Source organism: Danio rerio, chromosome 12 (assembly GCF_049306965.1).
Source record: "Danio rerio strain Tuebingen ecotype United States chromosome 12, GRCz12tu, whole genome shotgun sequence".
In the NCBI taxonomy this organism is placed as follows: Eukaryota; Metazoa; Chordata; class Actinopteri; order Cypriniformes; family Danionidae; genus Danio; species Danio rerio.
The window spans coordinates 20,030,001-20,595,000 of NC_133187.1; the positions used below are offsets into that span (position 1 = coordinate 20,030,001).

Sequence of the window (565,000 nt, forward strand, 5' to 3'; positions counted from 1 at the left end):
TAATTTAGTAAATGCTCAGGACATTTTCCTTCTGGAATGGAACTAAACCCTTCACTTAAAATAACGATTTTAAAATGTAAACAAAATCCAGATCTTTACCTGTATCAAAGCAAGTACTTTGTCCTGAACAATCGCGGGTGGGTTATTTTTGGGAGATATGATTTTCACCAACACGCCATCAATAAAGTCTCGGGTGGTGACAAGCATGTGGAAACGATAGCCACAGTTCTTTACACATGTCTCAAGAACCTGAAAATCAAAATAAACAAGACAATCTATAAATGATCCAAAGTTTGTAAGAACAAGTTTGCATTGTATGTTCCTCACCGTCAATGTAAGCATCACCTCCCTGTAGTTTTTATTCCCATTAAGCCTCTTCTTCACAGCTCTCATTGCATCCTTAGGCCTATTAATCAGATGAACAAGTTACAAAAAGCTTATCCATGCCGCTGAAAAAGCAAGTCATTAGTAAGTTTCAATGCCGGGATTTAAATCTAAAATTAATTTAGATAATGCTTACACCCCACTAATAATGTGAGAGTATATGATTGGCTAAGGACAGCATAGACAACTAACCAATATTCAAAAATACAGATATGTTTTCCATGACTTTTGCAAAATTCTGTGGGTTTTTCTGTTTTTCCAAAACTTTTCCAGGCCTGGAAAATGCCATGTCAAAATGCCATAACTTTTCCAGGTTTTTCATGACCGCATAAACCCTGTAAACATTTTTTTTGAAAAACAAGAAAATATGTTGTGCTACAAAAAGTTCTGGTTTGTCTAACAAAATACACAGAATGGTTGTTTAAACAACAACAACAAAAAATTACAACATATGCATGCACTTTTTAAATGATTATTATTTTATGTAAGCACCAATATGAATGACGTCTTGTCTTTGACCCAACAGCCAGAACTTATTTTATTCAGCCTGTTAAATGATATAAACCAAAATCTTTCATGTCTTACCCATCTTCTGTTTCATTGATTATGTCACATATTTCCATATTCAAAGTCCAGTCTTCACTTTGCAGGGAGCCATCTGTGGCCCTTTCTAGGGAAGAGCAAAAGGTAAACTGATAAGGTTACTGCCCAGCAGAATCTGGAGTGACATCGGCACTGATGACATCGCACTGAACTGCAAACTCCTGTCTAATACGTGATGTTGGTTCTCCTCCATTGCTTGCAGTCATTTTCCCTATACAGACTGGCCATTTATAACAACAGTATGAATCATTTACACAGATTACTTCAGGCTTTAGCTATGAAACTGGGTGTGAGAAATAATCGCAGTGTACACTTGCTAGCAGGCTAATTCCAGCTGCTAATTAAGAGTAGTTCTTCATCTTTCTTAAACTCAGCTTTTTTACCTAGCTAGAATCGCGTTGAATAATTTAGCCATTTGCTTTGTTAAAAAACACATTGAGAGTTATCTGTTAGAGCAGTTAGCATGAATGAGCATTAGCCGTTAGCTAGCTAACTGACTGGCTATCCATGTTGAGCTTTGCTTTGAAGTGCCCTCAACAAAATACATTTCTGCAGGAGCTTACTTGCAACAGCACAATTTTGATGTATGATTTAATATCTGATAAACATACCAATGCAGTGTCCCACCGGAGTACTATATGGGTTTCCCAGCAAGAACTCCATCTTGTCAACATACCCATCGACTAACACTCAATGAGACGGTAAACACAAAAGTCCCGCCCCCGGACGATCCTCATTGGTCGCTTAATTCAGGACAGCGCAGGTATTGGCCGAACACACAGTATGTCATTGGAATGACACGCCAGCTAATTAAAGGAACAGTAGTGATTCCGTTTACGTGACTTTGCTTGATTATCACAGGTACGTTTGATATTTTATGGCACATACGGTGTTTACGTTATGGATTAGATTGTATTTCAGACTATGCACTTAGGTCAACCGATGTTTTAATGTGACTTTGATCTTAAAGGGAGAGCTCGGCCAAAATGAAAATGTCTGGTTTTACTCATTCTCAAACCATTCAAGATGTGTTTTTTTTAGCTGGGTATTAAAGATTTTAAGCAATTTTTTGGTCCTTTGTAGTTCAGTAGTTATAACACCACTTTATAAAACCTCAAAGTTTAATCAGGAGCCACAGGCATCAATTTAGTTTAGACCATATTGGGGGTAATGCACATGTAGCGTGAGTTACGTAATAATATTACTTTTCTTAATAACGAGTAAAGTAAGGCATTACTAAAAAAGTAAGAACATTTGAGATACTTTTTAATTCATTTAAATAGCTCTTTAACCCCCCCCCCCCCCTTTTTCATAAACATTGCGCCTCCTTACTACAAACCATTTGAGTTAAAAAACTAAGCCAAATGAGTACTGTGAACTTAATCCATTTGACTAAAAGACTCAAACCAACTGAGTACTGTAAAACTCAATAAATTAAGTCAACTCAAACCGTTTGAGGAAACCGATTGCAACAAAGCATTTAAGTAAAAAAAAAAAAATAGAAAAAATTATATTAGAAAAAAAAAAATCCGTATGAGTACTGTGAACTTACTCTAAGTTTAAGTATTTAATTAACTTATTACCTTCAACACTGAGTTCAAAACTCTTCAAATGAGTAAAAATAACTAACTGAAATTTTGAGTTAACTACACTTATTTAATTTGATAAAGTGAATAGAGCTCTGTGTGATAAAGCTATTTAAAAATATTTTTATGTGAACATTTTTAGAGGTAAATGTAGCTGTAAGAAAGAAACAAACATGTTCTGAAAGAGATCAAGCCTCAGCCAGGTAATAAAAAGTAACGCAAAAATTGCTTAAATGTAATGTAACGTATTAACATAAAAGGTAACACAACTAGTTACTTTTTATTCATTACTCAATATTGTAATGCATTACTTTCTAAAGTAAATTTCTCCAACACTGGTTTTGCATACATACTGTATATATACATATATAAATATATATATATATATATATATATATATTTTTTTTTTTTTTTTTTTTTTGGACGATCAGTGTTTGTAACTATTAACTTGCTTGTTATAAATCACCGGTTTTAGCTGAAAATTTTTGTACTGAAGAAAACAAAGCTATAAATCTAATGGCCTGAGGTGGAATACAATTTACTTTTTTTTTTTTTTTTTTGTATTACTTGTGGCCAGTTTTACCAGATTTCTCAGAGTGGAATGCTGAATGGGAACTGTATGAATCTTGTCCCTGCTAGCTAATGTGTTTTGAATACATTCTGACTTACTTTCGTAAGTTAAATGTAATGGGTGAGGCATCAGTTTATTTAAAAAATGTTTTACAGATTAATTGAGGTTTATTTGAGATTATTTGTTCATTCAGGTTTTTAAATTGCTTTAACTATAGTAAATCACAGACACCAGAACTAGCCTGACAGCACAGGCCCTGTCTTGACTAACTACACATTCTTCAATACAGAATTGTGAAATAAACTATGACATGTTTGGCTGCAATTGATTTATGTTATTTTTTATGTGACAGACAACTTTACTAGTGCTCAGCAATTGGCCATTTTCGGAAATGTTAAATGAGGCACAATTTTTATCTTTTTTTTTTATTGGAAAACTAGAAATGGAGCAGAAATCTAGTACTATCTCAGGAATAAAAAGAAATGCCTGGTCACTCTATTTTTGGGAGGACTATTTCATTTTGTAACTGTGTAGGAAAAAAGTCGTAGACACAATTAGATGTTTGTACTTTGTAATTTATTAAAATGTTTCTTTCTTTTCCCCAACATACAGCTTAAACATTTACATCTTTGAAATTGAGTTTGAAATACTGGGTTTTAGCATTTACAGTGTTTCCATGTGATAGCTGTTGACACTATAAATACATATCATGACCTTAGAAATCTGTATTATTTCTCAAAACATAACTACTGGTTAGATAACTAGTGTCACTGTAAAAACAAAAACAGATAACAATTCCCAAAGTTTCAGACCCACACAGTCTATTTTTGGCATTATCAGTCTTGTAAGATTTTTTTCTTCACAGATGTTTTTTCAGATGACAGATGCACAAACAATGCACCAGCCGCCGTTCGCGCTCGCAGCTCATACATGTCATAATCATGGACCCACTCCACATTTCCCCAGCTCCGAATCTAAGACAGAACACAATGTATAGTAATTATTACCACAGGAACAATATGGTCTCAATCTTAAAAGTAATTTAATCAAAATACCTGGTATTCTTCCTCAAGTCTGGACAACAGAACCGCTTCTTCCACATTTAGGTGTCTGTCAATCAGCGCAAAGGACAAAACCAGCGACTTCAGCTGATTGATCACAAACTCAAGCCCTGAGGAAAAATCAAGCACATTCACATAAGATTTACACAAAGTCTATTGTAAACAAGCTCATTTACATGAGATACAAAGAACCAACGTACCTGTCAGAGACCAGAAGTTGAAGGAATTAAGGTGCTGATGAAATGTCTCTTTAGTCTCTTCTGGGATTTGAGGGCCCATTATATTGGAGGACGAGCCAATGACTACATTGTACCTAAAAACAACAGTACGTTCTTATATACCAGTAAATTGTAACTTTTTGTAATTATTACACAATCAAAACTCTGACCAAAAATCTGTCAATTTTACCTTTGTTCAATCCAGTTCATCACAGGGTCCCATTCATTTGTCTGAAGTTCCACAAGGCCTGGAGGTTCTTCTACTCTGTAACTGCAAAGCGAGGTACAATTGATGTAATGAAACCTTAAAACCATCAGCTGATGCATAAATGAAATACTATACCTAATCAGTGAGCATACCAGATAGTGTCTGTTTCTAAAAACTTCAGAGCGGCAGAGATCATCTGTTCTTTTGTCCTTTGTGTTGGATTATCAAGAGCAGTGTTACAAAGGGTGGTCTGTAGGGACAGAAATCAGTCTATTAGATTCTGCTATTCATTTAACATTATGAATGTTGGGAATACTGGGAATGAATGTACTATCAGAATATACACACACTGATTTTATATGTACTTGTGACAATGTTTTAGATACATTATCCATTAGTATTTAATAATAAATATCTTTATTTAACCAGGTAAATCAATTAAGAGAACCAATTCTCATCTAAAATGACAACCAGGTGAAGAAAAAAGACACATGCAAATAATAACATATAAAAAATAGATAAATAAATAAAAAAAACTAGGAGCAAATGCAAATATCTTTAACTACATAAAAGGTCAGTTCACCCCAAAATGAAAATTATGTTATTAATAGGGTGGAACCGATTTGGAATTTTTGACCGACAACAATAACCGATAACTATTTAGAATGGGGTATATGCACACAATCTTTTAATTTCAGCCTAACAGGGCCTCCGTCTTTCCATTATAAAGTTGCCATGTTTGAGGTCAGTTTTTTTGTTTGTTTTTTAATCAGTGACCTTCACTGCCTGATAGATATAGATATATGAGTCTCAGACAAAAAGCACTGCGTTAAATTCTATTCCCCCGTCATATCTTTAAAATATAACAATTAATTTCACCCCAGTATAGGAGTTTCTGCGCTCGCCTGCTGATCCTGATGGCGCTAGCGGTTACACAATCTTTCATCTTGTTTTATGGTTGAACAACTAAATGAATGCTTGTATCTATTTAACTGAATGTTTTGTCATCAATGCATCGATAGTGTAAAACATCGATGCTGTAAAAGGAACCTTATGAAAATGAAAAGTCACATTAAGCTTTTTCAAAATGAAATGTGCATCTTGGCGTTTTCATCAACCGGTTTTCTATGCGCATATTGCAAAATTACCATAAAAATAGGTGGATGGAAACATAGATGAATGAATAGGAAAAGACACAATATGCAGACATTTTTTGCAATTTCTGCAGAGATTGATTTTAGGAGTATCATAACTACAGCATTAATATATTAAATAAAAAACAACACATTTTTTAATTTTATTTAATGTTTACAGTGCAAATCCAATTGCATCCACCTATTTGGTAAAGAAAGCAATACATCATATACCTACAAAAAGACAGAAAATATTACATTACTAACTGTATTGTTAATAAATCATATGAACATTTTAATAGTACTATTATTATAACACAATAATATTAGTGAAATTAATAAAAAAAAAAAAACTAAATAAATATAAATTCACACACAATTAAACAAGTGAATACAGTAAATACACCGAATGATGGGCTAAAGATCTGCGGAAATCTGCAGATTTCTGTACACGCATATTCCGTGTGGGCCTACTAATGAGGTGATAAACCGCTGAATGAAGTAAGTATTTTTTCTTTAAGTGTGCACAAAAGTACATTGCTGTCTATATGAAGGGTGAGTGAGCTCTCAGATTCCATCTAAAATATCTTAATCTGTGTTCCAAAGATGAAAGAAAGTCCCAGAGTATTGTTGTTGACCAAATTATAATTTTTGGCTGAACTACCCCTTTAACTGAATAGAATTTTTAAATGATTAAAATAGAATTTAAAAAAAAACTAAGCTTTCAGTTTTATTTATACCTAAAATCTGTACTTTTTAGGGGGTTCTTGAATGGAATCGTCTGCAGCAGAAAATTAAAAAGAAAAAACACCAAAAAAGTACAGATTTTGGGTATAAATAAAGGTACTAGTCTTGTAGACTTGTAATACTGTAAGTTTCAGTTCTGAAGAGTGTATAAAAATATGTGTTCCATGCTACTATGTATGTATTATAGATACATTTGAATGTACTCTGTAGACAGTTGTAGAATAAAACTTTCAAATATACTAGTAGTACTTGGGAAACCAAAATATAGTATAATAATAATAATATAATATAAATTAAAAATAATATCCTACCAAGTGCATAGTGTAAAACTTCAATGTGTCCTTTTGAACGTCCCACTCATTTGCAACAGCAATGGCAAGAGCTTCATTGGGAACTGTGAATAGTTTTCCACTTGGGGTCTTCAGCTTTCTCTTATCAAGGTTTATTTCAAACAAGCCACCTATAAACAAGAAAATCTGTGTTTTCATATGAGCAAACCCTCGATCTTCATCATTGAAAACATGTTTCTTTTAAGGTGCTGTTATGGCCATCAGTACTGAATGATGCTCACCTTCACCTTGAGTTATAGATACAGTCTCGTAGAACTTTTTCCTCTCTGCAAAACACAATGCAAGTACAAAGATATTAATATATTTGTTTATCATTTTAAGTTATTTTTTTCTTTTTATATCTTACCTGCTGTAGCACTGCTATATTTTGCCTTTTGTAGCTGTGTTGATAAACTGGGAACATGCTTCACGTAAGAAAATGAAAACGGCCAAATAATTGCCTGGCCAAACTTTGTGTGATACCGACATATATTTCGTAGCATATTTTAAACGTTATGTGTGTAAATTTGTATTTGTATTGATGCCACAGTTTAGGCGTGATAAGCCATTCAGTCAAGGTTAAAAAGCCGGATATGGTGTTATATTAAATTTGACAATGCATTTTTCATGTTTTAATCGTATAAATTACAAGAAATGAGTATATCTGAGATAAACTCAATTATTCAAGCAAATACACTAGAAGGTATTTAAAGGCATGCAGCAAAGTGAAAACAGCGTGCCGTAAAGTGGACTGACGATGACCTAAACAGGAAAAAGCATAGAGGATAATTCATAATAAAAGTCCATAGCTATATAAATATCTATGAGAAAAGTCCAACATTTCGAACATTCATTTAGCGCCAAACTTTCAGAATGGGTTACCAGGGACAAAAGAGAGTGATATACCTATTAAAATATTTTGATTTTAATAATTAAAAATAGCAATTGAATAATTAAAAAGATTAAAATAATTCTATATAGTTTTTAAATAATAAGCACACATTATAATACAAAATAAAAGAGAAACAGAAACAAATTGATAAAACAGCATAATAATTAAACGATTATTAAATATTTAATAGCATACAATACATTATTATATTTTATTTAAATAAAATAAAACAATAAATTATATATCAAAATAAAATAAAACAAATAAGAATATAATAATAAAAAATTTCAGTTTTCAAAACATTAACTTCAGGTAACTTCCTTAATTTTTTTTAACAAAAATGTTTATGTTTTAATGTGGGGGCAATGATATTAAAATGTTTGTGGCATCTAAAAGTTGGGCGGGAAAGTCCTGCTCTAAATATTAAAAATTAACATAGCTTTAAATAACTTAAAATATTTGTTAAAAATGTTATTCTTAAATACATTTTTTGGAATATTTAAATGAATATATTAGTGAATATTTATATGTTGCTACTATAAACTGGTTTATTCACCTTTCTTTTGCTTCAGTTTTATTATCTCTATCTTATATGTTTTTTTCTTTCTTTCTTTCATTAATTTGTTGGTTTGTTAAAACATGGAAAAAATTACACAATTTATAGAGCAGACATTTACATTACACTTAGTTATTACCTAATTATTTATCTACTATGTACAAGACAAATGCAAAAAGAATTAAATAATATCTTGTTTTAAAATCTTCATGTTTATTATCAGTTTGTTCTGCTTATTTAATTTATTTTATATATTCTAGAGAAAGAGAGAGAAATAAATAAATCAAATAAAAAGAAAAATAATACATAAAATAAAAATCATTAATTTCAAGTATACAAAAACCCTCCAGGGACACACATGAGTTGATGGGGCAGCAGTAGGGTAATGCACCAGAACTGATCTAAGGAACAGCATAGCGCCCTCTTTTGGTTGTGTTTCTGATTTGTTTGATTGTCCTCTGTTCTTCAGCATGATAAAAACATTTCATTATCAACATTAACTAATTCCACAATGAATATATATATATATATATATATATATATATATATATATATATATATATATATATATATATATATATATTGGCCTATATATTAGTGAAATAGACTAAAGAATCTAAAAAGGATTATATTGTTCTTTTGAAATATCACAGATTTCACCAATATATGAATAAATAAGAGATATAAATTGAAACATAAGTCTATAGTTTATCTATAGAGTAGTCTATACATGTAGCCTACAACACATTACAATATACATAGACCTACTGTATGTTTAGTTCATGTGTTGTGAGTTGAAAGTTTTGTGTGGAGTTTGCATGTTCTCCTCCCCTTGTTCGCATGTTTCCTGGATGCTCCGGTTTCCCCCACAAGACCAAATTGGGAAAGGTGAATTGGGTAAGCTAAAATTGTCCCAGGTGTATGTGTGTGAATGAGTTTGTATAGATGTTTCCCATTGATTGGTTGCAGCTGGAAGGGCATCCATTGCGTGAAACATATGCTGGATAAGTTGGCGTTTCATTCAGCTGTGGCGACCCCAGATTAATAAAGGGACTAAGCCAAAAAGAAAATGAATGAATGAGGGTTTTTTGGGGGGAAATTTACTTTCTCTGTTTATTGTGCAAGAGAACACAGTAAACATCTGAAACTTGAACAAAAGTCGAATCAATTATTTTCCCAATAGTATCTGGATACAGTCTTGGATATGCCCGTTTAGACACGTAGTTTCAGACATGCAGTCTCAGACACAATGCACTCAATAGAGCTAGTGACGTCACTGTGAGGGTTATGGGTTGTGTTAGGTGTGCGCATTAAAACAATATGGTACTACACGTTAGAAACATTCATTCATTCATTTTCTTGTCTGCTTAATCCCTTTATTAATCCGGGATTGCCACAACCAACTTATCCAGCACTTTTTTGCACCAGTTGCAACCCATTTCTGGGGAACTTCCACACTCAAAAAAATGATTTGTTGGACTTACATAAAAAAAGAGTGTCAAGTGGTTCCACGTAACTGTGTTGAGTAGTTTCAACAAGTAACAATATAGTTAAATGAACTAAAGAAATCCAGGTAAAGTTTACAAAATATTTCTTAGTACATTCAACCCATTTAGATGTGTCATTATTGCATTTTAGTTTTATGTATATTTTACTTAGTAATGTTATGTTAGAATTATGAACTTTTAGTATGTAAGGTGAACACTTTATTTATATATATATATATATATATATATATATATATATATATATATATTTCACTTCTAATGTATGTGCTCTACAAGTGTAAAACTTAAATAATCAAACATATTTTTAGAAACAAAATGAATTTATTTTCTTTGCAATGTTTTGCAACATACAACTGCTAAAAACCCATAAAACAATTTCAATTTCCTTTGAAACAAACACACTAAAACATCAGATGCTTTCAGTTAACATTTACAGGGTCTTTTAAAGTGCAACTGGCTTTAAGAATCTGAAATAATCTTACTTTGAAAAATATTGTACATGGAATGTTAAAATACTGCTAAAATTCATTTCTGATCTTTACAATCAACAGTGAGAGTAACATTAAAACTGGCCTCTATTTTTGTAAACATTCTCAAACAGTTCAAATAAAAGTACAAAAAGAAAGAAAAAAATGCAAAAGCAACATTTGGTCAATAGTGAACATTCTTACAATGTGCTACTTCAAATATTGGAAGAAAAATGTATAAGAGCAAATTTACAAAAGTAATTTGACATTTTTTTCCAGTGTCACAAAATGCTACAATGCTCAATTGCTGATATTTCAAAAGGTTTAATATATTGTTAAAGTATACAACTGACCTTTATTTATGAAAACCACCACAAAACAACAGCTTGTTTAAAAAAAATAAACATAAAAAAAATTATAAAAGAAGTTTTACTATTGACCAAAATGTTCTTTCAATATGTGCAACTGCAAGTAATAAATTTTACTTTGAACAAGAAAAGGAAAGTTTAAGACAAGCAGCATAAGAATTTAAAAAAAGCAAAGAAAAGAATAAAACTGAAAATCTGAATCTTTGTAAATAATCAAACAATTATAACCATTTAAAGATGTAGAACTCCATTTAAAACTTTGGTGCCATCGTTATAGATAACTTTAAAATTGGCCCTTAATTTTAAAACTAGAAACAATTTAAGTGTCTCAAAAAAGCTTCTTCCTCTATTTCTTTCATTCGTCCAGAATGATGTACTGATTCAGCCAACAAGTTTGTTTTTGAGAACTTGTATTTTGTGTGACAGTTTATGTGCAAGTCCCAGCAACACTTTCTGAAAAACTCAAAAGTGTATTTCAGGTCTGAAGGATAACTGAGATTCACGCTGTATTTGACTCTCAAAGAAAGAGAACAAGCCTTGGTGACATCGCCAAGGTTCTGAAGCACTTTTACTCCCTCAAAAATCAGTCCAGCAAATGATGGTGGGTCACAGACTTCTAAACCTTCAGGCTTAACGATGTAGATTTTAATGACAGTATTTGCCATGTCTCTCTCAAAGTCTGTCACCTACAAAACACAAAAACAGTATCACTGTTCAGTTTAATTACATCAAAAATACAGATTGTAAATTTAAAGAATTTTGTATCAACTGTCCATTCCTTAATCTTTCACATCACGCACCTGCAGTGACTTACAAAACTACTTTACTGTGTTTGTTAGGGTGGTCAAAAGTACAGGCTTCTGTACTGAATTTTAAAAAATGTGCAGAAATCATCATTCCTTCAAAGAAATTCAATTGGCCAGTGTTATTGTGCTCAACAGATGTGACTGTGATTGGCAACACTGATAATTGCCACCTTAATCTGCCTAGACAAATATGCTTGAGAATCTGCTCGACTGTGCTCAAGATTTCCCCAGAAAAATGCTAGCATCATAACAATCTTTTATTTCAGTGCAGACTGGTGCTGAAGTCTGTTCTTTTGACAACCCCAAGGTAAATATACTTTGTGTATTGATATTCCTTGACTATATTATGTGAATTCATGTGATGGCATTTTAAATATTAACTGACTGAGAACTATACTTACTGTATACTCCTTCATGAGGTTTTAATAGTCTTCATTAAGATACACAGAAAGTGCTCTGAGAATGCAAGCTCTCCAAGTTGAGATGGCATCATTCTGTAGAAGAGACATTAGGTTTATACAATGAAAAAAACACCATACTAAAGTGGAAATTATTTACAAGCATCATAAATACAGATAACAAACCTTGTCGATGGTAGCCATGAGTTTTCAAATTTTTCGTTTTGCAATTTCTTCTTTTGTACGGTAAATGCTGTCCAGCTTGCTGGTGTAACCATCCAGTTTTGAAAAATGTTTGAATTAGTGGGACAGTAGTGATTCGACTGAATTCAGCAGCAATCTGTAAATTTAAGACACAGGATTATAGTAAGAATAGCTTTCATACAAAGTACTGTCTCATTGTTTTCAGGTTCTTATAGATATGACTAAAATACTCCCATTCTGAGTCTATATGGCTGCAAGAACACACATGGCAATTGAATGTGATTACACTTGCAGGTAACCCCGTGTTCTCCTTTGCATGGCTACAATTAAGATGGCTGTGTAGTGCACTCCACGTTTTAAATCTACAGCGACATTCAGAATAAGTGCATGAAAAACGAATACCGCGACCACAATGTCTATGCACTAATCTATAGTGTTTCAACAACTGTGATCTAGTTGTGATGGTTATTTTGCAGTCTTTGCACTGCCACATGCTTTCCTTGAGAAACACGAGTCAGTATAACAGGCTAAAAATGCTAAAATTCAAAAGACTCCATAATACACTGATATAATAAATTAACATAATTCTGTGAACACTCACATCACTTTTCCTGGTGATATTTAACACTAAAGATTAATGAAAAACTCATACCTGACAAAGCCACCATCTTCTCCTCCTCATGTGCTTCACATGTTCCTCTCTCTGACTGTTCCGTTGCTCCGCCTCCAGGTAGGCAGCGACGGTATCAGCAAATATCCAATCTTAAGAGGTTTTTGCGTTTTACTCAACAATGTTAAGTTGGCCTGTCAAACCCTTATTAAGTAAAGCCTACAGTATTACATTTTTGTAGAAATAACATGGTAAACTTATGTTAATTTAATTACTATTATGTTTTATGTAATGTGAACAAGGATGGGTTTAGTAAAACTAACAATAGGGAAAGTTCATTTTTTTGAGTGCACACACATATTCACACACACACTCATACACACATAGCTAACCCAATTCACTTGTACTGCATGTTTTTGGACTGTGGGGGAAATCGGACCACCCAGAGAAAACCCACGCAGCCGAGGATCGAACCAGCGACCTTCCTGCTGTGAGGCGACAGCACTACCGACTGCGCCACTGCGTCGCCTACATTAGAAACAGAAAAGCTAAAAAACATACGAAGAATTATGTAAATTTTATTTGATTAAATAATATATATATATATATATATATATTATTTTTTACCTCTGTCATCTGTTTGTACTTTGATTGTATATAATTTCTCTCATTTTTATTTTTTGTTTTATCCGTTCATAATTGTTGTGAGACGTATGTTCTTGTACTAAGTTTGTGCATATTTACAATAAAAATAAAAAAAGGTGCGCATTACAGTGAAAGCATTGCATAAAGCTCAGCTTGAATTTGCTGACTTATTAACATTAGTTTTCATTGTTAATGTTGATAATTGATGACATACTGTAGTCCCACATAGTTATACAGTAGCTCAACATCAAACACTAAATCAATAAAAATGGCACACTATATTCCAAATGTTTCCATTACAATTATTTTATTTTCAAAGAAATAAATACTCTTACTTACTTGATACATCTGATCAAAAGTGACAGAAAATATTTACAGCTACAAATAATGAAAATTTCACATAAATTATACTCTTTAGAATTATTCATGTATTAAAAATCAATTTTGTCAACTGTCCAAATGTCTAAATATGTTAATGCAGAAAACAAAACAATGATCAATATGCAGCATTTGTACATAAATGTATAATATATAAACAGAGCTAATTCCCCATAACCATTGTGCACAAATCTCTACTTCATTACAATATATGAACATAAGAAATGCGGCACGGTGGTGCAGTGGGTAGCACAATCACCTCACATCAAGAAGCTCACTGGTTCGAGCCCCGGCTGGGTCAGTTGGCATTTCTGTGTGAAGTTTGCAAGTTCTTCCCGTGTTGCCGTGGGTTTCCTCCGGGTGCTTTGGTTTCCCTCACAGTCCAAAAACATGCGCTCTAAATAAATTGAATAAGCTAAATTGGCCGTAGTGTATGTGTGTAAATGCAGGAGTGTATGGGTGTTTTCCAGTGATGGGTTGCAGCTGAAAGGGCATTTGCTGCATAAAACATACGCTGGATAAGTTGACGGTTCATTTCGCTGTGGTGGCCCCTGATTAATAAAGGGACTAAGCTGAAAAGAAAATGAATGAATGAGTGAATGAACATAAGGAAAAAGGAAATGCCATCAAACTTTTCCCAAGAGAGTCAGCACCCTTAACATTCTGCATTCATAGTTCATCATTACATCAATGTAATTTCCCTCAGCACAATATCTTCCTCCATATTGTCACACAAAAAACCCCAGTGTGAGCCAGTTACTAACAGCCTAATGCTGGACAGTGCTTAAATGTTTAAATAATGCATTTAAATGAATGATCATTATGAAGAAATGGGAACCCTTTAAGATTCTGATTTTACTTTATTACTTTTTACTGCCACTGTATTAGGCACACCTTACTAGTACCGGGTTGGACACACTTTTGCATTCAGAACTGCATTCAGAATCAATTGTTGTATAGATTCAGCAAGGTGCTGGAAATATTCCTCAGAGATTTTGGTCCATATTGACATGATAGCATCACGCAGTTGCTGCAGATTTGTCAGCTGCACATATATGATGAGAATCTCCCATTCCAGCACATCCCAAAGATGCTTTATTGGATTGAGATATCGGGACTGTGGAGTCCAATTGAGTACAGTGAACTCATTTTCATGTTCAAGAAACCAATCTGAAATGATTCGAGCTTTATGACATGTGATGTAATCCTGCTGGAGGTAGCCATCAGTAGATGGGTACACTGTGGTCATAAAGGGATGGGCATGGTCAGCAACAGTCCTCAGGTAGGCTGTGGTGTTGAAACGATGCTTATTTGGTACTGATGGTCAATGCTCAAAGTGTGCCAAGAAAATGTCCCCCACACCATAACACCACCACCACCTGCCTGAACCGTTGATACAAGGTAGGATGCATTCATGCTTTAATGCTGTTAATGGCAAATTCTGACATCCGAATGTTGCTACAGAAATCAAGACTCATCAGGCCATGCAATGTTTTTCCAAACTTCTATTGTCCAATCTTCTAACTGCACCATTATTTTCCTGTTCTTACCTGACAGGAGTGGCACATGGTGTGGTCTTCTGCTGCTGTAGTCCACCAACTTCAAGGTTCGACTTGTTGTGAGTTCAAAGATGCTCTTCTGCATACCTCGGTTGTAACAAGTGTTTTTTTGAGTTACTTTTGCCTTCATATCAGCTGGAACCACTCTGGCCATTCTCCTTTGACCTCTGGCATCTACAAGGCATTTGCGCTCACAGAACTGCCGCTCACTAGATATTTTCTCATTTTGGACCATTCTCTGTAAACCCTAGAGATGGTTGTGTGTGAAAATCCCAGTAGATCAGCAGTTTCTAAAATACTCTGACCAGCCCATCTGGCACCAACAACCATGCCACATTCAAAGGCATTTAAATCATCTTTCTTCACAATTCTGATGTTCAGTTTGAACTGCAGCAGATCGTCTTGACCATGCCTACATACCTAAATGCATTGAGTTACTGTTATGTGATTGGCTAATTAAAGGTTGCGTTAACAAGCAGTTGGACATGTGTACCTATTAAAGTGGCTGGTGATTGTATGTACTAGTAAGCTGCCAGTGGAAAGGTGTTTATTGTACCATTCTGATAAGATGATTGCATAAGAGCAAGACAACCTTGATGTAGATAGGTTTCCTTTGTGTATGTATGTGTTCTTCCTCGGAGGAGACTAAAAGCAATAGTATCTGGATGCAGCCTTTATGATGCAAGCTGAGACTGCATCACTCAGCGATGCAATGTCAGACAAAAAGCATTCAAATGGAGCTAGTGATGTCACTGTGACGGATAGGATTAGGGGTGGGTTTAGGTGAGCCCATTAAAAAGCATTGGATTGAACCCAGATTGCACTGCACCAGGTCTGCAGCAAGACCCATCTCACTAGAAGAGGAGCTGAAAATTACCTTTGGTCATCCTGATCACAGAAATATCTTCCTGTTATGTCTGACCTTTGTTTACTTATTATGATTCAAGTAATCATTGGAGATATTGTTCGGAATAGTACGCACTCATTTGGAGAGGTTGTAAGTTTATCTACGCTTTAACCAATCTGGTAAAACACATATATGTATGACGCAGCTGTAGTGACGTTATGCTAGAGTACTGTATCATTGTATTGATTTGAGATTGTAAGCAGAGTGGCCTATGAACTCTGTACAATTGTATGAAGCTGATGAAACTGCAAACTATCTTTTGTAAACTTTTTTTGAATTAATATCTGACTCCAGGTCTTCTTCATCTACCACACCGGTCATTTTGGGTTTAAAGCTGTCAGTTTCCCAACAATTAAAACAACAATCATAACTGTTTAGAAATTGCTTTATTATCAGACTGTTTTCTAAGACTTGTAACCCACATGTGTATTTATTATTTCATATTTTTTTGCGCTTCATTTACATTTATCGTTAATACAATTTTTATGATCATATTGTAAATATTGGGGTGAATAGTTGTCCCCTCATTTCTTTTTTCCTCCTTGCATCGCTTGCTTGCTTTAGTTTGGATCAAGATTTTGTTTCACAGCATTAGGCATTGTAAAATAAAAATGTTTTATATATAAAATGCTCATATTTACAACAAAGTAATGCATGCAAAACTGTTGCACACAATTTATGTGTGTTAAATTTAAACAAACAAAGTAAATTTAATAATGTTCAACTTAATTAGTTTGTTTAAATTCAGCTCAAATAAATTGTTTACAACCACTTAACATAAAAAAATGAGTAAATCCAAGAAATCATTTTTGAATATTTTTTTTTCAGTGTGGTAAATAAAATAACAAAAAGTATTAGTATAGTGCAGAGAGGTAATAAAAACAGTGGCCTATATTTAATGGTGCTGAACCTATCTGCTGAGATTAATACTACTTATACTCTGTAGGTAAAAATGCATTTTTTTAAAAGTGGTAAAACAACTTTTTCCCCATATTTTTCCTTCTTTTAAATTTTTTTTTATTGTTCAAAGGACAGTTAAAAAATCTATTAAGTAAAGATCTTAAGAAAAGTCTTGTAATGCAAATGATAATTAGTGTCCCTTCATGTTTTATGTGCTGTAAATGTGATCCCCTTGGCCTCCCCCTGGAGTTCTCCTGGTTTGGGGCATAAAGATGTGCCTATTTGAATGAATCACAGAATGTGACACCAAAAAACTTTTCTGGTTTCGAGCTCTGATTTGGAATGACACAGACCAGAACTGTTTTTATCACTTTTGAGGGCAATAAATCCCATTTGGAACACATTGCTTTTCTCCGCCATTTTGTGCTTCACACTCTAATCCACTAGGTGTTTTTTAATTTGGTGTGGCAATCATCAATAAACATTAGAAGAAGAAATCATAGAGACTATTGAAAATGACATATTTTGCCCTCCAAAGGCCACTTTGCAGTGAAAAAAAGGCTGCCATCTAGAAGTGTTGTTCCAAACCAAGTGACAACCTCCCGCTCTCCCTTGTGAAGCAAATAGTAACTGCAATTCATTGAAATTCTGCTAGCCCTGACTCCATAATAGAGCAGATTTCTATTGAGCCCACTGTTAAAATGGCCAACTTTACAGCAGAAAAAAGGGTGTTTACAGCCTGGTACAAAGAATGATTTTGGTTCATATAGCTAATATTACCCTTCATGACAACTGTGAGGGGGGTAAATTTTTTTATAACTCACTTTTTTCATTTATATTAAGTTTTATTAAGTCTGCATAATTAAGGGCGTGGCCACTTGAGTGACAGCTAGGACTTACTGTTCGCCTTCACTTCACCTTAGCTGATTCCAGCTGATTAACCGCTGAACTTAGCATTATTAGCTATCCCCCACCCACATATTAGCCCCCCTGTTTATTTTTTCCTCCAATTTATGGTTAACAAAGAGAAGATTCTTTCAACACATTTCTAAACATAATACTTTTAATAAGTCATTTCTTATACCTTTTTTTTTTAATCTTTGTCATTATGGCATAGCTTAAAGTGACATTTTAAAGCTTAGCTAGGTTAATTAGGTTAACTAGCCGGTTTAAGTTAATTAGTCAATTTATTGTATAACGATGGTTTGTTCTGTATAGAATATCAAAAATATAGTTTAAAGGGGCTAATAATTTTGTCCTTTAATTTAAAAAAAATTAAAACTGCATTTATTGTAGCTGAAATAAAAAAACAATTAACTTTCTCCAGAAGAAAAAACATTATCAAACATGCTGTGAAAATGTCCTTGCTCTGTTAAACATCATTTGGGAAATATTTAAAAAAGAAAAAAATTCAAAGAATGGCTAATATTTCTAACTTCAACTGTACATCGTATTTTTGTTTTGTCTTATGTGGCTTTACACAGTCAGTTGCTTTTTGGAATTATTTCCTACAATTATCAGATGATATGGCATGCTGTGTGCACTTAATTGGGCTCACAAACCATTCACCTCACCTCCATTTCCCAGATGAGTGAAATTATATATATATATATATATATATATATATATATATATATATATATATATATATATATATATATATATATATATATATATATATATATATATATATATATATATATATACCATATCTAATAATGTATTTGTTTTACTTAAGATCATTTATGATTTATAATTTTCTTTAGACCTGTAATGCACTCCAGAATCTGACTGAGTGATTAGCTGTAGGCTATAAAGTCAACTGAAATGTTGTCATACAGTGTTATGCCTGGATTTCATAAATAGACACAGACTATATCTAAAGTATTTGGAAGTAATTTGTGTTTTACTCCTGTAAAAAATGTCATAAGAACATTGTTTAGTGGCTCAGTGTTTTACAACAGTGTTTTTAAAAGACTTAACACTTTATTGATATGGTGTACCACCAAGCACATGCGGTCAGAATACAAAAGAGTCGCAGGTAATGAAGTATTAAGCATTTCTCCTATAGAAAAGCCTGTTTAGGCAAAATTCTGGCAGGCGTCTGTAACTCCGCTCATGCTAGGCCTCTTTGCCCTTGTTTTGTATCCCACCACTTGCAACGATCACGTACGAACAAAATGGCAATGGTTGGCCATACCTACTTGTAGCTTCTTTTGTGTTCTTCAGAAACCATGGCTGATGTCACGGATTCCACGTCCATATCTTTTACAGTCTATTTTTCAAACCAAAGTGATCAAAATTGGCCGCTTCAAAAGGCCCTTTGTAATTAAGTATTTTGAAGAATACAATTGATGGACACTTTGAACCTTGATCCTTTGTGATTGTGGTTACACACTTCATTCAGTTTGGAAGGACGCCTCACTATGCTCTAAATCCCTTCAGCATGACCCTCCAAAAGTATTATAGAATAAGAATGAACCCTTCTAAAAGTAAAAAAACAACAACAACACGCAACCAAAGATGGCAAAAAGCATACATTTGCAAGTGCATGTGTGAGCGATAAAACAATTCCAGCAGCTTTTTAAATCAGGTACATGACATTTAACACAGAAATCCACCTTTTTCCCCATTGTCAAATATAATAGAATTATAATATAAATAGCATTATTATATATATATATATATATATATATATATATATATATATATATATATATATATATATATATATATATATATAGTTTGAAAGGCATTGCATGTTACTGTAAGCATATAAATTGGCATTTATTTTGGGCTTAAACATTGTAAGCAAAGTGTGCCACACGTACTGAAAAGTGAAGCCAGACAATTTAATATAACAACTTTAAAAAAAGACCCAAAGTAAATCATTTCACTGAAGGAAAAATAATAAAACATTTTAATATATACAAGCATTTATCTGAGGCACAGTAAGCCTATACAACTGAGGCATACAGAGTTCAACAGTCTAATAGTTATGTTAAACAGTCAGTTAACTTAAATCATATCGCATAAGTCAGAAGCCTTAAAATACCTCCTGTCTCATTCACAAAAATGAATGAGTCAAGACAACAAAGTGAATTGCCGGGGTGTATTGTTTACTGCTGAGAATCAACCAGGAAAAAGCATTCCATAATTATGTCTTATCTAAGGTATTACGTGCAAACTTACGTGCTTCTGGGCACGCAATCATACTCAATGCACCCTTATAAAAAGAAAAGAAAATATAAATGATCTAACTCTATTAACAAGAAACTGAAAGAGGGACAAAAATAATTTTCAGGAAAGCCCCTTTCTGTGCCAGTTCCCGGTCATTGGTGGGTGTATCTTTTTAGAGCAACTTGGATGACTTTGGATAATGGCCTTTTGTGCATCTAGGTTGTGCAACATGGTTTTATTTAATATAAATACTTCGCTAAAATAACTTCACCTTTAAAGAAAAAAAAGGAAAAAGTTACAATTAAATCAAAAAGTCTCTTAACAATGTGCTACTGGGTCCAGAACTCATTTGGATTGACAGAACTTAATGCATTTTCTTTAAGTGTGCATGAAATCGGAATTTACAATGCTTTTTTGCAGTTAACGTTGTTATTCTAAAGGTAAATAATTAATCAGTGCAGGCTAATCCACTCGAAAAAAAAACGTTTGTTTTGGTAATCTTCAATCAAAAATGCTTCCGTCTATGGACTGGCGGTCTTTCTCTGAACTTAAGGGCTTAAATGAAAAAAAAAAAAGATAAATTCCATACTTGCTGTTTGACTCTCATTAAGCTTGCCGTGTTAATTCTGCTTAAAGGGCACCGATTTTACCCCTTTTACAAGATGTAAGAGAAGCCTTTGGTGTCTCTAAAATATGTTTGTAAAGCCATATTCATAATCTCAAAATACCCATCAGATACCTTATTATTATCCTCCAAAATCTGCCCATTTTGGCGTCTGAGCGTAGCTGTTTTTGTAGCCTGTGGCTTTAAATGCAAATGTGTTGCTTCTCCCCACCCATGGTGTGGAACCTCCCGCTCTCCCTCGTGAAGCCAATATGGAAGTAGCTGAAACTGCAATTCATCAACTCACCTTTGGGGGCTTGCTCTAGGAAATCCAGATGCTCACTGATTGCAGTGCTAAATTGGCAATTTTACAGCTGATAAAAACATGTTTACATCCTGATGCAAAAGATGGTTTTGGTGTATATGGCTAATATTAACCTTCATGACGGTTTTGAAGTTTTATTAAGTCTGCATAATTAAGGGCGTGGCCACTTAAGTGACAGCTATGTCTAACTGATCATCGAACACAAATGAGTCACAGGTAATAAAGTATTAAGCTTTTCCTCCAAAGAAAAGCCTGTCTAAGCAAAATGCTAGCAGACGTTTGTAGCTCCACTGACGCTCCGGCTTTTTGCCCTTATTTGGTCACCCCCGGTGCGATGACGTGTGAACAAAATGGCAATGGTTGGCCTCTCCATTTGTGCTCTTCAGTAACCTATGAGTGATATCACAGACATTGGGCCCTATCATACACCAGGCGCAGTGTGGCGCAAGGTGTGGCGCACTAGTCTTTTGGTATAGTTTCAGCTTGGCGCAAGAGTTGTTTTGAGGCATTGCGCTACATTGTTTAAATAGCAAATGCATTAGCGCTCATTTGTGCGCCCATAGGAGTTCTGGTCTAAAAAGGAAGGCGTTCTGAGGTGGACCGCTGGTGCGTTGCAATTTTGAGAATCTATAATAGATTTTTCATTAGACCAAAACTAACCCGGTCTAAACTACGGCGCAGAGTTGCGCCTCGCTTACGCACTGCTTAATACGCACAAGAGAGCAATAGGCAAATATCTTTACATATGAAAAAATGTTAATATTAAGGATATATATAGTATGTAATAAGAAAAGATATAGAATATAAATATAAAGGATTAAAATATTACAAAACATATTATTTTCTAGCCTATAAATATGAAAAACCACTGCTTTTACGTCTTCTTCATCTCGGGAGGCTTTTTCAGTTCATTCATAACAATTTGCTTTTGTATAATGTTATTATTATTAGCAGTATTATTTATTATATCCATATTTATATTTGTTTTATTAAATACAAGCTTAGATTTGCCCACCTGTCAGGTTTTAGACCATATGGGGCACAGCATGTGTTTTAGGATATAACTCAGGTTTTTGAGCACAATTTGCTATTATTATTCATTTATTCGTTTGCTGGAAATTAGAACTAAATTTAGAAATAGTTTTGAAACGAATATTTGCGCTTAACAAGCAAAAGTTTTTATTTATAGACTAATTGATGTCTGTACGTAAAGGTTTCCCAATCCAAGAGCGAAAATGAAAGTGATCCATTATCTCTCATTCTCACGCAGTAGATGCTCTGTTTAACAGTTTTCTGTTAAAAAAAAAAAAAACTGTTAACTGTTTGCTAGTGAAATGCTCATTTTTTCCACTTAGACTTACTTTGTGTCCTTTAAATAGCGAATGCGCTCTTGGCGCAACGCAGCTGGCTCTTAAAGGGAATGGGAGATGAGACTCTAATTGGTTTATTCTCAAAACACACCTATAACTCATTAAGAAAATAAACTCAACCCTTTTAGAATATGCGCCACGACGTAAGGCAGATTTCCCGTCCTTAAATTAGCAAAAACGCGTCCTGACACGCCCTGAAAGCGTTTGCGCCCTGCGTTTTGCGCTCTGCACATGGACTGTCAAAATAGAGCCCGTTATGTCCATATCTTTTACAGTCTATGGTCACATCAGATAAACAGCAGTCAGTGACAGAGACAGACTCGGATGAAGAAATACAGCTCATTACTTAAAAATAACAAGTAAGTTTACGTATTTATGCTGGAGTTTATTCAAACCTTTCTGAAATAATGAGTCACACACAAATGCTGTTTGCAGTATATATATTTTCATTTCTGATAATAATTTTTCTTTTGGAAAAAGTCTTATTTGTTTTATTTTGGCTAGAATAAAAGCAGTTTTTAATTAAAAAAAAAACAATTTTGGGACAAAATTATTAGCCCCTTTAAGCTAATTTTTTTGATAGTCTACAGAATAATCCATCGTTATAGAATAACTTGCCTAATTACTCTAATCTGCCTAGTTAACCTAATTAACCTAGTTAAGCCTTTAAATGTTACTTTAAGCTGTATAGAAGTGTCTTGAAAAATATCAAGTAAAATATTATCTTCTGTCATCATGGCAAAGATAAAATAAATCAGTTATTAGAAATAGGTTTTTAAAACTATTATGATTAGAAATGTGCTAAAACAATCTTCCCTCCATTAAACAGAAATTGGGGGGGAAAAGGGCGCAAATAATATATTCACACACACACACACACGTGTATATATATATATATATATATATATATATATATATATATATATATATATATATATATATATATATATATATATATATATATACGCTCGGTGAAGAAAACCGCACTCCTACATTACATTGCTGTGGGCTTTAAAACTCACTGGGATTTGGATCCTATTTATACGTCAAAAAAAAATGTTTAAAAGAGACTTAGGTTTATACCACTCCAATATAACAGTAGACACACTATCCCTACACACAGTTCTGTCCTAACAACCTACAAAATTAGATTTTCATTATAAGTGCCCCCTAAAAAAATTATACGAAATGTTAAGTATAAACCTGACCAGCAAGTTATTGAAAGCTTGACACCTTTTTCAGTTTAAAAGTCATGCAGAAGGTTTTGTATGTTTTGTTTGTATGTTTTAGCATCTTGCTAATATCTTTCAACAGACAGTTAAAAGATATTTGCTTGATCACTGGTGTAGCACATTGCTAAATGTTTTAGCACTCTATGGTTAGCACGTTTAACAGCTTGTTAAAACTGAAATGACGTGTTATGATTTTTCAGAGCTCATAATAAATCTATAAAAGAAACAAAGAAAAGAAATTTCCATACATCTGTTTCCGTCTAAGTCAATTTGTCATCTTGATTGTGCATGCTCCTTGTCTTCAAGAGGATGTTAAGAGTAAATAAATGTTTGTTTTCAGCATGATTGATTATTCAGGATATTTGTTCATTATTCAACTATAAGAAAAAAGAAAGGTGTGTGTGTGTGTGTGTGTGTGTGTGTGTGTGTGTGTGTGTGTGTGTGTGTGTGTGTGTGTGTGTGTGTGTGTGTACGTGCACATGTTTATGTGGATTATGAGGTTTATTTGGTTTACCAAATTGTGCCTCGTGTCCTTGTGAGTCAACATGCTTAAAAATCATACTTAATGGACTTTTGACATTCATAATTAATAATAATATAGTAGTAATAATATAGGCTAGGGGTGATGTAGGGCCATAATTAGCTGTTTTTGCTGTATAAAATACATTATGCTTATGAATTTTATTTTTTATGGTGCATTAACCAAATATACCCAACAGGTGTTTGTATATATTATAGTGCTCAGCATAATGAGTACATTCCCTTTAGAATTTTTAAAAATAATTTTCTTAGTAAATTTAGCTAATAATCTTTGCGCATTTAAACAAAACAGATTTATTAAACATTATATCCATTAAAAATAAAACTTTAGTTACTGGGCTTCTTTGGGAATAGCAACATAATATATTTAAATCCAAATTATTCCAAAACAAATGCTTATTTTTATGTTCCTCTTGATTTTCTCCTGTTTATAAAGATTTTATTTAATATATAATATGCTAACTTTGAACTGAAGTTTTTTTTTTTTTAATATTTCCAGTTTTGGCTTTGGTATTAACTAATCTTTTATGAATGCACAAATATATTATTGTAAAGCATTCTATGGAGAATTTAAATTTAAAAGAGATATCTGTGAGGGGTGTGCTTGTTTATGTTGCACATTGTACTATATTTATAACACTAACGGCCAATTCTTGATTATTCGCCAGCTTAGATGCAAGAAGATTTATTTTTCTAGCTTTAAAGTATCTTGAGTAGACCAATGTGTTAGTCTGTGTGCACGCAATATGTGATATTCTGTATTTACAAACAGATGTGAGTCTGATGTTTACCATTAGGGTTGGTCTGTGAACAACAGGCAATAAACTTTCAGTTGTTTCTTGGACATGACAAAAGCTCTGCTCGTAAGAAGAAATAAAGTTTACCGTTTTTCCTTGTTTGACCACAATAAAGTTTATTTGCTCACATGCTCACTCACCTCTTTCCAGGATTAGCTCTTTTTATCTTACTGCCAAAGTAGTCATAGATTACCCATAATTATGCATTGATGTGCTTTTGCGGATTCAGTTGGTTTGTTTGCTCATACTTTGAGTTTTATACGCAAGACTGGAAATACTGTTGCCGTTGTTCATTTACTCACAACAGATCTTTCATTGTTCTGATATTAATTTATTTAGGTGTGTGAATTTACCAATTCATCTGTAAAGCCAGTTATTAATGTTTTAAATGAGTCATGGACTTTCATTGACAAGTCCAAAGACAAGATCAAAAATAAAAACAATAGCATTGATCCCAACTCACGTTCCTGCAATAAATCACTCTTTTATCTTTGTCTGGCTAGCTTTTACTATCTAGATATTTAATGCAAAATAAATATTTTATAGTTTTAAATAGCTTTGCTGTAACAGATGAATATATTGTAATTAAAATATGTATTTATCATCTTTTTTTCACTTTTATTATTTTAATTAATATCATGATGCACAACCTACAACACTTTTGACTGTGAATTTAAATATTCATAATATAACATGGCTGTTATCCATTCATTTATTCTCCTTTGGCTTAGTCCCTTATTTGTCAGAGGTCACCACAGCGGAATGAACAGCCAACTATTCTTGAATATGTTTTACGTAGCTGATGCCCTTCAAACCAGCCGCAAACCAGTACTGAGAAACACCCTAACACACTCTCACATTCACAAACACTTTTACACTACGACCAATTTTTGTTTTACCCAATTCACCTTTAGTACATCTCTTTGGACTGAAACCAGAGAAGCCGAAGGAAACCCATGACAACATGGGGAGGACATGGAAACTCAACATAGAAACGCCAACTGGCCCAGCCAGGCTCGAGCCAGTGACCTTCTTGCTGAGACGAAAGTGCTAAACACTGAGCCACCATGCCACCCTGGTTGTGATTTATTTTTTCAGAATTATTACTGCATATTGTCACTTGTAAAATACCACCTCATAATTAAATCTAATATGGCAAAACTTGCTAATTACATATATGACATACAAGTTCATATTCAGATAAAATAAGTCACACATGCAACATATATTTATTTTTTTCAACCATTTGAAATACAATTCTCAAATATACTAGCTATAATTATATATATATATATATATATATATATATATATATATATATATATATATATATATATATATATATATATATATATATATATATATATATATATATATATATACACTCAACGGCCACTTTATTAGGTACATTTTACTAGTATCCGGTTGGATCCACTTTGAACTGCCTTAATCCTTCTTAGTATAGAATCAACAAGGTGCTGGAAGTATTTCTCAGAGATTTTGGTCCATATTGACATGACAGCATCACACAGTTGTTGCAGATTTGTCGGCTGCACATCCATGATGAGAATCTCCCATTCCACCACATCCCAAAGGTGCTCTATTGGATTGAGATCTTGGGACTATGGAGGCCATTGGTGTACAGTGAACTCATTGTCATGTTCAAGAAACCAATCAGAGATGATTTGCGCTTTATGACATGTCATGTAATCCTGCTGGAAGTAGCCATCAGAAGATGGGTAAACTGTGGTCATAAAGAGATGGGCATGGTTATTAACAATACTTAGGTAGGCTGTGGCATTGGCACGATGCACAATTGGTACTAATGGGCCCAAAGCGTGCCAAGAAAATATCCTCTGACAGGAAAATATTCTCCTCTGACTGGCATCAACAAGGCATTTGCAACCCCAGAACAACCGCTTACTGGATATTTTCTCTTTTTTGGACCATTGTCTGGTCCATATCCTAGAGATGGTTGTGCGTGAAAATCCCTGTAGATCAGCAGTTTCTGAATTACTCAAACCAGCCCGTCTCGCATCAACAACCATGCCACGTTCAAAGTCACTTAAATCACCTTTCTTCCCCATTATGATGCTCGGTTTGAACTGCAGCAGATCGTCTTGACTATGTCTACATGCCTAAATGCATTGAGTTGCTGCCATGTGATTGGCTGATCAGACATTTGCGTTAATGAGCAGTTAGACAGGTGTACCTAATAAAGTGGCCTGTGAGCTTATGTTCATATAAGATTTTTATATTTATCAGACCGAATATTTTTCAAAGGTTTTGTTCAGAGATTGACTAATAGGTCTGTTCAGCATTAAGGCACTAAAAATAATAGCGAGGATTAGTTTTGTTTAATTCTCAGGCATTGTTAATAACTCAATCACCTTTTTATCCAAAAAACTATTTTAATCCTCCTATGAATAAGTATAGAAAGTACATGTGTAGCTGTCAATCAGGATTATTTCCCTGGTGTGTTCGCTTTCCTGGTAAATAACTGTTACGGGAAACAAAAATATAATCTAGTTTCAGTGAAAATAGTTGTGTAACATAATGAATGAAAAGAACACCTATTGTCCTCTCTAACCTCTCCCAAGGAGAACAATTGGCTTTACGTCTGTTTTTTTATCATCCATTAACTTTTTAATGAATTGTAATATTTCAGTTACACAAAAAGAAAATAGCTATAACCATTGCCTTTTGAAACATGCAGTTGTTCTTTTTATCCATTATTTATTACTGACATCAATGGAGATTGCACTACATCAAAAGCATAGTCACGACATTTTTTTTCTAGTTTGACGCATGCCGTACCTCCTCATACACTAAAAAAAGAATCACAATGAAGTTTATCATTGTAATGTGTACAGGCACTGACAAGGAAGTGCGGATCCAAATGCAGGGTTTATTATTATGCAGAGAATGGTCAGGTAAGCAACGGTCAACACAGGGGCAAACAGATGTATACAGACAATCCAGAGTCATGGTCATAAAAGAGGCAGCAACATAAACAAACAAAACACAGTGAGGGTAAGAACACTGCAAGCATAAGGCAAGGCAAGGAAGACACGTCGTAATGTTCACAAAAAGTCTGTGTTTGTGTTCTGTATAGATAGTCCAATTAATCAGTCTTTGAGAAGCTTCAGCTGTGTGAGTGTAATCAAACGGGATCAGGAATCGGTGTGTGTGTGTGGTGCATGACTGGAACTTGTAGTTCTTAAAATGGTGGATTCGTAATCCATTAGCAGTCAGTGTGTATACCAGCGATCTGCATGGGCTGGATTACTAGTGACCGTGACAATCATTAACTGTTTGTTAGCTTGATTTGTCTTTTTTTTAAATGCATGATCTCAGATTTCTTAATATCAATCTAAATCTGTTAGATTTAATCAGTAATAAGATATGAAAATGGAGTCTGTGTGGATGTTTCCCAGAAATGGGTTGCGGCTGGAAGGGCATCCGCTGCGTAAAAACGTGCTGGATAAGTTGGCGGTTCATTCTGCTGTGGCGACCCTGGATTAATAAAGGGACTAGGCCAAAAAGAAAATGGATGAATAAAGATATGAAGATGGTATAAATATATATAGCTGTAGAAAAAGCCAGATCCAATTCTATAAGATTGGTTTACTTAATATTCGATGGCAAAATTGATCCAGCTCCATACTATACACAATGGATGAATTAATAAGAAGCATTTAAAACGTGCTGGATTTATTACTATAATTACATAAATCTTGTTTAATTTATGTTTAACTAACAAATAATAATTACATAAACTTGCGGTGGCCCAGTGGGTAGCACTGCCCCGACTGGATCAGTTAGTATTTCTGTGTGAAGTTTGCAAATACAGTATGTTGGATAAGTTGGCAGTTCATTCGGCTGTGATGACCCCTGATTAATAAAGGAACTAAGCCAAAAAAATAAATAAATAAATAAATGAATGAATGAATGTTAAAACTATGTAATCCAACTGAATGGAAATTGTATATGCTATCACATAAATCTTATTTGTTAGGCCTAAATATTTTTTGAGTGTACTTAGCTATTGGACACTAAGAGCATTTCAAAACAGTTTTTAATATTCTGCAAGTTTTTCAATAACTTAACTAAAGTAATGTGTAAAAAGACATTTTTAATATTATAATATTAAATAATGTATAATTTAATTACTTACAGAAACTGAAGATTTCCATTTTGGTTCTAAAACTATTTTGGCTAAGTTTAAGGTACTTTCTTTAGGGTATTTTCCAAAGGGTCATCATTTTTGTTCATTACAGCAGCTGGCAGGAGATCAGTTGGAAAGACACATATTTTCTCGTGGTCTGCCACGGTACAGTGGGTGGTGTGCGTAAAGCACGTGTTTGGCGCCTTCCCCCCAAACAGCCAAAACGTGCATTTACGGTCCTTTCCCAGGTGATGATGTTGGCATGCTTGAGGCTTGACAAACCCGTGCTGTTGATGACCTTGAGTTGATTCTGCGGAGTAGTTTTGGCGGTTCTTCACAGGCCGCGTGACACGAGCACCTTCAGATCAACGCTCAAGCTGTCTGTCCTCTCATCACCCTCAGTCTGAACACACACCTGTGAGCCCCACTTGGCCTGTCCACCCCCACAATAGCAGCAGGTCATCATAGGGAAATTACTAAAGGATGACAGCCATGAATGGACTGCTCACGTTGACTATTTTGATGAAAGGTCATAATCCCTTACAGGAAAGGCCCCTGCTTAGACTCCTGGAACTGTCTGGTTATTTGCCCTGACTCAGCAACAACAACAAAAAAAAAGAAACTGATCAATTAGATTAATTGGTTGATTTAGTACTGGGGATTTCACACACTTTACAAATCATTATGTTGTTTTAACCCAAATCTGAGGAAAAAATAGACAATCCCACTAGATTATATTTTAACTGTCTCAGTTGTTCAAACATTTTGAATTAATCAATTGTATGTATTTGTTAACATTGAATTACATATTGTTTACTTATTTTGACAAACTATAAACCATGCATCATTTTCAAGAGTGAGCTCAAAATGGAAGGTGACAGTTAAGAGGGTTAAAACAATTTTGATCTTTTATCTTTATATTAATTTAATTGCTCAAGTATATATGGGAGAAAGATTTGAATTCTAGGATGATGAAAAAGCCTATTTGTAAAATCAAATCAAATCATATAAAGTTTACTTTCTTTACTTATAAAGCACATTACTAAAACCAGTGGCTTCCCAAGGTGCTTAACAACAATAAAAAGAAATGACGTATTAAAAACTGTTTAAAAGAAAGACCATGTTAATAAAACCCTAAATCAACTTGATATCAATTTGATTAAATGGTGAAAAGGGCAAATCTGCATTACTGAATATCAAATGTCATTTTAAATAAATAAGTTTTAAGTTTGGATTTAAACAGTGCCACAATTGTGCACCAGTGGGGAGGGTATGCAACAGTTTTGGGCCTACCACTGCAAAAGAAATTTCCTCCCATTGCTTACTTGGATCAACGTTTGATTTGTGAACCTTTAAAATTTCACCTATGAAGGTGCAAGGCCATTAACAGCATTAAAAACACACAACAGAGAGCCACAGGGAACCAGTGAAGAGAGTATAGGACAGGTGTGATGTGCTCGTGTTTGTGACTGTCAGCATGCGAGCGACAGCATTCTGCACAAGTAGTATAATTTCCTTTAAGTCAAAGCAATACTAAACCATTATAATGAGTCAAAATTCTGATATAAAAATTGCAATAACTTTTTTATTTATCATTCATTGGCTGAAATGGGATTCCATAATTTAATTTCATTCATTTTCTTTTCGGCTTAGTTTCTTTATTAATCAGGGGTCACCACAGCGGAATAAACCACCAACTATTCTGGCATATGTTTTAAGCAAGCAGTTGCCCTTCCAGCTGCAACTCAATACTGGGAAACACCCATTCGCCCTCACATTCTTACAGACACACACACTCATACACTATGGCCAATGTAGTCAATTTAATTCACCTATAGCGCATGTCTTTGTACTGTGGGGGAAATCGGAGCAGCTGGAGGAAACCATGCGAACACGGAGAGAACTCCACATAGAAATGCCAACTGGCCCATCTGGGACTCAAACCAGTGACTGCTGTGAGGCGACAGTGCTAATCACTGAGCCAAATGCAATATATCAAGCAAATGGTTGCTTTAATAGGATTGTCCATATTTGTCCCAAGTTTGAGTTAAAACAACCTAGCATTTTCAGAGTGCACACAGCCTACTTTAGTTTTTACAGTCCAAACATGAGAAGATATCCAAAGAGTTATATGAGTGGATATAGAGGCAACAATAGCTCAATTAACCACTCATGACAGGCTATGCATTTCTGAATGTAGTCTCTGAATGTAAAAGAGCACACAAGCAAGTTTCCTGTCAGTTTACAGGAGCAAATAAGGCTTCAATAAAAGGCTCAACAAAAATGACCAATGCATGATTTAAAGATGTTGACTGATCTGATAAGTCTTAATTTCTACATTTTTCTAAATTTTGTCATAAACAACAAGAAAGCTGGCGTGGTGGTGCAGTGGGTAGCAATGTCGCCTCACAGCAAGAATGTTGCTGGTTCGAGCCTCGGCCGTGTCAGTTTGCATTTCTGTGCGGAGTTTGCATGTTCTCCCCGTGTTCGCATGCGTTTCCTCCAGGTGCTCCAGTTTCTCCACAGTCCAAAGAGTTTGTGGATGTTTTCCAGTGATGGGTTGCATCTGGAAGGGCATTCGTTGCATAAAACATATACTGGATAAGTTGCCAGTTCATTCCGCTGTGGCGAGCCCTGATTAATAAAGGCACTAAGCCGAAAAGAAAATTAATGAATAAATGACAACAAGAAAGCTATACAACTTTTATAAAGCTATAAAGAGTTATAAAGTTAAAATTGTGTGATATAAATCCACAATTCTGAGAAAAAAAATAGATAAAAAGTCACAATTCCAACTTTTCCCAAATCAAAATTTTGATATAAAACACAACTGCAGTAACTTTTTTTTATGTTTCATTCATTGGCATGTATGTGATTCCACAACCTTGGCTTGTTTTGTTTTAATTGTTTTTTTTTTTTTTTTCTAATGGGCACTAAATATATACTGAAGAATGAAGGAAACTTGTAGCCATTGACTTCTAAAGTATTTGTTTTTTCTACATTTTCAGAAAAAAAATGGTACAATGTTTTTACCAATGCAGTTTGTACCTTTAAGGATATTATTTGTTACATGGGAAACCAAAATGGACCTTTGGTTTTTAAAACCTGCAGATACAATATTGTACCTTCATCAAAGGTACAAATCTGACCCATGAAAGTACCACTATAGTGACACTTTGTACCTTAACAGTGTCAATTGTGTTCCTTTAAGAACTATTTAAAGACTATTTAAAGGCATTTTGCTTGATCCAAAATGCGTCAATTTATTTTCAGTAAATAACAAACATCAAATACATTTATTAAACAATGTTTTTTTAAGTTTATTTTTGTGTAAATGCACTATTTCCATTTACAATAAAGAATAAAATATACTTTAACATAAATCAAAAGATCTATTTTTTGCTAAAGATTTTACAACACTTTTTACAAAAGTGTTACAGAAATACATTTTCCCGATTTCAATATAAAGCTGATCTCCAATTATCACACAATACCTTCGTAATCACCTAAAAGTGAACTTATTTATTCATTTTAAAATACAAATAAAACCATGCCAAAGTATTGTAACGAGATGCGCACAATGTTTGATTAGCTTTATAATTCTAAAATGTCTGCATGAACACTTTGCATCTGCCGGGCTTTTGCCAGGTTAAGTGCGTAGTGGAAAGTAAATGCCATACGATGTGGATATTAATAATGATTTTTTTTTAAATCAGATAATACTTTCGAAATGTTTATCAAAAATGTTTTAAATGTTTAGTTTACAATACCTATGGTTTTGTTTTAGAAGTTGTTATGTAATATATGACTTAATAATGTTTATGAGTTTCATAAACATATGCTTTTAAATGATGATTCATGTTTTATATGGAAATTATTCATAAAATCACTTTGCCTTTCTAGTAATTTTTATATTCATAGGTATAGTAATAAAGGATTGTTCAACACTTATCTACCTGTCTACCTTCATTTCAACTGTACCATGGTACAGAACAGTCTTATAAGAGGTCTTTTTTATACCATATAGTACAACTTTTACAAAGGTACAAAACTGTTCCTTAAGGAACATTATTTACCACCATGTACCTTTTAAGTGTAAGCTATGAAATTCACAAGTTTAAAACATTCTCCAAAAAATCTTCCTTTGTGTTGAACAGAACACAAAACACTTCAAATGTGAGCAAATAATAATAAAAAGAGCAAGTCAAGAGTAAGCAACTAATGACAAAATGTTCTTTTATGTGTGCGTGTGTGCAAACAACTCCAACAGAGCGTTTTTTACAGTCTATGGTTCAAACGAAACTGCCACATCTAAACATTGTAGCTGATCATGTCCATCCCTTTATGACCACACGCATGTGCCTAATAAAGTGGCCGTTTCAGTGTATAGCTAGATGGGAAGACTCTTATTAGCATGTTCGTGCATTCTAGAAACAAACTTTAAAACAAACAACACGTCTTATCACTGACAAATAATAATGTGTAATAACTCTTCCCGTCTAGAAGACACAACACTGACTGACCACAAAAAAAAAAAAAAACACTGACTTTTATTCTCTGCCAAATATTGTGTCACACGCACGTGCACGCCGCCTCTTATCTGTTTTCCCCACGGCGCTCCCTCAACTTACTTTAAACGCTCACGTGACAAAAACAACACGCCCATGTCTGGAGGCTTTTATATAAATGATGCGGTTGATGCTGATGCTGAAAGAGAAGAAAGGAAAGATTTCTTACTGTAGTTACATCCGTCAAATACTGCGTGTGCTACAGTATGAGCGACCCGCGCTTTCCTGTCGACGTCCACCTTATTGGAGTGATGAAGAAGGAAAAGGACAAAGTAAGATACTGATGTATTTGTTGAAAGCTAGTAGAAATACTTTATGCCATATTTTATGTTTATAAATAACTGACTGTTTGTTGTGTGCAGAAGTACATGACATCCGTGTTGTGGTCAGACCAGAGTGAACTGATAGTGTACAGATCTCTCAGAGACTTTCGGACGCTGCACGTATGTTTTCATATATATGTTCATACTTATATTTTTGTTATTTAGCTTTAATGTTTCTTTAAAGTCTCTTACTTTACAAATTAATGAATTAGCTTTTCTCGTTATAACAGAGGCAACTGAAAAAGAAGTTTCCCATCGAAAAACCGTATCGTAAAGAAGACAGGGTGCTTCCTAGATTTGGAGGTACAATATGACTGACATTATCTTTGATATCTATTTGTTTTTCCCAAGTCGTGGATATTTTAAGACTGGGCAATAATAATAGCACAAATGAAGTCACATGTTAATGTATTTGCATTCTTAATGTACAAACTGTGTTTCATACAGTCATTGTTGCAGTTAAACATGACAAATAGCTTTGCTTTGTTTGGTGCAGCAATTATACTTTAGTATTACCTATTTAACTAGAATAAACATTTTTAATTGTAAAGCCAGGATTGTTTTAAATAAGGGTTATAAGTACATAAGGCACCTTTATAATAATTATTTAGCTGGCACTTCCTTTTAATGTGTACTGTAACTATTAATTTCACTAATGAGTGATAATAATTAATTAAACATATTGACAAAATCGTGTCGAAAAAACGTATCGCAAAGAAGAATGTGCTTCCTAGATTTGGAGGTAAAATATGACTGACAGATTAACACGTGAAGAAAATTGTAATAGTTATCTGTGATCTCTATTTGTTTTTTCCCAAGTTGTGGATATTATTATATTGTAAGACTGGGCAATAATAGCACACATGAAGTCACATGTTAATGAGTTTGCATTCTTTATGTAGAAACTGTGTTTCATAAAGTCATTAATGCAGTTAAACATGACAAGTAACTTTGCTTTGTTTGGTGCAGAAATTATAATTTAGTATTACCCATTTACTACAATAAACATTTTTAATAGTAAAGCCAGGATTATTTTAAATAAAGATTATAAGTACATAAGGCACCTTTATAATAATGCTTTTGCTTACACTTCCTTTTAAGGTGTACTGTAACTATTCATTTCACTAATGAGTGATAATAATTAATTAATTATACTTACAAAATCATTAGGGTTAGAATGCAGGTTAGGTCATGGGTGGAGAATTAATTGCAAATACTATAGTAAGAACATGAATCATGTCTAACAAGGACACTTTAAAATAAAAAGTTACCTTTATTTATTTGGGAAATACAGAGTTAAACTTTGCCTGCATATCTGCAACACAGCTATAAAACCACTCGGGAGCTTTCACCTGTTTTATCTACATAGTTTTTGTTGTGCTGTTTAATGATGAAGTTTCTGTTGGTTGCAGCCCAGGTCATGAAATCTACTTTTCAGCTGAAGGGTTTGGATAAGTCTGTGTCTCGTCTGAGGAATCTGGAGAAGTACTGTTCCAGCTTATTGCAGTGTGACACAATTGTGTCAAATTCCAGAGAGGTGATCCAGTTCTTTCTGCCAACTGAACAGGAGTTGCTGCCAGAATATACACAAAACAGGTATGTAGATTACCGGCCTGCCGCAAATAAGTAGGTAGCTGCAGCTAATCAAAAACATTAGTGTGACAGCTGATGTACAACCCAGGTTCATTCTTAACATGTGACTCTGAAAGCACCAAACATATTTCATTTTTAATGCAGTTTATAGGTGAAATGAACACAGGGAGGAAGTAAAAAAACAATTGTCCTTGTCTAAGCCAGTGGTTCCCAAACTTTTCAATTCGCGACCCCCAAAATAACAATGCCAGTGACTCGCGACCCCCAATATCCTCTGAGGTGGTTATAAATATATAGGTCTAAGTCTATTCGTCGTTTCATTTTGAGGAATGCCACTCGAATGCCATTCTCCATGTTTAGTTATACCCTAAAATTATTTTTAAAATATGTGAGTGCCATAAAGGTGTCAGAAAGTTTAACTTGATGCCATAAAATCAATCTGCTGCCGTCTTTAAAATAACGTGATCACCCCAGGGGTCGCAACAAAATCAAATGGCTGATGGCTTTTTATTCGATTTTTTGTTACTATAAATTTGTTTCTTCTGTAGTTTAATTCTACTAGTTTAATAAAATGTATTAGATTTTGGGATATTACCAGTCCTGCTCATCCCGCAACCCCCAATTTGGGAATCACTGGTCTAAGCAATTAATCATTAGAGGAGCACATTACTGGCAAACATGCAGGTTTTGTTAACAAACATGATATTTCTGATGTTTTACTCTGATATCTGATATTTTCTGATGATTTACTCAGTAGCTCTAACAAGGATGCAATGCACTCGGTATGTCCTGTGAAACTCAGTTTAACAAAGTAGCTCAAACTATGTGAAGAGTATATAAAAGAGAGTGGATGCTTCAGTAAGTGTGGTTTCATGTTTGGTCTGCTTTTCAGAATTCCCACGAGTCATCGAATACTTGGAATGTCATGTAATTACATTATATAACAAGCTGTACCTGTCTGAATACTACATTGTTTTGTGTATGCGTAGTGCTCAACACAACCGCCGCCTTTTTTTCTGTTCATTATTCAACTTGTTTTGTTTCAGCTCTTTTTCTTCAATTGTGTTGGACTGTAAATTCATTTGCTATTCTGGGTACTACCAGAAGTCCTAAGTTTTGAGATCTTAAAGAGTGGGTTGGATTTCAGCAAGAAGGTTGAAGGTTAGGTAAACAGGAGCTAGACTATTTAGTACAGGGGTGTACTAAACCCCCCTGATTTAGAGCCTTATAGGTGAGAATAAATATTTTGCAATCAATATGGAACTTAACAGGCAGTCAGTGTAAGGAAGATTAAATTGGGGTGATGTGATCATACTTTTCTTGACCTGGTAAGAACTCTGGCAGCTGCATTTTGCACTAACTGAACTTTATTAATAGGGTATGCTGATATAATGTCTGGGATTGGGTTTTGCTTTCATTTTATTTCTCTTTAATTTAAACGACTCAGAAAAGTTTTACTAAATACTCGGAGAGGACGAAATTACATGTAAATTGACTGCAGAATATTTGTACAGCGTTATAAATGGCTAATCAACTCATTTGTCTTATTTAAATAATCTACACATTTTATTTACTGTAATAATTATAATTTTTAGAGATAATGTGTTTTTATTTCTTTTTTCTGTCATTTATTTCTCATTTGCTGTATATTTAATAAATTTGATGATGTTAATAGGTTACATATGTTATACATCTGAAATGCTTTGGCAATACTGTTCAAAATGTCATGCCAATAAAGCAGCCTGAACTTGAATGAGAGAAGAGCAGATTTTACCTTTCATTGGGTGCACATGGTTTCTAAATTGCATAAAAGAGAAATAGTGGATTTTTAAAATGATTTTTTTTTTTACTTTAACCCATTAAAAAGAAAAAGTTTAAAAGAGATAATAATAAAAATTGTGTTAAAAATCAAATTATGTTTTGTTTGTGGCATGTCGTTAACTATTTATGTGCTGTGGGTAAAAGGTGTTTCAATCCAGCTATTTCAAACCTTTGAGAAGCACTACATTGTATCCCTCTAACTGCAGAGTGAGTTATGAGATTTTGGCCCTATAAGTATTACCTATGTCTTGTCTAATTTCAATAGAAGTAAATTGTTGGTCATCCAGTATTTTATATATTTAATACATTCAGTTAGCTTACCAGATTTTGTTGAAATATTTAATTGAGCCTCATCTCCATAGCAGTAAAAACTAATCCAATGCCTTCTAATAATGTCCCCCAGGGGCAGCATGCATATTGTGAATAGCAAATAGCCTATAATGGCACTCCATACTTCACTGGTCTGATCTTCATCTGTTGAACACAAAATAAGATATTTTGAAAGCAGGTTGACTGCAACCATCGACTTCCATAGTAGGAGAAAAATACTATCCAATCAATGGGTGCAATCAAGCAGCATTTTTATAAATATTTTCATTTGTGTTTAACAGAAAAAAAGAAACTCAGAAAGGTTTACAACAAGTGAAAGCCGAGTAAATGGTAGCATAATTTTCATTTCATTTAATTCCATTGAGTTTGGTTTAGTATGCTCAGTAGATGATACATAAACAAAAACAACTCCCTCAAGACAAGTGTGGGGCAAAACATAACAGAATCAGAAATATAGATAGAATCATATGTTGGGTTGGTAGCTGACAAGCATTTCTGAATTAGAGTGAACTTGAAGTAAAAGTGCAGTACATGTAAATGTTTCCTAAAATTGCTCTCTTCTCCATTCAGTGTGATGATTCTGCAATCAGACAACATCCCCACTGCTCACGGAGGACCTGACCTGCAGAAAAAAAGTTTGAGCAATGGAAATGTGACCCAGCCTTTTGTATCCAAGGCATATCAATGCGTAGCTCCATATGAGACCAAAGACACAAAGAACAAGCCCTTTAAAGTCGCAATCGGCGAAAGAATGGATGTGCTCATTAAAGACAGAGCAGGTTTGTAATTATTCTCAGAAGGAAGCAAATCATCAGTTCTTCGTTTGGTTTCTTATACTGTAGTTTCTTGATTTATTTATTTTTTGAACACGATCAGGTTGGTGGCTTGTAGAGAATGAGGATAAACATTTAGCTTGGTTTCCTGCTCCTTTCTTGGAATTATGTGATGGGGAAGAGGAAGAGGACGAGGATGAGTATAACTCAGTGACCTGTGAAAGTAAGCCACGGTAGTTGCATAAACTTTCTGCCATTATGAATCTCTCAATATAAGGTTGCTAAATAAACACTTTCTTCCTTTCCCTAGTGTCTCTGTACTGCGCGACAAGATGTTATACTTCTAAAAAAGAGGACGAGCTCTCACTGAGCATCGGTGCTGTTGTGGAGCTGTTGCAGAGGTCTGATAATGGTTGGTGGCTTGTTAGGTAATTACAGTTGTTTATCTTGCACGCACTGACATACAGACAATGATCGGAATTGCAAACTATTTTTAGGATAGATGTATTTATAGACCACAAGTAGGTTAAGCGCAGGCATTTTAGCAGTTATGTAATATAAGGAAGCAGTTGTTCTTTATTAGAAAGCAGTTTTCGTATATTTTGATGATTAGATAACACAAGTAAAATTCATCAAAGGCGAAACGATAAAGCATGCAGCAAAAATTGTTGGAAATTAAATGATTTTAAGATACAGTTGAAGTCAGAATTTTTAAACCCCCTTTGAATTTTTTTTCTTCTTTAAATATTTTCCAAAAGAAGTTTAACAGGGCAAGGACATTTTCACAGTATGTCTGATAATATTTGGAGAAAGTCTTATTTGTTTTATTTCTGCTAAAATAAAAGCATTTTTTAAATTTTTAAAAAACATTTTAAGGTCAAAATTAATAGCCCCTTTAAGCTATATATTTTCTCGATAGTCTACAGAACAAACTATTATGTTTAGCAATGTGTTGAAAAAAAATTGTCTCTGTTAAACAGAAATTGGGTAAAAAATAAACAGGGAGGCTAATAATTCTAACTTTAACTGTATGCAAAGTTAATTTATTTGGATGTACTGTTATCCTGTCTTGTTTTCTTCTGGAATTATAATATACCTAAACTTAAATCAAGATTTTGTATCTGATCATTTTATCATTTTATTTAAAAAAAAAAAAAACTTGCTAATACCTGTTATATTTAATGCAGTAAGTTAAAGAAGTAAAGAGTAAAAGCAGTAAATTACTCAAACAGAAAATAAATTCCTATGACAGGTTGACTAGGATAGGTTGAAATAATGGATGCTCAAAAATCAGCTTTAAAATGTACATCAAAAGTAATTTTGAAAACTACATGTTAAAATATAATTTAAAAATATGACCGATATTTTATTCATTATCTTTATTTTTTTGATCAAATGAATGCAGCCTTGATGAGCAGAAGAGAGAATAACACAATATAAAAAGCTTGTTTCTGCTGGGGGTTTTAATTTAACAGTTTTTTTTTCTAGTGATCACGTCTATATCTCATAATTTTGACTTTTCTACTCAAAACTGTGAATTTATTTCCTTATATTTTGAGAAATTGTGTGCAATTTACAGTCATGACGTTTTCTTGGAATGGCAAGATTATTTTATAAATGAAAATAATTAAATCAATTCCGTGAAAAAAGTTCTTATGGGCTCTATGCACAGCTAGTATTTTTCTGCTGATGATAAACTTCCGGTGAAAGCTTAATGTGACTATCAGGCAGTGAAAATAACAGATTTTTAAAGAAATCAGACCTTAAACATGGAGATTTTATAATGAAAAGATTGAAAGGCTAAAAAAGTCTGTGTATAGACCTCATTGATAGAAACTCAGAATTGAAGAAACTTACAATTATATAATGAATAAATAATAATATTAACTAGCCATTATGAGTACAATTCTGAATTGGTGTTTAATTGCAAAAAAAAAACTCGAAATTGTGAGATAAGTGTCTGTGAGAAATAATCTTAGAAATGTTAGAAAGCCTATTAACCTGCACTTCGTGAGAGGAAAAATTATGAGCTGGAGAAGGTAAAAATTTAAATTTAAATTTCTTTACATTTGGAGTGTTTATCTAAAAGTCATTGTTTGGTTTCCAACATTAAATGGTTGGAAAAAAAGTCATAATCATGAAAAAGCTGTCAGAGATTACTTGAATGTTGGCGCCAATTAGGCATGGGATGATAAACGGTGTCAAGGTTTATAGGGGTTTGGAAAAGTCAGGGTTTTAATACTGTTAAAATGTTCTGTTATACCATTCCTAAGGTATATGCAAGGGATTTAATGTATTTTCATATGTTTTTGAAACTAATGAAGACAGCAGAAGTGAATGATTTATTTTAGCTATTTAGCCTGACATTTTTACTGTTCCAAAATATTATAAATGTTTTTTAGAACTAAAAGAAATTGAGTTCAATGGGAATTTTTTTTTTTTTTTAGATAAACATTTAGAAAGGTCTTATTTTAGAGCAGTAATCACAAAACCATGACACAGTGAAGCTGTGGTATGTTTATCCAAGGATATCATATCGTCAGAAACTTTTACCGGCCCATGCCTAGCACCAATATCCTAGTGGTTAATGCCTCGACACATAGCACCCAGGCGCACCCGGTGACATGAGGTCAATTCCTGGCTTAAGAACCTTTGCCAATCCTTCCCCTTCCTCTGCTCCCCACACTTTCCTGTCTGTAAATCTCCATTGTTCTGTCAATAATGCTGAAATATATATATCACACCCGCAACAGGTCTTCAGTAGGAATCTGTAAACACAAACACAAAAATGATAACATTTGTATTCCATCATCAGATATAACAATACGGCTGGTTACGTGCCCTCCATGTACCTAAAGCTCTACAGCAGCCCCAGTTTTGGCCTTCAAACACTTCAGAGGAAACTTCACAGCTCCACCATCAACCTGTCTACCAGCAACTCTCCCAAACCAGAGCCCCAGCGAAACAGAATCAATCGTTTCCTTAAGTCTAGCTCCCTAGAAATCCTGTCAGAACCTCAGAGTCACTTCACCGATCAAGTGCAGCGTCAAGAGTCCGGCAGCTTCAGCGATGATGGAACCGACTTCAGCTTCAGCTCTTCAGACACCACCTCCATGAGCCCCAGCATGTCCAGCTCAGAAGAAGATGAGGGCCCTCTGATACGGCAGGATAAAGAGGCAGACAGCAGCGATAGCGCTTTGTCCAGTGGTCAGTCCAGTCCTGTCAACTCTGACACTGGACATCCGATGAAGGGAGTCGGAGCTCCAAAGGTCCCACCCAGACCACAAACTCGAGAGATCCTACAGCGCTGCACCACCTACACCCGTAAAGCTGCTCTAGCAACATCTGTGCGACTGGCTCCTGAAAGACAAGTCATGGTAGATGGAGGAAGAGCTTGAAAGAATGAAATGAAATCCTTTTACTCAATCACTGTTAAAAAGGGTTTCTAGTTTACAGCATGCTTTGCGTCAGATGCCAGGAAAATAAATGCTGGAAGTGTTATTCTGTGTGTTCTGCATGCGATTAACACAGTTAAATGTAAATTAGTCTGTGATTTTGTAGGCTTCTGTTATGAAGAAATTTGTTGGCGAATCTTTAAGACTTTACACTTCATGATCCACAACTGTAGTCATGTAAGTGTTTTACAAATAGTCTTTTTGATAGTTACATTAATATTATTGCATACTAACATCTAATCATAAAGATGGGAGTTTATCTGAAATTTATGCAAACATATTGCAATGACTTGTTTATTCTATTCTATTCTGTGTTCTTGTTTGTTATATATTATGCATAACCTGTTGGATGTAGTTACTGTTTACATATTGTAAAAATTCATAGTTTCATTAATGTTATATTAATGTTATAGTCTTTTTGTCAAGTTTATGGTATTCCACACTGGAAAAGGTTTTGTCTGGATTTTTGCTTAACTTCATACGTTTTAATAAATGTTTCCTACGATTTTGATGTGGGATTTTTTTTTAATATGCACAAATGCACACACACGCACACATATACATATATTCACTGGACAAATAATTTAACAGGGCAAAGAGTTAAATTTATTTTATATTATAGTGCATCTGAAAAATAATTCATTGCACTTCACTTTTTCCAATTTTTTTTTTGTTACAGCATTATTTCAAAATTGAATAATTAATTTTTTTTCTTCAAAGTTATACACAATACCCCATAATGAAAATGTAAAACTTTTATTTTTTTTATTGTTGCAAATTTAGTATGATAAAAAAAAAAAACTGAAAAACCACATGTTCATAAGTGTTCACAGCCTTTGCTCAATACTTTGTTGATGCACCTTTAGCAGCAATTACAGCCTCACGACTTTTTAAATATGATGGCACAAGCTTGGCTAATCTGTCTTTGGGAATTTTTGCTCATTCCCCTTTGTAGTACCTCTCAAGCTCTATCAGGTTGGATGGGTAGCGATGGTGTACAGCCATTTTCAGATCTCTTCAGATATGTTGAATAGGTTTAAGATCTGGGCTCTGGCTGGGCCACTCAAGGACATTCACCGAGTTGTTGTGAAGCCACTCCATTGATATTTTGGCGGTGTGGTTTGTATCAGTGTCCTGCTGGAAGATGAACCGTTGCCCTTGTCTGAGGTCAAGAGCACTCTGAAGCAGGTTTTCATTTAGGATGTCTCTGTACATTGCTGCATTCATCTTTTCCTCTATCCTGACTAGTCTTCCAATTCCTGCTGCAAAAAAAACATTCCCACAGCATGATGCTGCCACCACCATGCTTTACTGTAGGGATGGTATTAGTGTAACGTAACGCCTGGCATTCAATCCAAAGAGTTCAATTTTAGTCTCATCAAACCAGAGAAATTTGTTTCTCATGGTCTGAGAGTCCTTCAGATGCTTTTTGGCATATTCCAATAATAAGAAGTGGTTTCTGTCTAGCTCTAATTGGTGGATTGCTGCACAGATGGTAGTCCTCCTGTAAGGTTTTCCTCTCTCCACAGAAGAATACTGGAGCTCAGACAGAGTGACCATTATTGATTACCTCCCTGACTAAGGCCCTTCTCCCCTGATCACTCAGCTTAGATGGCCAGTCAGCTCTAGGAAGGGTCCTGGTGGTTCCAAACTTCTTCCTCTTATGGATGATGGAGGCCACTGTGCTCATTGGAACTTTCAGCAGAAAGTTTTCTGTAACCTTCCCCAGCCATGTGCCTCAAGACAATTCCTTTGTCTTCATGCTTGGTTTGTGCTTTGATATGCACTGTCAACCCTGGGACCTTATATAGACAGTATGCCTTTTCAAATCATGTCCAATCAACTGAATTTACCTCAGGTGAACTCCAATTAAGCTGCTGAAACATCTCAAGAATGATCAGTGGAAACAGAATGTACCTAAGCTCGATTTAGAGCTTCACGGCAAAGGCTGTGAATACTGATATTGTACTGGGTATTGTGTGTAAAAATTTGAGGAAATAAATGAATTTAATCCATTTTGGAATAAAGCTGTAACATAAAAAAATGTAGAAAAAGTGCAAGAGCAATATAATGTGCAACATTTTCAGATAATGAAATTGATACCTGCTAGGACGATGTCGTGAACAAAAGAAAAAAAACAAGAAAAACAAATTTAATTATTTTACTTTATGTTTTTCTGTTCTTTTTGGCCTGTTTTGAGAATGGATCTCTAATATGATGCCCATCAGTGAGCTGAGTTTGGCTTTGTTAAATTCCCGCTAATCATAACGGCAAGATGAACAAGTCAACTACTGGTAATAAATTGCAATCATTAACCTAAGGAGTGTCTTGAGGTTTCTGTGCAGGAAGCTGCGCTTAAGTAAAACTGACATTCTCAGAAATAGTTTGTCAGCTTTTATTGCCTGTTTGTCTGTTATTGATGCTTAAGATGTGTACGTGTTTGAGAAGACTACTTTTATAATGTGTTTGTGTACGTGTTTGAGAAGACTTCTTTTATAACGTCAAATTATCCTGGCAAATTCCCCTTATTATATCACCAATGTGTAGGACAGGTTCTACCTGCTTGAAAAAATGAAACCAGACACCACAAAACCACTCTTATGTTTCACTATTTATGGTAAAAGCCAAAAATTAAAAGGAAAAATGAAGACTTTTTTAAAATTTCCAGCCATCTATCAAATCTTCTCAGAAAGTTTTATTTATTATTATGCTTTGCTAACAATTTTATTTTGACAGCTTTAAAGGTGATTTTCTCAAATTTCCTAATCGTTTTACTGTCTCATTAACTATTGTCTTACCTCAGTAGAAGGTTGTTTTTTCACTAATGATCATTAGCTTACTCTTTGCCTGATTAAAATGAACCACGGTTTTATAACAATTATTGTAGTAGAGTTTTTTGATGAATTGATTCCTAACAATAGTTTTGCTATAAATACCATGGTTAAAGTATGGTTAGTGTGGCAAAACTATGGTGACTTTGTGGATCAGCTGCATTTCAAAATTATTGTTTTTATGCCAAAAAGTATTAGAATATTAAGTAAAGATCATTTTTCATGAAAATATTTAGTAAATGTCTTACCATAAATATATAAATACTAGTAGAAAAATATTTATAATAAATTATTATAAAAAATTGATCAGCAAATTGCAAGGAAATTCATTTGGACAACTTTAAAAGCAATTTTATTTTATTTTAATTAGTTTGTATCCACTTTTACCTTTTATCCACTATCTTTCTAGATAATGCACATATCTCCAAAAAAAAAAAAAAAAAAAAAAAAAAAAAAAATATATATATATATATATATATATATATATATATATATATATATATATATATATATATATATATATATATATATATATATATATATATATTAATTTACATTTATAAATTTTGTGACTCTCAGTTTATCCAGAATCACGCAGCTCTAAGATGATCAAATGAGTACAATCCACAAATACTGAAGCTACATTGCAAAAAATGTTTTGTTTTTTCCAAATATCTAAAAGTATGTACAAAATGAAGCATTTTCTAGAGAAACATAACATACTGCTTTATTTTAGCTATTTTGTCAAAATTCAATAGGTTTTTCATTAAAACAAGCTAAATGATCTGCTATTCGGGTAAGCTAAATAATCTTATGTCAAAAGGAAAAACAATATTATTTTGTTTACCCCTTTGGCAGATTATTTAGCTTGTTTAAAGAGAAAATGCACTTCATTTTGAAATTATTAGGAATAATTAAGAATAGGTAGATATTTGGACTAGAAACAAGACAAAAAGCATATTTCAGTGTATAGATTTCACCCAAAAGTAACACCTTCATGAAGTTTCCTTTATATTTTACCTTTAGCTAAATTAAATTATTAAACTAATTTAGCAAATAGTTGTTAAACAGCTGACGTTTGCCACACATATATTCACCTAAAGTGCAAGACATCCTTAATGGCAAACATTCAATATATTGATTTATGAAATCTTCCATTGTGTCCAAACGGCTGCCGTGTTTCCACAGGCCATTCAGCCCTGTGTGTTTAGAGAATAGGGCTTGTATCCTCTAGAGCAGCAGCCATTGAAGTTCAGCGGTTTCCATAGCAGTGCCTTTGTCTGATAAGTAAAACCTAGATGTTACCAAAATAGAGTCCCAGTGGCTAGTGTCAAAAAGTTGTCAGGTGCTAACCACATTTGTCACTTGTGCTAGAATGGAAGAGAAGAGAAGATTGGACATCTGCGATGCATTTCTGAATGATCCCGGGTCAAGTGATCTTCTTTGGGATGTTTTGCTGCGTGTTGTGATGACCGATGTCTGTCTTTTTAGCTCTCTGAATTATTCAGCATCTGTATCAGCCGTGTGCGTAAAAGGCAACAGAAAATGGTGAGTTTCTTTATTTTTTATAACCTTTGTGAAAAAAATACTGTTAAAGCTTTTATTATTTAAAGTTTGTGTCTTGTTTTTAGTCCAAATATCTAAATATTTTTAAATTAGGAAGCATTTTCTAGAAAAACATAATGTTTTATCTTTTAATTAAGTGGGGTTTTTCCTTAACATGCAAAATAATCTGCCAATGGTGCAGTAAAATTAACTTTTTTTTAAATAACTAAATAAATAAATATGTTTCTTACCTCGTTCGCATATTGTTTGGCATATTTTGGGGTAGAACCCATTTATTTGCACTTTTTCTGAAAACAGGACACTTTTAGGTCCAGAAAATGCTTCTTGATTTAAGATTATTTTTATATTTTGACTAGAAATTAGACCAAAACAGTTATTTTTTCAGTGTACACTCTGAGTGTTTATAAATCTTAAAGTTTTATTATTAAAAAAAGTTGTTTTATTAATATTAATATTTAATATTATAAGCTTGTATTTACCCAGGAAATAACTTCTTTTAAAGGAGTGTCATGGCATAATACCTAATAATACTGCTTGCACATTCCACTAGATAAATGACATCCTATAATGATTACTGCTTTTCTCGTATTAGACTGGAGGTTATGAAGTGGATCAGTTTGTGGATCCTCCAGATGATGATCTGATTTGTGTCATCTGTAGAGCTGTTTTACGCTGTCCTGTACGGCTTAAATGCAACCATGTCTTCTGCAAGGAATGCATTTTACAGTGGATGAAAAGGTAACAATTTCGAGTGCATGGGGTGTGTTTTTTAATGATTAACAGAATACATTTGGCTACTGTTCGTTCTTAGATGTACTTGTTAAAGTGTAACACATTTACAATAGGCATTGGGTAATATTAATTAACAATATGTACAGTATGAAAGCATTAGCCTTAGGGTTACTGCATGTAATAATGTGTAATTTATGTAGTTTAACACTGTAAAATGGTGTGGTAAATATATTTTAATTATATTATTTAAAGTATTTTAGAACATATATTAGTTACAAAAAATGTCAGAGGTAAGAACAAACTATACAGATACAGTGGCTGGCCAAAGTTTGGGGTCAGTATAAGACTTTCTTAAAGATGTTTTTGAAAGAACTATAATATTCTTATCAGTTTTGGGTGTAATGTAAAAATCTGTAACCTAAAATAACAATCGTTAAATTACAGACATTTGGTGTAAAATAACAGACGGTAAATGATAGAAATTTACTGGAAATTAAAATGTAAGAAAATTTCTGTAATTTAACGTTCGTCATATTACTTTTTCCCAGCAGCTGGGTGCTGAAAAAAAACCCTTATATAACATATATTTGTTTTCAGTGTAGTTACTGTAATTAAATTGCCAATCTGCTGACTAAAAAACAAGAGATTACTTTTTATGTTTAGGTCATGTAATACTTGCCTTAAAGTGATAGTTCACCCAAAATTTGAAACTGAAAATTGAAACTGTGATGAACTTTTTCCACACTTGTTTGCATGTCGTTGTACCATGAGGCACAAAAGAATATATAGTATATTTAAAGAAAGCTGGTAACCTGTAAACATAGACTTCCATAGTGTGTTTTTTTTTTTCTGTTTATTTCAGACAGGTGAAATGCCCATGCTGTAGGCAGTCAATCGACCAGAACCAAATGCTGGTTTTGTTTAAGCTGAGCAAATCCATTGGCCGTTTATCAGTGAAGGTAGGCCACATACTCATATATGGCTGAAAGTGTGGGATGTACTTTATTTTTATAGCCCACTTTAGATAATCTGGTGAATATATGCATATGCTTGTACATATCAACTAACTAACATTCGATTCTCATAGGGTATTGGTTTGATTTTTGTTGTTGTTTTTTTACGGGTATACAGGCCCGTAGCCAGCCTGGTGTAAGGGGTGGTTCTTTTTTTCTTAAAAGGTGGACATTTTGCAGTTATTCGCGTCATGTTCTATTTATTTGTGAGATTTAAATACAGAATTTTAGTGACATTTTAAGCACTATTTGCAGCTGGATTAGCTTGTCGGATGGTCATCATAACCACACTGTTTGATGTACCAACATATTTCCTAAAGAAAATAATAAATACTTATTTAAAATACAAATTTATTACATTATATATCACTAGAAAAAAATTAGGAATCTGTAATTTTATATTAAATTGTAGCCGATTGTCATTTTTTAAGGCAAATAACAAACTGGCCAACACACTCACTCTCCTCAATCAGAATTTGAATATTTGAATAATAAAAAATGAAAACCTAATAATAATAAAAGAGCTTCATGATTTGTCTAGCGCCTCTTGTAAAACTTTACATTTGACTGAAAATTCATGAATAACAACAATAGCCAAATTAGTATTCAAATAAATTTTAATATGGTGCTTTGATGCTTCACACTTTTTTTGCTGGTCATTTTTTTGTTTCAAGAATAAGAATAAAAGTTACTTGTAAAATCTTTCCTCTATTTAAAAACAATACAGCAGAGAAACTGGATGTTGGACGCTTCAAAAATAATATTTTTTCAACGCAATTGTTGTTTGCTAGTTCGAGCTTGATGCAAGAGTTGTTTTGACATTTTGCGCCACGCTGTGTAAATAGCAAATGCATTTGCGCTCATATGTGCATCCATAGGCATTCTGTTCTAAAAAAGAAGGCGTGTTAAGGCGCATTACTGGCGCAATGCTATTTTGAAAAACTATATTAGATTGTTCAATAGACCAGATGAAATCAGCTCTATAGTCCAGCGCAGAGCGCGTCAGTTGTGTGCCTCTATTACACATTGCTTAATACACACAGAATGTACAGCAATATGCAAATTACAAATGAAAAAGAATTGAAGGATTAAAATATTACAAAAAAATATTATTTTCTAGCCTATATAAATATAAAAACCATACTTTCATGCCTTCTTCATCTCGGTGGTGTGGGGCGTTGGGGCTTTTTTTTAGTTTATTCATACCAATTTGCTTTTGTATAATGTTATTATTATTAGTAGTATTATTTATTACATGTGTATTTATATTTGTTTTATTAAAAACAAGCTTAGATTTGCCCACCAGTCAGGTTTTAGACCATATGGGACATAGTATGTGTATTTGGATAGTTTTTTGACCAGACTTAGTTATTACTGTTCATTTATTCGTTTGATGAAAATTAGATATTAATTTAGAAATAGTTTTTAAACAAAACTTTGCGCTTAACAAACTAAATTAATTGTGTATAGGATAATTGACGTCTGTGCATACAACACGTTTCCCTATACACCAGAGTGAAAGTGAAACTAAATAATGAGGAGGCTTGTCTGTCATTCTTGCCTGTAGATGCTCTGTTTAACTGTTTTCTCTCTAGTGAAATGTTCAGTTTTTCCACTTACAAAGTCTGCCATGTAAATTGCAAATGCGTCATAGTGTGACGCAACTGACTTAAAGGGAATGGGAAACTCTAATTGGTTTATTTTTTTAAACACACCTACAGTATAACTCATTAAGAGAATAAGCTCAACCCTGTAAGACCATGCACCATGGCACAAAGGGGATTTTCCGTCCTTATAGTAGCAAAAGTGGATTCTAACATGCCCTTAATGCGCTTGTGCCCTGTGCTGTGCACTTTGCGCATTGGATCGTCAAAATAGAGCCCATTGTCTGCAAACTTTTTGATTGGCCAGGAACGTAAAGTGAATGTTTTTCAGAGTTCAAAGTTTTTTTAATAAAATACTTAAATGTAAATTAGTTTTTTTTCATTAAGTTTTTAGAGAGACTGACTGTAGTATTGGTAACCTAATAACCAACAGTAAATAATCCAAGCACAAAGGTTGTGAATAAACTAAGTAGTAAAATCAATTCAAAGCACTTGTGTGAGTAACAGATACATTTATGGAAGGGTTCCAAAAGTAAACCAGTGCATGTACAGAGAAGTAAATGCATAACTTGGCCTTTATGTGTACACTATGCTACATGTACAGTGCTCATGACGCAGATTTCATCTTTAATTCAGTACACACGCACCTTGACATTTGTAAGATTGTACAATGTATGCGCAAATCACTCATGAACTCATTTTTTGCATAAGTTAGTTTGCCTACCGCAGGGGAAATGCTGTTTAGTCAATCAGTTGGAAAAGAAACTGAAAATGAAACAGTAACAGTAACAGTAACAAAAACAAACCACTGAAAACGGCAGATGTCTGTTGAATGCTTATGTGAGGGTGACTGAAATATATCCGCAACTGTATTGACAGAAGTACAAAGTACAAGTTATTCTTATTTTATTGTTCAGACTATGGATGATGCTAAATCTTTCTAGTGCTTGAGTTGCCACTTTCTAGTGCCACTGCGAGCTACACATAGAACTTAATTCTCTCCAACACCAGTGCGCACACAGGCAAAGGCTACATCTTCAACTGCACACACAAATACACACACACATCAGGGCCATACCATTACATAAACTGCTTAGGGGTAAATCTGAACTAAATCATTTACTGCTTATACTACACTTTGCATATTTAGCAGAGCTAAAAACAAGACAATTTCTTCCATTGTGGCTAGTGTGGCAGATGCTAGAACCTGCCTTTACGCATGTGCGACATCGTAAATTGCATGGCAAGTGTAAACGCATGAATTGGATATGAGTCACAATTGAAATAATGTGTAAACGGGCAGACAAAAAAAATCAGATATAGTCAACAAATCGGAATTGGGCATCAAGACCTGACAGTGTAAACGGGGCCAAACTCAGTTCCTGGAGGGCCACAGCTCTGCACAGTTTAGTTCAACCCTAATTAAAAAGACCTGATTAAACAAATTGACTGCTGTAGGCTTGTTTGATACCTACAGGTAGATGTGTTGAAGCAGGGCTGGAACTAGCGGCCCCCAGGAATTGAGTTTGACACCCTTTTTAGGTAATTGAGGTATTTAGTGTCCTTAATGTATATTCAAAAAACTGTTTAACCCAGTACAGTTCTTTATTGGTTCTTTGGGGCGATTAAGGTGTTGTATAGAACCACTGTTAAAGAACCCACAAGAAGCCAGGATTTAGAGAAATAGAAACATATTAAGAACTATACAGACTCTTCGTATAGTTCTTTATATGTTTTCTATTTCTCTCAATCCGGCCTCACACTGTGCAATTTTTATTATCCCTTTACAATTGTAGCTTGTGATACTGAATAGATGTTACCCATATCAATGGCTAAATACCAGTTTTTGCATTGCCAGACGATATGACAGTGAAGACAATAAAAAAGACACATAAACAAAATCTCATTCAGAGTTTGACATCATCCATCTGTGACACGTTAATCCACATTCTAAAATCATACCTCACAAAAACCTCAACAGTAAACAATGCTAAATTATTTTTTCTCGTAACATGCTTTAATATTAAGAGCAGAAAAAGAGCTTTTTTAACATTTCAGTGGATTGAAGTTATCACGCTTATTGCGTTATTAAGTTCAGCACTCCTGTTAGTTCTTGGTTCGATGCTAGTTGTAAGATCTGACTCTATCAGAACATCATCATAGGGGAAAAATCTGATCACTACAGCCATTAATCAGCTGTTGGTGAACATGTCAAACTAATGATTTAAGCCTAAGATTATATCAATCTTTTAGGATTTTGCTAAATTTGTCTCAGGTGACCAAAATCTGACTGAAATCCCAGTGTGTGCAGGGCTTTGGGCCACCAAATTGTGGATGAAAACACAGTCTGAGCTGGGCTTAGTCTCTTAGTGTAGCGGGGGAAAGGATTTAAAGGCAACATTAAATTATATAGTGCTTCCAAAAGAAAATGTATTCTCAACCTTTTTGCTCCAAGCCCCCTTTTAAGGAAATATTTCAGTGACCCCACAAAACATTTTTTCTTTAGAAAAGCATAAAAGTGATTCATTAATTCCCATCTAACCATGTAAAATGGAGAGACTCTTAAACACTGTTATAGCTCTGAAGAGCACCATTTGACTAAATGAGCTTTTAGACTGTATGATACAGCTAGGGTCAGTTCACTTACATTTGGGGGACTTTTGCCTGGTCCTTTTTTTTAGTAAGACAGTGGGTGAGTTTTCAAGCAAGATCTACCATTACAAAAGCATGATGTATACACCGCCATCCTGATTTGACCAAGTAGGGCATGATACTGGATTAACATCTGTGTTGATCCTTGAACAACATTCCAATCTGCCAATCAGAATTAAGGGATATGTTTACCATTTATGTTGAGTTTAGGCTTACAGTTTGGATTATGTACTTTTACATGATTGTTATCCAACTTTAATTTCCCTTTGATTATGGAAATAATTTACAGCCATGGTTGGATTTAGGGGTAGGGTATAGGTATGGATTACATTTTCGAACCAAAATTATATTCCAGGATCAACATAGATGTTAATCCAGGATTGCATTGTACTTGGCAAAATCATGACGTGATGTTTACACACATCAAACCACTTTATATAGTCAGCAGCAGCCACTGTTGTATTGTTAGTTTGCACAACTGAAAGGTTTTTGTACCACAAAAAGATAAAAACACCGGAAATAGCAGCACCGTGGATGATTAGACTTTCCTCTTGTTGGTTACCAACAAATGGATCCAGTGAGTACTGAATAAGGTGACCTGTAATGAAAAAGTTTAAACTTTAAGTGGTACTAAACTCAAATGAAAATGAACTGTAATGTCAGCCTGATCTCACGAGAAAACGTAAGTATTTTACGTTTTGGCAGTTTAGTGGCTAATTCGAAAGAATTCGTACGAGTTCAGTCGTAAGAAAATGTAAGATTTTAAAAAGGAGGCGTGGCACCTAACCCCACCCCTAAACCCAACCGTCATTGGGGGATACGCAAATCGTACAAAAAATGTACGAATTAGATCGTACGAATTTGTACGAATTAGCCACTAAATGAAAAAGTTACGAATTGCCGTGAGATTGTGTTGGTAATGTCATACAGTGGAAACGTGGCTAGAGGTGCTATCTGAAACCTTAAAGGTTACTTATAATTACTAGATTGTCGGTTGTGGGACAATAAAAATGTGAGCAGATATTTAGCAGACATACTAACCCTCCGATGATTGCTACTTGACATTAGCAGTTACTTGGAGTCAAAAATGTCTAAAGGGACCCTAAAAATAATGTCAGCAAAATATGAGCCTGAAATGTCACTGTGTGTCTGCTTTTAGTGTCGAAATGGACAGCAGGGCTGCAGGGCGACTTTCCCGCTTTCTAACGAGTACCTCCACATCTCCACCTGTCCTTATGAGTGGCAGATTTGTCCTCATGAGGGCTGCGGGCAGCAGGTGTTGAGGAAGGACGTACAGGCGCATGATCAGAGCTGCACTCACTGGAGACAGCTGTGTCCCATGGGCTGCGGGACGCTGCTCGTCCGAGAAAACCAGACCCAACACAACTGCTACAGAGAGCTGCAGCAACGCTACTTAGCTGAGCGTCGGAAGCAGAGAGCCATCGCAGCCAACCTGCGCAGGAAGATGCAGCGCATGCAGAGCCGCATGGCCCAAATAAAGAGGCAGATTAACCTGATGTGTGAGAGCCTGGAGGTCGGAGATCTGGAAACAGAAGCAGGCGAGGGAACCAGTGCATGGACAGATGCTAGTCCAAGCAGCAGCAGACACAGACACACTTACAATTCAAGAATTCGATTTATATAGTTTCAAAAGGGTCCAGAATTCCAACAATCAAAAGTGAGTTGTTTTATGTGTGCACATTTTATGATTAAATGTGTCTTTGCACTATTAGAATGATCTTAAAGGATAGTTCACGCAATAATGTTTACTCATAGTAATGTCAGTCCAAACCTGTATGACTCCCACTCTCTCATTCGCTCACTCAATTTTGTTTTTGCTTATTCTCTGGTTTTTCAGGGGTTGCCACAGCGGAATGAACCGCACATTACTCTGGCATGCTTTACATGTACAGTGTACAATCCTTAGTGCTGGAAAACTCCCATAGACTTTGAATCGATGTAATGTAAGGCTATGTTACTATGATAATGACATAGAGAAAAATGGAAACGTTTTCCCCTATAGTTTTACATCTACATGACAACATTTTCAAAACGTTCTGCATGACATATGCCAGGCCAGTCTATGGTTCACTTTGACCTTGTTAGTAAACAGTACCTGTAGGGAATGTGACCTTTTTCATTTCACGTATGAGTGTGCGCAGCCATTGTTACCTTAGACTTCCAGTTTGATTATTCATTCATTCATTTTTTTTCGGCCTAGTCCCTTCATTAATCCGGGGTTGCCACAGCGGAATGAACCGCCAACTAATCTAGCACATGTTTTACGCAGCAGATGCCCTTCCAGCTGCAACCCATATCTGGGAAACATAGATACATACTTAGTCACACACATACACTATGGACAATTTAGCCCTCATTCACCTGTACCCAATGTCTTTGGACTGTGGGGGGAACCGGAGCTGCCGGAGGAAACCCACACGAACACAGGGAGAACATGCAAACTCCACACAGAAACGGCAACTGACCCAGAGGCTTAAACCAGCGACCTTCTTGCTGTGTGGCACTATCTACTGCACCACTGCGTCGCCCCAATCTCATTAGCTTCTGTTAATTTTTTGTCATAAAAACAGCTTGTTATGCTCAATGTTGCAAGCTAGTTTATTATTATTTTTTTTTAGATCATATTGTTTTTTTATTTTTATATATACTCATAAACTTGTTTGTAGAGCAAGTAGTTTGGACTGCAAATGAACCACTAGTTCTAAAACCAAACTCACAAAAGCGCTTACTTCCGCATTGCTGAATAAGGTCAATAATTTGATGTGTGTGTGAAGTAAATACACACTTTGCAGATGAAGCTTTAGGAACACTAAAGCAACAACACTACTACATACTTCATCATTAATACGTGTTTGTTCGAGCCTGCCTTTAAAACCCCCCTAAAAACATATCATGCATGCACATGATACAAAAATTTTCAAAGACTTTAGTTTTTTGGTGTTTACACAGACACATGGTGCTATTGTTTTTGAAAAACTTCCACTTTGAAACCTGTTTTAAAATTAATTCACTTATTGTGCCAAAAAAGGACATTGACGTGTAACCAAACTGCCAAAGCATATGAAAAATTTCCATATTTGGCTGAAAATGGTTAAACTTACAAACTCAACTTCACCAGCTGCCTTAAAAATGTGAGTCAACTCAACTTCTTTGTTTCAACTAAAGATGTTGAGTTTTAGTTAAATATATTGTGAATCTCAACATTCATTCATTCATTTTCTTTTCGGCTTAATCCCTTTATTAATCAGGGGTTATCACAGCAGACTGCCAACTTATTCTGCATATGTTTTATGCAGCGGATGCCCTTCCAGCTGCAACCCAACACTGGGAAACTTTCTCGCATTCACACACAAACATTACCACCAATTTTGCTTATTCAGTTCACCTGTAGCGCAGGTCTTTGGACTGTGGGAGAAACTGGAGCACCCAGAGGAAACCCACACGAATACGGGGAGAACATGCAAACTCGACAAAGTAATACCAACTAACCCAGCCGGGGCTCAAACCATCGACTTTCTAGTTGTGAGGCGATCATGCTAACCACTACACCACCTTGAAACTTAACATCTTAAGTTGAAGTAAAGAATCTCTCTAAGTTGAGTTGACTCACATTTTCAAGGCAGCTGGTGAACTTGAGTTTGTAGGTTTAACCAAGTGAAACTTTTACAATGTGGCCTCTAACTCAGTGGGGTTGAAAATAACACTAGACCCCACTGATCAAAAGGAACTTATGCTGTGTTCCATTTATATAAAAAAATTTAAATGTCACATAGGAGTTTACTGAATTTCATTACAATAGTCAGAGCACCAAGATGGACATTTGTATAATTCGTGATAACTAGGCCCACACAAAATCTGCGCTCACAGATTTCCGCAGATATTTAGCCCATCACTGATACTGTTTATTTACTTGAGTAAATGTGTGTAAATTTATATTTATTCAGTTTTTAAATTAATTTCAGTAATATTGTTGATTAAAATGAAAATGTTCATCTGTGATTTATGTACAATGCAGTTTGTACAGTAATATTTTCTGTCTTTAAGTAGAGATATTATATGCGAGACTTGCTTTGTTTACCAAATAAAGTGGATCTAATTGGGATTTGCATTTTAAACATTAAATAAAAGTTTAAAAGATATTATGTTTTCACATATTAAGGTTTTAGTTATGATACTCCCAAAATTTGTTCCAAAATTCTCTGCAGAAATAACAAAAAACGTCTGCAGATTCCGTCTGGTCCTAGTGATAACATAGAGATAAAAGCTATAGAAAAAATCGATTTAAAATGGGAAATGTTGCATAGATAGTGCAGAAATATCCACAGATAGAGGTTGGATAGTACTGTGCACTCTCAGAAATAAAGGTAAGCAAGCTGTCGCTGGGGTGGTATATTTTCAAAAGGTACACAATTGTACCTTAAGGGTCTATATTGGTACCTCAAAAGTATATGATAGTACCTAAACATTTTAAGAGGAACACTTTTGTACTTTTTAGGTACTAATATGTACCCTTGAGGAATTAATATGTGAAGTTTATTCATAAACTAATTTCGAGAGGATCACGTGCTTATGATTTATCACGTCCAGTCTCGCATTTGCTAATCACTAATCTTCCAATCATATGAGCCCTAAGGCACCATAAATAGTCTAAGTTTTCAGTTCACTTTATCTTCGTTTGGAAGAAGCAGCTTCACCGTAGCTAGCTCCGTTGAAGAACCAACTCTAAACCAGCATGGACAACTAAAGCAGCAACAAGCTACAATCTTCAGGATCTTCATTTGGAAGAACGCTCTGCTCTGCTCATCAACTACAAAAGCTACAAGTGCTACAAGCTACAAAAGCTTCAAGCTACAATCTACAATATACAATCTAAAAGCTTCAAGCTACAATATACAAGCTACAGCAACAACAACAACAACTACTATTGCTACCATTTCAAACAACTACAACTCCAACAATTTCATCAACAGCTTAAACAACAACACCAAAACCTTCCACTTCAAAGAGCCTCCACAACGCATCTGCTGTGTCTTCAACCTTATTTCCCAGCAAGATATAAGCCAAACTCCAAAGCTATTGCAATTAAACGGAACCCTCACCTTCTCCTAGCAGTACACATGCTATCCATCGTTTAACAGATTGTTTGCTGGAATGTGTTCAGCAGAGCAGCAGCTCCAGCCACAAACAATGTTGAATTTGATCAACAAAATGGCCGCCAGGCTTTTTGCACCTTTTGCATGGCCTGACTGAAACTCCTTAAGCCAATAGCTGTAAAGATAAGCGTCTCCATCCAATGAGCTAAAAGACTGGAGATGGTCCCGCCCTCTCTCTTGACTCTGTTGCAAAGACCTTATGAATGAATAGGCCAGACACGCTTGTAAATTTAGTTAATAAATAAATAAATAAATAAATAAATAAATAAAATAAAAAAAATAAAAATAAAAAAAAAAAATAATAATAATAATAAAATAAAAAATAAAAATAAAATTCCATTTGACATTTAACTTCTGAAAAGATTATTACCCAACCAGTAAATATTAACAAGCTATTGAAAAACATTATGCCATCAAGCACAGAAGTCCAATTGTAATACGCCAGCGACTCATGTGTTGATTTACAAGCGTCATATAAGATTATATAGCAAGTCAGTCGGATGTGAAAACGGCAAAGAAACAAACTTCCCACTTGACTGTTATAAATACAAATTTAAACTTCACTATCACTTCACATGCTCAGTCTTCAAGGGGTACCAGTTTTCCAGGACCACCAGACTAGCCATATCCCATGTCCTCAGCTCTCCATTCATCTGTCATCCCGTTAGGAGACGAACACCCACCCCTACCATCCTTGCACATCGTATCAATGAAGTCATCGGACCATGCATTATCAAAAGCGCTTCCATTTACAGCCGCCCATGCCCTTATTAAGATGCCTCGCATGGATATAAACTAAAACAATTTTCATGTCTGCCATACTTGTATTATTTTGCAAAGATTTAATTTCTGATTCTCTTTGTTTTTTCTATTTTAGAGATCATGACTGCTGGCTCCAGAAGCTGACCCTCATCCAACCTATTACACTCCACATCCTCTTCACAAAGGATACATTCCATTTTTCACTTTATCCAATCTGTCCTAACCGCAGTCTGCAACCTCCGAACCTGAAACCGTCGATTATCTTATTAAAAAGAAATCGACAACAACTTCATGATTGGAACTCCAAGGCTCCTCCTTTTAATATCTCGCGCATTAGCCCCATTGGTGTCGCTACTCAAAAATGTTCTGGCAAAAACGCCTTGTAGTCGACCTTTCGTCCCAACACAATTGCTCCTTTCCTAGCATTAACAGCACTATCCCATTGGACGAATATTTACTTAACTACCACGACATTGATCAAGAGATCTCTCTCATAAAGATAGCCAGTCGTAACACCTGGCTAGCCAAAGAAGACATTTCCCCTACCTTTAAAATCATGCCAATCCACCCAGACTTCTGGCACCTTTTGGCATTTATTGGCGAAATCAATTCTATTTTTCGGATGCAAAAGCAGCCCAAAAAATATTTGACATGATGTCAGAAGCTTTATGCTGGATTCTGTCTAATATTTACGAAATACCATACCTCATTCACCTTCTAGACGATTTTCTTATTTCCCCCCCGTCATCTCCTCTAGCCAAACACCTAGCGATCACCCAGCAGGTTTTCGCTGATCTCGGAAGGACCCAGTACTTCAATCGAATTTCTGGGTATTAATCTAGACTCGCATAAATTCCAAGCATCCCTTCCTAAAGAGAAAATCAATCGAATAATTTCTCTATCCCAAATTTTCCTTGAAAAACAGATGTGCACACAACGAGAACTCCTACCAATTCTCGGCCATCTAAATTTCGCTATGCGCATTATTCCTTTCATTTCCCACCTCCTTCAATTATCCACCACAGTTCATGGTTTAGAAGAAACAATTTTTCTCTCCAAACCCAGTCGCGATGAACTTCGCTTATGGATCTCTTTCCTTAAGCAATGGAACGGCTGTTCCTTTTTCTACAGCGACTTGATTGCATCCCCTATTGACATCAACACATACACAGACGCTGCCCCTCCAATAGGTTACAGTGGCTAATATAAAGGACACTGGTTTGTCTCAACATGGCCAACCCAATTGTAATTCCATTCCAAAGACCAATGTTTTTCAGCCCTCTTCAAATTCTACCCTATCATCGCAGCAGCCATCCTGTGGGGGGACGAATGGTCTACATCTAGCATTCTCTTTCACTGCGATAACGAAGCTACAGTGCATTGCATTAACAAAGGGCGCTCCCACTCCCAATCGCTTATGCCATTTTTAAGACACCTTATCTGGATATCTGCTAAAAAACAATTTATCATGATTGCTGAACATGTACCTGGTTGCAAAAACCAAATCGCTGACTCTCTCTCTCATTTCTCTTTGCAGATATTCTGGCAACTAGCCCCGGAAGCAGACCCTCACCCAACGCCGGTCCCTCCTTATTCAGTAACGATATTTCCATAAACCACCCACTTCATAATCTTCATCAAACTTCTCTATCTCTTATCCTACAAGCAATAGCTCCCAGAACCCTCAATGCATACCTCACAGCATGGAATTCGTTCAAACAATTCCATACCATGCTAGACAACCCATTACACTCAAAATCCTTACCTCATGCATCTACACCCTCTGTAAAGGTTACATTTCCTCCCATACAGCCCGCACCTTAGATGCTATGTTCAATCTAGCATTTTTTTGGGGGGTTTCTTAAATGTTCTGAATTAACAGTTACATCCAAATTTAACCCTCTACTCCACCCCACCATCTCAGATCTAGCTTTGCAAGACAGGGAAACTATCTCTTTCCTTATCAAACAAAGCAAAACAGATTAATTCCAGAGAGGACACTCTATCCTCATTTTCAATATTCCTTCACCTACACGCCCATTTCAAACCCTCTTAGCCTAGAAAATCTCAAGAGGCTAACCCACTGGCCCCGCTTTTTACTGATGACGCTAACCGTCCAGTATCTCGATTCTGGTTTCAAAAACACCTTAAAGAAATCTTTCGCCTATCAGGTTTTTTCCCAGAGCCCTTTTCCAGCCACTCATTCAGGATTGGCGCAGCCACTACAACGGGCTCTCACACCATCAGATCCAGACCCTTGGTCGCTGGTCTTCTGAAGTTTTCAAATCTTATATACGTCTCAGTAAATACCACCTCAAGAAAGCCCAACAGGCTTTAACCAACCCCCAAGCACCTCCTCACACGGCTCCAACTCAAAAAGGTGTCTAACAGAGCCTCGACTCTCGCAAGAGTCATCCAAACCAAACCCCGCAGAAGCCCAATTGTCCACCCATGGCACCCTTACATGTTTGCCAAGGACTCCCTCAAGGGCCATTGCAGTTAGCATCTTCTGCAATCACCAATAGCTATTTACAGATGCAGACGTTTGTATCCACATGTTCTTTGCGCATTTACTGCGTTTGTACATATGTATTATATTTGTGCTTGTTCCCTTCTTCCAACTTTTCCAAATCTTTTATCCTTATAACCCTACTTTTCAGCCTCTCGTTCCTTTCTTCTCTACACTCCACTCCCAACTAATCTATTTTACACTCTACCTCTAATGATCTTGTTTCTCCTGTCTAGACTCTTCAGACACCCGAAGGGGCCCCCTTGAGCTCCAACTCTCGCAGGATTCGGCCATAGCGGCCACAGTCCTTTCTTCTTCACGATGTTACCTATTCTTTTTCCGCCTAGACTCTTTCTCCAAGCTCCAAACCCCGCAGGGGTCTGCTCAAGCTAAAACTTCTTCACTCTACTTCAACTACCTCTCTTCTCCTTATGACTCACCCTCTAGCTCTGACCCCCACAGGGGTCGCTCCGAGCCCCAATCTCTCGCAAGAGTTATCCAAATCCTCTTTCCCACTCACTGATATCTATCTCCTCCTATCCGCAATCTACCCTCAAGCTCTGACCTCCACAAAGGTCGCTCAGAGCTCCAACTCTCACAAGAGTTACTCTCTTCCACTCACTGCTACCTATCTCCCCCTATCTACACTCTACCCCCAAGCTCTGACCTCCACAGAGGTCGCTTCAAGCTCCAACTCTCGCAAGAGTTACTCTCTTCCACTCATTGCTCCTCCCAGCTACACTCTACCCTCAAGCTCAAACCTCCGCAGAGGTCACTCCTATCTACACCCTACCCTCAAGCTCAAACCTCCGCAGAGGTCACTCCTATCTACACCCTACCCTCAAGCTCAAACCTCCGCAGAGGTCACTCCTATCTACACCCTACCTTCAAGCTCAAACCTCCGCAGAGGTCGCTCCTAGCTACACTCTACCCTCAAGCTCAAACCTCCGCAGAGGTCACTCCTATCTACACTCTACCCTCAAGCTCAAACCTCCGCAGAGGTCACTCCTATCTACACCCTACCCTCAAGCTCAAACCTCCGCAGAGGTCACTCCTATCTACACCCTACCTTCAAGCTCAAACCTCCGCAGAGGTCGCTCCTATCTACACCCTACCCTCAAGCTCAAACCTCCGCAGAGGTCACTCCTATCTACACCCTACCTTCAAGCTCAAACCTCCGCAGAGGTCGCTCCTATCTACACCCTACCCTCAAGCTCTAACCTCCGCAGAGGTCACTCCTATCTACACCCTACCCTCAAGCTCAAACCTCCGCAGAGGTCACTCCTATATACACCCTACCTTCAAGCTCAAACCTCCGCAGAGGTCACTCCTATCTACACCCTACCTTCAAGCTCAAACCTCCGCAGAGGTCACTCCTATCTACACCCTACCTTCAAGCTCAAACCTCCGCAGAGGTCGCTCCTATCTACACCCTACCCTCAAGCTCTAACCTCCGCAGAGGTCACTCCTATCTACACCCTACCCTCAAGCTCTAACCTCTGCAGAGGCCGCTCTAAACTCAAACTCTCACAAAGCTCCATCTTTCGTAAGAGCTACTCTCCTCCACTCTCTGCTCCATACCTTCACTCTACTCTGGCCCCCGCAGGGGTCACTTAGAGCTCCAACTCCCACAAGATTCACTCAAAGTTCTCTTTCCACTGCTTCAAACCACCTATTCTCCCCTTCTTCTTAACCCCGAAAACCATGAACCCCGCAGGGGTTCCTTCAAACTCTAACTCCAGCAAGAGTTATCAGAATCCTCTTTTCACCCTTATTAATCCTATCTAATTAATGCCCATGCATTTAACCTCTTTCCTTCTATTATATCCAGCAGCCGGATATAGCTCTAAATTTCCTGCCTTTTGGGGGGTTTTTTCTTCGAATACGCGGCTGCTGTCCCGAGCGATTAATTTCTGCATTTTGGGGAGTTCTGAGATCCACCGAGCTCAGGCTCCCTTCTTGCTCTGCCAACGGGAGGAAGCCCCGGGCTCGAGGAGCCCTTGAGCTCGGGGCTCTCTCCCGGGACAGCATGCCAAATAAGCTTTGTAAATCATCAGCTAAGTGTGAACTCTTGAAGTGAAGTTTATTCATAAACTAATTTCGAGAGGATCACGTGCTTATGATTTATCACGTCCAGTCTCGCATTTGCTAATCACTAATCTTCCAATCATATGAGCCCTAAGGCACCATAAATAGTCTAAGTTTTCAGTTCACTTTATCTTCGTTTGGAAGAAACCCCCCTCCTCCCCTATTCTCCTCCTTTACCTGTAATTGGGCGGCACGGCGGTCCAGTGGTTAGCACTGTGAACCACACAGCAAGAATACTGCCGGTCCTAGTTCGATAGGACCGGTGAGTGTTTCTGTGGGGAGTTTGTATGTCCTTCCCGTGTCCGCGTGGGTTTTCCCCGGGCTCTCCGGTTTCCTCCCACCATCCAAAGACATTCAACATACTTAACAATCAAGCTGGTCTAATTCCTTACGTTCCCTTAGCTACAGCGGCAGGGGAGTTCTGAGATCCACCGAGCTCAGGCTCCCTTCTTGCTCTGCCAACGGGAGGAAGCCCCGGGCTCGAGGAGCCCTTGAGCTCGGGGCTCTCTCCCGGGACAGCATGCCAAATAAGCTTTGTAAATCATCAGCTAAGTGTGAACTCTTGAAGGACCTTTTAGGTACAAAATTGTACCTTTCGAAAAGGTACCACCCCAGTCACAGATCGCGTACCTTTATTTCTGAGAGAGTGTGCACCACTGAGTTTGAGACAGATCAACAGAAATGCTAAGAGGAAGAAAAAACAGTGACAATATATATTATGACTGTTTCACTTGTTCATTTACTATGCAGCCATGTTTGTTTCTGACTTCCAACATTTGGGTTTTACAAATATCTACTGGAAACTCAGAATTTCTGATTTCTGATTGCAAATGGAATGCACCAATACAGTCGTACAGCTATGGAGTATGAAACATTATGATTTTCAAATATTTTGTCGAACTATCCTTTTAAGATCAACACATCACATCGATATTACAAGTTTATTGTCTGATCAGAACTTGACGATAAACCAAAAGATATTCTTTGCTAATGCATACATATAAAGAATATTACTGTAACATTCAAATGCCAGCTTACGTTCAGATATTACAATCTTGAAGTGATACTTGACACGAAAATGTGAAATTGTACAAAAAATGTCTGATATTTTATAATTTATGATGTAAAAAGCAAAAGCCTTTGGAACATGTAAGACTTTTTCAAAAAAAGATTTGTATTTCATTCTAAATATAAATTATTAAATATAAATAAATTATTTATTACTAATGCTTATTTGTTTATTTTAAGATATTGCTGATGTTCTAACACACAATCAGTTGTCATATATATTCAATAAAGTAGCAAAATGGATTATTCACAAATTAAGCCACCGGTATGATGACAACAACTAACTTCAGTGTCTTGGAAATGGGAATATTTGACGGAAATCATACCTTGTATTGGTTGCTTTGGGAGAGAAAATTATACACTTTGCTACTCACACATTTTGTCTAAGGTAAGTTATGCTGCTTTGAGTTTGCTGAAGTTAAATAAGCCAGTTCTGATACTTCTGCACTGTCATGTCTGTCCACAGGGAGGCACTACTGTAATTCTGCACAATGTTCCAGATCACTCCTGTCGGTTGAGGCCATTGAGGAATTCTGAGAGAGCTTTGCAGGGTGTTGAGCAAGTGGTGGGTTGTCCATCCCAGAGTGCATTAGTGGCAGATAAATATCATCCATGTTGGGCAACACAAAAACATTCTATAAAAAAGCAGGATATTTGAGAAGATTTGTTATGGGGCTAATTCCAGCAATTTTCATTTAAATCAATTGAAGTATATATTTCATTGTGTACCCAAATAAAAAATAATAATAATAACAGAAATATACTGGTGTAAAAAATATATACGTGCTACTTTAGATTACCATATTTCAAAACAGTAAATCAATAAGAAATAAAAAAAGAATACATTTATTTATAAAATTGTATTTACAAATAAATTAAAGGGTTAGTTCACCTTAAAAACATAAGTTGTGTTGATTACTCACTCTCATGTCATTTATGTCCTGCAAAAGCTTCATTCATTTTCCAAACACATTTAATCTTTTTAGATGAAATCAGAGAGCTCTCTCATCTTCCATAGACAGCAGTTCATATGCCCGTAATAAACTTGCATCCTGATCTGATACAGAAGCAAATGGGCTGCACGCCTGCTTTTGAGTGAAGGTCTCGGCCCACCTTCTCTGTGTTAATGAATGAGACTTGAGCCCAAAAAAAAAATCTATTATTCCATTTCTGTGTTATTTTACCATGATAAGTTGAGTTGTTCAGCAGTAAACTATACTTTCTATTTATTCGGTAAGGTCAGGGCTTTATTGGGCTTTTAGTTTGCTAATACACGCCTAACCATGACGGGGGAAATACAGGTGATCGTTATCTAGCACTAATTCTCTTTACGGGTCTGAAATAATAATTAGAAAGACAAAACTAAAGTTAGCCGACACCTACATTGATCTCCTGTAAGGTTATTTGAAGTAGATTTAAAGGAAGTCTCTGCCTTTTGAGTTTCGACATGTTTTTGAGTTAATCTTGTAAACTTACTGTTATACAATATTAATGTTCTAGAAACCGAATCTTGAAAAAAAAATAGTAAAATGTTATGCAATGTTATATATTATTTATATACTTCATTTACTGTTGGCTTTTTATTTGAAAACTCCTAATAAACATTTAAATGAATGTAAATTCCTCTTTGCCAGATATAATGAAGGCCGATGCCAGATAAAAACGTAGGCAAAAAATTATAGACAATATACAAGCGATGTTGCAACAGCTTATAGACATCAGTTGATGTATTAATACTTCGAAGTTTATTGTACAAATTGACGAAGATTATTTGATATAGTGCAGGGATGGGATGTGTAAATATCCTGTTGATATTTTATAATCTTGCCGTGTTTATCTTTTAAGCGCACGATTGTTCCAGCATGGTGAATTGTTATTTATGGTGTGTAGGCTAAGTTTTGATTTCTGTTGATTGCTAATTAAAAATAAAAACCTTTCTAAATATGTATGTGTTGATTATGTTATTGTTCATATTTTACAAGTGTTATTTCTTCCCGTTTATTTGTTTATTTCTGCAGTCAAACACGTATTGCTTTTATTAAATTATAACAGCTCACATTACACAGTTTTTAAATCGTGTATGGTAACGCTTTCTTTTACTCTTATGTTATAGTGCAAATACAGGCAGTCAAGTGAGCAGTTCGGGTGTGTAGTTGATTTGACGTACAAGCGTTTGGTTGAAAGCTTGATTCTGCAGCTCCTCCTCTGGCTCCATCAGGTAGTCCTTCTGCACATGCTCAGGCTCCAATTTCAGCAGTCTTTTGCGACGGTTTGTCTTCTTCATGAGGCGTTTTGCCTTCAAAGCATTCAATAGTAAAAGGGGCTGTTGCGTTGTCCATATTTTATACAGCCCTTGCACTGAAGTCACTAATGAAGAAAGTTGTTTTTGCAAGCTCTGTATGGAGCTTCATTTAAATAAAGTTGAACCTCTGAAGTCACATGGAATGTTTTGACAACGTTTTTTGGTTCCTGTTTTTAGGGGAAAACATGCAACAAACAACGTGGATCATAAAAACAAACACATACGACCCGTGCCGTGCGTGAACGCGGTCTTACCCAGTCATTGGGTCTCACGGCTTGGCAGGGAAAGCACATGCTCTGATGAATAATTAAGAAGCAGAGTCTTTTCATAGGATAAGAAAACTCAGCTATGAATAATAATGAGAAACTGACACGTCATCACTGGACAGATCGGCGTTAAGTCAGCGATTTTTATCCCACCCCAAAAATTATTTTAATCCCTGAAGATAAAATTAGCTGACAAAAGCTCAAAATTATCCAGTTTCCCCCCACAATTACAGCGGACAGGTTGTCTTAACTGGTGCTCAACACACAAATCTGTTTCTTTTGAAAAAAAAGTACACCAGGGTGTCTTGAACCTTAGTCTTACTATCTATGGAGGATGAAGAGAGCTCTCTGAGTTCATCTAAAATATCTTGATTTGTGTTCATGAGAGGAACGAAGGCCTCAGGTGATTGGAACAGCATAATGTAGTTAACAAGTTTTTCTTTTAGGTTGAACTAACCCTTTAAAATTAAAACTTCATAAAAAATAAAGTCGAAAAAAAATCAAGCAGACATTAAAATAAGCTATGTCATCATAACGAACCTGAAACTCATCCTGTAGCTTCTTTTCGATCCATTCAGTCACATGACAGAAAGTCACCTCTCGCTCTCCCAGTTTGGGTCTAACTCTTAAATCGAGCTTTGGGGGTCCGCAGAAGCTGTACCTGAGAGACAAGCAACAATAGACATGATTATTGGACTAATAGACATGTCCACAAACCTAATATGTAACTATTTTCTCTAACTAAAAAAATTAATAATGTAGCCAAAAAACACAAAGATTTAATCACGTGGATAAAACTGGGATAGCTGATTTGTGTTTTTATATGAGCATGAATGTGTTTTTATATGAAATAACTTAATGTTACAGGATGTTTAATCTGTGGTACATTTTTAATGTTGTGTTAGCTGATTTGTTTGTCTTAAAATATTGTGTTAGTTCTTTGAAGTCTATTGCAGGACTAGATGATCATACATGTGTGTTGCTTATGAATCTTCATGGATTAGCTTTGACCTTTACAAAATGGCGGATGAATGATATACAGCAGCCCAGAGAAACAACCACTAATAAGGTACAGTATGTGTATATCGCTTTCAGAGCCGGCTACTCTCACACAAACAGGTGTGATTAGAAATGCCACTTAATAGTCATATAATAGGTATGGTACATTTTAGGCATGATACTTAATGCAAGTTATGTATTTTCTCACATATACAGTAGTGTAGTCACATTATTGTGCAAAAGATGTGTGTTTAATTGTGTTAAACTGAATATGCAAATCTGCATATAACAACTATTAGCTTTTCTTCCTGTTTAATCATAATCACCTCAAGAAAATTACATGAAATAACTTTATTTAGATTTGATGGTTACCTAAACATTCTGTTAAAAATAAATATTACAAATCTGTTTTACTCTGTTAAAATTATCAAAATTAATGTGGAGAAAGTCACTTTCATGACCATATTCCTTAGTACATTTCCCCAAAATTACAAAGTAAGTTTTACTTCAAAATGTAATAATTTATTTAATCTTTTTTTTCTGGATCTTTTTGTCAGATAATTGTATCCATACTTAATTTTTATACTGTATTTAAATTGTATACACTTGCAATGTTCTAAATTGCAAATATAGTTAGATCCATAAATATTAGGACAATTCTATTCTATTCATAAATAATTCTATTCATAAATATTTGGCTCTACACCAACACATGGGATTTGAAATAAAACAAACAAGATGTGCTTTAACTGCAGACTGTCAGCTTTAATTTGAGGGTATTTACTTACAAATCAGGTGAACGCGGTAGGAATTACAACAGTTATTGTTATTGCATATGTGCCTCCCACTTGTTAAGGGTTCGAAAGTAATTGGACAATTGGCTTCTAAGCTGTTCTATGGCCAGGTGTTTGATATTCCCTCATTTTACCAATTACAATGAGCAGATAAAAGGTCCAGAGATCATTTCAAGTGTGTTGTTTGCATTTGGAATCTGTTGCTGTCAACTCTCAAGATCCAAAGTGCGTTCACTATCAGTCAAGCAAGCCATCCTTAGACTGAAAAAACAAAACAAACCCATCAGAGAGATATAAAAAAACATTAGACTTGGCTAAAACAACTGTCTGGAACATTCTTAAAAAAGAAAGAACACACCAGTGAGCTCAGCAAAACCAAAAGACCTAAAAGAGCACAGAAACAACTGTGGTGGACGACCAAAGAATTCTTTCCCTGGTGAAGAAAACACCCTTCACAACAGTTGGCCAGATTAAGAACACTCTCCAGGGGGTAAGTGTATGTGTGTCAGAGTCAACAATCAAGAGAAGACTTCACCAGAGTGAATAACAGAGGGTTCATCACAAGATGTAAACCATTGGTGGGCCTCAAAAGGAGGAAAGGCCAGATTATAGTTCTTTAAAAGACTATGTTAACATGGACAGCAATAATTAAATTTAAATGCAATTAAGACAATACTCTGATTAAGAGTTAACCATTTAAACAGCGATTTTCGATTAATTTAATCAGATGAAGGTCATTATCGAACTAAAGAGAAATCGGATAAAGATGTGTGGAGTATGCCGATTTTAGTCGCATTATTAAAGTGCATTACAGACATGTAAACATCTTAATCAAATTACTACCGTCATGTATGACACACACACACACACTGCTTGAAACACACACGGCTGATTGACACTCTCTGCACCTACTCAGTCAGTGCAGACAACAAACAACTGCATCGTAATATGAGAGGTTTTTTTTCTTGTATTCAGCATGTGGTATGTACTTCCATTAAAACAACACTCTTCCAGCAGTTCATAAGGCATGCATGAAATGTTTGTGAATGAAAGTGAAAGTGCAAAACGCAAGTCAACAAATTAAAAATGCAACACCCGAAATTCCATGAAACTCCGGAAGAAAAGCCGATAGGACGGTGATGCAATGACGTTAATCGAATTATTGCTATAACATGTAAAACAGGATCATGAAAGTAACACTCAAAAAGCAACTCATGTAAACACCTTAATCTTATTATTCTCAATTAGAATAAAGCGAATAATTTGATTACTGATGTCCATGTAAACGAAGTCAAAGCCCTCACAGTGCTGGAACAACATCCTATGGACAGATGAGATCAAGATCAGCTTGATGAGAAGAAAAGAGTATGGAGAAGAAAAAGAACTGCTCATGATTGTAAGCAGTGAAGCATGGTGGTAGTAGTGACATGGTGTGGGCACGTATGGCTATCAATGGAACTGGTTCTCTTGTGTTTATTTATTTCTTGTATGTATTTATGTATGTATTTATGTATTGTATGTATTTTAGTGTTCAAGGCAATATTGTCTACTCATATAAGTCAAATGCTTACAAAATCATTGGACGGCGCTTCACAGTGAAGTTGGAGAATGACCCAAAGCATACTGCAAAAGCAACCAAAGAGTTTTTGAAGGGAAAGAAGTGTAATGTTATGCAATGGCCAACTCAATCACCTGACCTGAGTCCAACAAAACTGAAGGGAAAATGACCCGAGAACAAGCAGAAGATGAAGACGGTTGCTGTAGAGGCCTGGCAGATCACCACCAGGAATTAAACCTAGTTTCTAGTGATGTCTCTGTGTTCCAGACTGTAATAGACTGCAAAGGATTTGCAACCAAATATTAAAAAGTGAAAATTAGATTTATGATTATTATTCTGTCCAATTACATTTGGTTCCTTAACAAGTAGGAGGCACATATGCAAGTTGTTGTAATTCCTACAGCAATTACCTGACTTGGACGTAAATACTCTCAAATTAAAGCTGACAGTCTTCAGTTAAAGCACATCCTGTTCGTTTAGTTTCAGATCCATAGTGTTGGTGTGTACAGCCAAAATGTTAGAATTGTGATGTTGTCCAAAAATTTATGGACCTAACTGTGTATTATTATAAATAGTAAATATACATATTTTATCTACCACAAATGCTTGTGTGTACACATCATATTTAAAGGACAACACATGTAATTACAAAATTATGTACTGTGTAAATAACATATGTCTTAGGTCCTGTCCAAGCATGCCAAAAAAGCACATATAAGTTCAATTATATTTACACCTTTTTACATACACATTTACATATTAACCAATTTTCTATTGCAATTAACTATGCTGAAGCATTGCTTTCAGGTTTTAGTTAAGTATATATTTTATTTAAATATATATATATTATTTACTATTACTTATATACAAAATAGTATTTTATTTACATAATAACATCTCTTTTCAAAATAAAAAGATGCTTCAAAATTCTGCTCCTCGTTTCTTTACCTGAAACATGTATAAAAAAAATCTTCTGATCGGCATGATAACATCTCTGAACTCATCAAGCACAGCCTGTTGACAGTGTGACTCTAATCCCTAAAACCCAAATTGAAATTTAATTAAGACGAAGCTAAACCTTCAAGAGCGTCTGACACCAAACTTTTAGAAGCAAGATTGCTCTGAATAATCTTTCCAAACATCGTGTAAGCTTATGCAAAGCTTCGGTCCCTAATGCAACGTTAACAGCGTGTGCTCAGATCTTTGTGAGAACAGCTCGTACCATATTCTGTCAGTAGGGGGAGGAGGAATGTTGACGACGAGGGTTCCTGAGAGCTCCTGCACTTCCACCGCAAGCAGCAGAGGAGTGTTGGACATTTCTTCGATCTTCTTTTTTATGTACTCGTTTTCTGTGGCCTTCTGGAAATACTTCGACTTGGCAATCTTGTCGACGAATTTTAAAATCCGCCTGCTTGTGCTGCCTCCGGCTGCAGCCCTGTGGAAAGCAAAGTCAATATTTTATTAGATGGCCTTGATTTACTTCAGGCAGCAACAATTGTCTCATGGAAGACACAGAGATTGTGTTTTTAGCCATGATTCACCCAAAATTGATGTTGTTTATTACTCCTTTGACTGGGAGATGGGGACTCTTTTCTTTACATTTAGGGGGCTCTTTTCTATACATTTAAACAATAACAATAAATGCTGGGTTTGACTCTCATCCTCCTTCAAACATCATGAACAGTAAAAGATCTTGAAAATCATCGTCGATTCAGATTGACTCAAGATATGAGACAAATAAATAAATATCTGTGCCTCAGATATTAAGAACAGCCTCATAAACAAGAGTGCTGTTTTCCCATCACATTTGCAAAAGTCATATTCATTTAATTCAATACGCAAGAAGTTAAAGAGGTGATTCCTATTTTAAACCCAGAACAGTGTCTACCTTTGCTCTGCTTTGCCTATGAAAATGTTTCCAAACAGAACTCTATAAAGATGCTGTCTCCATGCAACACAGAAAGGTTTTTAAGAGAATGAATAATTTTAATGAAGGACACGATTTGTCTGAATTCCTTTCATACTAATTCTGCTTTTGCAATGTTTGCAATGTTTTCAAAGTGCACTGCGAAGGGAGCGCAATTGTAAATATAAAGATCGCTAAAACTGAACTGTAAAAATACTTTAAAAGCAAATTACACCTAAGAGAGATGATTTTAATGTTTTTTTTTAATATATATATTCAAGTTTAAATGTCAGAATGTTCTAAGTGAATAGGGCAATTGGAATAGAACACAGCCAGAAACTATGTTTCTAACTACAGCTCTAGAGGTGTAGTCGCAAGCATACAAGTTTGCAACGCAGTTCACGAATGTTCATTAAAATAATGGATTTGGGAAAAGCCAAATCGACGAACAATGCAACTTGCGACTTCAGATGGCTAACAATGGTTTTCGGAAATGAACCCCAGATAGACTTCACTTGTTTTATTACTGGATGAATCAGCCTTTTGGAACGAATGTTTGAAATGCACAATTCATTGACAAATACCTCATATTGGTATATCAACTGCCTCTGAAACAACCTGTATTTTTAAATGCTGAAAGTTACTTACAAAATTTATTACTCTATTTGCAGATTGCAACCTTTTAACAATTTAATCATATAGCTCTAATATTCATATGTTCTGTCTCTTTAACAATAATGAAAAGACATTTCCAAATTGCAAATTGCCCTAATTGTTTAATCATTTATTTATTTAAAAACGCTGATTCACCCAGGAAGAAAGCAAGAGTAGATACTACATTTAAATCTTAGATTACTTTGCAACTATTAAAAGTATATTCTGTGCAGTTAGGCATGAATATAATTTATGTTACATCTCCATAGCTTGTGAAAACAAAAAACATAGCATACATTAATCGTTTAAATTTATAGTAGGTTATTTATTAAGAAATCCATCTGTACTGTACATTACATCAGCTTGTTGGTTAGAAAATTTCTGCAGTGGTTTGCATGTGTCAAATTGTAAAAGTAGACTTTTCAAAAAAAAAAACAATATCCTACTAAATAATAATAATAACAACAACAATAATAATAATAATAATATTATTAATAATCATCATTAATATTTAAAGTATTTTTTTCATTTCCTAATAAATATTAAATTTAATTTCTTAAAAAAAATTGCCTTGTTATTTATTTATTTATATGATTTATATTTGATATTAGAATGTGTTAGCTTTTTAAAGTGATTCTATTTTTTAGAATAAAATATAGAATATTCTCAATATTTTTAAAGTAGACGAAGGTCTTATATGTGCTGTTTACATACATTTAAATGCATGTTTTTACCAAAACTAATTTTGGATTTATTTTTTTTAATGTGTGCATGTAAAACAATATCATTTGCACAAAGAAATAATGGGGTTTTTCTCTAAAGAAGGTGTTACCGTCTTGTTTCGAGCATCATTATGGGTACTTTACGTTATAACTAACGTGGTTTAGACGATGGATCGGTGACAGAGAAACTACGTTTGGGGAAACACTCGTCACTACATTGTTCTTTCCCCAAAGAATGCATCGGACTATGATAGTTCAGCTGCAGGTTATGTCGTTGTTTGGGAAATGCACCCCTGATTGAGTCTGTTAAATCCCTCATAAAGAAAGAGCTTTTAAAACAAATATTGTATAGTATGTAACAAACAGACTGCTGCAAATAAAAATATGTGAAAATTGTGACCTCTCTTTTTAAATAAAAGTATGGCTGATTTATACTTTTGCGTCAAGCGTGTGCGTATTCTCCGGTGAAGCCTTCGCACATTTGCCTAACCCTTGCCAACGCTGATACCAACGCTGATGCGCACTTCTCAAAAAATTTAACTACAAATGACGCTTCCTACAAGCTCTGTGATTGGTCGACTTGGTAACTGTGACGAGTGCGGAGAAGCACGAGCCAGATGGAACAAGTGTCGAATCCCATAGAGGAGCTCCAGATGGAAACTTTTGATTTGTGTTTACCTTATGATTAAAGTTGTTGAGAGTCACGTGGCTGTCAGTGTTGTTGTTTTTATGTCAACATCTGGGCGGTCACATGATCATGGTCATCGGTCGCCTAGTACCGCTCAGCTGATTATCAGTGCTCCAGGTGTAGCGCATTAATGTGGCTATAAATGTTCAGCATTCCTGTCTCACCTTGTCAGTTTGTTGTCCTCACTTGTCTTTGTATCTCTGTCAGGCTCTCCCCGTTGAGTTCGCTGGTGTTGTGCGCTGGTTGAAGTTATCTCCGATGAACTTTGATTCGCTCTGTTGACTGCGATTGAGGTTCTCTCCTATGAACATTTGATTCGCTCTGTTGACGGGGAGTGAAGTTCTCTCCGATGAACATTTAATTCGCTCTGTTGACGGGGAGTGAAGTTCTCTCCTATGAACATTTGATTCACTCTGTTGACGGAGAACTATTTGCTCCTTCATCTACTTTTTGTGATCATCTGACTTCCACCCAGCCAGCTTCTCATTGTTCTGTTTTTGTCACTTCTGTGTTGTTAATAAACTGTTGCTTGCATTTGGGTCCCCATGTCTTCTTTGAACAGTGTGACAGAACGAACTGACCATTATGGACCCAGCAAGCACATCGGAGATTCAGGAGATCCTGTCCCGCAGCGCCGCTCGCTTAGATCATCAGGATCAGCAAATGAAAGTTATCAGCCAAGCCATTCAAGCTCTGGTAAACCAAGTCTCCGAACTCACCACCCAAGTCCTTCGTCTCAGCTCGGCTCTTGCTGCCGGATCCGCTCTGCCGCTTCCTCTCGTTGATCCACCAGCCAGTCCAGTCGTCAGTGAAAGCCGCTCCAGCGAACCACGACTACCTCCGCCGCAGAGTTACGCGGGCGAACCCCATCTATGCCGAGCCTTCCTAGCTAAATGCTCACTGTATATCGCTCTCCAGCCTTCATCTTTTCCCAGCGAGCAGAGCAAGGTGGCATTTTTGATTAATCTGCTCACAGGTAAGGCGGCATTATGGAGAACTACGGTATGGGAGAACAAGAATCCTTGTTGTAACACCTTCAAAGCATTTTCGGACGAACTCAAGGTGGTTTTTGATCAAGCGGCTTCAGGCAGAGAGGCGTCCAGAAAGCTGGCAGAGCTCCGTCAGGGAGATCAGAGTGTCGTGGACTATTCCATCGAGTTTCCAGCGAGGCGCAGTGGGACATGTTTTTTCATGGTCTAGCGGAGCACATTAAGGATGAGATCTACGCGTTGTAGTTGCCTAAAACGTTTGAAGGCCTTATCAATCTGGCGGTAAGAGTGAACAATCGTCTTCAACGCAGAGGATTTCACAAGGAGCCCCGCCTTCAGCGTTTGGCTTCGCAGTCCTGTGTTCAAGAGGCAACGCCCCCTGAGCCGGAGCCCGAAACCATGCAGATGGGAAGGTTTTGTCTTTCTTCGGAGGAGAGACGTCGTCGACGTACTGGGGGGTTGTGTATGTACTGTGGAGTTGGGGGTCATTTTGTGGCTTTTTGTCCGGCCAAAAATAATAAGCCATCTATGGGTAAGAGTTTATTGGTGGGTGAAATTATGCCCAAAAAGAACTCACCTAATATGACTTCCTTACTTATCAAACTGTGTTTTAATTCCATTCCTCACACATGCCACGCCCTCATCGATTCCGGAGCCGAGGGGAATTTTATTGATTCTAAATTAGCGAACAGTCTGAACATGCCTGTTTCTCCTCTTTCTTTACCTATAGCGGTGCACGCCCTTAGTGGACTGTCCCTTCCAAATATCACACACATTACTGCTCCCATAAAACTCATTACTTCTGGAAATCAAACACAACTCATTACATTTTTTCTCACTGACACCACTGATACTTCTGTCATTCTGGGACATCCGTGGTTAATGTTACATAAACCTCACATTAATTGGGGGCATAATGCAGTTTTTTCTTGGAGTGAGAGCTGTCATGAATCTTGTTTATTGTCTGCTTGTTCTAATGTTCCTTGTTCTGTGTTTCAGGAGGAGCAGGTGGATCTATCAAACGTGCCCCATGAGTACCATGACCTGAAGAGAGTGTTCAGTAAGTCTCGGGCTGCTTCTCTACCCCCTCACTGCCCCTATGACTATGCTGTAGACTTATTGCCAGGTACGTCTCCGCCTAAGGACAAGTTATATTCGCTGTCTGTTCCAGAGAGGGAGGCTATGGAGAAATATATTTCTGATTCTCTAGCAGCCAAGATCATCCGCCCGTCTTCTTCACCGGCGGGGGCAGGATTTTTTTTTTTGTGAAAAAGGATGGTTCTCTTCATCCGTACATTGACTATCGAGGGCTTAACAGCATCACGGTTAAGAATACGTATCCTTTGCCTCTGATGTCTTCAGCCTTCGAGCGCCTGCAGGGGGCAAACCTTTTCACTAAATTAGATTTCCGCAATGCTTATCATTTGGTTCGCATAAGACCCGGCGATGAGTGGAAAACAGCTTTTAACACCCCTAGAGGGCATTTTGAGTACTGCGTTCTGCCCTTCGGCCTTTCTAACGCTCCGGCTGTTTTTCAGGCACTCGTCAATGACGTGTTGAGAGATATGATAGATCAGTTTATCTATGTCTACCTGGATGACATTCTGATTTTTTCTCACTCTCTCCAGGAACACGTTCAGCACATCAGGCGAGTGTTGCAGAGGCTGTTAGAGAATGGGCTTTATGTCAAGGCGGAGAAATGCGTTTTTCATGCACAGTCAGTTCAGTTTTTGGGGCATATCGTGTCGGTCGAGGGGATGCGCATGGATCCAGAGAAGATTCTGGCTGTGGTAAATTGGCCAACCCCAGATTCCCGTAAGGCCCTGCAGAGGTTTCTGGAAATACCAATTTTTACCGGCGTTTTATTTGCAATTTCAGCCAGCTCGCCGCACCTCTGACTAACTTGACCTCCTCCAAAAAAAAACACTTCTCGGCAGTTTGTGGTGGAGGTCGATGCGTCCGAGGTCAGGGTCGGAGCTATCCTGTCCCAGCGCTCTGCCTTGGACGGCAAGATCCATCCCTGCGTGTATTTTTCACATCGCTTATCTGCTGCAGAAAGAAATTACGACATTGGTAATCGAGAGTTGCTGGCCGTAAAGCTTGTGTTGGAGGAGTGGCGACATTGGTTAGAAGGTTCTGGGGTGCCTTTTATCATTTGGATCGATCATAAAAATCTTGAATACATCAAATCCGCCAAAAGACTAAACTCTAGGCAGGCTCGGTGGGCATTATTTTTTGGACGATTTATTTTTTCAATCTCGTACAGACCAGGTTCTAAGAACATCAAGCCTGATGCGTTATCACGTCTTTTTGATCGCTCGGATCTTACGTCATCTCCAGATCAGGTGCTTCCGCAGAGGGTTTTTGTGGCGAATATTTCTTGGGAAATCGAGTCGCGGGTCCGCACAGCCCTGGATGGGGTAACACCCCCGATCAGATGCCTGCCGAGTCGATTATTTGTGCCAGAGGATCTACGGTCCGACGTTATCCGGTGGGGTCATTCCTCCAAAGTAGCCTGTCATCCGGGGATGAGTCGCACATTATTCGTTATTAAACAAAGATTCTGGTGGCCAGTAATGGCTCGTGATGTGCGCGATTTTGTTTTGGCTTGCTCTGTCTGTGCCGCTTCTAAGTCTTCCAATCATCCAACTGCTGGACTCCTTCAACCGCTGTCAGTGCCTTCAAGACCCTGGTCACACATCTCGCTAGATTTTGTTACGGGTCTTCCATCTTCTAACGGCAACACAGTGGTTTTAACCGTGGTGGACAGGTTCTCGAAGGCTGCTCATTTTGTCCCTCTGCCCAAATTACTGTCAGCCAGAGAGACAGCGGTTGCTGTCATTGATCACGTCTTTCGCATTCATAGCCTCTCGACAGACGTGGTTTCGGACAGGGGGCCTCAGTTCGTCTCTGAATTCTGGAGAGAATTCTGTCGTTTATTGGGGGCTACTGTTAGTCTTTCTTCTGGTTTTTATCCCCAGAGTAACGGTCAGACCAAGAGAGCCAATCAGGATCTTGAGCGCACATTGCGATGTTTGGTCTCGCAGAATCCTTCCTCTTGGAGTCAGCAACTTTCGTGGGTGGAGTACGCACATAATTCGTTACCAGTGTCGGCTACGGGCCTTTCTCCGTTTCAGTGTAGTCTAGGTTACCAGCCACCAGTTTTTCCCAGTCTGGAATCCGAAGTCGCAGTTCCCTCCGTTCACTCCTTTGTCCAGAGGTGCCGCCGCTCTTGGAACAGGGCCAGACAGACCCTCCTCCAGGTGAGGGTGCGCACTAAGGCTAAAGCCAATCGCCACCGGTCTAAGCCTCCCGTTTACATTGTCGGTCAAAAAGTGTGGCTTTTATCTAAGAACATTCCTCTCCGCACCATTTGTAATAAGTTAGCTCCCAAATTTATTGGCCCTTTTACTGTCACTAAAATCATTAGTCCTGTGGCAATCCGCCTCAAATTACCTCCAGCGTACAGGAGAATTCATCCCGTGTTTCATGTATCTAAAGTAAAGCCTGTTTTTCAAACGGCAATTAATCCAGATGCACCAGAATGTTCAGCGTTTCTGTCTCACTTTGTCAGTTTGGTGTCCTTACTTGTCTTTGTATCTCTGTCAGGCTCTCCCCTATGAGTTCGCTGGTGTTGTGCGCTGGTTGAAGTCATCTCCAATGAACTTTGATTCGCTCTGTTGACGGCGATTGAGGTTCTCTCCGATGAACATTTGATTCGCTCTGTTGACGGGGAGTGAAGTTCTCTCCTATGAACTTTGATTCGCTCTGTTGACGGCGATTGAGGTTCTCTCTGATGAACATTTGATTCGCTCTGTTGACGGGGAGTGAAGTTCTCTCCTATAAACATTTGATTCGCTCTGTTGACGGAGAACTATTTGCTCCTTCATCTACTTCTTGTGATCATCTGACTTCCAGCCAGTCAGCTTCTCATTATTCTGTTTATGTCACTTCTGTGTTGTAAATAAACTGTCGCTTGAATTTGGGTCCCCACGTCTTCTTTGAACAGTGTGACAGTTTACATGATGACATTTTCAAAATAATCTACATTTACCAACGATATCTCATGGGAATTTGGATGCTTCTGATTTAGTGGCTAATATGATTTATTGAATTCATACAATCTCATTCATATAATTTAGTATTATTTGCTCATTCTCAAATGATGGCTGGGTTTAGGGATGGGGTTTGTACCATGCCTCCTTTTAAAAATCATACATTTTTGCAAGACAGAATTCCTGTGATAAACTGACAAAGGGTAAGATAGTTCCTAAAAATAGTGAGATCAGGCTGCATTTACACATTCGTGAAAATCTACAAAAATGCTTACTATATGTATACCTGAAGGAAAGTGAGCATGTGCCATCAGTATCTTAGATTTTGGGTGTTTACACCGACACAACGATGACATATTCAAGATCTTTAAAAACCCGTTTTTAAGATTTACCTATTTTTAGTCACAAAAATGACATTGTGTAAACAAACAGGCAAAACGCATAAAAAGTTTTCATTATTTGGCTTAAAAAGTTCTCACGTAAACTGTGCTGTAGTTCATGCAAATTTGTGTGACTCTATTGGATACTGCAATAGGATAAGGAAACCAATGAAGTAAATTAAATGTTAAAACCATGGTGGCATATAGATTAGTGTAAAGATGGATTTATGTGCTTTTGGAAGCTTCAAAAAAGAGCCACTATTAAACACCATTATACAGCATGGAAGAGCCAGGATAACATTTAACTACTCTGACTGTTCTGTTTGAAAGAAGAACGTCATATACACTGAGAATGGCTTTAGGGTGTAAATAATGGGGTCATTGTCATTTGTGCATGGACTATTCCTTTAGAGTCAAATAGATTCTTATATGCTGTCAGTGATTTTTTTATTGTTCATCAGCTCGGAAAAAATGTCAGAGTCTGGAAAATTGTCACTCCAACAGTATCATTGTTCTGTGCCATTATTAATTCAGTTTTAGTGTGGAGACTGCTTTATCCTTGTTTTAGTTATTGAGGTTAATTTGTGGTTAAAGGGATTGTTCACCTAAAAGGGAAAATTCTGTTATGATTTACTCACCCTTCACTTGTTCAAAACCTATTTGAGTTTCTTTCTTCTGCTGAACACAAAAGAAGATATTTTGAAAAATGCTGGTTGCTGTCACCCATTGATTACAGTAGTATTTATTGTCCTACAATAGAAGTCAATGGTTACAGGTTTTATACCTTCTTCATTCTCATCTCAATTTCAACAGTAGAAAGAAACTCATAAAGGTGTAAAACCACATGAGGAAAAATAAATGAGGTAATTTCTGTTTTTGGATAACGTATCACTTTAATAATTGATCCAAAATGTTGATATTTAATTTGTCAGAACAACATTTCTGGCTTATATTGCTAATATATGTTTTGTTGATGAAATGTGTGATTTGTTCAATTGATAATAATTACCCATCAACACCAGTTAGAGTCTTATCAGTTAGAGCTCCTTGAGTGTCTGCAGATGAAACGTCCTCTTCATCTGAGGATCCTGCACTGGAGGACTCCTCATCACTGTCAGCCAGAACTGAGAGCCTGGACCTGCTGCTGCACAACACATCCAGCCAAGACCTCATCAAATTCATATCTCATAATCACATACAACTAAAAACACTATTTTACAGTATAAAATGTTAAAAACTGTGTAAAGTTTGAGGATGGTGTTATTTTGTATTATATATTTTCGTGTCTCTCACGGTGTCACGAGTCTGGTGTGCTGTGTTTATGTCATGTGATCTTTCCCATGTTCCATGTTCCGTGCGCTTTCTGTTTATATCATGTGACTCCTTTGTTCTGTTTCCCACCCTTTCTTGATAATCATTAGTTCCAATTGTCTCTCACCCCCTGCTTGTATTCAGGTCATTAGGTCTTGTGTATTTATACTCCTGTGTTTTGTGTAGTCCTTTGTCTGATATTGTATTGTTAACATTTGCTTGTGATTTCTGTCCGGCTACCCAAAATGGTAATTTATGAACTATAACATAAACTGTAGATTATAGACATTGAATAGGCTATTCTGTGAGTAGATGTATACGAGATAATGACATGATTTGTGGTCTAAATTCAGAAGCTACTTTATTTTCAAGAAACTTACAACACACTGAAGGCCTCCAGTTCTGTTTCTGCCTCAAGGATTCCATCTTTCCCAAGTTTAGAAAGGTTGATTTTGGTCTCTAAAGTCATCTGAAGCGCTCCTGTGTACTCCATCTCCAAATGCAACCAAAGACCTGTCACACAAAAATACATTTTTGCCATCAGTTGTTAGAAGATAGCATACACTAAGTGGGAATAGTGGGAGATAAAGGTTTGTCAGTATAATGGCTCTCTGCTGAAAGTTTTTTTGTGGAACCCAGAATGGTTTTATTATGTCATGCTAAAAAAGTTTTGTTTCTTGGAACCTTCATTTTTAAGAGTGCATCTATAACAGGGAAATAACCATCCAATCAGTTTCAGAAAGGGAGCAATGACTTAAGTGCAGTAAACATTACGTGTTTTTGTTATGAAAATAAAATAAAAGGTAACAAAAACAACCATGAGATAGGGATAGCTGACATGAAACTGACATTTCGACAGTGTCGAGATCCTGAAGCCATGTGTTTCGAAACACTGCATCAAAGCATGACCCGAAACACCCAGGTCACATGACTAAAGTGTTTCGAAACACCTGGTCAGGTGACTAAAGCGATTCAAAGCATTGATTGTTTCAGAAGTGTTTCGAGACCTGACAGAACAGTCAGAAAAAAAATGTCACATAGCCTAGTGTTTATTCGGATGTCAGACCAATGTTGAAACAAAACAATACAAGAACAAAGCATTTCAAACTAATATTAAGCATTTCAAAATATCTGTATCAGCCTGGATTCAAACCCACAATCCCTGCATGATATTTAGGAAAGTGGTATCAAGTACCTCAATGTGCTCAACTGTTCTTTGCTGAAGTTATTCCAGTGCAATACATAAAAGTTATACTAAGTGTCCCTATAGAGTAGGGTTTCAAAACAATTTTAAGCTTTAACACATTTGTTTCGACTCTTTCAGTGTTTCATAAAGCCTCGCTTTGCCCATCACTAACAATGAGAGGGAAAACATTAACAAAACAAATAAACAAACAAACAAACAAACATGACTGGGCAGGTTGGCAGGAATCAGAGCTGGACAGAACATGACAATACACAACTGAATAATGTCATCTGATGAACTGGCACATGAGTAGACTAAAAAGGTGAAATAATTGGCTAACAAACAGATGAAAAAAATAAACTAATACTGGGTTAACAAGAAGGATGGGACTAGACAATAGACAGGACCACATGACACAAAGAAACAACACAAGTCATGTGCTCACGTAAAAAAAAAAAAAACAGGACTAAAACAGGCAGCCAGTGGGAGAACTCACTAGCCGAATGTGCATGAAACACAACTCAACTAATAGACTGAACACAAGACACAGGCACATGCATGCATGTTTCTATTCTCAGCACCAACCAAAACCAACTTGACTGGAGCACTGAGAATGAAAACACCATGCCGCGAATAAAATAACAAACACACCAGAACAAGAGCATGTATCCAGAGCACAGCCAGACCTCGCCAAGATGGCACTAATACAATGACAAGGACAGAAATGGAAAGAAATATGAGTGCTCGACCCGGGAAAACTCGAGCCAAGCACAACATACTAGACCAGACAGGACTAGTGTCTGGACTCTGCCACCAGAATAAGAATTAACAAGACCAAAGTGGCAGACTCCTGACACATCTGATGTATTTATATAGTTTTTTTCAGTGGAATAAAAGTAAGCCGTTACACCAACATTACAATAGTATTTGGTAAAAATTCATTAAATGTTTGTCTAGTTTAATATAGGCATACATAGATATAAAATATATAACAGTCACTGAATAAATTAGCCAGAGACAATCCTTCCAGTGAACCCTCTCCAGTGTGTCCAGGGTCTTCCCTGGTGCATCCTCCGTGTGAGACAAGGCTGGAACACCTCCCTGGTTAGGTGTCCAAGAGGCATTCAAAACAGATCTTGAGATCTTGTCTTTTCAGTCATGACCAGTACATTGACCACATTATTGCTGCCGCTGCATCGATTCATCTGTCAATCTCATGTTCTGTCCTTCGCTCACTTGTGAACAAGACCACAACATACTTGAACTCCACCATGATACCAAGATACTTTTAGGACTCTCCTCCAACCTGAAGATGGCATTTGCCCTTTTTTTCAGTCAAGCACCATAACCTTGGACTTAGGGATGCTCAAAATAATCGATTAACCGTTAACCGAAAGGGTGCGTTTGTAACCGATTAATGCTATCAGTTAAACGATTAAAAATATTATTTTATATATTTTTAGTTTTAGTTTGGCTGCATAAGGGACCGACTGAATGCGCCTTTGCGTTAAGAGGGGCATCTTTTGCACCCGGCTCATCCCAGAGCAGCAGTTTGTGTTGTCAAGACAACTACAGAGAACTTTTAAAGAGCTTGGTTTCCGCTACATTCATTCTTTAATGGCGGGGACCAAAATGCATCCATCCACGGCTACATTACCCTTTCAAAACATTCAGTCATTGTTGTTGTTTTTAACAGCGGATTATAATCGCACCAAAACGTATTAAAAGGTAAGTGAATTATAACAGCGCAAACTTTTCTGTAACCATATATAGTGCTGTGCGCTATCTGTTGGCCTTACGTGCTGGCTGACTGACTGACAGGTGCGCGATGCGTGAGGCCAGCAAACTCGACGAAGCTTTCAGTTAAGATGAACACAGTTTCTATAGTTATACTTTATTTATAGATAAAGGTATATGGCTCTGCATATAATCACTATATCTTGCTGGAGTTTATAGCCGTTTCGCTTTACTTCAGGACGCATTAACACCGCTCTGAAGGTCTAATCGCTGTTTTAAGTTATCCAGAGCTGTATGAATGTACAAATCTTGAAATTCACAATAGTATTAAATATAAAAATTGTAATAACACGGACAGCAACACTTTTGCACAATCGATACCCAGCTGATTCAGTCGTTTCATAAGAGGACCGCGCTTCATCTCTTCTTTTTTCCTTGTCAACATACAGTGAGGTGCGCCTTTTCGGCCCTGATGCCATTTCAGCTGATGTTGACCTGGATCTGCGTCATAAACGCAACAAATAGGCTTTACCTTTTATTTACAGCTTATAAAGCATGTATGCACATTAATGCAATATCATATTTAGACAACAAAACTGTTTACAAAAAGTCTACATATGCGCACATTGTTGTTTTTTCATCTCGCAGCGCGCACACTTAACCGCGAGGGAGAGAGAGGAAACCATAGCAAGACATAATCTTTAAAATAATAATTTCTATTAAAAATGTAAAAGGTTTTGTGATTTATAATAATAACAGCGGGGCATTAAATAAATGCATATTTTCCATGGAGCAAGCAATTTGAGGAAGTCAGCTATTTTTATTTGACGGAAGAAAAAAATATGATTGGAAAAAAAAACAGTCAATGTCGGTTATTAAAAAGAATCAGTCAGTGTTTACGATTTGCAATATAAATTAATTATTTAAGTGGAAAATAATTTAGGGCAGTCCTATTTGTTTTATTCATTTTATTTAGATTATTCTGCTCTTCTGTGCTAAACACTGCAGGTATGTGAAAATGCTTTGTTGTTATGTTCTGTTATTAATATGCTAGCATATAAAATAAATCAGTATTTTATGCAATATTTAATGTGTCGGACACAAAATAGACACGTCAATTTGTTTAATATAAAATTAATAGTAATCTAACCAGTTAACCATTAATAACCGATTAATGGGCGGCGGTTGTCGGTTAGCAAAATTAACCGAAATGAGCATCCCTACTTGGACTTGAGGGGGTTGATTCTCATCCCACTTGTTTTAAATACTGTTTGACAGCAAGCCATGCCAGTGCATGTAGTAGGTCCAGGTTCGATGAAGCAAACATTTTCTGCAAATAGCTAAAAGCCTGCGGTCCTCAAACCAGAACCCTTCTAGCCCCAAGCTGCCCCTAGAGATTCTTTCTATAAAAACATTATACGGAATCACAGATAATAGGCAGCACTGTCAGAGTTCAACATGTACCGACAAGTCTTAACCATTGGCGGCAATGTGAACCAAACTCATACATACAGAGACTGGAGAACCCTCAACAGAGACCCTTATACCCCACACTTCCAGAACAATCCCCCAAAAATTCCATGAGATACATTGTCAAACCCTTCTCCAAGTTTTCTACTATTGGCCAGATTCTTCTCTCCATTACCTGGCCTAGACTGAGAGGCTGAGAAGTCTGATCCCCTGTAGTGAAACACATTCAAGTCCCCCTTCTTAAAAATGGGGACCACTACTGCAGTGGAGCACATGTCACTGTAGAGTTTGTAGACTACCTCAGTGACTTCAACTTAGGTGATGGAAAGTTAACTTCTGCTGTGCTTTCTCAATGAAAAATTGCCTCTGTGACCACCCAGGCTGTAGCACACTTGGTCTGATGGCACCTATTAGCTACCTTGGGAATCACAAAAGTCAACCAGGCTTAATATGACCCCTTCAGCTTGATCGGCATCCTGTTCAGCATCCTTTATTCCGATGTCCACTACCGCGTTTGTGGGTTGCACTTAGTTTCAATGTCTCCAACCCTCCTTGGGATCTGGTCAAAGCCCCTCTGGAGGTGAGAGTTAAAAATCCCTAACATAAGGTTCTGCCAGATATTCCAAGTGGACCATTGCAATTTGCTTGGGCTGATCTTCAAACTTTTGCCTAGTTTATCCTGGTGCCTTACACAATGGACGTGTTGGACATCCTTATGCTCAAACGTAGTGTTTATTATGGACAAACCTTACAGAAATCTAATAACAGATATTCAAATTTCTTCCAGTCACACCCATCCAGCTATCACTGATGATGCCCACATAGACCCCCAGTAGAACAACCAAGTCCCCAGTCAGAGCACCTTACAGCATACGCTCCATAAACCCAAGACCATTGGGTAGCTACTCTGCACTGCTGTTTAACCCATTAACATACTACAGTTAGAGACCTATAGTTTGTGTCTGAGATAACAGAAGGATAATAACATCTCATCCACTGCTCAGTGCAGCAGCATAATAACTCACACACCCTCTCTCAAGAAAACCAACAATGTCCCACTAAATCACATTTTTAAATCACATTAACCAGAACTACCCTAGAGGTATTTTAAACAATTCTTGCACTACTTTGAAAGCACAGTGTTTAGTAAATGATTATCATAAATAAAACAATGTCTCTTATTTTCCATATAAGAGAGTTTGTCATCAAGGCAGCTTCCTTCCAGGTTTTTAATTTGCTATATTAAAGCTGTAGTCTATAGCTTTTTGTCGCCATCTCTGTTTGGAATGTGCCATTGTAGTAAATCTAAGGGCTATTTTGACGGTCCATGCACAGAGCGCAAAACGCAGGGCGCTAACACTTTCAGGGAGTGTCAGAACCCATTTTTGCAAATTTAAGGGCGGGAAAATTTGCTTTACGCCCTGGCGCATGTTCTAAAAGGGTTGAGTTTACTTTCTTAATGAGTTATAGGTGTGTTTTGAGAATAAACCTATTAGAATCTCATCTCCCATTCCGTTTAAGAGCCAGTTGTGTCGCGTCAAGAGCGCATTCGCTATTTACAGGACGCAAAGTAAGTCTAAGTGGAAAAAATGAGCATTTCACTAGCAAACAGTTAACAGTTGACAGTTTTTTTAACAGAAAACTGTTAAACAGAGCATCTACTGCGTGAGAATGAGAGATAATAGATCTACTTTCACTTTCGCTCTTGGATAGGGAACCCTTTACGCATAGACATCAATTATAAATAAATAAATAATTTTGTTTGTTAAGCGCAAATATTCGTTTCAAAACTATTTCTAAATTCAGTTCTAATTTCCAGCAAACGAATAAATGAATAATAATAGCAAATTGTGCTCAAAAACCTGAGTTATATCCTAAAACACATGTTGTGCCCCATATGGTCTAAAACCTGACAGGTATAGGCAAATCTAAGCTTGTTTTTAATAAAACAAATATAAATATCGATATAATAAATAATACTGCTAATAATAATAACATTATACAAAAGCAAATTGTTATGAATAAACTGAAAAAGCCTCCCAAGATGAAGAAGACATAAAAGCAGTGTTTTTTCATATTTATATAGGCTAGAAAATAATATGTTTTGTAATATTTTAATCCTTTATATTCATATCCTATATCTATTCTTAATATATCCTATATATATCCTTAATATTTTAATTTTTTCATATGTAAAGATATTTGCCTATTGCTCTCTTTTGCGTATTAAGCAGTGCGTAAGCGAGGCGCAACTCTGCGCCGGAGTTTAGACTGGGTTTGTTTTGGTCTAATGAAAAATCTATTATAGTTTCTCAAAATAGCAACGTGCCAGCAGTGCGCCTCAGAACGCCTTCCTTTTTAGACCAGAATGCCTATGGGCGCACAAATGAGCGCTAATGCATTTCATATTTAAACAGCGTTGCGCAACGCCTTAAAACGACTCTTGCGCCAAGCTGAAACTAGCAAAAGACTATTGCGCCGCGCCTTGCGCCACATTGCACCGGGTGTATGATAGGGCCCTGTGTCTGTGTGCGTCTCCTCAACACGGATCAATCTAATGTTTTGCTGCGTGAAGAATGCTCTTTTTTGCGGTGTGGATACTTTGAGATTCTACATTTTTTTTTACTAAAGACCAAGACACATTTCTGTCACTTTTGATCTGACCAACTGAGAGGAAAAAATATAACAATGAAAATAGCTGTGATTATGTTAAGTTTATACAACATCAAACCATGCAAATTATTATAGTTCTACTTTGTTATGAAATTGTTGTGTGTACATTTAGTGTATGTACACTACATAACAAAAGTCTTGTCATCGATCCCAGTTATAAGAGCAACAAATAATAACTTGACTTTTAGTTGATCATTTGATAAAGTGGCAGAAGGTACATTTTTTCGATGAATCATCTGTTGAACTGCATCCTGAACTGGAACCCACATGGACCCAAGATTCTCACAGAAATCAGTCAAGTTTGGTGAAGAAAAAAATCATGGTTTGGGGTTACATTCAGTATTGGGGCGTGTGAGAGATCTACAGAGTGGATGGCAACATCAACAGCCACAGGTATCAAGACATTTATGCTGCACTTTACATTACAACCCACAGGAGAGAGCAAATTCTTCAGCAGGATAGCGCTCCTTCTCATACTTCAGCCTCCACATTAAAGTTCCTGAAAGCAAAAAAGGTCAAGGTGCTCCAGGATTGGCCAGACCAGTCACCAGACATGAACAATATTGAGCATGTCTGGGGTAAGATAAAGGAGGAGGTATTGAAGAGGAATTCAAAGAATCTTGATGAACTCTGGGAGTCCTGCAAGATCGCTTTTTTTTTTTTTTGCCATTCCATATGACCTTAATGATTAACAATTTGAGTCATTGCAGAGATGTATGGATGCAGTCATCCAAGCTCATGGGAGTCATACACAATATTAATTCGGTCAAACTTTACAATAAGGTTCATTAGTTAATGTTAATTAATGCATTTACTAACATAAACAAACATTGAACAATACATTTACGGCTGTATTGGTTCATGTTAGTTAACGTTAGTTAATGGAAATACAGTAGTTCATTGTTACTGTAGTTCATGTTAACTCATGGTGCATTAAGTAATGTTAACAAGCATGGACTTGGATGTTAATAATGCATTAGTAAATGTTGTACATGTGTTGTTCATGATTAGTTCATGTTAGTAAATGCATTAACTAAGAAACCTTATTGTAAAGTGTTACCATTAATTCTTTTTCCACTGCACCCTGACTTTATATTCTATGCTGTACATTATTTCTGTAAAGTGACAAGACTTTGGCAAAAGAAAAGTCAAATCTTTCTGACCTAATTAAATAATCAAAAATCAAGGCTTGATCATATTTTATTTAGGTAAAATAAGCATATTCTAGAGGCCTTTGCCCCTTATATTAGCCACTTTTGATACCAAATGATCCACTAGAAGACAAGTTGTTATTTGTTGTTCCTAAAACTTGAATAGTCAAAACTTAATTTTGTCAGGTAGTGTATTAGCATTACATTTTGACATAAAAACTGCACAGTATAATCTCTAATTGGCATAACTTTTGATTTTCATAAAAGGTTTGTTTTTATCATAACACAAAAATTAAAGCTCCTTAGTTCTTTTACTATCCATCATTGAATCCAGCTGCTGTGATAAAAGGTAATGATCCTCCATCTGCAGCTCCTTACTTTTATCCTCCTTGCATAAATGATAAGCCTTTGACAACAGAATGTGTATTCTGTGTACATATTTGTGATGTAATGTCGCAAAGACAAACAGCGGGTCACCCATATTTATAAAACATTGCAAATTATAAAACATTATTAAAGGCTTACAGTTGCTAAGCGGGCTAAGATCAGGACATCATTTTCTGGCATGTACACAATGTGGATATGTACTTGCTTAAAAATGATATGTAAATTTTACCAAAAAAAATTAAGTATTCATAACAAATATAGTTACAAATACAGAGACTCTAAATGCCATCCATCTTTATGTCAAAAGTCAAGCTTAAAATGATATCATATATTCATGGATAAAAGAAATGCAATTATAACACAATACAACACCCACAATTCTACCAGCACAAATTATAAATCCATAAATGAGATGAAAGCTAAGCGAGAGAAACTGACTCTGTCAAAAGCCATTACAGGTTACATAACATCCGCAGATTATGAGCCGGAGAGTAAAAGACGCACGCGGTGCCTCACACAATAATAACTTCACTTCTCATGGGGATAATACATCGCACATATGCTTCACAGTGAGCATTTGACCATACAGCTGAGTGCGTAAACACACACGTGCGCACACACTCGCAGACAAATTCGCAGAGGAGAGCGATGTGACGTTATTTTGCTCCTTTGATCCCTGAGATTACTGAAGGATAATAACATCTCATCCACTGCTCAGTGCAGCAGCATAATAACACACACACGCTCTCTCAAGCAGTCATGACGGATGAATGATCTAATCTGCTTTTTCATAAGAGGCTCTTAGGAGTCCCGCACTCACCTCTGCTGTTGACCTGTGGTAGAGATGTTCCTGTTATCTGGGGCAGGCTGGAGCCCATGGCCAGTTCAGTGAGGGTCAGTTCATCCATGAAGTAAGGCAACTGTGGTAAAGGAGGGTAAACATTAGCATCACAAGGTATTTATATCAGTTAAAAAAAACACAAAGATTGAAAGAAAGAAAAAAGTAATTATGTGGGGAAAAAGGTTGTCATTGGCTAAAATACAGTTGAAACCAGAAGTTTACATACACTGTATAAAAAGGCACATAACCATTTTAAAAAAAAGTCAGATGTTAATGTGACTAAACTTGTTCTCGTTTAGGTAAATTAGGATTAACAAATGTGTTTCTGTTATACTTAATAGCAGAATAATGAGAGATATTTTTGAGAAATTGTTGTAACTTTTCTTGAAAGTCAAGTTTACATACAATAAGATTATTATGCCTCTAAAAAAGCTCAGATGATGGTGTCAAGGATTTGGAAGTTCTGAACAACAATTCAACATTTGACAACATTTCAGTAAATTGGAGACACAACTGTAAAATAGTATTAAAGAAAACCTCAAACACACTGTTTCCTTGTGTGACAACATGGAAAAATCAACAAGTCAGAATCAACAAAAAAGCCAGATTACAATTTGCTAAATTACACTGGGAAAAAGACTAATTGTTGGAGATATGTTCTGTGGTCTAATGGAACTAAGATTGAACTGTTTGGCCATACTGACCAGTGTTAGATTTTGGAGGATAAAGGGGAACAATTACAAGCCTCGGAACACCATCCCAACTGTGAAGTATGGGGGTGGCAGCATCATGTTGTGGGGCTGTTTTGCTGCAGGAAGGACTGTTCCACTTCACAACATAGATGACATCATGAAGAATTAACATTATGTAGAAAAACTGAAGCAACATCTCAAGACATCAGCCAGTAAAGTAAAACTTGGCCACAAATGGGCCATCCAAACAGACCATGACCCCAAGCATACTGCTAAATGTGCTTTAGGGAAAACAGAGTGAATGTTTTGGGGTGGCCATCACAAAGCCCTGATCTCATCCCTATAGAAATTTGTGGGCAGAATTGAAAAAGCTTGTGAGAGCAAGACAGCAAACAAATCTGACTTAGTTACACCAATTCTATCAGGAGGAATGGGCCAAAATTATTTCAAACTACCGTGAAAAGCTTGTGGAAGGATAACTGAAAGATTTGACCAAAGTTATACAGTTTAAGGGCAAAGCTATAAAAATACCAAGGCAATATATATGTAAACTTTTGACTGTCTAGAAATTAATGAAAAATTCTCTCATTATTCTGGCATTTAGCAAATGCAAATCATTTAGGTAATTCTAACAAACCTAAAATAGTAAACATTTAGCATGATTTACCATCAGACTTTTTTTTATGGTTATGTTCCTTTTTTTATATGTAAACTTCTGGTTTCAACTTTATACACACATCAAATATTTCAGTGGCTGGTAACTTGAGAATCTTTACCAGCCATAAAATTTTAATATTAAAATAAAATATTACCAGTTTCAAGGTAAATTATGGATGGGAGACCACATGGGATAGTTAGGTTGCTGCTGGAAGTGGGGTTAGTGAAACCAGCAGGGTGTGCTCAAACCTGCAAACCTGTCTGTGTGAGTCCTAACGCCCCAGCATATTGACGAGGACTCAATACTGCTCAGTGAGCACCGTCTTTCGGATTAGACATTAAATCTAGGTATTGACTGTGTGGTCATTAAAAATCCCAGGATGTCCTTCGAAAAAAAGTAGGTTTAAACCCAGCATCCTGGCCAATTTTGTCCACTGGCCTCTGTTCATCATGGTCTCCAAACCATCCCCATATAATAATTGACTTCATCACTCTGTCTTGTCTCCACCTATCAGCTGGTGTGTGGTGTGGTAGATCTGCCTCAAAATGGCTGCTGTCATGTCATCCAGGAGGATGCTGCACACTTATTGTGGATGAGGAAATACCCCCAAAAAAATGTGTAAAGGGCTTTGAGTGTCCAGAAAAAGCACTATATAAATGTAAGGAATTATTGATTCTTTTTTGACAGCATTATCGTTTCAAATGTTCATTATCAAGCAATTTTGATTACAATGCAATTAGCTAATCATGAAAGGCTGCAACATAAATTTAAATTTATACACTTGATAAAAACGTGTGTATTTATATACGTAAACATTTAAAGTATGTTGTATTCGTTTGATTTAACGTGTGTGCTGCTCACTGTTGAGAATATGGTGTTAAAGTTTGGCTCCACAAATTAAATAGCATGTCAATCAGGAAAACTCGCACATTTTGTCTTTTTTTAGCCAGCATTATGCAATTTTGACAAATATAAACAAGGCAAACATGGATTCTTGTAAAGCAGTTTTCAAAGTGCAGGTTTATCAAACATACCTTGAAATTACCTATAAAAATACACACACAAATAACAATGTGCATGAAATAATATAAGTAAACAAATCAAAATTGTGAGTTTTTTTGTCACAAAATTGCATAAAGCTGCAAGTGTTTTACTGTTGTTTGTTCATTTTCAGATACAAAACTAAAACTGTGGAATAAGTGTGACATAATTTCAGGTAAAACCGTGTTAATATTGACAACATGATGATTTTTGTTAATGTAATCATGATATGAGATTTTCATAAAAAACAAACATTTACTTTGCATAACAAGTACTTTTGTAATAGTTTTAATTTGCATAATAGTAAAGATAACATTTGGGCTACAGCAAATGTTGAAAAGCTTGAAAGCTCTTCGCTGACAACAAATTTTTAAACCATCCTCATTACAAATTTGGGATGACATTTAGTACATGTTGTCTTTCTGATTGCATATCATTCATTCATTCATTTTCTTTTTGGCTTAGTCCCTTTATTAATCAGGAGTCGCCACAGTGGAATGAACCACCAACCTATCCAGCATATGTTTTACACAGTGGATTCCCTCCCAGCTGCAACCCAACACTGGGACACAACCACAAATACATACACTACGGCCAATTTACCTGTACCGCATGTCTTTGGACTATGGGGGAAACTGGAGCACCTGGAGGAAACCCACGCGAACATGAAGAGAACATGTAAACCCCACACAGAAATGCAACTGACACAGCCGTGGCTCGAACCAGCGACTTCCTGCTGTAAGGCGATCATGCTACCCACTCTGTCACCGTGACGCCCATGCATGTGATTTGTCACTAATAATACTTGTGCATGATATATCATGAGTGTGTTTTGTTTTTGCAGTCAAGTTCACAATTTTTATTTAGCAGTTTATATTTTCATTATTTTGTCCTTAAGTTATCAGATATTTGTATCTATCAAAACTTCCATATCGGTCCATTTAATGCAAGCAGACTTGCTGTGACACTAAAAACCGTTATTATGGGCTGTTTACGTGAAAAGAACAAAGTGCTGCACGTCGGGTCACAAATGTATATAATTATCTGAAAATAACACTAAACTACATACTGTAGCGGTCACAGTTCAGATTAGGGAAGAAGACAAAGTAAGCAGCTCTAAGAAGAAGAATTGCACTAATAACAAAAGAGAATATTGAGTCAAGATTAAACACAGCAGTGTTTAACAACTAAACAAAGCCAGTAAGTTTTTCCAAGACGGGTGTATTGTGCTTCCTTGCACTGGTTCTAGTCATAATTCTAGCAGCTGAGTATTGTACTAGTTATAGATTGATTAGTGTAGCTTTTGAAGCTTTAAAGGGCACCTACTGTATGATGAAAAATCAACTTTTGGTAGCAGTTTGGGCAGAACTGTGTGTATGTATAGTGTGTCCACTGTCATATTAGAGTGATATAAACCCAACAAGTCTTTTATTTTAAATTTCCTGATGTTAAAATATAACCCAAATCCCAGTGATTTTTGAGGCCCATAACGTGACGTAGGAGTGCGGTTTTCCGCGCCCACAAAATTGATTGACAGATGCCATGTCTTCATAATAACATGTATATACATGTCCACTGAATTTTTTTTTTTTTTACAAAGAAACTGGGACTAAAACATTTGCTACAAAACTCTGTGATCAGCTGCACCTCAGTAATTAATTATATGAATCTGGAACAACTTTACCAGTGCATGTTTGTAATAGACAGTAATAACGCTATGTAATTCTTAACTGCTATAATCACCACGGCTGCATGGTGCCAGTAAATGTGCATATGTGTTTGTGTCTGTACTGAAAATGACATTTGTGTGAGACTCGTCATTGCAGAAAGGCTTGAATAAATTCCACCATAAATACTTGAAATAAACATACTTAACATTTTTAAATAGGGACTTTATTTCAGCTTCATCTGTGTCTTCTCTATCACTGACTGCTGTTTACTGATGTAACACATGAGAAGCAAACATGCATGTCGGAGTGGTGGGTGGGGAGAAGCAGGTCATTTGGATTTAAAGCCACAGGCTACAAAAACAGCCCAACTTATCCAGCAAATGTTTTACACAGCGGATGCTCTTCCAGCTGCAACCCATCACTGGGAAACAGCTTCTACATTATATAATAAATAATGTGATAAGTAGTTAAGATGAAACGGTGAAGCTTTACAGACACATTCTGGAGACCCTAAAGTATTATTTTACATATTGTAAAAGAAGTCAAATTGGTGCCCTTTAAAAAAAAGCTTTACAATAATCAATATTTTGCATAAATACAAGGGGGTTGATAAACCTTTTAGCCACCAAAAAATATACTGACATGTATAACATATATAAATGTTTTGACTTTGTTACATGAGGATGGAATGTTAGGTAGAAACATCAAATAATTAATCCTTTCCTGTTTCATTTAAAACTGTAAAGCAAAATCATCCACATTTAAGTTTGTAGGCTCTGCTTTTCACAACTGATGCGGTGAACCAATAAGCATCACTTCATTCTGGTCACTTTAAACAAGGAACATTTTCAGACATCCATTTTTTATCTCAGAAAGAAACTGGAAAAGAAAGGACACAGCCACATTGACCTTTGATTTAGAATATATTTAGATCTGAAAATCAACTGCATAAAAGTGAAAGTTAAGAGTGTGAAAAAATGTATATATGCTGAGAAGTAGAGAGCCCAATACTGATCCCTGGGGTGAACCCTGATCTCAGACCTGCAAACACCCATTACAAAAAAACTGCTTACGATTAGAAATTTATGACTTAAACCATAACAACCATAACATATAAACCAACAAATCCTTAAACTCATCCAAACTTAATATGTCACATAACATAATATATGAAAAGGCAGCAACACCAAAGCTCCAATCAGTAAACAATAAATTTACTTAGAAAATCTATCACAACAATAATAATATGACAACAAATGTATACATCCTTGGAATGATGACAGAAAACAATAAATCAATAATGAAAAAACTTATTCTTCCCTACATGCACATAAAAAAGTAGGTAAGAAATACCAGCATACAGAATACTACTTCTAGTGATTCTGGATATAATGCACTCAAATTCCATTCCTGCTAATATTCATACTATATAATACACTCAAAATAATGACATTTGATGTTTTAAAATGAGCTGAAACAACACAATTCTCGATTTTTTAAAGGGGACTACTCAATTGTTTTATGTTCAATCCACTTAAATTTGTACAAACTAAGAAAGTTTACTTAATTCCTTTATTTTGTCCCAGCACAAATCGATTGTGTGGAACCCAGCATTTTATGCAGTGTATAGCACTTGCGTTTGAATGCTTTATAAATAATAAATGAATAAATATCTAATAAATATTAGTTACCAGTCAAGTGGCAAATACTACTGTTTAATATATAGAGGAGTTTCTGATTTGGCACTTGGTAAATGTTCACTTTAGGCCCTGCTTGTCATCGCTCTCTGTTCTCTTACCCGAATTTTGCTCAGCTTTCGCTGTATCTTCTGTTGGACCTTATCGGCCCAGTACTTCTCACGAAGAAAGTCCCAAAAGATGCGACCAATCAGTGCATTCAACCAGACAGGCCTTGTTTCATCCTCATGGCAACAAAATGTCTGCTTTAAGGGTCAAAGAGAAAAAAAAAGTTGTGAAGAATCCTTGCAATTAATTTGTCCCATTTTTTACTTAAATTGTAGTCTAAACAAAGACAATTTAGATTCAAATAAAATGTTACTATCAATCATCAACTGAAAACAGAACACTCTGTGATCCTGTAATGGAGAAAGTGACACTGACTACGGAGGTGAGGATCAAAATGCAGGGTTTTATTAACAGGATGGTCAGACAAGCAATGATCAACACAGGAGCAACACAGGATTTATAAACGCAATGCATAAATAACAGGCAGATGGTCACAAGGCAGGCAGCAGACAGAAATAAAACAGGGAAACAAGGCGAGGATCAAAAACACAGTAAAGCTAGACAAAGGAAAACAAGTTGTAATGTCACTAGAACAGATAACAAGACTCAGCAATTAGTGTCTCAAAGTGAGCCATATATATGTGTGTGTAATCAGTACTTGTGTTTGCAATTTGTCAGGATCAGAAACCGGTTGTGTGTGTGTTGCATGACTGGGTCTTGTAGTCCATAAATGGCGGATTTGTTGCTATTAGATCGCTGGTGATCATGACCGATTCATTGGTACAGGTACATCTTAAGCGTTTATGTTTAAACTGTGCCACGTCAGGATTTTTTTTCTTAAATAATTTTTTTATGACATTATGAAAAGTTTAGAGTGTTATAAATGAAATAGCTTATACTTCTACTACAAACTTATAATTTTAGAACAGTGCCTCTAGCATCTGACACGTTTCTGACAAGCCAGAGGGGAAAAAATTACTTCTTTAATAATTCATGTCTGATCTTTAGCCAAACATTTCACCTAGTTTTACACAGCAGTCATTTACAGACATACAGTGTACAGCCAACATGTTTCAGACCTAGATAGATGTGCTTTAAAATAACTACCATGTAAAAGATTTAGACATTCCAAGATATTTATATTTTAAAAGTGTAAAACTAAATTGCCATCATATATACAAATAATCTAACGTGGGTTTCTTAAAGTTCAGATATAAGTGCATTTATTTAAAGAAATGAAAACAGCAGGGATGCATTCAAGCAATCTTCAAAAATGAAAATAAATACTGTTTTCTCACAAAAGTATCAAATAACACAAATGCAAATGACTCAATATTACTTTTTTAATAGATTTTTTGGTCAAATAAATAGAGCCTTAAGGACAAAATACTTTTGAAAACATTTTAAAAAGCAAAAATTACTGACTCTGAGCACAAGCATTAGTTTATGTTGAATACTTGTAAAATCTTAGCATTTTTACAATGAAAACAAGTAATCTAATCCTAAAGTTAATTTTGTTGTGCATTTTCATATCTATCTAGGAAAATGTATGAGAACTTTGATGTATGAGGCAAAGCTCACCATCCTTTTTAGCCACTGCTTCAAAGCATGACACACTTTTGACACCTCACAGGGGAAAAACACTATTTAATTTTTCATAGACTATTTTGAAGCCAAATATTTTACCTAGATTTAAACATTAGCAGTTCACCAGTATGAAAAGCTGAAAAGGCAGGTATGTCAAAGCACATTTATCCAGATATAGTTAAAGGGGTAGTTCACTTCAAAAATAACAAAATTACTCAATTTCTTACTATATTAGAAACAACCTTTTCATTCCCACTTTTTATTTGGTTGCTTTAACTAATAAGTTCTTAAACTGGACTTAATTTTATTTATTTATTTATCAGGATCCCCATTAGCCACTACCAAGGTAGGGGTTATTCTTCCTGGGGTCCATCGAACATAACACAAAATTACATTAATACATAACAACAAGACCAAAAAAAACATTAAAATACAAAATTCATACATAACATCCAGATCAACAATCCACTTAATATTGTACCATTAAATATTTTTTAAACGATTTTTTAAACCTCATTTTACTTACTACAAAGCATGTAATGTCTGATGGCAATTTATTCCATGTTTTCATTCCTCTAGTCGTGCACCTCTATTCTGGACTAACTGTTATTTGGTAATTTATCTAAGTCTTTACTTAAAGCACTCGACCATACCACTGGACAATAATCTAGATAAGAAAGAACAATTGCCTGGACAATTTGAGAGATAAAGTACTGTGGTAAAAATTCTACACATCCCTTAATAATTGATAAACCTCTTCCCATAACTATTACCATTTTATCAATCTGTTTTGACCACTTTAACCTACTATCAACTCCAAGAAGTCTAATTTTCTCTACCTGTTCAATCGGCACATTTATTACAGACAAACTTAACTGAGGTTTACATTTAAATTGAAAGTTTGATCCAAACACAATACTTTTGTTTTTTGTCAAATTTAAAACCATCTTATTATTCTGTACCCACTGTACCACTAATTGCAACTCCTCATCTAAATCAGCAGATAATTTTTCTATCGATGCTGCTGGTAAATAAAATGTTGTATCATCTGCATAAATAACTGCCCTTGCATGCTTTAAAACCAAAGGAAGATCATTAGTTAAAATAGAAAATAACAATGGTCCTAAACAAGTTCCTGGAGGCACACCACATTGCACTCAATCACTTCCGAATAACTTCCATTATAAAATGCACATTGCCTCCTACTACTCAGATAACTTTTAAACCAATGCAGAGTTTGAGAAGTAAATTCATAACATTTTAATTTTTCAAGCAATAATTTATGATCCAGTACATTAAAAGCAGAGCTAAAATCAAACAATACTGTTCCTACTAAATTACTATCATCAATCTGCACTAAACAATCATCAATTATTTGTGTTAGTTCATTTGTTACAGTGTACTTATTGTCTAAATACATGTCTTTACATTGTACTTATGCTTGATTAAAAAGCATGTACTTACATCTGTATTTAAAATCTGTAATTACATTTATAATTAAACTGTTGACCATTCCTTACACCTTAAACCACCCTTAAACACACCCATACCAACAAACCTGTGCTTAACCCTGCCTGTATCCCACCTCAAGAGCACCAGAAGTGCTCTGGAATACTTATGAACACATTAAGTACATTGTGCTTTTTTTTCATGCAAGTAAATAGTAGTAAAAGTCACTTAATATAAAATGGGAACATCTTTTCAGTTGAAAGCATAACAAAATATTGAGAATTAGTACCACACTGGTACCGATCTACTATGGCAGTCAAAGTCTTGTACAACAATGAAAATGGTCAAATCAGAAGCTCAAAATCTAAGCTTATAATAATTGTATTTTATAAATTGATTATTTATTATTAATAATTGTAATTCCCTTTTGAAGACTCTGAGATGTCTGACACTCTAAATCATAGGTCTCAAACTCGATTTCTGAAGGGCCGCAGTTCTGCACAGTTTTGCTTCAACCCTAATCAAACACAACTGATCCAACCAATCAAGGTGTTCAAGACTGCTAGAGACTATTAAAAAGGTATAAGTTAGAGCTGGTTGGAGCTAAACTATATGCAGAGCTGCAGCCATCCAGGAATTGAATTTGAGACCACTGATATAAAACATTATATAAAATAAATTGTTTAGTTTTTTATACATATAGCAATGTATTACACTGAAAAAAAAACTGTTTATGTACACAATGCAACTACAGAAAAATCAAGCTTTAAATAGGAAAATTATTAAAATATCTTGATAATTTTGAAGCAAGATTTTAACGTGAGATGCTAATGGTCTAATTTGATTTATAGATTTATGCTAAGCAAAGCTAAACGTTTCCTCGTCAGACCTGCTAAATGGATTGAAAAATGGTTTAACAAAACTGTTTTACTCTAGGCGGCTTGTAAAATAAGCCTTTTTTCAAAAATGGTGGAGTGTTCCTTTAAAGGGATGACACAGTTTGCCCAGTGACACATAAAGCTGCATTGTGTGCTGCTCACCTGCTCTTTTTCAGTAGGGCTGCCCTGTGTGCTGCTCTGGCTGGGGCTTTGAGGGGGACTGGCATGTGCTGAGAACATCAGACTGGTCATGTAAGAGCTGTAGTCTGGTACAGTGTTCTCCTTTACCCTTCCAAGCGGATCACTGTGAAACACATCTTCACTACTGTCCTTAACTGAGCCTTCACCACCATGGGACTGACTGATAAGGTTCTCCTCGTGTGACACAAATTTATCTGCAGAGAAAAAGCAATGATTAGAATATTAGTTTATGATTTTATGGAATAAAAGCAACTTCTGTAAAAAAAAAAAAAAAACACAGCTCCTTACTTTGTTAAATCATAATTATTCATTAATGGAAACTTTTGTTTTTGTATGATGTGGCTTGTTTATTAAAAATGTATCAACAATATTGATAGATTAAATAAGTGTTGCCATGACTCTCAAATAAATAAATCTGAAGTTATTCCTAAATGAAACTATACCATTCTTTATGAAGAGGAACACAAATATTTCTATAAAATCATAAATTGTAATTTATCAAAATTGAAAAAAATTAATAAAATACATTTTAAAATGCACATGCAAAAACCACTAAATATTCTACCATTAATTATATTTTAATTGACAAATTGTGCTTTTTTTTAACTCAGGCTCATTTTGAAAATGTACTGCTATATACATTTCTGGAGAACGCTAAATACGTCCCAGGAGCTACAGAAGGTTTTTTTTTTTTTTTTGCAGTTATTGTTTTTCACCAGACTCGAACACTGTCATCGAGGTCAACTCCTCTCTGTCTCAAGTCTGCCAACATACATGGTGAGCTAACCGGACAAAACAGTAACAGCAGTAAAGCTGGTAAGCGCGCAAAGAAACAGCCTCATTTCGCCTCATTGTGTTCATTTTAAAGACAAAATGCAGCCATATGTACTTGTGGCTATACATAATTCACAATGTCCCGAACTGCATATAGGGCTTCATTTTCAGAGTAAGCCAATGTTGGCTATTTTGATGTTTCTAGCTTTCTTTTCAAGGCCAACTAAAATAGGTTTGCATATATTCAATGTCAGAAAACACTTTCATTTTGTCAGTATCACCTCTTTTTGCAAAGTGTTTGAAATGGTTTGTTCATAGATCTGGTTTCGCTAAAACCCTCCTTTACAGAAGTCTGCTCTGTTCTAATTGGTCAGATGTAGTCAGATGGTCAGGTGTTTCTTCTAGGCCTCAGCCACAACTACAGTGTCTGAAGATCAAACGAGCCATTATTCATAGGCTCCCAATGAAGGCCATAGGCTTGTTTATGTAAATCTGTAACAAATCTACATAGATTTGAGCAGAAAGCAGACTGCAGACACTTTCTTATGAAATACATTGTCAGATTTACATTTAAATCATACAGTACATGAAAGGCCTAAATGGAAAAGTATGACAGGTCGAATATAAAGGGGTGGTTGATCATCTATTTTTGAAGTCTTGATTGTGTTTAAAGGGTGCAATGTAACATCATGCTCCATTTTCAAGGAAATCACATTATTTTTCACATATTTTACCTATTTTCTGCACCACTTTGTCTGTTGACTAGTTCTGTGAAACCCCTCCCTCAGAAACATGTAGTGAGCTCTGACTGTTCAGTTGGGCAGTGTGTTCTGATTCACTATTATAGTTTAAGCTGAAGAAAACAGCATGCCTAGAGGCATTGTTTATGTACATTTGAGGCTTTGTGATGTCACAAATCAACAAAATAATTAATTATAATTTCAACCAGCCTTAAATTTTAAATTCTGTAAATGAGCAATATTTCACTCATAGCACTGTGTAAGTGCCTTAGTGTCCCACCAGTGGGATGATATACGGCCATATTGCATTGCTATGAGAGTGATATTATATTTATTAGTGATATTATTATTTATACAACAGTTCAACGGCATAATTGTGTAAATAAAGAAGAAAATCAAACATGTAGAATCTAAAATCCTTTTGTATGAGGAACTACTTTCTTACGCCTTTCATTCACATCCGCAGCTGATGTCAGAACAGCAGAAACCATTACTAATTCACCAACGTCACTTTAGAGCTAGAATTTGAAGGATTTTCTAGCGTAATATCTAAACTCATGACAAAACAGGTGATTTTGCTGACATTAAGATTATAAGGCTGAACGACATGAAATGCCATCAATCTAGAGAGATTTCCCAGTATTTCTTTGTTGCAATTAGGAGATCATAAAAATTAACCCTGAAAAAGCCAAAGCAGCGCAAACACTACCAGATTACTGTTGTGTTTGCGATAAGGAAAAAAGATAAACACATGCGGACATTTCTTCCTTATTTCTTTTTACTGAACTAGTCTGCAGTAAAGAAAATAGGAGACTCATTAGAAACAAACATATGGCCAACCAAAACACAAAACACATAGATTCCTGATATGTGAGTCCCATCTCACACTCAATACACCACAATTACTATTATTATTGTGCGGTTTCTGTCAGCATCTTGTGGATGGACAACGTTAACTGTCCATGAATTGCTCAATGACAGGCTGATGGATGCCGACCCACTGTATCTCAGAAATTATGAATACATAAAATAGGCACTACATTATAAATAAACTGCATAGTTGTAATCTAAACAACTACATTTTCACCTAAAACAGCCTCAAAGTACATTATGTTGTCCAACAGCTGCAATATTTGTCAAACTGTAGTGAGTTCATTGATCTGCTGTCACTCTATGAGGGCGGAGTAATACAGAGGGGTGAGGAGGCTGTACGGGTTCTGATATTGCAGAATATTGCACGGTTATCAGCCAAACAGATTCGAGAACCAGAAAGAGCTGTTGTATAAAAGGAAGTATCTCCCTTTGACTTGAACCTTGAGAGCTGTAACTTTGCAGATTTAGTCAATGCTTAAACAATACTACATACATATGAAAGTGAAAAATAAATTGAAATCATAACCAAGGACCCTTATAAGTCTTTGACTTTGAGTCAAAACTGATTGCAACTTTACCACCAAATGTAGATTCATAGTGGTCCTCTTCATTCTGGATGGACACAGAAAACAGTCGATGGAACCATTCTTCCTTCTCTCGTCCTGTTCGACCAAACAAGTAGAGTGTGACAGGATGGGAAACATTAGTTGCAGGTTTCTCAGCTTTCTGCACCTCTACCATCTCGCCTTCCTCCAAAGCTCTTTCTCCGTCAGCCAAACTTATGCAGATCGGATACTTCCTGTTCCACACTCTCTTGTGTGCCAAAGCCAGTGGCAGAAGAAATACCTGTTACCAAGGCAACAGCTTCATTAGAATTACACGGCATCTACAGAGCATTCTGCCACACAGCTATTTGGGTTTAGAGAAAAAAAAAACTGTTTTGTTCTGCCATTAAAGAGCAATGCACCACTTTTAACTAAGTGGCTGAAATCAATGGTATGCCAACCTTGCTTCCAGTGAGTCGAAATATCCGTGAGTGGATGAAATGCTTTTCGTAGCAGGGCTCATCCAAGGTAGCCCAGCGGGGAATGTTGTTACGTGGGTAGTCAAGTCGCAAACAGGGTCCGTCCAAAGTGGCATGTACAGAATGCATGAGAGACGGCTGGTAGGTCTCTGGATCATATGTGTACATTTCATTCATCCAGCCCTGAAATGCAGAAACAGTCTCCTCTTAAATCACAGTATTTCACCATAAAGTTTTACCACACAGGCATAAAATCGAAAAAGTGGGACATCAGGATAAAAGCTCTAGCTGGATGTGACATGCAGTGGGTGTGTGTTATTCCTGAAGCACAGAATTAATCAAAGAACAGAGTGGCAATGAGGGCTTTGCTCGGTCTTTAGAGAAAAGTAAGATGTTTAATGTTTATTTTGTGAAATTTATTGCAGTGTTTCTTTTTTTAACTGATTCCCAGAGGACATTAGCTTTGACACATTAAAGTCCAAGAAATAGCTTAAAAGCAGTCTGCAAGGCTGTTGTTACCTGTGATGCTGATGCTGTTTTTGGGATTTAACTTTATTTTTAAAATTTCAATGGATGTTTTATTACTAGAAAGTGCTGGTTTTGATAAAGTAGGCATGGTTTCCGCTACATTCATTCTTCCATGGCAGGGCACCACGCCAAAATTCATCCCGCCATCGCTACATTATAGCTTCTCATTCAAAAGATTTAATTTTTTTTATTAGCGGGTAATAATAATTGCACAAAAACTTGTTAAAGGGTGAGTGAATTGTAACAGTGAGAACTTTTCTGTAACCGTAGTGGTGGCTCATTTGTTTAACCCTTAAAGGTGACGTGCTGACTGACTGACAGACAGGTGTGTGATGCGTGAGGCAAGCAAACACAACATATAGCCGGTTCACTTTACTTCAGGATGCATTAATGTCGCTCTGTAGGTCTATTAGAGACATTCATAAATATTCCTAGCAAATCTAATAAATGTTGAAGACATTCTCGTTACATAAACGCACTAAATCGCATTTTAGCAGTGTTTATTTGAGAGTGCACAAGAAGATCTGCACGTTCTTGAAGCGGCTTATATTTGAGGGGCGTGCAAGTAGTTTTGTGCCTGAGCAGAAGAAATCGGCGTGCAAGCAAGGAGATCGGCATGCTCGTAGGCTATAACATAAATGTGATCTCAACTTCTAATACTGCGTTCACGACATTTGTCATTGAAATAATGCCACAGGTAGTTGGTAGATCTGTGTAAAAAAAAAGGCCTGCCGCCACAGCTGGAAAAAATCCTAGAGGAAACATTGAGTAGCAGGCACGTGCACACATAGGGCTAATACTGTGCAGTGCACATGCCCGTTTTAGTCTTGGATAGAAAGTGCCCTTCCAAAATCATCTGAAGTGCCCCCACGACAACACCCCCGCCCCCAACGCCTGCTCTTCAGTTCGCGCGCAACACCCACCCACCTACGCCAACCGCTGGATATTTTCTCTTTTTCTGACCATTCTCTGTAAACCCTAGATGGTTGTACGTGAAAATTCCAGTAGATCAGCAGTTTCTGAAATACTCAGACCAGCTTGTCTTAAACCAACAACCACGCAACATTCAAAGTGACTTAAATCACCTTTCTTCACAATTCTGATGCTCAGCTTGAACTGCAGCAAATCATCTTGTCCATGTCTATGTGCCTAAATGCATTGAGTTGCTGCAATGTGATTGGCTGATTAGAAATTTGTGTTCACAAGCAGTGTGACAGGTGTATCCAATAAAGTGTCTGGTGAGTGTATGTCAAAGGTATAATGGAAAGACATATTATTAATGTATACACATTTTTATTTAAAGTACAGAGCCTAATAAATTTCTAACAAAGCAAACAAAATATTGACAAAAAAACAGGGGCCTATTATACTGTTTTTTTACAAGATATAAAATAAGTCTCTGGTGTTCTGGTTCTCTGGTGTGAACATTCAGCTCAAAATACTGCATAAACATTTTTATAACTCTTCGAAATCACCCTTTTTTAGGCTTTGACCTAAATGGTGTTGGTGACTGAAACTTTTAAATTTAAATGAGACTGTGCTCACAGCCCTCTTTTAATAGAGAGCAGAGCTACAAATGCCTCTGCATTAGCATAGCAGCAGATTCAAAACAGGACTTATGTTATCTCTGAGAGAAACTGAAAACTTAAGAAATGGCTCAGAAGAGGGTTCTTTTTTGAGGACTACAGTGTTCATTTGCGCATCCTAAATCTCCCCATTTATACATTTATAATTCTTCTTGGTTGGTGACATTATCTTCGTTGCTGACATAATCGCAAAAACGCAACCCAGGCTCAGTCTGAAAGCATACTGCTATATATATAGTTCTGGAGAGCGCCAAATATGCCCCAGGAGCTGTTTTTGTTTTTGCGAATCCACCAGAGACCACTGTCTACACTTTTTTCAGTTCTCAAATTTCTCTCGCAAGTACCACTTGTGCCTGCTGTTCTCATGTAAATCCACCGGAGGCCACTGTTGACTGACTGACTGACTGACTGACTGTGAATGACCGATCGACTGACACATCCTCCTCCTTCCCTAAACCCAACCAATAATGTTTTCAAAAGCACCCACTTTCCCAGACAGTTTTAAAAAGCAATCCAGATAAAAAAAAAATTTTAAAACTCTAGCCTGATTTTATCCCACTTTCAGATTTACCACATTCTCACCTGCTTTTGTGTTACCTGCTTTCTGAAACCATTTTTGCTGGGCTTGAACTCTGTTGTTGTGGTCAACTCCTCTCTGCATCTCAAGTTCACCAACGTACATGGCGAGCTACAGGACAAACTACTAACAGCGGGAAAGCAGTCCATACAGAGTTAAGCCGTCAGCTGGTAAGCGCAAAAAGGAATGGCATCATACAGTACCTTCCCATAGAGTTCGTTTTAAAGATGAAATGCAGCCCTATGTACTTCTGGCTACATAATTTGTAATCTCTAGAAATATATATAGAGCTACTTTTTCAAAATGAGCGCAAAAACTCTAATGGTGGTTGGCTGCTAACTCAGGGCTGTCTTTGCTAATGAAGTAGAGATTGTCACTAATGATCGGAAATTTCCCCTCCGATGACACAATCAAAGGGAGAATGTCAATCAAAGTGTTTCTGTAAACTGTTTTAATGAAGTGTGGTTAAAGGTTATATTTACACTTTTGCCACAAACAGTGCTTAACCCCCTTTTAAAAGTGATTTTTGCATAATAGATCCTCTTTAGATGCATCTCACTCACCTTAAGAGGAAATGGATTGCTTTGTAAGGATTCAGAGAGAATGTTGTCACAGGTGGTCCCATGTAGTCTGTGCTGTTTACTGGTGGACAGTGGTCTGATGGATCCCCAATGAATCAACACAAGTCCCAACATCAATCCGAACACTAAACCAAGGAACAGGCCAGACCAATAGGCTGACAAAGGTAAGATAAGGTAGCAATATGACAGAACTGCTACGAAGAAAAGACCCACTCCCGGGACTGCTGAAGAGCACTGCTCCATACCATCCTCTGCCAAACCATCTTGATCACTTCTATCCATATTTGTGCTAAAACCTGCATGAGTTCTGGACTCAAATACATTCCCAGCGTCTACCTGTCTGCTATGGTAGTCATAAGAAAGTGAAGATTTCTGCATACATCGTTTGCGATGCCTAACAGGCCAGTTGCACTCTGGTAGAAACTCATTGTCTGCTTTCCTAACACTTTTAGGAGATTCAGATGCAGTCAAATCAGTGTTTGATTTCCCAATTCCCAAGCCTTTGTAGCTTGGTGAGTCCACTGATCCCGTGCTCCTCTGGTGCTTGGGGCTTCCAACACTGTCCTCACGCATAATCTTACTGAACATGCTCAGAGGCTCCTGCATGGCCTCCGAGAGCTTGCGTCGGGTGTCCTCCAACTCCATTTTAAAGAAGCTGGCTTTGGTTTCGGTCGGGGATAGGTTGACTGGAGTTGGAGGTGCAGTACGTGAGTCTCCATTGCGGCTTTTGGGCTGTGTGAACTGCGCCCATAAATGCAGATTGAGCTTGGAATCAGATCTGGATTGAGACACTTCCGGCTCGCTGCGAGAAAGCTCAGTGGAAATGGACTTTACGAGACTGATGAGTGGCTTGGGCTTCAGAGAAGACTCTTTCAGCTCTATCTCTGTAGACAGTGACTTCACCAAGCTGCTCAAGGGCCGATGAGTGGGAGAGAGGAAGGCAGATCCTATGGGGAAAGAGTTTCCCAAGGAGCCTGGTGAAGATGGAGAAAGTGGAACGTTAAATGCTGATGAGCTGGTACCCCATTCTGTCTGAATGTCGACTGAACATGGTCTTTGGCTCCGGATGGAGCTTAGTGACTTTTTGCCATCACAGTCCAAAGTGAATATGAGGTCGTTGTCGTCAAGATTGTCCCATTCACCTTCAGTGTCCGTCAGCTGAATCACTATGCCTCTCTGGTCTGTGTCCTGCTGCAGTTGTAGACCCGGCCTCTGGGATCCACAGGCCAATTTGTGGGATTCTTCATTCCCTGTTGTCCCTGCCATGATTTATCTCTGCAAAGCAGAAGAACAATATCTTTGAGTCAGCAAAAAAAAAAAAAGAAAATTAAACTATTTTGTCTTTGAGATATGTGTACAAGCAAATGTGCTTCCAATTGTACCATCAGTTTTTAGAGCTCTGCAATGCATTATGACTTAGATGGAGATGTTTCATTGACAGTGTTCGTTTTAGACAGAAAATTGATTGGATCACTTTTGTGCCACAATGAAGACAGTCTTCATAGTAGTGGTTCTCAACGATTCTCATCAATTTATTACATTATTCATGCATCATTCATGTTAATAATTGAAAACAAAGTTGTTTATTCATAGTAAACGTGAACCCACAATGCATTATTTAATGTTGACTTTGGATTTTAATAAGGCATTAGTAAATGCTAAACTATGCTTAATATATGCTGAACAGGATTGCTCATATTTTGTTCATGTTAGTAAATACAATGGACCATTATTTTAAAGATTTACCAATCAATACTGAGGTCCTTCACTGTCAATATAATTAATATCTAGATGGAAGATGCAAGCCACTCTATTTGTATGAAAAAGTCGACCCATATGTCCTGATAACTGTTTGTAATTGTACACAAGTCCCCAGAAAAAAAATTGTACAGCATTGACATAAATTTCTGCTATTTGTTATCGAGAATAGATCTAATATGCAGTGGCTAACCAATCACAGTCAAGTGCTATATCAATAGTCAATAGTGCTAGAATCATCATTTTAAATGGTTTCATTTTAGGAATACATTTATGCATGTATTTTGGTCCCAAATTTGCTGAAACACAACACTTTTCTTTTTTGCTCTCTAAAAAGAGAACAAGCAAGCCTAATGTGCATTTTCAGCATAACAATCTTTGTTCTTGTTGAACAAAAACACAACCAAACAAGAACAGTATCTATTTTATTATGGCCATTAATTGTAATTAGTTTCGACATAGGCTGCAGCATTATAAAAACTACTGAGCACATTAAGGGAAGCACAATGAGGGACTTACAGTAGCTATATATCTTAGTCAGGAGAAAATGTGTATTTTCTAGTTCAATCAACGGGCTGAATTAAAAGCAAAGATCCTCTCTATCTTTCTAGGCCAAGTAAGGCATTTAAAAGTAAGTTAAAGATGATGGTCTGTGGTTATGCAACCCTGTGACACCAATTCTCTCTAGCAACTGGCAAACTCTCTTTAATCCCAGCCTCATTCAAAATGGACTGATGAAATAATGAGCCAACAGACTGTTCAAGAGCACATCTACAGACACAACAGTATGTCAAATCTCTCTCATGTGTTACCTAATCCTCCTCAACAAACAACAATGCGCTATAATCTATAATCTATAGGTGTATAAACATGTTCAAAAATGATAATGTACTACAATCTGCTATAGAATAATTCCATATTAGTGGCTTCCATTCAAGTAGACCATAAACTATTACTGCAGTCATAACAATGGTTGCTGAATTACATCGTGCTATATGGAATAGTAATAGTAAAATATTTGCTTCCAATCAAATTTTAATGATTTATTAAGGCCTGCATACATATGGTTTTTATAAACTATAACAGCAATGTTTGTATAAATAGTACACAGGACAAAAATGGCGTAAAACTATTAATTTGGTAAATTTCACAATTTTTTGCAATGAAACAGCACTAACACACTGAATTAAACATTCATTTGGGTCTTAACTTTATTCATTAATTTTCTTTCGACTTAGTCCTTTTATTCATCAAGGGTTGCAACAGTGGAATGAACTGCCAACTTATTCAGCATATGTTTACACAGTGGATGCTCTTCCAGTAGCAACTCAGTTCTGTTAGAAAGCCCCTATTATGCATTAAAAAGGGTCATATTTTGGTTTTGGTAGTCTCCAGCAACAGGCTGATATGCATGCAAGGTCAACAACCACTTTTATTGTCTTATAATATGCATTTATTTTGACAAATTTATTTTGTTCCCAAACCCCTCCTTAGCGCGATGCTAATCTGTGATGATTGATCCGATGCGATGACTCATTCTGTTGTCATTGGGCGACTGCGTTCAGCGTAAGACATAGAGAGATGCCCAGCACAGCTTATCAACAATATTGAAGTAGTCAGAGTGCAGAGTGTATGTGTGAGGCCTATGCAGAAGTGTATTAAAGCAATGCAGTTTAACAACAGCATATTGCTCTATTCTTAACCATAAGTAGAAACAATGACACACACTCATTATTAATTCACACAGCGGCAAAGGTTTAACTATTTTGAAACTTGACCACCACACGTATGTAGGAACAGCTGATGGTGGCCATAGCAACAACAAACAGCAGTGGATTGTGAGCTCACAAACGCATTTAAATCTGTAAACAAAGCGGCATGCGACACATTTTTAACATGGCTTTACACACAATTGGAAAATATAAAGAGTTAACCAGATACAGCACACTTAGTTACAAGTAACAAAACATAATTAAATACATAATTTGCAAGGTAGAGAAAACAAGGAGGCAACCATTTTAATCGCACTTAGCCTACTTACACTTGTGAAATGGAGGAAGAAACTTATCCATGATTTGTGTACTGTAAAGTTCCTGTCAAGCTCTGACAAAGTCCCATACATCAAAAGTCTTTTCTGATCCTTCCTTTAACAAACGGTTGACAAATCCTCTGTTGTAAATGTGTAGATTGCTGAAGCACTTGTCAGTAAAATGAAAGGAACACAGCACAAGGCTGGGGCAATAATGCTGAGGTATTTTTACAAAAATAAACTTCAACCAGTGACTCTTCACAGCCTCATCTTTGGGTAGAGAAAGTAACTCTAACTTTCCCTCACACTTGAGAGCACAGTCTTCCTCTTTTTCTTTCTGCAGTGTTTGTGGGCGGGGCCGGGGGTTTCATTTTTCAAAAAAACATAATAGGGAGTCTTTAAACATCTAAACTTTAATATCAGGGAGATTTTTTTCACAGTGCATTAAAAAATGAACCTGGTGCTCATGTAGAATATGTTATTGGTAAATGGAAAAATTGCTCATTCATTCATTCATTTTCTGCTTAGTCACTTTATTAATCTGGGGTTGCCACAGCAGAATGAACCACCAACATATCCAGCATATGTTTTATGCAGTGGATGCCCTTCCAGCTGCAACCCATCTCTGGGAAACATCCACACACACTCATACATTTACACACATACACTACGGCCAATTTAGCTTATTCAATTTACCTAGAGCGCATGTTTTTGGACTGTGGGGGAAACCAGAGTACCAAAAGGAAACCCACGCGAACGCAAGGAAAACATGCAAACTCCACACAGAAACGCCAACTCACCCAGTAGAGGCTCGAACCAGCGACCTTCTTGCTGTGAGGTGACAGCACTACCGACTGCACCACTGCATCACGGTAGGAAAATTGCTAATTGGGATAAATCCAAATATGTTTATGAAGTTTGCATTATATTTAAAGTTATTTTCTATTTCTAGCAATTCTAGTTATTTAAGTACCATTCTGGGCTCCCCAAGGCTATTCCAATCAATCCTATCACTAAACAATTTTCAGTGGAACCACTAAAAATCTTATTCAAAAAAAGAAAAACCTTTAATGCACCTAAAAGTTTTATAAGGGTTCTTCAGGAATCAAGACTTCCAATGAGAAACCTTTATTTTTTAAATTAAACATCTATTTTGAGGCAACATGTGTTGGGGCAGTGGATAGCGCTGTCACCTCACAGCAAGAAGGTTGTAGGTTCGAGCACTGGCTGGGGCAGTTGGCATTTCTATTTCTGCATGTTCTTCCCATGTACGTGTGGGTTTCCTCCAGGTGCTCCGGTTTCCCCCACAGTACAAACACATGCGCTATAGGTGTATTGGGTAATCTAAATTGTCGGTAGTGTATATGTGTAAATGAGAGTGTATGGGTGTTTCTCAGTGAAGGGTTGCAGCTGAAAGGGCATTTGCTGCATAAAACATATACTGGTTAAATTGATGGTTCATTCCGCTGTAGTGACCCCTAATTAATAAAGGGACTAAGCTGAAAAGAAACTGAATGAATGAATTAATGAATGAATGAATGAATGAATAAATGAATGAATGAATGAATAAATGAACATTCATTTTGGTTTTAAGAAAGAACCGTTCAAACAGTTCTTGAAAGAATCATTTGAATAATATAAACAATGTAAAACCATGAAGAAGGAAACAACATTCAATAACCTTTTGTACAATGGAAATTTTGCCATGCATATTAAAATTTAATTCGTTAATGCACCAATGCAAATTGTAACCTTAAGAGTATCTGACTTAAAAATGTGACTGACCAGATTACCAGCACGATCTGGATTTAAAGTCAAGCAAATGTTTTAGATGGATTATATTCATTAATAATTCTCAGAGGCACGTGCCAGAGATGGGTACAAATGCTGAGAATTACGATCAACTTTCATTCGTTCCGATAAACAAGCAACACAGCAGGTGATTCAGCACAGCAGATGGTGTGTTGCTTTGTTGAATTCATTGTTTAGCATCTAAATTTATATAATAAAGCAATAGAATAATTTTAAGTAACTTTACATTAAAAAGCACTATAGCAATTTAGTTTTTGAACCATACTATAGTAAAGTGTTTGAAATAATCTGTTGTTGTAATTTAATTTTTACTGTGGTAATACAACAACTATGGTAATATAAACAAATGACCCAATACTGTTTTCAACAACTATGTATATTAAAATACATCACAGTTTACTGTCGTAAACACAGCACAATTACATACAGTAAGCAGTATTCTACTATATTTATTACAGTTTATCACTTCACTATAGTTACAGTTGTATCATTCAGTAAGAAGTTGTATGCTATAACATACATTAAATTATAGTGTACTATAACAGTACTACACACTATAAAGTATACAATATAGTATAATACTTCACTGTGATGTTCGGGGGATTTTTTTTTTATATACATTTCTATTGTATTATCTTATGTGGGACAGAGCAAGATGATTTTAAAAGAATAAACTCACCCAGTTTCTGCACCATCGCCTGATGGAGATCAGCTTTTGCGTCCTGTAAGTAAACACTGAATCTTTGTTCCGTGAATCATTCCAGAGTGGAGACAGATGACACTTTTGCTTAAAATACCTTACATGAATCATTAGTCTGCACACAGTTTGCCATCAGACTTTGTGATGTAAGCCTCAGTTAAAGAGCGATATGTGCGCTTCTGTCGTTCATCATAGCCGCGAGGCTGTGCAGATTTGAACTGTGCTCCAGCGCGCAGATCCTCCGGAGTTTTGAATTATCATCACTATACACTTCTGCAGGCGGCTACATCGCCCTGTGTGAAGCTGTGAATCCCCATAGAAACTAGCTCCTCCCCCTCATAGGCTCCATCCAGATGTGATTTTGCGAACAGCAGCTCCTCAATCTGATTATAGGAAACATGGCAGGAGTCCACTTTAATCCCGATTTAAAAAAAAAAAAAAAAAAAAAAAAACTGTGCCCCATCCACACGCTTATAAACACAAAACAGAAAATGCCAATGACCCCGAATCACACCACATCTGACCTTAATGCCCTGAATGTGTGACACTGACCACGTATGCACTGCAGTCAGTTTCACAATAATGTTTATATTTACTTTATAGCCTAACATGTATAATTCAAATAAAGAAGGGAACTATTCTTTATAAATACTGGACTACTCTTTCATTAGGTAATTTTATTTTGTTATTATAGCTTTTTTTTTTAAATCTTAACTTAAATTCAGGGTGTCATGGTGGTGCATTGGGTAGCACGGTCGCCTCACATCAAGTAGATCGCTGGTTCAAGCCCCGGATGGGTCAGTTGGCATTTCTGTGTGGAGTTTGCATGTTCTCCCCGTGTTCGCGTGGGTTTCCACCAGGTGCTCCGGTTTCCTCCACTAAGACAGGTGGTACAGGTAAATTGGGTAAGCTAAATTGGCCGTAGTGAAGAAGTGTGTCTGGTTGTTTCTCAGATATGGTTTAAAAGAAGGGCATCCACAGTGTGAAAAATATGCTGGATAAGTTAGTGGTTCATTCGTTGTGGCGACCACAGATTAATAAAGGGACTAAGCGGAAACGAAAATGAATGAATGAATGAACTTGAATTCAGAGTGTCATGGTGGTGCAGAGGGTAGCACGATCGCCTCACAGCAAAAGGATTGCTGGTTTGAGCCCCGGCTGGGTCAGTTGGCATTTCTGTGTGGAGTTTGCATGTTCTCCCTGTGTTCACCTCCGGTTTCCACCAAAGACATATGCTACACTGTAAAAAGTTGACTCAACTTAAAATTTGAGGCCAACAAACTGTGGTACAGGTGAATAGAATTAGCTAAATTGGCCATATAGTAGCTGAAGAGATAATGAATGAATTTGAATTCACTCATTTAATTAGTAGACTATTCATTTATTTTAAAACACAAAATAACAAAAATATCATAACATTTCTTTCAAGTAGGCAAATGTAAAATGTTAATTTAAAAACTGAATTTTTATTATGGTAAATCTGATACGTTAAAAAAAATGTTATTAGAAAAAAACCGGCAGGGTCACATTGGCAGGGTCACATTGGTGCCGTGATCCGGATGGGAGAGAGGTTTAGGAAGGTAAGTGTAAGCAGAGGCTAGCTAGTAAAGTGCTGTGCCGGTAAACCTCACTCCTCTGACCTCTAAAAGGTGCTCTAGCTGCAGATGCTAGAGGCCATGGTCTTTAGCCCCCTTGGTAGAGGAACCTACTGTACTTCCATGCGGAAAGTCACCAGTTTGATCCCAGCTCAGAGTGTGTTGAGTGGTGTAGGACCAGCAGGGTTACATATGTACAATGAAATAGTATATTTGAGCATATATTTGCAATTCCAATAGTTGATGTGCCATTTTTGCAATATTTTTGAATATATGTGACGTATATTGTGTACAATCCAAACTTGAACTTGTATGCAGTGTAATTAACTATTTATGTGAAGGACGCAGGCCTTTTTTCCTTGCATAAATGCTTAGTGTTCAAGATAATGCTGAATTAAATATTCTGTATCGTATGTGTAATGCAATTATTTAAATTAACCCATAGCTTGGAGGGATATGCAGCTTTTGCATACTCTGTTTGCACAGACAGGTCACATCATCAGGGCATTCCCAATATAGTGTGACAGGGCATGTATCACAGAAGCAGCTGAAAATCCCAAACTGCTCCACTGAGCACTTAAAAACCCTTTGAAGAGTTGTGGTTAACTCAGAGTTGAATATTCTTGAACTGCAAGTGCATTAAAAAAAAAAAGCTGGGCATACATTTTCTTCTCATGCTGCTGGCTTTCTAAAATGTGGAGCTCTCATTAAAAACAGAAAAAAAAGTGTCTTAATATAAAAGTCTTTGGTGGATACCTTATTTTATTGCTGCTGTAAAATTATCCACCTTGAAATGCTCATTTTGAGAGTTTGGTGCATCTTGAGACTAAATTATACATAGGTTAACGTATGCTTTATTCAGATGTTTTTCTGTCAGTTTTGCTTTTTAATTGAATATTTAATTACGGCTCAGAACAATGTTTTATGTCTATTTTTTACATTTAGTGGCAAGTAGCTGTGTAATAAACTGGATAAAGTTTATCCAGGCAGTTGGTATTGCATAATAAAGCCCAATAGGTTTATTGGCAGCCGGATGCAAAGCAGAGGTTTTATAAGACTGAAAAGCTTCCCTCCCTAAAGACTAAGGAGCAGACCTCTGCATCAAGCTGCCGATAAGCCTCTCTGACTTTATTCTGTGATAACAACCACTTGGATGCTTGGATTCCTTACTCTAACAACATCAAAAAGGAGAGAACCTCTTACCACTCTTTAGTGAATTTGTAGTAACTTTAATAGCCTAAGTTATGTGACATAAGTGCAAATCGGAGCAACACATTGCTCACTCCAGTTTGCATAATGGCCACTGGTGTCACCAATAACAGGTCAGTAACCTTTATAATATCACATACAAAGAATTACCTCGGGTTTAGGTAAATAAACTGCATTGCTCCAAATTAGAATTTTTGCTAAAGCACCCACTATTAATGTTCAGTCTACTTGAATTTAAACGGTTAACTTAAGCATTTTGTGTTGGAACAACATGAAGGAATTGTGTTGGTCCAACTACCTGGTTCGGGAACTTGTACTGTACCCCTCGTGCTTTGCAAGGGATTGAATTAAGAGAGGAAAATGTTGACAATAAAAGTAATCTTAAGTGTTTTAAGTCAATAGAAAGACTTAGAGATAGAGTTTACTCTTCACTTCAATTAGACGATTTAGAAAAGTTTCATGTAATGATTTGAGTTTTGATATTACAATCTTGCAGAAGCACCATGTCTTGGGTGTTGGCAGCTTAATTGGCAAAAATGCAGTTTGTTGCTTGGCTCAGTGAGCAATGACTGTCCTAAAATTAGTTCTGAGATCAGCCTCAATCAGAATGGCTCTTTTAGGTCATTTAGAATAACTTAAAAAAAAAAACAATAAAGAGTCTTCGAAATGTATGACACGTAGTAATATCAGACCTTTGAGTTTAAGTTAAAAAAAAACAAATTTATTAAAACTTGGACTAACTAAATTGCATTTATTTGTGTAAATATTTTAGTAACACTTTATTTTGATGGTCCCCCTTTAGATAGTCTGCTGACCATAAGTTACTTTTCAAGTTCTTATCTGTTTACTCTCATCTGGGTAGTATCTGTAGATTGTCTTTTAAATGTTCTTTAGTTGGTGCTAAACAAATTTATTAGATGAAAATCCTGCCCTCAATTAATTTGCATTTATCCAATGAGTTATTTTTTTAATGTGACAACAGCCTCTTTAAAGAAAAAGTTCAGCTAAATTTAAACTCACCCTCAAGTTTTTTAAATTTTACTGTTGAAGATATCGTTATAAAGAAGATGTTTTGGGAAATTTTGCTAACTGGTACCAGATTGGTGCATCCCAATTAGTTTATTTATACATTACACCCAAAAAGTACTGCATCTACTTTTTCGTGAAGTAAAAGTATACACAGGCCTATACTTAAAAGTGGGCAAGCTTTGGGCCATGATACTTTGTCATTAACGGACTATTCTATTGCTTAGTTACATGCCCTGTCAATCATCTTGACGATTTCTACACATTTATTTTGTAATTAACTTTCTGCATTGGAGTATAAGCAATTTAATCTGCCATTTGTTGTTCTTTCATGCAGATAAATCTCCTCAAGTGTTTGCATAATTGTGCATTCAAACATTAACGACCAAATGCATCTTTAAAAAGGTTCACAATGTTATCCCAGACAAAAAAATAACAAGAATAACATGAAATAATATTTTTCATCAGCTTAGATATTAATAATTAGTCACCCCTTTACCTAAATCTCTCAACTGTATGGTGATTGTCTTTTTTGTCACTTTTTTTACAGGTAATAGCAGTAGTGAAAGTACTGTATATTGTGGTGAAGTACTGGTGAAATTGGAACACTCATTCAAACGCTGAAATTTGAGACACACAAATACTTTTTTGGATTTGTGGTCTGCAAATTGTGATGCAGCAATTGACCACCACAGGGAAAACAACTACAACATTTTTTTTTTTCAAAATAAGAAACACACCTGGTTTGGACTAAACTGAGGTTGAGTAAAAGTATAATTGTTCGATTTAGGGTGAACTATCATTTTAACATGTGTTTGGTTTTGTAGAAATCGGAATATGTGCTATACTAAATTTAGGTTATGGAAATCAGGTTAATGCATTAACATGGCTGTAATCACAAACCAGTGGATATAAGAAAATGCTTGAGAATGTAAACAGGATCAGTAAATCTGACTATGAAACAGCTAAGTAATACAAATGAATTTAATACAAAGTAATACAAATTCATTTAATCCCATAAATTGTTGTATTCCTGCAATGCACATTCTCTCCTCACTAATATTTCACTGTCACAGGGTGTTCTAGGGTGGTGGGGTAAAAGAGGACAGTTATTTGGCCTAGATGGCGTTCTCTTAGCACAGATCTCTCTGTACTCTAAAGATAAATACCTCACTCTGTACTTCCTTACCATTTAGCGTTTTTTAAATGAATGATCTTTCATTAACAACTTAAGTGAATTAAAATGGCCCAGAGCAGTTCAGATCTGAAGGGAAAACTCCTCCCAGTCATTATTCTTCACTCAGCATATCTCGTCAGCTATTTAAAACCAGCCGTGACACATGCAGCAAGGCAAAAATAGCCAGCACTTCAGTACTAGAAACTTCTCCAAGCCACAAGGGTGCATTGGTGGCAAAACAAAACTTTTAAAAAGGATTCCACCAAAATGGAAGACTCCTACCCCTGAAAAAAAATGTAAATATTGTGCTTGAAGAGACTTTGTATTCTTGCTTCAAAACAAAAACATTCTTGTTTTGATTAATTTGAAGACACTTTCAAAAATGACAGCAGTTTTGGATCAGTTTATGGAATTTCACTCAGTTCATGGGACCAACGTTCAACTGGACCCTTCGAGGACTCGAGCCACCAGAGTAGAAAGTTTTGCAAATGGCGTCTGCTTCAGTAAAGACCCTTTAAGCCCAGGGGAGATTTTCCTAGTGGAGATTGAAGAGAAAGAACTAGGCTGGTGTGGTCATTTGAGGATCGGACTGACTGCCCATGACCCTCGAACGCTGGACACTGTGCCAGAATACTCTTTGCCTGACCTGGTAGAAAAGGGAGACAGCTGGGTGTTCGCAATCACAAGAAATCACAATAAAGTCACTGAGGATGAAGGAGCAGAAGTAGAACAGCCAAATGAGGGTAATGACACCAGCAACAAACCTAAAACCTTTTTCACAGACACTCATTTGTATATTGAAAACATGGGAATACCTAGAGATAAACTAGTGGGACGCAGTCGTCCGGGGAGGTTCAGTCACATTCTGGATGATCTGTACAAAACCAACGCTCTACCACCAACTGCCCGCCGTAGTCGGATAGGGGTTGTCTATGTACCAAAGGGAGAAGGTTGTGCCAACATGCACATTGTCATCAACGGTGAAGACATGGGAGCCTCTGCTAAAAGGATTCCCACTAATAAACCATTATATGCAGTTGTGGATGTATTTGCAGCTACTAAATGTGTTCGGATTGTTCAGGTGGAATATGGCTGTAAGTTTGATTTTGCTCGTATGATCATATGGCTCATGTTGTGACCAATTGTAATGTTTTCTCTTCTCTGGGTTTGTGTTTCAGTTGCCTCATTGCAGACACTCTGCCGAAAGACTATCCAGAAACACATCGTTCACAGGATGGCTTTGGATTGGTTGGAACTTCCGGAGTTACTGAAACATTATTGCAAATATGAGTGAGCAAAACATATTGGCCCTTGGCCTTGTGGATAATTATGGACACTTTTTTTTTGCTTACATGTTGGCTGTGTTAATGCAAGTACTGTAGCTTAAAGGTTGGTAAAAGGGGGATTCTTTTATTGAAGTTGAATAGTTTACCCTGATTGGCGTTCAGAAATCTATTTTACAATAAATAAATAAATAAATAGTTATACTTGGGACCTTCTGGAGAAAAATATCCAAACGTTATTAAGAAGGCTTCTATTTAATTCAATAAAAAAATGTGTAGTATTTAAGCAAATTTTTTAAAGTTTGGTTTTGCTTTTTAAAACTCTGCTTTTGAGGATAGCAATCCAAATATATGTAAGTATGCAATTAGAATTATCTGGTTTTGTTGGTACAAATTTCAGAGTTTGTTTTGTAAACTGAAAAATTTGTGTGTGTTGTATGTGTTTTTTTTTTTTTCAATGTGATACTAAAAGCAGCAAAATGTATGTTTCTGATATTGACATACGTTTTCATTATTTAAACAAACTGTTATGACTTTCAGGATAATTTAGGATAAAGATTAATGTCATCAATATTAATGCCTTTATGGAAGTTATCATGGCTCTTTCTGGTCATTTTGGACAGATTTTTTGTTCTTTACAATTTCAGAAATAAAGGTACGCAAACTGTCACTGGGGTGGTACCTTTTCAAAAGGTACACATTTTTTACTTAAAGTGGAGGTGTGGCACCCAACCCCACCCCTAACCCCAACCGTCATTGGGTGATGAGCAAATCATACTAAATTGTACAAATTCATACTAATTAGCCACTAAATCAAAAAGTTATGAATTGCTGTAAAATTGTGTTGGTACCTCAAAAGTATATATTAGTACCAAAGATTTTAAAAGGAACACTTTTGTACTTTTTAGGTAATACAGTATGTACCCTTGAGGTATTAATATGGACCTTAGGTACAAAGTTGTACCTTTTGAAAAGGTACCACCAGTAACAGCTGCCATTCCTTTGTTTCTGAGAGTGTAGACATGTGTAACTTTACATTGATGCTTAAAAGTTAAGCATCCGTTTAGATGGTAGCAAATACTTGTTTAACAGGAGCCACTGAAGTTGCTTTATTTGTTCTTCTTTTGTTCTTATTCAACTAAAAAGTAATCATCACAACAGTATAATAAATATTCTTTAAATTCAGGGAACAGACAGTGTCCATGTGTTTCTTTTTTTTAACACTTCCAGCAGTTTAAAAAAACAGGCTTTTAAATGACTATACTCTATTTTGCATTTATTGAAAAATAATAAAATCACACAAATAAATAAAATTATAAATAATAATTCAACTGGAAAAATTAGCTTAAAAAGTGTCTAATTATTGCATAGTATCATAAAATTATACATTATAATTAAAACAGGTTTCTGAGCAAAATGTTTCACATTAATTTTCTAGCAGGGAAAATTACATTTCAAAGTCAAGTAACCCAGTGTGACCCCTAAACAACACTGACTAAATAATTCATTTGATTCACAAAAAAAAATTAAGGTAAGTGGTTGTAAACAATTTATATTGGCTGAATTTAAACAAACAAATAAAAAGGTAATGTAATGTTCAACTTATTTTATTTGTTTAAATTCAGCTTATAAATTGTATTTGCAATGAACCGTTTTCTTAAGTGAAGGATGAAGTTATTACACTTGTAAAATGTGATTAGTTACTTAAAGCGAGTATTGCCTTAAAAAAAGAAACAAGTTGAGTTTACAAGAAAAAATAAAGTAAAACCACTGTAACTTGGAACTGTTGAGTTTATTTAATTTTTATAATTATGCAAATTGTACTTACCTTTTTTCAAATAAAAGTAAACTAATCACTTTTTTCCACCACACCTTTATTATATTTGTTTTTTCCAGCTTTTCTGTTATTAGCTAAATGACAAACAGTAACTAAAATAGATCTGCTCTTCCAAACTCCAGTGTGTCTTCTAACTTCATTACAGGCTATAATTATAGATTTTGTTAACATAATAAAGCTCCAAATATGTGATATTTTAGTAATTACAGAAATTATTTGAAAACAGACATACTAAAATAGTTTGACTCTGTAAAAAGAGATTAGTTGACTTTAAAAAGTGAGTGCAATTAGCATAATTATAAAAATGAAGTCAACATAACAGTTCCAAGGTACAACATTATCTTTGTAAAGCCAACTTAGCTTTTAAGGCAATTGGTTTACTCACTTTAAGTAACTAATCACTTTTTACAGTGCTATATGCTTCCTTTACTTTAGTGGGGTGACAGCTTTATGTGTATATTTAGCCTACATGTTAGAGAAGGCCTGACATTAAACCAGTGTCTGCAGTGTCAGGCCTGAATATCCTCTTCAACCCCATGAGACAGTAAAATCTGTGTTGACATATCACATCAGTACCTTTTGAAAGGGTAAGGTACTTCTTGTGACCTTTATACCTTTTTGTGTTCAGTGAGCCATTACTGCATTTGTAAAAATGTCAAATTAAATGTCAGCCTGACCCCAAATACTATAAAAGGAGGCTATTAAAAACATTTACTTTTTTTTTAAACTCAGTCTTAAGTTTTTAAAATCAAGCATAATTGAAATAAAACTGACTCATGATTCATTAATTTTCTTTTTGGCTCAGTCCCTTTATTAATCTGACGTCACCACAGCAGAATGAACCACCAACTTATCCAGCATATGTTTTATGCAGCGGATGCCCTTCCAGCTGCAACCCATCTTTAGGAAGCATCCATATAAACTCATTCACGCTCATTCATTACTTACAATTTAGCCTAACCAATTCACCTGTACCACGTCTTTGGACTGTAGGGGAAACCAGAGCACTGGGAGGAAACCCACACGAACGCAGGGAACCAGCGACCTTCTTGTTGTGAGGCTAAAGCACTACCTACTGCGAAACTGTGTTGCCTATTCATGTTAAATAAATATGTTAATAAATATACATATATATAAAGTACAGTAAAGACTAGAAATATGTAATATAGTAACTCAATAGAGAACAAATACTTAGAAAAAAGGACATGTTTTTTTAATTGTGGTCTTTAATTTAGAGCCCACTGTAATTTATTACTTTAAAAATGTTGCTCAAAAACACTTAAAGCAACAATAAAAGTTTAATATGAAATTAATTTGACTTAAAAGTGTTTTGAATATATTTAAAAATGTATTTAATTAATAATTTAAAAGACTTAAGCTATCGTAGATGTGATGAATTGTTTGGCTGAGCTGCACTGACACCTACTGGTCTTTCAAGGACAGTTTGCTGAGTAGTTTTGTAAGGGTCACGTGACCGGAAGATTAAATCGTCCTTTATTTTCCAGTTTGTATTCATACTCGTTCTGCGCACAAATACGTTGTTTCACTGTAAACCTCTATCAAACTATGTCTTTTTGTTCTTTTTTCGGGAAAGAGTTTTATAAAGATCACTTCAAACCTGGTATGTAGTATTTTTGTATTATTTACTCTACCTGCTTCTTTACCCCCAAGAAGGATTATGATGTAACTGTTTATAACAAATACTTTGCCTGCTAATAATGATTTAATAAATTGTATGAATATTTTTAAAAATGTGTTTGTGTTACAAACTGCTCAGAAAAAAACATAACAAACATATGTATGTGTGTAACATTTAAAGCATGATGTTCCTCTGCAGGTATATATGCTTGTTCCCAATGTGGACATCCGCTGTTTTCAAGTAGATCCAAATATGAGCATTCCTCCCCCTGGCCTGCCTTCACAGAGACTATCCGAGAGGACAGTGTAACAAAAATGATGGAGACCTTAACAGCCTACAAGGTCAGGCTCAGACTTAAAATATTAGATCATTTCTGGTAACATCGAGGAAAATAATAACATTTACTTGTAAATTTACGTCATATATGGGATTACATCATATTTGCTTAACTAAATTAGCTAAAATCATTATAATTCTAAAAGAACAGTGATGTTTTAAACTGACTTAGGGGTAATATGATTACAATTAATTATTCATATTAATCAATATGAATATCAATATCTGTTTCTTTTAAGTTTAAAACCAGATTTCTGCTCCTGAGAATAAGTCGTTGAAATCAGACTGTTAATTGTTCATCTAAAGTACACATTTTCCTGCATACATAGTAATGACAAAACAGTTTTAATTGAGAACTAATATAATTACAAAAACAATTTGTACAAATACACAAAAAATAATTATTAATAGTTATTTAGGATTAATAAAATCCTAAATAAAAGTTTGACATAATATATGTATGTGTACTGTGTATATTCATTATGTATATATAAATGCACACATGCATGCATATATTTGAGAAAATGTTTATTTATATTTAGATATAAAACATATTTGTGTAATACAAATTATATACAAATTTAAATATCTGTGTATCAAAACTGTATAGTTTTATTTCTTTGTATGTGTGTATATCACATATACATAATAAATATACAGTTGAAGTCAGAATTATTAGCCCCTCTTTTAATAATTTTTTTTTTTATATTTCTCAAATTATGTTTAACAGAGCCAGTGAAATTTTCACACTATGTCGATAATGTTTTTTCTTCCGGAGAAAGACTTGTTTGTTTTATTTCGGCTAGATTAAAAGTGTTTTTAAATTTTTAAACATCATTTTAAGGATGAAATTATTAGCCCTTTTAAGCTAATTTTTTTTCAATAGTCTAAAGAACCAAACATCGTTATACAATAACTTGCCTAATTACCCTAACCTGCCTAGTTCACCTAATTAAGCCTTTAAATGTCTCTAGCTGTATAGAGGTGTATTGAAAAATATCTAGTCAAATATTATTTACTGTCATCATGGCAAAGATAAAACAAATCAGTTATTAGAAATGAGTTATTAAAACTATTATATTTAGAAGTGTGTTGAAAAAAAAAGTTCTCTCTGTTAAACAGAAATTGAGGGAAAAAATAAACAGGGGGCTAATAATTCTGACTTGAACTGTATATAATACACACACATATATTGTTTCAAAACAAACTTTTATTTTGGTTGCAATTAATTTTTGCCTAGCACTATATAATATAGATAATATATTTTTATCCTTACTTGAACTAAATGATTCAAGGTAAGGCAGTTTTTCTGTGGTATTCGCATATCACATTTCCCATCACATTTGTTAAAGATCTTTGTACAATCAGTGCATTGCTACATGTTTATATGTGCACATACAGGTTCTGTGTGGGAAGTGTGGTAATGGCCTTGGCCACGAGTTCCTGAATGATGGGCCGGAGGAGGGCTTATCACGATTTTGAATATTCAGTCACTCGCTCAAGTTTGTCCCGAAAGGTACGTCAACAACAACAAAATACCATTGTCTAATAGCTTTACATACAGACTTAACCACTTAAATTTTTCATTATCATTTTTCCCCATTAGATAAGGTTGATAAACACTAAGCGAGGAGACTGATGAGGCTGCTGTTGCGCACACTGGCACTGGACGTTCAGCTCATGAAGTGGTCATGGAAAAGCCCTGGAAAGAGGGTCCTGTTCACAGATGTTTTATGACCATCCAGGATGCCACAAAGACAAAGAAATCTATTTTTTTTTTACTAGTCTATAAGCTAATTATGAACATTAACAAATGAATGAATGAAATTACCAGTAATAAAACCTGTCTGAAATATTAGAGTTAATATCTGGAGTTAATCTACATTGTTATTATTATTAATATGAAGAATAACTTTTCAACAATAATACAGCATGTTGTTAATTTGATTTTAAAAATATTTTAATTGTTTGTTCGGTTGAATTGATCATCCATTGTCTGAATTGTTTGTCAATGAATCCTGCATTAATGCTTTTTTGTTGTGTGTGCACCATGAAGTCATTGCAATTTAAGTTAGGCTAATATTGAATTGAAATTACCTTTTTATTTTTATTTCCACTATTAAAGAATAATTTGTAGCAGTTCTCTTTGGTGCCTGTCTTTTAAATGTATATGCAGTGACCTTTTTATTTAGCATTGTGTCAAATAACCCATAAAGTTACAAACAATCTAAAAATAAAAAAAACAGCTTTTTTTTTGAAAGCAAATCAAGTTTAATATTGCACCCTATATGATTTTAACTAGTATAAAGTATCAGGACTTGTTGACATAATTGAATTTGACCCCTAAATGAGCTCATATATCCAGTTTTGACTGCATTGCCAATATAAATTTTGAAAATTATAGATAGAAAAAATGCTTTAGGACAAATTCAATTTTTATTTATTCAAGTGGCCATATTCTGACTGAGGAAAGTTGAATTAATTGGCCAGGTTTTTATTTGACCATAGGCTACAGTTTTTATTTTAAAACAAGTTTTATTAGATTCCTTTTTTATTTTAATGATTGATGATAACACGTTTGCGTGTAAAAAAAAATACTTTTTCATATTATCTCATTTTTAAATGCTAATCTCAACAATATTCATAAAACTATACTCATTTATAGTTTAAATTTGTAAATAAACATTTTGTGGTAAAATAGTATAGTTAGCACTTCGACAAAACTAGAGAATTATTTTTGTTGCATCAAAAAAGTGGTTATAATCACTATCCCACAATCCAGCAAAGATAGTTCTTAAAATGTCACTAAAATGCATAGTTGAATTACAACTTAGCAAAAGGTCTACTTTTTCAGAAAAAAAGAACCAAACATGGCCTTTTTCCTGAAAAGTTCCATAAAAAGTTGTTTATATTTATTTAAGAATGTTATTTAAATGTAAATTGCTTCTAACGTCAATTATGGCAGAAAACTTTGTGGGTTAACAAAAAAATAAATAAACAAATAAAACCTGACTCCTTAAAACCGCCAAAAAGACGGCGCGCGCGAAAAACGGTCACAGCGTAGATTATTTCATATCCAGCTAGAGGCTCAGCCGGTCACCTCAGCAGCAGTTTCTGGTTTTGTGAGAAGCGAATGAGACTTGTTATCTCGTTATCTGAAGGTAAACAAATAAGAATTTCACTGCTTTCTAATGAGATATAGGGTACAGATAAAGTAACATTAACTTTTTTTTTACATAAATGTGTAGTTTTTTTCTTCAGCGCTTGCTTGTTAGTTTTAAGAGAAATGTACGAGCTAGCTTGTGATAACGTTAAGCCATTTCCGTTCAGCACGTCTTAATATTATAGCTCCTTGTCTTGTGGTCATTTATTTCTGTTGTTGTGACACTTGTGTTTCAGAGATAAAAAATGACGTACGCTCCAATGGGAAGCTATGTGCCAATTTCTGACCTAAACATAAACATCACACACTCGGTGAGAACCTGCTCTGGCAAATGGCAGAAGACATAAAGTGAATTAAATGGCTTGTTGTGGTGGTATTCTAATTTTAATGAATAATTAGTCAATTGCTTAAAATGTTTAAGTTGCCTCTAGTTTAAATAATTAGTGTACTTATTAGTATAATATACTGTACTTTTCATACACAGCCACTACATTGTTTTGATTATCATATGACTAGTCAGTATATAAACTTATGACTATAAGTATATAAACGTGTTTACAAGATGCACATGACACGTTTACAAAATATACATATACGGACTTGTTGGAATAAGTAAAACATTCTTAAGTGTTATTTTAGTGCACATATTAGTATAATGTACTGTTATAAATTCACATTTGATTTAATATTGATTAATATTAATTTTTTTAAATTATTGTAAGTCAATAAGTCAACCTCATAATGAAAGGTTACATGTAATGAATATATATATATAGATTCAATTGGTAAAAAAGGCTTTTTTTTTATTTTCTAGAAGGTGGTGGGGGTGATAATTGGAAAAACTGATTCAAGAGGATTTCCTGACCGGAAAAGTTTGTTACCATAACATTATTCATTTTTTTTCTATTTTCCTTTTTTTCTTGTTTGTTTATTTAGATTTTTCACTTTTGTTCAGTTCAGTTTCCCCTTTTAATCTGTTTCAAAATGTGTTTAGATGTTGGGTCTGAAAGATTCACTTTCAGCTTCACCATCAAAGATTCACCAGAACATTTTATCAATGTGTCTGCATGGGGAAATGAGGAATACATTCAAGCACTGAGCTGTCGCTTTCAGATCGGGGATTGTGGTGAGATTGTAAAACAGCTGTTTTAGTTGTCAATTCCAAAAAAAAACACTTTTAATAATACATAAAGTGTATTTAATTGACACGGTAAGCCAAAATAACGTCTTGTGTTTTAGTTGTAATTGAAAATCCCCTCGTTGTGACCAAGGACTATGAGAAAGAAGAACGGTTTTGCCCTTCAACACCTAGGTAAAAAATTAAAAATGAAAATAGCATCAGTTTTAGATACATCATACTCTGTATTTGTGACACATATACCTATTTTATCTCAGTTCCTACAGGTTGTTGCTTACAGAGACTCACTCGAGCATTAGGATATGCTCAGACATAGACACTGAGGCCAGGATTCTGCCGCTATTTCACATACCAATCAAAGACCCAAGAGATTTCTATTCGTTGGGAGACATTACTGCAAATGGACAAAGTCTGGATGGACACGTTATTAACATCCTAGCAGCTGTACAATCGGTTAGATTTCAACTGTTATCACCAGACTTTCTCTATGAGTGTGGGATATTAACAAACAAAAAAAGTTAATTTCCCACTAGACTTTATTCCCCATGTAAATTAGGCCTACTACAATTTTATCAACGATTGAGATTTTGTCATCATAGGTTGGAGAGGAGAAATTCTTTACAAAATCTGGTGGCTGCAAAGGACAGAGAATTGAAATAAAACTCTTCGATGACACTGGGAGATCATTTCCTTTTGTTTGGTGAGTAAAATTTGATTCAATTTCATTAAAATGAACAAAAACAGCAGCAATAACATCATTCCTTTAATATATTTTTTGCTTTTTTTCATATAGTTGGGATAAAGAGAATATTCGTCTGGTGCAAACGCTGACACAAAGAGAAACAGGTGTGATAAAATTTATTTGTCTGTTCTGTTTTTTGCTAACATGATAACACAATAAGGCAGAGATGCTCATAGAAGGAATGATGGAGAGGGTTGGAGCGCATGCCTTTACCAGAGATCGTCATTTTTAATTTTACGTGACGTTGTTTGTTTGTTTTATTGCTGAGCTACAAAAAGCAAACTGAAATAAAAAAAAATTTATTAGATGTTGCAAATGATCTGATTTCATAAAATGTAGATACTATAGCAAAAACTAGTGGAACTCCATTCTGCTATAAATGAGATTTAAAATAATAAAAAGATTATAATATATTATTCCCAGAAATGGGTTGCGGCTGGAAGGGCATCCGCTGCGTAAAAACGTGCTGGATAAGTTGGCGGTTCATTCCACTGTGGCGACCCCAGATTAATAAAGGGGCTAAGCCGAAAAGAAATCGAATGAATGAATGAATACTATATTACTCAATATAAAGCAATGTTTTCTAGTTATTTTTAAATATTATGAAATGAATTACAAAATTACCCATGGCAGCTATATTTACCTTCGGCCCAATCAGGTGTGGTATTTGGCCCTTCATAAGAAAAAGTTTGGGCATCTCTGCAATAAGGATTTACTAAACTACTAATTAACTAACCTGATCAAACAATCATACATACATTTATTACAGTATTCATCCTATGTTACTTAATGAAAATACCATTATTAACTCATAGAAAATTAATTAATGCTACTAAGCACAACTTTGGACCAGTACGCATTTCACTGCACTATTTTCTAATTTCACTATGGGACTATGTATGACTGTGTATATGACAATTAAGTTAGAATTTTGATTTGTGTTAATTACATCAAGGATAATAATAACGAGATTGTTCATTGCTTATATGGCTTTAACATCTGTGCTAGAAACGTGACTGAAAACTATCAATGCACATGCTCTGATCCACTCCTCAATAAAAGAATAACACAATGCAGTGGTCCAGCAGATTATAATAAAAATGAATCAGTTAATTATAGTGCTGCGCGGTATTGGAAAAAATATGACATTTCGATATTTGTTTTTTCTGCTATATATACATTGATATGAATAAAAGTTTATCCGATGGCTTGAATAGCTCTACTTAGAAAGAAATAATTAGGATTGATTGGAATTTTTTTCTAAGGGTGTAAATCATGTATAAAAAAATGATAAACAAGCTCCAAGCAAAAATAATTACACCAGAGCAATGCAAAAGACAAATAAACAGTACTTACACAGTACACAAGCAGTATTCAAGTGTAGAAATTAAACAATGAAATGTAAAATAACACTGTATAGTTGTACACTGTATAATTTAGTCAAATAAGTTCTCAACAAAGTTACAAATCTACTTTTTTGCCTGAATGCTTCAAACATTTTTGAAATGCATTTAAAACACACGTAAATGATAAACTTTCAATCTGTTATGGTTATACTTTGTTATGACTCAACAAATCTCATGTATTCTTAACTGCGGTGTCAACACTGCATATCCTCCACATTGTGATATCAATGCTGTACAGATATATTGTGCAGCCCTTGTTAATTAGTTATTTTTTGACTACACTTTAGTTTTATCTTTTTCTGTCTGCAATAGTGCATGCTGATGTAGTCACTGTTATCTAATGACATCCATGTTTTCCCGTTTTTGTCTTGTCTTAAGCCTGTCGCACGCGGTGCAGTTTTTAATAATCCTATATGATTGTAGCTTGTCAGAGAGCACGCACATGACACTTATGTCACAATGTAAGATCTCAGCACCGAACAGCAATCAAGCTTCGCCAAACACAGACACACGTAAGAAAACTCATCTGGAGTTTGAAGTCATCCATTTGTTACTCCTTCAGTAGCCGGCGTTCTGAAATAATACCGTCCTGCAAACATATACAACCTGTGGCATTCATTTTTCTCACAACATGCCTTAACAAGCAAACCAAGAAAAAAATTGTTTTAAGATTTCCCTGCGGTGGTTTGAAGTTGTCACATGATTGATTAGATTCGTCATTAGATTCAGTGCTCCTTTTGGTTCTTGGCTTGACGGTCATCATAGTTGAAGTCAACCACAGATTTTAGTCTTGCAATACAGAGATCTTACAGGATTTCTCAAATTTGTCTCAGATGACCAAAGTTTTGCTGAAATTGCAGTGTGTTCAGGTTTTTTGTTGCCTTGCTTTTGTAGACAAATTTAACACTGCTTTGGAATTATTAATGCATTAGTAAATGTTAAAATTAACATTACTTATGTCATTCCAATCCTCTAAGACATTCATTTATCTTCTGAACACAAATTTAGATATTTTAGATCACAGGTGTCAAACTCAGTTCCAAAAGGGCCGCAGCTCTGCACAGTTAGTTCCAACCCTAATAAAACACCTGATCAAACTAATTGAGTCCTTCAGGCTTGTTTGAAACCTACAGGTAAATGTGTTGGACCAGGGTTGGAACTAAACTGTGCAGGGCTTCGGCCCTCCAGGAATTGAGTTTGACACCCGTTTTAGATGATATATAAAAGGTTTCTCATCCTCTATATACAGCAATGGTCTAGAGACGTTCAACGTCCAGAAAAGGAACCAAAAACATTCTCAACACATCTCATGTGACTTTAGTGGCTCAACTGTAATCATATTAAGCTCCAAGAACACTTTTGTGTACCAAAAAAAACTATAAAAACATCTTTGGTTGTTGTTTGTTTGACTTGAGTCCTTTCTTCAGATGCATCAGGTCAGACATTTATTATGGCCAATATGACGCTTGCACCCTGACAATGTGATGAAGAATAGGAAATATTGGTAAACAAAGTCATTTTGACATTAATTGTACACAAAAAAAGAGTTTTGGAGTTAAGTATGGTTACAGTCAAACCACTGAAGTCACATGGAATATAATTTCTGTTCTGAAGATAAACGAAGGTCTCATGTGATTGGAAGGAAACAGAACTATTTTAAGGTGAACTAATACTTAAATTATACTGTAGAGGTATTGTTCATTCTTAGTTCATGTTAGTAAATTAATATTAACTAATGGAACCTTATTGTAAGTTATTATCATTTTTTCAATAGCACTCTGTGATACATATTAATACATTGATTGTATTTATTTTCTCCCAGTGCTGTTCATTGCAGATGCTCGTATCACCTTTGACAGTTTTCGCAAAAGTATGGTGGCAACAGCGATCTCCAAAACAATCATTACCGTCAACCCTGGTAAAGATGTGATATGCTAAAGTAAAGATATTTAATACTTTAACATTAAAATCTTTCATTTTTTTGTTGATTACTTATAGATACAGCAGAGGCAAACCAGCTGTACACATTTGTCAGGGAACTGTTACAATCTGGAGGACTGGATGACCAGGACTTCCTCTCTGGTGATGATGTGCTGTGTAAGTTATTATTGTTCACACTTTACATTAAAATTGCAGTCTTAGTTTTCATGTGATGTCTCACATTTTTCATATAAAGCATTTTAGTTATTGAAATGCTGCAGCAGGGGTTGTATATGGATCACAGGTGCTTAAAACTGTGTTTCTATTGTTTTTTTTTTGTTTGTTTTTTTGCTTTTGGTAGATTATGTAAATATTTGTGGCTTAAAAGTGCAGTAGGTGATCTGCCAAAACGATAACCGCTTGCAGGAATTTCATATATTACTAAGCCACACTTACATGCTATTTCAGAGCGAATATTTAGAGTAGCATGGTAAACAGTATAGGGAGGCTGTCATTGATCATAAATGAACCAATGTGAATATAAAAGCAACTTCAGCCCAATAAAGCAGGTTAGACAGAATAGTGCTGTTTGCTGATGTTTTGGTGTTGAACTAAATAAAAATCTACATTTTCGATGCTGTCGAAGGTCCCTTATGAAACTGAAAATAGTCACATCAATCTTTCGCCGGGAGATTTTAGTGGCTGAACAACACGTCTGTGCATATAAGCCATTCATAACGCAACACAATCTAACATACAATCTAATAGAACATTGCCTGTCTAACAGAAATACTTCAGCCATGTTGTCGTACTTCCTCCAGCGTGCAAAAGTAACTCCAATATTGATTCAGTATTTTCAAAAGTTTCAATTCAGCATTTGATTTCAATGCGTCTGTGATTGTCTCATGAACGTGCGGCGCTCATGCAGGTGGGCACGCGCGAATGGCGGATCTGCGTGAACAGATGTGCAGAAGTCTGAATCTACATTCGCTGACATACAGTTTGAGCTACTTATCGAAATTATGGGAGGTGTTGGCCCGACAATATTTAATTGGATGAACATTGTTTAGTTTTATGCCTTACCCAGAATATAAAAATACATATAAATACATTTAGATCATTTACTGTAATCATTACTATTGGACTGTGAAGAGACTTTTAACCAGAACAACAAAAAATGTTTCTGAAGACAATCACCTACTGCACCTTTAAAAAGTTATCTTGACAGATCTGTACTGCAGTTCTGTCAATGTTTCGCCATACAGTTTGTTAACAAACAATGTTAACAATGTTGACTTACAATCAACTATTCATTTGTTAGAGTATTAACTCTTTTACCCTTCAAATTCAAGGGCCGTGGGAAACTTCGGTGTGTTTATAAAATGTTTGTGGCCTGTGAGAGCATATGATATTATTACATTCACAGTCAATGCAAACTAGGTTGCATGAATGATGTAAAAGGCACACATTTAACACTGTTAAGGAGTAATAACGGTTAAACAGTCTTACAGATATAACCGGCCTTTTGAAGGCAGCCATAATGCTGAAGTAGCCCTCAGTGAAAATAAGTTTGACAGCCCTGCTTTAACAAGGACTGTAACATTGACTGTTTTTGCAGGTTTTATCAATAAAACTGAAAAGTTGCTTAAAGTGAAAAAGAAACAGCTGAATTTTATATTTTTTTAATTAAAAAAAATCAAAGTTAATGTTAACTTTAAAGTTATTATATATGTAGCTATTCGTGATAGCAGAGGTCCATTTGAAAATAACTAATATAATTAAATTATAATTACTAATCAACAACTAATCAGTTGTAATTTGAAATTAATATGAATTTAGATAAATAAACAGGCAATTCTATAATCACTGGTATATTTGGTACCTAAATGCTTTTGTTTGTTTCAGTTTTTGTCAAATGGTTATATTTTCAGTTATCTTAATAACGAGATGTTATAGTTTATAACAATATGTAGTGCAAAAAAGTTTGTTACATAGCTGAGAATCACGATTTCTTCTTGTCTAAATTAGTCAATGTATTTTTCCACCATACTGTAATTAAAATATTGAAATATTTAAAATAAGGAAATATACTTTACTTTAGTAATATTCAATTTATTGGTCACACTATAAAATAAGGTTTCATTAGTTTATATGAACTATTAATGAACCATACTTGTGCAGCATACATTAATCATTGTTCAACATTTACTAATGCCTTTTTAAAATCCTAATTTAGCCTCGTTAACATTAGTTAATGCACTGTGAGTTAACAAACTAACGAAGAAAACATGTATTTTCATTAAATAAAATGAACAAATACTGTAATAAATGTATTGTTCATTGTTTGTTCATGTTAGAAAATGCATTAACTAACATTAACAACTACAACCTTATTGTAAAGTGCCACTGATTTACTATTATTTACAAAAGGGTGTCCTACATAGTCAGTTTTTTTTAATTCTACAACATAGCAAAACTAGTTATTCAAAGTAAAATTGATCCTGTAAAAATAGCATACTGGAAGTGATGTTTGCCCTCACTATTTTGATCTGAAAAGGACTGAAAATTATGTTGTAAAATGTCAAAAGTGTCACCACAAGAGCAAAAGGAAAAAAAAAACTCAATACGAGGTTGTTTACTCTGTCTTTTAACAATGATTTAATTAGTATTTCAGTTTTTGGCTAATGGGTTTAAAGTAGTAAATTACATTACCATCAAACAAACTTTTACCATGAAAACTGCATTATAAAAAACAAATGAATGCAAAATGTATCTGCAGCATTTTATCCTTAAATTTCTTTCCCCTCAGTGGATTCCATTAGAGACGTCATGACAGTAAGCCAACTTAAAACCAGAAGTCAAGAAAATGCAGATGCCATTCATTGCATCATATATGGATTCATCACCTGTTTTGATCTGGGTTCCTCTCCCTCCAAAATAATAACCAAGAGATGGTGAGATTGCAACGCTTACAGTTTTGTGAGATACAAATTCTCATGTCACAATATTAGTCATCATATATCCTGATAAATATAGTAGTCGACATTTAAAATGCATATAAAACATTTCAGACAATTCTTTGTAAATTGAATGAACTTTTACAAACTTTATTGATCCACTTCAAATGCTGACTACTGTATATCACAATATACAGTATATGTGTTTTAATATAAATTCAATTAATTATTAGTATGTATGTAGTGACCGTGCCACATTACAAATTAAATGTAATAATATATTTTTATTATCCATACAATATTTATATATTCTTATATTGCACAGCCCTAGCTTATTTTGCTTTTAATGTATAATTTCTCCACTAGTGCCAGATGCAAATTTCGAATCAATGAGGAGAGTTGGACGTGTTCCAGTGACATTTGTCCAAATCAAGGACAAGAGCTCCAGGCTAATGAATGCTTTGATGTGCTGGTGGACATCAGTGACCACACTGGCACTTTGCAGTCATGCAACCTGGTGGGCACAGTGGCTGAGAAAACTCTGGGCTGTAAAGTGAGCAAATCTAATGCTTATATTAATGCTGGTGAAGAAACAAAGCATTCAAATGTCATAATACATTCAAAATCTGTATACTAAACTTGCATTCTGGGTCTAATTGGTGTTAAAGATTATGTTTTAAAAAATATTTTTCAGCCTATTTGCTCCATATCTCATCTCATTAATGAGTGGATGTAGAATTGAGTGTTACTGATTTTATCTTATTACTCTTTAATGCTTTTTTAATTGTTAATCAAAATATAAAATATATCGATCTTTGAAAATTTCTAATTGCACAAAAACTACACCAAATCCTATTTGATTATGTCATTGTAGGAAATTTATAGTAAATAAAAGAAAAAAGTTTTACATAAGAAATATAAGAATATAGATTCTCGCTAGTTCAAGACCCGGCTAAGCCAGTTGGCATTTGTGTGTAGAGCTTGCATGTTCTCCCCATGTTGGTGTGGGTTTTCTCCAGGTGCTCTGGTTTCCCCCACAGTCCGAAGACATGCGCTATAGGTGAATTGAATAAACTAAACTGTCCGTAGTGTATGTGTGTGAATGTGAGAGTATATATTTGTTTTAAGCATCCGCTGCGTAAAACAAATGCTGGATATGTTAGCAGTTCATTCCGCTGTGGCGACCCTGATTAATAAAGAGACTAAGCCAAAAGAAAATGAATAAATTAATGATTTAAAAAAAAAAACTGTCAGATTAAACGTACTTATTGATTTACCACAAAACAACATTACTCTAAAAAGTTTTCAAACAAATAAACAAATTTTATTTGCATGAAGTTTCAGATTAAGATAGATAGTTTTACAAATACTTTTGGCGCATACTCTTTCTCCATTCATACCCAGGTCCAAAATGGTCCAAATATAAAACTTACAATTAAAAAATACATCTTTTAACTGTAAAGTCATTGTTAAATTACATAGGCCTTACAAAAATAAATTGCTTATTTTTGTGGTTTTAAAGTTCTGTAAAGTTTCATTACTAAAAACATTTTTAGAAAATGTTAGGTGATAGGAATATCTTGAAGAACAAACAAAAAAAGAACTGAATGCATTTTGAGGGTTAAACCACCTAACTCTTTCATTTATTCATTCATTTATTCATTCATTAGTCCCTTTACTCACCAGGGAACGCCACAGCAGAATGAACCACCAACTTATCCAGCACATGTGTTACACAGCGGATGCCCTTTTAGCTGCAACCCTATACTGGGAAACATCCATGCACACTCATTTACACACATACACTGTCCAATTTAGTTTATTGAGTTCACCTACTGTATAGCGCATATGTTTGGACACACATGCCAACAAGGGGAGAACATGCAAACTCCACTCAGAAATATCATCTGATTTAGCCAGAACTCGAACCAGTGACCTTCTGGTTGTGTGCTAACCACTGAGCCACCTTGTCACCAATGGCCTAACTGTCTCTAATAATACATAATAGATATTTAAAGACTGTTAGGATTGTGCAGTAAAGTAATATCATCTTGACAGACAGAAGAGTTTTTGTGCCTGTCGGAGTATCAGCGGACAAGCCTGCAGTGGAAGTTTCTTCTGGAGCGATGCAAAATATATCTGAAGGTTTTACATGTTTGTCATAAGTTTTTTTTTTTTTTTTTTTTTGGAATGTTGATCATGTAAGGATGTAATTCACCATTTTTTTAATCGCAGGTTCTTCCATCTCCCAGAAGGAGAAGTGGAATGAAGGCAGACATCTTGTCATGCGGACTCGCTGACCCCGTTGAAGTGAAGCAAAACCTTGCCTCATTTGTGGTTTGATGTTTTGCATCAGCAACCAAACAACACAAAACAGTTCCTCATATGAGAGCAAATCGATTGTAAACGTGCAGAATTGATTGATTCATTCAATTTAAATGCAGATTATTGAGTAATAGTTTTCACATTTGGTTCCATTGTCCTCCTTTACCTTACACTGTTTTTGTTGTATATTTAAATTAATTAACTTAATTTATTTATATTTATTTTGGTACAGTTAAACTGATGTAACCAATTAAATAAATATTAAAAAAGAACATTTTTCTGAACTTCGGAACTCTTGATTTAAGAATTGTTTCTGGGGGACGGTTTTGGAAGAAGCACCGCTTGGTTTGACATACATGTAAATAATGTCGTTTTCGCTTTTAAGATTATAGATTTACATATACCTAACTGAGGTTTAGCGCTTTCGTCTCGCTCAGGTAAGATTTACTGTACGTTATTTTTAAAATCATGTGTCTCCATGTTTATTTTAGACAATTTTTTCACGCTGAAAATTAATGTATAACTATAACAAGTGTTTAACGTCATTTATTTCTGTGCAACCACAGTTTAATCGTGCTGCAAAAATATAAATAAACAAGCTGTAGAAACATCTATGTTAAAAGGTATTGAGGTACATTTATAAAATTTTGAACAAGCAGAGCTTAAAACTAGGCATTCTTTCGCGTAGATAACTTTAGGTCAGGACTGAGCAGAGCTGATTATGAATGTGAATCAAGGCACCGTCGGAAGTGACCCGGTGATTCTCGCCACCGCTGGTTATGACCACACCGTCAGATTCTGGCAGGCCCACAGCGGGATCTGTACGAGAACTGTCCAGCACCAGGACTCTGTATCCTTCACCCAACAGATGCCCAGTCATTACCAAGCTTAAAGTCTTCTTTATTGTTACCTCTTTAAAAAAAAAAAAACTTTTAAGTGCTTTGTTTTTGCGTAGGATTGTATTTTACAGTACTGTAAAAATACTCAAATGTCTGTCAGTATTTTCAAATAGTAATATTTGATTTACCAGTCATACTAGTGACAATTTCACATCTGTCAAGCCGATAATGGAGAGATATCACATCCATAGGGAAGCGTTTTTCCTCATGAATGCAAAAATGTAAAAACAAATAAAATAAAATCAATGATTTTTGTTTCCATTGTGAGTCAACTCTTATCCTTTTGATTTATTTCTTTTGAGTTGTGTGTGGGTTCTCTTTCTCAGAATTTCTTCAAAATGTGTTGTATACTGTAAACTCGCTAACTTTTTTGTTCACATCCATAACACGTTTATTTTTCCCATTTAAAATCTAAATAGTGTTTACAGATTGATATTGTTCTGATCCCATAACTCCCATGGTTAGTTGTTTTGGAAAATATGTTATATGTTTCAATATAATCTTAACTTTTTATGTTTTGAGTTTTTACTGCAAATATCACATCCTTAACGCTGGAATTGCTCATGTGTACTATAATAAGTCTAGATGGCAATGTATGTAAAATAGCTCAGTGGAGATGAAGTACAGTATGCACACTATGCTATTGCTTTAAAGACTTTTATTTGGACTGTACATGCTAAAGTGTCTCCTTGGACACATTTTGTCTGGAAGAAATGTGTAAGTTTATTAAAGTGCAAAAAAAAAAGATGCTTAACTGAAAACACCAGCAAGTCAATTCTCTTGAAGTAACACCTGATAGGAGCATGATTGCTGCTGCTGGTAAGTTCTGCACAATCATTACTTAAAATCAACGATTTTCATATGAATATTTGTATTGTTTATCCTCCAGTTTTATTATAAAACACTTTTTGACTGTTACTTTTAAAAGGTGCTATAGGACTACATCTATTTCGTAATCATTAAACCTTTTATTTTTTATTCCTATACCTTATTTAATTTCAGGTTATCAACACATTCGCATGTATGACTTAAATTCAAACAATCCAAACCCTGTGATCAATTACGATGGAGTCAGCAAGAACATCACGTCTGTGGGCTTTCATGAGGATGGTCGGTGGATGTACACGGGTGGAGAAGACTGCATGGCTCGCATCTGGGACCTGAGGTACTGAGTCCTGTTTGCTTAACGAAAATAGATTAAATAGTTCATGCAGTAGATGTTTTTCTCAAGTACTGTTTCCATTCAGGTCCCGAAACCTTCAGTGCCAAAGAATATTTCAAGTCAATGCACCCATTAATTGCGTGTGTCTTCATCCCAATCAGGTCAGTTAAAACATTTCATTACTTTTTTAAATTCTCATAAGCAAACGAATCACATTTTCTTTAAATGTTCCTGTTTTAGGCCGAACTAATCGTTGGGGACCAAAGTGGTGTTATCCATATCTGGGATTTGAAAACTGACCACAATGAACAACTCATCCCAGAGCCAGACGTCTCCGTCAATTCAGTCCATATCGATCCTGATGCCAGTTATATGGCTGCAGTCAACAGCTCGGTCAGTAAACCGTCAATATGGCACTCTGCTAATGAAGCTGTGTTCATGTGGAGGTATTAAGGGGGAATTCACCTCAAAAGTGAAAATCGTCATTTACTCGCATGGTTTTCAAAACTTACAATACATGTGTTCATTTTAGAAAAACAAATTAATGTGTATTTAAATAAAATCTTAAGGATTTCTCTCCTTCTACCTAAAGTCTGTTAAACTTTAAAATATTAAAGAGATGTAAAACAAATCCATATAAATCAAGTGGTTTAAGACTTTTGAAAACACACAGTTGATTTATATGATGAAAAGATTGAATTTAGGCTTTCTTATACATGCAAACATTGATCAGAAAATATAAACAGAAGCTCAACCTCACCAGATGTCTGTGCTTCTTATGTGAACTGGATTTGATTATGGATGATTTGACATAATCCCAGTGAGTGTTGTTCTTCAAAAGTCATCCAGGAACTTTTTTTTTTATATAATTACAGGTCTGGTAGCTCAAACATGCTTGAGAGCAGGCTTACTTCATGTAAACAGGATTAGATTGAGTCAGGTGAAGGTGATACTGATAGTATGTACCAACTACTGATACTTTCAGCATGCGCCCAAATAATCTGAATTAAAAGAAAAGAATCATTTCACACTCTTATGTAATCTACACTCCATAATTAAAGTACAAAATCTGCTGATATCTTTCTAAAGGTTCAAATAAAACATTTTTGTACTTTGTGATTGGAATATACTTTTTAAGTAGTAATACACTATATATTTTTAAGATACCAACAAGGACCTTTAAGATACAAACGCATACTTTGAAATGGTTCTGTCCCAGTTTTGTACAAATTCTGAGAGTGTATGATAAAAGATATGGCAGATAATATATACATATATAAATAATAATTGTATAGTTTATAGAATCATGTAGATGTTGAGAGCTAATATGTGCCTTATGTAGAAACTTGAATACTTTTAAAGAAAATGACCTCCAAAAGTAAAACCAAATAAATAGCTAAATCTTTGACACTTGAAAGTGTGAAGCCTGCACAAACAGCCTGCAACAAACGTGGGAAGTTCTTGCATATTATATTGAACAAACCGTTAAATTCACTATGAATTTTGTAGTTTTGCTGAAATGGCTCATAAATGACGATTATTCAGATGAAGGCATTAGCCAGTCAATCAGCAAGTATTTTACTGCATTGCTAATCATGATTTCAAGGATCAAGAGATCTGTCCTTACAGCAAACACAAGAACACAGAGAAGAATGGACCCCTGTTTGTCACACAAGAACAAACCTATTTGGTTCTTGCAGATGTTCAGGCATGCCATGTGACACAAAATATTACCCTCATTTTTTTTTTTTTTTGGTGTAAAGCCTCTATCCGTGAGCTTCCATGATCAATTTGAATGTTGTAAACATTCTTCATATTTGGTTAATTTTTCTTTCTGTAGGGCAACTGTTATGTGTGGAATTTGGCTGGAGGAATGGGGGATGAAGTGACGCAACTCATACCCAAGACAAAGATCCCAGCTCACAAACGCTACTCATTACGCTGCAAATTCAGCCCAGACTCCACGTAAGTGTCTTGCAATACTAGAAGGACAATAAGAGAACTGTAAAAAAGGAACAGAAATGCCTTCATTTATTTCATACTGTTCTCCAATTTTACTGTTGTACATCAAAAAACACCATCATTAATTTTCGGTGTTGTTTTGACCTCTCTCATTAGAAGGAAATTGTATTGCATGTTTAGCTAATAGTAAACTATTTGGCAAACACACAATACAAGGAAAAACAATTCTGTCTGTGAGTTCACCGTTACACACTTTTAAATGGCCCTGATGTAGACAAAGTTATGCCAATTGTGTGCTAGTTTAAAGATCCGAGCTTATACTGAGGCTAATACGCACAAACATTGGATGGCCGTTCACATATTGCATATTTTCCACACGCAAGTTCATTTTCCAATGGAGACGTGCGCTTATTAGGAGTGGTGTGCACATGGCTTGTAGAGCGGACCGACGCACTCGCACTCTTATGTTAGACGAATGATTACAAATTGTTCAAATGATTATGTATGTATGACTGCAGATAATAACAACAGTTCATTTAAATTCTTAGCTAATATATAGCTAAAAATTAACATTAGACAAATATTTTTATTTATTTATTCTTATTTTTTTATATTTATTCATAGTTCTGTCATTTATTTTTATTGTAAAATTATGACTCATGTTTAAATCATTTTCATTCATTTTCATTTATTTCAAATTCATTTATTTTTAAGTTCAAAGAGAGAAATGGACAAATGTTAGTTTATTATTAACAATATTTTGTGCTGTATTTGATTACTGAGCAGCAAACAACATTTTAAAATATAGGCAGTTTTCTTGTGATTTTCTAAACTAGTGGTGTTTTGAATGTAATAAATGCACAATAATGGTAATAATTGTGAAACCATGATTATTCTTCAGACTATATCGTACAACCAAAATCATTGCATTTCTAATTGATTTTGTTGTGCTTTGAAATACAACATTTGAATACACATTGTACAATCCCGTGATATTATGTAGTTTTAAAATACAACATTTTAACGTTTTGGTGTAAAAAAAAAAAAAAAAAGCCAACGTGGGTGTCTCAAGGAGCAAATTACAGCATGTGGGCTCTTATATTGCAGTTGTGTCATCACTTATATTGCAAGTCATGTCTCTCCGGCCCCTCATTTTGGATGCATTTCATGAACTGGCCCCCATTACAAACTCATTAAATAGCCCTGGCCTACATCCTTCATGTTAAATAATCAGTACATATGAAACTATATGTAATAACTGACAGTTGAATTACTGTTAAATCCAATATTGTCTAGACCAGGGATTTTCAACCATTTAGAACATGCCCCTCCCAAGTTTGTCCAATTTCACAGCCCTGACATTGGGGTTGAGTCAAACATTGAGTACGTTTACATGGACACTAATACTTAATTATGATGAAGACAATACTCTAATTAAGAGTCTACCATGTAAACAGCAAATTTTTTTTTTTTTTGATTACCTTAATTTGACTAAAATCATAATTGAACTAAACAGAAATGGATTTAAGACATGTGGAGTATGCATATATTAGTGGAATTATTGAAGTAAACACCACAATCAAACTTATTACCGTCATGTAGGACTTTTTGCTGCATTTTGTGACATTATCCACACACACGCCTCAGTAAAGGACTGCAGACACACACCGTGAAATAGGTAGTTTTTTTCTTTCCATCTGGCTTGCGGTATTATATTCCGTTAAAACAACGCTCTTCCAGTCCTTACTCCATACTCTTATCTAATACACCAGTTTGTCATGGCGCATGAATGTACTGTTCATGAGTGAAAGTGAAACTGCCAAACTGCATTTAAAGTTGAAAAATTTAAGATGAAACCTAAAATTACATAAAACTCTGCAAGAAACATGGATAGCCTGGTGATGTAACATTCAAAAAGCACTTTATGTAAAAATCTTAATTATATTATTGTCTTATTTAGATTAAAGCAAATAACTATTACTGATGTCCATGTAAACTTAGTCAGAAGTGTCTTCAAAGGAAGTAAAAAGATCCACTTAGGCACTTTTAATTACCGTCATTCATTTTAAGAAGCACCCGGCCCTTTTTATTGTATAGACTATTTCAAGGTGATGTCATTGGCCCAAAAACATTTCCTGTTTGTTTTCAAACTATTTCATAAGACAATTCAATCATATCTTAATGTTAAAACGCCTTTCATAACATTATTAATCAATTTGTAAACCATTTCGGATTATCTGAAGCTATGAAAATTCAAATATATATATATATATATATATATATATATAGCAGGGAATATGTTAGGACCATTGTTATTGTTTACATCCATCTAAATATTGTATATATATTTTATTCGAACACATTAACTCTACAGGTGCCTGATAGTTAGCGGTGGAACTAACGTTAATCAGATTCACTCTAGTGGATGAATTCAAATTGTCATCATAATGTACTCGAGTGCACGCCTCAAATTCCCGCGCCCCCCTTTATAGGTGCTGGTTCCCCACAGGTCAAAAACCACCGGTCTACACAGCATAATTTAACAATCTCTCTAAAAATCCAGAAAACCAATTCTTGATAAAATGAATTGAACAAAGTTTTTACTGACATGGTGTGGAACTTAGATAGACTCTGCTAATGATGAGATCAGAAGGGAGACAATGCAAAAACTGGATTTTTCCCCAAAAACAAAATTTGTGGTTTTGTTATAGATCTGTGTCTGCATGTCACATTATTACGTTATAAAATGGCTCCAACCTGTCATTTGGGCACATTGGTTGGCTTTAATATAAGTTTTCTTATATTTTCCTAGTACAGCATCCTCTTAAATACTTCACAATGCTTGCAATTTTGTTAAGAAAAACTCTATATAATAAAAAATAAATCAATGCAGAAATGTTTCCACTTTGTACTAGATTGCTGGCCACATGCTCTGCTGACCAGACCTGTAAAATTTGGAGAACCTCAAACTTCTCACTGATGACAGAGTTGAGCATTAAGAGTAACAACCCAGGAGAGACGTCGCGAGGCTGGATGTGGGATTGTGCCTTTTCTGGAGATTCACAGTACATTGTCACAGGTGAGCACAGGGATCTCAGTGGTTCAAATGTGAGTTGATTGACCATGTTTTCTCATCCGGTGCAGGATTTGATCTCACTTTACATTAGTTGTAATTGGGTTATTTTTGTGAGGAATAGGAGTTATTTTAGGATCAGGTTTCATAGTGCTGGTTATGTTAACTATTTATTGGGTGAAGAATCATAAATGGTAACTTCATTGACTACAATATATATTTTATTGAAAATTCTTATAATAGTATTTCAGCCAGGGATTAAGGGTTATTGTTTTATGTAGACAGTAAGTGCAGTGTTTGTTATAATAACACATAAAAAACCCACCCAAAAGAATTTCAACTACAGTTTATTTATATAAGACAAATGCTTCCATCACATATTCCTATACAGAATATTCACCTTATTCTGCAATGCAGATGTAAATTCTTTCCTGCAGTTGTTTTGGGACTTCCAATTTCTTTCTTGTGGGGAAATGAGTTGAAATGACAAATGGTAGTAAATGGTCAAACTGTTTTCTATTGTGTTTATAGCAATGCAAGAAAATAAAAATGATATAAAATAACAAAATCAAGCTGCATATTACGTTAAAAATCAATGGAAGTAAATGGGACCAGAAGTCTTGAGGCAATTATGTTTTAATGGCTGCACACGCTCTTACGTGAAAGAAAAAGGTCAATACTGATGGATCAAAATCAGTGGACCGTAAATTGTTTTCATATAATCAACCAAAATTTATATCACTTCCCATGTACAGCTTAATTTTCTTTACAACAGAAGCAAACATTATCATCTTAGTTTGACTACATATTCAGTGGAACTGCATTTTTTTATTGTACTTTTTTTTTTAAATGTAATCCAGCACTTATGATATGAACTTTTTACAAAGTCCTGTAAATAAGAACTACCGTGTGAAATAGTGTGCCCTTCACAAAAAAAATCATGCGGTTTATTCCTGTTGATGTGTTGACTGTTGTATCTTTTCATCTGGTTTTCAGCCTCCTCTGATAACCTTGCTCGTCTGTGGTGTGTGGAGACCGGAGAGATCAAGCGGGAGTACAGCGGCCATCAGAAGGCCGTTGTGTGTTTGGCCTTCAATGACAGTGTGCTTGGATAGTATGTAAAACAAACTCACATTATAGCTGATGCTATTAAAACACAAACAGCATCCATTAATCGTGGTATTAAGGGGATAATTTACTTGAAATTTAAATTTGCTGTTAATTTACTCACCCTCAGGCCATCCAGGTGATTTGTCTTGTGTCTTCATTAGAGCATTAAAGGTTTTTTTTTTAAAGTGGTGCTTGTTAAATTCATAAATGCAAGTCCACGACCGGCTCTTTTATAATAATAAAAAAAAAAAAAACTGGCAAAACAATCTTCTAACCCAAGGCTAAGTGTTTATAAACGAATTACCATTTTCAATAAGGTTGACATTTTCAGCTACAAATCTTGGCCTAAGGTTGAATAAATTAACAGCAGATTTAAATTTTTAGACGAAACATCCCTATAAAATAGATTACGTTCATATGTAAAAAGAGTTTTTGTTGCAATATCGTCATTTTTTTAAGCCCTTATATTATAATACCTTGTATTAGAATACATCTAGTGTGCTTCATTTATACTCACCTACAAATTGTCAAAAATACATTACATTAATGATTAATATTCAGACGTCAAAAAGATTATTTAATTCTAGAATTAAAAACTGAACGTACAACAGACTGAACACAATGGAGCTTTATTGTAGACCAATCGTTTTTTTCCATTACTCATCTGCATCAGGTTACAAGAGGTACGAGTCTTTGCGCCAAGGCATGTTCAAACATCACTGCAAAAATGGGGCTAAATACAAGAGAGGGTGAAGATAAGGATTTAGCAGATAACATGACATGATGGTTCCGCCCGTGTTGCCAGATTGGCATTATGTATGGCATTTGTGTAGCCTCTCCAGTTGCTCTCATTGAAGTCGGCGCAGTTTGTTTCTCTGGCGTGTGTTGAAACACCGTCGCTTGAATGTCACTCTGGCAAGTAGTAGAAACACACGGAAACGCAAATGTTGCTGGGGAAGCAGATGTCGATGCAGAAGTAAATAAGTCTTTGTTTTCCGGGACCTTCAGGAAGAAAGGAGAGAAATCTTAAGGTTCTTATTTCTCTATGGATGTGCCGATGACATTCGTCCTGTTCTTCGTTCATGCTCTGCTGGCTCTAAAAAAGGTCACAACTCCATCACTGGACAACTAGATTGGGTTTCTGTCACACTGTGCTCTTTAAAGAGCAACTCAGCATGTTCTTGGCTTCTTACGCAATGTCTTCTGGATATTTACGTCATCAAAATTAATTTGTTCAGTGTTTTATTCACAATATTTTACTAAGAGGAATATTCTGGGTGCAGTTCAATTTTAGCTCAGCATAGCATTTGAGGTATATTATTGATAAATTCTTCATCAAAAACCAACTTCGCAAAAGTTGTTTTATACACATAGAAAGCATATTAAATGCAAGTGTATGCTGTAATATTTCAGCTAATCTTTGTTGAAATAAAATGTAAAAATAATATGTTGTGGACAGATGCTGTTTTATCATCATTTTTGTTTATTTTGCTGGAGAGGAAAGAGATGAGCTCATATTTACATATTTAGAGGTCAAAAGTAGAGAACAAATTAAAATTTCTTTAAGTCATTCAATCCTATTTGAAATGAACCTAACAAAAGAACAGTTTTTAAAGAACGTTTCATATATTTGGAAGCACAGAATAAAAATGTAATTATAAATATCAGAGAATGCTTTCAGATTTTTCCCATTGGTGTTGATTTGGTGGTAATTTCTTTAATTATCTGACTAAGTCTATTTAACTGACAGTATATTATTGAGATGAAAGCATAATGTAGTAAATCGCAATGGTCAGATCTGTCCTAGACATCGCTGAACAGACTAAATGTCAATTTAAGATGACATTTAGGAGAATCTGGACTGAAAGCCTCTGCAGTGTCTAAACCTTCAGAAAAGATCAAAAAGCTGGACGTCACTTTAATGATGAATGGAACCTTAACTCCCAAAAAGAAACCTTATGTGTGTCAGTAAACTGGGGAAGGTCTGAACCCAAACTGTAAATGTGGAGGTGAAGTGTCATGGATCAGTGTTGTTTTCTACAGCAAGAGTTTGGCCTCTTGTTGTGAAAGCAAATGTTTATAAAAAAATTCATCAACAACATGCAGTCCCTTCTTTTCTTTTATTGCTCAGTCATTCAGCAATTTTCATGCATGACAAAGAGTCTCGTCAAACAGTAAATTGACTAAAACAGTTCCTTAAAGCTGAAATGACCAGCCAAGATTCCTGACCTAAACCTGATTGAAAATACTGGAAAATCCTTGAAGACAAATTTATGGCTAAGAAACACTACAGTCAATGAATTGTGGAAGAGACTGAAGAAGAGCAGATCAAGTGATGGCCTGTAAGAGACTAGTGATGTCCTGTGGCAGCAAATCTGCTGAAGGCCTTTTAACTTCCCACTCATTTTTAAGCTGTAGTCTTAAAAAATTGTAGTTGTTATTTTTCTGTTTTATTACATTTGATCTTAAAATGTGTAAAGTAGCAACTACCAGGGTTCACTTTTTAAGGGGTCTTAAAAAGTCTTAATCTTCATCTAGCCAAACAATCACCAGCAATGCATCTCAATAAAACTTAAAAAATTAAATTGTATTAATTAAAAATGTAATTTTTAACTCTATCATAATGGTTAAATTATTTTCCTTACAATAACACTTGTTTAAAAGTGCTCCATGTATTTACTGCTAAGGACACCGACCTAGACAGATTGTTGTTCATATATTTAGTTTATCATAGTTTTTAAAACATAAAACATTTGTTATTTCTATTATTTCAAAGAAAGTTCATGTTGGAAAAAAAAGTGTATGGATACAAGTTGAGCTTGTTTTTTTACACAATTTTAAAAATATTTAATGACTAATTTATTATTGTATTATTAAATGAATAAATTATATATTTATTATTGGGCAAATAAAAATCTTTTCTATCTGGGCCATTAAAAACATTATTTAACCTTTAGCCCTTTATGGGTCTAAAATTTAATTCATAATGGTCTTAAAAATTTCTTTAAAATTCTTAAATTTAGCTTGGTGAAACCTGCAGAAACACTGAACTACATTTCCTTCAAAATGATAAAGATTGCATTATTTATGGAGAAATCAAGTTTATGAATTCTCAAATTCTGATTACCACTAAACATGTAAAGTTTGTACTGCTCCCAGACTTGTGAATGGTATGAATGCTAGTGTGCATTTATCATGCTGAACCGTTCTAAGAACACTTCGGTACGGTAACGGTTGTTTCTCCACTGAGCCTGGAACGGTGCGGCATGACTATAAACCGTTCTTGACCTGTAATTCTCGGCACGGTTAGACAACCGTAGATATTTTATTTATTAAAGTTATTATTTCATTGACGTGAATACAATTAGCCTAACCATGTATGATATATCTAACCCGTCATCTAAAATCTTAGAATAAAATAGCCTATTGTTTTATTCATGGCTGGAGTTTGATTAATTTGATTGAAATCATAGGCAATAAGACCTATAAATTTCCTGACTGAATGTGAGTTTGCACGCGGCACTGCATTTGGTAGCACAAAACTCGCTCTGATCCGGGTGAGAACTTTACCAAAGACTACAAGCGCTGCTGAAAGACTTTTTTTCCTGCTGTGCATCGAGTAAAGCTTATAAAGACATGCTTAACATCATCGATGTCCACAACAACATCACTATATCCATGGAACACGAGGAAATAATTGCACTTTTTAATTCAAAGCCCAGACGGCTTGTTAATTTAATACAGACGAGACAACCTGAAGGATGGTTACAGCATGTTGTAATGTCGGCTGTCCAAAAGTCTACGGTCGTCTCATCTGCCACAGTCTTACCTTCAGATCTTCTAGTCCAGTAGACAGAGGCCTGTTCACAGAGCGACTGAAGAGGTTCTTGAAGACTTGAAGCTTCGACACGACTGCCAGGCATCACTCCCAAAAACTCAGTATGTTTTTCAGTCTGATTTCCCACCACCCAGACCTGACGGACCTGTGAGAATCATCACATATCTCAGTGTATATCATTCTCGGTAAATTATCCTCTAATGGCGTGATACACTCCAGCCATATTATTCCTGTGTGAACGCATACACTGTATAACTCACCAACGTATAATTGTGTCTTGAGGGGTTTTAAGTGTTTCCTTGAGTACAAAAGGCATTTGTAATTACACCACTTACTCCTCTGAGAGATCAGATAGACACTTGCTAAAGCGCAGCAATGCTTGAGCGAGCCTGCGACAAGCAGTTTATACTTCTCAATAGCTCATTGTGCACCGAAAAATTGGAAATCGTGTTCAAAAGGCTATTGACCACAGATTGGGTTTCCCAAAAGTTTGCTCTAATGGCTTTAATCAAACGCAATGATGCAAAAATCTCAACCAAGATTTTAAGTGGTCAGTGATACTTATCGGTTCAACAAGCCAGCCCGTCCAGCACAGATCATAACCCAGCGCATGAATCAGCTTGTTAAGTGCTGAGAGAAGTGTGTCCAGCGCAGGTCTCTGCTCTGTTTGCGGAAGAAAGCTCTGTCTTTCCAGTAGTGACTTATAAGAGGAAAAAGCCAACAGAGTGGCCATTGTGCACCCTGTGGTCCCATCCTGTAAGGCGATCCAGCAGAGGTGGATCAGATGGTCTGTGGAATTCGGGCTCTCCTGGGCTGGTCCGCTCCATTACTCCCTTTCTGGAGATGTGGAGGAGAAAGCAGCCAAAAGAGCTCTCTAATCTACACGGGAGCACTGAGGTGGTGCTGCGTTCAAGTGTCAGTCAATTTGCCAGACAGCTTTAGGTTTACTTTAGGGTTGTTTTAACCCAACAATGGGTCAAACATGGACAAATCCATCCATTGGGTTAAGAAGTATCAAGTTTTGTCCATTTTGACCTAATGTCTTTAGTGTTAGGACTTGAATTAAAAATTAGCCAGTTCTTTCTTAAAGAACATGAAGCATTTAAATAAATAAATAGAATTTACATTTGACATTTCTCATTATAATGGGAAAAAAATGGAAATTTGAAATGTTTTACCTGTGATGGCACTGCTAAACTTCAAGCAGCCATTGCACCAATGTCACATGACCCTCAGAAGTCATTCTAATATAATTTGAGGCTCAAGATATGTGTGTATTTTATCAGCATTGAAAACAATATTGCGAGTATTTTTTTCGGGAAAACCATACATTTTTTTTTTTTTTTTTAGTTTTTTATAAACACTTATCTGACACATTTTTTTTGTTTTTTTTTTTGCTTTATTTCACTGCTATTTGTGCTACAGGAGGGATTTTAGTTAGAGATTCTTAGATTAGAACTACATAAAATGTATTTATTTTTGTATTTAAAAATCTTTCTCTGTGTGTACATATGCTGTAAAATGTAAAAAAGGAAAAGAAAACAGCAGCTGTGGTTGCCAGAATTTTTAAAAACTCGGGTCACACATTATTTTGATGGTCCGCTTATTGAATTTAAGTTACATTACATCTACATGCCAACTAAGTCTCATTAGATCATAAGTAAGAAGACTGTTAGGTTGGGGGTTTGAGTTAGTGTAAGTTGACATGTACAGTACTTGCAAAGTTTCTTATAGTCAGGTAAATGTCTGCTGAAGAAGCAGTATCAGCAGATATTAAACAGAAAGTCTACTAATACTCAAATAGACCAACAAAATAAAGTTACCAAAACTAAAAGAAACCGCAATTATTTTATTTTATGGTAAACTACCGTATCTCATTAATTTATAGTGGTAAAACACTGTTAAAGTGTTAAAATCTACACATTTATCTTTATTACACTGACAAAAGTCATATAATGAACCAAAGCTCATCACAAACATGTTTTCCACAAACAGAGAAACATAATTTACTAAACTATTATGGTGACACATATGAAGTTAAAGAAAATTCAAGATTAGATTGAATCGAACTCTAATATAAGTAACCAATGAGAGAGAAAAAACATTGCAATGTAAACCAAAACTAAATAAATAAATAAAAATTGTGAAGTGTGATGAAGGGAATTCTAGGAAAGTCAATTTACAGTTAATTACCACATATATGAAGGAAACTTATGTTACAAATTTTTACAATCAAAATCATGGCCAGTTTTATCCCGTATTTTTGATTGGAATGGAAATCATTAAACAATTCATTGCTAAATAAAAATATTAAAAACAAACAGTACCACAAAACACTTCAGCTGAAGCACAATTACAGCAAACTCAACAGGCTGAAGTCTTTTTACCAGCTGCTCTGACTCGTTCAGTTGAGACTGCATGTTCTCAAAATCCCAGCTCTCCATCCGGCGAAGAAAGCAGCTGTCCTGGTTGTCAGGTTTATAGCAAACCAAGCCCTGAGGAAGCCAGATATCAAAATGTAACTGAGCTTTATAGGGGAAAAGAAGCTTAAGCTGTGGAGAAAGAAAGGGGTCTTACATGTCTCAGGTCAAAAATGACCGTGGAGCTGTGGTTGACATGAGAAGTCACAGAATAGGTCACTACGTTGTTATTCTTGTCGATAACAGTGGACTGACTGATCAAGTCACTTGTGTGGTCAGGGATTCTGAAGACCTGCATTGAAGACTGAGCAGGAAAACTGGTTCAGTGCTAATTAGTTGATGAGGAAAATCATCATTTACTGCTTGGACTCTTACTTGTGTCCTGTGCTGAAGCCCTAGATGTGCTGTGACACCAAGAGCAATGATAACAATGAGCAGCATGACAGCCAGACTCAACCACAGCACTTTGTGAGGAACCCTGGAGGAGCTCGTGGGATCACACTGCTGGAAAATCCAGAAGATGTTTAAAGCCGTTGAAGTACATTTATATTAAACAAGATTAGTGGTTCGTACACATACAGTGAGTCAGCCATAAAACAGCTAAGCCAAACACAAAGTGACATATTTGTGCTACACACTTTCAAATAAAGATTCCAAAGGGGTGTTTGGCAGAAAAACCCAAGGCATTGAGAACAAGTTGGTTCCCCAAAGCAGCAGTTCTTTTAATTCTAAAAAGCTTATTCCATCAATAAAGAACCTATTATGCAATGAAATGATCCAATGCTTTATTCTTCTGGGAACATTTATTTTAGGAGTGTCACAGAAGAATTATATAATTCCAATAAAGTCCCATAAAGAACTTTTAAAAGAATATTTCCATTGTATAAAAGACTCTTTATTCTGAACCGGTCCTGTAGATTGTTGAAGTGTCCTTTTCACTGGTTATTTAAAAACTTTAGACAGTATATATATATATATATATATATATATATATATATATATATATATATATATATATATATATATATATATATATATATATATATTTATTTATTTATATTTATATATTTATATTTAATTTATTTATTGCATAGAAATGTCATAGAAGAACCAGGTTTGGTTCCACAAAATAATCTTTCAGTTCATAGTTCTTAATAACAACAGTGTTTTCTTTGTTAAGAACACTTAAAACAAAGTCAAACATGTATTTTAAATGTCTGTTTTTATAATGGAATATAATATTTTATACAATGGAAACATTCCGTGGATGTTAAAGATTCTTCAGTGGCAATAAAGAACTAATTTACTGCATTTAATGAATAATTGAGTGAGTTAATTTGTTTAATTTAGTGCTATAATACACAAGGTTTAAATGTTGGAATTGCAGAAGAATATCTTCATTTTAACACTCAAAAAGAAAAATTAGAAAAATAGTTCTTATAAAGTAAAAGTAAAAAAAAATTAACTGTGTTTTTGGGAAACCAACAATGAATTTTCTATTGCGAGTCACATGTAAGTACACAGTAACTAGCCATAAAACAGCTTGGATAAACCCAGCAAGCATTTTTCTGCTTTTAAAAGATGTCTAATAGACGTACAAACATAGTCTTCTTCACTAAAACAAGGCTAAATTTGGGCTGTCAGTAAAAATCTAATAGACGTCCAGGAATAGGTCAAAACTAGACTAGTCATCAAATGAACAGGAATAAATGACTTCACATAAAGAAGTAATCTAATCTTTTTTTTGATGACTAGTCTAGTTTTGACATATTCTTAGATGTATATTAGATGACAGCCAAAGTTTAGCCTTGTTTTAGCCAAGCTGTCTATGTTTAGATGTTCATTAGATGGCTATTAAACACAAAATTGTTTGCTTTTAATGAACAAAATCTAAGTTGCAATCAGAATTATTAACCCCCTTGAATTATTAGCCCTCCTGTTTATTTTTTCAGCAATTTCTGTTTAACAGAGAGAAGATTTTTTTCAACACATTTCTAAAAATAATAGTTTTAATAACTCATTTCAAATAACTGATTTTTTTTATCAGTAAATAATATTTCACTAGATATTTTTTCAAGACAATTCTATACAGCTTCAAGTTACATTCAAAGGCTAAACTAATTTAGTTAGGTTAACTAGGCAGGTTAGGGTAATAAGTAATTTGTTTGTTCTGTAGACTATTGAAAAATACAGCTTAAAGGGGCTAATAATTTTGACCTTAAAATGTTTTTTTAAAAATTAAAAACTGCTTTTATTTAGGCTAAAATAAAACAAATAAGACTTTTTCCAGAAGGAAAAATATTATCAGACATTCTGTGAAAATTTCCTTGCCCTTTTAATCATTTTTTACAAAATATAAAAAAAAAATTAAAAGGGTTTAATAATTCTGAGTGCAACTGTAAATTCTTGAAATGTTCAATGCTAATCATGAACTCACCATGCGCTGTGGCTCCTCCAGAGCGGCTTCAGAATGCTTCCAGCACCTCACCATTCTGCCCTGTTTTGCTTCTCCTCACAGTACCTGTTCTACTCTACTCTGTTTAAGGCAATGGTCATGACTGAGACTGACCAGCGGAGTCTGCAGTACAGGTGTAAAGACTTTCTGCCATCCTCTGCCCCCCACCTCTTGCCTTACACCAGGTAAAGTCCAACCCACTGGCGGACTCTCTAAAGCAGACAATAAACAAAGGGGACTGGTAGATTGGTGCCGTGGACAGAGCTTTTCCTCACAGAGACAGTTTTAAGACACCGACTTGCTTTCCTTTAGGCTGCTGACTGACCAAGGTGACTTTAAAACTTCAGGTGTGTCTACAGTTCGAAAAAGTTACAGGAAATCCATTACTATACTGTAAAAAAGCCTAGGTTCCACACCATTGATTTGTGTTGGGACGGTATGAAGGATTTAGTTTTATTAGTTTTTACAAATTTGGGTTGACTGAATGAAAAATTAAGTTGTCCCCCAAAAATCTGAAGAATTGTGGGGTTTCAGCTCATTTTAAATAAGTAGTTTGAACAAACAGGCGTCGACTGGGTGAGAATGTTTACATTTGACTAGTATTTGTAACCAGAGGTTGCTAAAACATCAATAACTGTCATTCTAGCTATCATGAATAGACCTTCTTGAGTGTTAACAGTGGGGGGGTGACATCCTACATCATCCTTTTGTTACTGTCATTTAACCTCGATTAATCTCTAAACCTGCTTGAAGAAACCTCAAAGTCTCCTGGTTTTCACTTTCCAGTTTGCAACTCTAGTTTCTCTCACTCTGCTCTGCTGTGATCTTGATCTACACGTCTTCAGCCTCTAACGCAGTTCATTGACTTCATGTCTTTGTTGCTAAAGATTTTGCTGAAATTTTCAATCAGGTTTATGTCAGTACTGCCATTTCATTTTGTCAGTGTTTTCAGCTTTAAAGAACTTCAACCATTTTGTTGTGTGACTGGGCTCATTGACCTGCATGAAAATTGCTGAATGACTAAGCAATGAATACAGGGAAGGAACCGTATGTTGCTGATAAACATTTGCTTTCATTCTGTTATGCATCTGAAGGAGAGGCCAAACTCCTGCTGCCGAAGACGAACCCCATTGATTGCCAACAGATATTCTCTGCATCATCCTGTCTTTATACATTTGTTTTATGGATTTCCAGTCTTTTTTGAGGACTTGATAGAAATCACAGATCTAGGATGGCGAACTTCTCTTTCAATGCGTAAAAGGCTTGTTGCTTTGCAGAGGAGTATAAAAAGTTCTCAAAAATGTTATTCTGGTGAAAGTACAAATACTGAGAGAAAATTTTAGTCAATTAAAAATAGAAAAGTCAGGCCAGAAGCATAAAGTATTTAAAAAAGAAATTTTACAAGTCTCCTCCAGACTTGTTTAAATTGTGTTTTATCATTTTTAATTTAGCCAATCTCTGGGTTTTATGTGAGCAATTAGCATAGATCATTGAATATGCAAGCAGGTGGTCACGTTATATTAACAGAATATCTCACTGACAGGTCATTCAGGGTGTCTTGGAGGGGAGAGGAGTCCAACCTACAGCATCTAAACACTGGGGTACCTCAAGGCTCTGTTCTTGGGCCACTTCTCTTCTCCATCTACACATCATCTCTAGGACCAGTCATCCAGAGACATGGATTCTCCTACCACTGCTATGCTGATGATACCCAGCTATACCTCTCTTTTCATCCTGATGATCCCTCGGTTCCAGCTCGCATCTCAGCCTGCCTGTTGGATATTTCACACTGGATGAAAAATCATCATCTTCAGCTGAACCTCGCAAAAACGGAAATGCTTGTAGTTTCTGCCAACCCGACTCTACACCATAACTTTTCAATCCAGATGGATGGGGCAACCATTACTGCATCCAAAATAGTGAAAAGCCTTGGAGTAACAATTGATGACCAACTAAACTTCTCTGACCACATTTCTAGAACTGCTTGATCGTGCAGATTCGCACTCTATAACATCAGAAAGATCCGACCCTTCTTATCTGAACATGCAGCTCAACTCCTTGTTCAAGCTCTTGTTCTTTCCAAACTGGATTACTGCAACTCTCTACTAGCTGTGCTTCCAGCTAACTCTATCAAGCCTCTTCAACTGCTCCAGAATGCAGCAGCACGAGTTGTCTTCAATGAACCTAAACGAGCACATGTCACTCCGCTGCTAGTCCGTTTGCACTGGTTGCCATTTGCTGCTCGCATCAAATTCAAAGCTTTGATGTTTGCCTACAAAGTGACTTCAGGCCTTGCTCCTTCTTATCTGCTCTTACTTCTGCAGATCTATGTGCCCTCCAGAAACTTGCGTTCTGTGAATGAACGTCGCCTCGTGGTTCCATCCCAAAGAGGGAAGAAATCACTTTCGCTCACGCTCAATCTGCCCAGTTGGTGGAATGAACTCCCTAACTGCATCAGAACAGCAGAATCACTCGCTATTTTCAAGAAACGACTAAAAACTCAACTATTTAGTCTCCACTTCACTGCCTAATCTGCAACTGCCTCTCTGAATATCACACTAACTGTACCCAAAAAAAAAATACTAACACTACTAATACTTTCCTTCTTAGACTTTACAGACCTGAAACTTGCCTATAGCATTTATTCATTGTTGCTCTTAGTTGTAAATTTCTTCCTTGTCCTCATTTGTAAGTCGCTTTGGATAAAAGCGTCTGCTAAATGACTAAATGTAAATGTAAAATGTAAATTTAGCTGTTTAAATCTGCAGCCATTGTGCAGCCTCAAAATGACTTGATTATTACTCCAGAATGAGAGTGTAGTTTTTAGCCATTCATTTATTAATTTTTCTTTGGCTTAGTCCCTTTATTCATCAGGGGTCGCCACAGCTGAATGAACCGCCAACTTATTCAGCATATGTCAACCCAGTTTTGGGAATCATCCATTCACACACACATACACTACAGACAGTTTAGCTTACCCAATTCACCTAAAGCACATGTCTTTGGACTTTGGGGGAAACCAGACCACCTGGAGGAAAGCCACGCGAACACGGCGAGAACATGCAAACTCCACACAGAAATGTCAACTGACACAGCCAGGACTCAACCAGCGACCTTTTTGCTGAGGTGCTAAACACTGAGCCACCCGTTTCTAGCCATATCGACCTTAAAAATAGCAACATTTATTTTATTTTACATGGGTGTCTGTGTAGATCTAACTGAAGAGTCATGCTTTAAATAAGAAAATTATCAAAGCTCTTTGGTAATTTGTGAGCAAGATGCTAATGGTCTAAATTGAATCAATGATCTATCCTAAGCTAAGCTAAAAGTGCTCCTGTCGGACATGGGGATAGCCTGAATGGATTCAAAAATGGTAAAATTCTCAGGGGACTTGTAAAATGAAAAAAATAAATTAATAAAATAATAATAATGTTATATATATATATATATATATATATATATATATATATATATATATATATATATATATATATATATATATATATAATTATTATTATTTTAATGATCATTTTACAAGTCCCAGGAGTTGACCCGAGTATTCATTCGTTCATTTACTATTTGCCTTAGTCTCTTTATTCACCTGAGGTTGCCACAGTAGAATGAACTGCCAGCTTATCCAGCATATGTTTTTATGTAGCGGATGCCCTTCCAGCTGCAACCCATCACTGGGAAACATCACTACAAACTCATTCATATATACAATACGATCATTTCACTTATGCTACGTCCTACGTGGGGGAAACCGTAGCACCCAGAGGAAACCCACGCGAACACAAAAATGCCAACTGACCCAGCCAAGGGTTGAACCGGGAATCGTACTACCCACTGTGCCACAGTGACACCCTACCTGAGTATTAAAAAGGTAAATTCAAAGTGGCCAGTTTTGAGCGCTTTGGTTTGGAATTTCACTCCAATATGGCAGTCATACATTTTTTTGCTCTGAAGCACCCTTCAGAGAGTAATATTTGGCATTTGGAACACAGTAATATATCTTATGTGCTGTGTGTTGTGGTATTTGATGCAACGTGACATCACTTGACCATTAAACATGTTTGCCCAATTTCATGGAATGCTGAAACGAATTTTATTGGCAGGATTAATTACATTTAAGTTAATATGGGCATCAGCAAATTCAACAATTTGGCACTAGCAAAGAAAAACAGAATGAATCCATCTCCAAAAATGACTCATTTAAAAAGTACTTTTGTCTTCTCTTTGTGAAGTTTATTTATAAACTAATTTTGAGAGGACCACATGTTTATAATTGCTTGTGGCTGGTCCTGCATCATCCAATTTATGATTCACCAATCAGACGATTCCTAAACCACTGTAAATATCCTTCCATATTAAATCCATCTTCGTTTTGATGAATCCCTCCTTCCACCCCTACACCTCCCCCTTTCCTAGATGGGTGGCACAGTGGCCCAGTGAATAGCACTTTCGCCTCACAGCAAGAACATCACTGGTTCTAGTCCTCACCAAGCCAGTCGACATTTGTGTGGAGTTTACGCGTTCTCCCCGTGTGGGTTCCCTGGTTTTCTCCCACCGTCCAAAAACATGCAACTTAAGTTAATTGACTAATGCAAATTGGCACCATGGACATGCTCCTAGTAAGCAATTATCTCTTAAGAGCGATTACCATCTTTTCATTAGCAACTACAGCGTCAGGGAAGTTCTCAAGATGTACCTAAGCTCATACTTCCCTCTCGCCCTGCAAATGGGAGGGAGCCCCGGGCTTGACTCTCTTCTAAGACAGCATGGCAAACAAGCTTTATAATCAATCAACAGCTAAGTGTGAACTCTTGAAAAGTACAAATAATAATTGTACTTGAGTGCAGAATCCTGAAAATAACACTATAGTACAATACCCAAGTACTTCACTCCTGTTTTGCAGTTAAATAGGAGTGTCAGACTATTAAACAAATTACTACCAGGTGCCAGTTAACTAAGCAATATTTGAATGTGTTCTCTAATTTTTAGTAGTGTTTTTTTCTTATAATAGTTTTTTACATCTTTAATACTGCGCTTCATGATGTAACTTTACATAAAAACTGCTCATTTACTTCTGTCAGGATTATTTCAAATAGGACTAACCTCAGAAACTGTAGGTTGTTTCCGTTTTGATCACGATGTACACATGAAAGACGACTTTTTATTAACAACTCGTTTATTTGATCAGTCACATAAGATGAACACTTTGTTTAAACCATGGTGGGATTAAAAACCTACCAGGTCAATGGGTTACTAAGTGACAAGAAAGCTGTCAAGTGCAAAAATATATAGTAATTGCAAATATTCATTATATTCTCATGTTAGAAGTACAATGAATTGACAGTACAGAACGGAAGTATGATCAAAGAAAAACGAACGGCACAATTTGGAAAATCGACATTTGTTTTAGTATCAGTGTTACTGACCATAAAACAAATTCCCCAATTATTTTTAGACAAAAACATTAAACAAACAATAATACTGAAATAAAAACATATTGCCCTTATATTATTTTAAAAAAGTGGGATATTCAAAAAAAAGAGGTAGGCCAGTTTGAAGCCTTGATAACAATAAAACGTACTGCATATATTTGTCAAGATAAACTCGTGTCATTTCAACTCATCTTATTAACTATATTATTAAAATATGTTTTTTTGATCCAAACTGATACACATATATTGATAAATATTCTCTATTAAAGTGGGTACGCTTCAAGTAAACTCTGTCTATGCCTGTAGTGCAGGTAAAATATCAGCAATGCTTTCTATATAGTAGTCAGGCACCATTCTCTGCTTCTGCGGACATTCACTCTTCTGGTTCGCTTCTGCTTCTGCTACTGTAGAAACGCCTGTAAGGGTCAACAGGGTCTTCAGGCCGCAGTTTGAGCCTAGCATGATGTCTGTGTCCAGTCGATCTCCGACCATCAGACACCTCTGAGGCTTCAGATTGAACTGACTTGCGACACACTCGAACATGAAGTTACTGGGTTTGCCAACCACCTGAGCTTGGCGCTGGGCAGCCGTCTCTACTGCTCGGAGGAGACATCCTGTCCCTGCAGATAACAAGAATAAGGCCATTGCCATTTAATTGAATATATAAATATTAAAAAACAATCTGCTATTCATTTATTAAAATTAGATGTAATATACTTGATTTTGAAACAACTTTTAACTTATTAACTGTCATCAATCCACAAATTTTGCATATATATATATATATATATATATATATATATATATATATATATATATATATATATATATATATATATGTGTGTGTGTATGTATTAGGGTTTTAGCAATAACATTAACTGTACAATATGATACCAGCTGAAGTGTCACAATACCTAGTATTGCGATACTGTAATTCATAACTCAAATTATGATGGAAATTGTCAGAAATACTAGATTGTCATGTTTTAATAGGCCTACCTGAATGTAATTTATAATCCCCTTGAGGCTAAAAAGTATCATTTGCACCTCAGTTTACCTAAAATGTATTCATTATTTTTGTTTGTTTTGTAGATAACTGACCAACAAAAATACATTAAAATAAAGATACAAATTAAACCAATTGAAATTTGTAAGAAAATAGCATTTTTCCAACACAATTGGGCTATATGAAGTTAAAAAAAATGTTGCAATGTTTCCTTTTGCCAGTTTGGGTGTGTCTTATAAGGTAACAATCTAAACTAATTCAAAATTTCACTTTGTGAGTCGTTCTTTTTAAAAGATTGTTGCAGTCGTTAATAAATCATACTAACAGGAACTGAAATTAACTGATTCAGATGTGCGTTCGAACTGACTATTAAAATAAAAGGGTTTATTGTTGCACAAACGTGTGAGCATTTTAGAGACTTTTCCACATGCAACATTTTCTATTGTAGATAAACAATTAATGAAAATACTACCATTTACAAACTACAGTGGCACCGCTAGTATTTTGGAGCCATAGTATTGCGATACTGCAATACCAGTACTGGTAAATCGTGCAACCCTAATATATATATATATATATATATATATATATATATATATATATATATATATATATATATATATATATATATATATACATACACACACACACACACACACACACACACACACACACACACACACACACACACACGCGCGCACGCGCGCGCACACGCACGCTTTTTTGTAGCAAAAACCAGAACTTATTTGACTGTTTATAATACACATATATAATTGGTCATTTTCAAGTGTGAACTCCAAAAGTGGTGTAACCAATGAGGGGTTAAATTGATACATTTATAGTTGACCCATGGTTAATTGATTATACTAGATTACTTAAACTATCCTATATTATACTATATTACTAAATTTTCCACTTATTATTGTTAATAATAGTTTCTCTCCTCACAAATTCCTAATATTTGAGTTGATATAACTGCTATTGAGTTTCTATGTTCACTGTCTAAAATAATACAATAAAGGCCATCAAAAGGGTCATTAAAAGGACAGTTCACCCTAAAATATAAAATTTATCATAATTTATTTACTTCAGACAGTAGTTCAGAAGTACTTCGGTTGAACACAAAAGAGTATATTTTGAAAACCAAAGTTACCTACTATGAAAGTAAATGGTTACCAGTTTTCAGCTTTCTTCAAAGTATCTTCTTTTGTGTTCAATAGAAGAAAAATCTCAGGTTTTGGAAACACTTAAATGCAAGTACTTTTTTTCGTTTTGGGGTGAACTCACTCTTTTAATGAGACAGAAAGATTCAGGTCATTTTCATATTTCTTACCCGGGACCGCTTTGCCTCCCTCCAGAGGCAGCCTAGTGTCGGTGTTCGTGCCCACAAACTGGCAGTCGGGGTCACAGAGGTACTGCAGGGCTCTGTTCAGCTTCATGTAACTGAAATGCTCATCAAACCCGACCAGCACAGCTTGAACCTCCTGATCCAGAGGCACATTCGCCCAGTCGATCTGCACTCCCGAGATGAGGTCAGGCCCTACACCGACCGGTTGAATGCCAACCTCCTCGAGCTCCTGCTTCATCGCCTTGCTCCCAATCAGATAGACCTTTCCGTCGAGTTTACACACGTTTTTGAGGTACTGCGCCGAGCAGTACGCCGTCCCGAACACCTCGTCCGCGGCGGCGTCGAAACCGAGCTTTCCAAGTTTATCCGCGTACATCTGTCGCGTTTTCGTGCTGTTGTTTGTGACGAAAAACACCTGCTTTCCGTGTTTCTTCAATGAATTGATGACCTCAGGGGCGCCAGGGATGGCCTGGTCCCCTCGCCATATCACGCCGTCGCAGTCAAACAGCACACAGTCCACCGAGTCCAGCAACTGCCTGCTCAGAGCGCCGTTCAGACGGACACATTTAGACGCGGCCATTCCTCAAGTTACTCCCGTCCTGACAGCGAGTTTTCTTTCTGCTCTAAAATAACATTTGATCTTCAGCTGTGTGCAAATACTCCGCCGAGCGGACGTAGACCAGCTTAGGTCAAACGGTATAGGCTGACAGCGAACTGGAAGTTACTGGTTGCAGCAACTCATCTGCACTCTATCCCTTGTGCAAGTGATTCATTTGTTTCTCAATGACACCGTACAGTACTTGACGTTCTGCACTTCCGCACCGGTTTAAAGGGCCAGTAACAGTTGATACAAAGATGAACCTCAGTCAAAATAGTCGACTTTTGATCATTTTAAATGGATTGATTTGGATTTAATGGTTGTACATTTTCTAAAATATATAAAAGTTTTATTTACACAAATGTAGATTTTAAAATCATTTTAAAATATGTATTTCAATCCCTAAAACAAACTAAACCGTGTCTTAAGAATATTGAAATTCCTGGCAGTACAGTAAAATGACTGGCATATAATACTTAGATATTTTAGTTATAATTTTTTATTTAACTTTGATGAAATGCTGCTTGGCATTGCTCTTGATAAGCTTTCTAGATTTGATTTTGCCCTTATTATGATAGGGCAGTGAAGAAATAGACAGGAAGTCAAGTTTGGAGAGATAGGATTTATTTTTCTTTTCTTTTTTGGGGTAAAGAAGATTGGGAAAGGTTTGACTATCAGGAACGACTGATTTGATTAACAATGGAAATTTGACAATGCACATTTGTTATTCAAAATGTTTAAGAAAGTTTAGAAATGTTTTAATTTAAATTAGTGCTAAAATATTATACTTAAAATGTATTTAAAAACTGCGTCAGTTGTTTACTTCATTTTGATTGCCATGCTTGTTATGCTCCCTCTTGTATTACTAACAAATTGTAGCTTATAAATAGATTACTTACAAATTGATTAATAACTATACAAATAGATAACTTTAACCCCTTAACTGCGTGCTCTGCCAAATGGTTGACCATACTTTGACTGTTTTAAATAATGACTGTTAAAGTCATTTAAAGAATGACTGTTTTAAATAATGGCTTACACACAGCATTGTTGGTTCACAAAAAACGAAAAAAAAAAAAAATCAAACATCCTGTAGCACTACTACACTTGATTTTTGTTTTATTGTAAAAAGAAAACAAAAAAAAAACATCAAGAAAACATGCTTAATGAGAATTTGAAATATGTTATAGCATACTTCATAAAAAAGGTGATTTAGTGTTCAAAAATGTTTTATTTTGAATGTTTTTTTTTAAATAAAGTGGTCCTACACTTCACATTTTCAGATTTTTTTATAGTATATGTATTAATTACAGAACTTTTACCATAAACTGACATAACTATTTGGTAGAGGCTGATATTTTAGAAATTATGGGATGTGTTGAAAAAATGCATCAAGTGTGTTAACTTGCAACATTAGGAGTTGCAATCCATACAATCCAAACAATTTTTTCTTGGCAGGGTAGTCAAGGGGCTAAGAAATGTATTAAGACTACATTTGGATTATTTTTAAGTGGAAGGGGGGTATAGTATAGTCATAAATATTGGTGTAACGGATCACAAATCTCCTGGTTCAGATCACATTATGGTTTTTTAGTCACAGATTGGACCTTTTTTGGAACAGCCAAAAAGGGGAGGACACAAATGTAATTTGCTCTCTATTTATTAAAGAAGCAGCACAGCAAGAAACCATTTTCAATAAATTACTCAGTTATTCACTCATAAAACCTCATGTTTCATTGCTAGTTGTTTTTTTTTTATTTGAAGAATTATTACTGGTTGTCGCCACCTATTGGTTAAATAATGCAATTACTGCTTACAACTTTCCTTTTTGAGCGTCAAGTTAAATACATATGATGGTGATTTTATTCTTGACCATAAACATCAGTGGTTTCGTCTAAACTTTTGTCTCATCTCAGTACTTGTGTGTTATTTCTGTTTTCAAACTAAAGACTGAATCTCTTTCTTGATTTTTGCATCATTCAAACAGATTTAAATGCAGTGATTGGAAGGATTGATAAACATATGCAAATCACCATCATTCATAACTTATGCTGCATGGGTGTTGAGATCCCAATATTTTAATGAAGAATCGTCGGGGATACATTGCATGCGTTAATGCAGGCTAAAGTAGTGACAAAAAACACCTTTAATAACCTAAGAGACCCACCACATCCCAATTAACCAACCAAAACTTCTTCCATCATTATTATATTATACAGGAAAGCCTAAATATTTTCATACATGTGATTTAAATGATGCAAGAGGACATCTCTCTGTGATCGTGACAAGTTTAGGATTAATCTACCAGTAAAAAAAAAAAAAAATGTATTAATTCACGGGTCACGTGTGATCTGAACTGTGGGTTGTGATCTGTACGAATCACGGATAAACTGTGATCCATTACACCCCAGTCATCAAGCAGAAGTATAATCATGTAATTACATATTATTTACAACTGCTGTGTTATAAGGCAATTCATAAAAAGTAACTTTGATCTAATCGAGTGATTTAAAACCCAAAATCAAAATGTAAGTACTTATTTTCTTTACTAAATGTATAGATATAGTTGATAGTAAAAAATAATATAAAAAAAAAGTTTATCCATTAAAATTTAGACAGTGAAAAAGGAATAGAAAGTGTAAAGAAAGAGGAAAAAGTAGTGCTTTTGTTTTAAAATAACACAAATCTGAAACGGTAGGTTTTACTGCTTCTTAATGCTTACTGCTTTTTGGGTGTTCCTAACAATTTTGAAGTGTCAAGAAAATACAAAAAAGTTCTGATAAGGCTGAGAAAACATTTATTAAAAATCCCATTTACCAAAATAAAATCATGTAGCATTTTGAAAAAGACAAACGTTCTCTAATTTTCTTTTTTCTGAACAGGACGTAAAGGCCAAAAGATCTCCCCGATGTTTTTGAGGATTCCCCTGTGATAGAAACCTCTGAATGGATTGTATGAGGTCCGGCAGTTGTGTCCAGAATATGGATGGCAATGTTGGCAGTTGTGTCCTTTTGCTTTAAACCACTCATTGGAGGTTTGATTTACCAAAACCAAATAGAAGTGAAACAGACAATAACCAGCCAAGAGGAAAAAGACAAATACCAGGAATCCCAGCATGAAGACGATCCTCGGAAATGTCAGAAAGAGATGCTGTACAAAGAAAATGAGATGGAAAACAATTTGAGAGGTAATCCAGTACCACCACATAGTTATTAGCAGGCCAACACGGAATCTGCACACTCAGAAATCTTTGAGTCCATCATTTAATTTCATCAATTTAGTTACTTATGTGTATCAATCTACATTTATTCAGTGTTCATATTTCAGAAATAATATGTAAATGTTTAGATGATTTATGTATAATACAGTTTAAGTAATATTTCTTCCTTTAGCGGATATATTATACGAGTCCTACATTATTTACCAAACAAAAGGTTCTAAATAGATTTGCATTGTAGACCTTAAATAAACGTTTAAAGGTCCCATGAGTTGTTTAGATGTTAGTATCAGCATTGTTAGTTTTTAGGATACCTGTAATCTGGTGCACATCAAAACAGTGTCAATGTTCATGTTTAGGAGATATAAAACTAAAATAACCATTTAAAGTTTGTAGTTTGTTAGTTGCGCAATGGTTTTATTCACGCCACCTCATACTTTAGTTTCTCATCAAATTGTGACCAATCAATGACTCTTTGGTATCTGACATGCCTTGCCCCCTTCAAGATGCTTCACATTTGATGTTTAACCACTCTCACTGGGAGAGAGGTGATAAAACAAAACACTATTAGCTAGAAGGAGCTACACTAAGTCCCATGATTTCTTCATCTTTCAGTTGAGATTACGTCAAACATTGAATAAAACAGCACATTTCACGAGACTTTTAAATGTTTTTTTTCACCATGCATTTAGTTTATGGTTACTATACTCTCAGTATTATTCTGCATACATTTGCAGATTTTGTACAAAAGTCTTTGTAGAAATGGTTAAAAATTTAGCAGATTTTGTCTGGCCCTGCAGTTAAGTATATTCTGTGGCTAATTGTTGTTACCTGGATGATAAAGAGTGGTCCAGCGGGCTGTTGTATGCCCTGCTCATCAATGTAGTGAGCGTGCAGGAGTCCAGTTCGCAGAACAGTTTGGAGCAGCATGTCTGTTGTAAGGACTGCGATATTCCCTGCCATGGCACAAACACTGAGGAGGTACAGCATAAAGTATCTTGTGTTCTGGGCACCAATGCAGTTGTTCACCCACACACAGTGATGGTCAAATCTCTGGACACATCGATTGCAAACACCTGTAAAAAAATTAAATCATCAATGTTTCTGTAATGTTGATTAAGAAAAGAAAAAGAATACATATTATAAAATAAATAAAAATGGAACAAAGACCACTTATCAGCAACAACAAAGGTACATTGGACCACTAGTCCTGTTGATAAAAATTCTATTCTGTTTTACTTAAATCTTGTGAAAGATCATGTTTATTTTAGATCAGCTGCATTTTCATTGAATAACTCTCAGATGTGAACAGTTCTGTGTATGTTGAAGGTGTGAGACCCAACAAATGTGATGACCCATGCATGAACCTCGACAGACTGATAGGTGTGAACCTATTTACAATCTCAATGGTATAAATCAAACAACAGCTGAGATCTGTTTGAGTAAAACAGGTGAGTAAACTCACAATGGTTTGTTTGTTGCTGATGTAATGTGCTATCACACAGACAGGTGTTTGGGTTAAGATTCTGGAAGAGCGAGGAGTTAACATTGCTGCTAAAGAACTGCACTACACTGTCTTAAAGTTCTAACCGTGAGAACTTTGTTCGGCTTAATTATGTTATGTGTTAGAATAATTTAATACATCGGCGAGCCCCCCAATTAGGGATAAAGGGGTAGTTCACCCAAAACAAAAAATTCTGTCATTTACTCACCCTCAAGTGATTCAAAACTTTTAGACTTTTAGATGATATTTTGAAGAATACTGGGAAAGTGTAACCATTAACCTCCCTAGCGCTTGTTTTTTGGAAGTCAATGGTTACAGGTTTTCAGCTTTTATCAAAACAGCTTTTGTGTTTAACAGAAAAAAGAAACTCTTACATTTATTGAACCATTCAAGTGGAGTAAATGGTGCAGAAATTTTCATTTATTGGTGAACCAAATACAATAAAATCTAACACTCATTTGTTTCTTGATAATTGTAAAACTGAGGGACAAATGAAATTACTGACAAATATTTATAATACTGCAGAACTTTTTTTCCTTTAAATGAGTTTACATAAGACATACTTGGGTAGGTAATTGCTAGTAAAATTCTAAAGAGGGTGATTTACTAGCTAAATATTATTATGAAACCCTGTCCCTTACAATAAAATCGTATAAAATGTAAATTATATTTAAGGTAAAGGCATACACATCTACAAAAATATCAATTATCAAATATCAATATAATGTATAAAAATCATATACAAAACATTATACACAACACTGTATTAATAGAAATATTGATAGAATATTCTAATAGATCAGGTATATAAAATGAAAATTACTTTTTGGTGAATTTATGACCATTTTTTTAAGTGTACATCAAAGTAGACAATTAAAATAAAAAAAATCCTTGTGTTGTAGCCATTTTTTGAAAGTGAATTTTATTTTGTTTAAGAATACATTTTTTGATGTTTAAGTTTTGTTCTTTAATTTGTATGTAAATGTCATAAAGGCATGAAAAATAGAATAGCAGTAAGCTGGTAGAGGGTCAGACAATTTTTTAACCACTTCATGTATTAAGACAGATTGTTGGTTTGTAGGGATGTAACAACTCACCTGAGTCACGATTCACGATACTAATCTCACGATATGATTTTAATTTAAGGTGAAGATTTCTTTCTTAAATGCTAAAACAAAAAGTCTGCAACCATACTTCTGTGGCCTCAGGCAAAAGGCGAGAACATGTTATCGTGAACAATATTAATAGCCCATACTTACGACAGTGTTTGGAGCGGGCAGGTTTGATCAGCTGACAGGTTGAACACTTTATGCCCTGCTGGAACAGTTTTTCATCATACTGGTAGATCTTCAGATGTGCAGAGAGGTTTGACTTTGTCAGCGTCCCTTTAAAAACAAAATCAAACCGAATGCACTAGAATTTGAGGTCTTGTTTTGTTTTACTGAAATTGAGAGAAGTCTTCATTTTCTTACCTGGGTCTCTGCTACAACACAGGTAAAACAAACAGGACTTCAGTGCAAGGAGGATGTAAGGGACACACAAGCTTAATGAACTGGAGCCCATGTCCAAACAGAAGCCAAAAACCTCATAAGTGAATTCTCCATACACAACCACTTCAAGTAACAGGTGCAGGTAAAGGAAGAAGTTGTTCCTAATGTGAAACAAATAATGAGAAATATGATTAGAGAAAATACATTTGACAGTTTTAGAACACGTATACTGATCTAATGAAATTCTTACTTTCCCTGCAAGATACTTTAAATCAAAAAAATCTGCCAAATACAACCTCAAATCTGAAAAAGTTGGGACAGTATGGAAAACACAAATAAAACGGCTTTCGAAATGACATGAGACTCTGCTGGGTAGTTGCCCTGGTTTACCAGCACTTGTTTAGGTCTGTAATTTCTTAGCATTTTCATAAGGGTGGTGTTGTTTTAAATGATGAAACAGGCTTGTGGTGTTGCCTGCTTTTGATGACACGCGTCGTCTTGCGCAGTTTGCAGTGTACTTTGCTGTTTTGTGTCGGAGAGCAAAAAACTAAGTAGCTTAAGACTGAGGTCTAGTGACGTTTCTTGTCAACAATGTCTGTAACTCTGACCTTTTTTACCTTATTTTCTTACTCCTTTAAGTACAGCTATGGCTGTAAACTTTTACGGCGTGCTGCATCAGGAAGGACAGGCTGCAAAATGCTTGCGCAAAGCGTAAATATTATCGAGCAATTATCGAACTGTCATTATCGTTTTATCGAAAAAATGTATATCGCGATAATTATCGATATCGAATTATCGCCCAGCTCTAATATGAACACAACATTTTTTAGGTTTTGTCTGGTCAACTTTATTTCATTTGTAAATATACATCCTTTCCTGTAATTCAGACCTGCAACACATAAAAAAAGTTGGGATAGGTGCAATTTAGGGCTATTCATCTATAAGCAACCTCACCACATGGGCTCAGGACTACTTTAGTAAATTTTTGTCAAGTACCACAATACGTAGTTACATCCACAAATGCCAGTAAAAACTGTACGGTGCCAAAAGGAAGCCCTATGTTAACAGTGTCCAGAAGCGCCGTCGACTTTTCTGAGATCAGAAGCATCTGGGATGGACCATCATACAGTGGAAACATATACTGTAATCAGTATTTCAGGTAATTTTTGGGAGAAATGGCCACCGTGTGCTCTGGCCCAAAGAAAAATAGGATCATCCAGGCTGTTAACAGCAACAAGTCCAAAAGCCAGGGTTTGTCATGGTATTGGGTTTTATCAGTGCCCTTGGCAAATATAATTTGCATTCTGTGATGGCACCATTAATGCTGAAAAGTACATAGAGATTTTGGAGCACAATATGCTTCCTTTTCTTGGGATGCCCATGCATATTTCAACAAGACAATGCAAAAACACATTCTGCACACATTTTAAAGTCTTGGCTGTGGAGGAAGAGGATACAGGTACTTAACTGGCCTGTCTGCAGTCCCAACCTGTCTACAAAAAAAAATAAAAAAATGTGTGGCACATTTTTAAGTGCAATATGTGACAATGAATACCCCATACTGTTGCCCACCCACTTGTTAGCAGGATGAATGGGACAAAATTACAACTGAAACACTTCATCACTTGGTGTCTTCAGTCCTTAAACGTCTTTTAAGTTTTGTATAAAAAAAATGGTAACATTACACAGTGGTAAAAACTTTACTGTTTCAACTTTTTTGAAATGTGTTGCAAGAACCGAAATTGGAATAAGTGTTTAAAAAAACATCACAAGAAACACCATAAACAATGTTTGTTGTGTTGTCTGAAATGAAATAGAAGTCAAAGTAAATTTGCATTTACCATATACTGCTAACATGCTTTGCACTTCGTTAACTAAATGCTTTACCAAACTGCTAATATGTTGTAGCACATATTGTAGCTAAACAGTTCTCTATATTGTTTATTACCACGCTAATTTGAATATTCGGTCAGAATTACCATGCAAGTATGACTTAAAAACAACATTAGCACTATCTAATTGACTGTAAACAATGCTGTACTTTGATAATCAATGGCTGCTAATATGATTTTCCTATTTAGAATTTGCAAAGAATACTTTTCTGAAATTATGTTATTAAGGAGAATGTCTAAATATCTGAATATAAAGCCAACTTAACCTCTATTTTCAACAATAGGTTTTAGACTGTATTTATACTATAGCATAGTCGGTCACACTTTACAATAAGGTTCATTAGTTAATGTTAATTAATGCATTTACTAACATGAACAAACAATGAACAATACATTTACTACTGTATCTGTTCATGTTATTAAACATTAGTTAATGAAAATACAGTAGTTCATTGTTAGTTCATGTTAACTCATGGTGCATTAATTAATGTTGACCAGCATGGACTTGGATGTTAATAATGCATTAGTAAATGTTCAATTATGATTAATAAATGCTGTATATGTGTTGTTCATGATTAGTTCATGTTAGTAAATGCATTAACTAATGAACCTTATTGTAAAGTGTTACCGCATAATCTGTAAAAACCCACCTTTGGTGAAACAGTCTGTGCATAGTCCTGTAGCAAATGCTTTGGAGCCATTGTGGGATCCATGGAGAGACAATCTAAAAGAAAAAATAGAATATGAATATACATATATACACATCTGATTACACAAACAATAAGTTTGAAAGCTCTTACCCTTGTGAACGCGCCCACCAACTGACCGAGAGGAGTTTGCTGATGTCCTGAGTACTTACAAACCAGAGCAATGCAGGTGAGCACCACTGCCACATATATACCAAACAGAGTCAGGAAGTCCATTTGTCTTAACCTACAGTGAGAAGAACAGAACTGTGAGCGGTATATTTCACTCATCACAGATATGTGTATAGTATGACTTATAACGAGAAAAGCGCGTCAAAACAGGCACAGCAGGACCGTAAAAGTGACCGAACATGCAACATGTTCAATAAAACTAATTAACTTTGCTTACATATTGGGCATAATGTAATCAAAAAGAGGAAAGCCCCAAAAAGCTTTACCTTTATTCACCTGAGCCCCATCCTCACACCTTCTTCCCGTACATGAACAGCCCGCCGTGTGGCTGTGAAGCAGGCGAGAACACAGCATAATGTTGCCAGATCTTCGTACAAAACGGGAAACACAAGCATACCCAGCCTTACATCGACGTAGACCTCTACAAGTAAAGGAATTATTTAATATACATTTGAATATAGATCCACTTTTACACTACTATATTTTGCGAAATCACTACTCGCGACATAGGTAAAAGAAAAAAAACACCAATAAAGAAGACTTGGCAACATTTGAACGGAACTTACGAAACACAATTGTTGTCAAAGTAAAAGTCCGATCTAGGCTTTCTTTAATTACTATTAATCATTAATTAGTTATTTGCCGTATAATTTTTTCCCTTCTCATGGCTAACTTTTTCTTAGACGTTTTTTTCGTCTTATAAAAATTGCCTACGAATAGTTTATTAATAATTTGAGCTCCAATAGTCGTCTTTTCGAAAATGTAGTTGAGTAACTTAAGAGAGTAATTAATTAATCACCTAACATGAGCGTTAGCACACCACCTTCCAATTACCGTACAGTTTATACGTTGTCTCTTATTTTCAGCTTTTCCGCATTTATTTTGGATTATTTGCAAACGTATTAACATTTGACAGTCAGAAAGTGAAACTGTTTACATTAGTCCTCATTTGTCTCAGGCTGTGTTAAGTGTACTTGTTTTTCTGTTTAGGGTTGCCATAGCCTCCTGACTCTTGGCTCTGGCAGTTATCATGTTACAAACCAGCACATTCACTCCCGTGGTGGTGATGTCTCAAACGAAAGAGACACCACAAAAGCCCTTCGAGAAAACTCCACCGAGCAAAGCAAGCAGGTTTTACCTTTTGAGGTATGTCTATTATGTAAATCTATGGGTTAACAGTAACGTTAGTTCTATGAATGAAAAGAAGGTTTTTTTTGATTGCTCTTGTTATTTCAGCATAATTGAACATACAATAAGTTATCCTATCTATCTATCTATCTATCTATCTATCTATCTATCTATCTATCTATCTATCTATCTATCTATCTATCTATCTATCTATCTATCTATGCAAATATTAGCTAAAAGGTTATAGTCGGTTGAAGACTGGCTTTTATTTTATTTTAATAAAAAAGGTGTCCTGAAATGGTAAAATCCAAGTTAATAAATTTTATTTAAAACATAAAAATTATTTATTTTGCTTAATAAACTAAAATACATAGATTTATACAGATACAATAAATATCTATTTGTTTTATCAAGTAGAAATATTTGTCATAACCCCATTTTCATTTAGCTCACATTTTCTTTAATCACTATGCGTTCTACTGTAATAATATTTAATAATATGTTAGATTTTATAACATATTACAGAATTGTTACTCTATGTATTGTTGTTGTTATTGTTTTGGTAGTTTATTAAAAGGCAATGGTATTTTCCTCCACACACAACTGCTTTTCTGTTGTATTGGTAAGTTGAGATGTTGATTGAGGAACACTGTGTTTGGAGATACAAGCATTGGCACTAAATAATTCAGTTAGTCCTGTATAACTTGTCTTTGCTTCGGTCATTTACATAACTTGCTCATTACGTTGTACTTAGAGTTTCCCTTTTCTTTTATAACATTGAAATTGCAATACACCATATAGGGCTTGTTGATTTTTGTCATTTTCCTGCCCCAGAATAATAACAGGAGTCTGTGAGACCCCGCTTACACCTGAACTCCATATGACAGCTCACTCCGTAAATCAATCCTGAATTCCCTGGATGCATGACAGCATGTGTCCCCTGCCATGTGGCACGAGAGATCTCGAGATGCAGCGTTTAATCTGTCTAATCCAGAACAAGAGCTTTAATAGATGTGTGACTGCACTCTTCAGTGCATTCAGACGTTCTAATTATCCACCATCGTCCTGTCGGATCCCCAAGCTGATACTGGGCTACTTTTTGTCCCTTGGAGAGACAGCTAGAAGAGAGAGTATGGGAAGGAGGTATTTATAGAGAAATGGGGCCTCACTTTACCCTTTTTGGAGAGAGAATCATTAAGGATCTGTGCTAGGTGTCCCAGTTTCTTGATTTGAGCTCTGCAGGCAGGACTAGCAAGGCTTGCCAGAGATGCAGAGTCAACTCGTCGACAAGATCACTCTGGCACTCTATGCAGTGTCACCCTTTTTTTAAGTGGCACCGCTCTTCATGCCACGCGACGATGGGGGGCATTCGAAAGGCGTTTCCCCTAAAGTGTGGTGCGGTGCAGAAGGAGGATCTGACTGACAGCGCAGAAGACGTGGAGCAGTCGTTTTGAATTTTGAGACTTGTTGATTTACGACAAAATGAAGAAATTCCTTCAGAACAAGAAAGGGAGATACTCTCTACGGCAGAACAAGCCGGGTCCTCGTTATCCACCCAAAGACTTTTGTAAGTGTTGTTGAATTTTGTATTCCTTGGAAGTTGCTATTTTATAAGAAATGTGATTTTAGGTGGGATTATGTAGGAATAGTAATGTTCCCATAAATGCAATTCTTTTTCTGTGATTTAGTTGTGAATGATGATAGGCGTGGTTATTTTGTGTTCTAGTTTCACGTGTGAGTACTTGCTATGCTACAAGCAAGTCTCATGTTGCTGATGCTGTGTTCAGCCTCAACTGTACGAAGATATCGGATGGTTTGGGAGCCTCTTTTCCTTTTCATTGAGGTCAATGTTACTGGGAGGTCTAATGTGTCAGCTGAGACTCTGCATTTAGCGAAGGTTGCACGACTCTCCCTTATGTCAGACTGCATCACTTGGTCTTGTCAGGATTGCAAGAGCATACAGTGGAGATCAAAATTTGACTGGAATTTATAAACATTTAGCTTTTATTGTTCAATTTTTGTTGTAGCTATAATATGCTAAAAGAAGTGTCTTACAAAAAGGCACTTTAAGATTAAACACTAGTGAACAGCAATTATTGTAGCATGATGAAAGATTACAACTAACATTTCTGAAGTTTACAGAAGTCAGACATTATTAGGAAGTGAACAGGCCTTTGCTTTGTTTGGTTTAAAGCCTTTGTTTATTTTTTTAGCCTCTTTGCTGCTAAAGATTTTTCCAAAGATTTTTAATCAGGGTTAGATCGGGACTCCTTGCTGCCATTTCATTACTTAAATGTTTTCATCTTCAAGCAAGGAACTGCTAAAAACACTGTTCTGCTGTGTGAATTTTTCTCCGCATTAAAATTGCTTTCTGCTTGGCCAATGAACGTATTATGAATGCATTTGCTGAAGGAGACTGCGAAACATTTGCATTCAAAACATCATATAAACCATGACGTTTCATCTCTGTCTATATACTGACTTCTTCACATGCTTTGAGTTTAGTTGTTCCCCAGTCTTTGGTTCAGAATAATTCCCATTAGACCAAAGTGAACTCTGTACCAGTTCTGCTGATTAAATGTTTTACCAATGCAGTCCAGATTTAAGAAACATCTCAATTTTATCAGTGCATTTTTGTAAAAGTCTCATTTAAGTTTTATACTGTGCTTAAGTAGTTAGGACCATAAATATTTGGAAATCGACACAATTCTACCATTTTTGCTTTAACCACAGACTGTCAGCCTTATTTTGAGTATTGGGTATTTACCCCCTGGTGAGTGTTCTTGATCTGGCCAACTGTTGTGAAAGGTGTTTTCTTCACCCAGGAAAGAGTTCTTTGTTCGTCCACCAAAGTTGTTTCTGTGGTCTTCCGGTTCTTTTTGGTGTTGCTGAGCTCACTGGTGCTTTTTCTTTTTAAGAATGTTGTAGACAGTTGTTTTAGCCAAGTCTAATGTTTTTGCTATCTCTCTGATGGGTTTTTTTTTTTTTTTTTTCAGCCTAATGATGGCTTGCTTGACTGATACCGATAGCTCATTGGATCTTATCTTAAGAGTTGACCGCAACAGATTCCAAATGCAAACAGCACACTTAAAATGATCTGGACCTTTTATATGCTCATTGTAATTGGGATAATGAGGGAATAACACACACCTGGCAATGGAACTGCTTAGAAGCCAATTGTCCAATTACTTTTGGACCCTTAACAAGTGGGAGGCACATATGCACACTGTTGTAATTCCTACAGCCTTTACCTGATTTGGATGTAAATACTTATAGCTGACAGTGTGCAGTTAAAGCACATCTTGTTCGTTTCATTTTAAATCCATTGTGTTGGTGTACAGAGCCAAAAATGTTAGAATTACAGTATGTCGATGCCTCAATTTTATGGACCTAACTGAATATACCTAATAATATATGCTTAAAGAAGTATGTTAGGATAACTCAAATAGTTAGTTTGATCCTGAATTTATTTATTGAGTTTATTGATCCTGACGTAAATTCCAAAATTCAGCAATACAAACAATTTCTGTGCAAATACAGACATTCCATAAAATAAAAACAGAAACAGATCACATTGCTGGATGTGCAATGTTAATTGAGAGTATAGTTGACCAGGACCAACAGTTCAGAGCAGGTGAGATTTATTCTGTCACTGCAGAGTTGAACCATTTATTCATTCAATCATTCATTTTCCTTTGGCTTAGTCTATATTTCAGAGGTCACCATGTAGCGTATTTCCTTCCAGCTGCAACCCAGAATTGGGAAACACTTATCCACACACATTCTTACTCATACACTACGGCCAATTTAGTTGATTTAATTTACCTGTACCACATGTCTTTTGTACTGTGGAGGAAATACCTGGAGAGTTTAGCCATAATAAAGTGAAATTCATAATTTTAAAAGTTTGAAGCATTCAAGCACGATAAATCACACCATTTGTAACTTTATTAAAGGTACATTTTATTGAATCATTAAACAATGAAAATAGTACATTTGATAATCCATTTCTATATGTGAATACTGTTGGACTCCCTAGAAAACCATTAATTATATTTCACTTTTTTAATTGCTCTATTCTGTTTATCTATGCTTGTAATTGTTTTCCATAATTTATGCATGACTCACCCCCTACAAAATCATCCCATTCAATCTTAATGAACAAATTGTTTCTAAATGCTATGCAAGTCATCTGGTGAAATTGTATTCCTATCGGAAAATACAAAGCAGAAAATTTTTTCTCAGTTTTTCAGTATTGTAGCACCATAGATAGAATATAAAAAAAGGATATGGGTCAAATAAAAATGTATTACAGAAAAATACAGCTTTAAAATGCAAATGTATTGTAGCTATTTTAGAAGGTAAAGACATAGTGTTACATCCAGTTTCACCCCAAATACGTCAGATAAATCTAAATAAGACTGTGCAGTGACCTTGAAATTGCAGCTTGTTTTCTAATTTTAATCTGCCCTGTATATTGCCCTGTACATTATGTCTAGATGCACATATTTAGTGTTTTAACATTGCAAATGTTTTCTCAAAAGACTTTAGTGTTTTGCTGTGTATACAGTAAGTAGGTCTTGTTTACAACAAAGCAATGAATCGTTTGAATGCTAGTTGCGTTTTATTGATCACAAACAGCCCCCTCCTGAATAGCCTCCACCTGTATATTGTTTTCCCCAATTTCTGTTTAATGGAAGTAAGTTTTTTTTAACACATTTCTTAGCATATCAGTTTTAATAACTCATTTCTAAAAACTGATATCTTTTATCTTTGCCATGATGACAGTACATAATTTAGCTTAAGGTGCAGTTTAACGGCTTAACTAGCTTTATTGGGTTAACTAGGCGAGTTAGGTTAATTAGGCAAATCATTATATAATGATGGTTTGTTCTATTGACTATCAAAATAAAATATTGCTTAATGAGGCTAATAAATTAAAATGTTTTTTTTTAACTCCTCTTATTCTAGCTGAAATAACACAAATAGACTTTCTCCAGAAGAAAAATATTATAAGAAAATATTGTGAAAAATTCATTGCACTGTTAAACACCAGTTGTGAATTATTTGAAAAAGAAAAAAAAACTCAGCATTAATTCTGACTTTACTCTATTCCTCTTGTTTGCCGCCTTTCTCACAGTTCTCGCCATGCCAGCGTCCAACCAGGGCTGGCCAGAGGAGTTTGGCTTTCAGATAGGGGGACATGGACCGAGCTACATCCTGACAGTGGAGGAGGGAAGCAGTGCTCAACTGTCTGGACTACAGCCTGGAGATCAGGTCTTGGAGATTGAAGGCCAAAATGTTTCCAGTCTGAGTGCTCAGGAGGTCATTGCTCTTGCCCAGTCACAACGAAACATCCCACCTAGTATTGGAGTAGTTTCACGCATCCAACAGGTAAGTCATTGATAATATCCTAATTTGTTTTTTATAATAACATCTGAGCTATTTTTGTTAACTAAACTAAATTTTAAGTATAACATAAAAACTTAAATGAGTTTGAGATGGAGCTCTGAGATTGCTATCTGCAATTAAATAAAACTAATATTGAACTAGGAAAGCTGACATAAAAATGAAATTGGAATTCACAAACAAAACTCAAAACAAATAAAATTAGCTGAATACAATCCTAGAAAATATGGAAATGACTTAAAATGGACATAGAAGACTTAAATTGTGAATTATATTGTTAATATAATATATATAATTAAGAACAATTAATTACAATTAAACAAACTGTCAAAAAAGAGCATTAAAATATTAAAGAAAATCTCAAATGTCTCAAATGTATATGTAACATACAGTTTCATATATTTAGTCACTTGAATTCATTTTCTGTTATGAAAATTAATTTTGTCAGGGTGATGATGCTGTCTTGATAGAATAATGAAGAAAAAGTAGACTGAAATTACCATTATTTAAAAGGGTGGTCCACTATGATATCATCTTTTATACTTTAGTTGATGTGTAATGTAGCTGTGTGAACATAAACAACATCTTTGTATGTGAGACACTCAAAGTTCAATGCAAAGGGAGACATTGGCTTTTACAGAGTTAGCTTAGCAAAGCCTACAATGAACAAAGTTTGGGGACTGCAAAAAATTTACATCCAGGCTATTGAGATCACAAATGCTTCAGGTTACATGCATATACCTCACGCAGCGAAGGGGCGTGGCCAGATTCGCTGTAATGTTATAGCAGAGAAAGCTAAAATGCCATCTGAACGCTGCTGACAAAAGCTTCTAGAATCTCTCCCAGCTCATTGCTGGATTCGGCTAAAAACTCCTCAAAAAATGAGCAGCTCCAACTATAATAGACAAAGCTGTGGATTGTGAGCCACAACCTGTAAGTGTTTTTATTGTTAAAATTGATCTACTACCAGACTCTAGTGTTAACGTTATGTTGTAGCAAGGATGTAAACATAGGTGTACACTGCGGAAAATCCTGTTTGGCACAGTGGCACCTCTTTAGTTACTGTGGAGAGGCAAGCATGATCGAACACCCAATGAGGGGGGAGAGCATGCTCAGAGCCCGGCGGCTAATCAGCAGGCCAATCAGAAATAAATAACACCTGTTTATTCTAGTGATTGCGCCTGAGGCCCCGTTTACACTAGTGCGTTTTAGTTTTAAAACGGCGTTGTAGAACGAAAACGATCCGCGTCCACACTTGCGTTTTACCCAGCGTTTCTGAACAGCTCTCCGTCCACACCAAAACGCTGAAAACGCACATCACGTGACCACACACACACACACACACTCAGGCAAGCGCTCCAGCATTTCTACCCAGATGAGAGCTCTGCTTGTCGGACTGCTCATCAAGCATCTCCCGCTGGATCTAATCTCACTATATTTGCTAAACGTGATATTTCATTCATGTTGTCTTTATCTAACGACATAGGCCAATTCCCTGACTTTGGTCATTGACATCTATTAAGTTACTTGTTCACGGGTAACATGTTTTGGTTAAGCGCAAAGATAAGTTAATGATTAATCCAGGTACATTGACCGATCGCTTGCCTTTATTTCCTACAATGTATAAACTTATTGTATGTTATACTTTTATAATTATCGATTATTAAAACTAATATTCAGCAAAAGAGAGGGTGTGTTTCGTATTTTCACTGAAATTGAAAGGAGGCAGTTGTTATCGGCTCCGTTTTGTTATAAATATCCACACAGTGAAGATGACGCTCATAAATGCAGCACGGCGCCTCAGCAGTTCTGCTGTCTGTTAAGTTGCTAATATTAAAAAAGAAAATAGGCAGTTCCTTAAATCATGTTTACATTTTATTGTTGAGAAAGTGAAACAACGCAGCCAAGGTGATGTGAATGAAGTTATAAAGTACACTGTTCCCTTTGAAGATATACCCGTGTCCTCGGTATGTTTTCCATATCAAACTGAGAAGGGGGAGACTGCAGTCTTGATCAAACTTGCGAAGTCTTAACTTACAAGAAGAGGATGCGAGACTGAACTGTGTGTGGGCTACTTAATATTGAGGAAAAGCCCCAATCAGATAGGCGAACGTTTGCAGCCCCGCCTCCGTTTTCAGATGTCTCCGTCTTTCCCCATCCACACTGAGACGGAGCAGCAGCGTTTTAGAATGAAAACGACATCTCCAGCATTTTCGAAACGCTCCGTTTTCGGTGCCCGAGAACTCCGGCGTAGTGTGGACGGATGGCGTAACCGTAGCAAAACTTATGCGTTTTCAAACAAAAACGCACTAGTGTAAACGGGGCCTGAGAGACACCCTTCTAAAGCTGCGGTCACACTGGGCTTTTCCTCCTATAGACTTCCATTCATACGCACACGAATGCGTCAGACCGGAAACGCAGGGTCATGCGTCAAGTTTCGCTGGTTGCTGCGGTGCAAAGTTCAAGCTTGGTGAACTCTGACCTGTGAAATCGCATCACTTGACTGCGTGAGAACAACCGAGGATCAAAACATGACCTCTCTGGACAGAAATTTTAAACATGGAGCAAACGCTCACTTTTTAAATGTTTAATCATGTTTTTTAATCACACCCCTTTTGGAGCTCCGCACAACAGAATTTCACACACACAAACTCTAGTGTGACCGTAGCTTTAGGGAGAACAGAAGGAGTAGCTGGGAGAGAGGAGAACACACACACAGGGGCGTAGCACCAAATTCTGGGCCCTGTACCCTCTCAATGTCAGTGGGCCCCCTACACATTTTTTTTTAATTATTTGAATATAAACATGCACAAATAGTGTTTTAATCTATAATTAAATCAGATTATAATAATGACTGGTTCTTTCATTCACCACCATTGAGTGCTGCTACTGCTGGTGTGTCAGAACCACTGGTTGTTGTTGGCAACCTGACGTTAGCTGGCCTGGCCCATAATTTACTTACAGCAACAAGCAACCTGGTTGACAAACTAAGCTAAAGATTTAACATTAGCATACATGCATTACAGGGCTCGAAATTAACTTTTTTACTTGGTAGCACTGGTGCTCCCAACTTCAAAAAGTTAGGAGCATCCCAAAAAATTTAGGAGCACCCATTTTCTTTTTAGTTATGCGCCAATCTTGATTCTTAATGGCCGATTTTGATTAGCACACGTACATCTCGGAGATGTCTATTTGACGTCTGCATTCACATCTGCAAAACATCTACAAGACGTTTCCTATCAGATGTGAAATAGACTTCTATTAGACATCTTTAAGATGTTTGCGATTCAGAATGTGTGTAAAACTGACATCATGCAGACGTCTGCCAGACAATTGTATACAGCAGGTTCTTTCCAGATCAAGAGATCTTTAACAGACATCTTGCAGACGTATACAGACACAAAATATCTAATACAATGGCATTTCAACCTTTATACCATTAAAAGGGATAAATCAAGTATATAATTTCTTATATTAGTATTACTTAATTGTTTAGATTTTTAAAAGGCACATTAACTTCTTTCACATTTACACATGGATCGATAATTGCAATAATTTGACCATAAACAGCTGAAAAAATTTATTGGAAATAAAATTTCATTCTGTCACAAGGGGGGCGCTTTAGGATCGCTGAAATATTACGGTTTCCCTAGTAATGACTGTACACAAATCAGTATTATATGCGACCAAAATGGTCCTAATTTTGAGCCCTGCATTAGCAGCAGCTGTCTGGAGTTGACTGTTAACTTTAATTAGATGTAGTTGCATAACAAGCAAACTCAGTTCACCTTTTGAAAAGAAAGCAGTCATCAGCTGCTTCCCCTCATTCTTCCTCCTTTCTTTTTCCTTCCTGTCTTTCTTTTTTGAAATCCCGATTTGGGCTTTTTGCGCAGCATGATCAGGCTCTAGACTCACTGCGTTACTTGTTTGCCGCCGACTGCCGTCTATGGGCGGACTAAACCATTTCGGGTGGTGGTGGTGGTGGTGGGGGGGGGGGGGGTGTTATCAATATATTTTGAAATATATAATGACATTGACATCAATTGGAGGGGCCAATTAATTCGAAGTAGGCTACAAAAAAAAAAAATAATAATAATAAAAAATTGGTGGGATTTCAAAGGGCCCTCTTCCTAGACGGGGCCCTGGGTAGTCAGGTCCACTTTTCCCCCCACTACCACGCCCATGCACACACACACACACACACACACACACAAAAACATAATGTAACACATTATAAAAATAAAGAAACTTCTACTTACCTTCTATCGCCGACCCTGTCTTCTTCTTCCCACACAACAACACACTTTACTTCAGCTACAAATTCATATTTATCAGTCAAATACCACCAGTAAACTCCCACAATCTTCACCAGTGCAGTATCTATGCGGCCATTTTATGTGCATTAATCATCTCTAATAATATATGTAAAATACACTTGTCGAATTAGATTTTTTAGAGAGCAGGCGTGAGGTTCAGCTGTGTCCTTGTCATTTTATGTCTAATTCAGGCTCACACTGACACGGCTACGCTGACTGACAGATTTACACAGCAGAGGCACAGCACATACTAGTGATGGTAAATTCTAGTTCGGATATGCGGCCAGCTGGAAGTGCGATATGCAAATCAGTATAGCAGCATTTTTTGTGACACTGTATAACAATAATTAATATTTTTACTGTACTGTGACGGTTGGGTTTAGGGTTGGGGTGGGGGGGGGTAGGCTTTAAAAAATACAATTTATTGGGTAATTTAATAAATAACATAAAAAATACTTTGTACAACTACTGTTTTTACGTTACTGTGATGGTTGGGTTTAGGGTTGGGGAGGGGGTAGATGTAAATAAGATACAATAAATGGGAAATTTAATCAAAAACAGAAATGAACTTAACGTTAACATCCAGCTGCAAACGTATCCGATCTAGCAAAAACCGCTAGTGACTGCATGTGACACTTCTTGATGACATGGAGCCAATCCACTAATCATGTTATGTCAGCTGACTAACCCTCTTGAGGGCGGGCCTTTCAGAGGAACATGGAAATGTGACAGTCGTTTTCATGTTAGCTGATTAGTTGTATATAATCAAAGTAGATTATATGAAAAAATAACATGATTTATAAAAAAATTAAACCATGAACACACATTGCTTTGCATGTTATAAACACAACCAAGCCTTAAAAACCCCCCCTTTAAAGAAGTATTGTGCATCAAAAATAGAAACCATTAGAAATCAAAGTAAATCTTGAAACGACACGCATGTAACTACATACAGTATACTATTTTGCTTCTATAACACAAAATTATCGTAAAAAGCCCTATACAAATAAACTTGAATTAAAAATAGCAAAGTTTCCAAAGTGTTTTGTTCGATTGACTGTCTGCAGATGGACATCACTCCAGGCCCTGATGGCCGTTTTGGATTCACTATAGTAGGAGACTGTCCACTGCTGGTGGAGGATTGTTCACCCTGTTCTCCAGCGGGCCGCAGTGGACTTAGAGCTGGAGATTATGTCATGGAGGTCAACGGGATCCCTGTGAAGCACCATGAGATGGCGGCCGCTTTGATAAAGGCCTCTCAGGGCCGGACGCTGCGTCTTGGGGTGCTGTGTATGGGCAGCCGGCAGAAACGCAGCAGCGGCAGCCTGGAGGGTTTACAGAAAGATATTGACGGCATGCGCCAGGACCGCAAACACAAGGCCCTGGAGTTTAACAGAAGGGTGAGTGTGTTTGTTTTTATATAGGTTTTACAAAATGTAGTAATTCTAGTTGGATATAGCTAGCAGCATAGTTGCATAATAGATTTGAATGTGAAATTACCCACAAAAGTAAATGTATAGTCATTATTGTGTTAAATAGTAGCAACAGAGAAGTAGACATTTACAAAAAAATATTTAAAATAGATTATTTATTTATTTAGTTGACACTTTTAACATCTAAACAGCTTTTTACAGATCATTAATACACTTGTATAGATGAACTATATAAATTAATGATATAATTTAACACTTTGCTTACCAATATTCAAAATACAGTACCATGTTTTACAAGAAAAATAAAATTTTTACAGGTTTTAAATGACACAATGGTTTATGATGATAACGATTAAATGATGATATAAAAAAGAGAAGCCTTCAACCCTAAGAACACCATCCCGACTGTCAAACATGTTGGTGGAACCTAATGTTTTAGGGGTGTTTTGCAGCCGGTGGACCAGGGAAACTAATTGCAGTAAATTGCACCATCAAAAAGGAGCCATACATCAAAATTCTCAACAACAACATCAGCCAGTGGACGTTTCATGTTGACAACAAAGACCCAAAACACAGTAAAAGGGGTAAAGAAATGGTTAGCTGACACAAACGTTAATATTTTGCAGTGGCCCAGCCATAGTCCTGACTTCAATCTAATTGAGAATTTATGGAGGGAGCTAAAGATCAGAGAGTTGGCAGGAGACCCTCCAACCTAAAAGAGTTCATCACTCATCGCTAAAGATAATTGGGCAATAATACCAGTGGAGACATGCAAAAAGTTGGTCAGCAATTATAGTAAGTGTTTGATTGCTTTAATGGCCAATTAAGGCTTTTCTATTGATTGTTGAGGAGGATATGATTTTTTGACATGTCACTTTTTGCTTCCAGGAGAAGCCTTAATCATTTCTAGGGAAAAATAATGCTGGTTGAATAAAAGTAACATTAAGTCAGAATTTGCCAATTATTTTTTAAAGTATTTCCCAAATGATGTTTAACAGAGCAGGGAAATATTTTACAGTATGTCTGATAATGTTTTTTCTTCTGGAGAAAGTCTTATTTGTTCTATTTTGGGCTAGAATAAATGCAGTTTAAAATTAAAAAAATATATATTTTACGGTGAATATTATTAGCCCCTTTTAAGAAATGTTTTTCGATAGTCTACAGAACAAACCATCGTTATGCATCATAGGCCATTTATATGGATACATCTTAATAAAATAGGAATGGTTGGTGATATTGACATCCTGTTTGTGGCACATTAGTATGTGAGGGGGCTTGTTAATAACTCATGAAAGAATAAAGTTAATTTTAAAACCAAGCACACCATTTTTTTTTCTTGGGAAATTACCAATAAGTTTATTAAGGTGTATCCATATAAACGGCCCACCCTGTTCAATAACTTGCCTGATTACCCTAACCTGCCTAGTTAACCTAATAAACCTTGTTAAGCCTTTAAATGTTACTTTAAGTTATATAGAAGTGTCTTAAAATATCTAGTCCAATATTATTTACTGTCATCATGGCAAAGATAAAATAAATCAGTTATTAGAAATAAGTTATTAAAACTATTATGTTTAGAAATGTGTTGAAAAAATCTTCTCTCTGTTAAACAGAAATTGGGGAAAAAAATAAACGGGGGCTAATAATTCAGGGGTCATTTTGAATTTTAAGTTGCCATGGGTAATTCCCTAATTTATTTCATAAAATTTAAAAATAAATAACCAAAAATACTTTAATCATGTTACCTAAGGAATTACAATTAAAAATAAATAATTCATCTTATAACACAATGGAGCTGTCAAGTGACAGTATTTACATATAAAAAAACCTAAAAATCAGATTCATTTACAACATTTAATTGAAACATTTAATTTCAGTTAGCTTCATTGTAGCTTAACAACAAAGCAAACAAAATGTTAAGTTAAATCAGAAATGACAACATCTGTTAAATCTATATAAATAAAATCCTGTCATTCTCCTTCTCTTCTCAGATGGGACGATGGGCCAAATCAAAGGTTTCCTTTAGCCAACTTTGGCCTGCGGGCTCTAGTTTGGGAATCTCTGCTTTAAATAATATTTATGTTGGAAAAACTGCTAAAACCAATGGCAATATGTCTAAAATTGAACAGAATTATAATTTCTTTACTGAGCTGTTGTATAATTATATCACATTTAGAATCATGCTATTAGGGACAAAAACAGCCCTCGTGTGACAATGAGCTGTCATATGATACAAAAATAAGCCAAAAATGGCATTGTTGTTTCAAATATGTGACCCTGGACCACAAAACCCACAAGGTCCTATGCTGCATGGATATATTTTGGCAATTGCCAAACTACATTGTGTGGGTCAAAATGATCCAATTTTTTTAATCCAAAAATCATTAGAATATTAAGTAAAGTTCATATTTCATGAAGATATTTTGTACACTTCATAATTAAAAAAAAAAAAAAATCAGTAATGTGCATTGCTAAGCACTAAACAAATTTTTTCTGTAATAAGTTTTTTTTTTTTGCACCCAGATTCAAGATTTTTTAATAGCTGTAATTCTTAGCCAAAAATTGTTTATTTCTAACAAACCATACATCACTGGAAAGCTTATTTATTTAGCATTTACATGACTCACATGAAATAGCACTTATGACTGGTTTTGTTTTCCATATCTAGAATTGTAGAAGCTTAAAACTGCATTTCATTGGTTAATCAAAAATTAAATTGTTCTCCTGCATCATCAACCAACTATGTAAAATGCAAGAAGTGTCCAAATTTTGAATGCATTCTCAGTTTCTTTAACTGATTAAGTAAATGTGTTCATTTGACAGCCCTAGTTTTTGTTGATGAAAGAGCTGCGATATCACCCCGCTTCTTCTTTCAGGTCGAGGAGATTTTGAGGAATGAACCGGAGGTGAAGGAGAAACTGTTTGCTGTGCTGAAGCAGTTTGCTGCAGAGAGGAAAGTGGACTGGCTCGCGTCGGTTCTTCCTGACATCCTGACAACCGAAGAGCAGCAACAGCTCATCTCAAACATCAGGTATCCACCAGAACTCCATCTGCCACCTACAGCGCTCATCAATTTTTAACCTCCATCTCTTTGACCCAAATGTTATCTGCGACCAGATTTAGCTGTGCAGAACAGTTCGAAAGCCTCAAGGGGGCGTCGCTTTAGTAGTTTTTGCTAAATAATATGACAGGTTCTTTCCTGTTGTTATCATATACTGCATATATCTGCTATCAGGAGCACATTTGATTTCTGTGTGTTTGGCAGATAATTTACTAGTGTGGGTTTGCATATAAAGTGGTATGACCTAATAAGGACACTGATAGATGCGTCTCCATCTGGTGCTGCCATGTAAACTGATAATCTTCTAACTCTCTCATGTTTGCTGGCACAGTTAATAGTGAAATTCCCTTCCCAGTACTGCCTGCACTTTAATGCCAACTGGGTCAATAACAGAAGACGACACTGGACTGAGAATTCTAGTGTCAATCCATTTGTTGGCTGCACAGTAAAGCTGTTTGGCAACTGATGCTTAGTAGGACAGTTTACATGATCTAATTAAGCGGTTTATTTTCAGAAGTATTTCGACTGTAGTATCATTCAACATTTCGGGGTCAGTACAGTTTGATGCTTTTGTTTTTAGTGTCACGTCATTTTTATATGTTGACTTGATTTTCAAAACTATTTCTGATCATTTTCAGCACTGAATGCAGCATATATTCGTTGGATTTTTCTCACGTTTATTTTTCTAAAATGTTTAATTCGAAAATAAATCAAAACATTTTTATATATATTTTACAACATGAAATGACTTACTATGTTTCATCAGTGTATTGCATCCGTCTTCTGTAATAAAATAGCTAAATCACAAAGTTAAATAACTACAATATATAATAAAAAATAAATAAACAAAATGGAAATTGATAAAAAAAATATAAGAATAATATAAGAAGATAAGAATTATATAAGAATATAAAAAATAAGAAAAAAGAGTTCATACATGAATTAAGTGACATGTTTTTGTACTTACATTTCTAGGGATGAACTGATAGCACTTTTTAACAAACCGATATGAGCATTGTAATTTGTGTACTTGCTGATACCAAGTACCGATTCTGATACTTCTTAGATTTGGTTTTGATGAAAGTGCAATTCATTTGAAAGAAGGTTTTATTTTTTTGCCTGTAGCAAGCATGAGGGTGTGTTTAATAAGTAAAACTGGCCACAATTTTGTTTTGCATGCATTTAACTGGCAGGAATATATAGATTTGAAATGCATTAAGTACAACAGCTGGTTATTTTACTAGCGATGAGGGATAATATCGATATTACAGATTTTAAAGAAAAGATAGGCTAAATATTAAAAAAGGAAACACAAGTTTGACAACAACAGATACTATCAATGCCATCATGAATGCCCTTAAATCAGGGGTGCTCAATCCTGTTCCTTGAGATCTACCTTCCTGCAGATTTCAGTTGCTACCCATATCAAACACAACTGTCTGTAATTATCACATGGTGTTCAGGTCCTAATTAATTGGTTCAGGTGTGTTTGATATGGGTAGCAACTGAAATCTGCAGGAAGGTAGCTCTCTAGGAACAGGATTGAGCCCCCCTGCCTTAAATAATGTAGCCTAGTTGACAGTAAGCATCAAGTGTTTAGTGAGATAGTATAATATTGTCATCATGTATACGCAGCAGCACAGGGGTGCAGTGGGTAGCACAATCGCCTCATAGCAAGAAAGTCGCTCGTTCGATCCCTGGCTGGGTCAGTGGGCATTTCTGTGTGGAGTTTGCATGTTCTCCACGTGTTTGTGTGGGTTTTCTCTGGGTGCTCCGAGTTCCACCACAAGTCCAAAAACATGTGGTACAGGTGAATTGGGTAAGCTAAATTGTCTGTGGTGTCTGTGTGTGGATGTGTGTGTATGGATGTTTCCCAGTGATGGGTTGCAGCTGGAAGGACATCCGCTGTATAAAATATAAGTTGGATGGGTTGGCAGTTCATTCCGCTGTGGTGACCCCAGATTAGTAAAGGGACTAATCTGAAAAGATAATGAATGAATGAATGAATGTTATGTATAGGCTGTCTGCTTCTTTACAGGAGCTGTAAACAGACACTCGCCTAGTGACCGCAGTGATGTTCATCTGTGACGAGACACTTTTATTTAGCCTGTAGTCTACTACATAATCGTTTTTACATAAAATGTTCCATTACTTAATTTCTTTAATTTTTAATATTTATAGTTTATAAATAAAATGAGCACTGGCTTGTTTCGCTGTGATCATTATGTAAGCATTATATTGCATTATATTTGGTTTATTCTTTAGTAGCCTGTAGATTTGTTAATAATGTATTTTATAAATGGATTGTTTATAAGAACTAAGCTGTTAATATATATTACATTAATTAATACATTAAGACATTGAAGTTTGGTTATACAACAAATCACATCCACATAGTGAAATAGCCTACGGTTAAATGGTATTGGTGCATGGTATCAGCATTTCATGTATGATACGTGTATTTTAACAAAGTATCGGCCCGATACTGGTATCGCTATCAGTGCATCCCTATAAATTTCGTTTTTGAACATAGGGTCAAAAATGTCAGGGTTACTTGATTTGATTACAATAAAGAAAAATGGGCTTTTGACTTAGGAAAGAGAATAATATATAAACTTGTTCCACGACAAAAAAAAAATAATAAAAAAACCTGAATGATAAAAATTAATAAATGCATGACATTTAAAATAAAATTGATTTGAGATTAATAAAAAATATAAAAACTTAATCATATGAATTACTTAATCATATAGAATTTATATTGAGGTATTTATGCTCTAATTATCAGTAAAAATAATTGAATGAAAAGTTTTCATTAAAAAAATCTAAAATTGAGTAATAATTTTAAAAAATCATTTTTTTTTCAACTAACACGTTTTACAATGTTGCATAAAATATTATATTAGTGCAGCAGATTTAGTTTTGTAAATGCAGTTGATGTGCTGGAGATATATACTGCTTGTTGCATTTTCACTCCATCAGGGTTATATATAGTGTTCAGTACTGTGTTTGCTAATGCTAAGCAGAGATAAGCTATTCCCTCCATGTGTTGTTCTTTTGTCTTATGAGATAATAACCTTTGTCACTGTTTGTAATCCTCTTTAGAGATATACTGGTGAAGGCTAGTGAATGGTGATGTCACCATGTGTTCAGTAGCTTGAGGATCTTGTGTTATTTGGGATTTTTGCACTGTTTAAAGCGAAATGTGCGGTAATCACTCCAGAACATGAGTATATGAACACAGCTGATGTGGTGAAAATTACCTGTTGAATGAACTGTTGGATCTTAGGATCTCTTGGTCAGTATGTTTTGATCTGTTACATTTGAACATAAGCCAGTTCTCATTTTTATTAAGCTACTCTTCTTTAGTTGGCATTAAAAATGTTTCTGGACACAATGATCATCCCTTCTATATAATCCCTGATTTAGGCCACATGGCAAGCCATAGGTGAGCAACTTAAAGTGGCATTGTCCATTTTGCTATCTTCTATTAGAGCAGTTATCGCAAGATTGTTGCCTTTATTTATTAGGGAATCATCCATTGTGTACTTGGATTATTTATTATTTGAATGAAGAATTAAATTTTTTGTATAGCATTGTAAAACTGCTCGAAATACATTCAAAAGTTGGGGTGGACAGATTTTTGAATGCTTTTTCAGGTCTCTTGCTCACTACGGGTATGTTTATTTTATAAACAATGAAGTAATCCTGCAAAATTGTAAAATAATATTATAAATTAATTTTTTTGTTTTATTTTATTAATACATTCATTCCTTTTCTTGTCGGCTTAGTCTCTTTATTTGTTTTATTTTAATAGATATAAAAGAAAGATTTTTTTTTTTTTTTTGTGATGACAAAACATAGATTTGGTGATTTGGTGCTCAAGTATGATTCCATTTTATGGATAATGTTGATAACAATTGTGCTGCTTAAAGGGTTAGTTCACCCAAAAAACAAAATTATGCCATGATTTATTGACCCTCAAGAAATCCTAGCTTTATATAACTTTCATCTTTCAGTTGAATCCAATCTGAGTTCTTTTAAAAATTATCTTGGGATTTTTCAGCTTTACAATGGCAAAGTGTTGATGTTTTTTTTTTTTTTTATCAGCAGTCCAAAAGAGATTAAATAAAGTATATATATTTAATGTATATATAAAAGTTAATATGATTAGCCTATTATTATTGTTAATTCTCAAACACATGGTAAAACAACAATAACATTAGGCCTATGTTTAGGTATACTGTTGCTTAAAATGCTAAATTTTGTATTATGGTGGACTTGAACAGACTTTCAATATGTTCGTTTGTTAATTCACAGTAAAATGATGACATCAGAATGTAACTTCATAATTATAAAGTTGATTTATAATGTTTAAGACATGTGCTTGTCATTTTATATATATATATATATATAGGCTAGGGTTGTTATACTGACACAGTAAACATTTATTTTCATGTACAACTATTGTGTTCGCTATGAAAGAAAAAACATCAAATGCTTATAATCATAACTCAAAAATGCGATATGCTCATTTAAATGTGCACACAGGTTTACTTTCACTTCAGAGTGCAGCTCATGGCTGCTGTCACTGTGAGGAAAAATACACACATGCAAATCAAACCTCCCGCACGGCTCTCAAACGATTGCTCTGTGCAACAAACTGAAATTACATTTTGGGTGAATTATACCTTATAAATACATTATGTGACATTTGAAGGTGTCAATGTTGCTGTGAAGACTTGTGGGGATGCCTGTTCTTCTCTCCTGACCTTGAAAGTATAATTGGCTAAATCCTAAAAAAAGCTGAATTAGGATTGTGTGTAGGGTCGAATCAAGATTGTGATATTTTTTGCTTAATCGTGCAGCCCTAATCATAAGCACCACCCTCTTGTGGATGTGTACAAGAAGGGCATGCATACTCTTATGCAAAAAATTTGGGCACCCTTTTGTGGCTGCAGTGAAATGTCATTCTGTTTCTAGAGAAAGCTAGATAATGTCTTGTTTTTCAGACAGAAGTATGCAGTGTAGCAGTATTGAGATTTGTGAAATTAATTTGAAACTGCAAAATAGGTTAGCAAATGTTTGGGCACCCTCTCTGTTGTGTGGATTTCAAAACCTGTAGTCAATTAATGTTGATTAATTACAACACAAAATTTATTTAAACTCTGTGAACCTTAACAAACCTAACAAAGGTGCAACCAATCATGAAAAAGGATATTTAAGATAGCTGATTGCTAATTGTGCTTCTCCCTTATGTGAACCTGAAAGTAGCAGAATGGGAACCTCAACAGAACTTCCTAATGACCTAAAATTTTGGATATTTCACCAACATAAATTGGGAAAAGGATGCAAAAAGCTGTCAAAGAAGTTTAAAGTCTCCATCTTCACAGTCAGACATATCGTAAGAAAATGGAAGGTCACAGGAACAGTTCTTGTAAAAAAAAAAGATGTGCTAGACCAAGAAATATATCTGAAAGGCAAAGGCGAGAAATGGTTAGAATGGACACAGACAAATCAAAGACCACCTTCAAAGAGTTCCAGGAACATCTTGCTGCTGTTAATATCGTTGTACATTAGTCTACAATCCAGCTGACTCTTCACAAAGAGCTCAATGGAGGGTGATACAGAAGAAGCCTTTTCTATATTCTGCCAACAAGAAGAGTGGTTTGAAGTGTGCAAAGGCTCATCTGGACGAGGCTGAAACATTTTGGAAAAATATACTGTGGACAGATCCCACAACCACATTGACGCTTTGCATCAAGGAAAAATAACACAGCATTCTAGGAGAAGAAGCTGCTCCCTACTGTAAAATATTGTTTTTACAGTATTTTTTATCTGAACCATGCAACAAAAAATGACCCAGAGCAAGATATTTTCAGTTTTGCTAAATTGTAGGCTGAGGTCCGTGTTTTTCATGAGGATGGGTTAGATTGTTGAACTCAGGGTTTAAGGGGTTTACAGAGTGTTATTAAACCTTTCTGTGACCATGTCAAGAACATCTTTTCATTTCCAAATGATATATTTTGGGAGCATTAATCCATCTCAAGGTAGAGTAGATGTAGGCTTTAGTGCTTTTAAATAGATAGTAAATATCAGCCAAATGTCAAATTTAGTCGAGTCAGCTCTTGACAGGAAATAAGGATCTTGCCATAAAGTATTTGTTTTCTTAAATACTGTTGGTGTTCGTCATTGTGAGGTGTGCTATTTTGGTGTGTGACAGTCTTTTAGATCACCTAAAAGAGACTTTTGTAAAGGTCCTAGAGATGGTGAACAGAACAAAAAAAGTAATGTGGCTGAAATACATAAATTTAATTATTTTTGATTATTATGATATATAAATATCATTATTTTGATCTGTAGTGTTGCCTCTTACAATAACAAAGCATAAGGCATTGCTGTTATTGGCTAACTTCATTGCACCTTATCCATGTCATCTTTAACATCATGTTGTGTGTTTTGATCATTGAGATGGCTAGTGTTGTGATCGAGCCTGAGTCAGAGGAACTTTTGTGAATTCCTGATGCTCTGACCTTTAGAAAAGCTTTGTAAAGTTTTGTATAAGCAGTTTATTTACATCCACTGAGAGATTATTATTAGAATTTTTAGCATACTTGACATTTGATTCAACAACAGCATATATTTTCTGTAATTGATGGGTAGACATGAGTTGACACAAAAGATATCCTTGAATAGATATAACGACGATAAAATACATTGAGAATTGTGACTATCATTTTTTTTAAGTGGCTATTTCAGAATTGTTCAAAAGAACTAGACAAAAAACAATTAGTCAAGACAAATTTTGAGGTTAACTTGAGCAAAACAGTTGAAACTTTTCCAAAGCTAAATAGAAAAATATCTAGCATTGTTTGCACCCTTGTCCTTTACGCACTGAAATTCCTCCAGATTCTTTGAATATTTTAATTATGGTATGCACTTTTGAATGTAAATATGTAATTCCTTTCTTTATTGGAGGAACATTGTTTTTAAACATTTCAAAAATTTCCTCACATATTTGTTGAGAAACTAACAATCCTCTGCCCATCTTTGCTCTTAAAGAACTAGACCTTTCTTCTTACAATCACCTGCTTCAAGTTCACACATTATTTTAACCAGTTTAACTGATCAGTAGCCCTAAATTTCTTCTGTCTCAACTTTTTTTGAAATGTGTTGCAGGTTTGAATGAGAGAAAAGGATGTATATTTACAAATGAAATTAATTTGAACAGACAAAGCCTGAAATATGTTGTGTTCCGATTGTCTGCTATTAAATACAAGTCTAAGTAAATTGGAAATTACAATTTGTTTATATTGGCGTTTTCCATACTGTCCAAACTTTTCTGATTTGGGGTTGTAGCATGAATTTGCACACTTGTAGCATATTTTAGCTCATTGCTAGCACATTTCTAATGTGAATTAACACACTGCTTACAAGTTTTAGCTAATTTTTAGCATGTTCTATTCTTAGCAAAACCAGTTACTCACTGAAGGTAAACAGGGCTGAGCCTGGTTGATACCAGGATGGCTGACCACATGGGAAAACTAGGTTGCTGAAGTGTATTTTTTGAGCCCAGCAGGGGGCACTCAACCTGCAGTCTGTGTGAGTCCCTATGCCCCAGTATAATGAAGGGGACACTATACTGTCAGTGGGTGCCGTCTTTCAGATGAGACGTTAAATCGAGGTCCTGACTCTCTGTGGTCATTAACAATCCCAAAGCACATTGCATAAAGAGTAGGGGTGTAGCCCTGGTGTCCTGGCCAAATTGACCCTTCGCTAAGCCACACCCAAAAACCACCACCCACCAATCTTGGCTTAGCAACCGTAGCTAAGCAAAGGGGCTCTGTCAAGCTTTCAAGCAAGGGAAACAGGTCATAGCGTTGTGCTCATGGATTTTGCAAATCTGACACTCGGTATCCTAAAAGTTTGGACGGGATGGTTGAATTTTTTCCTTTTTCAAAACCAAAAACCCAAGAGGAGAAATACCAGCGTGGATCAAGCTCTGTGAGTGGCGCTGAAAGAGTGGAGTTAAGTTGGTTTTGTTTTGATATTCCGGACACATTTAGTGACCGACGGCAATAACTCACACACCTCCTACCCTAAACAGATCTAAACTGTGCTTCCTACAAAAATACAAAGCAGGTTATGTTTCACAGCAGACTTTTTCTCTTTTTTCGTTCTATTAAGAGCAATGCTCCGTTTTGCCTTCGCCATGACTAACGTTAGTCATACTAATAGGGAATAGGTCATGAGTTATTGATCAGGAAAATACGAATCAGCGAATCTGTTGCTAACTTTACTTAACTTCATATTTCCATCTATTTCAAGCTAAGAATATTTAAAATTACAAATTAACAGAACAAAACAGAGATGTGATCACAAACTGAGCACTTGCGATCAATAGACTTAACCAGCAGCTGTTTTTCAGTCATTTGTAAAGTGCACACAAACACGCAGGCAGTAATAGGTAACTTACTGTACGTTGTTATGGGTCAATGATGCTAATATTCAGCACAAATTCATCAGTTTCCCCTTTCTGGCTACTCTTTATATGAATAAACTATGTAAAAGCTCTGTCCATGCATGTTTCCTCGTCGGTTAGTAACGCTATATTTCATTGCACAACAATTAATCTATCAGGCTTTTTGGCTAAAAATAGAGAAACCATGGCTTAATTTGTTATTATTAGATTATTTTTCAATTTTACCTCTCTTGCTGTGCATGAACTAAGCTGTTAAATGGTCAGCGTATGAGGAGGCTAGTCTAAGCTAGCTTCAATTTTGATTGAATTATTTTCTAATTGTTTGCCTATTATGTCATAAATATACCCCTGTAATGCATACTGCAGGCCTTTTTTTCTCTGGCTTTCTCGATATCTCACCTGTTCGCCAAAAATGACATTATATCCCTGGCAATGTCTGACACTGGCGTATACACATTGTAAAATCCGTGGCAGGCATGAAAGTTTGACAGGCATAGCAACAGTAGCTAAGGAGGGTGGGGCTTAGCAAAGGGTCTCTCCCTCTATCGGCTCTTACCCATCATGGCCTCCTTCATCCCCATCTACTGAATTGGCTCTATCACTGTGTCTCCTCTCCTCCTATAGCTGGTGTGTGGTAAGCACACTGGAGTTGTTGTCCTGTGGCGGCCTTTGCATCATCCAAGTGGATGCTGCACACTGGTGGTGGTGTGGAGAGACCCCTCATGATTGTGAACTGCTTTGGGTTTATGGCCACACATGATAAATGCGCTATATAAATACACATTACAATTTTTACATTACAATGTTTCTAGCATAATTAAGATTCATTAAGATCGATAACATGTTTGTAGCATAAATTAGCACACTGGTAGAATGTTGTAGCTCATTGTCAGCAGGTTAACATTAATTTAGACACTACTTACAAGTTTTAGTTCATTGTTAGCACGTTTCTATCATTAATTAGCACATTGGTGGCATGCTTAACCCATCATTAACAAGTCTCTAGCTAGTATCATACTCAAAGCTTGGTTTGCCCTGTTGTTGGTGTGTTTTTAGCATGATTTAGCACATTTTTTTAAGATTTGAAACAGCAGTTTTGCAGAATGTGTTTAATATAAAGTAAGCTTTGTGTAAATATCTAGAATTTTATTCATTGGTGAATAGAAAAATGTTGGAAATACTAATAATATATTTTTTATTATCATTTGGGGTGCTTTCACACCTACACTTTTGCTTCAGAACGTGTCTCGTTTTCCCAGTTAGCACGCTTCGTTTGGCATATGTGAACAGGGCAATCGCGCTCTGTTCCGCGCCAAAGTAATCGCTCCTAGATCGCTGGAATGAGGTGGTCTCTGCTCGATTGAAACGAAACCTGGAGCGGTTCGATTGCAGTGAGAAAGCGATCCGATCCAAGCGCGGTTATATCACAGTGTTTTATGGATGTGTAAGAGGCTTACGGCTTCATGAAGAGAGAATAGTAGGGCGGGAAGTTTCGCGAGTCTCCGGATGCCCGCAAACGAGTGATGATCTCCCGGTAATCTCGCGTCTCCTTCCCGGTCCTCAAATAAGCATCGTCACGCACCCTTCTCACCCCTCCCCACCGCGTCTCTCCTCAGACATGTCGCTCACGCGCACCCTGTCAATCACCACCAAACCACCACCTCTCCTGACAGCTTAGCGGGACGCTGCAAAATAAAGAGACACTGCTTGCTGCAGAGCCATTTGAGCAGAGCTGAGCTCCAGCGAGGGGGAGCATGAGCTCTCGCTCCTCCTCCTATAAGCTGTTTTAAGGCGCATACCACCCCTAACCCCAGTGACATCACTCGTAGAAGAAGTGCAAGAAAGGAGGAACGAGAGCTCAAGCTCCCCCTAGCTGGAGCTCAGCTCTGCCTAAATGGCTCTGCAGTGAGCACCACTTGAAAATAAACCCTGACACTCTGACCAGTGTAATGAGAGTTTACTCGCACATGACTTGTTTTAGCTCTTTTGGTCCAATTAGAAACTTTGCAGTGTGAAAGCGAACCGCTCCAAGAGCAAAGAGCAACAATGTAACATTTGTAATCTTTGTTTCGGAACAACAGAAAGGTGTGAAAGCACCCTTAGACTTATTTACTTTCATTTCAACCAATTAAATGCATACTTGCCTTGCTGGAAAAAAAAAATCAAAATAAAAATTAAATGACCCTAAAGTTATAAATAGATGTCTATCAATGACCTATACATTTTTATACACTTTCAGCGTATTTTTACCCTGTTTACCACAATTGGTTTTATCTTATTTTGTCCTACCCTGTCATACCCCAAAACATGCTATCCCCACCCAGTAAAGTAGAATAAACGCACATAACAGACGTGCTTTTATCCAGCACGTTTAAGTTGTTTAGATGTAGATTAACAAATACAATTTATTTATACATTTTAATACTATTTTATAGATTTAATATGAGTAATTGATTGCTGATTTGACCCATCTGAATCCACAAATTGATAGAAACATATAACTGGTCTCATTTAATCCTCAATAGCCATAACTGACTATATAATACACACATGTCTGGCTTTCTGCAAACACATGATCTCTTTATCTCTCTGTGAATCTCATGGATTTTGTGCTCATTACTCAGCGCTGGTGTTCTGCAGGTCACTTTAAAGAGGCAGTGTCTTTAGACAGTTATAGTCAATGGTTCTTGATGGCTGTTCAATTACACCCCGCTGGGTTAAAGTGACTCTTGTTGTTCTGAATATATCTCTAAAGTAACCACTTTTCATCTGCTTCTGAGTCATAAACTAAAAGATGAGTTGCTTTGGGTGAGTACTTTCCATTCAACTTTAATGTCATGCATTGATCTATCTATGTGGAACTTGTCAGTTTAGAGGTTTGCAGGTTTTTGATGCAAACGTGATTATATTATTAGTTAATTCATCACCAAAATGCTTATTTGTTTCTGGCAATATATTAAACCTTTGTCTGATATTTTAAATGGTGATTTAAAAGTTTTTTTGTGCATTTAGAAGAGATCTGGCATGTTGTAACTGGTTCACAGTAATGTTTCGGAGATATTTTGCTGATTAATTCACTAATTTCTTTTTATTTTTTATTTTAATCACCTCACAAACAATTCTTAGATTACAGCAACAGAATTAATAACTCCAATTTTGCAACGCTGCAGTCAAGTACTGTAATAAAAATGTCAAAAATAGCCACATGTTAACATTTGCTCTAATTATAGGTTATCTTTTCTTAATAACAATCCTATTTGGCTATAAAGTAGAGAAACTGTGGTACTGTCTGAACTGCTCATATGAGTTTTACATTACAAATGCAAATTTAATCCGGCAATAGAACTATCCACATTTTCCTGAAAGCATAATTAATGTTAATACATTCTGGTGTATGCTGTCATTTTAAATTCTTGCACTACTGCTTAAGTGTTAAGGTTTGTCGTGGCACTTAATGTTTTATTTTATTCTCGTCTGCTGTCTGAAATGGCATGCATTAATGTATCACCGGCCACTCGTTTAAGTCACTGTGTCTCTGTAATAATGTGAACCTCAGGCTACTCGGCTATCTACAATTGTCTAATGGTGTGTTTCTGTCAGTACTGTTGGCCAGATGGTGAGAGGAATACTTTCTTGAAATGACATAATTTTAAATCATATGTCCAGGTAAATGGTTATGATTGCATAGTGTCTTTTGTGCAGATGGTTTTTGTCTATTTAAATGAGAGATAATTGTACAAAATGTTTAAGTAGAATTTATGCATTACTTGAAAGCTGCATAAAAAAAGCTTTGCATTGATGTATGGTTTGTTAGAAAAGAACAATATTATGCTGAGATTCAACTATTTGAAAATCTGGAATCTGCAAAAAATCTAAATACTGAAATCATCTTTAAATTTGTCCAAATGCAGTGCTTAACAATGCAGATTACAAAATTTTGGATATGAAGATGCAAAAACGTCTAAATGCCATCTGAAATTTCTTTCAAAAACAGACATTTTTCTCAGCCTCCATTTTTATGTTTGGTTTTTACCCTTTACAGCTAATGGAAATACCCTTTTCCTCAACATACATGTGAAATTACTGAACCTACACACAAGAGTCTGAGAAAAATGCTAATTTTAGAAGAAAGTTTTAGATAGGTTATAGGTTTTTGCATCTGAACTCTTCATATATTTACAGTGGGACATTTTTTGTATAAAATGTAATTAAAATAAATCTCAAATGTAAAATAAAATGATTTTTTCAGTATTTTTTTCTTTTTCACATTTAAAAAAATATTTTTAGTAGAAAATTGATGAAATATCTAATGTTAATGATTTTTGGCACAGAAATCTTTAATAGATTTATAAAGATATTTTGGAGTTATACAAAGTTTTTTGGTTATGCTGCCAAATATATACCAATTTGTTTTGTCATCTTGGGTCAGTCACAAATGTGAACAGAAGTGCATATGTGTGTTAGTTAAGGAGGAATTGCTAATCAAAAAAGAACATTTAATTTATTCACCCTCTGTTCATCCAAGATGTAATGACTTTTTTTTTATTCTGTAGAAGTTATGGTTCTTGGTCATTCATGAATTTAAGTCAAAGTCTACTGGCACTTTGGAAGTCAAAAAAAGGGACATATATAGGCAAAACACAATAAATACCTGTGACTGTTGAGGATGAAATGATCAGTCTGGAACATTATTTGCAGTTTAATTACCTCAGATATACAACCAAAACATTGGGCAGCATGGTGGCTCAGTCGTTGGCACTGTTGCCTCACAGCAAGAGGTTGCTGCTTCGGGCTCGGCTGGATCAGTTGGCATTTCTGTGTGGAGTTTGCATGTTCTCCTCGTGTTGCAGTGGGTTTCCTCTGGGTGCTTCGGTTTCCCCCACAGTCCAAAGACATGCGCTATAGATGAATTGCATGAACTAAATTGCCCATAGTGTTTGGGTGTTTCCCAATACAGGGTTGCAGCTGGAAGGGCAGCCGCTGCGTAAAACACATGCTAGATAAGTTGGCAGTTCATTCCTCTGTGGTGACCACTGATAAATAAGGGACAAAGCCGAAGAAAACTGAATGAATGTATATATTCTAAACAATCTTGTGTGCAATGTTATTTTGGACCCCATTGATATTTGTTGTAAGAAACATTTTGAACAACATTTGGGTAAAATTATATTTTGTGTTGGTGAAATGAGAAATTAAGTAAACTATCGCTTTAAAGAGCAATTTTTGCAAAGATCAACTATGTTTGCTATATGAAAAAGAAATAATTAGATTTAGTTTGTGTTCGTAATTCATTAGACTTGTTAAATGAATAGAGTCTGGCTGTGGCAATTAGAGACCTACAAATATCGGGAGAATTTATGCCACAGATCATGACTCAGAAAATGAATGTGCCTTTCATTTGCTCAATACATGAAATTATTTTAAATGCTAATGTCGGCACATCACCTTGACAGAACAAAGCAGACAGAACTGTGCTGACGTTACACTTGTCGAGGTTACTAAGGTTACATTTGCTGAGCTTTTTCAATTGGGGTCTTTTTCTGTTTCCCTGGTGGGCGGCATAACAGGCTTTTCCATATCCGCCAGTGTTGCATAAATGTGACAAACATGGCCTGAATTTTAGAAAGGTGAAGCTACGCAGTTTAAACTGTCCAAAAATGTTTTTCCAAATGTTTCCGTCGAGCCATTTAGTTTTGATACATATCTCGAAGTGCAATATGTTATATCTGATAATTGATGCACTTCCCATAAAAAATCAGCAATGGCAAAAAGAGAATGAGGAATAAGGAGAGAGAGAGAGAGACAGAGAGAGAAAGAGAGAGAGGCGGTAGTGTGATGTACTCCCACACCTTTGCTATTGCTGGATTCTGGTATCTGTACCAGAGCTTCTGGAGTGGGAGATTCAGATGAAGAAAGCATACAGAGAAGCAAATACATGCTGGAATTCCTCATCACTTCTATGAAAACAAAAATTGGGATTTCTTTTATTACTTGGCTTACTTTGAGGGCTTTTTGTGTCTGTTTTTTTCCCTCTTCTCTGCTCATCACTGTTGAATATTTACATGGATTTTGAACTAGAGATTTTTCTCATCTGAGTGAATGCGGTGCACTCGAAACTGAAAATCCTCTTCATTTTGTATGGGGAAATTGAGTGACTGAACTTAACTAGCCACCTTTCAAAAGTCTCTCAAAATGGCTCCTCGAAGCTGATTGAAATCTGTTTAAATCTGTTGCCTTCCTGTGATCATGTTTGCCAGGATCTTCATCCCCAAGAAGCATCGGCAGCGCTTTGACGAGGCCGTTTCTCAGAGTCTCATCAACCGCATGTGCCGTAGCAAGAGTTTGGGTGAGCCCCAAAACAGACTGCGTCGGAGCCGAAGTCAAGACCACCATGAGCGTCCTCAAGGATCCAAAAGGGCCAGCTCTGTGCCCAGAGATACCGGTGATGAGGCTGCCCAAAATGACCGTACCCTCAGGAAGAGCAACACCATGATTCCTACCCAATATGTCTCTGGAGTCAACCAGAGGTGTGTATAATACAAGATATATTACATTTTATACATTTATTTTAACTCTTTTTATAATGGGTGGTATGATTGTTTATGCATTTTATGTGAAATTGGCTATGTTTTATATTCCATTCAAGTTAAAAATGACAAATTAGTTCCAAAACAGTGCAGGAAGTCTCCTCAAACGCAGAACACTGTGTGATTAGGGGGAGACATTGTGTGTGGGTGGGTGGGAAAAACACTATTCAGTTGTGTTTGTTTCTGTGCCTCATGCTTTCACATGCACGTACTCTCCACATCACGAGCTCATTTTCTGACGGTGATCTATTGGTTGATCATTTTAGAATCAGTTATCTTTCTATTATAATCATGGCTTAACCTGCTGGGAAGATTGCCATTGTTTCGTTTTCAAGCCATAAAGCTTCTTATTTTAATTTTAGCCATAGTACAAGCAGATGCTTGATTTTAGACTGCTTTTATATTTGCTCATACTGTATATCTTTGATCTGATGTCAGCACAACCTACTTTGTTTGTGATTTGAAAGCAATATCTCAAATATTCCTGAGGAAGTATCAACGACAGTGTTTAGATAACAGCAAGAGTAGATATGATCCCCTGTATACTGAATTCCTCATCTGAAAAGCTGCTGCTCTTCAATAAATAATGCATCCTTGGCTGAGTCCTTATGTAATCCCTATAGAGAATTTTCTCTTTTTTTAACAAGTCTTTGTTTGTCTGTCATTCCCTTTTCTAATCCACTGCCAGGGTTTGGTTCTGGTGGCCCACCTTATGTAAAATGGCACTGCGACAAGAAGCAAATGTTTTCGCCTTATCTCTGTTTACTCAACCGCTCCAGTGTCGCCTTGAGGTGTTGCCACAGCAACCACTGAGGCTAGCTATACTCTAATGATATGTCATAGGATTTCTCTAAGAAGCAGGGAAATTGCTTCTTAAAAGGCTATTTGAGTAAGGCATTGCCATACTTGTCCATTTTGTTAAAGATATAGGTTATTGTCATGGTTGGCCTCCGTCACACATAGGTCACATACTTTCAGTAAACATACACAATAACTTAAAAATTTTTATTTTTATTTTTTTGCTGGTAGGCAAACTCTACATGGAAAATCCCATATAAACATGTTAGATAGAAGGGTAGAGGCTTGTCTGGGGATAAACAATCTGCACACTGTTCCATAGCAATGCTCTATCAACCATCAGAATCAGAATACCTTTGTCACCCACATGACCATAGGCATGCCCTAGACAACACAAACAAAAAAAATTATACATGTTGGACAACTGCTCTTTTGAATTGAGCTTATAAACAACCAATTAGAAACCACAAGCAACATCCCATCAATGCCCTTTGCACCGTGGACCAATTAACAATCAAATTGAAACTACAAATTATATTCCAGCAATGCTCCACCACCCACCTAGAACACCTTGCCAACCATTTTGCCAAAAGCCAGTTAGCAACCCCTTATGTATGTTTACGTGATGATAATGTGGCACAAATAGATATATTCTTTCATCACATTTTTGAAAACTTTGCATATGGACAACAATTTTGTAAACTGTTTCCTGTTCACACAGAATAATAAATCTACTATAAAATGTGAGCTAAAAGTTTGCGGTTACTTTGCAAAAAATAAGAATAAAAAAACACCACACATACACAACAATTTTTAGTATTTGTGCATACCTGTAATCTGTACCTGTGTTTTTTTAATTGATAATGATAATTGATAATAATGTTAATAATAGTGGTATTATTATCAATAATGTACAATTTAAAGCTTCAGTCCCAAAGCGGTAAGACCTACAAAAACTGTTGTTGTGTAAATGAATGGTCAAAATGCATAAATGTTTTTTTTTTTTTTTTTTTTTTTTTAGAATGGGTTTGCGTAAACACCCTGGGCCCTATCATACATCTGGCGCAATAAGGCACAAGATGTGTTTGGCACAATTTGTTGCTATTTTCAGACCAGCGCAACCCTAATTTTCACGTTTTGTGCCACGTTGTTTAAATAGCAAATCCATTTGCGTGACTGTGTAGTCATGGGTGTGCTGGTCTAAAAATGTGTGTTAAGGCTCATTTTTGGCTTGTTGCTATTTTGAAGAACTGAATTAGACTCCGCCATTGACCAACTAAAAGCTGGTCTAAAGTCCAGCGCAGAGCGCGTTAGTTGTCTGCCTATGCAAGTCCAAAAAAGTACACATTGCTTAATACTCCCAGTATGTACCGCAATACACAAATATCTTTACTTATAAAAAAAATAAAGAATTAATATGTTACAAAAATTATTATTTTCTACATAAAAATAAAAACCCCTGCCTCCATGCCTACTTCATCTCAGTGGGCTTCTTTCAGTTTATTCATGATAATTTGCATTTGTATATTATTATTAAGAGTATTATTTATTATATGCATATTTATGTTGGTTTTAATAAAAACAAGTTTAGATTTGTCCACATGTTGGGTTTTGGAGATGTTTGCATCACCATATGGGGCATAAGGATAGGACGTGTGTTTGGATATAACTCAGTGTAATGGGAGGGGAGACTCTGATTGGTTTAATGCACCCATAACTCATTAAGGGAATAAACATAACCCTGTTAGACCATGCGCTGGGGCGCAGAGTGTATTTTTCCATCCTTAAAGTAAAAGTGAATTCGAACATGCCCTTAATGCTTTTTGTGCCATGCACTTTTGACTAGATTGTTAAAATACAACAATGTAATTGCTGATTTGAATCACATTTTCAAGATGTGATCTGGGCCTATGACATTGGATTGTCTGCAGTTTAACCATGTTGAGGGTAATATTTTAGACCGGTTTCTGTTTTATTAATAGGCACATGCAGTTTAACTATATTGAGGCAGCATTTTTTACAGAAGAATTTTATATAACATCTGATCATTGCAAAATACATGCCAAACCTTTATAATATGGTATGTTGCATATATAGACAACATGTCTAATTCTGCATCTGTTTGTAAATATCTGTATATCCCAACATACCATTGTGTCATATGCAGAAATGGTCTCAAATTTAGCCCTTTTATTGTATGTTGTTTATTAATAAATCACTGGCACATTCAACTTTAACCATTTTGTTTAAAAGCTTTGGTCCCAACAACTTTCTATACCTACTAGGGATTCAAGATTTTAACCATTTTAAAATTATATTTAACAAAGTAAACAGTATAATTTTAACAATGCAAACATTAATACGGATTATGTTTGACATGTTTTTGATATATTTTTTTTTAAATTATGCTTATTTTCAGGAAAAATATATATTTAAAGGCAAATCACGTTCACATGACACACAGTGTTCATTAATAGCAAAATGAACAATGAAGACGAATAAAAATGCAGATTTTACAGCAATATCAATAATTATTGATTAAAACATTCCAGCCATCTCAACAACTTCAGCTTTCTACATATTCACTGTTTAAAGACAGAAAAGACATCAGCATTTTATTTGCTTCACTTTGAGATATTTTTAATGATTGTTTAATCTTTAATGGTTACATTTAATGTTCAAGAAAAATTCTAGATAAGTAGCTTGTCATTGTGGATCTATTTATACTACAGTATTGATGTGCATCCAGCAATATGCCCAAACCCTGTTTAGTATGCCTACTATATATGACTGCCCACTACAAGCTAAAACTGTGGCGATGATAGCAGCAGTCATGTTCTTCAGAAAACGTGAAAATCTCATTTTGAATTCAAGTATTGGATATTATGTGGGTGTTAAACATACTGTGCAGCCAGCAATGCGTCTCTCTTTTCCTCTGCAGAACCATCCGTGTGTACAGGGGGAAGAAGAGCTTTGGCTTCACTCTGAGAGGTCATGCTCCTGTGTGGATCGACTCAGTAATGCCAGGTGCTTGTGAAATTTATTTATTTGCATTATTTCTCGGCTTCGATAATAATTTAAATGTATATTTTCAGATTATAAACAAACACGTCTTCAGAATCCAAAAGCATTCTTTGCATAATGATGAAGCTTTTTTTAAAGTATTAGAATATATAAAACATAGGCGAGGCAGTAGCGCAGTAGGTAGTGCTGTCGCCTCACAGCGGTTTCCCCCACAGTCCAACGACATGTGGTATAGGTGAATTGGGTAAGCTAAATTGACCGTAGTGTATGAGTGTGGGTGTGAATGTGAGTGTGGATGTTTTCCAGAGATGGGTTGCAGCTGGAAGGGCATCCGCTGCGTAAAAACTTGCTGGATAAGTTGGCGGTTCATTAGGCTGTGGCGACCCCGGATTAATAAAGGAATCAAGCCGACAAGAAAATGAATTAATGAATGAATATAAATGAATATATATTTGCATATATCACAATGCAAGAGTGCTGTTCTTTTGAGTTCCATCAGTGCACTCACAAATATTAATTTGACTAATACAACAATTCAACAAATAAGCAATTAATGCTCACATACCACTGCAAACCCAACAGTCCAAAACGATCAGCCTTTTAAAAACTGCTTGAGAATAGTAATCGTTGTGTTATTCTAGAACTTTTGTCAACTTTTCCGTTTTGATTGAGCATAAATGCAAGCATGGATATTTACATCCACTATTTTGCTTTTAATAGGAGTCACTTTGTTGATTAGCAAGTTTCTGCTAACAAAAATATAACTTTCTGATAGAAATAACAACTTCAGACGTAAATTTTCACTGCGGTGAAAAAGCCTTGCTCTCCTGTTTGCTGGAGAAAGTGAAATTTGCACCTTGGGGGCAGTCTGGTAACTTGTACACAATTATATGCTGTATAAAAGATTATATTTTTAGGGCGATGAATTCATAAAATATGATGACAGACATTCAAAACTTAACTCTAAAATCCTAATAGAAGCTTTAAATTTAAATATGAATGTAAAAAGTTTTCAGTTAAGTCTGGTTTAGTAGTTATAGTTATAGTTTTAGTAGTTATAGAGTTCTGGTAGTTTAAGTGTCCTTTTTGTGTTGTCAGTGAAAGTACTTCAGACAAAGCCTCATTATTTGTGCGGTGTCTAAGAGCAACACCCTTTTGCTACTTATTAATGAACTCATATTCACACATTAATATGGACAGATTCTTGCTTTGTTTTTAAACGAGCCAGCCAATTTCAATGAATAGTTCGAATGAATGGTTCAGTAAATTACTCATTAAATGATTAGTTCACCAAAAAATGTAAAAGTGCCCAATATTTACTCAGCCTTTGTGTGTTTTCAAACCTTTAAAACTTTCTTTTTATGTTCAAAACAAAAGAAGATATTTTGAAAGAAGCTGAAAACCTGTAACTGTTGATTTCTATATTGGAAAAACTAATTCTTTGGAAGTCAATGGTTACAGGTTTCCAGCTTTTTACAAAATTTCTTCTTTTGTGTTTGACAACAAGATGAAGGGTGAGTAAATGATTACAGAATAAAAACTTTTCGGTGAACTATCCCAATACCACTGTGTCCTAACAACACATGGCATGACAAGTTTCCAGTGACAAGCAAATTGTCTGACTGTACAAGACGTGACATGACAGAAACATTCACATACTGTAACAGAGCCAAAGAATAGTGCACTGCACAGCCAATGAAATAGTATTTAATCTAATTAACACATATTAAAGCTTTTTAACATTATTAATAAATTCATTTTCCAAAAATGTTAGCTAGTTTTTTTTTTTTTTTTTGGAAGATCTGAGGTAAACTATCTACTGTCTCCTTCAGTTTGGCAATAGGTTGTTTTCACTTGACACCATTGATGATGCACAATATTCAGATGGAGGGCAGGAAGTGATTTTTCTACATCGGAATCGCTATCAGAACATCAAAATATTTAGGTTTTCTGTTGTTTATAATTGTTTAGATCGGCCAAAATTAGAAATGCAGAACAGCTTTTATACACTTCCACAAGTTTTTTGCTCATAGTTCATGAAACTAACTGAAAAACAGAAGAAAAGGCGGCATGTAATCAACATTTATTCAATGTATCCATGTTCACAAACTTTTTTTTTTTGAATGTGATTAATACGTTTGACAGCACCCATAAAGATTATATACAGCCCTAGACATGCTAAACGCTTAACACTAAACACTAACACGCTTAAACAAAATCCAGAAGAATGTAAAATAAGGTACCCTGCCATTTAATCGCTGCAATGAAGTGTTTAACTTGTTTTGCAATAATCCAAGTCTTTACTGGCGTTTCAGCAGAACAAACAACCATAACATTTACATCTATATGCACAGCAGCGGTGAATGTTTGTTGATGATAAGTTCATTGACTGAAGCCTATTAAATAATTTGTTTGATACTACAGCTGTACCACAGCAACAATATAAGTACTACAACAGTTTAGTTCAAGTAATTATCTATAGGATGCTTCTGAACAGTATTTAGGATTTTTTTCATGTAATGTAATAACTTATACAGTATCTAACGCCTCTGACAGGCTAAAAATTTTTGGTTCAGTAGAAAACTCGGCCCTCTTCTTGATATAAGGGTCATCCACAACATATGTGATTATTTTATATTTATATCTCCTTTGAAATATGATATAAATCACAATAATATGGACTTTTCTATGTCTGTTTGGTCTACATGGTCTGAAGATGATCCGAGTCAAATTTGGTGAAGATTGGAACAAATGTCTTGGAGGAGTTAAAAAAGAATGGTTTGAACAAAATCAAAATGGCAGGCAGGAAGTTTGGCTGATTATGTCATAATTGGTTTTCAATTTCATCAAAATAAGCATATGCGGTCAGAAGTTATTACCAAATGTGTACGTTTCATTAATAATAACTAATAAATGTCTTATAATTCTTGATCCATAGGAGGCACTTTTATGGTGTGGTCACTGGTCAGTGTGAGGCAGCAATGACGGGCCTAAAATTTGGTGTCATTATCTTTAACTATCGCAGATATACAACCTCAGATGGAGTTTGGCATCATGCCATCACATTTGTCACTGTAGTTAACAAAAACCATTACACCTATCGACACAACTTCAATACCTTTTTGTCAGTATGGTCTGAAGATGACCTGAAGATGAAGTCAAATTTGGTGCAAATCAGCAAAACAATGTCGGAGTTAAAAAAAAAAGTAGGTTTTTGGCTTAAGACTAGATGGCGAACGGGACAGTCAGTGAATTAAGCCAAAGTTGCAATCAATATTCTTAGGGCAACCCAAGGAATCTATCAAGACAAGTATTATAACAATAAGTAAAATTAGTTTAAAGATAATAGCATTTTTAGGAATATTGTAACAATGTTTGACCAAAAGGTGTCGCTGCAACAACTTTTTGAACACCTTCAGGGCACAGTCCCAAAGGCACATACCGACTTTCATAACAAATCGCCAATGCGTACTTAAAATATAGCAATTTTTGACAATTCAAAATGGCCAATGGCCAAAATGACTGACCGGGGAAAATCAGACATTACTTGACTCGGCATGCTCCACTGGATGTAAAAAGAATTTTATGAACATTGGACAGAGGGTTGAGCAATTATAAGCAAAAGAAAAGCCATCTTTGGTATCTCCGGACCACTAGGGGGCAGTGCACCGAAACGCTGCAGCTCACTTTAGACCACGGTTGTCAAAACACACACCAAGTTGATGTAATTACAGTACGTCTATGCGTTACAGAGATAACACCTTAAGTCAATTTTGGCAAGCTCTGCGGTAAATTTGTTCGTAAGTTTATCGAAAACGGTTTGTCTAATCAACTTGAATTCCATAACTCTTGGTCAGCATGGTCTGTAGAGCATGTTGATCAACTTTAGTGACAATCAGACAAACAGTCAAGGATGAGTTTGTTTTAATGGCTTCCAGAAGAAGAAGATAAAGAAGAGAAAAGAAGAAGAATAAGAAGTAGCCGGAATAATAAGAATCAGAACAGATACAAAAGTTGCCTGCGCAGCTTCTGTGCTTGGCCCCTAATTGAAACTATTTTGCTGGTGCTTGCTGAAACTATTTCTAAAATAGAAATTTTACAAGTCGTCTTCACGGCTGGTTAGGACAAATACACTTTTTAATGTGGAAACGGCCATTTTTATCACATGTCGCAGCATCTTATCACATGTAGCTGTATTAGGGGTTTCCCTAACACTCCTAATAAAATATTTTCACCAGCAGCCATTTCTAATGCTTTTTTCTCACACAAATCACCATAATCCAGGATGTGTGTTTTGTTGCTCTCAGAGTCTGTTCAGCGTGAAGGGTCACATTGCCAAAAGGCTGCAGAGACGACGTGTGAATAACATGCACACAGAATGCACAGCTGGGGTCAGTGGCTGCTTTTCAAGGGGAACAGACTGTTTGTGAAAGAGGAAGTAGTGGGCTGTTGAACTAATGAACAAGCCTTGGGTACATTTGTATTGAAGTCTGCACGAGTGGTGTGAGGGCGGTGAGTGTGTGAGTGCGTGTATGACGATATTCGCCCACTGCAGGCCTGTGCTAAGGCTAGTTAACACTGACTCAGCCACCCGTGTGGGGATGCTTATGAAAACAAGTAGGAGTCCTGCATCGTGATGAGAAAAAACTCTCGCGGACCTACGACGGAATGATTTAATTACCACTAATCACAAAGGACGGCGGGGTTACACATTAATAAGAGTCACTCAAGTGGATCGTGTGTGTGTGTATGTGTGTATTATTTGCTTGAGTGTCTGAGGATTTATACTGTGTCTCAAACCATTGTTTTTCTACTACAGGAAGTCCAGCTGAAGCATGTGGCCTTAAAACAGGAGATCGCATATTGTTCCTTAACGGGCTCGATATGAGGTGTGTGTTTGTTTTTGTTATAATTTGATGGTGTTTTAAAAAATTCTTAGCAGTTAAAATGGTGTTACAGTAGATACTATGGCAAACAAAGAGGAACAGAATAAAATAGAACTTTGTATTACAGTGTGAGGTAATAAAATATCCTGTTTCACCACCAATCTTTCAATGATCCAATCAGATCCTAAAGGACAAAATCATGCACCGCCATTCACTATTTTCTCTTTTTAGTGCTGTTTCAATTGGATATACAACACAAGACAATTAAGCTTTTTTACCACAATTAACCATAATTAAGCGGTTTGGAAAAGTCAAGGTTTTTAAGATTTTCTTTTATACCATTCTAACAATATGTAAGTTTTTTTTTTTACGATGTATGTAAGATATGTATGATATATATTTGTTTCTTAGTTTTAACACGCTAATACTGCTATTTAATTAAGTTTATTAGGGAAAATTATCTCCAGAAGAAAACTGTTTTTGAATCTAATGAAGAATCTGATGAATATATTTAATTATTTAGCCTGACATGTTATTGACATATTTTAAACGTTTCTTAAAAAACAGAAAACAAAAAACAAACTTAACATCCATTTTATGGCGACTTTAGGATAATTTTAAAAATGCTTCACACACAAAATGGTGGTGTAAATATTTGCAAGTAAATTTAACTTAAAATGTTCCATTTAAATAATTTCAATTGTTTTGTCTAAAACACACACAAAAAAATAATAATTACAGAGGGAAGAAAACAATCAGCTTCCAACATGCTTTAATTGATCCTTGTGCATTAATTTTAAACACACACATACAATTCAAAATATCCTGCGTCAAAAAAGCTGTAATTAAAGTTGTTTTCAATAGTTCACACTTAGCTGATGATTTATAAAAGCTTGTTTGGCATGCTGTCCTGGGAGAGAGCCCCAAGCTAAAGGGCTCCTCGAGCCCGGGGCTTCCTCCCATTGGCAGAGCAAGAGGGGAGCCTGAGCTCAGTGGATCTCAGAACTTCCCTGCTGCGGTAGCTAAGGGAACACAAGGGATTAGACAAAACTTGATTGTTATGTATGTTGAATGTCTTTGGATGGTGGGAGGAAACCGGAGAACCCGGGGAAAACCCACGCGGACACGGGGAGAACATACAAACTCCTCACAGAAACACCCACCGGTCCTGTGGAACCAGGGCTGGCAGTGTTCTTGCTGTGGGGCTCACAGTGCTAACCACTGGACCGCCGTGCCGCCCAATCAGAGGTAAAGGAGGGAAATATGGGAGGAGGGGGGTTTCTTCCAAACGAAGATAAAGTGAACTGAAAACTGTGGCTATTTATAGTAGCTTAGGGCTCATATGATTGGAAGATAGTGATTAGCAAATGCAAGACCGGCCGTGATAAATCATAAGCACGTGATCCTCTCGAAATTAGTTTATGAATAAACTTCACTTAGGTGTTAGTATCAATATGTGTGTCTAAAGATCATCTATAATCTAGTGTGCTCCAAAACAGTGACAGGCCCACCCTGTCTTTGTTTTAGTTGAGATTATGTCATTATGTGAGATTATTTCCAAACACTTCACGTGACGTACTGTACCTTACAGGATCATATAAATAAACACACACAGCGGCACACTGATACGCTGGCTTTTATGAGGAGACTTTTATTCTGCTTCAGATTTAGATTTTAAAAGATGGAGTTTGATGAACTGGATGAGCCTGTTCGACTCTCAGTGAATGGCAAATGAAAGTGTCCCTTGTCTCAAAACTGTGCATTATGAGAAAAAGAAAACTCAAAACTCAATGTACAGTTGGAAGTGTAGCATGCATTCATAACTTTTTTTTTTGTGCTTTTTTTGCATTCATAACTTTTTTTTTCAGTGAAGCTACTTTGAATGAGTTCGATTTACTATACATTAAAAGGCAACTGTGCTTACAAAAGACGAAGTTAAGATGCCAGTTTTTTATCCTGCATGGATGCTTTGAGGATAAACAATAAATGAAAAAGAGATTAAGACCTTGAGTATAGTAAGGATGAATAAATGACAGCCTCTGAGAAACATCTTTTTTTTTTGCACAGCAGGCCTACCTTATGTTTTATTTGCTAATGTAAGCTATGTTTTAAAAGATAAATTACTATACATTATTTATATTACTTCAATAAATTATATTATTTTTTAGTAATGGTCAATGCACAAATATAGATGTTTCACATGCTTTTACACTACATTATTTGAATCTCACAAACTTGTTTACATTGCTCTACTTACAATAAATCCAAATCCCAAATATCCGAAATGACAACAGATTGTTAAGATTTAATTAATGTCAAGTTTAATGATATTGATTAATGCACTTACTTGACAGATTTTATTCATTCATTTTCCTTATCAGGGGTTACCACAGCAGAATAAACCGCCACTTACTTGACAGATTTATGTATTTTTAATTTCAGGTGGTTTGTGTAATGTGTTTTATGTTTATTAAAATAATTTCTAATTGCATCTTTAGTGATTTTTCAACTAATTACACTGTCTTGTCCCAATAGGTGGATTTAGAGATTTTTGCATAAAAAGAAGAAGTGGATTTAGCTGGTATTGACACAAAAGAATATCTACCTTGTTAAAAACCAAAGAATTGTCTAAAGTGACATTTTTGAAAAAAATAAATAAATAAACTATTTTATTTACTAGTTAATATCCTTATTATTGTCTATAAAATGAAACTTCTAAACCTAATTAGAGGAGCCTAATACAAAATGCTCATTTACAAAAAAAGAGGTCTGATGGATTTAGAGGGTATTGCATTTGAACTCTGAACCTTAATTTCTTTATCACCCTCAGTCTTGATGATAACTACCCAAAAAGTTGTTTTTTATTTTAAATATTTATTATTCTTTTTATTACAGTTTACATAATGACACTTATAAAATGTATTATTTACCACGTAATAATTCCTAAATGCTACAAGTTTAATACTTTTCTGTTTGGTTATTGATTTATTTGTTAGATTATTACATTCTCGGATATGTCAAATAAAACACTCATGCAAATATCTGAGTATATCGATAAAAAGTGCCAATCCACCCACATAATTATGATTCAAAACTTTATTACATTTGTTTTCTGCTCAAAGTAATTTGCTCCACAGGCCAAAATGGAAACAACGGTGACAAAATGGCTGAAATTAGCAGTTTAATATGCTTTTAAACGTACTTTCATGATCAGTGTGTGGGGAAAAGGAGGGAGGACTCAGGTGCAGTAAAAAATGTGTATTTATTTATAATAAAATTAAAGGCAAAACAAACTGCCCCAAGGGGGAAAACATTACCAAAACAAATAAACAAACTAGACTGGGTAGGCTGGCAGGGATCAGGACTGGAACACACAACAGGACAACGCAGCATAAGACGACGAATTGGCACAGGACAGCAGACATGAGGAGAATATCAGCAGAAATAATTTACAAACAGACAGGTGAACATAAACTAATTACGGGTTGACAAGGGTGGGACTAGACAATAGACAGGAGAGCACATGACACAAGAAAACACCACAAGCCATGTGCTCACATAAAACAGGACAAGAACACACAGCCAACGAGAGAACTCATTAACCGCGTGTTCACAAGACAACACTAACAGCACAAAACTGAAGCACGCGGCCACAATGTACACACAGAGCCACGCACTTAGACAGTATAAACATAGGCAAGATTAGAGCAAACGATAGATGAACACCTTACCCTGTGCTCACACGCATTCAACGCACGTGTTTCATCTCAGCGCCTACCAAAACCAACCAGACTGAGACGCTGAGAATGAAACCGCGCGATGCCAACAGAACAAAACACAAACACGAGCACAAGAGTGTGGATCCCAAGCATGCACAGACCTTGCGCGCCTGCATTTAGTGGGAGTGCGCATAGTCTGAGCTCACTCACGACGGTGCCCATACAGAGACATAAAGATAGAAAAGGAGTGCTCGAGCAGACCACAACATACAGGACAATACTGAACTAGTGTCCGGACTCTGCCACCAAAACAAGAATTTACAAGACCACAGTGGCAGAACCCTGACACACACAGTGTAAAAGAGATGTATAATATAAAAGAAAATGAAAGTGTAATATATCAACTTTCAATGAAAATACACTTTTTAAATGGAAAATGTAGCCAAAAAAAGACTATGTATATTTTGTATATAGGGTTAATGTTCAATAAAATAGGCCTACTCATGTAACGATGTGACAAGTAAAGTTTGAAATAGATTTACTTCATTAACATTATTCATTTGTATTTTCTGCTGCTCCTTAAAACAAACAATAAGCTTTGTTTGTTTAGTCCTAAATGTAAATCTCTATCCTGCGGCCAGGATTTAGCTGCTTCTGTGTAGTTAATCTCAAGAGGCTGCAGTTGACTTGAGCATGTAGATGCTTAACTTACTGTAATACTGCCTTTGGGGCAATGACAAACATAAAATCCAGTAAGTAACATATTTCCTACAACACCAACTGTGCAAATATTTAGACGTAATATTAACAAAAAGATGCTGTTTATTTTTGTGCATCTCTAAACTGAAGCTTTTCTCAGCAGAAAACACATATAATAGAAACGATTATAGTTGAAGGGATAGTTTAGGGATTGCCAACAATGATGTTTCTCTCATCGTTTATACTTACTTTCCACACTTGTGTTGTTAATGACAAATTCAATAAAACATATTGAAGAAAGAAATGTAATATTAATAAGCATAATAATAATATAATATTGATAAGAAAATCACCGTATTTGTATTGTTAGTTCACTCATTCATTCATTTTCCTTTCGGCTTAGTCCCTTTATTAATCTGGGGTCGCCACAGCGGAACGAACCAACAACTTATCCAGCACATGTTTATGCAGCAGATGCCCTTCAAGCAGCAACCCATCTCTGGGAAACATCCACACACACTCATTCACACACACTCGTACACTAAGGACAATTTAGTTTACCCAATTCACCTGTACCGCATGTCTTTGGACTGTGGGGGAAACCGGAGCACGAACACAGGGAGAACATTCAAACTCCACACAGACATGCCAACTGACCCAGCCGAGGCACGAACCAGCCACCTTCTTGCTGTGAGGCAACAGCACTACCCACTGCGCCACTGCGTCGCGCTGTATTGTTCATATGCAAATAATTAATTTACATTTACATATACATTTAGATGTTTTTTTTTTGTCTACGCAAACATATTAAATAGGCTTTTGTAAAAATTACAAAAAAAATTGTTAAAGAAAAAAGAAACGGGATGAAAGCAAAGAATAAAACACAAATTAATTTGTTTTATTATATGTGAGCTAACATTGCTTATTTCATAAATTACAGGCACAATGAACGACTACAAAACAGAGTAGACCATCTCTTGATTTTAGTTTGTAAAGCCTTTACAAGTATGCTATTTTACTATATAAACTAATATATATTTAATGTTTATTAAATATTTTAGTATTACTTAAGTGTTTTGTCATAATTCAGTCATCAATTACTCACTTTTCGTGTCATTTCAGTTCCATAAGAAACTTACATCATATGAAAGATGCTATTTTTAATCAAACCGGATTATTTCCATTATTCCACTGAATCTCTGATGCTTCAAAATGTTCAGTGGATAAATGTGAATAAAATACTAAATTACATTTGTTCATTATATGAAGCAATAGTGTCCCTTCATAAGGCCTTGATTGAATGTCTCCGTTTATGTGGATATATTTTACATTCATGTTACAATTTTTATTGTTAATTTGATTACTTCTATTGCTTTTATTGCAAGTCACTTTGAAAAATAAACTGCCAAAGGACAAGTTGAAGTAACAAAAGAAATAAGAACATATAATAGAAATAGGGAAAAGGTTAAGGTAATCTAAATAAAAAAATATATAAGGGAAATAAAATTAGTTAGTGTCTGGATTTGACTTTGATGTATTGTCCACAAATGAAAATCGCCAACATCCAAATCACATGCATCACAAGAAAGCAAGTAACACTATAACATCCAAAAACATACTACTACCACTACAACTACTACTATTACTTCTTCTAACACTACCACAATCAATACTATTGCCACAACAACAATTACTACTACTACTACAACTATTACTACTATTACTATGAATACTACTACTAATACGATTACAACTACTAATACTACTACTACTGTCACTATGACCATGACTACTACAATTACTACAACTACCACTACTACCACAATGACTACTACTACTGCCTCTACAACTAATACTACAACAACTATTACTACTATAACAACTACTATAACAACAACTACTACTACTATAACTACTACTATTACAACTACTACTACTAATACTAATGCTACTACAACTACTACTACAGCTACTACTACAACGACTACAACTACTACTACTACTACATTGACTACTACCACTACTACAACTACTACTACTAACACCACTTCAACTACTACTACTAATACCACTACAACTACTAATACTACTTCTACAACTACTTCTACAGCGAAACAAATTAACAAAATAAACGATTAATAAAACACATTAAAACGCAATTAACTATATTTATACTTAAAATGTAGTATTTAAAAATTCTAATGTCAGCTGGCTCAAATGACATTAGATACACATTGAGGTTGCCTAAAACATTTTTTATGACAAAAGCTGAATTTTTTTATTAAAGGCATGGGAACTGTCTTCAATAATGACATGTACTTACTGTTTAATTCCCATTAGAAAAAATTGGTTGTCTTTGTGGTTTAGAACTTATTTATTAGAACTATAACAAACTAAAAAATATAGAATATCAAATAGAGGAGATGGTGATCAGGTTAGAGGACCAGAGCACTCATTTATAGATCAAATAGAAAGTGTTAGTCACAGGAGTGTTGGATGTGAAAAAAAAAAAAACATAAGTAATCATAACCAACAAAAAATCTGTCATATGTATCAGATATTAGATGAATGAACTAAAATCTTATTAAAACAACACAATTTTTCTTCTTTTGAGTGAATAACTAAATGTTGGCTGAATATATTTTTATGGTTAACTGAAATAATCATTTCTTATTGAATCTGTTGAACGCACATCCAGGAACTGCTCCCATGAGAAGGTGGTGTCGATGCTGCAGGGCAGTGGTGCGATGCCCTCCCTGGTGGTGGAGGAGGGTCCTGTGGATTATCCTCAGTCCGATTCAGAACCAGAGGAAACCCCCAGCGCCCCCCGCTCACGCTCCCCAGCCCTCAGCTCTCTGCAGTGGGTGGCTGAGATCCTTCCTCCCAGCATTCGCGTTCACGGCCGTACCTTCAGCCAGCAGCTGGAACACCTGCTCACCCTGCAGGAGAGATACACCATCTGCAAAGCTCTGGAGACCTTCTTCCAGCACAGGTCAGGTCTAAATTCATCATGGCTGACTCTTAAATTAGCTGAGGCCGCTAGTACAGAGATTAAAAACAATTGTGTCAAACCAAAAAGGAGTTTAATATGCAATTATATATACAGCCTTTGAAAAACTGAAAGATCATACAGTTTATGGTAATATTAGATTTATTCTATCTTTGTTAACATTACTTCCAACTTACAAGTAAAAAGGTTTGTTACCTAATTATTTTGTCATAAAATTACAATTAGTCCAAATAGCATGTTTTCTTTTTTTATGATAGAAGAAAAGGGTTTTTCAGCCTAATACTGGTTTCTTAACTCTTCTGAAATTAAAACATTGTAATCGTGTTACAATAGAATGTAAGGACTTTATTTTAACGATCTAGGAGCAAAGTCTAAAGCGCATGGTGCAAAAGCATTAAGTGCATATCCAAATCCACTTTTGATATTTTAAGGATGGAAAAATTCTTTGCGCGACGGTGCATGGTCTAACAGGTTTGAGCTTATTCTCTTAAACACTAATGAGTGAGTTTTGAGTATAAGGTGTTTTAAACCAATCAGAGTCTCATCTCCCATTCCCTTTCAGAGTCAGTTCATTGCACCATGGTGCATTTTGTATTTACATGGCAGACTTGTTTGTGTAAAAACTGAATGGACAAACTAAATGCTCCACTAGTGAAAAAACTGTTTAACAGACTATCTGCGCAAGGATAAAGAATGAGCCTATCCCTTTCGGCCTCTTTATTTTCTTTTTACTTTCCTTTTACTCTTCACTTTACTCCTTTACCTTTGTATAAAAAAGTGTTGTACATACTTCACTGAAGACAATCATTAGCCTACATATTAAACTAGTTTGTGAAGAGCAAAGATTTGTTTTAAAACTATTTCTAAATTCAGGTCTAATTTCCAGCAAACGAATACATTAACAATAATAACAAAGTGGTGTATATATCCAAACACGTCCTATTCTTATGCCAGGTGGACAAATCCAAAGTAGTTTTATTAAAACAAATAAAAATATGCATATAATATATAATACTGCTAATTATAATAACATTATTCAAATTCTATTCTAGAATTTTTTAAAGAGAACTGATCGCAAGTGAACGGAAATAAAAAACGCAAGTAAACGGGGACGCTTGCGTGCGTTTTTTAACAGTTGCGCGCATCACATCACCTGTGTGCGTGAGTAATCATCCTCTCATAGGGTATTCACCTGCTTTGTCTCGTGCGAACACAGTTGTTGTTTTCAGTCGTGCTGCTTCTCGATTCTAAGATCACATTTGCATGCATATTGGGCCATGCTTATTGTCGAACCCTGCTTTAAGAAAACTACAATGTAAAAAATATTTCCAACCTGCCAAAGTGGCTAGTTGCAGCGGCTGTCCAACCCGCCAAAGCTGAAATCTACCCGCATTTGGCGGGTTGGCGGGTGTTAATGTAAAGCCCTGGTAGTAAATAACAATTTTTGTAACAATTTAATCCTTTATTTTTTTCATATGTAAATATATATGTGTATTGCTGTACATCCTGTGTGTATTAAGTGAACCTGCATAGGCGCACAATTAACGCACTCTGCGCTAGACTTTAGACCAGCTTTTACTTAATCAGTTGTGCAGTCTAATTCAGTTTTTCAAAAAAGCAACGTGCCAACAATGAGCCTTAACACACCTCCTTTATAGACTGGAACACCCATGAGTCCACAAACTGGCACAAATGGATTAAATGGCTATTTAAACAACGTGGTGCAAAACGTGAAAATTAGGGTTGTGCAGGTCTGACAATTGCGCAAAAAAAGTCTGAATGTCTGAAAAGCTTATGTTATTTTGTGGCTAACAATGCCCTAAATGACAAAAATTGTCTTTTCAAGTTTCAAGTATTCACAGAATAAAACAAGCTTTTCAAAAACCAGGATTTCAAAGTTCATTATTCAAATACAGGTCTAAACTTAAAAAAAAAAGTTACTTTTGCAAATAAAATACTGTTTTCTATTTCTGTAGATTACAATATGGTAAAATACAGCATTATTATAGTATTCAGTGTCACAAGATCCTTCATAAATATTACAAATATTAATATTTTGCTGCTTAATCATTTTGTTTTACTTCTGTAAGTAGTTTACTTTCATTACTTTTTATTTTCATACACTACAACTCCAAAGGTTTTGGGTGTAAGTAAAAACCTTCAGTAAGTAATGAATTGGGTTATTTAAAAGGGATAATACATTACATTTACTACATTATTACATTTATAATGTTTTCAATTATTTAAAATATGCTGTTCCAAAAATGTATCATGACTTCCACAATAGGATTAAGCTGCAATAACAATTTATAAAATTACAATTAAGAATAAGAATGAATAGTTATAAAATGGCAATAATGCTGAATTGTGACATTTAAAGATCAAAGTAAAAAAAAAACTGCTCTGCCATCACAGGAAAAACCGTTTTAAATTAAATGTTTTTACTATATTTAATTATATAAATAAATATATATGGTGGCGCAGAGGGTAGAACGATTACCTCACAGCAAGAAGGTCGCTGATTTCGATCCTCAGCTGGCAGTTGGCTGTCAGTTGGCATTTCTGTGACAAGTTTGCATGTTCTCCCCGTGTTTGTTTCCTCCGGGTGCTCCGGTTTCCCCCACAATTAAAAAAAATGTGGTATAGGTGAATTGGGTAAACTAAATTGTCTGTAGTGTAGGTATGTATTTATGTTTCCCAGTGATGGGTTTCAGCTAGAAGCATAAAAACATATGTTGATTAAGTTGGCTGTCCATTCCGCTGTGGCGACCCTAGATTAATAAAGGGACTAGAAAATGAAGAAAATTAATGAATAAATATATTTATAAAAGAATTTAGGAGTCTTATGAAAGAGACAATAATAGAGAGACGATTCTCCACCAATCAGCTGGTGTGTGGTGTGTGGTCTGGCGCAAAATGGCTGCCGTCGCGTCATCCAGGTGGATGCTGCACACTGGTGGTGGATGAGGAGATCCCCCCCCCATTGTGTAAAGCGCTTTGAGTGCCCAGAAAAGCGCTATATAAATGTAACGAATTATTATTATTATTATTATTAATTAAGTTCCAAACTTTTGACAGATAGCACAGTCTGCATTTCTTTTAATTAGACTATACAGTGATCTAGTATAATAATGACTAATGCAGCGCTTGACGAGAAATAAACATTTTGAATGCGTTTGCCAATTATAGGATACAGAGCTAATTATCTCTGTTACTGTCCTTCCATATGATTACACATGCCATAGCGCACTGTTTGTGGGATTTTCTTTCAGCTTGGCAGCAACAAGGAAAGTGTGAGAAACGTTCAAAAATAGCTTCTGCCTCGAGCACAAATAGATACACATAATCAGAAGCAATCTGTGGCTTCTTCAGAATTTAATAAATAATGTTCGTCATCGTGACTGCTTGCTGAGAAAGCAGCACAATTCGCTTGTTAAAGAGATTGTTCATCCAAAAATGAAAATTCTGGCATTATTTACTCACCTTTGACTTTTTTGACATATTTTTTTCTGTTTTTGTTCCATCTTTAGAAAGATCTATAGAAAAAGTCTGAAACTTCCATAGTATTTTCCTATGGATGTCAATGGTTACCGGTTTCCAACATTTTTCATATTATCTTCATTTTTGTTAAGATTAGGGTCCAGTTTGAACGTCAACACTGTAAAAAATGTTTGGTTTCACAAAATTCCTTCATGTTGTGCCAACAAAAATTGTTTAAGGTAACTATATATATAAAATTCTATATTTTCTTTTTTCTGAAAGTCTGTTAAATGTTTTTGTTGTACTCTCCCTTTCACCTAGCTTACTTTACTATGATGATTTCCGCTGTTGAGAATCCTAGAAATCTGATAAGGATCCATTTATACAAAGCTGACTCAGTCTCTATTTGAGATTAGGCGTGGATATAAACATTATAGCTATGATTTTCTATAAATTATTACGGGATTCCCATGGGTCCCCATGGGAAGTTTTTTTTATACCACATCATGTTTTTATCGTGATGTTTTACACATTTTGCATATTGTTGTGGTTATTGTTCAGTGCAATTTATTCCTTTTCCGCACTTAAACTTTTTTAATCAATTGTGTCCACCGAGCTGTACCTGTCCGCTAAGGCAAACAAGTCACGAAAATGTAAATTTCAAGAGCGTTGGTTAAAAAATTATCTTAGAATGGGTACTCTTGCTTTTTTGTTTTCTATTTATTTTGAATAACCTATTTTTGCTCTCATAATGGACAATACATTTATGAAAATAAATGATATTACAATTCTAATTCATTAGCTTTAATTAGCATTAATCTTGTGTGTGAGCAGGAATGTGGACACTCTCATTGTGGATGTGTTTCCTGTGCTGGATACTCCAGCCAAACAGCTGATCTGGCAGTTCATTTACCAACTGCTGACCTACGAGGAGCAGGAGCACTGCAAGACCAAGATCGCCCGGTTCCTGGGCTTCAAGAGTGCAGGTTAGCCATGATGAGTTCACTGTGTGACCATCAGCCCTCTAGTGGCTTTCTGTCCTGAATGCTTTTTTTTTTTTTTTTACTGCAGAACCAGAGGTGGGTGCAGAAACACACAGGCGGAGCAGCTCTATGCGGGTTTCAGGTACCTCTCACAAAAACACTGTGAGAGAGAGAAGCTCTGATGACTGCATTATTGGCACTCACCTTGGAATGGGTACGGCATTTTCCACCTGTCAGTGAATTGATTTGACTGATCAGCAGGATCCAAAATAAACTTTTTCTTCACTAAACATTTAGAATATTATATTATATTATATTATATTATATTATATTATATTATATTATATTATATTATATTATATTATATTATATTATATTATATTATATTATCTGTATGTAAATCATTATATCTAAATATATATTACTATTAAAATGGTCTGTGGTTGGTTTAATTTTTACATTTTTAGATGCAAGTTCCTTACGCTCACCAAGGCAGTATTTACTGTAGTTAATTTGAAATATATATTTGGCCGCATCATGCGTTTTATAATCTGCTGTTAATCCATATGTAACAGCAACATTACATATGGAGCATAACAGTCATGATGCATGACTCTTGATGATTTTGCATTTTGGACCCTGTTGATGTAATGATCTAAAACTAATAGGCTTTAAAAGTATATAGACTGATAAGAAGGCTTTATAAGTATATGCATACAGATAAGTAGGCTTTATAAGTATATATCGACTGATAAGTTTACACACTGCCTGGCCCAAAAAGTAAGCACTACTTTAATTTAGAGCCTATTAAAACATTTTATGGCAGTGATAAATATGTTTCTGCCATTTTACATTCGACAACATTTGTTTGAGCCTTATCTGATACACTGTGTGGCTTTTGTATTTCTTAATAACCAAATCAGAAGACAAATCTAATAGCCCTTGCCAAGACAATAATGCAAAGATTTGTCTTACTTGTTCTTACACATGAATTAACCATTTGATAATTTGTTAATCTAAACACAAATTAAAAGTCTTGAGATGTGCTGAGGTTGACTTTATAGAGTGGTTCTTCTCAGGTAGTGACCATCTTAAGAAGCCACAAAATGAAAATCTGGATATACCTATTCTTCGCTGAATAATAAGGGTTCAGTATGTGGAAATGAGATACCTTGAGCCTCAAAGTCTGTTGTTTTATTGTTTTCATGTTAATCATGTAAGTGTGAAATCACAGAGAAAAACAGGCAAATTGGAACAAAACAGACTTTAAAAATCTGCATGGGATCATTAATATGCACACCTCAGGCAACATTTGATTAACTACAATGTTTCCTAGTAAGATAACTATAATGACCCCCCCCCCCTATATTCACAGCAAGTCAGACTGCAAAATGTGCAATATCAAGATTAGAAATGTAGTCAATTTCAGCCGAAGAGACATGATGTCTGTTTAAATGTATTTTTTGTTAGTTTAAAATGCATATTGTGAACTTTTTGTTGTGTCTAAGTTTGTAATGAGGCAAGATACGCATGTCAACTGCTTACTTTAAATATATAAATAAACAGGTTGTATTAATCCATACATGTTAAAATCACAAAATACAACTTTAAATGCATCTCTGTCTGCACCTTTTGTCAAATATAATTATAATTTAACCTATATTTCGTCCACAACAATATTTAGGAGCAAATTAGGTTACTCTGGCAGCATAAAGATAGCTCACTTAAAATGCCTAAAATTAACCTTTCCACCACTTCAGTTCAAAAGTTGAAATGTCACAAAGTTTTTTTCCCCCTTATGAGAACCACTGTCTTCTAGAGAACATCTCAAGTGTTTTAGTTTCGTTCAGGTAAATTGGTGTATGTGTGAATCTGAAGCTTTCTTTCAAAATTTAAATGTGAATCTTAGCATTGTCATACTGAAAAAGGTCTGACATAGTTGTTGAAGAAAGGAAAAGAAACCCACTGCATCAGTTAAAATAATTTCTAACAGTCCAACTAGAAGCCAGAAACATATTAATCACATCAGCAAAGAGTAAATCATAGATTCTTAAGTTTGTCCTCACTGGAACTCAAACAGTACCTTTTTTAGGCCAGGCATTGTAAATCACTGTTTATGCTATACATTGCTCCATTGTAACATTTCTTCAGCTAGCCATACCATTCTGTCAGTCTTGCAGAGTAAACAATCAGTCAAACATGTCCTCAGTCATGTTTATGATTCACCAGCAGCATCTATTAGTAAAAATCTTTAAACAGTCTCTCAGCCAATCCAGACGTCCTGCTGACTGCCCTCAAGTCTATTGTCTTTTAGTTTCTGAAGGGCAAGCAGCTTTTTCTGTTTTCCGGAAAGCTCTCTCTGTGTCTCAGGAACATTCACTGACCCCGTGACTCCAGAGGAAAGACAGTGTGGGGATGGAACTTCCTTCCCAGAGTCCCCAGATCTCAGCCACGTGGGTACCATTTACTGCTCATCCACAATTGACCTATCTGTATGCCCCGTCCACCTTGGTAACTGTTGCTAATTTGGAGAAACAAACAGAGACTTGAGCTGTCTTAATGGCTGTGTCAGAAGCTCCTAAATGCTGGCTTAGAGGGAGCCTTACAAGTCGGGAAGCCATCAAGCCACATCCAAAAATTCTGCTTCACTTCCTGTCTTTGTAGGTACTCTTGTCTGATCCATTTTCAAAGAAAACAGATGTGCCCTTCACTGCCTTAAATATCCCACAATCCTAAAAGTCTTCTTTTGACTAATGCTTTCAACTTTTAAATTAAAGATTAAATGAAACATTTAAATTTAGCAAATAGCCAATTTAATATGGATAGTCACTAAAAGGCATAAGCCATAATGTTAGTCTAACTTAACAGAGGCAGAATCTGTGTTACTATTAAACTTGTGGTGGCATTATCAGAGTTAAAAACATTGTTGCTTCTACTTACCTCAGACAACTGTATACATTCTTGTTGATTTTTCTGGATGTTAAGTTGTCATGATTGGTTTTAGTGAATGAGACCAACCAATGAGAGCTTACACAGTCTAATGCAAAAGTTTTGCCACCCCTTATAATTTTCATAATTGCAAGCCAAAGCCTGCTGGCCTTTCAAATCAGCAAATTAATTTGGATATATTTTATACCCTACTGAATAAGTGACATTTCAGTTTTGACAACATTTATTTAATCAAGAGATGTAGTGCAATTTAAGTCTTAACAAAAAAAAGACAGGTGCAAAAATTTGGGCACCCCAAAGTCAATCTTTTGTAAAGCCACCTTTTGCTGAAATAACATCCCGTTTATGGTTCTTTTAACCAAAGATAAGTCTCTGGCCATTCTTTCTAGCATAATTGGTGCCAAGCATGAACGGTTCTTTTTGAATCAATCCATAGATTTTCTATTATGTTCACGTCTGGGGACTGGGATGGGGACTGGTATTCCTTGGCAGATCTGGAACTGAGCTTTGGGTCATTGTCCTGTTGAAACATCCAACCTTGCTGTAACTTCAGCCACTTGACTAATTCCTGAACATTGCTCTTAAGAATCTGCTGATACTGTGTGAAATCAATGCGGCCTTTAACTAGTACCTGTGCTTGCCACACACCCACACAGCAACTGTTCCTGTGGCCTTCCATTTTCTTACTATATTTCTGACTGTGGAGATAGAGACTTTAAACCTTGGTGACAGCTTTTTACATCCTTCTCCTAATTCATGTTGGTGAATTATCCTAGCTTTTATGACATTAGGAAGTTCTTTTGAGGTTCCCATGTTTCTACTTTCTGGTTCACAATAAGGAAAAGCACAACTAGCAATCAGCTTTCTTAAATATCCTTTTTAATGATTGGCTGCACCTGTGTTAGGATTGTTAAGGTTCACTGAGCCATTCAGATCAATTTGTGTTATAATCAATCAGCATTAAGTGACTACAGGTTTGAAATCCACACAAAGAGAGGGTGTCCAAACTTTTGCATAGCCTATTTTTCAGTTTCAATATAATTTCACACATCTTCATACCGTTACACTACCGATTTCTGTCTGAAAAACAGGACATTATTTAGCTTTCTCTAGAAACAGAATGGCATTTCATAGCGATCTTCTCTTATAAAGAAAGAGCACATTATTATGCAGCCACAGAGGTGTGCCCAAATTTGAGCATAAGACTATATATTGGATTTTACTATGTTTCTTTATGGTGCTAAAACCTAATGATGTTTCGATGTGTCTAAATTACATACTTCCCCACTATGAACTGTACTATGTGAAAAACAATTGAGTTGGCTCGATTCAGCATGTAGAATTTGCATTATTCTTCGGCAAGTGACAGCACTCTGGTTTTTCATCAACCAAAAAAAAAGCGTGAGAAAAGTGTGAGGTGTCTACTACTGCTGTTGTTGCTACCGGGTGGGAGGGGATGGAGGAAAGGGAGCGGTGGTTGTCTACAAAATAAAATGGAAATGTAAAAACAGATATGCAGATATGGATCAGACATCAATGTAAGGCAACAACACAGTTGTTTTTTTGTCTGTGCTATTTTTTTGATGCCGTCTTGGTGTGTCCCAAGTTTTAAAGGTCTGAAAGTACTTTCAAATTCAAATTTAGTACCTATACATGAGTAGTATGCGATTTCAGACACAGCTTTCAAGTTTCAGTCCTTGAGCAAGTGATGGTCAACTTCCATTGGCTCATCTGATATTAAATTGCCAATGGCTTGTTTGGTACTCAACTGCCATTGGCTCATCTGATGCTCAAATTCCATTGGCTCATTTGACATTATATTGTCAGTGACTCATTTGATAGACAACTGCCATTGGCTCATTTGATACTACACTGCTATTGGGACATTTGATACTCCACTGCTATTGGGTAATTTGATACTCCACTGCCATAGGCTCATCTGATACTCAAATTTCATTTGCTCATCTAATACTCAACTCCCAATGGCTTGGCTGACACTCAGCTGTATATCAAGGGGAGGGGCTTACTGATAAGTCAATTAATTCCACTGTCATCACTGCTGTTATGAAATCATGCCTAATTCACACCCCACCCTATAGATGACAGGAGTTTACACAGAGCTCGGGAACGTGTATCCTGTGAAGAGCAGCCAGTCTCTCCAGAGTCACTCATCACCCAGGGCTGCTGGCATGGGCCTCGCTGAGAGCAATACATACACTCAGTCTTTCACACACAGCACCGCAGGTACTCTCAGCTCACTCTGACAGTCAGCATACAGAAACGGGACGTGCAGCTAATATTATAATGACAGATATCACCATAATGGCTGTGCAGGACCATTTGACACTAAATGTGCTTGCTTATTAGATCACTTAAGATTTTACTCAGGGGTTTTCAAACTGGGGAGCCACAATGGGTCATTAGGGGTAATGCTGCACAATGGCATTATATTGCATGAATTCAGGCTTCCTGTATGTCTTTCAACCAGAAACTGAGTCTTTAGGAGAAGAGAAAGAATATGTAAGTATCATTCAGTGTATACTGATGTGAGAAAATGAACAAACCACTTATTAGTTATTAGTTCATTAGTAAGTATTTGCTCTTGAGTAAATGGTAATTTATTATTTTATAAAGTGCAGAGAATGTGAATGTTAAATAATATTTAACTAATATTTAGGCTTTTATTTGCAGAAAGTATTTGAAATATTTGTTGTTTGTATGTTTATACAGTATGTAAACTATGTATATATGCATGTTTTCCAATTATCTAAACTTGGAATATCTCTCCATAATTTTCTGCAAATAAATGCCTTTAATGAGCATCCAATATTCTGATTCTGATTCTAATTAACAGTAGTTTACCAAGTAAAACTTGAAAATTATGACTTTGTATAATGCCAAATTTGAAATGGTGATTAAATTGACAAGAAACAGCACATAGACTTGTAAGCAACATTAAAAAACAAGATTATTTTTACCACAGGGGGTCTTAATAAGATTAATTAAACGTTGTATGCATCATTTCTTGGCATTATGACTCCTTTCCTCTACTTTCTAAAAAAACACTTGGTAATTATTAAACATAATTATATTATTTGAAAACATTAGGTTTATAAAAAGAAGACAATTTAAGCCTTCACATAAGCATAAATTCAGCTATATTTTGCATGCAGTTGTCAACAGTGTAGCGATATATATAAAAAAAAGACACTTTAAAACCAAGCAGATTTATGCTGGACAATGCAGTAAATTTAAAAGGAGAATGCAAAACGTCTGATTCCACAGATTGCTAATAAAGTTTGACACACAAAAAAATACAAATGTGACCGCAGACAGCCTAAAAAAAACACTCATTTAAATATTAGTTTAGTGAAAATAAATCTGGATGCAATTATTATGCAGGGAAAAAATATTAAATGTTCATTTTTTTTCTTTTTAGCTGCTAATTTACTTAATTTACTAATTTACTCTTAGGTCATCCAAGATATTTATAACTGTTTTTTTTTTCTTTGGTCGAATGTTTAAAAAAAAGATTTCTAACAAACTGAAATATCATTTAATGAATTAAACACATTGCCTACTACCAGGGCTTGACATTAACTTTTTTGATCACTAGCCACTATGGCTACTAGTAGTTTTCCCATGTCTCTCGCCATTTATACTAGCCACAATTATGTTGTTGGAAGAATATATTTGCACAAATTAGACGTTGGCATGCTAAAATTACCAAATATAATTAGCCAAATATAGCTGTGTACAAATACTTTTTATTCAACAAAAAAATTTTCTTAAAAAAAACAACAACTGACAATTTTCTTATTTATTTAAAACGATACACAGTAGTTTTTCCAGGCTAAAGGTACTGTAGGTAAATGGAAATTTAATTTTATATTAAAAATTTTTATTGTAAAGGATGATAATTAAACCATATTAACAAAAATGACTGCAAGCAATGAAAGCAGGTGAAAAACATTCTGTGTGCGATATTGAAAGGATGATCACTTGCACACGGTTAATGTTAGGCCCAGTAATAATCTGTTCAAAGAATGATTAAAGCAAAAGCAGCAACAGCTGCTGCATACAACAAATCTGGAGATATGTGGGTGCACAAACACTGCTTTTTTCCAACCTATTTCAAAGGGAAATGATGGCACCAGTTGCGTTTAGCAACGGAAACAGGACGGTTGTTTAGCATAAGGAAACAGGAGCTTTTAAGCACTTGTCCGCATCACATCAGCTGTTCCTCGCTCACAACATCACCGTGTGCCTGATCATCCTCTCATTTGCTATTTACCTGCTTTCCTTTGCTTGTGCGAACAGTTATTAATCTTCTCGGTTCTAAGAGCACATTTGCACGCAAATTGACAAACGTTCTTAAACTAAAATTCTAGTCTTTATAGACGAGGCAGCTCTGGCAGTTTAAAAATAGTTTTCAACCAGCCAAAGTGTGGCTAGTGTGGGTGTCTGTTTAAGCTACCACAGCTAAAATCTACCTGCATTTAGCGGGCTGGCAGGTGTTAATGCCAAGCTCTGCCTGCTACTGGCTCTACACTGCTAAGTGAGCGTCGTCTTTTGGATGAGACATTAAATCGGGTTCTGTCTTTCTGTGGTCATTACAAATCCCAGAATGTCCTTCGACAAAGAGTAGGACTTTAACCCTGGCATCCTGGCCAAATTTGCCCACTAGCCTCTGTCCATCATGGCCTCCTAACTATTCCCATATGATAATTGACTTTATCATCCTGTCTCCTCTCCACCAATCAGCTGGTGTGTGGTGTGCGGTCTGGTGCAATATGGCTGTTGTCATGTCATCCAGGTGGATGCTGCACACTGGTGGTGAATAAGGAGATTCCCCCATTGTGGAAAGCGCTTTGAGGGTCTAGAAATGTAAGGAATTATTATTATTATTATTATTATTATTATTATTAATAATTATTACTATCATTTTGAGAATTAAAAAAAAGCATTCAGGGAAAGCTAAATTAGTAACTGTGGTTACCGTAAGTACAACACTAAAATAAACGAGGGCCTTGGCAAAGAAGTTTGAAAACCCCAAAAAAGTAAATGATCAGCATGTTATAGTTCTATGGTTTTTTAAGTTAGAACCATTTAGAACATTTAATAACATATCTCATTGAATTCCTGCTATAAACCATTCTCTGGACTGAATTAATTTTTTGCAGGGAACCGTAAGTCAGGCCTCTCGCTTACATGGACTGATTCCTTTCCTGGGCCTCAGTTTGAGACTTACCAGCAGACTGTTGCTTCTCCAGACAGTGTGGACTCTAATCCCTATGTCAGTTTGGACAGCCCCCCTGCCTCTCCTCTGCCTTCTGATGAACTCAGTCCTCTGCCCCAGCGCAGAAAGCTATTCACCTTCTCACGTCCACCTCGCAGCAGAGACACAGACAAGTTTCTGGATGCCCTGAGCGAGCAGCTGGGTCACCGAGTTAATATTGTGGATGACTTCAAGGGCGGAGAGAATGACTATGAGGAGGTGTGTGCATTTTATTCCAGTGTTTTCCCCCATTTGTTCTCCAAACATATGTTTTATTTTATTTATTTATTTTATTTTATTTTATTTTATTTTATTATTTTATCATTTTTTTTTATTTTAGTTGAAGGCAAACTTATTAGCCCTTCTTTGAGTTTTCATTCTTTTTCAAATACCTCCTAAGTGATGTTTAACAGAGCAAGGACATATTCATATTTCTTATACTATTTTATATCTTATATACAGTACATATACTTATATAAATATGTTATAGAAAAATATAAAAAAAAGTATATAAAAAGTATAAAAAAAAAAGTATATACTGTACACAGTGCATCAGGAAAGGATTCATTGCGCTTCACTTTTTGCAGTTTTTATGTTACAGCCTTATTCCAAAATGGATTAAATTCATCATTTAATCATTCATCAAATGTCCCTGCTTTATTTAAATCCTATATATATATATATATATATATATATATATATATATATATATATATATATATGTATATGTATGTATGTATGTATGTATGTATGTATGTATGTATGTATGTATGTATGTATGTATGTATGTATGTATATATATATATATATATATATATATATATATATATATATGTATGTATGTATGTATGTATATATATATATATATATATATATATATATGTATATGTATGTATGTATGTATGTATGTATGTATGTATGTATGTATGTATGTATGTATGTATGTGTATGTATATATGTATATATATATATATATATATATATATATATATATATGTATGTATGTATGTATGTATGTATGTATGTATGTATGTATGTATGTATATATATATATATATATATATATATATATATATATATATATATATATATATATATATATATATATTAGCGCTGTCAAAATTAACTCGTTAACGCATGCGATTAATTTTAAATAATTAACGTGTAAAAAAAAAATTTACGCAATTAACGCAGTTGCAGGTTTTTTTTACTTCCGCTTTTGGTGGACGTGTGTTCAGCATGCAATAAATGTGGATAAGACCAAGGAAGCACTTTTTGAAGGCAAGTTCCAGTATAAAACAATTAGTTGCATCACAGGTTATCCAGAGTTTCATGCAATGTCGGGTGTTTCATTTTTAACTTTCGACATCTGTTGTAAGTTGATACGCATGGCGAACAGAAAGAAAATCCTCCACATTTCGTGACTCGGTGTTGCTTTAAGGTAAGGTTCCTTTTAAGGCTACACGGTAGACTTTTAATAAGAGTATAATCTTAATCATATTAAAATCGGAGTATTGTTGTCCGGTGAAGTTGCGAGCTGTCAAAAACAGGGCATTACTCTGCCTTTCAGCATGCGCCCTCCAAGTTTAGCGTGTTTCCTCATTAAACGCAACGAAAGCGTATGCTTCGTGTTGTTGTGTCAGAATCCTTGTGAAATACAGTAATACTTTAGGACGCTTAGTTTAAGCAAATTTGATGAATGTGATCATGCGTGTTGAATCTGAGGGGAGTCGCTCCAGTATGAAAGGCCGTTGGGGCCAAAACGTCTGCAGTGCGTTGTGTGTGTGTGTCTGTCTGTGTGTGTCTGTGTCAGGCCTGTTGAGCGACGTATCTGAGTAGGGGCGAGAGGGGTGTGCAATGTATTTAACGACCGGTTTGCAAGAAATTATCATTCATTTGCGGGCATTTGGGAGTCTCTGTGCACTTGTGGGATACTCCTAGCAACTGGATGAATGTAAAGGAGGATTAAGCAAAATTGTTTCTACTCTATAATTAATGTTCTCAACTCACAGCAATAAAACTTTACAATGAGTGCAGCAGTTTGTATTCTATAGTTTATTATTATAATTTTTCATTTTCCATATCTGCAATTCCTCTATTTTGGCATTTTTTTGCAGTCCACTTAGAACCCAACATGGAAATCAATGTTTTCTTTATTGGCATTGATTGTTTTGAAATTTAAATGTCATTAACATGCCTGTGTTTTAATTTCTGTAATAAATATGGCTGTCAAGCCAGGATCTTGATGGTTTATTGTGGGTATGTTGTTTACATGAAGAAATCTGTGTTACAAGGTAATCTTGTAAGGTAAGCTTAGGGTAATCTTTTTGATTGTCTACAGAACAAATCACAGTTATACAGTGACTTGCCTAATTAACCTAACCTTGCACTTAAACCTGAATACCAGTATCTTTAGAAAAATGTAATTACTGTCATCAACTAAATGACAAAAGAAAATAATTATTATTCATGAATTATTAAATCTATTAAATTAAAAATGTGTTCATGAAGTCTTCTGTCTAATAAACATCACTTGGTAAATATTTGAAAAAGAAATCAAATTTCACAGGGGGGCTAATAATTTTTACTACACATGTATGTGCCATTGTGTCTGACAGATGAGTTTCCAGGATGAACAGGAAGTGAACATGCTGCCTCACGAGTTAAGCAGTGCCAGCAGTGAAGACCACAGCAGCAGTGACGACTCCACCTCAGTGTCCTACTCCTCCGGCTCTGACCACATCCCTCCTCCACCACAGAGTCCTCCACCTCCACCACCTCCCCTTCAGTTCACAGACTCACCCTCTCCCCTTCCCATCACCCCAGAGCACCTGCCCCAACCTCCCCCAGCCTTTCAGCACCATCCGATTATAGCCCCACCACCACCTCCACCTCGCCCCTTCCTTGCCAACCGCCCCTCACTACACAAGGTTCTGCCCACCAGGGAGGAGCTCAGGGCTCAACACAGCCATCCCCGACGCTCTTCACCCCAGCCGAGCAGTCAACCTATTCTCCAGTTACACCAACCGAAGGCTCATCCCATCCTACAGTCATCCCCACACACCTCCCCTCAACCCCCGCATACAAGTGCACAACACACTCGCCTCCAACACCCCAGCCAATCCATTTACCAGAGCCAGCAGACTACTGTTCCCAGAACCTCCCCCAGCTTGACCAAACAGAAAAGCCTCCATTCCCAACCTTCTCAACAAAGCTTTGAAGGCACACTGTCAAGCAAGGTTCCCCCTCCTCCACCTCCTCCTCTACCCCCACCTTGTGATCCTCCACCTTTACCCAAACCCAGTCCGAAAGCCTCTGACAACAATCACATGAGTGTGAAGAGATTGCGCTGGGAGCAGGTGGAGAACTCTGAAGGAACTATCTGGGGACAGGTCGGTGGTGTTAAATAAGACCCATAGTGTGCATAGCAACTCAGTGCTTAAGTTCTGTTCACACCAAGTCTGTTCTCTTCACAACAAGAATGATAAATAGTATAACTACAGGTGCTGTGTTGTAGTTATTGAATGAACAAGATTGTAAAATGGACTGTAAGTGTAGCTTAAATGTCTAATCTTGTGCAGTGTCATTGGTTGCATTTAGAGTCCGAAGTATACTTCAGCCATCTACAGTCCAGGATGGTCTGTTCAATGTCTTTGTGATGGACAGAAATATGTTTTATTAGAAGTCTGCATTGTTGGTCCGAGTAAATTAGTGCAGCCACAAACTGACCACTAGGTGATACTGCACCTGTTGTGAACCTATTTATTTTCAGGATCTAGATTTTACAGCACATTAAATTGAAGTAGCATGAAAAATGCAATAGTATCTGGATGCAGTCTTTATTGATGCAAGCTGAGATTGAATCACTCAGCAAAGCAATGTCATACACAATGCACTCAAATGGAGCGAGTGACGTGGAATAATGTATACGAACTGTTAACTCTGCTGCCCTCTCTTATCCACAGTTGAGTATACTTTGTAAGCTGTATGGACTGAGTATACTAGGAGAGAGTAGAGGTTGAATGATTTTAGATTTTTTTAAAGTCGACTTATTAAGGTTTAAAAAAGCTATTAAAGTCAAGTCGATGTCATCAATGAAACACAAGATGTTTAGCAGAATGCCACGATTTGCTATTTATTATTAAACATATATATACACATGCTGTTTGACCGCTCATAACACATTGCAAAGACAATGGAACATTACCAATGACTAATTTTAGTGGAAAACAAATGCATTGTCAATACTTTCATTTCGTTAATAGCATAAGCACGGGCTAATTTTGGTGCTAATTAAATGCAGTCAACACAATGATCATGGCTCGTACTACTAAGAATGAAACAATGACAGATATGTTTAGTGCAAAAATAATGCATACATTGTCAATGCGTATATTGTTTTTTTTCTATTAAGGGCCCTGCTAAACAGGGTAGCAAGAGACTATTAACAAATGTAATTTCTTTTTTGTTTTACAAATGTCTCATTTAACATATACAAACAAGTTAAACTGATCCTGCATGGTCCTGCATGATTCATCAAGGTTTATAGTATTACACAGATCTCCCCTAAATCGAGAGCCATTGAATTTTTAAAAAGTGCCCCCTTTTGTGAAATAACATGACCTTACCGGTTTTATATACACTTGGAATCACTGGTTTAAAGCTTCATTAAACAATGCTTTAAATACTATCTCACCCCATCACATATCATGTTTTTTCAGTGTCATCCTGTGGTCTTTGCCCCAGGTTCTGCCTCTGTTCTTCCAGTGTTTGGTACCGCATCCTTCGAAACTACTATAAAGCCATTAAACAATGGTAAAATGAAACTGATGTCATACCAATGTGTGCATGGACAGTCGCTGGAAAGACATGTTCGTTCATACATTCATTCATTCATTCATTCATTCATTTTCCTTCAACTTAGTCCCTTTATTCATCAGGGGTCACCATAGCGGAATGAACTGCCAACTTATCCAGCACATGTTTTACACAGCGCATGCCCTTCCAGCTGCAACCCAGTACTGGGAAACTTCCATACATATTCACACACATAAACTACAACCAATTTAGCTTATTCCATTCACTTATAGCACATGTATTTGGACTGTGGGAGGAAAGCACTCAAAGGAATCCCACATGAACACGGGGAGAACATGCAAACTCTACACAGAAATGCCAACTGAACTGCTGGGACTCGAACCAGCGACCTTCTTGCTGTGAGGTGACAGTGCTAACCACTGAGCCACCGTGTCGCCCACGGTAATAACATGTTTTAAACATAATTAGTGCCTACGCAAGAACAATAAACAGATAGTTCATAGGTTTTTGCTAAATATATATTTTAATTGCAAGTTCTGCTAGCATTTCTTTAGGATTTCATGATTTCCTCATTCATTTCAATAGTGGCTGCTGAGATAACAGACTAAGACCTTAAAGGGACTTTAAAGAGAGGTATCATTGCCGCCAAGTGGCCAAAACTAACATCTTCAGTAGGCCCTTTGAAATGATTTGGAAGTGTACAACTAAAACCCTAATTGTACTAACTGATTTACTAAACTTTCTTCTTCGTTATGATTTTAACAAGTTTAATTTATGATGCAGATGAAAAGCCACACCTAATCCCTTTATATCTCTCACTCTGGTTAGGGCAGATGATGAGCCCCTCAGATTGGAACACAGTCTGTAGATTATTTATTGTTAGTTGTTGATGTTGGTGTGAGCAGTGCTTAAGTACAGGTCATGTAGAGATCTGTTACTGAGATTGAGATGTTTTTTTTTGTCTTGTTTGTTAGCTTGGAGATGATCCGGACTATCATAAACTCAGTGACATGGTCAAGTACTTGGATCTGGATTTGTACTTTGGCACACAGAGGAATTCCAGTGAGTTCTTTTTCATTATAGCTTGTTCAGTGTGATATTGCATGTGCATATAATCATCTCTTTTCATACTGTGCTGTGATAAAAGCCTTCTAAAAGACCCTTTTTACAGTTTTTCAGCATTTTTGCATTGAATACCTGCAGATCATCAACCAGAATCAAATGAACCTATGAAATCTTATGAAGTGTCATTTTACACAAACCAAAAACACACAATTTTCATGTGTCTGTAGTTTATTAGTTTATTAAATATTAAATTATTTATTAAATCTAACATAATTGTACTTACTATTTAATATATTTGTTTAATATTACTTAATAACAATTTATGTTTTTTAAAACAGTTTTCTAAACCACAATAATAACTACTTTCTATTTTAATGTGTTTCAATGTTATTAGGGTAAGTTTTCAGTTTTCAGTATCATTACTCCAGTTCTTCAGAAATCATTCTGATATGTTGATTTGATTTTTTAAAAATATTTTTTTATCTCGAATGTTCAAAATAATAGCATTTACTTAAAATATATTAATAATAATAATAATAATAATAATAAATTATTTATTTCATTAAAATGTACATTCATATCACATTGTACATTTTTTTAGCAAAATCTTTTAGCTTTAAAACTGTATATATTATTTACGTGCATGTCATGTAAATATAATATAATTTAATATAATATAATATAATAGGAAAAAATGTGTATAAAATGAATATGGGGGCAACATTTTTAGGAAAATAATCTTATGAGTGTTATTGTTGCTGTCTTCATCCGTATGTGTCATCCATTTTGTCACTTTGCAAAATTACCTTGTCTATTTTTGTACTTTTCAGCTCATCTCTCATGGGGATCTATGTCTGTCTCAGATCCCATCATTCCCATCCAGTTATTGGCATCTCACAGCTTCTTTTCAGCCTCATAACCCTCCATTTATTGTCTCCACTTCTGGTGCGAGCAGAACTCATCCTTACACTGTTATTAAATGTGTCAGTCTCTCTTCCAGAGCCCACCTTCCTGCCCGAGAACTTAAAAAAGAAAGACGTGGTTGAGATTCTCTCCCATAAAAAGGCCTACAATGCCTGTGAGTATGCGCAGAGTTGTGTTGGAGTGTAATCATCTAGACTTAACTCTGGCTTGAGTCAGGTTTGATGTCTTGTCTTGTGACGTCGATGTGTAGGAGATGGTTTAAGACAGGGGTGTCCAAACTTTTTGGGCCGAGGGCCAGATGCAAAAAAAAAAACGTTGTCGCGGGCCAAATTTTACATACATCACACAGACACGCATATATAAATGTGTGTGTGTGTATATATATATATATATATATATATATATATATATATAGATATATATATATATATATATATATATATATATATATATATATATATATATACAGTTGAAGTCAGAATTGTTAGCCCCCCTAAATTATTAGCCCCCCTGTTTATTTTTTCCCCAATTTCTGTTTAACGGAGAGAACTATTTTTTTCCACACATTTCTAAACATAATAGTTTTAGTAACTCATTTCTAGATACTAATTTATTTTATCTTTGCCATGATGACAGTAAATAATATTTGACTAGATATTTTTCAAGACACTTCTATACAGCTTAAAGTGACTTTTAAACACTTAACAGGGTTAGTTAAGTTAACTAGTCAAATTAAGGTAATTAGGCAAGTTAATTAGGCAACAATGGTTTGTTCGAGTAACGAACCTTTCTCTGATACAATTGAGTAAAACGGATCACTGGTTCAGAAATGTTCATTTCACCATCAGTAAGTTTTACTTGGTATATTTATGTGTTAAAAATATCTTTAACTTAACATAAAATAACATATTAATCCAGACACATTATCTTGCGATCCAACATTATACACTGTAAAAAAATCTTTAATTTTATGGTTTACTTCCGACAGCTGGGGTGCCGGTTGAATTACAGAAATGTACTGTAAAATAACAGGTTGATTTACAGAAATTTATATTTAAGAAAATTTCTGTAATTTAATGTATGTTATTTTACGGTAAATTTCTGTAAATTTCAAGACTCAAGACTTAAGGGGCTAATAAAAAATAATTTATTTTAGTTCATAAAAAATTAAAAACTGCTTTTATTCTAGCCGAAATAAAACAAACAAAGTCTTCCTCCAGAAGAAAAAATATTATCAGACACACTGTGAAAATTACCTTGCTCTGTTAAACATCATTTGGGAAATATTTTAAAAAGAAGAAATAAATCATAAATTTAATAGATAGATAGACAGACAGACAGACAGACAGACAGACAGACAGACAGACAGACAGACAGACAGACAGACAGACAGACAGACAGACAGACAGACAGACAGACAGACAGACAGACAGACAGACAGACAGACAGACAGATAGATAGATAGATAGATAGATAGATAGATAGATAGATAGATAGATAGATAGATAGATAGATAGATAGATCATAACAAGAACTGCTGCTTAATTGAATGCGTGTAATAGCGACACCCGGTGGTTATTTATTGAATTACGTTCATTTTTTGTGTAGCGGGCCAGATTCTAATGGTTTTTATAAAAAGCCTCGCGGGCCGCCAAAAAACTAATTGCGGGCCGCAGATGGCCCCCGGGCCGTAGTTTGGACATGCCTGGTTTAAGAGGTATTTGCTGGTGTAGTGACCCAAGGTTATTTTAGTAAACGAAAACTTAGAATAAAACTATTGGGTAATTAGTTTAATCATTTACTAAAATTTTACAGACTAAAAACAAATCACAATAAATAGAAAACTAAATAAAACTAACATCTGAATTATAATTGTTTTTTAAAATTAATAAGACCTGCTGCTGATCTGTAGATGGACTATTGCAAACAAACAGTCAAGAGCATGGTTATATTCAAAAACAACCAGTTTAGCATAACATAAAACTATATATCTTCTATATTTTAGTTTAAAAGTAAACTAGCCATGTTTAACTACATATACGGTACAACAAGTTCTTTAATATGAAGACGATTCCTCACCATTTGTACTTATATTTGTATGGTTTTGAAATCAATGTCAAAACCAAAGAGGTTTGCACAAGTGTTAATGTAAGCTGTGCAAGCAATAAACTCTTCTGTTAACTCTGGTAAACTAGAATTACTCAAACTAATACTGAAACTACACTTACCGGCCACTTTATTAGGTACACCTTTCCAACTGCTCATTAATGCAAATATCTAATCAGCCAGTCACATGGCAGCAATTCAATGAATTTAGGCATGTAGACATGATCAAGACGATCTGCTGCAGTTCAAACCCAGCATCAAAATGGGGAAGAAAGGTGACTTTAAACGTGGCATGTTGTTGATGCCAGACAGGCTAATCTGAGTGTTGCTGATCTATTGGGATTTTCACAAACAACCATTTCTTGGGTTTACAGAGAATGGTAAAAAAAAAAAAACAGAAAATATCCAGTAAGCGGCAGTTTTGTGGGGGCAAATGCCTTGTTGATGTCAGAGGTCAGAGGAGAAGAACCAGACTGGTTCCAGCTAATAGAAAGGCAACAGTAATGCATAAGAGCATCTCTGAATGCACAACACGTCCAACCTTGAGGTGGATGGGCTACAGCAGCAGAAGACAACACCGAGTGCCACTCCTGTCAGCTAAGAACAGGAAACTGAGGCTACAATTTGCTACAACAAGCTCACCAAACAGGCTATAACAGGCTCACCAAAATTGGACAACAAAAGATTGGAAAAATATTGCCTGGTGTGATGAGTCTCGATATCTGCTGCAACAATTTAGCATCAACAACAAAAAAGCATGGATCTTTCCTGTCTTGTAACAATTGTTCAGGCTGTTAGTGGTGGTGTAATGGTCTGGAGGATATTTTCTTACAACACTTTGGGCCTATTAGTACCAATGTCAGTGCACACAGATTGGTTTCTTGAAAATAAGAATGAGTTCACTGTACTCAAATGCCCTCCAGAGTCACCAGATCTCAATCCAATAAAGCATGTTGTGCAGTTGACAAATCAATAGCAACTGTGTGATGCTATCATGTCAATATGGACCAAAATCTCTGAGGAATATTTCCAGTACCTTGTTGAATATATGCCATGAAGGATTAAGGCAGTTCTAAAAGCTAAAGGTGGTCCAACCCAGTATTAGTAAGGTGTTTCTAATAAATTGGTCGTTGAGTGTCTGTATATAAAACAAATGTGTTCACAAAATAAAAACTAAAATAAAACTAACTAAACCATTAATAAAACAAGCTAAAACTAAACTAAAATATACAGCAAAGTTCAAATTAGTATCAAAATAAAAACTACACTAGCTTTGGTAGCGACTGTGTGGCATTTTAAGTAAAGAATTCATGTCTTATCACTTCTGGCTGGTCTGTTCAGCGATCCTCATAGCGCATCTGAAGCTGGCCCCGAAAGAGCTGCGGGACATCCTCATGACCATGAGCACTGAGCGTCTGGAGCCCGCACACATTAAACAACTGTTGCTCTACGCTCCCGATGACGAAGAGGTCAAACAGTTTCAGCATTACGACCAGGACCCTGCTAAACTCAGCGAACCCGACCAGTTCGTCCTACAGGTGCTTCTTTACTTGAGTTTAAAGCAGTTTAGTGTTGAGTTCTGTTAATATTTGAAATCAACTCCACAAAAGTAGTTTCATGTTGCACATTTTTGTCAGTAGCCAAATATTTAAATTTTATTTTAAGCCAGAATAATTCAAATGTTAACCCCTGTGCACTGTTCAAATTTACTATCCTTTTGTTATGTTCGGGATGAAAACATCCATTGAGTTAAAATTGCGGTAAAAATGCATCAGATAAATATATATTTTACATTTTTTTTACATAAATCGGTTAATCAACTTCAGTCCTGATCAAAACTACTAAGTTGCTTAGAAAATTACAGAATTTTAACTTGTTAATTGCAAAGTTCACAAATGATGAAAAAAAAAAACTTACAAAATGACGTATTTTCAATATGAAAAGTAGTTGAGGACTGTTTTTTTTTTGTATTGGACATGTGAATGATTGGTAACAACAAATTGGCATAATTGATGAATTTGGCAATTAAAGTACAAATCCTTTAATTTTCTAAAAAATTTAGTAGTTTTGCCCGGAGTGTATTGTTGAGTTTTATTAAAAATTCAAAGCATTTTCTCAAAATATGTGTCAAAATAAAACTTGTCACGTAAAATCATTCTGCTAGCTGAAAAAGAAAATGTTATGACCAAATTAAGACACAAAATCACCCCATAGTGGACGAAAACATTACCAACAGCACATAAGGGTTAAGTAAAGAACAGTTTCCATGATGTTTTGTACATTTAGCAATGCACATTTCTAAGTACTTAATTTGGACAACTTTAAATGTGTATTATTTAAACTGAACTGTCAGATTCCAGATTTCCAAACGGTTGTATTTTGGTTAAATATTGTCCCATCCTAGCAACCCATGTATACCCTGGCCTGCAGTGCCCATGTTAGACACTGCATATGGACATTGTTTTCTGCAAACTCCAAATCCCATGTTCCTTTGCTTTCTTGATTTGTGTATTGATTTCAGCTGCGCTTCAATATCCTGTTTAGTTCTGTGTGTCTTTAAGTGTTTCATTTGTCTTTATGTTGCTTTTGTATTACGTTACCCCTGCCTTTCTGTCGTGAGTCATTTTTGTTTTGTTATTTTGTTTCTTATCCGTTCAAGTATTTTTGGAGTTTGGAGTTTTTTCTTAATTATGCCTTGTCTGATATCACTTGGATTACTTTGTTAAAAGTAAGCTGCACTTGAATCCTTTACCATTTTGACTCAGCCCAATCCCTGGCAGAATACATCTCTATTTTTAAAAAAAATGGCACGTATGACTGTTTTTGTAGTCCAGATTCACAATGAACACTCACCTATGCAAAAAATACTCTGCCCCCAAATTCATAAACATGTTGTGTTTCACAAGCCTCTACAGTCTATTTCAGTCTGAAAATAATACTTCTATTGTGAAAATATATTCAGGCTCACTGGTGCAACTGATTTAAACTATAAACTACAATTCCCAAATGTGCCTACACTTGTAATAATGTAATGTACGATACCTAACAGTGAGGTTTTGTGGGTCTACATTGTAGTCAGCTAAGAGAGTCTTGTGTTATGATAAATTCCATCAAAATTTACTCCTAAACTTTGGAGGAAAAAAAGTTAGTGATTTATGTGCATACAGTGCACTGCTTTTTACAGTTATGTCAGAAAACTATTATTTATTGCCTGTTCTCTTAATTTTTTTTTTCATTTAAAAAGTCAGTGTAGAGTGCTGTGTTAAAACACTGTTCATCCTTGCTACCATTCTAAAGCATTTTCAAGAAGACAAGACATAAAGATATCAAGTTCTTACATTATTCTGTTGTATTACAGTTTTTTTACAGACACTAAGACACATTTCTCAATACCTACAGTGGGTCACTTTCGCAAAGCTCTTCACACAGTGAGCACAACAAAAATATGTGGGCTAAACTGAGGATCAAATATCATTGTTTTGGCACAAAATGCATTCAATGACCACATCTCTCAAATTTCATGAATTATTTTCTCACTCAGACAGAACAACTGCCAATCTGGTATGTACAGGACATTTTGCACATGCTTGCATACAGTTTTTAAAACTGTTAGACTTATGTTCAAAACAATAGCATAATGCAAAACAAAATAAGACAGCAAAATTCAACAGCAATAGTTTATTGAAACATATTTTAAAAAATCTAAAAATGCAGTTTAATCATCCAGATTAGCATTACTATTGTATCTGTATCTGTGGATGGTGTGTATATAAATTCTTGTATTTTAAAATGACTCAATACTCAATTTTTTAAATTAAAATAAATACATAAACACATAAAATATTAATGAATTCTGCATCATATCTGATTCAACCCAGGAACATATATTGCAGTTATAAACAATATATATTGCAATTATAAACAGCGATGTGTCCTTGTTTTACACAAGAAGTGTAATGTGTAATGTTACATGTTGTTAGTCTTTTTAGGTCATTGTTTTGTGGGTGACAAAGTGTGCTTGTCGGCTGTCAACATTTGCTAGTGTTCTGGAAAAATGAGTTTATTTAAGACCTGAATAAAGTGTTTTAGTAGTTTTGAATGTAAAATGAACTGCTTTGCGAAGCTAAAAGTCGGTTAGGAGATTTGTGTGAAGAGTTTTACAAAAGTGACCTAAGTATTGAGAAATGTGTCCTAGCGTCTGTAAAAAAACGTAATCCACCTTTAGAGAGGACCGAAAGTCAAAACATAGAGGAAAATATGTTTTTAAATTGTATATGAGTGACTGTAGATGTAGCCTATGGCTATTATCTTGTTTCCACTGAGTGGTACGGTTGAGTACAGCACACATTTATTTCCATTTCTACTGTCAGAAGTACCTAATATACTGTAGTCAGATGTATGTACCTACATTTTTGCATCCCTTTCCTGAGGGTGCTTAGCAAAAATAGTGCAATGCTATAAGGAAGGAACTAGATTTGCTGCTGGACGCTGTTTAGTTTGCAGAGAATTTCCAATTGCAAATTATTAATGTAATAATGTAATGTAAACATTAATGCTTTTTTTTGCGCTTGCTCTACAGATGCTACTAGTTCCTGAGTATAAAACCAGACTGAGGAGTCTTCTTTTTAAGACCACTGTGCAGGAGAAAACAGAAGAAATGAGAGCTGCGTATGAATGCATATACAAAGCCTCATTAGAGCTCAAAAACAGCAAGAGGTTGGCCAAGATCCTTGAGGTAAAATTATTAATTCAGCAGATATGCAATTATTAATAATGACTTATAAATAATGTTGCAAAACATTTGGACCTTCTGTAAAGTTGGTGTTTCTGAGCTGCTTGTTTTTAAACATTGGTTATCTCAATTCAAATACTGTTCTTAGCAGGGTTTGTGTAATTAGTTACAAAGTGTTGGAATAATTAATCAATTCTATGCGTGTTCAATAAAAAAGGTCAGGAGAGGTTTTTCTTCAAGGTTTAACATATTACAATTTATTGGATACAAATGAATAATTCTGTTATCCTTAATGCAATGTAAAAGTTACATTCAGGAGGTGCGCACAGTTTTCATTTCCTAACTACAACTTATACAGGCAGCTGATATTAACTGGTGGAGTTTAGTGAAATTCATCACTTGTCAATCATTCTCCAGTCCTCCATTGGCTGCACCCATACATACATCCTCTTTTTCTACAAATTCTTTGCACAACGTCAAAAAGCACAATCTACTCAACTGCAAATTCTGTGCTCACAGGACGTTTCGCTGCAGAGCTCAAGTTAATTTTAGACACTCAGGCCTTTGCATTTCCAGCAGCTTCATCTACTTCTGCAAAAATGCGTCTTTAGTATGCAAAACATCACACTCGAAGTTCAGTTAATATATCATCTTTAAGCCATACATATACAATTGTTTAATGAAATAAATAAAGAGACAAAAATATGTTTTAAAAATTCCTTTGTAATTCCTTTTTCATTCATTCATTTTCTTGTCGGCTTAGTCCCTTTATTAATCCGGGGTCGCCACAGCAGAATGAACCGCCAACTTATCCAGCACGTTTTTTACGCAGCGGATGCCCTTCCAGCCGCAACCCATCTCTGGGAAACATCCACACACACATAAACACACTCATACACTACGGACAATTTAGCCTACCCAATTCACCTGTACCGCATGTCTTTGGACTGTGGGGGAAGCCGGAGCACCCGGAGGAAACCCACGCGAATGCAGAAAGAACATGCAAACTCCTCACAGAAACACCAACTGAGCCGAGGTTCGAACCAGCGACCTTCCTGCTGTGAGGCAACAGCACTACCTACTGCGCCACTGATTCGCCCCATAATTTCTTTTTCCCAACAAAAATGACTACTTACTCTAATTAAATTACTTTTTGCTGAAAAGGGATTGCATTTTAATTTTTAGGTTAAACACTACGTTAAACACTGTACATGAAGTCAGTAGTTCTGCATAGATTAATTCTGAGAAGCAGAGTAATGTATTTGTTTTATATATTTGTATTGCAGAATAACTTATTTTTTCAAATAATATACATGCTTAAGAAAAATGTAATTGTCTATGCATTGATTTTCATCTGTGTGTTAAGTTACTCAAAACTGATTCTTACATTATGTATGGTTTCCAGTTTGTTTTAGCAATGGGAAATTATCTGAATAATGGTCAGCCCAAGACCAATAAAACAACAGGATTCAAAATTAACTTCCTAACAGAGGTAAGTTTTGCAGTGATTTCAGACAAAACATTACTGTGTTTTTCATTCAATGTTGTTCATGTTGTTTTATTGCTTTCTTTAATTATGAACTAAAATTCCCTACAGCTAAACACAACTAAAACAGTTGATGGAAAGTCAACTTTCCTCCATATCCTTGCCAAATCACTCTGCCAACACTTCCCAGAACTCCTCGGCTTTTCCAGGGACCTCATAACAGTGCCATTAGCTGCCAAAGGTAGAGTATTGTGCCAAAACAACTTCCTGTTAGATATTTGTATTTACTATTCAATTAAAAGATTGGGGTCAGCAAGAATTAAAAATAAAAAAGGAAAAAAAACTGCAGAAACTATTATTAGAGTTCAAATAAGTATTCTGCTTTTGTATATAATTTAAAGTGTTGTTTATTTCTAAGATGACAAAGCTAACTTTCCACAGTTACTGTTTTACTAAAGCTCACATGAACCTTCAGAAATCATTCTAGCTTAATGTTGAGCAGTATAACATTTTCGAAAGGTTAAACAAACAGCATTTAGAAAAATCATTAGTAAATTATAATGTCACTTACTGTACTGGCAAGTGTTGCAGTTCCCATGTGGGGATTCTTGTCACCAGATTTGACAACTATTTTATTGATACTTTGGACAGAAGCGTCTGCCAAACGACTAAATGTATTTTTGTGACATGGAGCTGCGCTGTAAAAAATAAATGAGCAGTTTTTCATATATTGTGAATAATATTTTTGCTTTTGAATTATCGGACCTTGATCTTCAAACGACATTTAAAAGTTTGAAAAAGAGACTTTTGTTAACATTTATATATATTTATTTATATTTTTATTTTTTAGTTGATCTAAACTGATTGTTGATTCTTAGTTTAATGGTTGTTCGCTCCAAAATATATCTGCATCATTTCATTGTATAAGTCATCACATGCACAATAGTCTGTTCAATTGTCAAAATTAGTCAAGAACATAATACCATAAATATCATATATGAATCTGTGGAACATTTGATACATTTATTACAGCAACTGACAGTCTAGTCAGTCCTAGAACTTGACTAACAAAGGAGGAATTTCACACATCTCAGATGACCAATCAACACTGTAGGCTGCATATAACTTTCATTTATTTTTTTGTTTGTGTGCTTATATTACAGTATATTTTGTTTTACTCTGATGTATGAAGATTACTTTGTGTGTGTGTGATTAATAATGGTTACAATCTCCTTGGCAGTATGAGTGCAATGTGTGATTTCAAACCTTGGAGGCTACTCTTGAACTAAAATCCTTTTTATACATTTTAAAAATCCTATAAATTTATTTTATTTAGTTTTATACACGATTGTACGGAACCCCGGGAAGGAAGTAGTGAAGAAGAAAAAAATTGGCTGGGTAAAAAAAAAATAATGGATGAAAGAAAAAAATAGGTGGGAGGAATATATTTCTAAGTTTTTGCATTCTCACGCAAAGTTTTGCGTTCCCTTTGCAAAAATGTTTTGCGTTTTCTCGCAATGATGTTTTGCATTCCCCCGCAAAACTGTTTCTCCACAAACACTTCCTGTTCACATCACTCATGTAAACCCTCCCGTTTTTGGCGAAATTCTCCCATATTTTACCATTCTATCCCACTTTCTTTACATTAAATCTGTGCGTCGATCGTCGCCTTTCATATGCAACCTCTGAACCAGTGAATGCATGTATAAGCGCTGACTGACAGACGCGCTCCGAACAATAAACTGATCCCAGATCAGCGTCTGTACACGCCATTATCATATTTTTCACAATTTGGTTTATATTTGATAATTATGTGTTCTATTTTACTAAAGTAGGTGTACAAGCATACAAAATTAATCACATAACAAAGTTCACATTTTAAACAGGCTGGCAAAATCCTTAAACAAACATTTGCAATAGCCTACTTCCTAAATGACTGCTTTGCAATAAATACTTTAAATAGGGTTATCTTTAAAAATTAAACTTTAAACTATCTTTACAAATATCTTTAAAATCCATGCTTCAAATTTCCTGTTTGGTCTTGAATTTATCAATTCTAGAAGATTAGGTTAGGTTAGACTTCTATCATGTATTTTCTAGAGACAGATACTCCGCAGCGATGGACATTTTGATAACTCTGTGTGTAGGCTATATAATTTGGTCAGAAGCTGTCTCGGTTTAGGGAAGACAGGATTGTGTGGGGGTTCAATTATGAGTCCATTCTGCATGATTCCGCCTATTACTTATCTGCCTTCACTTTCTGCACGCTAATAATGGATACTATTTGAATTTTATTTTTTGTTCTACGATGCACTTGGTTAGCCTATCTTTGACTGGACCGTTCTTACAGTAGGGTCGAAATAAGGGGAAAAAAGGGACATCTGGGCACAATTACTTGGGACAAAACAACTATTTTATTTAAAACTGAGCTAAAGCAGCTCCAAACCAGTTTAAAAGCGTCACTGTTTTTTTTTTTTTCATCTGTGCTTTAATTTATTGAACTTTTGTCTGTTATTTTGCAGATGCACTCTTGTACAAAATCATCCCAATCAATGCAAAATGAGGAATTCTACCCAAAACAGTTATCTCGTCGTAGGAATGAAAATTATCATATGCATTTGTTTATATGTCTTTTCCACCAAAGAAGGCTCACACTAAATCCAAAGGCAGATACTAATTAGATGAGGGCCTGGTGTGTGGACTTTGGGGGTTTTACGATGTGGTCACATGTTGATTGATCAGTTTGAATGTCTCATCATTTGGGCTTTAGTCACATGGTCAAGAAAGGTACAAAATAGCTGGGAAACTCTGCTGTTTCTTTTTCCTGGCCTGCTTCTCTCCTGCTCTGCTCTTCTCCTGATCTTCTCTGCCTCTTTGAGGCCTACTTATGCTTTGTCTCTCCTGCCATCTCTCTCTTTTATAGCTAACTTCAATTTTACATTTATGTTTTTATCATTTCATATTTTATCATTTTACACAGTTATTTTGTAATCAATTCAGTTGTAACCAAAGAATTATTGTCATTAAATCATCTCATTTTCAAGTATTTGTAAATTACTTTTGATTTAACATCAACACTTAATTGCCCCATATTAAAATACAATACAATGACATAATATCCATGTTCTCCCACATTTAAGCTATTAACACTGCCCTTATTTCTGTTTTTTGGTATGAGATTGCAGAAGAATGGTTTGACTAGAATGTTCAGTTTTTTACCATCATGCTGATAACTTTTTAGTCATTCGGCAGAACTACAGTTCGAACCGCTGTGGTTAAAACCCATTCTTACTTCACGAACTTAAATGCATATCGATATATAATACAGAAAAACTATGCGTGTATGTGTGTAAAATGTTCTGCATCAAAATCTAAATAAGCTGAATAGATAGGAAACAAATGAAAAAGTTTGATAAAATGTGATCCTAAATAAACTTACTGACCCCAAACTTTTGGAGAAAAATATGCTGTCAATTAATTAAAGGTTGATCAATGATTGATTTGTGTGTTTGTCTGTTCACTGTAATTGCAGTCAATCAGAGGACCATTACTGCTGATCTCAGTGACGTTCACTCCACCATCCAGGACATAAGAACCGCCTGTGTGAAAATCCCAGCTACAGCAGAGGATCGATTCGCAGCCGTCATGAGTGTATCCTTAAACCCACAGCTTCTTCAGTGTAATCAGGGTTTCTGCAGCTTTCAGCATGTTCAATTTAAGACTTTTAAAGTCATTATGAATGACATTTTAGACTCAAACAGGGCTAAACGCTAAGGAGTTTTTCAAATGACCTAGTTGGAAAAGATTTATATTTGCCCCATCAATCCTTTTAATTTAATAGTACAATAATAATTTAATCATTTAAAATTTTTATATTTTTGTTATTTCTGAGTAAAATGTTTTACATATTGTGTCAAAACAAGCAAGCTGTAGTTGTATACATACACTTTTTCAACATAACCTTTCTTCAAAATCAAAAATAATTGTTTTAAAGACTATAATAAGTGTATGCACGACATTCTGTCCAGGTCAGCATCCTCAGCAGTAAATACATGGAGAACTTTGAAACAAATCTTACTGTAAGGAAAAGAATAAAACCATTATGGTAAATAAAGTTAAAATTTACATTCTTAAAAAAAAGTTTAAAGTTTTATAATTTATTTATTGGATGGATGTTTGCCAGATCGACCATACATGAACAAAGGAAAATTAAGACTTGTTTAAAAAAGATTTAAGACAATATTTCAGTCAATTTTAAAACGTTTAAGACCTTGCAGACACCCTTTGTAATAAAGACAAAATTGAAAGCTAATTATTCAAACAGTTAAGGTCAGCTACAATCCTATAGGGCTAGTTTACCCAAAAATGTAAGTTCTGTCATACTCATGCACCCTGCTTTTCTTTCAGTGCTCTATAGCCTTTTTTTAGATCATAAAAGGAGACTTCTCTTTTTAAAGTCTTGCTCAGGCTTGTTCATTTAATGACACTGAAAAGTGACCAGCATTACATTTTTTAAAAGGAATAGTTCACCCAAAAATGACAAAATTACATGTACTCACACTCACCTTGTAGATTATAGATTTTGAGCTGAATCTGTGATCCTAGTGATTTTGTATAATGTATGTAAAAATGAACATTCAAACAAGAATAAATCAATCTCTGTAGCTCTTAATAATATAATCAAGGCTAATGAAGTAGTCTGGCTGTGCAATTAATTAAACAATATTTGCAATCAATGTTCAAAACAAGTATAGTTCAGTACGTCTCTGGCTGTAGATTTGGGCTTGTTTTAATGTTTATTTTTTAATCTAAAAATCCGGTAACCATTGACTGCCATTATATAAATAACCAAAAACCACAAATTCATAAGCATCAGTACGCTGTGTATTTTAAATAGTGTTTCTTAACAGTTATGATGTAACAAAGTCTTGTTTACTCAAATCATGTTGCAATTTGATATGCGCTCCTAATCAATGATTCGAAACAAAAGATTCAAGTTTTCGGAGCGCTTCAAAAGCATCCATCACTGCTATACACTGCTGTTATGTAATGGAGCACGAGCAAGATAAAGAAGAACATGCACTAGGGCTGCACAAGATATCCTTTCAGCATCAATATCACAATGTGCACATCCGCACTAGTCACATCACAGGATCGGCAATGTTGAGTTATGATTATAGTTGACCATGAGAAACACATGAGTGTAGTTATTGCAGACTTTAACCAAAATGGAGTGAACGTTTTTCATTTGCACAATTTAGCTCAATACATTTTGTTTAATAACTTTTATTGAATTAGTTATGTCAGTAAAGAGTTTGCAGTGTCATTTTCCATTTTATTGTTTAAATTACACAGTTACACAATGTACACAGTTTATTTCTGTGAACAGTTTATTTCACTTTTATCTTAGCTTATATGATATGGATGTATTTGCTTGCAATTTGTTTACTTGCTTTTATGCATGATTCACTTCCCTACAGAATCATGCCAGCCTTTCTACAGTAATACATTCCTTCTAAATAGCAGTGTTCCAGTTATGCGGGGAAATTGTGTATGTATTACAATATTCATTGCAGGAAAAGAAAACATTGCAATGTCAGATTCTGTCCAATATCGTGCAGCCCTAGCATACACATTAGCATCATCAGGAATGCAGTAGCATCTGTTTCGTTTTTGTGTGAACTACACTCTTATAAATAAAGATTCTATATTGGAATCAGTGAAGAACTTTGACATCCATAGAAACTTTACATTTCACAAACGATTAATAGAAATGTAAAAAAAATTAAAGTATTTGAAGGTATGGTTCACACAAAACTGAAAATGTACTCATTATTTACTCACCCTCAAGTGGGTGCAAACCAATGACTGTAAAAAATATGGACGACGCGACAGCCCTTTTTCCCATTGAACGCCTTGAGGGCAAAACGCCTGCTTGACGGGCACAAACTGTCGCAAAAGACTGCTGAAATTGGAGCCAGACATGCGCAGAAGGATTGTCTGATGGAGCCAGAGGAGGAGCCGCGAAAATGAGCAGAGTCGAGCTTCCAATCAAACGCTTTATGTAAAATCAACTACGCCCCCCGAACTTCTCAGCATGCGTTTGCTGTCATATCAACACAAATGGATGTAATAACGTTAACAAATATGAGGGTTTTATATATTCAATCGCGCCAGCTCCAGGCCGCAGCGCATAACTTACTCGCGGCGTCGCGGGCTGATTCCGGCTCGCAGGCGGCAGCGCCTGCTCGCTCGGCCACCGCATCTGGCTCGATTGACTCGGGCTGGAATTGGGTAGTGAGTCCAGGCATCCGGAGTAGGTCCAGCAGAGGTAACATTAGTCAGTCTGAGCTCTAAGAGATAAGTCTCCGGCAGGCGAGAATCTAGCCGGAACTGTGTTTTGCTATCTGGGTGGCTAGGCGTGTATCAGCAAACTAATGAAGCCCGAAAAAAGCCCTGAACTTAGCGAATAAACAGTGTTCCACCAGGATCATGTATGTCAGAAACTATAGTTTACTGCTGAACTCATTTTGTCATGGTAAAATAACACAGAAATCGAATAATAACATTTCAGTCTACTTCAGTCTTCTGCCGAAGCTCAGACGCCGCGCTTTGAGAAACTGTCAATCACAGCTGTCAATCACGATGACACGCCCAGCATTAAATTACTGCTAAAAACAAACTGTTTACAAAAATGAAGATCTGCACCTATTTCAGCACAATAACCAGTGCCTTAATCGACCAGAACTATCTTTCGGGACATTTTATTGCAAGTGTAATATTTTTTTTTATTTGGGCTCAAGTCTCCTTCATTAACACGGAGGAGGCGGGCTTTATGACTTGTACTGCAGCCAGCCCCCAGGGGGCGATCTAACGGCCGAAACCTTCACTCAAACGTAGGCTTGCGGCACACTTGGTGCAAACCTTCATGCGTTTCTTTATTCTCTCACACAAACACACAAAAAATATATTTTGTAGAATATTAGAAACCAGTAACAATTGACATGATTTATGACGTATGAAAAATTTTCAAGTGAAGGGTGAGTAAATGATGAAAGAATTTTCAGGTTTGAGTGAATCTGTTTAAGCAAAGTGTGTGAACACTCACTGTATGTGCTGGAACAGCAAATCCCTTTAAGTGAAGTTTGTTTAAACTAATTTACAGAGGAGCATGTGATATGATTGACTGCAGCTGGTCCCTATCGGTAATCATTAGCTAGCCAATTAGATTATTCTAAATTTAACATACTGTAAATATCCAGCCTAAAGCTGCGGTCATATAGGACTTTTCTCCCCATTATCTTCCATTCATACACACGCGAATGCGTCAGACTGGAAACAAGCTTGTGCGACAAGTTTCACAGTTCGCTGCATTGCAAAGTTTAAGCTTGGTGCACTGTGACTTGCGAAATTGCATCATGTGACTGCATGAGACCTATCGAAGATGAAAACATGATCTCTCTACAGCGGCACGGCTAGGGGAGCAGGTTTGGACGATTCTAAGGCCCATACATTTATAGGGCCCCCAGAGATATTATCAAGGGCCTGCACACCCCAATCAGGTTCATCCAAAATCCACCACCACAGCTGTCAATATTAATCAAGGACTAGGCTTAATAAATCGGGGGGAGCTCTCTAGAACTACCCAATCTAGGGCTCATCTATCTCCGAGCTCAGGGTTCTCTTCTGGGACAGCATGCCAAACCTTGCTAACACCATCTAGCGTTATCTAAATGTGAACTCTTGAAAAAAGATTCATTGGCACTGATGGCTCCATGACGAACGCTTTAAAAGCTGTGGAATCCTTCCATTGCACAGAAAGTTCTTTAGAGTAAAACTTGTATTGCAAAATTAATTTACATTACTACAAACCCCTGTCTGAAGCATTTATTTTTAAGACTGTATGCTGTAAAAAACATATGGAAACTGGCCTTGACCTTTCTATTAGAGCTTTCTGGAAAACTGTCATCCAGCGGTTCAATCCCTCGACTCCTTGCAGCAAAGAGCGATGGACGAGTTTCATAAAGTGGCCTCTTACTTTGGAGAGGACAGTAAGGTCACAACCACAGAAACCTTCTTCGGCATCTTCGCTGAGTTCATTTCCAAATTTGAGGTGAGTTCTTATTAAATCCTGACTTTTTTGCCACACGTGCGAGGAAGACACCTGAAGTGAGCGTTTGCTGTGTTTCTGTTCAATAGAGAGCACTGAGTGAAACACAAGGAACAGAAAACCCCAAAAGCCCACGAATCGCCTCACCGCTGGCATGGTGAAAACCCTCGACATCTGCAGAACGCCCATGTGCCAATAACAAGGAGAATCTGATAGTGTGGAAGGAAACATCATTACTTTAAATGTCTTAGATGAATCAACAATATCTTTAGAATAAAGAACATACTTCTATATTTTATACAATGTTTCAGGTGTTATATAAACTATATTAATATAAGATAACTATCAATGATTTAGTTTTGAGATTTCCCGCTGCTAGAGAAGGTGATCACTTTAGGTGGATTGATGGTATTTTTGATGGTTTATTTTGGTACCGAGGTGAATGAATGTCTTCATGATGAACTTGCTCATCCTCAAGCCAAATGTATTGTAACACACACACACACACACACACACACACAATTCTTCACAGTATAAGTGTTTATTGTTGTACTCCATTATGATAGAACAAGAGTCGCCCTTCATATGGGGAGAGAAAATGATTTTCAAGCTCACTGATCAATTGTAATATTTTGCGAGACGTCATAAAATTGGTTTCGGCTATGAAATAAAGATGCTGAAGTTTGACATGATGAAAGGATGGAAGGGTAAACATATCATCTGTGTTCAGTTTGTAGCTTTGTCAGATTTTTTAGGTAGCTAGCTGCTGTTGTTTAAGGTTACATAATGCATTTCTTCCTGATGTCTTCTGTTCTGAACAAATGCATGATTTTCCTTATTGCCGGTCTTTGCGTCATCTGTGTGGGTTTCTTTCTCCAAGTCAACATTTCTTTAAATCAAAGATGATCTATGAGGAGAAAAGTCTACAGTTTGCATGTAGCAGAGTATTTTTATGTAACGTGTTTCTGTATATCGATTTGTTATATTGAACATGTTCTACCAAATTAATTAGTTGTAAATGAATATTTGTGTACAAATTGTTGCTGTGACTAGCCTAGTGTTTTCCTGAGCAGTTCTATATCGCCTTTAATATCATCGGGCTACATAATGAAGCGTTTTAATGAGATGTCTAATTTGTTTTGCCTGAATAAATACGCTTTCACTGACAATCGTCTCTGTGTAATTATGTTCTACTTTAACTGTAATGACTATAAGCTAAAACAACAGTTTTTCTCTCATTAAGAAAGGAATGCAGCAGGAAACTTTTCACAAAGAGTAGTTGCTACACATACGCACACATTTTATATATATATATATATATATATATATATATATATATATATATATATACAGTTTTATGCAGAAGTTTGGACACCCTTAATTATTATAATTGCAAGTCATAGTCTGCTGGCCTTTCAAATCAGCAATTTCTTTTGCATATATTTTAAAACTTAAGAAAAAGAAACATTTCAGTTGTGACAACATTTATTGAGTCAACAGACAGGTTGTATAATATATTTATATATGTGCAGAAACCCAGATGAATTCATCAATCAGTCACAACAGACTCGGCCATCTAACCCATCAGAGCAGGATCTTAAAAGCATGAACCTACAAATGATTTCTCTGAGACTCTTTGAGAAGTGTGAAATAAAATGTCCTTTCACAGCAGCATGAACAAAATAACATCATGACAGAATGTTTTTTTAAAGGTGAGAACTTCTGCTGTTCTCTGATTTAAAATTCAATTAGTTCAAGTATATCTCTTTTCCAGACCACACAGCAGTGTTTTTATCAGGATGGACCACTAAAGTATGGAGATCAGAATCTGGCAATGTTGTTAATAGAAGATTCCTTCATTCTAATGCAGCCATTGACTCCACTGATGGCCACTGCAGGACCTGAATAACACTAGCAAACAAGGGAAAAGCACATCCAGCAGCACTATTTTAAAGGGGTAAATCCTGCAGGCCCGGAGACCCAACTGCACGCTCAGACCTGCGCGCACAGACCTGCACTTCCAGACCAGACAGTGCCCCCTGCTGTTAGATTGGGTGAAGTGGAGACCAGCACTTTCCAGCAAGTAGCAACATCAGAAACGCCAGTAAGGTTATTGATTATTAAAGCGATTCCTGAAAATTACCAAGTTTTATGGCATAAATCAATGTGGTGTAAATTGACACTAATTTTGATAAAATCAAACACTGAAATAATTGTTTGTTAGTGTAATATAAGAGCATTATTTTGTGGTATTTACAGCTTGATCTTATTTTATGTATTATTGTACCAATCTGGGACAATTTTTTAGCAATGTTTTTTGGCAAAATAAAAAAAAACTTTAAAGTAAAAATGTTAAAATAAAATGTATAATATATAGCGCAATTATTATTTGTAACATATTTTAGTGCTGTATAGGTCTACTGTACACATTACTGTATTATCTATCTGAAAGTGCTACCAAAGACAATAACAGTAACACAATAACAGTTTATCAATTATTTATAAGTTCTGTAATAATTACAAACACATTTTTTGGAAATCAAAATATCAGTTAATCTGCATAGAATTTACAATATGAGCTCTCTTAGGTGAAATCAAAAATAATTTGCTTGTGGTGTGTATTTTTTCCCAGATTGATATTACAGTTTAAAAAGTGGGTCTTTGCCAACACTAATACACCAAAGACTGCAAATATTTCCAGTTTTTTTTGCTCTAGAAATGAAAAATCTCCCCAATAAGAATGTAAAGCATTTATTTTATTTAATGTTACTTTCTACGTAAAAAATAATAACTACTTCAATTAATATTTTTCACCATTTTTCTATGCATTGTTTACAACTTGACTTGTAGAACCTCATGATAAAGTACACAAAAATAAAGTTTGTTGTGAGAAAATTACTCAGAGTACTATAATTTATTGTATGTGAAGAAATGTATTGTATATGAAGATAATATTCATTTCCTCAACTCAATACGAAACAGTGATAAATCCTTAATGATAAAAAACAACAACAAATGTCTGAAAATATTGAAGTAACTGAACAATATCTATTTACAAATACAATTAATAAAAATACAACAGAATTAATGCATTAAATCAAAAATCTAGTATGTTTAATATTTCATATAGCCTATAATATATTCAATCATAGCCTGGGTCCCCTGCTTACTTCATTCGCTTTATTCTGATCTGATATTAATCCAGTCGCTCAAACCATTTTCAGATTGCGGTCTGGGACACACTCCAGACGACACTGGACAGGTCTAATTAATGTTTTTTTTTTTTTTTTTTTTTTTTAACACAAAATGAATTTAAATTAAATAAATGACGAACTGGGGATAATCTGACCGGCATGCGCCTGTTTAGAGAACACCTATAGTTGCGCTTTTACAGCCAAACACACGTGAAGTGCAAAATAAATCAAGACACATTTACTATAAGCATTAGACATGTGTTCTGACTTTCCTTCATCTGCCAAAAAAAAAAAAAGCCAACTAGTCCTTTTCAACTACACGATCTTTAGGCAAATAAGCATTTTCTCTTCATTCGTTGTTTTTACTTTTGTTTCTTTAAGTATTTTTTTTTTTCGTTTTATTATTATTTAATTTCACTTAATTCGTTTTTATTTTTTAGTACACTTACACTATGATCAAATTAAAATGTTAATTTATATCAAATAGCAGCTGTTGTTTAACACAAAACCATGAATAAAAAGTATCCAGCACCAAAAGCAGTCCATAAATCAACACGTTTTAAATAGAGTTTTATATAATAAATCAAATCCACTGATAATGATCATATTTAAGCGATAATATAATGATTGTCATTACTGGTCCGTGTACGTTGCGTTCATTCGATTTTTGATCTTAAACGAAATTTAAAAAACGAGGAAACGGCCGTTTTTCGTTTTTTTATTTGGCTACAAAAAAATTAAATAACTGATTTTGGCTCGATTTTCTTTTTTCGGTTTAGGGTAGGAAAACGGATAAATGACTTTAAAATTCATTATCCACATGTAGGCGGTTCTGAAACGCCCATTTCCTCTGATTGGTCAATCGAATCTGGGCTCCTGACGTCGCCTTCAAAATAACAGTCCTGTAGTCTTCGTCCTCTACGGATCAGCACCCAGGCATTTAATATATTATATTTAATATATAATATATTAGCAGTATTATTAGACATTTATCATTACAATTTATCATTACTGTTATAGTTCGCCGCCAAATTTGCTGCTATGCACCTGATACTGAGCAAGATTTGCGAGCAGCACTTGGTTTGCACGATTGTTTCCAAGCTAGGCCTATATAATAGTAATAATAATAATAATAATAATGATAATAATAATACTAATAATAATAATAAGCCTTCCTTTCGAGACTTTCGCTGGATTAATGTCGAGTACAAAATATCTGTTTTAACAGTTGTCAGTATTTTGTGATTTTTACTTTTTTATTATTTATTATTTATGTATTTATTTACATTGTCTGGGCTGGTGTTGTATATTATGCTACAAAAACTTTGTAATAAACTGTGTTTACATTAATTTATCTATAGCCTATATTATTTCTTAAACATTATTTTACTTCAAAAGTCCACAGAGCAGATATTAGGTCCCATAAATGAACGATGCAAGAGTCGGATCCAACAGCCAAAGAGAACTATGATCTTTATTTTTTTCGTTTAAAATAACTGTTTAATATACATAATACACCAAATTTACGTATCATTTGAACCAGATACTAGAACATAGGCCTATGCCCGATCCATTCATTGCATATGCATAAATTATATAAAAACAGCAGTATAATTATTTGACATTAATTAACGTCACTGCCAAACTTCTTGCTGCTATGCTCCTGATGCTGAGCAAAATAAAGCCATTTCTGAGCAGCACATTGCATTATTGTTTCCGAGCTAGGCGCAGCTTTATAATACGTGATTATTTTCACGTATTATTGTGATGTAATTAAAACAAGACCTATTTAACACACACACACACACATATATATATATATATATATATATATATATATATATATATATATATATATATATATATATATATATATATATATATATATATATATCAAATGCATATATCAAAGTCCCTTTATAGTCTTTGCCTCTCTCTCTCTCTCTTTCTTTGTGTGTGTGTGTGTGTGTGTGTGTGTGTGTGTGTGTGTGTGTGTGTGTGTGTGTGTGTGTGTGTGTGTGTGTGTGTGTGTGTGTGTGTGTGTGTGCATAGGCTATAAAGCCTAGAGAGGAAAAAAAGAGAGAAAGCGAGAGATGGATAGATGGATATGCGTACATGTAAGGATGAAAGCTTAAATTCAGCCGAATATTAATGAAATACTTTAATTGGCCATATGGCTGTTTCCGAACACTGACTTTTGTGTTTTATTTGGATATTACAAAATTAAATAGTCAAAATGTATTTTTTTTACCATTCTCTCTGGCTTTTTTCAATAACAAAGAAATATATTTCAAAACAACACTTTAAAATTTATTACTTACGCTACATTAATAATAGATTTACTGTAGAGCTCAGCAGTTTACTCCGTGAATTCGCATAAGTTACATAGCTTATATGGGAGTATTTTTTAAGCGCTAAAGTCTACATTTTTATTTAATCGGGTGGATCAGGTGATAGGATCAGTCATTGCTTATGCAAACGTCATCTACGTTCTGAAAAATAATAAGGTGTTTTAAAAATGTGTATCTTGACAAACTGGCACAAATTTGGATATAAAAATCTTTCATCGTGGCCAGACACGCGCAATCTCTCACAATGAGTTTACTGCACAAGTTTGGAGGATGTTGTTCATAAAAAAAAGCAAAGACGGCTCCTTCAAGAATATAAGATTTTTAATTGTTTTGTAAGTGCACTCAGGCATATGTTTTTGCATATCACTATAATTCTTTACAAAAGATTGTTTAATTATTCTGTTTTCGAACTGTACATTTATTCTTTACCTGTTATGTTATGTTATTATGTGGGCGTGGTTAGAGGTCCGCTCGCGAGTTCAATGAATGTATTTGACACATGAAGAGGAACAGAGGAAAAGGCAAGTGCACATCGCGATGCTTAGTCGACAGTTTAAAGAATTATAGCCAACAAGATTACAACCACACCATTCCAAGAGCAAGCAGTTTGACTGAATCTTATCAGATGAGAAGAAGATGTGGTGTGATTTGCTTCGGAGTTTGACATAACTTTATAACCACACACATACACAATCACCTGCAACTGCATAAAAATTTACAGCAACATTTAACTTCATCTGATAACTTGTTTTAACACAATAACTCCTCATTTTACATTATACGTTCATGGCATATGAAAATATAGCTACGATCCCGGCAAATGTTGCATAATGTCCACGGATCGTCTGCTGAAGTGATCGCTGGACCTCCTGTTTATAAGGTGGACTTATTCTCTAAAACTATGGGACTTGTTTCATCACTATATTACAACTTCTCAGTATTAAAATTATTGTCATTCTTATGTGATAATTGTTTACCATTTACGTGGGCCTATGCTATTTTGTTTGATTTGTATTGTGATGATTATGTTTACACATTAATCATAAAGAAATTAATACATTGTTTAAACATAATAACTTGTGTCTGACCTCTTTACTCTTCTTCTATTCTTTGGACATCAATATATCATTTAAGGTGGTATAGAACCGTACAGTTATCAGTGCATTCATACAGGCTTCAATACAAATTCTGTATATTTTTTCAAACTGAGTTAACCGGGGAATACCTTCATTGCTGCAAAGAGTTTGTAAGGCTGTCTATTCAAATCACGGAATTAAATCGAAACTGACCGCCGCAATGGATGATTTTGATATTAATAGCCAATACAGTTTAATTTAGGCTACTCTGAAACTGTGAATATTTCACTTTAATTTTATTTATATTATTATTTTATTTAACAAAAAATTGTTTTGGCACTGAAGCCAGGCCTATATAGGGGACCTCAAATATTGTTGTTTGTAGTTAACTGGCCAACAAAAAATACATTAAAATTAAGATATCTTACTTATACAAATTATACCAAACAAAATTCGTTCCAAAAAGCTCATCTTTCCAACAAAAAAAGCCTATATGAACCCAGCTAACAGGGAACGTTCCCAGAACATTCACTAACGTTCTTTAAAAGTTGTGGAAATGTTAGCACAAAACGTTATCAATAGAACGTTTTTAGAAGAGTCTCTTAACGTTGTTAACGTTCTTGTAACGTTGTTAAAAAACGTTCTTAGAACAAAGTTCTCGAAACGTCTTCAGAACGTTAATTGAAATTCATAAACGTTGTCATGATGTTAATGAAAAACGTTCTTTGAATAAAGTTCTTGGAACGTCTTCAGAACGTCAATTGTACTTCATAAACGTTGTCATAATGTTGATGGAAAACGTTCCTAAAACAAAATTCTCGAAACGTCTTCAGAACGTTAATTGTAATTCATAAACGTTGTCATGATGTTGATGTAAAACGTTCTTTGAACAAAGTTCTTGAAACGTCTTCAGAACGTTATTTGTACTCCATAAACGTTGTCATAATGTTAATAAAAAACGTTTTTAGAACAAAGTTTTCGGAACATCTTCAGAACGTTATTTGTACTTCATAAACGTTGTTATAATGTTGAAAGAAAACGTTTAAAGAACAAAGTTCTTGAAACGTCTTCAGAACGTTATTTGTTCTTGATGAATGTTGCCACAATGTTGATAAAAAACGTTCTTAAAACAAAGTTCTTGAAACGTCTTCAGAACGTTAATTGTAATTCATAAACGTTGTCATGATGTTGATGAAAAACGTTCTTTGAATAAAGTTCTTGGAACGTCTTCAGAACGTTATTTGTACTTTATGAACGTTGTCATAATGTTGATGAAAAACGTTCTTATATCAAAGTTCTTGGAACATCTTCAGAACGTTATTTGTAATTCATAAACGTTGTCATAATGTTGAAAGAAAACGTTTAAAGAACAAAGTTCTTGAAACGTCTTCAGAACGTTATTTGTACTTTATGAACGTTGTCATAATGTTGATGAAAAACGTTCTTATATCAAAGTTCTTGGAACATCTTCAGAACGTTATTTGTAATTCATAAACGTTGTCATAATGTTGATGGAAAACGTTCCTAAAACAAAATTCTCGAAACGTCTTCAGAACGTTAATTGTAATTCATAAACGTTGTCATGATGTTGATGTAAAACGTTCTTTGAACAAAGTTCTTGAAACGTCTTCAGAACGTTATTTGTACTCCATAAACGTTGTCATAATGTTAATAAAAAACGTTTTTAGAACAAAGTTTTCGGAACATCTTCAGAACGTTATTTGTACTTCATAAACGTTGTTATAATGTTGAAAGAAAACGTTTAAAGAACAAAGTTCTTGAAACGTCTTCAGAACGTTATTTGTTCTTGATGAATGTTGCCACAATGTTGATAAAAAACGTTCTTAAAACAAAGTTCTTGAAACGTCTTCAGAACGTTAATTGTAATTCATAAACGTTGTCATGATGTTGATGAAAAACGTTCTTTGAATAAAGTTCTTGGAACGTCTTCAGAACGTTATTTGTACTTTATGAACGTTGTCATAATGTTGATGAAAAACGTTCTTATATTAAAGTTCTTGGAACATCTTCAGAACGTTATTTGTAATTCATAAATGTTGTCATTATGTTGATGGAAAACGTTCCTAAAACAAAGTTCTTGAAACATCTTCAGAACGTTATTTGTTCTTGATGAATGTTGCCACAATGTTGATATAAAACGTTCTTAAAACAAAGTTCTTGAAACGTCTTCAGAACGTTAATTGTAATTCATAAACGTTGTCATGATGTTGATGAAAAACGTTCTTTGAATAAAGTTCTTGGAACGTCTTCAGAACGTTATTTGTACTTCATGAACGTTGTCATAATGTTGATGAAAAACGTTCTTATATCAAAGTTCTTGGAACATCTTCAGAACGTTATTTGTACTTCATAAACGTTGTCATAATGTTGAAAGAAAACGTTCTTATATTAAAGTTCTTGAAACGTCTTCAGAACGTTATTTGTACTTGATGAATGCTCTCATAAGGTTGATGAAAAACGTTCTTAGAACAAAGTTCTTGAAACGTCTTCAGAACGTTATTTGTTCTTGATGAATGTTGCTACAATGTTGATAAAAAACGTTCTTAAAACAAAATTCTTGAAACGTCTTCAGAACGTTATTTGTAATTCATGAACGTTGTCATAATGTTGATGAAAAACGTTCTTATTTCAAAGTTCTTGGAACGTCTCCAGAACGTTATTTGTAATTCATGAACGTTGTCATAATGTTGATGAAAAACGTTCTTATATCAAAGTTCTTGGAACGTCTTTAGAACGTTAATTGTAATTCATAAACGTTGTCATAATGTTAATAAAAAACGTTTTTAGAACAAAGTTTTCGGAACATCTTAAGAACGTTATTTGTACTTCATAAACGTTGTTATAATGTTGAAAGAAAACGTTTAAAGAACAAAGTTCTTGAAACGTCTTCAGAACGTTATTTGTTCTTGATGAATGTTGCCACAATGTTGATAAAAAACGTTCTTAAAACAAAGTTCTTGAAACGTCTTCAGAACGTTAATTGTAATTCATAAACGTTGTCATGATGTTGATGAAAAACGTTCTTTGAATAAAGTTCTTGGAACGTCTTCAGAACGTTATTTGTACTTTATGAACGTTGTCATAATGTTGATGAAAAACGTTCTTATATCAAAGTTCTTGGAACATCTTCAGAACGTTATTTGTACTTCATAAACGTTGTCATAATGTTGAAAGAAAACGTTTAAAGAACAAAGTTCTTGAAACGTCTTCAGAACGTTATTTGTACTTGATGAATGCTCTCATAAGGTTGATGGAAAACGTTCTTAGAACAAAGTTCTCGAAACGTCTTCAGAACGTTAATTGTAATTCATAAACGTTGTCATGATGTTGATGGAAAACGTTCTTTGAACAAAGTTCTTGAAACGTCTTAAGAACGTTATTTGTACTTGATGAACGCTCTCATAAGGTTGATGGAAAACGTTCTTAGAACAAAGTTCTTTGAACGTCTTCAGAACGTTTTTTGTAATTCATAAACGCTGTTATAATGTTGTTGAAAAACGTTCTTTGAATAAAGTTCTTGTAACATCTTCAGAACGTTATTTGTACTTCATAAACGTTGTCATAATGTTGATAGAAAACGTTTTTAGAACAAAGTTCTTGAAACATCTTCTGAACGTTATTTGTACTTCCTGAACGTTCCCACAATGTTGATAAAAAACGTTCTTAGATTAAAGTTTTTTTAACATCTTCAGAACGTTATTTTTACTTCATTAAACATTGTCATAATGTTGAATGAAAACGTACTTAGAATAGAGTTCTTGGAACGTCTTCAGAACGTTATTTGTACTTCATAAACGTTGTCATAATGTTGATAGAAAATGTTTTTAGATCAAAATTCTTGAAATGCTTCAGAACGTTATTTGTACTTGATGAACATTTCATAATGTTGATGAAAAACGTTCTCAGGACAAAGTTTTCGTAACGTCTTCAGAACGTTATTTGTACTTGATGAACGTTTTTATAAGGTTGATGGAAAACGTTCTTAGAACAAAGTTCTCGAAACGTCTTCAGTATGTTATTTGTACTTCATGAACGTTGTCATATTGTTGATAAAATAACGTTCTTAGAACAAAGTTTTTTGAGCGTCTTCAGAACGTTATTTTTACTTCATGATCGTTCCCTCAATGTTGATAAGAACATTCTAAGAACAAAGTTCTTAGAACATCTTCAGAACGTTATTTGTACTTCATAAACGTTGTCATAATGTTGATGGAAAGCGTTTTTAGAACGTTATTTGTACTTAATGAACGTTTTTACAAGGTTGATGGAAAACGTTTTTAGAACAAAGTTCTTGAAACGTCTTCAGAATGTTATTTGTACTTCATGAACGTTGTCATATTGTTGATAAAATAACGTTCTTAGAACAAAGTTCTTGGAACATCTTCAGAACGTTATTTGTACTTGATGAATGTTGCCACAATGTTGATAAAAAAGTTTTAGAACAAAGTTCTTGAAATGTCTTCAGAACGTTATTTGTACTTGATGAATGTTGTCACAATTTTGATAAAAAAACGCTCTAAGAACAAAGTTTTTGGAACATCTTCAGAACGTTATTTGTACTTCATAAACGTTGTCTTAATGTTGATGGAAAACGTTCTTAGAACAAAGTTCTTGAAACAACTCCAGAACGTTATTAGTGCTTCATTATCGTTCCCTCAATGTTGATGAAAACGTTCTAAGAACTAAGTTCTTGGAACATCTTCAGAACGTTATTTGTACTTGATGAATGTTGTCACAATGTTGATAAAAAGTTCTTAGAACAAAGTTCTTGAAATGTCTTCAGAACGTTATTTGTACTTGATAAACATTGTCATAATGTTGATGGAAAACAATCTTAGAACGAAGTTCTTGGAACGTCTTCAGAATGTTATTTGTACTTGATGAATTTTGTCACAATGTTGATAAAAAAAACGTTCTAAGAACAAGGTTCTTGAAACGTCTTCAGGACGTTATTTATACTTAATGACCCACATAGCAAAATTTCTCTGGCCCAGCTCTGGCCCACACAATCAGGTTTTGCTTGGCCCACATGCCGCAGTGAATTACGGTACATAACTGGACCAAATCTGGCTTCCAGACAAGGGCCAAACACAGACCATATCTTGGCCAAGTCTCAGCCAAGTTAATAACTTATAACTGGGCCTGAACTGGGCCAGTTAGGTTGGTGTGTGACGATTACAATGAAATTGATAAACCCATGGAGTGATGCGCTTTAGACACACTATGGGCACGCTTTTTCTCAAAGTGACCTGATTGGTAGAATTTTTTTTTCTTTACTCAAAAATGATTTTAGTGTATTTTAAATGTGGATCAAGACTGGCCAAACTCACATGGCCCACTTATCAAATTTTTAAATCTGGGCCAAATACTACGTTTTTCATCTGGCCCAAATCTTGTGTGCCGCCTTAAAAACGGTGCCACCTCTGCCAAACCCGGGCCATGTTTGGCCCACAGGCTGTATGCCAGTGCCGGATGAATGCCTGCTGTGCCAGCTTTTTGCCAAATCTGGGCCAGAATTCTTTGCTACTAGGGGAACGTTCTCATAATGTTGATGGAAAACGTTCTTAGAACAAAGTTCTTGAAACGACTCCAGAACGTTATTAGTGCTTGATGAACGTTATCACAATGTTGAAAAAAAAACGTTCTCAGCACAAAGTTTTTGGAACGTCTTCAAAACGTTATTTGTACTTGATGAACGTTGTCACAATGTTGATAAAAAACGTTCTTGGCACAAAGTTCTTGAAATTTCCTCAGGACGTTATTCGTACTTGAAAGTTGTCAGAATGTTCATAAACTTTTTTAGAACAAAGTTCATGGAGGATGTCTTCAGGGCGTTATTTGTGCTTGAACTTAATCATGGGGTGCGACGTGGTGGCGCAGTAGGAATTGCTGTCGTCTCACAGCAAGAAGGTTGCTGGTTCGAGCCTCGACTAGGTCAGTTGGTGTTTCTGTGTGCAGTTTGCTTGTTCTCCCAGCATTCGTGTGGGTTTCCTCCAGGTGCTCCAGTTTCCCCCACAGTTCAAACACATGCGCTATAGGGGAATTGATGCACTAAATTGACCATAGTGTATGAGTGTAAATGAGTGTGTATGGATGTTTCCCAGAGATGGGTTGCAGCTGGAAGGGCATCCGCTGCGTAAAACATGTGCTGGATAAGTTGGCAGTTCATTCCGCTGTTGAGACCCCGCATCAATAAAGGGACTAAGCTGAAAAGAAAATGAATGAATGAACTTTGTCATAATGTTGATGGAAGATAATCTTAGAACAAAGTTCTTGGAACTTCTTCATGAAGTTATTTGTTCACAGGGATGGGCATAAAATTGTGTATTGAAATACTTCAGTGTCTTGTATTTTTGTCATTTCAAAATACCGTAAAATACTTTGCAAGATGTTTACAGTACATGATTACATTTTAAAAAGGAGGCCTCTGATCACTTGCCTATAAGCTTGAAATCAGAAGAATCACCTTCTAAATCACCTTCTATTTTTAGATGGTGGTCAATGATTCAAGTATGAATGGAAATTATGCTTAAAGAAAGTAACAGACAAATGGCAAGGGTATATTCAGGAGCAAGTCAGCACACATTGAAAATAGCAGGTGAGCAATGCTAAGACCAGAGATAATGGCTGTATAGTGTACAATTCAGCATCTTTGCTTAAGAAATTAGATGGAATAATAAATATCTTAAAAACAGGATTTGGAGCTTCAGAACATCAATCAGTCAATATCTGACATTGTGCTTTATATTCATACGCTATACACATTTTATGTGCTGTGCATACAGGTCAGTTTAGCACCATGATCTGTTCACACTGGAAATCTGATACTGGGCACATTTATAAAAAACAATGTGGACAGTTATGCAAAAAATCAGATCTGAAAAAAATCTGCATTCAGCACTCCTTGCTGTGTGAACCTGAGCCTGAGACAGTTCTAGTTAAAGAAGATCTGAATAAAAAATCTTTGGAGAATGAGTATACTGTACACATGATAGATAGATAGCTGATGTACAGCAGATGGCAAATAAATAAGACAAACAACATTAAAATAAGTCCTACACTGACGATACAATGTTTCAAATGACATTTCACCTACAGGTGCACTGTCTGGTTAATGAAGATAAAATCATTGGCCGTAGTGTGTGTGTAAATGCAAGAGTGTATGAGTGTTTCCCAGTGTAAGGTTGTGGCTGGAAGGGCATCCTCTGCATAAAACATATACATTCCGCTGTACGTGGCGATCCCTGATTAATGAAGGGACTAAGTTAAAAAAAGAAAATTAATGAATGATCATCTTCAAAACAGGACTTTCTGTATGAAAAGTCTTGCAAAATGTATACTGAACTCAAAGAGAAACACAGTTACTTTTAGGTTACAAGTCCAGCTCACTAACCATAAGGCCACAACTTCCCCTATAGGTGGACGAAGTGGCAGAGAAAATTTGTTGTTATCAAACAGTTTATTGGTGAAGGGATTGATCCAATAGGCTTATTAATAAAAGGTTTGCAAAGAAAGTTCCTGCTACCTTTAAAAAAGTATTTTGTTATATTAAAAAAAATATATATATATGAGACAATCTACCAGAAACATTTTCACTAATAAAAAATGTGACAGGGCCTGACCTTTAAGCTTGTTGTCTTCAAAAAATCACACAAAAGCAAGCATAAAATCATACAATTAAATGATAGAATGCGTCCTTGATCACTGTCAGCTTCTCTTCCGTCAAATTATGTCACTTCAAAGTTAAAGGTGTATTGCATGCATTTTATGATAAATTTAATGCAAATGTGACAGGACTGACAGAAACATGGGAACAATTATAAATTATTTGTATAATATATTTGTAATATTTATTTGTAGAATTTATTTATAGTTTCGTGTTTTTTTAATCAACTGATGTGAATGAGAGCAACTTAAACTGGCTATTTGCTTTAAATAAGTTTTTAGCAAAACATAATTATTAAAGCTGTAGATTCAATTGGGCTGAGGACAAGGACTACAGGGTTTGTACATTTGTAAAGTGTTTTAATAAAGAAAAAAAATCTGAGAACCAAATGACTGACATATTCCTTTACAGAACAACTCACAGAAATCAACCATCAGGCCATTTTAAAAATATTTCTGATGAAATACTTATTCACTTTATTTAGAGGCGTCGGGGTGGGGCAGTATGCTGTCGCCTCACAGCAAGAAGGTGATGGTTCAAGCCTCGACTGGGTCATTTGGCATTTATGTGTGGAGTTTGCATGTTCTCCCTGTGTTGGTGTATTCTGGATAATGTGGCGGTTCATTCCGCTGTGGCGACTCCAGATTAATAAAGGGACTAAGCCGAAAAGAAAATGAATGAATGAATTCACTGTATTTATGTTTTTATTTCAGTAACATATAATGTAAATTTCAGCTAGAATGTCCCATAAAGTATTTTATTTTGAAACACATAAAATTTATGTATTTGATACTTTATTTATTTTAAAATATATTTCAATGTACTTTTGCTCATCTCTGTTGTACTTGAAAGTTCTTATAATGTGGATAAATAATGTTCTTACAACAAGTCCTACCAACATTTTCAAAATTATTTGAAAGAAGATCAATACAGATTTTAAATGGCATGAAAATTAGTAATTTATTATTTATTTTTTTTAGAAAAAAACAAATTAAGTTTAATGTTTATTTTTGACTGTAACTACATATCTGTCAGTCACCAATCGAATTGCCCCGTTAAACTAGTGTTTAGTTCTGGCAAGCTCTTTGGTTCTGGTTTAGTTTTGGTGGTTACCATAGTACCGTTGGAGGACTGGGCGCGCGCAGTCGCGCACGCAGCCGCGCAACCTGCCTCATTTAAAGTTTGAATCGTAACGGACACCAGTGCAACGGAATTCAGAGGTAAGAACATTTTTCGATGCTTTATATGTTTTATTTATTCTGCTTATTTAGTTTTACTCACAAATAATGTGAAACGTGAATTCTAAGGTGTGTTTCGAATCTTGAAGCATTTAATACTTTCCAGCTTGTTTTTTTTTTCGTCTTGTTTGCGCGCGCTCCTGTGACGCACATCAGCTTGAGATACATGTTTAAGGACACGATGTAACTTACATGTTTAACGTTAACGTTAGTCTAATTTAGTGCTTTTAACGGTTTTAATTGGCATCTACATTTATGGCTTGGAAGTAGCCTAAAAATCTGGCTTCACATCGCGGCTAACTATGAGAAACACGTTTGAAAGTTTACGTTACTGAGAAATGGTATAAACAATCTTTTTCATAGCCAATAAATAAAGTTAACTGCGGTCGTTTCACTGTTATTTGTGTTTCTTTTTACTTTTAGAGATGTACTCCAGGGACGTGCTAATGTACAGGTGAAATGGCTAAGCCCATATGTAAGTTTGCCAAGTTAACATAACGTTTGTTACCTTTAATTATCTGTTAAAAAATTCTCAATGTTTTAACGTTAGTTGGTAACGTAATACTCTCTTTCTAATAGCCTGTGTGCAAAAACCATCTTTGTTTAGTAATTGATATGCTATGTTGTGTGATATTATATTATTACTGATAATTTGTTTTGATGTTATGCTACACTGTATGTAACAATATTATAGTAACGTTACATGTATGGATTAAGTTAAAATGAATGTTGGAAATACACTGTATAATAGCAGATACCAGGTGTAATGGCTTTTAAATTTCTGTATTATTTGGTAGCTCGAGTTGAGGGCATCAAGAACATACCGAGGGCCCAAACCAGTGTCCGATTGGACTTACAAGAATGCTGTTGTAGTTGCCTGACTACTACTGTGTTCTCTAAAGGTATGGAGCAAAACAGCACTTGTTACAAGGAAATTTGTGTTCATAAAGAATAGTGATATACTGTACCAGGTCCAGTACATATGATGTTAAACTTTTTTATACATTTTTTAAATTATTTTTTTAGGTCTTCCCTTCTCTATCTAAAGCAAATATGGCATTAAAACAAACAAATAAATTAACATGCTATGTTAAAAATCTAAATATTAAAAACTTTTGAGGATTTAAGATGCTGGTGACAATTGAAATGCATCATCTCCATCTTGTGAAAAGGTCTATATAATTGATATCTGCAAGACTGTTAAAGTTACTCGTGTTTTCAAAACTTAAAGGGATAGTTCACCCAAAAATGAAAATTTACTCACTATTTACTATTCTACGTGGTTGCTAAAGACTTTCTGACGATGTTACACCTATTTTTTCACTTAGTCTCTTACAGTTAATATATTTTCTTCTTAACCTTTTTTTGTTTGCTTGTTGCAAATTCATCTTAATAAATTTCATGTATAACTAGGAATTAGCCTAAAAAAATCTGGCTACACATTGCAAAACAAAAAAATAATGTTATATTTGGCTGAGCAATGTTATAACCATTATCTTTGTTTTAAACATTATCTTTGTTGTTGTTGTTAACTTTTACTTTTAAAGATGTACTCCTAACCAGAGGTGCACTACGCAGCATTGAATGGAAAAAGCTTTGCCCATGTGTAAGTTTGCTAAGTTACTTTTTTTGTCAAGATTCTTTTTGCTTTGGTTGGTAATGTTCTGTTTATAATTGCCAGTGTTCACAAACCAGTTTTTGTCCTTGTTTGTTTATTGACAATTATACTATGTTCTGGTATGTTCTTTGTTTTCCTCCATGTCTTCATTCCTCTCGGATTACAGCAGTTTACTCATAGCAGTACCTAATTGGGTGTGGTTTGTATGTGCGTGCAATTAAAAATAGATATTTTTTGCTTCATTAATCTTGTTAAAATGAAATGTAAATGAAACCCTAACAAGATCAATGAATTGGGAATATTTAGATTTCAAAATTATTCAAATAGATTAAATGTGACAATATTATCAGAAAAATATGGCTTGAGTTAAAAATAAATGTTTGAATTTAACTTTGCATATAGCAGATACCAGGTGTAATTGGTAATTTCATTTATTGCAGGTTTTCTGGAAGCTTGAGTTGAGGGCATCAAGAACATACCGATGGTCCAAATCAGTGTCAGCCTGGACAGACATCCATTGCAGTTCTTCTACACCACACCAATCTCTACTTTTGTATGGCTGCCTGACTACTATGCTGTTCCTTGAAGGTATTACTGGAGCAAAACAACAGCAGTGAAATTTGTGGTTATAAAGCATTGTGATGTATGTGTTACAGGTCCAGTACATTTGTCAAAGTTTAAGTCAAAAAAGAAAAAAAGTTATTTTTAGGATTTGCAAAAGTGTTTTTGTTTTCCCTTCTCTCTCCAAACGAAATATTGGTTTGTGCTCGTTTTAGTTGTTTTGATGGGATATTTGTCTCATTTGCCATGAAGGTATAGCTCCCTCTTTCTCCATATACAGCAATGGTCCCAAGATCTTCAAAGTCTAACTAAAAACTTTGTCAAAACATTGCATTTATCTTCAGTAGTTCAACTGTAATCATACAAAGCTCAAAGAACACATTTGTGCATCAAAAATACCGTAAAAGCAACTTGTTTGCCTCTGACACAACAGGTTAGGGTGTGCGCTTGCTACTCGTAGTAAACACAAACCCTGATCTGATGCAAGAGAGATGTAGGCAAACAAATTAGTATTTACCGTTTTGTTTTCCCTCACTAAAGTGTTGTTAGAGCTTGGTATGCTCACAGTTGAACCACTAAAGTCACAAAATTTTTTGTGCCTTATCTGGGCCTTGACTTAGGGGTGTGAAGGTAACCGCATAACCGCCATAATGAGAAGTCAACCACTATAATGTGATTATTACCATCATCACAGCCCTGTGATAATGTGATGTGATGAAACTTTCAGGAGTGTATAGAAAAACAGAATACATTAAATAAATAGAATAAAAGGCCTGCCCTAAATATTTTTTACTTAAATTAAAAATTTAGATTACAAAACAAAAACTGACTGAAACCTTTTTAATAACCGACATAGGCAATTTTTTTGTACTTAGTTTTTTTCCTCGTAAAATAAATATAGCAGGCCTAACTCAAATCAATTGCTCCATGGAAAATAAGCGTTTGTAATGCTCCGTCATAATGCTTATATCACCGACCTCTATCAACATTTTTAATACAAGTTATTTTGAAGGTTATGACTAAAGAATCTGATTTTACCTCAGTGCTGCACTTTAATTTTCTCCGTCTCACTCGTGGTGAGTTCAGGTGACGTGAGTTCAGTGTTTTGAATTAGATAAATTTTCCTTAGTTTAGTCTGGTGTCAAACTGGCACAGAAATATCACAATATCAATATAGGCTCTGTTAAAAGGCTGGTCAATTGTAGGTCTTTTTAAAAAAAATTTTTACAGAAGCTATAAACAGACGCTCATGCAGTACCTGCGGTGATGAGGGACAACAAATTGCATATATGTTGACTTATTTAATGTAGGCTATAGCATATGATAATTTTGTATAAATAAGTTTATACAAAATGTAGCCATTATATATCACAGAGGTTTGTGATGCAACAGTTACAGTGGAGCATTAATTAAATCCTTATTTTCCTAGGAGCGAAACAAACACTGCACAGTTGTGTATTTTTGTCGGGAAAAACATTTTTGGAACAATTTTTGTTTGGTACTATTTAATTTTTATGTAATTTTAATGTATTTTTTTGTTGGTCAGTTATCTACAAAATAAACAATATGAACGAATAACATTTGAAGTGAAGTGAAGTGTGCTGGGTCTGCTATTTTTCCGCAGCACAACAAAAACTGGTTTGCTAAGTACAATTACAATATGATAAAATAAAAAATAAAATAAAGTGAAATATTCCGTTTTGAATAATACATTTTTGTTAACTTTTTAAAAAAATGTTGTTAATTGTCTATAATTTCACTGTTTATAACAAAATCATCCATTGATCCGGTATTCAATATCAAGAAAGTGACTCTATAAGGTAAAGTAAATGCACACTTGATTATTATTACTTTAATGTACAAAGTCTTGGATGCGTGTCTTACAGCACAAAGCATAACATCCTTTAAAGGGGAAATGAAGCACTCAGTCAAGTTAAAATTATTTTGTATGTTGGATTCCACTTTAATGGAAATATAACTAACAAACTCAATAAATGTAACCATTTAGCAGAAAACAGCATGTTTTACTATAGATTTTAGACCTAGGAAGCCGCCATTTTGGAATGTCGCTGTGTCTGACGTCACAGGGTTGCCTCTGTATTTGCACCAGCTCCACATCTACAACATTATGCATTGGGTTAAATTAGGCTGTCCAGCCTCCGTGTTCAGTCCTTTACTTCCACTGTATCTGTTCAGCTGAGTTAACAGAACCATCCTCATGACGTCAGACACAGCGATATTCCAAGATGGCGGCGCCCTAGGTCTCAATTCTATAGTAAAACATGCCATTTTCTGCTAAATGGTTACATTAATAGAGTTTGTTTAATATATTTTCTTTAAAGTGGAAATCAAATTACAAAATGTAAACTTGACTGAGAGTTTAATTTCCCCTTTAAATGTCCATGCTTAATTGGTCATTGATAAGGTCTATCGATTAAAAGGGTTGCGGACAAATGTTAACACCTATATATAGGCCTATGTAGGTAGAGCTGCATGATTCTGGCTAAAATGAAAATCATGATTTTTTGCTTAAAATAAAGATCAAGATTTTCTCATGATTCTATAGATGTCAAATAAAGATTAGTATGAGTGGGCTATTATTATTGTTATTCCTCAAACATATGGTATAAAGACAATAATAATATGTGTAGGTCTACTGTTGGTTTTGAATAAATTTTAAATAGACTTTGAAAGGTGGACTTGAATAGACTTTACATTTGTCCTGGTCATTAATGCACAGTAAAATGATGACATCAGAATAGAACTATTCATAATTCTGATGTTGAAGATTTGTGCGGCCGCCTTTGCTTCTCTAATTGTAGAAATTGTAGAATTGTAGAAATGTTGTATTATGATCATCTAGGGCAGTGGTCACCAAACTTGTTCCTGGAGGGCCGGTGTCCTGCAGATTTTAGCTCCAACCCTAATCAAACACACCTGAACAAGCTAATCAAGTTCTTGCTAGGTATACTTGAAAAAATCCAGGCAGGTGTGTTGAGGCAAGTTGGAGCTAAACCCTGCAGGGACATCGGCCCTCCAGGACCAGGATTGGTGACCCCTGATCTAGGGGGTCGAATCAACATCGCAATCTTTTTTTGATTAATTGTGCAGCTCTATATGTAATGTTATCCGACATACTGCTTGATTTCTTGCTTTATCACCACTGTAACAAAAAATCTGTTACTGTCACAGCCCTACTTTGACTGTCTCAAGACCATAGCTGTCTCTGGAGGATGAGGAGCTCTCATATTTCATCCTAGTTTGTGTTCTGAAGATGAACAGGTCTCTGGGAATTGTAATGATACAAGAGAGTAACAACAAAATTCATGTTTCTGGGTGAATTGACACTTAATGTGAAAAATATTTTAAGACCACAGTGTAATTGCAAAATTTAAAGACTAGGTGATAATAGTCTTGCATCCACTATTATGGACCATCATGGTAGGACCCCTGGCAATAACAGCATCAACTTAAACATGCAATTTTAATTATACTAATAATACTTAATAACAAACTGCTATTACTGTTATAACATGATTTAAGTTATATGCTATAATAATAGTCAAATAGGCCTAAACATGTCAAGGTATAACATGTGTTTGTGAGAGAGAATCAAATCATACATTCTGCTCTTAATATTTTCTTTATGATTTACTGAAATATTGTCTACGTTTCACTGTCACAGGTGCTCAGTTTTGCTCCAGTAATGCTAAGCACAACAGATGCATCAATCAGCCGATGGGTATAAAGCACAAGTTAACGTGATCCCAGTTGACACGAGTCCATAATCATAATAAAAAATTATTGTACTGTATCAACTGTTTGTTGATGAGGGATTACTATCTCAGCTTTTTTAGGGTGATTCAGGTGACATATTTAATCAAATTAGATGGGTTGGTCAGTGAAGTTAACTTCATGTAGGCTGTAACAGCTTTGTATAGTCAAAAGTTAACACAAGTCCACAATCACAACAAATAAAATACATTGATTTTTACAGATTCAAATACAAAGAATGTTCAAGCAATTTTTGCATTTGATTGGCTCACCTTGATAATCTAGTATTGGCTCTGGCAATACCTTTCTCTATGATACTGCTGTTAACTTTGAAGTCAATTGTTTTTATATTTTCTGGTTTATTGTCTTTTGTTTTAATTTTTTGTTGTTGTGTATAGTTTTCTGTAATTTCATTGTGAATTCTATTTCCACTTATTTGATGTAAATAGAATTGCTTAATGTTCTATTGTAATTAACATTAATTGTAATGAAAATTAAAGTGCAAATGTACTGTAAATCATAAATGTATCTAGTATTTTAAAATAATTAAATAAAGTGATTATATTTGGCCTTAAATACAGAACTATCAATTTCTCCAAAAATGTGACCTTAATGCTTAATTTAAATGCCAGATTTAAAAAGAATGGTTCAAAGATTTGGTACAAGATTTGATCAACCAAAATGCCACAAAATAACAACAGTAAGAACCAACATTATTAATTCTTATGGGTTAAGTTAGAGTTTACATCATTTTTGTAATTTATATTATTGTTACCTGTTATTAGAATGGTTGAAGAGTTCAGAGAATCTCAGAAAAAAATGTTCTGACCTTAAATTAACTTTTAAAGAATGTGGCCATTTTAACGTTCTTAGAATGATATATTTTAACTGAATTGTAGGTTTTTACAACGTTGTAAGAATGTTATGCTAACCATAAAAACGTTCTAGCAACGTTAAGCAAACTGGACATTTCAACGTTCTCTGAACATTTAAAAAAGACATTCTTAAAAAGTTAAATTTTGGTTGAAATTTAGATTATTTAGAGCCCTGTAAGAATGTTATTCAAACCATAATAAACATTCTTACAATGTTAAGTAAACTGGGTATTTCAAAGTTATTGTAACATTAAAAAACTAAATTTAGAACGTTGTAATTTGGCGAAAATTTAGGTTTTGAGAACGTTATTCTAACCATAGAAAAACGTTTTAGCAATGTCAAGCAAACTAGACATTTCAACATTCTTGGAACGTTCCAATAATTGGTGGAAATTTAGGTTTTGAAAACGTAAGAACATTATGCTATTAATAAAAAACTTTTTAGCAACGTCAGGCAAACTGGACATTTCAACGTTCTTGGAACGTTCCAAATAAACGTTCTTAGAACATTATTTTTGGGTAGAATTTTAGTTTGGAAAATGTTGCAACAATGTTATCCTAACCATAAAAAAAACGTTCTAGCAACATTAAGCAAACTGGACATTTCAACGTTCTTGTAACATTCCAAGTAAACGTTCTGAGAACGTTATATTTTGGTGGAAATTTAGGTTTTAAGAACGTTGTAACATTGTTATCTTAACCATCAAAAAATGTTCTAGCAACATTAAGCAAACTGGACATTTCAACGTTCTTGTAACATTCCAAGTAAACATTCTGAGAACGTTATATTTTGGTGGAAATTTAAGTTTTAAGAACGTTGTAACATTGTTATCCTAACCATCCAAAAACGTTCTAGCAACATTAAGAAAACTGGACATTTCAACGTTCTAAAAACATTCCAAATAAACGTTCTTAGAACATTATATTTTGGTGTAAATTTAGGTTTTTAAGAACGTTATAACAACATTATCCCAACCATAAAAAACATTCTAGCAACATTAAGCAAACTGGACATTTCAACGTTCTAGAAACGTTTTAAGTAAACGTTCTTAGAACGTTATATTTTGGTGGAAATTTAGGTTTTAAGAACGTTTTAACAATGTTGTACAAACCATAAAAAACGTTCTAGCAACATTAAGCAAACTGGACATTTCAACGTTCTTGGAACATTCCAAATTAACGTTCTTAGAACGTTATAATTTGGTGGAAAATTAGGTTTTAGGAACGTTATAACAACATTATCCCAACCATAAAAAAAGTTCTAGCAACATTAAGCAAACTGGACATTTTAACGTTCTTGGAACATTATAAGTAAACGTTCTTGGAACGTTATATTTTGGTGGAAAATTAGGTTTTAGGAACGTTATAACAACATTATCCCAACCATAAAAAAAGTTCTAGCAACATTAAGCAAACTGGACATTTTAACGTTCTTGGAACATTATAAGTAAACGTTCTTGGAACGTTATATTTTGGTGGAAATTTAGGTTTTAAGAACATTGTAACAACGTTATCCCAACCATAAAAAAACGTTCTAGCAACATTAAGCAAACTGGACATTTCAACGTTCTTAGAACATTCCAAGTACACGTTCTTGGAACGTTATATTTTGGTGAAAATTTAGGTTTTAAGAACGTTATAACAACGTTATCCTAACCATCAAAAACCGTTCTAACAACATCAAGCAAACTGGACATTTCAACGTTCTAGAAACGTTTTAAGTAAACGTTCTTAGAACGTTATATTTTGGTGGAAATATAGGTTTTGAAAACGTTGTAGCAACGTTATCCTAACCATAAAAAAACATTCTAGCAACATTAAGCAAACTGGACATTTCAACATTCTTGGAACATTCCAAGGAAACGTTCTTGGAACGTTATATTTTGGTGAAAATTTAGGTTTTAAGAACGTTGTAACAACGTTATCCTAACCATCAAAAAACGTTCTAACAACATCAAGCAAACTGGACATTTCAACGTTCTTGGAACATTCCAATTAAACGTTCTTAGAACGTCATATTTTGGTGGGAATATAGGTTTTGAAAACGTTGTAGCAACGTTATTCTAACCATAAAAAAACGTTCTAGCAACATTAGGCAAACTGGACATTTCAACATTCTTGGAACGTTACAGATAACGTTATGAGAACGTTCTTACAACCTAAATTTGTTAGCTGGGAAGTGTATTATTTTGTTAGGGCCGGTCTGCTATACAGTGCTGTGGATGAATTGTTTTGCTAATAAGGATTTAATTATAGGCCTATGCTCACTGTAATTTCTGTATTACAAACATTTACATTTTAAAGTTATTATTTTACGAATTATGTTTTCTGCCTTTTCCTCGGTGCAGATCACAATCGTAAAACTGTCGTGCTCGGAAATCTTGCTCAGCATCAGGTGCATAGCAGCAAAAATGGCTGCAAACTATAACTTTTTTTAATGATAAATTGTAATGATAAATGTCTAATAATATATATCAAATAATAATAATTAAATGCCTGGGTGCTGATCCACAGAGGACTACAAGACTATTTTGAGGGCGAGGTCAGGAGCTCAGATTTGGTAAATAAAAAATTAATAATTATAATTATATGTTTTTGTATAATTTTTGCATAAGCAATGGATGAATCAGGCATAGGCCTATGTTCTAGTATGTGGTTCAAATGATATGTAAATTTAGTGTATTATGTTAAACAGTTATTTTAAACAAAAAAAAAAATTAAGGTTAACGTTCTCTTTGACAGTTGGATTATACTTGCATCAGTCTCATCACCTGCAGCTGCTGCCAAAGTGAAACGCGGATCCTAGCTGCGCCTCCCTCATATCTGTAGTAAGATTTTTTTATAATATAAAATAACAGAAAATGCACTGACAGTTTATTACAAAGTTTTTGTAGCATAATATACAACACCAGCCCAGACAATATAAATTAATACATAAATAAAAAAAATTAAAAAAAATCACACTGAAAACTGTTAATTTACAGATATGTACTCGACATTAATCCAGCAAAAGTCTCGAAAGGAATTGGCTTGCTGCGTGAGAGAAAATGTGTGTGTGTTCCAATGAACTCTTATTCTGGCCCTGCTAACAACTATAAAAATAAAAACTAAACAATAAAAGCTATATAATAAAAATAATAATAATAATAATAATAATAATAATTATTATTATTATTACTATTATATAGCCTTAGCTTGAAAACAATCGTGCAAACCAAGTGCTGCTCGCAAATCTTGCTCAGTATCAGGTGCATAGCAGCAAATTTGGCGGCGAACTATAACAGTAATGATAAATTGTAATGATAAATGTCTAATAATACTGCTAATATATTATATATTAAATATAATATATTAAATACCTGTGTGCTGATCCGCAGAGGACGAAGACTACAGGACTGTTATTTTAAAGGCGACGTCAGGAGCCCAGATTTGATCGACCAATCAGAGGAAATGGGCGTTTTAGAACCGCCTACATGTGGATAATGAATTTTAAAGTCATTTTTCCGTTTTCCTACCCTAAACCAAAAAAAGAAAATCGAGCCAAAATCAGTTATTTAATTTTTTTGTAGCCAAATAAAAAAACGAAAAACGGCCGTTTCCTCGTTTTTTAAATTTCGTTTAAGATCAAAAATCGAATGAACGCAACGTACACGGACCATTACTAGTGAATTTGACTCATTTACAAGACAAGCATAAAAAAGGGAAGGACATTATTATAATTTTTACTGTTGTTTTTGTTTTATTACTCAGATGGCCAATTTCTAGTGAGGTTATTTGTGCGGTCCAGTTTGTTATTTGCCTAATAATTCATAAAACATTTTTTCTTTCTCTTGTAGACTAAAAATTAATTGACTATTTTAGCCCAACCCTTCATATTTCGTATTCAACCTTTTACATGTGAAACACAAATGTCCACTTATTATTGACTGTGACGTAAAACTTTAATACATGTTTGTAAATTTATTGATAAATACATTTAATCCATGCTTGTGTACTTTGGTGTAAGATAATGAATGTATCTTCACTGGTGCTGCTCGTACAGCTGCCGTTTATACTGATAGAAGTCGACAGTAATTGCTGAAGCTTTCATCGTGGTACTGTATACGTCATACATTATCTGCTATAAATTTTTATTTTCTGAAAAAAAAAAACAGCAACTGAGTTGTGGAGCTCAACAAAACTTAACCGATCAGAGCGCCATCTTGTATCAACCCGCACATCTCACCTCACCGATGATGACATAAATAGAATGCCGTTACATCATAGAAAAGAATGCAGTTCAGAATTTCCTCAGAGTGACAAACGAACTAGTACAGTGAACAGTGATTTAATGACTTTAGCGACTTGTTTTGCATCTCAAATGGCAAATAACATGTCAGCTGCATTATTTACTCGACTTAATTTGATTAAGCCTGTATTTGTCAACGATAATCATCAGAGTGACACGATGGCTTCTCCTACACCTCCTACCATGATGAGAAGCCCAACAGGTGAGATGAGAGTTTACAAAAACAGTGTGTTTCCATGTATTATTTATTAAAAAGTATAATAATAATACTAATATATCGTCATATAAGGCGACTTACTGACTTAAGAGGCAAATATTCAACCTCTCGTGTTTGTAATTGCTTTGTGCAGTTCTTATTTTGTATATTTTATGACTTTGTGATTGAGCCCTGCTGTTATTTTATGTATTTACATTCTGGCTTTTAACTTTCTCTTTTCCACTGAACAAAAATTGTGCTTTGTTAATGTTTCTGATAAAAAATAAAAATAAAAACATTTTAATAATACTTTAATTTAAATCCTATGTGTAAACTTGCACAGCAATTTTCTTATTTTTGATGGTGTGGAGGAATATTTGTATATTTTAGCAAACTAAGTGAGAATATTATATTCAAGTCTTTATTTGTTCAAGCACGGATGAATTGATAAATGTCTAGAGCTCTGTTCCTGTAACTGAAGTTCTGGAGCAAGACTTCTTTTTCCATTTGTATTTCTAAGACCGATTGTTAAATGTTTAAAGTTGTAATTTATTCACAGATTTCTTAACTGAAGCTTCACAGCGAGAGAAATTGTTCTCTTTGAGTTTGGCGATTGCTAATGGAAAGCTAAAAATTGTTGATTTAGTTTCATTAGTTTTTTTGTGGTGGAGAAGTGGTGCTTGAGGAAGAATGTAGATGTACTGACAAAAAAAATAAAAGGCCACATAAATTTGATTAAACATTGTGATGGTGATTGTTAAATAGCCCAAACTATAACTGGTAAAACTCAGAATATTGACTCAAAATCAGTTATTATAATAGTTTGCATTTTGTGTGAGCAGGAGTGAAATGTTTATTTTTGCTAAATAGTTGCTTACAGGATTTTTCCTGGTGTCTAATATGGACTTACCGACTATTTGTCAGTTTGTGTTTGTCATTTTAATGATCATCATATTAATGATTTGCAGTTCCACATAATTTATTTTAGTTTTCAAACATTTTCTATTATAATTGTACAATTGCTATTGTTGTTTCTTTTGTGTGATTGTCTTTATATTTCAAATTTTCAGCAGTTTGTCTATTTTAAACCTGTGGTTAAAGAGTTTTTGTAATATTTCCCTGTTCATTTTCTTTACTTTAGAAAACCCAGAGAAAGGGAGGAAAGGGAATAAAGCCTCTGCTTTCTTTAAGAGAGCATGGAAGGCTGCAAAGCGCCCTTTCCTTTGCTGTGACCGGAAAAGAGTGGTTCCCTTTGAACCACAGTCGGATATCAACGATTTCGAGCATCTGCCTGTTCCAGGTCCCTCCAGGACAGTCACAGCACATGCAGACCTTGAGCCTGTGTGGCAGCCAGGCCAGGTCTGTGAAGATCCTCAGCCGTTGAGTGTTCCGGGCCCCTCCAGCATCAAGCAAACAGCAGATGTGCCGAATGCAGATCCGGCCTGTCCTGAGTCCTCAACGGCCCTCACAGGTCATGTTGACACTGAGCTGGTGTGTCTGCCAGTCCAGGTCTGCGACCGTCTGGAGTCGTTGGCTGTTCCAGGACCATCCAGGATCAAGTCAACGACCGTCGCAGATCATGTTGATCCTGAGCAGATGCGTCCGCCAGTTCAGATCTGTGATGATCCTCAGCCGTTAAGTGTTCCGGGCCCCTCCAGGATCAAGCAAACAGCAGATCCGGCCCGTCCTGAGTCCTCAACGGCCCTCACGGGTCATGTTGACACTGAGCTGGTGTGTCTGCCAGGCCAGATCTGGGAAGATCCTCAGCCAATCAATGTCCATGGCCTCACCAATATTAAGAAAATGACGGATGCAGATTTGGCTTGTCCTGAGTCGCCTCCGTCTGTTCAAGACCCCTCTAAAATTGATGGGACTGATGGTGAGTTACCCTGAATTTGGTTCATTTTATTTCTGCCATCTGTTATTTTTATGCTTTGTTGTTTTTAGCTTGTAAATCTGACAGTGTCATTTGTTGTACTGTTGGTTGTTTATTATTTAGTAGCTGCAGCTCCGTTCATGGAGATGTTTCTGATTGTTTTCTTCATTTTAGAAAAACCCGAGAAGAGAAGGAAAAGGAAAAGAGTCTCTGCTTTCTTTAAGAGAGTATGGAAGGCTGCAACGCGCCCTTTCCTGTGCTGTGACACAGATATAGTCCAGCATCTTACACCAGAGCCAGAGCCAGAGTCAAAGCCCGAGCCTGAGCCAGAGTCAGAGCCCAAGCCCGAGCCCGAGCCCGAGCCCGAGCCTAAGTCAGCGCCAGAGTATGAGCCCAAGCTCAGGCCAGAGTCCGAGCCAGAGCTGGAGTATGAAGCAGACGTTGAGGCAGTGCCTGTTGAAATTATGCCTGAAATTGCTGAACCCACTGACCCTGAGTCAGTATGTCTGCCAGGCCCGGCTCCTGAGGAGCCTAAAGAGGCTTCTGGGCCCCCTCGTAGTAAGTCATCATTTCCTTCTATTTTCTGTAATTCATAATTATTATAAATTAGTAACCAATTTACTCCTGCAATTCTGATGGAAGTTACTGCTTTCAGCTCATTGCATTAGATCCAGATTTAAAGGATTTATTAGTCATTTATTTGATCCGTTTTATACCAAACAATCCAAGTAAATCTCCCTGCTTTTTTCTGTGTTTCAGGATTTGATCTGTCTCATTTTGAAGTAGAAAACTTGATTGGACAAGGAGCTTTTGGCCAGGTGTTTGTGGCATCTCACAAACTTCGTAAAAGTGAAAAGGTAGAGAACTAGTTTTTAAATTCAGTCAACATTTTCCTCCTGATTATTTATTATTAATAATTTGTTGGCTTTAATTTAATTAGTTGTTTTTTTCTCCGCAGGTTGCCCTGAAGTTTATCAACAAGCGTAAACAGGCCCACTATCTCAAGACTGTAAGTTGAATAATTCACACAACAATGAAAATGTGCTGACCATTTACTCATCCTTCACTTGTGTCGTACCTGTCTGGACCACCTTACTGGTTTTCAACATTCTTTGGTAATATCTTTGAAATCTGTTTTTTTTCTAGGATGGTCATTCCACACCTGTGCTTGCGGAAGTGGCAATGATGCTTAAGTTGATGAATGCTCCACAATGTCCAAACATCATCGAACTATACGACTGGGTTGAGAATGAAAAGAACTTCATTCTCAGTCTGGAGTACGCAGAGTCATGCCAGACCTTGTATGAGTACATCACAGATATATTTGAGATTGAAGAAAACCGAGCACGCCGGTTAATGCATCAGTTCATCCAAGCTGTAATGTTCTGCGCTGAGCGTGGAGTTTTCCATGGCGATATACACACAGAGAACATCCTGGTGACTAAACCCCGATCAGAGCTCAAATTGATCGACTTTGGTTGTGCTCAGCCAATTACCCACAAGCCTTTCAATAGCAATCAATATCGAGGTGAGTTGGCGTTTTGTGTTAGTTTCTTTGGTCACAGTATTGTCTAATGAAATGACTGAATTCTGAAAACGTCTCTCTTACAGGAGTTGGATTTTACACGCCACCTGAGGTTTTTAGGCGTCGCACATTCCATGCTTACCCGGCATACGTCTGGACGATAGGCCTCGTGCTGTATGAAATAATGCATGGACGAATGGCTTTTTATGACAGACAATCAATAATGTTTGGCTCCATTAGGATGGAATCCAGGTTATCTACAGGTAAGCAGACACCTCTGAACAATCGCAGCCTCAGTGACAATAAAATATGTCAGTCACGAGTAAAAAAGGATTAAATATAATGGTTCCTTTAGATATAAAAGTTTTTTAATTGTGGATGTTTTGTAATTTGATGTAGTAAGATTTAAACACATTCATGAATCTTGAGTATGCTGACATATTTCACATTCTCTGTGTCACTTTTCAGCATGCCAGGACCTGATTTCCCAGTGTTTAGTCCGTGATCCAGTTAAACGGCTAAAGTTACATCAGGTAGAAAAGCACCAATGGTTCAATCCAACGACCCCAGATCCTATGGAGCTGCTAGACAAGAGGAGGTAGAGGAACACACCGAGCACAAAAGTACATCTTCATTTCTTTCTTTGCTTCATGCTATTCCTGTTGTTTTCTCTTCTGCTCTTCTAGAGTCACAAGTCTTATTTGACAGCTCTTCATATCACTGCTTAAATAACTTTGTGTTATTTCTGAATGTTTTTCTTCATTTTAGAAAAAACTAAAGAAGCAAGAAAGAGGAGAGCAGCATTTCCAGAAATTTCACAAGACTGTTAAAGTTATTAATTACTCCCTCATGTCAATCCAAACCTCTAAGACCTTACTTTTCTTCAGTGTCAGTTCATGACGTGTGTTGATGACAGCTCAGTCCTGCACTGTATGTGTGTCGCACTGCTGACGTTTACCTCAGATGTGCCCACGCTTTGTTTAAATGAGAGGAAGTCGCGCAGGCCTCGGGGTTAAACATCAGCAGTGCGACACACACAGTGCAGTACAGCACTTCTGAAGTCATTATTTCTGTTTCATTATTTTTGTTTTTCTTTCTGCATTAAAGAAGTTTCGTTCCAACCCCCTGACACCTTTCCTCATCTTCAGAAAACAAATGAAAATATTTGAGATTAAATCAAATCATCAAACCATGAGAGCTCTGTCCTGAACTGTATGTGTGTCCACTGCTGACGTTTACCTCAGATGTGCCCACGTATTGTTTAAATGAGAGGAAGTCGCGCAGGCCTCAGGGTTAAACATCAGCAGTGCAACACACATACAGTGCACTAAGCTCTTCTGAATGTGCGGTTTGAGGGTCAGAGAGCTCTCAGATTTCATCTCAAATGTTTTAATTTGTGTTCTCAATATTAACTAAAATGATAATAATAATGAAACAATGAAATTATAATGAAAATAAACCTAGGACATGAGGTGAGTAGTTAATGACAATAATGGTAATTAATGGTGCCGTGACCGCAGCTCTGCACAAGACCTTTGGCCAGAGGAGAAATGGTCGTACCCAACTGAGCCTGGTTTCTCTCGAGGTTTTTTTCCTTCACTTTTGTCAATTGGTGAAGTTTTGTTCCTCGCCACTGTCGCCGCTGGCTTGCTTGGTTGGGACTTGTGGAGCTGCGCATCCATGGATTTGCTCTTCAGTGTTTGGACTTTTAGCAGTGACAATTAAACCACGCTGAACTGAACTCCAACTGTGAAAACTGGACTGACCCAGTTTCAATTTACTTCTATGTTAAGCTGCTTTGACGCAATCCACATTGTAAATGCGCTATAGAAATGAAGATGAATTGAACTGAATTAATGATAAAACTCTTTCAGGAAATCCAGTGCTGTCACAGTTTTCTCCTCTAAAATGTCATCAAAGATCTGCTCAACTATTTTCTACCTCATAAATGAATCTGGTGTTCTGTCATAAGAGACACTGATTGTTTTATGATTAAGTGTTCATAATTGTTTTGTAATGAATTGTTCTTTGAATTGTTTTGTGATGATGAATTGCTTTTGTATATTGTTAATAATTCAGATAAAATCCTGTGAATCAAACTGAAGCTCTGATCATCATTTCTGTGAGTTTTCTAAATGACTCCTTAATTAAAGAGACAGTTCTCCCTCAACTATCTTCTCAAGTGCTTCTAAACCTATGAGGTTCTTTCCTCTGTTGAACACTGAAGAAGATACAAATCTGAAAATCTTTAACCATTTATGTCCACAGTAGGAAAACAAATATAATGGAAGTTAATAGTTACAGGTTTCCAGCATTTTTCAAAATATCTTCTTTTGTGTATAACAGAAGAAACCCATAGTAAGGGCTGAGTAAAAGATGACAGAATATTCATTATTGGCTGAAGGAATTTCTTTGACAAACCAGTAGTGCCATATACTATGTTTACTATGATTTAACACTAATTTGTGGAGCCTGTTTAGCCAAATGGAACCACAGAGAAGGTTTTACTGTTAGACAATATGTTGTTTTATACTACAATCTCATATACTGATACAACACATGTTTCCCTCCTGGTACAGTCAAGATTGCAGACCACCTTTTGAGACTTCAAACTTTGACAATCTGAGTTTGAAGCAGCAGTTTAGACTTGAGTAACTGGACTGTGTTTTGACGGCTTTCATGTATACGGCTCCAAGAAAAGTTCTTGTATACCTGAAGTCTACTGTTTAGATGCCAAGCAGATACACTGCATAGGTCAAACATTGGGAACACAAGCAGTTCTGGGTTCAGGCCTGGAAGAACAGTCTCATGATGATCTCAGTCTGATTTGGGCTGTCGCTTGCAGAAGCAGCTGTTCTGCTCAGTTACTGCCATCACAAACTGTTCAGTTCCCGTCTTTTCTTCATTGTCCAGCAACATTAAGACAAAATCTACACAAATAATAGATAAAAGAGAAACATGTCCAATCAGTATTGAAAGAAACACAAGACACCAGTCAATTACATTACAGCATCTTTTAGAAGTAACAACAATAACTTTTAAATAGATTTCTGTCCTCAATTTAAATGTGTGAATGTAAAGGAATAAAGCAGAGCAATAGTGCTCAAAATAAATGAAGTGATTTATACGTCCTCCTTGTTTATTTGTGTATCACTACTGACAAACATCTAGTCAAATGGTACCTGCAGTTCATCAGTCTTGCAGTAGCCAAAAATACACTGTTTGAGTCAAAATGAGTGATTTTACTTTTATGCTGAACATCATTAGAAGATCATGTTCCATTAATATTTATGTAAATTGTGATTAAAGATATCTATAAAATATATTTTTACTAAACAAATCTAAATAGAGACATCTAAAATGTTATTTTTATGGCGATAATAATGTAAGAATTGAAATATTACAAATATTTTTGATGTCTTTGACCATTCAAAACATGAGCTGAAAACAGGGCCAATGGACTCCACAACCCACCAGGGGGGAATGCGGGAAAAACCAGTTCCTGCTGCATTTGCATCTGAGTATGCTGAAACTCAGCTTCATCCCCCAACTCACGCATATGGTCATTTCAATGTTTGAATGTTCTAGATTAACCAAACTGACTTTAACTAGGCTACCAAGTTTGATATCATTTGAAATGTCTCAGTGCGATTGGTACAATGGTCTCATTCTCTCAGAAACAGACATAATCAACACAATAAATATATAACTTCGGGCATCTTTTGAACCACTGTGAAGGGTGTGACTTTTTCCTTTTGTTATACACACACACCCCCTTCCTTGAGGGAATTCTTGGATTATTTAAGGTAAGGTTTAAGAAAGACTCAGGGCTATTCTGCTTAACTAGATCAGCCCATAACATGGAGCCTACTCCTAGTTATGTATATTTTTGAAGTCAGGTATGCATCTTTCATCTTGGATTTATCTTTGATAATTTGATGTTTTGTATTGATCATTTATGAATTGACTGATTGAATTGGCATAATACATTTACCTGACTAATAAATTGTAATGGTTGACCATATTTTGCTCACTCTGTAATTATTAATTCAAGTAGATTACGCTGTATCCTTGTTTCCGCACGTCTTGCGTCAGGTCAGTAGACGGACTAAAATCCAATTGAGATGGAGCATTGGGCACACTAATTGTGTTTTAGGGATCCGACTGACTCTTGATATTGATTCATGTGTACTTAGGTGGAAAGGGCGATAACTTCCGTCTAGGTCAACAAGGTGTTGCACGACTACCCTAGATTGGGTACCCGACCTTTGTTTGAAGGTAATATTATTCTAAATTAAGTTCATATGGGAAACCATGGGCTTGGTGAAAACCAAAGTTACTATAGAGTCCAGTAGTCGGGTACATTTATATTAATGCCCTAACCTCTAATTAGAAATGATGATTGTCTTAACTCAAAGGTGTACATCTAAGCGGGACTAACTAAAGTATTATAGAACGAGCGCGCTGGTAGCGGCCATCTAAAGTATTAGTCAATTTACCTCTGTTTAATATTCAAGACTGACCGGAGTGTGACCGGAGTGTGACCGTAAGGGACGCCTTCGGCCGAGGCGATTTCTCTGAGCGACATGAGCACCCGAATGAACGGATGTAATAATTACTAGTGAAGACAAAAGGTTCAAACATTTATCTAAATTACATATTGATATAATCTTCTTAATGTTTTATGATTGGAGTCAGATAAAACAAGTATAAATATATTAATATTCTAAACCACCTCATATTAAAATTGGAGTCAGATATGAGCTAAGTTTAATATAAATCAACATTGTGCACTGGAAAGACCGAACATGCAGTGAACCTTCATCCACCAGTGGACACCGGCATTTGGGCCAACTGGGTGGACCTTACAATAACAATGGATGCTCTCTCATGGCCAAACTGCAGCTCTGCTCACTTCATTCGGCCAGTGGAAAACTGCTGTTTGTTGGCTTTCAATAGCAGCTGTTTGGGCTGAGCCTGGTTTCTCCAAATGTTTGTTCTTCACTTCTGCCAATTGCTGAAATTTTGCTTTCACTGGCATATCTGACTTCCTTGGTTGAGGTTGCTGGAGCAAAACTCTACAGAAATTAGGATGAGCTGAAATTGAATTAATCAAATTAGTGCTTGTTAAAATTGTGATTATATTAGAAGAAAAACAGGAAAGAAGATACAAGAGCACAGAGTCAGATGAACTAGAGATGTCTGGTAACACTAAGTTTGGTGTTTTAAAAACAGAGTCAATGCATTGAGACACAATAAGCATTAAACTAACTTAAAAGAGAATGTTAATTCTAAATGCTTCAGATATAGTCTGACCCATTGTCATAGAGTGCTCAGCATAAATGAGTGCAGCTTATTTTTATCAACATCTCAGTGAGTCAATATATGCTGGAGCATTTAAACAAACCCTTACAAAAAAAAACAGCAGTATATAGAAGTATAACTGCAGTAAAAGAAAGTACAATTACAAAATTGCAATACAATGAAGTATAAACACAGTTTAGTGCAATAAAGATCATCAGCAGTACAAGTTGCAGTAATCTAGAGTAAAAACAAGTGAACTCTGTCTTTACTGCACTTGTGCTGCTGTAGTCTAATAAGTTTTTGTTTGCTCTATTCATACAGCACATTTAAAAACAACAGATGTTGATCAAAGTGCTTTACAAAAAGACCAACATTTAAAATTTGTACTTGTGTGTGTGTGTGTGTGTGTGTGTGTGTGTGTGTGTGTGTGTGTGTGTGTGTGTGTGTGTGTGTGTGTGTGTGTGTGTGTGTGTGTGTGTGTGTGTGTGTGTGTGTGTGTGTGTGTGTGGCTCAGAGCATGCTCTCCCCCCTTATTGGGTGTTCGATCACGCTTACCTCTCCACAGGGTTATTTCTAAAATTTTTACTATTATTAACACAAAACAGTCCCCCACAACACATGTACTGGGGGCTTTTTGGGAGGAGGAACTGAATTTAACAATCAAAGAAAATATTTGGGATTTTATTCTTGCAAGAATATATTTTTCATCAATAAATGCTAGGCATACTCTCATTCAATTTAAGGTCGTGCACAGAATACACTGGCCTAGAACTAAACTGAATAAAAATTATCCCTGATCTTGACCCAACTTGCCTTTGATGTACAACCAAACCAGCCACACTGGTACATACTTTTTGGTCGTGTTTGAAACTGTCAGATTTTTTTGGTGAAAATCTTCAGGTGTTTTTCTGCTGTTTTTTCATTATCAATAGACCCAAACCCCTTAACAGCATGTTTGGAATCCTACCAGAATATGCTGAATTAAATTCATTACAGGCCGAAAGCGTAGCCTTTGCAACCTTACTGGCTAGACGACTTATTCTTATAAATTGGAAGTCAGCAACTCCCCCTTCTTTTGGCAATGGGTTTTTGATTTCATGCATGCTCTTTGGATGGAAAAGATTTGGTTTGCAATAAAACAAAAGCCAGAACAGTGGAGACCTTTTCTAAATTTTTTGTAAGGAGACACCTATATCTTAATTGCCTTTCTATCTTTCTTTTCTTTGTATTGTTTATTTTTGTTTGTTTTTATTTGTTTATTCTTTTATTTTTGTTATTTTATGTTTGTATATCTTTGTGTATAAATGTGGTATTTTATGTTTGTTTATATACTTTTTTAGTGTATAATTATGTTTTCCTGCAAATTTCTTGTTTGGTGAATTATATCAGTGCTAATATCTGTATGTATCTATATTTTAATGTCCGACCAGATGAACCTAATAAAAAATGTATGTTTCCCCATGGCTTTTTTCGGCAAGTCACATCATTTGGGTTGAAAACATTGATCTATAATATTTAAATATCAGTGTTGGAAAAACATCTAAACATCAGCAAGTTTGAGAAGTGGATGTTGTCAGTAATATAAAATTCCTGTGAAAACCACACACATTTTTATGTACACACACTCTAAAATAGTATTTAAAAAGTAAGTGGTAGAAAGTTTCCTAATGAAACATTTTTTTGAGAAAATATTTTAGTGGGCGACACGGTAGCTTAGTGATTAGCACTGTCACCTCACAGCAAGAAGCTAACTGGTTCAAATTCAAATTGAGTAAGCATTTCTGAGTGGAGTTTGCACAGGTCTCCCTGTGTTGGCATAGGTTTCCTCCGGGTGCTCCGGTTTACTCCACAGTTCAAAGGCATGCGCTATAGGTGAGTTGAATAAACTAAATACCCAATCACTGGGAAACATCCATACACACTCATTCACACACACATATAAACAATTTACCCAACCCATTTCACCTGTACCACATGTCTTTGGACTTGTGGGGGAAATCGGAGCACCCAGAGGAAACCCACGCGAACACCAGGAGAACATGCAAACTCCACACAGAAACACCAATTGACCCAGCCAAGGCTTGAACCAGAGACCTTCTTGAGGTGAATGTGCCACTGCTCCACCGTCCAGCCCTCATTAATCTTAAACAAGCAAACCTTAATGTGTGTTTAATTACCGGCCTAGACTGCATGCAGTGCATATGTATAAAACATTATTTTATAGAAATACCTCCCCATTTCCCCGATTTGAGACCATGCTGTTTGAGAAAGTGAAATTATTTCCATAATAAACACATGAGGATTTTATTTTACTATGCTTTTTTCAATCTGTTTTATCTTATTCGTTGGTGTCATGGTTTGGGAACCTTTCTGTTAAGAACAAATTGTATTATTTTTTAATTATGCTTTAAACAAAAGATAGACAGACAATAAAACTAACAAAATAATTATAGGGTGATAGAAGGTAAATAATAATAACAGCACAAAAAAAAACAAGAGTATAATTAAATATTTTTTTCTTGCAATTACAAACAAGCAGGACCTTTGCAAAAATCAAAACTCTGAAAATAAAACACATGTGGACAGTATTAATAACCTTGCTAATAGCACTCTGCTGAGCAGTACAAAAGTAAATTTTAAGTGCCTTATGTAACAAAGTAGAACAGTGTTTTTTGGAAATGTTACACTTATGAATATGAAACTTAATCAACAACAAAAACTTCATTGTTCAGATTATCATAATTATCCACAAATAACGTTTTCAAAATGCAAATAAAAATTAAAGAGTACCTTTTTTGACAGAAGCATCATACCAAAGCTTTTTAACATAACCACGGAACCAAAAGATGTGGGGTACAGTTTACAAATGCAAAGAACAAAAAGAGCAAATTATATCAATATCCTTTCTTAAATGAGAAAATGTTTAACCGGATATAATTTTTGAATTAGTTTAAAATATATATCTTATAGTGAGGTAATGATTCTTTTCTATTTAGGAATTATTTTTCCCCCAATACGTAATAGAGCTAGGCTCATCAGTCCAATAGTTAAGTGGTCCAGTAAGCTGACTGGAGTGTCACTATAGCCAATCTGGAGCCTGTGTACACCAGGCAGCTAAAATTTAAATTAAAGTGATACCGCTTATGCCCTAAACTCAGAGTTTCAGTTCCTTCATGTTTTAGTTTTGTATAGTTTCCTACCAGCAACCATTAGACATTTAATTAAGGTCTACAGACTAAAGCAGAGTTATTTCTGTGATTAATGTATTTTACATTTTATCGATTGTTTTAAATATTTATTTATTCTTATTTTTTATTTTTTATTTATTTATTTATTTATTTTTAAAAAAATTTGGGGGGGGGGGGGGTCCAGTTGTTGTGATTCTTCATTTATTATTTTATTTATTTATTTTATTTTATTGGAAATAGTGTGGCTCTGTTATGAAATGTGGACTCTTGACTGCAAACCAAATCTACCTTCAGGTATAAATAAAGTAACCCAAACTAACATAACCTAACCTATTTCTAAAATGACAACTCATTCAAAACCGTTTTAAGCACAAATTATATTTTTTATTCTCAGTAAACTCCTTAACAGGATAAAATGCTTTATAGACTTACAATAAAACTGTAGATCAAGCTCATAATCTTTCATTTTTGATTGCAGTTCATGTATGGAGGACCAGGAGTACCGTTTAGAATAAAAATCAAATGATCAATTTAATAATTGAAGCATTAAAATGTGTATAAAATAAAACACAATTTAAATGGACAAATAAATAGACATATTTAAATGTGTTTTTTTAATAGTGATTTTATTGACATTTATTAAAGCAATAAATCAATGCATTTAAAAATAACGTTTAAATGTATAAATAAATAAAACGTTTGACGTATTCATGTGCCTTCATTTGGGAAAATAAACTCGACACAGCGCCATCTACCGGAGATGATGCGCTGCTGTAATTGCTCACAGGTTTACCTACACAAGCAGAGCTGTTGCCTGATTGGCTCACACAGCCCATCGTCTTTGTGTGCATCAGTGATGATTATAGATTAGACATTGGCAAAACGAGAGTGCGACTACCTGGCGTGAATTTCCCGTTTCATTCGTCGACGGCCTGTGTCGTGAAGAAGCGAATATGACCATAAGGAATGTCCGGGACCACGGGCAGCGTTACAGACCGCGGATGGCATGCCTGAAGAAGGTGGGTTGAGAGATCTCCATCCATCCACAGCTCCTCATAACCATCTCTGTTATTTACATTCTCGCCAAGGAGATAACAAATAATTTTGCTCTTGGTTTATACAGGTTTGAATTCTTATGAATTTTCTTATGGTCTTACTGTTATTGAGCGGACCAATATCGTTTCTTTAATCCTCATTATTATTACCATGGATTACTACAGGTTGACCGCTTCAATGGAGGTTTCCGTCCATTCTGAATTTTCAAGCTATATTTTTCTATGCTATAATAAACTTTTATTGTTTCAAATTAAATTAAAAACATTCAAACACTGCCCTTGCTTTGACCACTGAGGAACTTTTTAATTAGATTAATTAAAACGGGAAATTTTGCCATATTTGTTTTGATGTTAGTTTTATTAATTGCCTTTGCATTTTATTCTGCACTGTCAATAATGATTTTTTTCAATACTCATGAATACTGAATTAAATAAGTGTGTGTGTGTGTGTGTGTGTGTGTGTGTACATTCCCCAGACTATAGTTTATTGTAATAGTTTAAATATCAGACTTACTGCTCACTTCCAATAAATAAAGTGACTGCCGAAATTAATTCACAAAATAATAAATAGTACATGGTATTATAATGGTAATAAAATATCATTTTACAAAGGGCTGCACAATAGATTGTTTCAGCATCAATATTGCAATGTGTGCATTCGCACTAGCCACATCACAGCTCTGCAATGTGGCGTCGGGATTATTCTTGTTGATCAGCAATGAAGAACGTACAGTGTTTACATTTTACATTACATTTGATTATTCAATAATAGGGGTAGGACAAAATAGCGATATGCAACTGGGTCACTTCTCATAAGTCTGAATCTAACATATTTTATTGGTGAAATTTTAAGAAATAAATGTGTTGTTAATAAAAGAAATACATTTATAACTTTTTGATGCATTTTTCCCCTTCATTTACAAATACCATGATATATTGTAGATAGTTGTCTTGTGATATATCGCCTATATCGTGATTTATCATAATCGGGGGCAAAATATCATGATAATATCGTATCCTATTACCGTACCAAAATATCTGAGTACTTCTTTCACTGTTATCTTTGCTCTCTCTTATTTATTCTTGCAATTTCTTTGATTCACTTCTCTACAAGGTTATTCCAATCAATGTTTATGGTTTCATTCCAATTAGAATTATTCAAGTCATCTGCTGAAATTGTATTAATATTGCAATATAAATCACAGCTATATAAAACGTCGCAATGTCAGATTTTTTCAATATCGTGCAGCCCAAATTATATTTCTAAAAACTTCAATAATAAATATAAATTTTAGGTTTAAGTAATGCATTACAAAATATTAAAGTGCACATTTTGGCCACTTTTAACGAAAGTTACAAAGAAAAAAGGTAACATATATTTATAAATTAAGGGAACAATTTAAATGCAGTTAAAAAGTGCAAATAAATATATGACATAGCAATAAAGAGAGCATATTTATTAATTGTTTATTAGCAGCTTACTCTCAGATGAGGTCACTGTGTGCTAATGTTCTTAGTCCGGCTCTGCCATGATCCTCTAATATAATGCAGCCAGCCCTTCTTCTATCAATGCAATACTTCAAACCGCATATGCCTCCAACAGTGAGTGTGATCCACTACACCACGTATTATTGGTGCATTACTTTGCTCTTTGCCAATGCACAGATAGTAACGAACTAATAACTCAGCCAAGAGCTTTCTGTGATCCAGACCAGGGTGCAGTGTGAGTTCACAAAAAGCAAGAAAAACTTCAAACAGCTGAGTCACAAATCAATCACGCAGTATATTTCAAAGGGGTCGCGGCAGCCCCTTCAGACCATAAACCAGCAGGGATGACTATACTTCACCGTGGCATAATTTACTGGGATGCGCACAAAGCTTTCAATTTTAAATGATGCTTCAAGAAAGACAACAGTGTAATTATTCAATTTGATTCAGTTCAGTTCAGTAAATGTGCACAGTTAATCAATTCTAAAACGAGTTCAGTTCAGCTATAAGCAGCTCATCAGAAGACAACAGTTCAGTGTTAAATCAATTGCGTTTAATAACAGTGTTGATGTTGTGAAATTCGTCTATTATGAAACAAAGGCCACACACAAATTTTGAAGGTCATAAATGGGAGCGACAACCATATTCACATACAGGAGTGAATTATCATTTTGTTGACTTGGTATCTGATATTTTTGACTGAAGTGATATTAGAGTGACAAATGACTTACTAAAGTCATACATTTTTAACTAAACTTTCTCCTTGAAAGGTTGCTTTTCAGAGTCTGTACACTCTTGAAGTGTTGCCATGTTCACTTATTATACACAACACGTTAATAAGTATCTTTGGGCTTAAAGTGAGAGTTCATGCAAACATAAACAGTGGTTCCAAACATTTAAGTTTGTTTTTTATGTTGAGCACAAAAGAAGATATTTTGAAGCTGGGAACTGGTAACCATTGAATAATATTGTAGAAAAAAATCAATGTTAAGTCAATGGTTACTGGTTTTCAACATTTTTCAAAATATCTTCATTTTTGTTGAACAGAAGAAAGAAACTATGAAGGGCGAGTAAAAAGTTGACAGAATTGTCATTCATTCATTCAAACCCACGCGAAGTCGTGAACACGGGGAGAACATGCAAACTCCACACAGTAACGCCAACTGACTCAGCTGAGACTCGAATCAGTGACCTTCTTGCTGTGAGGTGACAGCACTACCTGTTGTGCCACCACGTTGCAAAATTTTCAGTTTCAGGTAAACTATTTCTTTAAGTGATCCAGTTTTTGAAGTTAACAAAGTAGACAAATTGCGATACTTATGGCATATGGCTTATTAATTTGTAAGGTCACATGTATGGGTTAGTATGTTTTCACTAAGTAACATATATGTTGAGCCATGAAGAACATTCTAATAAGAAAACAGATTAAAGAGAGAAGTTTATAGTTTATTTTAGGTTTAGGCTTATAATTAGCTTTTGGGATTTTCGTTCAGGGGATGTTTAGGGGCAGGGATATTTTCAAACAAGAATGATGATCCAGGATCAACGTAAAGATCAATACAGATTGCATTCTACATTTCTATTAGTTTTACATTTTTCAATACTTACCAAACAACACAACAAAAATAAAAAATGAAATAAGCATGATAATACAAAGAAAATAATGGTAATAATAATAATAAAAATAAATTAAAAGTGTAAGTTACTATTTTAAAAAATAGGGCAAATAAACTTTTTCATTGATTCAAACACAAACACAAAGAGGCAGTTAAAAGGGGTAATAAGCATATTAAGCATTACACTGCTGCACAGAATCCACATTATATTGGTTCAGGTGATCAAGAAATGGTTGCCATATATTGTAAAACTTATCAAGATTATCAATAGATCGCATTCTACTTGACAAAAACACACACACCTTTGTTTCCAGTGATTTCTTGTACCATGGTCATAAAAAAAGAAACACAGCTCTAATACAGATGTATACTGTATACAGTGCATCATTAGTAACCATTAATTGAGTTCAGTTCTGTAGACTCTTCTCAGATTGTTTGTAAAGATGATTATCACTACCCGCTTATTTTGGGAATTATTCATTTGATAAATGTGGTTGTTTCTGATACATTTCTGAATTTTGTTTGTACAGAATAGGGCTGCACGATATTGGAAAAATCTAACATTATTATATTTTGTGATATTCAGCAATATATATTGTGATATGAATACAATTTAACAGATGACTTGAATTAAAAATTTTAGATTGTTTGGGATGATAATGCATAAAATCTGCATAAATTCTTATAAGCGAATAAAATACATTAAAGAAAAGGTTACAATAAAAACAGACAGTGATTTATCATTTTCCAAGTTTTAACAGTTATTTAGGTACAGTAATTGAATAATAAAAATAAAAATAATTTAACAAAATTAATTAATATTAAAGTTACTGACGGTACAATTTATTATGGCTGAATGCTTTTAAAATCTTCATAAAGTCACAGGCTTCAAAAGCACATGCAAATGATACATTATAATACAGACTTGTTATCGCAAATCCTGCAATGTCACTATTGCGAATGATCATTGCAATATCAATGCTGTGCAGCCCCAGTACAAAACTAATTAAGTACTAAAATCTGAACTGAGAACCAAACTTAACCAAAAAAGTCTGAAACCAAACATTCAGACTGATACAGTACATCTTCAAACTTGGTATTGCTCTTATTTGATTGTGACAATCCAGAAAGATCAATAAACCAGTATTATTGGAAATTAACTGCCTAGGCACTTGAAATTCTCATTTTACATTTCCAACTTCTTTTCGTTTCTTCTGTTTTTTTTTTTTTTTGTTTTGTTTTTTTCTTTTTGCATCATAGGTAGAATCTGTGGTGTTGGAGATGCAGGACCCCAAAACTGGTGTAAAATGTCAGACACAAAGGCTTGTTATCACCACCATACCACATGCTATAACAGGTGAGAACATCACAACAAGCATGGCGAGGGATCTATTTGCAGTACTTTCTTTTCTGAAGATTTCAGAAAAACACATAACAGTACAACACTAGACCCAGAACAGAAGCACACCTACATAACAAATAGGGCTGCCTTCTTATAATTGCCTTACTGTTAGTCAAAGGAGTCAAATTGTCACAGTTTGCCTTTTAGAAATCCACAGGACACTATATCCCGTGGATTTCTAAGAAGCAATCTATGACAAAGTGAATCACGCTATCCATGATAGACAGATTGTAAAGCGCTGGTCTAAGTGGGAACAGTATGTCAGGGCATGCAATTGGTCTCTATTCTTCAAGCTCAAAAAACAACATAACATGACCACTCTAGGGGCAACACCGTGGCTCAGGGGTTTGCACTGTTGCCTCACAACAAGAAGGTCGCTGGTTTAAGTCCCAGCTGGGCCATTTCTGTGTGGAGTTTGCATGGTCTTGCCATGTTTGCATGGATTTCCTCCGGGGTTTTCCGTTTTCCCCACAGTCCAAAGACATATGTATAGATGAATTAAATAAATTAAGTTGGCCATAGTGTATATGTGTGTAAATGAGAGTATATAGGTGTTTCCCAGTACTGGGTTGCAGCTGAAAGACATCCGCTGTGTAAACATATGCTGGATAAGTTGATGGTACATTCCACTGTGGTGACCCCTGATAAATAAAGAGACTAAGCTTAAAGAAAATGAATAAATGAATGAAAGTGTCTGTGCAGTTAAGCTGTGTTCACTGCATGACAAATTGGGGCAGGATGTTATCAGTTGCTCTTAAAAGAACACTCAAAACATTTTTTTTTATAAAAATGTGCTCATTTTATAAGTATCCTAGAGCTAAACCCATGAGTTTATTATTTTTGAACCCATTCAGTAAATCTCTTGGTATGGCAGATCTTAGCATATTCATTGAATCAGGTTAGACCATTAGCATCTTGCTAAAAAATGACCAAAGTCATTAAATTTTACTATTCAAAGTGTGACTATACTCTAGTTGAATCATGTACTAAGACTAAAGCTAGCTATTTTCAAGCTTCAAAACAAGGAACTTTGTTGCTCTACCAAGGCTGGGGTAGGCACAATGATATTACACAAAACCTAACCTAACCTAGTTCTGAATCATCTTTTAAAAATTATTTCATAGTAGCAAGATTCTCAGGCACTGCATAATACCAAAGCCATGGTATTTTAGCAAAATTCCTAAATTATTACAATTTAATTTAATTCATGCTTATTTATATAGGGCATTTACCATGCAGATTGTGTCAAAGCAGCTTAACATAGAAGTTCTCGTAAATTGAAACTGTGTCAGTCTAGTTGTCAGAGTTGAAGTTCAGTTCATTTTCAGTGCTGAAAGTCCAACCACTAAAGAGCAAATTAATCAATGTGCTGCTTCACAAGTCACAAACAAAGCAAGTCATTGGTGACAGTGGCAAGGAACAAACTTCACAAATTGACGAAAGTGAAGAAAAAAAAAACCTATAGAGAGACCAGGGTCTGTTGGGCACAACCATTTCTCCTCTGCCCAAACTACTTGGGCAGAGCTGAGCTGCAGTCTAGGCGCCGGAGGCTGCAGAACACTGGACGTCTATTTTGAAGAACTGCTGGTGTGAGTAGGTCACTGGTGGATGATCAGGCTGGACCACGGGATAAATGCAAAGACTCATCTGTCACTGGGGTCTTTGAGGAATCAGACTCATGCTCTCCACTCCTCCATGAACATTACACCAGAAAGAGGGTTTAGGTTCTAGCTATATTGACCTAGAAAATAGCAACTTTAATTTCATTCTTAGTACACAATGTAACGACAAAAGAGTCAATCGTTAAACATAAAAATTATCGAAACTCTTTGGCCATTTTTGAGCGAGAGGCTAATTGTCTAATACAACCCAATGATCTATGCTAAGCTAAACTGAAAAATTCTCCCACTGGACCCAGAAATCAGCTAAATAGATCAAAAATGGTATTTATCTTTTAGAGAGCCTATTTAAAAAAAAAAAAAAAAGTGTAGCAGTTCGTCATTACTACAATAATACAATAAAAATTTTACATTTCCAAGGATTTGTTTCAGTGTACCCACAATAGAAATGAATCATTGCTCTTTTGTTAAAAGTAAAAGCAGCATTGTGAACTTCTGCGCATCAAAAAAACAACAACAACAAAAAGGAATCTCCTGGTATACTTGCCTTAGCAAAAACTCTAAAACTCTTTTAAATTAACCAGATCAAATGGAAAGTCAATAATCTTAGATTGATTAATCCAAATGAAACATGTAGCTGATTCCACTACTGTGGACATGATAAGTCAGTGTCTTCACCTCTGGCCAATAAACAAAGAAAACACAAGTTTATCAATAAGTTATTAAATTGTTAATGCAGCTTCACTATGGGGTTTCCCTTACAAATTTCCTTGGTCATTTGTTATGCCGGGGGGGGTGGGGGGGGGGGGGGGGGGGGGGTTGGTAGGGGGGGATTTATGTGTGACAAGCAGTATGTGTGCACTTGAGCACTTATTAGTATAAGCAATTAATGCCTTATTATTGATATCACCTTTTACAATGTAGATTAGGCTGAAGCTTCTTTGCAAAGATGATATAAAGTGTTATAGCAATATTTAATTTTGTTGGACATATTCAATTTATCAAGAAGGAAAAAGAATAGTGGTAGAACTGCTGGTGTAGTTCTGGTTATTCCCAAGCAATGTGCTGTTGCCGCAATAGTCCATGATTAATTTCAACAATTCTGCACTTAAAAAGTGACCTTTGCCACTTAGACAAAATGAAAAACAACAAAGTTTTTTTTTTTTGTTGGGACAACTTAATTTTTTATGTTCAACCTACTCATTTATTAATTCATTTGTTTTAGTTTTGGCTTAGTCCCTTTATTAATCCGGGAATCAAACTCCAACAACTCAAACAACCTACTCAAATTAGTAAAAAAAATTAAGTTGACTTAACTATCGGTGTTGGGACAACCAGCATTTGTTTACACTTTGTAATCTGTCTGTACCATCTTTATTACAGTCATACCTGTCAACACTGGGATGTGTAAATAAGGGATATTACTGAATATGTTCATCTGGAGCTTTTTCATTGTAAATAAACAGTTGAAATGGTCAGTAATATGTTATCTGCAAATAAATACAAATAGTTTAGCCTTTTCAAATGAAAGTGAATAAAATGATCAGATCTCATTACCTTTTCTTCATTTTAAAGTTTAAACATTCTGATTAAAGAGCAGGAAAGGAATTATTCATATAGATTTTTTGTTTGATTACATTAAATAAATACTGGTGTAAATAGGGGAAAATACCTTTAGGGGAAGACAGCGGGAATTGTAAAATACGGGAGAATCCTGATGGTTAACAGATATGTTACAGTTGTGATGTGGATGATTTTTAACTTTTTATCTTTAATTATGTCATGTTTGGCTTGAGTAGGCCATGAAGTTTTAGTCACAGTTACTTTGCAGTGCTTAAAAAATAGTTTCTTCAAATAGAATCTTTACAAAAGAGAAAATAAGAGATCTGAAAAGGCCACAGTGGGCTCGCCTACTCATTTGTATTGATTTGTGCAGTTATATTACTCCTGCTAGTTGTCAGTGCGTTCCATGCATTTCGAGACTGCTTATGTGTCTCTGAGACTGAAGAATCTATTGCCATGACAACCTCTGAGCAGCTGCAATGACTCGCTCCTCCAGGCTGTATGGTTTCAGGAGGAGAGCTCTTGTAATCTCCACTGTCTGTCATAATGCCTACAGTATATATATATATATATATATATATATATATATATATATATATATATATACACTGAAAAACATGGCAACACCTGAACAAGTTTCATTCAGGCAGAAATGTTATTTATTATTGGGCATTTGACAGTATCAGATTTTTTTCTTTGGAGAAATAAAAAGCTACATTTACACAGAAGTTATGTTAGTCTTGAACCAAAATTCAATGTCTAGTGAGCATTTAAGGTTATTTTGATATACTGTATTATTAAATCTCAGCATAAGTCTATCCGTAAGTCTATTTATCAATACTGAACCAACCTATACACCATAATATATAAAGGTCCATGGTTTAAATGAATTAGAAATAACTCTATTAGCTAAAAATGGCATGTTGGCACTTATGTGTAACATACAGCTGGTGATTAACTGCATTGCTTAAACCTGATTGGAGCCACTGATTAGTTACAGCATTTTTGATGCAAACGATATAATGGAAAGACACCTGAGGTTTTTGTTTAAAAATTGATTGAAATGATACTATCTGCTCCTCGGGCTGGCAGGCACTAATGAAGGCACTCAGATTCACCCCTGCAGAGATCTTCTCATTAGTCTACCATCACGAGAACCACAGCGGGACACACAGTGGTGCACCAAGTCCTAGTGCGATACCTATTTTGAGAAAGAGCCTTTGTTTCATAGCTAATATGCACTGTTGTTTATTCATTTCATGCTTTTGATGAGTCTCAAAAGCCTGCTAAATTGATAAAGAAGAAACAGTAATGTGTAAAATACTGTGTAAAAAGGTGTAAAATATATATATATTTATATATGTTATCTCAGGATGTTTTAATTAAATGTGTGTGTGTGTGTGTGTGTGTGTGTGTGTGTGTGTGTGTGTGTGTGTGTGTGTGTGTGTGTGTGTGTGTGTGTGTGTGCGTGTGCGTGCGTGTCTGCAGCCATGCATGTGTGTGTGTGTGTTTGTGTCTGTGCTGAGACTCCTGGTGGGCGCATTTAATAGATAAGCCAAAGCCTTCACCCACTGAACTGTCCTTTCATTGCTGTGAAACAATATAATGGTCACTGTGTTTTTTCCCTACTTTGGGTTTTTTAGGAGAAGATATTGTGGCATGGATTGCTTATCGATTCAAAGTAGATGCTCTGGGTAAGTCAAATACATTGTTTTTTTGTGTGTTTAGTAATGTAAGGATTATAAAAGAATTAATAAAAAAAAACTAAACATATTTTTCCACAAATGAGTCCACTTGTGGGTTGGGGATGCTTTCATTCAAAAGGATTAAAACAAATAACTTTAAATCATAAGGTTGTGCTACAAATAAGCTGTATACATTTTGTAATACACATTATGTTATGTTTGACTTTATGCTTTATTTTTATCTGTTATGAAAATAACTTTAGACTTGTTTTTTTAAAGGAATAGTTCCCCTCAACGTGAACATTTACTAACTATTTACCAACCCTCAAACCTTTGTGAGTTTTTTTTTCCTGACTGAACATAAAAAAGATTTTTTGAAATATGCTGTACTTTCATTGTAGGAAAAACAAATACTACGGAAGTCAATGGTTATAGGATTAATTATTTTTCCCCAAAATATCTTCTTTTGTGTTTAAAATAAAAAAGAAACGCATAAAGGTTTGAATCAAGTAAAGGGTGAGTAAATGATGACAGAATTTTCTTTTTTGCGTGAACTAAGCTTTAGCTTTAGCAAATCTGTGGTCAAATCTGTTTAGAGTTAACTGGGTTTTGTTCTTCCATGTTATTTTCTCCTTGTATTCCCTACAGTACAGTAATATTCTATATAAATCTATAATATTGCTTTGGAAAGACTTTTGAGTTTTTTGGGGGTTGCTTATGGCTTGCTGAAAGTAATTTGTTCCTTCCAATAAGTTGCTTTTTAATATTCAATGAAAGAGTGGTGAGGAGAATAATGACACCTTGTTGTGTCCAGTTTTTTGTTTTCTTTTTTAAATATTTCAATGATCGGTGACAGCTTAATGGAAGTTACTTACGTAATTCACACACAGCATCATGGTTCATATGAAAAAGTAGCAATCTTAAGCAAATTGTGTTGGGACAACATGAAGAATTTGACTGGAACCCAGCATTTTTTACAGTGTATATTTTAACTGATTAAATCTAATAGTATTTGATTTTAAGGATTTAGATCCATTCTAAAGAATCTGACAACATATAAAAAACTGACAAATTAAACAAAATCAAAATATTACAAACAGCTATTGATAAACTTCATCATGATTAATTTTTAAAGTGTAATTATGTATGTTTTTTTTTTTTTTTTTTTTGTGTCTTAATCCTTAGAGGCCCGAGCTATGGGCACCATGATGGTGGCATTTGGATACATCTATCCACTACAAGACCATAAGAGACTTATCCTTAAACCAGACACATCCTTGTATCGCTTTCAGGTAACTTTTACAAACAACCTCAACATATTATACACACACACACACACACATAGCCACTTAGGTATGGACACAAATGCAATACAATTTTTTTGCAATATTGAATAAATTATACCTATGGAGAATGCCCATAAACCACTAAACCAGTGTGTGTGTGTGTGTGTGTGTGTGTGTGTGTGTGCGTGTGTGTGCGTGTGTGGAGTGAAGAATTTCCACAAATTTAGAAATGGCCTTTCCCTTATTACACCCTAGTAGCAAAGAATTCTGGCCCAGATTTGGCATAAAGCTGGCACAGCAGGCATTCATCCGGCACTGGCATACAGCATGTGGGCCAAACATGGCCCGGGTTTGGCAGAGGTGGCACCGTTTTTAAGGCGGCACACAAGATTTGGGCCAGATGAAAAACGTAGTATTTGGCCCAGATTTAAAAATTTGATAAGTGGGCCATGTGAGTTTGGCCAGTCTTGACCCACATTTAAAATACACTAAAATCATTTTTGAGTAAAGAAAAAAAATTCTACCAATCAGGTCACTTTGAGAAAAAGCGTGCCCATAGTGTGCCTAAAGCGCATCACTCCATGGGTTTATCAATTTCATTGCAATCGTGACACACCAACCTATTTGGCCCAGTTCAGGCCCAGTTATGAGTTATTAACTTGGCCCACATATGGTCCATGTTTGGCCCTTGTCTGGAAGCCAGATTTGGTCCAGTCATGTACCGTAATTCACTGCGGCACGCGGGCCAAGCAAAACCTGATTGTGTGGGCCAGAGCTGGGCCAGAGAAATTTTGCTATGTGGGACAGTTTACTTTGACACATTACAGTCCATATGCGTTTGTACTAATCATACCATTTCTTCCATACATTTCTTCCTCCAGACACCATATTTTTGGCCTGCACAGCAATGGCCGGTGGAAGACACAGACTATGGTGTGTAATCATGGTTCATTTTTCCATGCGTGCTGATAGGTTGTCATAGCAATATTTCACAGTGAGATTATTCATTATGGTTTCAAACAGCTGTCTGGGCTGAAGAATGTGATAAATTGCTTTCATGTTGAGTCACATTGCATCTTAAAATGGCTTTTACTGGGAGAGTCAGATGTTTACATGTGTATTTTCAGCAATATATTTGGCGAAAAGAAATATACGCAAGAAAGGGATGCTGGAGCTGTATGAACAGGTAACTGGATGTCAGAATGATAAATTATGACAAAATTTCATCACATCATCTGGTTGTTGCAAAATTATATAATGTAGTTTAACTAAAGTAAAGATATTTTCAAATTAAATATGAGCAATTTTTGTCCATGTACTGAAGTTATATTCACCATAAAACTTTTTTGTCAAAGTCTTCTAAAGAGAAAATGATAAATATATAAAATTTTTGCTTTTATTAACATGTAAACATAGATCAGTGGACAATATTGACAGTAACCAGATTTGATCAAAGCTCAAGCTTGTTTTGTATGTGCAAGAACAGATTTCAGGTTCATTCTTGCGTGTCACATGTCCTGTGAGGTTTTTTCTTGTGGAAGGAGTACAACTTATGATTATGTTCTCTAATGAATGATTATTTGTGAAGTTAAAATTATCTCTCTTAGAAACATCTAGAACAGAGGTAAATATATTGCAAATATATTGCAACAGCACAAATTATTGAGGTCATCTCCAAGTATTGCACGATAAGTCAATATATTGATTATTATGACATGCCTACCCACGGGCCCTAGTTTGGGCATCTGTGATCTAGAAGCATAAATGTTTTTGGAGAATAGAATTTCAATAAAGAATAGACTTTTCTAGAATCATATAGAAACACAATCTCTTTATTGCATATTTAATTTTTAAAAATCTTCATTTGTGTTCTGAATATGAATGAAAGTGTCATGCGAGTGACTGATGACTGTAACTTATTTTGTTTTATTTTAACTTTTTACCTGTGATAAATTGCATGAAAAATTACTATACTTTGGATTTAATAAGTGTAAAATTTGTTTGATTTTCTTTCCAGGAAGAGTACAACAATCTTTACAAGTGGATGAATCACAAGTGGGATTTTATTGTAATGCAGGCCAAAGAGCAGTACAGGTACAGGCTAAATATTAGAGAATCTTTATGATTAGACATAGGTCTTATTAACTAATAATATTCACTTATTCATACTTACAAATTGCAAACCATTTACATTAGGGTTTCACTCATTCTTATACTCTTTTCAATATTATTGAATTGAGAGTATTGTAAATGAACATGCCTACGTGTCAGTTTCATTTTTTCAGTTTTAATTTGCATAAAACACAGGCAAGACTGCATAGAAATATTTATACCTGCATGAATGTACGCACACCTCTGGCTATGAATCAGTAAATGAGGCTCTGTGTTTTTCTTGATTTATTTTTAAACAATATTTTGTATTTCAGTCTTCAACAAAGCTAATTGCTTGTTTTAGGGCAGGTAAGGAGCGGAAGAAACCAGACCGGGTGGTTTTTGACTGTCAGGAACGGGCCTACTGGGTTGTACATCGGCCACCAGTGAGTTATCTTTGAAACTGAAAACACATGCTGGCCACTTTGTTAGGTACACCTTGGATTCTTTGGCGTTCAGAACCACCTTAACTCTTTGACATAGATTGAGCAGCAAGGTGTTGGGAACTTTGAATTTTGTCAGCATGGCTGACATGATGCAAATCTCCCCTTCCAGCACATGTCAAAGGCACTCAGTTGCTTTCAGATTTGGTTACCATTTGAATTTAGTAACTCATTGACATGTTTAGGAAACAGTTTGCGATTTTGTGACAGTGGAAGTTGAAAGCCAAAATATAAATGAGTAATATGAATATATGAATGAATTTAAAATGAGTACTACTTAATACTATGGCCATGAAGTGATGGAAATGGCTGTTTTTTATCTGAAAGGATTGTCACCACTGTGCTCTTTGTCTATGTAAGGGAGACTCAGGAGATTTGCTAGCTTCTTTATTTACAATGCAAGTCACAGCAACAATGTAACATGTAGCATTCAAAGAAATGGATAACTGAGCTTTAAAGCTGGTGTAGTCAAACAGAGCAGTGGTCAGGACACACAGAGAGTTATCATAAATGAGACTCCAGGCGAGGGTCAGAGCTGGCAGCATAGAATCGTACATGAATATACAGGTTGGGTTCTATGCAGGCAGAACACAATCACAATCAGGAACACAAACAAAGTCAGCAACCAGGAAAACAGTCCAGCGAAATATGTGAAACATTCAGAAATGTCCACTTACCAAAACAAGACATCGCAAGGAACTGTGGTAGTAGTCGTCATCCTTAGAATTATAAGGTTCTATCTGACATTTTTGTCAAATTGTTGTAGATTTAAAAAAAAATGTTGCACACACTCACTGTTTGCTATGGAATGCAAAAACTTGAAGCTTAATATCGCAAAATCATTCAGAACGAAGGTAAAACCTTATAATTCCAAGGTGACGATATGCGAGTGACAAATGTCATAAGGTGCTGGACGTTTTGGAATTCAACAAACTGCTAGTATTCTGGTGATGATGACCTCTACTGGTTTGTAAGGGGAATGGCTGGGAAGGACATGGTGAAAGACTGCTTCTGTAGCTCATCTGCTTCAAGGTTTGATTTGTTCATGATGACTGTTCAGAGATGCTCTTTTGTAGAGCTCAGTTATAATAAAAATAATTCCTTACATTTGTAAGCGTTTTTTAGACACTCAAAGCACTTTACACATTGGGGGAATTTCCTTATCCACCACCAGTGTGCAGCATCCACCTGGATGACGTGACGCCAGCCATATTGCGCCAGAGTCCATTCCACACACAAGCTGATTGGTGGAGAGGAGACAGAGTGATAAAGCCAATTATGATATGGGGATGGTTAGAAGGCCATGATGGACAGAGGCCAGTGCATTTACTCAGCCGCAGCCACACACCTGATGTTTGTGTGTGTGTGTGTGTGTGAGTAGGTGAGATGAGGGAAAGTACGCAGTGGACCGAACCACTCTGAGGAAGGGGAGAGGAAACTCAACTGTTTGTAAATGCATTTTAAATGATACTGTCTACTTGTTGTCTACTGTCTACTTAGATAATTACTTTAGCTATATATACATATATTTTTCACAATTGAGAGTTTTTATTTTTAATAATTTATTTTTTTGGGTGGGACAACCCTTGGATGGGAGGGGACATGTCTCCCGCTCCCGGGATTTACATATATATGTGTGTGTGTGTTTGTGTGTGTGTGTGTGTGTGTGTGTGTGTCACGCAAACCCCGCCCCCAGAGCATCCCCCAGAATCAAAACGTCACACTACCCACCCACTTCAGCGGGAACCAGGCAGATAAAGCACTCCATCGCATCATAACGACACCATTCAAATAAACAAAAAAATGACACGTTACTGTTTAGCATTACATTATATGTCTATACGCACAGGCCTGTGTGTTCTTATTCATCATATTCATTTACTCACCGACCGACTGTTGGCATCGAAATCGAGTGGTCTTGCCACATACGGAGGGACCCAGCGCAGTGAGCGCACCAATCATAATATAAAACCACAGACATTCTCTGTTAATAAAGACAGAAAAATTAAAAGAAAAAAGAAAATGTATTTTATAATGTCCACGTTTAGATTGATGCCGTCAAACATTCAGCCCAAATATAGCCTATGTTTCGTTGTGCGTTTAGCAGCACTAATAAAGCTCTTCATGTATTTAAGAAAAAAAGATAGCCATAGCCTACAGAAAAAAAGGTTGCCTAGTTTCTGCTTTCACTCACCCTAAAAATGCTCTGTTTGCATGATTTGATTAATATCATCATATCCAAATAAATAATATTTCAAATCATCTTCGGTGTTTTTTGGTTTTAGAAAACATCTAAAAAAAATTTTATTTTTTATTTTTTTTCAGAGAGGCCTTTGTAAATTGAAAGTTTAATATGGGTTAAAAATGGTTTGATTTATGTATTGTATATTCCTATATTGGTTTAGCTATTGTTAGTTTTATATTGGTAAATTTTTTTAATGCGATTTTATTATATCCGATATTTGTAATTCTTAAAATTATTTAGCTTAGGCTATTTTATGAAGATATGACACTATTGTTTTAAGCCTACAAAAGTGGACACAAAATTTTTAAAGTTTCATGTCTTTCTGTTGTATTCATATTGTGTATATCTCCAAAATAAATAACAAAAAGAAAAAAGCAACCCACGGCATCAACAGAGCTATGAAGGGAGCTCCTCCTTTTCCTGCGTCTCACACACACATACAGGCATCTAAACGTGCATAAACACACCTTTTAAACTTGACAAAACTCTTGAAAACCTTTCTGCTGTTCCTTTAATATGGTGTAAAGATTATTATGCGTTACTGAAACATCAAGAAGGACGCTGCAAAGAAAAGTTGCTTATAAATTTAAACTTGATTATTTTATGCAACAGCCTTACATTTAAAGGGGAAACATAAGGGCGATCATACGCAAAAGACCCCAGCCTATTAAGCTAGATGTTTTCTTTCCCTTTTTTATATATTTGTTTGGTGCATGTACTCGTGTGCGATCGGAAAACTGTGCTCGTGCTCCGCCTCTCCTTTCACTTCTCCCCGAAGCCCCAGTTGGCCCTTCTTGGCCCAAGGTATTCAGTGGGCCGAAAAAGGCTGGCCGCTGGCCCCAAGAAAGCCCCGATTTGGCCCAATTAGGCCCCAGAAGTGACAGTGGAGACGCGACTGGCCTTGGCTTGCCCTGGCTCACTCGCTTTAGGCGCGATAGTTGAAACGTGGCTATTTACATCTGTAGCTGACGTCAGAACAGCAAAAACCATTGCTTAAAAACACGTCACTTTAGAGCTAGTATTTGAAAGATTCTCTTGAGTAATATCTAATGTCTAAAAAAACGACATGAAATGCCATCAGTCTACAGAGATTTCTTGATATTTGCATTTAGTTGCAATTAGGAGATCACAATAGTTCACCCCAAAAAAGCCAAAGCAAAGCTAACACTAGCAGACTATGTGGTATAAATAAAGTACTACAACATACAAAAGAGAGAGATCAACTTTAAATGTAACTTACCTGTTTTATATTGATTTGATCAGTTGTAGTTTGAAATATGAAAAGAGAATACTAAGTTTTTTACTACCTGTCTTTGCTCTGCTCAGTATGACAGGCTGATCGCTGATGATCTCAGAAACTATATATAAATATTTAATATAGGCAATGCCCTTATAAATAAACAGCATAGTTGCAATCTAAACAACTATATTCTCCCCTAAAAAAGTATATTATGTTGTCCAACAGCTGCAATATTTGTCAAACTGTAGTGATTCTATTAATCTGCTATTGCTCTCTGTGGGCAGAGTAGATTATATATATATATAGTAGATTCTATAGTAGATTCTTAAAATTATTTATAATCTCTATAGTAGATTATATATATATATATATATATATATATATATATATATATATATATATATATATATATATATATATATATATATATATATATATATATAGTATAATAATACATAAAACTATTTTGTTTGGCGTGAAAATCCAAGTAGTTCAGCAGTTTCTGAAATAATCAGACCAGCCTGTCTGGCGCTAAAATTACTTAAATCACTATTCTGATTCTTGGTTTGAACTTCAGCACTACAGCATTGAATACATTGAGTTTCTGCCATGTGACTGGCTGATTAGATATGAAGCTAAAATCCTGTACCTAATAAAGCGGCCAGTGAGTTTATAAGGTCAATTAATGTGACACCTTTCCTGTAGTTAGATTAAGACTTAATGTTGTAAATAACATTTTAGAACCTTAACAAGACCTCATAGTATGTGTTTTTTTCCACCCAAAAGCCAGGAACAGTTAGTGCCATGGATTATGGACATGAAAGGATGATCGACCCCAATATGGAGGAGGTAAAGGTATGTGAGAGGACTAATGTGTTTCTTAAAATAAAAAGCAATATGATGGCTGCTAAGCTTTGAAACATTTTAGTATTGATTAGGAATCTTGTAATAGGACAACAGGCTTTATAACCACATTAACAGATAATCGTACAGAGATTATAATTGTGATGGGAGGCTTATCAAGGATATGTCTATTTTCAGCTAACATCCGAAGGGATTTAAATGATTGTAATCTCACTGCTTGTCACTGCAGCAAACTTGTCTTACACAGTTCTCTCTTTCTTTTTTCTACAGATTTGATTTGACTAAACAAAACAAAGAACAGATGACTGCAAAATGAAAACACAAACATTGGATCACATATATTTGTCTGTGTAATATAGAAATATGAGTGCACACTTTTGAAATAACATTGCAGGTCATCAAAGCATCAATATGATTTTTTTGTGAAATATGATATAACGTGAGTTAATGAAGTGTTATGTGTGGTACATAAGAATCAAATAGGTTTTTGAGGATGTCTGTATATTAAGGATTATATTATTCAGAATGTGAATTAAATTGGGCAAATAAATGTATTGCTAAACTTCTCTATCTCTCTTTCTCTTTCTCTCTCTCTCTTTCTCTTTCTCACTACTATGCCCCATAACTATGCTCACACAGATTTTGCACATGCAGTAATCTGCAGATTTTTGAGCTTATTCAATTTGTCTACTTATGTAGATGTGTGTAAAGATATTTATTGAGTGTTTATTTTGGTATTATTGAATACTATACAAATGTTTTTATTTATTTTTACAATTTATGTACAATAGAGTTTGTAAAGTCATATTTTCTGTCTTTTGCTAATTTATTATATGAGACTTACCCTATTTACCAATTAAGTGGTTCTAATTGGATTTGTAGTGTAAACATTCAAATAAAAGTTAAATAGTTAATGTTTGTTTTTTATGTGTTTAGCTTTAGTTAGCACTCTCTCAAAACCATTCGTCATGAATTCACAGATTTTTTACACAATTCTGTGAAAAAAAAAAAAAAAAACGTCTGCAGATTCTGTCTGGCTTTTCTCATAAGGCCTACATGCTCAAATGTTAACAATTTTTTTTCACGAGTTTCTTTCTCTTCCTTTAAAACTTCTTCCAAATTGTTTTGCAGAAAAAAACATCTGACTACTACAGAAGAATTGTGAGTAAGAATTGGCTCAATTAAGTTCATTGTAAAAGGCCACAAAATCAATTAGAATCAATGAATCAATGTGTTTGCTTGCAGATCATGTTCACTCAGCAGTGCATCATGAGACCAAGGGTAAAGTCATCTGTGTCAATTGGAGCGTAAGTTACTGTTAAACTATAACTGCATTCATAAATTATTATAAAGCTACAATTCTTTAAAATATTTTTAAAATTCATGAAATTATTGTAAATTATGTTGTATTTTGACTTTATTTTGATATTTTGCAGAATTGTTAAGTACTCAACAACATACAAAGAGCACGACCCCTTTCTCCACCCGTGTCTTCCGAGTAGCCCCTGGTTAACTGATGATATTACATATTGGACTCTTAACATGCCAAAGTGAGCTGCAGTGTTTTAAAGCATTTCATTAGATTCCATGACTTTTTTGTTTTGTTATATGAGATTATGTTAAGTGAGAATGTAAAAAAGGGTTACAGTATGTTTAAAGGAACACTCCACTTAAAAAATATAATAAAATAAAAAAATTTTCATGGTGCTGTATGTTTTTAACTCTTCTAAAGCATAAAAATACCCTAATATGTTTGCAGATATTTAAGAAATGTGCTAAGTGAACATTCTTGTTTATCTGTAAAACAATGCCGAAGTCAGATATTGTGCTTTTGAAAATTGAATGCTGTCTTTTTATTAGTTTTTTTAACCCGCCCAATGCCAGTTTAGCCAATTATATATCAATATAGTTCCTTGGGTTGCCTTGTATGAAACCACATATTTCATTCATTCATTCAGAAAAGCTCTCAAATCATGTGCCCGTAACCAAAATGTTACCACTGGGGGACAGTAGCAGACGCTAAATTAAGACGCAGATTCAGTTTCACATTAGGTTATTAATTAGCAACAAATGTCACGGGAAATGGTATTCAAACTCACATAATTTTTTTTTTTGTTGTTAGAATAAAAACTCCTTTTAATATTAAAAAAATATCCCTTCTATTGCGTGCCAATGCTTTTTTGATACATGATTTAAATCAGCATTTTGGATCAATCGTCAGACTCGCTCCAGTTGGTTCTCAGTCTGGCAACCCGTGCTTTCATTTGTTTGATCCAGGAATGTAATACCTAATTTAACCACTGGGTGTCAAACATACATACTGCTTAAAACTTTCCTAGAGTTAAACAGTTTAACCTTTTAGAACAAATTCAACTGATCTCTCAGGGTATGGTGGGATCATTGAATTGGATTAGACCATTATCATTTAAGTGTTTAAATTATTTACCTATTTAAAATTATTTTCCTATGTTGATTTGACTGTAGTTACATCATGTACCAAGACTGACAGACAATGAAAAGTTGCTATTTTCTAGGTTGATATGGCTAGCAACTATAATCTCTGGACTAATAATTAAGGAACTTAATAGCTGCCATGCTATTGGCTGCAGCATGCACAATGGTATTATACATTGCCTGAAAATTTTCCCTAGCACCAAGCTATTACAAATTATAATCAAAGCCACAAAAACAGAATGAGATTATGGTTCCTAACCATATCGACCTAGAGATTAGCAATTTTCTCAGTCAGTCGTAATACTCAATTTAACTCTTTTTGGAGAAAAAGGAATTATATATATTATATCATAAATATTATATATTATAAATATATGTGTATTGTTTATTTGATGCCATGAAACAGGTTTCTGATGTCTTGTGTTTGGATCTAACAGTGTTGAGACCCCTACTAAAATGAGGGTGGAGCGCTGGACTTTCAGCTTTGGAGAACTGCTGACTGACCAACGAGGAAGGGCTGATTTCCGACTCTTCCTTAAAAAGGAGTTTAGTGGTATGTGATATTAAACATTCGCACTAGAAATTTTAACAATATTAAGATTAGAACTCATCTACCACTTTTCTGTTATCTGTTGAACAAAAAAGATGATTTTTGGCTTTTAGCCATTGACTTTGATAGTATTTTTCTTTCATACTATGGATGTCAATGTCTGCCAGTTTTTAACAACTGCAAAAAAAATAAAATAAAAAATAAACTAATTAAAGTTTAAAACCGCTTAATTGGTTGTCTTTAAATGATAAGATCATTTTAATTCTTTGCTAATCTTCTCTTTAATTAGTGAATTGGTTCAGTTTTAAAATTTTTACTAGTAATGGAATTAAATGGTTAAAACTATTTGTGACTTTAAACTGATTTGTGAACAGGTGAGAATCTTGCCTTCTGGGAGGCTTGTGAAGATCTGAAATGGGGTGCAGCAGAGACAATGAAAGAAAAGGCTCAGCAAATATACAAGTAAGCATCAATTTTTCATTCTCTTGGCTCAAAAAATAGTTAATTTATATATTATATATATTGCATGTACAGTATACACTTCTGTTCAAATGTTTGGGGTCGGTACATTTTTTAAATTGTTTTCTAAACAAACGTTATTAACTTGCTTCATCAAACAGATCAAACATACAGAACAAAAAACTACAATGAATACGATTTTAAACAGAGAACGTGTTAAGATCTGAAAACATGGTAAAAATCTGGCAAGGGCTTTTTCTTTTTCTTGATTATTTGTTAAAACTGTCAGTTGGGTTAAGGGCTAGAGGAGGGTGGGTCAGTCGATTGGTCAGTCAGTCAATAAGTCAGTCGACAGCGGCCTCTGGTGGTTTTACGCGAGAACTGCAGGCACGGATGGCACTCCAATGGCAAATTTGAGATCTCAAAAAGCAAAAACAGCAGCCTCTGGTGGATTCATGAAAACAAAAACTGCAAAAAAAATGTAGCTCCTGGGACATACTTGGTGACCAAATGTATATAACAGTACAATTTCTTAATTGGTCGGTTGGTTGGTTGGTTGATTTAAATGTTTACTTAAATTACATCAGCACTGACATTTTAACTTTTGTTTAATTAGGACCTTTTTGGCTCGTGGAGCTCCTCGTTGGATTAACATTGATGGGAAAACAATGGAAATAACAGTGAAGGGTTTGGGACACCCTCATCGTTATGTACTGGATGCTGCCCAGACTCACATTTACATGCTCATGAAAAAGGTATCTAATCTCAAGTCAAATATTGCAACTCAATTGTCTGCAAACATGGAATTAATGCAACTATGATCTTTCATCAAGGACTCATACGGGCGATATCTCAAGTCCCCGGTGTTTAAGGAAACTCAGAAGAAAGCCATTGCTCCTGAAGCACACAGATTCAGGTTAGATATGCCTTTATAAAATATATTAGACTGTGTTATTGTTCATAAGTGAGTATAAGATTTTCCTATTCTCCTACTTTAAAGGTTACTGTGTTGTTTTGGAAGTCTGCTTTAATAAGATTTACATCCATCATTTTTAAGTTTACATCTAAAAACAATTGAGGTTTCATATGATAAACAGTTGATTTTTACTGTCTAAAATTACAGATTTTGTCAAAATCATGTTAAACAGGAGTAGGCAAGCATACACAAATAATCCAAAGGGTGAATAATAAAAGAGGCGAATGGGCCAAGGCAGGCGGAAAACATTCTTTCAATTATTTTCATTCAGCACAGCGGAATGAACCGCCAACTTATACAGCACATGCTTTACACAGGTGCATCCCAGTACTGGAAAACACCCATACACTCTCTCATGCACTGTTACAACACTCTGGCTCAAGAAAGTAGCAACAAAACCAAATAAAGATCCAAACCAGAAAATCAAATCAACTTAAATATATTTAATAAAAAATTAAGTGTAATGATACATAAATATAAAGAAAAGAAAACAAGAAAAACTCCAAAACTGAAGAGGGATGGATGAAAACCGCAATCCTGTTCTCTTTGTCTTTATCCAAACGCACATCACAGGTAACACTCCGCACCTGGTCTAAACGTAATCACGGCAAAACACCGCACCTGTTCAACACTCCGAGAGAATACCAAATCATGGAACACCTCCATCTAGCGGACACTGGTTAAACAACACTCCAACCGTCACAGCACACATACACTATGACCAATATAGTTTATTCAATTCACCTATAGCACATATCTTTGGACTGTGGGGGAAACCGGAGGACCTGAAGGAAACTTATGCCAACAAGAGACGAACATGCAAACTCCACACAGAAATGCCAACTGACCCAGCCGGGACTTGAACCAGCAACCTTCTTGCTGTAGGGTGATAGTGCTACCCACTGAGCCACAGTGTCACCCCAGGCAGCAAACAATAAAACAAAAACATTAAACAAACAAAGCATCAAAAACACAGCAAGGCAAGAGAAGGAAACCGCTTTGTAAATTCACTTACTGAATGTTATGATGTCAAAAGTAGAATTCTATTCTAGCAGAAACCACACTTTTACATCTGACCTTCTGTTGGTGTTTGAGGAGTCACAGTTATCCACAGCAACTTTTCCTTCATCTTAAATTGATTTTTGGCCTTTATTTATTCATGATAGCGCTGTTCAGCAGAGCACTTATGGAGACAAGGCAGAGTGATCCAAAAGAACCAATGGAGGTTGAGAAACATTCCGAGAACGAGGCCATCAACTGCACTGAGAAAGACAAAATGTGCAGAAATAAAACTGCACTTTCTGGTGAAAGTCAAACCTCTGCTGACTCCTGTCAAACTTTTTGTCCTGAAGCCCAATGACGCAGACCTACTTGAGCTTCCAGGCCTCTCTGTAGACTTTGCTCTTCCAGCCACTCATGTCAGCTCACTGCCAAAGTCCCCAAAATCATGGCCTGTTCCTCCACGTCCTGTTCCTGCAGCAGATGGGCTGTTCTCCCACCCTGCTCCTCAATTTGTCCTTCTACCAGATGAGTTGCTTCTCCTACTGACATCCTGCTCCTTAACATTGAGGTTGAGGAGAAAGAGTTTGAGGAGATCCAAGCCTGCAAATCCCCTGAAAGTCCCAAATCGTTGGGACGAATGATTGCTTGGGAGGTAAAGGAGGAAGATAAAGAGGTGCAATCCTGGATAGAGCTCCATCAAAGCGAGGAGGACCTCAGTGAAGCAGGAGACTTTTCCATGGTGTCTCCTGATGGTCCAGTTATTCGTACTTCTACAAGACGAGCTGCTCTTCTGAGTGTGTTTTCTGACAATCATGATGCTGCCGCTCTGTCTGGAGTGTGTCCTTCATCATATGAGGATTTCTTCCGACATTACTCTCCAGTTTGTCCTCCTACAAGACAAGGAGCTCTTCTGAGTTTGTTTCTTGACTCTCATGATGTTGGCGCTCTGCCCAGAGTATGTCCTTCATCTTATGAGGATTTCTCCTGCTGCTCTCAAGTTCATCATCTTATTAGACAGATGGTTGCTTTGGAGGAGGAGGAAAAAGAGGAGGAATATTTGTCGAGTGAAGTGATGAAGCTCCAGTTATGCGAGGAGGACCTTGATGAAGCTGGAGACTCTGTTTCTGACAGTGCTGTTATTCAGCACAAGAAGCTCAGAAAGTTCAGAAAAGAAGTACTGCTTCTGTCCATGTGGGCCGAGGAGAAGAGAAGAGAAAGACGGAGAGGAAACTCCCAAAGGAGAAGGAGAAAAGAGAGCTGCTGTTTCATTACTACAGGAATTATCTGAAACTAAATCACCTGTGGGTCAACAAATACAAGAATCTGCAGATAATCCTGAACTTTCTCCCTCCCCTAAATCTCCAACGCCCCCTGAACCCACTGCACGCTCCTCTTGTAAAAAAAGCTGTGCGAATGCTGAATGATCTCTGAGTGTTCTTTACTATTAACACATAGTTCATGTTATGCACAAAAAGGACTGCACAATATATAGTTAAAAAAAATTGGATTTTAAATTTGATTATTTGATTGGGGTATCTAAATATTGCTAGACTCCCAAAATCATATATGTATTTTGTTTTTATGTACAGTGCATCTGGAAAGTATTCAGCGCTTTACTTTTTCCACATTTTTTTATGTTACAGCCTTAATCTAAAATTGATTCAATTCATTTATTTACTCAAAATATCAAAACTCAAAAAAAAAAATTTAATTGTTGCAAATTTATTAAATAAAAAACCTGAAAAATCACATTTACATGAAGCTCTAAATTGAGCTCAGGTACATTCTGTTTCCACTGAGCATTCTTGAAATGTTTCAGCAGCTTAATTGGGGTTCACCTGTGGTAAATTCAATTGATTGGACATGATTTGAAAAGGCATACACCTGTTTATATATGGTCCCAGGGTTGACAGTGCATGTCAAAGCCCAAACCAAACATGAAGACAAAGGAATTGTCTGTAGACCTCAGAGACAGGATTGTCTTGAGGCAAAAGGTTGGAAAAGGTTACAGAAAACATTCTGCTGCTCTGAAAGTTTCAATGAGCACAGTGGCCTCCGTCATCCGTAAGTAGAAGATGTTTGAAATCACCACGACTCTTCCTAGAGCTGACCGGCCATCTAAGCTGAGTAATCTGGGAGAAGGGCCTTGTTCAGGAGGAGATCAATAACCCGATGATCACTCAGTCAGTCAGACTACGACAAGTGACAGACCGGAAGTCATTTCCAATGGAGAGTAGTCTGGGAGTTGCGTGAAGTTCCGATCATCTCCGACCGGATGTGATGGATTCCAGTGTTGTACAAGCAGGTCCATGTGCGCGAGATGAGAAATATGAGTTTATTTGATTATTTTTTTAATTATAAAAAGTCTATATTGAAAAAAAATACATTTCTATTCATAAATGTAAGTAAGAAATTAAAAAATATCTATATTTTTTATGTCTCCACATTCCCTCCAATATTTTAGCGGTCTATGAGTTTCTAGTATTCATTCATTCATTAAACCATGTAAACGCACAGAGAATAAAGGCTCTTACTTTTGCACTCCTTTATTTTGGACACTGAGAATTGTAGTGGTTTTCTTGGTTTTTCTCTTACTAAATCAAACTCAGTCTGGAGGTTATGAATATCAGAAGAATATACTTTATTGTCGACAACAAAGGAGAACTTTCAGGAGACCCCCAGTAGCATCTCTGTCTGAAAAATTCTGCCTCACTCCTGTTCTTGGCTTATTTAAATACCCTTTTACATCCGTTGTTTTCCTTTGTTCTCCATATATTACACAAGATACCTCCTCGTTTAACCCCTGACCCCAAATACCACCTCTGACATCTGTTTCCTGAGACACCTCAGGCTCTTTTACCACTCTCTTTTCATCCCTTCTTTTATGACCCCTAGTTGTTTCCTCAAGCCATTTCCCATGTCCAATTGTTTTAATGGTATGCAAGTCTACAAGCAGATTATACACATATACCCTGAATATATAGATTAACTTCACACTCCAAAGAGCACAAAATCCACCTCATATAATCCCTCCTCTTAAGACTTTAAGTCTTAATATTCTTGCTTTTGGCCCATAGTGCAACTTCATGATCTAGCCCTCAGCCACATTACCTAATGACAAATATATGTCACAGTATTATTACAAATGACCAAATCATGTAATTGCACTTTGGAATAGAATCACGCCAAACCTCTGTGTCCTGTTCTGATGAGGACACAGTAAAAGACTTGATTCTATTTTGTTGATATCATCATAAAAGTAGTATTTTAAGCATACAATTAGTTATCTATTTGCTTCTGGGGGTCATTATTATTTTACATACAGTAAAGAATAAAACTAAAACAAAAAATAAACATGCACAATCTCCTAATCTAGGGTCACAACACAATATTCTAATCTAACATCCACACACATAATCTGTAGAGTACGTTGATCTTCAGCCCAGATACTTTGCGTATCGTAGAGAGCCGCCGTTTTGGGGTAGAGGTTACTAGCACTTAGCACCCAAGGCATGGATCCTCTTCATCATCCTCTTCTTTATCTAAACTATAAAAATTTTTAGCACTAGTTCATCTTTTTGACCCTAAATCTGGCACATACTTGCGAGCATTCTTTGTTTCGTTCTGGCCTTAAAAAATGTTGATAGAGACTTTATGTTGAAAGTCTGTAACCTGAAGTTGTGGTGATTATGATCACTTGAACTTGTGGCACCTTCTGTATTTCTCACTCAGGTATATCAGAATCAGTATATCAGAATTACTCTTTTAACTGTTCTGATGAACTGCTTCTGCCACACTTTGCAATTCGTTGGTTTGAGCTTTGGGATTTTCTGCCTCCTCTGTTTCCCATTAACTTTCTCTTGTTGGAGTTTTTTCATTTGGCTGTCTTGTGCTGTGGTCCCGATGGTACCCAGTTGATGGCATCCCCTTTGGTAACCTTGGCATAAGGTCCAATTCTCCTGACTTCACTCCACTTTCTCCAGAGCACCTCAGATATACTCGATCACCGGATTAATCTCCTGCTTCTGGTCCTTTCTGGTTTCCTGTACAGATATCGCTTTGCACATGGCAGTTAGTTTCCTCATAAAAGACCAAACCTCTTTCCAATGCATTAGAAATGTTCTCCAAACATTCCAAACGGTTATATGCGAAGTTATTTGCGAGATTACATGCAAGGGTCTACCCAATAGTACTTCATGCAATGTTAGTTGCTTGTTTCTGTCAGTTTTCATGCAATCATTAATGAAAAAGGTATATTATTTTAACACATCTTGTTAAACTAGGCCTTGATGAATCATCTTTAGCTCTTTCAATAATTCCTTACAATTATGTGTAATTGCTCAATTTTCTTTCCAATTTCCAATACTTTATCAATACATTTACTTATCTATTCACTGAATCACATTTCCACTTATTTATCTACTTAATTACCTTTATTCACTTTAATTGACTTTCATTACTCTAATTTATTTTTAAATGCAGACACATTAAACTTATTTCTGAAGGTATTGCAAATCTTAGACTTCTCTTGTCTTAAATGTAATAACTGTTCCTTCTTCCCTGCTCTGCTAATGGAATTACCTTCACTCATCTACCACAACTGTTATTTCCAAAAGTTTGTATCTCTTGCCCTAAGCTAGTTTTATTATATCACAACACCCACAATCAAATTCTTGAATATCCCCTTAGGCCTATTGCTGATCTTTTACTCACATTCTACTTTGCACAAATGTCACATGTGGACAACAATTCACTAATCACTGCACTCAAAAAGGCGATCATTTTCCTTGGTGCTCAATTTTCTTTACCACTTCACCCTTGATTCAAACCATGTACATCTCAAATGCCAATCTATTAAAATGCTGTTGCCTCAACAATCTGTACTTTGTATTACAAAAATCATACCTATCTTTTTTGCTTCCCTTTGATGCTACACATGTATATAAAGACTAGTACGTTGTTTATTTGTACTATAATCTAATTAAGGTTGTGACTCTATACTATTGTTAGACCTGCTACCCTATTTTCTTTAATGTAAAATCAATTTCTTATTTATCATCTTAACAATTATTATTGCATCTAGAATAAATACAGAATCTTGTTAACACTAAACCAATCATCCCTAAAAAAATTTATTTATGTCTTTTACTTAGCTTGAACTAGATGTACCTGCAGATAACTAAATTCTACACGTCTTTTTTACTTTAAGTGTAACCAAGTGTCTACCCTCCTCTGATAATTAACTGAACAGAAATCAATTACTTTAACATATTTGGCATCCAAACTAACAAATTTAAGTACAGTGCGTATTAGGAATCTCTGCTAAGAAATTCTCTATCACTGACTTTTCTTAAATCATAAACTTTACAACATCTACTTTTGTCTGTTTTGACTAATGCCATAATCAAAATTTAAATTCAAATCAAATTCAAATAGAATCCATTTTATTCGTCACCTATACAATCACAACCGAATTGAAATTGACTTTAATTAGAAATGCCATAACATATCTAAATGTTTCTAATATTACTATGTTCTCAAAAGTTTCAATGATGCCTATTCCAGCATAGCAGACCTTCATCTGATTTAATTTGAATTAATCCTTCCTATGCTGGCTAATTTTGTTTTCCCTTAATGTCCTGAACTGTTAATCATTATTAAAACTTGACACCTACCCTTAATAATTGTATATTATTACCATTTTTTGCTTTTCAGCATTTTCAGCTCCAATTCCTTCCTGCTTTCACATCACTCTGTTTGTACATACATTTTTTGTTGTAATTTTCTACAAGTTGACTGAAAAATCACTGGATTTCTTTATAGGTTCCTCTCTATCTGATCTGATTATTCATCTTTAGTCCTTAATCCTTTTTGCTTTTAATTATTTCTTCACATATGTAAAACAACCTATTTTCTGTTTTTAAACACTTTTCTCTTTCAAATATTCTTTTAGTACATTTAGAATTGTTACTTTTTGACCTATTCAGTATTGTGAATTCATTTAACTTTTTTTTTTTTTTTTTTTCATTCTCTTCAAGTATAAATCACTTTTCTGTCTTAATCTCTGACATAATTTTTTCTCTCAAATCTTGGTTTAGTTTACTCAAAATAAGTTTTCCCTAATTTTAACCTAAATACTTAACTCCAACTTCTAACCCTAATTATTATTTTTTTTTTTTCAGTTATCAAAAACTGTCTTTTATTATCTTTTTTTATCACCACCATGCTTTATAATTTATCCTCTTATGTTCAATAATCTCTATGAGTTAACCTATGAAAATGAACCAAAATAATTTAACATTCTTCATAATTTATCATTTCAACATTACACATTTAAAGTTTCATTGTACATTATCATCTAAGACTTTTCTTACAGTTTACATGATACTTTTCTTTTTATCAAATTGACAGGAGTCTGATTTGATACAAGAATGGGTAGCTACACTTTTGCTCTTATTTTGCCCTCTGAGTGGTCACATTGTACTCAATTTGGACTATAGTTCGACTGCTTTGAGATGGACTGCCAGACTCCCCCTCCTCACACCCTGAGAAGACAACTGGTTCATAGATTGGTGTAGTCTTTTCTGTGGTGTCCATATCAGGGCACAGTGTTTCCCCCTTCTTTCTTAGTGCTGGCTTCTTTCATTGAGCTGTTGTAAAGTTCTGGTGGAGCGCTTTTTCTCTTTGATCAGTTCATCATTAGCTTGTTTGCCTCTTTTTAGTGTCTCTGAACATAAGTAGCCTTTCCAGTCCTCAGTAATTCCTGGGCATGCAGTGTCTGCCTCACTGCTTTCACAAATGTCCACAGCCAACAGTTTGTCCATTGTGTTTTTCAAACACCTTTTCCATTTGCCAGTGCACTCAGAGATGTCTAGTAGGTAAAAGACCACAGTCCCCCAAAGTCCATCCCTATGTCCTCTTAATTAATATATGGAATTTAGCTCATAAAAGTCTTTCCTTCTTTCCCATTTTTTTCCATCAAATGAAGACTCCTCTCATCTATTTTCTCCTCTTTATGTTTTAACAGTTTATTTTTCTCTAATCATTTTATCATATGTAAATATGTTTAATTTTCAATTTCTTTATTGTTCTTCTAATTAATTTCTTTAGCTTTGGATTATGCTTTATTTTACATTTCTCCTCATCTATGCTATTGTTTCTCTACTAACCGGTCATTTTTACATCATATTTTAATTTCCCTAACATTTTCCATACTCAGTTTTTATTTTCTCACTGCTTGCATCAAATGTTTCTTCTGTTTGCCATTTGTCATTATCTTATCTTTTACTTTCTCTGTCACGTATTTTAGTATTGCATTTCTTATTTCCATATATGTTTTTCCATACCTGATTTAATTCAACAATACTACATGGTGGCCCAAAATCTGGTATAACTGTTCAAAATCATTACTGCTATAGCTCAAAGTTAATATTATTAATTAAATTCACATATTTATTTACTAAAAGCATTTTTCATTTTTGGAAGTGCAATGCATACTTATCAATTTAGCTTCTTAATGCATAAACTTTAACATTTATTTTTCAACTCATTCTAACGCATTCTTTAACATTTATCTAGCTCCTATGATTTTTATCTAAATCACTTTACTTTACTACAAATAGATGATGGCTTAGATCTTATGTAGCTGACTTTAAGAAAGATGAAACAAACATTTGTATTGCCCTTAAATACAAACAAATTATCTAAAGTCAATTATTTCTTCAAATTGTTACTGCTTTTTACTTTTTATCTTATCTGTTCAATGTGCCTATATTGTAAGCATATTACGTCTATTTTTATCCTTGAAACAGTGGACTTATTTTTTCTATTTCTATTTTATTATTTTTCCTTTCCGTAATTTGAGCTTTTAGCTCTTAGGTTTTCTTATACATTTCTTATACATTTTACAGCTTACACATTTTCTAATTAAATCTTCAGTTAATCAATATTAATTTTTCAAGTTTTCTTTTTCTTTCTTATTCTCAATCAAAGAACTAACTTATATGTTTTTTATTCATACTTATTTAGTAAATCTATTTGTTTATTAATACATTCTTTTACTCTATACTTCCTTTATCTCTATATATATTGATCACTATGGCTTCATTTATTCTTTTTCATTAGTAAAGTTTCAAACTCTTTTCTATATAATATAACTCTATTATTAGTACTTTCTCAGTTCATTTATCTTACTATACTACTTTATAATTTGTCTATTCATTAATAACTTATATTCTATCCAAATTATGTTAAAGTCTATGTCATTATTTTATCTATAGTTTGATCTCCTCTCATTAACTCTCCTCTTCTCTGTTTTCCTAGTGCTGTAAATAGGCAATCTATTGTTCACACATGGACACCATAAATCTCTCTCTTACCCCCATCCTGGAGCAGACTGTCTTTCACTCATTGCTATGTCAAGAATTTAAGTCCACTCTGCCTATTGTTCTTTTTTAACATATTCAAACTTAAAACACAAAGATAATTTCAGAAAAATGTTTAACTATTATATTATTCTGCCTTTTACTCTGTGTCTTTCAAATGCAACATGTTCCATTAGTTTTAATTTAGGAGACTCCTCTCTTTATATCATATAACTCTTCTCTTAAACTGCATCAATTACTTTTCTTCTTGCTCTTTAATTCACACCACAAATATGCAGCCCTCCTTTTATATAATCTACTATAATCATTATTTTAACCTACTCCTTATTGAAAACATACTTTTAAACACATTCACACTTCTAATCTTATTACTTTTCCTCTTCTCATTCACTCCTCTCCTCCACTCAGTGTAACAGGAGCTGCATCCCCCCATCCTCCTTTCATTCAAGGAGGAGGAAGGCAGTCTTCTCTGCACACCAATGTGGACTATTTTGCCACAATCTGAAGCAACAAATACACAAACACTCCAATTAAATAAATACTCTTCACTACACTCCTCTTGAGTGACCTGTCCGAGCAGCCCTCTAACCTTAGAGCGGTAACCACAGGCTTTCTTGCCTACCCATGCAGCCCTTTGTTTATCTCATTTAACAAAGCGGTATCGTAGGTCTTAGCGCGCATCTCTCTACTTTAATCTGCTTTAATCTCTTAACTGTTACCACACATTAAGGACTCTCTCTTAAAACTTATAAATGCTCTATGCATTTCTTACATCATTATTAATTTCCCAAATCTGGGTAACAGTTACTAGTTAATGTTTATCCTATCCATCAAGGCCCACTTAGGAAAACACAGATCATTTGCATACCTTACTCTGCTTTAATCTCTTAACTGTCACCACACATTGAAGACTCTCTCTTAAAACCTATAAATGCTCTATGCATATCTTATATCATTAATAATTTCTCAAATCTGAGTAACAGTTACTAGTTAATGTTTATCCTATCCATCAAGGCCCTCTTAGGAAAACACAGATCATTTGCATGCAAATTCTTTTTCTTCTGTCATTCAAAACCCCTTTTTTCTTTAATATCTTTTTTACATTTACTTTTAATTCTTTAAAGCTGGAGAAACAGTTCAAGTGTATTTACCTGTACAAGCAGGTCCTGGCAGAAAAAACACAAACTAATAAGCATAAAATCGCTTACCGTTTTTTATTGTGGCCACATATTTGTGTTTTCTCTCCAGTCCAGCATGCACAGCAACACCAGTCCTGCTCCTTTCCAGCCCACCCAGAGGGACGCCAAATGTAGTGGTTTTCTTGGTTTTTCTCTTACTAAATCAAACTCAGTCTGGAGGTTATGAATATCAGAAGAATATACTTTATTGTCGACAACAAAGGAGAACTTTCAGGAGACCCCCAGTAGCATCTCTGTCTGAAAAATTCTGCCTCACTCCTGTTCTTGGCTTATTTAAATACCCTTTTACATCCGTTGTTTTCCTTTGTTCTCCATATATTACACAAGATACCTCCTCGTTTAACCCCTGACCCCAAATACCACCTCTGACATCTGTTTCCTGAGACACCTCAGGCTCTTTTACCACTCTCTTTTCATCCCTTCTTTTATGACCCCTAGTTGTTTCCTCAAGCCATTTCCCATGTCCAATTGTTTTAATGGTATGCAAGTCTACAAGCAGATTATACACATATACCCTGAATATATAGATTAACTTCACACTCCAAAGAGCACAAAATCCACCTCAGAATCAGCTTTCCTCCCATGGTGCACGACAACACTGAAAATACTGTGCGACTGACACAAGGGGGCGTATTCTGACAGTCGTGTCCAAATGTCGTGTGCAGTGGAAAGGCGGCTTTACAGAAGGACAACCATCTGTGCAGCAATCTACCAATCAGGCCTGTATGGTAGAGTGGCCAGACGGAAGCCACTCCCCGCCTGGAATTTGCATCTGAAGGACTCTCAGACCATAAGAAACAAAATTCTCTCGTCTGATGAGACTAAAATTGAACTTTTTGGAGTGCATGCCAATTGTTATGTTTGGAGAAAACCAGGCACTGCTCATCACCAGGCTAATACCATCCCTACAATGAAGCATGGTGGTGGCAGCATCATGCTGTGGAAATGTTTTTTCAGTAGCAGGAACTGGAAGACTAGGATAGAGGGAAAGATGAATACAGCAATGTGCAGAGACATCCTGAATGAAAACCTACTTCAGAGTGTTTTTGACCTCAGACTAGGTTGATGGTTCATCTTCCAGCCCAAAGCACACTGCCAATGTAATGACTTCACAACAACTTGATGAATGTCCTTGAGTGGCCCAGCCAGAGCCCAGACCTAAATCCTGTTAAATATCTCTGGAGAGATCTGAAAATGACTGTACACAGTTGCTTCCCGTCCTGATAGAACTTGAGAGGTACTGCACAGAGGAATGGGCAAAAAATTCCCAAAGACAAGTGTGCCAAGCTTGTGGGATCATATTTCAAAAAGACTTGAGGCTGTAATTGCTGCCAAAAGTGCATCAACAAAGAATTGAGCAGAATTGAGGCTGTGAATACTTCTGTACATGTGATTTTTCAGGTTTTATATTTTAACAAATTTGAAACAATTAAAAAAAATCTTTTTTCACATTGTCATTATGGGGTATAGTGTGTAGAATTTTGAGTAAATAAATGAATTTAATAAATTTTAGAATAAGGCTGTAACGTGGAAATGTGAAGAAAAAATGTGGAAAAAGTGAAGCGCTGAATACTTTCCGCATGCACTGTATTTGCTTTACTGTATTTATGATGCGATTAGTTTAATATATTTTATGCAAATGCACACTCTTAGAAAAGCATCCCAATGTATCTAAATTATTAATTATTTAAAAAAAAAAGAGACACTCATTTAATCTGGCACTAACAGTTTTTCTAATCTTTCAGAAAGCAGCAACAGGAAAGATTGATTGATTGTGGAACTTTTTAAATTTACATTGGTGATGTAGAAATAAAAACCTGAATTGTTTTGTTGGTGGGTAATAACGAAACATTTTAAAAGCAAAACCAATTAAAATGAATGACAAAATTGCTAAACTAATCCAAACATTGATGTAGCCGATTAAGAATATTATTGAAACTGTAATAATTTTCATTAATAATAAAATATATACGTGTGTAACTTGCAGGAAAAAAAACTATAGACAATAAACCAGCTGCTAGTTTTTTTTTTTTTTTTTTGGTTTTTTTTTTTTTTTGCAGGTTTTTATCTCAGACTTTGAAAGAGAGTTTTGTGTATGGATGGGTCAAATCTGCCAAACTAAGTGATACAAAAAGAACACTGCTGGATAATATCCACTTAGTCACACTATTAAAAATAATTTTGTGGAATTTTGTGCATAGGATCCAAAATTGCTGGCTGCGCCCATGGCTATGTGTAATCAGAAGCTAAACTGAAACTGGTGTATGACTGCAGGACATGATGGGATATGTAGTTCTCCAGCAATCCCCAATGGCAACACCACTGAAATATAGTGTCATTGCTTTAAAACGTTCTGATACACGTTTTCACAACACAAACGTTTTGATACATATGATGTTTAACATTTTGAAATGTTACCAAATAGTCCTGGATTTTTAGGATTTCGAGTCAAGTAATTCAATGTCTTATTGGGTAATTAATTTCCTTTTTGGATAAAGTAATTAGCAAAGTAATTTAAATACAATTTTATTGATATAATTACTTTTTTAAAGTAGCTCACCCAACATGGCGCACTGGCCTGTTACAAACCTAGATTTGTGAATGAAGTAAAACTGGACTTACACTTGTTTCAGGTAGTTCAGAGTTGGTTCTTTCATTTGGGTTCACTTTGATGTTTGAAACTTTGCAGATCTTTTACTTTTACATTCTAAGTTATGCATTGCTTGACAGGTAATATCTTTAAAAGCATTGTAGGTGCCTTTTAAACATGTTTTCACTCTCTAATGTGTCCTAGTGAGGCGCAGTTGGAGCAGAACGCTAAAAGAAGGCGACCCAGTCTGAGTCCCATCATCCTTAGGCAGCAGGAGGAAGAACAGAAGGCCAAACTTGCAGCAAGTGGCCCAGTGGACATCACACAGGTCATGAGCAAACTGGAAAAGAAAAAGAAAACCTAAAAGCTAGCACACAAAGGCTAGATACTGATAGAAATAGAAAACTAAAGCAATTTTGCAAGCCAGTATATTTTTATAGGGAAAAATAGAGATTTTATTTATTTTTTGCTATGTGCAGTATTACTTAAACATTGTTAGCCTTTAAAAGCTTGCTTAATTTATTTTTCTTATGTCATTAATTCATTCATTGAACATCACTGCTATCAGTCCATGTATTGAACTTCCTTGTTATAAGGCCACTGTGAGTAAAGGTTTTTGCACACTGAAGTCTGACGTTTACTGTGCGTATGCTTTTTTTGTATTCGTATCCTGAAACTTGTTCATGCACAAAGTAACTTACATAACTTTCACTTTGTTTGTTAGACTCTAAAATGCTGCGATTGACAGCATCCTGGACTTTGTCTTTCGTTTTTTTGGTGAAAATCAAATCCGATAAAGAAAAAAATTAGTGGTGGATGAAAGTTTCGGAGGCGGTGTGTAAATGGGATTGACACATCATGATGTTGTGTTTATTTTTTAATGTGCTAAAATTTTGGACGAAATTTTCAGACTCAGTGTGAAATTAACTTTACTGTTTTCCAGATTTGTTGACTCTTAGGGTACATTTACAAGACAGCGACATCCTAAAATTGCAAAAGTTTGTTCTTTTAATATTTTTAAACTTAAAGATCTATGAAAGCGACTGAAAATATGTGTTATGCATACCAGGCTAGTAGACTGACCCATTTGATAAATTGTTAAAAGGATAGTTCATTCAAAACTAATGACTCACTCTTTACTTAATTTTTTCATCCTTTACTTAATTTAAAGCCTTTTTAAGATTATTTTGTTAAAGTCAAACGAAAATATTTTTAAAGAAAACTGGAAATCAATTGCCATTAAGTTCCATTAAATTATCTTTTTTTCCTATTATGCATGTTAATGGTTACCAAATTTTCATCTTTTTTGAAATATCTTCTTTTGTGTTCAAGAGAATAGACGTTTGGTACAACTTGAGGGTGAGAAAACAGTAAGTAAATTTACATTGTGTTTCATTTTGGGGTGAAATGCACCTTTAAGAAACAAGTACAGTCCAGTTGTCAAGTACTCCCGCGTACCTATAGACTAAATATATAATGTGAGATGTGTACATTTTCACAAATTGTGTTTTTGTTTACATGGATATAATCATGGTAAATTTTAAAGCTACTCACTTTGAAGTATGCTATCAAATTAAAATTTTTCTGGCCCCTAGAATTACACAACTTGTAAACGTACCCTTATTCACTCTCATTTTGAACCTAATGTCATATTTGTGTTTTATCACATTTGATGTATGTTCATATTCATTTTGTTAACTCAAACATTATGAGATGTTGTCTTCATTACTACAGTTTGTTTAATTTCTGTGTGTTCCATGTTTGTAGCTGTTTCATTGTAAATCATGAATTTAGTGAAATACAAATATAAAATATTTGTCATCCGTGGTCATATCATGTGTCTTTGTCGTCTGTGATTGTTTTATGAGTGTAATGCACTATTGATGTACAGTGCATGCGGAAAGTATTCGTAGCGCTTCACTTTTTCCACATTTTTTTTATTTACAGCCTTATTCCAAGATAAATTAAATTCATTTATTTCCCCAAAATTCTACACACAATACCCCATAATGACCATAATGTGAAAACAATTAGCAAATTTATTAAAAATAAAAAACCTTAAAAATCACATGTACATAAGTATTCACAGCCTTTGTTCAATACTTTGTTGATGCACCTTTGGCAGCAATTACAGTGACGGTGTACACCCATTTTCAGATCTCTGTTTAATAAGTTTTAGGTCTGGGCTTTGGGTGGGCCACTCAAGGACATTTACAGAGTTGTTGTGAAGCCCTCCATTGATATCTTGGTGGTGTGCTTTGGGCTGGAAGATGAACTGTCGGCTCAGTGTGAGGTCAGAACATTCTGAAGTAGGTTTTCATTCAGAATATCTCTGTACATTGCTGTATTCATATTTCCCTCTATCCTGGCTAGTCTTCCAGTTCCTGCTACTGAAAAAGATTTCCACAGCATGATGCTGCCACCACAATGCTTACTGTAGGGATGGTATTAACCTGGTGATGAGCGGTGCCTGGTTTTCTCCAAACGTAACTCCAAAGAGTTCAATTTTAGTCTCATCAGACCAGAGAATTTTGTTTCTTATGGTCTGAGAGCCCTTTAGATGCAAATTCCAGGCAGGGAGTGGCTCAGTTTAGAGCTTCATGGCAAAGGCTGTAAATACTTATGTAAATGTGATTTTTCAGGATTTTTATTTGTAATAAATTTGCAACGATTTAAAAAAAAAGGTTAGATTGTCATTATGGGGTATTGTGTGTAGAATTTTGAGTAAATAAATGAATTTAATCCATTTTGGAATAAGGCTGTTCATTCATTCATTCATTCATTTTCTTGTCGGCTTAGTCCCTTTATTAATCCGGGGTCGCCACAGCGGAATGAACCACCAACTTATCCAGCAAGTTTTTACGCAGCGAATGCCCTTCCAGCCGCAACCCATCTCTGGGAAAGAATAAGGCTGTAACATAAAAAATTTGGAACGAGTGAAGCGTTGAATACTTTTCAGATGCACTGTATGGCATCATGTTACCACTTGTCTAAAATAAATTTGACCTCATGCCACACAGTGAGAGGAAAAGAGTGTGTGTGAGTTATGAAAAATAATTTCATAATTGATTTATTTTAATACATTTCAAAACCTGCATGATTTTTCAAACCTTTTGAGCCCAAAAGAAAAAAAATATAACAGGACGTTCTGAAAGAGAACTTGACTGCCAAAAAAGAAATTTACAGCAACAGTATCAGTGCAGCACAAGTCTAATTTTATGCTTTTATGAAACACTAGTAAAATAGTTTTGGTTTGCAGTAAAGTCATAACAATAATTTTGTAGTCTGCTTAAATAATTTAATCAATAAGAGTCAGAAATATATTTCAATAAATATGTCCTTTAGGGCTGCACGGTGCCGCAGTGGGTAGCACGTTTGCCTCACAGCAAGAAGGTCGCTGGTTTGATTCAGTTGGGGTTTCTGTGTGAAGTTTGCATGTTCTTTCTGCTTGCGTGGGTTTCCACCAGGTGCTCCAGTTTCCCCCCGTGGTCCATAGACATGCAGTAGAGGTGAATTGGGTTGGCTAAATTGTCCATAGTGTGTGTGTGTGTGTGTGTGTAAATGAATGCATGTGTATGGGTGTTTCCCATTGATGGGTTGCAGTTGAAAGGGCATCCGCTGCGTTAAACATATGCTGGATAAGTTGGTGGTTCATTCTGCTGTGGCAACCCCTGATTAATAAAGGGACTGAGCCGTAAAGAAAATTAATGAATAAATAATTAAATATGTAATTTAACTTAATTGTTTTATTAAGATGAATAACATGATTTGCAAAGCACAGATATTATCGCTTAATTCAAATAGGTATACGTTCCAAAATGGCAAGACCCTGCAAATCTCACTCCATTGAGTTCATTGTGTGTATTGCATCGCTGAGTGATAAAGGCTGCATCCAGATACTATTGAAAACAGTAGTGTCTTGAAAATAAACAGTAGGCTACCTTTTATTCTGCTCGCTAGATGTCGTACTTGCGTTGCTTTAAAACGCATGTCTTTTTGCAGGCTGTGTCTAGTAACCAGACCCTAACTGAATAAAAGTTTATTTCGAATATATAAAACAACGATGCCAACGTAAAATAGAGTTAAGCCACATTTTAGTAAACCGAATGCTTCAAATGCAACGTTGACTTTGGTTACAAGTTTCTGTTAAAGCCTACATTATTTTACGATTAGGTATAATCATTCATTCATGATCTTATTTAAAAAAGCTTTGTACTGGGTCGTATAACTCATTATGTCATGTGATTACGTAAATAGATTTAAAAATGTACTGTTGTAATTCAGTAATGTTTTAAACCACTCACAATTGGATTACTTTTTTATTGAATACTTAATTACAGATCCCACAATGTTGTAAACTATATACAATTTATTGGTTCTCGAACGTTTCTTTCTATTTCTTTTTTTTTTTTTTTTTTTTGCTCTTTTAAATTTTCATTCCTAATAATCTACTGTGTCAGATACCTAAATGTAGGCTAAATTAATTAACAATTTATGCTTCCAAAAGTAACTCGAGTTATACATGGGACATTCTACCAGAAACGTACATTGTCTGTCCCTGAAATAAAAACATAAATACAGTGAATAGAAAGTATTTCATTCAAAACATTTCTAAAATGGAATGATGGGTGATATCTGTGAGTTGTTCTGTAATATTTCATTCGTTATTAGATATTTGTTCTTTAGGTCAGGCCCTGTCACATTTTTACAAATGAAAATGTATGTTTCTTGTAGAATGTTCCACATATGAGACAAAAAAACAAAAAATATATATATACACAATTTACATAGAAACCCACATTATGTATGTTTTAATGTATTTTATGATGTTTTTGAAAACCAAATCAAACCAAATCAAATCATGTTATAAACATGCTAGTTCAGAGGTAATCTACGTGTAATACAAAAGTAATCTAGATACATTACAGTAATCTAATAGATTATGTAACTACAATTTCATAATTTATGTAATTTGTATTCAGGTACAGGCTACAATTTGTAAACAATCTATCTATCTATCTGTCTGTCTGCCTGCCTGTCCGTCCGTTGATCGTCCTTTTGCCCATATATTGCATCTGATAATTACAGATTGCGTTGCACTAAGAGCATTTCATTCTAATTTAGACTTTGCATGAACTGTGCCCCACAGCTCTGCCGGTTCACAGCACCTGTGCCTCATCTGGCCGTATATACAGGCTTTTGTGAAGCACAGTCCACTACCTCCCCAGGCCTCATGACGCTGCCCAACAGTGCTGCCTGTCCTTCGCCCATCAGTGTGGCCATCGACAGCACTCCAGCCTCAGAGCGGAGGTTTGACGGTAACGGAGGGCCTTCGTCCTCACATTTCCCTTCCATTGCAGAGGCATCTGTGTCTGAAGAAGAGAACCAGCCGCCTGCACCCAAGTCTCGCATGGCTCTGTCTCTGAGCAGACTCCTCCGTAGAGGATGCAATGCTCCGTCTGTCTTTGCCAGTCTGTCCCCGAAATGTGGTGTAGCTTCAGGGGGAGGCAAAGTACAGCCCCTCGGAGTGGAGCCACTTACACAACCACAGCCCAGGAGAATTGCAAAGTTAGTATGCTTTTTTCAATTTAAGATTTAAGATATTTTCCATAAAATGCAAACATTCAAGAGCCACTAATTAGCATGACACTTAACAAATGAATTACAGGTTAAGTACAGTATCGCATTTTGACCCCAGCTTATCTTCACTCTGCTTTTAACCCTGGCTAAATCAACATTTCACATGCACTTGTAAATGGGAAGCAGTGTTTTTTTCACTCGGGATTAAGAGACTTAATCTTTTGTGGTGTTTTTTGCAGTGCTAAATGGAGACAATCTCATGTTAAAAAATTATTTTTTCACTTTAAATTTAATGGTTAAACCTGGGCCTTTCTAAACCTTGCCCAAATGTAGTCATGGGTTGTTTTGATTTATGTTTCACATTGCTCACACTTTACCCAAGGTAAGCAGTTAATCCTTGGTATTCATGTAGTGGCATTTCACGCTGTCCATTTCTAAACCATGGGTAAATGTTCTTATTTGCATGCTTGAAATGTTAGTTCTAAGCTCCGTTTACACTGCCAGTTACATAATCGCATTCATTTTCAGAGGGGAGCGTGTGATTTTTGGCTAAAATTGGGCTGTCAGTGAAAATTTAATAGGATTTTCTTACAATTGTCCAAAAACAGACTTGTCATCAGACAGATTATAGATTTTTCATGGTTAGTCAGTCATTCATTCATTTATTCCTTCATATGTAGCCTACTAATGCACAAAAATGTACATTACAAATAATGATTGTCTTTGATTGCTCAAACTAGATAGGTTAAAAGCAGACCCCACACTTGGCCATGTCATGATTTCCTTCCTTCACAAACTCATTTTTTACTACAAGTTTTAACAACTAAACTACAAGTATACTCAGAAGTTTACTTGCACACTATTAGAATTTGCTGCAGTTTTACAGTTACTCACCACAAAACACCCACATACATTCTGTACAGTTTCTGCTGTATTCTGCACTGCATTATGGGCATTGTACCTCTTTTACAGTAGCTTACAGCTTCAAACTTAAAAACATAAACGTGGACTACTTTTGCACCTAAAAGTTAATGTTACACTTACAGTTTACAGTATAATTAAAAGTATACATTTATGTACCAAAAAGTTGACCAATTTAGTCCCGAGCTTTTGTAATTAGTACAATTGCAATTACATGTACTATTACATACAGTAGACATTAGTATACTTATCTGTGAAGTTCATTCATTCATTCATTCATTCATTTTCTTGTCGGCTTAGTCCCTTTATTTATCCGGGGTCGCCACAGAGAAATGAACCGCCAATTATCCAGCAAGTTTTTACGCAGAGGATGCCCTTCCAGCCGCAACCCATCGCCGGGAAACATCCACACACACATTCACACACACACACTCATACACTACAGATAATTTAGCCTACCCAATTCACCTGTACCGCATGTCTTTGGACTGTGGGGGAAACCGGAGCACCCGGAAGAAACCCACGCGAAGACAGGGAGAACATGCAAACTCCACACAGAAACGCCAACCGAGCCAAGGTTCGAACCAGTGACCAAGCAACCTTCTTGCTGTTAGGCGACAGCACTACCTACTGCGCCACTGCCTCGCCCTATCTGTGAAGTACTCAAATTTATACTTCATTTTTATAAAATGAACTGAAAGTATACTTATTTTTTCCTGAGGAAGTAGTACATTAAAATTCACAGTATTTGAAAACAGGAGATGAGAAATACCCAGATGTCTTACTACCTCTGAGAAATGCACATTTAGTGAAAACTTTAAAATCCCATGAGATCATAGGAAGGGATTTATAAATTAAAGTGAAGAAATGTGACTGACACTGTTAGCTCTTTGGACAATGACATACCTATATGGGTCATAAAAAATGTCATTTATTACATCCATATTCACACTATATAGGTATAGATCAGACTCATACTCTCATACAAGTGAGTTCAAGTTCAAATGCAGTATCTATAGTGAGACAATATGCTATTGTGGGAACACTGAGGGTTTAATATTGTATAGTGTAAAAGTTCAGATTAATAATACTCTTTTTTTTTTCAAATTGAAGGGATTGTTTAACCAAAAATTACAAATTACTTACAATTTATTCACAATCAAGTGGTTCTAATCTTTTATAAATTTCTTTTTTTAAACATAATACAATATATTCTAAGGAACAAGTGGTTTTCTAAGGATATTCTAAGGAACATGTTTTGGAACAAGTGGAGTATGAGTAAATGATGACCGTTTGAGTTTTTTTCTTCTGTTGAACATAAAATATGATATTTGGAAGAATGTTTGAAATCTGTTACCATTGTCTTTCAAATTGTTTGTTTTCCTACCATGAAAGTCAATGGTTACTGGTTTCGGATATTTTCAAAATATCTTTCTTTGTGTGTGTTCAGAAGAAATAACTCATGAAGGTTTCAGCAATGTTGAATGAACTATGCTTTTAAATGATGAACAGATACTTTTATTAGTGTTTGTACTTCACAATTTGACAGTACTTGAAAAATAACCTGACTTCTTTCACAGCTTTTTTCAAATCAAAGTTGACATCCCACCTGAATGCCGCATCTACCCTATCGATTCCGAAGACGAGGAGGACGACAGTCCCAATACAGCAAGAGGAGGTGTGAAAGAAATCATTTGCCCATGGGAAACTGTCACGAAACAAGATGGAGCAGGATAACGAAACCAAATGGAAGTAGAAGGAAATACACTGAACCAACACTTGTTTCATAAATATTGTGTCTTGCAATCCCGAGAAGGCTGTGGTTAGTAATGTATAAAGTAACCTGGTCTCTAAATTGACATGTTTGTTATTTTTGATAGATTTTAGGTAGTGCCTAACGTTATTGTAGCCACTGAGATGATTTTGTTATAAAGTAAAAAGAAAAATGTAAATATATATACGTATTCTGATGTCACCATTCTTTTATGACTGAAGGGGCCTTATTTTAAGAGAATTTCTTTTGTTTATCTGTCATCAGTTTGTTTAGTGGTGTGAACAACAGATTTTGTACTTGGCTTGTTTATTGTTTTATATAGCTGCGAATCATGCATCAACGTGAAATGCTATGAGAAATGTTATTTTCATAGAAGTAAATTTAGTAAGGCAGTACAACAGAATGTAAATACACGTTTGCTGTCTGAATGTATAACCTTTAAAATGTTTACAGTTCACTTGAAAATGTGAATTTGTTCATGACTCATGTTTAAATTGTGTAAGTGCCTCAATAAATGATTTTAAAGTTACCTATTTTGATGCACAATTAGTACATTTCATTGTATATATTGTGTATATTTTATTTATTTTTTCATTTTCCTCTTAATTACAAAATATCCTAATGATGAAAACTGGGCGCCTTTTATTTTAAAATAAAGCTTTTAGTTCCATTTTCTCATTTTTATGGCAGGGTCTTACCATGAATATATATAGATACATAGCCTATATCTATGGGATTTTACAAACGTACATAAATGTAAAATTTACATACATTTAAATGTATTATTAGTATTTATTGTTTTATGATTTAATTATTTTTTATTAAACTATTTTTTTAACATTTATTATTTATTTATTTTCAAAACATTTATAAGAAATCACTCATTTTCTTAGCCATAGTTCCTCATTTGATCGTCATGTTGTTATTATTTTAGGGGACTTTTATTTTCAGGACGTGCTGTGAGAGCATCGAGTCATCGACTGGCTTCACCGTCCTCTGCGGTTGAACAGCAGAGAGTAGCCGGATGCCTCAGCACAGTTTTTTGAGTCGATGAACACCTTTATAAAGCCGAACGGTTGTTGTGTTTCACTTTTCGACTCGGTAAGTTATACATATCAAACATATTCGTACGTGACTCCCCTTTCGCGTGAAAAATGTAAAAACAGTATTACCAAGCAGCGGTGTTTGACAATTCATCCGCTTCTCGTGTATTGTTGCTCAGCGCACATTTCACTTGATCCACTAGTGTCTGTTACTACATACATGCAGCTGTCGCGACTAGGATCTGGCCTGCTATTCCTGGCATATTCAGCCTTGTTAAACATGACACGTTTGACGATTTTGCCAAATGTATGAGCTTTCTAGCAGCACAAGAACATCATTTCCTGCCGTGTCGTATCAATGATGAAGAATGTTTAGCGACGAGCGATACTGAAAGTCCTCGGAAGGAATCGTGGTTTGTTTATAATCTGCGTTAAGCCAAATCACTGTCATAATGCAGTAAGTTTGATTATTATATTGTCAAATATAATATAGTGAGCTAGTGTCTGGACACACCTACTAAATATCCACAACACACGCGGATCTGACACTGGATTTCCATTTGATTGACAAGTTATCAATGTAAATATATATATATATATATATATATATATATATATATATATATATATATATATATATATATATATATATATACATAATATGTATGGCAGAATTTAGGCAAGATCTTGAATGTTCGTGATCTGCTATAACAGATGCACGACCGATTATTACATAAGCATCTGCATTGACCGTTGCGCCAGTAACTTACCTCGCGTTATAATAGGAGACTGTGCTAAGGTTATTTATTTGCATATATGCAAATTCTAATCACAAAATGACGGTCCTCTCTTTCATTAGTTCTTCAAGATGGTCTTGGACTTTGAGCGAAAATGAAGCGCAGTCTGTTTCTGTGGATCTCGTAGTTAAGGTAAGGACAGTCATTGTTTATGATATCATTAAGATCACTCTTTATTTTATTTTAAGGTACAATACTCGCTATTAACAAGAAGAAATCATCCCTTTTGTTGACTTTATCTTTGCTAATTTATGATAAACTCAGAATCGCTGATCTGCTCCAGAAAGGGAGTGCCGATAAATATTATGTAATTCTGTCTGACTATAGGGGTATGGGGTTACCTGTATGCCTGTCAAGGTTTATGTGTTTTTAGCCATATTTCTGGCATTGAAGGGTAAAGGCAGGTGTAGATGTGCACAAGGAGGAATGTCAGAGAGCTTTATGTCTTCCATCTTGTCAAAGAAGCAGAGCTGAACACTGCATGTCTGAACACTGTTTCTCAAGTCGGAATGTTCTTGTAAATTATTCCAGCTATTGAATAAATACAATCTGCCATTGACTTTGTTTCCATGGACATATTTATTTGCATGCACATTTTGGGATACCTTTAAAAAAAATTAAGCCTTTGATCAAATCTGAAAGTTTGTTCATGAAAAATGTGCTCTGTATGTTGTAGCAGCACTTGCAAAAATGTTTAAATTAAATGTTTATCATTGATATTTATTATGTTATATTTGATTTTAGATTTTTATCAATCAATTTAATAGTCATTTTAATGTTGTTTATTACTGACTGGATTTTGTTTAACTTTCCATTATATCTTTATTTTATATTCCCAATTTTTGCAGTCATATTTTGGCATATTGAATGAGAAAGCCAAGCCTTGGATAAAATCTAAAAAGTCTTATGAGGAATGTGTGCTGCTCATTGACACTATTCTGCAATGTGAAAGTTAGCTTTTTTCAGCAATTGTTTTAGAACTTATTATTTGTTTGCTTGTAGGGAAACTACAGGCAATAATAAATGTCAGTAATCAATCAAACTACTTGCTCTACAAACTACTGTTAATAATGATACATAGAAATAAATATAATATAATAAGAAAATATAAGTTTGCACCATCAGTACTGCAGAATAACATGCTGTGAAAAATCAATGGAGGTTAATGAGACTGGAAGTGTTGAGTCAAGAAGGTTTGAATGTCTGCACCCACTAATACGTGAAAGAATAAGATAAGTTGAGGACATTATCACAGCATCTTGCAAGTGCAAAAAAGGCTAATAATTAAATTAATATTTTAATTATTATTTAAAATAATTTTTCTATTGTTTATTGAGATTTTCAAAATTTTAATGATAATTTTTTTTATCTTCCCAGTATTTGGATGCAATTTATCATTTTTCAGCTATAGTTTTATATACAGCTTTATAAAATGCTGATTGCAATGTAGGCAAAGGGCTAGTTTAAGATTCTGATTTTATGATAACCTTGGATAAAAAAATCACGGTATCCAGAATTGTGACTACCGTTTTAAAATATATTCTTTTTAAATGTCTGTGTAAAAAATAACAACTTTCCCCATTGTACTTGATACATTTTTTTTGTTGAAAAATTTAAAATATTTTGGCTTTTAAAAAACATTTCAGGCTACATAAATATCATAAATTATTGACTTCTGCTGTCAAACACAGATTTCTTTACAGCTTACTCCACTGCACTGTTCAGGTCTGTGGCATGCTGGGGTGTTGATATGTAAAAGTTTTTTTTTTCTTCAGATGTTTTCTGAATCGTGGGCTTTTGCATTAGCTGTTTATGTGGATCCACCTTTTAAGCTGGAGATAAAAAAAAAAAAATTAAACATAAACAATAAAAAACATCGATATTAGTATAACGGTACAATAGAACGGTATAACAGAAAGTGTTTGACTTTTCCAAACCACGGTCAACCTTAAAAACGGTTATCGGAAGATAATGCCAATCAGAAGATAAAATCTAAAAAGTCTTATGAACTTAAAATCTGTGCTGCATTTGAAGTGTATGTTGTTTTAATATGATAACAGTAATACTTTATTCACATAGTAAATTGTATAACTGAATTAGAGTTGCAAGATTGTAATGTCAGTTTTTTTCCAATATTTAAATTTTTGTGATTTATATTGAAATATTTTAACAAAAAAATTGAATAGCTCAATGAATACTCTTATAGTTTTTTGGAATGATTTTGTAAAGGGCATGCAGAAAATATATTAATCTACCAGCACAGATAAATAAAGTAAAATAAAATAATCAATGTACAATAAACGTTTCATAGTCTTCACTGTGTAAATAATTATATAGAATTAATCTTTGTTAAAGCTACAGAATTTAATTATTCCTTGAAAGCCGAAAGCTTTAAACTTGCTTAAAATGCTTAGTCACAGGCTTTAAAAACACATGCAACTGATAAACTTGAAATGTATTATTTGTAAACAGAAATGACTCTACAATTTTCATGCCTTCTGAATTGTTGTACCTGGTCAACTATAATCCTGATTCCACATTGCAGATCTTGCGATTGAAGATTCACACATTGTGATATCGATGCCAAAAGATTTATTGTGCAGCCCTACTAACCAGCATGTAACTCAACAGATTATTTGATTATTATCTATAGATTATTTCAAAGCAGCAGGAGTAAATTTAGATTTAAAGCAAAAAAAAAACTTGATTAATTTTTTTTTTTGCAACGCTTTTAATTAATTTAATTTCAATGAAGAGAGTTCGATAAGGTTATATTGGTAATGCGTTTATTTATTTTTTCATCATAGCTGAAAAAATAGTTTTACTAAACAAAGGACAAAGCAGCCTTCAGTGGCTCTTGAAACTGTTCGCTAATGGTTAGGCCTAGAGTTATAGGAAAACATTTAAATAGTCTCTAAAGGCTTGTCATATATTAGGTAACCGCTCAACAGGATGTTATTTCTTCTTTCTACTCCACCTCTCTTCTCAGGGGATGTCGGAGTGAGATTGACGTATTGATAGACTCTGGATGCTCATGAGCTCATAATGAAGAATGCATCAGCTAACAAGATGGACGATGCTACCTTACACAAAGCCAAAACTTAACCTTTTAGCTAGACATTGATTTTGGTTAAAATCAGCCGTTAAATCAGCTGTCACCACCACGCTGTTAATGTCAGTAGATGTGCAGCATTACCTCACAGCATTACATTACAGTTTCAATCTGCTCAGAGTGACCATCACTGTGCTCGTAGTCAGATGATACTTTTAAGTTGTTTTTAATGGCACATCGGAAAATGCATTTAATGCTCCATATGAAGACTTTACAGCTACAGGGATTGTTCTAGATGTCTTTTGGGGATTGTGCCAGCCTTTTCTGAGTAATGCATTCTGCCCAACTGTTGAGATAAAGAGGGAAAAGGACAGTGAAAGCGAGAAAAAATAAAGATCAGAATCACCAATTTGGAGATGTGGACAGATGGACTGATTAAATATTAAGCAAAAATGTGTGTGCACAGTGCACCCTTTTTAAGATATAGATGACTATTAAATAATATTCAAAAAATTGTCATTATAATCTCACACTTTAGTCTATCCAGACCAATTTATGAACATAAGCATTATATTTAGAAAAATATGGCGAAAGCGTATTTTCATAAAGTTGCTATAAAAATTTCATATTTAAGAAATATTGTAAAAATACAAATCCTTTGTTGGATTTCAAGATTTCTGAAATAATGCAAATTAATAGTTCTAAATAATTTTAATGTACTTAGTAAAAAATAAATAATCGTTTAGTTTTGTGTGTAAAAATACTCCTGAGCAGTATTGAGGGTAACGCGTTAGAAGTAACATGAGTTACTTAACAATGTTACTTAAGTAACAGGTAAAGTAACACATTACTTTTAAAATACTGCTTCTTCACAATAGGAGTGATTTTGTAGTTGCCTGTCACTTTGGTTGGCAATCTGCTCTAAATGCAGATCTGTGTAGGTCTACAGCACAGAGAATACAACCGCCCCTGGGCAGGCTGAGAGGATCACATGAGCTCTACTGGTGCTCTTATTGCCTGTCGCTTAAGAAAGTCGCTTTTCATTTGCATAAAGTTGGGGATTCTCATCTTTGAGAATCGCTTGACACACCCACCTGGTCGCCAACGGTTGCTGTCACTCGAGTAGGTGGAGGTCGCCAGAAGTTGCTCACTTTCTTTTTAAATAAATGGTCGCTTGCTGATTTGCTTCTGCCTGTTGCTCGTAGTGTAAATGAGGCTTAAGTAATAATATTTGAGTTGCTTTTTTGAAAATGTAATGCTATTTACTTTTAAAAATAAATTGCTGAATTAAAATTAAAGTAGTGACAGTGAATCACGTAGTCATGGAGAGAATGTGTTCATTATTTTGAACACATCGTTGAACAGGAAAAGGGGGTTGTCTCAATGGACAGTGATTTTACTTAAGACGAATAGAACATAAGTAACAAACTTGTTGCTTTAAAATTTCAATAATCTGCATTTACGACACGTATAGCTGTGATGCTGTAATGCATTACTTGCCATGGAGTAACTCAATATTCTAAAGTAATTTTCCCCAGCACTAATCCCAAGTTTCTTATTGATTAACATTTTTTTGTTTAAATGTGAGGTTTGTTTAAAAATTCACCATCGATTTAAAAATAATAATAATAATTTATGCATGATAAATGTCACGTATGACTGATTCAATGCATCCTTGCTGAATAAAATCATGATCTGCTTTTAAAAATAATCTACTAACTCTTTATTTTTAGACAATAATGTATTGTAAGGAATATTTCAACATTTGAAAATGAATCTCAAAATAGTAATATGATAACTATAACTGTTAAGGTACATTATTATAAGGTACATTATTAGTCTTTATTTTTAACTAACATGCAAAGGAGAGCAGATTTGTAGAACTAACTATCCATTATGAGCATTTGAATTCCGTATAATCCGTTTCTGCTAAAACTTTTTGCACTCACAGATCCGATGGGCAAACAATCAGTCTTTGTTCTATCCACCAAGAAAAAAGGAAAAGCCAAAGCATTTTCCAGAAATTTTCTAAATGACTTGCTGCTGCAGGCTTTGACTTCTCCATCTGATGTTGTTTGAAATGCTTGTGTAAATCACTGCCTCCAGTCATATTGGAAGACACTGAGAATGTGTGAGTTGCAGTGTTAGTTGCACAAAGCTTCACCTGCCTGAACTTGTAGTGTTTGTGCTGTACAGAAGGTGTAACACACCCACAGTTGTTTCACTGGTTTAAGTAAGCGGGTGTGTAATATAGGTTAATAAGACATGCAAGGCACAGTTTTATTTTCTTGTTGCTTAAAACATTTTCTCATGGAAGTTAATTTCAGAATTGACTATCTGAAATCAGTTTTTATATAATGTTGAATAGGTCATACAAGACCTAGTTCCCCTTCATAAGGGAACTCCTACGTGTGTCTGTATAAACAGACTTAGGAAGTGCTATAGACGACCAATCACTTCTGACGATATGAAAACGGGACAATAAAATGCCAATTGAATTGGCGGAGCTTAGCTCCACAGCTGAAACTGATGAGCCAATTAGGGCTATATCTGTTGGCTGTTGGACTCAGCTCATCAGAATTGTTGCTTCAGAAATCTGAGGCTGAAGAACCTTTCTGCTGAGCTGACTTTCAATGCTGAAGAAAGCATTTCCTTCAACATTGCGGGAGAAGATGTTTTATCGACGGTTGAGCTGGGTTTCTCGTCCCCTTGGCGTTTCGCTAGTGATCTAAAAGAGCAGTTTCTTCAAAGAGCAAAATTCCCTAAGAGAGCACACGGTCGTGTTGCGCATCTTTTTAAAGATGTCGTTTCGACCATGCTTTTCTGGATGCGGTGGTTTCCTCGCCCGGATGACAGGCACGAGTTTTGCGTCACATGTTTGGGGGTCCAACATGTTGATGCGGTGCTCGCGGACAGTTCTTGCCCGCATTGTGATTGCTTGACTGTTGCACATCGGCGAGCTCTTTTATTAGGGCAAGTCACCCCTGCTGCTCCCTGCCAAGCGGTTAGCACTCGGGCAGGCCTGAGGGTTACAGTGGGGGCTATTCCGTCGCCTTCGGGCCTGCGGCCCCCTCGCTCCTCTTCAGTGCGTTCTGTCTCTGCTTCGAGTGCGAGCGCTGGTCCATCCTCCGGCTTGGCCGCGCTTTCATTAGATGACACTGGGGACGTGATGTCCATCGCTGCATCGGAGGGCGGGTTGACATGCTCCGATGAAGATCCGGACCCCCTGCCAGCCTCCGGGGCTGTCAGTGAGGTTTCTGACCTGAAGTCGGACATGTTAGCTAGAGCTGTGAACCTACACTAGTCTCACGGTTCGTTTACGATTATCATGCCATCGATTAGGGCTGTGCAATTAATCGAAAATCCGATTTCGATTTTGGCTTTTAACGATTATAAAAAACCATTAATCGAGATAAACGATTATTTCATCATGTACCGCCCCCTTTCCAGTTTACACGTGTAAAAACTTTTTGCCTCTGCAAAGCTCAGTTCCACGTGAAAATAACTAAAAGCATGTGCTGTAATGTAACTTTTGTAGCACGGGATGCGCATCATTCATATTTTTAAAAGAGCAAAAGAGCACGTGCTGTTGTGTGTGTGTGCACCGTGCTTAGCCTCGGACAGGTAGCGTGTGTGTATTTCCGCGTGCGCCGCGCTTAGCCTCGAACAGCAGAGCACACACACACACATCTAACGCGTTCTTATTGTGAGCGCTTTAATAGTCAAATACATGCACATTTTTGTTTAGTGATTATTCATATTAAACCCTCAATTGTGTAATAAACTAACAAGTTGAGAATCAAAAGACATGTGAAAGAGAAACCATTTCAGACTCAGAGCCGCACTATTCTTAAAGTGACAGCGTGCGATATTCCTGCTGCTGCCGACTGTTTTTATCATTAATCAATAGTAAAATCAAAAATACAGTGAAGATGCTTAAAGCACAGTTTAAACATAACAGATTTAATAACTCATTTCTAATAACTGATTTCTTTTATCTTTGCTATGATGACAGTACATTATATTTTACTAGATGTTTTTCAAGATACTAGGATTCAGCTTAAAGTGACATTCAAAGGCTTAATTAGGGTAAATAGACAAGTCATTGTATAACAGTAGTTTCTTCTGCAGACAATCAAATATATATATTGCTTAAATTGGCTAATAATGTTGAGCTATTAAATAGGTTTCAAAATATTCAAACCTGCTTTTATTCTAGCTAAAATAAAACATAAACCTTTCTCCAGAAGAAAAAAAAAATATAGGAAAAAAAAAGAACTCTGTTAAACATCATTTGGGAAATATTTATAAATAAAAATAAATTCACAGGAGGATGAATAATTTTGACTTCAACTGATAATCATTTTGAATAATCGTGATTACAATTATGACCAAAATAATCGTGATTATGATTTTTCCCATTATCGAGCAGCCCTACCAATGATTCGGTTCAATGCGATATCTCAGTGCATCACAGTGCATTGACTGTGCTTTTCATGCACAGTTTTATATTTTCTTCACAGCACCAATTCTTGCAATAAATTGTATGAATATATTTATTTATATACTATTTGTATTACAATTTTGTCATTTAATACAAACAGTCAGATATATGAACTGTACCTTTAAATAACATCAGCATTTAGCAAATAATATAAACAAATATAATTATCCAGCTCGCTTTCTGATCCTTGTCTAGTTCTTTTACACCCCTTTGATTGGTCACACCCTCAACAAAAATGGTCGTGATGGGCTCTTGCGCGCTGCGCTCTTCACAGATGAGTGATACTGATAAGCGGCAGGTGGCAGCGGCGATCACAGCTGATCCATAAAAGACACGGTGGAGAAAACTCTGCAGACACGCGCTTGTGTCTATATCTAGAATTAATGCTGTAAAACAGCCGAGAGGAGAAGAAAAGTCATGCCAGCAGGTCAAATGGGCCACAGTGAGAGAGAGAGAGATAAAGAGAAATGGAGTACTTTCATTCTCTCAATCGCAGTGAAATAGGTGCTTCTACTATAAATGTCACTGAAAGAATGATCCAGCAAACACACACAGTGAAATTGTGCACAGTTTATGAGTTTTAAGTCGTTGGAGTGTTGTAAATACTCACACTGGCCTTCCTCGCGACAGAGTGCATGTAAGATAATTGACGTCAATACATAACCGGTTATGATTATTACTGAATCGATACCGAATTGTCCGCGTCTGCATCTCGGTGCACCGAAGAAACAATTAATTTTGACACCCCTAATGTTAGCAGTGTTATTTCAGGCTGCTTTGGCCGTGGGACTGGAGATGGTTTGTCCCCCAGAACCGCGGCCGGACTGCTTAGACGAATGCTTCGTGGGGGCAAAGCCGAAGCCTTCTAGACCCCACGTCCTCTTCTTCCCGGAGGTACACAGGGAGCTCACGCAGGCATGGAGGGCCCCTTTTTTTGCCCGGTTCTCGTGCGCTCCCGCTCTCACCTCCCTCGATGGCAGAGCGACCTGGGTATATGAGGCAATTCTCCGGGTGGAGTGTGCTATCGCGGTCAATCTCTGTCCATGGGGCTGCACCAATCGGAAAGATTCCCCCAAACTCCCTTCCAAAGCGTGCAGGTTATCTGAGTCTTTCATGGTCAGAGCCTACACTACTGGGGGCCAGGCCGCCTCCGTTCTGCATGCTGTGGCCACCTATCAACGTAACCAAGCCGAGAAGCTGCCACCTTTGGCTGAACTTGGCTGATATAAGTAACGTTGACAAAGCTTGTTTTCTTAACACTCCCATATCCCAGGCTGGCTTGGTCGGCGACACTGCCCTTTTCTCTGGTTTGCGTTTGATGGACGAACGTGTCAATACAAAGTCCTCCCCTTCGGGCTCTCTCTGTCTCCGTGGGTCAAGCTCGCGGAGGGTGCTCTAGTGCCACTGTGGCTCGCGGGCATCCGCATACTCAACTATCCCACTGTCTGGCTCATTCTAGCCTCGTCCTGCGATCAGTTGAATATGCACAGAGATAAAGTGCTTCGGCACCTCGACCAGTTGGGGTTTCAGGTCAACCGAGAGAAAAGCAAACTTTCCCCTGTGCTGAGGATCTCTTATCTCGGGCTGGTGCTGGATTCGGTTGCTATGGTTTTGATCCTCTCCGAGGAGCGCGCCAGGCTGATGCTTTCCTGTGTAAACTAGCTTCACAGGAAGATAGTGGCCCCACTGAAATGTTTTTAAAATCTCCTAGGACATATGGCATCCTTAGCCGCGGTTATGCCGCTCTGTTTGCTTCATATGAGACCACTTCAACGTTGGCTTCACGATCGAGTCCCCAGACGGGCATAGCGTGCGGGTATGCACCTGGTGCACATCACTCCGCTGTGTGTCCGCACCCTCAGCCCCTGGACAGATCTGGCTTTTATACGGGCCGGAGTGCCCCTAGGGCTAGTATCCAGGCATGTTGTCGTAATGACAGATGCCTCCAGCACGGGCTGGGGGGGTGTGTACAACGAGCATGCAGCCGCAGGTTCGTGGTCCGGACCCCGCCTGCATTGGCATATCAACTGCCTAGAGCTGTTGGCAGTGTATCTGGCTCTTTGCCACTTTTTACCGGTACTGGAGCAGAAACATGTGCTGGTCAGGACGTACAGCATGGCGATGGTGGCTTATATCAACTGTATAGGGGGTATATGCTCCCGCCGCATGTCTCAGCTCACTCGCCGTCTGCTCCTTTGGAGTCCCACGCAGCTGAAATCACTGTGTGCCATCCACATTCCGAGTGAGCTCAACCGTGCAGCCGATGTGCTCTCACGGCAGCTAATGTCCCGAGGAGAGTGGAGACTCTATCCCAATTCGGTCCAGCTGATATGGGCGCGCTTCGGGGAAGCCCAGATCGATCTGTTTGCTTCCACCGAGAATGCACATTGCCAGCTGTTTTATGCCCTGACTGAGGCCCCCCTCGGCAAGAATGCACTGGCTCACAGCTGGTCAGGCTAGAGCATCCTCTACGAGTCATGCCTACGCCCTGAAGTGGAGTCTATTCTATGAGTGGTGCGCTTCTCGCTGAGAAGACCCCCGAACTTGCCAGACTAGCATTGTGTTATCCTTCCTTCAGGATAAGCTGGAGCGAAGGCTGTCACCCTACACACTGAATTTTTACGTGGCAATCTCTGCTCATCATGACGCGGTGGATGGCAACACGCTTGGGAAGCATGATCTAATCATCTGATTCCTCAGAGGTGCGTGGCGGTTAAATCTGTCCCGCCCCCCTCTCATGCCCTCTTGGGATCTCTTAATAGTCCTAGCGTGTCTGCAAAGTGATTCGTTCGAGCCACTCAATTCGGTATCACACAAAATTCTGTCATTAAAGATAGCTCTGCTAATCGCATTGGCGTCATTTAAGAGAGTTGTGGATCTGGAGGCATTTTCGGTCAGTGAATCGTATCTTGAATTCGGGCCCAGTTACTATCACGTTGTCCAGAGAAACCAGCCTGACTATGTGCCCAAGGTTCCTACCACCCCATTTAAAGATCAGGTGGTGAACCTGCAAGCGCTGCCTTTGGAGGAGGCAGGCTCAACTCACTCACTGCTTTGTCCCATTCATGCTTTGTACCTTTATGTGGAACGAACGCAAAATGTTAGATCATGTGAACAGCTTTTAATCTGTTACAGTGGTCGGCAGAAAGGAAGTGCCGTATCAAAACAGAGGTTGGCTCACTGGTTAGTTGATGCCATCGCCCTCGCTTCTCAATGCCAGGGCGTGAGAGAGCACTCTACTTGAGGGGTCGCTTTCTCATGGGTGTTATCACGCGGTGTCTCTCTCACAGATATCTGCAGAGCTGCGGGTTGGGCAACATCTAACGCATTCGCGAGGTTCTATAATTTTTGAGTGGACCCAGTTTCCTACCGGTTATTGGGTAACCTCAATTAATCGGGGGGAAATTAAGCTTGGTGTCACAAACTCTTGCTGCGCCATGCTCCCTAACCCGGAGATGCGTTTGATTTATTTATTTATTTTCTACTCTACTAGTAAGTTTCCCTTCTCAGGCGAACCCTAGAGAGTTCCTCCGAGGCCCTCAGCATCGACTCGGCGGAGGAGTTTGGGCTTGGCAAACTACACATCAGGAGTGTGATGGGCTTTGGCTGCTGTGGTGCTTTCCATACAGTCTCCGTAGGAGTTCCCTAAAGAAGGAGAATTTCCTGGTTATGTACTTAACCCACGTTCCCCGAATAGGGAACGGAGACGTGTGTCTCCACTGCCACAGCACCTGAGTCTCCAGCTGGGAGCTGAGCGATCGGCTCTTTAGCAGGCAAAATTCTGATGAGCTGACTCCAACAGCCGACTGATAAAGCCCTAATTGGCTCATCAGTTTCAGCTGTAAAGCTAAGGTCCGCCAACTCAATTAGTATTTCATTGGCCCATTTTCATATCTTTTGAAGTGATCGGTTGTCTAAAGCACTCCCAAAGTCTGTTTATACAAACACACGTCTCCGTTCCCTATTCGAGGAACGTGGGTTACGTACGTAACTAGGACGTTTTGTCTAAAGATGAAGTGTATGTTCGGGAATTACATATTTTATTTTATTTTTATCACAAGTACATTCTCTCAGAGAATTGTTTAATTCAATTTTACCAAAAACAGTTATAGAATTTTTATTATATGTTAAATTAAAAATGTTTTGTTTTATTGCCATTTGTTTTCCTTCTAGCATAGCCTTGACGTGGCATTAAAATTAGAGCTGAATAAAAAATTTATTGTGCTGTATGCTCTACATACAACCGTACGCTACCTGACAAAAGTCTTGTCGTCAATCCCAGATATAAGAGCAACAAATAGTAACTTGACTTTAGTTGATCATTTGAGTAAAAAAAAAGTAGATTTTTTTTTTCTGATAAATCATATGTTGAACTGTATGTCAATTATCACAAATACTGCAGAAGACCTGTTGGAACTTGCATGGACCCAAGATTCTCACAGAAGTCAGCCAAGTTTGGTGAAGGATAAAAATCATGGTTTGGGGTTACAATCAGTATGAGGGTATGTGAGACATCTGTAGAGGGGATGACAACATCAACAGCCTACTTTGCCTTTCATATAAGACACTTATGATCAAAGTCAAGTTATTATTTGTTGTTTTTAAAACTTGGATAGGTGACAAGACTTTTGTCAGGTAGTGTACTCTGCTTGCATCCACTTCCTTACAAATACCACTCAAACCAAAAAAGAAAAAGGATAGAAAAGGTTTTAGTGAATTACAAGAGTGTTTATAGTAAGCTGTGTTTATGTTTATAAAAACCAACTTATAGACTCAGTCGAATGCACATGTGCTCTGCCTTGTGAAAGTTTGAGTGTACTCTTAAAAACAAAACTTGGCTCGATTCAAGAAAGAATAGCGATTGATTTTGAAATTTTGAGTTGATTACCTTTTCCTCAGAACAGATTTTAAGCAAACCTCCAATTTAACTATATAACTTATAGTTCCATTCAAAAGTACAAGTACAAAATGCATACTAGTACAAAATGCATACAAATTCTTCACAGTCTAGAACAGAGATGCCCAAACTAGGGCCTGCCGACCAAAGTTGGCCTATGGCCCACCATTCCATCTGAGAAGAGAGGGAGAATGATTCAAATTTAGTGTAACCTTTCATTTCTTTGTTTGATTGTTAAGTTACGAAAAAGCTAACTGAAATTAAGTTTCAATTAAAATGCTGTAATTTAGTTTAAAATGTACATACTGTTACCCAAGAGACAGAGGACAATGCAGAGACTTGGGTCAGCGAATCAAGGCAGTCAGATTCTGTTTGACTAGTTTATTTAGCATTGAACTCCACTATGTTATAAATGTGATTGTTTTTTATTGCAATAAGTTCTAATTTAAAAAGTTATACTGTATTATTATAGTTAATACGATTCAAGGTGATGTTTACTATTTATTTTTTAAAATTATGAAATTAATTAGTAAATTACCTATGGCAAATTTAATGTGAAATAGTTTGATATATTTATCTTCAGCCCACAGTTTTCAATGGTATTTAGTTTTTGGCCCTTCATAATATAAAGTTTGGTGCCTGGTTTAGAAAATTAAGAAATTTAGAAGAAAATGCATAATGATAATACTACAGATCACAAAAGTACACATGTCCATAGTTTTAATAAAGAAATGAAATTCTCCCATATATCAACTTTCTTATGATCGCCATTCATTTTGGTTAACATTTTTTCGTATAACAAATTCTTAAACATGAATACCATCCATAATTTAAGTGTAGAGCATTGAATGTCTTTCCCAAACCTCAGTATTATACGTGCTTCTATAGTTATAAGGTTATACAGTTATAAGGGAGACATATCATTCGTAATATGTGGGACCTCAGTTTTATCACCTAAATGACATTCTGGGTGAGAGAGGAATATTAAATCCCAGGCATCTACCTAAATATCTTAACACCAAAAAGGGTTCCCAAAAGGGTTGACTCTTTGTACAAGCAAAGCTCTAATTAAAATAAACAAAATGACTAGTAGAATAATAAAGAACAATGTGTTGTCTTTATTTGTGTTCCTTCAAAATATAATTCTGCTCAGATGCATAGGCTCAGTGAAAGACAGTATTTTCACTCTACAAAGCCTTTGATGCCCTTTTATATCAGATGCTAAGTTTGCCTGTGGTGTTTTCCAGATTCTAATTCAGCCTCATCTCTGTAATTAACCTGTCACAGGTCTGACTGCTTCACCTACCTGTCACCCTGGCAGAGCAGGAAGCTCAGCGTGTGGAGGAGCTCAGCCCTGGCAGCATGGTGTCTGCTGTGGGGAGCGGCCCCGTGCCCAGTCCTCAGAGCGAGGCTGTGACCAGTGAGATGCAGGAACTCTCTCTGCAATCTGTCCCGAGCCTGCTGCCATTGAAGGAACGCAAAAATGGTGAGTTAAATGCACAGTAAGACTTGTTTGTTAGGAAATGTCCTAAGGCTTGGCTTTTAAATGTATAACTTAATTTAAAAAAAACTAGATATAGTGAGGTGGTTTTGTTCTCATCACAATTTATCCATCTATTGAGTTTATGGTTTATGTAAGTTTTGGACTCTTCTAAAGCATAATAATCCTATAAAATATTTGCAGTTTTTTACCAAACATGAAAAACAGTGCTAAGTCTGTTATTAGTCTTTGTTTTGGTCTGAAAATCCACCCACTGCCATTTTACGCAGTTATGTTTTGGCACCTCAGGTTGCTTTCTTTTAAGACACTGTATTTTATTTTAGTTTTAAGGACTTTTTCAATATATGTGCCTTTGGCCGAAAAAGTGACCTCCAGCAGCCTCTAAAATGAGACACAGATTCATGAGGTGTTTTTTTATTTACAAAACTATACATGTATTACAAATGTAAAAGTTAGCTGAGCAGCTTACAGTCAAAGTTCCTTCAATGAAAGTCTGTTCACTTGTCTGCCATTTTTACAATGCCCAAGACCAAAGTCCTGTCTAAATGAATGGGGGAATTCTGAAATCTCAAAAACTGCTCACTAAACTCTCAATTAAATTACCTTTTTTAAAAACTGACCTGGCCCATTATTGTTGTTGTCTAAGCCCTAATTACGGTTACATTTTACATTGACAAAAATTTTCTGTTTGTTCCTACTGTGCAAAGTTGCCTCAACACCAAACTCATTTATGGATTTTCACTAGTAATCAGAGGACACTGTTAGAAACACTTTAAGGATGGAGACAAAACCTGAGCAAAGACTCGAAAACACAGACAAGCAAATCTTTACAGACCCTTTCGCCACAAAGCATGTAGATATAAAGACTGACAGTTGGCTATTTCGACTGGAAGGCAGGACTTTCTTCGCTGTGGAGGCCATACTGAGTGTTGCACTTTATCCCATTCATAGTAATGCCAATGAACCATCTTTTTATATCTATAGCCTTTGCTTCAGGCTTACAAACTCCTTCCTGATGATATCGACGTTTGTGTGACAGAGGAGGCACGAGGGTGAAAAATTCCTATCCAACATTTTAAATTCATTCTACAATAATTAGTTCGACCAGTTGATGTCAATCCTACATACTGCACCTTTTAAAAGGAAACATAGAATTAACAAAATGACCTTGAACAGACTATGAATATCCCCAAAACGTGTCTTTTCATTGCGATATTACATAATGCAGAATGGGAATACAAAGAGAAAAGAATCATGAGGAACAAAACAAAGTCAAACTCGAGATTTGACCACAGATATGCAATGTTACATTAAAACACCAAGCGTAATTTTAGTTTCAAAACAGAGATAAATCAAACGAAAACCTAAATGTTCTTCTTACATCACTATATAATTTTGTTTGTAGAGTAACCATGTCAAACCAAAGCTTTTCCTTGGTGGTCTGTGTCATTTTTGTAACAGCATGCAGTTTCACTTTTGAAAATTTGAGACAGCCTTGGTTGACTGTGCTTATGCTGACATCTTTAGGTCCTTTTAAAGTAGGGCTGTGCAATTAATCGAAAATCCAATTTCGATTTTGGCTTCAAACGATTATGAAAAGGCATTAATCGAGATAAACGATTATTGCATCATATACTGCCCCATTTTCAGCTGAACACATGTGTTGCTCTTAAAAGCGCGAAATAGCGCGTGCTTATGTGTGTGTGCAGCCAGAAGCATGCGGCCGGTCAGCATTCGGTCTCATTCGCACACTGAGACGAGCAGAGGAGCGCAGACATCTAAAGTCATCTTAACGTGAGCGCTTTAATGGTCAAATCGGTGTCAAAACGTGGTGTTTAGAGATTATTCATGTTAACCCTCATTTGTGTAATAAACAAACGAGTTGAAGATCAAAAAAAGGCTTTTAAAAACCATTAAAGAGACAGTGCACTATTCTTGCTGCAGCCTTTTTTTATCATTATTAAACAAAACGAGAAAATCTCTCTCTGCTCTTGACTGAAGGATTTTTGTTGCTAAAGTGTTTTTCTTACAGTGAAGATGCTTAAAGCACAGTTTATTTAATATTTTTAGTCTATTGTATTTATTTCTCTTTCCATTGCAGGGTGGAAAATAACTGTATATATGAAGTTGAAGTCAGAATTATTAGCCCTCCTGAATATTAGCAACCATTTTCCTCCCCAATTTCTGTTTAATGGAAAGAAGTTTTTTTTAAAACTTATTTCTGAACATAATAGTTTTGATATCTCATTTCTAATTACTGATTTCTTTTATCTATGCTATGATGACAGTACATAATTTTCTAGATATTTTTCAAAATACAAGCATTTAGATTAAATTGACATTCAAAGGCTTCATTAGGCAAGTCATGTTGTGTAACAGTAGTTTCTTCTGCAGACAATCAAAAATATATTGCTTAAGTGGGCTAATAATATTGACCTTAAAATGGGTTTCAAAATATTTAAATAATATTCCTTGCTTTGTTAAACATCATTTTGGAAATATTTATTAAAAAAAAAAACAATTCTCATGAGCGCTAATAATTTTGACTTCAAATGATGATCGTTTTGAATAATCGTGATTACAACTATGACCAAAATAATAATGATTATGATTTTGTTGCATTTATTCTTAATTAGTTGAATTAGAATTTGCCTAGATAGATTTTTAGCTTTTTTTGACTTTATGAATAATTGCGTTTGCATTGATGGACAACATAATGGTCTGTTTTTGTAAACATTTGCCTTGGATACACAGTTAAAAGGCAATGATTAGCCCTTATGTGAAATATTAACTTTTATTTCTTGTTTCAATATTACCCAAGTGCTGTTGTAATGAAGAGACATTAATGATTTGAAGCTTGTGTTTATTTTTAATTGATTAATTGTTTTATTTTTTTAGGGCGACTATTTTACCATCGCCAACCTTTTGACTAATTCTTGCTCTTTTCTGTATTATTATTGGTCCTTGTCCCTGCCAAATAAATATGAAAATAAATTAATTAATAAATAAAAAGAAGAACAAATTTCTTAACACATTTATTTTGTCTTTGTCTTGATGGCAGTACATGATAAATGTTGTTAATTTATTAAGCCAATAATTTTACCTTCAGCTGTATAAAATGTAGCCTAAATTAATTAAATACATTTGCAGAATGAGCTTACAATAAAGTACAATAGCAGAAAAAAAACTTGTTTAATGAAGATAAAGGTCCTCGATTATTAAAAATGTTAATTAAATGAAAGTTCATTAAAAATAGAATGTTCCTATTCAGTTTATTTTTTCTGAAACCCAAATCCTGCAAAATGTGCACTCTTTTTGTGCATATCCAAATGTAGGACCATTAACATGATTAATGTCATAATTAGATGTGTTATATCACTTAGTTTTATAAATTCGATAATTTGACAAAATAATTAAATTCCCAACTTAAATTATGTTGTACTCTAATCTGTTCTAGACTATTTCATTTGCCACTAGCTAATTTAATTAAAACATCGGTAGAATTTAGCGCTGCAGAGTTGTTGCACAGAAACAGAATGTTGAGCAGCAAACAAATGTTACATTTCTATATGTGCAGAAACATGCAAGTCTCAACTGCTTTACAACAGGAGACAGAGTATGTGTTGCGCAATTGCCTAATTATTTCAGCTGCTTCTGGTACCACTGAGGAACAGTTGAGATGGTGTGTGTCAAGAGAAAGATGAAACAGTGTTGTTTTTTTTGTTGGCACTAATCAGATTATTTATATTCAAAAGGTGGGTGTCAAAAACATACAAATGTTTTTGTAACTACGGGCTGTTATTTTTATTTTTCTGTTTACTATGTCACTTTAAATGCTGACTTGTTAGTTAAAATATTTTTTTTGTCATGTACTCTAAGGCTACATCTACAATAAAAACTTTTAATAACACTCTAAATCCAACTGCCTTTTCCAATCGTTATCTAAAAGTTTTCCATTCACACTGAAAAAGCTTTTGTCCCTCTACTACGCATGTTTTAAGTAAATGATTACCTTTTTGACAGATCGCAACAACATGTTGAGAAAAAGCACGAAGGTTTTTACTGTAAATGGACTAACAGTGAGGGGAAGCACTTCACCTCAGATGTTATTTGTTATTTTGTTTTTATATACATTTATATTGCAGCCTCTTACGATTTAACCAATTACAATGTTTTAAATTGCAATTGAGATTTGATTTCTATCAATTTCACAGCCCTAGTTTAAAATAAATCATTCTGTGAGATGATTCTGTAGTTTTGTGTTTATTAGTCATGTTAAATAATTTGAATTCTATTTGTATAGTTTCCACAAGAGAACACTCTTTACTACTGATCACAAAACTGTGTTTTCCTGACAACATTTGCATGAGAATCGCAGCTTTTGATCATTTGCCATCTCCATTTCATTTCAATTTCAAAAAATTGTATACGTGCACCTTTTTAAAAAATGTAACTACAAGTCTGGACAACACAGAACGCTAAATCTGTGATTGGTCAGCTTTATAGCGGTGACAAGTGTAGGTGGTGCAGAAGCCATAGTAAAGAGCGAAGGCTTTGTGTTCCAGATTATCCAATTTGGATAAGATACGATTTCATTGCCTAAAAATGCTGTCTCACTTTGGACAGAAGGTCAAAATGGAGAAAAAATTGAATAGAGATGTCAAAATTAGCGCATTACCGCATGTAATTAATTTGAAATATTTAACACGTAAAAAAAATTAACGCAGTTGCAGTTTTTTTTTTTCCTGTTGTGGCCGACGTGATTTTTACGTGCAAAGAAATATGGATAAGGTCAAAGAAGCACTTTTAGAAGGAAAGTTTCAGTATAAATCAATTAATGGACTGCTGGAAGATGTTGTTTTAGTGGGATTTGATATTGCATGGCGACCAGGAAAAACCTCAGCATTTCTTGACTTGATTGGTCCTTTAAAGTAATCAAAAATTGCTGTTTACATGGTAGACATGGAGAGACAGTGATAGAGCCAAATTCATTGGATAGGGATAATTGGGAGGCCATGATCGTATGGGCCGATAGAGGGACATTGGCCAGGACACCGGGGTTATACCCCTACTCTTTCACGAGAAGTGCCATAGGATTTTTAATGACCACAGAGAGTCAGGACCTTGGTTTAACATCTCATCCGAAAGACGGCGCCCATTGACAGTGTAGTGTCCCCTTCACTTTTACTGGGGCATTAGGACTTACACAGACCGCAGGTTGAGCACCCCCTGCTGGCCTCTCTAACACCACTTCCAACAGCAGCCTAGTTTTTCCCAAGTGCTCTCCCATCCAGGTACTGACCAGGCTCAGTCCTGCTTAGCTTCAGTGAGTAACAGGTCTTGGGCTGCAGGGTGATATGGCTGTGGCGAATCATTCGCCAGTTAGTTAGCGTTTGGCCGGCGGCTTGCAGGAATTATATTTATTACTAAGCCACACTTACATGCTATTTCAGAGCGAATATTCAGACTAGCATGGTAAACAGTATAGAAAGTCTGTCATTGTTCAAAAATTAACCAATGTGAATATAAAAGCAACTTCAGCTCAATAAAGCAGGTTAGGCGGAATAGCCCTATTTACTAATGCTTTGTTGTTAAACTAAATATAAATCTACAACATTGATGCTGTTAAAAGCCCTTATAAAACTGAAAATCGTCGCATCAGTCTTTCACCAGGAGATTTCAGTGGCTGAACAACACATCTGTGCATATAAGTCATTCATAACACAACACAATATATCATTAGCTTAGCCTTACTAAAATAGTTTTAAAACAGAAAATTACCTGTCTAACAGTAATACTTCAATCGTGGTGTCATTCAAAAGTTTCAATTCAGCATTTGATTTTACCGCGTCTGTGATTGTCTCGTGAATGCGTGGCGCTCATGCAGGCGGGCATGCGCGAATGGCGGATCTGCGTGAACAGATGCGCAGAAGTCCGAATCTACATTTGCTGACAGACTGTTTGAGCTACCTATCAGAATAATGGGAGATGTCGGCCCGACAATATTTAATTGGATGAACATTTTTTAGTTTTATGCCTTACCCCGAATATAAAAATGCATATAAACACATTAAGATCATTTACTTTAATCATTACTATTGGACTGTAAAGAGATTTTCAACCAGCACAACAAAACATGTTTCTGAATACAATCACCTACTGCACCTTTAAATTTGACATGTTTCCCCCCTACACGCAACTTTTGTGTAAGCGACTGCTTCACGTTGCGGTATCAGAATCCTTGCTTGTAAAATATAGCCATACTTTAGAATGCTTAGTTTCAGCAAATTAGATGAACGCGAACGTGCGTGTTGATGAATCTGAAGGGAGTTGCTCACCGGGTTTGCTGTACTGCGAGTGTTGTCTGTCTGTGTGTCTGTCTGTCTGTGTGTTTCTGTGTTTCTCTGTGTCTGTGTGCGCATGTGTGTGTGCGTGTGTTTCCTAGCAACCAGAGAAAAGGCCTGACATTGCTGACCATCGGTGTCCAAAGTCTCTTTAAGGCATTCTATGAGTGTTCTATAGTCTTTGCAGTGTCCGTATTCCTCAAAGCTGTTTAGAATTAAATGTTTAGAGATGGTATGACCAAAGTTCCTGTAAGAAGTCTGTAGTCTTTGGTACGTGCCTTTGATGTATACCTTGGCCACATTGTCCCCTGATAATGTCAATAGACTGGACTGTCTTGGCAACTGGCTGAATCTAAAGGAGGACTAAGCAAAATTGTTTCTACTTTATAATTAATGTTCTCAAATTGCAATACAACTTTACAATGAGTACAATCATTTGTATTTAATACTTTATTATTATTATTATTTATTTATTTATTTTTTATTATTATTTTCCAATTTCCTTATTTGCAATTCCTGTATTTTCGGAAAAAAAGTTTTTTTTGTATTGCACTTAGAATTCAACATGGAAATATTTTTTGTTTATTGGCATTGATTGTTTTGAAATTCAAATGGCACTTACATGTATTTTTATTTATTTAAACATGATTTATTACAAAAAAGTGTGATTAATTAGTTAATTTTTTGATCAATTGACAGCCCTAATTTTTATACAAAAACATGTTAGTCTTGACATGTTAGCCTCGATGTAAAAATTCTTCTGGTCTATGCATTGTGCATCTCTCATAGAGTTATGCAATGCACCAATTTCTTTAAACAGCAGGATGAATGTTCAACTCTTGTGGGCGTAGTACTCTAATGAAGTGTACATTAATAAAAATAAAATGGGCTGTTAAATCTGTGTCACGCAGAAAGACCCTTCAAAGTCTGTTCATTCAATCCTTTGATAAACAACAGACACTCAGTTTGACTTCAGGAAGCTAAGTGATTTAGAGAAGTGAAGGTTAAACAAGAGCCAGTAGGAAAAAAGTCAGACAAGCTGCAATATTTAAAAAAAATTTCCTTCCCACTCTAGACATGTTACGTGTTCATTCTGAATAACGTGTGAGATATTGTTATTACAGTATGTAAGTTTGCTGGTAGGTAGGTGACTGGAGTGATAGAACGTTGTTGTTTTTTTGTGAGAGACTCCAGAACTACAGGAATGCCAATTAAGAGTTAAAGCATGTCATGTAAGAGTACTGCAGAAACTCATGGCCTGCAGTCACCACTCCTTTCTTTCAGTCTTCAGCCCCCTGAGCTGCACTTCCTTAATGGTTTGATGGTGGTAGCAGACATGTCAATGCAGGACTTTTCCCTTTTCCTGCACAAAACAGAAGTGACAACCTTTACCGCTTATGGAAAACAAGACTGGCTTTTTGCATGCTTTTATCATTTGTCAAGTATAGAGCAAATAGGGATGCTCTGAAATGCTTAGTCACAGAATTATTTTGGATTTAAATAGCTTTATTTTTAGTTTTTTTACCAAAGATGAGCAGACACTGTTATAGGCTTTACTATAACCTGTCAATTAAAAAGAAAAGAATATAACATTTTAAAATAATGATCTATTAGTGCATGTGTTTACTAACATAAATAAACAAAGAAATTTGTATTTATTGCAGTATTTATTTATCTTTGTAACTATAGTTAATAAAAATAAAGTTGTTTGTGGTGATGCGCTGGCACAGTAGGTAGTGCTGTCGTCTTAAAGCAAGAAGGTCATCAGTTTGAGCCTCGGCTGGGTCAGTTGGCGTTTCTGTGTGTAGTTTGCATGTTCTCCCCATGTTAAAGTGAGTTTACTCTGGGTGCTCTGATTTCTCCCACAGTTCAAAGATGTGCGGTAAAGGTAAATTGGGTTGGATAAATTTTCTGTAGTGTATGAGTGTGAATGGATGTTTCCAAGAGATGGGTTACAGCTAAAAGGGCATCCGCTGCGTAAAACATATGCTTGATAAGTTGGCAGTTCATTCTGCTGTGGTGACCCCAGATTAATAAAGGAACCAAGCCAAAAAGAAAATGAATGAATGTGTGAAAAATGTTTAATATTAGTTTACACTGTAAAAAGTGTGTTCCACACAATATATTCATATTGCCAAAACACAAATTAAGCTAAGTGATCAAATTTAACTGGATTGAACATAAAACAATTAAGTTTTTCTAAAAAAAATCTAAGAATTGCATTGTTTGAGTTCATTTAAAATTTTTAATTCTCCTAAATTTGGGGTTGGAGGACAACTATTACTTATTATTAAGACAATTATATGGGGGCCATTATTATTTATGTTCAATCCACTTTAATTTGTGTAAACACTTAAGTTAACCTAATTTGTGTTGAGACAACATAAAGGAATTGGGTGGAACCCTGCATTGTTTACAGTGTGTATATATATATATATATATATATATACATATATATATATATATATATATATATATATATATATATATATATATATATATATATATATATATATATATATATATATAAATATATATATATATATTATACTTGGGAAAACAATTTTAAACCTTTTTTTTCTCATAGTTGACAGGAAAAGGTTTGTCATTGAGTAAAAGTAAGCTAAAATTGAAATAAAAAAAAATCCTTAGAATAGAAATACTAGATGAACCAGATGACTAAAACTTGACTTTCCTGGCCCACAGGGTTCTGTTTTAACACTTACAAACATCATTCCTTCATGCTGGAGTGCTTCATCCTTCATGCTTCTAACCTCCTTGCACCACTTTTAACCTCTTTGCTCATTAGAATAAGAACAAAACAAAACTGAGCACTTTAAATTGTCTACCGACTCTTATATTGGGGTCTTTGTTTTTTTTATTCACTGATGTTAAATGCAGTGCAGTCTTTTGCTTTTGTTTATATTGAATTTACATGCAAGGGTGCTATCTAATAAGTAAAAATACTTTAATTTGCCCTAGACCATTTTAATGTGGTCACGTCATTAACCCAAAAACATTTCCTGCTTGTTGCCGAACTATTTCATAACTGTAACAAGAGACAATTTAATCATACCTTAATGTTAAAACAGCTATCATTACATAATTTATCAATATGTGGCTTTTTTTTTGGATTTTAGGAAGCTCTTGAAATTAAAAATTTAAAATAGGAAATATGTTGGGACCATTGTTTTTGTTTACATCCTTCAATATGGTCTATAGTTTTTTAATATATTCTCTTGGCAAGCCACTAAGTTTTTTTTTCCAAAATTGACAAGAATGAACAACATGCAACAAGAGTAATCACAAAAACTGTTCCAAGTGCATATGTTTTGGAAGTAAGAGCAGAGAGCTGTCCCAAACACTTGATTGCATAACTTTGTGTACAGAGCCGAAATCCTGGCTCTCAGAAAGCAGGCAGTGTAAAAGATGACAGAGAGGGCTAAAGGTGATCTGGAATGTGTTTTGGCTCCAGTTCCTGGCTTGTAGTCGGCACACGTTTATGTTTGTAGTAAACGAATGACCTCAAATCAGGACACAAAGTCCCCCCCCCCCCCCCCTTCTCTTCTGGAATGAAAAAAAATATCTTCGAGGAGCGGGAAAAGGGAGTTGCTCAACACAGCTGAAAGCAGGGTCTGAAAGCAGCACTTAACCAGTAATAAGGAAGAAAGCGGCTCACAAATAGACACAAACAGTTGTACCAACACACCCTCGACTATAAGGCGTGCACACACACGCCGGTGCTGAGTGGAGGAAGGTGAGGGCCACAGACACACCCTGCTGTTCTTGGATCAGTTGAAAGAGTTATCTATGAGCCGAACACCCTGGAGTTCAGTCTTTTCAGCTTCATCCCGTGTTCGTTCTGCTGCCTGCTCTGGAAATAGATTAATAAGTTGTGGACAAGATTTGAATCCATATCCTTCTCTTGTGGAAGGATATGGCCATACATTCAGGTAGAGTACCTGCATTTTAATCTATTTATTACTTTTTTTGTAGTGTTAGATGTTTGCTGATGTGAAAGAAGTCATGTTGAGGTGAGGTGTGGTAACTGTGGTTGAGTTTGAACTAGTGAGCCAGCTGTTTGTGCTGTCCTGCACAGGATTTATTGCTGTTTGAACTGAAGTCTCGCTAAACCACAACATTTACTCATTCCTGAGCCAAAGCAGTCCACTCTCAGAGATTTTCCTTTTGCCATTGAATATGTTGGACATTTTTGTGTAGGCTGTTGTGGAATGTGGCTGATTGTTTTTTCCTTTGAATATTGATTGTAGTAATTATTGTAAGTTTATTTTATATTCAAAACTTTTTTATTTTAATAGATTTTTACATTCTAGAATTGTTTTAATTTGAAGTAATTTGTTTAAATAACTTTTTTTCATTGATTTAATTTAGTTATTTGTTTCTATTTAATTGATAGTTCACCCAAAAATGTTAATTTACTCTTGACAGTTTTTTTGTTTTGTTTTGTTAAACAAAAGAAAGGGAAACATTGACTTCCATAATATATATTTTTTATATATGGATATTTATGGATATTGGTTTTCAACATTCTTCACAATATCTACTTTTGTGATCAACAGAAAGTTAAGCAAAACATTGCTCAAGGGTGTTAAATGATGAAAGATTGTCATTTTCGAGTGAACTACCCCTTTAATCTATTTTTATTGCTTTTTAGTTCAAGTTTTTTCCTTGTGCATTTGACATTTTACAAGTTTATTGTTTATTTAATTAATAATAAAACATTTATAAAAACATTAAAAAATTTCTGCTTTTCAGTATAAATAAATGTTTCAATGAAATAGTAAACTTAAAGTGATGCTTGTTGGCTTAGGTTTTTATTTAAGATTTTACAATAAGTATTGATCAGTAACTCAAGATTCGCACTGCAAATGTGGTAAACAAGTGCTTTTAAGATGTCTTTACATAGAAAAGACTGATCTGTGCCTTTCAATTCGGCCATTATGGCACACAAAACCAGATTTATTTATGCCAGCTTTGGTTCTAGTATCATTTAGGAGAATCTTTGTAAATGCATTCATGCAACCTCCAGAATGCTATATGTTTATTTTATTACCAAAGTATGTTTTGCTTGTTTTACCTGACAACACTTCTGGGTGTACAAGGGACAGTAAGGCCAGGCGAAGGGTAATGGGATTTGGGTGTGATTCAGGTCAAACTTGAATGCACTGTCCATAACAAAAACTTTTAAAAGATGATCTTTTGTGCAAAAAAACGAGATTTCATTCATATGTGACACACCTCTAAACACTTGAGAGTGTCAAAGCACACTTACTTGTACCACCTGCTTCTACTTCTTTGTCTTTTATTGCTTTCATGCTTATAAGTGAATTTCTGATGCACTGTAGAAACCAAAATGTGAAAAGCCCATTCTGGAATAGCTCCAGCTGGAAGGGGCGGGATGCTTGGGTGATGGATAGAAGTTCTCTCTCTGTTCTTAAAACCATCTGTTTTCTCCCTCAGTGGGGAAAAGAACAAACTTCTTTTGGGATAGAACGTATGAGTCAACCACAGGGCAAGGAAACGTACAGACTTACTATGCCATGCTTGGTGCTGTGTTATAAATCAGCTCTTGGACAAGGAGGTTTGACAGAGTCCAGGCAAAAGTCAATGACTGATTATCTGTCAGATCCTCCTCCTCCAGATCGAGGTGCCTAGACGTGAAATATTAGATAAGACGCCAGCTATTTGGACTGTTTCGTATAGCTTCGGTACCAGCCACCAGGACAAGCTATTATTGATTTTTAAGGTGCGACTGATTGAAGACTTAGGGTCATTTTTCTGTCACACTGCCACAATAAACTTCAGCAATATTTCAGATAGTGAAATGCTTTTTTTGCACGTCTTTTTTGCTTTCCTCAACACATTAACTCAGCGCATCTCGTGTTTGCGCTGACTGTCTCAGAGTTGCTCGGTGGTTTTGTATGTTATGTAACATTTTATGGACGCTTGCCAAGTTAAACTCCAGCATGCTTACACAGGCACCGAACATTACAGGATGGAAGGGGGGAAAGAGCTTTGCATTAACTCGACACAACCAACAATTGGTTTTAATTCCTCAGCAGTCTCCAGGTTTATCTAGGCATCTTCTGTGTTGCATACTATCAGGTCAGGCGAATCACAACATAAACAAACTCACCAGTCGCATTGTGGTGATGATGATCAAATGACAGCAAGGATGAATGGGTAATTCAGGAACAGGGAAGCTTCCTAGCATTATCCGGCTTAGTTGTTATGAAAGAAGTATGCATACAGGCACAGACAGAACCTCTGGTAATAAAGTGGCCTTTATATGATTACATCAGTTTAGAGCTTTGATTTATTTGATTTGTTTTAAGTGCACTATGCCAGAACCAATATGCCTAATGTCCCTGAGCTATGAAAAGTGCTTTGTCAGCTAGACATCTACAGTCCTGTTTCTTATTTCAGTGAATCATGTCTGTATACAGCTAAGCAAGCAAACAGAATGTATATCACAGATTTCATGCCACTGCATATCATATATAGATTATTAGTCATTTTTTCATTTTTAGTTTGTAATTTAATAACTTTGGTAAAATAAAACCCATATAATTTAAACAAAAAAAAAGTTCAGTGTACTTCTACTTTCAATGGGGTAATGTTTAAATTGACTACATGCATTTCTTCTGACAAAAATGTAACTTTCTGTTATCAATAAAGACAGCTTTACGTTTTTCAAAACAAAAAATTTTATTGCGGAAAAAAAATGTAGGTAATGACTTTATAAATTATGACGACAGACATTCAAAGTTTAATTCTAAAATCAAAATATTAGCTTCGAATGTAAATATGATGTTATAAATGAACGGTCTGAATGACCATTCTAGTAGTTAAGAATTGTGCTAGTTTCAGTCTTAATCTCATGTTCAATTGATTGCATGTTAAATGTTAGAAAAAAATAACTTTTTCCGTGTATACGAAGTTCAAAATTCCAGTGAAAATAACATGAACTAGTAAAAATGAAACCATTGACACACACGAAATTACTTTGAGTTGAATAAAACATTTTGGCAAATGTAAAATTGTAAATCAATATTGTTAGAAGCTAGTGAAGTAGCTTGCAAAATATAACAAAATACATCCTGTTAGTTATATGCAGCCTTAGGAGGCCTCATTTATACATGACTGCATGCATTTTGTGCTTATGCGACCTGTGTGTCCCACGTTTTAACCCCTTTTTGCCTTGTATTTTTGTTGTTGCATGTCTTGAGCACGCAGTTGAAAAAAGTAAACTCCGAGCGGAAAAAGCGCGTTATGTCAGTCTGACCTTTTTCATTCTCTAATCAAATGAAAGCAGAGGCGGAGTTTCTGTTAAATCGTCTGTTTGTGTTGTCAAGACGACTACAGAGATTTTTAAAGATGGAGGAGAGATTGCGGTCACTCTTTTGAGTTATCCGGTGCTATATATGACTTAACAAATCTTGAATATCACAATATTATTAAATATTAAAATTATAACATTATCAGCAGCAACATTACGTACATACGCATTTTGTTATTGCCTAGCGACAAAAAATGCTTTTGGAACATAAAAGCACGTTTGGCCCATAGACTGTAAAATATATGGACGTAGTATCCGTGACGTCACCCATAGGTTTCTAAAGAGCGCAAAAGAAGCCACAAGTAGGCGTGGCCAACCGTCGCCATTTTGTTCGCGCGTCATCACACCCACGGCGGGATACCAAACAAGGGCAAAGAGGCGGAGAGTGAGCGGAGCTACAGACGCATGCTGCATTTTGCTTGGACCTGGTTCATACACCTGGTTTACTTTGGGAGAACGCTTAATACTTTATCACTTGTGACTCGTTTGTATTCTGACCACTTGTGCTTGCTTGTACACTATATCAATTAAGTGTTTAGTCTTTTAAAAACACTGCTGTAATACATTGAGCCACTAAACATTGTTCTTATGACGTTTCTCAACAGGAGGAAAACGCGAATTACATCCAAACACCTCAGATATAGTCTGTGTTAGTTAATGTAAGACTATTGATGAAATCCAGCATAACACTGTATGACAACGCTTCAGATGACTGATCTAGAGCCTACAGCTAATCAATTTGACAGATTCTGTAGTGCATTACAGCTCTAAATATAAATATAAACGATAAATGATCTTAAATAAATCAAATACATGTATAGAGATGGTGTATAAGTATATAACTTTACTCACATGGGAAACGGAGGCCACGTGAATGGTTTGTGTGCACAATTAAGTGCATTCAGCATGACATTCCATCAAATAATTGTAGGAAACAAGTCCAAAAGGCAGCTGACTGTGTAAAGCCACATAAAACAACACAGAAATACGATAAATATGCCGAGTTCAGTGGCTAATCTGCCGGATTCAGCTGAGGTGACATGACGGCGACCAACGAGACCTAGCTGTCACTCAAGTGGCCACGCCCTTAATTATGCAAACTTAATATAACTTAATATAAAGGAAACGGATGAGTTATAAAAAAATTCACCCCCCTCACAGTTGTCATGAAGGGTAATATTAGCTGTATTAACCAAAATCTTTTTTTGTACCAGGCTGTAAACACCTTTTTTTCTGCTGTAAAGTTGGCCATTCTAAATGTGGGCTCAATTTAAATTTGCTCTGTTTTGGAGCCAGGAGCGGCCAGGACTAGCGGAATTTCGGATGAATTGCAGTTTTAGTTACTTCCGTATTTGCTTCCTGAGAGAGAGCGGGAGGTTGCCGCTTGGTTTGGCCTTATCGGCCCTCTAGACCATAAAATTAGTGGCTTAAACTGATCCATGAACATCAAAATCCCATTTTACAACACATGAGAGTGTCAACTTTGTAAGCATGTTCATAATCCTGAAAGAAAGGAGAAAACAATCTTAACAGAATTGTGATCCAGTTTTTTTCTAGTTTATTTTTAACATTTATTTTGCCCTCACAGAAATACATTGTGTATTCAATATTTTATTTAAGTAGAAATAATAATAGTTTTAAATAGTAGTAATAGTCACTGTTTTGTTTAACAGACTTAAAATTGAAAAAAAGAAGAAAAAAAAAGAAACGTGTGTATCATTAATATTTAAGCTTCTGAACATAAACAGGCACACAATTACATACACTCTTATCAACTACACTGTTGTCGTCTGTTCACTGTTTCGTCAGCCGTTGAGCAGTTCTTTATGGTTGAATTTATAACATACCCTGGCTCATTCACAAATCAGCGGTTGTAAATTGATTGAACATGGTTATATAAAGGACATTGTTTTCTGGTCGTATCTTTCTCAGATAACACCTTCAGATAACACCTTGGTTGCTTTATTTTTTTGATTCTCACTAATTTCTCTGTAAAAATAACAAAAACAGAAACATTTCATGTAAAGTAAGTGTTTGTGTATTCCTGTTTGTTACACTTGTGTGGCACATTTATAAAGGTTGCAAAGATAATGACCAGTGTGACAACTTGGCGACTCTCCCAACAAACATGTCATGTCAGGTCAGGTTTTTTCAAGTTTGAAAGAATGTGCATCCATTGTTTCATCCCAGGTAGATGTCAAAGGTAATGTTACTACAAATCAGCAAACAGGCATAGAGAAAGCTTCAACAATACCATCCAGTTTTCTTAATGAAATGTTTATTAATTTAACTTAATTTTGTCATTGATATTTCTAATTTTAATAATATAATTATACTATTTACAGTATATTACACCAGTATATTAAAATATTTTAAACATTTTTATATTATCATTTATTGATGATATTTATTTATATTATTTATCATCATATATTATTTTATAATAGATATTTACCTTTAGTCATTTAGCAGACGCTAAGCGACTTTCAATCAAGAGGCAGTACACACAACAATAATACAAAGGAACTGTTCGGGCTTAGATAAGTGCTAGAGTAAGGAGTTTAAAGGGTCATGAAACACCAAAACACATTTTTGAGCTGTTGACGTACACTGTAATAAGTCATTTCGGGGCCTTGTAGATTTCATTAATATTAATACGTACACTTTATTTAATAAATTAAATGTTCTGATTTTAGGGCATATTTTTACTTTGAAATTACTTAAAAGTGTCTGTAATAAAATCTAATTAATTTTCTTATCAGAATTTAGCTATTATTTTTGAATAATTTCAAAAAGGGAAAATATTAGTTAAATCCAACGTGATAAAAATGAGCATTTCCAAATTAGCCAGGGCCACAACGCCAAGCCAAAGAAACGCTGCCCTCGCCAGATACACGAGTGATGAGTGCCTGTCATGACCCGGAGGTGGACATCTCGGCAATTGTCAAATGACATTTTAAAATACGTACCATCTTTAGAAACAAACCGCAGAATTGAGTTTTAAACAACTACATTCTCGCTTGAACAACCGTTAAAACTTTATTTTATGGTACATTTAGAGCAATATTTGATTATTGTATTGGTTCTGTTCAGTACTTGTGTGGGATTGAATCAGATTGAACTGTTTGCTGGGAGATCGGGGATCTTTTTATCGCACTAAACCTTATACTCATCTGCATGTATTGTGTACTATAGCTAGTGTATAAATGCATGTGGCTGCGTTACAATGAAATGCTAATCAATCATATTAATGTTTTACGTTATTATACAAAAAGGCAATCTGTTTCGGGTGGCATCCGACTCTTACAATTCATTTAAGAGAGCCGATTCCTAGAACCGAACCGAGTCATTTGACTCTTTCATCAGACAACACAGAAAGCCTGCATTGTGAACTTGTCATGGTCTCATCCAAAGCAATTTATCGGTAAGTGTTGAAATGTCCAACTCTTTTAATTAAATGATTGTTATATATATTTCTGTATAGCACGTAATTCACCAAGTAACTTTAGCTACTTTTGTCACGTTGTTTATTAACAGACGGTTTTAGCACATTTATAAACGAAGTTAACAGAAGGTGTTTGTAACGTTAATGCTAATTTTGAGGTATTAGACACTGTTTGAGTTTTTAAAAAATGAATTTTCTGTTAACTTAGAGTTAACTGTGTTCTATTTCAGCACCACATTGAGTTAAAGTGACCACAGAGGTTTAGTGAGCACTGAGGAATAAAGTAACGTAAGCGAGGTAAGCACTGGCCTTCATTTCATTATGACCCTCATTATCAAACCATAACAAAAATGATATTGTCTAACGCTATTTACTAATTAGAACTTCTTGTATAGTGTCAAAGAGACAGACCAGATGCATCAACCGGCAAGTCTGTATCAGGAAACATGACTGACCACGAATGGATAACTGTCTAGGTTGCAAGCAGGAGATACATGTTACAGTTAAGTATTTCAGCTACAACATACTGTTAAATCACAGTAGCCATATTGCCATTAATGGTAACTTTAAGTTCTTACAAGAGAATACGATGCAAACACAGAAATGGGCCTTACTATCTACCTTGAAGTCACATATGGCTGTAATTTCACAGTAATTAAGTGTAAAACAAATCGCAGTGGCTTACTGTGAAAGTAATACAGTAATAATATTATTATTAGTCAGTAATTTACTGTTAACTTAGGATCAAATATTTTAGTGTATCAAAAAATATATATATTTTTTTTCTTCTCTCATTTGGTTTATTAAGTGAGTGCTGTATTTGAGAGAGAAGCCACTGTGCACTGTGGACCTTTAAAGCTGCTGAGGAGCTCTTGGAGTAGACAGAGATCTGAGACTAAAGGTAGAGTTTCTGACATTAATCATGTTTACAGTCTCTGACAGTATAACATAACATAATAACAGATAATAACATATTTTCTCTTTTTTTCCTTTTTTTTCCTACTGTTGTTCAGTGTTGTTGGACAATGAAAAACTGACAGGAACTAAACAGCTTGTGATGGCAGTAATGTTGACATGAACGGGGCCTTTTACAAGTGATTGCCTAAAGACACCATCATCATCATCATTATCATCATCATCATCATCATCATCTTCGAAGGTGTTAAAAGTTCTAATAAACCTTATCTTTACTAGGCTCAAGCCCCAGCTGGACTGTTTTGGCCCAAGGTATCCGATCAAGTGACTGTTGAAATGCGACTGGCCCTAGCGCATTGGCACGCTAACTTAAGGCGCAAGAGTGGAAACACAGCTCTTGACTACATTTCCAGAGCTTGTGTCCTCCTGGGTTTGACCTATGCATTTTAGTTGTGACTAAGAATGGTGTTTTACAAGTGACTGTCTAGTAAACACTGAAAGAGATTAAAGGGTAGTATTATCATGAACTGCTGTGTCCTCTTTGCCTCAATGAATTCATTCATTATTCAGGCAAACAATACTTTTCATGCATTAAATCAGATAAATTTCACTTTAAGTGTATTGTTTTAAACAATATTGTTTAATGTCCAGTTGTTTAAAACTATGCTGTTTAAAAACATTATCAGAGTCTTAGTTATGATTATTAGTTTGTTTAAATGTACAGTTTTTATTGTGTATAATATGAAGAGATTGTTGTTATTCTGTTTTGTGGCTCCACACTGCTCAACAGGCTCCGCTAATTTGAGCTAAAATCAATTAAATTTTACTCTGTCCATACTTGTTGAATTTAATTAATATTGCTTGTAATGTTACCTCAATTTTATTGTGTAGACAAAGTATTATTGTCTAGAGTTGATGAACAGGCTCCACACATTTAATGTTAAATCTAAATAAAAACATTGAGTAGTTTTCATTAACATTGTGTCGGTTTTTCGGTTCAATTAAATTAATATTTTTGTTTAAAATTTCTTTAAGTACTGTTTGTGGTTACTCAATTCAAATGACTAATTTTAAATAAGCTAATTTAATTAATTGTTACCTAATCCATTTATGTTGAATTTATTTAATAATATTGCTTGTAATCTGTTACCTCAAATTTATTAAGTAGATTTGGGGTATTATTTTTTTACAGTGTATATGTGTCCCACACTGCTAAAATCACTATTAGGACACATATATTTCACTAAAAAGTGATTATTTCGAGCAAATTCATACTTCTCGTTTGAAACGAATTTTTGAAGCTGCGTCACAGTGATAAGATCTTAGCGTGTATTCCAGTGTGTAGACTGGACATCTTTTCCTGGGAGTACCTTGTAACGTCTTCGAGTGTGCTGCATTCATTCATGAGTAAGACTTGGTTCAAACCAATCAGCGCGCTCTATTTTGTATAGGTTGTAACTTCATTAATGTGCATGATAGCTTCGAAGACCTTTTTACCTGTTACAGTGTTCAGACGGCAGAGAGGCGTCACGTTGTGTTGCCAAAACAAGCTAGAGAACAAGAATTGTTTGGAGATACGGGTTGTCGGTGTTGCGTTTATAATTTGCTGTAGTGAAGGTTTTGTTTTCATTTTCCCTCTGTGAGAGTGCTGCTACTCGTGTGAATTACAGTGCATGCAACAGAAATACGTGTCTAAGGGACATTTTTTTTACCCGAGAGCTTTTCTCATCTGGAAATGATGAAATTCGTTTTTGCCGCTCGTCTCCTTTTAATAAAGAGGCGGCTCCAGTGTGTGTTGATTGTCCTGTCTCTACAGATTTGGTAAGGGATCAGTGTCCTAGTTTGTAAATTCAGATAGCAAGGTTAGTTTGTATCATGAGTAGGGTTGGGTACGGAAACTCGGAATCGGTATGCACCGGATCAAATCAGCATATGAATTTCGGTGCCTAATTTCGGTGCTGTTACAAGAACGTAAAGCAGGTCGCGCACCAGAAGTGCCGCTCGGCAACGCGCAGCGCCATGCATTTAAGAATTTGCAAGTCAGCGGCTGTCTGCCGTCATGACGGTTCATATTTCGGCCATGCCACAGAGCGCCATCTGAATATTTTCATTTTAAATAAAATGCAAATGTGCACGTCTGGTGTGTGATACTATTAACTGTCATGTGCGCGCCGTGCCGCGGCTCTGAGCGGCGCATCTGCTGTGTGACGCGCTTAAAAAGCGTAAAGGGGTGCATTAAAGACACACATGAGTAAGCATTGTGTCACACTATCTTGTAATGTTTAATTCTAAACAGCTTTGAGGGATACAGATTTCAGCGATGTCTGGCATTTGTTATTGTAGCTTATAGAAGGCAAAGAGCACAGTACGGCGCATGTGGTGAGCGACTTGCTTCATCAACACGCAAGATCGCGTTCATCTAATTTGCTTAAACTAAGCATTCTACAGTATGCCCATATTTTGCAAGCAAGAATCTGACACACCAACACGCAACAGAAGTTGCGTGTAAGGGAGAAACACATCAAACTTATAAAATGTGAGGGCTCATGAAATCACCTTAAAGGTGAGAAATGGACCATCTCTGACAGCTTGTGACATCATCTGGCACATTATCTGAGTACATTTACCTGGACACCAATACTCTGATTTTAATATGATTAAGACAATACTCAAAAAGATCAAGATCAGAAGTCTAACACGTAAACAGTGAATTTTTCATATCTTAAAGTACCACAGACACAAACTGCGGAGGAAACATTTATAGGATGGTGACTCAATGACATTGATTGTTCTGTGTTATAAAATGTAACTGGGAATTATGAATGTAACATTCAAAAAGCAACTCATGTAAACACCTGAGTCATATTATTGTCTTATTCAGATTAAGGCAAATCAATAGATCCCTGATGTCCATGTAAAAGTAGTCACAAGCCCTAAACCCAGAAAAAAAGGTGCTCCTGATTTTGATGACAGCTTTTCCACAGATTAGTAGTAAGCTCATGTAATGTTAATGGCATAATGCAGCAAATGATCAAAAGAAATATATTAATGCAATTCAAATAAATAAAATATGAATTGATGTTTACTTTAAACTTATTATAAATATATATTTATATTGTTTAATTATAATGATAGTGATATATAATTTTCTTTTTTTTTTTTTTTGTCTATTAATTTTGTGTCTAAAAGGTATCGGTTCAGGCACCAGTACCATTTTAAAAGTATCGATTTAGCACCAGTATCGAAAAAAAAAAAAGATACCCAACCCTAATCGTGAGCATTACTCTTTCAGTGTTTAAAGACAGACCTTAGTCAAATGATTTTTAAGGTAACAAAGTTTACTGTACGTTAATATCACCACAATATTATGACTAAAAAATCTGCTGTAAAAGCTGCTTTCCGAGTGTAAACATGTAAGCACCACAGTCAAACTATTTCCGTCATGTAGGATTTTTGTTGCATTTTGTAAAAGGAATAACACACGGCTTTCTGATGCTACCTACCGAGTGCATCTAAGTCACTGAGAAATGCAGATGGTTTTTTCTCTCATTTGCAATGGGGTAACAAACATTGCATGAAAAAAAAAATGATTCGATTTAAATATCTCACTTGTCACGAGGGGCATGAATGCAATTCCTGAATGAAAGAGCCAATCTGCAGTTAAAGTCCACCATTTAATAATTTTATTACTGATGGTCATGTAAACACAGTCACTGTCTTTATCCCCTGCGTCTGTGTGTTTGTTTTGCCTCTGTGAAAATCTGCACGTGCCCAAACCAACACTCCCATTTTTATGCAAATTTTTACAGACCTTCCCTCTTTCCCTCCTCTGACACTCCCTCTAAACAGAGCTGAACACGCCCACTTCCACTCTCACTCAGCACAGCAGAGATTTCTTTAATTATGTCATTTGACATGCAATGACACGCAGTCAAATATTTCGCCGAACAGATCAGCCATTTTTGATTTTGATGCTCATAAACAATCATAATGTCCTCGTGCTGCAGGAATTAGGAGGTTTGCTGAAGGTGCACAGCTTTCTTGGGTAGTGCAAGGTTATAATAGTTTTGGATTTTTCATTAGTTTTAGTTTCTATTTCGTTTTGACTTTGTTTTCAAATTCAGTTAGTTTTTATTAGTTTTAGAGGCAGATTTACTAGTTTTTATTAGTTTCTATATTTTAAAATGTCTTAGTTTTAGTTTAGTTTTTATTAGTTTCAGTATTAGTTTCAGTTTTTTTTCTGAATGAGAATATTTGTTATGTGCAAGATACAAAATCAACAGAATAAATATTGTATTATAAAAACTCAGCCACACATTTTTTGAAACATGTATTCAGAGAACACATAAACACTATCATCATATATAATAAGTGTGTGTATTATGTGTGTATTATCAGATTCCTGGAACTGGATTGGAGAGGTGTTATCCACATCATGTCCATTATAAATTTGTAGAAGTTATACATTAAAAAATACCCTTAAATATAAATTTGTAGTACTACTTCAGTGAACTTGAACAAGTATATTAAAATCCATTAATTTCCCAGAGTTGTATTTTTTTCAAAGTGTGCTTTAAAATTTAAAAATAAGTTAAATCTTTGTAGACTAGAAATATATGTACAGTATATCATTCATTTTTAAAATGTGGGCAATACATTATAGACTGATTTTATTTAACAAATATTATATTAATATTATTTTTAATTCAACTATGGAGTGCAGCTATAGGGGGCCTACAAGACATTGTGGCCAGGGGCCTCTGAATTATTAATCCGGGCTTGGTTATGGGAAATTCAGATTTCTAATGTGGATGTTAGGACTCAACATTATGTAGTCAGCAATGGTAATTTCAGTCAGTTAAAACATCATCATGATCTGAAAAATGTCTTACAGTAAAGTTTTTTACTAACTGTAAACCCAACTGAATCATGCTTCACTTATTTAAACTCCATTACAATTGTCTGTTATGAAATAAACTTATGTTTTTTCTCCAGGTCCTCTCATTTAAGCCCTCGGTTTACCCGCGCTGCAGTTCAGTTCAAGTTCAGTTCAGTCACAGAAGGCTGTACTGTTTGTGTTTGGTTCACAGAATCACGCATGCGCAATATTATCGGTTCACCGCTTCTCAATGTAACTAGAGTCAGAGGGGGCATTAGGCTTGTTATAAAGTAAGAAGTGGGTGGACAAGTGCTTACTGGAGACGCAAATCGTTTTAAATGATTGAGTTCAATTTGGTGAAATAGTTCTACCGGTTCACTCAGAAGATTCGGTCAAAAAGATTTGTTCGCGATTGCGATACAGAAATAAAACCCATTATTGGGCACAAATGTGTTAAAGTTATACTTTTAAGTCTTTGTATTTAATGCTGTCACCATGCTGCTGTTATGTCCACGCGTTGTTTTTGTCGTGGGAGCAACAGCGAGGATGACTCGAGGAGAACCGGCTCGATCTGGCCAATGGCAGCAGGAGACTCTGAGGTGCGAAAGGGTCAAACACAAACACCTGCAGCGCGAATTATATTTACTTCTAAAAGGCTTACAGTAAGATTATGTATTAAATACCATTACAAAAAGTAAAACGAAGGAGGTTTTTAATATAATTTTAGTTCGTTTCAGTTAGTTTTGTATTTGCACAATACAGTTTCAGTTAGTTCTAGATTTTGAAAAAACTCGTTTTTATTTTTATTTCAGTTAACAACAATTATTTTACATTTTAGTTTTCGTTTTTTCATTAGTTTTCGTTAACTATAATAACCTTGGCCTAGTGAGGGGTTTGCTTCTTTAATAAACTACGACAGTTTGCATTCACTGTACAGTAAGAATGATTAATTAATCCATACGAAACAGTCCCTTAAAAGTCACATCTCGCTTTCAGTTTCGGACTCGAGCATGTTTTGCACTCACACACAAGCGTACCGCGCCAAAGCCCAAGTGAACCGCGCTCAGGTCTGGCTAAGTGAACCGTGCCTGAGCCCGATTCAGCACACTCGCACTTCTCAAACGACACGGTTCGAATAGCATAGTGTGAGTAGGCCCTAAGTGTCCAGTGTTTCTACAAGTGGTTTGTCAAACCCCCTTACCTTTGTCAAGCACACTTCATAAATACACAATTTATGAATAATAATGTAATATATAGTACTAATTATATTAATATCATTAACACATATTTTATAAATAATATAATTTATGTAAAATATTTATATTAAAATAAAAATTTCCTCACCTTGAGGCTGGTAATTTTTTCAACAGTATGATGAAAACTGCACAGCACTGTGTTCATTTATACACAATTTTTTTAGCAGCACAATTCTTTTTCATACCCAGGGTGTCCAGTTTATTTTGAACTAAAAGGTTTTGCATTACGTGTTTAGAAAAATCTTGTTGCTTTGAAGAAAACAAAAAAGCATTTGTTTGAGGTTTAACGACAGGTTAGTCCAACATGTGATAATGTCAAAATACATTAAAAAAGCAGTTATAATTTCAGAGGTGTCAGAATATAGGGCAGGAGGTAGAGAGGATTGGATGAAATGAGTTCAGAAGGATGTTATGTAACGAGAAGAACTTGGATGTGAATCACTCTTTTTCACTCCTCTTTTTCTCTCCTCCCATAACCTATTTGCTGTGCTCAATCTAGCATCCTTTCTGCTGTTAGCCGCTTATATTTCTTGAGTCAAGCTGCTGGCCTGATTTTCAGAGTAGCCTCTTATTTCTTTAGTTTTTCACTCCTATAAAATCTTTATAGTGGGCCCCAATTTAGATTAATCTGAGGAGATTTGTTGTAAAATCCAGTTTTGTGTGTCTGGCTCTCATGCGCTTATCATTTTGATGACTTAATGGCAGTGGGATCCCTTTACGTCATTGTAGAAATGAACACAAGTCCACTAGGACCTATTTTTCAGGCTAGTGCTGAAACTAAAGTGACGCTGATATTGTTTTTCAGAAGGTGGTTGAAACCAGAAAGTAAAAAAAGTTGCAAGAAAAGCGTGTTTAGTCCAAACATATAATTGAGAAAAGACCAGAAATTGGTAAAATAAAATAAAAACATTGGGAATTAAACAGAAAATTAACCTCTCCATTTTGGAACTGGAAATATTTTCTGTAAATTTATGTTTAAAGTAATTAGTGGTCTTAAGGAAGCTTTTTTTTTTTTTTTTTTTTTTTTTAATAATAAATGTTGTAAATAGGACCTTGAAGTCCTTTCAATGGCTTTAGACTTTAACTTTTATGTTTAAAAAATAGGAAGAGCAAATTAAAGCTGTTGTTAAATTGCTTATTGTTGCTTACCAAGTTGTGTTTACTGTAACTTTAGCTTATCCAGGCACATGATCAAAAGTACCAATCTCATTGGTTGACCAGTTTAACATGCTGCACCAAACCAAAAAACAAACTAGAGGCTTTTTGTAAATTATGTTTTAGGCTTGATGTTTTATGGTGAGCATGTTTTGGCTCATAGGCCTCAGCCTACTTTTTTGCAAAAGAATACACTGCTTCCGGTACATTTTGTTGCACATTTCAGATGACAAGTAGGGATGCAACGACTATAGATTTTGGTTGCATGATTATAGTCTGAGGTTTCACGGTTATCACGATTATTATGCATTGATTCATTTCAAAACACCACTAGTTAAAAAATCACATAAAAACTCCTTATATTTTAGTGTTATTGCTGCTCAGTAACCAAATAATACAGCACAAAATAATATTAAAAACAAACAATAGTCCATTTCTCTTCGGGCTTTAAGTAACAAAACTTTTTGGCATTTAAACATAAGTAATATTTCACACTGAAAATAAATGATAGAACAATAAATAAATAAAAAATAAGAATAAGGACAAATAAAAATAAATGTTATTCGTCTAATGTAAATCTAAGTGGCATATGAGCCAAATATTTCACTTTTAAAGAGAACGAATGTAGTCAAAGGCTGCTGAACCTCTGTCTGAAAGTTACTTTTAATAAACTATATTAAAAAATAGTTAGGTATTTTTAAAAAATTTTGTATATTTAAAAAAAAAAGAAATGTGTATATTCCATATGAAGCTAATGGGTCAGTTCCTTTTTTATGTGCACTCCCATCATTCTTTCAAATAAGTGTGCCTAGAAAGCGCGATCGTTTTAGGCCGTATATGCGCCAAATGCTCATCGCTCCCAATATGCAGGCAAGTATATTCCCTTAGAAATAACAAACTTGCGCACGCAAAAGACGCATTATGTAAACAGCCCTTAGTTAATAGCCTCAGCCATAGTTAATCCAGTGTGCGTGCGTATTACCCTCAGTGTACAAGCTTGGAAATTTAAACTAGCGTATTGTTGGCATAACTTTTAGTTGCAGCAGTTGTGTTCCAGAAACGTGGTGTTGAAGCCTTTACGATTAATAAACTTTGATGAATTAAAGCGCAGTTAATAGTGAAAACAGTTCATCGTTGCATTCCTATTAACTAGAGGAAATGCTATCTACATTTTTCCCAATCTGAAATGTGGTGTACGTTTTAGCTATACACTTCCTTGTCGGACACATCCATGAGAAAACAGAGCTTGTTGTACACAGCAAGAGAACCTCTGAACTAAACCCTTCCCAAAACCCAACCAATGTTGTTTTCAAAAGCAATTGTAAAAGAAAAGTACACAGAGACCACACAGTTTTATCATAATTTTTACATTCATTTTAAGTATTTTGTGTAACCTTGCTTCACTGGGTTTGAACCTGGCACTCTGCAATACATAGCTATGGAGCAAAGCACACCAGAAAAGTTGCCCAGATGGAAATAGAATGGTGAGGCAAACATATTCGATTACAAAACTTAGACACTATTAGGTTGTTTTGTGGTATTTCTTTGCTGTTGTGCAAAGTACTGCACGGAAAGAGTCATTTATTTGTTGATAATGTGTGAAAAGGAGCAAATGTTGTTGTTATCCTACTGCCCCATAGCATTTGTTTTACGTAGGAACTGCAGTGAAATGTATGTTAAAGTTCATTTCTGCGGTTTCATCAAAAATAGGCTGAGGCACATATTTCCTATGAGCCTGTGTTGGAAAACACTGTTGTCATGAGCTGTTAATGTGAAAGGCCACAGTGCTATTCATCAAATGAAGTTAATGGAAAACAGCATTCAACTACAATAATTCCACTTAACGATATCACATTCTCAGGGATTGTTAGAATTAATTTAAAAAGTTATATGCCAATTAGCGAACACCACTGTTTCATATACCTGTCCATTGTGTGTGATTTTGATGCTCTGCTAGTTGATATAAAAGCGGATGTGGCAGATGTAAATTTTGGTGCTGCACCCTGAGTTAATCCTATAGAATAATGGTCAACCTGTAACGATTCTGATAGTCTTAACAGATTGTTTACATTGCTTGTAATAAAAAACTCTGTGGCATTACACATTTGGGTGGTTTCGATCTGCTGAACTTTGACTTCATTATCTATTTTGCTTTGTTTGATAAAGGTGGGGTTTTGTAATTTGTTTCGACTTACGGGGCTTGGTGTAGAATTAGCTAGACTTCCTCTGTGGTCAGTCAACACTTTGCAGTGCTGGGCTCTTGTGGTCAATGACAGCACTGAGAATTCACACCGAGTGATGATGACAGCGATGAGTTCTTGGGCTAAAAGCAGACCGTGGTAATGTTTTTTTGTCTCTGGGAAGGCTGAGTATAGTGGTTCTTCATTTCACTGTAATGTAGGAAAGGTTATATGTTTATCATTAGAGTACTTATTTGCATGTTTAATTTCCAGCCGCCTGATTAACACATGCAGGCAGGAAATGGATGGTTGACTCAAAAGTAGGGTTGGGTACCGAAACCTGGTTGGGTATCTTTTTTTACCGGTATGTACCGGACCGAATCAGCATATGGTGCCACTGGTGCTGCAACAAGGACGTAAGAAGTATCAAGGGGTGGATTAAAGGCACTCATACGTACGCGTTGTCACAGCAACTCTAAGCATTTAATTCTAAACAACTTTGAGGAATACGGACAGGCGATGTCAGGTGTTTGTTCTTGTTGCTTGAGGAATGGACGCACACAATGCAGGCAGTACAGCACATACAGTGAGCGAGAGAGGCTCTCTTCAGATCAACACGCATGATCGCGTTCATCAAATTTGCTTAAACTAAGTGTTATAAAGCGCATTTTACAACCAAGGATTCTGACACAGCAACGTAAAGCAGATGCTTTAAAAAAGTTGCATGTAGGGGGGAAACACGTCAAACTTAATGTAACATTTGAGGGCTCATGGAATCAACTTAAAGGCAGAGGAATGCACGGTCTCTGAAAGCTTCCGACATCATCTGGCACTTTCAATGAGTACATACATGGATACCAATGCTCTGATTTTAATATGATTAAGACAATACTCTGATTAAGAGTCTAGACTACCATGTAAACAGGTATTTTTGATTACCTTAAAGAACCAGACACCTGCGTTGCGTTATGCGAAGGTTATTTCTTTACATTCAATGTGCAGTATCAAATTCCATTAAAAGAGCACTCTTTTAATACTCCTTACCTAATGTAACATGTAAGACGGAATCATGAAAAGAACATTCTAAAAGCAACTCATGTAAACTCCTTAATCATATTATTCTTATTCAGATTAAAGCAAATCATTAGATCACTGATAATCATGTAAACATAGTCACAAGCCCCAACCCTAGAAAAAAGTTCAGTATTTTGTTGACATTCTTTCCACAGGTTAGTAGTAACCTAATGTAATTTCATAATGCAAATCCTAAATTCATGCTAACCAACAAATGATCAAAAGAAATATACTAATGTAATTCAAATATATAAAATATGAATTAATGTTTACTTGAAACTTTAATTATATATTTATTTTGTCAAATAAAAGATTTTTCTTGAGTCATCCACCAAAAATTTGTTTCTCAAAAGTATCGTTTTAGGCATCGTTTTGGCACCGGTACCGTTTTAAAAGGATCGATTTAGCACCGGTAAGGAAATAACCCCAAACGATACCCAACCCTACTCAAAAGTAAATATTTCTCACGTCGTCATTGGAGATTACTTTGTGAATCATTCAATTAATTGTATTCTAGTATTTAGACTGCTTTAAAATGTTCTGTTTCTCTGGACTTTGGTTAGTTCAGATTAAGAAGTTGTTGTGAAACTTTCCCAGTAATGGCTTGCGGCTGGAAGGGCATCTGCAGCGTAAAACATATGCCATAATAGTTGATTGTTCCTTCCAATGTGGTGACCCTGATAAATAAGGGACAATGCTGAAGGAAAATAAATGATTGAATGAGTTTGTGTGAAACATCATCATTTTTGTTTCATTCTGTCAATTGCCTTTCCTCTACTAATGTATAGCTCAGAGTTGTGAGAAATAAAGTGTCAAATGGGATTATATATTATGTGAGTTATGTAAGTCTCAGAATTGCAAGAAAACCTTTGAATTTCTACATCTTGCAATTTTATATATTTTTTCAAAAGTTTGAGTTGTATTATATAAGTTTAAAGCTTAAATCTTTTTGTTCACTTTTACTAGGTTCACACCAAATGTTAATTTAATATTAACGTGAGTAAATTAAAGAGCAAAAATATGCATAGAGACATTTCAGCTGGGTGGTATGCAGTGTTGGGTAAGTTAATTAAAGTAGTAATTAAAGTAATAATTGCAAATTACTGACTACTACTGGAAAATTGTAATCTGATTACATTACTAATTACTTTATGTAAAAAGTAATCAGATTACTAATTACTTTACTTTGAAGTTACTTTTCAAACATAAAATATACCTATAAATATACAAAATAAACTGCAGGTCTTTCAGGACTTTAATATTCACTGAAAATCATTACAATGGTTGATCACAGCAGCTTGGCATATTAAAAAAAAAAACAAAGTTCATCCAAAACTTAAAATTCTCTCATAATTTTTTTATTTATTTTTTATTTGAACACAAAAAAAGGAAGAAAACTGGATATCTGCAACAACTGACATCTATAGTATTAAAAAAGCACTGCAGTGTTTGGGTATTTTGTATTTGTCTGAGGTAATTAGTCTAATAAAATATTCCATACAAAGTATAAAACCGATTTTAAACTTGTTGTGGCTGGGAAATGCAAGCGTGCCCAAAATCCACACCAAAATGAGTGTGCGCACTGCGCGCAAAATAAGTGATATGTGAATCGCCCCATAAACAGCTACGCTTCTCTTCACATTCAGATGATACTTTCCCGATCCTCCACAAAAATTGAATCTAGCCTGTTTAGGCTGATTTGTGCCTCTGTGTTTTTGGGTGCTGGTGTCCTCCTTGGTGACGAGTATTGTCATAGAATGCTTTCTATTCAAGTACTTGTTGGCAAGTTGCTGCTTTAGAGACTGGATATAGACTGCATTTCACTGCAATAATTTAGTTTTTACGCTCAATGAAATCAAGCAATTTAAAAGTGCATGCTTGTTAATTGATGTTACAGTGTTACCTGATTTAAAAGAAACATGTTTTTCTTCTAAAAACTGTAATTGTAACGCAAGTAACGCAATTACATTTACTTTAGTAACTGTAATCAAATTACACAAACTTAAAATGCAATTCCTTACATTACAGTGTTCCCCAAAAATGTAATTAGACTACAGCAACGCGTTTATGTGGAACACGTTACACTGGAACCTGTTGGTGTTAATAATCCGCAATGTGTTTGCAGCAATGACCCAATCACATCTTCCAAGCAAGTTCAAAATATTCAACGTGAGCAGAAAATTTACAAGGTGAAAAACATTCCATGAAAAAACTAGAGCAAGGGACGTGAAACTTTGCGTTTGGTGTAAACCCAGCATTATTGAAAGTATAGAACAAAGAACTGCGAGTTATTAACACTGCAAGAAAATTTTACAAAATCTGGATTGTATCATTGTGAGTTATTTTGTAATTTAAAGCTGCACTGGAATTCATTGTAAAGAAAAAATCCCACTTCAAAATTCTTCAGAATGTTTTGTTTACAGAAGAAAGTAATCCAGGTTTCGAAACAATTGTCAGCCTGCAGTGTTTTTTCTTTGTGTGTGTGTGTATTTGCTAGAAAATGTGTGTGAGTCATGTTTATAAGATCTGTAGTTCAGGGATAGAGAAGGGTAACTCAATCCAGTGCTTGCACAGGTGATACTGAGCCCAATATAGAGTCTTTTGGCCAGCTGGCCTTACTATTTAAAACTAAGAGGGGACCCGGGTGGGGGCACGAAAGAGTTTGCCAACAGGCCAAAATGTGAGCATATGTGAGCCTGTTGAGTCCTGACAGGCAAACTACTGTACTTTTATCTGCCAGAAAGAAAGGAAAGGTCAAAAGAGACCTACATTCTTCCTGTGACCTCCTTCCTTCCACTCTCTCTGCTCATGTCATCGGGACTCCCAGGAGCCCAGCAGTGACACCATTTCGGAGGGTTTCATTACTTACCTTGTAAAATCTTAGCTAAGTATCAGCTATTAACATGTCATGTGCATGGGTGAGAGGGTTGGCGTGTTATTTTATTTACATTCATGTTCTATTTTTAGTTTTTGAGTGAGAATCATCTATGAAAACCTTAATGTAAGTAAAATGAACGCTAACAATTAGAAGCACTGAAGCATATCCTTGTGTACTTTCAATTTTTAAGAAATAAAATGTTTCCATCTAATCAGTAAATTAAACGTCTTTTTTGCTTATACAAATAATCTAGACTTTGTTGTAATTCAATTTAATATGTCCTATATGAATGCAACTTTGTTTTTTGTTAACATTTTTATTCAGCATAGACACTTAAAATGATGACAAATTGATTTCTTTGCACATGGTTGCAGTCTATAATATAAACGTATTAAAAGACAGTGTTTAAGAAAGTTCTGTTCTTCTATTCATTAAAGAATCCTGCACATGTAGGTTTCCACAGAAATTATTGTTCAGCACAACCGTTGTTGACATCGATAATTAAGTGTTGCTTGAGCATATAATTAAACCATTGTTTGAAGGATCATGTAATGCTGAAAACCGGATTAATGAGGCTAAAAATACAACTTAAATCCAAAAACAGGCTGAATGAAATATTCACAACTACAATAACTCTAAAGGGTGATTGCATTGGTTTTTGATGCAGTGTAAAAGAGCTAAGAGTGTGAATGGGGGTCTGCCAGCTTGTGTGGAGTAAATGTGAGGTAACAGCTGAGCTGAATTAAGCAGTCATTGGCACACTGTGGATCCTCCTCTGTGTCTGAGGACGACAGACACTCTGTTCTCTCAATGTCTTCTGCTGAGTGCAGAGCAGGCTCTGTGCTCCTCAGTCCTCACCTATGTGAATTTGTCAAGTTTCTTTATTTTCTGCCTCTGCATGACACAACTGGAGCCACTTCAGTTACCTTTAACAACAAAAATATTGGATTGCTTTTTTGAATGAGGAATAAACCAAGTGGAAGCTGTACGTTCTTTATTTCTGTGATTCGAAACACTGTAAACACTGCAGTTGTGGGCTGACACAACTGTTCAGGAAATCTTGCACCATGCAAGCTGTTTTCCTCTCTTTTGCACCACTGGTGGAATATTAGTTTGACTTTGAGACCTTTTCGAAGATTTTTAACACGCTGGATCCAAACATGCTGGACACAAACCACTGCCTTCACATTGATGCTTCCTCATTTGAGGATCAGCTTATCCAAAATGCTGAAGATAAGATGCCTGTGAGTCTGGACTGTGACAGACATGCCTATCACAACCTCAAAGAAGGTGGGCTTTATTGCTTTGTGTTTTTATATAGGGTGTAAATAAAGCACCCTCCAGGTGTGCACCCAACACTGAAAAAAAAAATCAGAGATGATTCTTTGTATTTAATATTTTTTATGTTAAGTGGCTGTAAACAATTTATTTGGGCTGAATTTAAACTAACAAACTAAGTTGACTTTTATTAAATTTAATTTGCTTGTTTAAATTCAACACAATCAAATTATTTGCAACTATTTTGCAGACATCGTTTTTTTCAGTGAACCTAATAAACTGAATTTAGCTTTATTAGTGCTTATCCCGAGTGTTCGTGCATCAAACCTGATTATTCTGGTATCTTAGTGGTGAGATCACCGCAGCTGCTCGAACTGAGCCAAGAGCGAACACTGGTTGACCTGTAAAGTGTGCCAGGCATAGGGACTTTAAGGACAGCCATGTTTAATTAAGAGCACAGACACACAGGCTCTTGGATTAATCCAGTTGTCTGCATGATTTAGATTTTTTTGTTTTGTTTTTTTTTTGTTTCAAGACCTGGATGTTAGCGGCACTTTTTCCAGGTCTTTCACAGAATTTTCCAGGCTGGCGAAGGGAAGATGGAGAGAGTGTTGGCATTTAAAAGTGTCTGATTGATTTACAGTACCAGGCCAGGTTCCCTGAGAGGTGCGACAGGGCTTGTGTTTCTTCTTCAGTGGGTGCAAAAATAGTGCCCTGCCGTGCCAAGGAGTGGGTGGTCAAAAACAGCTGTTATAATGAAGTGGGAATAAGACGACTTTAGAATAAATACTGAAACTTTTAAGATGGATTTGCAAGTGAGAACCAAAGTGGGTGTTCTGGGATTTTTGAGGGAACTTGCAAAAAAAAGGGCCCTATTTTCAAAGCCCAGGACTCACATCCTCAGAGCTGATCGCAAATGTCAGCTATAGGTCAGCTTACAATTGTTTCAAAGTTCTGGGATTTTAGGATTTTAAGTGACAGTTTAGAAACATTTTATATTCCTCTAAAAACCTGTTGGTAAAGCATTTGTGATCATATTTTCTCTTTGCAGTAAAGGTCTCATTTGTTAGTTAAGTTTGAGCACTACTTTTTTTGCCACATATAATAATCTTTATTATTGTTTGTTAGTAAAAATGTGTTCATTGTTTGTGTTTTCCATGATCGCAGTAAATTACTTATGTTAACAATAAAGTTGCATTAATAAAGTTTAAAGTAACATTATCTAGATTGTTAGCTGTTGAAATGTTTTTAGTAAAAATGTTTGTTGTTTTTTACATATATGTTCAAACATCAAAGACTATTAACTAATGTCAACAAATGCAACTTTTAAGAAATCCATTTAATTTAAGTTTAACATTGTGTAAATTACTAATAGCTGTAGAAGTGCTGTAGTTATTAAAAGTTTTAATCTCAGCTAATGTTAACAAACAGAAATTACTTGTTTAGTTTAATAAAAACCTTTTTCCACCATAAAACTCATAAGGTTTCATGTATGTTATAGGATTGTAATGGAAATTGAATGTATGAAAGCTCTTGGAATTGGAGACTCAGACATGGCTCTGGTTTGTTGATCCCCAGACGTTGTGGCTGTGAAGGTCAGAACAGCTGACGAGTGCACACAAAAGCAGTGCCATGTGGCTGATGATGTCATTGTGACAGGACTGACAGGTGCCTGAACGCCATCAATACAGCCACATCCGTAGTAACGGCTTCGTTTCATAAAACAAAGCAATAATGACAAATCTAAAACATTACACACCCCTCTTCATAATCATTTAGCAACTCGCCAATGTGTTGTGCCAGCATTCAAGTTCCTGATTTAAAGAACCCTTGTTGTCTTTGGGTTGCTTTTTTTTTTTTTTTTTAATTCGGGAAAGTGGTTGAGTGCTGAAACAGGAAGTATGTAAACCACCCAAACAACCTCAATTTTAAAAGTCCCTCCCATTCAGTCTTTAGTTCGTATGAAACAGATAGAGGGACCTTTTAAGCTCTTGTCCCGTCTGTGTTGAAGTCTGATGGTCCTTCTCTGTATCTCAATGCACTCTTCTCTGTCTCCATGCAGTTCTTCAACTCAAACTACAACAGAGAAGAACACGAGAGGAGCTGGTCAGCCAAGGAATCATGCCTCGTAAGTCTGATTTTATTCCTTTAATCGTGTGAATTGAAAATCATCATGTTTTTTTTTTTTTTTTTTTGCAGCAAAGTAGATTGTAATGTTAATTTAGAAAGTGTTTATGAGGGTTGCACATGCATTTGAATGCATAAATTATTCTTTAACTCTTTAACTGCCCCACCAAGAAAAAAAAAAGTTGGCATATCTTAACTCATAATGTCACTAGTTATCACACTCAATCATCAATCAACCTATCTCAAATGGTAGATATATCGGTTTATGGTAAAAGTACCAGAAATAATGCATATATTATGAAAATCAGAAAATATGAATGTGTAAGACCAATTTATTTAAAAAACAGAGTATATATGATTCTCATCTCAGATTCTCATTTAACATGATTTCTTGCCTTTTCAAGTGTAGTAGTGCAACAGGGTCATATTTGTTAGATTTTTTTGTAAACCAACAATGCTCTGTGTGTAAATCATTATTTAAATGACTTTACCAGTCATTATTTAAAAAAATATGGTCAACCATTTGGTATAGCAGGCTGTTTTAAAATATGTGTCTTTGAGTTATATACTAAAATATTGAACTAATTTCATTTAGTATATAAAAATATAGCACAAAAATGCTAAATATCACAACTATTATTTCAGGTTATAAAACAAGCAGTGCATTGTGCAAAACGAAGAGTCTTTGTGGTTAACCCTATGAAGAATATTGTATCATATTTGATGCACAGCATTCTAAAGCTAATTTACACTATCAACTTAACTGTAAAGCATTTGTATTTGATTCACTCCCTGCCTTCAGTTGAAACGATTTAGCAAGTAAGGCCTTCAGTTGCTTTCCAAAAACTGTCCATCTTTAAGTTGTGGTATGTGCTTACATAAATGAATTAAATTAAAAAAGTATTATGTCTGCTCAAATTGAGCCTCGGGATAAGCGTAAACTCCATATTGTAACTAAAACGTAATACATCAACCTTAACTTTTGATATGAAAAAAATACAATGTGATGAAAATATGATAAAATATGTTTCTTATATTTTGTCAACTCAGAACTGTTCAGTTGGTTCAGTCTTTTAATATATATTTTTTTAGTTTTTTATTTTAAGTTGTCAAAAGAAAATACATATATAACTTTTATAATCTCTCATATAGAACGAGACTTAAATATCTTACAAAGATTTATATTTAGAACTATCTTATTAAATTTAAAAGTTACAATTCAAGAAGACTCTGGGCATATTGGTGAGATTTACTCAATCCATTAACTCCAAATTAGAAAAAAAGTATTCAGTCTCTTTTCTTAATGAAAAATTTTAATTAAATCCATCACATATCTGGTGTGCACTGTATCAATCCATCAATACTGTAGGTGACTTTAATTCTAACCATTTTTTGTAATTACTTTTTACTGGCTACCAGAAGAATAAATTACAGTTTCTTGTCTTTATTAATCTATTCATCTAAACTTATATTACCTATATATAAAATTCTCACGTGAGAGCAATCTCTACTTCAAAAACGCTGTCTAAATGATTTTTAATCTCTTTCCAATATGGATATAATTTTTGATAATCCCAAAAAACATGATAGTGATTAGCTACTTTTGTTCCCCACACACTCTCCAGCAGCTAGTGCCCTTTCCTCTTTGTTTTCTGTGATGGTGTGATGAAAAACCTCAAAACATTTACCCAACAAAATTCTCTCCACATGGCTGAGCTGGTACATTTCCAATGAGTTTTACAAATATTCCCTCAATCCTCATCTGACATATTCAGATACAGTTAACTCTTTTAAATAGTTTTCTGGCTATTATTTTACATGTAAAGCTTCATGCGGTTAAGCAAATTCTGAATTTGTTAAACTTCACTTATAGACTTTCAGTTTCTGGTTGAACATGATTTTATACGTTAATTACACAAACACGCACACACAAAACCTTTTGCAAAAAAAGTCATTTAATCATGTTTTCAAATACCACTTGCGTTGATATTTAACATGCGACATTCAGACATTATAAAGTGTGACTTGTGTGTTTTCAAGCCAACTTTACATAATATTTTAGGCTGGTCTGTGCCTGATAGAAATTGTATAAAGACAAAAATTATGTAAAGACATGATGAAGATGCCAGATTAAATTATGATCCACTAATTTTTTTATTATATGGTTTCACTAACTGTGTAAGCAGCTATATTCTGTATCCAAGTGTGGAAAGACACTTAAATACCCATTTAGAAACATGTACGTTTGCCTGTATATTCAAGCTGGATATAATACAGGGTGTCCATGGGCCCTTAAAAAGTCTTAAAACGTCTTTGTTTTCAAAAACTAAATTTTAGTCCTTAACGTCTTAAATTCACTGAAACTTTGTCTTGTAGGTTTTAAATAATTAATTTAATTAAATCATAATTTCTCTATGTCCATGTAAAGCTACCCAACATGTATCCAATCACCAACAATCCGTTTTAACTTTTAACAAAACTCAATTACTCTACAATATGGTTTAATAATCGTCCCTACAATCACATCTGTTTAAAAGCTCTAGGGTTTGCTTGTTTGACAATATATTTAAAACATCTAAACATCTGCAAAAACCATGCAATAACAGAATTCTTTGATATTTGTAATAGAGTAATACATTGTAATACATGTAATACACAGCCTCAAATACATCCACAATGGAAAACTCCTTATAAGTGGCAGTTGCAATAATTGTTGTTATGTCAAAAAGTTGCTGTTTTGGTGTAGTAAAGTATTGCATGATGGTGTGAAGGATATTGCAACATTCCCAGCTCGTTCTGCATGCAGTTGACTGAGAAATTTAATTCCTCTTCATGTGATTTATGGAGCAATTCACATCCACTTAAAAGCAAAAAAAGCATATGCATTGTAAAGCATTCTGTAGCATAAACATGCATTTTGCTGTTAGGCTCTCCGGTGGCACGGTTCTCTAGCATGTCCTCTGTGAAAGACTTGACTCTTGCTTGCCAACACATAGTCATTGTGAAAGAGCCTGTTGTTGTGTTATCAGGTGGATCTACTTCCCCTATTGTTTCCACTTCCTTATTCTATGTTCTGCTCATCAAGTGAGAGGAATTGCAGTCTTCACACTGTGCTTGTCTGTGTGGTCTCAGTGGGAAGGAGGAAGTACCCTATCTAGCTCTGCTCTTTAAAAGTGACTGCTAAAAATGAACTGTTTTGTTAACTTTATGCAGTGCTAAACACAAAGAAATAATCATCAGCAATAGCACTATTAGCAAGACAATTATTCACTCTAAATGTTCATGTCAAAATCTGTCCATTTCTGCACATGGAATTACTGCAGGAAAACATTAAGGTTTCAAAACTCTATAATGTAACTGTACGACTGTGCTTTGGACATAACGTGGTGTAAGATTTCTTATTTTAAAATAATATATATATATATATATATATATTAGGGATGTAACGGTATCAAAATTTCGCGGTACGGTAATACCTCGGTATGAATGTCACGGTACGGTATTTATTGAATCATTTACAGGAAAAAACAAAACTTATGAAAATACTCCAAAAAAGTGCCAAAAGTGTCAATGACATACAAATTAGCCATCTATCTGTAAGCTTTGAAACAGGAACTTCAATTTTAATAAAAAAAAATTATTAAACCATGTAAAAAAATAAAGTTTCAATTTAGTATAGTTGAAAACTCATCACATTCAACATTTAATCACACTCAGCCCATCTACCCAGATCAGAGCTCTGCAAGTCGGACTTCTCATCAAGCATCTCCCGCTGGATCTAATCTCACTATATTTATTAAACGTGATATTTCATTCATCTTGATGTCTTCATCTAACGACATATTCCCTGACTTTGGGCATTGGAATCTATTACTTGTTCTCAGGTAACGTGTTTTGGCTGAGCGCAAAGATAAGTTAATGATTAATGTAACCACGTACATTCTGTATATTGACTGATCGCCTTTATTTCCTATAATGTAAAAACTTATTGTATGTTATACTTTTAAAATGGCCATTATCGATTCTTAAAACTGATACTCAGCAAAAGAGAGGCTGTGTTTCGTATTTTCACTGAAATTGAAAGGAGGCAGTTGTTATCGGCTCCGTTTTGTTAAAAATATCCACACAGTGATAACGCTCATGCAGCACGGCGCCTCAACATTTCTGCTGTCTAAGTTGCTAATATTAAAATGAAAATAGGCAGTTCCTTAAATCATGTTTACATTTTATTGTTGAGAAAGTGAAACAACGAAGCCAGGGTGATGTGAATGAAGTTATAAAGTACACTGTTCCCTTTGAAGATTTACCCGTGTCCTCGGTATAATCTGCTTTTCCATATTAAACTGAGAAGAAGAGACTGCAGCCTTGATCAAACTTGCGAAGTCTGAACTTACACGGAGATAATGCAGGACTGAACTGTGCGTGTAAAGCAGGTCGCACACCAGAAGCGACGCTCGGCGGCGCGCCGCGCAGCGCCACGTATTTTAGAATTCTAATTATAGGTTTCTATCAGGATACACACACCGGCGCCGCAAGTCGGCGGCTGTCGGCGGCGCCCGGCGACGGCTCAGGACGCAGTTCATTTTTCAGCCGCGCCACAGAGCGCCATCTGATTAGTTTCATGTTAAATATCATTCGAATGTGCGCGTCTGGTGTGCGATACTTTAATCTGTCATGTACGCGCCGTGTCGCGGCGCCGAGCGGCGCTTCTGGTGTGCGACCTGCTTTAGAGTTTTCCAGCTCTTTTCATCCCCGCTTCTAGCAGCACACTCCATTTCCGCATTACTGGATCTGTAGCAACAACAGACCGCAAGGGATGATGGACAAGCATGGGCTGATGGCAATTGTAGTTTTCGTTACCTCCCGTTCGCTTCATTCGCCTGAGCAAATTTTCTCAGAAGACCTATAGTTTTACCGAGTCATGCGACTTCGGTAATATCGAAAAAAATTAATATTGCGGTATGACGGTATTTACAATACCGTTACATCCCTAATATATATATATATATATATATATATATATATATATATATATATATATATATATATATACTCACAGTTGAAGTTTTATTAGCCCCTCTAAGTTATTAGCCCCCTTTTTATTTATTTTTTAAATTTTTTTCTGTTTAACGGAGAGAAAAAAATTTCAACACCTTTCTAGAAATATTAGTTTTAATAACTCCTTTCTTTTCTGTAGACTATCAAAAAATTGCTTAAGGGGGCTAATAATTTTGACCATTTTTAAAAAGTTCAAAACTGCTTTCATTTTAACCAAAATAAAACATATAAGACTTTCTCCAGAAGAAAAAAAAATTATCAGACATACCGTGTGTGCATGTGTGTGTGCATGTGTGTGTGCGCATGTGTGTATGTGCGTGTGTGTGCCTGTGTGTGCCTGTGTGTGCGTGCGTGCGTGTGCGTGCGAGTGTGTGTGCGTTTGTGTGTGTTTGTGTGTGTTTATGTTTGTTTGTTTGTTTGTGTGTATGTGTGTGTGTTTGTGTTTGTGTGTGTGTGTGTGTGTGTGTGTGTGTGTGTGTGTGTGTGTGTGTGTGTGTAATATATTAAGCTTTTTTTACATTTCAAGTACACAATAAATATATACACGTGTATATGATGCATATCAAGCTATGTAAAAAGAGTTATCCATATTTTTTTTTTTACTCATAATTGCAAAATAAAAGCTCCAGAATCTTGTGTAAAATTTGGTATAATGTTGAAATTGTTTTTCATTCCATTTATTCTTAAATTTGTGGTGTTGTTTTGTTTACCAAAATATTTGTCCGGTTACTAGAAAGCATAACATTTGCATTTAGCAACAATTTAAGAATTTAGCAAAACAATTGGGACCCCAAGAAATATTTTTTTCTTTTTTTCTTTAACTCTGATTTTGATACTGTTGGGATAGAAAAAATATTATTATATTTATTATTTTTGTTTTTAATGCTACATTAAGAAGTATATTCTACTGACTATTATGACTACATACACTGGTCAAAAGTTTGGGGTCAGTAGGATTTTTAAATGTTTTGACTTATTAGTTTTAAATGTTTTGAAATAAGCTTGTCCTGGTCACCTAGGCTGCATTTATTTCATCAAAAATACAGAACAAATTATACAATTGTAAAATGCTGTTGCACTATAAAAAACTGTTTAAAAAGTATTTTTTCATTTAATTTCATTAATTATTCCCAATATTTTAAAGATGTATTTTCAGTCTTTAGAGTCACGTGATCCTTCAGAAGTCTTATATTAGTTGCTGTTGTTTTTAATGGTAATTGTAATAAAATCAATAATGACTGGAGTAATAATTTCATTCGAAACTACATACAATAAAAAGCAGTTATTTAAAATTGTAATAAATATTTAACAATTAAACTTTTTTTTTTTTTACATTTTCATTGTAACAACAACAAACAAACTTGAAAACATGAAAAAAAAAAAAACTGACCCCAAACTTTTGACCGGTAGTGTATGCCATAATGTCTTAAAATAACTAAATCATTCTAATATTATGATAAACTTTTTTTTTTGATTAGTTGTTTTATAGACTTGTGTATCTTTATGTAATTGTTATCGTCGTATTTATTCTCAAACAATAAGGCAACATTCCTTTCACTTAGACTCATGTTTAAGAAGTCTTTTGCATTTTATTAATTACAGACATCCCCAAATGCAAGATGATCCTCTGTATAGCACTACTTTTTGATATAGTCAAATATCAAAATATCTTTGCAAATATAAATTTGCAAAGATTTTGTGACATTCCACCTGTTACATACAGCTAATCTAATATTATTATTGGATTTATTTAATTCTTTTCATGTCTTTCACATTGTGAAAATCATAGAGGAATCTTGATTGTTCTGCTATGTACCAAAGACTTCTCAAAAGTTCACTTTGGATGCATTTATATGACCAAAAACACAATAAAACCTTTATTACCCTTGACTCCTAATCTAAGCTTTAAGCAGCCATTACAAGCTGTTAGTTTTCATCACATGATACTAACACACTAAAAAGAAAAAATAATTCACCCCAAACTTTTGCACATTGTTGCAGATTTGATATTGTGAGATTCTTCTGCAGAGACCAGCCCAGTGCTTACCCTGGCTTGTGGTTTTACAAATTTAAGCAATTCGGTTGCACAATCAACCATTACATCACATTCTTACTGTACTGTTACAATACAGCCCCGTTATATCTGCAGTATTCTGTTGTTTTGTTCCCCCTTTATTTTCAGCATAATAAATATATACACTTGTACACACAAGCAGAATTTACTGATATTATCGTCTGATAGAAAATGGCTCAAACAAATCAAACTATTTAAAGGGATAGTTCTCCCACAAAACTACAATTTTGGCATAATTTACACACCCTTTACTTGTTTCAAACCTGTTTGCACTTTGTTACTGTTGAAAAAAAAAAAGATATTTTGAAAAATGTTGTAAACCTGTAAGCATTGACTTACATAGCAATTCTTTTTGCTCCTATGGAAGTCAGTGATTACAGGTTTTCAGCTTTATGAGAATCTCATAAAGGTTTGGAACGAATGAGTATGAGTAAATGATCTTTGTCTTTAATAGAGTTAATTAATGTCTGATGAAATGTATTTATCACAACAAGCAGAAAGCAGGTGAACAGACACACTTGCTCTTAATACATAAAACTCTCTTTGTTCTTTCAGAGATTGTTACATGGGGGATGTTCCTTTTTTTAAAACTATGACCTTTCAGGATGACCTTTAATAACTAATTTTACATTCTGCTTTCATAGTTCCTCAATATCAGGTTTTCGTTAAGGGAACAAATTTATGAGTATTAAAAATACTTGGAAATCCAAGAGACATTGTAGAAAAATATTAGGTAGTAGTTTGAAATGGTTTGGTTCACAATGGAAAAATTATGGGGTTTCCATCACATCTAACAAAATCGACTTTGGATAATATTTTACTAATTAATCTCAGCTAATTAAAGTAATAAATACACAATCCTGTGACTGAAAATCAGAAAGTAAAATCAGCTCTGTTTGTTTTTTTCAATGCACAGCATTGAAGAGCCCGGCTGCTTTCCACGAACAGAGGAAAAGTCTGGAGAGAGCACGCGTGAGTGACTTTATCTTTCTTTTTCTACTTAAAAACCAGGAATGTGCTCTTTTTTCACAATTTGATCCTTATTCTCTCTTTTACTGCCGTAGACTGAGGATTACCTGAAGAGGAAGATTAGGAGCCGGCCTGAGAGGTCAGAACTGGTCAGGATGCATATCCTCGAGGGTAAGTGTCATGTCATTGTTTTAAATTGTGACATGTAAATAACTTATTTTTACTGTATTATATATCCACTCTGTTATATATTTATTTTACTGTATAATTGTCACAGTGTTTCTAATTATTTGCTATTTAATACTGTTGTTATCTTATCAATTCAAATGACTTCAGCTCTTATTTCAAAGTGAAGCATCTTTCTTATACTTTCTTACTTATATATACTTTCGTATGTTTTGTATTCCAGTTACAACAGAAACAGCTAGTTCATCTGTATGCAAAACAAATATCAGTCAGTGACTTTTAAAGGACTTAAGGGGGTTTTATGTAGGAGAAAGGAATTATTTTGTTAATGATTCAGTTTTGTTTCACGCACAGAGACTTCAGCTGAGCCTTCACTGCAGGCCAAGCAGCTGAAGCTGAAAAGAGCCCGTTTGGCCGACGATCTTAATGATAAAATCTCCCATCGCCCTGGTCCCATCGAGCTCATCCACAAGAACATCCTGCCGGTGCATGCACTCATTGGTTAGTCTGAAACCACTGTCAAATAGCCCAGATGCAGGGGGGGTTGACTCCTCCTAATTAACGCTTGATCCCCCCTGAAGAATGTCAAAACTGAATGTTTTGGCAATGTCTGGCCTGTAAACAGTGATACAGCATGAACTCTGATCTGTATCTTAATGTTAAATTACTTAAATCTAATTAATTATAAATTAATAAAAAAATAGATGATATAATCTAGTGTTTTGAATGTTAGAAAAGTGTTTTTTTAGATTAAGTACTTGAAAGTGCTTGAAAATTTTATTGTGATGTTTTGTTATAATTTATCTGACTCAATAGGTAATAATAATTAACTATCTAAAAAGATAAAAAAAACATCTCTTTGGTTTTAAATAAAATGAAAACTCTGGAGTGTGCACACATGCCTTTAGCTTGCTCTGCTTCTTTTTATCATCTACATCTTTTGAAATTAAAAACTAAAATAAATGTTTGCAAATGTATGCAAGTTTTTTGCATGTGTTAATTGTTGAAAATTATTAAATTGCACATGGAAAGTGCTTGAAAAGGGCTTTAATTTGACTTTGGAAAAGGTGTAATAACGCTTTAAATAAATATACATTTGACCATCCCATAATGGTTCATACCATTGTGTATGCATACTCATGCCACAAAATCTCTGTTAGAAAATATTGATTTAGCAGTCTGAAACCGACAGATCTATAGCTCTAATAGACCATATAAGTGTTCACAAGACTTGTCTTGTAAAATAGGTGTTTGTATTGACATGTAGCCTAAAGGTAAAGTAAAATTAGCCACAGAGTCTGTATGACACCTGCTCGCACATGGAAGTTAAACAGTAAAATAAATATCTATCTATAAGTGCAATCTTTTATGGTCATTTATTTATTGGTGCAGGAATTTGAACTTGTCATTGTTTCTTTTAATATCAAACATAGGTTGTCTTTGAGAATCACACATCTGCTCAATAGCCAATCAGAGGTTGTTGTAGATCAGAATACACTCAATATCTGTCAAAACACTGAACACCTAAATAAGTTTGAATAATAAATTGTTGTAGATGTAATTGAATTAAATATATAAGTTTGTTTCACGAAGCATGTATGACACAAACTAACATTACTGAAAAGTTAATTTCCCGATTGCAATGTATAATTTGCGTGTTGCAAATAACAGCGTTTATGTTGCACACAGTTATAGCAATGTCAGCTGTGTTGGTGTTGTTGCTTAAGCACCATAAGCATTTTATCCACAAATAACAACGCAAATCTTTTTCTTTTTTTTGCCAAGTTGACAAAAAGAAGGGACCTTTAGATACATTTAGTGTCAATTACATCTGTCATCTCATGTAACAGCTGAACATCAATGAGTAAAAAATATATACATGTTTTTGTTGACATTGATTCATTAACAATCTAAAATCACTTTTAATTTTTTCATTTTAATTTATTTTTAAAGATACAATTCAAACCTAAAACCCACAAAAAAAACCATAAAACCCTCCAAAAATCATAATTTTCCCTATGAATTCTTTCATCACCCTCAAATCAACTTTAAAAGCTTTGGATTAAAGCACTTGATTTATATCAATTCATTTTACCATGACTTTATGACCTTGTTCTAAATTTAAGTTTTGAAATAGACTTTAGAAAGAGAGACAGAATCCTGAGTTTTCATTTAAAATATCTTAACATGTGATTTCGTTTAGTATGACTTGATGCTGCGTGAATGAGGACATAAATTTAATTTAACTATGCATTTAAAGGAAAGATTCACCCCAAATCGTAAGTTTAAAATTTTTTGTGGGTATTTACTTCAGGCAATACAATTTATGTTTTTCGATGGCATTTAGGCACCCTCAAAGGGATTTTCATCATCCCTTCTTAAAAAAGGATCTTCTCTAGCATAACAATATTTAAAAACATTACTTTTAAAATTTGATTCTTGTTCACAGGTCAGTTTATGCCAGAGTATATGATTTGGTTAAAAAATATTTTGTTATGCTGGCTGAAAGTGTCCATATATCTCAACAGCACTCATTAAATGAAGTAGTTTAAATGTATTTACATTGTTTGTGGAAGACATTGGAGCAAAAAAAAAAAAAGCACTGATGTTTGGTCCAAATTGTCAAGACTTGCCTACTTCTGCATTCCATTCGCACAGACAGATCATGTCATCAGCGCATTCCCATTATGCAAACATATAAGGTGCATGTCCACCAAAGCAGCTTAAAATGCCTGTGCTCTTCCATGCTCACACAAGTGCTTCAGAGCTTTTATGCAGTCTGTGTTTAACTCTGAGTTGAATACTCTTCTACTGCCAGTGCATTTGAACAAAACACTGGGTACCTGTCATGCTGCTGGCAATCAAAAACACAGTTTGAACTGTAATGTTTTAGCTCTGATATTTTGGATATGAGATAATCTCCCTCATTTTATCATTTCTGGTATCAGGTCTGTGCACATTACTGTACCTTAGAGGAGGCATGTCTTTGGACAGTGATTATCCAAGGAGCACAAGATCTTTAGCTTTAGCAACTGCTAGCCTCTGTGAAGATTTAGTTTAGATTAGATTCAACTTTATTGTCATTACACATGTACAAGTACAAGGCAACGAAATGCAGTTTAGGTCTAACAAGCAGTGCAATAACAGCAAGTGCAGGATACAGGTATAAGTTATAGAGTGCAGTTATAGAAAAACTATGGTCATATTTACAGATGGATGTACTATGAACATTATATACAGGTTGTATTTGCTATGAAGAGAGATTTACAATTGATAAATATATGTACAGGTTGCTATTATTAATCAGAAGTGTGCAGATAGATAAACATAATTACAAATGTATATGTGCTAAGGGTGTGTACATAATTACAAATGTCCATGTGAAATCTCCTTCCAGACCATCTCTTATGACATATGCAAATTGGGAATTTGATACATAATATGGCAGCAAGAACTCATCCATTGTGTCGTTACGCAACTTGTGGTTGAATGAGCATAATCCAAAAGTTAAATGGCCACTGCTCTAGATTAGCACGTGTGTCAGACAATTGTTAAAAATAGACTATTTAAAACTGTATACCTGCACAAATCATGCAACTAACCTTTGTGTGTACCATTTTGGAAATAGACATGATCAGGTTGAACATACAAGATGTAGAATTGGCCACTTAAGACTTACACACTCACATTTGTTGAAAGGGGAAACGAAAAACCTATTTATGAGTTGTGTCAGAATATTTTGACAATAAAACATATTTTAATACAATGCATATTTTAAAATCATATTAGAGAATGTCTTTATCAAGGAAATAGTTTAAGGGAAATGTTTAAAAAGGTGTATTTTGGAGGAATTTTTTATCATTAATCAAACTGAAAGATTATATATGACTCTTTTCAGTGTTGTTATTTGCATGCTTTTTTACAATGAATGTTTATTATGAAACCGTTATGATTGCATGTTATAATGTATGATTACTATAGGTTTTCCCATGAATATAGTCAATGCTTTTGATATAGCATTAAAACATAAATAATAAAATGTCTTGTGTGTATTTTCAGGTACAGAGTCTCCGAAGGGTGAGAGCTCATCACTGGATGAGGACAGCAGTGACGCTCTTTCTCCAGATCCCCAGTGCAGTCAGGACTCTCCGCTGGGTCTCGGCCCTCAACACTCCCCCTCTGATATGCTGAACATGAACGGAGACCTCTCACCTAGTCAGGTAGATTCCTGCTTTTCAGCATGAGATTAATGGACAATTGCTTTCTGAGGGCACGACTGCTATTTCATTCATCCAGAGCTGCATGATATTGGATGTATCTAACATTAAGATATTTTCTTATTTTGCAATGCATTTGCAGTGCATTTTTGTATTTGCTTGGTTGTATTTTCATAATAATCTATAAATACAATCAAGAGAAAGACGCTATTGAAATATTTTATAATTTTCAGAGTTTAACAGTATTTCGAGTACAGTAATTAAATTATAAAAATAGTATAATAAAATTAATAAAAATTATGGTCACTAATGGTACAATTTCTTATATCTGAATGTTTTTAAAATCATTATACAATCGCAGGCGAACACAAAAACACATGCAAACATAAATTATAATACAAACTTAACATTGCATATCCTGCGATGTGACGATTGCGAATAATTACATTGCGATATTGATGGTGAAACGATATATTGTGCAGCCCTACTTTACATGATCCATTGTTGTATTGGGATGCATTAAAGATCACATACCATATTTAACCAGAGTATATAATGTAGTTCCTCACACAGGCTCCTCCACCTCTTCTTGTCACGTCTGACGCCTCTCCACCAAAAAATCTAACCAGTGAAACTAACATTTCAAACTCTTCCCGTCCACCATCAGGACATACAAAGGTAAAGTGTAAAATTATTATTTTTTAACTAATAAAAAAACAAATAAAAGGGTCATGCTCATTTTAATTTGATGTCTGGCTATATTCAGTCCAAGTCCAGCACAGATCGGACCTATCAACGATCAAAGAAACCCAAAGATAACAAGCCCAAAGTAAAGAAGCTGAAATATCACCAGTATATCCCGCCTGACCAGAAGAACGACCGGGAGCCACCGCCTCAGCTGGACTCCTCGTACGCCAAAATCCTCCACCAGCAGCAGCTTTTCCTTCAGCTTCAGATCATCAACCAGCAGCAGCAGCACTACAACTACCACACCATCCTACCCGCACCTCCGAAGTGAGTACAAGTGGATGTGGATTCATTTGAGTGTGTTATGAACTCGTATGCTCATTGAAGGTGCTTTATTTGATCAATAATATTTCTAGTAGTGATTATAGTGTGAATATATTTTGTTATTTAAAATAGCTGTCTGTTTTAATATATAGTAGAAAACATCTCAAGTATATCAAAAATTTTTTATTTAAGTTTTCCTAAAACTATTGAACAACACTCGCTGTCTTAAGACAATTTTAAAGAACTTTTTTTGATCCACTTTGAATGTTGACTACTATGTTTCATTATCAATGTTTTGGTGGTTACCATGCATGTTTAGCGGTCTTTAACAAAAAGAAAGCTGATTTTATTTAAAATAGAAATGGTTTTTAACATTATAAATGTATTTACTTTCAGTTTTGATCAATTTAGTGTGTACTTGCTCAATATTAGTATTAATTTTATTAAAAATGTCAATGAATTCAAATTTTTAAACAGAGGCATTATTCTTAATCAATATCGGTCATGACCCATAAAACACCTATTTTAAATGCATCACAAAATATTTTAGTGTAAATGCAAAAAATAACTTGAGTAACAAGCATAATTAGGATAATAAATCTTTCATACAAATCTAGGCAGGAAAAAATAAAATATACAGATTAAATTGACATTAAATAGGTTACAATACCATTGTAAAGATGCCTATTCTAAATAATCTGTTTAATTGCAGACTTGCTACTGAAATGCAGCAGCCATCCACAAATCCTGGCCCTGCCCCTTCCCAGACTATTTCCACCTCCACTGCAGTCTCCTCAAATCAGACTGGAACCAGTCGTCAGAGCCAGCCTACAGTGGCAGGAGCCAAACCCAGCACTTTGCCAGCAAACCTAGATGAATTCAAAGTAAAAAAAAAAACAGTGACCACTTAATTCTTCTGGCAATTTTGGAACCAGATTATGTATTTTTTTGAGTGAGTTATAAGAGAAATTGATTAATTTTTCAAATTGACTTTATTTCACCTCTAGGTTGCTGAACTTAAACATGAACTCAAGTTGAGGGGTTTGACTGTATCGGGCACTAAGAACGATCTCATTGAACGCCTGAAGAACTACCAGGAGCAGAACTGTGGTTCATCAGCAGCAGGGGCTCCAGCAATGAAAACAGTGCCTGCTCAGTTACCACAGGTGTCGATTCAGTCTGGTCCACATCAACACCCCAAAGACACAACTGTACCAATTTCAGCCTTTCCCTTAACGCCTACCACAAGGGTCCACAGCACAACACCACCTCAGATCATGCGTTTCAGCAGCACCAGCTCCTCTCCTCCTGTGTCTCCTACCCCATCTGACCGCTCTGTGACTGGACTGAGTCCAGATGAGGCCAGCTGCAACGGTGATGTGTTTGGAGAAATGGTAAGCCTGTGGTCAGAAAACATGGATGTACAAAGAATCAGTACTATTTTTATAGGTATCTTCAGTATTTAATTAATTCATTAGTTCTTGATAAATAGCTATTTTCATCAAGTGCAGAACACATTATCGCTTATTAATCCTCATCTTGCTCCAAACCTGTAAGACTGACTGTCTTATTGGAATTAAAAAGAGCATATTCTGAAGAATACTGGTGAACTTAACAGTTTCACTTCCCTATTACTTCCATTGTATGTAATAAGAACAACAATGGAAGTCAGTGGGAACCGACATGATTAATACAGTTCTACAAAATATACTTTTGTGTTAATGCAGAAAAAAGTATTCATACAGGTTTAGAATGAAATAAAGTAAATGTTGACAAGATACATCTATGATCAAATTATTATCATTGCTATTTCTTTTGTATTTTAGTTAAGATCACAGCATTTTAAAATTTTTTTGTTTTTTTACCAGGTTAGTTCTCCTCTCACCCAGCTCAGTTTGCACCCCTCTCCAGAGCAGCCTTCCCCAATTAAAGAGGAGTCTCTAGGGCAGGTGCAGTCCTCCTGCAGTCTCTCTCGTCTGGGGACGCTGCCAGCCGCACAGCCTCACGATCCATGTCCATTGTCTCCTCTGGACAAAGACCAAATGCTTCAAGAGAAAGACAAGCAGATCGAGGAGCTGACGCGCATGTTGAGACAGAAGCAGAGGCAGGTGGAGGCCTTGCGTTCTCAGCTGGAGCAGGGTAAGCGTGCAGCACCAACAGAGCCTGCAGTCGACACCGAAATACCCATGCTGTCTAACGGGGTGGAAGTAAAGGTGAAGGAAGAGGTCAAGGAAGAAATGGACACCTCGGAGGACCTGCAGAAGCAAATCCAGCCTCTGAAGAAGATACAGACTCAGTGTTCACAGCAGACTCTCTTCAAGCTGCAGCAGATTCACAGACTGCAGGTGCAGCAGCAGCAAATACTGGTGGACCTACCAAATCTACAGAATACACAGCAGCAGGAAGTGGACCAACTGAAAGTGCAGCAAGAGCAAGCAAAGACACAGGTGTCGCAGCAGCAGAAGACGCAGTTGCTGCAACATCACCAGAAAGTGCAATTACTGCAACAGCAGAAGGCACAGTTACTGCAGCAGCAGCAGAAAGCGCAGCTACTACAACAGCAGCAGCAGAAAGCGCAGCTTCTACAACAGCAACAGAGGACACTGGTGCAGGAGCAGCAGAAAACACAACTGCATCAGCAAAAGAAGACGACGTTACTGCAACAGCAGCAACAACAAAAGCTGCAGCAGCTCATCATCCAGCAAAGCCAGCAAAAGCAGCTGCAAGCCAATCTGAAGCAGCAGCAGAAGCCACAAAATCTGTTACAGAGCCCACAGGTTAGTGGCATCTACAGCTCTTCTGAAAGCTTAAATAATTGGTTGGATGGCTTTTGTTTTCATGTTTTTTTTTTTACTTGACAGGTTTCACAGATGTTTGTCAGCCAGCAGTCTAGTACTCAGATTACTACGTCTTTCCCACTGGATATCCTGAAAGCTCATCCCACTCCCACACTGGTCACTGACAGCAACGGCAACCGCTATCTGATTGCACTTACCAGTAATAGTGTGGAGAGTCTGACGGGAAAGTCTCCTCAGAGCAAATCTAATGGACGGATTACTCTACAGGTGACTTAAGAATAATTTATTGCTTGTTACATAGTTACATTTGATTGTTATACAAATTAAAGGTTCGTAGAAGCTAATGTTTTGAAATGATGCAATTTAATAGTATATTTTAGTATGCTTTTTATACTAGTATTTTAATTTATTATAGTTATTATTTATTTTTTCATAGCAGAGCTTAATTTTTACATAAGTCTTTAGAAGTCATTCTAATATGCTAATTCGTTTTTTTTAAGTTTATATATGTATATGTTCCTGTATATGTCTATATGTGTATGCGTCTGTGTGTATCACTGCTGCTTCATATATATGTTATAATAATTATATTTTAAGTAATATTTAAACGTATATTTATTAACATTTATTTGAGTTATAATTTTCGGTTTGTTTATTTGTTTCAGAGATTGCAGTCGACCCCTATCAAGCTCCCTAGCCAATCATCTACTGATATGACAACTTCTGCCAATCATTCACAAGCTGTCCGAGAGCCCATCACCAAGGTATGTTGAAATGACTTGTGAATGTGCTTTTTTAAACATGTCGAAGATCTGAAAAATTGCATATTCATCAGCTCTGTTATTTAAATGGTCATTAAAGGGGCATGAAACACTGAGATGCTTAACAGATACTGAATGCAGTGTAAAAATGATGAAACACAATGACATGCACACTTTAGCCAGAGCAGAAGTTATGCAATTGAGAAGTTTACATACATGGTTGTTTTGATTAAATTTGGTGAATGTGACAATATCATTTAATTTGTTTATGTTTTTACACTCATGTACTTTTTATGATGCTTTTGACATAAGGTTTAATTCAAAATTCCCACTATAACCGCATTAAGTTGAACATTTAAGTTTTACCATTTTTTTTATTCATTTAGCTGATCCTGGGTCTGGCAAAAGCACTTTTAGCTTAGTGTAGCATAAATCATTGTATTAAATTAGACAATTTGCAACTCGGTTAATAAAAAAAAAAAAAAAGTTTTTCTGGGATTTTAATGTTTAAAGCTTGACTATTCTGTAGTTAGGTCGCGTACGAAGACTGACAGAATAATGAAGAGTTGCTATTTTCTAGGTCAATATGACATGGAACTATTCTCTCATTCTGGCTTAATAATAAACAAGGAACTCTGCAGCTGTGTCATAGTTACAGCATGTTCAATGATATTACAAATGATGTTACTTTACTCTCATTTTGAAATTTGCAAATGCTAATGGTCTAATCTGATTTAATTATTTATGCTAAGCTAAACTGAAAGTGCTCTATCTGAATGGATTAAAAAAGGGTAAAACTCAACTACAAAACATTAGGGGACTGATGAAAATGAGCCTGTTTTCAAAATAAAGTGGAGTGTTGCTTTAGGAGTGAATGTAAATATAGTACACATGCATTTACGGTGTATACGTATTTACAGTATTATTTTTTAAGCATCTTGTTTAAAGTTAGCATTAAGTGAAAGCTGCATGGATTTGAATTGCTCAGTGTATACCTGATTTGCACGTCACTAAAAGTATTGGTGTGGTTTAAAATTAAAAAGGTATTGGATGTTAATCCTTTTCCTAGAGATGGGTTGCAGCTGGAAGGGCATCCGCTTGTGCTAGTTAATTTGGCACTTTATTCCGCTGTGGCGACCCCGGATTAATAAAGGGACTAAGCCGAAAAGAAAATGAATGAATGAATGAATTGATGTTAACTGGGCAACGTCAATTCATTGAATGAAACTTCTGAAACATTCATTTACTCATGTTAAAATCTGTTTGCCGGTTCAGAAAGCAGGGCTCCACGTAGAAACCTCCAGTGTTCAGGAGAGCAGTCAGCCTGTGTCTGCTCCACCAAGCTTCGAGCCCTTCTTCTGTGAGGAATCAAACCCACTGAACAAACCCACCTCTCCTCCTTCATTTAAGGTATTTCACATGAGTTCATTCCCACACCTCATTTTCCTTTTGCCTTTCACCCTCCTCGCTTTGTTTTAAGCTAAAGCTAGCATTTCTTTTTCCATTTTTCTCAACTCATTATCCGCATCTATTTTAGGAGGACATTTGCCCAACATTTGACCGACATACTTTATTTACCCCTTCCTCTCCAAAGCCGAACCCTCAACCCCCTCAGTGCCTCAAAGTATGGCCTTTACTTGTGCTCATTCTTTCTTTCGCCTTTATTCTTTCACCTTCTGCTTCTGTTTTTCTTTTATTATTGTGTCATTAATTATATTCTCTGTTTTTAGGATAATGTCTCTAACAACCAGCAAATAGATGATCTGTTTGAAATTCTGATGAAGAGTGGAGGTAAAAAAGTCCTTTTTTAAATAAATAAGTTTACTATGTAATTGTAAGATTTAGATAAGTTTTTTAAGCTGGAAGAAAAGAGAACAAAACTTAGGATGATTTTATTTAGATTAGATGCATTTAAGGGACATATCACCCAAAACTGAAAATTCATTTACTCTCCCTTGTTTAAGAACTATTTAACTTTTTTTCTGTTTAATTCCAATCAAATCCTTATAAAAATCCGGAAACCTGTAACCTTTGACTTCCACAGTATTTAAGTCGGTGATTTCAGATTTTCAGCTATCTTCAAAATATCTTTAACAGAAAATAGAAACTCATAAAGCTTTAGGACCTCTTAAAGTTGAGTAAATGATTACTTTTTTTGTGAATTGTCTCTTTAAATTGATTAAAAATCAGTTGTTTCTGAGCAAATACTTTTCTTTTCTACATTTTACAATATAATATAATATAAGATATTAAAAACAAAACCATTGTGGAACTCTAATAAGTACAAATAGGTAAAACCTACTGTTTTACTATTGGTAAAAATATGTTTTTGAAGCTGTCCTTTATTAATAAAGTATTTTACACTCATCATATGAGTCGTGATATTTTATATACACAATAAGTACTTACTTTTTATGTACGTATAAAAGATTCTAGTATATTGTTACATAGATGTTTAATATGTTTATACACTGTTTACATCTGTAAATCATGGTAAAAAATGTACGATATAATATATATAACCTCTCTTTTTTCCCACCTCAGAAATTTCATCTGGATTTAAGGCCAGTCAAGACCCCTCCCTTTCTGACCTCCACTCCAACCCGCCCTCTCCATCCCCTCCTCCATCTCCCCTCCACCTCTCTCCACCAGCACATCACCCTGAACCCATGCCCGTCCCATCCCAGCAGCTCCTGGACACTCAAAACAGGCCCTGCTCCTCCACCGGCCGCCTCGAGGACTTTCTAGAGAGCACAACCGGCGCTCCTCTCCTCGGTGTGGAGCCGGATAGCCCGTTAACCCTAATCGATGACCTACACAGTCAAATGCTGAGCACTTCCAGTATTCTGGACCACCCGCCATCCCCAATGGACACCAGTGACCTGAGCTTCTCGTCCCATCCGGCCAGCCTGGACTTCGAAGACCCTGCTCTGGATGGAATGGATTGGCTGGGCATACCCGTGGTCACAGGGGGCAGTAATTGTAATGGCGGGGGTCTGGTCCTCGCCCCTCTGAGCTCACACACCCCACCCAGTGTCTTTTCAGCAGACTTTTTGGACAGTCCAGATCTGCAGCTCCACTGGGACTCCTGTTTGTAGCTTCTGGTCTTAATTCGCTCAACGACACACACAATTTAGCACATTCAACCTTACTGTGTATTAAGCAGTACACAAAACACTCCAGACGCACACGCTGTTAATTATGCTTCACGTTTTCTTTCCTTCATATTCCGAAGCCGAATGGTATTTAAACAGTTCCTGCGTCTGATAGCACTGACTTTTAAGCTCTCGTTCACTGCACTCAAATAACCACATGATGGCGCTGTTTCTTTTGTAACAGACCAATCAGGACCCTGAAAACAGCTCAAAGAATCCCTTCTTTGGTCTAAATATCAGATGAGTTGTCTATGCTGGTTAGTTAGTACAATCTTTAAAGCACCATATAGTGTTACGTCTGCCCATGGTAATAAAGCTATGACCTCATAAACATTATATATGAGGCCATTTCTGCTCCACAAGTTGTTACATGCAAGCTAATTGGCAAAAAGATACAGGATATCATAAACCTCCTTGAAACCCGTTAGTTCTTCCAACATTGCACTTAAGCCGACCCGACTGGTGCTCTGGTCAACACGACCCAATGTAATGGGCTCTGCAGGGAACCAGGTTTGGTGACGTTCACCAGATCTCTATGCATTGCTGTAGTTAGGATCATGTATTGATGAAACCTTTGTTCTTTTTGCTCTGATTCTAGCGATTCGCTGGTGGAGGTCAGTGCTGGGGTTTCAGGTTTCAGAGTATTTGGAACTTCTTGTTTTTTAAAAAAAGAAAAAAAATGAAAGGAAAAACTGCTGTGTGGCGTGTGGTCTCTTGTTTGCATCTGCACTTGTGTATTTAGAATACATTCACACACATGGTTATTTATGTAGTCGAACTTTGAGGCAAATCAGTATTTTGATTTTTTTCAGATTTTTATATAAACTACCTGACAAAAGTATCGTCACCTATCCAGGTTTTAGGAACAACAAATATTGACTTGACTTCTGGTTGATCAATTGGTCTTCCAAGATTCTTTGGATTCATCTTCAATGCCGCCTCCAACTTACCCCAGAGATGCTCAGTAATGTTGTTTGTTTGTTTGCTTGCTTGCTTGCTTGCTTTGTTTATAGAGCACATTTAAAAGCAACAGATGTTGACCAAAGTGCTTTACAAAAAGACCAGCATACAAAATTTATACCTATATATAAAAATAAGCAAAACCTATAAAACAGATTAAAATTATTTAATTACAATCAAAAGGCAAGAGACAGAAGGTGATTTTTTTAGATGAGACTTAAAAGCACCAAGTGAAGAACATGACCTGACATGTAAAGGCAGACCATTCCACAGTCGGGGGGCTGCAGCAGAAAAAGCCCTGTCACCTCTTGATTTCAACCATGTTTTGGGGACAACTAGCTGAAACTTGTTTTTTTTTACCTGATTGACCTAAATGAAGTGTGCCAGTGAAAAAGCTCAGAGATGTAAATAGGTGCCAGACCATTCAAACTTTTAAAAACAAGTAGAAATAACTTGTATTGAATCCTAAATTGGACTGGGAGCCAGTGAAGAGATGATAAAACTGGTAAGATACTAGATTTTTTTTTTGTCCCAGTTAAAATCCTAGCTGCTGCATTTTGAACCAGCTGCAGGTGTGCAATTGATGCCTACGAAACTCCTCAATACAAAGAGTTACGATATTCAAATCTGGACATAATAAAAACATTAATTATGGTTTCCAGCTCTTTAGAAGACAGAAAAGGCTTCAATTAGGCAATGTTCCTGAATTGATAGAAACCACTTTTGACGACTTAATTTATTTGCTTGTCGATCTTTAACTCAGTGTCAAAAGTAACTCCAAGATTTTTTGTGTGACTGTGGACCTTGCTTGATCGAACCTCATTGATTAATTGTAGATTCACAGACATTCGCAGCGCCAAACACAAGTACTTCAGTTTTTGATTCATTTAAATATAAAAAATTACCAGCCAGCCATTCCTTAATCTCGTTAAAACAAGTGCTGTAAAACATATTTTTCTCCCCTTTTTAATGGGCAAGTAAAGCTGAGTATCATCAGCATAGAGGTGGTAGCTTACATTATTCTTCTTACAAATAGCCCCCAAGGGAAGCATGTAGAAGGAGAAAAGAGCTGGGCCCAAAATTGAACCTTGGGAAACACCATACTCCAAACGTGCAGGAGAGGAAGAAAAATTTCCCAATTCAATAGAAAAGGTTCTCCCTAAGAGATAAGAACTAAACCAATTCAAAACATTTCCTCGAATCCCAGCCCACAATCTTAAACACTCAATAAAGATATTGTGATAAATTGTGTAAAAAAGCCGCAGTCAGGTCTAGTAAAATTAGAAGTGTGCATTTTCCAGAATCAACAGTCAGAAAAATATCATTAGACACTTTAAGGAGAGCTGCTATGCAGTGTCCTAAAACCAGATTGAAATTTATAAAGATTGACTTTCCAATTAAGTGAGTAGAAAGCCGTTGAAAAACAACTCTCTCTAAGATTTTGGAATGAAAAGACAATTTTGAAATTGGTTGATAGTTTTTTTAAATCGGATAAATCCAGATTGGGCTTTTTAAAAAGGGGTTGTAGTGCAGCATGCTTAAAACAAGATGGTACGACCACTCAGCAAACCAGAATTCACTATTGATAGAAGGTCTAATCCAACCCCCTTTAATACCTGAATGAAAAGATGTGGAGGGATAATATCCATTGAACAATGGGAGGGCTTCATATTGAGGACCAAAACCACCAAATCGAGTAACGTAATTGGTTTAAATTCATCCAAATAGTGTGCTAGTGAAGGTGGGATGGTACAGTCAGGGAAATTGTCTTGAGGAGGAATCCCAGCTCTAAGGCCTTCAATTTTACTAATAAAGAATTCTAAAAACTTTTCGCATGTTGTCTGGCAAATAGCAAGACCAGACATAGTCTCAGTGTTTAAGGCAAAGTTAATTGTTTTAAAAAGAACTCTGGGATTATTTGGAGCCTTTCTTATGAGATTAGCAAAATATTCTGTTTTTGCAGCTTTTACTGCCTTCTGATATTTAATCATAGAGTCTTTTAAAATATCATAATGCACCTGTAGTTTAGTTTTCTTCCATGTTCTCTCAGATTTTCTCCATAGCTGACGAATGCTATACGGGTATCACCATTTAGCCATGGTTGTCGTCTGGCTATAGGTTTTAAAATTTTCAAAGGAGCACACAGCTCCTTAAATATTGACGCTGACTCATTTATTTCCAACACAAAAGGCAGAGATGGAAATAGTGAGTAAGCCTTAATAAAATCACTGGCCGATGAAGGATTCAGGCAACGAACACGACGGTCAGGTGGTTTGTTATTTAAAAAGCGACTGGGAATTTGAATATTAAAAACAACTGGATTGTGATCAGACAAAAAACCCTCTTCAATGTCTATATTTGAGATAGATATCCCTAAAGATGGTACCAAATCTAGGGTATGTCCAAATTTCTGAGTAGGCTTTGAGAAAGATTGAGTTAGATTAAATGAATCAATAATTTGTCAAAATTCCTTCATCATACGCTCTTTGGGACAGTAAATATGCAAATTAAAATCACCAAGTATTAAGATTTTAACAAACCTTGGTACAATTGTAGTTAACAACTGAAAACTCCTGAATAAACATTTTATTGTATTTTGGAGGTCTGTATGAGTGCACAAATAATCGGAAAACAGCTGTCTATTTTAACCAGCTGCAACTCAAAACTGGAGTAGTCCTGAACTGCCAGCGAGCGACATTTCATATTTTTGAATATAGCAGCGACTCCCCCACCCCTGCCAGAGAGACGGGGAGTGCTTAAAAAGTTAAAGTCTGTTGAAGAAACTTCCAATAGGCAGTCAGAGTCACCAGCACTAAGCCAAGTTTCAGTTATGCACAAAATGTCCACATCTTTGTTGGAAATAAAATCATTTAATAAAAACGACTTGTTTGAAATAGATCTGGCATTTATTAGCGCCATCCTAAAACTTTCAACATCAAGAGTTGGAGAGATTGGTAGAAGAGAGTGTCAGATTGTCAGATGTGAGAGTGTACGATTGGGAACGTACTCCGGTTCTTTAAGATTCTTCTTCTTCTTAGGCCTTAGTCCCGAATGGTTGCAGGGTCGGCTCTTTGAAACAAGTCCTCCATTTAGACTTGTCCATATGATAACGACTTTTTTTTACACAATCCGGCCGGCCTGTCGTTTGGGCCTGTCACCCTAATACTCATACACTACGGACAATTTACCCTACCTGATTCACCTGCAGCATGTGTTTGGACTGTGGGGGAAACCGGAGCACCCGGAGGAAACCCACACGAACGCAGGGAGAACATGCAAACTCCTCACAGAAATGCCAACTGAGCCGAGGTTCGAACCAGCACCCAGCGACCTTCTTGCTGTGAGGTGACAGCACTACCTACTGCGCCACTGCTTCGCACACTTCAGTTCTTTAAGATTATGGGCATTTATTCCACCGTTCCGAAATTTCACGGGCACAGTTCTAGAATGAAGCATTGTCTCCGATACCCCATACCGAATGTAACCATGATTTTTCCTTCACCAAACCTGTAAGTTTCTGTGAGAATCTTGGGCCCATGCAGGCTCCAATAGGTCTTCTGCAGTATTTGTGATGATTGTGATGCAGTTCAACAGATGATTCATCTGAAAAATCCACTTTTTAAAATGATCAACTAGAAGTCAACTGGGATTGACGATTGACGACATGACTTTTGTCCGGCAGTATATATATATATATATATATATATATATATATATATATATATATATATATATATATATATATATATATATATATATATATATACATATATATACATACATATACATACAGTATATTAGTTTTTTGCCAAATGTATTATTTTTTTTTACTTAATGTGAAGCTCTAGTTGGACCATTAAGTAAAAGTGGGTTAACAGTTGTTTAGAATGTCATAATAGTAAATGTAAAAATAAATAAATGCACGTCATATTTTTGTGCATTTAACATGCCTTTAATGACAGCAGCTTATTCTGGTACAAATGTATGATTGTCTATATGTGTTAAGATATAGATAGACGCTGCTGTGTTTGTGTTTTTGGGTTAAAATAAATACCTTACAATTATTAAATTCCGCTCTGGCGGAAATGACAAGTTTTACAATCTTATAAGACACCAACTAAAATGTCAGCCAGTTGAACTAAAGTTTATAGACCAAAATCTGTTGTCAGGAGCACTCAGAAAAGAAATCCCTTGATTTTTTTTCCGCCTAAATGGTGGAAACATGTCCTTGTTCTTTTCTCACACTCAAGTGGTTCTAAAATTCTATGAATTCCTGTCTTCTGATGAACACAAAACAAGCTAATCTAAAGAATGTTGGGGGAAAACAACCACATTGACATCCATAGTAGGAACACCAATACGGTGGAAGTCAACTAACATAATCATGAAGGTCTCTAGATTCATCCATACAAAATTAATCTGTCAAGTGATCTACAGTTTTTTTGTATACTTTGTCAAAAGTCAAAGTCAAAAGCAGTAACTATAGCTGCTGGTGGGCAAATACCTTGTAAGTACATAAATTATGGCTTATTGGGGAATAATGTGTTAATAAATCAAGATTATTGGTCTTGTTTACTATTTTTTGCTTTCATAATACCCCATCTAAAATTAACTTACCCCCTTAAACTAATATCTTTTGACTTTTTGATGCACAGCAAAATCCTTAGAATAAAATTAATTTAGCTGGTCCTACTCCCACAAACAGAGTTAAAATAACACTGGAGCAGAGTAAAAGTGCAGCATGAATTTTAATGATGTACTCCTGCTGTTAACAAGTAGAATCATTGAAAAAAAAATACAAAACTACAACTGACTTCAGTGAGTCACAACGTTAAGTTCTGCTGTTCTCAAAACATTTGAAAATTCTTGTCAGGATCAAGATTTTCAAAAGCTTCAGAGTCTTTTCCATCCTTTTTCATTTACAAAAATACATGCACATTACAAATATGTGTGGAGATAGCCCTAGATCAAGGGTGCCCAAACTCAATCCTTGAGGGACGGTGTCCTGCATAGTTTAGCTCCAACTTCCTTCAACAGACCTGCCTGGAAGGTATAGTGTACATAGAGCTTGATTACCTGGTTCAGGTGTGTTTATTTGGGGCTGGAACTAAACTATGCAAGACACCCTCCAGTCCCACGTTTAGACACTCCTGGCTCATCTGAAAACTGAAATATCTCAATCTTAGCTCAACAGGAACTTTAAACCAATCCACAAACAGCATCAACAGCTTCACTTATTGCTAACCTGTTTTACTTTATTTCTGTGTGATGTCTGCAAAAGTCCTTAGAGGCATTTATTGGAATACTTGTTTTGTTAGATGTCCTCATTGAGGGTAACTTTATGGCTTTCTTGACTGCTGTAAATATGTAGTGTGGGAGTAAATAAATACTCTCTTCTCAAGGGATTTCGTTTTTTAGGGAAAAAGACATTGAAATTGTTTTGTCAAATAATTAATTTTAATATTAAAAATAGGCTATGTATGTATTACAACTTTTTTAATTAACGAAACATTGCTATTAAACATATTACATTTAATAACACATGTATAACGATATAGGACAAAAATATAAGTTGGTAAAATCTCTGTGCTGTTTCTGTTATTGGTGACCATCAGATGGCGCTAGAGTTCTTCAGGCCAGAAATTGGCATGCGCTGTAAATATTAAAGTGATACGATATAAGCTTCTTTCATAACCCAGCTGTCTGGTAAGTAGTTTGTTGGAAATTACCTACATATTAAAAATGTAAAATGTATAAAATACACAGCATTTCGACGTTTGAGAACTTTTATTTTGAAAAGTGACATACATTTGAGGTACAAATCCACATGTGAAAACTCGTTAAACGTCGATTTCATTTGTTTTACAACAAGTTTAGTTTTTTTTTTGTAATCTTTTATTTAGCCAAAATGTGAATATAAAATATATTTTATCAAAATAAATTTGAGTAATTTTCAGTTCTTCAAATTGTTGCCAAAAGCCCTTATACAACTAGTTTATGAATATCACTGTTTTTCCACAATACTGCAGGCATTACCAACGTACAAACACTCGTATTTAAGACATCTTAAAACATTTCTGAACACAGCATCTGTGTAATTATTAAATCAGACTCTTATATAATTCTTAAATAACTTCATGTACATGAACACAGAAATATAATTCATATGCGTAATATAAATATAATAAAACAGAAAGGTTGTCAAGTTCATATGAATATCAGGGTTGAATAAAAGCAAAGCACAACGCAGTACAGGAACTAATAAGGAAGCACATTTTTACGCACATTTTCAATACTACAAACGTTTAAGAAATATCACACTATAGCAAGTATGCTGTTGGTCTGAATGTAAGCACAAGGCCTCACAACTCTGCTGATATTCAATGTCACAGCACGAATGTAAGTGTGATATTGCTTTTATGCAAAAGATAAACAAGTAACAGTATACTGTATGTGTGTAAAGTGGTGTAACAATGATTTCCCCTTTAAAGCATTTTAGATTTCCCAATCCTGCTACACTGTGTATCTGAATCTCCTGATCCTACAGCAGATGGTTTGATCTTGTGCGTCTATTTAAATACATAACATGTCTGGAAATTTACTCTCCATTTATCCAAGGAAAAGGAAAGACAGACAAGTAAAAGGTACATAATGCAATGAGAGACCTTGTGTGATCTTGACATCAAGGATGATTAATTTGCTAGAGCTGATATTTTTGCCATTGCATAGGTTGTTTTATAAGAGTTATGTGTTTCATTCCCACTTCCAATGACCAGATTATTGCACAAAGCTGCTGGCGTCATTTCTTCAGCCTCACGTCATGAGGAAATCATCCTTGGTCAACAATTTGTAAAACTTGACAGCTAGGACTCCACACGCAGTCTTGACAAACAGAGGAGATCAGACTCTTAAGCAAACAAGAGCTTTAAATAAAAAGGTGTACAATTGATGTCCTCTGCATATGAGATTTAAATGAGAACCATCAAAACCCATAAAACAAGACCTTTTTCGCTTATATTTTCACAGAAGTACATTGAGGAAGGATCTGAAAGCCATGTGTGCAACAATTTATGGCATGTTGTGTAGCTGTGCTTTAGGTTACTTCCAGTGATTCCCAGTTTGCAGTATTTTCCCAATCCAATCCGACTTTGCTTTTTTTGTCCCAAAACAAATGTAAAAAGAAATGTATCAAGACAGTTTATAGCATTTTAGGAATGTCCGTTTAGCATCTTATGGTGCTTTATCAGATTTATTGTCAAGTTTGCCTCATTATTACTGGCTCATGGTTGCACAAAGGTGATTGTAACCCTTACTGGATTATTATGCCGTGTACTTTGTCCTCATTTTCTTAAAACAAATGAGTTATTTAATGGGAACTTTCTTAAAATGAGACTGCCCAAACCAGTGTGAAAGACCCTTTAATTTGTTTTCACCCCAAAAAACCTCAGCACTCTTAGCAAAGCTTGAATCCTAGTGCAAGACTAGATGTCTCACTCATTCATTCATATTCTTGTCGGCTTAGTCCCTTTATTAATCCGGGGTCGCCACAGCGGAATGAACCACCAACTCATCCAGCAAGTTTTTACACAGCAGATGCACTTCCAGCCGCAACCCATCTCTGCGAAACATCCACACACGCACACACACACACTCATACACTACGGACAATTTAGCTTACCTAATTCACCTGTACCACATCCTGTACCGGAGCACCCAGAGGAAACTCACGCGAAGGCAGGGAGAACATGCAAACTCCACACAGAAACGCCAAATGAGCCGAGGTTCGAACCAGCACTCAGCGACCTTCTTGCTGTGAGGCGACAGCACTACCTACCCCGCCACTGCCTCACCGACTAGATGTCTAGGTGTTGCATTCTGTCTCTTCGTACTTCACATAATTGATCCTGAGGTTGTGTTTACATAAAAATGGCCAGGATAATTAGATTTAGGCTGATGTGTTGATGGTGTTGTCCTATTTAATTTAATGTGACCTCAGGTGCCATTCTTCCGTTCCGGTCTGAAAGCTCACCTCATTGTTGTCAGCGTCACAAAGGCCTTAGATGAACCCAGAAAAGTGGGACACAGAAAAAAAACAAGAAACTTAGACAAAAGTGGTTTAGCAATGACAGTAAGAACAACCACACTTTCTGGACATGGTAATGTTGGTGCATACAGTTATCTGAGTCCTCAAACTGTGACCTCTGTTTTGCTGTTGGTCTGGTAGGCCTTAATTTTGGGATGGTGCTGATACAGTGGTTGTCCCCCATAGCCTGTAGGCTGGGAAAGGAAATCTGGTATTGTTTCTATGCTGTACTGTCTTCTGCTGCTGTAGGTTTGTCGTCGCGGCAGGTGCCCTGGATGTGAGGTCTGCCGGTGGACGTGTCTTCGCCCAGAATCCCAAGCTTTAAAGGCCGAGCTGGACAGTTGAGGGTGGGTGATGGTTTTAGGGATGCGGGTCCTCTCCATATGGTTGGTTGGGATCGAGATGGAAAGAGGAGAGTGAATGTCATGGGAAGGGAGGACCTGGTGAAGGTAGGACTTGTCTTTTGGGTGCATCGGCATTGGCTGGAAAGCTACAGGAGGGGAATGATGCTGGGAGAAGTCCATCAGTGGATAACTCTTGTAGTAGCTCCGGTTTGCAGTGTCAGCTGTTAGGGAGGAAAAAAAACGGCAGTTGTTATGGAGACAATCAAAAGTTTACATGCATATTTCACCTATAATATAACTGAATCTCAGCTAGATTTGTTATTTTTCTGAGGAATTAGTACAGCCTTCACTGGCATTTAAGTGAAGTTTCACAATCTAATTTCTAAAGGAGCTTGTGATATGATTGGTTGTGGCTGGTCTTTCATCTTTAATCAGCAATAATCCAATCAGAGTGATTCAAGCTTACAATTAATAGACCGATTTTGCCCTTATCTTTATTTTGGAAAAATCCCCCCTTCCACCCCATCTCCTCTTTTTTCCTCCCTTTACCAGGGGGATCTCTTGGGACCTACCTAACCTCGGACACCCTTCTACACTTATTGGAGCCCTGGGCTCAATTATCTCCAATCTCTGGGTTCTCTCCCGGGACAGCATGCCAAACCTGCTATTAGCCTCAAGCAGTATCGTTGAAAGTGAAAGTGGAAGGTGAACGTTTTGTGAGTCCTAACCAAAAAGTCCTCAGTTAAAACGTATGGAATGTAAATGTTTAGAAGACAAACTAAAAAAGCTAATTTATCCACTATCATCTTGTATTGCCATCATTTTTTTATTTTAAGGATTGAATTAGAACTGCACAATATATCGTTTCAGCATCAATATCAAAGTGTACGCATATTATTATAGTCACATCTGCAATGTCATGTTAGGATTAAAAGGACCCAGGAATCACAGTTCAGTACATATGATTTGTGGAGTCGCTGTGAATTGTAACAATAATCTAATAGGATTTTTGATTTTTAAGGCCTGCAATATAAAAGAGTAGAGTGCTGTAGTTTGCCCTGCGCGTTTGCGGTTTTTAACGAAACTTCTTTGGTGTGTCAATCTTGTCAATGCTATTGTTCAAAAAGGTAATGATTCGCACTCATCAAGTAATTGCTTCGTACTGTTTTTTTTTTAGTATTATTTTTACTTTCTGCGATTTAAAAGTAATTTTCTTCTTTTAAAAATTTGGGTACAAGAAATTGTAATTTTTACACTTTTACAAAGACGAATGTGTAATATACATAATATACATAAATATTATCACTTTTACATAAATTGACTCCTTTTTTTTGACATTATTTTCTAATAAATGGAATGTAACGTGCATTATCTTAAATTTGTCTACTGCACCCATGAGCTACTTGTATCGAATTTCAGTCATGTTTTGATGAAGCACATAAAGCAGCAGTGTGTATATTCCTGTTGAGATGTCTGCTGAGAGCTTGTCCATTTTATTAAACACTGACTTTATGTTGGCTGAAATGTTTAAAGGTCATGTCTCGGACGCGAGTTATCTCTCTTCTCACGGTATTTTATTTTGTGAGCTGCTAGCTCTGTCTCACCACATTAATGTCTGCAAGCTGCACTTGTTCTGCTTGTTCTTGTATAGAAGTATGTTATAGAAGGTGTGCAGTATATGTGCATATGTCAGGGGACATTTTGTAAATTGGCTTACAAGCCTGAATCACTCACATGAAAAAGAAATCTTTAGGTCAAATCCAGTATCAAATTTGTAAAACTGATGTCTGATGGCATTCTTTCAACTAACATTGTCATCAAGTTATATGCCAAGCCTTTTTTCTCAGTCATTACTTTCTTTTTGCTACAAGGTGATTCAAGTAGATGACATCTGAAAATCTTCGAGTTTCTTCCATAGGCTGCAATGTCAGTGTGCATCATCATCATCATCGTCATAATCATCATCATCATCCTCATTACGCAGAGTTCATTGCAGACCATCCTGGCATCAGATCTTTGTGTGGTAATTTTCAGATACAGATGCATCCGTATGTGAAGGTAGCTAATAGTGTGTGCGTCATTATGCCACTGAATCATTGTGATCTAGACACTATTGGCTTAACGTGTTCCCAGTATGTAGGGCAGGCTAATGCTTCTGCCTGAAAGTAAAAGGACAACAAAAGCACCTCTCAGGGCCACGGCTCACATTTTAAAATAAGTAATTCTTTGGCAAAATACAAGTAGGGCTGTTTATTGTTTTGCTGTTTTTTAACCAATCGCCAGCTTGAGTGAACAAGAACAGTAACTGGAGTTTGAGGATTTAAGCACAGCCTGTTTTTGTCAATTGAATGGCAATTGAATGGGGCTTTACCCCACTGTTCAAAGACATGTGGTACAGGTGAATTGAATATGCTGGAATAGATGGCGGTTCATTCCACAGTGGCAACCCCTGATAAATAAGGGACTAAGCCAAAGGAAAATGAACGAATGAGTTATCCTGTCAGTAGCGTGCTTCACATTACAGATTTGCCACAAAACTGCAATGTTTTCTAAAAGTTTTATATATTAGATTCCTCTCACAATTAGTAATTTAAAAAATCATGAAGACAAGGTAAATTTATGTATTTTCACTGCCTGGTCAGTACCACATAGGAAAAACTAGGTTGCTGTTGAAAGTGGTGCTAGAGTGGCCAGCAGAGGGTGCTCAACCTGTGCTCTGTGTGAGTCCTGACGCCCCAGTGAAGTGGAGACACCGTACTGTCAGTGAGGGCCTTCTTTCGAATGAGACGTTAAACCGAGGTCCTGACTGTCTGAGGTCATTAAAAATCCCATGGCACTTCTTGTAAAGAGTAGGGGTGTAACCCCGGTGTCCTGGCAAAAATCCCTTTATCAGCCCTTACTGATCATAGCCTCCCAATTATCCCCATTCACTGAATTGGCTATTACTGTTCCTCCACTATATACAGTAGCTGGTGTGTGGTGAGAGCACTGATGCCAGTGTTCTGTGGCTGCCTTCACATCATCCAAGTGGATGCTGTGCACTGGTGGTGATGTGTAGAGGCACCCTCTAAAGATTTTGAAGTACTTTGGATGTACGGCCATACACGATAAATGTGCTATGTAAATACACATTACAATACAATAGATCAATCTTTTTCAGTTGTGCAATGACCTCTGCATCACGTCCAAATAAACATATGAGCATTTGACCCTTATGTACTTTTTTATCTATTTTACAATATATGGGAGTTGTTCCAATATTGACATTTCTGTTGGTGTATTTTCAATTCAAGTTTGGTCTATGTAAAAGGTAATGCAAATGCAGCCAAGTTGCTGTGTCTGAAATGCACAGTTTAGAAATACAACAGTAAGTATGTGAAGTGATACAATGGTTGCATCTGGTATAGATGAGGTGTTATAGTTATCTTCATGTGTGAAGTGCCCTTTACTCAATTCCTGGAAGTTTTTACAGCAGTAGAAGTTTGCAGTTAACATTGTCGGAAAATATACTATCCAAAAAACATCCCCTAAAGTTGTATTAGTATTTTTTTTTTCAAAGTGTGCTTTAAATGCTTTAAAAATAAGTTAAATCTTTGTAGACTAGAAATATGTACTGTATATCATTTATTTTAAAAATGTGGGCAATATATTATAGATTAATTTTATTTAACAAATATTTTATTTATCTTATTTTTTAATTCAACTATGGGGTGCGGCTATAGGGGACCTAAAAGACATTGTGCCCAGGGGCTTCTGAATTATTAATCCGGACAATTAGATGGGAAATTCAGATTTTTAACGCTGATGTTAGAACTCAACATTATGTAGTCAGCAATAGCAATTTCAGTCAGTTAAAACATCACCATGATCTGAAAAATGTCTTACAGTAAAGATTTGCAACCCACTGAATCATGATTCACTTATTTAAATTCTATTACGATTGTCTGTTATGAAATAAACTTACGTTTTTCACCAGATCCTCTCATTTAAGCCCTTGGTTTACCCACGCTGCAGTTGTTCCAGTTCAGTTTAGTCACAAAGCAGACTGGACTTTGTGTTTGGTTCACTGAATCACGCATGTGTTATTGGTTCACTGCTTCTCAATGTAACGTTACTGTTCTAATAAATGCATGAAAGTATATATTGGATTATTTAGAGTCAGAGGGGGTATTAGGCTTGTTATAAAGTAAGTAGTTGGTGGATTAGTGCTTACTGGAGACACGATTTGTTTCAAATGATTCAGTTCGATTTGGTGAACTAGTTCAACCGGTTTACTTAGAAGGTCCGGTTAAAAAGATTCGTTCGCGATCGCGATACAGAAATAAAACCCATTATCGGGCACAAATGTGTTAAAGAAATAGTTTTAAGTCTCTGTATTTGATGCTTTCACCGTGCTGCTGTCATGTCCATTCGTTGTTTTTGTTGCGGGAGAAACAGCGAAGATGACTAGAAAAGAACCGGCTCGATCTGGCCATTGGCAGCAGGAGACTGAGGTGCGAAAGGGTCAAACAAAAACACCCACAGCGCGGATTATATTTACTTCTAAAAGGCTTACAGTAGGATTATGCATTACATACAGTTACGAAAATGAAAGAGGTTTTTGCTATAATTTTAGCTAGTTTCAGTACACAATACACTTTCAGTTAGTTCTAGTTTTTAAAAAAACTTATTTTTATTTTAGTTAATGACAATTACTTTACATTTTAGTTTTTCGTTTTTTTGTGCATTTTCGTTAACTATAATAACCTTCCAGCTCACAGTGCTGGGACATTTTGCCTCAGGCCCTCAGAGTGTAGCAGAACGGACTCCTTTCTCTCACTCCGGCCTCACCGCGGGATCCAGGGAGGAAGGTAAGAGAGATTCTCTTATTTTCAGCTCTTCCTTGGGACGCACTGCTTCCTGGGATGAGCACTCCCGTCCCAAGCTGCCTCTCCGCTGGCACGTCAGCGATCGCTCCAATGGTGCCATTAGCGCGCACTCTGTCGGCTTGGTTAGCGCTGCCCAGTGTGTCGAGGTGGCTCTTACGGACGATCAGACTCAGCTATGCGATACAATTCACTATTCGCCCTCCCAAGTTCACGGGTGTCCTTTACACAAGGGTTATCCCAGAGAGCGCCCCTGTCTTGCGAGAGGAGATTGCTGTCCCCCTGGCGAAGGATGCAATCCAGCAGGTCCCTCCAGCCAAGATGAGGTCCGGGTTTTACAGCCCGTATTTTATCGTGCCCAAAAAGAGCTGGGGGTTAAGGCCAATCCTTGATCTGCTCAGACTGAACTGTCATTTACACAAAATGCCTTTCAGAATGTTTACGGAGAAACGCTTGATTCAGAGTGTCCGTCCACAGGATTGGTTTGCAGCCATAGACCTGAAGGACGCACATTTTCACGTCTCCATTCTTCCACTCCACTGCTCTTTCCTCCGGTTCACGTTCGAAGGATGAGCATGGCAATACGAAGTCCTCCTCTTGGGGCTCTCTCTGTCTCTGCAGGTTTTCACCAAGCTGCGGAGGGTGCCCTAGCGCCACTGCAGCTCGCGGGCATCCACATACTCAACTATCTCGACGACTGGCTCATTCTAGCCTCGTCTCGCGATCAGCTGATTATGCACAGAGACAAAGTGCTTCAGCACCCCAACCAGTTCGGGTTTCTGGTCAACCAAGAAAAGAGCAAACTTTGCCCTGTGCAGAGGATCTCTTATCTTGAACTGGAGCTGGATTCAGTCCCTATGGTTGCGCAGCTCTCCGAAGAGCGCGGCAGGCTGATGCTTTTCTGTGTAAACGAGCTCCACAGGAAGATAGTGGTCCCACTGAAATGTTTTCAGAGGCTCCTGGGGCATATGGCATCCACAGCCGCGGCTACTCCACTCGGTTTGCTTCATATGAGACCACTTCAGCGTTGGCTTCGCGATCGAGTCCCCAGACGGACATGGCGCTGCGGGTACGCACCAGGTGTGCATCACTCCACTGTGTCTCTGCACCATCAGCCCCTGGATGGTTCTGGCTTTTCTACGAGCCGAAGTGCCCCTAGGGCTAGTATCCAGGCATGTTGTAATGACAGATTCCTCCAGCACAGAATGGGGGGCCGTGTGCAACGAGCATGCAGCCGCAGGTTCGTGGTCTGGACCCCGCCTGCATTGGCATATCAACTGCCTGGAGCTGTTGGAAGTATACTTGGCTCTCCCCCACTTTTTACCAGTGTTGGAGCAGAAACACGTGCTGGTCAGGACAGACAGCATGGCGACAATGGCTTATATCAACCGTATGGGCGGTATAAGCTCCCACCGCATGTCTTAGCTCGCTCGCCGTCTGCTCCTTTGGAGTCCCACGTGGCTGAAATTGCTGCGTGCCATCCACATTATGGGCAAGCTCAACTAAGCAGCCGATGCACTCTCACGGCAGCTAGTGTCCTGAGGGGAGTGGAGACTCCACCCCGATTCAGTCTAGCTGATATGGGCGCGCTTTGGGGAAGCCCAGATCGAAGGTTTGCTTCCATCAAGAACACACATTGCCAACTGTTTTATTCCCTGACCGAGGCCCCCCCTTGGCACAGATGCACTGGCTCACAGCTGGCCATCGGGTATGCGTAAATATGCGTTTCCCCCAGTGAGCCTAATCGCACAAACTTTGTGCAAAGTCAGGGAGGACGAAGAACAGGTCTTGTTTGTTTTTCCCCTCTGGCCTAACCGGACCTGGGTTTCGGAGCTCACACTCCTCGTGGCGACCCCTCCTTGGCTCATTCCCCTAAGGGAGGACTTCCTCTCTCAGGGACGGGACACCATCTGGCACCCACACCTAGATCTCTGGAACCTCCACGTGTGGTCCATAAAAGGAGCGCGGAAGACTGAGGTGACTTACCGCCCGCGGTACTTAACACCATTACTAAGGCTAGAGCACCCTCTACGATGCTTGCCTATGCCCTGAAGTGGAGTCTATTCTCTGAGTGGTGCGCTTCTCGCCGAGAAGACCCCCGAACTTGCCAGATTAGCATTGTGTTATCCTTCCTTCAGGATAAGCTGAGCTGTCTCCCTCCACACTTAAGATTTACATGACTGCGATCTCCGCTCATAATGACGCAGTGGATGGCAACACGCTCGGGAAGCATGATCTAATCTTTCAATTCCTCAGAGGCGCGCAAGGTTAAATCCGTCCCACCCCCCTCTCATGCCCTTTTGGGATCTCTCTATAGTCCGAGCGGGTCTGCAGAGAGATCCGTTCGAGCCACTCGATTCGGTATCTCTTAAAATTCTGTCAATAAAGACAGCTCTGCTAATCGCATTGGAGTTATTTCAGGTTTCTACCACCCCAATTAGAAATCATGTGGTGAACCTGCAATCAATCGGGGGGAATTAATCTCGGTGTCACAAACGTTTGCTGCTCCAGGCTCCCTAAACCGGAAATGCGTGAGCTTTTTCTGCTTTACTAGTAAGTTTCCCTTCAGCCGACTGATATAGCCCTAATGGACCCTTCGCTAAGCCCCGCCTTTCCTAGTTACTGTTGCTACGCCTGTCAATCTTTCGTGCCTGGCACGTCTTTTTCAATGTGTGTGCGGAGGTGTCAGATTTGTCTATTTTTAGCCAAAAAGCCTGATAGATTAATTGTTGTGCAATAAAATATAGCGTTACTAACCGACGAGGAAACATGCATGACAGTGCTTTTACATAGTTCAGTCATAGAAAGAACAGCCAGAAAGGAAAACTGGTGGATTTGTGCCGAATATTAGCATCATTGACCCCTAACAATGTACAGTAAGTTACCTATAACTGTCAGTATGCTTGTGTAATCTTCAAAAATGACTGAAAAACAGCTTTTGGTAAAGTATATTGATCGCAGCTGCTCAGTTTGTGATCATATCTCGGTTTTGTTCTGTTGATTTGTAGTTTCAAATATCCGTAGCTTGAAATAGATGGAAATATGAAGTTCAGTAAAGTTAGCAACAGATTCGCAGATTGATAATTTCCAGATCAATAACTCATGTCATTATGTTATTATGATTTGCTATTAGTATGACTAAGTTACTAATGTTATGGCGAAGGCTTAAAAGGAGCATTACTCATAATGTCGAGCGAAAAAAAGGGAATAAGACTGCTGTGAAACATAACCTGCTTTGTGTTTTTGTAGAAAACACAGTTTAAATCTGTTTAGGGTTAGAGGTGTGTGAGTTATTGCCGTCTGTCTATCACTCAATGTGTCAGGAATATAAAAACAAAACCAGCTTAGCTCTGCTCCTTTAGGGCCCCTCACACAGCTTGATCCACGTTGGCATTTCTCCTCTTGGGTTTTTATTTTTTTAAAGGTAAAAAATTCCACCATCCCGTCCAAACTTTAAGGATACCGGATATCAGATTTGCACAATCCATATGCACTCGCTCGAAAGCTTGACAGAGTCCTTGCGCGTAGCTACAGTTGCTAAGCCACCATTGGTGGGTGTCGGTTTTTGGGTGTGGCTTAGCGAAGTGTCAATTGGTTCATTAGTTTCAGCTGTGGAGCTAAGCCCTCCCAATTCAATTAACATTTCATTGACTCGTTTTCATATCTTCAGAAGTTATTGGTCGTCTAAAACACTCCTAAAGTCTGTTTAATACAGACACACGTCTCCGTTCCCTATTTGGGGAACGTGGGTTATGCATATAACCAGGACGTTAGTTCCCCCAAAAATGGAAATTCTATCATCATTTACGCACCATTACATTCAGATTCCACAATAATCAGCTAAACATTAATCTTTTTGTCAAAATAACCTTCTGTTTCTAACTATAAAATTTTCTACTTCATTTATAATATAAAAAGAAAAACTTTCTCCGACTTTACTATGCTAACACGCTTATCTGTTCTACTTTTCATACATTTATATAAAAAAATAGCATTGATCTTTCAACACTAGCAATCTCTTTTTTATTCATTTTATTTTTAAAAACCCCTAAATCGGACTTTCTAACAAAAAACTTTCTGTTCTATCTTCCTTCATACTCTTATTTACAAATAGTTGTTCTTTCTTTGCTTTGATTGCTTCTTTGGAAGTGGGAGGGCATTTGTAAGTCACTCTGGATAAAAGCATGTGACAAATAATTGAATATAAATGCATGTATGAATTGCAAATGTGGTACATTTAAAAAAAATAGATTTATTGCAATATTATTTTGTGTTTGAAGGTCACTACTGTTTGCCCTTCAAAGATAAATATTCTGCATCTAGAATGATGTTGATAGAGAGCATCAGTCTGAATGAAGATGTAATGTAAGCAAGAATGTAAGAAATTATACCTGTTGAAAGTAAGAATCCAGTGAGTGTTGCAGAAGATGACCAACACCTTTTGTGCTGTGTTGATTCTGTGTGTAAATCTGACTAAACAGTTGAATGTTTTCAGTCCAACTGTGTAGCCAGCAGCAGTGGGATGTTAAATTGAGTAGCAGAGGTGACACAGAGTAACCTTGTGGTGTTCTGACTTTGTCCTTTCAGACCAGAGGGCTTCCCTGATTCTGTCAGTCACATTTAGGGACTGTTGTTTAGGCTGTCCGGCAGAGCATGAAATAATTCAACATCTGTGAATTTTTTTTTTTTTTTTTTGGTCTTGTGCATAGTATCATGTCAGTGCTCTTACCAACTGCTTTCAGAGAGTTGTATTTGTTGAGTGCAAGGCCTGGTATGCTGAGGTTGCTTTGAGGATGAGAGAGTCCAGCCAGTGCACCAAAAGAAAAGCCAGCGTTGTTTAGATGGTACTGCTCTGAAAAAAAGTAGAAGAATATTTTGAAAACAGAGAGAGAGGAACAATAATGTTTCATAAGTTTATTTAAATATGTATGTTGATAATAATGAGTTGTTTCAACAGAGTTAGGTAAAATATAGACTAACCCAATAGATAGGTTATTTATTGGTTTAACCCAATGTTTAACCCAGCACTCAGGGTTTGTTCTTATTTTTCATTTTTATAAGTACGTTACTGTAATAAAATGTAATGACAAAGGTCAAGACAACAATTGTATGTTGCTTTAATGTATTATTTAAAGATAATCAGGTTTCAACTTTATTTAACGTTAAGTTATTTTTAGGTTAACTTCATATATTTAGTCAGTTTGATTGATGTAAGTTGAGATGACTAGAACAGTTAATTTGCTTCAAATAAAAAAATTAAGACAGCAAGATTTTTTTCAGTGTTTCTCTAGAATGAATTGTTTTAGTGTGTTTAAATGAATGAATTAAAATTGAAAGGGACAGCATATTGATTATATAGACTAATGCTTTAGGAAAAATGTCAATCAGAATCAAGAATTTTAACACTGCATGAGTGAGGTTTATTCATAAACTAATTTCGAGAGGATCACATGCTTATGATTTATCACGGCCGGTCCCGTATTTGCTAATCACTATCTTCCAATCATATGAGCCCTAAGCTACTATAAATAACCACAGTTTCCAGCTCATTTTATCTTTGTTTGGAAGTAGCAGCTTCACCATAGCTAGCTCCGTTGAAGAACCAACTTTAAACCAGCATGGACAACCAAAGCAGCTACAATCTACAAGGATCTTAGTTTGGAAGAACGCTCTGCTCCGCTCATCAACTACAAAAGCTACAAATGGTACAAACGCTACAAAAGCTACAAGCTACGAGCTTTAATCTACAAGCTTTAATCTACAAACTTCAATCTACAAGCATTAATCTCAAGCTAAAATCTACAATATACAATCTACAAACTTCAATCTACAAGCTTCAATCTACAAGCTACAGCAACAACTACTATTACTACCATTTCAAACAACTACAACTCCAACAATTTCATCAACAGCTTAAACAACTACACCAAAACCTTCCACTTCAAAGTGCCTCCACAATGCATCTGCTGTGTCTTCAACCTTATTTCCCAGCAAGGTATCAGCCAAAACTCCAAAGCTATGCAATAAAACTGAACCCTCACCTTCTCTTAGCAGTACACATGCGATCCATCATTTAACAGATTGTTTGCTGGAATGTGTTCAGCAGAGCAGCAGCTCCAGCCATAAACACTGTTGAATTCAATCAACAAAATGGCCACTGGGCTTTTGCACCTTTTACATGACCTGACTGAAACTCCTTTAAGCCAATAGCTGTAAAGAGAAGCATCACCATCTAATGAGCTCAAAAAACTGGAGATGGTCCCACCCACTCTCTTGACTGTTTCAAAGACCTTATGAATGAATAAGCCAGACACACTTGTGAATTTAGTCTAGTTAAGATTACAACAAAATGTTATTCATGGCTTAAAGTAAAGCCAATTACTAACAGTCCATATACAGTTTTACTAAGTGGTGACATCGCTTTTAAGTCTTATAAAATTTTGTGTTGGCAATTGGGAAAAAAATAATTAAAAAAAAAAAAATATATATATATATATATATATATATATATATATATATATATATATATATATATATATATATATAGCCATTTGACTTCTGAAAAGATTATTACCCAACCAGTAAATATTAGCCAGCTATTGAAAAACATTATGCCATCAAGCATAGAAGTCCAATTTTAATACGCCAGTGACTCATGTGTTGATATACAAAGTGTCATATATAAGATTATATAGCAAGACAGTCGGATGCGACAACGACAAAGAATCAAACTTCCCACTTGACTGTTATAAATAGAAGTTTAAACTCAACTTCACTATCACTTCACATGCTCAGTCTTCAAGAGGTACCAGTTTTCCAGGACCACCAGACAAGCTATATCCTCAGCTCTCCAACCATCTGCCATACCGTGGGGGGATGAACGCCCACCTCTACCATCCTTGCACATTGTGTCAACGAAGCTATTAGACCATTCATTTTCATTTACAGCCGCCCAGGCCCTTATTAAGAAGCCTCGCATGGATATCAACTAAAACAATTTTCATGTCTGCCATACTTGTATTATTTTGTAAAGATTTAATTTCTGATTCTCTTTGTTTTTCTATTTCAAAGATCATGACGGCCGGCTCCAGAAGCTGACCCTCATCCAACCTATTACACTCCACATCCGCTTCACAAAGGATACATTCCATTCTTCACTTTTCTGTCCTAACCTGCAGTCTGTGACCTCCGAACCTAAAACCGTCGATTATCTTATTAAAAAAGTATTCGACAACAACTTCATGATTGGACCATTTAGGCTTCTCCATTTAATATCTCACGCATTAGCCCCATTGGTGTCGCTACTCGAAAACTTTTCTGGCAAAAAACACCTTATAGTCGACCTTTTGTCCCCACACAATTCCTCTTTTCCTAGCATTAACAGCACTATCCTATTGGACAAATATTCGCTTAATTATCACGACATTGATCAAGCGATCTCTCTCTCATGAATATAGCCGGTCGTAACGCCTGGCTAGCCAAAGTAGACATTTCCTCTGCCTTTAAAATAATGCCAATCCATCCAGACTTCTGGCACCTTTTTGGCATTTATTGGGGCAATCAATTCTATTTTGCAGTCCGACTAACTTTCGGATGCAAAAGCAGCCAAAAATATTTGACATGATGTCAGAAGCTTTATGCTGGATTCTGTCTAATAATTACGGAATCCCATACCTCATTCACCTTCTAGATGATTTTCTTATTATTTCTCCCCCGTCAACTCCTCCAGCCAAACACCTAGCGATCATCCAGCAGGTTTTCGCTAATCTCGGAATTCCTCATGTAGAAGAAAAAACTTCTGGACCCAGTACTTCAATCGAATTTCTGGGCATTAATCTAGACTCGCATAAATTCCAAGCATACCTTACTAAAGAGAAAATTGACCGGATTATTTCTCTATCCCAAATTTTCCTTGAAAAACAGACGTGCACAAAACGAGAACTCCTTTCAATTCTCGGCCATCTAAATTTCACTATGCGCATTATTCCACAAAGCCACCCTTTCATTTCCCACCTCCTTCAACTATCCACCACAGTTCATGGTTTAGAAGGAAAAAAAATTCCTTTTAAACCCAGTCGCGATGAACTCTGCTTATGGATCTCTTTCCTTTAGCAATGGAACGGCTGTTCCTTTTTCTTCAGCGACTTGATAGCATCCCCTACTGACATTAACTTATACACAGACGCTGTACTCTCAATCGGTTTTGGTGGCTATTATAAAGGACACTGGTTTGCCCCAACATGGCCACCCCAATAGAATTCCATCACAAAAGATTAATGTTCTTCAGCCCTCTTCGAGCTCTATCCTATTGTTGCAGCAGCCATGGGGGGACGAATGGTATACATCTAGCATTCTGGTTCACTGCGACAACAAAGCTACAGCGCACTGTATTAACAACGGGCGTTCCCACTTCCAATCACCTATGCCATTTCTAAGATGCCATATTTGGATATCTGCTGAAAAACATTTTATCATGATTGCTAAATATGTACCTGGTTGCAAAAACCAAATTGCTGACTCTCTCTCTCTCGTTTCTCTTTTTAGAAATTCTGGCAACTGGCCCCGAAGGCAGACCCTCACCCAAAGGCTGTCCCTCCCTATTCAGAAACGATATTGCCATAAACCACCCACTTCATAATCTCCATCAAACTTCCCTATCTCTTTTCCTGCCACTTACAAGCCAGTTCAATAAAGAGCTATCTCAGTGGGATTTAATTCTTTCATAAGTTGATCCACGGGTCCCTTTCCGATCCTGTTACGAATTCGCAAACCTTCCTCCTTATCAAAGGCATTCAGAAAACCCACCTCACCACCCCCGATGCTAGACAACCCATTACACTCAAAATCCTTACCTCGTGCATCTATACCCTCCGTAAAGGTTACATTTCTTCCCATAAAGCCCGCACCTTAGATGCAATGTTCAACCTAGCTTTTTTTGGGGTTCCTCAGATGCTCTGAATTAACAGTGACATTCAGATTTAACCCTTTACTCCACCCCACTGTCTCAGATCTAGCTTTGCAAGATAAGGAAACCATTTCTTTTCTTATCAAACAAAGCAAAACAGATCAATCCCATAAAGGACACTTTATTCTTATTTTTAACCTACCTTCACCCACCCGCCCTTTCCAAACCCTCCTAGCCTACCTAAATCTAAGAAGATCCCAAGAGGCTAACCCTCTAGCCCCGCTTTTTGCTGATGAAGCTAACCGTCCAGTAATTCAGTTCTGGTTTCGAAAACATCTTGAAGTTCTTCGCCTCTCGCCTCTTCCCCCAGAGCCCTTTACCAGCCACTCATTTAGGATTGGCGCGGCCACTACAGCAGCCTCTAATGGGCTCTCCCACCAGCAGATCCAGACCCTCGGTCGCTGGTCTTCTGAAGCTTTCAAATCTTACATTCGCCTCAGCAAATACCACCTTAAGGAAACCCAACAGGCTTTAACCAAACCCCAAGCCCCCTCACACCCGGCTCCGACGCCCGCAGGTGTCTAACTGAGCCTCGACTCTCGCAAAAGTCATCCAAATCATCCCCCCGCAGAAGTCCTTTGTCCTCTCCTTGACACTCTTACATATTGTCCAACTGACTCCTGCAAGTGCCGTTGCGAATAGTAACTTCTGCAGGAGTCATCCATAGTTATTTACAGATCTTAATGTTTGTATTCATATGCTTTTTGTGTATGTGCATGTGTTTGTGCGTGTGTATAATATTTGTACTTGTTCCCTACTTCCAGCTTTCTAAACTTTCAGTTCTTATAACCCTACCTTTCAGCCTCTTGTTCCTTTTCTCTCCTTTACACGCTACTCCCAACTATACTCTTCTACAGTCTACCTCTAATGATCCCTCTCCTCCTGTTTAGACTCTACTCCCAAGCTCTGACCCCGCAGGAGCCCCATCGAGCTCCAACTCCTGCAGGAGTTACCCAGAGACCTCTCTTCTACACTATACTTCAAACTACCTCTCTTCTCTTTTTAGACACCACCTCTAAGCTCTGACCCCCGCAGGGGTCCCTTCGAGCTCCAACTCCTGCAGGAGTTACCCAGAATCCTCTCTTCTACACTCTGCTACTTCCTTTCTACTGTTTAGACTCAACCCCTAAGCTCTGACCCCTGCAGGGGCCCCTTTGAGCTCCAACACCGGCAGGAGTTACCCAGAGTCCTCACTTCTACACTCCACTTCCAACTACCTCTCTCCCCTTTTTTTTAGACACCACCTCTAAACTCTGACCCCCGCAGAGGTCCTTTCGAGATCCAACTCCCGCAGGAGTTACCCAGAATCCTCTCTTCTACACTCTGCTACTTCCTTTCTCCTGTTTAGACTCTACCCCCAAGCTCTGACCTCCGCAGGGGTCGCTTCGAGCTCCAACTGCAGGAGTTACTCAGAATCCTCTCTTCTACGCTCTGCTATCTCTCTTCTCCCATTTAGACTCTACCCCCAAGCTCTGACTCCCGCAGGGGTCCCTTGGAGCTCCAACTCCTGCAGGAGTTACCAGAGTTCTCTCTTCTACACTATGCTTCAAACCACTTTCTTCTCCTTTTTAGACCCAACCACAAAGCCCTGACCCCCGCATGGGTACCTTTGAGCTCCAACTCCCGCAGGATTTACCCAGAATCCTCTCTTTTACACTCTACTTCCAATCACCTTTTCTCTCCTGTTTAGACTTCACCTCAAGCTATGACCCCCGCAGGGGTCCTTTCGAGCTCCAACTCCCACAGGAGTTATCAGAATCCTATCTTCTACACTCTACTCTATCTACCTCTCTTCTCCCCCCTAGAAGGGAGGCCTCCCCACCCCCCCACCCCCATATCTTACTACATTGTCAAGCCCCCTTATAGCTCCAGTCTCTTTACCCTTATAACCCTACCTATTTTATTTCTCCTGCTTGAACATATCTTTCCTTCCACTTTATATCCAGCAGCCGGATATAGCTCTATACTTCTTGCTTTTTTTTTTTTTTTTTCATAAATACGCGGCTGCTTTCCCAAGCAATTAATTACTGCAACTCGGGGAGTTCTGAGATCCAACGAGCTCAGGCTCCCCTCTCGCTCTGCCAACGGGAGGAAGCCCTGGGCTCGAGGATCCCTTGAGCTCGGGGCTCTCTCCCGGGACAGCATGCCAAACAAGCTTTTATAAATCATCAGCTAAGTGTGAACTCTTGAAATGTTATATATAACAGCAGTATGTCTTTTTGCAACTCATAAAGAAAAATATTAGAAATGTGAAAAGTTAAATAACAATTACTTGCTAAAAATGACACTTTCTGAAATGGTGAACTGTTGGAACTGTGAGATAAAAAGCAACATCTACATTTATTTATGTAATTCCATGCCAAAAACAAACCTCCATTCTGTTTTTTGACAATAATCAGAATTGTTTCTTCATCATATTAGAATGATTTCTGCTGGCACATGGCCCATTTACAGTCATATAGATCTAAAAAAAAAATGAAAAACAGCATGCTGATCATAATAACATCTTGAAAAAAATCTCTTAAATATGTAGTCATTATCCCTACTGAAAAAAAACAGCTTAAACCAGCATAGGCTGGTTGGGTGGTTTTAGCTGGTTGACCAGCCTGGTTTTAGAGGCGTTTTGGCCATTGGCAAAGTTTTTTCCAGCCATTTCCAGCCTGGTCTTAGCTGGTCAGGTTGGGAGATGACCAGCTAAAACCAGCTTGACCAGCCTAGCCAGGCTGGGATCCCAGCTTAAACCAGGCTGGTCAAGCTGATTTTAGCTGGATTTAGCTGGTCATTTTCCAGCCTGACCAGCTAAGACCAGGCTGGAAATAGCTAGAAACCAGCCTGGAAATGACCAAAACCCCTCTAAAACCAGGCTTGTCAACCAGCTTAAACCAGCCAACCAGCCTAGACTGGTTTAATCTGGATTTTTCAGCAGGGATGGCAAAGATGAATTAAATCAGTTATTAAAACTGTTTAGAACTTGGTGAAAATATAAAGACAAAAAAATTAACAGTAGGGCAATATTAAATAGTAAATCTGACTTCAACTGTATACAGCAAAATAAATTACAATATGTGGAAATGCTATAATTTGATGTACATGGTGGAGCTGTAGTAGAGACCTATTTAAATTCAGTCTATATGTAACAACCCTATATTGACCATTGAGATGTAGTTCACATGTCCAGCCTGATTGACCTATTTTTCCTTGTAAACTGTGGGTGACACGACAGGAAGGACATTGATGTAATCAACGAATGTTAGATGTTGCTTTCTTTCTTTCCAGTTTGTTCCGTTACTCATTAGCCCCATTTCATTTTACATGAGTGGTGTGTTGAGAGATGTGGACAGCTGTTGTTTTAGGGTAAACCTGCGATAAATATTCTGAAATCAGTCGGGCATTTCTTAGTAGTGGTTAGCAGTGTTTTAATGTTTTAAATGAATGTTGAATTAAAAGCCAAGAGCATAACCTTCAGTGCATTAAGTCCCTAAAAAGTTATTAAAGTATGATGGTGCTTCAAACGTATGTCTGGATAATTCTTCATGCGATTACCATTAGTTGAACCAAACTTGGTTTCAAGTATTACTGTGTAAAACATTTTTTCATGTCTTTAATGTTGTTAAGGAAAGTATTTCTTTTTAATTTGGGTTTGTTATATAATGTGTGTGTGTGTGTGTGTGTGTGTGTGTGTGTGTGTGTGTGTGTGTGTGTGTGTGTGTGTGTGTGTGTGTGTGTGTGTTATATTTAAAATATACATAATATATATAATTTATTTTAAATAATGGATACTTTAGATTGGCAACAATTTATTGAAAAATAGTCAATTTTCTTGAAATAAGATTGTATTTTAAACTAACCCAAAAATAACACATATTTCAGACATATTGGAATATCTTTTGGTATATAAATGTTTCATTTCAATCCACTTTAAATTTCAAAAACTATATTTTATTTCAGCTTCAAAGTTGCTAAATATATTTATTCTTATGTTACAAGCATATTTTATATTGAAAGAGTAAAATGTAGTTCTCTGCGGATTTTCAGCTCAGTACAGCTTCAGAAATGCTGTTAACCGGCATTTACCATCTCTGTGCCCTCTTGACACTTTCAGCCGTGTTTGATAATGATGAAGAGTAAAGGGAGAAGTTAATGAAGGGGGTTTGTCAGGGTAAAGCATCTCTCTGGGTGCAAGGCTTAACATCACAAAGAGAAATCAAACCAGACTGTTTAGAGATTAAGTAAATGTGATTTAATTGTAAGAGAGGGCTAGAAAAGTGAGGGTGGTGTCCTTTGTGCACGTTAATATCTTCATTAGGTGTTTCTGACTAGATCTTTGAAGTCAAAACTATCTTAGGGAGGCCAGAGGGGGAATAAAAGCTTTTGATGCATTACGTAATTTTTTGGGGGGCTGGATATTAATAAAGTCATGCATATTTCTTATACATTTGATGAATAGTCCTCAGATTCTTAAAGGTCCTAAAGAACTGTATTGTCTTACATTATGTAACCATATATGCTTGAGTGACCATTTTTAAATCAAATGTGTTATGAATAAATACAGTAGTTGCTACAGAACAAAATGTTACAAAAAATAATAACCATACATAACCCAGATGTAGTTAACTAAAACACCATATAAGTCAAATCTGAATTTTAAAAAATAGTTTGTTTATTGTTATTTACTATAATATTGCTGAAATATGTTTGGATTATTGCTATTAGCCTCTCAATATCTTGATCTTGATGGTCCTTAACATGATATATATATATATATATATATATATATATATATATATATATATATATTCTTTTTTTTTTTTTACTGAAATGTGGCTAAAATCATACCTAAAATGAGAATTTCTGGGTTCTTCTATGGCATCACTGTGAAAAACCTTTTAGAGTGTGTAATATTTATTCATTCATTTATTTAGTTTTTCATTTGTGTTTTGTGCTTTTAAAGTACATTAGTACATTTCAGTAATTTTGCAAGAATTATCAATCTTGGTTACAGTTTGCAAGCCAGCATGAGTTTGTATGTGAGGACATGTACTATGGCATAACTGTGTCGTACACAAAGACGAACAGTCCAATTTTAGACGTCCCCTTATGTAGTCCGCTCTTTAATTCTATAAGCCTTCGGCATTTCGGGCTTTGTTTTTATACGCCACTGCACACACACCCCTCACACTACAGCATCACAGACGTCTCCATTGCTTCAGGGCTAAGAACATACACAACAGTCCCTAATAGTAGGAGATGGTGGCACTCCATTGGGGAACAGGAACATTGTTGCACAAATACACAGATGCCACCCTGTTCCATATTAGTGCATCTCTGCTGAACATTCTCAATCCCCCATTCAATTTGCATTGTCATCCCCAAATATGACAGTCTGGATGTTAACTATACCTTAAAGCTCATATGGGAATGAGAGGTCAGTTTTGGGAATTTTAGGGCTCTTTTTGTTGAGAATTGTACATCACTCCATCCTTGAAGCCAAAAATATAAAATAAAGCTGAATAGCAGCTTACTTTAAACCCATCAGCAATTTGCTACATAATATTACCACAGTCCGAACATTGATGCTTTTAGAAAAATATGAAATAGTTAAGAGAGATAGACTGGCTGTAGATTGCACTTTTTTGTTTATTAAATATTTATGTTTTCCTATAATATATTGGTCTGTATATTTACTGTATACTTCATGTTCATTTTGCCTAATCCCACTTTTTGTGGACTGCAAGACAGGGCGTAACATGAAGAGGCATAACTTGTAGTAGTTAGAGGCGTAACTTGGAATTAGCGATATCCCATTGAACCATGTGAGATGTCACATTAAGATGTTGTTGGTAAGATGGCGGGAATACTTACCTGAGGACATTTTTTGCAAAAGTTTTCCTAAATATTTCCAAATTTATCCACAACTAATTCATTTGACATATTGTTACTGTACATACCCACATAGCAAAATTTCTCTGGCCCAGCTCTGGCCCACACAATCAGGTTTTGCTTGGCCCACATGCCGCAGTGAATTACGGTACATGACTGGACCAAATCTGGCTTCCACACAAGGGCCAAACACAGACCATATCTGGGCCAAGTCTCAGCCAAGTTAATAACTCATAACTGGGCCTGAACTGGGCCAGATAGGTTGGTGTGTCACGATTGCAATGAAATTGATAAACCCATGGAGTGATGCGCTTTAGGCACACTATGGGCACGCTTTTTCTCAAAGTGACCTGATTGGTAGAATTTTTTTTCTTTACTCAAAAATTATTTTAGTGTATTTTAAATTTGGGTCAAGACTGGCCAAACTCACATGGCCCACTTATCAAATTTTTAAATCTGGGCCAAATACTACGTTTTACATCTGGCCCAAATCTTGTTTGCCGCCTTAAAAACGGTGCCACCTCTGCCAAACCCGGGCCATGTTTGGCCCACATGCTGTATGCCAGTGCCGGATAAATGCCTGCTGTGCCAGCTTTTTGCCAAATCTGGGCCAGAATTCTTTGCTACTAGGGTATATTCATTTAGCAACGCCACCATGCAACTCACTGACTTTTTCATCTGTTTTGTCATGACAGGTAGCCTACTTTTCGTTGCTCCTGTGGTTGCAAATAACAGTACAATGGCAAGTGTGTTAAGTATCAAAACCTCCGTAACTTGTGGCTTTGCGATAAAAACGGTGATGGTTGGGTTTAGGTTTGGGGTATGTATAGACTTTAATAACTATGATTGTTGGGTTTACAATTGGGGAAGGTGTTGACGTTAATAACTGTGATGGTTGGATTTAGGTTTGGGAAAGGAGTAGACGTTAATAACGATGATGGTTGGGTTTAGGTTTGGGAAAGGAGTAGACGTTAATAACGATGATTGTTGGTTTAAGGTTGGGGTAGATGTAGACGTTAATAACTATGATGGTTGGGTTTAGGTTTGGGGAAGGGGTAGACGTTAATAACTGTGATTGTTTGACCTGAGGGTTGGGAAAGGTGTAATCGTTAATAATGATGATGGTTGGGTTTAGGGTTGGGGTGAATGTAGACATCAATAACTGTCATGGTTGGGTTTAGGTTTGGGGAAAGTGTAGACATTAATAACTGTGACGGTTGAGTTTAGGTTTAGAAAAGGTGTAGACATTAATAACTGTGATGGTTGAGTTTGGGTTTAGGAAAGGTGTAGATGTTAATAACTGTGATGGTTGAGTTTGGGTTTAGGAAAGGTGTAGATGTTAATAACTGTGATGGTTGGGTTTAGGTTTGGGGAAGGAGTAAACATTAATAACTGTGATGGTTGGTTTTAGGTTTGGGAAAAGTTTAGATGTTAATAAATGTGATGGTTGAGTTTAGGTTTGGGGAAGGGGTAGATGTTAATAACTGTGATGGTTGGTTCTAGGTTTGGAAAAAGTGTACACATTATTAACTGTGATGGTTGGGTTTTGGTTTAGGGAAAGTGTAGATGTTAATAACTGTGATGGTTAGGTTGAGGTTTGGGGAAGGTGTAGATCAGGGGTCTCCAAACTACGGCCCGCGAGCCATCTGCGGCCCACAATCAGTTTTGTGGCGGCCCGCGAGGCTTTTTATAAATATCAATAGGATCTGGCCCGCTATACAAAAATGAACGTAATTCAATAAATAACCACCGGGTGTCGCTATTACATGCCTTAAATTAAGCAGCAGTTCTTGTTATGATCTATCTATCTATCTATCTATCTATCTATCTATCTATCTATCTATCTATCTATCTATCTATATCTACCTACACACAGTTGAAGTCTGAATTATTAGCCCCTCTTTGATTTATTTCTTTTTTTATATATATATATTTCCCAAATGATGTTTAACAGAGCAAGGACATTTTCACTGAATGTCTGATAATATTTTTTTCTTCTGGAGAAAGACTTATTTGTTTTATTTCGGCTAGAATAAAAGCGGTTTTAAATTTTTTATGAACCATTTTAAGGTCAAAATTATTAGCCCCTTAAGTCTTCAGAACAAACCATTGTTATAAAATAACTTGCCTAATTACCTTAACTTGACTAGTTAACTTAACCTAGTTAAGCCTTTAAATGTCACTTTAAGCTGTATAGAAGTGTCTTGAAAAATATCTAGTTAAATATTATTTACTGTCATCATGGCAAAGATAAAATAAATCAGTTATTAGAAATGAGTTACTAAAACTAATATGTTTAGAAATGTGTGGAAAAAAATCTTCTCTCAGTTAAACCGAAATTGGGGAAAAAATAAATGGGGGCTATTAATTTAGGGGGGCTAACAATTCTGACTTCAACTGTATGTATATATATATATATATATATATATATATATATATATATATATATATATATATATATATATATATATATATATATATATATATATGCGTGTCTGTGAGATGTGTCAAATTTGGCATCTGGCCCTCGGCCCAAAAAGTTTGGACACCTCTGGTGTAGATGTTAATAACTGTTATGGTTGGGCTAAGGTTTAGGGAAGGTGTAGATGTTAATAACTGTGATGGTTGGGTCTAGGTTTGGAAAAAGTGTAGACATTATTAACTGTGATGGCTGGGTTTTGGTTAAGGGAAAGCAGCCCTAAATGGATTTCCACCCAGTTACATAATCAAGATCCATGCAGGAAAAAGAAATCTTGCAGCTAGTACTGAAAAAAACTTGTCACGATCCGGAAGTTTTTTTTGGAAAAGAAATATTCTGTTTCATCCAAATAGATTTTTTAACATACTTGATTTACAACATGCTGCTATTGTTGCTACAATATGCGCTTCTCTTTCCAATCAGTGTGGGAGTATAATATTCCCAGTTTAACCCTATATGGATCAAAGGCATTTTATTTTAAGTCACTTATTTTGAAACCTGCATTTATAAATCACCTTCCCATTGCAAGACCTAACACTCCACAAGTTTAATCTTCAGACAATTACTATGCCCGCAGAAAGTATGCAGTGAGATGTGTACAGTCACATCGCTAAAGCCTCTAAGCACTGTGAAGCAAAACTTAAATCCTCCTCATAAAAAGGAGAGAAAGTGTGCCGTTAAGCCTGGCACAGACTCTGGATATCAGCATAAACCCCACATCAACTGTCGGTCTAAACCCGCTGCATCTCACGCCTGTGTAAATCCACAGAGTGAAATCACAGATGAGACGACCTCACTTGCGTTTATAGTTGAGTAAGAAAAGAAGGTTACAGATGTATTTTTTGAGGAGAAATGAAAAGCATGGGGGATAAAATTAAAGGATAAAATGCGTAAAAAGAAGCAGAGGGGATATATTTTATCTTGACATTTTATCAAACAGCAAAAGTGGCAGGGTGTACATAAGAAACTTGTATCATAATAATGTGCTTCATTGAGCCAATGTTATAAGGGTAAATCTGAAAACTTTACTTTTATTAAATAGCTCTGGCGACACAGTTGCGCAGCAGGTAGTGCTGTCGCCTCATAGCAAAATAATTGCTGGTTCGAGCCTCGACTGGGTCATTTTGTGGTTCTGTGTGGAGTTTGCATGTTCTCCCCACGTTTGTGTGGGTTTCCTCCAGGTACTCCGGTTTCCCCCAAAGACATGCGGTATAATCAATAGTTCTTATTTAAATATCTGATAAACATTGTATTGCAGCCAAACCACATACAATATTTTGGCAGAACTGGTTCACATGGCAGAAACACAAGGTATTTACTCAATGTCAAATGGTTCTAAACCTTAATGATATTTAATACATAATAAGATATTTTGAAGAAAGCTGAAAACCTGTAGCTATTGACTTTATAGTATATGTTTTTCCTACTATGGAACTGAGTGGTTACAGGTTTTCAGATTCATTTATTCATTCATATTTTTTTTTTTTTGCGTAGTCTCTTTTTTTAATCAGGGGTTGCCACAGAGGAATGAACCGCCAACCCGTATATGTTTACGCAGCAGATACCCTTCCAGCTGCAATCTATCACTGGGAAACACCCATACACTTTCATTCATATACTATGAACAATTTAGCTTACCCAATTCACCTGAGGCTTGAACCAGCAACCTTTTTGTGTGAGGCGACAGTGCTACCTACTGCGTCACCGTGCTGCCCAGGTTTTCATCTTTTTTTCTTTTTGAATATATCTTGTGAGACAGAAACTCATAAACTTAACTAAATGATGACAGAATTTTTATTTTTGTTTGAACTATCCTTTAAGAGCTGGTCTGAGTATTAAAAAACATACAACCATTTCTTGGGTTTACAGAAAATGATCCAAAGATCATAAAATATCTAGTGAGTAGCAGTTCTCTGGGTAAAACTATATTGTTGGTGTATGCTTAGAGGTCAGAGGAGATTAGGCAAAATGCTTCAAGCTGATAGAAAGGCAGCAGTAATGCAAATAACTACTCATTACAACTGAGATGTATAAAAGTGCATTTCTGGACACACAAAACATCATCTGGCCTTGAAACAGATAAGCTACAGCAGCAGAAACGCCAATCTGACAGTCAGTCATCTGGCCGTGTTGGGCTATCAGTGACCATTTGTCAGGCTAGTGTGTTTGGTGGGTTTTACACCACACCAGACGTCAGTGGGAATTTGCCTAATTTAGCATGAATTGGTGTCAGTCATCAGTGAATGCTCTGATTGGCTGTTCAAAGTGTGGGAACAAAAATTTAAGTAACGTAATGACAAAAGTTAAGATTGAATAACAAGCTGGCGGTCATTTTGTCACATTTCCTAAATATTTACCAACCATATGAATTGTCAGACTATCAGACATATTTGCAATATCGCAAATCCCTCTACTGTTAAAAAAATATGTAAATGCTGTTTTGTTTATGGTTTGTATGTGTGCAGCACTTGTCGGGTTTCTATTTGTGGAATTGTGATACCTTTGTTTTGGAGTGCAGGGCATTATTCTTATTATTATTATATAATATATTATTATATATTAATATTATTATTATGTCTGAGGTATTTAAACTAAAGGTTTTTGTCATGTGGTGTTAGGACAAGGTGCCAGAGTTTATTTCTATTTTCTTAGCATTTTGCATGATTTTCACTTTTTTTTTTTTTTTGGTTTATTTTACATATCAATCATAGTCATAATGGTTTGGATTGAAATTGCAGGTGGGCAAATTATGAATGAATTTTAGCATGGATTTTTGTTAAGCTGTCCCTGTAGGATTTGTTACAGGATTCACGCCTACAATCGTGTAGTTACACCTCACTGAATCCTTGTAAACTCATGCGCTTTTCTAATTTACTTGTTAAAATTATTTATTTATTTGTTTGCTTGTTGTTAACTGTGTTAAAAGAACAGAAATAAGTGAGCAGTTGTGGGTCAGTGATTTAGAGTTCTTGCTGTCATGCAATACTCTTGGGAAGCAAGAGTCCTTTGAGAAGCTGTGTGAGCAGACATGTAAGATGATGGGGAATCTGTTGCAGTTTTTTCTTTTTATTTGTACTGTATATGGGGAAGACCTCACCACTGCGGCTGCGAAGCATCCTGGCAGAGATGCCATTTGCTCCAATAGAGGAGCTGTTGCTCAGAGGTCCATCCACAGCATTCGCCTCTCCACCTGGCTGCTTCATTAACTCCTGGAGAGTCCTTTAAGGAGACAAGAGTAATGATTATCCCAACTGCAAATTTCACCAATACTATCCACATTACTTCTATTCCTGTTAAAGCACACTCTCAGGAATAAAACTACAAAATCTGTCACTGCAGCAGTAAACTTTTTTGTTCCTAACAGGTCCTTAAAGGTACATATTAATACCTAAAAAAGTAAAAATCTGTATCTTATAGTACCTTAAAAGTACAAACATGTACCCTAAAGGTAGTAATGTGCAGCTGTAAAGTACAAAAGTGTACCATTTGAAAATGTGCCACTCCTGTGACAGCTTTTGTACTCTTTTTTTATTTCTGCAAGTGCAGAAGTAACTCTGTTACACCATGTATATTAAAAGGAGCTTTTGTCCTTACCATCCACGACAGCGACATACAAAATGACTATTTTAGAAATGGTTTCTTTTACTGTGACATTGCAGTTGAGCAAAAGCATAAACTACAATAAATGTTACATTCATTGTTAAATGCTGATGCAAGTATGGATACCATTATGAGTGACATTTATTGCCATACTGAAAACAAAAGAATATTTCAGATCCTTAAAATAAAATAACTTGCATAATATAGTTTGAAAATTAACTTTAGAACTGTGACTCCCTTTAGAACTGTGAAAAGTGCAACCACTGTGTTAAGGTAAGGATCGCTGTGACCATGTATATGTATTATTAGTCACAACTGTATTGCCCTGCTGCCCAATACTAAAAGTTAAGGGTTGAGCTTGGCCAGTACCTGAATGGCAGACCTCCTGGGCAAAAGTAGGTTGTGCTGGAAGTGGTGTTAGTGAGTGGTGGTGATGTCACTGGTGGGGACACTGTAGTGTATGAAACAATTTTCTTTAGTCCTGTCTCTCTTCATAACACATTTTGTAAAGTGATGGTCCTGGTCAAATTTCTTCTATTGGCTCTTACTAATCATGGTCTTCTAATAACCCTATCCTGCAATTGGCTCTGTTTGCCCTCATCAGAGGCTGTTGTATGCGGTTGTGGTCACATCATATTGGTGGATGCTGAACACTGGTGGTGGTGAGGTGCGACCCCTCTGATAGGATTTTAAAGTGTTAGGAATAGGATTTTTAGGTGTTCATCAATACACAGTATTACACACTACATAAATGTGTCAGCAGTGGAGCTGTGAGCCCTGAGGCTCACAATCGTCATATTGTCATATTTTATCAATACAGTGATCTGACACTGTCTGGCAGTAAGCCGACTGTTTGTGTATCAAGCAGTCAATGATTTCACACTCAATATGCTCTCTGTACACACTTTATATCCATTACACTATTTACAATAAACAATATTTGTGTCTAATCAGTTAACAACTTTTGGCATCCATGTTGGCCTAGAGTTCACAAATTCTTCCCTATATTGCAGGGTCCTCCTCGACACCTTGTTCTTCAAATCCTTGACAGTCCATTATTGCTCTATTTCCTACGGTCTTTACTTGTATCCCTGGCGAGGTCTTGAATTCTATCCAACACCCTTTAACCAACAAGGGACTGTGATGAGATCTAATGTGATTGTCAAGCTCAAGCGCACTGACCGTTGGCTGGCAGATGCCAATGGCAGTAGGCCACCGCAGCCAAAGAAAACACATCAAAAAGTCATGAGAATATAGTCATCCCGGTGATGACATATTCTGGGGAGAACAGAAGAGGCATTTGCAGGAAAACAGACAGCAATTTAATTGGATGGAAGTAGCTTTCCATGCGCCTTTTCCATTTGAAACACACGCTTGAGTTTTTGAAGATCTCTAGTGGAGAGTCAAACTCAACTCAAACTAGATGGCAAACATCATCTGTTTGTCCTGGATCTCTCGGGGGAGCAATTCTCTATTGGTTATTGGGCTGGACGTTCTTGAACAGCTGGCATCCTCTCCCAGTATTATGATATGGGGGCCTGAGCTTTTTTTTTTTTTTTTTTTTTTTTGTCTTTTGGCAAGATTACTTAGACTCAGAAACAGTATAAATGGAAATGACCAAACATGACTTGTAAATGTGTGTCATTAAATCTCAATATGGCAGCTGTTGGCAGGAGCATTGTAAGTGGGGGTAAAAGAAGATAGAGTGCATAGTGCTAGAGGTTTAGAGAGGCCCATGATGTGATCTATCCCCATTGCAATTTCTTCAATTTTCTGAGTGGGCTCAGAGCAGAAACCTGTACAGAGCTCAGTATGTCTAGCTAGGCCACTGGCTGTAGGTATTGAAGTCCTGTCTTTTAGAATCACACATTTACCTGGTATTAGGATGCATTTTTGACAGTCCAATCACACATAGACAACATTAAATAAATGTGCAAAAGGGGCCTAAAGTAATATGAGCATGTCCACACTTGACCACTACTACTACTTATAATAAAAATAAACACAACAGCAAAAATAATAATGATTTTTGAATAAGTATTTGCATGTTTATTAATAAAGTTAACTTGTTTAAAAAATTAACTCTATTGAAACAATCTTGGCAAAGCAGTGGCGCAGTAGGTAGTGCTGTCGCCTCACAGCAAGAAAGTCTCTGGGTCGCTGGTTCGAGCCTCGGCTCAGTTGGCGTTTCTGTGTGGAGTTTGCCTGTTCTCCCTGCTTTCGCGTGGGTTTCCTCCGGGTGCTCCGGTTTCCCCCCACAGTCCAACGACATGCGGCGAATTGGGTAGTAAATTGGGTAGGCTAAATTGTCCGTAGTGTATGAGTGTGTGTGTGTGTGAATGTGTGTGTGTATGTTTCCAAGAGATGGGTTGCGGCTGGAAGGGTATCTGCTGCGTAAAAAAACTTGCTGGATAAGGTGGTGGTTCGTTCCGCTGTGGTGACCCCTGATTGGTAAAGGGACTAAGACGACAAGAAAATGAATGAATGAATGAAACAATCTTAACAGTTTTGGAAATTTTGGCTTGTTCAATTCAAAATCCAAATAATAATTATTATTATTATTCATTCATTCTTTTTCGTTTCAGCAAGGTCCCTTTATTATTCTGGGGTCACCACAGCAGAATGAACCACCAACTTATCCAGCTTATGTTTTACGCAGCGGATGCCCTTTCAGCTGCAACCCATCACTGGGACAGTACGGACAATTTAGCTTACCCAATTCACCTATACCACATTTTTTGGCTTGTGGGGGAAACCAGATCACCCGGAGGAAACCCATGCAAACATGGGGAGAACATGCAAACTCTACAGAGAAATGCTAACTGACCCAGCTGAGGCTCGAACCAGCAACCTTCTTGCTGTGAGGCAAACGTGCTACCCACTGCGCCACATTGTCGCCAATAATATTAATAATAATAATAATAATAATAATACTTACTATTATTATTATTATTATTATTATTATTATTATTAACACCTTTTTTTAAAGGGTCTTTGGTTTGTTTGCCTGTTAATACATTTTTCTTACGTTACAGCCCTACTTACTTTTTATAGTAGGGGAGTTTATATCAAAGTTGGTATTTAACCACACCACGTTGGTTTAACTTCTAATTTTATGAGGTGGGTCGTTGGCCCAATGCTTAACCCCCAACCTGAAGGAGCAGGACATACACACATACACTACGGACAATTTAAACCCAATCGACCTATGGCGGATGTCTTTGGACTCGTGTGGGAAGCAGGAGCACCTGGAGGAAACCCACGTGAACACGGGGAGAACATGCAAACTTTACACTGAAATGCCAACGGATCTGGTCAGGGCTCGAACCAGCAACCTTCTTGCTTTGAGGCGACTGTGCTACCCACTGTGACACCATGCCACCCACAGACTCTCTTGTCAAGTTAAAGACCATATTGTAGGTTAAAAAACTGTTTCAAAAAAAGGTAAAATCGTTTGTGAAAGTACTCTATAATACCATAAAATACCATATCAAAATGTTCTATGAAGTGCAAGGGCACTAATTTAAAGAAAATGTGTCTGTTTTCCCACTTCCGCTTTTTTTTCTAACCACCCCGGTGATGTCAGAAGCGGGACTTATCTGACAGATGCGCGCTGTATACAGTGGGGCAGAGGAGCTAATAGCAGAACTGGTTGTTAGTTTTGCCGTAATTTATCATCATCATTATTGTGTTTATTGGAACTGCACAAACTCCAGCCTGTCAACAGATCAAGTCCACAAGTTTCCTGTCGCTTCTTTGGTTCGTGAAATGGGATGAATTCGATAAGACTTATAGCTGACGCGAACGGCGAAAAACACTCCTGGATCAGTCGGAGATGCAGCTCGATGAAAATGAGAGCTGTACACGGTACAGTCTACTGTATAAGTTTTGTGAGATGGTTTGCAGTTCACTATCCAGGTGTCTGCAAATGTGGCTGGGTTTTCTGTATTATGTTATATTATAAATCATACGGTGAATTTTAAAATGTATAACTGAGGATGCGGGTGGTGAAGAAGGTGTCGCGGACGCCAGCCTCTGCGCGGATATAACTGAGGAGGTGTCGCGGACATAACTGAGGACGCGGGTGGTAAGGGTAGTGTCGCGGACGCCAGCCTCTCTATTCTGCCGCCCTATGCGCGGACATAACTGAGGACGCGGGTGGTGAGGGTAGTGGCGCGGACGCCGCAATGGACGCGCCGGCCCTGGAGGTCTTCACAGGCTCGACGAGAATGCAGAACTTTGCACTACATTTGCTCTCCTTTCTAGATCCTTTCAGCTGGTTTACTAGGATAAGGTTGTCGGCATCTTTTTACACAGCATTCACAATTTAACACACATTAAAGACATGATGGTGTGGTACCCACATAAATGTTGGCCAACTTACTGAAAAATTATTTTAGGTTTACTTTTAAATGGGTCAGATGATATATTTTTCTTTCAGTATACACACACTCACACAGATACCTATACATATATAAAGAGTAAAAATGCTGGTATTAACACTGCTTATGATTTTGTGCTATATAAATAAAACTTGAACTTGAGTTGAATTAGAATCTGAACTTGAATTAGGGTTTTTTAATTTTTATGGTTTATTTAACCATAAATGCAGATCACATCTGTTGATCAAATCTTTGTAAATATTTTATACAGTAACAACTGTACTTGTATTTTTTATGGATTGTTGGCTAAATGGGATCCAATACATATCATCTTACAGTATACCCAATGAAAAAATGACAAAAAAGACACATATTTAAAAACTTATTTTAATTGTTTTAATATTTGATGTTGTTTTTATTATAATACAAAAGCTCCGAAAACCTTTTGTATAATAAAAAGATTTTCCAGTACCTTGTTTACATGTTTCTGCATTATTCCAGATGTTCTGTGTTATTTGTGTTTTGTATTCACTTATCTGCCATTAAAAACTATGGTCAATGTGGCATAACTCTGTTTAATGCTCATTAGTTTCTGTTACTGGTAAGTATTAATATTTATAGATGATTAAGTCTAGCTTTGCTATTGCCAGAAGAGATTTTGTTATCATGCATATCTCTCTGTAAGCCAACACTGGTCTCACTATGAACCTGCTCGGTTCTTCTCACAATAGAGTTAAATGACACTTCTCTGACTGCTGTTCTGTCTGCTGGTCTGTCCACAGGTTTATAATTGTATGGCTGTGGTCTGTCGTTTGTGTGAGTCTCTCAGAATATCTTATCTCGGCATCCAAACGCGCACCGCTATCCGTTGTCTTCATAGTGTTATTTGCGCGAACTCCCTTATCCGACGTCACTTCCGGTCTGGCAATTTTTCAGATGCGGAAGTAAATTTCCGTGACTAAAAACGACTCCAAACGGCTTAATAATAAACTTTAAAGTATATTTTAAAGAAAATCTAGTTCCTACTCTACTCTTACACAAATTGTCTTACTGGGGTGTCTAACCTACTATATGCTCTTTAAAATGTTAGGTTTATTCCAGCTGTTTGTTTACTAGCCAGTAATTTTATGTTGTCATAATGATAACAATTTCAAATTTTTATTCTAGTTGTTTCTAGTCATGTCGACATGATTGTCCTCATTGAGGTTGACTTTGTAGATGTGTCATGCTTATTCTCCGACAGCAGAAGTCATTGACTCCAGCTTTGCTAGAAGTCCTGCTGGGCGAACACTCTTTCCCTCAGTGTATACAGACTCAATTATGACTCCTGCTTCCATGATGTCTCATTCTGTAGTTGTGGATAGCGACAGACATTTACTTCACCCAAAACACACACTAGAACATTTAGGGAAAAAATAGAGGCCTGTGTCTAGGAGAGAGTGTATGAGATCTGATAACAAGGGCATGCTGGAATGAGTCTTTCCTGAGGGGCTCAGATATACAGTAGCCAGGCATCCTGGGTCAGAAACAATGCCATCTGACATGATTGTTCAATCTCAGTAGGGACAATTTGTATCCTCTTTTATCTCTTTTCATCACCACATTGTTTTCCTTTGTTTTCAACGCTATGTGGAGCATTTATTTCTTACAAACCACCTAAGGATTTGATTATTTAGTAATTAGCTAACACATGTCCACAAGTGTGGGAATAACGCTGAGCTCCTTCTACAACACCAAATCAGAAAAAGTTTGGACAGTATGTAAAACACACATAAAATAATTAAGTAGTGATTTCAAAATTTATTTTGACTTGTATTTTATTGCAGATAATACAACAAACATTATTCAATGTGTTTTTTTTTTTTTAAATAAACATGTACTTTAATTTTGGTTACATTTCAAAAAATGTGGGGACAGAACCAATTTAGGGCTAGTAATCATGTAAATTGGTTAAATAATGAGATTTGAAACAGGTGATGTCAACAAGTGATTGTAATTATCATTTGGTGCAAACGCAGCATCCAAGAAAGGTCTAGTCCTTTAGGAGCAAAGATGAGCCCAGTTTGCCAATAAATATTAATTCATTAATTTTGGCTTAGTCCCTTTATTAATCTGGAGTCGGCACAGCAGAAGAAACCGCCTACTCATCCAGCATGTTTAACACAGCAGATGCCCTTTCAGTTGCAACCCATCTCTAGAAATTATCTATACACACTCAGACACTACGGACAATTTAGCCTACCCAATTTACCTGTATTGCATGTCTTTGGTCTGTGTGGTTAACCGGAGCACCCGGAGGAAACCCACGAATGCAGGGAGAACATGCAAACTCCACACAGAAAAACCAAATAACCCAGCGGAAGCGCGAACCAGTGACCTTCTTGCTGTACGGTGACCGCACTACCTACTGTGCCACCGCATCGCCAACTATAAATATGTGAGAAATTATAAAAATATTTTTAAAATGTACCTCGAAGAAAGATAGGAAAACATTTAGATATTTTACCTTCAACAGTGCATAACATAATTAAAAGATTAAAGGAATCTGGTGGAATTTCAGTGTGTAAAGGTCAAGGGTGCAAGCCCAAGCTGAACAACAGTGATTTCTGATCCCTCAGGCAGCACTGCACCAAGTATCGCCATTCATCTATGAGCATTATTACCACATGGGCTCAGGACTACTTTGGCAAACCTTTATCAAGTTCCACAATACATAGTTACATCCACCAATGCTAGTTAAAACTGTACTGTGCCAAAATGAAGCCCTAGGTTAACAGTGTGCTAAAGCAATGTCGACTTCTCTGGGCTCGGAGGAATATAGAATGCCCTATCACACAGTAGAAACGTGCACTGTGGTCAGATGATTCAGTATTTCAGGTATTTTGGGAGAAATGGATGTCATGTGATCTGGTCCAAAGAAGAAAAGGATCAAGACTGTTACCATCAACAAGTTCAAAAGCCAGGGTCTGTCATTGTATGAAGTTGTGTCAGTGATTTTGGCAAAGGTTACTTGCACTTCTGTGATTTCACTACTAATGCTGAAAAGTACATAAAGATTTAAGAGCACAGTATGCTGCCTTATTTTCCTGGGACAACTAAGCATACTGTATTTTAACAAGACAATGCAAAACCATATTCTGCATACATTAAAAGTTCTGGCTGTGGAGGAAGAGCTTACAGGTACTTGACTGGCCTGTCTGCAGTCCCGACTTATCTGCAATAGAGAATGTGTGATGCATTTCGAAGCTCAAAATGCGTCAATGAAGACCCCATACTGTTGCCCATCTTAAGATTTGTTTGTAGGAAGATTGGGACAAAATTACACCTAAAACACTTCATCATTTAGTGATCTTTAGTCTTTAGTCCCTAAGCGTCTTTTAAGTGTTGTGAAAAGGAATGTCAACTATACAAATCGGTAAATGCTTTACTGCTTTACTTTACTTTTTTAACTGTGTTACAAGAACCAAAATTGCAATATGTGCTTATTTTGAAAAATAATAATAATAAATTAATTAATTAATTAACAATTTTCAATAAAAACTTTTTTGTTCGCATTTTCCTAATTCTTTTTCTGATTTGGGGTTGTATATAGTTGTATGTTTCTCTTCTTGTAAGATAAGTTGTTTGATATGAGCATTGGTTTTTTGTATGACTTTCTCATCACAATATTCTTATGCTTGTGACTTTGTAACAAAGAATATGATGTGTAAATGTTAGTAGTTTAAAACACTGGTGTATTAACACTATAAACGAATGAAATTCAGGAGTTAATTATAAAAAAATTTGAAATATCTTTTTAACTGTAAAATTCTGGCAATTGACAACCACAGCTGCCACTTTTTCACCATATATTGTAAGATTTATTTTTTTTTTTTTTTTAGTACACATATAAGGTAAAGTTTATTTATAAACTAATTTCGAGAGGATCCCGTGCTTATTATTGCTTGCAGTCGGTCCCGCATTATTCAATTTATGATTTACCAATCAGACGATCGGTGTTGGAAGTAATGCGTTACAAAAGTAATGTATTACAGTAATTGATTACATTTTCCAGTAACGCAGTAGTGTAAGGCATTACTAATAAATTTTCAGTAATATTTTACTCGGTACATGTTCAGTAATGCGTGCGTTACAACAAACTTTTCGCCCGCAAGACATTAACAAATAAAAAATATCGCAGTTCTATTTCCTGTTCGTGGATAGTGATTATATGTGCGTGTTGTCATGAATCTCCCTCTGGCAATGGGACCTTTCTACTTTGAACGCGGAATGATTTCAGCTTCTGAGCTTAAGGTTTGGGGCTATTAGCTCAGCCCGGTTTGCAGTACACGCAGCGGAAAAGCGGCAGATAGTTGAAAATGGCAGATAACAGTGCATTCGCGCAAGTGCATATGGCGTTATTTCCCTGACAAATGTCGTAAGCTCATTCATGTAATACGAGCGAGTGAATGTGCCGGTTTGCTCGGTGGACAAAACTCCTTGCGTTCACTCAACACTGGCTGGGCTGCTCACGTGCTAACGACCTGCTCTCACTCCGTCAGATGATGCAGACTCACAATCTGTGCCTTGTGTTTCCTCTTCCTTTCATTCTGCTGCTCTCCAGAGATGCTCCTATTTAATTTTTAACCCAAGAATGTTTATATGGTTTATATATTGCTACACTATTTACTTACAGGTTAAGATAAATTCTATAATAAATACTAGTGTTTTTGAGTGTAAGGTATACTGCCTATGTTTTAGGATAGTATTTACAATGAATGCTTAAGCATACTGTTGTATTAAGAATAGTGAACTCATAAAATGAAATATGAAGTGTAGTTTTACTACAGTAAAGTGTGGTGAATCGTAGTACAATCTACCCCATATTGTAAAAAAAAAAAAAACTACAGCACTGGATCATTTGTTTATATTACACTTGTTGTGTTACCATAGCAACTATAGTATTACCACAACAGAGTAATTAAAGTACTTAATGACAATATGTTTGTTCAGTGGCCCTGTGGAACAGCTTCTTCTCAAAATGAAGAGGATGACAGGGAAAATGTCCTCCACAATCTCATCAACAATGTGGAAGACAACAGACACTAGTTCATTTGTTTTAGTTGCCATGATAAAATGAGATTGACAATGAGATTTATTTAAAGAGTGAATAGTACAGTAGGCTATAATACCTTATCAAGTGTTTCTATTAGTTACATTTTTGCTTGCGTTAGTTTTTATTTTTGTCTAAATGTTTTTATTTGATTAGTATGGTGCACCTTTTGGATGTTTAATAAATGTTTTTCAAATAAAACTTATTCTTTACATCCAACATCTATTCTCTGTATCTTTAAGTGTTTAAAACTGGAAATATCTCATCATATAACATACATCCAAAAATGTTATGGTTTTTTAGATAAAAAGTTATGTCTATTTTAGTATTTTGGTTATTGTTAATAAAAAGTGTACTAATATAAATCATATCAAAAAGCTTGAAAGGAAGAGGGAACACAAGACACAAATTGTGAGTCTGCATATAATCTCACTGAGAGAGCATTGTACTAAGAGCACGCAAGAAAATTTGTGCGTGAGCAGCATATGTGAGAGCTTGCAAGCAGTTTTGTCCACAAATCGGAAAATCGATGCACAAACATTATACTGAGAAAGCTGTTAATCTTGCTCACTTTATACATGACAGTTTTGTGTTGTAAACCACTTGAATGTAAAGTAAATACAATAATGGCAACAATAAGAAAAGAAACAAAATCTGCATTTTGTCATGGCATTGGAGTTTACATATCGGCCTGTTGTGTTTAATATGAATATAGCCAAGCCATTCACAGATATTGCCAGATAATCACTTTACCTCTACCATACTTTTAACAGATCATTTGTAATTCTGGCTGTCATCCTTTCTTGCATTGTCTTGAGCCTTCACATTGCCAATTATATACTATATTGTTAGTAGCCTGGAGAGGTCACAGTCATTCTGCTACATCAAATCACTTTCTACTGGATGTAAAATGCTTATTATAGAACATTATAGAATTGTATAATGTTAAGTTCCAATTCTGTAGTTATTTTGGTGAAAGTAACTAAAAAGTAATATAAGAGTAATGTAACATATTACAATTCTGAGACAGTAATGTTGTAAGGTAAGGTATTACATTTAAATAACAGTAATAAGTAATCTGTAATGTATCACAGTTTCTAAGTAACTTGCACAACACTGCAGATGATTCCCAAGCCACTATAAATACCCTAAGTTCCATATAACAGCCATCTTCATTTTGAAGAATCCCCCTTCCCAACTTTCCTCCTCTTTTCCTAGATGGGTGGCGCGATGGCCCAGTGGTTAGCACTGTTACTTCACTGCAAGTACGTCACTGTTTCTTGTCCTTACCAAGCCAGCCGACAGTTTTGTGCGAAGTTTACACAATCTCCCCGTGCTCACATGGGTTTCCCCCGGTTTCCTCCCACCGTCAAAAAACTTGCAACTTAAGTCAATTGACTAATCCAAATCAGCACCATAGACATGCTCTTAGTAAGAAGTTATCTCTTAAAAGCAATCACTATGTGTTCATTATCTACTACTGCAAGGGAGTTTTCAAGATCTACCTGAGTTCAAATTCCCCTCTCACCTTACAAACGGAAGGGAGCCCCGTGTTTGAGGATCTTATAAGCTCAGGGCTCTCTCCCTGGGCAGTATGCCAAACAAACTTTATAATCAATCATCAGCCAAGTGTGAACTCTTATAGCGTATTTGAAACACATAAAATGTGCAGTTTGGCAGCAGTGTTCTCCTTTTAGTAGTAATAAGTCTTTTTTTTTATTTCCTATTTTTAAAATAGGATCGCGTGTCACAGTGGCGTAGTGGGTCGATTGATCGCTTCACAGCAAGAAGGTTGCTGGTTTGAGTCCCAGTTGGGTCAGTTGGCATCTCTTTGTGTAGTTTGCATGTTTTCCCCGTGTTTGCATGGGTTTCCTCCTTGTTTGGAATGAGTATGTATGGATGATTCCCAGTGTTGGGTTGCGGCTGGAAGGGCATCTGCTTCGTAAAACATGGATGGATTAGTTGGCGGTTCATTTTGCTGTGGCAACCCCTGTTAAAGGGACTAAGCTAAAAAAAAAAAAAGGAATGAATGAATGAATAAAATTGGATCCAAATCCCAGTGACTTTGAGGCCCACCGCAACGTGACGTAGGAGTGTGGTTTACCCCACCCATCAAATTGATTCATTCCCAATTCACACGGGGCTTCAGCGCCAATGTTTGACGGAGGGCATGTCTGAAGTTTGGACTGACGTGATCGTCATAGCAGCGTCAGCGAATGAAGTAAGTTCACTATCGGTTACTGTCTGAGCTGGAGCATTTGCATAAAGTGATCTGACTGGCTGATGCTTCTTTCTACACTTAAAAGATTGAAAAATTTTCAACTTCTGCAGCGAGCAGCACCACTGAAGCAGCGCCGACGGACCCACATTTTAATTCAGCCACGCTTGACATCACCCTTTTAAAATAAATGGGAAGTGGGAATGTTTATAAAACAAAGAATGTTTGTAATAAATACATTCAAATTGCTATCTAATTCTTAACCGATATAATTATCACAGCAACATGATATCAGTAAATGTGCATGTGTGTGTGGAAACTGCAAATGGCATTTGTGTGAGACTTATCATTTCAAAAAGGCTTGAATACACTCCACCACAAATGCATGAAATAAACTTAGGGCTGGGCGATATATCGTGTTCTGGGAAGCTTACAATATGATTGTCCTATACTATGCAGTATTATACAATATCATTCATATTGATATGGTTTCAAGAGTTCGCCCTTAGCTGATGATTGATTATGGAGGGGTTTGGCATGCTGTCCCGGGACAGAGCCCTGAGCTCGTGAGATCCTCGTTGCAGGGCAAAAGGGGAGTCCAAGTTCAGGTAGGTCTCGAGGACTCCCCCGAATCGCCTTTTGCTCAGGACAGCAGCCGCATATTGAAGAACCCCCCACAAGGCAAGAGATTGCTGTTATATCCGGCTGCTGGATATAACATTGAGAAAGATGAAAAGGGGGAGTGAAGACCCCAGCGGGGAGGGGCCGTGGACTCCTTCGGGAGTAGAGCTTAGGGAACAACTCCTGCGGGAGTCAGAATTGGGGAGTGCAGAAGGAAGAAATTAAACTTTGAAGGCTTTTGCTAGAAGAAAGAAAGGTAGCAAAGAGACTTAGTGTTGAAAAAAGAAAGAAGGGGGCAGCGGGGAAGCGAAGAGACTAAAAGCTGTAGGGAAACGAGCCTTTGTTGCTGAGAGGGAGAAGCTGAGAACTTCTATGCTTAAAGGAAGCAGAGCATCACGCTAGAAATAAGATAAGCGGAGTACTACAACGCTAAAGGAAGTGGAGCATCGACGCTTGAAGGAAGAAAAAAGCGAAGTACTTCAACACTAAAGGAAGCAAAGCATCAACGCTAGAAGGAAGACATTTTTTTTTCTCTCTAAGGGGCGGGCAGGGGCAGTGGTTGATTCCTTTGGGAATCATTGCTCAGGGGAAATCCTGCGGGAGTGAGAGCTGTTGGGCCATTCTCTCGTTGGAGGTGGGAAAGGGATGGAGCAGTTTAGACTCCTGCGAGAGGGCGCAGTGCAAAGACTCTGAGATCAGGGTACCTCCTGCGGCAGTCAGAGCTAGGGAATGAGGGCCTATGCGGAAGTAAGTGTAGAGCTGCGAATTTGTTGCTTGAGAAAGAAAGTAGGGAAGGACTAAATGCTAGAAGGAAAAAGAAGGCGGAGGAACTAGGCAAAGAAAGCGGAGCTTCCTGTGCTGGAGTAAGGAGGGAGGAGGGGCGGAAGACTCAACACTTAAAGGAAGTGGAGCACTCAACGCTGGAAAAAAAAGAGCGGAAGACTTCAACGCTAGGAGGAAGCGGAGCACTCGACTCTGAAGGAAGAAAAGGAGTGGAAGACTTCAACACCTAAAAGAGTAGAGCACTCCATGCTGATGGAAAAGAAGGGAGCGGAAGACTTCAACACTAAAAGAAAGTGGAGCACTCAACGCTGAAGGAATAAAGGGTTGACTAATGGTCAGGTTACTCCTGCGAGAGTGAAGCTGGGGTTCAGTGTCCTGCAAAAATCGCAAAAGGGGGTGGGACAGTGAGGACTCTACAGTAGGATAAAGATGGGAGGGGGGAACTCCTACTGGAGTCGGCTCAGAAGCTGCGTGTGAAGACAGGAGAAAAAAAAGGGAAAAGCTAGGAGAAGAGAGAGCACAAAATAAAGCTTAAAGGAGAGGGGGTGCAGTAAAGTACTCGTGCTTTTGGTGGCTGGATGGTTATTATCGTCCACAAAAAGTGGGGACAGGGGGTTGGAACTCTTACTTTTCCTGTAGTGAGAAAAGGCTAGGAGTGTTTGGAAGGGGTTTATGGGGGAGGGGAGGTCAAAAATGTAAATGAAGTGTCCATTTCTGGACTATTCAGTTTTACTTTGTTGATGAAGAAGGAGAAGGTTTCTCCGTCTAACAGGGTTAAATCTGAAATTGTAGTGTGGATGCATGGGTTGAATTTGGAAGTAATAGTCATCTCAGAACACCTCTCAGAAATAAAAAAAATGTTAGGTTAAACATAACATCGAGTATACGGGCTGATAGCCTTTGCAGATGGTGGAAATGCATTTAGAAAGTATACTGAGGGTAATAGGCTGTCTGAGATTGGTGGAGGATGGATGAGTTTTCTGTATGCCTTTTATGAGAAGGCTGGTTTGTGTGTTAGTGATAGCATCAGAAGGGGCTCCGTGAATTAATTTATAGAAGAAATGTATGCCATTTAATTAACTTTTATTAGAGCTTGCTTGATTATTCTTAATAGAGTGCAAGCAGGAAATAAATGAGGTGATGGAGAGAAGAGAGCAATCTGGATATTGTGCTTGATACATAGAGTGGAAGTTTTTTAATGTATTCTATGCTGACAGATATGACTGCAGGGTCCGGGGGGCTATAGCTTGAAAAATGAAGGAAAATAAAGTTTTACGGAGCTTGTAGAGGTGGTTTATGGTAAATCAGTTGTGAATAATGAGGGACTAGGGTTGGGAGGAGATCCGTTTCTGGTGCCAACAGCCAAAATTTCTTGAAATAGAAACTAGACAGTGAGTCAGCAATATGGTTTTTAACACCTGGTACATGTTTAGCAGTTATAATAAATAGTTTTCTGGCTGCAGTCCAAATAAGCCGCCTTAATAAAGGCATTAGCGTTGTGGACTGGGAGCACCCTTTATTGATGCATTGCACAGTGGCCTCGTTATCGCAATGAATGAGGATGCTAAAAGCGGTCCATTCGTCTCCCCATTAAATAGCAGTGACTAATATCGGGCATAATTAGAAAAGGGCGGATGATTGTACATGTTGATGAGTGTCAATCATTTGTTGGGGCCAGGGAGAGGCGAACCAGCTTCCCTGGTAAAATCCTCTGAACCCGATGGAGGGGGCGGCGTCCGTGAATAGATTAATATCTACGGGAGATGAGATTAGATCGCTGTAGAAAAAGGAGCAACTATTCCAGAGTTTAAGGAAGGAAATCCATAAACTAAGCTTGTTGAGGCTGGGTTTGGACAGGGAAAGGAGGTCATCTAGACCGCCAACTGAATTAGCGAGCTGGAGGAGATGAGTAATGAAAGGGCATCCTTGGGGAATTATGCGCATGGCGAAATTTAAATGTCTGAGAATGTTTTTTTCGCATTCTTGTTTTTCGCAAAAGCAGGTGCAAAGGTTAAAAATGCGTCCGATTTTTTCCTTGGGGAGGGATGCTTGAAATTTCTTGGAATATAGGTTAATTCCCAGTAATTCAATAGAAGTGTCAGGTCCAGAGGTTTTATCGGCGGCGAGTGGGATGTTACAGTCGGTGAAAACCTTTTGGGTGGTCGCGAGGTGTTTAGCTTCGGTGTGTGTTTAACGGAGAGGTGTTTAACGGAGGGCCGATAATAAGAATGTCATACAACAGATGAATAAGGTAAGGAATGCCGTAATTATTTGACAAGATCCAGCATAAGGTTTCGGATAGCATGTAAAATATTTTAGGGCTACTTTTACATCCGAAAGTTAAACGGACTGCGATGTAGAATTTTGAACGCCACTGGATGCCGAAAAGGGGCCAGAAGTCGGGGTGGATGGGCATGATTTTGAACACTGAAATGATGTCTACTTTAGCGAGCCAAGCATTGCAACCAGCGATTTTGATTAGGGAGATAGCTTGGTCTATGTCGTGGTAATTTAGAGAAAATTCATCTGGCGGGATAGTGCTGTTAATGCTTGGATAGAATGAATTATGGGGAGATGACAGGTCGATAATTAAGCGTTTTTTACCAGAGAGTTTGCAAGTGGCAATGCCTATTGGGCTAATTCAGTAAACGCTGAATGGAGGAGCGGAGAAAGACCCGATCATGAAGTTATTTTCTACTTCTTTTTTAATCAATTGATGAATGATTTCGGGCTCGGCTGTAGCGGAATGCAAATTATGGCAGAACAGATTGTAAGAAGGGAGAGCTGAAATGCCTGGGTTGAATCCATGGGACAGACCTGAAATGAGAAAATCTGAAAAATTAGGATCAGGTTGAGCAAGTAATTCAAAAGACAGTTGAGTAATGTTGACAAAAGTCGAAAGGTTTTTTTGATTTTTATTATGGATTTTACAATAGATTTTTTATTTGCTCTGGATACAAGGCAGACGGTGCGCGTGCGCAGTAGTTGCAAAAGTGTAGGAATTTGCAAGGATTTCTAAAGCATCAGCCTATGTTAAAATTTTGGAATAGAGAAGAGGAAAAAGGGGATAGGAGAGAGGGAATGTTGAAACTGGTGGGGTGAGGGACGTAACTTGTGGATCTGGGAGCTGGGCTGGCTGAATCAGAAGAAGTAGTGACAAGCGGGCATGGCGTGGTGGGTTGATGTGAGGAACGGCACACTGCGCAGGTTAGATTGCGACATCTTAAGAATACTCGATTGTGGAGATCTGTGTCTATAACCCCCAGTACACGCATTGATTCCACTGGGGAGGTGTATTGCACATTTTGCGGAGAAAAGTTCGTGATTTGTATAAAAATGAGTTACCCCATAAGAAAGCGCGAGCTCCAAGGTGATAGCCATGTAATCGTTCAGCTCCTATGGTGGAATACTGCACAGCGATTTTGAATTCTGCTAGAGATAAAGTTCGATATTGTGTGCTAGTGGGTGGTTTGAGTGTTATGGAAATTTTGCCGCAACTTACCTGTCGTTCTGCCGAGGGAGGTGCAATGGGTGATATGGGTGAAAGGAGGGTGAAGAGGTCTACGTCAGCACCTGAGAGGATGTGAACTGGAGATTGAGGGAGGTTCCAAAGCCAGTGCGTTAGGCGGGGGAGGGAGGGGTGAAGCTCTGTAAAGTGTGTATAAGGGGTGGGCCATGGAAACTGGTGCAGGATAATGGGAATGATATGTGCTTGAGAGTGCGGGGGGAGTGGAGGGGGAGGAAAAGAAGAGGAAATATTAGCTGGAGGAGGAGGACCGCTAGGAATGGAAGGAGAGATGAGGGGTGGGTTAGGAGGAAAAGACTGGGTTTGGGCTAGGGGGTTAGGGAGAAGCGAAGCGTTTTGAGAAGAGGGGGCTGGTGGCCAGTTGGGAGATCTATTGTGCGGTTGGAAGTCCTGTAGTTGAGAGCTGGAGGAGTGAATGAATGTCTGAGTTTCTTGCTGGTGCGGTCCTGGTGACGTGCGGCTTGGGGGCGTGGCTTCTTTTAGGTGTTTTTTTTTTTTTTGCATTTTTTTCTGTATGAGAAAGTGGAGGCTGTGAGTAGGGGGCATGACGTGTACTGGTGTTCCGGGGATTTCCTCTTGGTGTTAACGTAGGAGGGCGGTTTCTTGTGACCACTGTGTTGTACAAGTCTAGCAGTTGTTGTTTATGGAGGGTGCGAGGAGTGATGATTCCGGCTAGGAGCTTCCGAAGTTCTGGTATGGTGACTATTTTGTTGATTTCCTGTGATAATATTGCGGGAAAGTATGATGAAGCGGGTAAAGTGATGTGTTGTCTGGATGCAGATGGATTGAGTGATCCTTGGTGGCTGAGTAATCTGGAGGAAGTGGACCGAGTTATTCTTCGGCCTCTTATCGGAGCCTCAGACTCGGCAAGGCAGCCTGGCAGGGCTGGATTGAGCTGGCCCGCGGCTTGATTTCCCTGGAGTGCAGGGCTCTCGGGGTTGTTGTTATTGCTGCTGCTGTTGCTGCTGCTTAGGTTGTCCATGCTGGATTAGAGTTGGTTCCTCAACTGACCTAGCTGCGGTGAAGCTGCTTCTTCAAGACGAATATGGCTGAGGTAAGATACTCTGATTATTTATAGTGGTTTAGAGTCATCTGATTGGTGAATCAGTGTTAGCTAATGTGGACCAGCTGCTATCAATCATAAGCGTGCTCCTCTCGAAATTAGTTTATAAACAAACTTCAGTTAAAGCCACACATGCGCATTATGCGCGAAACAGACCACTCCAAGGTAGCATGCATGCTCCACTTGCACAAATGAGTGATTCACTGCATGACAAACAAAAGATTTGTCAAAAATGAACAAATCGTTTTAGAATGACCCATCACTGACGCGACATGGAGGAACATGCAGTGTTGGAGTGGTGAGAAATTTGTCTGACTCCCCAGACAAATCTGACTCCCCCTCACTTACTTACGTCACACAGTCCCTGCAGCTGTCACATCGGTTTATCAGAAACCTTTCATCGATCATTTCTTTCGCAATTGACAGCAAGAACAAACATAGACCCCTTGTCAGATTGACAAGCAGCACCTGGCTGTATTCACAAGATTGCATGCTCAGAGCCCGGCGGCTAATCAGCAGGCCAATCAGAAATAATAAATAACACCTGTTTATTCTAGTGATTGAGCCGGAGAGACACCCTTCTTAAGGAGAAGAGAAGGAGCAGCCAGGGAGAGGAGAGAGCACACACACACCTTAACTGCTACACGTGTTGTGCATTGAAAAAATAAAAGTATATTATTTACCTGATATCGCCGACCCTGTCTTCTTCTTCCCACACAACAACGAACAATATTACAGTGGTGCCGAAACCTGGGAAGAAGAAGAAACTTTGCTGCCAGAATGACTACTCCGTCAAGACTGCCATTTGCGGAAGCCATCCAGGCCGTCACAGTCCTCCACCAACAACAACATCATGCGCTGGTGGAAATGAAGAACATCCAAGAACAACGATTCCAAGTCCTCATGGAGGCCCAGCGGGAGGACCGCGAGCGAATCCGGAGTCTGCTGACCCAGGAGATCCGGCCCGCTCCGAGGTGCTGTCGTGCTGGAGCAGTTCATCGCCCGCCTCCCCTCCCAAACATCGGAGTGGGTCCAGTGCCACCGGCCCAAGGATCTGGAGACGGCCATCCAGCTGGCGGAGCCACCTGGTGGCGAAGTCCAGGGTCGGCGAGATAACCTCTCTCTCTTCTCCCCCTCTTTCTCTGTCTCTCTCTCTCCCCCGTCCTGTTCCCAGGCCCAGAGTGTGGAGACCGCCCACAACAGCACCCAGACAGCAGTGCACAGAGGCGGATCAGCAGCAGGTCCTGTTGAGAGGGTTTTCCTATCCGGAGGGGTGGAGTTTCGACCCCTGGCTGCTTCTAAGACAGCGTCAGGTCTCTCTCCGGTTCAATCGGTTGGTCCTGCTGGCCCTGGGGGTATAGTGGGAAGGTCTGGGCCAATGCATTGGCGCTGCGGGCACGAGGATAGTGCACTAAAGAGATGCTCCGCAAAGGAGGTGAGTCCGTTGATCCGCGTCCCGGCCACACCAACCATCACCACCTCAAACACCCGCTAATTCTGGGAACTAATTGGCCGGGATTTAATAGATTATTAGGAGTCTTATGTGCGGGTGTTTCTTGGAAGACGAAATCGCCGGATGGGGGTGTGTCGCTCAGCTGGGGGAATCCCAAGCGGTGGCATCGCGTACTGACTCAGGGGAAGGGCTGGGAATTTCGCGGTGTAAAGACTTTCCCCTGGAGCAGTCGCGTGATGACACGCTAAAACATGCACTCGAAAGAGTACAGGTTATAGATGGGCAAAACCTTCAGCCTGATCAGCCCCTCTCCTATCCGTATTTTGCGATAATTAATGACAGGGTGTATCCAGTGACCCAAGGCGCTCAGACAAAAGAGGATACAACCCAATTATTAGTACCAAAGAGCCGTCGGGAAATGCTTTTCCAGGCGGCTCATTCTAATCCTATGGCCGGACATTTAGGTCAGGCGGCCACACTAAATCACCTCATGACCCGATTCTTTTGGCCGGGCATTCACGGTGATGTCTGCAGATGGTGCGCTACATGCTGTGAATGTCAGCTGGTGAACCCACCGGCCACCCCAAAAGCGTCTTTGCGCCCATTACCAATTATAGAGACCCCCTTCGAGAGAATTGGTATGGATCTCATCGGGCCATTAGAGCCATCCGCACACGGGCATTGGTTTGCATTAGTTCTAGTGGATTATGCAACCCGATACCCGGAAGCAGTAGCGCTCCTTAACATCTCAGCAAAGAGTGTTGCGGAGGCTCTGTTTAGTATAATCTCCCGAGTGGGAATCCCCAAGGAGATTCTCACTGATCAAGGCACTGCGTTCATGTTACGCACATTGTGCAAACTTTACGGATTATTGGGCGGTAAATCTATTTGCACCAGCATCTATCACTCACAAACAGACGGGCTGGTGGAAAGGTTTGATCGCACGCTTAAATCAATGATCCGTAAATTTGTTCACGAGGACGCGAAAAATTGGGATAACTGGTTAGAGCCCTTATTATTCGCTGTGCGGGAGGTTCCCCAAGCCTCCACGGGGTTTTCCCCTTTTGAGCTTCTCTACGGCAGACAGCCACGTGGGGGTTTAGATGTTGTTAGAGAGGCTTGGGAGGACGAACCTTCACAGACTAGAAATGAAATTCAATATATCCTGGACCTACGAACAAAAGTCCACACTCTGGGGCGGTTCTCTACAGAGAATTTGCTCAAGGCACAGGATGACCAACGCCGGCGTTATGATAAGGGCACTAAACTACGTAAATTTTCACAGGGAGATAAAGTCCTTGTACTACTACCCACTTCCAGCTCCAAATTACTCGCCAAGTGTCAAGGGCTGTTTGTGGTTACACGGCGAGTTAGCGATCTCGATTTTGAGGTAGTTCGTTCGGATAGGGCTGAGGCGGGCGGTGGGTGTATGTGGAGAGGTAAGCATGATCAAAAACCCAATGAGGGGGGAGAGCATGCTCAGAGCCCGGCGGCTAATCAGCAGGCCAATCAGAAATAATAAATAACACCTGTTTATTCTAGTGATTGAGCCGGAGAGACACCCTTCATAAGGAGAAGAGAAGGAGCAGCCGGGGAGAGGAGAGAGCACACACACACCTTAACTGCTACACGTGTTGTGCATTAAAAAAATAAAAGTATATTATTTACCTGATATCGCTGACCCTGTCTTCTTCTTCTTCCCACACAACAACGAACAATATTACACAGTTTTATTACTTCTCATATCTATAGTATATTTGTTTTCATCTCCTTATTTAATATTTAGTAAAACAAGTTTATTCACGACAAAAGAAAAAGTGTAGGGTTTTTTTTTTTTTACATTGAGTGAAAGACATCTTTAGATATCTTCAGTATGTGCACTGTTTAATAGTTATGTACAATGCATACATGTAAACGTGAAACTAAATAAACAAATACAGCTGATGTAATTTCTTGTGATATAAATCACAAAACTGTGGTATATAAAATTACTTATAAAACATTGTAATTGTGACATAAAATACTGTTTCATTTTTACATTCAATGTGGTTCTATTCTATCCTACCATACGTTTTGTTGTTTTACTATTTGTTTGTTCCTTTTTTGTTCTGACAATTTAGATATGTTTTCTATGGTTGTGTTTACTGTTATTTGCACAACAGCACAGTAGAGCTGTGTATAGTGTTAAGCAGGAAAAAACCCTGTACTGTGTGGGGAGTCAACGGATCGTTCCAGAACCGAACAAGTCACAGACCATGTTATCCTTAAAAGATTGGTTGGTGCCTACATGTCTGAACTTTGATTTAATTTTCAAAGCAATCCACAGGCACCCAGCAAAAGGCAATCCACAGGATGACTAGCCAGTCAACATCACAGTTGCATGTTAATTAACTTTACACTTTAAAACAATAAAAGGCTCTACAATCAAAAATCCACCAAACCGGTTTTTGAGAAGTACCTTTTGGTTTGCGTGCCCTTTGGCGTCTGCAAGGAATACACATTCTCAGGCAGACACAGAAGCGATCAGAAACGCTTCCAAAGTTTAATGGACATTTAAGTAAAACAGTTTATTTGAGTAATGTACGTTTGCTTTATGTTTCTGTAGGTTTTTGTGTGTACATGTTCCATGTGTTTAACAAAACTGTTATGGATAGTTATTGAGTAATAGCCCTCAGTGACAAATGAAATCTACAGAATGTTTGTGAAATACTTCATGTTTGGTATTGATTGAAAGCTAGGAACGTTTCAAATGCATTGGTTTATATGATGAAACTATATTATGAAAGGTGTCCATGTTATAAGACTTTATTTTAACAACTGCTATCAAAGCAGCACCGACACAATTTGCTAACTCGGCCTTCTAGAGGGCGAAATTGGGGTGTGACTCCACCCTGCACCTTCTCTGATTGGACAAGTATTGTGTAGACCAAGCCTCTACCAAAGCCTATAAAACTTTGAACAAAGAAATTTCATCGTCGTCTTTTGCCGGTCATCTTTGCCAGTCGTCACCGCCGTCGCTGCCCAGACACCGCTCTTCTCGTGCTGTGGCCGTTACATCGCCTCGCCGGAAGCCTCGTTACATCACGGAGCAAACCGCGACCTTCACTTGCTGCCGGCTCGACCCCCGATCTGCTTGTGCAACCGCATCAACAACAAGGCATCGGGTCAATATCTCAGAACTCTGAAACTCCGTCATAACTAAACCCCAGGAAGGACTTCAAACGCCGCCTCGTCCAACATCCGTATCCCTAGCAACCGACTAAGGAAACCCCTCTTGACCTACGAGGGAATTCCATCACGTCACTGAAGTTACTACGCTGACCAATCAGCCTCACCGGGATTTCCCTTTGGACCAGTCGAGAAAACCAAAATTCCATCAGAACGCAAGTAGCACAAACAAGGTTTCTATCCATTGCTGACACTGGTGTGAATTATGTTTAAGTAGTAAAGAATAGCGAAATTCTCTGCTTTTATGGTTTCTCTCAGGTAGCAATGCTAAGAACTTAGCAAAGGCTAGAAGTTAAATCCACTCAGTCAAAACTCTCCTCAAACTGCTTGTGTGTGTATGTATGTGCGTTTGTTTGTTGTACGTAGATTAGTACTTTGTGTTATAGAGTAGCAATAAACTTTTGTTTCATTTTAAGATTCGTGTTTGGTGTGTTGTGTGCTTTATAAGTTAATGCCTCAGCTTCAGATACTGCTACCTTGCTTATTAAATAATTAGATACTGTTTTTATATTGTTATTGTTGGCCACGTAATTATATAATACAGGATTGCTTTACACTAAACGTTCTATTTGCTGGACAAATACTTAAGTTAAGTGTAAGCTTTAAATAATTCTATGTGAATCATGTTCGAATCTTTGATTCGAATCCCCAAAGTTTAAACATGATTTAAACCAAAGAGCTGATTCTTACAACTGTATTTATTTATCAAAGATTTTGTTTATAATTTGAAATGTTTTGCAACATAGTTTTAAGCAGGAGAAAAACATGTTTATTTTATTAATAAAAGATTTTGTGCAGCTGTTTATTTGTAAATAGGAAGGGAAACCCCTGTGTTTGAATAATATTTTGCTCAAAAAATGTTTAATAATGTTTTAATAAAGGCTTTAACTCTCAAGTAAGCATATATGGATATTTATCGTATACCGTAATTCCTCCTAAAAATACCAGGATATGACATTTTGCCTAGATCGCCCAGCCCTAATAAACTTACTTGGTATTTTTGACTAGTGACCTTTTGACTATTTCAGCTTCATCCATGTCTGTTTCTGTCCCTGACTGCTGTTTATCTGATGTAACGCATGAGAAGCAGACACATGGTGGGCGGGGAGAAACAGCTCATTTAGATTTAAAGCCTAAACTACACTAAGCTACAATGTACTCAATACACTAAAATGGGCTGATTTTACATTATATACTACATAATCTGATGGGTGTTTTGAGCTGAAGCTTTACAGACATTCTGGAGACAGCAAAGTCTTATCTTACATCTTATAGGTGCCCTTTAAAACAAGAATCATAGTGCAATATGTGTAACTTAAGCATTAAACCTTCATTTGTTATTTTAATGTCAGTACAAAACAATGGGAGTCTAATGAGGTTGACTAATGTTGACTAATTAAATAAAGATCTGATAGCTATAAACCTAACACAAATTACAGAACCATGTCGTTCTGAGTCATATGTATAATTATGTAAGTTTGTCTCATTTAATTGTAATAATCATTACGCAATTTATTGCAGCATTACAACCAGTTAGAATGCAGTCATCTCAATGAGAGCCTATACAGGCAGCGCTGTCACATTTCCTCTGTGCATTCGTGTTTTATGTAGAAGGATTCTGGATCTTTGGGTCTGTGTTGAGGAATTTTATCAGCAATTATTCGTAGGCTGCCACATCTAGTTATAATGCAGGAGGAACATCTTCGCCTCGCTTAATGCTGTGTAGAACTGAATTACTCTTTTAATTTGTAGCCAGCAGATAACTAATTAGTCTAATTCACATTGTGTCATCCCACTAGCTTCTCATGCCCTTTACTGAATGTGCGCAGTTATAGGGAAAATCATTTACGTAATATTAGTATTATACTTGCACTCGATAAAGTATATTATTTGCAGCAAATGGTAAAACATTTTTTCTCTCTTTTTCAGACAACTTTCTAAGTTTCTAAAGTTTTATGTATCAGAATTCTGACTTTTTTTTAAGAATCCTGGCTATTTTCTCAAAATTAGAACTGCAATTTTTTTCATGCAGTTGCGTGTTTATATGCTTACTGTGTTTCAAATTTTAATGAAAACTTTACAGCAAAAAATGTTAATAAATTTTCATGATGTACTAACATTTTTCTTGCAGTTCGTCTAAGATTAAAATGAAATAAAAAAGTAAATTAAACTAAATTAAATTTATAAAGTATTGGCGACATGGTGGCTCAGTGGTTAGCACTGTTGCTTCACGGCAAGAAGGTCGCTGGTTTGAGCCCCTGCTGGGTCACTGGCATTTCTGTGTGGAGTTTGCGAGTTCTCTCCACGTTCGCTTGGGTTTCCTCCAGGTGCTACAGTTTTCCCCACAAGTCCAAAGAAGTGCTATATTGGTAAATGGGTAAATTGTTTGTATTGTATTTGTGTATGCCATAGTCCTCCAGGTTGGGGGTTGGGGGTTGAGCATTGGGCTTACAACCCACCTCGTAAAAATTTGATGTTACAAAACACCAACATTTCTAAATATCAACATCGATATAGACAGCCCTGGGAGTAAGTAAGTTAGTTAAAGTATTAAATATACTAAAAGTAAAATGTAAATAAGTATAATGATCAATAAAAAAAATTAACAAATACAATATAAACCCAAATTAAAGTATTAAATGTAACAAAAGCACTTAACAACATTAAAATGAAAATGACAAAAAGTTTCATTGTTCGGTTTTCTCATTTGTAGTCATAATAAATAGTAATAATAAATTCTTATTGTAAATATACATTTTATTATTGTTAATATTACTATTATTTATAATAAATATATATATAAATATAACCATGATAAGGATGAGTGGTATGAATAAAAAAATTGATTTCACGGCAAAAGAATGTTTATTTCATGGTAACAATTTTTAAGCATTTTTTTTAAAACAAAGGTAGTTATTTTAAGATTTTTAAAAAATTTACAAAAAGTAAAAATAGTTAAAAATTACAAAAGAGCTTTAGATAACAATTAAACTTGAATGCTTAAGAAAAGAAAATTACTTGATCTTATTTGATAATTTTGTATTAAAAGGAAAAAAATTAAATATGTAAATACTTAAATGAAATATCAAACTGTTTTGTCTTTTTCAGAAATACTAAAATATAAACAAATACAATTCCTTTGTAAATGTTGAAACTAATTGCTCGCTAATGTAAAGGATAAACTACAAAACAATTGGCAACATGTTGCACATGAGTTGGCCACGCCCACTTATTAACATTTCGTCATATACACAGAATAAATTTTCTTTTACAGTACACTCTACACCATATACACTGCCCAGCCGTAACTCACGACTTATATTTTTAAGCATTTATACTTGTTACACAACAGTTGGTCCCATCTTGCTGCTCGCCCATTTGTCATCATCTCTTTTTTCCTTGCAATTAAAATGAAGTTGGCTTAGTTTGTTGGGGTAACTTGCTGACAACATTGCTGCCAGTAAGTTATTACAAAAATACAATAAAGTATCTAATAGTGTATTTACCATTTTAATGAGAAATATGATCTGTTATTCATTACAAGAGCCCTAATAAATTTGCATTATTAGATCTAAAGTCAAGTACAGCATTTTACACAAATGGCAACTGCAGGGCCAGAGATAGCCCAAAGAAAATAGTAGTAATAGTGTAGTTTTGTCTGTTAGCCTCAGAGGACCAGGAGAGCCTTGAGTCCCGCTGATGGGGGGCCAGGAGGACTCAAATGTCAGCGCACACCCACTAAGACCCAACCATGCGGGAGAGACGTCTCAAGAATTACAAAGACACACACATCAACACACAAACACACACAAGTCAACACACCATGCGCAGTCATGAGCAGCCACTTCTAATTCACATCAAATCAGTTCAGACAGTTCAACAGGAAGGACACAGGTTAAAATTTGACAAACACACTCAGAAATTTGGAGAAGAAGATGGGAAGCTTTCCTTCTTACTCGTCTTTCTCTGTTTACCTGTTTCAGAAAGCAAACATTCATTTACTTGCAATAGCACTACTGAATTCTGTTTATGTCCATGTTTATGTTTCCTTAGGCTTCTATAGCAAGTATATGGGATAGTGCTGGGCGATGTGGCCTAAAATCAAAATCTCAATTTATTGAACATTTGAACTTGATTACGATTAATGAACAATTATTTCATTTATTTATTGCCCTCATAGTTTAATGATAAGTTTTTTTTATTTTTAAATGAACTTAACATAACAGTGGGTGATAATGTGGGTAATAACATGAGGGTTTTGAAAATGTATTTTCCACAGGAACAACAATATGATATTTAATTGACAGGAGGTTGAGTAAATAATGATTGTCAGTTTTGACCTGTAAATGTTGATTTTAATGTGAATTGGGCTTTTTGACATAGTATTTACACACTTTATTCAATAATTCTCTTCAATTATCACTAAAACTATTTTTTGAGGGGATTAATTATATTCACGTGTCTGTGGCCTCTTCTAAACCAGAAGGTCTGATGATATCTGAAATTATGAAAAATCTCAGCCCCTCCAGATGCCAATATGCTAGGAATTTCTGCCCAGCATGCTGATCCTTTGCTTTAACTCTGGATAGGATATTGTATATGGCACACAATCTTGCCTTTGGCCTCTGCATGCTGTTTAAGATGTGATCTGAATCATGGATTTCAGTATCACTGCTGGATTTCACAATGCGCTATGTCTCACATTATCATGATAACTCACATTATATGTATTTTCAGTCTACACTGTTAAAGCTTTTTTTGCTCTTCATTGTTCAGCAGGGACACTCATGGAAAGAATCAAAAGTCCCATGCTTATATGAGAATACTTCAACCCAGGTGTGCATGAATTGCATAAGTTTAGCCTGATAGATAAAACACGCTTTACTTTTTAATAGGTAAAACACGCTTTACTTTTTAATGTTTGACTGGGGTTAGAGCTTTTTGGAGATTTTAATGCACCAGCCCATTTAGAAATATGATACATGGAAATATATGCAAATTACATGTATGACATACAAGTTCACATTTAGATTTTACATAAAATACTGTTCATGTCATAATATGCAACATGTTTCAAAATATATCTGCAGATTTTTAGCCCATTATTAATTTTGTTTATTTGCTAAATGTGTAAATCTGAATTTATTCAGTTTTTATTCAGTAATTTATTACTTTTTATTTAATATTTTAAGTTTTTAGTTATGATACTCCACTGGATACTCCCAAAATAATTCCGCAGAAATCCGCAGATTTTTACCAAAATTCTCTGCAGAAATAGCAAAAAACGTCCGCAAATTCCGTCTGGCCCTGGCTATAATTATATATGTTTATACAGTATATGTTCATATATGGCCATGGATAAACATATATAACGGTCACAAGAAGGCTCCCCTGAGACCAGAACTGTGAATATAAATGACAGTTTATTGTAATATAATGTAGAGTATTCAGGTAAATATGGCAACAGGTAAAGTCTTTATCTTGCAGGTGGATGGAATGAACCAGACACGGAAGGTGTTGAATGGACACACAAGAGATCGGAAGACACACAATCACAATAAGGAGGGAAACCACATTAGGAGGAGAGATGAAGACACTATAGATAAACTGGACCAGATAAGGTACAGATAGCTAATAGGAAGTTTGTCCTTCTCAAGTGCGATGAGGCGGACACTAAATAAAGCAGAGTGCAGAGTTTTATGGGGCTGGCGTGACGACAGATGGTTTCATGCAGGTGTGGGAGTGATTAGTACTCAGGTAATGGAGATTGTGCTGCTTGGGGTGACTGTGAGCGGTAATATTTGTGATTGGGAGTGAGGAGAATCTGGCTTGGCTGTGACAATAACATTATAGCTTATATACTTCCAGCGAAAATTCCAATTTCAGTGATGGAAAGATATACAAAAGTGATAATTTTTTATCTTTCTTGTAATTCAAGTGTTTTTATAAATGACATATTTTATAAATCTAAAATGCTATATATGACTTTTGCATATATTGACAATCATATTTTTGTATGGGAATTTTATCATTCAAATTTATAGATGCTCCCATTATAATTTTCTTTTTACATAATGGGTCTGCAAAGTTTAACAGACCAAAGTGCACAACTAATAAAGTTATTTTCTCTTTTAAGAAAAAAAAAATGATTCCAGTATGTAGTATTTGAATCTTTGTAAAGTTTATTTATAAACTAATTTTGAGAGGATCATGTGCTAATAATTACTTGCAGCCGGCCCCGCATTATTCAATTTATGAAATATATATAAAAATATTTATATATATATATATATATATATATATATATATATATATATATATATATATATATATATATATATATATATATATAAGTACCCCAAGTTCCATATGACAGCTATCTTCGTTTTGAAGACAGCTCTGCTCCGAATCAGCTGCTACTGCTGCTTCTGCTACTACAACTACTACTACAACAACAACAAAAACTACTACTACTTCAAAACAACAACTACATCTCCAACTATACTCTAACAACAATTTCAACAACAACTTCAACAATAACATCAAAACGTTCCACTTCAAAGTGCCTTACACAATGCATCCGCTGTGGCTTCAACCCAATTCTACAGCAAGATCAGTAAAAACTCGATCATCGTCCACGAACTCCGCTTAAACTCTCAAGACGCCGACAAACCAAGCCATTGCAATAGCTCTCTGCCCCCCTAGCAGTGCACCCGCGGAACATATATTGCATACTTTAGGGGAAGCCGTTGTTATTATTAAGCCAGTCATTGCAGCGCAGCAGCGTCTCTACACATAAACAATCGGGCTGTGTCCAAAACTGCCTACTACTCACTAGATACTGCCTTTAAATTTAAGCGTACTACTCGGCCGTTAAAAAAAGTATGTTCTAGTATGATTGTAAAAAGAATTAATGGAATTCGGACATACTACATCTGCCATTTTGTCATGATTGCGTTAGTTGCATCGATTTACTCCCATTCATGAATTTGCTTGCGGGGCATCATGGGATAGCACAGCGTACATGGGATGCGCACTCCAGAATCTTGCCGCAAGTAGCAAGTCATCCGGGTAATTCTCGCATACTGTTTTTCAAATTCTTTGAATTCGGACATACTACTTGGCTCGCATACTGATTTTAGTATATACTATATAGTATGGAAGTATGTGGTTTTGGACACAGCCTAGTAATTTTGGTCAACGAAATGGCTGCCGATCTTTGATTGACAGCCCATTGAGCCAATAGCTGAAAAGAGAAGTGTCACCATCAAATGAGCTTCCAACTCGACATGGTCCCACCCTCTCTTGTCAACTAATGAATGTACAAGGCTAGAAAGATCTCGTGAATGAATTGGGCCAGAAAAGCTTGTCATTTAATCACATTGAGATACCAAACGTAATGGTATTTAATCATTGATTAAAGTAAAGACCATAACAACATTCTAATCACACAGTTTCCACTAAGTGGTGACATAAAGTTCAGAGTTTGATGTTGGCAGTTGATATTTTTATATTAAATAAATAATTAAATAAATAAATAAATAAAAATCAGTTACATCCGATAGCCATTAAACTTCTGAAAAAATTACTACCCAACCTGTGAATATCACCCAGCTATTGAATAACATTATACACATCGAGCACAGAAGTCCAATTGTAATACGCCAGTATTACAGACTCATGTGTTGATATACAAAGTGTCATATGTAAGTTTATAATGGCAAGTCAGTTGGATGTAAAAAAAACTGCAAAAAAACAAGCTTCCCGCTCAGCTGCTATAGAAGGAGGACATTTCTGACAAATGGAGCTTCAATAGATACTTCCAGGACCACCAGACAAGCCATACCCCATATTCTCAGCTCTCCATCCATCTGCCATCATGTGGATGGACGAATGTCTACCTCTACCATCCTTGCACATTGCGACAACAAAGCTATCGGACCATGCATTAACAAAAGGTCCTTCTATTCACAGTTGCCCACGCCCTTATTAAGATGCCTTGCATGGATATCAGCTAAAACAATTTATTATGTCTGCCGTACATGTTAATGACAATTTTCTGACACATGTACCATGTTGTAAAAAATTTCTGATTCTCTCTCCTTTATCATATCAGAGACCATGACATTCGGCTGCAGAATCTGACCCTCATTCAATCCATTACATTCTACATACATTCCAAATACAGTCACACTCTACTTAAAGTATACATTTCCGCTCACATAGCCCACACCCTCGATGCCATATTTACACTAGCCTTTTTATTTTTTGAGATATTCTGAACTAACATCAAATTTCAATTACCAAATCACCTCCCCATATCTGATCTAACTTTGCTGGATAATGAAATGTTAACTTTCTTAATTAAGCAAAGCAAAATAGATCAATTTTGCAAAGGAAATTATATATACAGTTTGATATCCCCTTTCCCACGCACCCATTCCAAACCCTCTTAGCATTCTTACACCACATGAGAGCAATACCAACTCAGGGAAGCCCAGCTGATCCTCTCCAGCCGACTTCCACCAACATGCTTTTCTAGGTATAAGTATGACTCTGCCTTTTCCCTTATTCTCCCTCCTATTACTATATGAGCTCCTTCACTACCCTTCTCCCCTTTTTACTTCCTTTAACTTTTCCCTCCAAACTTGAACTATCCCATACTTCTATTCACTTCCATCCACCACAGCTCTGACCCATTTAGGGGTTGCCCTGAGTTTCAGTCACTTCAACAATGACGCTCTAAACGAGCTCATATACATTTACACTTAAAATTAACACTACTTTGACACGCCCCTGCATTCATACAGCAGTAAATGCTTTTGCGGGAGCACACATTGCCTCCATACTGACCCACTGCACCTCTGCAGCAGCAGAGATGTGCCACCGAGCTACACTCACCCATAGCACCACTGCAACTGCAGCGACGCTCTAGTTCAACCCTTATTCACTTTTTACATATCATTACTGACACTATTTATCATTCCTGCGGGAGTAATAATAATGCTCCAATACTGACTACCACTGCATCTCTGCAACCGCAGAGACGCTCCGCCGAGTCTTATTCTCCCTCTGCACCACTGCCGCAGCAGTGACGCTCTGCCTGAGCTCATACATATCTCCATTTAGCCGTTCACTACCGACACACTCCCTGCACTGCCACAGCAGTTAAATTGCCTCCGCGGAAGCATATTTGCCTTCCAATATTGACTTTCACTGCACCTCTGCAACAGCAGATAAGCTCCGCTGAGCTTCTTTTCCCCTCTGCACCACTGCCACAGCATTGACACTCTGCCTGAGCTCACATACACTTCTATTTAACATACCACGACTGACACACTCCCCAGCACTGCCACAGCAGTTTTAATGCCTCCGCAGAAGAGTATTTACCTGTTGTTATTATTGACTACCATTGCACCTCTGCAACTGTAGAGATGCCCCACTTAGCTTAAATTCTCCTCTGCACCACTGACTTTCATTGCACCTCTGCAACTGTAGAGATGCTCTGCCTAGCTTAAATTCTCTTCTGCATCACTGACTCTATCGCACCTTTGCTGCAGCAAAGACGCTCCACTGAGCTTATCCTGACATTTCATCACTACCATTTCAAAAGTCTCTCTAGCAGAGCTCATACATCCTGCATTAAAATTATTACATCTGTCTTACTATTCCGTCCAGTCATGACAGTTAAATACTGCTACGGGAGCACACATATCATTTGCAACATCAGCAGCCAATCCACCACTTCAGTTGTAGTGATCACTCTAACCTAAGCCTTTACACTCTGCACCGGTTCCATCTTTGCTCCTGCAAACCCTCTCCTGATGCCATCATTATTACACTTTCCATTAAGCAGCCGCTTATGGCTTTGATCTTTATAGTCTTTTAGGGGGTTCTTTAATACTCGGCTGTTGTCCCGAGCTTATTAAAGTATCTTGGGGAGTTCTCAAGATCTACCACGGGGGTCAAGGCTCTCTCCTGGGACAGCATGTCAAACAGGTTTTATAAACAATCATCAGCTAAGTGTGAACTCTTAATGAATTTTATTTAAAAACTAATTTCAGAGGATCACATGCTTATGATTGCTTGCAGCCAGCCCCGCATTGTTTAATTTATGATTCACCAATCAGACGATTCCTAAGCCACTATAAGTACCCCAAGTTCCATATGACAGCCATCTTCGTTTTGAAGAGTCCCCCCTTACACCCCTACTTTTCCTCCTTTCCTAGATGGGTGGCATTTTGGCCCAGTGGTTAGCACTGTTGCCTCACAGCAAGAGCGTCACTGGTTCTAATCCTTACCAAGCCAGCTGACTTTCTGTGCAGAGTTTACACCTTCTCCCTTTGCTCACGTGGGTTTCCCCTGGGTTCTCCGGTTTCCTCCCACAGTCAAAAAAACATCCAACCTAAGTTAATTGACAAATCCAAATTGGCATCATAGACATGCTAAATGGTTATCTCTTAAGAGCAATCACTATCTGTTCATTAGTTACTACAGCAGGGGAGTTCGAGATCTACCTAAGCTTAAACTCCCCTCTCGCCTTGCAAACGGGAGGCAGCCCCGGGCTCAAGGATCTTATGAGCTCAGGACTCTCTCCCGGGACAGCATGCCAAACAAGCTTTATAAACAATCATCAGCTAAGTGTGATCTCTTGAAAACACATTTGTATAATGGCAGCCTACGATTTTCAATGGCTGCCTTTGAACAACTTCTATTTTGACCTTCAATCACTGTAATTGGTTTGTGTTGTTGACATTATTAATAAAATAATTTCATATATAAATAAAGATGAGGATATTTAAAAATAGTTCATCTTTTTTTTTACATACAGCACCACTCATCAATGTCAGTTCCAAAGCATCATTCCAATCAGAAACACTCAGAGGTTCTGCTGACAGTAAGTTGGCTTGACAACTGTTTGACGGCAACATGGGAGAGCAGGTGATTTTTAAAAAATTATCCTGAGCACTGCATTCACTTACATTAATTTTTAAATGCAAAGACACATTCTGTGTAAATAGCCTTGGCAATTACATCTCATAATTTATCACAAAAGTAAAAACTAACCACTAAATAGCTTCCTACTCAAGTTTTAATTCCGGTAGTGTTTCAGGTGGATCAACTTGTTCTTTTAACATTTAATCATTGGACAACTGATGAAGCTGCAACAAAAATCTGATGTGGTTTTCTTTATTCTCCGAAGTGGTGGAACAATCACAACAGGGCCACCTGACCAATCAGAGCAGAGTAGAAGTAAAAGAGTAAAAAGTAAATTGCATTTATTTGAGATGTACACCTAGGAGACCAACAGAACAATTTAAAATAGCATAACAGGCACTTTCAGACATGGCTGAAAATGTTTAAAAGCACAGTTCAATATACATTCAACATCTGTGCAAACATTTACTGTGCTTTGAATGGAATGAATTGAAATTTATAAATAAGATGTCTCGAGCTGTGAAGTGCAGCAGTAGCTTCAAAAAAAGTTAATCTGTGGAGAAGTTTAATCTTAAAGCAGAGTGTTAATCGCAGGAGAACTCTTAATCTTGTAAGAAGAGTTAATCTGGTGAGCTGTGTTCAGCGTGTGGGAAATGCTCTTGGAGAGGTGTTAACCTCCGAGAAGTGCTAATCTTTGGATGAATATTTTCGTTTTCTAAATGTGTTCATCTCAATAGGACTGTTTACATTACTGGGTCATTTCATGTCTGAAATGGGGTTATGACAGAATGCTGAGAGAATTATAAATTCCTCGTAATTTGTTTTATTGCTTGTGACAGGTAATTTGATATTCATAAAAGGATTCTGAATATTTTGAACAATGAGAACAAAAGGTTGGATTTGACATTCTGAGTGAAAAGATAAGGAAGAAGAATTGGAGTTTGAGACATATAGAAATATTGGATTGGGTTAGCTTTTTCAATGCATTGATGCTAATAAAATTAAAATAGCCTAAGGACAACATTCTGCACATTTTATTGAACTCTTTTTTTATGTTTTTATGCTTCTTGTACCAGTGATGGTTAAAATAGCATGAGCAGCATACATACAGAATTAATGGCATTAGTTGGCTGGATGCTGCACTAAATTTTTGGTCTTTCTCTGTAAGTGATAAAGATGTTAAGCTGGTTGTTGACTTTGAGTTTATGATTTACCAATGACCACAGTTTCAGCTAAAAATATTAATTAATGATGTAATGAAGAAAAGTTCCCAACATCTTAAATTATGTGAGTAAATAAAAACATATAATAAATAAAACAACTCTAGTAAATTATCTCTTTAAATTGTTTTAAAAATCCAAAATAAGACAACCTTGAATTTATAGTTTATGAAATCAGCCCCTGTAAAAAGTGTGCTCAATTGTATTATTTGTGCATTTGTAGTATATATATATATATATATATATATATATATATATATATATATATATATATATATATATATATATATATATATATATATATATATATATATTGTTACGAGTAGCGTAGTGTAGGCTTGTGTGTGGTTTCTCTCTCGTGCTCTCGCGCTCTTTCTCTCGCTCTCTCTCTCTTCCTCACTCTAAGTATTCGCAGGTGCAGCGGATTACGTTGGGACGGACCATGATTGGCGGCGGCTATAAAAACCTGCAGAGAACATGGGTTCGATGGCTCCCCGCTCTCTCTCGATTTTCCCCGCTTGTACTCAGTGGAGAACGTGATTCCATGAGTGTTTGCATGTATATTGAGATGCCGTTGTGTTAATCTTTAACCGGCGATTGAAACCCGGTTTACTGTCTCCCTGTCGGGCTTGGAGCATGTAGGGAGGTTTGGTGCCTTATTTGTTATTTTCGTTTTCTCCTGTGTTTGTTAGTAGGGAGGTAAGTTTTCTGTATTTTATTTTATTTGTTTTTTTAGGGAAGTTTAATCTAATTTAGTTAGCTTGGTTTATTGTCATTTATTTTGGCTGAACCCCTCCTGATGTTATTTTTGCTCCTTATTTCTGTAAATAAATCATATTTTCTTGTTAATTCTTAGTGGTTGTGTTTTTGGTATATTTTGGGGAGAGAGAGCGCGGGGGCACCAGGGATTATATTTTTAATCCCTGTTATTTTGTTACGTTTTTGGTTGCATCTCTTTTTGATTAAGGATTTTTAATTTAATTCGTAACTATATATATATATATATATATTTTATATGTATTATATTTCTGACCATTTCCTACAGTTCTTATAAAAAAAATTATTTTGACGCCTTGACTAGCATACAAATAATAATTAGTTTTTTGTAACTGTAGCTTTTTTTTTTATATTATTACCTGTGCTAAATGCATATTATGCGCATGCAGACTGTAACCGCGGCTGTTCGTCCCGCTATCGGTGAACAGTGCTTTCATTTCTAAAGCCGATCGCAGCCCTTTCTGTTGAGCTGGTAAAGACAATAACCAATCATAGGGGTGTAAGACCTCGCCTGTCAGCACTCAAAAAGCAAGAGGGATAATGTTTACATTAGTTTATTTGCCGTAAATGCTCATGCTGTCTTCTGTGTATCGATTAGAGTTTTGTTTTTAATACAGCAGTATCTTACTGCTGTATTAAAGAACAAAATTGTATTACAAATTATATATAAATATATTGGTAACACTTTACAATAAGGTTCATTAGTTAATGCATTTACTAACATGAACTAATCATGAACAACACACGTACAGCATTTATTAATCATAATTGAATATTTACTAATGGCTTACTAACATCCCAGTCCATGCTTGTTAACATTAGTTAATGCTCCATGAGTTAACATGAACTAACAATGAACTACTGTTTTTTCATTAACTAACGTTAACTAGCATGAACAGATACAGTAGTAAATGTATTGTTCATTGTTTGTTCATGTTAGTAAATGCATTAATTAACATTAACTAATGAACCTTATTGTAAAGTGTGACCAATATATTTATAGATTTTCATAAAAATAAAAAAAATCTTGTGCTGTTAAGAAAAAATCTAATTATGTATGGAAAGCATCGTCAATGCACTGAGATGCACCAAGATATTGAATTGAACCAAATCGATGGCATGACAATCGTAACCGAACCAAACGTGAGACCAGTCTAGGTTAACAGCCCTACTTGTTACAATTATAGACCTTTTTCTTGGCTGCTGCATGGAGGGCCCATAGCGTCCAACTGGTAATTTGTGATCCGAAAATGGGTTTCAATAGCGTTTTGAGTGGATTACAGAGTGTTGTTGTAACACACAACTTTGAAAGGTGTGTGTTAAAGCTGTTATAATCTGTCAGATCTGTGGTTCAAGTGTGAGAAAAACGTTATCAAAAGCCATGTTTCTTTTTGTTCTGTTTAATCACGTGCCCCCCAAAAAAGATATTTAAAATAAACAAAAAAATAATTAATTGACTTTATTGACTACCTCCCACACTGTTCACCGACAGGCTTTACTGTGGAAAGAGTCTGCAGCACTAAATTTGACAGAGGATCTCACCAGGACCACCAGGACCCTTCTCTCTCTAAGACGGCACAACAATGCCTACACTTTCTTCACTGGCTAAAGAAAGGGACAAATCTCCAAAAAAAAAATCATTGGTGCCCCCTCTGCCTTTTATTTAAGACATGTTCCTTTCACAATGCTACAGCAAAGCTAGTAGTATTGTGAAAGACTCCACAAATTCCTTCCACACTCTATTCCAACTGCTCCCGTCAGGAAGAAGGTTTTGGAGCATTAGAGCCTGCTCGGCTAGACTACTCACTAGTTTCTTTTCACAAGCCGTTAGATTAAATATTATTCACAATTTCAGCTTCCAAAAACCAAGACCCTGTTTCCTCCCCACAACACCACAGGAAAACCTCAAAACATTATGCAATTTTGAGTGTGCTTCACACAGGTGAGTGTGCTTGACAAATAACCTGTAGACAAGGTCTCTGACACTTTAACTGACACTTACACTAGTTTTGCACATTTGCACCAGACACTTTCTAACAATCACTCCATATCATAAAAGCATTGTGCATTTCTGAGTGTGCTTTATACAGGTGACTGGGCTTGACAAATCACTCGTAGAAATCACTCTCTCTCTCCATATCCCATTCTCCATTTATTTAAATGCCACCTTAGAGGGACTCAATTAGGTAAACAATGTCTACTTGTGAAAGTACCACAGATCTAATTATGAAAACTAATGTTTTCATCAACATTAGATGCCACATTTGCACAATATCTTGTGCAATACTGTCAAAGGGGTGGTCCACTAATATATCATATTTTAAACTTTAGCTCATGTGTAATGTAGCTGTGTTAATATAAACAACATCTCTAAATGTAAGACACTCAAAGTTTAATGCAAAGGGAGACATTGGCTTTTACACAGTTAGCTTAGCAAAGCCTACAGCGAACAAACTTTAGGGACTACAGAAAAAAATACTTCTGGGCTAGTGAGATCACAAGAGTTTCCGGTTACACGCTATTACCATGCACATATACCCCGCGCACCAAAGGAGCGTGGCTAGAGGTGCTGTAATGTTATAGCAGAGAAAGCTAAAATGCTGTCCAAACGCTGCTTTTCCAAAGAGCTTGTTCTGTTTCTGTATTTGGACTTCAAAAGGACACGACACAAAGAGAGAAGTGGTTACAGTTTTTTTTAATTATGTTCCAGAGAATTAAAAAAATATATATAGCACGTCTGGCCAATTTTGGGTTGGCAGTGGTTACCAACCTTTCAATAATGGTCAGAAGGCTTTAGCTTTTACTACTTTAATAGCGAGACGTCTCATCCTTTTAAAGTGAAAACATGTCTCTCCACCATCTTTTGATGCATGGACAAAAAAAGTGTTTACTTGTATAGAGTGGAGGAACTATGACGTCACTTTGTAGGCTAATCGGCTGCTAGCATAAAACTGGTTCCCTCGTGAAAATCCCTATAGGATTTTCCCATAGGGTTTTCGAAGATTGCGAATAATAAGCTCTGTGTTCAAACACCGTTCTTTACACTTACACGTTTTGTTCAGCCGGATAATTGTCACACGAAAATACAACTTTGAGCACTTTTGAATCTTAAATGCAAACGCAAGACTTGAAAAGCTAACATTAGGCTATAAACTGACTACAGCGCCCTCGGGGCGCTCGTCAGTGACGTCAGCACCACCCTGCTACAGACAATTTATCAAGCTTATTTCTTACAAATAATGTCCATGACAAAGAGTTAATCTCTCTGTTTATTATATTATAATCCACGCTATATATTATACTCATACGCAAATACGCAAACACACATAGACCTTTGTGCCTTTTGGATCGTTTTTACATGGGAAATACGTCTGTTTTGCTTTGCGGTTGTTCTAAAAGTTTTAAAAATGTGTATAAATGTGCCTATATAGTATTATTATGAGACATATTTAAATAAGTGTATCGCTCGCGCACACAGTCTGCTTACCTTAAACAGACGACAGAAATGAGGCGTGAGGAGAAACAAGTCCATCAAGTTCCATCATCATGGACACAGAGCAACATTCAATATTCATTTTTTGTCACGAAGTACAGCGAAAAGCAGCCCATACAGTCACATCTGCTGAACGTTTTATGGAGGAGTGTACATACTGCAGTTAAATGTGTTCAGATGATGAAAAAAAGACGAGAAATCACTTGATCACGTTAAAATGACAGTTAACATGCATGTATTTTTACACATTTATTCACACGTTTGCATTACTGAGAGCAGGAAAGAAACAGGCTGCTGCACTGGTGAGCAGTATCTTCATATTATCGTTTAATTAAAATAAATGATCAACAAATTAGTCTGTCTCGACACCCTTTATAAGTGGAATTATAAAGAATTATCTGCACACAATCTGAATTCTCAATTAGAATAATACAACAAACTATAAAGTACTATTCATGAAAATACCTAAATCACAGACAAATCCAAACGTCCATCACAAGCGTGCTGCGCTCCAGACCAGATCAGCTCGATGACGTATATTGTCCCCGACGCCGCCTGTAGTCCCATTTAGCAACTTGATAGCAACCGTCTTTTTAAAGAAGCATAATCGATTTAAAAGTTGAATAGTGTGCTGTAACTGATGTGTTTAATGTCGTAGAACAAATCATGAAAGTATCTTAAGTTGGTGTTAGCCACGGACCTTATTTAAACAATTTTACTGAAACCCTATTCAAAAAACCCATTGACTTTGGGACGAGGGTACCGGAAGTGCTAAAATGCTAACTCGCTTCCGGGTTTTTGCATACAAATTGACGTCATAGTTCCTCCACTCTATTAAATTGGAAAAGATTAGACTATCACTTACTGGTTCTTTAAAGACCTTTGACAAGTTGTGGTGCCCCTTTTTAGATTATCTACTGGCAAACTCTCTTGATTCTTAAACTGAGCAATAATATATGAATAAACACATATTTGTTATTTATTTTCATCTTATTTATTTATTTTTATATATTTATTTATTTATTTTTACTTTTTTAATATTATTATTTTTTTTTTCTTAATGGAAAGTTAGTAGCTTTTGAGGGAGAGAAATGTTCAATCGGGGTTGGGGTAGTGTAAACATTAACGTGGAAGGATAATTATAAAATGACTGTTATGGTTGATATTTCATGTAAAAACCTGATCAAAGAAATTTGAAATTAAAAAAAAAATATATATATATATAGCATTTGACAAAAGAGAGCTTCTAGAATCTCCACCAGGTTAATGCTGGATTTAGCTAAAACTTCCTCAAAGGACCAGCTCCAACAAGCAGAAGCTATGGACTGTAGCAAGGATGTAAATGGGAAATGCTGTTTGGCACCACTAACATTTTAGCTACATCATATTTATCAGAAAATTGCTTCAGCAGCACTGCAGTGTCTCTCTATGCAGCCACTTTCCCTGCGTTCTACAACTCAGATAATGAACTCGTAAAAGATATGTGAACGTTTCATATTACTTACACACAGGAGCGGACTTAAACAATAAGCAAGGTAAGCAACCGCTTAGGGCCTCAGTCTACAGACTGTTCACACACACACACACACACACACACACACACACACACACACACACACACACACACACACACACATACATAAAATGGTGATTCTCACTTAAAAGGAGCCACACCCTATTTTCAATTGTTACAGACACTTGTCAGATTTTATTTAAGAGAGCAGGCATGAGGTTCATCCTTTTCATTTTCTGTCTGATTAAGGCTCAAACAGATACAGCTAACAGCTACTCTGATTGACACCATTTATACAGCAGAATCAAAGCACATGGTTGTGGAGACATGACGCTTCACTGGTGACATGGAGCTGATCTGTGAATCACAGCACATTATGTTAGCTGACCAACCAGAGCCTCTTGAGGGCGAGTCTGGCGGTAGGAACTAAGACATTGGTTTTCATGTTTGCTGAGTAGCTGTATATAATCAAGGTAAGATTTATGAAAAAATATAGTTTTTTTTTTTTTTTTTTTTTTACAAATGAAGCATGAGCACACATTGCTTTGCATCTTATAAATACAACCAAGCCTCAAAATTACACTCTGGACCGCCCCTTTAAAGTCACCAAGAACTGAAAGCTGTGATTGTTTTTTTTTTTTTTTGTGTTTTTTTTTATTATGACGCAGTTCCTAGAGAAATGGAATATTAAATGAGAAAGCAGAGGGCAAACAATTTTTCTTTTTCTTAATGACGTGCACAGATGAATTGTTCACCACAAAACTGGCAATGTGAGCTAATAAAATCTTATGGTTTTGATCTCTTTGGGACTTTAAACAACTAAAACTATCATGTTTATTGATATATTTGCAGGATATGATTGTTATTTGAGGCAACAATGTAGAATATTGAGTATTGTGTTTAAAGCATGTTTAAGAATAATGTCTTATAAATAAGTTCTTACTGCAATTTTTCTTTAATGAAATAATAGCAATACATACAATAATAGCAATCTCTGTCAGTCTCATTTGTTTAGTTTAATTATAATTTAGAAACTCCCCAACTCCGTAACAATATGAATATATTTGACGTATAAAAAAAGCAATTATATTTAATTTCAATAATAATTACATTAATGTTGGTTTTGGTTCATTCCTCACTATATTTTAACCACGTTTCATAAATACTGGAATTAGTTTTTTAAATGTATGGATAGTACTTGGGGGTTGAAAAAAAACACACTCTAAAACAGCCATAGGCAAACTTGGTCCTGCAGGGCCAGTGTCCAGTAGTGGTGTGCTTCAACACTAACCAAACAAGCCTGAACATGCTAATTGTTGTGTTCAAGATCTCTAGAAATAGGCAGGTGTGTTTGATAATGGTAGAAGCTAAACTCCACTGGTCACAGGCCATCCAGGGCTGAGTTTTCCCATCCCTGCTCTAAATTAAAATAAACAATTCCGAGTAAGTAATTAGTCAGTTATATTGAAATATGAGTATCTATATCTGCAGTAAACTAGCAGATGATTTTGCAAACTAGTATAATACAACATGAAGGCATTAGCTAACACAACATCAAAAAGTTACTGTAGTTTATACACTTGTATTGAGTTAATACACACTACACATTTTAAAATCGGCATGCTACATTTTGTAAGAGAGCTCATTTCCACTCACCTGGAGTTACTTAGGTCATTCTGACCTCCACGGCTCTTCTCCAGACCCAGTTTGGTGAAGATGCCCACCAGGACCATGATGGCCACCACACCACAGATAATGTATACAATCATATGAGTTCGATCCCGCTCGTGGTCTGGCTGCACCTCAGTGTTGGTGGCCACAGGTTTTCCAGTATTTGCCCAAATTGGAGTATCATAGTTGGAGCAGGAGGTCTGATCCAGTCGCTGTTGACGGAACTGGCAGCAGAACCGGTAGAAACAGGTGCCGCAACAGTACAAGAAGATACCAGCGTTACAATTAAAAGGGGGGTCCCATTGGCCCATGACATCATAGTAACCACGGCAACGGGTGCCAGTGGATGGGACGGTGTCCTCCTCCACCTCTCCAGGTGTGGTCAAAGTTGGAGGTCCATCTGATGTCACAGAGATCATCAAAGGGTCTACGGTATGATTGGCTGTTTGGATGTCCATGTCAGTTGAAGTCTCGTCCTGTGCTTTAGCAGCTCGTCCCAGAAAGGCAGTGAGAAGAAGATGTAGTAAAAAATAATTTCCAGCCATGCTTTAAATAAAAAAAAAAACTGCAATTATTTACCTTATTTTAAGAGTGAAAAAGCATAAATGTTAAAAGCAAAACTATTTAAAACAGAGCTCGGCTAAATAATTTAGATATTTAAAAAACAAAACATTCAGTAAAAAAAAAATTGGATTGCTTTTTTGCATTTTCTAAAATGCATAATTCTACTTATTAAAGTTTTTATCTGTTTTTAAAAATGCAGTGGATGCTTAAATCAATAAGTACTTATTTAATAATTTTGTAATTGTTTGATTGTAACGAAATTACCTTTGTTTTTTGAGAGCTAAAATCTTCATTTGTTGTCTTACTCTGGTCCTGTCCAGAAATGCGTTATTTTGTTTTCCCCATGTGGTTCAAAACTTGTTCTTTGTGCTCTCCAGTAGTAAAACTTCCTTCCTCTTCACCTCTGTAAACAACCAGTCACAGTAATTTGCCATAAAAATTCCTTTTTTAAGAATGATTGAACCCACAGACAGGTGTTTTAATCCACAGCGATCCACTCAGAGTGCTGCCTCTGAGCCTTGTGAAGGGCAACAGTTCAGAACTCAAATTAAAACTCCTCCCTTCTGTTCTCAGCACATCGGTGAGAGAGAGAGAGAGAGAGAGAGAGGGAGAGAGGGACAGAGAGTGAACGGGGGGGGCATATTTTCTATCCAGCTGCAGGTTATAGAGTAAAAGGGGAGGAGGCATTACACTACTGGAGGGCTTTTTCACAGACGTATGTGTCTGTTTATATGTACACTTACCAGCCGTTTTATTAGGTATGCCATGTTAGTAGGATTGGACCCAATTTGTCAAAAAAAAACAACATTGCATAGTCTGATAGTGATGGAAACATTACTAAGAGCTGAATTAAAGCTGTCACAGTGTTTATGTCAATAAAATGTTACTAAACCATTCGAGTGTTTCAATAAAAATTGAGACTCATCAGACAAGGCAAAATTATTTCCAGTCTTATACTGTCTAATTGGGTTGATGCAGTGGCGCATTAGGTAGTGCTGTCACCTCACAGCAAAAAGGGTTGCTGGTTCGAGCCTCGGCTGGGTCAGTTGGCATTTCAGTGTGGAATTTGTTTGTTCTCCCCACGTTTGTGTAGGTTTCCTCCGGGTAAGGAAAAAAGACATATATAGGTCAAATGGTTAAGCTAAATTGCTGTGTAAAATATATGCTGGATAAGTTGGCGGTTCATTCCGCATGAAAAATACAAGTATTTTATCAAATTACTCACCCTCATGTTATTCCCATCCCATTTTGATGATCTTCGTAACATAAATTAAGATATTTTAAATTAAATCTGAGAGTTACCTTATCCTCCATAGACAGCAAAAGTCCATAGGAGTTGAGAGTGCAGAAAATGACCAAAAACATTGTCAGTACATTCCATGTGACTTCACGTTCAACCATAATCATACGAAGCTCCAACAACACTTTTGTGTGGCAAAGCATATGTAAAAATGAATGTTTGATTATATTTTCTCTTTCCTGTCAGTTAGTCAGGGTGTGCACTTACTACAGTTTGTTCATTCTCCTCTGACCCCTGACAGCAACAAAGCATCCTCACCCCAAAAAAACTGATGTCTACTGGATATTTTCTCTTTTTCAGATTGTTCTCTGTAAACTCTACACGTGGTTGTGTGTGAAAATCCCTGCAGATCAACAGTTTCTGAAATACTTGGATTAAATTATGCCAAGTGTAAAGTATTTTAAACATCCTTATTCCTTATTATTTTTAACATTAGCAGATCAGTCAGGTCATCTGTATGTGTAAAGTTATCATCCGTATATACTATCATTTGGTCTAATTTTAACATTAATAATACCCTTCAATTGAATATGGTTGGGTGTTTTCACAACTAAAACTATAAAATTTAGTTTTTATCCATGATACAACTGTTAAAGGGATACTTCACCCAAACAAGATAATTTCCTGTTAATTTACTCAACCTCAGGTCATTCAAAACAAATTTAGGTACTTTTTTCCTCTTCAATGATATAATGAAAAACAGAAATCTTTTACATCTGGCATGGCCTGAGGGTGAGTAAATGCTACTTTTTGGATGAGCTATCCCTTTAAGTCATCCATAATTCTTTGTATGACACCGGTTCACATGACATGAAGACTGGAGTATTGACGTGTAAAAATACAACCTTGACATCACAAGTCAATGTTAGAAGGTAGAATAGAAAACTTTTCATTTTTTTAATAAATTTTTTTATCAAATAAAGTTGCACTTGTGAACTTACAAGAGGTTTTTTTTTAAAAGCATTAAAGAATGACTGATCCCAAGAAGTTTTAGTTTGCTTCTCAGTAGCTATATGTTTACACACAACCAGTCCATTAGTAATGGGATTGACAACTTAATCTGACAGAAAAATCTTTAAGTAAACACTTTAATTAATCTAATTAGGCTTTATACAAATAAGGGAACAGGTGTTGTATCTTTTCTAATCCGATTGCAAAGAAATGTAAACACTTGATCAAACTGAAAACCAAAACTGGAAGGTCCCGTGCATGTATAAATGATGCGGAAACAGTGTGGTAACATTTTTGTTGAATGTCATATAATTAAAAAATTCTGGGAAGTGCAGCAGAACAATGACTCAACAACCTGTTTTGGCCACTGGAAAATCCCACTTTTACTGCTTAAAATTTAGTGTGCTTGATGTGGTCTTCTAATTAGGACACTGTTACGCACCATCTAGGGATGGTGAACAACATGAAAGACAAGACCCCAAAAATTAAGTCAAAGATTTATTGGGGTTTGAATTCGGGAGCTGACAAGGCCAAAATAACATACAAAAATTCCTTTATGTTAAATCTCTAACTTACCTGATCAAAAAGAAATGAAAAGAAAGTACAATTCACTACCCTAACTACCTAACACCAAAAACAGAGGTCAAAAGGTTTTACAAAAAAAATGGCATCAAATTCCTTACTATCCCAATATATATATATATATATATATATATATATATATATATATATATATATATATATATATATATATATATATATATATATATATATAAATATATACACTATTTACAAACTATTTACAAAAACAGGCAACCATATTTGAAGGACAATTTAAAAACAATCCAAAATCAAGGTCAAACAAGATGGTGGAACAAAGTATCATAAACAAAGCAAACACTAAAAAAAACAGTACTCACAAATCTCAATATTCCCAGTTGTAATCAAAAACTCTGAACTATACCACATACAAACACAAGCAAGTGACCAAAAACAAGATGGCAGCCAAGGAAGTAGTGTCAAGAACAAGCAATCTGGAAGTGGCCAATTAGATGTGTTCTAAGCAAAACAGAAAAAAAACAGACAAGACAAACAAGGGATTGTAACAGACACAAAATAGTTAAATAATAAATATATCTGCTATTATTGTATATAGTGTATAATCCCAATATGGTGCTAAATGTCAAAAAGAAAAATATTATTTTTCTAAGGTAGGAGAAGTCACTGCGCTTCAGAAAATGAAATGCAATGAATGTGCAGTGGGTCTTGGAGGCGTGAGAACACTTTTTGGGCACAACCCAACACAATCTCACGGCAATTCGTAACTTTTTCATTTAGTGGCTAATTCGTATGAATTCGTACGATCTAATTCGTACAATTTAGTACGATTTGCTCATCCCCCAATGACGGTTGGGGTTAGGGGTGGGGTCAGGTGCCACGCCTCCTTTTTAAAATCGTACCATTACGTACGACTGAACTCGTACGAATTTGTACGAATTAGCCACTAAACTGGCAAAACGTAAAATACTTACGTTTTCTCGTGAGATCAGGCTGGCACAACCACACAGTTCTGAGGATAATAATACCGAAGCACTTTGATGATGGACTTTAGCTAAGGCATTTTCGAATAAAAAAAGCAACATTTTAGTTGTTTTCAATGTGGTCCAAAAGTCCACAAAATTAGGGTTGCGCTGGTCTGAAAATAGCAACAAATTGCTCCACACACGTCTTGAGCCTTATTGTGCAGGGTTGTAAGATTGGCAGGGGCGTCGCTAGACCCCATTTACTGGGGCACGTGCCCCAGTAAAAATTGACTGTGCCCCAGTAAATGCTTTGAGATACTATTTACTTTATATTAAAGTGTATTTATTAAGAGTGTTAATCCCAGAATAAAGACAGTATTCTCTATGTGCAACCTAACCAACGCTAGTGAAAGAAATGTAGTTTAATCAAAAAGCAAACTGAATCTGAAATCTGTGCAGAAAAAAACCATGCCTGCGCGTCTCACGCACCACTCCTGCTTGACTCTGACGTGCTGCTCTGCTCCTGGATGTGAACAAGCAAGCCGAAAAAATAGCCGAGCTGCTCACACAACACTTTTTTGTATTCAATAGAATTGTCTATAGAATTTAATTCTAATAAAACTCATATTCATGCAAAAAAAATCTTAAATTATCTTAGCATCACTCCAGTTGTGCCTTTAGATAGTGTTCCAGTTACAATTAGGATTAATTTCTTTTATTTATTTAGAATAATAATTGTATAACAATAATAATATACATATACATATACTCTCAGACCTTGGATGGTCTGAGAGTGAGTAAATTAACTAGGTAATGTGCATTTTTAATGTTGTTTTCACATAAACATAAAATGTCACTTGTTTCTATACTTCAGGTTTCCTGTAGATATTTCTAGTGTTAGTCTAGTTGTGATGATACTCCACACTGCATCTCTTTAGAAAATGTGATCACAGATAATATGCAGGTGCATCTCAATAAATTAGAATGACATCGAAAAGATAATTACTTTCAGTAATTCCATTTAAAAAGTGAAACTCTTTTATTATATAGATTCATTGCACAAAGACTGATTTATTTCAAGTGTTTGTCTTTTCATTTTGCTCATTGTAGCTATACAGCTAATGAAAACTCAAATCAGTATCTCAGAAAATTTGAATATTGCTTAAGACCAATAAAAAAGGATTTGTAACACAAATGCTGGACTACTGAAAGGTATGAACATGTAGAGAAATCAGTTCTTGTTATTTTTATGATTTACTTCAGTAATGTGACATGACATGGAGGAAGTCAGTTTATGGCACTGCTGAGGTGTTATGAATCCCAGGTTGATCTGATAGGAGTCTTCAGCTCTTCTGTGATGTCAGTTCTGGTGTCTCATATAATCTATAGTGAACAGAAAGATAAGTCTTAGGTCAGGTGAGTTTGCTGGCCAATCAAATACATGGATAGCATGATCCTTAAACCAGGTATTAGTACTTTTTGCAGTGTCGACAGGTGTCCAAGTCCTGCTGGAAAATAAAAAAATGTATGGAAATGCGAATTTAATTTTTTAGCAGGACTTGGCACCTGTCCACACTGCAAAAAGGATGCGTTTTAAGGCCCATGGTATCCCTGTATGTGATTGGCCAGCAAGCTCACCCAACCAAAAACTCTAATAAAAGAAACTGTTGTGCACTGTGAAGAGGAAGATATTAGACACCAAATTCAACAACACAGAAGAGCTGAATCCTGCCATTAGCCAAACCTGGGCTTCATCAGCAGTGCCACCAACTGTCACATTGCTGGAGTAATTCATGCAAAATAGCCCTGAACAAGTATTGAGTGCTGTACATATTCATTGTCCAATATTTCTATGTTAAATCCTTTTTTTTATTGGGCTTAAGTAATATTAGCATTTTCTGAGATTCTATTAGATGTAAGCCACAATAATCAAAATAAAAAGAAGTAAACAGAAATATATAAGTCTATGTGTAATGAATCTATATGAGTTTCACTTTAATTGAATTACAGAAATTACAACTACAAATATTACAACTTTTTTGATAACATTGAGATGCGCCTGTAAATTGATGAGAACTTTATTATATATTAAACAACTTGATATTTTGACCGTTTTCTTGTTAAGTAACGTTCCACTTATGTTGTTGTTTAATCTATTGTAAGTACTAGTGTATAAACAATTTTCAACTTGTCACATCATTATGCAAACCATCTTATCACCAAAGATCACTGTTGCTTGTATTGTTGGAAATTTCTAGCTCTCCACTGAAACAGGAGCAGGATTATGTTACAATGTTTTTGGTAGTTTGAATGCAACTTTATTATGTAAAGACAACTAATTAATCAATAAATCTGTTGTTGTTTTTTTTCCAGAATGCAGAGCGCTTGCTGCAGTAGAAAAGAAATGAATTAACCCAGCAGAAAGACTTAGATGTGTTAAAATACATTAAACACAAACTAACTGGAGGATTAGAAAATGCATAAAGGTGAGTTTTTTTATTCATGTTTTAGCCTAATTTGCAGAGACAACTACAAGTTAGCCATTCAGATGTTTATTATTGTTTTTGTTTTTTGATTGTTTTCCAGAATGCATAGGCCTTGCAGCAGATGATGATGCTTTTCATAACAAGATTGACAAAAATAAATAAATTGTTTATTTTAAAATTCCTATCTGTTTCTATATAGATTTATTTATAATGTAGTATATTTTGTTTGTTTATTAAATAGCTGTAGTGCAACATTTGGATGTACCTTCTTTCTGCTCCAAGTATGTAAATATGTCCCTTTTATTAATACAGTATAAATCTCTGCTAACATTTTATTTAAATGTCATATACTGCTAATACTTAGTATAAATAGCATCTACTATCTATTAACACTACTATCTATAAACACTAAAAATGTAAATGGCATAAACTTTCTATAAGCACTGAATGCAAATAGCATCTACCATACTTTTTGTTGCTATATTGTGTAGTATCTGATGCTATTAGTACTTAGTGTAAGTAGCATCTCTTGCTATTTGTGCTATTAGTGTAAAAAGCATCTCTATATATATATTCTAGTTTGTGTATTATGTTACCTAGTATCCTGTTTATAATCGTAGAAGGCCAGTTGTTATGTTGTCAGGTTGGATAGATAAAATGTTTTTTGTATCTTAATTTGTTTACCGCTATCTTGTTTAACATTCGCAGGTAGTTATTTGTTGTATTTTCAGACAAGATGATCTGTTATAATGTATTTGTATGCTGTCAGCTTTAACACATATTCCATATTACTGTTGTATTATTTATTTGTAATTTATGCTGTTGGCCTGTTCAACATTTGCAGCTTTTCATTGTTATTTGTTTTATTTACAGTTTTACTCATTTTTACCACATGTATCTGTTATAATGAGTTTATAGATTGTCATCTTGTAGAGTATTTATATATAGCTGTGAAATATTATTTGTTATTGTTGTGCAGAACCAGCATCGATGGACGTCCTTCCAAGATAAAGGGGGTGGTGTTTGGTAAAGATCAGTGGTTCTCAAACTTTTTCACCTCAGAAAGAATTTGTCTACCTAATAACCACCTAATGATGACTATCATTGAAATATAGATGCATAAAAGGCCTAATTAATCAGCTACAGCTTTGCACAGTTCAAAAACAAGGTAGATTTATTCATAAAATTATGTCAGATTCTTAAAACACTATAAATAGTTTTAAACATTAACATTGTACTGCTCTCATGTTTAAATAAAAATGCATTTAAAAGTTAATTAAAATTGGTACTGTTCGTAAAAAGTAAAAAAAAAAAAACTAAGTTCTGTGCTTAGAGGTAAAGTATTAGCTTATAGTAACCTATATTCATTAAAACCTAGAAATGTAGCTTGGACCCCATACATTATGTCATCATATTCATATTATATTTAAACCATGTTGATACATTTTGAAACATATGTTGCATGTACATATGGCATATTTGTATGGGGGAGACTGGGATAGTTGTAATTCTATTATATTTCTCTATTTATCTTTGAGATCTTGAATTACACGTGTCTGCTATTAAATGGCATTTACGTTATTTCTGCAGCTCAAACAGAAAATGTGACCACTTTTAGTTTCAAACAGGAGGAGTGAAATTGTACAATTCACCCCACAGTCTCTGTTAGTTGAAACACAACCCGTGGTGAAATGTACCCGTGTTCCACCGGGGTGAGATGTATCATTATAAAATGAGAATTATGACCCAAAAATGGATTTGAAAGCTTTTGTTCAACATTGAGCTTTACAGGATAATTTGTGTTTCTCTGTGTTACAAAGGTGAATAAAATGTGCAAATGTGCATCAGCTTCAACAATTGGATTAGTGTGTGCAGGCTTTATGAGGTCAAACATTGAAGACAAACTACTTTGACTTATTCCTTTTTCAAGAGCTATAGGAATACTGAAAGGAAATCGTATAAATACAGTTTTAAATCTGCTTGGGGTTGGTGAAAACATTTCACTGATGTTGCAAGCAAGTTACTAGCTCTTGTTGTTTCAACTGACCCAGCGTTATGTGGCCATGAATCTGTTCTTACAGCTAACAGCTAAAACATTTTTACCAACAATTTGGATTAAATATATACACACACATATACACACATTACATATATTTAACAACAAATCAGGCCTTGCTATCTCAAAAAATAATTAAAGTCAAAAATATTACTTTCTTAGCTGAAATGAGCTGTTTTTTTTCTGTCACTGTGTGCTATGAGGACTAATATGAGCATGTGTGAAGTAAATCAACTGATTTGTAACTAGTTCCTAGTCATAGAGATTGGAAGTGTTACAACTATCCCCAGTCTCACCCTTAAAATATAAACATTAACTTGTATTTTAAATATATGAGTCACAATTAGATATTTAAATTAGAGATCAGATCTGCTCACCGCACCTCATTTACAGTATGTTTGTCAGAATAGTGAATGATTATAAATAAACTGTTTGATTAATTTATACATGATTTATCAATTCATATGTGCAGCAATTCCTCCTCACCCGCTGGCCAGGCCCCCTAAGCACCACCACAGTCAGCCAGCCTACCGTTGTTCAAGGCCAGAGGGAGAATGAGATCTGCCTCTTCACCTGTGGACCAGCCCCCCTGCCACGACCCCAGCCCGCCTCAACCGCCCTGTACTGGGGTTGGGGATTAGGTTTGTGATGGTAGGGGTTGGTCATCCATGGCCGGAGAAAGAAGGCAAGTTCCACCTCCTCACCCGCTGGCTAGGCCCCCCAAGCACCTTCCCAGCCAGCCTGCCTACCATCGTCCATGGCCAGAGGGAGAACGAGATCCACCTTTTCACCCATGGGCCAAGTGAAGGTGGGCCACCACCCTGTTTTGGGGTTGGAGGTTAGTTTTGTGATGGTGGGGGTTGGTTCTCCATGGCTGGAATAAGAGGGCACGATCCACCTCCCCACCCGCTGGCCAGGCCCCCTAAGCACCACCACAGCCAGTCAGCCCACCGTTGTTCAAGGCCAGAGGAAGAACGAGATCTACCTCTTCACCTGTGGACCAGACCCCCGGCCACCACTCCAACCCGCCTCCACCACCCTGTCTTTGGGTTGGGGGTTAGGTTTGTTATGATGGGGGTTGGTCGTCCATGGCCAGAGAGGGAGGGTGAGATCCACCTCCTGACCCACTGGCCAGGCCCCTCGGCCACCACCCCAGCCCGCCTCCATCACCCTGTCTTGAGGTTGGAGTTAGGTCTGTGATGGTAGGAGTAATCATACATGGCCAGAGAGAGAGGGCGAGATTCAGCCCCTCACCAGCTGGCCAGGCTCCCTAAGCACCACCCCAGCCTGCCAGACCACCATTGGATATGGCCAGAGGGAGAATGGGATCCCCCTCTTTTCCATGGGCCAGGCCCCCTATCCACCACCCTAGCCCGCCTCCACCACCCTGTCTTTGGGTTGGGGGTTAGGTTTATGATGGTGGGGGTTGGTTGTCCATGGTCAGAGAGAGAGAGTGAGATTCCCCACCCACCACCCCAGCCTGCCTTCACCACCCTTTATTGAGGTTTGTGGTTAGGTTTGTGATGATGAGAGTTGGTCATCCATGGCCAGAGAGAGAGAGGGCGAGATCAACCTCCTCACCCGCTGGCTATGCCCCCCCAAGCACCTCCCCAGGCAGCCTGCCTGTCATTGTCCATGGCCAGAGGGAGAACAAGATCCACCTCTTTACCTGTGGGCCAGGTGAAGGTGAACCACCACCCTATTTTGGGGTTGGATGTTAGCTTTGTGATGGTGGGGGTTGGTCGTCCATGGCCGGAAAGAGAGGGCAAGATCCACCTCCTCACCCGCTGGCCAGGCCCCCTTAGCACCACCACAGCCAGCCAGCCCACCGTTGTTCAAGGCCAGAGGGAGAACGAGATCTACCTCTTCACCTGTGGACCAGACCCCCCGCCACGACCCCAGCCCGCCTCCACCACCCCGTACTGGGGTTGGGGATTAGGTTTGTGATGGTAGGGGTTGGTCATCCATGGCCAGAGAGAGAAGGCAAGATCCACCTCCTCACCAGCTGGCTAGGCCCCCCAAGCACCTTCCCAGCCAGCCTGCCTACCATCGTCCATGGCCAGAGGGAGAACGAGATCCACCTTTTAAGAGCAAAAATGGCAACATTTCAGAATCTGCTTAAACAGAAAAAATATGTGCATGACCATTAATCCAGTTATCCTTATAGTGTTCAATAAAACCTTTTTTTTTTACAATTTTTCTCGTCATCAATGCCAATTTTCATTTCAAATATGATGAAGACTAAAGATAAATAGCAAGACGACCTAAATGTCACTGTGAGCATTTCTGACCTTCTTGTGAGAACATGCTTTATTTTAAAGTATGAATATGAGAGTGTAGATGTAGAATCTGAATAATTCCCCTAATCGAATACGTTTCCTGAGTCAGAATCTGTAGCTGCAGTGCCTTTGGCTCTCAGTAGGGAAGATAAATGTGTCTTCTCATCATAATACATTGAGCTGAACTCTGGGTTTGTGTGTGTATGTGTGTGTGTGTGTGTGTGTGTGTGTGTGTGTGTGTGTGTGTGTGTGTGTGTGTGTGTGTGTGTGTGTGTGTGTGTGTGTGTTTCTTTGAATCTCATTTTTCTCCATGTAACAAGGACAGCATTTTACTTGTAAATTGTTGGTAGTTGCTCTTGTGTTGTTGTCCCGTTACATTCATCTTTGTCAAAAATAAATTATTTGTTGTCGACATATAAAGACGCTGATCAATGTTCTGATCGACTAACATATTTCCTCACTTTTAAACTTTTCCCAGTTTTATTATTTTATTTATTTATTTATTTTTTATTCCTTTGTCATTGTCATTTTTGTGAAAAAATGGAAGAGCGCGGCGCAGTTTTTCTGAGCTTGCTGTCAGATGCAAGTACTTGGATGGATTTGCTGAAGTGTGAAATATAGCCTTGACAGTCTTGATACGGAGAGGTATTAACAAATATACAGCACTCTTCTTTCTGGATATTTAGTTTTAAGATGGAGAATATTTTACTCAGTCTCTACTCTGAGTAAAACGAAAGGAATATGAAAATATCAGACAATTTTAGAGAAGAGAAAATGATCAAGCAGAATGCAGAAGTGGATGAACGGATGAAAGGAATTATGATGCAGTAGATTGATGATGCTTAATTAAGACAGAATTTAAAAGGATTTATTGATATTGTTGCTATAAATTTAAATTTTACATAGTAAACAAATATGTACAGATATAAAAGAAAATAAGTAACTACATGTACTTGTATTTTGTTATGTTAACGATTAGCTGCTTGCTGTTATTCACAATTTACTGGGACAAACTTTGCAGTAAAGTTTAATTAGTTAATGTACTAACTGGAACTAAGCATGAACCATACTAGTACAGCATTTATTAATCATTGCTCAAGATTTACTAATGCATTATTAACATCAAAATTCATGTTAATGCACTGTGTTAACATGAACTAACAATAAACAATTGTGTTTTCATCAACTAAATTAACTAACATAAACAAATCCTTAAATACAAATATTGTTCTTCTTAGTAAATGCTATAACTAATAAAACCTTAATGTAAAGTGTTACTACTTACTGTTAGTAAAGTAAGTGCCATAATCACAAATAAATAAAAGTGCCGTAGCTGTGTAGCTGCTGTGAAATCTAATTTTTAATTATATTCAGGGGAGTTTTTTATGTCCCTATTTTTAATAGTCCCAAAGGGCATTATGACATTTTAGAAGGAAAGGTTTTGCTAAATCCCCTTGCATAATTAAGCAAATTGCAGTCCTTGTTCTTACATTTTTTTCTGCTTAGGATAAAAACGAGCTTTGAGGATGGTTTAATTATTGTCTTATGTTTATAACAACAACAATCATTTATATATGCTATATTTAACTAATAGTTCATTTAAAATTATAAAATTATCAGAAGATTTTTTAAATTAATCCATTTTTTTCAAAAGCTATTTATAATAATAATGAGCAGTTATTTGACAAATGAAGATTAATTAGCTATTCAAACAAAGATTGTTTTTTATATTCATATATCCATATTGATGTTGATCAATAACATACATGAGCTGAATATTCTCAATTCAAAATACTTACTCAAGTCGAGTAGTAGAGGTCAAGTATGAAGGTAAATATGAAAGAGTTCAAAACAAGAAAATGCAATAAAGACTTTTTCCCCTCAGTCCCAAATTAGCACAGCACCCACTGCTCCTGGCAACTTACTGTAACTGCTAATGTATGGTAATATTGACTACATGTGTCGGTGCTCAATGGCCCATATTCAACTGCAGATGTCAAGCTGGGAGACGATCGCTTCTCTTCCATGTCCTGATAGTGCTAAATGCAAAGGATAAAAGGACATTTAAAGCAAGAGAGACAGAGAGAGCAGAAATATAACTAAGCAAAATATGGCCACAAAACTGTTCAGATGAGTAAGTTCAACCTGTAATGGCAGTTAAGTCCTGAAAAATAACTGTAAAGGTATCAATAATGCTAATTTGTCATTCAAATCGAAAAATCAATATTCAGCTTTTTCACACATATTAATACCTGATTTTCAATATTTATTCCAGTTTCGGAAACTTCCATTGAAAAGAACTAAATCAAAAATTACCTCAAGGTTATTTTTGGTCTGCTGTAATTTGTTAATTGTAATAAAATGTATTTTAATTATCGATGGATGAACTGTGGGGAGAATAACATCACCTTATTATACTAGGCCGGGTTTATTGGAGATACGTGTCTCAGCCTACAGTTTTGCAAAACATAAATACGTTGCTCCAGGTACATTTCATTGCATGTTTCAGATGACAAATCCACTAGAGGACACATGTTTTTGGCAAATCTAAACTATTACTTAAGGTCAGTTTTGTTTTGCTTCAGTGAAAAGGCAAAGCACCTGGTGATCCACACACCTAACTTAACTTCCCTAAACAAGAAAAAAGTGCACTGCAATGACATAGTTTTATGTTAATTTTACATGGCTTTCTCTTTTGTGAAACTTTTGTTTGCATCACAAGTACAACGACATAAAAAGTGAGCCATAGAGCAAAATGATGTGGTGAGACTGTATTGTAAAAAAGGCAAATAAACTGGATTACAAAGATACTATTTATTTAGTGTTATGCGAAGAGATGCATGAAAATAATTATTAATTTGTCAATAAAATGTCCCTGTAAATATCACTATTGTTAAAAGAAACAAAAGTTGGTAAAATCATACACTGCAAAAATCTATTTGTGTTGGGACAACAAGGAATTAAGTTAACTTATACATTTTTTTCAAATGTAAGTGGATTGAACTTAAAACAATTACAAAAAAGCTCAAGAAGTTGTGTTGCTTCAGCTTATTTTAAACAAGTAGATTGAACAACAGTAAACATCATTTTTCTAGTGTAATATCCTGCAGCATATCTATAAACACGTGAAGTATGTTTTTGTGTTTTCACAAAAAAAGGCTGAAAAAGTAGCATGTATTTAGCATATGTTACATTCTACCTATAGTTTTCACTTATTTCACTTATTGTCCACACAAAGCATTGATTGATTCTTACTTTCATCAATGACCTGAAGATCTTGGTGTTTTCAGCATCTGTTGTCTCACTTTATGAACACATGAACTTCATCACTTCTTAAGTATTTTAATATTTAATTTGAGGAATAAGGGCGAGGCAGTGGCACCGTAGGTAGTGCTGTCGCCTCACAGCAAGAAGGTTGCTGGTTCGAACCTCGGCTCAGTTGGCGTATCTGTGTGGAGTTTGCATGTTCTCCCTGCCTTCGCGCGGGTTTACTCCGGGTGCTCCGGTTTCCCCCACAGTCCAAAGACATGCGGTACAAGTGAATTGGGTAGGCTAAATTGTCCGTAGTGTAGGAGTGTGTGTGTGTGTGTGTGTGTGTGTGTGTGGATGTTTCCCAGAGATGGGTTGCGGCTGGAAGGGCATCCACTGCGTGAAAACTTGCTGGATAAGTTGGCGGTTCATTCTGCTGTGGCGACCCCAGATTAATAAAGGGACTAAGCCGACAAGAAAATGAATGAATGAATGAATTTGAGGAATATAATATCCTGTATACACAGAAACTCAAGCATCTTCACAGCAAACCATCTAAATAAAGATGTACTCAAAAAAATTGAAAAAGTATTGATTTTAAAAAGTCCAGAAAACGTAACAGGAAAAGGATAAAAAAAAATGTTAAAAAAAACAACAACTCAAGAATGAAATTGAATTTGGAAAAAAAAAAAATGTAACATAAATGGATTTCACAGATGTCTTATTTGATGAAGAAAGAAAGAAAGAAAGAAAGAAAGAAAGAAAGAAAGAAAGAAAGAAAGAAAGAAAGAAAAAAAGAAAAAAAGAAAAAAAGAAAAAGAAAGACAAATAATTTTTTGTGCAAATATTTTTGATGACTTAACCAGCCACATGCCCTTTCATGGCTTTAAAATCTTGGCTGAATAGCGTGTATTTAAATGTCTCATAAACAGTCAGATCTGTTTGAGCTCTCTGTAGACTCTCTGTCAAACTTGACCTTTACCAAGTAAAAAGAGATGCAAATAGCCAGTCAGTCCACTGTGCTGAGTTCTTTATTGTTGTAAATTGGTTTAGAAGCACCTGGATCCATTGAGAAAACCTGCCAGTCATCTCAGAATTTCAATAACACGATTTTCTCACTCCTTCCTTATTTCTCTTAACCTACACTTTGATGGCTCCAAATCCTTAGTATCGCTTCACAAACACAATGATCGTTGCAAACTACAGGATTAGTTTCCCCTACACATGCACTTGCATCAGCAAGTTTATTTTAGCTTTGGCCTGAAAGCAGATAATATTTATAAGATCCAGAGGAATGAATATATTGAAAACACATGGGATTTCTACGCTAGGGGCCTCTTTTTTTTTCTCCACGCTTTAAGACAGATTAAAGCAGCACAAAGGGTTTAAGGTTTAAAGGTTTTCAAACTTTGGAGTTGTATTTTATCTCCCAGTCTAAAATATGTACATCTTAAGCACATTAGACAGGGAGTGGTAGTGAATTTGATTAAATTGTCTATTTCATCATCTCTCTCAAATCAGCTTTACACCGGCTCATCTTTTTAGTGATGTATGAAACTTTAGTGATACTTGAAATATATTTCTTTAATTTCTTTAACTCCTCGAGCTCTCTTCTGTTCCATCCATGGAGATAGCTAACTGTGTTTTATAAAAAGAATAAAGCAATCATATAAAACATGGAAGTAAAACCTAAGTTGAGCCATGATGTAGTTTCATTAATATCCGAACAACAGGTTTTGTGAAAATCTTTTGTACATAGGTTTCTCTAGATTTGGCAAACAGAAGATGTATGATAAAATATGGGGCCCTTCCTTAATGTATATTTTCACAATGACTCTGTAATTTTTTTTTTCTGTAATCCTTTTTATTCTCCTTCCTTTTTACATGTCATTCTATTTTGTTTCTTTTTCCATTAGTCTGGCTGAGATTCTTTTAAACAAATCTCACCCAATAAATAAAACACTAAAATCATTTTGTTAACATACACTCACTGGCCACTTTATTAGGTACACTTGTCCAAATGCTCATTAACACAAATTTCTAATTAGCCAATCACATAGAAGCAACTCAATGAATTTAGGCATGCAGACATGGTCAAGACGACCTGCTGCAGATCAAACAGAGCATTAAAATGGGAAAGAAAGGTGTCTTTGAAAGAGGTATGGTTGTTGGTGCCAGACAGCTAGTCAGAGTATTTCAGAAACTGCAGATCTACTGGGTTTTTCATGCACTACCATCTCTAGGGTTTACTGAAATGCAACAGTAACTCAAATGACCACTTGTTACAACTGAGGTATGCAGAAGATCATTTCTAAATGCACAACACGTCTAACCTTGAGGCGGATGGGCTACAGCAGCAGAAGACCACACCGGGAGCCACTCCTGTCAGCTAAGAACAGGAAATTGAGGCTACAATTTGGATAGGCTCATCAAAATTGGACAATAGAAGATTGGGAAAATGTTTCCTGGTCTGATGAGTCTCAATGTCTACTGCAACATTCAAATGTTACGGTCAGTATTTGGCATTAACAACATGAAAGCATGGATCAGGCTGGTGGTGGTGGTGGTGGTGTTGTAATGGTGTGGATATTCTTGGCACATTCCTCAGTCATCCCATTAGAGGCCCATTAGTATCAATTGAGCATCGTGTCAACACCACAGCCTACTTGAGTATTGTTGCTGATCATGTCTATCCCTTTATGGCCACAGTGTACCCATCCACAGCAGGTTAACGCGCCATGTCATAAACCATGGATCATCTCAGTCTGGTTTCTTGAACATGACAAAGAGTTCACTGTCTTCAAATGTAGAATAAAAATATCAATAACATAGCAAATATCACCTTAAAAATGAAAATGAAAATACAAAAGACCCATGATCAGTACAAAATGTAAGAAATATTAAATGGAATCAGTTATTGTTTCATTCATTTTCTTTTCGGCTTAGTCCCTTTATTAATCTGGGGTTGCCACAGCGGAATGAACTGCCAACTTATCCAGCATATGTTTTATGCAGCAGATGCCATTCCAGCTGCAACCCATCACTGGAAAACATCCATACACACTCATTCACACACTTATACTATGTTCAATTTAGCCTACCCAATTCACCTGTACCACATGTTTTTGGACTTGTGGGGGAAACCGATGCCAACACGGGGAGAACATGCAACCTCTACACAGAAATGCCAACTGACCCCAGATGAGGCTCGAACCAGCAACCCTCTTGCTGTTAGGTAAACGTGCTACCCACTGTGCCCCCGGGCTGCCAGCACAGTTATTAATATGTAGTTTATTTACTATTAAATATATATACAGTATTTAGCTATATACTCATGTGAGATAAACTCGAAACATTTTCTAAAGATGAACAACATGCGTGTGTGGTGTCTCTCCATAACACATCCGTGCACGTTCATATGTCTGAAGGACATTTATCTTCAGCGGAAAAAAGGATTAGTTACTTTTTTTTTTTCAAAAAACTGCACATTTTTCATAATCTTAATCTGAAGTAATTACTCCAATTATGCACATGCAGCCATCTCAGATGAAAAGTGCAGCTGTACGTCTTTGCACAGCATGCATTGAAAATATTATCACAAGGTAATTAGGATGTTTTATAATTGACAGATGGATTAATTCATTTAAATAGGGACAGAGCTATTTTGAGATAAATTCTCTGCGTTGTCACATTCCATGCTGACTGTCAGTCTGTAAATTACTCAGCTAGTTACTGGTTTTGCCAGTAGGTGGCGACAAGTGTTGTTATGAGCGAGTCATTTATTCAATCGACTTGTTGAAAAACACTGACTGATTCATAAACAAACCCCACTGTGCAAATGATTTCATGTAAGCTTGTTTGGAACTCTTTTCACTGTGGTAGCAAAAATACAACAATTGTAGGTGAAATGATGGTTACACATTGTCCTTGTGTCTTTTCGGAGTTAAAAAGCAAAGGTTTCTGTCCCTGATTTTTGACCTAGAATATTTTTATAATCTAAGAATATCCTCTCTCTCAGACACAAAATACATAAATGCAATTAACCATAAAATGCAGCATTACAGGCATTCTGTTGAAAAAGAGGATAAGACTGTGATTTTAAAAAGGAAAAAAAAATTTAAGAGAGAGCCATCAGCAATCCCCCGAGCACAGCTCTGTTCCCCCCTCAGTCTAGATCAGGGAAAAACTGCAATGAATAATGAAAGTGAGAGAAACTTTATTCTTTTGACAATTCAGAACTTTGAAGCTGCACAAGAACTCTTTCCATTTGAAAATCATATATACCTGTTGTTTTAGCATGGGCAGTTTTTTCTCTCTTGAACTGGTTTTAACTGCTAGATTTCCTTGAGTATAACAGCTCAGTTATATCTTAGCGTTATCATATAATCACCTTAGAATTATAAGGTTCTATCTGACATTTTTGTCAAAATAGAGTAATGGACATATTCTTAATAAATGACAACTTATTTACATTATGGGATTTTTTATGAGTTTTTTACATTTAAAGACTTTGTATTTAAAAAATGAATGTTACACACATACTATGCAATACATACTGCTATGGAATGCAAAAACTTTGAAGCTCATTACCTCAAAATCATTCAGAATGCAGAAAGAACCTTATAATTCCAGGGTGAAGATATTTATCTTTATACAACAGTTCTGTCTGGATCTCGATTTTGATTGGCTGAAAGACGTAATATATTTAAGTAATATCAGCATCCGTACAGCCTCTTTACCCTTCGTGTATTACTCCGCCCACATACAGCCAGCTACAAGCAGACACTACAGTTTGACAAATATTACTGCAGTTAGACAACAAAATAGACTGTTATATGTTCTAAAAAGCATGATTTCTAACTATGGTAGATCGAATGAATATTAAACTGGTAAGCACACCTGCCATCACTTCCGTTTTTCATGGGAGTGTCCCATTTTTCAGACCAGTCTCCCACAAACATCCTGTTTTTATTTCCTACTAAAAAAAACCCCGGAATTTTACCCATCCCTCTCTTTGGTACAGTCTGTAAACTAAACACCTCTGGGTTGCCAACTTTGGTACAGTACCCGGATCGAAGCGGCCGTCCAAAACCCGCTGCATCCTATCCCGGTTCTCAACCTCACCCTGAACACCTTCTCCCCCTGCTCTCCCGGGTTTTCAGAGACATGTTGGCAGGTTAGATGATCTCTCTTTTTGTATGTTGTAGTGCTGTATTTATACCGATTTGCTCGCATATCAGGAATGTGTGTTGTGTTGGCAGACTGAAATAAGCAAAGTTTGCATGTGTTTAGCGTTTTTCCTTATCGCAACCACAACAGCAGTCTGGTACCATTAGTGGATTGGTTGTTATTTTTGGGGTTAATTATTGTGAAATCCCAATTGCAAGATAGAAATACTGTAGACGTTATCACTTTAAGAAGATATCTCAGTAGATGGATAACATTTCATGTCACATTCAGCCTTATAATCTTAAAGTGTAAGCAAAATCAGCAGTTTTGTCATCACTTTAGGAAAGAGTCATTTAAACACTAGCTCTAAGTGACGTTGGTAAATTAGTAATGGCTTCTGCTGTTTTGACATCAGCTGCAGATGTGAATGAATGGCGGAATAAAGTAGTTCCTAATAAAAAGGGGTCTTTAGACTCTCCGTGTTTGATTTTCTTATTTATATACATGATTGTGCTGTTGAACTGTTGTATAAACGCAATATCACATTCGTAGCAGTGCGATATGGCTGTATATCAGCATGGGTGGAGCGCTAAGGCACTCGGCCAACGCACACCTCCCACCCGTGCAGATATACAGCCATATCGCACTATTATTCGTGTGATATACTCATGTATTGGGGGACACACATATTTTTGCTTCATTTTTTGTATGGATTTGTATGGAGAAAGCACTGTCCATTCTTTTAAATACAGTGCACATCATCTAGTCTAAAATTAAAAAATGACTGTTCTACGTCACAAACTAAAGGTGAATCAAAATTAAGAAAAAGATTCAACCAACATTTTTACAGTGGTTTTAGGTCATAGTTTAATATGGACCAAAGGCAAAGTGTCTGCATCAAATTAAAAGTGATTTTTTATACATTTAACATATGAAATGTGTATTGAGTATATACTTTAAAGGGAAAAATCACTTTTATAAGGGGTTAAAAATTCACAGTTGTGTGGCAGTAGTGTGTGAATATAGCATCTAATAGTAAAAATGTTTTAATAATTTTTTTTTCTAAATCACACTTGATAAAAACAGTCTGCATAATCTTTGATTAACACTCGCCCATTGTACATGTCAAAGGAGGGGGAAAGTCCCACCTATTTGTGAACACCCTTATTAGCATAGACAGCCCTGAGTAAGAACCATCCTTCCGCCATTAGAATTTTCACACCATACATGTAAATAATTTCAGGAACTAAAAGGCATAGTATTATTTTACAAATGAACACCAGATTCTCCATAAATTACTTTCTTCGAAGCCATGTCTTTTGATATTTTCAGTTTTTCATAGAGATGACATCAGTACTGTTTTGAATCTGCTGCTATGCTGATGCGTAAGTGTTTGTAGCTCTGCCCTCTTCATCTCATTTGAATTCAGCCAAATGCACAATAGGGTATATGCCGAAGCATGCTAATAGGACTTTTAATTTGAAGGTAACCTGGGTTAACCGCTTCCGGTGAACTGTATGACTGTTTTCTTTAAAAAATCAGCGATCCCCACTGGCTGAGTCATATCCTATACAATAAGTGGGTCTCAGATTGTACAAGAAGCGCTGCATCAAATGACATTTTCCTTGCTATGTCTTTATAATATGAGCATTTATTTTACCCTAGTATATTCAATGGAGCGTCTGCGCTAGCCTGCCGATTCTGACGGGCGCGTGCAAGTAAACGGCTTTTTGTCTCATTTTACGTTTAAGCAACTAAATAAAATGCCAAAGTTTCTTTAATTGAATGTATTTTAATGACATTACAACATCAATGCTGCAAAAGGAGCCGTATAAAATGGAAAATAACTCACAATAACAGGTCACCAGAGGTTTATCAGTATTGAAACAACACTAGCTCGGCATGTACACTATTTAGGTCAAAGGTTTCAAAGAGTTACAAATAAATATTTTTGGGGTATTTTGAGCTGAACCCGTAAGGAGTATAAATGTTGCAAATATTTTTGTAAAAATGTAAAAATGTGAAAATATGGGTAAAATTGGAAATGTTAAATTTTTTGTAGTTTGGACTTATATATATATATATAATTTTTATTTTTATTTTTTTTTTACTTTTATGTCTGGACTTTAATTTTAAAATAAAATCTTTTACTAAACAAAAATACCTTCTAACCATGTTTAAATAAGCGTTAAATAAGCTGTGTTATATTAAATGGACTTGATCTTATTGAATGGAGGCACAACTTGTCAACGGCAGGAAAAGATAATGACTCTGAATCTACCAGATTAGCTGTGAATTCTTTTGTTTTATCGCTCTAATATATGATATTTATTATCTTCTTGCTATATGATCTTTCTAGTTTTGTGTGTGATTTCGCACCCATGTCCGTCTATCATTATAGCCTTACCCAATTTACATAAAAAAACACTCTAGTAAACCACAGCCTGAGCTGCAGACATCAACAGCAAGATTAAGTTTAAAACTGCCTACTGTACATTTAAAGGATTATGATTTATAGGTTCATATATTTTTGCATGCTATTAAAACATGCATGTTAATAAATGCCTCTAGTCCTCTCATGAGCAACAGCGTCTCACGCTCTGGACTTTCTGCCCTTTCAGAAGTACATTACCCACATGATTAGATGTAAAATCTTTTTATCTGCTCGGGACAGTAATATTGGATGAGAGGATCACATTCTGAGAAGCTGTGTTGGTTAATTAATGGCATGGCCCATGAAATCATATAAATGTCAGCGAATTGTGAGAACGGACAGCAAGCAAAGAAAGTGGCCACGTGAATGCCAACATTTAATGAAACAGAAATGAGAGCCTGTATCTGATGCGGTGGACTTAGAAGACTTCAATTTGAAACGAAAAATCTGGAACTTGAATGATTTTGTGGATTATACTTGGAGACAAAGCTCTCTTTTTGTCTTATTAAAGACTGCCTTAGTTAACCCGTCATCAGCATATTTCACTGTGTATAAAGAAGATGATAGAGGATGTGAGCAAAATGATGCAATTTAAATGCAACTTTTAAAGCACAGATTGTTGTTCGGTATGTGTCTTTGCAACGTGTAAAGTTTTTACATGAACTAGAACAACTTTGATTAATGATCGCCTAGCCTACGGAATTAGATGAACCTGAAACATTGTGACCTCCAAATTAATATATATTCAGATACCCATGGGAACATTTAGCCCTGAATATATTGTCAATAACATTTATTAAGCTAAGCAATACACATTACCAAATCAACTTGACAATTAAAAACAAAACTACTTCTTTATACTGTCATGTTTTAATTTGTCTTTCAAATAGGGACAAGATTATATTTAATACACATAAATACATATATGAGGCAGAAAGGTATTAAGAGCTCAAGTTATTACCAACAGTATAGCTCAGACCTCAGACAGCTAAATTTGAACTTGCTAAATAGACCATGAGAAGACCATAGACAGTGAGATTAAGACTAAAATGTATTTTATATATAAAATTCACACATTTTTAACTTTTTAATAAAAATTGTACATTTGTCTCTTTTTATCATGGCACTGTAATTTGCTCATAATGACTAAACTGAAAAAGAAATACAAAAAAGTCCTACTAGGTCCTTTGCTTGTCATAGTTTATAAAATATTGGTTAACTTCATATTTGTGACATTATATTGTGCTTGCTGTATATGTCATTTGTCCCCTTAAATATATTAAACAAGAAGTTATAATTAAGGCACTATGCTGTTGATAAAAATGTTAATTCACCAAAATGTTTTAATTCTTTTATTGTTTATTCACACCCATTAACATTTGTGATTAAAAACCTAAATGATATCCATTCATTATAGAAAATGATTAAGTCTTTCAGAAAACGTGTATTAAACTGCCAGACCCCATTCATTATGTACTCTTTTAACCAAAAAAAGTCTCAAATATCTTATAGATTTTGAAAGACAGAAGTTTGAGTAAACTATAAGAGAATTTTCATTTTGAGATGAACATTAGTATTCATAGTCTAAAATATTAGCATTAAATACAAAAAAAACTGATTAAACATTAAAAGACAAGTTAGAAATATAAAAAAATAGTTACCCACTTAATCTAACAGTAAGAATTGTCTGCATTTTTAATAAGATTACACTCTTCATGTGAGTATTAATCACAATAGCATATTTGTATTAGTCTGAAACCTCATTCTCATCTATTTTTCTGAAAGCATCTGAAGTTACAAATCATGTTGAGGTAGGACAGAGACACCTGCAGACCAATGAGGGGAATCCCACTACAACTGTAAACCATTTCCTAGTGAAACAGCTTTCTTTTAGATAGCAGCAAGTGTGCTTTTGTAATTATAACTTAATGTAATGACTTGCTATAATTAACTTAAACTAAATCCCACACAGGGATTTTTCTACACTCTTAGCCTGACATATATGGGTGTCTAACTGCATTCTAACAGGCTTAAAGGGATAGTTGACCCAAAAATGTACATTTCTTCACAATTACTCGCTCAAGTGGTTTTAAAGTATAAATGAAATCAAAACTAACCATATGATTTTGTTAGCTCACATTGCCAGTTTTGTGCTGAACAATTAATCTGTGTATGTCAATGTCATCAAATAGTTTGCTCTTGTAATCTAACTTTTAAATCTAAAAATGCACTTCCTGTTTTTTGTTTTCTGTTAAATTCTCAGACTACATGATTTTGATTTTTTTGGGCATGGTTAAAATTTTACCACACCCCTCCAAACTGTCGGTTTTGACAACAAACAGAAATGGTGTGGAGGAGGTGTCTGTTAGGTTGTAAAAATTCTCCCCAAACCTTTTTCCTAATCTTTCTGAATGAAATGCCTACTTTATTACATCAAATCAGCTTGCAGTAGAAAAACAAGCCACGCCCACTGTTTTCTCATTTAATATTTTGTTTCTCTAGGAACTGGCTGCATCACAATATATATATATATAAAAAAAAAAAGCTGTCACAGCTTCCGTTTCATGCGGACTTTAAACATTTATGAATTTCTGACATCCGTTGAACCCAAAACAACATATTCTGAAGAATGTTGGAAATGACATTCATAGTGGGAACAAAAAAAGTCAATGGCTGCTACTTTCCAACATTCCTCAGTATATCTTTATTTGTGCTTAACATGAACTCAGAAAATGCGTAACAGACAGAATGTTCATTTTTGGGTGTTCTATCCAATTATACCACATGATTTTGTTTATTTTAAAATTCATTTGCAGTCCTGGTAAAAATGTCCTCTTTCACATTTCCTATCCACTGGTTGTTTGTCCCAGTGGATTTGTATATTCTATTCTAAAGAGTCAACAATACAGATTAATTGGTCCCTCTGTCTACACAGCAGATCACTGAAGATAGCATAAAAAAAGAGAGTGAAAATGTATCACTTTATGAAAAGGCACTGAGCAGAGAAACTGAAAGCCCTGCTTTATATAAAAGCTATTTTTGATCTTGAAAGGCACAATGTGACTCTTCATGACTGCTGTATTAATACATTCTTAGATGCAGCCAGATCTTCTACCTCTGGCCATATCCATTCATGCCATTGTTCCCGGATGGAGTGACGGTGATTGAATCCAGAAGAGGACGGAGCGCTTGTCCAAAAGGTCTGTGGAGTGAAGGGGAAAAAACAAAAACAGTTAATAATTGTAATATTACAAATAGTGTTAAAAGTGTATTTGTTTGCCATCATACGTAGAGAGCACTTCAGATGGAAGATCCGTGATGTATGAGGGAATCTTTTTTCCTGTTAAAAACTGCGCAACTTCAGCGCTGAAGGTGTTACAGTTGTGTTCAAAAAGGTGGTATTTTTCAGGTCTGTGGAAGGGGAGGAAAAACAGATTTGCGCATATAAATGGTGGCGTTTGTGTTGTGGTGGTAGTGGCAGAAAATGGAACTGCTAAATGATGACAGCTTTCACAAATATCTCTACTTTTAATAGTAAAAATATCTCATAGCAATTTCCTGTTAAATGCAAACAACAGAACTATACTGACCTATAAGTGGACTCCCCGAGCGAAGACAGATATTCCTGAAAAAGGTCCCGAGGAACTTCTGTGTTTCCTAGGTCCACTGTGGAATCAGGCATACCAAGAATAGTACAACCCTAAAACATGAAAGTACAATTAATACAACATTATTTGACATCCGTAAAATACCTAAAGTTTCTATTTCATATGCTTAAAAAATAAACTGGGTTGCACACTGAGTTTATGAATAAAAAATCCATTGGTCATTTCTTACAGGATAGCAGCTTGTAACACCTCCTCCTCCAAAGAAAAACTCTTCCCCGTAAGCCACTATTCCAGTGTGCCTTCATTAAGAAACATTCAAATAGAGACAGTTGAATTAATTTATTATTATTATTAGTATTATAATTAAAAAACACAAGCATTGGAACCAATGCGTATTTAAAGCAATAGTTCATGAAGAAATTTAAATTTACTCTCTCAGGTTGTTACAAATGCTGAAGAATGATGGCCGCCGTTGACTTCCATAGTTGGACGGCAAAGTTGGACACAAAAAATGCTTCTTGTGAAAGAGGTTTTAGAGAGGTTTTATTTGGATATTGACTATTCCTGTGATTTTTGTTCTATAGAAAAAGAATCTATTGTATCTTATTTGTATATACTCAAGGAATTTTTGGATGGATATGGAAATTTTTCCTAGAAGGAAAACCAATATTATATTCAAATAACAACAAGATTTTGATATTTGCATTTATTATGTCAATATTTGTAACAAATGTACATTCCTTGTACATCTTTTTACTATTTTTGGAAAGTTTTGTATACATAAAAAATGGACTGGATCAAAGCCAAATTTAGTTCATTTTCATTAAGGGACTAAGGACTACTGCACAAGTTTGGAGAACATTGTAATAAAAAAGCAAGGAAGACTTATAATATTCTTCAGGAATAAAACATTTTTAATTATTGAATGTATGTACACTCTGGCATATGCATTTTTGTATATTACTGTATAATTCTGATTCTTTTTGTTAATAAAAAATGCTAAATGAAATGCAAGTCATTGGTTAGTTTAAAGTGTTAACAAATTATTACAAATATATTTTTTAACAGAAGAAAATAAATGGTTATATTATGTTCACTTTTAGATGAACTATTGCTTTCGTTTATAAAACGTGCAACAAACAGAAGAAGAAAAGTACTCACCATATTCCCTCGACTGTCTTTCCTGTAAGTTTAGATGTAAAAAAGCAAAGTTTTTCGATGATTTATTTGCATATTTCAATAGGGAAAATACATATTTGTGCTCTACAGTGTATAAATACTTTTTAGTGACACAAAACATGAGCTATTCTAGAAGCATCCTTAACCAACTTCCCAGAATAAACATTAGCTAACAGTTGGAGAACTCACCTAACATCATGGGGCTCAGCTGACGGGCCAGTCCTTTTGACAGGTCATAAACGTACAGCTGAACGGTGTAAGAACTTCCATTAGCCATGGCAACTGATTCAGAACAAAGTGTTGTTTACAAACAAAAACGCAACGCTACTGTAAACAAACGTAAATCTATCTTGAGTTTTCGACTCGAAAAAGGCAGACTTCACTGTTTTGGTGTCTCAAAGTCTCATTATCACACATCCATAAAACGAACACAAAGTATTTTAACAAATTATCCTAACCACGAAAGTTTGACAGGTCCAACGCGGTGTTCAGCATTCGTTTGGCAACAGTGACTCGAGATATTTGGACACCGGTTATGACAAATGTGCTTATTCACTGGGGCTCGACCAATTGTAGCGCAGATATATTACCAACATCTGTAAAACTAATAACATCCACAACGCTAGATGGCGAACTTTATGAAAACAAGCATGACGGTGTTTACACTTACTAGCCGAATCAACCGGTGAGCCGAATGCCTGAAGCTAATTCGTTTGAACGGTTCTTTTCAATAAATCGGATCAAAAACGAGATTCAGTCAATTCTGGTGACATGGACTAAAACTTTTAGGCACAGTTTCACAAACAGGGCTTAGATTAAGCGAGGACTAGGCCTTAGTTAAATAAGTCTATTTAAGCCAAATATTTAAAAAATGGCCTTAGAAAAATATTTTATTAAATAACTGCTGTGCACCTGGAGAAAAAAAATGACACGTGTATTTTAAGACATCTTACTGCAAGTTATTTTGAGTTGAGACAGTTCAATCTTGCAATTTAATCTTTACTAGTCTTAAACATTGTTTTTGAAACTGGGGGTATAATTGAAGAAATAGATGATGAGTGTTGCTGTTTTGTGAATTAAAGAGTTTGTTTGCAGTCATGCGCAGTTCTTAATCACTAGATCTGGATTAACCAGGGATTAAAAATTAACCAGGACCATCTCGCTTCCATTTTACTCCAGATGTTCATCTATTAAACGTTCAGGTTCGCGGGGGAATGTTTTCGGTTCACTCGAGACAAAATTGAGGGTGAGAATCCGATTCATGAAGTTCGAAATGTTTTGGGAATCGCTTCAAACCATACATAACAAATCCGAAAGCTATTCGTTCACGTTTACTAGTTATATATATGTTTTAGTTATATCAAATCCTGTCTTTACTGTGTGAAATTGTTCTGTTTACTTCCGCGTATTTGGATTGACCAGTCACTTTGCTCCTGTGTCCCAATTGGTGAGTGCCTTTCAAAAGTCGTCTCTGATAGGATCGTGGAGCTGTCACTCAACTTATGGCGCATTGACTGGTTGCATGCACGCACGGTCGTGAAGGGATACAAAGTTCTCTAGCTAGCGCAAAAGAGAAGAGTGGTTTATAGTTAGTGTAACGTTAATACATTTTGATTTGTTTTACTTAAACTGTTTGTGAAAGTAACTCTGACTCGAATCTAAGGTAAAACTAAGAGTAACTTTAATGGCGAACTGGGGAAATTACTTTCCAAACGAAGACGATGTGGATGAGCAGGATGAAGAAGAGTCTGGAGGTTAGCCTAGCCATCTTAATTGATTTATTGAACCCGTATGAAATAAACGTTTGTTCTTCATTAAACGTGCATAGATCAAACGAACATCTGATTAAACGTGTACCTTTTTAATTAAAAGGCGATTACAAAAGCAGCGGCCGTGACAGCTTGGTGTTTTTGGTTGATGCATCCAAAGAGATGTTCATCAAAGGGGAGAATGGAGAGCCATCAAATTTTGACATGACTATGCAGGTGAGCCTAAAAAGTTTAACTGTATTCATATGTTGCTACAATATTGTATTCCCATACATGCCTAATAAATATATTTGTCTTTGTGTCTAGTGTGTGCGCAGTGTGTACACTAGTAAGATCATAAGCAGTGACAGAGACCTGGTTGCTTTGGTGTTTTATGGGACTGAGCAGAGCAAGAACCCCAGAAACTCCTTCAAGCATGTTTACGTCTACCACGACTTGGAGTCCCCTGGTCAGTAATTAACTATTTATTCAACTTAGACTACATTTTTGATGGTGAATCTACCTCATATACTGATTCGCTTCTCAGGAGCAAAACGTGTACAGGATATTGATAAACTGAAAGGTGATAAAGGTGGTCAGTTTGCTGAAAAGACCATGGGCAGTGGGGAAACTTCTCTCGGAGAGGCTCTGTGGTGCTGTTCCAACCTTTACAGTGACATCAAGTTGCGACTGTCACACAAGCGCCTCATGATATTCACATGCAGGGATGAGCCTCATGGAGGAGACAGTGCAAAAGACAGACAGGCTCGTACAAAGGCTGCTGACCTAAAAGAGACAGGTAAGGATATTAAGAGGAAAATAAAACATTTCTTTTTGTTTTAACTGTGAATAAATGATAAACTGTTCTGTGTGTTCTTCAGGTGTAGCCATTGACTTGATGCACCTCTCAAAGCCTGGAGGGTTTGATGTTTCACTGTTCTTTTGCGATATTGTAAGTCCTCCAGAAGATGAAAGTGATCTCGGCCTTCAGATTGAGCCCTGCAGGAAACTGGAGGACCTGCAGAAGAGAGTCAGAGCAAAAGAGTTAAAGAAAAGAGCTCAATGCAGGTAAATACTCTGCAAATGTTTGGTAATTTTCCACTTGCATGTCTAATTGTAGTATATAGTGTTGTGGACATGCACATTATTGCAGGGATACGCTGTTTTGTATTAAAAACTGTTTAAATGGCATTTCACAAGAAGATAAAGAAAAGTCTAATTTTTATATATTTTCAATCATTTATTTTTCCATTCTGCAATATTTAGGATCTACACAACAATGACAATTGTTTATTGTCAGTCACTTTGCAAAAAAAACATATCTTGAGATTCCAGAAGTATTTACTGTGTAATAAAGCCTTTATAATTCCAGTAGTCCTGGCATGATAACCGGTTTCAAGGTTTACCGCTGTCTTGAAATGTCAAGGTTTTAAAAACGCCAGAATCTTCTGTTATTAAATCACTTTTATTGTCAAATCATCAGCAGATCGTGTGCTATGATGATTGAAAAGCTAAGCTTTAGCTTTTTAGAGTGAAAAGCTTATACATATACGGTATATGTAAAGTACAGCTTTTTACTATTTTATTTATCTATTTATCTATCTATTTTATTTAGTTTTTTAGGGCAACAGTATCTCCAGCAGAGAAGGGCTCACCACATCAAAAGCTACTGTTACAAAATATATTTTTAACAAAATATGTTGTGTTCAATAGGTGAAAAAGTAATGACAAAAAGTTATTTTAAAAACATATTTTAGAAATAGTAATCTTTTTTTAAGCTTTGATATTTTTATTTAAGGTTATCATATTGTCACAGTCTTATACCGACCCATACCTAAATTCCAGTCAAACAATATTATTCTGTAGTTTGTTTTTGTTTTGTTTTTTGTTTCCGTATACAGTTCATACAACAACTCATTAAAAAACATTCAGTAATTTATACCTCTGTTAATGTGTTTTCAAGGTTAACGTTCTCCCTTGGAGAAGGTGTCGATCTGGCTGTTGGCGTATACGTGTTGGCCAGGACTGCTATGAAGCCTTCTGCTGTCAAACTTTACAGAGATAATAATGAACCTGTACGGACTAAATCCCGTCTCTTCCACACTCAAACTGGTGGCATTTTATTACCAAATGATACAAAGAGGGCACAGGTAAAGCACCTCGAAACAAAATCATTACTATAACAACATTTTAAATTGCTAAATGTGCCTCTAATTTAACAGTAACTTGTTAAATTAACTTGCTTATGAAGGTTTATGGGCAGAAGCAGATTGTGATGGAAAAGGATGAGGTGGATGAGATAAAGAAGTTTGATGATCCAGGATTGGTACTGATTGGATTTAAGCCTATAGATCGCCTCAAACTGCACCATCATTTACGACCTGCTCTTTTCATATACCCTGAGGAGGAGCAGATATCAGGCAGGTTTTCATTTGTTACTGTCATTCATTTGTTGAGACATTTAAGGTCTAATGAAATAAATAAATAAATATATATATATATATATATATATATATATATATATATATATATATATATATATATATATATATATATATATATTTCTTTTTTAATCTGTATTGTTAGTTTTTAGGCTATCTAAAAGCTAAAGCGCTCCAGAACAGTGACAAAATTCACTTTTGGGAGATATAAAGCCGATATAAGCCTGTAAAGCTTGTAGTTTGTCACTTCCGGATGAATGGTTTTATTCATTTCACCTATTTCTCTACCAGTTAATACCAATCAAATGGTCTCTAGTACCTGACATGCCCTGCCCCCTTTCAAAACACTTCTCATTTGATGTGCTTGTGCCATACCACTGTCAATAGCAGAGTGGGGATAGAACAAAATGCTATTGACTTTTTTTTAAAAGGGGAGGGGCTACACTGTCCCATTCTTTGATTATGTCAAACCTCGAATAAAAAAGCACATTTCATAGCACTTCACAGGACCTTTAATACCTCTTTCAGATCAACCCAGATGATTTCTTAAAATATGGTTTTTGCCATATTTCACAAAACTAATGTGACACTCTTTGCTTCTCTCGTTTACTACAGGAAGCTCCTGTATGTTTACAGCTCTGCTTTTGAAGTGCTGTGAAAAAAATGTATTTGCATTGTGCAAATACATCCCTCGTCGTAACACTCCACCTCGGTTTGTGGCACTAGTGCCCCAGAGAGAAGAACTGGATCAGAGTCAAACCCAGGCAACACCTCCAGGTAACAGCAATCCAAAGTGTTATGCCTATTTAAACTCATGTTTTAGTGCTAAATTTATCTTGAAAAAAAAACTTGTTTATTTGTTTGAACAGTTTTAAAATGTATTCTAATACTTCTGTCATTATTACTAATATGCAAAATTTATTTTAATATCAAATAGTAGTATCAAATCTTTCTTTTTTTCCAGGCTTCCATGTGATTTATCTTCCCTTTGCTGATGACATACGCACTGTGGACCCTCACGTTGGTCCCACAGCCTCGGATGAGCAGGTAGACAAAATGAAAGAGATCGTGCACAAGCTCCGCTTTAAATACAGGTTTGTGGTTTTATACCAATCAAACAAACTATAGGCTGTTTATTGGTGATTCATCTATAAGTCATGCTCTGTATTTACAGGAGTGATGCATTTGAAAACCCAGTGCTGCAACAGCACTACAGTAATCTGGAGGCTTTGGCTCTGGATATGCTTTCACCTGAACCCATTGAGGATTTGACAAGTATTTCTTGTTGTTTAAAGGGAAAAATTAGTATTTTTTTTATCCTATTGCTGTCTTAGATTCTTTATGTTTCTTCAGTGCCAAAGGTAAAAATGATGGACGATCGGCTTGGTCCGCTGGTTCAAGAGTTCAAAGATTTGGTCTATCCTCCTGATTATAACCCAGAAGGGAAACCTGCAGCTAAACGCAAACCTGGTAAGATTTCAGATTATGCTATTTTAATTTTTTTTTTTAAGTCTGGGACGCACCAAGTCAACAGTCAGCCATTGGTCAGTGACAGGCCATCAGTCTGTCAGGCTAGTTTGTTTAGTGTGTTCCCCATGTTGCTTCTAGCTAGACTTGCTTTAGTAGATAGTTTGCCTGATTCATTACATAGAATTGCTGTTGTCCATTGATGAAAGAAAGTGCTCTGATTGGCTTTTCAGCTATGAATCAGTGTGCAAGAGCAAAACCTCATTAACAAAACTAGACAAACTATGCAACTCAGGAAGGAACACAATGTGATTAGGAATGCTGTGTGAATAACTAATAATTACTTTTACACCTTTTAACAGTCATTTTAAAGTTGTCATTAACAGACTCTTGACTAAAAAAATTTCTGACAGCTGAATCTGGTGGTGGTGCTGCTGAAAAGAAGGCCAAAGTTGAGATTTCCGAAGAAGAGCTGAAAATTCATGTCGCAAAAGGCACTTTGGGAAAACTGACAGTGCCTGTACTAAAAGATGCATGCAAACAGTTTAATATACGTACAACAGGAACCAAGAAACAGGAGCTTATCGATGCCCTGACCATGCAGCTCTCTAAATGAGCCAATGTTATTAAGGCATTGCTTGTCGCCTTGATCACATGCTTGTTTAAACGATAAAAGCAGAATAGTTGGTATGTTTTACAATACATCTTTTAAGCGAATATCATTCTCACATTCTGTCTTGCCTGGTGTCACATAATTCTGTTCAGCATTGTGACTGTTGTCATAGATTCAATAAATGCTTGAAATTTGTAGCTTTGATGATATTCATTGGCATTATTTCACTTTATTTCTTCAACATTTGCATTGATATATTTTAATACATGACAGATATATGCATTATATTTTAGTGTATTTTAAAATGCTCATAATCTAATTAGTAAACGTTTTATGTATTACATATTTACACAGTTCCTGTGAATTAATCCTAATCGATTTTCTTTTGAAATAAAAATACTTAATAAAAAAGTGAGTATTTTAATACATAAACAACAAGTTCAGTAAATTAGTTCATGGTCACATTGTAGAAAATATCTATATCTAAAATATGTTCTTATTTGTGTCAATTTTATGTGTTCCAATAAATGTTTATTTTACGTTTTTGATTTTATGCAATGTTACCTTTTAATCAATTCAAAAGCTTAAGTGGTTCTTAAATTAACCATATTTTGCCAATTTAATGCAATTTTAATGTTTGTATGATGAAAATCACACAGTGAAAATTAGGACAGTAAGTCTGAATTTGCTTAAAAGTTGTCACTTAACAGAAATAATGTACAGTATGAAATATAAAGTCCTGGTGCAGTGAAATAATAATTAATATTTTATGACACCCATGAGCTTGGAAAACTGCATTCATACATCTCTGCAATGACTCAAGTAGTTTATTAATAAAGTCATCTGGAATGGCAAAGAAAGCGCTCTCGCAGGATTCCCTGAGATCATTAAGATTCTATGGATTCATCTTTAATGCTTCCTCCATCTTACCCCAGGCATGCTCTATCATGTTCATATATGGTGACTGGGGTGGCCAATCCTGGAGCACCTTGACCTTTTTTGCTTTCAGGAACTTTGATGTGGAGGCTGAAATATGAGGGTGCTATCTCTGAAGAATTTGCCCTCTCCTGTGGTTTGTTATGTAATGGGCCGCACAAATGTCTTGATACTTCAGGCTGTTGATACAGTATTGCCATCTCTCACATGATCCTATGCTGAATGTAACCCCAAATCAGGATTTTTTCCTTCACCAAATTTGATGGATTTCTGTGTGAATCTTGGGTCCATGCGGGTTCCAATAGGTCTTCTGCAGCATTTGTGATGATTGGAAAGCAGTTCAACATCGGAAAAATTTACCTTTTGCCACTTTTCCAAACGATCAACTAGAAATCATATTGTTATTTGTTGCTCTTACACCTGAGATTGACGACAAGACTTTTTTCAGAAAGTGTAGTGTCTTTTTTATATTAATGTTATGTTGGATTTTGGGATGTTTGGATTTTTTTAAAAAATTACATGGATAGTTATTTCCAAAATGCTAACTTCCTCAACATTTAAGTGCTTCTAAATTTTTCTGAATTTCTATAAATGTTGATGTGAAAAACAAATATTTTTAGGAATGTTGAAATAAATTCTGGTTATTTTGTCCTTCCTATAGATGTCAGTGGCTGCTTTTTCCCAACATTCTTCGGAATATCTTGTTTTGTGTCTAACAGAAGAAAGTTATGTTGTATACATAAAGTGTGTAATTACTTAAGTGTGAGTAAACGGTAAGTAAATTTAAATTTTGGGGAACTATTGCTTCAAAAAAGTAGTCTAAAAACGATCTTTACCTCAAATTAGTAGCATAGATACGTTCCTCACTACAGTTTTCACTATGCAATCTTTAATCAATAACAAATCAGTTATTAAGTAACGTTAATCTACCAAGGCCAGCACACATACAGATTCAATCTCCATGTTTTCTAGCTGGTTTCTAGAACATATGGAGTGAAGTGATCAGGCTCTGTCATTTGTTTTCTCATTAGCACTGAATGAAAACAAACAGTAGGTCACTCGCCACAGATGTTTAACATTACAGCAAGTCAACATGTACAGTAGATGTCTGGATCTTATTTTCAGCTAAAACAGTAAAACACAAACGTTCGGGTTGTTTACACAGCCCAGAATAGATCAAACAAAATACCTAAGAAAAAAACATATCTTATTAATGTCCTAATGTGGGGCATGAGACGTGTTTGACAGTCCCATGGGATGCAACCTGCTCGTGACGCAAGCCGACGGAAAGCCAATGACGTTTTGCGCATGCTCACGTTGAGCCAGAGAGCTGCAAGGAAAAAGTACAAGAGACAAAGGAATAAACAACTCAAGGAGTGGACGCGAAAACACTAACTCAGAGGAACGAACACAGTAAAGACAGTCACACATCGTACGCACACAGAGGTATGTCTTGTGAACGAGTAGATACACGGAGACTTTGAAAGCTGTCGTTTTGTCCGTTGCTATCAAACGAGTAGCACGTAGCCAGAGTGTCAGTTTGGCTTGAACGCAGTAGTTATGCCATGTCTCGATATATTTTAAACTCGTGTACCAAGTGTTACATGTCATTTTTAGCCGGTAATGTGTGATACACACCCATCCAGTCAGCTGGCAGGAAGTTTTATACACCCCTTCCCAATGCAGTAATCCTGGGCACTAATGTACTGCACATTAGCCTTCTGCGTGTCAAAAGCCTTCGTGTTTGGACCTGTCTTTCCGTTAAATGTTTATTAATGTTCAACATTGGAATATTTTCTAGTAAGCAGTTTCTTCTTGTTGTTTGTTCCATATTTCAGACCTGACGGTGGTCTACCATGGCATTTGCTAGGGTCCCGTACTGCTGACCCATTTATTCCCAGTCAAGCTGTAAGTCCTTTCCACCCTGATGTCAGCCAAAACGGAAAAAACTTCTCTGCCCTAGTGGTTACTATGGTGCTCGGAGAGTCTTTGTGTGCAATAAAAACAACATGATGAGCACAGAAAGAGGACACAAACGATTCTGGCTCTAAGAAGATACATCTGTCTCTATTTGTGGATTTCTTAATTTTTTTCACTAATTCAGGTGCACTGGCTCACATTTCATCACATTAGCAGCCTCCCCTCCCCTTGCCACTCATCCCGAGCAGCTGAGAAGGTTGCTTTGGAGATGATAGTGGTGACATAGCAGCAGGAATGGGGAGTACTCCATGTTCTGGTAAGGGGAGGGGGGTCGGGGGCTTTCAGGAGTTGGGTTGTATGCCATGGAAGGTCAGCAAGCAAAAAGGAGAAGCCTTAGGTGGACGTGGGTCCGAGCTGGAGGACAGGCCGAATGCTGGAATGCCCCCCACCTCGTTGCAACCTCCTGCAATTTATCATGAAAAGCAGCATCGGGAGTTGTGTGCTCTGCATGCGCTAAACAATGTCTTCCAGGATGGAGCGGCGTTCAGTCGTGATGCACTTCAGGACATCTACCAGAGGTCAGTTCAGTGATGATGCATCGTTAATGAAGTGGTCAAATGTTGGACTTTTTTTTGTTTGTTTGTTTTAAATCACACTTCTGCTTCCTCTTTCTTTTTACAGGCTCTCTCCTAGCACTTTGGTCACACCCCACAAGAAAAACATGCTGGGTAATGGCAACTATGACGTGAATGTCATCATGGCTGCATTGCAGACTCGTGGATTTGAGGCAGTTTGGTGGGACAAGAGAAGGTACTTGTGCTGGGCTGTCAGCAGAACAAAAAAGGGCTTGTTTTCATAAAGGGACACATTTAGGATTTAAAAATTGACATTCATCAATTTAATTAAATTCATTTTTATTTCTAAAGTGCTTTTCACAATGTATATTGTGTCAAAGCAGCTTAACACAGACCAATACAAGTCTGCAAGTACTGTATAACATCACAACAACAAACCAAAAAAATAGTCAAACCAAAAATTACACCTTAACTTATTTTCATAGTTTTTGTACATTTTAAGCTTTTCATATCTAACAACACCATAAAAAGATGAAAAAGTTTAGATGTGTAGCTAGCATACTAAAGGTCAGAACTCAACGGTACATTTGTTAAAGATAGAGTCCCCAAGGGAAATCTTTTGACAAATTTTCTTCTGTCGGTGGAGTTTTGCTTGATGAACATAACTGCATGTTGACCACCAAAATTTGATGTTCAGAATAAACTGAATAAATTATACTAATGCTGCATACTGTAGCTTATTGTAATTGTAGCAAGCTGCTTATTGCGATAAACATGAAACAAAAGAATATAATGTCAAAGGGTTAGGTTTTGCAAAAAATAAATTAATCCCAATTTACTCTCCCTTGAGGCATCCTAGATGTTTATGATTTTATTCTTTCAGGAAAATTTTGTCAATTTTATTCATTAATTTTTTTATTGGTATTTAGTATTATATATTGAGTTTGAAGTGCAGGCACATTTGAAACAAAAGCAGGACTGCAGTGAACAGACAGTCAGTTGTTGTCTGGCTGATGGTGTTAAATGTACCTTAAAAGGAGAAAACGACAGCTGCCGCTTGCCAAAAGTTACACAAAACTATTTGTAAAGTGTAAATATGGATATTTTTCTTTACAAAAATGCATGGATTACCTACAAGAGACATTTTTTACACCCTAGAGCTGTATAATACATTTTTATTATGGACGAATGTGCTTTATTTGGCTTCTTCTGCACTGCCAGTAAAACTGCTGAATAGTTTCAAAAATCAACTAAAAGAAGAAAGTCGTATACGTCTAGGATGCCTAGAGAGGGTGGGTAAATTATGAGGGAAAAAAAAACATATATACAAGTGGCAGAGCAAAAAAAAAGAAACAAAAGGTAAATTAACAGTGTTTTAGGGTTTTCTGGGGAGTCTACCATTATTGAAGTATAGAAATGAACAATCAAATGTAAAAACATGGTTATTTTTGTGTAAATTGTTTACAAAAATATAAAGTAATATGTAATACAGGATATCCTCAGGGTCTTACAAAGTCTTAAAATTTCTTAAATTTCAAAAACTAAATTTTTGGCCGTAAGTCTGAAATTGACTGAAATATTCCCTTGTAGGTCTAAATTAATTTTAAACGATCTTTTTGAACGGGTCTCCTTTGTTTATGCAAAGCTACCCAATCAATCCAACACCCATCCAGTCACAAACAAACACTTCTGAATAAAACTTTTAAGAACAGTTTATTGTGCTTTTTTATGAGTTTTTTATGTTGTTATGATGTTTGGTATGTTCTGCTCTGTTGACACTATTTATATATGTGGCTAAGATGTTGCTAAGAAATAAAACTAAATAGAATTATAGGCAATCATTTTAGATATGGCAAGTCATTTTTTTTTTCTCTTAATGGCCATTAAAAAATCTTTAGCGTTTAGCCCTGTATAAGTCTGGAATGTTATTCTTTATGGTCTTAAATTAGGTCAAAAATTAGACTTTGTGAAACCAGCAGAAACCCTGTTATAATATATTTATCCTTTAATCATTAATAACTAATCAAATCCCTTGATGTGACTTATGCAGATACACAGATTGCAATATTGATGCTCAAATGATATATTGTTCAGCCTTACTTGGTGTCTAATATGCATGTTAAATATAAATATTCTGTAAATACAGAAAATTCTGTTTACAGTTAATTTTTTGAAAACAAATGTCCTTGTGTAAATTTGCTTTTTCTAGGGAGTTCATCCTTGCCAGCAGGCATGTGATTTATAAAGTTGAGGAATTTAATCAATTAATTAATTAGAAACTAGTAATAAACAGATTAAGACAGGATAAATACCAAAAGATTAAAAAAATATTCTCAACCTATTTGAAAAAGAATGGGTAGAAGCCCTGCTTTTTTTTCAGGCTTATGTTCTTTACAGAAGTGGAGTAAAAATTTTCTTTACATTCTTGAATCTGAAAATCTAGACAAGGATTGTCTGACCACTTTTTCTATGTTCTTTGTTCCAGAAGGTTTTTTATTAATATATATATATTTTTTAAGGCTTCCTAAAGGCCATGTGCCAATGAGATCAATCACATTGTTACAAAATTTGAAGCAGAAAAGCATATGAAAATCGTTCAAAAGACAGAAGTGCAAGTCTGTGTTGTTTATTTTTATGGACTTTTTTTCACAAATGAGTTATGACACCTGTTTACTTGGTGTATTATATCATTTTTGCATCAAATTACAAAAGCAAATTATTCATCGCTTATGCAAGGTTTCTAATGATGTTGTTTTCTCTTATGGCTGCTGTTATCAGTCTCTCACTATTTTTACTTTATTTCTGAAAGTCTTGATAACACTATTGTTGAGGTTTTCTTTTATTATTTGAATACATAGTAAAAAATAGTTTTGTACTGGCCTATTCACTTAATCTTCGATTTCCGCTGAAATCTGGAAATGTGAAGGTTACCATTTAAGGTAAAGTACAACAATACCTGTCAAAATAAAACCAACAGACAATTGCAAAATATTTCATCTTAAAAATGAAAAACAATTGCTGTGCTTCATGAGCAAGGGCTAGCCTGCAGATCGGTTTTGGTCTGTTTTACACAATTTTTGCAAAGTTTTTTATTGGTGGAATTTTCAGCACAGCATGATAAGCATAATTGATTTGAAAAAAATTACAAGGTAATTATACAACTAGGTATTAATTATTAGTATTCTAACATTTTGGCGACATTTTTGAGTTACTCCACCACATTATATAGCCTCATCTAACCTTGCCTCATTGTAAAAGGTAAAATTATTTGATATTTTAAAAGACTTATTAACCTTTACACACAGTCACAAGAGACTGCTTGGTTCCTCTTTGAGATATTATTTCTTGTCTTACGAGTATGACTTAATGTCGGACACTTTTTGTCTGCCTCATTAAAGCAGTGATCACATTAACTGTTAGGGAAAGGATTGCAATATTTGGAATATGCCACTCTAATTTAATTGATAATAAAAATGCATTTGTTTCACATTCCACATGACCACAGGGATTAAAGGGCTTGTTTATTTAAATTTAAACAATTAAAATGTATTTAATAATTATTTTTTTTATTCACCTTCTTGCCTTTCCAAATCTGTTTGTCTTCTGTGGCACAAAAATAAAATAATATCGATCAGCATTCTTAAAAATATCTTATGTTCTAAAGTCCTGCATCTTTGGTGAAGGTAAGTTATTAGCAGTGTTAGGGAAGGTCTTGCATTAGTTCTTCAAAACAACTGACTAAATATGCTACATGGTAACTCTTTAGGACAAGTAATGTGTTGCTTACTTCTTTATTACATTTGTGTAAATTATTATTATTTTGTTTCTAAGCAAGGCTTACTTATTTTAAATAACATATTAAAAATGTATGTATGTTTTTGAAAAATGTAAAGCCCTGTATTGACCAAAGTAAAAAGTGAAGTGAATAGATCTCAACAAGTCTGTACAGTTGAGGGCACAGCTCAAACAAAACTTTTAGGATTGTATAAAGAAAATGGTGCATGGAGGAAAAGTTTAACACTCTTCAACATTTAATATCCTGAGTTTGCATTTTACAGTTTTTATTGATTTTAAGGCTGCTTAAAAATGCAGAATCTGTTTTTGTGCAGGTGAGATGATATGAGTAAATGAACACAATTAAGCTAGAACTACAGTCTACTCTCTCCTGTTATCTCTCAACATAGGAAAACAAAGTAATTAGCTTTTCTTTTTTGAAGTAGTAACTTCAGTTTTTTCTTGTAAATAAAAAACCAATGCATTACTTTATTAGTGACTTGAAAAAGTAATCTAATTTTGTAACTTGTGTAATGATGACAGAAGTGTCATTTTGGGGTGCTTTATTTGTATGCCCCAAAAATTAAAAACAATTTCTATCTAGGAGATGTGGTAGGGACGTTTGATCTATCATTTGCATTTTTTAAGTATTTTTGATTAAAGGCTCATGTTGTGCCTTTATGCATTTTCAGTTTCCGTTAGTTTTTGATGTTTCTTTTTTTACGCTCGTTACAAAACATAAAGTCCACTCAAATTAAAATTATTCTCTATGTCAGTAGCATCAGTGCCAGATCATTTGCACACATAAGGTTGCAGCACATTTTTGCTACCAACCAAAAATCAAATAGATCTTTAAAGTATTTTGAGCTGCAACTTTTTGTAACAAGGTTGCTGTAATAAACTATCAATGGGCCATTCATTTTGTTATATTATATGTTTGTTATCCCATAGGGACGTCGGTAGCATTGCACTACCAAACGTCACTGGTTTCATCTTGAATGTGCCATCCAATTTGCGCTGGGGCCCATTGCGTCTGCCCCTCAAGCGGCAGCACTGGATTGGTGTGCGAGAAGTGGCAGGAGTTTACTATAACCTAGACTCTAAACTGCGCAGCCCTCATGCCATTGGAACAGCTGATGAACTGAGGTAAGTGTGCAATCCTCAAGAAGAAAATAGCAGAGGGTTTAAATGGAAAAATGTCTTTGATCTCCAGCTGACGTTCTGATCACTTCGCAGGAAGTTCTTGCGTCACCAGCTTCGAGGGAAGAACTGTGAACTCCTGTTGGTCGTCTCAGAGGAGGTGGAAGTGCATCAGACATGGAAGTCTGATAACTGATGAATGTTTTGGACCTTTTTTTTTTAGTTTTTGTTAATTTTTTGGAGGTTTCTCAAGTCCATGCTCAGGAGGGAAATATGAGGTTCAATCAGGGACCCATTTAAGGAGCAAATAGAGTTGCACTCAAACCAGTCATGAAAGCACACTGCTCAGACTTTGTTTACACACACACACCACTGGACTCTCGCTATGGAGACTGAAGAAACACAGGACACACACAGGGATACAAAAAGACAACTAAACACTACGCTGAGGAACTAGTTTGGTATTTGGGATTCTGATGCATTTTTTATACATTGATTATTTCTTTTACTTTATACTGTGTTCTGACTTGAAAGCGAGAGGTTCTGGAATTGTTCGTGATGTGTTCTCCTTGTGCATCACTCCTCATCCTCACTTCTCTCTTTCTACGTGATTTCCTGTGCATCCATGTGATTGTTCAAAATGTCTGCCACCAAAAACAAAAGGTATTTGTCCCACCAACTGGGTTTGTTTAACAGGGCTGCATATGTACTTATTTAGTGCATGTACTTGAAGATTTAGAAAAGGAACACCAGTAGCCCCTGTTTAACGGTTCTCTACATATTTAATGGCATAGTGACAGATGAGAAGTTTCCTGTGTATCACAGTACAGCATGGCACCACAGTAATTGGATGTTTTGTGTTAGTTTCCTGTTAACATCTGTTACCTAAATGGTCACTTATTAATCTCTTACCCTAAATGAATGCTCTCAACGTTCTTTCTTGTAAACAGTTAAAGGAATACTTCACTTGTTTTGGAAAATGTTTATTTTACACCTCCTCTAGACTTAAAATAGTTGAGTTACATTTCATTTTTAAACCCATTCAGCCGATCTCTGGAAGCACTTTTAGCTTAGCTTAGCATAGTTCATTGAATCGGATTAGACCAATAGCATTTCTCTCAAAAATGTCGGAAAAGTATCAATTTTCCTATTTAAAGCTTTACTCTTCTTTGGTTGCACTGACTGATCACTAACGGAAAATGAAAAGTTTGTTGTTTTTTTGGTTGATATGGCTAGGAACTATACTCCTGATAGAGCAGCAAAGTTTCTCAATTATTACACCAGACTGAGGTTATAGTTCATAGCCATTTTGCCCTGTAAAGTAAACAGCAACAATAGTAACTAGAGAAGAGTCAAGCTTTAAATAGGAAAATTATCAAAACTAGTTTTTTAAAGCGAGATGCTAATGGTCTAATCGGGTTCAATGATCTATGCGAAGCTATAAGTGCTCCCGCCCAGACCCAGAGATCAACTGAATGGATAAAAATGTGTCTTGATTGTTTATCTCTAGGTGACTTGTAAAATGAGCCTATTTTTAAAAAGGTGAAGTGTTCCTTTAAAGTTAGACTTGTTGAATCCTAGACTACATGTAGGAAAATCGAACTGCTTTTGAGTGTTGGTAGTAGGAGAAAAATGTCAGATGCCAAAAACTGTTATTAAGTGGAATGTTTGTAAGTATTTTTACATAGAAAATGCTGAAGTGAGTTTGAAATTGTTCAAGTTGAATTAATCTTCGATTGACAGTGGATTAACATGGCCTTAAACTGTTTACAGAGGGAGCAGATCACACAAAGGGAAATCTAATAACACATCTCAGGTTCTCTTCAGACCCAATTCAGTTTCACTTATTAAACACTGATCTCCAACACAATGTGTAAAACACTTCAAATAGATATTACGCACTCGAATCTGATAGTACAACTTAAGAGGAACATTCCACATGTCATTCACAGGGTGCTTTGTAATACTGTAGAGATGAATAGATTCCTTTGCCATGACAATCTAAATCCCCCCACATCTCTCTCCCAGGGAGAAGGGGACAACATGTGCTCATGCCATTGTTTTTCATTCAAATAAAATGCTTATGATGGCACTTTATGTATGATGTAAAATGTGCTGTGACATCATTAAAAATGTCTTTCTATGTACACAAAGTGCTGCTGCTTTATATGTTGTTCACATCATCTTCATCAGTAGTGTTCAGTCATTTTGATGCAACAAGACCCATTATTTATTTGTTTTATGGTAATGTGTTTATTTATCTTAGCTAAAAGTTTTGGTATGTTTTCATTTTATTTTTTAAAAATGTATTCATATTAAAATTCCTTTTTTTTCATTTATTTATTTGTTATTTTTTCAAAATGCTGCTGTCCCCATAGCATTCACTGGACCCCAGTTTGAACTCCCTGATCTAAACTATCGTTCGATGGTTTTATTTTTTAGTTAAAGAAATCAGTTTACTGCATTATATTGACCAAACGTGAAAAACATCTGCACAATTAGATGATATAAAATTCAAAGATGCATCACAGTATTCCATTACAAATCAATGATATTGTTTTGTTTCTGTACTTCATTTTAAGAGAATTGTTAAAAAAAAAAACTTATCAGTGTATTCATCAAAATATTAAGCAGCTTTGATTATGATAAGGTGATGCGGTGACAGTAGGTAGTGCTTTCACATCCCAGCAAGGTCACTGGTTTGAGCCTCGGCTGGGTCAGTTGGCATTTGTGTGGAGTTTGCATGTGCTCCCGCTTTCACGTTGGTTGCCTTCTAGTGCTCTGGTTTCCCCCAAAAGTCCAAAGACATGCGGTACAGGTGCTAAAATTGTCCATAGTGTATGTGTGTGTGAGTGTGTATGGGTGTTGATGGGTTGCCGCTGGAAGGGCAGCATCTGCTGCGTAAAACATCATTCTGCTGTGGTAACCCCAGATTATTAAAGACACAAAACCATGAAGAAAATAAATTAATGATTGATAAGACTGTAAAGAAATTCATGGAATTAAAACTGAGCTTAGCCATCATGGAGTACAATACATTTTAAAAATGTATATAATAAAAAATCAGTTATTATTACACCTATTACTTTATTTTCAGGTTAACAATTTTTACATAAAGTTGAAGTCAGAATTATTAGCCTACCTGTTTATTTTTTTCCCCAATTGTTGTTTTATGAGAGAAGATTTTTTTCACACATTTCTAAACATAATAGTTTTAATAACTCATTTCTAATCACTGATGTATTTGATCTTTGCCATGATGACAGTAAATAATATTTGACTAGATATTTTTCAAGACACTTCTATACAGCTTAAAGTGACATTTAAAGGCTTAAGTTAATTAGGTTAACTATGCAGGTTAGAGTATTAGGCAAGTTATCGTATAACGAGGGTTTGTTCTGTAGACTATCAAAAAATATATATATAGCTTAATGGGCTAATAATTTGACCTTAAAAAGGTTTTAAAACTGCTTTTATTCTAGCCGAAATAAACTAAATAAGACTTTCTCCAGAAAAAAAAATATTATCAGACATACCGTGAACATTTTCTTGCTCCGTTAAACATCATTTGGGAAATATAAAAAAAAAAATTCAAATTGGAGATAATTTTGACTTCAACTATATATATATATATATATATATATATATATAGTTTATTTATTTATTTGAGATCACAGTCCATATACCATGATAATGCTACAAGTAAAGCTATCTTAATTATATTTTACCTGCTTGTGGCGTGTGCATCCGCTGTGTGACGCACGGGGGCGCGCTGCGCGCTGCAGATGTGTCGCAGATTTAAAAAGTCACTGTACTCCTCTAGTACAAGGAAATGGAGCAGTGCAAAGCATAAAAATACTGATTTGTAAACAAGGCAGCGGAAGAGCGCGAACGTGTGCAGCCATTCTAACAGTACGTGGCGTTTGCATTGTATACTTTAACGATAGCAGGGAACGCGCAAAGACACATTGACAGCTACTTCATTGTATCAAAAGAACTTAACGTTAACCGATGGAACTGTCGGCAATCGGCGAGCAAGTGTTCGCTGTGGAATCAATCACAAAGAAAAGAGTTAGGAAGGTAAGTGGCATGCGCGTGCAGCTGCTGTTAGCTGACAGTTCAGTGCCTGTTTACACACACACACATGTACGAGGGGCGAGGACACGCACACACGACCCCCTTACAACGGCGTGGAAGTGTGTGTTTGTAGTCTAATAACTTCGATGATGACGCATATCGCACAGCACGCATGAAGAATAAGCAGTTTTATTTTCCCAATTAAATAACTGAATTTAATGAAGTTTTGTCATTTAGGTTTAGAATAAGCTTTATTTTGTTGTTGACAAACGCTGCCGTGTCACTCGATTTCTTTTACATAACAGTAAAATATGCATTTTGCTTAATGTGCATTCAATAACGGTTACTTTTATGCTCTTGTAAAATTATGTCATAACTGTATTTAAATAAAAGGAGGAGCTGTTCAGGAGTCGTCCTTTCCTAATTCTTCATGACGCAAACCTATTACGTCATCCGCACACGTGAAAAAGACAAAAACAAAAGGCGCAGAATTGTGCAATCGAAAGGAGAATGTGTGGTTCTTATAAAATTCAGTTTATTGATAATTGCTGTATATATTTATTGTCTTTAGTTTTAAAGTCACGTCAAGAATTTATTAAAGCGGAACTGAGGTTTATTTGATCTTACAGTTTTTTGGTACAAGCAGCTCTTATTTACTTGTAAACAATATTAAAACCGGCTTTAAATGACAGTAATTATATTAAATTAACGTTATTTCAGAACTACATCAAAAAAGCAGCTGTCTTGCCCCGTCTTCTTAGAGGGATAGTTCACCCAAGATTCAATATCATATAATTTACTCAACCATAGTTTCAAACCTTAATCCATTTTTTTCTGTCGAACACAAAATTATGTATTTTAAAGAAAGCTGGAAATTATTGACTGTTTGTTTGTCATTGAGTATTTGTTTTTCCTACTGAGGGTCAGTGGTTACTTTCTTCAAAATATCTTCTTTTGTGTTCAACGGAAGAAGAAAAAGCTGAAAGGTTTGGAACCACTTGAGGGTGAATAAATAACAAGTACATTTGCATTTTTGGATAAACTATCCAGTCAATGATGCACACTATTGCTGCTCAATATATCGTTTCAGTATTGATATGACAGTGTGATCATTCGCCATAGAAACACCATGAGTAAAGGCAATGTTAAGTCTGGATTATAATTGATTATTTTGCAAGTGTATATTTGAGGCCTGTGAGGGTTTTAAAAGCATTCAGGCATAAGAAATTGCATCATTTTATTGAATTGTTTATCAAATAAAGCATGCCAGTATTATTTTACATTTGATTATTCAGTTACTGTATAGCTGAATACAGTTCGACTGCTTGGACAGTACAACAATAGACCACTGTTTATATAATTGATATCTTTTTTTTTTTACTGACTTTAGCTTTGCTTGTAGATCGTCTCTTTTATTTTATGCATATGCACTCCCCTACATCCCAATCAGTCTAAAATTCAACATTTATTCCAAATAATAATTCAACAAATCTGGTGAAATTGTATTCATATTGCAATATATATCGCAATATAAAAATGATCGCAATGTTAGATTTTTCCAATATCGTGCAGCTTTAATGCAAACCTATTATTACATCATTCACACACATGCAAGACACCTTTCATACAGTAAATACTTTTTTGATAACTGAGTTACATTTCACAATCTTTTTTTATTTCAAATTTTTAAGGGTCACGTGGAGTATTTATTGAAGTGGAAGGGGTGGCCTCCAAAGTAAGTATTTTTATTTGTATTATCTTTTTATTTTTTTAAGAAGAAGACTAAATACTGGATAATATGTATCTTTTGATTTCTTGGTAGTTTTACATGTGTCTGTCTAGCAGCTGTGGTCAAGTTAATACATATGTCTATGTTTTTAAAAGGACAGTTCACCCAAAAATTAAAAACTGTGCACTATTTAGAAAATCATCAAGTGGTTCTGAATATTGAGGAAGTTCTTTCATGTGTTGAACAGGATTGAAGATATTTTGAAGAAAGCTGAACACCTGTATGTAACCATTGACTTCCATAAAAAATACCATGGAAATCAACGGTTACAGGTTTTCCAGATTTCTGCAAAGTATCGTCTTTTGTGTTCAGCAGAAGAGAAAAGTCGAATAAGTAAAGTGGGAGTAATATAATGACCAAATTTTCCTTTTTGGGTGAACTACCCCTTTAATGTTTTTGATACTTTTAAGATACAGCACATGGGAGCCAGAGGAGCACATCCTCGACCCTCGACTGGTTTTGGCGTATGAGGAAAAGTAATTGAAACCTCTTTATTCATTATTTTAGCCACTAACTTGTGAACTCATTAAACAACAGCATTTTTCCTCATGGTTTTGAACCGCACACAGAGAACAGAAAGAGAGATCAGTGGTGTGGCGAAAGAGAGGCCGAAAACCTAAAAGACTCCATGAGCAGGTAATATCTCAACATCTACACGCTGATTGTTTTCGTGCTAAACTGTTATTATAATTTGTTCTTTTTTTATAGAGGAGCATTTACACGATGGACCTCCGCAGCACACACAGACACACAGACCAGTCTTCAGCTCATCTGCCACTCTCGCTGGACCCCAGGTTTCAGTCCACTGAGGCTTGTATATTTCAACAGCTCAATCACCACAAGAAAAAGAAGAGAGCAGAGACGTCTGAGGAAGAGTGGGACAGAAGGGAAGAAGAGGATGATGATGAAGATGATGAAGGGGTCATGGAGGAGGGTGAAGAAGAAGAAACGAGACTAGGAGGAACTAAAACTGGCAGCAGCACTTTAAACAGTAAGTGTGTTAGTTGAGCTGAGGCCAGACGAAGTGAGCGCATTGACCTAAATAGATATCAAGACTGTACTGCTGCACCTTTTTAGTGTTTTTTTTTTATTTTGTTGTTGTTTTGAAGGGCACCAGTGGCGCTCTGCTGTACAGTTGATGAAGGCAAAATAATATTACTGGTTTTAAATACTACAACACTAGTAATAAAACTGAAAAAAAAAATCCTAGGGATTCGTTGAGTAAAAACTTGAAAGTTTAAAAGATCAGCATGAATTTGAAATAGATATATTTTGAAATATTATATCTATAGTGTAAGCTTTGTTGGTAACACCCTATAATAACTACACAGTGTGAATCATTTATTGAGCATTGGCAAATATTGCATTCATTATGTGTTAAGCATTAACTCTACATTAATAAACGTTAGAAAGCAGTTTTTAAATGCATCTACAAATGCTCTATTCTTGATTTAAAAGCACACATATAAGGTGCTTAATGATTGTATTTTCATACTTTGTTAATTGTTATTTTTTCATTGCTAAAGTAAGTATTACAAACCAGTTATTTGAGAGAAGCTGCTGGTTTTTAAGGATCATTCAGAATGAGTTAGTAAATGCTTAATAAACTATTCAAATTAACATTTATATACCTTATTATTCAGACATATACCAATAGTTAATTTGTATGCTAATAAATGCTTTGTTAACACAATTTCATCCAGTTTTGATCTCATTTAAAGTGAGGACTTTTCATGCTTTATAAATCACTTATAAATGACAATTAAAGCTTTTTAATCCTCGCTAAATAACACTGAAATGTTGTTTCATAATATATTGTAAAATTATTATATTGTTGTTGTTTACTCCAATTTGATGTTATGTTTTGATACTCCTGTTATTCGGCAATGTTTAAACTTTATAGTAATTTTACTTTTTTTTATAGGATTGCAAAAATGTTTTGTTCCTTTGATACTGAGCCTTTAGTTGTCATTTATAAGTGATTTATAAAGCATGAATGGTTCTCACTTTAGAATAGGCCACAAAACTGGATGAAGTTGTGTTAATAAAGCATCTATTAACATACAAATGAACTATTAGTATATGCCTGACTAATAAGATATATAAATGTTGATTTGAATAGTTTATTAAGCATTTACTAACTCCTTCTGAATGATCTTAAAAACCCCAACTACTTTTAAATACAAACGATTTGTAAATAATGTGATACTTCATATAGTCATGAAATATCGATCAGTTACAAAGCATAAGAGTAAAATGATTAAGCACATTTTAAATATGCTTATAAGTCAAGAATAGTCAAGAGTATTTGTATCTGTAGTTAGAAACTGCTTACTAATATAACAAGTTAATGTGTTACAAACAATGAATTCACTATTTGCTAATGCGTAATAAATGATCTATAGTGTGTAGTTATTATAAAATGCTACTGCTTTGTTTGTTGTTCATTTAAATAAAAGTATCCGTATCTTTCAAATGATGTTAAAAATGAATCATTGCTATGACAGAAGTAAATATTAAATAGAAAATACAGTAACACTTTACATTAATAGTACTGGAATAATGATGTGTTAATATGTAAACTAAACATGACTTTATTATGAACTAATGATGAGTTAAAGCATGCACTAATCATGAACTAACTTTAACTACAAGTAATTAAGGTAGCCGTTATTCACACATCAACTCATGTGAATCATGTTGTAGTTAAAGTTAGTTCATGATTAGCGCGCACATGAACTCATCATCAGTTCATAATAAAGTCATGTTTAGTACATATTAATACATTATTATTTATGTACTGTTAATGTAAAGTGTTACCAACAATACTATAGTTCTGTTTATTTTTTATTGTTGAATTGATTATATCCAGGATTACTTTTTTGCTTTGATATCAGAGGCTACAAGGCTTTCAGTGTCTTGTGCTAGATGACAAAATACACACTGTGTTGTACATTATATGTGCGCATACAGTATAGGTACAGAGGTACAGGATTTGCTTGGGGTTAGCCGGTTGTAATTAGGCATAATGTATAGTTATTCCTATAGTAACTACTGTATGTAACATCTACATACCTCACCAAAAAAACACTGCAAAAATGCTTTTCTTACTTAGATTTTTTGTCTTGTGTCTAGTCCAAATATCTCAAAGTTCTTAAATCAAGAAGCATTTTCTAGACAAGCAAAACATATTGTCTTGTTTTAAGAAAAAAATATGGGATAAGCAAAATAATCTTGTTTTTCGATTTGTGATTGAGATTATTTTGCTTACCCCTTTGGCAGATTATTTAGCTTGATATAAGGAAAAACTCACCTCATTTTAGCATATTATTTCTTAAAACAAGACAATATGTTCTGCTTTTTCTAGAAAATGCTTCTTGATTTAAAAACTTTTAGATGTTTGGACTAGAAACAAGACAAAAAAAAAAGCATAAAGGGGCCCCTGCTAAACCCAGGGAAAACCTGAATGGATTTAAAAATATAAAGTTGTAAAATTGTTATTTCCAAAATAAGTGGACTGTTCCTTTAAGATAGTGTTGCTCTTGAATATTCATGATGATGATGATGGTGTAAATATGTATAAAATCTGCTGTGTCATAGAGCACGTCAGGAGAGAGGACTGGAGTCCGACCACTGAATCAGAGGCAATGAGTTTACCTGAAGACTGGAGTCCAGTGATGGGCCCGGAGGAAGTGATGGTGACGGACATCACCATCAACTCACTGACTGTGACTTTCAGAGAGGCTTTGGTTGCGAGAGGCTTCTTCAGCAGCTGGGAGATGGAGATCTGAACGCACAGAGACTTGAGGATGCGGAGAGCAAGATGACAAGACTTTTGGTACATCCTATTTTTTGTATTGTTAATTATGTCGCTCGCACAACTGCCATGTTCAGTGTTCCAGACTACATTTATTTGCACTATTAGTACTAATCAATGTAAACCTTCCTAAACAGGATTGTGATTGAAGTCAGTCACAGTAACAGTATTATTTCATATCGTTTCATGGGATTTTCTTGAAACAAGCAGTATTCTGATATTGGTTTTTACTGCATTTTGTTAGTTTACCAAGATCATATATTTACTCTGTCCATATATATAGACATTGCATGTTATGTATGTATGTATATATATATATATATATATATATATATATATATATATATATATATATATATATATATATATATATATACACACACACACACACACACACATTACGTACATACATACATACATACATACATACATACATACATACATACATACACACACAATGTATTTTCCAGAATATAAGTCTCAAATGAGTATAAAGTTGCCTTATATTATAAAGAACTATTAGCAAATGCACTTCCTAGTCAGAAATTAGACTCTAAAATCTTTATTTAAAAGGAAAATTCCTGATGAGAAAGGTTTGATTTCCAAGTTTGACGAGCTATAAACTTTAATTCCCCTAATTCTACATCAAATCCTCTGTGTTACCCGGAAGTTACGACTGAATTTACTATTGTGACCTATTTCTGCCAGATTGACCTATTATCCATAGGTTATCATTAAAATAAAATAAAAACAAACTCAACATTTGCTTCGACTGATGTTTGGAAAACCATTTAACTAAAGAAATTGGAAAAAGGTGCAGTGGGTAGCGCTGTCGCCTTACAGCAAGAAGGGCACTGGTTTGAGCCTCTGCTGGGTCAGTTGTCATTTCTGTGTGGAGTTTGCATGTTCTCCCCATGTTTGCGTGGGTTTCCTCCAGGTGCTCTGGTTTTCCCCACAGTCCAGAGACATGCGGTACAGGTGAATTGAAGAAGCTAAATTGGCCGTAGTGTCTGTGAGTGTGTGCAAGAGTGTGTGGATGTTTCCCAGTGATGCGTTGCAGCTGGAAGGGCATCCGCAGCGTGAAACATATGCTGGATAAGTTGGTGGTTCATTCTGCAGTGGTGACCCCAGCTTAGTGAAGGGACTAAGCCGAAGAAGCAAACAAATGAATGAATGAATGAAATTGAAAAAAAAAGTCCCCATGAAATCACAACTAACCATATAATTTTGTTAGCTCAGATTGCTAGGTGAACAAGTCATCTCATCTGTGCATGTCATTAAGAAAATAAACAGTTTGCCTTTGTAATCTTCATGGGCGACACGGTGACGCAGTACGTAGCACATATGCTGGATAAGTTGGTGGTTCATTCCGCTGTGGCGACCCCAGATTAATTAAGGGACTAAGCCGGAAAATGAGGACTGAAGAAAATGAATGAATAAATGTAATCTTTAATTGAAATATTAAAAAAGGCCATTCCTGTTTTTATTTCAGTTAAATTGTCAGATTATGTACGTTTTAGGAATTGGGTGTGGTTAACGCATTTAACCACGCCCCTTCAACTTTTAAAACAGAAATAGGGATGAGGAGGTGTCTGTTATGTTGTAATAACTCTCCCCAAACTATTTTTCCCATCTTTCTGAATGAAATGATTATAGCCAATCATCCAGTACATCCAATAAGCTTGCAGTAGAAAAAAGCCACGCCTATTTGGTCATTTGATATTCTGTTTTTCAAGGAACTGCATCACAATATGAAAAAAAAACTATTGCAGCTTCATGTGAACTTTAAAGTGCAAGTTAATGGATTATGGTTGTTATGCTCAAGCTAGTTATGAAAGGATTTTTTATTGACTTGCACAGATGAATGCACACCACAAAACTAGTAATGTTTGCTAACAAAGTAAATGTGGTCAGTTTTGATGTTGTGTACCTTAACAGTATTCACAAAAAACATCAACATCATTTCTCACAGTATGCTCAATAGTGCAGCCATCAGATTTGAATCGGGATATGAATTGTGAACAGGTGAGAATCATTTCCATTACACTTAAGATTCCACATATCCTTCACGAGGAATACTTTCTTCAATTTCGCAAAAGCAACAATACTACACAATGGTTTTACCTAATATCCGTTAATAAATGTCATCATTTCCCAATTGATTTTCATGAACCTTTAGAAAAGGTTGCAAAAAGTTTTTTTGCAAATCTGTGAGGAAATCAGGTTGATGTGTTGCCTGTGTTTTTATATGTATTGACTCAATAGTACAGATTTTTAAACTAAATTTTTTATGTCATGTTAGCTAATAGCTTTTTCTTATTAGTTTAGCATAATCATCTGCTTAAATACATTTCACATACAGATATTCATAGTTAGACACTGTCAGCTAGCTTGCTCTCGAGAGTTTACAGACCGGCTTTTACTGTTCCAATATGGCGGAGGGCTTTGTAAAGCTGCCACTACTGAAGCATAGACATATACAGTACCTACGCTCATACAGTATTAGTCCAAACGCAATTCATTTATGTGATGTTAACTGCCTTATTAAAGTCACTTTGAAGTATAAGTTGATGCACATATCATAACATAAACATGCTTTGTAGTCTGAAAATATGGGTTTTACTAAACCTGTTACACAGTTGAGTACTACCATTTTTAGATATATTCACTCGGTCTGGGGGGAGCACTTTTACGTTAGCTTACCATGAATCATTCGGACAAATTAGACCATTAGCATCGCGCTCAAAAGTGACCAAAGAGTTTTGATAAGTTTCCTATTTAAAGCTACACTCTTCTGTAAAGTGTATTATGGAAAATGAAAAGTTGTTATTTTCTAGGTCAATATCTACACTGAGCGTCCACTTCATTAGATGCACTCCACGATGTGAATCACCTGTTCCACCACATTCCAAAAGTGCTCTATTGGATTGAGATCTGGAGACTGTGGAGGTCATTTGAGTACAATGAAATCACTGTCTTGTGAAAGAAAGCAGTCTGAGATAATTCACTCTTTTCACACTGACATGGCGTGTTATCCTGCTGGAAGTAGCCATTAGAAAATGGGTACACTGTGGTCATAAAGGGATAAACATGGTCAGCAGCAATACTTTAAGTTGGCTGTGGCATTGACACGATACTCAATTGGTATTAATGGGCCCAAAGTGTGCCAAGAAAATATCCCCCACACCATTACACCACCACCAGCAGCCTGAACTGTTGATACAAGGCAGAATAGATCAATGCTTTCATGGTATAGATGCCAAATTCTGACCCTACCATCCAAAAGTCACGGCAGAAATCGAGACTCATCAGACTAGGCCACGTTTTTCCAATTTTCTATGGTCCAGGAGATCTGCAGTTTCTGAAATACTCAGACCAGCCTGTTTGGCACCAACAACCTTGCCGTGTTCAAAGTCACTTAAATCACATTTTTTTTTTACCCCATTCTGATACTCGGTTTGATTTGCAGCAGATCGTCTTGACTATGTCTACATGCCTAAATGCATTGGTTTGTTGCCATGTGATTGACTGATTAGAAATTTGCATTAACAATAGGACAGGTGTGCCTAAAAAGTGGCCAGTGAGTGTAAATTTAATCTATTAGCTATTGATATCATGCTAAGTAACAGCGCTGCATAATGTCATTGCACCTGCTTAAGCCATGCATGTGCTATAGTTCTTGGACTATAATTCCTAACCCGAACCCTTTTTTCGACCTACAAAATAGTAACCTTTAATTTGTCAAGTTTTAGTACACAATGTAACCTCAGAAGAGCTACTGGTCTAATCCAACTCAATGATTTATGTTAAGCTAAGTTAAAGTTCTCATGGCCAGACCTGGAGATCTTCTGAATGATTCAAAAATGGTAAATCTCATCTTTAACTCTAGGTGACTTGTAAAATAAGCTTATTTCCCCCTAAAAAAAGTGGCGTTCCTTCAAACTAAACATTTTAACACAATCTTAACCTTCAGTTAAAATTGCACACCTAATCTGCAGTAAACATATTATTAATGGCCCACTGAAATACATTTCAACACTTAGTGTGCCGACTTTAGGATTAGGAAAATATTGTGGTGTGAATAAAGTCTGCACTTTTTGTCATTGCACAACATTATTCTACTTTTAGCCTAATTATGTGTATGAAATAAAATTGCGTTTAATTTTCCCCAACACTATCGCTTGCTGAAATCTCATGCCTCCTCAGCATTTGTGTAACTCTTTCAACATGTTTCTTAGTCCTGTTGTGGTTATTCTTGATTGACTTTGCAGTTGTCTACAATGATAGCTCCGTTGTTTATCTCTGATGTTATTTTAGTTTAAGATGATAACTGAGACCTGAAGACAACATTTATATATATATATATATATATATATATATATATATATATATATATATATATATATATATATATATATATATATATACACACACACACACACACACATATATATATATATATATATATATATATATACATACATATATATATATATATACATATATACATACATACATATATACATACATACATATATATATATATATATATATATATATATATATATATATATATATATATATAGAGGTGAATGTATTTTTAACCTCTAGGAAGCTCTGGAGGCTCAACTGTTTGGTATCTGACTTCATTTGACCTTGTATAAATTTGATAGACAATGTCTGTGCCAAATGTCTGTGGTTGCATTTGCTATTAGAAATATTTGCACTTTAAAAAGGAAAATTTGTTATTATAATGACATAAATAAAGCTTCGGTGTAAAGATATCATGCATTAAAGAATGTTTTTTAAGATTGTACAAAACAAGGGGGGGGGTCCATTTCAATAATCACACCACAACACAATCCAATTATTTTTGTATGGTACAAACATTTTAATGTACAATTAAATAATTGGCAAAAAATCTGACCACCATAATAACCTTATAAAAGAACAGCCAAACAAACAAACAAACAGACAGTAAAACTACTGAAATCAGAGCAACAGGGTTTTTTTTTTTTTTTTTGTGGTTTTGTTTTTGCTCCTCTCAGCAAGCACCAAAGTGTTAGCAAGAGAAAAGTGGTCAAAACTAGGAACCATAAAACTGTATGGTTGATTTTTTTTCCAGTTAGTTTTAGAAATGAAACTTAACAGATCAAAGCAAATTGCCATGATTTATACAATGAATCATAATCTATATACTTCACTCATAAGACATTTCCTTAAAATGCCATGATGTTTTTCAGATTTCCCCAAAGTGGGACGTATGGTATAAGAGTGTCATGTTGCATCATCAATACATCTTTGAAAAAAGTGTAAAATCAAACTTTATTATTCTCAAAAATAAAATTAAATATATCTATATATTTATATATAAAACAAATATTGTTCTCTTCATCTTTATAAAATAAGTCTAAAGCCATATTGCCTCTGTTGTGAAGTCATCCAGCACCTCTTTAACCAAGAAGAAATATTAATAATAATTATATAGGTTATTGTCATATGCCATCAGAAAGACCTTCCACGTTTTCTTTAATCTAAAACTCTTCTTTGCTGTATTTGTGCACACATAAATGACAGTCAGTGTTGGTTTAGTACACACTAATGAAGCACACATACAAAGGCGCATTGGTGCTCGTCTGATTTCCAAGCCATTTATGTATAAAAAGAAAATCTCTCAGGTTAAATCTAAGCTGCCCATTATTCTTCAGCTCGAAGGATCTTACGTCAAGAGGAAACATCTGTCCACTTATCTCCATTCACATATGTGTATTTGTTTAACAAAGACATTTCATTTTCAGAAATTTATTTTCAGGTCAGAATTGTTCTTTATACATTAAGGTGATCAGTAAATCCCAAAGTTCAGAACACTAGAGATGGATGTGAAGAATCAGAGCAACAATTCCTTACTGGAAAGACGTGAAGGAGGAGGCAGAGGGAAGTTCAAGATGATTATTTGCAAAATCCAAAATCCCTCATCTTAGTAGAGATCACTGCGCTGTCCAACACACACACTTATACACACACCTGCAGAATCACCAGGTTCCATTAAGGAGAAGGAGGGCATGGTGAAAACATTCATGGGAAGGGTGGAAAAACTGCAACATGCATAGGAGGACAGATATTTCCCATGCAACAAGCCATCAGAAAATACATACTTTTCCCAAAACTTCACTTGAGCCCCATCAACCCCTCAAACAAATTGTAAAATGAACAGAAGATACAAAAAAAAAGAATAAAAATTCATCCATTTAGTCATTCAATAACAAAAATATACTCTTCAAGAATTGTAGGAGGTTCAAATAGCAGATGCCATAAACTGTTCAAAATAAAAGAACAAGAAAATATCTATTAGCCAACCAAAAGAGCGGAGCAATAAATAACAGTTATTACCAATGCCATCATAATCATTACATATGCGAGAATAAATCTAAGTCTTCAAACTGATGACATTCTAGACTGTTCTGTGAAAAAAAAAAAAAAACAGTCCATTTTGTTTTTGAATTTTGCTTTTTAATTTCATGCCATATTTAAAATCTTAAAAAATATCTATAAAAAAGGCAGACTTCTATGCCCCAAAAATATTTCTGGTCGTATCGCAAGGAGAAAGCAATTTCTCCATCCCTTAACCAAAAACCCTTTCAACACAATTGGCAAAAAATATATTTATATATATCTATATATTAACAACAATAACTTACCATTCATTTAACTTAATTTGTTGACTTGCACATGTAGTATCTCCCATAGGAAGTTCTTTTCAATTACATAAGAAAAATATTAAATAATAATAATAATACTATCGATGACAACCTTTTTAAATCCTAAATCTGCGACCAAAGCCTAACAACCAAGACATTTCTCTGAGCACTGCAACATTACATCAAATCCAACGAGTGATTAATGTTCGAGCCCATATCCTGGTTATTCGTCAGCATGTCATTTGTTCCCTGCCCATGTAAGGCTCCCATCCCGCTTAACTGTGAAAGCAAAACATTCTGGTCTGCTCCAAATGGGCCCTGGTCCATGGCGTTAACCTGTTGCTGCTGCTGGGATGCCTGTGCTTGTTGCTGTGGCGGTGGAGGAGCAGCCATGCCACTGTGGTGTTGAGGAAGGTGACCTGGGTGGGGCGACCCAGTCTGGGGTGAGATGTGATGGGGTGACGGCTGGGGCTGCAAGCGAGGAGATGGACTAGAGTTTGGTGGCTGGGACTGGGGACGAGGTGATGGTTGGGGAGAGCGAACTTGGTTGCCGAGAGAATTGGGCAACTGGCCCTGTAAATGGGGAGACTGGGACATCTGTTGCTGGGACTGCTGTGGACTCATAGGATTGTGTTGAGCAGGAGATCCTCCTCCGAGGTGTGACTGTTGCTGCTGGAGGAGCCGTTGCTGTATAGCTTGCTGAAACATTTGCGGCTGTGAGCCCATAGGAGCTGACTGCATCTGCTGCTGCTGCTGCTGGAGGGGACCACCACCTCCAGGTCCTCCATCAGCACCTTGATATCCTCCCATAGCACTCTGCTGCTGTTGCATTTGAAGTTGCTGTTGCTGTAAGCTATGTTGCAGAGCTGCTGCAACCTGCTGATGGGACACAGACCCAGAGTAGTTTTGCTGGGTTCCAGGCTGGGCCCCTCCCTGTTGTTGCTGGAGACCACCTGGGTGAGGTTGGCCTGGCTGCTGAGGAGGAATTCCAGACTGGCCTAGATAACCCTGCTGCTGGGGTGGTTGAGGATGCTGGAACTGAGCATGGTTACCCATCTGTTGATGCTGCTGCTGCTGTTGCTGCTGTTGTTGTTGTTGTTGTTGTTGTTGTTGTTGTTGTTGTTGTTGTTGCTGCTGCTGCTGCTGCAAATGCCGTCTCATCATTTCCCTTAACTGGGGAGGGATATTAGAGATGTTCGTGCCTTGACTGGGCATAACACCTTGTTGCTGCTGCTGCTGTAATACTGCCATTTGCTGTTGCTGCTGCAAATTTCCACTCATCATAGGACGCTGTTGAATTTGCTGCTGCTGTTGTTGTTGTTGAAGTGGATTCATTTGCATGGTCGTTCCTTGTGTCATGTGCATACCACCCTGAGCTGCATTGGGATTTACATTCATTTGCTGGCCATCCATGATGCCTGGACCTCCACCAGGTCCACCTGGAACACCTGCACCTCCTGCTCCAGGACCACCTCGACCAAGGTACCTAGGAGCCCGTTGCCTTATAAAGGTTGCCATGAGTAGAGGGTTTGAACGTAGTATACTCAGGACTTGCTGCTGTTGATGGGGAGAGCTGGGTAATCTTAAGAACCTTAAAAGGTCTTGTAAGGCAGCCTGAGAGTGATTTCCAGGACCAGCGCCTGCAGGTGCAGCCCCTCCTTGGCTACTTATCATACCCATTACACCAGAGTTTCCTTGCGGCTGCGATTGACCAACAGCTTGCTGCTGCTGATGTTGTGGTGCAGCCATCCCTTGCAGACCCATTTGGTTCATTACCCCTGGTCTCTGTTGAGGAGGCATGCCAGGACCAGTCCACTGCTGTTGTGGTGACACCTGAAGTTGAGGTGCTCCTTGCTGGCCCTGCTGCAACTGGACTTGGGGAAGCTGAGACCGAGGTCCTGGCTGCTGCTGTTGCATGCCTGCTGTGACCATTCCCTGCTGTTGATCCATTTGATTTCGAGCCACTGCTACTTGTGCCTGGGAAGGCCCAACCATTGCAGTGCCAGGAAGGTTTATGCCCATCTGGTTTTGAGTTTGCGGACCCTGATGTAAGCCATGGGGAGGCATCATGCCAGGAGCCTGGTTTCTTTGCAGGATCTTTTGCTGAGCCATCTGTCGTTGTGTCTCAGCGACTCGCTGAATTTTCATGGCAATTTCTACAGCTGCAGGTGGGGGGCCAGGTGGCTGATGTTGTGGCATCACAGGCTGCCCTAGGTTTGATTGTTGCTGTTGAGAGAAGCCACCTGGAACCATGCCTGGCTTTCCCATTGACTGAGAATGTGGAGATGAGCCTGTAGGTCTTTGCACATATGGAGGAAGGTTGTTGGCATTCTGGAGATGCTGAGCTGGTGTTGGCTGTTGCTGCTGCTGTGGTAACATTGACTGCTGTGAGGAGTTAATCATCCCACCACTTCCAGATATTGGCTGGTACTGATGGGCCATCCCTGCCAACTGCTGTTGCTGCTGTGATGGAACATTGCCAACACCAGGTTGAGTAGCTGGAGGCTGACATTGCTGATTGGGCGTCTGAGGGGTAGGTGGCTGAGTGCTCGGTGTTGGAGTGCTCGGACCAGTATTACAGCCGTTCCCAGGAGATGGCAGACCACAACCACCTCCTGGAAGCTGTTGGCCTGTCCTTTGCATACTGGCCATTCTTCTACGCACCATCTGGGCCTGCTGTAGCCTGTGCTGGAGTTGCTGTTGCCGCAGTTTCTGCTTGATGTTGAGGCAGAACGGCACAGGACATTTGTTCTCTTGGCAGTGTTTTGCATGGTAACAACAAAGCGCAATGAGCTGCTTGCAGATAGGACAACCACCATTGGTCTTGCGTTTGCAGCCTTTGGTATGCTGAACTACACGTTTCATTTTTTGGCAAGATGGAAGTGAGCAGTTGGCATTGCGACACTGGCAGGCATGCACCAGAGACTGGATGCACCGCTGAATGCTGAGACGCCGGGAGTCTCCTGGATTCTGTGTTGTGGAAGCAACCTGACTGTTGCTTTCGTCGTCCAACCCCAAGCCCAGTTTGTCCATCTTGTGCTCATGACCTTTTGTATTGTAGCAAGTGATGCAGAGATCATAGTCCTGTGAAAGAAAAGTTAGAGAAATCACTAAATGATCAAGTTATTATTGTGTACTAGACAATGTGTATCAATTACCATTATTAAACAGATCTGATCATTTCTATACAACTAGAGTGACCAGACTTCCAGATTTCCTAGGTATTAATTTTGACCAATACAGAACAATGCAAAAAAAAAAACTCAATTTACTAGAGGAAAAGTGGAATATATTCGGGCATATTAGCTTTATATACTAATGAAAACATCATTAATCTTTAAAACTTTCAAACAACAAAAGGTCCTGTAAAGCCCTGCTACTATTTAGTTCTTACCTCGCACACAGTGCAATGGAAGCGAGTTTCAACATGGTGTTTGCACTCATTACAGGTATAGACAAAGCGGTCCTGGCTTTGGTTGTGCAGTTCTACCAGCATGCACATAGTGCTCCATTTGGAACGTCGCAATGAGGAAAACTCCAAGTGCTTGTCTCGTGCAATTGTTAGGAAGGCATCGCGACCATCCATCAAATCACAGGCCATCAAGGGATCCGGGTCAACAATGGGCAGAAGAGCATTAGAATTGGGTGCTGCAAACAGCCGGATAACAAAGAACACCTAGCGAAGATGAAAACAGGTTGGATTTAAAAACAAAATAATAAATTATTCAAAGTAATATGTGATCACTACAAATAAATATGTCTATCACCAAACTCAACAAACACAGACGAGGCTTGACAAGTTGTTTCTTAGTGAAACATCACAGTACAGAGATCTCATACCTCTTTGTGCTTTTCCATCGTGGCATAGAGCTTCTGTGAAAGGTCATTAGACACATTTGGCATTCCAGGCTTCTTTTTGTTTCCTCGGCTTAAACTGCTCTTGTTCTTGCTCGTCTTCTTGTTGTTCTTTTTCTTGGCATTTTTGCTGTCACCTTTTGTTGTCTAAAGAAACAATGAGAAAGATTCACGGTTGTGTGAAAAATTGAGATAAGATAAAAGATAAGATAAAAGCTTAAAGACTAACCTCAACACTCTCATTGGATGTGCTGTTTTCTTCCCTCTTTCTTTCCTCTTCTTCTTGCTCCAATTCTTTAATGCTTTCTTCAAGAACATTAGGCCAGAAATCACCCTCAAAATAGGGCAGTTCTTTGGCACTAGTGAGACGATCTTCTGTTGCCTGTTTGAAGATGTCCTAAAAAATAATAAAACAAACTAATAAATAAACATTCCTTGATTTCTCATTTCGATGCTAATAAAATGTGTAATAATTTAAAACGTCTAAATTGTACCTTGTAATCATGCACAACACGCTCTGCGACAGCTTTGTCCAGCATCTTCTTATACCACTCTTGCAGTCGCTTGGGCTTGGGTATCTTCTGGTCTGCAGGATGACAATGGAAGATGTAATCATCTCCTTCGCTAGGAGGGCAGGCCCAGATGTGTCCTGTGGTAAACCTAAGAAAGAGCAAATAAACAAAAAAGGCTTAATCAAGAACTTCACAAGTCAATGTGAACTGAGCCTGGTAGTATCATCTTACCCTTGTCTTTTGGCATAATCAAGATATCCTATAAGGATTTCATGGTACACCTCTGTTCTTAAAAAGCGTGGCTGAAAGAAGTGGACACTGTCCAAATAGGATATGTAAACCCGTCTAAAGAGTGGAGAAAGGAACAATCATTTAGCAGGACATAAAAAAGGCTACAGATCAAATACATGTTAAGCAAAACATATGTCTAACCTTTGATTAGGTGGTGGACAGTCTGAGCCATACTCTTGCACATGCATCCCAAAGAAGCAAACATCAACACCATCAATCTCCTCAAACGCAAATAAAGCTTTCGATTTGTATGGGAAAGACTCTGACATTTCTCCACTATCCACAAACCTGTGAAATGGAAAAATAAAATCCAAGTATATTATAATTAACAAAACATTTTGAAGGAACCACTAAAATGTTTAAATGGATAAATATTAAATTCAAGTGATACTAATCTATCACTTCTCACCTAGACTTCATGCCTGGTTTGACTTCCACCATTTTTTCTGAGACATGAACAACACGAACAGTGACTTCACCAGATTCTGGATGATTTTGTCGCTTCAGATAGGCATTTACCCGCGTTTCCAAAAAATTGCCTAATTTGGTCTGTGGAAGCCCTGAAAGTCCACATAAAATGTGGTTTAAATAACAAGGTTAACCAACCTAATCAAGATTTAAAATATTTTTTTTTATTGAACTGTAAAAATGGAACTACATACTTTTAGCAGCATATTTATTCTCTTTGCGGGTTTTGTTGGACTTCTTCAGACAACCATCACACACAAAGCTAAACAAGACAAAAAGGAAAATTCTGGAATTATATCAGTGTGTAATGCCTTTTATTTTGTACCTCCTTTCAAAAACCAAAGTTGACAAAAATCCAGGTTATTATAATTAACAAAAGCGAACAAAAAAAAGAAAAATAGAATTGAAAATACATTTTCGTTAACTGGAAAAAAAATAAAACTGAGTTTTTTTTTTTTAACTAGAACCAACAAACTGTAGTGAGTATTTAAAAAAACTAACTGAAACTAACAAAAATTACAATAACATTCTTTGTTTTTGATTTTCTTAATGTATTTAATAATACGTAGGCCTTTTAGAAGTAAATCTATTTACTTCGCATTACCAATTTTGCTCCTACACCAGGTGTTTGACCCGTACAGCACCTCAGGGTCTGTAATACTGATGCTATTGGCCAGATCAAGGCCCTCCTCCAGTCATGCTCGCTGTTGCTCCCATGACAATAACAACTGGACATGACAGTAACATGGTGACCATATTAAATACGACCCGAGCAGAGACTTAAATGCATTCAACACATTTGTGTCCACCAGTAATGAGTTTTATTTCTGTATTAGTGATTGAGAAACAAAGCATTCTTTTTCAGCAGATCTTCTAAGTGAACCGATTGAACTAGTTCACCAAATCAAACTAAATAATTTGAAACAATATACATCTCCAGTAAGCACTTATTCATAAACAACTTACTTTTTACATGCCTAATAACCCCCCTCTGACTCAAAATAAACCAATTTTCTAGGAAAATTTGAACAGTAAACTGAGATTGGATTTGAGAACGGGTGAACTCATAATAATGCATAATACTGCATAACTGCAGCACGGCTTCATTGAGAGGAAAGTCGTAATGGAATTTAAATAAGTGAATCATGCTTTAGTTGGGTTGCAAAACTTAACTGTAAGAAACTTGTCAGATCATAATGTTTGAACTGCCTAAAATTGATTGCTGACTATATATTTGATATGTTAAATCCAAACATGGTAGGATTGTCTCAAAAGATCCGGTTTGTGTTAAAGATCTGAACTTTCCATAACTACCATTTATCTAACCTAAGAAGCAGCCTTGCAGACATATTGTATTTAGGGCTGCTATCCTGTGGGCTGTCGTATTTGAATTTGAAGATGGGTAGATGGAAGTGTTCATGTGTCATCTGAATACACGTTTCAAAAATGTATGTTTGGTTGAGTTTTTATTATACAATATTTATTCTGATGATATTGAATTGTGCACCTAACAAATATTGTAATTTACAAAAAAGCAAACAAACAAAAAACTACAAGTTAAAAAAAACTAAAAAACTAAAACATTGAAACTAATTAAAAATTAACTAAAACTAAGCAAATTCAAAATATAAAAACAAGTAAATCTAGCTACCTCTGAAAAATAATTAAAACTAACTGAATTTAAAAACAAAAAAAAGTTAAAACAAAATAAAAACCAAAACTAATAAAAAAATCTAAAACTATTATAACCTTGATATGAATCTATTTAAATGCAGGTAGCTTACCCTGATGGCCATATAGTTTCATTGTGCAAAACGCAAATCTGATGCATCTTACGGCCACAATCCATACATTCCACAAATCTACAAAGAAAACAAAAAGGAAAAAAGCAAAAAAAAAGCATAAACACTGAGAATTTTGCAAAATGCACAAAACTGGAATAAGTTCCGTAAACTTACAGCTCAGGGTCAAGTGTGTCATTTTTCTTCTTTTCAAACTGATCTTTGTTGATTGATCTAGAAATATTCAGGAAAATTGTAGCTCTATTAAAACAAGAAAAGACCATGCAACATGGAAAGGCTCAAAGGGTGCACATATTGTCTTCACAAATCCTGCTTCAAATTTTCAAACAGTAATCCAAGTGAATTGTGTATTTATATATATTAGGCATGGGATAATAACCGGTTTTAAGGTTTATACTGCACTTTGGAAAAGTCATTGTTTTAAAATTGCAAACAATTCATGTCATACCGTTCCTAAGGTATATGTAAAGTTTTTTTTTGTAAAGGTGTTTTTGTGTTGTGAAGAAACCTGTGTTTTTTAAAACTAAACCTAGCAGAAGTCAATGATTTATTATTTAATTATTTAGCCTGACATGTTTACTGTTCCAAAATATTATAAATGTGAAAAAAGTCAAATGAAATACTGTATATTGTGTTCAATGAGGGGAAAAGGTGTTGTTTTTTACTAGGGCATCTAAAAAGAAAACTTATTTTAGGGTGCTTTTACACCTACACTTTTGTTTCGGAACGATTGTCTCGATTGCCCAGTTAGCGCGGTTAGTTTGGCATATGTGAACAGGGCAATCGCGCTCTGTTCCGCGCCAAAGTAATCGCTCAGAGATCGCTTGAATGAGGTGGTCTTGGCTCGATTGAAAAAAACCCTGGAGCGGTTTGATTGCAGTGAAAAAGCGATCCGAGCGTGGTTATATTACAGTGTTTTATGGATATGTAATAGGCATACGGCTATATGAAGAGAGAATTATGAGCATGGCGGGAAGTTTCGCGAGTCTCCGGATGCCCGCAAACGAGTGATGATCTCCTGGTAATCTCGCGTCTCCCTCCAGTCCTCAAATAGGCTACGTCGCTTACCCTTCTCTCCCCTCCCCACCGAATCTCTCCTCAGACACATCGCGCGCGCACCCTGTCAATCACCATCAAGCCACCACCTCTCCTGACAGCTTAGCGGGACGCTGCAAAATAAACCCTGACACTCTGACCAATGTGAGGAGAGTTTACTCGCACGTGACTTGTTTTAGCTCTTTTGCTCTGATTAGAAACTTTGCAATGTGAAAGCGAACCGCTCCAAGAGCAAAGAGCAACAATGTAACAATTGTAATCTCTGTTTCGGAACAAAAAGGTGTGAAAGCACCCTTAGAGCAGTAATCAAAATACTGTGAAACAGTGATGTTTTTATCCAGCTATCATACCTTCACAAACTTATACCAGCCCATGCCTAATATAGGGGGTTTGACAATACAGAATGATATTGCTCTAGTGTCTGCATTAAAGCAGATTAAATTAGTGTGCAAGAAGAGTCAACTTACGTTTGAGGTTGGGATGGATCGTCTCCCAAGGACACGGTTTCACCCTGGATCTCATTGAAACACTTCTCGCAGAAGTGGTACCTGTCAGCAAGAAGCCCATATTTTGGTGAACTACACCATGTGCCAACATCACAGCCAATCACAGCAAGGCAACGAGGAGGTAGCCACCAATCAGTGCAGGACAAGGCAGGGCAGGCAGGCCAAAGGGAAGCGCAGGACAGGGTCATCGCCAGAAGAGCCAATCATGATGCAGGATTTGAGCAGGGAGGGGTTTAGGTGCAGATGATTGGTCAGATGAAAGCAGGCGATAGCAGACATGACAAACGTCAAAGTACAGGAAAGAAGAAAAGGGTCGACAAAGAAAAACATTAGACAAGACAGAAATGGATGGATACGGAGGGAGACAACAGAGACAAGCAGAAAGCCAAAGCAAAGCACAGATTAGCATTTACATCTATAATGAGAAAAACCATTTCAGCAAAAAAAAGGAGCAGAATCAATTGTGAAAGGTGTTGAGACTTAAGGACACGTGAGCACATTAAACAAACAAACTCACTGCAGCCAAAAAGTCAAGCAAACAGGCATTTTAAAGATGTCCTTTGAAGATTTCTATTAATGCCAGAGTCGAATCGTACATTACATTACACTACAGAAAAAATGAATAAAATGGATCATATGATTTTACAGATAGAATATTTCGAATCATTTTGAAAACCATAAATTTGACTAAACACGTCTAGGCATACAAGCTCAAACAGCCCGTATGAAAAAAAAAAAAAAAGACTAATTTTGTTTCAAGAAACCTGGTTTACAACTGACTTGGTAAATGTATGATTCTATTAGATTGTTTTAATGATTATATGTAAGAGAAAAGGAGTATGCTTTAAAATGCCAGGTCTTTTCACACAGGTTGAGATTTACAATGGACTATGAACTGATTGGTGGAAAATATAAAATAATAAAGACAGGCTAATCAACCAAAATGCAATTATTAGTGGTTTAACGGATCACAAATATTACGGTTCAGATCACATAATGTTTTTTTTTTTTTTTCTGATAAGACAAAAAGAGGAGAGAAATGTAATTTGCTTTCCGCTTATTACGAAAACAGTAGTGCAAGACACTTTTGATTTTAACAAACAGAACTTAGAACCTGTAATTTTATTACAAATAAAATAAAGAAATAATTAGCTGAATAAAAATAATGGATTTTTTTACAGTATTGAATATTTTACAGTTAAAACTACAGTTGCTTTACAGTTACAACTACTGTTGCCTAAGACGCTAAATGTCGAAATTTAACATTAGAATTTGTACAACCCATATAAATGTTAGTCTTATTTCCAATAAATGACTCAGTTAATTACTCATGAAATGTCATGTTTCATTGCAAGAAGTCAATTTTTTTATTAAGAGGAATAATTTTGATAGCTGGTTGATTAAACAATGTAATTGCTGCCTACAACTTTCAATTCTGAGCATATGACGGTCATTTTAATCTTTACCATGATCATCAGTGGTTTTATCCAAACTATAAACTGTTATCCCAGCACTTCAATGTTATTTGACTAACTTTATAACTAACTCAAAAGACTAATGACTCAATCTCTTTCTTGATTTTTGCGTTTTCAGATTTGAATGCAGTGATTTAAGAATTTAATAAACATGCACATCACCACCATTTATGTTGCGTGGCTGTTGAGATACCGATCTTCTAATGATTAATCATGCAGCTTACATCGAATGCATTGATGCAGGCTAAACAATTAGTGACACCTTTAAACACCTTTAAATGAAACCCATCACATACCAAAAAACCTACCACAACTTCTTCCGTTATCATTATATCTTACAGGAAAGCCTAAATGCTTTTATACATGTTATTGGAATCACGCGAGAGGCAATCTCTCTGTGATTGTTACAAATTTAGGATTAATCTACCAGTAAAAAAAAATTATTGATCTGCAGGCCATGTGTGTTCGTGGGTTGTGATCAATACGAATCACGGATCAACCGTGATCCATTACACCCCTAACAATTATCAATTCACTCTATATAGTTAAGAACAGAGGGGAAAACTGCTGTTTAAAAAATGTTGCATGCATTTGAAAGAAATAATCAAAATGCAGGTCATTTCAGATAAATATTTGCTTATTTGTCTGCTGAAACTCCCCTCAGTCATAAGTTTCTTACCTGTTCTGATAACTAAAGTAAGCAGCATCTCGTGGTATAGTGCATAACTGTTTCCCATAGCAGCACAGAGTTTGGGGAGAAAATTCAAGCTGTAAAGAAACAAACAAAAAAACCTTAGCCAATGTTATTTTGGCAAAAACATACCTATATATAAAATATCAGATCAATTTTAGGTCCCTTTCAGATCAACATGTACTTGAATCTGCGCTAATACTAAAAACCCTATTATGATCACCCTCTGCCAGCTCAACACATACTCTCTAATGATCATTACAGAATCAGCCCCAAACTCTCATTCATTCTGTCCACAAAAAAAAGAAAATATCGATTTGTAAAATAGGCAGTATCTTATAAAACTAATTTAATTTGTACAAACAGTCCTGTGTTCTCAACTGTACCTTTCTCCCACAACAGTAGCCAAGGCTCTGCATGACTGGGTCAATTTCTTGCTCAAAGACCTCCGCCAGTTTGGAGCAGTACTTGTAGACCCGTGATGTCTTACGATTGTACAGCCAGGCGTTGTTGAACATAAGCCAGATGTCATCTACATACTGCCATGGCTCCTGGTACTGGCCTGTGTCAAGCTTTCGTTTGATAGTAGACAAGTCCATTGGATTTTTCACAATGTCAAAATAGTCCTGAAATTGGTCAAAATTACAATCATCATGAACAGTAGAAACTTCCGTTTACATAAATGAGATATTTAGCGTACTAGTTCCCCAAATTATGCAATTTTAACAATTTTATCAATTTTTAACTCCTACACAATAGGTATACATTTAATCAAATGTTCATTTTTATAAAAAGTGTAGTGTTAGTAAAATTGAATGAATTGTCAACCGTGATAGATTTTTACTCTATGTATACAGAGACATGTGAATAAATGAGCATGGTTAATTGACCCTGAGAAAGACGCTGGTAATAAGACTCAGGGAAGTGCTGACTGGAGCGCTAGGAGTAAGATCAGGTCAGCAATCGGAGGTGAACTTTTACCTGTGATTTAGACCTGTGTTTTGCATTACTGACTATAAACTGCAAATGGGAGTATAGTAGAAATATAGTATATTGATATATAGTATAAATGCGAGTACCAGAATGATGCTGGTTACTGAGGTAACCATAGCTCTATCAATAGAGGAAGACCACTAGAGACCATTATTGCATGGTAGAAGGAGTTGCATGTAACCTCTCATCTCACAAAATCATGAACAGTTTTTTTTTATTTTTTTATTCTCATTCAGAGATATCACAGACATCTAAAAGAAGCACCCCACAAAATGCTGCAAAACTGGTGGAATAACATCTAGCAGCTATGGGCTAGATGAAAGCTATGCTTGAAGAAGAGGGTCCACCACCCAGAAAGTCTTTGGACGGCAAAACAATGTCTGAACAACTGGACTGAACACAATATACTTCTTTGACCGCATTCAGAACCAATTTCTTGTCTGGAATGCCTCTCCAATGATGTAATGGAGATCAAAAACTGGCCCATCACAGACTTTGAGGGGATGACAATTGAGAAGATGCAGGGCAGACTGGACACCTGAATTGAAAACAAGGCCTCAACCTTGAAGTAAATACTAGCTGAGACTCTTTGTGAGGCTGCCCTTTACTATGCTGCAGCAAAGTTAAGTGATTTGAGAATTAATTGTTGCATAGCTTAGTGCAGGGCAATTAGCAATCAATAGCCTGGAAACGAGATTAGGCTGCTCTTACCCTATGCTCAAGTGCCTTATGAGTAGTAGGTCTGAAGACCCGACTAGGCACTAATGGCAATTGTGAGAGGTTGTTGTGACACCTCAAGTATTCCGGACTGAGAGGGCCACACTTCTAGCTTTTATGATAAGTCCAAGAGCTTTACCACTAAACAAAGCAATCAATCCCAAAGCGATCGCGATCGACTGTTTGGCGACCACTCCTTTAGGGTATATTATACTACACCATACTTTACTGCAGTAAAAACTAAAGTTGTAGAAACTACAACAGATTAATTCAGGTATTTTTGAAGTATAATTCAAGTACTTTATGGTATTGTTTATAATCACCTTGCTATTTTTTGTTGTTTGAAGATTATATTGTGTTAATTGAAGTGGGTGTGATATTTCTGATGGTAGACATTCCATTACATTTAAAACCCACATGTTTATTAATGAATACGGTTCAAGTGTGAATATAGTTCCTTTGATTGGTCATTAACAATCGGTAAATGAAAATTTATAAGACAAATTAATTACCAAAATTAAGACCAAAATTATGGACAATAATCAGTTCTGTTCTGAATCAGATATCTGTTTTGGGAGACCATATCATGGCCTTGGGTCTTTGCAAAAAGTCTGCAAAGTTTCAAAGACAAGCAGACAGCATACGTACTGGTATTCCCAACAGTGAAGGGTCTACAGGCTGGCGGAAGGGCAGAGACTCGGGGTCCTGGCGATAAAGAGACTCCAGTGTAGGCATCAGGGCCTGCCTCAGTTCCTCTGGTTTAAAAACTGACAAAGCAAAACAGAAAAGTATTATTTCATATCCTTAAAATCTTAGCAACAGTTTATTTATGTTATTCAGACTTTTCCAGTTATGTTAAAGAACAGATAACAAATGGATAAATTCACATCAAAGGGTCATGAAACACTAAATTACATTTTCTCAGGTAAAAATATGTGTTATAGAAGACAACGTTCGAATATTTTACTTTTCAATAATTACTGAGGATTTTGTGCCATTTTCTTCCCAGTTTTATACAGATGATAATTTATGGTGCATCTGTCTCAGAAATATTCAGGAGATAGCACATCCTTATGATGTTGTGAAGATATAAGTAAATCATCTTCTCATATAATGTGTTGATTTCATATGACACACTTTAAACTGTCAGACTATGTAGAGTGAGAGATACGTTCATAGAGTAAAGGAGGGTGTCTGTTTTGGAGCTGAGTTTCTGCATAAATTGTCATCTGTACAGCTTTATTAATATTCCGGTTAACTTTTCATTTGTTTTAAAATTAAAACCATTTTAGCTTAACATAAAAATAACACATAAATAAGCCGCAACAATGCATTCATGCATTTTGACATGGAGTACAATTGCAAGCATTTGTGCATTTATGTGCATTTGTGTAGAGATCTTAGAAAGCCACATAGAGTGTGCATTCATTTCGTTGCATGTAATAAATTTTAGTGTTCATTTGGAGTGAAGCCTTGTTGCTTTTAACTTAAAGGGAGCAAACAAAACTGACTCGAAAGACAATGTTGTGACTGTCTCCACTCTGCTCCACATGATATCTTTGACACCATTGTTTACAACATTGTCAAAATTGTTGAGAACTAACCATTACCTGACCAGAGGGTTCTATAACCCTTAAAATTGCATTTTAGAAGGTTGAAGCATTACTCATGGCAGAAATTAATGCAAATGTCTACAGCATCAAATTAGAAATGCATCAGTAAGTCATATTTATTGATGTGCGTCATTAATCAAGATCTCCAAAAATCATGGTGTATTTCTTTCTTCTGTTGAACACAAAACAAGATGATCTAAAGAACGTTGGGGAAAAAGAAAAGGCAGCTTCTGACATCCATAATAAGAAAAAACAAACAAAAACTATGGAAGTTGATATCTGTTTTTCCCCAAATTCTTCAGTATATGTTCTTGTATTCAAGAGAAAAAAGAAACTTTTTTGGTTTGGAACAAGTAGAGGATTTTCATTTATAGATACAATATGCCTTGTTGCAAATATGTTGCATGGCTGATCAGTTGTTAATAATTGTATTTTAATAGCATCATTATCAGTGTACCATCAGTTAAATATGCTCAAATGGGGTCTGATCATACTTTTCTTTTTGTTAGTGGCTCCAGAAACAGAACTCTGGCTAGTTGCGGACTCTGAACCCTCTTCCTCTTCTTTAGGCTCAATCTTTATCTCAGGTTTTTTGTCCTCATCAGATGCAGTCTCCATCGGCCCACCATCACTCAATGGCTCCTCTTTCTTTACCTGATTAACGACATAAAAGCCATCAATCAATCAGAAATGATATTAAATGACAATCACTAATAGCTGATTTGGAAATAAAACTGAACCATTTTCTGGAAATGTCATACCTCTGGCTTTTCCTCAGGTTTACTGTCTTCCTCCTTAGCAGTTCTTTCTTCCTCCATGGCTTCTTCCTCCTCCTCATCTTTCGCCTTGACCTCCTCCTTTGGCTCCAGGGTGGCTGTGGAGTCTGAAGGAGCTTGCTGAAATGATGCCTCTACACTGCTGACGGAGGCAGGAGTAGCAGCCTGGCCATCAACTGGTAGAGAACCTTTATGAGACAACTTAAGAGAGAGGGCAAAAAAGGTAAAAGATACAATCTAAAAATAATTGTTGAATGTTTAATTAACAATGAAATTTAATTTAAATATATTAATACGTGTAATCCGAATTAACAAGAACAAAATTGACAAATGCTTAAGATTGTTTTCTCAGACTGCTGTTTGCATAACATTCAGTATTGTTCAAAATAATAGCAGTAAAACATGACTGACCAGAATAATCCAGATTTTTTTATTGATACATGGCAAAAATGTTACCAGTAGTTGCAGTAGATCATCAGAAAACAATAAAGACTCAGCATTCATGATATGCAAGCTCTTAAGGCTGTTAGTTAAAAGGGGTGTATTAAAAAAATAGACACCTTACAGTTGTTATTCCACACCATGATTTTTTTAACAACGTTCAACAATTCATTTAAATTTCTTGGTTTTGCTTTAGAGACAGCATTTTTGATGTCACCCCACAAGTTCTCAATTGGATTAGGATCTGGGGATTGGTCTGGCCACTTCATAGCATTAATTGTGTTGGTTTGGAACCAAGACTTTGCTCGTTTACTACTGTGTTTGGGGTCATTGTCTTGTTGAAAACCATTTCAATGGCATGTCCTCTTCAGCATAAAGCTGCGGTCACACTGGGCTTTTCCATCCATAGACTTCCATTCATACGCACGCGAATGTGTCAGACCGGAAATGCAGGGTCATGCGTCAAGTTTTGCAGGTTGCTGCGGTGCAAAGTTCAAGCTTGGTAAACTCTGACCTGCAAAATCGCATCACTTGACTGCGTGAGACCAACCGAGGATCAAAACATGACCTCTCAGGAAAGAAATTTAAAACATGGAGCAATCGCTTGCTTTTTAATGCCTAATAATCTTGTTTATTCCCACCCCTTTTCGCAGCACCACACGACAGAATTTCGCATGCTCAAACTCTAGTGTGTCCGCAGCTTTAGGCCACGTGATCTTTTCAAGTATTTTGACATATGTAAACTGATCCATGATACCTGGTATGCAATAAATAGGCCCAACAGTATAGTAGGAGAAACATGCCCATCTCGGGATGCTTGCACACCACCATGCTTCACTGTCTTCACGGTGTACTGTGGCTTGAATTTAGATTTTGGGGGTTGTCTCACAAACTATCTGTGGGCCTTGGACCCAAAAAGGACCTCTTATTTGTCCTGTATTTTGTTGCACATCTTTATAAATATGCCCCAGGAAGTTCAGTGTATAAGCAAAAATACTCACTGGAGTGCGGGGATGCTGGCTGGCATTTGGTGTGGAGAGACCACTGTGAGACACCGCTGGAGGAGTTCCTAATGGCTGCATGCCGCTGTCAGAGCTGGCGGACGGAGGAAACTGTTGCTGACTGCCATTTGAGGATAAATGGGGTAAGCTGGGTGTGTGGGGCTGAGGCGTTTGGGAGCCTGGCGTGGGTGTGGGCGTCCGGCTATGAGCTGGTGAAGGTGAATTCTGGTGTACAGGTGGGCAGTGACTGAGGCTGATGGAGTGGGTGGGGGTGGATGATGGAGGAACAGCACTCATGCTGCTGGGACCCAAGGAGCCCACAGATGACCCGCTGCCTGCCCCGCCAGCAGATCCAGGTTGGGCTAAAGGACTCCCGACTGGTAAAGATGATAACGGCATTTGTCCCTGCTGACATTTTAATAACAGAGCGAAAGTTGAGGATTAAGTTCTGATGAAAGGTCATTTAAGATGCACTGTGTTTATTAACAATGTATGCAAACATGGTGTAGAAGTAGTAGTGTGTATTTAGTGAAATGTAAAAATATTTTATTAAATGGTAAACAAAAGGACATTAATATTACAAGGGCTGCATTTTCCAAAAAGTGTATAGTCATGTATAAGTGTATAAGCCACAGTGTATGTAAAATTTCCTAATTTAATTCAGAAACAACAATATACAACTTACAAAAAAAATTTGCTCAACTTCATACCACAATGATCCTTTACAACATTAAAGTAATCAGAAAGAAAGAAAATGAAAATTTTAAGTAGAAAACGCTAACTTGTGGCATTGACTAGAAGCAATTTCCAAAAATGTTTAACCTAATATCAAAAATTTTCTAAAACTTACTTGGGTGAGAAAAAATGTATGTTTCAAATGATACAAACATTGACATTTTAATGTAGTACAACTTCATACGCTCTTACTTGAGTGGCAGCACCATCGTTTCCTCCGTGTACCAGGTCAACAGGACCAGCACTACGAACAGGACTTGAAGCTTGAAACGGTCCAGTTTGCATGTATTGATTTTGCATCTGTGCAACATTCGGCTGTGGCATCCTCCCAGGCACCATGCTTCCCTAAAACAGTCAAAGTATTTGGAATTTAAATATTTTGTGCTTTAACTCCCATGAAATGCAACAATCACAGTAAAGACAATCACAGTAAAGACCTGGTTAAGAGGTGGTGTTGATCTCTGGCCCATGGACTGCATTCCCATATGATTCCCAAATGAATTCATGCCTGCAATGTAAAGAACAGTTAATAATTTAAGAATAATTAAGCCATTAATTAAAAAATCCTAATCTTGCTGAAAAAAAAATTTAAGAAAAAAAGAATGCTGCTTTAACTTAAACTATAACAAAAAATTATATTTAATATAGAATATATTAATTAAAAAATAAAACTACACACAGACACATACAAAAATAAATAAGTCCAAAATACAATACATACAAAAATAGTCCAAAAACAAACCTGAATTCTAAATTTTCCCTTAAATGACTTAAGACTTAAGGGGAAAAATTAGTTTTTTTTAAAAAAACATTCAAAAAAGACTTGAGTATGGATTAACTGGTTCTTATTGTAAAAAAAATAAACAAACAAACCAGCAGTATTCTGCATTCTGTTCATCATCTGGTTTGGGCCAGTTGGACGCACTACTGCTGGATCTGATAGTGGGCCATCTACAAGGGAGCAAAACAAGACATAAACAAGCAAACCCAATGAAACTGCTTGATACATTTTCATTCTCATCATGTTCTTGTTATTATGACCCAGTGAAATGTTTTTAATTTACAAAACAACACCTATTCCAAATTGGGTGAACTCTTCCTTTAAAAGTAGCTAAAAGGTGTAGATGCTTCAAACAAACAATGCAAGCTTGAAAAGGCTGAGTGATGGTATACCGTATTAAACCCTAACACATACCCTTGTTGCAGTAGACAAGGCTGTACATGTGTCATGCTGTATGTATGTAACCCTAAACTCAACAAAGTTGGCACCTGAGAGAGAACAATTAAAAAAATTATCTAGCAAACGGCTTTCTCCAGAAGCACCACCACAGAGTCACATCTTTACATCATTTCCACTTGTCATAGAGACACCGAATGGTGCCACCAGTGTGTACAACCTGATGGAAAAGACGTGGCATGATAAAGTGGGCTTCTCAACTGGTTTGTGACCCTCTCAGAATATCCCCAAACACTCTTTGTACGAACACTCTTCACTCCCTCCTCAAAAAAACCCATCCCTTACTCTAGCACCTAGTTCTCTGAGCAGTAACAGTTCCTTTGTATAAATAGGACTTCCTGTGTGAACTGCCTCTTCGTGCTGAATTCCTCCTTAATTATAAGTTGCTTTGGACAAAAGTTTCTGTCAAATGACTAAATGTAAAGTAAAATGTCAAAGAAGACAGAGTTACCAAACACAAACACATCTTTTACTGACTGGTAGCTCAAAGATATTTAAAACCCCAAACGAACTGCCACAAAAGTTTGCTATGTTGAGCTGTTTCCAAGTGCCAAAATTTAGTTTGAAGTATACCAGGGTCTTAATCACTGCGGTTGAGTACTCACTAGAAGGCAGTCCTGTGGGTGGCCCAGGCTGACCAATCCCAGTGGTCGCTTGCTGCAGGCCAGAGGGGTTCATGCCAGCCTGGGAGGGCATTATACCCTGCTTCTGTAACCGTGTCCTTCGCTTCTCTTCCAGTTCTTTCTGAATTTTATAGATCTTCTCTGCCAGAAAGTGATAATACTCCGCCTGAATAATAAGATATACAAATAACCATGTATAAACCAGTGATTATAAAATCAACTATTAACGGGCAACAAAACTAAATACTCACCCTGCTGTTAGCAGACTCATACATGTCACCCTCAACTTTACGTGCATAGGCCACTAGATTCTCCATCCGACGGTCTTTCAGTGCAGCAGGGTCTGGTGTGGGAAAAATAGCCTGGACTCTGTAGAAAGAGAACAACAGCAAGGAATACAGATATTATTATATATTGACTATCAAAAGTAAGTAAAAGAGTTTCATTGTTCCCAATTTTAGAAGATGTAATATTTAATTGTCTATTTAACTATCATATATTGCATGACATTTTGCAGAGCAGAAACACAGTATCCTGAAACATCTGCATAAATTGTACAACATATGTCAGTGTTTCCCCTTGGTTTACATCTTTGGGAGGGGCAATATTTGCAACATATACTGTAGGTCTCTATAGACCTATAGACCTGGAAATTTTAGAGCAATACATTATTTTTTATGCATTGTAGTCTGTAGCCCTATCCATTACTTCTAGTAGACGCAACATATTTTATGACGCACTCTCTCTCAGCTGATGGAAGTGAAGGAGAGAAACTGCACAGAACTTCAAATATTAACGATAATAAAATAAAGTAACAAGAGCTTTAAGTGCTTAAAAAACTGAGACTGATATAGACTCTTCAATGAATATGCTTTACACCATTTGTTTAAAAGTTTTTACTATGTCAAATAAAGTGTTTTCTTTTAACAATAACAAGAGCTTAAAGTGCTAAAGAACCTTAACTGCTAAACTGAAGATTATAAGTTAAATCAAGGCCATTATCACTTATTTTTTTCTGGGTTGTAAGCAAAGTCTTACAAACTCTTTTTTTTTAAAGACATTTGGACCAGAAGATGGAGCTGGTACAGTGCTGTTTTTTTTCTTCTGTCAAATAAAAATATCAGGCTACCTCAAATCGATCGCTCAACAGAAAATATCCATTTAATTAATGCTCCACTATTATTATTATTATTTCACAAAACCTGACAATGAAAAAAAAAAAAACAATGAACCTCAAGGCTCACATGTTGACTTTTTGTATAACAATTTAGTTGTTTACATATTATATTGCATTAATTTGCATACATGTTTTATAAGCAGTAAAATAAAAGCCTCAGTTTGGTGCAGAGTTATCATTATATAAAAAGCAAGAAAATCTTTGGATTTTTTTGATTCGTAGATTATGTAGGCCATTTAAAAAATTTATATTACATAAGAAATATTAATAATTGTAATTTTCCAAATGGAAAAAAGGTTGGTTTGTTGTTTGTATACAACATCATCAATAGCCTGTTTGTTAAGTTTATGATGTGACTTCACGCAGCACAGAGGTCATCAGCATCAGCGTTGATTTATGTCAACTCATCTGTGTCAAACTGTGACTAGAAATATCCTTCTTGCATTTTGCTTCTTTGGCAAAAGACTTCTGTAGACACGTTTGGCTGCACATGTTACTGTCCCGCGGGTTAACAAATATTTGTTGCACATTTATAAAGCGATTACAAAGAGCACGCCTTTCTATTCCCAAAACGCGAGGCGCAACGCACTGCCTTCTATGCTCACAAGAAGAAAAAAAAAAAAGCAGTGTTTTTTTGTATGTCACTAGGAAACGACTGAATCAGCTGAACCATATTATGCGCGAATCGTGTTGCTTTCAATGTTATAATTTTTGTAACTTTTAATAATATTGTGATAATCAAGATCTGTAGTCATACAGCTCTGGATAACTTGCTGGATAACTGGATAACAGTGACCACAATTCTCTCCTCCATCATTACAAGTTTGCTGTAGTTGCCTTGACAACACAAACCCTGCTGTCACCGCAACAGAAACCCTGCAGATCTTTCATTTGATTGAATAATGAAAATGACGCGACTGAAGTCACACGTTTTTCCACTTGAGCACACAGCGTGCAACCGCAAACCGTGAGGTGCCCAGGGCGCATAAGCAGCATGTAAAACACTCACGGTTATAAGTAAACCATTAAAAAGATGCACCTCTCAACGCAGTGCATTCACTCTGATCGGTCCCTTATGCAGCCAAACTTTAAAATAATATAAAACAATATTTTTTTATCGTTTAACGAATACATTAATCGGTTACAAACGCACCCTTTCAGTTAACGGTTAATTGGTTATTTTGAGCATCCCTAATTAAAAAAAATTTTTCCCCCTCACGGCTGCACACCGGAGATCCGACACGATGCTGGAATACTTTAAAGCCTGGTTTATACTCCTGCGTCAAGTGATCGGCGTGACCCACGAAGGATGCAACGCGCGTATCTGTGCATTCATACTTCTATGCGCTGTTTCTGTTGCTCTGCAATAACACATTTGAAACGCTAGTTGTCAGTGAGGTGTTTGCACCACTGTCTCGAGTTTCTTCACTGGTGTTTAGTTTTTTCTAAACACTTCCTTAAATGTACAAGTGGCTCAAACTCACTCATTTTGAGGCAGGAACCAGCAGACATGCAACAACTTTAACAAGGAGGTAAACACAAAACAAAACTTTCCATCCGGAGCTCCTTCATGGGACTTTAAACAATCGCTCCATCGGGTTCGAGCGGCTCTTGGTCCCACCCACACTCGTCAGCGCTACCAAGCTCGAGTTTGGTACCGATCGCTACTGGCATTTTTACATTTAAGCACATACTTAAACATTGCAGAGTCAGATCACATGCTCAACAAAAAAGACTGTGAATGGATGTGATGGTCAAAGATTCACCATTCATCTTGCTGTTCACCAAGTGCAGTTGGAGCCAATTGGAGCAGTTGAAAGATTGTGTAGATTAGCTGGCCTGTAAATGAGCTGACATAATACTGATTTGCTGATGGATCGACTGATCTTCATGGCTTTGAACTGCTCCATTGTCTGTGTATCTATGTTTGCACTTGAACATCGTGATAAATAGAGTATCGATGACCATCACATCCAATTAAAGTCATTTCAGTTGAGCATGTGAACACAATAGCCTATCATCAGTGAAAAACTATATAGAAATCTGACTATTAGATGGCATGTCTGCCCAGTATTAAAACATTTTGTCTTTTAGGTTAACTGTTAAGTAAACATCATGTCATAACATACAAACACAAATTCATAATGTTGTTGGTTATATCTGTAGATGTAAACAGTTAAAACAGAAAATAGCATAAATATCAGTACATTATATATGTAAGGCAGCATCCATTGGACATCGCAGGAGCACAGG

At 36.1% G+C, this 565,000-nt stretch overlaps 22 protein-coding genes and 4 long non-coding RNA genes across 117 annotated transcripts in view; 15 read left to right on the plus strand and 11 right to left on the minus strand.

Moving 5' to 3' along the window:
• Nucleotides 1-1,672, minus strand: part of tom1l2b (target of myb1 like 2 membrane trafficking protein b) — a 30,457-nt gene extending 28,785 nt beyond the window's left edge. For all 10 annotated transcript variants that reach the window (XR_012387629.1, XR_012387630.1, XR_012387627.1 and 7 more), the window contains 4 exon segments: nt 1,599-1,672; nt 970-1,054; nt 328-406; nt 100-249 (listed from right to left, as the gene is read on the minus strand). Coding sequence is in view for 5 of the 10 variants with exons in the window: in XM_073917699.1 (XP_073773800.1) it covers nt 100-249; nt 328-406; nt 970-1,054; nt 1,599-1,650 (366 nt within the window). In the remaining 5 variants the exon portion in view is untranslated.
• Nucleotides 1,673-3,698: 2,026 nt separating this feature from the next.
• On the minus strand, nt 3,699-7,587 carry atpaf2 (ATP synthase mitochondrial F1 complex assembly factor 2). The gene is given in 8 exon segments (NM_001082821.1): nt 3,699-4,118; nt 4,200-4,315; nt 4,406-4,518; nt 4,614-4,694; nt 4,784-4,881; nt 6,823-6,971; nt 7,083-7,127; nt 7,208-7,587. Coding segments are annotated over 8 exon segments (876 nt in total). The 5' UTR covers nt 7,344-7,587; the 3' UTR covers nt 3,699-3,980.
• Nucleotides 7,588-10,101: 2,514 nt separating this feature from the next.
• LOC108180751 (uncharacterized) lies at nt 10,102-12,778 on the minus strand. The gene is made up of 4 exons (XR_012387713.1): nt 12,692-12,778; nt 12,022-12,175; nt 11,839-11,931; nt 10,102-11,317 (listed from the first exon to the last, which is right to left on the minus strand). It is a non-coding gene; the product is annotated as an uncharacterized lncRNA (long non-coding RNA).
• A 21,077-nt stretch (nt 12,779-33,855) lies between these two features.
• Nucleotides 33,856-42,622, plus strand: noxo1b (NADPH oxidase organizer 1b). The gene is given in 8 exon segments (NM_001326698.1): nt 33,856-34,094; nt 34,185-34,265; nt 34,376-34,448; nt 35,558-35,741; nt 38,460-38,668; nt 38,766-38,885; nt 38,973-39,090; nt 41,478-42,622. Coding segments are annotated over 8 exon segments (1,434 nt in total). The 5' UTR covers nt 33,856-34,028; the 3' UTR covers nt 42,061-42,622.
• A 3,517-nt stretch (nt 42,623-46,139) lies between these two features.
• On the plus strand, nt 46,140-65,010 carry rnf151 (ring finger protein 151). Of its 4 annotated transcripts, none has more exons than XM_068218668.2 (5): nt 46,275-46,496; nt 47,107-47,252; nt 48,109-48,205; nt 53,675-54,193; nt 54,374-56,239. In XM_068218668.2, exons 1-4 carry the CDS (start codon nt 46,494-46,496, stop codon nt 54,158-54,160), a joined length of 732 nt encoding a protein of 243 aa, XP_068074769.1. In that variant the 5' UTR covers nt 46,275-46,493; the 3' UTR covers nt 54,161-54,193; nt 54,374-56,239. The 4 variants fall into 4 exon arrangements, with proteins under 4 accessions (XP_073774508.1, XP_068074769.1, XP_021328191.1 ...); XM_021472516.3 differs by lacking the exon at nt 54,374-56,239 and adding an exon at nt 64,583-65,010 and having other exon boundaries at nt 46,316-46,496; XM_073918407.1 differs by having other exon boundaries at nt 46,140-46,496; nt 53,675-57,918.
• Nucleotides 63,978-113,344, minus strand: tex2l (testis expressed 2, like). 5 transcript variants are annotated; one of them, XM_073918376.1, is made up of 13 exons: nt 113,068-113,344; nt 107,932-108,064; nt 106,772-107,763; nt 103,500-103,700; nt 103,072-103,339; nt 100,068-100,300; nt 96,045-96,185; nt 90,165-90,264; nt 81,121-81,253; nt 80,439-80,573; nt 71,258-71,470; nt 67,225-67,345; nt 63,978-64,751 (listed from the first exon to the last, which is right to left on the minus strand). In XM_073918376.1, the coding sequence occupies exons 2-13, from the start codon at nt 108,053-108,055 to the stop codon at nt 64,590-64,592; spliced, it is 2,823 nt and encodes a 940-aa protein (XP_073774477.1). In that variant the 5' UTR covers nt 108,056-108,064; nt 113,068-113,344; the 3' UTR covers nt 63,978-64,589. The 5 variants fall into 5 exon arrangements, 4 of the variants coding, with proteins under 4 accessions (XP_073774477.1, XP_068074768.1, XP_021328189.1 ...); XM_068218667.2 differs by having other exon boundaries at nt 96,045-96,188; XM_021472514.3 differs by having other exon boundaries at nt 106,772-108,064.
• On the plus strand, nt 91,172-94,458 carry LOC141376789 (uncharacterized). The gene is made up of 3 exons (XR_012387964.1): nt 91,172-92,193; nt 92,710-92,751; nt 93,042-94,458. It is a non-coding gene; the product is annotated as an uncharacterized lncRNA (long non-coding RNA).
• A 4,944-nt stretch (nt 113,345-118,288) lies between the features above and the next one.
• On the plus strand, nt 118,289-120,570 carry neurl2 (neuralized E3 ubiquitin protein ligase 2). 2 transcript variants are annotated; one of them, XR_012387631.1, is made up of 3 exons: nt 118,289-119,189; nt 119,274-120,033; nt 120,354-120,564. XR_012387631.1 is itself a non-coding variant. In NM_001083831.1 (2 exon segments), coding segments are annotated over 2 exon segments (828 nt in total). In that variant the 5' UTR covers nt 118,328-118,477; the 3' UTR covers nt 119,390-120,570.
• Nucleotides 120,571-122,663: 2,093 nt separating this feature from the next.
• Nucleotides 122,664-125,332, plus strand: msrb1b (methionine sulfoxide reductase B1b). Its single transcript, NM_001105128.3, is given in 4 exon segments — nt 122,664-122,836; nt 123,053-123,195; nt 124,592-124,706; nt 124,797-125,332. Coding segments are annotated over 4 exon segments (333 nt in total). The 5' UTR covers nt 122,664-122,781; the 3' UTR covers nt 124,817-125,332.
• A 181-nt stretch (nt 125,333-125,513) lies between these two features.
• Nucleotides 125,514-137,278, plus strand: meiob (meiosis specific with OB-fold). 2 transcript variants are annotated; one of them, XM_068218670.2, is made up of 14 exons: nt 125,514-126,351; nt 126,590-126,664; nt 127,168-127,225; nt 127,348-127,479; nt 127,593-127,665; nt 127,749-127,944; nt 128,091-128,191; nt 128,285-128,337; nt 131,462-131,557; nt 131,638-131,736; nt 134,369-134,513; nt 134,883-135,069; nt 136,575-136,661; nt 136,752-137,278. In XM_068218670.2, the coding sequence occupies exons 2-14, from the start codon at nt 126,599-126,601 to the stop codon at nt 136,857-136,859; spliced, it is 1,401 nt and encodes a 466-aa protein (XP_068074771.1). In that variant the 5' UTR covers nt 125,514-126,351; nt 126,590-126,598; the 3' UTR covers nt 136,860-137,278. The 2 variants fall into 2 exon arrangements, with proteins under 2 accessions (XP_068074771.1, XP_073774497.1); XM_073918396.1 differs by lacking the exon at nt 131,462-131,557 and having other exon boundaries at nt 125,523-126,351.
• mlst8 (MTOR associated protein, LST8 homolog (S. cerevisiae)) lies at nt 137,170-146,492 on the plus strand. The gene is given in 9 exon segments (NM_001320388.1): nt 137,170-137,278; nt 137,530-137,691; nt 138,508-138,559; nt 138,743-138,905; nt 138,988-139,063; nt 139,143-139,295; nt 140,743-140,867; nt 143,780-143,943; nt 144,934-146,492. Coding segments are annotated over 8 exon segments (981 nt in total). The 5' UTR covers nt 137,170-137,278; nt 137,530-137,562; the 3' UTR covers nt 145,053-146,492.
• Nucleotides 145,661-153,871, minus strand: bricd5 (BRICHOS domain containing 5). 4 transcript variants are annotated; one of them, XM_073917917.1, is made up of 6 exons: nt 153,743-153,871; nt 151,681-151,806; nt 151,463-151,609; nt 151,273-151,380; nt 148,877-149,030; nt 145,661-146,049 (listed from the first exon to the last, which is right to left on the minus strand). In XM_073917917.1, the coding sequence occupies exons 1-6, from the start codon at nt 153,794-153,796 to the stop codon at nt 145,955-145,957; spliced, it is 684 nt and encodes a 227-aa protein (XP_073774018.1). In that variant the 5' UTR covers nt 153,797-153,871; the 3' UTR covers nt 145,661-145,954.
• Nucleotides 153,872-158,930: 5,059 nt separating this feature from the next.
• pgp (phosphoglycolate phosphatase) lies at nt 158,931-162,349 on the minus strand. Its single transcript, NM_212726.2, is given in 2 exon segments — nt 158,931-159,824; nt 161,544-162,349. Coding segments are annotated over 2 exon segments (921 nt in total). The 5' UTR covers nt 162,139-162,349; the 3' UTR covers nt 158,931-159,498.
• A 2,587-nt stretch (nt 162,350-164,936) lies between these two features.
• On the minus strand, nt 164,937-171,463 carry zdhhc4 (zDHHC palmitoyltransferase 4). The gene is given in 7 exon segments (NM_200049.2): nt 164,937-165,306; nt 166,205-166,449; nt 168,137-168,262; nt 168,350-168,528; nt 170,910-170,983; nt 171,060-171,192; nt 171,404-171,463. Coding segments are annotated over 6 exon segments (1,038 nt in total). The 5' UTR covers nt 171,183-171,192; nt 171,404-171,463; the 3' UTR covers nt 164,937-165,015.
• Nucleotides 171,464-172,127: 664 nt separating this feature from the next.
• grid2ipb (glutamate receptor, ionotropic, delta 2 (Grid2) interacting protein, b) lies at nt 172,128-254,789 on the plus strand. Of its 11 annotated transcripts, none has more exon segments than NM_001430838.1 (23): nt 172,128-172,283; nt 177,406-177,659; nt 183,058-183,390; nt 186,300-186,454; nt 201,224-201,493; nt 205,293-205,378; nt 210,195-210,264; nt 217,378-217,671; nt 222,004-222,155; nt 222,241-222,366; nt 224,523-224,605; nt 227,201-227,345; nt 230,285-230,598; nt 232,998-233,771; nt 236,172-236,259; nt 237,263-237,340; nt 240,634-240,830; nt 243,872-244,027; nt 245,430-245,516; nt 245,622-245,751; nt 249,043-249,161; nt 253,459-253,623; nt 253,710-254,789. In NM_001430838.1, coding segments are annotated over 22 exon segments (4,140 nt in total). In that variant the 5' UTR covers nt 172,128-172,283; nt 177,406-177,413; the 3' UTR covers nt 253,782-254,789.
• Nucleotides 254,790-269,105: 14,316 nt separating this feature from the next.
• LOC137490436 (uncharacterized) lies at nt 269,106-286,047 on the plus strand. 4 transcript variants are annotated; one of them, XM_073918378.1, is made up of 13 exons: nt 269,106-269,148; nt 269,590-269,641; nt 269,964-270,068; nt 270,714-270,772; nt 271,225-271,372; nt 281,620-282,357; nt 282,529-282,912; nt 283,114-283,211; nt 283,313-283,363; nt 283,501-283,882; nt 283,966-284,142; nt 284,348-284,477; nt 284,648-286,047. In XM_073918378.1, exons 2-13 carry the CDS (start codon nt 269,626-269,628, stop codon nt 284,655-284,657), a joined length of 2,298 nt encoding a protein of 765 aa, XP_073774479.1. In that variant the 5' UTR covers nt 269,106-269,148; nt 269,590-269,625; the 3' UTR covers nt 284,658-286,047. The 4 variants fall into 4 exon arrangements, with proteins under 4 accessions (XP_073774479.1, XP_073774481.1, XP_073774482.1 ...); XM_073918380.1 differs by lacking the exon at nt 269,590-269,641; XM_073918381.1 differs by lacking the exons at nt 269,590-269,641; nt 270,714-270,772.
• A 7,188-nt stretch (nt 286,048-293,235) lies between these two features.
• rgs9b (regulator of G protein signaling 9b) lies at nt 293,236-337,446 on the plus strand. 3 transcript variants are annotated; one of them, XM_021480167.3, is made up of 19 exons: nt 293,236-293,390; nt 297,791-297,887; nt 302,758-302,808; nt 303,985-304,091; nt 304,967-305,018; nt 305,213-305,271; nt 306,103-306,179; nt 306,541-306,622; nt 310,951-311,013; nt 312,160-312,189; nt 312,274-312,335; nt 312,465-312,578; nt 313,920-314,035; nt 314,407-314,494; nt 315,108-315,246; nt 315,325-315,407; nt 328,847-328,970; nt 333,792-334,210; nt 336,724-337,444. In XM_021480167.3, exons 1-19 carry the CDS (start codon nt 293,325-293,327, stop codon nt 336,878-336,880), a joined length of 1,986 nt encoding a protein of 661 aa, XP_021335842.2. In that variant the 5' UTR covers nt 293,236-293,324; the 3' UTR covers nt 336,881-337,444.
• Nucleotides 326,220-375,856, minus strand: LOC141376790 (uncharacterized). The gene is made up of 2 exons (XR_012387965.1): nt 375,121-375,856; nt 326,220-326,687 (listed from the first exon to the last, which is right to left on the minus strand). It is a non-coding gene; the product is annotated as an uncharacterized lncRNA (long non-coding RNA).
• Nucleotides 337,922-408,527, plus strand: mrtfab (myocardin related transcription factor Ab). Of its 24 annotated transcripts, none has more exons than XM_021480118.3 (20): nt 337,922-338,417; nt 338,820-338,889; nt 352,498-352,696; nt 387,538-387,603; nt 395,651-395,706; nt 395,799-395,874; nt 396,113-396,157; nt 396,244-396,390; nt 399,949-400,109; nt 400,668-400,784; nt 400,873-401,120; nt 401,830-402,001; nt 402,125-402,511; nt 402,986-403,894; nt 403,979-404,182; nt 404,581-404,679; nt 405,952-406,086; nt 406,214-406,300; nt 406,407-406,467; nt 407,221-408,251. In XM_021480118.3, exons 3-20 carry the CDS (start codon nt 352,573-352,575, stop codon nt 407,772-407,774), a joined length of 3,648 nt encoding a protein of 1,215 aa, XP_021335793.2. In that variant the 5' UTR covers nt 337,922-338,417; nt 338,820-338,889; nt 352,498-352,572; the 3' UTR covers nt 407,775-408,251.
• On the plus strand, nt 368,943-371,749 carry LOC108191711 (uncharacterized). Its single transcript, XR_012387963.1, has 6 exons — nt 368,943-369,839; nt 370,091-370,157; nt 370,256-370,362; nt 370,669-370,761; nt 370,874-370,954; nt 371,055-371,749. It is a non-coding gene; the product is annotated as an uncharacterized lncRNA (long non-coding RNA).
• A 4,995-nt stretch (nt 408,528-413,522) lies between the features above and the next one.
• shisa8b (shisa family member 8b) lies at nt 413,523-486,071 on the minus strand. Of its 2 annotated transcripts, XM_073918397.1 has the most exons (6): nt 485,814-486,071; nt 484,971-485,531; nt 442,505-442,626; nt 426,813-426,935; nt 416,965-417,439; nt 414,564-416,846 (listed from the first exon to the last, which is right to left on the minus strand). In XM_073918397.1, exons 1-5 carry the CDS (start codon nt 485,840-485,842, stop codon nt 416,979-416,981), a joined length of 1,296 nt encoding a protein of 431 aa, XP_073774498.1. In that variant the 5' UTR covers nt 485,843-486,071; the 3' UTR covers nt 414,564-416,846; nt 416,965-416,978. The 2 variants fall into 2 exon arrangements, with proteins under 2 accessions (XP_021328190.1, XP_073774498.1); XM_021472515.3 differs by having other exon boundaries at nt 413,523-417,439.
• A 21,779-nt stretch (nt 486,072-507,850) lies between these two features.
• On the minus strand, nt 507,851-514,317 carry desi1b (desumoylating isopeptidase 1b). 3 transcript variants are annotated; one of them, XM_073917921.1, is made up of 7 exons: nt 514,055-514,317; nt 511,973-512,065; nt 511,766-511,787; nt 510,834-510,903; nt 510,587-510,696; nt 510,285-510,407; nt 507,851-510,198 (listed from the first exon to the last, which is right to left on the minus strand). In XM_073917921.1, exons 2-7 carry the CDS (start codon nt 512,058-512,060, stop codon nt 510,108-510,110), a joined length of 504 nt encoding a protein of 167 aa, XP_073774022.1. In that variant the 5' UTR covers nt 512,061-512,065; nt 514,055-514,317; the 3' UTR covers nt 507,851-510,107.
• On the plus strand, nt 512,412-518,249 carry xrcc6 (X-ray repair complementing defective repair in Chinese hamster cells 6). Of its 6 annotated transcripts, none has more exons than XM_073917440.1 (13): nt 512,412-512,468; nt 513,447-513,537; nt 513,656-513,768; nt 513,859-514,000; nt 514,079-514,330; nt 514,413-514,599; nt 515,495-515,681; nt 515,783-515,951; nt 516,588-516,749; nt 516,937-517,066; nt 517,147-517,247; nt 517,307-517,442; nt 517,853-518,249. In XM_073917440.1, exons 2-12 carry the CDS (start codon nt 513,468-513,470, stop codon nt 517,399-517,401), a joined length of 1,608 nt encoding a protein of 535 aa, XP_073773541.1. In that variant the 5' UTR covers nt 512,412-512,468; nt 513,447-513,467; the 3' UTR covers nt 517,402-517,442; nt 517,853-518,249.
• Nucleotides 518,250-520,363: 2,114 nt separating this feature from the next.
• josd1 (Josephin domain containing 1) lies at nt 520,364-527,129 on the plus strand. Its single transcript, NM_001076595.2, is given in 5 exon segments — nt 520,364-520,434; nt 520,827-521,486; nt 521,590-521,718; nt 526,209-526,403; nt 526,494-527,129. Coding segments are annotated over 4 exon segments (708 nt in total). The 5' UTR covers nt 520,364-520,434; nt 520,827-521,202; the 3' UTR covers nt 526,594-527,129.
• A 3,094-nt stretch (nt 527,130-530,223) lies between these two features.
• cbx7b (chromobox homolog 7b) lies at nt 530,224-556,608 on the plus strand. 2 transcript variants are annotated; one of them, XM_073918409.1, is made up of 7 exons: nt 530,224-530,477; nt 532,166-532,209; nt 532,674-532,739; nt 532,833-532,899; nt 532,972-533,254; nt 535,864-536,101; nt 554,664-556,608. In XM_073918409.1, the coding sequence occupies exons 1-6, from the start codon at nt 530,409-530,411 to the stop codon at nt 536,052-536,054; spliced, it is 720 nt and encodes a 239-aa protein (XP_073774510.1). In that variant the 5' UTR covers nt 530,224-530,408; the 3' UTR covers nt 536,055-536,101; nt 554,664-556,608. The 2 variants fall into 2 exon arrangements, with proteins under 2 accessions (XP_073774510.1, XP_021335969.1); XM_021480294.3 differs by lacking the exon at nt 554,664-556,608 and having other exon boundaries at nt 535,864-536,816.
• ep300a (E1A binding protein p300 a) overlaps nt 541,872-565,000 on the minus strand; it is a 34,804-nt gene continuing 11,675 nt past the window's right edge. For 4 of the 24 annotated variants that reach the window (XM_073918362.1, XM_073918357.1, XM_073918359.1 and 1 more), the window contains exons 9-31: nt 561,822-561,939; nt 561,553-561,736; nt 560,584-560,661; nt 560,148-560,218; nt 559,903-560,055; nt 558,976-559,383; nt 557,519-557,734; nt 557,252-557,411; nt 555,793-555,911; nt 553,821-554,060; nt 553,423-553,511; nt 551,230-551,340; nt 549,863-549,919; nt 549,689-549,766; nt 548,099-548,166; nt 547,846-547,996; nt 547,578-547,724; nt 547,377-547,490; nt 547,128-547,293; nt 546,863-547,030; nt 546,619-546,780; nt 546,173-546,454; nt 541,872-545,862 (exon numbers count right to left, since the gene is read on the minus strand). In XM_073918362.1, the coding sequence (XP_073774463.1) occupies nt 542,956-545,862; nt 546,173-546,454; nt 546,619-546,780; nt 546,863-547,030; nt 547,128-547,293; nt 547,377-547,490; nt 547,578-547,724; nt 547,846-547,996; nt 548,099-548,166; nt 549,689-549,766; nt 549,863-549,919; nt 551,230-551,340; nt 553,423-553,511; nt 553,821-554,060; nt 555,793-555,911; nt 557,252-557,411; nt 557,519-557,734; nt 558,976-559,383; nt 559,903-560,055; nt 560,148-560,218; nt 560,584-560,661; nt 561,553-561,736; nt 561,822-561,939 (6,247 nt within the window). In that variant the 3' untranslated portion in view covers nt 541,872-542,955. Of the gene's footprint in view, nt 545,863-546,172; nt 546,455-546,618; nt 546,781-546,862; nt 547,031-547,127; nt 547,294-547,376; nt 547,491-547,577; nt 547,725-547,845; nt 547,997-548,098; nt 548,167-549,688; nt 549,767-549,862; nt 549,947-551,229; nt 551,341-553,422; nt 553,512-553,820; nt 554,061-555,792; nt 555,912-557,251; nt 557,412-557,518; nt 557,735-558,975; nt 559,384-559,902; nt 560,056-560,147; nt 560,219-560,583; nt 560,662-561,552; nt 561,737-561,821; nt 561,940-565,000 lie in introns of all 24 variants that reach the window. The other 20 variants (XM_073918354.1, XM_021480295.3, XM_009306694.5 and 17 more) reach the window with 7 other exon arrangements.

Coding starts and splice junctions, on each gene's coding strand:
- rnf151 (XM_073918407.1), top strand. Junction 47,253..48,108: donor ATTTTACAGTGGATGAAAAG/GTAACAATTTCG, acceptor TGTTTATTTCAG/ACAGGTGAAATGCCCATGCT. Junction 48,206..53,674: donor TTGGCCGTTTATCAGTGAAG/GTAGGCCACATA, acceptor GTCTGCTTTTAG/TGTCGAAATGGACAGCAGGG.
- tex2l (XM_021472513.3), bottom strand. CDS start 108,055: ATGGCAGGGACAACAGGGAATGAAGAATCCCACAAATTGGCCTGTGGA. Junction 100,301..103,071: donor CTATGAATCTACATTTGGTG/GTAAAGTTGCAA, acceptor TTTTCTCTGCAG/ATAAATTTGTGTCACACGAG. Junction 67,346..71,257: donor CCCCCTACTGACAGAATATG/GTACGAGCTGTT, acceptor CTTGTCTCTCAG/GTACAGCTTCTGCGGACCCC.
- meiob (XM_068218670.2), top strand. CDS start 126,599: ATGACGTACGCTCCAATGGGAAGCTATGTGCCAATTTCTGACCTAAAC. Junction 128,192..128,284: donor AGATCATTTCCTTTTGTTTG/GTGAGTAAAATT, acceptor TTTTTCATATAG/TTGGGATAAAGAGAATATTC. Junction 131,558..131,637: donor AATCATTACCGTCAACCCTG/GTAAAGATGTGA, acceptor GATTACTTATAG/ATACAGCAGAGGCAAACCAG.
- bricd5 (XM_073917915.1), bottom strand. CDS start 153,796: ATGGTGAGGTGCTGGAAGCATTCTGAAGCCGCTCTGGAGGAGCCACAG. Junction 151,810..153,742: donor TGGAGGAGCCACAGCGCATG/GTGAGTTCATGA, acceptor TGGATTTTCCAG/CAGTGTGATCCCACGAGCTC. Junction 151,610..151,680: donor GGCTTCAGCACAGGACACAA/GTAAGAGTCCAA, acceptor TTTCCTGCTCAG/TCTTCAATGCAGGTCTTCAG.
- grid2ipb (XM_068224604.2), top strand. CDS start 173,748: ATGAAGAAATTCCTTCAGAACAAGAAAGGGAGATACTCTCTACGGCAG. Junction 244,028..245,429: donor GGTTGGCCAAGATCCTTGAG/GTAAAATTATTA, acceptor TATGGTTTCCAG/TTTGTTTTAGCAATGGGAAA. Junction 253,624..253,709: donor AGTTCATTTCCAAATTTGAG/GTGAGTTCTTAT, acceptor TCTGTTCAATAG/AGAGCACTGAGTGAAACACA.
- LOC137490436 (XM_073918378.1), top strand. Junction 270,773..271,224: donor GGAAAAAGCTTTGCCCATGT/GTAAGTTTGCTA, acceptor CATTTATTGCAG/GTTTTCTGGAAGCTTGAGTT. Junction 282,913..283,113: donor GGCTTCTGGGCCCCCTCGTA/GTAAGTCATCAT, acceptor TCTGTGTTTCAG/GATTTGATCTGTCTCATTTT.
- rgs9b (XM_021480167.3), top strand. CDS start 293,325: ATGACCATAAGGAATGTCCGGGACCACGGGCAGCGTTACAGACCGCGG. Junction 315,408..328,846: donor CCTGAAGCACACAGATTCAG/GTTAGATATGCC, acceptor AATGTGTCCTAG/TGAGGCGCAGTTGGAGCAGA. Junction 334,211..336,723: donor CAGCCCAGGAGAATTGCAAA/GTTAGTATGCTT, acceptor CTTCTTTCACAG/CTTTTTTCAAATCAAAGTTG.
- mrtfab (XM_021480116.3), top strand. CDS start 385,358: ATGCTGGACACAAACCACTGCCTTCACATTGATGCTTCCTCATTTGAG. Junction 385,488..387,537: donor CTATCACAACCTCAAAGAAG/GTGGGCTTTATT, acceptor GTCTCCATGCAG/TTCTTCAACTCAAACTACAA. Junction 396,158..396,243: donor TGTATGCAAAACAAATATCA/GTCAGTGACTTT, acceptor TTTCACGCACAG/AGACTTCAGCTGAGCCTTCA.
- shisa8b (XM_021472515.3), bottom strand. CDS start 485,842: ATGAAGATTTTAGCTCTCAAAAAACAAAG. Junction 442,627..484,970: donor AATGACCTAAGTAACTCCAG/GTGAGTGGAAAT, acceptor GTCTCCTTAAAG/GACTCTCCAGGAGTTAATGA. Junction 417,440..426,812: donor CAACTCTCTGAAAGCAGTTG/GTAAGAGCACTG, acceptor CCTCCCTAACAG/CTGACACTGCAAACCGGAGC.
- desi1b (XM_073917920.1), bottom strand. CDS start 512,278: ATGCTGAACACCGCGTTGGACCTGTCAAACTTTCGTG. Junction 510,408..510,586: donor CTCGGGGAGTCCACTTATAG/GTCAGTATAGTT, acceptor CCCCTTCCACAG/ACCTGAAAAATACCACCTTT. Junction 510,199..510,284: donor CCATCTGAAGTGCTCTCTAC/GTATGATGGCAA, acceptor TTCACTCCACAG/ACCTTTTGGACAAGCGCTCC.
- xrcc6 (XM_073917438.1), top strand. CDS start 513,468: ATGGCGAACTGGGGAAATTACTTTCCAAACGAAGACGATGTGGATGAG. Junction 514,001..514,078: donor CCACGACTTGGAGTCCCCTG/GTCAGTAATTAA, acceptor TTCGCTTCTCAG/GAGCAAAACGTGTACAGGAT. Junction 515,682..515,782: donor ATGATACAAAGAGGGCACAG/GTAAAGCACCTC, acceptor TTGCTTATGAAG/GTTTATGGGCAGAAGCAGAT.
- cbx7b (XM_073918409.1), top strand. CDS start 530,409: ATGGAACTGTCGGCAATCGGCGAGCAAGTGTTCGCTGTGGAATCAATC. Junction 532,210..532,673: donor TGGAAGGGGTGGCCTCCAAA/GTAAGTATTTTT, acceptor GATACTTTTAAG/ATACAGCACATGGGAGCCAG. Junction 533,255..535,863: donor TGGCAGCAGCACTTTAAACA/GTAAGTGTGTTA, acceptor GCTGTGTCATAG/AGCACGTCAGGAGAGAGGAC.